The following is a 530238-nucleotide window of genomic DNA, read 5'->3' as shown; positions in this document are numbered from 1 at the left end:
AAGATGCCATTTTCCCCAGCTGTTTCCATCACTGCAGTTCATTAACCAAGTGCTTCTTTGTGGTTTGAAGGAACTTCAGCTTTCCGAGACCATCAACAAAGCAAGTGAAATTGTCAGATGCTGGGCTTTTAGGAGAATCAGATTGAAAAGCAGCTGTCTAGGAAGTTATAGTCTCCACCCTTGGTGACCCGTCTTTACGTTCTTCTGATTAGAGAAGCCTCATTAAAATCTTTCTGCATCTAGAGTAGAATGCCCCCATGGAGCAAAACCCTGTCCACTTAGGCTAATTGGAGGAAAGGCCAGTGGGATTAGTGAAAAGTCAAATACATTTAGTCACCAAAAATATGTGATCAAGGGTTGCTAAGTAGGAAGAAATTTCTTTGGAAACTGTCTCCAAGAACCCCTTTAATTATTACACAAATTGTCTGAATGCTACGTCTGTGACCTCCATTTGTTCTCAAGTAGCCTTACTTGGTTTAAAGAGCCTTTTATGAGCTCAGGGGATAAATACTACAGCTTGAGCCCAGAGTGATTTTTACAAATTACCAGGCTCCAACTTAATGAGGTTTTTATGCCAAAGGATGATAGGGTCTTGGAAACAGAGAATCTCAGTGATTTCTATCCATTGCTAAAAGTCCCTGATTAAATATTTCTCCTGAGCAAGGGCTATGCAGTAGAATACAGGACAAGGTTGTCTGCCGGGGGTGAGGGTGGGGGAAAGCTCCGTGGTTAGGGGAAGACACAGAAGGCTGAACAGGCGTCATGGAGCATGGGGAGAGCACGGGCAGTAGGGTGGGGCCGAGTGGACCCTCGGCTCTGGGCTTCTGGTCTCCAAGGCCACCAGCCCCCAAAAGCACACGTGCAGCAGCCCTGGAGGAGGACAGGGAGGGCAGGGTGGGGTTGGGCCTGGGCTGAGACCTTTCCGACAGTGGAGATACGGCAATGAGGCCAGGGGAGCAGCGGCCCCGTGAGAAGAGCTGAGACGGTGTGGCTTCCTGACGGCTTCAGGAGAGGGGGAGTATGTTCACTTCCCATTGCTGCACAGCAGTTCACTACAAACTTGGTGTGAGAGCAAAACCCATTCACCACCTCGGCTCTGAGCATAGCTTAGCTGGGTCCTCTTTCAGGGTTCCACAAGGCTGCAGTCAAGTTGTCAGCAAAGCTGGCCGCCTCCTTTGGGGCTGGGGCCTTCTTTTGAGTTCATTCTGGTTGCTGGTGGAATTCAGTTCCTTGCAGTTGTATGACTGACGTCGCTGGGTTTGCTGGCTATTGATTGGTGGAACAGTCTCGGCTCCTTGAAGCCACCTCTGTCCACAGGCAGGCACCCCTCAACACAGGTGCTTGCTGTCTTCCTCTGAGGCCAGCCAAAACAAACAAACAAACAAACAAACAAACAAACAAAAACCTTTGCTTTCAAAGAGCTTGCCTGATTAGGTCAGGCCCACCCAAGATAATCTTTCTTTGGAGTAACTCAAAGTCAGCTTACTTGGAACATTGATCATACCTATAAAATCCCTCTTACCATATGATGTGGCGTATGTATAAGAGTGACAGCACATCATCTGCACAGATTCCACCCACGTTCAGGGGGAAGGGGTTATACAGGAGGGGGGTCATTGGGTAAAGTCAGCTGTGTCCAGAAGAAGCCCAGATTTGCATCGCAGGCCCTGACCTCTCCACTGGGCTCCTTCATGGGCTGAACTGTGTCTCCCCAAATTTGTAGGTTGACGCCCAAACCTCCAACATGACTGTATTTGGAAATGTGGCTTCTAAGGAGGTAATTAAGTTTAAACGAGGTCATAAGAGTGGGGCCACAATCTGATAGTGCTGGTGTCCGTATAACAAGAGGAAGGGCCAGTGGAGACTTCCCTCTGTCTCCACACGCACAAAGGAAGCACCATGTGAAGACCAGAAAGAAGGTCCCGTCTATGAGCCAGGAAGGGAGGCTCTCCCGCACCCAGCCTCCAGAACTGGGAGAGAGTAAATGCTGCTGTTTAAGGCCCCAGCCAAGGTGGCCCGTCACGGCAGCCTGAGCAGACCTGCGCAAACTCCAGCCTCGAAAAACTTATAGCCTCACTCAGAGCTCTACAGACACCTCACTCCTGACGTAACCAAAGCAGAACTCTTCATTCCTACTTCAAATCCATATCTCACCCACTTTCCTGCTTTTCAGTAAATACTATCAGCCAACGAGTTTCTTAAGCTAAAATTCCAGACTCATCTTTGATTCTTCTTCCCTCATGCCCCACAGCTAATCCATTAGCAAATTCGGTGGTCTGTATCTTCAACATAAACCCTGAATCCATTCTCACTTTGCAAAACCCGATGGTATTATCACCTTAAAGCACTGTCTTTAACCTCTATTACTGCAGTCTCCCCTGAATGGTTCTCCCTCCTTCCTCTGGAGCCACAGACAAGCCGTTCTCTACACAGCAAGAAGGTGATCTTTAAACCATGTGCTAAGTGACATCACTGTGCTACTCAAAATCTCTAGTAGGTTCCAGTTCCACAGAGAATAAATTCAAGGCCTCTCAGCCCCCTGCTCACCTCTCACTTTGTCTCGGACTCTGTTCACCTCCCACTGACCCTGGACTGCTCCCCGGACCTGTCCCTCACTATGGCAGGCTCTGTCCTCAGGGCCTCTGCGCCTTCTGCTCCCCACACCTAGAATGTTCCTCCTCCAGACACCTGCAGGCCTGCTCATGCTTCTCAGCCAGACACAGCTCCTCCGGGAGGTCTCCCTCCACCATCCTACCAAGGACACGCTGCGTCTCCGGGTTTCTGCTTCTCACCTCTCATGGCAGGCAGGGTACCTGCCCCCAAAGATGGCCACCTCCTAATTCCTGGAACCCCAAATATGTTACCGCATAGTGTAAGGGGTAATTTAGTAGCTGATGGATTAAGGGTGCTAATCAGCTGACCTTAAAATAGAAAGATTATTCTGGATTACCTGGGTGCCCAGGGTAATCCCAAGGGTCCGTAAGAGGAAAAGAGAGAGGAGAGTGAGTGTCGTTGGGCTTGGGTGCGAGGAAGACCCAGTACAATCACTGCTGGCTTTGGAGATGGGACAGAGGTGGGAGCCAGGACCGTGGGTGGCACCGACTGGCCAGAAAATCGGGAACGAGTTCTCCCCTGGAGCCTCCAGAAAGGAGCGCAGCCCTGCAGACAGCTTGATTTTAGCCCAGTGAGACCACTGCAGACTTCTGACCTCCAGATCTGTAAAACGGTAAACCACTAAGTCTGTGATGATTCGTTTCAGCAGTAATAGGACAGCAACACACACCCCACTGTGGCCACTTCACTGCCCTCCTCAGTATCCAAGACAACCTTACTCCTTGCGTATGCAGTGCCTGCTGCTCTGGCATGCGAACCCAGGAGGATGAGGTCCTGCTGAGCTTGCTCCCAGCGTGTCCACAGGGCCTGAGCAGCCGCAAACAAAAGCGGGTGCAAGTGAAAGCCTGGATCAGTAAAGAGAAGAGGCAGACATACCTTTGAGGGGTCAGGGACTGGGGTTCCTGTGTGTGTGACAGGCAAGTACAGCAGAGTAACAGCATGAGGCTTGAGGTGAATAAGGAAATGCGGAATGAGAGGGGTCTGGACCACACAGTCTCTCTCCTGGAGAAGCAGGGAGGTGGGCGTCCAGAGCTGCTGGCGTCGCTGCCCCGGGAAATCGCCGGGACCCAGGTTCCCTCGATGTCCGTCTACATTTCTGATGTGGCCTCGCCCTCCTGGTCCAAGGAACCTCTAAGGAAAGCTTCCAGAAACAACCACACAACTTGCCCCACTTACATTCTGTTGGTTATCACAGATTGGAAAAGCCACAAGCTTCATACAAAACTTTTATAAACACACATGCACGTCACTGGAAGGGCGTATAGCAACAACTAAAGAGTGTTTCTTTCTTGATGGTGGGATTTAGGAAGTTATTACTTTCTGCTTTGGGATTTTCTGTATTTTCCATATGAATGGCAATAGATACGTACTGCTTTTCTAATCAGAAAAATCCAATAAAAGGCATTCCAAAGAAAGGGAGGAAACGCCAAGGTCAAGGGGCTAATGCAGTGATTTATGCAGGAAACCAAGAGGGCTGATTTGTGGCTGAGAGAGGAGAGGGGACATTTCCAGATCCGCCAAAAGGACCAGTGGTACTCTCCCACTGTAAAAAATGTTTACCGATAGTCTGAGGGGCTGTTAGGCTTGGGATTTTAGGCTTAGCTGTATTTTGATTTGGAGTTTATTCCCTTCACAGACTCACAGACTCTAAAGGAACAAAACATGGACTATAATACATATAGCTCAAGCTACAGAAATGTAAACACCAGATCTTTAACAGGGTAAGTCCTTCCTTCCGCATTTGTTTACACAACAGTTTCATTCCATCACCTTCCTTGATTCCCATCCTAAATAACAGAGCATCGTAGTGCTTTTTATTCACCCATGGTGCCTGGCTCCAAGCCACACTCCCCAGCCTGCGAGCCACCTTCAAGGGGCCAGGTTCCACCAGCAGTTTGGCAGGGCTGCCTGCAATGCACCGCCCACCATCGACAGGGAAGCAGTCCAGTTGGAAACTGCTTAGTTCCTATCATTTTAGGCGGAACAAAATTATAGTTAATGATTCTCTGCATTAGACTGTGCTCCCTGGTGCCTCTTAGATGTAGCTGTAGCCTTGGGCATGTAGATAGGAGCCCTATAAGTACTCTGGCAGCATAACTACATAGTTGTGGTGCAAATCAAGCTCAGAGCTGCTATTATGTTTAGCTGTAGGGCTGCTGCATGTATAATTTGACTCAATCTGTCAGGGTTCACGGGGTCAGCAGTTTGAGAGCAGAAAGTTGGTCTGAGTCAGCTCCCGGGGCAGCTGTACAAAGAGGCCTCCGGTTTAGTGGGTAGACCAGAGACCTGGCCTGGAGCCTCCTCTCCTGAAAAGTGGCATATGTCTCCCAGCATCTCTGCAGGGCTGCTGGGCAGCACAGTGTGTACACGAGGTGGGAGAGGCGCGCTGTGGGGCACACAGTCGGGAGGGAGAGATCTCTCAGCCAGCCAGGAACAGCTGCATCAGGCAGCATTACGACGGAGAAATTAAGACCCAAGGTTCCACACCCTCACACATTTTCCTTCTTGTCAGGGCTTACAGAGGATTATATATCTATAAAAAAATTAGTGCAGCTTCAAGTTATTCCAGCTAAGAGAACAGTGTTTACTTTGCTTATTTGCCGCTACAACTTACAGCAGATAGAGTATTAAGCTTTTCAGATTTTGCAATATGCCTTATAGGCTGGAAAAGCTCTTTTAAACCCATGGAGTAAGAAAACCATAAGGTACACATCCCAGGCAATGGGTAAAGATACATGTTGCCTAGGCAGTAAAGTATTTTATGGAAAATACAATGACCTGAGTCGTACATAACCGTAAGAGTGGTAAAATTATGAGATAAGTAAACTGAGGTTTCTCAGATACTCGGATTATCTGGTCACCATCAAAACCACAGAAAGGGGAGTCATCTCAGGAAACACAGACATGCCAGAAACACACTTCTAATCTCAGGAGGGATTGGGGGCCAGGGAAGAAAAATCTGGCAGCGTGTTTAGATACCTGCCTAAGCTTCCATCAAACAGCACACCTAACACCTGTGTATGGGACACCCCACTAGCTACAGTACCAGTAGGTGGATGTAAGAGCAGGGGTGCATCTGGAATCAGCAAGATGGCGAACAGGAAGGCTCAGCCCTTGTCTCTCCACAGAAACAACAATTTAACAACTATCCACAGATGATAATAGCCCTGGGAGGGCTCTGGTGTATAATTAAGAAACTGCAGCAACCCAGGGGAGCACAGAACCTGAGGACGGTCACATAGAAAAGGCACGGAGATCATTTACTTTTGTCACTTCATCTCCCAGATTGGCCCATCTCAGTGCTAAAAGGAATCACCTCCACTGTGAGTTCCTTCACAGGGAGCAAAAGAGCAGAAGGACCCCAGCAGCCTTCATCACTGAGGATCCTGCAGCCCTCGCCAGAGACAACCAGAGCCCACACCACTGTGCCCCTTCAGAGCTGGACCACTGCTCACCATCCCCTAGAGATGGCCGTGTATCACACCAAGCTCCAGAGCACAGGAAAAAGGCTACACACAATGACCAAGTGGGATTTATCCCTGGCATGCAAGGATGGTTTAATATACACAAATTAATCATGTGATAAACTACATTAACAGAATGTATGATCATCTCAATAGATGCAGAAAAGGCATTTGACAAAATTCAACTTCTATTCATGATAAAACATCTCAAAACAGGTATTGAGGGACTCACCTAACATACTGAAAGTCCTATATGCAGAGTCCACAGTTAACCTCATAATCAATGGGGAAAAACCGAAAGCTTCTCCTCTCAGATCTGGTACAAGGCAAGGTTGCCCACTCTTGCTACTTCTGTTCAACATAGTACTGAAAGTTTGGGCCAGAGCAATTAGACAAAAAAAAAAAAAAAAAAAAAAAAAAAAAGGAAAGAAGAAAGGAAGGAAGAAAAGGCATCCAAATTGGAAAGGAAGAAACAAAAATTTCTTTGTTTGTAAATGTCATGTTCATATAAGTAGAAAACTCTAAATCTCCACAAAAAAAAAAATTGTTAGAACTGATAAATTTAGTAAAGTTGCAGGATGCAAAACATACAACAATTAGTGATGTTTCTATATACAAAGAACCATCTGAAAAGGAAATTAAGAAAACAGTATCATTTGCAATGGCATCAGAAACAATAAAACACTTAGGGATAAACTTAACCAGAGACTGGTACACTGAAAATTACAAAACATTGATGAAGGAAATTTAAGATGACACAGATAAATGGAAATACATTCATGTTTATGGATTGGAAGAATTAATATTGTTAAAATACCCATACTACCCAAAATGATCTATAGATTCAATGCAATCTCTATCAAAATCTAAATTTTATTCTTCACAGAAATAGAAAAAAAAATCCTAAAATTTAAATGAAACTGCAGAAGATCTTAAATAGCCACAGCAATCTTGAGCAAGAAGAATAAAACTGGAGGCATCACACTTCTTGATGTCAAAATATGTTACAGAGCTATAGTCATCAAAATGGTATGGTACCGGCATTAAAAAGATATATAGGCCAATGGAACTGAATAGAGCGCTCAGAAATAAATCTGTACATTATGGTCAACTGATCTTCAACAAGGGTGGTAAGAAAAAGGAAATGAAACAGGATAATCCCATTTAAATGGTGTTTGGAAAACTGAATACCCATTTGAAGAATGAGATTGGAAACTTATCTCACAGCATGTGTAAAAAATCAACTCAGAATGGGTTAAAGATTTAAACATAAGACCTGAAGTCATATAAATATTAAAACAAAACATCTCCTGGTAAGTTTCTTGACATTGGTCTAAGCAGTAATTTTTTAGATATGACACCAAAAGCACAAGCCACAAAAGAAAAAATAGACAAATGGGATTTTACTAAACAAAAAGTCTTCTGCAAATAAATGAAAATAATCAAATTCTGCCATCAGGAAGTGTGTCAGGGTTCATTTAATCCAGAATGGCAAAAAAATCACAGCCTCTGTAGCCAATGATGGTTGATTCAATTTTATTGAGGAAAATGATAAAGTCCTGGTTGCTGGATTTGGTTGCAATGGCCATGCTGTTGGTGGCACTCTTGGAGTCAGCTTTAAGGTTACCAAAGTGGCCACCACCACTCTTTTGCCCTTACAAAGGCAAGAAGGAAAGACCAAGGCCAAGACCCTAAGTTTTGATGATGAAAGCACAGCAGTAATCAATTCTCATATGCCAGCATGATTAGACACAGAACTACCGTACGATCCAGCAATCGGATGTCTGGGTGTATGTCAAATGGAAATGAAGTCAGCATCACAAAGAAATATTTGCACTCCCATGTTCATTGCAGTGTTATTCACAAATAGCCAGGACATGGAAATAACCTAAATGTTCACTGCCAGATGAATGGATAAAGAAAATGTAGTATGCACATACAATGGACTATTATTCAGCCTTCAAAAAGAAGGAATTCCTGCCGTTTGCAACAATATGGACGAACCTGGAGGGCTTATGCTAAGTGAACTAAGCCAGACAGAAGGACAAACATGAAATGATCCCACTCACGTATAGGGTCTAAAGAAGTCGAACTTAAGATATCAGAGGGTAGACTGGCGGTGTTCAGGGGCCAGGAGTTGGGGGAAACAGGGAGACCTGGTCAAAGGGCACAGAGTTGTAGTTTTAAGATGAGTAAGTCCTGGTGATCTGAAGTACTGCGGTGTGACTCTGGGTAATGAGACTGTCTTGTACACCTGAAATCCGCTAAGAGTGTAGATGCGGTGTCCTCACTACGATAAGGAGAGAAGGTGGTCCTGTGAGTGATGGTGCGGCTCTTCAGCATGACTGCAGTGTCCATTTCACAACGTGTACACGTATCAATCTATGACATAGCACACCTTAAATGTATGTAATTTTTATTTGAAAAAAAGGTGGAGGAACCAGGACGGGGCAGGGTGAGCTCAGCAGTCGTTGCTGGACCCGAGTGGAACATTCTTCTTCAGATTCTGACGCGCAGATGAGAGCTGGGCTTCTGGATTAGCGGTTGTCTGCCAGCCTCTAAATTTCTGGCACGTGGTAAATACTCCATTTACTGTGACAGAACTACGACAGCCATGACCATCATTAATGGGCCTGCTTATGTCCCCAACACAAGACTCTGGGAGCAGTTTCTTTAACAGGCTGAATTACTCTTTGCGCTTCACTCCCATTTTGAACTGGGCAGTTAGTCCTTTGTGGAGAGCTGCCAAATGCAGCAAAAACCAGAGGTGAAAAATATTGCAGTGGACATGCAATATTCATACTAAAGGGCACCTGAAATTCAAATTTACCGACACCCTAAACTCTGCAGCCCTCCTGCACTCACCTGCCTGGCTGCCCACCCATATCTCCTCGTGACCCCGCCCCAATTCCTTCTTGTTACAGTAAGTAAAACGGTTAATTTAAAATACGAGCATCTCGATTATCCTGCCACCATCACAAATCTGACACCGCTTCTGTAGCAGGTGTGAAACTGTCCCTTCTGCCTCGGTCTGCACAGTGAGAAGCAAGCCCCGGTGTTTGTTTCTGATCTATGAAATGTGGAATCAAACAACACTGCCCAGCCTTTCAGAGCTACCAGAGCTGTGGCATCATGAGTCACAAGGACAGAGGCTCATGGCTGCTTTCACCAGGGAGAGGAAGAGGCCATTTCAGGGACCAGCCGTCCCACCAGCTCGGTCATAACGCACAAGCAGACTGGGTCCGGCTACCGATGAGTCGGGGCCTCCCACGTCTCCTGGCACCTCTGGGAATCATTTGCTTCCCGTTGTGTTATTTGACGGCATCCTTGCAGGCGGCAGGGAGGAGGTGCTGCGGTTACTGGTACTAACAACCCACTGCAAGGCCCAGTGGCCTAAAACAAAACAGCCGGGTGTTCAGCTCAGGAATCTGCAGTCTGGGCGGGCCCTCCTCCGTGCAGGTGTGCGCTGCTAGAGTCCCACTCCCCGGGGCGTGCACACACGAGAGGCTGGCTGTTGGCTGGGAGCTCAGCCTGGCTGTCTGTCAGGCCTTGACGCCCGTCCTGGGGCCTGTGCAGGAATGTAGGGGTTCCCAGAGCCAGAGCCCCGGAGAATCCACTTCACCTTCTAGCAGTGAACTGCAGAGCAAAGGGGCAGCGTGATCTCCCCATCGTCGGGACCCGCCTGGGCCGAGAGGGAGAGAATGCAGACCACATGTTGTGTCGCTGTGTCTTCGTGTCGTGAGGTCGGCACGGCACCTGGGATGGGAGATACTGTTCACAACTTCCTGGAAGGAAACCTGCCCCAGGAAGTGTGTCTGACCGACATTTGATGGACGCCGTGTCCTGTCTTCTTGCGGCTGGAAAAGCTGAGCTTCTGGCCCAGTCAGCAGCCTCCCTCTCGGCCTCTCGGCCTCTTGGCCTCTCGGGTCCTTTGTCGGCACCTGAACCCCCACCGTGGGCCAACCCCGCTTCTCACTCTCCAGGCTGTCTGGACCCCACCCCCATGTGGGCCCTGATCTCCCCTGCACAGCCTCGTTCCCCACACTCCTGCTCAGAGAGCCCCTCTGCCCACGAGTCCAGACGAGTCCCTGCTCCCCTCAATCACAGCCTCTCAACCACATTTTGCTTTTCCACAGCACTTGTCACCACCTGAAGTTATCATCTCGCTGTACTTCTTTGCTAGTCGGTGTACAAAGCCCTCTCTTCCCCGTCCCCACGTGAGCTGCATGAAGCCGGACCTCCTGCCGGGTGAACTAGGATTTAAAGGGCCACCTCTCAATCCTCCTGTGCTCACAAAGCAAAGGAGCTGAGGTCCCGGAGACCACAGTGATCCAGCGCCACCCAAGGCCGCGCAGCTGGGATGTAGCCTCTGCCAGGCTGAGCTGCCCCTGGCTACCGCGGCCTCGAGATTCAGCCCTGAGATAAGTCTGCAAAGGGCTCCACCTTTGCGGTCCTGGGCCCCTCGTTTGTGGGTCAAGGTCAGCTCTGCCTTCTCAGCCCCTCCTCCAGATGGGTCAGCAAACACCAGAGAGCTGAAGCAGATCCCCACCTTGTCTGGTTCCTGTATGTTTTCCAGAAGAGCCTGAAGATGCCGCCTCTTCAGGTGTTCTCGGGGGACCAGCCATGGGTACCAGGCACACCATCAGTGCGGGCAGACACCCTCTCCCCGTCTGAGATTCTTCGCTGTACGCTCTTGATTTCCACAAACACACTGTCCCTGCAGGTTATGCACTCGAGTCCGTTCTGTTACTCAGTTGTTCCTTTAAATTTTGTAACTTATTTCTTTAAAAACTGTATATTATTCCCACTCCTCATGTTTAATATAAAGTCTACAACAGAAGGTTTTTTGTTGTTTTCCAAACCAAGAGTTGACTAATTTTGAAGGTTGCAAAAATAACCTATAAAACCTTTGTTTCAAAAATAAACAAAATTTTATAATAAAAAGTTTTAAAAATAAACACACAATACAAATTATATTTAAAAATCCCCTGCATCTCCTTCTTGTACTGGTGTTCCTCCTGGCAGTCTCCTCTTGTTTTACATAGACAATACTGTCCTGGATGTCCCTGAACGCTCTGTTAGTTTAACATTTTTAATGTTCTTCCCTATTTCTGACTTTGGCACCATTATATCCGGGGCTGATTATTCCAGCTCTGTCCTTACATGTCTGAGCAGCCTCGGAGGCCCCGGAGGTCTGTCCAAGTTTACACAGGAAGAGCAAGGGTCACCAGTATTTGTGGCGGCCTCTGCAGTCATGTGGCTCCGTCGCATCTGCAATCTGCATTCCTGCTCACTCCAGTCTAAAGGGTAGTCTTACCTTCGTTCTGAGGGTCACTCTCCATTGGTCCTGCAAGTCAACTACAGGCAAAGGTGAAACTATAAATAGATGAAAAGACCCAAAGACAAAACTAGAGTTCGGTGTATTTCTGAGGTAAGCGTTTCTGGCTCATGAAAGGGTCAGCATTTATGTTTCAATTCTGTACTCTTTCTCTCTTTAGGTGGGATTCTAGAAAAAACAGTCACAGCTGGCAGGTGTGAACACAAAGAAAGAAGAGGCTCTTCCTGTACCTCACCATCCACACAGCCTGCTGCAGCACACAGTTCTCTCCGGACACGTTCGTTTCCTGGGGAGGGGGCGGTACCGGCTGGAGAGCTGGGCGGAGGGAAGGCAGGTGATCCCGGGGAGCTCACTTCAGGGCCTTTACAGAGCAGCGCTATTTGTCTGTAGCTGCAAGAACTCTACCACGTTTTCTTCAAGCAGCCCCAAGAACAAAAATACAAATGCGTCTGCTCAGCGCGAATGGACTGGAATGCTGCAGTTCACTATTATTCTATAATTAAATGAAATGGCACTGCAGGAAGGGAAATGTAGAGTACTGTCACAAAACTCCAAAGTAGCAATATTTTCAGCAGCGGGTAAGTCACTATTCTCCGGGAATAAACACGGCCCAAGGCAGAAGATTGTGTGTGGTCACTTCACATGGAATTGCTTTCAGTGGGGCTGAACGCATCCTCTCACTGAGTTTCTTTCTAACTCTGAAGGTGGTGTTTCCTGACACGCTGTTCCCGGAGTCATCAAGTTATCCATGTATGATATTCAGAATAAAGTCACCAATGGTATTTCAATTCCCAGCTGACCCACCAAGCACAACTGAGGGCAAATCCTGTATCTTCTCAAATATCTTTGTGTGCGTAAGTCACACCAAGTATCTAACGTATGGTGATACTGAATTATGACTGCTGAATTAGATAATTATAATGTCGCCTTGGGGTGAATAAATGAGTTACTATTTACTGAGTGACTGCGTAACCCTGAGCAGCCCCGTGATGCAGATGTCATGATCCCCACTTCACAGATGAGTCAACTGAGGTTTGCAAAGCACAAGCAACTTGGTGAGTTCTCCGTCAAGGTCAGCAGCCACAGCAGGCCTCCCCAGTAAGGCCCTGCTGCTCACTGCATGGAGCCTTCAGCGATGCCCCAGCCCTATCTCAGGGTCCCATGGCTGGGGCCCTGCAGCTCAGAGACATGGGGACCAGGGGAGGGAGTTCCTCAGTCCCCTTTATGCAGAGCTGGGCTCAGGCTCAGTGTTTTGCCCCAACTCTTCCGGCAGGTATGTCTCCATGTGGTGCATCAGGGCTGCTGGGCCAAGTCCCCCTCCCACACTGGCCACACTGTCCCCACCACGAAGTGCTCCTTTCCCTGCAGCTACCCTCTGAACAGGTCCCACTTCGACAGTGTGGCCAAGAGCACCTGAACCTCTACAATTGCTGGCTGCGCACCAGGGGAGGCAGCGCGGTGCTGGGCTAGGGGTGGAGGTGTCACTGGGAGGGGTTCTGTGTGGTTTTATCTGAAACTACAGTCTCTTGTAACATTCCACATCTGTTCACGACAGTGGCAGCTCTGCGGCAACCCGGCAACGCCCACTAGGCCGGCTCCCGAGCCAGGGGCTCACAGTCGATCAGCACAGAGGAGCCTGGAGTCCTGGCTGTCCCCGAGCCGGACCAGCTGGACCACCCCGGAGGAGACGCTGACTTCTCATAAGGTCTGTCCAGTGAGACGTTCTGTAGCAGAGGCCCTGGCGTCTCCAAGGCAGGTGTGGTGTGTGTCCCTGGAGGAACTCTAAGCCAAGATGCTTCCACTTCCCACACAGGGCCTCCCCGCCCTTCTCCAGAGCATGGCAGAGTCCCTGGCTCCATCTGGTGCTTCTTTATGATCAAGTTTGTCTTTCAGTGGGTACATCACGCTGCAACGGAACTGCTTGCTCTTACTACTTTGAAAGCCTGTACTTTTTAGGCATAACGTAAGAGTCTGAAGTAATCAGAGCTTGAATTTTCAGATGAACAAATAAAACTACGTGTTCACACAGAATGTTTACCTATATGACTATTCAGAATTAATATTAAGCCCACCACGCACCACTCTTCCGCTGACAGCGATATGCATACCTTATGGGGACCCGTGGCAGCAGCTGAAGCCCTTTGTGACTGTGGAGGCCAGGGCACTGACTGCACTGACTCAGGAACTTTCCGTCAGTCTGCCAGCTCCCCTCAGCCTTGTCCACAGTCCACCAGGGCCACGTGTCCTACAGGTGACTGGAGTGGATGTCTTCTGATTATTCTAACAAACGTCAGTATTTCCAATATTAGAAATTGGGTGAAGGGGATCACAATGCAGCTTTAAAAAATAAAGAATGGTTTTTAAAATCAAAGATTATATTGTAATGTAGCAATATTAATTTTTGTGAACTTTGAGGATTTCAGAGTTCGAAGAGTTTTTCTGGTTATTATGATCTCAAAAAGGAACATCTAGTGAATGTATTAATGAACTTACAGCAGGAGTCCAGGGCTTCACCCTGCATGATTTTTGGTTTTCTCCTTCTCATCTCCTTAAGCAATCTCATCAGTTTTGAAGGCTCCAAAGCCCTTCACGTGTTGAAGATTCCAGCACTTTTACACTCAGTCCTGCCATTCCCTTTGAGCTGCAGACAGCTGACCTGACCTCCACACTCAGGCGTCTCAAGCTTGTCTCGAACCAAACATGTCCAGACAGAGATCCCAACTCCCCCACCACTCAGCTTCCTGGTTTTTCTCCAACTGAGTAGGCGATGCCACTGTGCACATGGCTGTCTGGAAACCTGGGGCTCCTGATTTACTTCTGCCTCCTTTCCCCACCCTTGCAACGCGTAAGTCCTGCTCCCCACCTTCAGGATGTACTCTCAAGCCGTCCGTCCGCGGGCTCAGGGGCTGCCGGCTGGCCAAGTCCACCGGACAACTGCCTCCTGCAGCAGCACTGCTGACCTTTGGGCTGGGGCATGGCATGGGGAGGGCCACCCTGGGCCCTGGAGGGTGTTGAGCAGCATTCCTGGACTCCACCTCCTTACTGCATGCCTGCAGCGCCCTCTCACCCACCCTCTACCAGCTGCGATAACCAAAAACATCTCTGACAGGGCTAAATATCCTCCGGGGTTGTGGATGGAGAACCTCTGCTCTATTCCAACCCATTTTCTGCACGGAAGAAACATGAAGTAATGATGTTTTATATCCTACACAGATAATTTTACTCTCTTGATTTAAAACACTCAATGATTCCCTACTGGATGCAGAATACACTTCAAACACTTCACCATGAGATGCTTAAGACCGTGAGTGACCAGAGACCGGCTCACAGCCCCAGCCTCTTGCCTCACACCTTCAGCTAGTGCTATGGGCCAAATGTCTGTGTCCCCCCCAGATTTATATGTTGACTCCTAATCCCCCAGATGATGGTATTAGGTACCGTACCTAATTAGGCATCAGGGGCTTTGGGAGGTGACTGGGTTACGAGGGTGGATCCCCCATGAATGGGATCAGTGTCCTTATGAAAGAGACCCTACAGAGCCCCCTCCCCCCATCCTCCAGACGAGGACACAGAAGACACTGTCTCTGAAACAGGAAGCGGGTTCTCACCAGACACGACACCTGCCAGCATGTAAAATCCCTGTCAAAGTCAAAATATGACAGATAAACGGGAAGAAAAGGAAAATATTCCTGGGTTAATATGCCACTTGCACAAGGACAGTGAACAAAGCTCTGCCGCTGCTGAGTGGGCGACGTGTGTCCAGTCGGCCGCAGGCCCTCCCGGGGTGTGGGTTCGGAGAGGCCTTAGGTCTGTGTGTGCCATGCTAGATGACAAAAAGATCACGGGGAAGGGTCCATTACTTCCTTCAGATTGTGAAAGTAGTCTGAGACCCCATCCACATGTGGGACCACTGCAGTGGGCATGATGCTCACGTGACCTCACCAGAGTGTCACTCACAGAGTTGGGAGCATGTGGTTCTCAGATGCACACTCATTAGAGCCGCAGGCGGAGCCCAAGTGCCTCCTGAAGTGGCAGACCCGGCCGTGGGGCTGAGACCAGGCTTCCAGCGTTGGCAGTGCTCTGGAAGAGTCACTCAGCCCAAACCCTGCAGTTCCTGATGTTCTGCGAGCTGACCTGCCAGAAGCACCGAATCCGAGTACTTTACGTGAAGGTTAGAAAAGAAATAGGAGAACGTGTAACTGAAGACTATTCCAGACATTGGGCAATAGTAGAGGAAGAGGGGTGTTTTCAAGTCAAGAAATATAAAGGGTTTTATTTATTTATTTATTTATTTATTTATTTATTTATTTATTTATTTATTTATTTATTTTTAAATTTTTATTGAAGTATAGTTGATTTACAATGCCAGTTTCAGGTGTACAGCAAAGTGACTCAGTTATATACATACATACATATATATTTTCTTTTCAGATTCTTTTCCATTATATGTTATTATAAGAAACTGACCATAGTTCCCTGTGCATACAATAGGCCTTTGTTGTTTATCTATTTTACATACAGTAATGTGTGTCTGTTAATCCCCACCTACGGTTACCAAAGGGGAAAGGGTGGGGAGGGATAAATTAGGGGTTGGGGATTAACAGACACACATTAGGGTTTCATTGTTTTTTAAGGAAGGAGTGATAGGAAGTAAGAATGTTTATCACCCTCAGTATTCAGAAGAGCAAGAACTCGTGACAGCAATCTCATGGCAAAGAGGGCACAGGAGGCTTCACTCTGGACTTCTGGAAAGAGTATGCAACTATAAAAACCCTGCAAATTGTGCAGGCTGTGTACTTGTCAGATTTCCCAGTGATTTTCCAAGTGAAAGCATTCTTGAGCTTTTCCAAATGTGGAAACAATGGTGGCAGCAGCCAATCAACGTATCTTGCTGGAACTATTTGGCTTCCAGGAAGGAATCTCATAATAAGCAACGGTCTTACTTTAAGAGCTTTCTCAGTGAATGTTCCATTTGTATTTACATTTGCTGTATACCACGAATAATAGGTTAAAGAAGTCACATGATCATATCAATTGATGTGCAGAAAAGGCAGTTGACACAATTAACACCCATTTATGATAAAAACAGACTCTCAGAAAAAGAGGAATAAAGGGGATCTTCCTCAAAGCAATAAAACAAATCTACAAAAAACCTACAGCTAACAATATATTTACTGGTAAAAGATCATGTTTTTCCCTAAGATCAGGCACAAGGCAAAGGCGTATGCTCTCACCATTCTTATTCAACATGGTGCTGGAAGTCCCAGTCATTGCAATAAGGAAAGAAAAGATAATAAAAGGCATACCTATAAGAAAGAAAGAAAACTGTCCCTATTTACAGCTGACATGATTATCTACAAAGAAAATCCCAAGGAATCTACCAAAAACTCCTGGACTTAATAAAGTTGATTCAGCAGGCTCACAGGATACACAGTAAATATGCGAAAGTTAACAGTACGTACGTGTGTATGTATGTATGTATGTATATAATGTATACATATACTAGCAATGAACAGACTTCAAATTTAAAATGCAATGTAATTTATAGCCACTCAAGAAAATAAAATACATATATGTAAATCTAACAAAACAAGAACAGGATTCATAAGCTGAAAACGACAAAATGTCAATGGAAGAAATCAAAGAGGACCTAAATAAATGGAGAAATACAGAGTGTTCATGGATTCTAAGGCTTAATATAGTAAAAATAGCAAGTTTCCTCACATTGATATAATACAACTATACAAATTTAATGCAATTCTTGTCAACATGCCAGCAAGATATTTAGTAGATACAGCGAATTATATGGAAAGACAAAGCAACTGAAAGAGCTAAGCCACTCTGAAAAAGAGTTAAGTGATCAAATCAGTCTATTCTATGTCAGGATGGATCACAGACTTAAATGTAAAACTCAAAACTATACAACTTTCAGGAAAAAAAAGAAAATCGTTGGGATCTAGGGCTAAGCAAAGATTTCTTAGACTTCAGACCATCAACATGATACATGAAAGGAAAAAAATGATAAATTGGATTTCATCAAAAATGATAAATATTTGGGGGGGGAAGGTACAGCTCAGTGGTAGAGTATGTTCCTGGGTTCAATCCCCGGTATCTCCATTAAAATAAATAAATAAATAAACAAAAAAACCTAATTAATACCCCCTCCCAAATTTTTTAAATTAAAAAATAAATCTTTTGCATGGTTTTGCAAAGGACCATGTTAAGAAGATGAAAAGACAAACTACAGTCTGGGAGAAAATGTTCACAAACTACATATCCAACAAAGGACTAGTATCTCAACTATATAAAGAACATTCAAAACTCAATAGTAAAAAACAAACAATCCAATTAGAAAATGGGCAAAGATATAAAAAGATATTTTACCAAAAAGAATATACAGATAACAAAAAAGCACATGAAAAGATGTTCAATGTAATGATATTCAATATAATGAATCATTAAGGAAATAAGTTTAACCATTAAGCTAAAACCACAATGAGTTATCACTGTTTACCTACCAGAATGGGTAAGATAAAAACACTGGCAACACCCAGAGCTGGTAAGGATGGGGAGAAACCTGATCACTCATATCCTGCGGGTGGTAATGAAAAGTGGTGCAAACACTCTGGAAAACAGTTCGTCAGTTTCTTAGCAAACTAAACATGCAACTAACCATACAACTCAGTAATTGTACTCCTGGGCATTTACCCAACAGAAATGAAGATTTATGTTCACACAAAAACCTGTACACAAACGTTCATAGCAGCTTTACCTGTAATAGCCCAAACTGGAAACAACCCAGATGTCTTCCATGAGTGAATGGTTAAACTGTGATCCATCCATATCATGGAATAGTGCTCCATGATAAAAAAGGAATGAACCACTGATACATACATACATACAACAATCTGAATGACTCTCCAGAGAATTACACTGAATGAAAGAAGCCAATGCGAGAGGGTTATATACTGTATAATTCCATTTATAGGACATTCTTGAAGTGAAAAATTATAGAAATGGAGGACAGATCAGTGGCTGCCAGGATTAAGAGAAGGTGGGTGTGTCTCTAAAAGGTGAGCCGGAGGGACCCTGGTGGGTGTGTAGTGCTCTGTATCTTGACAGCATCAACACCAGGATCTGGCTGGGACGCTGCACTCCACTGGTGTATGACGCCACCAGTACCACTAACATGCCTCTCCGTACTCCTTCTCACAAGCACACGGGAAGCTGTAGTTACCTCAAAATTAAAAGTTTAATTTAGAAACAGTAAGGCAGTGTGTCTTCCGTATTTGGAGGGGTTTTTCTCACCGTATTGCTGCACACAGTATGGCCAGAGTGGAGAACTGCCTGTGAAACAGGAAATGTAGTGTTATAGACCCTGCCCTCCAGACGTCTTCCTGACCTTCTTCCATCCACTGTCACGCTGCCAGCCATTCCGCCATGTCAAGTTTTAAGCCGCTTTTGTTTGATTTGTTAATTTTTAAAAACTGTATAATTAACTTCATGATTTGGGAGCTTTTAACATTTAAAGAAGAAACCACGATTCATCAGTCAGTCAAGAAAATCTAAGACTTCTCAGCCTCCCCTTCCAGGGCCACAGACTATTTCCTCCTGGGTTCTAACAGATTACGGACTTCCTTCCCTTGGTCCTCGTAAGACAGGGTGCACCACCACTAACTACGGCGGTGGGCTGACAGCCTCTGAGTTGGTGTGTGTGGGTCTCTCACTGGCCATCTGCTGCCCAGAGGACCACAGCACCTCTGCCACTTGTACTGCCAGAGAGAACTGAGTCATATTTTTTCCATGGCTGAAAGAAGCAGCACAAAACGGGTTTTTGTTTGCTTGTTGGCAAATTGGCAAGATATACTGGTTTTGATGATGAAATGTTGGCTTCTACTTCCTTTTCACCCTGAAGCAGGTTTATTTCTGGAGCTCAGCAGATAAAAGTATTTCAGAGTCAAAATAATACCAGTTTTAATTTCCAGTTAGCTTTGACTGAAGTCCTTACCCCTAGTTTTTTTTTAAGAAGAATATTTTTTGAGTTTTTTCTAATGTAGCTGCTCTGTTTAGTCATAGTATAGTTTCTAGTTCAATCCTTTGCTTCAACAAATAGAGGAAATGAGGACCAAAGAGCTAAAGTAACTTGTCAGATGTTATTTAGAAATGAGGTCCACAGTCTGGACTCCCTGCACTCACACCACCTTCCATCATGCTAACACGCTGAATTAGAGGACAGACCTTAAAGGAAATGTTTATTTCCTTAACCTTCTAAGATTCTTTCAGTAACTGGTGGAACTACCATGGTAACTGCCCTAAAAGTTATCAGAAAAGTAATCTGCTCACCTTCTTATACCCTTTTGGACAAATGTGTATTTATTTATAAAAAATAACAATTATTCCCTCATTTGACAACTTAAAAATCATTATAAATATTTATATTTTCATCTAAAAACCAGCTATGTAATCTAAGAGCTGATATAAAACACACAATCCATGAAGAGGGTAAGGGATGTAAATATCTTTTCAGAAATTTTCATATATAATGTGGAAATTAGAAGTTTATTTTTAGTAGTTGATTTTCAGTATTCTATATGTGGTGTTAACTGAGACAGATACATCTGGAAGAGTCCCAGGAAGCAAGTAATATTTAGAGAGACTTTTCCCCAGGGATCAATTCTTTCATAATTGAGTTTTTCCTGTCCATAAATACCATGGTCTGAGTGGCCTCAACAGTAGAAATTTATTTTCTCACAGTTCTGGAGGCCAGAAGTCCAAGACTAAGGTTCTAGCCAATTCTGTTTCTGGTGAGGGCCACTTCCTGGCCGCCATGTCCTCATATGGCCTTTCCTCAGTCATACCTAGGAAAGAGGCTACCCCAGAGCTCCCTGGTGTCCCTCTTCACAAGGACACCAATCCTACTGGATCAGGGCCTCACCTTCATGGCCACTTTGAACCTTAATCATTTCCTTAAACATCTCACCTCCAAATACAGCCACACTGGGGGTTAGGGCTTCAACACATGAATTTTGGGTGAACATACTCAATCCATAACAGATAGTAATGCCAAAATGTTTTCACATTCAAGAATATAAACATATAAATTGTGGCTTATAACCATAGTTAATATATACTTACTTTTATTTTTATAATACATGAAAAACTAGAAACATTTAATAATGCATAAACATAAGAATCAACAGTATTTACTGAATTTCAAGTTTTGTCACATTTAATCAACAATTACTACCCACTGATTATGCATACAACTTGAACTATTATATACCCACTGAAGCTTAAAGCATCAGAAAATCAACCTTCAGATACTAACTTTTATCAATTGTTTATGGGCTAATTGTAGTTAGAAATCAAAGAAGAGCACCAGAAACAGAATCTGGAACAGAACAAAGCACTTCAAGATCAGACACAGGGACTTAAAGTCAGAACATGTGCAGCTGTGGCCAGCAGGGCAAACTGAGTGGCAGGCAGCCCAAGGGCAGGGCAGGGTCAACATCACACAGGAGGGGCCAAGAATCAAAGGAAAAGCACCAGTGTTGGCAGGAAGGGAAGTTCATTTTTTCCCCCGAACCGATTGAATGACAGGCACCTTTCCATTGAACTGTTACAGAATCAGGGGTTATGGGGCAGAGGCCAGCATGGAAGCTGAGATGCAAATCCAAACCCATTCATTCCAAGACCCATGCTTTGCAGAGTCTGTTCCATCTGGAAGAGAACTAACTTCCAGGACAAAGGCTCTTTCCATCTTCTGGCTTAAGTGTGTACAAACAGGATGTCCTGTTAAAATAAATTATTTGGAAGGAATGGGGTGAGGGGGAAATGGATCTGGCCCAGAAAGAAGAAGAGGGAGTAGGGAGAGCATAGAATCTGGTCCTGGAGGAAATGAGGGGGTTTGGCTTCCAGGAGGTCTAGGAGTTTGATCTGGGAAGCTTCCTCCCCATCTCTACCTTTACCTCCCTATTTCTCCAACCATACCCTCCTGTGTTCCTTAACATAATTATTTTATCCCTCCTCCTCCATTTCTAAGCTGTTTCCATCAGAGACTTCTCATAATAAATCTGAGTCTAAACTGACCAAGGGAAAATTAGAAATGACTAACAAATATACAACAATGTGCTCAAATACACTAGTTAACGTAAGAACTCTAAGTTAAAGCAAAAGTAGATACCTTGGAGAACGTCAAACAGTGGAGGGATAGGGTCAGAATGTCTTCTAAACATCAGCATGATTTTTACATCAAGATTTTAATCTGTGTATAAACTCCCTAGGTATAGTTCAAGACATACATTCAAGATTTCAAAAAAAAATACACTATGAAATGATATAACACACAAAGGCACTGCTGTTTTGGTCTTTGAGCATACCACGGACTACTGGATTACCACAACACCAACCGGAACTGTAGATGCTTGAAAGGACTAGCACGGTTACAGGGAACTGGGAATCTCCCTGCTCATCGATTCTCAGACAGGGGAGGAGAAGGACCTCCACAAAGAGGAATGTGACAACCTGAGCCAGGAGAGAAGAGCAGGCCACGTCCCCATAATCCGTACAACTGACTTAGCAACAAAGGGGGCATCTCTGACACTCAACTTCCTCCAAGCACATTCCTCACAACCACTCTTACAGGCCTCACTTCTCCAGCTTGCTGGCAACCTCATTTTTCAGCAAACAACCTGACCTGAAGTTCAGGTCTGAGCTCCCTCAGCCTCAGAGGGACAGCTTCCACTTCTCTGCCAACACGAGCCTCTCCACCTATTAATTAGGCCAATTATTTTGTCAGGATCTTAAGGCCCAATTTTCCACCAAACATTTAATACTTTCTCTGCAGTATTTAGATGGACTTTTAATTATCACCTAAACTCAGCAATTTCTAAGTGAAACTCTGAAACTTAGTTTTTCCAAAGACTTCCAACTGCCTTTAGGATCCAGTCAGAACTCCTCAGTCTGGTGCTGAGTCACAGCCTGGGACCAGCTGACCTGCCTGTCTCGTGTTGCTGCTCACTCCTCCCCGCCGTGCACTCCCTGACCCATCCAGTCTGCTTTTCTCACTTCCTGTTTCAGATACTTTCCTCCTTGCTTTTGGCTGAGGGAACTCTTGTCAATCCTTTTAGTCCCCAAACTACTAGCTAAGTTCTTTTCCCTACCCTGGTACTCACAGCACCTAGTTTCAGCACAACACATTTTGCCTTCTGATTATCTAGAATTTTGTTATATATTGTCTTGTTCATAAATGTCTCATCTCTCCCCAAACACTGTAATACCTTTGATAATGCAGCCCTATCATATGTAGTATTTCCTTTGTATATTTATAAAAACTAAGCATTTTGTTGTATACCCCTCAACAAATAACATCAGGCTTAAGATCAAAATAGGAACTTCATAGGTGTTCACTGAAGAGTTCTGCTTTTGGGGGGGTCAGGGAAGCATACCAAGAAGAGCCATGTTCACCTGCAAACACACCAGGATATGGCGATAGGATCAAGATCTCAAGACTGAAAGAATTCTAATCTCAAATAGATCTAAAATAACTCATATCTTCATTCAGCAAAGGTTACATAACCGGAACTGGGCCTGCAGACACGTTAATGTCTTCCAGGAGAAACGAAGCTATTCTTCTTTGAGCAAAGATGTCACAGTCCGACTGAATTTCATCAGAGAGCAATATATTAAGTCTGGTTAGTTCTTTATATAGAAAGTTATCTGTCTTCCACTTTGCCATGTTAAGCAAGGTATAGCAAAAAAATTTCCACTGAGTGAAATGCAGTATTTCCACAATGGGACTTCCATTCTGCTGACAGAGAACACGGAACACATTATGGGAGGATGGAAAATGCACAGAATCTGGAGTTCTAGTCTGGCTTTCCACACTAGCAAGGGAATCTTGAGCAGATTGTTTCATATCTCAGAGTTCACTGTCTTTATCTATAAAATGGAAATGGTGATTATTCACATTCAGGGGTCATTTTAGGGATATGAGATTCTGTATATGCAAAACATCTTACAAATTCAAAGTGGTAAAGAAGCGGTAGTCACAATTACTAATATCGTAATAGAAAAGCACTTTGGGTTGCTGGATAAAATCCTATCATATTGATAGAAACTACAAATAAAGTCTTCGTCAATACTCGTATTACAGATTCAAAAGCAGGATCGCAGCATTTTCACCCACTGCTGTCACGTTCTCCATGCTTCCATTCCGTACATTCAGGTCCTTCCCATCTTAAAAATCTCTCCTGTCACTCCTTGATCCTACTACTTCTCTTCCCTTTGTGGCCTTCATGGTCACACCTCTTAAACAACTGTCTGTAACTGGGTTCTCAAACTCAGCCAGTGGGTCACATAAACTCTCTGTGGATACAACACTTTGAGTGTTTGTTTTTAGCAGAAAGTGGGTGCCTCCAGGCTGGGCAAGTTCCCCCTTATCATTCCAGGCAGTTCACACATTTCTGCTAATGGTCTGGTCCCTAAAGGCATTTGCATTTGTAACCTCTAGCACTAAAGACAAAAATAGTAGTTGACAGAATCACATACTCCCAAATTAAGGAAGGAAAGATTTGCAAATTTAGATACAATTTACAGTTACACAATTAAGTCAGATTTTCTAAATATGGTTCCAAACTTGGCCTTCAAAAATAGTGAATTATATACACATATATGGGGAATGATTAGCTTCCTTTTACTCATTCTTTTTAATTATACTGTTTCAAACGCTTTGGAAAACCAAAGAGCCCAGTGAGCTGTGTGAAAATCTAGTGAATAAATTCAGCTTCCTCACCCTCAGGTCAGCGTTTCACCGGGGGCAGGTTGTGACCATGGTGAGTCATAAATCAATTCAAAGGGTTGCAACTAGAATTAACAAAAACAAAACAGACGGGACCAGAGAAAATTGCACAAAGTAAAGGTAAATTTTACTTCATGAAACTTTTAAAAACTGTAGTAAAATATACACAAAATTCACCATTTTAACTACTTTTAAGCATACAATCTAGCATTGAGAACATTCACAAAGTTGTGCCACCATCAACAATATTTCATGAAACTTGTGCTTCGTGTGTGTGTGTGTGTGTGTGTGTAGTGGGCTGTAACAAAATGTACTTCTTACTATACATCTCAGTTTTTTAAAAAAGCATGAAAACCACACATTAGCTCACTTTTCCCACTCATAAGATGATAGATATTTCACTAACTCTGGGACTTTGATGGAGCTTGAGCATCAGAGAAATACTCTAAACCTAAATGTGAGGAGATATGACCAAAGAAAAAGATAAATTCAAGTATCTGACCTAATGAAAAATTTGAAATGCATATTTGTCTCCATGTGCCTGTGTTATGTATTTGTTCACAAAACAAATTGTGAAGATTGTACATTCAAACAGGGTAACACCCCTAGAGTTGGGGGATAAGGTCAGAAAATGTTATCCTTTGAAACTGAAGGTAAAAAGTATGGACATAAACTGCTTTAGATTCACTTTCTACAGTGGTAACTACAAATGTGGTGATGGATGTGTTTCTGATGAGACTTAAGTGTTTCATTAACTAGATCAAGGAAGCAGTATTTCCTATGTCTAATCAAAGTGACTAAAATATACCCAGACAAAAGTATGATTGTAAAAATGCTGACATATGGAAAATTATCATTCACTCAACTTTAGTATATAGTATCTAACATTATAATGTCAAAACAAAGAAACAAGGAAATAAAAATAGCTATCACTGGAATCTAGGGAAAAAAGCTACAAATGATAAGAATTCCAAGTCTATTGGATTCACTATAGTGAACGGTATTGAAAATAAAAGCAGCTCACTAAGAATTGATAGAAACCTATCAAAGGTTGGCGGGCGAGCTAGCGAAGTTGGGATGCTTTCAGTTCAGCAGACGTCTACTACTGACCAGCCATTGTGGAAAATGATGAGGATAACTGAGTCCTGGACTGTGAAGTTCATAACGAGCAGCAGATAAACGACACATAAACTGGCGCTCCTGCACAACAGAGTAAGAGCCAGGTGCACCCCGGATGGGCCGTGATCCAGCCAGGGACGGGATGTGGGAAGGTAGTCACAGAAGGCTTCCTGAAGGAGGTCAAAGTGTCTGAGTTGAGTTATGCAAACCCTGGAAGACAGCTGGCCAGAAGAAAGTGGGGAGAGACAGGGGGGAAAAACACAGAGGTGGAGAGGCTCTGCAAGCCTAGGGAAACTCCAGTCAGTTTTCCGGGATCAGGGAGGGAAACTTTAAGCCCCTTCTGCTGGTTGTGGTTCATGTTCAAAATGGAGTCCATTGTTGCTCCAGGGCTCCTTTCCCCGACCTGACAGACCTCCACCACCACGGAGCAGCGGGAGCTGCCCATCTTGGATTACTGAGTGCATGTGTCCACTTCTTAAGGCAATGAGGTGGAGTGTCCTTGGGAGAGGGGGCCCGGGGAGAGAAGCACATTCTCAGGAGACGTCTGTGAGCCCACCACAGGGCACTCGGCCCTGGTGCCCCCACTCTAGAGTCCCTGGGGCCAAGCTCCAGCCCAGGGAAGAGGGGCTGGGAAAGCAGGAGTGACTGTGTGGAAGAACACAGGAGCGTATTTGGTGGTTGCCATGCACAGTCTAGAACTCTGGAGAAAGGCAAGGATGTCTAGACATCGACCTTCCCTCCTGTTAGAGGAATGACTCTGAGTGTGCATGGACGTTGGACTAAAAAGAATGTCCATTTTGCCAGGTCTCCAGGAAGTTAAAACTTTCTCAATCTAATAAAAACAACATGCTTATTAAATCTGGTTCTCTGCCTGAAACATCCAAATTGGGAAGTCTCTCCAAAATGTCTCATGACTCATCAACTCCTTTCTTTGAGAGCTACAAGCAGGCAATCATGGTGAAAACACAATCTTTTCTCAGGCCTTGTGGGATACAGTTGCCTCGATGCAGACAGGCACTATATAGGTCAATGATCCCAGAGGACAGCTCCCAGAAACAGTATGAATTTAAGCTGCTGTCCCAGGCAGCACCCGGGGCTGTGAGTGGAGTGACTTTCAAAGCAAACACAGTCCAACTACAGAAGCCCTGAAGGACTGACCTATGTCTTCACTGTGGGTTTTCATAAAGGAGCTGGCCTCGACGTATTACACAGCACACTACACAAAAAACTTTCTCAGAAACTGTCTCTCGATATGTTTCCTCTTTCCAAAATTCCGTATCCATGCAAACCCTGCATCTCCCCTGCAGGTCCTCGGCCTCCTTCCCTGGGCTGGCACTGCCAACACAACTTTGTCCCACCCTCCTGGCCACGCAGCTTTGAGACCCAGAGGTTTCCCCAGGTCCCTTTGTTCCTCTAGTGGGAAGGCTGTGGAGTACCCTGAAAACGTAGTCTTTCTCTGTGACTACTTTTTGAGCAATACATGTTCATGGAATATTTGTGATGAATTAAAACCCTCCTTTTCACCACTATGTTTTTATTATCATGAGGAATTTAAAATATATACAAAAGCAGGGAGAAGAGTTTCACGAAGCACCACTTACCCATCACCCAGCTTCAACAATTTTCAACACACCAGCTTGCCCCATACTTCTTACGTATTCCTACCGACCACCTCCCTTCAAGTGGTTTTGGATTAAATCCTACACATAATATCATGTCACTCATAAATACTTCAGTATGTATCTCCAAAAATCTGAAAGCTTCGTATTTAAAGGCAAGCTACAAACACTTACATAGCCCACGAGACTCATCAATCAAGGTTCTGTTATATTCTCTTTCTGTGCAAGTATGTGTGTATATATTTCAGTAATTTGAGAGAAACTTGAAGATATCTTGACCCCCCCACCTCTAAATACTTCAGTTTTTAGCTTCTAAGATCAGACATTCTCTTACAGAGCCATACAACCATTGATAAAATAAATCCAATTCGAGAAATTTAACCTTCATTAGAAGACTGGAATATCGAAATTCTCACCATGTCCCCTGCAGCAACTTTTACTCTGGGATCAAGGACCTAACCCAGGACTACACACTGCATTTAGTTATCATGTACCTTAGTCTCCCTAAATTTAGAAAGGTTCCTCAGTCTCTCACTGTCTTTTATGGCCTTGGTATTTTTGAAGCATATGGGCCCACTGTTTCATAGAAAGTCCTTGGTCTGAGTTTGTGATTATTCCCCATAGGTAGTTTGTGGACACCACATGACTGACATCCTGTGAGGCTGGCAGGCCACCATTACTGGGGATACAAACTTTCATCCCTCAGTTAGGATGGGGTCCACCACATTTATCTGCTGTAAAAATACCTTCTCCCCCTTTGAAATTAATAGGCAATAAGCAACTAATAAGCTGGGAAGTGGGAAACACAGCCTGCTATTTAACAACTTTTACCCACTGATTTTTAGTGTTCATTGATGACACCCTTCAGTATCAATACTATGACAGTTGCAACATGGTAATTTTAAAAGTAATTTCTTCTCCGTGTATTTGTCAGCGTTCTGCTGTAAACCACAGCCTTCGTTTTTCCTTCCTCACCTCACTTATTTACTTATAATGCTTAGTAAGAACCCATGTGTTCCTTTTCAAAGTATTCTCATGTATTACTGCCATTTTTATTTTCGTACTTCCACCTAATCTGCCTAAGTTACTTCCTTATTGCATTTCTACTTGGATGGCTTTTTGAGGCCAGAGATAATAGTGCTTAAAACCTAGTGAGCCCCCTCGTCCCTCCTAATAAAGTCTCGACTCACTATCACATTCAAACATCTTAAGCGCTTACAAGACCCTTGGGTCCCTGCCTCGCTTACCCCTCCAGGCTCTTGTGCCCTCCACTCTCCTCACCAACTTGGTTTTCTGCTCTGTCAGGTTCAAATACTTCTGTTCTCTGACCAGGACTGGCCTCTCCCTCCCTGCTGAAAGCTTTGTTGGCAGCCCCTCCACTATTGCCTCTTTAGTCTTGGCTTAGTCACCACTTTCTTTGCTTCCTTTTCAGGCTGGCACACCCCACAGGAGTCCTTGTTCCTCAATATCCCTCATTAGTGCCCACCTGTCTCACGTCTGTGCTGCTGTGTGCCATCGCCCCAGCACTCAGTACCACCCCTGAGGGGGAGGTGGACTTCGTGACAGTTTAGTTATAGTTCTAAATCATTAGGAATAAAGTTTGAGCAGTGTGGTTAAGCTACAAATGAGTTTGCTAACATCCAGATAAGGTAATTTTGAATGATGATACACACAATGGAGAAAAAGTATTTACTTCTCACAGAAAATGGCAGGAGAATAAAAGAAAACAATGTCCTCAGATATTAGCTGAAATTCAGGCCTTTCAGAGAAAAATGTCTTGCTATTTCACTGTTCAACAGAAATCTTCAAGGAGGTACTATGCATGCCTACTCACGCACGTGTGTGCTTGTGCACGCATGTGTGCACGCGCACACCAGTGCTAGATGTCACCCTGGTGGTCTCTGCCCCTGTGGAATCACCACTGGTCAGGCTGACAGTCTTCAATGGAGCATCATAACAGCTTTAACAGAGCTGTGAACACAGTGCTATGATGACAGGAAAAGGAAACCAACTCTCTGAAAGGAAAAGATTTAAATGGTTGACACCGAGCTGTAACAAGAAAAATAAGTCAGATTTTACCAGAAGTGGAAGCAGAGGCAGGACACTTCCGGCAGAGGGAAGAGCACAGATGAAGGACAGGAAAGGCTGAAGTGCGCAGGGACCAGGCACGGGGAGACCTCCACACAGGACCCCACGCACAGCCGACATCTGGGGGCCAGTGCTCCCCATCCTGTTCTCTCTTCTCTAACAGGACTTGTCATGCACTGCAGCAACTGCCAGTTTCCTGGCCTTGCAGTGCACAGCTCTGTCCTAGAGTGCCAAACCCACGTGTTACTCACTGCCACACACAGCGACCACCCCAAGGTCTGCAGAAAAGCTTGTTAGGAGACTGTGATTGGAAGATTTGGGTGTCTAACCCCACCGCAGAAAAGGAGATGTGGGGGGCTGGCCAGCCAGTTTGTGAAGGGCCTTTCAGTCCACAAAACACTTGAACTCCTCCTTCTGGGGCAACCAACAATTTCTGACTCAGAGGGAATGGTAAAGAGGTTTTAAAGGAAATGTGTGCTGGCGTTGGTGTGGTGAGGCCGGGGAAGCAGAGATCAGCTGGGATGCCATGAAAGTGAATTGGGAGAGAAGTAACAGCAGGCAAAACCATCGTGCGTGGGAAAAAGAAATCGTTTTCAGATAGGAGGGGCAGAACTTGGAACTGCTTGACGTGGGAAGTGGTTTTCAAAACCTGCTCTTATCTTTCTAAGTAGAAATGCCATAAAAATTTGATTTATTATAACTTTGCATCCCAAGGTGAAAATGGATGTTTCTTTAAAAAAAAACAAACAAAAAATCACAGGTAACAAAAAACCAGTTTTGATTGTTCAGGAAGGATCCCACAGTCTAAACAAAAAGAGACGTCGTTTCAATATAAAGTATTCTGATATCATTCAGTCTCTTTTGTGACTTAGGAACTTATCTGTGTATCGAAATGTCTGCCAGAATGTGGACAGAAGCAAAAAAAGATGGAAGTCTAACTTACCAACTTCGGAGAATTCCTGATCTTTCAAAGGTGGACCACATCCCTGGGCCTCTGGCCAACTTCCTGACCCAAGAGCAGGCCGCTCAGTCTGAACAGTTACAAGTGGAGGTACCGCAGAGGGGCTCTGCAACACATCCAACGGTTTCTCTTGGAGAATGAATCCTAACGTGATTTTTTTTTTTTCCTGAAACACGTACGTGGTTTTGATATTAGAGGAAATCTCAGTCTCACGTGATTGTCTTTAAAGACATTGCTATGAATCTCACTATTGAACTTGCAAGTTTCTCAGAGCCAGGATGTGAAAACGTATCCCAGAGCAGCAGGCACCCAACACTGATGGCAATCTGTGATCCTCCCAGGCAATCACACACGGAAGTCCAAAGCACAGTCTTGCCGGCATCTGGATACTCAGGAGGAACAGGTAAGACGCACAGGTGCACGGATGATGCTGGAATGAAGTGACGGGAGAAGCCTTTCTAGTTCATCCGTATGTCTATACAAGCAATAACCAGCAGGAGCAGGTACACAGGGAACCAGGCAGCAACTCAAAAGGAGGTGAACATACTTCAAGTTTTTTCTCCCCACATATACTGGGCCGGGGAGGGTAGCCCATGCCCGTCTTTGGGAAGACGCCCGGAGTCTTCAGCATTTCCCCTGAAGTCGCGGACAATGTAGGGCACCTGCTCCACTGACAGGCGACACCGCCTTCTCCCTTCTTCTCCCAAGCGCGCTCAGGGGGCTCTTCTGACCCCGACCACCCGGGACAGCAAGATAGCACTGGGGCGGGGGTTCGGGTCCAGGAGTGAGGGGCGCGGAGGGTCGGGGTCCAGGGGTGAGGGGGGCGGGGGTCGGGGTCCTGAGGTGAACAGCAGCGGGAGTCACGGTCCCGGAGTGAGGGGGGCGGGGGTCGGTGTCCAGGTGTGAGGGGGTAGGGGTCGGGGTCCTGAGGTGAAGCGGAAGCGGGAGTCGCGGCCTCGGAGAGAGGGGGCGGGGGTCGGGGTCCTGAGGTGAAGGGGAAGCGGGAGCCGCGGTTCCGCGGTGAGCAGGGAGGGGATCGTGGTCCCGGATTAAAGGGGGCGGGGTCGCGGTCCCCGGCGGCTGCGCCGCAGCCTCAGGTCCCGGCGTGGGCGGAGCAGACAGCGTGCGCGGGATGGCGCGGGGGCTGCGTGCGTGGGGCGTGGCGTGGCTGCGTGCGCGCCCGCGCCAATCACAGGCCCTGCCGGGAGGGGCACGCGCTCCGTGTCGCCAGAAGGAGGGGCGGGCCGGGAGCCGCAAGCGGCCAATCGGAACGCGGTGCCGCCATGACGTAAGGCTCTCCCGGGCTCTGAGCGCCAGTCGGCGGGCCAGACGGTAAGTGTGTGGGTGCGCGGGCGCGCGAGCGCGCGGGGCGGGACTTCCGCCGGGTCCCGGAAGCGGGAGCTGTGTGTTCTCATGCGAACGGGAAGGAGCGTTGGGGTGCTAGAGTCGCGAGGTTGAGACATTTTCGGCCCGAAACGGGAAGGAGCCGCCGCCGCCTCGCCGCCAGCCCGCGCCGCGCCGCCCCCCGCCGCTCGTCCGGGCCGGCCGCGCCCCTGCTCCCGCCCCTCCCTCACGGCCCGTCCGCGTGTGGCGCGGTAGCCGGGCACCGGGGCTGCGGCGGTCGGCGGCCGGGCGGCGGCGGCGCTGACAGGTGAGCGCGGCGGCGGGCGGGCCGCTCGGTTCTGCTTCACTCTCCTCCGGCCCCCGCCGTGCCGCGCCCGACCGCCGCCTCGGACCCGCGCCGCGCCCGCCTGTCACGGGCCGCCATCTTCCCGGAGGACGCGGCCGAGCTGGGGCGGGCGGACACAGCCGGGCCGGGGCGCGGGCAGAGGGGCCGGGGTGTGGGTCGGGGCCGGGCGGGGCAGGGCTGGGGCCGGGTCGGGCCGAGGTTTGCGGGGCAGAGGCCGGGCCGGGGCAGGGGCCGGGCAGCGCCGCCGTCCGGCCCGCACTGCGGCGACCTCGCCCTGCTCTCCGCCGGGGCCCGGGACCGCGGCTGGCCGGTCGGGGAGGGCCCAGGTCACTTGGACCAGGAAGTGGGTCCTGTTGGGTCCGGGTGCTCTTGAGCTCCTGCTCTCCTCCGAGAGGCTAGAGCAGAGGCACATTCTGGAGCAATTAGGAAAAAATTCTAAAGATGCCTTGTGTTGGAGAAAGAGGCCAGTCAGGAATCTGTTACCACCTGCTTCTCAGTCGTGTCCAAACAGAACGTAAAAACTTAAGACTTGTTCAGACTTTAGTGTAATTTTGTGCCCCCTCCCCAGCCATTTCTACGTAAAACGGTCTTTAGTTTTGCCTGAGATGAAACTTAAGATTACCTGTGGGGTAGCTGTCCCACACGTTCAAGACCCTTTCCTTGGCTGCACTGTAACTTGTCCTAAATGTTGTGGAAGTTTGAAGTTTTGGATAGCTGAAGGAACGGGAAAATTTCTTTGGACTGTGCAGGAAAATTAGTTTGAGGGTTTTTTTTAAAAAGATAGTATCAATTTGAAGGCGAATGTTGTAAGCATCCAAGATATTTTTTCCTTTTGAATGTTTTTTTCTCTTACGATATTTAGTTGGTCTCTTATTTTGTGTTAAATATTTAAAATACTCTTGAAATAGGTGCTAAGTTGTAGTTTGCAAAGACCTCAGGGGGAAAGAGTGATGTTCACTTCTGTGGTGGTCAGATAGTATGCGCAGTGGGCAATTTCTGTACTTCCCCACCTGCCTGGATCCCTCTAATTTACAGTCTTGGTAGTTTACAGAAGTTGGAATGGTTGTGGTTTTTCAACTCTTCCCTGTATTTAATATTCTGAAAGGCAGTTTTATAACCAAGCTGTAAGAAATAGCTTGAAAAAATTTTGCATGAGTTGCTAAAGTGGAATACTTTTGAGAGGCATCAGGTTAGCAAGTTTATTATTCAACCATAAATTTGATTTGTGTTCTTGCCTTTGAAACCTGCATTTAGTTAGAAATAAATTTCATCCTGTATTTTGAAAAGTTAATGTGCGTTGACTTTTTGAGGTGAAAGCATGGCATGACTTCTTACTGATTAGAAGTTCCCCTCTTGGTGCTTCACTTTCTTTGTCTCTAAGGGGGGATAGGAATGACATCGGCCTGGCAGGACTGTTGGAACATGTTGGTGTTGGCTGTTTTTAGTCTTTTTTTTTTTAATTACTGAGTTTTTTAATTAAAAATTTGAAAATAGTTTGCATTATTACTATTTTCAATATTCTGTGACTGTCAATTTTAATTTATTAACAGAACTTTTTTTTTTTTTTTTTTTTTTGCTTTTTCACATGTATCTGGGCAGAGAAAGCAGGTTCAGAAGACAGAAATTTGGAGAGAGGAATTTCTGTGGGAACCAGAGAGAAAATAGATGATAACATAAGTACGGAAGTTTCCTGGTGCTCATTTTTACACGTTTTGTTGAAGAGTAGCTGAAATTAAGTGGCAGCATATTCATGGGAAATTTTGATTTTATTTGATGTTCCTAAGGATTGTGCTTTAAAAAAAATTGAGATTTGGAGACTTTATTGAAATTAATATGGTTCTCCACAGATAAACACAAATTCTGACAAAGCTCTGTGGAAACAAATATTTTGCTTAGTCACTTGTTTTTATGAAACAGTCTTCATATATCATAAAACAGTTCTAAAATACTTAAGTGCAAAATGGGAACATCAGGTTGTTAATAGAAATAACAGCAAACAATGCCTTCAGGGAGCCCTGCTACTCTGCATAGATTTGCAATAACGTTACCAGTTTTTTCAGTGACAGAGCTCTGATAGATGGTACCAACCAAGAAGTGGTTGACAGACTCCTCTCCCTGTTATTTAGGAGTGCCTTGCTGGAGTTCATACTTTCCACAGTGATAACAGGATTATAATCTGGGTCTTGTAATTTTAGTAACTTGTGTCATCTTTATGATGGTCCCTTGAGATTGTAGAAAGCTTTATAGATATGTTACTTTAAATTACATTTGTTATTGTCTTAATGTGGAAGGCATACTTTTCAAATATGCTTTCATAACACATTCTTACTGTACTCTTGCAGAGTTCCTTTGTACTTAAGAATTTTTTTTTTCAGATTGGTAAATGCAAGAAAATCGCATATATTCTTGTATTTCCTCCTGTAAGACCAGTGGCTCAACTTTTTTCTAATGGAGAGAAGAAAATAAGCACTGAAGTTGTGTTGATGGAAAATACGATGTTGAAAAAAACAGGCACTGGTCCTTATGCTCTTCTGTAAAACTTTATTCCTATAAAGAGTTATCCTTTTTCTGTAAGAGCTACTTTTAGAGTACACAGTGAGGCACTGCTTTCTGAGAGGGTTAAACTCACTAGACCTGGTTTTCACTGAGTTTAGTTCAGTTTGAACTTTTTGCTCCTAATTGTTGCACTTGTTGATATCCTTGGAACTATTCCTCCTAGTGTTATCTGCATTAGAAAATGAATTTCTTTTTTAGAATATGGAATTGTAAAATAGGTAACTACTAGGTTCTCTTACTAAAAGGAAAAGGATGATTCCAACATGGAAATTTTTTTTCCTTAATGTTTGAACACTTTATTTTTCCATATATAAATGTCTTCCTTATAAACGGGCAAAATTATTAACTCAGCTTATGTTTCCTTCCTGTCTCACCCTCGACTCCCCAACCCCCATACCTTTTGTCCCTTCAGTACCTTTATAAACTGTCTTTTCCCCATGTTTCTGGTGAGGTGGTCATGGTTCCTGTGTAGTCATGAAGGGTTGCAGGTGAGTGATGCCACCCTTTTTCTGCTTCTGTCATGGTCTGGTTCCCTTTTAGTGTCAGCCCACTTCCCCACTCGTGAGACCTGGGCCACGGAGTGCATTATGTAATATGGAGGACATTTCATGCTTAGATTTGATAGTCATTGAGGCGAGACTTAGTCTCCACTGAAAATGTTCTTTTTGGAATCTGATATGCAAAAATTTTGGCTTAAAAAAATCGATAAATTAGGGTGGTATATTTATTTGTGTGATAAGAAGAGAATGTTCTCTTTTATTTACGCACACCTTTTTGGTCACATTACAGCCAAAAGTTGCTTTGAAGGCTCATCCTGATTGTTAGGTCTTCCTCTGCCTAAATAAGAACTGTCCAGGGGCCTTGCCACCTCTGCCTCCTCCTGCCCTGCTGGGCCACCACCGCCCTCCTCCCAAAGCCGCGGTGGTGCCTTTGGTCTCATAATTTCTTTGCCTGAAATTGAATGTCCTCCCTCTCTCTCTTTCCTTTCCTTTTTTTTGACTTAGCTTCTTAACCCATCCTTATAAAAGTATTTCAGGAATCCTTGCCTTAGTTTTTAAGGTCATGCTGAGTGCTCCTCTGTTTCTATCACACCCCTAGGCATTGCACCTAATTAATTAATGTAAGCTCCTTGTGGGCAAGATCCTTTTGTGTCCTCTGTGTCTGTAACCTCTTTGCCCAGCCCAGGGCAAGGTGAACTATAGATGTTCAGTCAGCTTTGTTCCACTGGAGGAGTAAGGCACCTCCCACCTCAGCTTTAGAGGAATTATGTACATACTTTCCTAAACAAATATGAAAATGTTTACTTGAAAAGGATGCAGTGTGCTGCACACCAAAGACTGACACATTGTAATTGACTGTACTTAAATTTTAATAAATAAATAAACTTACTGAGAGCAGGGGGAAAAAAGAAAAGGATGCAATAGAAAGTGCACAAAAATTACATTTTCAAAGTGCTCACTGACTTGATAGCTACATCTGGTGCCTACAGTATTTTAGATGGAGTGACTTAACTACATGACCTTTATATTCTTTCTCAGTCTTTAAAATGTGGTAACAGTAAATATTTCTTACCTTCTTTAAACAAATTGGCCAAAACCAAAGCAATTACAGTAGTGAAAATGTATTTCTAAATTGCAGTGGATTTTTCAGTGTTTTATTCGCTGTTGAGAATTGTTGCTCCAGGGCCTGGTGTGGAGCTGGGCCACTGAGAGGAGGGTCCTGCACTCCTTGAGCAGGTGTTTTCGATCAGTCAGATACTAGCAATGCAAAAATGAACGATAGCAGAGCTTTTCTCTAAGGCTTGTGATCTAGAAGGAACTAAGAAAGTGAACGGTTTTATTTAAAGTAAAGTAGACTGGCATCTGTACTCTGGACACTTCTGTACGTGGGTTTCACACTCCTCAGGCAGGCCTGTTAGGAGATCCCCTTTACTGTGGTGCTCCCTGGCAGACACCCGTCACCTTCCTTCCCTGCCTTATTTTTGTGCGTAGCACTCATTGCTACACTAGAACGTGCACAGAATTTCCTGCCTTATGTGGCTTCTGTCTTCTTGTACTTGAATGTCAACTGCAGAGTGGAGGGTTTCTGTCTCTTCGTACATTGATATGAGCCCAGACTTTAGAACACAGTAGGCACTAAATATTTGATGAGTAATCCCCAGGGTTATGATGGTGAACAGAAGGGATCAGTTGCCCTCCTCTTTGGAGCTTTCTGTCCACTGAGGCTGGGAGACTATCTTGTAGGCCTTCAGGGATCTGGAGGCTTCCTTACGGAAGGGAAGGGTAGGGTCGGGGAGAGCCTGGTAGGCAGAGGGTAAGCATGCAAACCTGGAGCTAGGAACTGGTTTGGAGAGGTTTGGGGCGGGGCGGGGGTTGGTCAGGCACCAGCTGGGTCCCAGAGTCTGGAGCTCCTGGCAGGGGTGAAGAGTTGTGCTCTCTGTCCTAAGGACAGTGGGACACAGTCAGAGGATTTTAAATTCATGACCAGGATTGCCTTTTCAAGCGATCGTTCTGCTTTCTGGAGAATTGCGTGCAGGGGAGGACGGACGCCCACAGACTGGTATTACTGGGCCCCAGGGTGGCCAGCCCTCTTGCTTACTTGTCTGTTTATCGCAGTGGACCAGTCCAAGCCCTGGTCTAAGGAAGACAGCTTGCTTAGAACCCCTTTCACTTGTTTTGCACATAATCATGTGTGTTTAAAAGATACTTTTAAAATATGCTTTAAATCTGCTAGCATTTGTCACTTGTTTAAAGTATATTTGTTATTTCAGCTTTTATTAAGGCAGACTAATTAACAGATTCCTTTTTTAGAAACATTTCTGAAAAATGAGAACATTTTGTTTGCGGATTTCACAAAGCTTTGTTTTATTGTCAAAGCTCAAAAATATAGGGATTAAAAACATAGTGAACGATTGGATATAGATTTACAAGTCACCTCAGTGATTATTACCTCTTTCTGAATATGTTAAACATTCTCTTTTCATGTATTTTTTTCTGGAAATAATCCTAACCTTTAAGCCTGTTCTTTAAAGACTTCGTGCTTTCTGAATGTTATTTTTATTTCTCTTTGTTGGTTACTTACACTTCTGTATTTCATTGTTGAGATTTTACTTGCCATATCCAATTGACCCTTGAATAGTGCCAGGGTAGGGGCGCCAACCCCTGTGTGCAGTTGATAATTGAACTGTCTCTGCAGTTCTATAGCTGTGGATTCTGCCAGCCTCGTACTGTGTAGTACTTTATAGTGCATAATATACTGAAAAAAATCTGTGTACAAGTGGACCTGTGCAGTTCCAGCCTATATTGTTCGGGGGTCAACTGTGTGTGTGTGTATGTACACACACAGACACACTGCATATAGGATGTGCTGTGATCCATTGCTGCCTGGCTTCTCACAACTCCTGTGGCCAGGGGTACCAGGAACCTTTAAAAGCAGACTTGAAGTCCCTGGAGAGAGTTGCCTTTTAAAAATCTGGACATTGAGAAGGCAAAAGCATTTTCTCTTGACTTGTATTTTTAGGAGGTAAAAACATTCAAACAATTGATGGTATGCTGGTTGTCCTTTAGTGCAGAAACTCAGTGTGAAAACCCTTTTGGATAAAACTTTTCTGGCATTAATGTAAGGTCTCTGTTCCTTTTTGATTAATAATCTGTATCTCCAGTGATACTTACATCACATTAAGCTGGCTCCGAGTCACTTGTAGTCCAGACCATTGCTCAGATGAGTAGCTAGGAGTCAGCAGTACTTCTCTTCACACCTTGCGCGTCTCAGGAGGGGAAGGGCAGGCAGTGCAGGCCAAGGGACGTGGTGAATAACGCAGGTCACAGTAGTTGCTGTCTGTGTGAGTGTCCCTTAGTTTTTCACAGCACTTCCCATTGCTTTGTGTATGTTGAGGAGTTTGCCTTTATTCTGAAATCGTTGTCTTTCAGGACTCAGTGCAGGAGAGGTAACCCTAATCCTGAAAGGACCGGAAGTAGAACATGGAATCAGCAAACACAAGTGCAGGAGGATTTGAAAGTCTCTGCGACCTGGCGAAGCTCCCGTCGCCAGTGAAATGTTTTCCTGCAAAAGAGGGCGTGGAGATCCTAAATGACCCTGCTTCAGTGCTTTCAGTCGTGGACATTCTTGGCATACTGTTTTTCAAGCTTAGAATGATGAGAGTGTGTTTGATTGTCATTGTGCTGGTTTTATTTTTTATTTTATTTCACTTTTTAATTTTTCCCCCTTGCCCAAGACGCTGGGGATTGAACCCAGGACCTCATGTAGGCCAAGCGTGCGCCCTACCTCTGTGGTTGTTTTTAATCTGTTAACTCGGTTACAGTTTTTCATGAAATCAGAAGATGATGGCTCAAGGTAAAAAGCCACAGAGCAGATGTCTTCCCGAAGTCATAGTGCTGTAAGTTGTACTACAGTGGTCCCCTCTTATCTGTGGGGGACACATTCCAAGACCCCCAGAGGTGACCTGAAACTGTGGATAATACCAAACCCCTGTATATACTGTTTTTTTTTCTATACATACACACCTAGGGTGAAGTGTAATTTATAAATTAGACAATGAAAGATGAACAATAACTGATGATAAAATACAACAATATCTTGTAATGAAAGTTATGTGAATGTAGTCTCTCAGAATATCTTACTGTATAAATTTAATGCCTTTTCCTTCTTAACTAATCACTTATCAAGCACTGTGGCTGTGACTTTTGCAGTTTGAGATGTGATAGAAAACTAGCACGGATTTCTTTTTCCTTTTTCACAATTTCGCAGACAGAAGATTCATTTTACCATAGATCTTAACAACCTTAGCATGTGATTTCTTTTCTTTCACTTATTAAGTCGAGAACATTTGCCCTTCACTTAAAGGAAGCACTTTATGGCCTCTCTGTGGTGGTCTGAATTGCCAGCATCGCTGTTCTTGTGCTTGGATGCAGTTATTAAGCAAGTCATAGTGACTTGAGCTCTAGCACTGTGGGCTGTGATAGTTGATCTGACGGCCGGCCAGCCACCTAGTGAGGAGTGGACGGGATATGCCGACCCGGTGATGCACATCCTGGGTGGGACAGTGCGAGGTTGAGTCATGCTCCCCAGAAGGGCGCGCGATTTAAAACTTACAAATTGTTCTATTTCTGGGATTTTCCGTTTGATGTTTTGAGACCATGGTTGACCACAGGTAACCAAAAGTGTGGAGAGCAAAGCGCGGATCAGGAGGGACTCCTGTGCTGGGTGATCCTGTGAGTGGGCACTGGGCTGTTAATTTCGCTTTACAGTTTGGTCTGTGGAGTGTGGTTAGGTAGGTTTACTGATGATCTGCAGAGAATAAGTGTGCCAACTATTTAATAACAATCAGCAGTGCACGTAATCAGCCTTAATCCAGTTGCATGGAGTATTTTGTTGTATTAGTGCCATTGCTACCTGTCAGGAATTGCAAGACTGGGAGGGGAACCTTTGATCCTTTTTGACTATCATAATGTTTGGTGTGAATGAAGGAACACTTTGAACTGAGATTTTGAGTTTTGGCCTACATCATTTAACTGAGATTTGATAACTAGTTTCTGAAAATAACTGCTAGGAAAAGTGTAGTGTTGCTGTTGTAGTCTGAGGATTTTAGAGCCCTGAAGACTCAGAAGCTGAAACCCACAGGGGTGTCAATAATGTTAAGTACAGCTAGTTGGTTGTTGGCAGAGTGAGGACTCTACCTTTGGTCTCCTCTCTAAGCTAAGTGTTCCACAGCCCTGTTCATAGAACTCAGTGGGGTACTTTTCGAGTTACACCCTTACCAATGGAATTTCAAAAGAAAAATTGAAGTTGGTGAAAGTGTTAACTTTATGTATGCTATTGAATTTTAAGTCAGCATTTTATTGTTTTTTAAAGCAGATTCTTAAAATAACCATTAAAGTAAACTGTACTTTTTAAAACATTGAATTAACATCTATTCCAGGAAAATTAAGTTTTGTTGTCTCTTCAGATAGTTTACCCTGTTAGCTTTAATCCATTTAGGAAAGCACTAACAGGTCTTCCAGTTTGTATCATGTATTTAGACTCGTCTTTGAGAGATAGTCTACGTGAAGTTCATTTAAATTCAGTGGTTTCCTTCCTAAAGCACTCAGAGCTCCTTAAACCTGTGCTGGTATGGGGCTCTGCCTCCAGGCTGTGGAAGCTCTGGGACCTCCGTTCATGGCCACCACCTTTGTGTGAAGAGGAGCTCAGACTCCAGAGAAGGTGACTTGCCCTGAGCACTGACCTGCCTCTCTCGGCCTTCCAGCGACCATTCTTTCTTGTCTGTGCTGTGCTTGCGATGATGTCAGACTTTTAACAGCCTGCAGCTTTCCTACAGAACGTGAGGAAGGGGTGCAGGTTGTAACAGTTTCTATCCTCAATGGTGTATCTGGCTTATAATTCAGATGACCCAGAACCCTTGCTCCCCCCACCCCTTTTACTTGCTCCTTGGAACACCTGTTTTACTGTTTGGGAAACTGCACCCTGGAGACAGTTGCCATACGTCACACAATGACAGAGGAGCAGAAAATGAGATCTAACTTCCTGCTTCCAAGTCCATTGCAAATGGTGCCCGATTCCTGGAAAGCGTAGGTGTCTTAGGTCTAGTAGCCTGATAGATTTGGGGACCACACACACAGCATAGGTAAGCATCAGAAGTGCTGGCTTTAACTAGAAAGCTTTAAAAGCAGTTCTGTAGTGATGATTCCTGAGGTCACGGGTAGCCCCCAGCACAAGACTGAGAGAAGTTCGTTTGCTTTGCTGAGCTGTGATTCGGAATTGTTGGTGCTGATTCAGAGTCCGAGCGTTTGCTTGGAACTTTGATGGTGCTGTTGCTAGTTGCATCATCTGTTGAACTATAATCCCAATGGCCTAGGAGTTGTGATCCAGTTACTTGTCAAATGGAGATGGGGTTATGCCTAGGATACACACCCTTTGGAATATCACACTGAAAGATTATCCAAAGTAGTATACATTTTTGAGTTCATAACTGTGGAACAAATTCTTTTTTCAAATGTATCGCTTTTGCAAGGAACACTTCATATTAGCAGGTACCCAGTGTATTTTAGTATTGACTGATTTGCAGTCATTTTGGAGAACATGGAAGCGTGTTCAGTTGGCACACCTAGCATTTGAGGATTATGGTTAGAGTGTGCTTGTCGGTGAGTACAGTGTGGTGTAGACTCCCCTCCTGAGCAACCTTCCGGAAGCCAACATGGTGTAAAGCGAAAAGAAATTACCTTCGGACACATCTTGGTAAGGGAGGCACAGAACACATGGAGCTAAAGCACAGGTGCTCATGGACATGTTCAGGGCCTCCGGCAGCTGGATGCTGAGATCTGAGTGTGTTTCTGGGGAGGAAGCTGGGCGGGCGCTCGCACTGCTCAGGTGAGTACTGTCTCTGGAACTTCACGGCAAAACAAAGGCTGAAAGCCGTTTTGATTTTCACAGAAGCATAAATCCCCTTCAGATCTCTTGGTTAGCGACAACAGGTACTAACGTAGGCCTAAAGTGAGTCGGTGTAACACGAACTTTGGAAAACAGAGATCTCTGTATTTCATAGCTCCCTGAGGCTGGGGTCATGCCTGCACTTGTTGGAGCATGTGCTCTGTGCTGACACGCCCTAAAAGTGCTCGGTGGAGCCAGTAAAATGGGAGTAGCCAGCATCACCCCCTCGGAGTGGGGCACTGGGGTTCCTGCAGCGCTGCCTCAAGCCCGGCCCTAACTTCTTCCTCAGACTCCCAGCCTGACGATCTGATCATAGGCAGACCTGGGGGTCCTTGAACTCCTGAGTCAATGTTGAATGCTTCTAGTGTATGCTCATCTTTCCCATGAAAGGACTCAAAACTTTAAACATGTTTTTAAAAGGATCTTTGTCCTCCACTTTCAGTACAAATCGTTTTCCTTGTTTGTCACTTTGGCACTTCTTCTGTGAGTTGTTCTTTTGATAGTTAAATGTTATTTTTTTTACTGTCAGCGTCAGTTTGTATTTGACTGTTCTGTATGTTCAGACCGCAGGTGCACACATACACGTACACACACACACATGCATATACAAAATCTAGAGACTATCGAAAATAAAATGAAAGTGAACTCAAAGTAGTTTTACCCTAACCTAAAAATACTGCGTTTCCACATTAGCACATTATTTGGAACAGCAGCAGCTTTCACTGGGAGTCATCTCACTTCCTGAGCTTTGTGTTTTAAACACTAGGAATTTCTTCCCCCGTGCTTACTGCATGAGAGAGAAAATGACTGAACACAGATTCCTCTCTGTGGGGCTGGGTGCTGTATCAGGAGTACGGCATTCGAGCAGGTGGACTTTTTCCTGCCCTCCCTGTGTTGGAGAGACGGGACTCATTCGACATGGTTGTGTCGCTGTGTGTTTGCGACCCATATTTTGGTGAGAGGATGGGGTGTGACATTTCAGCTGGCCTTGCTTGTCAGTGTCCCGGGTGTCCTGAGTGCTTGGCGTCAGAGGTATGAGCCGAGAGGGGTGGGAGACAAGGTCATTCTGCGGAAGGGGTGGTGGGGTTGGGGTGGTAATTCAGTTCAGAGATGATGGTTATTGAAACAGTTTAGTGACAGTAGACATGATGAGGTCCAAGCTTATTTGAGAGGAAGGGGTTAAAAATGTGTTTGCAGGTTTCTGGTTTGGGCAGCTGGGTAGATGATACACTACTGTCTTTCCTGGAGGTCAAAGGATTGTCAGTTTTTGTTTATTTTTTTTTGTGTGTGTGGGGGATCTTTAAACAGTTGATTTTGAGGAGTTTGTAGGTCAGAAAACATTCACCAGATATTTGCTTAGATGCACTGAGAGTTAGCATTGCTGTTGACTGAAGCCGTGAAAAGCTGAGCCCCTGACAGCAGGGGTGACGCACCTGGTGAAACCAGCTACCTGTGGGCAGCAGAGTGCTGGGCCGGGCTCTCTTTGCTCTTTCTCTGTCTTCCTTCCAGTTGACTTGTTTACTTACAGAAGCCAGTTCAGTTTTCCCCCCAGCTTGTTCAGGGCAGTTGTACTTACTAGTGCAGTTACATGATTTAACTAATGCAAACTGATAAAAATAGTGCAAAAACAGTTACTCATAGGAAAACTAACCTGAAAACTTTGGAGTGTCTCAATAAAAACAAATCGCCAAGGAAACTGCTATTGAATTAGGTAGATGGATAGGACAACTGTTAAAGATTGGGGAATAATCATTCTAGAAGCATTGTGCTGTTCAGATTTTTTTTCCAGATTATTTTTTAAGTATCTAAGTTGCACTTTAAAGAAAGAAAGTGAAAGTCTTAGGTGATTCATTAGGATTTGGTTTAGGTGAGAAGGAAAGAAAAGAACGTCTAATAGATTGACTCAGTCTGAGAAAAAGGCCCAGGTGATGAATATATACAAGTTAAAATGGTTCAGGATTCAGGGATCTGGTGTTAGAATTGTCTCTCATACTTTTGCAGTTAGTTACAGTCATGTGGAAGGAGAGGGCTTTTACTGTGCTTAGTGGGGAGGAAGCGCATCCAGGGAAGGTAAGAGGAGCAGTGGAAAAGCAAGGAGGCGAGGAAGGGAGCACCTGGTGCATCTAGCATCAGTGGGCGTGGGCAACAGCCGTCCTGGGAGAAGCAGTGACCTTGGAGAGGCAGCACCCTGCCCAGAAGCCCCCAGCCCGTGGTTTTGTGCTTCTCTGTCCTTTTCTCTCCTCCAGACTCCCTCCCTTGCAGTGTCTTTGGAGACAGCAACAGTGATGGGGGAAGAGGTTGGAGAAAAGGAAAAGAGGAGGGAATGGGACCCAGACCATAAGGTAAAGACCCATGCTCCTCCAATGATTAGGTGGTTTTTCCCTCCAGACCTCCTTTGTTGTAGAAACTGCTGAGAAAAATTCATTCACTTTCTTATTTTAAATACAATTTTTAAAAGCTACTTTCCATTTACAGTTATTACAAAATACTGACTGTATTCCCTGTGTAGGACAGTCCATCCTTGGGCCCGTCTTACACCCGGTAGTTCGTGCCTCTCCCCACTGGTAACCACTAGTTTGTTCCCTGCATCTGTGAGTCCGCTTCTTTATTACTGTATTCATTAGTTGGATCGGCCTATATTATCATTTGCAAATATTTTTCCCACTTAATAGGTTGTCTTTTAATTTTGTTGCTGGTTTCCTTTGCTGTGCAGACGTGTTTAGGTTTAATTAGGCCCCATTTGTTAGTTTTTGCTTTTGCTGTGATTTATACTGGCGCATGTTCTGCCTATGTTTTCCTCTAGTTTTATAGTATTCAGTCTTATACTTAGGTCTTGAATCCACTTTGAATTTTTTTTTGTATGGGTTGTTAGAGAATGTTCTAATTTCATTCTTTGGCAGGTGGCTGTCCTGTTTTCCCAGCACCACTTATTGAAGAGACTGTCTTTTCTCCATTGTGTGTTCTTCCCTGCTTTGTTGTAGATGAGTTGACATAGTGCTTGGGTTTGTTTCTGGTCTCTGTTCTGTTCCATTGATCTGTGTCTGTTTTTGTGCCAGTACCATGCTGTTCTGATTACTGTAGATTTGTAGTGTAGTCTGAAGTTGGGGAGCATGATTCCTCCACCTCTGTTCTTCTTTCTCAGGATTGAAAAACACTCATTTTCATGAAGCTTTAAAAAATTGTCTTAGGTTCAGGCTGTATTTGTGTTCCTTGCCTTGACTTACGAAGTCTGGTTTTCAAGAGCTGTGTAAGATTATAACTGTTATGGAAAATTATCCTTTTACCACAGTGCTAAGAAATACATGTATCTGTTAGGAATACTAAATTCAAGACGGGAAAGATGCACATTAACGTAGATCTTGAGATGAGGCATGTGTTACCACCATTTATAAAGGTGTTAAATGGCTTGTAATTTTTCAGGAAGCTGAATTGCATGTTCAGATAACAAGACTTCAGGGGTGAACTGTAGGACTGTCGTAAGGGCTTGAGGAAGACAAGTTGCCCTGTATGTCCCAACCGTCGGTTGTATCAGGCAGCTGTTTACCACTTCACAGCTCTGCAGACCCTGTGGAATTTCTCCACGACTCGCTGAACTTTACTGTCCTCCCTTTGGAGAAACATGACACGTTTAAAATGTTCTTGCTTTGTTTTGATTTATTGGTTAGTTGATTAATGCAGATCAGAAGTGCCTTTCCCCACAGCAAAGCTTTTCTTTTAATTTAACATACTTGAGAACTACATGTTGGTAGTGCTTTAAGAAATTGGTCTGGGGGAGGGTACAGCTCAGTGGTAGAGAGCATGCTATGCATGTGCTAAGCATGAGGTCCTGGGTTCAATCCCCAGTACCTCCATTAAAAATAAATTAATAAATAAATAAACATAATTACCTCCCCCTCAAAAAAAATTAAAAGAAATTGATCTGTTACAGGGTGAAGAAGTGAAAATAGTCTATCAGTATCAGGTGTAGTTTTTCCCCCTGATTTGTACATTTATGTCTAGTTCCAGGACTTAGCAATTTTACCACCTCTTGCTCTGGTTCTTTGGGGTCTTCCTGGGAATAAGCAAGTCTCAGTTTGAGCAGCACAGGGTTGAAGCAGCTCCAAAATGCTCTCCAGCTCTGACATTCTGTCTTTTAAAATGTCGAGTTCTAAGTTTGCTCACCACCATTCCATCTTACTCTTTAAGTATTACACTCTTTTCAGCTGAGAAACTGTCATCATGTGATCATAAATTGGAAAGCACAATAGAACATGGTGACAGTCCTTGAAGAAATGCAAGATTCATGAGAAGGATGAGATGAAGAGAGACTTTCTTAAAAAGAGTTGAAGAAACGTGCTGTCTAGAGTTCAGTTTTGAAAAGGACTTCCGGGTCTCTTGAAAGACACCTTTGTGGTCTGGACTCTGACTGTTGGTGGTGTGGTGTATACCAGTGGCCATCAGTGGCCAACGGCATTCTTTGTTTTCACATGTAAATGTGGGAAAGTGAAGATTTGTATGGAGAGTAACAGTGATTTCAAGATAGTGATCACGTGTTCAAAATGAAATTAACAAAGCTGTGTAGTTTTTTAAAAAACTACATGCATGCAGTTCCCCAAAGTAAAAGTAATTTATGAAAGATACTGAATGAGGCAGTTCTGCTCTGTCCAGAAGGTGATATGACTCCTGAAAAGCCAGCAGTGAGGTGTTTTTCTCCTGCTTTGGGCTGTAGATACATTGTGCTTTCCATCAGCAAGGTGGGTGTGTGGCTGAGGAGAGAGGGGCTCAGACAGAGTGCCTTGCAGCAGGCTCACAGAGCGGTCGGGAAGACTTGGGGGTGGAAGTGAGAGACCTGCGGGGGCAAGGAGGGCCTGGGCAGGCTTCCAGCACGGCAGACTGCTCGCTGGGCCAGGCACTGTGGGCTGGCATTTCCACCTGGGGAGCCTTTCTCACAGGAAAAGATGGAGACAGACAAATGAAGGTCAGAATACATTCAAAACAGGCTGGACTCAGGATCATTGGCTTTTCAACTATGAAACTGAACCTCTTTGTTAAAACAAAAATATCTCTTGATCTGTTTTACTCCTTCCATAGTAGGTTGAGCGGTGTAGATGTGCTGTGTCGTGTCCTGCGCGGGCTGCAGGGGGGGCCGCGGCCCTTGCCCCCGCTTCAGAAAGACGCGCGGATTCCAGAGCTTGCACTTTCCATCTGCTTCTCCCTCGGGTGGAAAAGTGTGTGGCTGTTTCAGGAGAAGACCTTCTGTTGGAGAAGGAATGGCTCGTGATAGGAGCAAGAAATCATGCTTTGAGGGCAGAGAGGCTGTATCTCTAAGGATGCGGTTCCCTACCTCTACTTGGCACTTACTTTACAGGCATGTTTACAGGATAACCAACCATTATCACATGCAGAGCAAGAGATGGGGTTTTTTGATCTTCTTCACGTTGCTTTACTTGTTTCAAATATTTTATTTAGGATTCTTTATAACCAAGTCTTGGAGTTGGTTGTTTGGAGTTTGTCAGAGATTTGGATTAAACACTTTTCTCCTAGCCAGAGGGTTAATGAGATGATCTTAAATTCTCTCTTTGTTTTGTTTTGTATTGTATTTTAATAAGAATCCTAGCAAAATAATCTTTTCAAATAATTGTCTGCTCCAGGGCAAGATAATATATCATAAACCAATTATAAGTTTTAAAGCTGGAAGGGACCTTTTTGATTTTTTGTGTGGAATCAAAGTTCTAAATTGAAAGCAAATAGTGGGAAAATTGTAAATATAACTTTTGGGGTATACTCCTCATGTAGATACTTCTCCACTCCTGTTTGGCTAAGAAATAAGTTTTTGCATGTTGTGTCTGATTTTACACCCTCCCTACGAGCCAAACCAGATCAAACTATGAAAAAGAGTTACCTTTTCCTACTGTTGTCTTTTTCAGTAGAACCACAGGTATACATATATAAAAGGAAATTTTAAATATTAATCTCCGTTAATTGACAGCATCTGCTTAAGAATCTGTGTTTCCATACTGGATGCCAGTTTAAATGTGTAATTAAACAACACTTGGCGAGACTGGGTTGCTTTCTGTCGCTCATCAGTGTCTTTGGGTGACATTACTGTGAGAAGACTCCTTGGGAAGAATGAACTGTCGTAGAGATACTGACTCTTAAACCAGTGCGCTGCAGACACTCCTGCCATTCAGGCCTCTCAATTTAGCTGTATGTATCATCTGTGCAAGGTGCTGTGTAGGTATGTAACTGATCTGCCCTGAAATACTCGCAAAGTATTCTGCCACGAGACTGCATTTTAGATACTGCAGAGTGATGCCGACAGCTGCGAGATGAACAGTACAACCCAGCCAGCAGCGCGGGGCAGATAAGTGAGGAGCTGTGATCCCATTGCGGTGTTTTATTTTCCCACACCTCTCTGTTAGAGTTGGGCATATTGAGTTCATAAAACAAAGTTACTGTCATTTACATATGTCCTTCCAGTCCCAAGTGCTGTGATTGTGCTTTAATGATTAGATTTGACTATTTTTGTCTTTTCTAATGAGTTTATTTAGTTTCAAAATCTGGTGGTAAAATCTCTTTCTACAAAGTATGTTTAGACATTGAAAGTAACAAAATTTGACTTTTCTAATTGATTTTCAGAGGCGATCATATACTACTTAAGACAATCTCTGGAGTTATTAATAGCCCAGTTCCCATGTTTAGGTAAAACTGTTTACTTTTCTAGTTGGATATTTACTGGTTTTTTTGTGGGGGGGCAGGGGCATAAAATGATCCCAGTGGTTATGCTGGAGTTCTTAGAACACACGTCTGTCTGATAGCATCTTACACTGTCCATCTCCTTTGCTCATGCGCTGTTCCTTAACCCATCATTCCTAATCACAGGCAGTGTTCGAAGAGAACTTAGCATATATGGATGCAAATGCAGAAAGAATACGTAGACAGGAGGGTGATGAAACCACATGGATTTGAGTGTTACTGACAAAGGGAGCCCTGGGGTAGTTGTAACATACCATTTCTGGAATATGTATTTCTGTTGTGTCTGATACATGAGAAGAAACACGTGGATACTTGGGATAGTAGAGAAACTCAGGACAGTAGGGGAGAGGCTCACATGGTCATTGCTGTAAAGAGCAGTGATGCTGTGGAGCATGAAGGAAGGAGAAGAGTGAAGGGCCGTTGGAAGGCTGTCTTCAAGAGGGAGGGGCATCGCAGTCCCCAAGAATAGGATGCAAAGAAAGGCCCAGAAGTATTGAAGGGTTTGAGTACAGAGCAAGGGGGAGGGGAGCACTTTGTCCAGAGTTCCTTACTTCAGGATAGTGCTTTTAGATTCAGAAAAGAGGCTTTGTGTTTGGTAATCATACAGTGGAATCTCACCTTATGTGAAATGTATATGTTTTAAGGGTAAACTCATAAGGCAGAAATTATCTGTACAGTTGAAAATTCCCCAGCAAAATGCAGTGTATCATCTCTACACACCACAAGTGTTTATTCTGACACTGAGTCAGATCACTGTTTCTGTTGTGAAGAAAGATGAAATATTTGGCTTATATTTAAGCACTTTGATTTTTTTTTAATGCCCAAATCATAATCTGCACATTGGTGCAAAATAAATATTATCAAAGGGGAGAGGAACAAAGACCAAGGAAGGAAACAAAGGTAGGTACTTCTTGGGTTGTGTCCCAGGGGGCGTCTGCCAGCTGGCGTGACTAATAGGGTGAGTTGCCTGTACCGCTGAAGCTCCCTTCAAGCACGTGGCGTTGAATAGCAGAATTTGCATGTGCATGTGGTCCAGCTCACTGGGCTTACTGTGGCCTTGACTCAGTGTCCTCTGAACTCGGTTTCCCAGCCTGCTGGGTGGGCAGGAGACCTAACTAACAGAACTGAGGTTGACTTAGTACCACGTAAAGCACGTAGACTACTTGCACAGCAGAGACCTGAGTGCTGACTCTTTCCCTCTCTAGATTTCTGATCCATAGACAAACCATCCATGTTTCCACATCACCTCTTTATACCAAGAGAAATAATTTCATGCTGTTTGGGAGAATGTCTTTCTTTTGACTATTTTAGAAATTATCAAATTCTCAAACTGTGATTTTGTCACTGCGATTTGAAAATCCGCTGAGGTGTGTCAGGCACGAGTATGAAAATGAGGCTCTTGACCTCTAACAGCTTACTGTTTGGGCTGTTTCCACTTAGGGGCTGTTATAAATATCGTCTGCTATGAATACTTATGTCTAAGCTTTGGTGGGGATGTGTGTGTGCAGTTCTCTGGGGCGTGACCTGGGACTGGAGTTGCTGAGTCATACGGTAACGCATCCTGAGGCTGTTTACCGCGTGGCTGTGCCATGCTACATCTGCACCAGCAGTGCAGGGAGAGTCCCATTTATGTTTTCCCGCCAGCACTTGTTACTGTCCGCAGCAGCAATGTGGCCATCCTGCTGAGCGTGAAGTGGTGGCTCATGCCTTGATTGGCGTTTCCCTGATGAGTGAGTGTTGATGCTGAGCGTCTTTCCCCTGCCTGCTGGCTGTTTGTATGTCTTTGGGGAAATGCCAGTTCAATCTCTTTGTGCCCCCCGTTGTTTTTTTGTTGTTGTTCCACTGTGTTTTAGGAATTCTTTATTCTAGATGTATGTCCCTTATCAGGTAATTTGCAAATATTTTCTCCCATTCCGCATATTAATCTTTTCACTTTCTTGATGGTGTGCTTTGAGCCACAAAAGTTTTAAATTTTGATGAACACCAATTTATTTTTTGTTTTTGCTTGTGCTTTTGGTGTCCTAAGATACCATTGCCTCGTCAAAGCTCACGAGGAGTTACTCCTGTGTTTTCGTCTGAGTTTTACAGTTTTAGCCCTTCCATTGAGGTGTGTGACCCATTTGGAGTTAATTTTTACATGTGGAGCGAGTTTTGCATGTGGCTGTTCAGCACCATTTGCTGAAAGGAGTTTTTTTGCCCCATTGGATGCTCTCGACACCCTTCGAGAACCAGCTGACCGTGGATTCCCATTTCTGTTCCGTCGGTCTGTGTGTCTGTCTGTTGGTCAGCACCGCACTGTCTTGATTGCTGTAGCTTTGTGGTAAGCTCTGAAATCTGAAGTTCTGAAGTGTCCATCCTTCAACTTTGTTCTTTCCAGGAGTGTTTTGGCTACTGTGGATCTCTTACATTTCCATAGGAATTTTAGGATCAGTTCATCCATTTTTGCAAAAAAAGGCAGATGAGATTTTTGATAGGGAGTGCATTGCTGCTTCTGTCGATCAACTTGGGGAGAGTGTTGGCCATCAACATTGCAGATTCCTAAGAACTTTTGTTCATATGGCTTATTTCTATCTATATTTGTATTAAAAGTTAAGACTTAAAAATTAAAAATACTTTTCTTTAATAATAACAGCAAACCCATTACATGTAATATAAATAACATCTTCTGTGAAAAAATAGCAGTCTTTTCCAAAAACAAAAAGTAATTTAATGAGGAAAGTGGCATTGTTTTATATTTTTGTAAATCTCCTTAGCGTCTGATTTAATAGAATCTCAGCTGGCATCTCATCTGCTTCTGCACTTGCTCTGTTAGTGATGTATTACTGTGGTTGAAGTGCAAGAGGGAAACTTGGCCTCGCACATATGTGTGGTCAGAAGAGTGAGGAAGTTTTGATAGTCTTTTCCTGTAACCTTGAACTTTGATCATGCACCAGCACTCCATTGCACATCTGTGAGGAGAGAGTAAGGGTCAGCATTCATTGTGTCCACCTCGTGGCCCCAGGTAGGGCCTCTGGGACGCCTGATGGAGCCCAGACCACACTTTGAGACCGTCTCAAAGGACAAGCCTGACCATGCGGTTTCTTGAGATGACATGGTGACTGAATGGCAGTTTCATTAGCTGTGTGGACAGATTGCTGGGTCAGTACCTGCTCTCCCTGCTGGAGAGACTCCTCTCCGCCCTGAAGGATTCGGTGGCGGTTTGGTGAATGTGGAGTCAGCAGGCTGATGAGGCCTGTGGAGTACGTGTGATTATACAAATGAGTTATTCCAAAAATTGTGAAACAAAGTAGAACACTATCCCCAAGTTGCAGTGCTCGGTCACACACTGTTCAGTCATCTGAATACTTCCTCTTGTTTTGTTTTTAAATATTCACAGAGTTATGTGTATTTTAAGAGTGTAGTTGTAACTAGTACATGTAGCAGCCTGTAGTTCTGTAGCCTGCTCCTCTTCAGTCCATGTTGCCTTTGTGAGTGTTATGAACAGTTGTGATGTATTGCGTTGTTTTTGCTTTCCTGTAGTTAATTGTTTCTGTTTCCCCTTTTGGGGGCTGCAGCTGACACTGTTCACAAATGGTTTACACACTGCTGTGTTGCTTCATTAGCACAGATTTTAAATAGAAGTAAGTGTGTGGCAACTTTCAGGTGCGTACGGAGACTATCCCAGTTGAAGTTTTCTTTTTAACTTTTATTCTGGACGTTGTAACCACAGAGCAGAAAGGGCAGTGCGGCGGCCCTCAGTGCACGGCGCCTGTCCGCCTGCCGCACTCTTGTATTGCTGCTTCTCTTCCCTTAAACTTACCCAAAAAAGCTATTGGCATATTTTAAAGCAAATTCCAGATGTACAATTTCACCTGTAGTCTTTTAGTTTGTATCTTTTACAAATAAGACATTTAAAAATAAACAGGCACAGCACCTTGACTGCACTCAACCGAGTTAAGCATCGTCCTGTAATACCTCTTATCACCTAGGCAACATTCAAGTTTTCCTGTCAGAAATGTCATTTTAGACTTAATTTATTTGAATCGAGATCCAGATACAGTTCTCAAATTACATAAGGTTATTTTGGTTAAAGCTTTTGCATTGTGTAGCAATAAAAATCTCCATATTTTTCATGTCTTAGGTTTGCTGTAGAAATGAGGGTCTGTGTGTAGAATGCCCCACAAATCGAGTTTAGCTGCTGGCTTTTTGTTGGCATTATTTGACACATTTTTTTGTCCCTGAGTTTTCTTTAAATTGGAAATTGAATCTAGAGGTTTGATTAAATGCAGGTTTGTTGGGGTTTTTAGACAAAAATATTTCATAGATGATGCTCTTGGTCTCATTAAGAAGCGTGATACTTACTGAGTAGTTGCAGATAAGATTGAAAAGTAGCCGCCGTCTGTCCGATCCAGGCATTATAAAGCTCCCTGTCAGCTCTTCCTCTATTTTCAGCAACATCAGTTATCATTACCTTTGTCATTTCATTAGATGTTGCAACACCTTGATTTTCTAATTCTGTCGTTGACTCAGCTTTTAATTGTGGTTCCTGTATAGTGAACAATGTGTCCTGATGGTTATGCCAGAATAGTCGAGGGAAGGCAGGCTGAGGCTTGTTTCCCTGTGCAAATCTTCAGGAAAAGAGTGGATATCATACCTGCCTCTGGGGTGCCCGGTGTGGCAGTGGTGCTTGGACCGTCATGGATTTCTGTGTGTTTGTATCCATTCATTCTTTGTGCCCCTCATGTTGTTGACTTTGGCCGTCAGGACCCCGTCCCTTCCTTCCTTGTTGCTCCTGTCACGTGCTGACAGGCGTCTTCGATAGCTTCCTCGTTTTCATGAAAATGTGTTCCAGGTCTATCTCAAATGAGCAGCACTCTGCAACATAACTAACCGGCAGTCTCGGAAAGTAAATGAAAGATGAGCAAGGATGAGGAGCTGTCGCAGTTGGAGGAGGCTAGAGAGAAGTGACCGCGAGATTGGGTCCTGGAGTAGAAAGGGGACAGAAGTGGAGAAACTAGTAAAAGCCAGAGAGAATGTACACAGTTGACTCTTGAACAGCGCAGTGGTCAGGGGCACCGACACCCACGCAGTCAAAAATCCACATATAACTTCACATTCAGCCCCCCATCTCCCCAGTTCCACGTCTGTGGATTAGCCAGCTGCGGGTCCTGTAGTTCAGTAGAAGGTTTTTATTGAAAATATCTGCGTATAAGTGGACCCACGCAGTTTAAACCCATGTTGTTCGAGGGTCAACTGTAGTTTAAAAAGTTAACATTTTCAGTTTTTGAAAAAGATCATATAGATCTTACTCAGCTTATTTGATTTTATGTTTGTATCTCCTTTTATGCTGCAAATCTGAGTAAGTAATGTAATTCTTACTCTGTCCTATTATAGTGTGTGTATGTGTGTGTATAATATGTAAAGTAGTTTCAAAATAATACCAACACTTACCCCAAGAGCATGTCTACTGAGTGCATTTCAAGATTTCTTGGTGAATTTTTAGGATTTCTGTATGCAAATACTGTTTTAAAATCACTTAGACTAACTCTCTGGATATGTATGCCACCAACTTGGTGAACAGTTAAGTTTATTTGAGGTTGATTTATTATTTTAAGGGTTTCCTTGAGTGTCCAAAAAGACCTGAATGTTTAATTATGAAACAAACATTTCTGGTATGTGTGATAATTGTTTACGAACAGAACTAGGAGAACTACACTCTCCCAGATATTTAATAAGATTAATAGAACTTCTAGGCATAGTTTTGACAGATGAGATTAATGGTGTACTGCCGGCAGAGAGACCACTAGGTAGGAGGGAGTGCTCTCTGATTTCGTTTCTCTGCTTTTTCACATGGAGAGAGATGAAATCAGGTCGGGAAGACGACTGCTTTTGCCCAGTTCATGACGGCTTTGTGAAGCCTGCCTCTGAACACTGTTAGGTTGTCAGTTACCAGGCCTTAAGCCACTAAGGACTCTGCTTTGATGGTAGGTCTGTCCTCTGTGTGTTTCTCTTCACACCCTAGGGACCTACTTTTTGGCCATGCAATAGTTTGTTCAGTTTTAAGTCTTAAAGTAGTTTTGGTTTCTTTAACAATAATGAAAAAGTTATTTTGTTATTTGTTGAAACTGTTTTCGGTACTTGTGTCATCATGCTCTCAGTCTCATTTTAGATTCAGACATTCAGATAAAGTCTAATTGTGATACTTTGTGTCTTTGTACTGCTTGCTTAATGAGGTGAGTATCTCCTCATCCTCCACAACAGAAAGCAACCCCTTGTGTTGGCAACCTTTCCGGCTGTAGGACTTTTAAAGTGTGTGTGTGTGTGTGAGTGTGTGTGTGTGAGTGTGTGTGTGTGTGTGTGTGTGTGTGTGGTCAGTAATTAAGAGATGTGGTGTGGTGTGATGTAAAGGTTACTTTTTTAGGGGTAGGATGCATGGGTCAGATCAGGACACAGTTCCATTGTGCTGAGAGACAGCCGTGCTGCCTTTTTAACCTTTTATTATGGGACATTTCACACATACACAAGGTGGCAGGATCGTCTTGGGAACCTCCGGACCCTCTCCCAGGAGGAACAGTTGTGAGCCCCCATGTCTCTGCCCCACGTAGTCGGGGGAAATCCCAGACATAGTGTTGTTGCCCCTGTAGATGTTTCAGTGTGCATCTCTAAAAGGTAGATAGTCTCTTTTTTTTATTGAACGTAACCACATCATTTTCATACCTAAGAAAATACAGGTGTTGTTTAATACCACCAAATACCCTGTTGCTATTACTTCGCTGATTGTCTTGTTTCCGTGTATTGGAGTCAGATAAAGCCGTATGAACAGAACAGAGCCAGAATTTGGCCATGTGTGTGTCTTGCATCCTTTTGTGTTGAAGAAGCCAGGCTTCTTGTCCGTGAGGTGCTGACATCACAGAGCCGGGTGGCATTGCTCTGTGCTCACGTTTGCTGCCGTCTGTCCTGAGATCACATCCTGGGTTTGTCGTTTGTGCTGCGAGGCTGCTTCCTGTCTGGTGGTGGTGCTCTTCCCATGACGAGGTGCGTGATTTCTCACTGTCTGGGAAATGAGTAGTGTGTGTAAGTGAAGGACTCTTGTGGCTGATTTTTCTCCCTTTTGGCTATCATATCTGGTTTTCAACCAAACTTTTTTTTTTTTTTTTGATAATCTTAAAAATCAGAAGTTAATAGTGGTAAAAGCATCTACACTGCCTTCTGTGACTCGTCAGTCTGGGTGCCAGTTTACATCTTTGTTTTCTGGATTTGATGGTTTTGTAAGAATTGATAATCAGTTTTTACAGTTTAGCCCATTACAGATTATTACAGTTGAATGTATTTGCCATTCATTCTACACTGTGGAAAACATTGATCTCTGTGAAACTGATTTTATTTGTTTCAGGCATTTTTTTCTCCATTGTTGTTTACAGTTCTATACTTGTCTTACAGCATTTAAGTGACTTTGTGCTTTGATTGATGATACATTTGGCAACAGAATGAGATCACCTTTGATCATATTACTCCATTATAAATGGTTTTAAGAATTTATCATAAGCAGATTATTGAGAATAGGGAGTTTTTAAAAACTAAAAACCCACATGATTACCAAGTGGGACCAAAACCGTTAGCTTTCAGGTTTCCTTATTTGGCACTTGGATACTATGTGTTTTCAGAAGAGCCTGGAAAGATACCTGGGCTAAATCTACTTCTTTGTCTTGTGAAGCAGTGTAGCTTTCAGTGAAAGGAGGGAAGCCCTGAAGCCAGACCTAGACAGACGTCTGAGAATCCTGCTCCTAATACCAAATCGCGAAAACCGTGACCCTCTGAGCCCAAGTCGCTTCATAGGCACTTGGGGTAATGAGATGAGCACCGTGTGTGAAGTTCAGTGTCTGCCCTTGAGTCAGCGTGTGTACAGGCTGCTTGCCATACTTGTGCCCTGTATCAAGGTGGCTTTTGCTTTCTTTGGTTCAGGATTGTGAAGGGATTCCTTTTAAACTATTACTATTTCTTCTAACAACCGTTTCCTGGAACAAAATAAAATTAATGGAGTCAGTCAGAAATGATATATATATAAATTTGGGACTCATCAATCCCCAGTTGGAGTTCTATTAATTTCATAACTTCGTATTTTTAAAAAATGAGTTTCTGGATGTGAGTGGGTTTGTACGTGTTAACGTTTGGCTTCTAAGTCTTAGGATATTATTGTGGTTACCAAATTAGTGTGAAGAAGAAGCTTATTAAAAAATAAATATTTCTTGGGTGAGTAAGGTGGAAGTTATGGGGAGATGTCTTTAAACTGTGTGGACTCCAGAGGGGTTAAACCCTTGTCCTGGAAACTTGAGGATTTTAAGACTGATTAGTAATTTTGTATTAGGATCAGTTACACTCTGCACTTCCAGTTACTGATTTTACTATTTTTGTTGTTTTACAGCTTCCTACGGTTAACATTCTCCCAGTGGGGCCACAAAGCAAACAGCCCATGACTTCTGATCAGGACGCTAAGGTCGTGGCTGAACCGCAGGGCCAGCGAGTCCAGGAAGGGAAGGACAGTGCTCATCTGGTGAGTGTGTCTCCGAGGCCAGGGTTGGCCTGGCGCGCTTTCTCCCCTTCCATGCGGGTTCTGCGTCGGGTTTAGTAAGGAAGTCAGAACAGGAGCGCTGGCGTGTCTCATGACTTAAACAGAGGTGTGATATTCTCAGCACACTTAGGAGTTGCTTCATAGAGGAAATGATAAGTTTCTAGGTGAGAGAGAAAACAAATGGCATTTTCAGCTTTGAATACATAAAGGTCTAGATTTAAAAATCACCAAGAAAAATGTAGTGATTTATAAATACTTTAATAACATAGCCACTGTAGTGATATTTGTTTGAAGGATTAATTAGAATTATAATATAGATTTTTAATTTTGACTGCCTTTGTTTATTGTAAGATTTTATCATGTCAAGCATTAATATTTAAAGTTTCTAAATGGCATTGGGAAATATAGGTTTTCTTAATTTTTCAAGGAATTTTGCTTACGATGGTCAGTCAGAATTTCAAAATGTTTCAATTTTAAGGCTCCTGCATCATTCTGAATATCTCACTGAATTTGTCATGTAACAATGTGCTTTTCTTGGTTTTGTTTTGCTAAATTGTTGTGGTTTGAAAATGTTTTTCTTTACATTGTATTGATGTGTTTGGTGTTTTCAATTTTACAGATGAATGGTCCCATACCTCAAACCACTTCTCAGACAAGTTCCATCCCAACTTTGAGTCAGGTAATTCATTTCCGAGATTAATCTCAGCTGAGGCTCATAGATACTGCCTTACAACAAACGTTTATTGTAAAAAAAAATTAGAAAATGCCAGTGTTCCCCAAAAGGGAGTGGGGGCAGCCCCTGGGCACAGGCACTGCCAGTGCGTGCAGTCTCCTCTGGCTCCTGTGCTCGCGTGTGCAGCTGTTCAGATGACAGTGTACGTGGGCACTGGTTTAATCCCCATGTTCATTGCAGTATTGTTAACGGGTCACTGAGTGTCTGTTTTATGTATATGATTAACTTTATATTGTGATAGCTTTTGTTCCGTAAAGCACAGAAGTTATAGTAATCTTTTACTAAGAAAATCGGTTCACATCTTAGCTGTGACTAATGAAAGAATAAGGAAATGGAGACCTGCTGGTTTTTAAATCCTGCCTTACACCATTTGCGTTTGCCTGTGTCAGGTGCATTTGGAGTCAGGAGCACTTAGCTTGGCAGTCTTCTTAAGTGATCTCATAAACCCTACAGAATTTTAAAAGTAAGTCTTCTTAAAAGTAATCTTACAAAATTTATAGTCAACTTTATCCATTCCCCCCAATTATAAGAGTTCATGTAGAAATTTAAGGTGGGGATTGGATTGTTGATCTGTTCATGATAAAGAAGAATTTTAAATAATGAAAGACCTTCCCTGTTATTCTATAATGTATGTAGAATTTTTTGCATACTGTATTTTACATTGGTTTTTTAAATGAGTTATATTTTAAGCAATTTAAAATCCAAATATAAGACTTCTAGTAGACTAAGAGGCAAATTATATAGAAATCATTGAAGGATTTTAAAAGATTCTTTTTTAGACCAAATCTCCCTCCTCTCTTGATTAATTTGCAGTCCAATATAATATTCAGATGTCTTTAAAACCTATTGTAGAGCATAAAACCAGATTCTTGGATTCGATGGATGGGTTTTTTTCTGTTATTTTGTTTTTGCTTGTTTTTTAAAATTACTTTGTAGGTGAGAATTGAGATACGGCCGATGTAGAGAAGAAGTGTAACACTAGAGCCAGAATTCAGTATTTCATTTCTGTGGAGAAATAATGTGCAGCTAATGCTGCCTACACATGCTTTCTTTGTCTTCGTCATTTTAAGAATTAATGTCCTACGATAGAATATCACGTGGCTCGTTCTTGGTCCAGCCCTGCTGCTCGGTACCCTCGATGTCCCTTGGGCCGATCTCATCTCTGACAGTGGGTTTTGTAAAGCGTGGACACGCTGCTTACCAGGTTTTCAGGGTGTTGCACACTTTAGGTTTTCATAGGATCATTGAAAACTAGAGCTGGAAGTTACCTTAAGAGACCATCTGGGCTCACAACATGTGTGTTCTTTGAAAGTTTATAACAGACTCGAGCATCTTGATAGAAAAGAAAGAGTACACACATTTTTATATAGTTGTAACCATACAAACATATACATATTCCACCTCGTGTTTTCCCGCATAGCAGATTTCATCGATATAGCTGCTTGTTCTTGCCCTGTAGTATTTTCTTTGTTGAGATGCTGTCATTTCCTTAGCCGTTTGGCTTTGAGGTACATTTAACTTGTTCCTTTTTTTTCCCTGTGATTATAAATGGCATTGCTTTGAGTGTTTTCTAACTGGCATGGTGCATGGTGCATGGTGCAACTAAGTGTGTGGACGTTTTAATTGGTGTTGTGGCTTGGTAGTCTGCAGTTGCTACAGTCGGTTAGTGAGTCTGATTTAGGAACTGTTCTCTGTAAGATGCAGCCTTTCCCCGGAGTTAGGTGCACTGTAGGTAGCAGGAGCATCTTTGAAGTGATGTCTGAATAGTTCAGGAGCAGGTTTGCATGTACCAGTGGTACTATCAGGTGTTTATTCTGTAGTCCACCGCCCCCAAAAAAAATCCATGTCAAGTAGTAACTATTTACAAATCTAGCCAATCAGTGAGCTCCGAAAAGTGATTTTTAACTGGAGGAAACTGAGACCTAGAGAGGCTTAAGTCATTTTCCCAAGATTGCTCGACTAGAAAGTGGCAGGACTAGGATTTGAACCAAGGCAGCCTGGCTTCAGAGCCAGCTCAAGATGAAGTACTTCCTCTTGGCATCTGTCACTTCCTTTAGAAAGAGAAACAACAAGGAGAAAGCAGTACCAGACACAAAACCTAGCTCCTGCAGGCGTTCGGGGGCTGTGCATTGTCTCTGAGCGGCTGATACTAGTTTGGGGTAAAGCTGTAGGATTTTAGGTGGGGGTAGCATGACTTACATATTTTAGGAAGATTATTTTGACCTCATTATCTTGACGGAATGTGTTGTGGTGAGCCGAGAATGGAAGCAGAGAAACCAGATAAAAAAACTGCTAAGTAACGAAAGAGAAATGATGGTAGTTTAGACTGAAGGGATTTCAGGTTCACTCTGGAGGTGGATCCAACTGCACCAGGTCAAGATTGGGTGTAGCGGTTGGGGTGAGGAGAAGGTAGATCAAGGACAGTTGAACAACTTGACGGATGGCGGTTTCATTTACTTTGAGGTGGAAAAAACTGAAGAAGTAAAGGTTTGTAGAGGGAAAATCCACTAATTGGTAGAAATTCAGGTGAGCAGTGAAGTGGGTCACTTGTACCAGTTGGATCTCACTGGAGAGGTTAGGGCCTGAGAAGTAAATTTGGAATAAACAAGTAGCTGTTTTACTATATTTATTGTATAGAAGAGACCATTAAAGCTACTATTGTGTATGTTCATCAGGTAACTGAGTTACCTAAAATTAAAAATTACAATTAAGAAGTAACTGAGTTGCCATTTAGAACAAAATCAACTGTAATACTTTTTTTCCTTTCTATAATTTTCTGTCCATCTTGAAAGTTTTTACATCCTTCAAGGGCATTCTCAGCTATAACTGTTAAAATTTCATTGATTCATCTTTTTCACAGTCACCTATATTACTTCCTTATTTGATTAAAATTTCTATAAGAAATTATGTATTACATTATTTTTCTAAAGATTTCAAATGTGTGTGTTTTATCTTGGGAGTTTTAAGACCCATTTGGGCAGGAGCTATGTAATGTAGCTCATGGATACGTCTCTGCAAGACATACTTTAAATTGAAAAGAAATTTCTTTAACACCAACATGGCATAATTGGTAGTGTAGTCATTTATCCTAAAAACTTTTCTTTATGTGTATTGTGTGTGTGTGTGTGTGTATTTGTGGTTACCATGGGGACTGCAAAAAACATCGAAAAGATATAACTATCTAATTTGATGCCTGTTTAACCTCAATAGCACACAAAAACTTTTATAAAATTTTCTTCCCTCTGTTATTGGTGTCACAGATTACATCTTTATTAAGTGTGCCCAATACCGTAGATTTATACTTATTTTTACACATTTCCCTTTTAAATCCTTCAACTTTTGTTTATCGGGGAATGTCTTTTCCCAGGGAATGTCACAAATGAAGTGAATGTCCTTCATTTTTGAAGAATAGTTTTGCTGGATAAAGAATTCTCAACTGAGTTTTTCTTTCAGCACTTTAAGTATGTCATGTCACTGACTTCTGCCCTGCAAGTTGTCTCATGATTAACTGGAGATTATCTTATTGAGCATCTCTTGTACTTGATGAGTCCTTTTTTGTCTCTTGCTGCTTTTGACAGTCTGACTATAATGTGTCTTGGTGTAGGTCTCCTTGGGTTTATCCTACTTGAAGTCTGTTGATATTTGTAAATTCGTGGATTTCATCAAACTTGGGGCATCTTTGGCGCTTATTTCTTCACATACTCTTTCTTCCCTGTCCTCTCTTCTTGCTCTGGGACTCCCACAGTGTGTGTGTTGGTCCCTTTAATGACGCCCCATTGAGTCTTTTAGGCCCCATGTACTTTTCTTCATTCTTTTTCCTTCTGCTCCTCAGACTCAGTAATTTTAATTGTCTTGCCTTCACATTTGCTGGTTCTCCCTTCTGCCTGTCCAGTTCTTCAGCTGAACCCTTCTAGTGAATTTTTCAATTCAGTTATTGTACTTTTCAGCTCCAGAGTATTTGGTTCTTTTTTATAATTCCTACCTCTTTGTTGATATTCTCATCTTGTTCATTTATTATTTTCCTGATTAACTTCAGTTCCTTGTTTATGATTTGCCTTAGCTCTTTGAGCATATTTAAGATGATTGTTTTAAAGTCTTCATCTAGTAAGTCCCATGTCTTCACTTTCTCAGGGCCAATTGCTTGTGTTCCTTTGAATGAGTCATGTTTTCTTGTTTCTTTGTATGCCTTATGATTTTGTTGTTTTCGAAAACTGGGCATTCGATGGTAACATAGTAACTATGGACATCGGATTCTCTCCTTATCCCAGGTTTCCTGTTTGTTGTTGTTGTTTAAGACTACAGTAGTCTTCATGGTTTTAAGACTTTTCCAGACCATTTTTATGAAGACTGTTCCTTGTCATGTGTATTGAGTGAAGTCGCTGTTCCTTTTTGCTTGTGTTCACCTAATATTTTTACAAAGATTTTCTTGAACGTCTTGAGCTGAAGCTGACAGTCAGACCGGCGCCTGGTCAGAGAGGGAGTACCTTGCCTCTCCCGGTCTTTGCAGGCGGGCTTTGTGTTCACGCAGCTTGCTTGGAGACCAGGGATCAGCCCGAGGTGAAACACCTCGGTGAGCACATGTCTTGCCTAGATGTGGCCTCCTGGATCCCCATGTGTGTGGCTGCTTTTGAATGTCCTTGTTTCCAGGAGTTACACCCTAGCCTCTTCTCCAGGCTTTGGATGGTTCTTGCATGTCTCCACTTGTCACCTTGTGCCCTGGCATATGTGGGTCTCTGGTCCCTCTGTAGCTTTCATGAGCGGTGCCTGCCACTTTACCCGCTTGTGTTCAGCGTTATGTGAGACAGGACAGGCAAGTCAGTCCTCTTGGTAGCCTCCAGCTAGAACAGAACAGATGGGGACACTGATTGGCAAGGACAGTTTGCCCTGCTCCCTCTGGCTCCAGGGAGGGATCTGGGACCCAGGCTGCTGCCCACCCCAGACCAAGGCCCCACAACACCCCAAAACGTTCCTGCCGGGTTGAGCGCAGCTTTTTCCTGATTGTGTGTTTGCTTAGTAGCTGTAACCTGTAATTGGTTTTCAGAGCTCCTGTAAAGTTGGTTCAGAAGCTTCTGGGTGTTTCCACATTTCTGTGGAGGAATGAGAGTGACTGAGAGCTTGGAGCTCCCTAGTTCACCACTTTGCCTGACCTCTCAAAACTGCTGCAGTGAGAGCTCTCTCCAGGTTGCTGTTGATTTAAATTGTTTTTCTAATACTATAGAACTACTGATAATCTCTTATGGTATGTAATTCTTAATACAAATATAAAACTTGATTGCCCAAACCTATAAAGTGCAAATTAATGGTATTTGTTTAGTCTGGCAGGTGATGATTTGCTGAAACTAAAGCTGCTTCACCGAGTACTTCTCATACTGGTTACCGAGAATTTCTTTGAGTTCACCACAACCTAAACTGCTGAATGCCGAGTGAACAGTTTCCCACTTCTTTTGCCGGTTTGTGTCTGTGGCCTACCTTGTTGTCACCTGGCCTTCAATGGGCATGAGTGAATTTATGACGTCTTAGATCTAACTCTTTTCCCAGTAGCTTAGGTCAGTTTAAGTGTTGTCACATGCCACCACTGCACTCTTAAACCTGTATGCAAACATGGCCAATCTTTAAAATTCTGTGTTTGCGTCTTTTAATTCTCTGGAGAGCCTGCAGATCCCCAGGGCACCACAGCCCACACTTTGAGAGAGTCAGGGGTACAGATGCTGACCCACGGGGGGCGAGCAGGCGGCATGTGGGGACGGGAGAGGGCCTTCTCTCAGAGCTGAGAGGCACAGCCTCAGGAAGGGTTATGAGGCTTGGGAACTGGGGGAGTGAGACCAGATAAAGGGTTCTGAGCAAAGACAGGGTGTGCCAGGGTTGGTCACTGGGGGTTTTTTAGGATGAGGCAGAGAAGGTGAGGAGGGTGGCATCTTAGAAAGAGAGGCTGTTAGAGAGGTGGGCTTGGGTCGGATTATGAGGACTTTGAAGTGATCTGGGTGTTTTATTTTAAATATTTTACTTAGTAACCTCACCACAGCTCTTTAAGTAAATTGGACAAATGAGAAAACTGAGACAAAGAGGTTAAGTAATTTGCCGAAGCTCACACATGTGGTCAGAACTGAGAATCAGACCTGGCAGAAAAGCTCATGGGTTTGCCCCGTAACTGCTGCTCCATTTAACCCTGCACTTAACTCTGTGGAACAGAGGTTAAGGGCTTGTGTCACGTGGGCTGAAGGATCCTTTTTCCTGTGGATATTGAATTTTCTAGTGAGAGAGAGAGCAGGTCACCTTATGTGGAGTGGAGCCCTTGGCCTCCCGTGCCTTATCTACAGGATGGGTCCATATATCTGCCCAGGGGGTCTGGTGTCCTTCAAGTCTTATGCACGTGGCGCCGGAGAAAGAAAGAGTTTGCCGCCATTGTCATCAGCATCATCATCATTATCCACTGTCATTTCAGTGCTCGAGCTGAGGTACATTCACAGGGCTTCCTATCATCTTCATGTTTAATTAAATAGAATTCTAAACTTGTCCTCAGAAACCCTCAGTGTTTTATAAAATGTTAGGAGTACACCAGCCATAACTATAGACTAAAGTAGACAGAAAAATCTCTCGCAGAGGAGTTAACAGAATTAATTTAATTTTAAAATGTATCAAAATCGTAAGAAGGAGCGCTTTACTGCGAACAAAGCTTGCAGATGTTGGCGTGAGCTCGGGCCCGTCCTAGGTGTGGCGGTCCTGGACGTGGGGTCAGGTGACTGCACAGATGCTGCACAGAGGAGGCTTCACGCGCGAGCTTTTGAGGGGCTTCCTGTACTGGACTCACAGGCGTAGGTTTTCCTTCTTTCTCTTTTTCTCTTGCTCTTTTTTTTCTCTTAACTAGAATTTTCAGGCATCTGCAGAAGTGGAGAGTGAAGTGAACCCCAGCTCACCCATTCTGAACTTGAGCAGTTGCCACCTCACATTCTGCTGCTTGTTTTGTCTTTTCCTCCCTTCTGCACACACAGTTTAAAGAGTGTCATGTCTGTATGTATTTACCTCTTTATTCGCAGGCCAGGGCTGTTTTAAAGCACATCCCCGATGGCGTGCCAGCCACTGTACTCGTTCCCACGTGCACCCCCAGTGGACACCAGCACGTTGTCCCTGAATAGCCACAGCCATTAATTCTCAAACAGAAAGCTGGGTATAGCTAGAAGCACCCGTGAATTTCACAGAACACCTTTACTTTTGTTTCCCTTCCGGGAGCACGCATGCGGGCTCCTTTAGTTGCCGCTGTGCCGTGATGTACAGTTCTGGGAATGCTGATGTCTGAAACCCCCTCTTCTGGCTGGGACAGTCATTTTAGTTATTTTTTACTGAGTTTATGAGAATAAGAAAAGTAATATGAAAACGGTTGTGTTCTGAGTCTGAACTCCGTGTGCTGTTTGGGTTTCAACGTGAGGAGGACTGGGGTGTCTCGTAGGCAGGTCTGTTGTGATTAGGAGTTTGGACTTGAGTGGCAGGGACATGTGACTGCTGTGCAAGGGTTATTTTTGGTGTCTGGGCGTTGGCTTCTCATCAGAAACCATAGAAAGTGAGTGTGAGATGGGCTTGTGGAGGCTCGGAAAGTGACAAGCGTTGTTACGTGAGTTTTTGGACTTTCAGACATGGGTTGTTGCTTCAGCAAAGAATTAAGTAGCGACCCTGACAGTGAAAAAACTGGCCTTTTACAGAAATCTTTGGAGGAGCAGGCAGCGGAGAACAAGATAAGTAGAACTTTATCTTCATTATTTGGTAGCTTTGGAGGCGAGGAGCGTGACACTGTTGGCCATGGAGCGACCGTGTGGGCCTGGCTTGTTGCAAGGCCCGCGCACAGTCAGGGTCAGACACCGGGGCCCTCACTGCCCTCGCTTTCCTCTCCCAGCTGCGGGCTCTCAAGCAGGCGCAACACTGCCGGGGAGGCTGCTGTTGCTGCTGGGCTGGGCTGCGAAAATGCAGGCACTGGCAGGAAATGGGGTGCCCTAGAAGGTGCGGGGCGTCTGTCAGATGGGCAAGGGAGAGCCCTGGTAGCTGACCCCCAAGGCCGCGGCTCAGCCACTGGGAAAAGCTCCATAATAGAGAACGAAAGGGTGGGGAAGGTTCAGGAGGGCAGTGACGGTGACTCCTCAGGTGTGTCCGGTGTGGAGGGGAACAGTGATGTTCCTCTGTGTGTTGACCATGGACGATGCAGGAGTTGGCAAGAGAGCGGGTTTTACTGGGTCTGTGCTCTGGACCCTGCTGGCCCTGACGCTGGAGGCGAGCTGTGTGCTCGTGTGTGCGGAGCAGCTGCAGCTCCCAAGAGCCATCCAGCTGTCACCTTCGAGGGGATCTGTGGAGGGGCCCAGCGGCCAGGGGAGTTCAGGGCACTGCAGGCCGAGCTGTCCCTGAAGGCCATGCCACTGCCAAGTGAGGTGGCTGGGAAAATCAAACCTAGTTCTGGACTGTTGACCAGTGGTGACCCACCCTGTAAAGTAAACACTGGTGACCTGCAGGCTGAGCCCTTCAGGGCAGACACTTACACCAGGGTCCCTAAAGATTGCACGGATGGTAGTGCCTTACATAATGTTGGCATTCTCCCCACTTTAAATATTAGCACAGACACCAGAGGGGGAGAGAGCTGCGGTGCAGGACTGGGAGGGCCGGTGGGGGATTTGCATGTGAATTTACTTACTGACACGTCACATGCTGAAGGAAATGGTGAATCTGGAGCTGTAACAGCTAGTGTAGATCAGAGTTTCATCTCTGAAAGGGAAGGAGAAGATGACTCTATAGAACCACTAAAAGTCAGTGATTGTTTGAACTTAGATATTCGTGGCTCTCACAGTAGTAGTCTCCTTTCCATAGGTCTAGATAGAATTAACTTAACTTCAAAAAGATGTATCACTTCATTGAGCTTTGGAAGTGAGTGTCTTCCCGTTCGTGCGAATTTCCGAGACTCAGCCTCTAACAGAAGTGTTGGTCTAGGGCTGGCAGTGATTGAGGAACAGCACCTGGGGGACTGCAGCGTGGGAAGTGGGAGCAGCCAGCCTGCAAACAAAGCAGAACTGTCTTTGCAGTCTCAGAATAGTTCATCTTATCAAGGTGAGGATGAGATGAGCATTTTTGGAGATGAAGGTTGTGGTAAGAGGGCATTTGAATGGGGATCTCCGTGTCAGGTAGATCTGGGTGCAGACACTAGGGCCCGCAAGCCCCAGGCCCACAGCTGTGATTTCTCATGCGTAATGCGGGGAACTGCTGTCGGGGGGGCGCTCTGCAACTCGGAGCATGTGCCCCTAGACGACTTGGTTTCCACCTGCACTGAAGAGGAGGGTGAGCCGGAGGCCGGAGCATGTGTGAAGAACCCAGGGAGGGGCCCTCACAGACTGAGAGCCAGTCCCAGGGAGACCAGTGCAGATGGCCTAGGAAGTGTCAGGTCAGACCCGCAGACCAGTGTGCGACAATGCATGGCAGTGCCTGGTCAGGGTGTACTGGCTTGTGTCAGTTCTCGCGTAACGGGAAACCCTGCTCTTGAAATAAATCAAATAGAGGAGAATGATGAGACCCTTAGAGGGAGCGAGCGCAGGTATGGAGAGCTCAACCTTGCACCACCTTTAAACCGGAGTCGGAGTCCAGGTACACAGAAGTCAGCAGTAGACGTGAGCTCTGCGGATGGGGCTGGGAGTCCGGGACTGGAGCGCGTTTTCTCCGAATCAGCTGAGGAAGTTTCCGTTGTGTCTGGAGGAGGTGCGTGGTGGGTGAGTGAACCAGATCGAGCCTGTGGAGGAGGGGAGGAGACGCTGCGTCCAGAGGGAGGCAGCAGTGATCCCAGCCCTGGCCCTCTTGAGGGCCTGCGCGGGGCAGATGGGCGTGCACACCACTCCTCGCGGGGAGGCCCTGGGCCCGCCGTGCAGGGCACTGTGTTCAGCAGGGAAGTGAACTTTGTGGGAAGCTCGGGGGTGACCTCTGAAAGAATGGAGTTCAGCGACGCTTGTGCAGGCTATGCCTGCTTGGCTGGTGCTGCCCTTGCCCCAACAGACGGACGCTTGGCTGCTCCCCACAGTGCCCTGCAGGTGGTTCCTGTCACCCCAGGTGACAGCAAGGATGTCGTTGCACCAGGTGGGGAGGACCCTGTCCTGTCACTCACATCTGAAAACCCTTCAGAGGGGGATTTGCAGAGCTTCCCAGAGGAACTGTACTTCCAGTTTTTGAATGAGCTTTCCTGTTACCCGATGGGAGGGTTGGCAAGTCACAGTTTTTGTGAGGGACTGGCAGACGGCTGTGGATACCAGGTGGGCTGTCCATGGACTAAGACAATCACAAGAGACGTGTTGGAAGGTGAAGTGTTTAGTGAGCACCTGCACAGCAAGCCACAGGACCTAGAGAGCGCTTGGTTTTGGATGGAACAGCCCCCTTGTCAGCCCGCAGCGGCAGAAGACGGTGTCATGCGGGGACGGCAGGAGAGAGGTGGGCAGTCCGTAAGTACGCTCATCAGTTTTCACTACTGTGCCGAGTATGCTGCACCTTGATTTGCCTGCACTTGACTCAGAATTAACAACAATCTATTCTAAACAACTGGCAGTCCTCTGAATGTTGTTGTAAAGGTGTAAGTACAGCCTCAGTTTAACCATTTCCGAGCTGGGGAGTGTGACTTCAGTTCCCTGTTCAGTTGATTTAAGCCAGAGTCTGTGTGTCAGCTCTTGTTGGCACTAAACCTTGTGTGCTGGTCACAGGTGGGCTGTTGGCAGAGGCTGCCTGTGTGTGCCCAGTGCCCATCCATCCGTGCCCCCAGCCCCTTGTTGGGGCAAAACAAGCATTTGACCCCCTGGGTGTTTAAAGTCATTTCTGAGCGGTTACACTTGCAGAATGCAGAGGAATTCAGATCTGTGCTTTCCACTGCTTTTGTATGGTAAATGGTTGTCTAAGGGAGGTAAAACTTGCGTTAACTGGCTCCAAAAATCTTGGTTCTGGTTCTTTCAGTCAGAAGCACCTGCAGGGCTTTTCTGACCACGACGTTCGGTCCCTGCTGGTTTGGAAGGACCTTTGCAGATGGCCTGCGATGTGCAGCTAGTTTGAGCATCTTTCTAGAAATTCTGTAATAATAGACAGGAATATTCAGCAAGAGGAAAATTCATCTTATTCTTATAGCAGCCCTTTTGGACATGTGTACTTGTAATAGCAAAATCTCTATCCAATCAGTAGTTTATTTCTAGTGATTTTTGTTGCACTAGACAAGAAAAATGGTAATAGTGAGGAGATAGATATGGCTCAAATGTTACGCCTATTATATGGAAATGAACGGGTAGAAATTAAATCCTATGATTTAGGGAATTACCTGTTAACTTCTTTTCTTTCCTTTCCATGCCCACATTTGGGAGTTTTACCAGAAAAAGTTAAATTCAAGTGGATCAGTTTTGTTCCTTGAGTAGTTGTGGAGGCCCAACAGTACATAATCAATTCTGTGAGCAGGCGTGCTGAGCAGCTGGCCTCTGGTGCACACGGCCACCTCTCTGGAGGTGAGGTGCGTGTGCGCTGTTCCGAGCCAGCTTCTCAGCTGTGAGACGCGCCCAGCAGGGTTCTGATCTGACAGACTACATTTAGTGTCAGTACTTTCTGTTCAGAACTCCACTTCTCAAAGTGCCTGGACGGACTTTGCTTTAACATTAATTTTCTGTAGCAGCTGTTACTCCATTTTACAAATAAAAAGCCAGAGTTGTGTCTCAAAAGCGAACGAATTACTCTGAATTACTGAACTTACTAGCAAATCCAGAAAGAGGCCATGATAACTTAAAATTTGAAAAGCGAGATTTCTTTCCTCCAGCATCTCACCTGTTCTGTGTGCTCCATCTGCGTTTTCTCTTCCTCGGTTACTAGTTACTCTAGTTCCTACCCAGGAACGTGTCAGTGGGACCCTTCTGTCTTGTGTCCAGAGAACGCAAGTGTACATTGGTAGGTTACTTGTTTCTTTGATGGAGCATAGCGTTTGGGGGAGGGCGGCTGGAGGAGTTTCTTGAGAGTGTCAGAGTTTGGGGATACTACATTCTTCAGGGAGTCGCAGTGGTCATTTATGTAGAATTGCTTCAGAACATGGCCATTTAACAGCCAGCTCAATTCTGGTTCTAATAACCATTGCTTAGCCATGATTTTTCAATGGAAAAATAAGACCTAAGTAGGCACACAGATGAACCTGAGTTGTTGATAATCGGTTGGAGGTCCCTACGACTGCAAGAGAGTAACTGCATGTTAACGAAATATGTTTAGTACAAGTTATTTCTTGTGCAGATTACAAGGAGTTAATGAACTCTTGATAAATGTTTTGTTTTCCCTGATACTGGAACTCAGTTTTCTAATTACCATCTTCGGGGGCAAGTTGCTTCACCTTTCTCTGCCTCAGGTTTCTTACTTGTGAAATGGGGGAGTGACAGCCACTACCTCCCAGGGTGTCCTGACCAAACGGGGTTCCAGTGTGAGTTGTCCAGTTGTCGCTCTAAGTCATACATCTCACCTCAGAGTACGTCTTGAATAATGGTTAACTGCTTAAAATTGTGTTCAGTCCCTAATGCTCGATTGGGATTTGAAGGTTTACTACTTAAGGGGTGGTCAGTTATGTCAGGAGCAGGCTCTGTTCAGTGGTGTCATGAAACCTGGCACAGTTGTCAAATTGTGGAGTGGAAAATAGAATTTTTGGTCATGACGTTATTAAACATTCATTTCTTCGGCACATTTCTCAGGCAGCTCTGTACTGAGTTGAGGATGCTGGGTGTTTGCTGGCCACAGAGTGGTGAACACGAGGGCCAGCCCAGAGTCTGGGCCCATGGGAGGGGCCGGATGCCGTGGAGGCTCTCGGGGCGCTGCTGGGACGAGGTGTGTCTGTGTTCGGGAACTACGGAGTGTGTGTCGTGATGCGATGTGTCGTCAGCTGCAGAGGTGCACAGGTGGAAAAGACCGGTGTTAGTTGGGTTGGGAATTGAGAGCGCATAGCACATGGACGAGTCGGGAGAGTCTTCATGGCTTGGAAAGCTGACGTGTTACCTGGTGGAGAGACCAGGTCTGAGCAGAGGAGGTGGTTGACACAGGTATTAGAATATGAAAGAGGAGAGAGAGTTTAAGGAGGACAAGATTGGAGGGTGGAGATGCTGAGGAAGGCGGAGACGCTCGTGAGACTCAGAGCATCTGCTGCGTCGCTTCGCTCGTCCGCCTTGTCCACCCTCGTGTCCGCGCAGTGCCCAGGGAGGGCATCACGGGTGTGCTGGGGAGGTCGGTGCGTGCGTGTGCAGAGGCAGAGGCCAGAAATGAGCTGGAAGTTTAGATGTCAGGTGAGGGGGAGCTTGAAGAGTTGTGCTTCTTGAGGCCAGTGTTCTCAGAGGAGAGGGGGAGCTGCCCTCTGCACCGCCCAGTACTTAAGGAACGATGGGGACTCCAAACAGGCCCTCACTTAGGCACCTGGGGTTGTGTTCATGGTCCTCCTGCCCAGGCCTCCTAGGTGTGAGCAAAGCATATTCTGTAGTTTTATCCTCACCTGCCTCTTCTCTCAGTTTCACAGACGGTTTTCTTTTTCACTACAAGCTTAGCCACTCCAGCTAGAGTGAGTTTACTCTGTCTCTTTAAGCTTGTTCATCCACACGGCGTTTCCTTGCTGCTTCACAATGGACATCCTGACCGTCTCACTGAGGAGACGCGTTGAGTAACACCTGCTCCTCTCTGGGGCTGTGCAGGGAGGCTGCTCCCCCTTCAGCGTTCCTGCCCGGCTGTGCCTGGGGCTCCTGGGACCTGGACTCTTGTCCCTCTCTGTGGAAGCTCAGGCCCTGCACAATGGCTCAAGGCTTGTGGTACCTGGGAAAAGGCCTGTCGTTTGACTAGGTTTGCTCAAGAATTATGGCAGCAGAACCAGAGTTAGTTTGGGGTGCAAGTGCCCCTAGACTTCAGCTTTTCTTTAGGTCCGGGGAGCCACTCAGGGTTTGTAAGCAGGAGAAGAGAAATCCGGGGGTGGTTGTAGGCTCAGCAGAAAAGACCTCAGCAATCCTCAGAGGATGTGAAGGCACAGGCCAGCCGTGTGGGCATCTGGGAGAGTGTTCTGGACAAAAATCAGAGCAGAAGTGCCTGGTGTGTCTGGAACGGCGAGGAGTCCCCGCAACCAGGAGCGGGTGCAGTCAGAGTGCGGCCCCAGGCACCTCCCTGACGGATTTAGCAGACCTCCACTCTTGTGAGGACTTTGATTTTTCTACAGCCTTTGCTTCTATGAGTGTTTGAGCTTTGTTTTTAAAGTTTTATCCATCTCTGTTCAGAGCTGTCAATCTGCAAATTGCAGAGGGTAGTCTGGAACAGAGATGATCATTGGATCACTAGTTATTTAGCAGTTACACTGCTGGTAATTTACTGAAATCTCCAGGAGGGCGGAGACGCTTTCATTCCTGTTTCTAGTAAGAACTTAAAATCTAATGGCAACGTAGATGTGTTTTAACTCTGAATTAATAAGTAAAATTGCATTTCACTGGACTTTGGATACAAATGTATATATCACACTTTTTCTTAGGTGCCAGCAGCCAAGGTTTCAGAGCTAAACCCTAATGCAAAAGTATGGGGCACTCACATGTTACACCTGGAAGCAAGCAGCGCAGCGGATGGCGGTGTGCGCGCAGCCTGGCAGGAGGCGCCCGGCCGCGGCCGGGAGGGTGAGTGGGACGGGGGCGGGGGGCCTTGCCCTCGGCTTTGCCTCTGTTTCCTTCCAGTTCCTCTTTGGGAAAGTGTTGATTGACTAAGATCTGTGTCATGGTTTGTGACAGTATTTAAGAGCCAAGAGGTCTCTTATAGTCAAGTTAAAAATGTGAAATAACTATAGGTGTAAGCTTTTGTTTTAAGAGAAAATTATTCTTATAACCCTGACTTTTGGATGAAATTCACAATTACAGGTTCGGACACCAATGGTGATGGTGACAAAAGTCATGAGAATGCAGCACTATCAGATTTGCAGGAGTCAGACCAGACAGCCATGAGCACTTTGGGTCTGGACCACTCGGAGTACGAGTCGCCGCCTGAAAACAGTGAGACGGGTAAAGCTCTCCTGTAAACTCACTTCCGTAGAGAGGATGGGCTTTCATGCTGCGTTTCCAGTCCCTCGTTCATTTCTTCCCCTGTGGTTTGCTGGTTTCCTAGGGGCGTGCTTGTGTTCCTCTCTGGCGGGTGTGCGTCTGCTGTGGGTGTGAGGTGTGGTCACCGTGGGGTTTGTGTACGTTGACCTTAGCTAGAGCTGCTTGCTTTAAACTGGTCGTCACTCAGCTTCAGACACTCCCAGAGGCCTGTATCTTTTACTCCCCTTCCCTGCGTTTTTGTTTTTGATGTCATTTTACACCTTTGTGTTAATCCCTTTACTGTTTGTACAGTTACGGTTGCTTTTACAGTTTTTTGCATTTCGATCCACATACTGGCGTAAGTAATCTTTAGTCCGTGCTTAGTCCTCTGCCTCCCTTAGTGGGATTTTCCCCTTTCCTGTAAATTCTTCTTCTTTTCCGCTTAGAGGAAACCCTTCAACGTTTCTTCTAGGTCGGTTTAGTACTGATGAAGCCTTTAGTTTCTGCTTGTCTGCGAACTTCCTTCTCTCACCTTCAGTTCTGAGTGATGCCTTGGCTGGGTGGCGTATCTTAGGCCGCAGGTTTTTCCCTCTCAGCACTTTGAATATATCGAGCCACTTCCTTCTGGCTGCAGAGTTTGTGCAGGAGAACCAGCTGATGGCCTTGTGGGGGTTCAGCCTTGAGACTGACTTTTTTCGCTCTTCCCCTCTTTAGAATCCTCTCTTTATCTTAACTTTTACCCTTTTACTTGTGACGAGTCTTGGGGTGAACCTCTTTGGATTCATCTTGCTTGGGACCCTCTATGCTTCCTCTGCTTGGACGTTTGTTTCTTTCTTCAGCTTTGGGAAGTTTCCAGCCATAATTCCATCAAATACACTTCCAGCCCCCTCCTTTCTCTTCTCTTTCTGGAACCCCTGTAATGTGAATGCTAGTGTACTGCGATGTGTCTGTACGTTTTTAAAAATCTCTTTCTCTTTGCTCTTCTTACTGGTGACTCCCATTACTCTGCCTCCCAGCGCGCTGCTGTGTTCTTCTCTGTCACCTGGTCTGCTTTTCGTTCCTTCTAGTGCATTCTTCAGTTCACTTACTCTCTTCAGTTCTGAGTGGTTCTTTTTTAGATTTTCTGATTTCCTGTTAAAATTCTCACTGTGTTCATCAGTTCTTTTCCCAAGTTCAGTTAGCATTCTCATTATTAATGCTTTGAATTCTTCATCTGGTGAATTATTTATCTCTGTTTCATTAGGGTTTTTTTCAGGGTTTTTTCTTCTCCTTTCATTTGAAACATATTCCTCTTCTTCTCATTTTGTTTGATTTTCTATGTCTCTATAAAATTAGGGGAAACAGGTAACTGTGGGGCAGGGCCCAAGGTACTGGAGTAGAAGCTCTCAGGGTTGAGTGTGAGCTGGTTTCGTTCCCTCTAAATGTGTGTACTCCCGCCTCCCGCCTCCCGCCTGGCAGTGGTGCCTCTGCCCGAGCGGAGCAGAGGGGCTGGGGCCGGGGGCAGCAGGTGGAAGCACGAGCCAGTCAGCCCCAGGCCCTTCCCATCCTCTTCATGGCCACCAGCGGTGGCCGACTGCAGCCTGTTCAGAGGTTTACGTGCTTTTTTGAATTCAGTTTGTTAAATCTTTCCCAAAGCAATGTGCCTTTCACTGTTTCCTTTGATTCTTCTTTCAGCTGACCCTTACGTTGATGCAGCGGTGAGGGGTTCTGATCCAGAGGCCTCAGGGACCGTCAGACCTGAGCAGATTCAAGTAGGAGAAGCAGAAGCCTGAGTGTCGGGCGAAGCGTGGGCGAAAGTACAGAGAGGGCGCAGTGATGTTGAGACTGAGAGTCATACCCAAATGGAGCCGGTTCTTTGTAGAAGGAAAAGAGCAAGAAGAGAGCAGTTGTCTTTTGGGGGCCAGGCTGTGAGCTGACGTAGAAATGCCTGTAGGTAGTGGGACCCTGATTGCTCGTCTCTGGTTTTGTTTCTGCCTTCATCTAAAGACAAGACACTTTGTAAAACCCAGGCAGACCTGAGGGGTAGGCTACACTGTCACCATTAACAGTTGGACAGGCAGCCCCCCCGAGCTGGCTGCTGGGGATGAGCAGAGCACGTGGAGCGTGTTCGGCCTCCCATGACTGTGCGTGACACTCTCGGGTTAGTGAAGGTGACACAACTGAGAAGGCTGGCCTCCCTTCTCGCCACCCGGTGTCGGGTTACCTGTAGAGGTGTGCAGTCAGCGCTGTGTAAGTGTTTGGCCTCCAGTGTCTGGAGATCTTCCACTAAAAGAGGCCCATGCAGGCCTCGTCTGACCAGCACTGGCCTCTTGACCGCTCACCTGGCCCTGCCTGGCCCTCACATCTCTCCGACTCTGCCAGGATGATGTGGACCATCATTTTAGCTCCTTCCTCACATCCGATGCCCATCATAGTTGCTCACTAGCAGATAGCTCGAACCTGTTTAGATATCATTCTCCACCTGCTGTTTGCCTGTCCCTGAGCTGGTAGGCGATGTGTGGCTGGACAGACAGAGGGGTGCTGTGGCCTGGGCACAGTCCTTGGGGCCTCCGCATGGCCCCACCATGCCTCTGGACGGCCGTCTCACTCTCCCGTCTCCTCTGATTCTGGCTCTGTTCTTTTATGTATTTTGAACACAGAGCATGAACGAAGCACAGTTGATACACAGTGAACACCATGTGTTTGGTATACCCTAGTGTGTATGTGAGTTCTGTTTTCCTCAGCTCAGAGCACAGTGTTCAGTGCCTTACAGAATTGATTTGCTGACTCTTGCATTCCTCATTGTGTTCTCTGCCAAATTTGGTAAGATGTGCGTACACCTGAGAAACTAGCACCCAGTCAGGATAGCGAACGTATCCCTCGCCACGAAAAGCTTCCTGCGCCTCACCCCTGCCCTCCCTCTGCCCCGGGAAACCACTGATGTGCTTTCTGTTGCTGTAGATCCATTTGGGTTTTCTAGAGTTTTTATGTAAATGGACTTTTACAGAGGGTGCTCTTTCTTTCAGGCCTTTTGAACGTGGGTTAGTGATTTTGAGATGCGTACATGTCACACACTTTTAAGACCTTTCCTTTTTGGTGCTGAGCAGTGTCCTGTTCCACTAGGTACCACTGTGCGTTTTCCACTCCCCTGTTGAATACCTGGATTGTTTCTAGCTCTGGCTGCTACAAATAAAGCTTCCATGAACGTTTGTAAGCAGTGCTTCGCACATAAGATGTTTTCCTGTCTCCTGAGTAAATACGTAGGAATGAGATGGACGGATCATCTGCTAGGTGCAGGTTCCTCCTCTCCAGAGCGAGTGGAGCTGTGTTCTGTAGCCGTTCCCTCTGGATCCCACCAGCAGTGGATCCAACTCCAGCTGCTCTGCGTCCTCACCAGCCCTGGATGTAGGCAGCCTTTCTTGCCATTCTCAAGGCTGGGTAGTGGGATCTTGCTGTGGTTTTTCATTTGTATTTCCCTAATGACTGATGGTGTCAAACGTCTTTGCATGTGCCCACGTCTTTGGTGACGGATCTGTTCAAGTCTTTTGTCCATTTTCTTGTTGGGTTTTATTATTGAGTGGAGAGTTCTTTGTGTGTTTTGATAACAAGTCTTTATCAGATATGTAATTTGCAAATACATCCCTCCAGTCTGACTTGTCTTTTATTCTCCTCTAACGGTATCTTATGTAAAGCAAAAGTTCAAAATTGTGTCCAGTTTATCAGGTTTTTTTGTTTTGTTTTGTGTCTTGTGGATCTTGCTTTTTGTGTTGTACCTAAGAAATCTTTGTTTAATCTCAGGTCTCTAAGGTTTTCTCCAGTGAGTTGTATGGTTTTAAATTTTACGTTTTTTAGGTCTGTGGTCCATTTTAAGCTAATTTTTGTAGTGTGTGAGGTACAAAGCAAAATTCTTTTTTTTCCCCTACGTGGGCATGCCACTCTTCCAGCCCCACATGTCAGAAAGACTCTTTTTTCTCCATTGCACTGCCTCTGTGCCTTTGTCAGAATCCTTTGAAGCATGTAGGTTTATCTCCAAGCTGTCTCTTCTCCATAGGTTAGTTTGTTTTGATGACTGTAAGTAACTCTTGGAAACAGGTGTGTGTGGTTTTGCTGGTGGTTCTGTGAGGGGAGGTAACTCCAGGCCCTGCTCCCCATCTTGCCTGGAAACAGATGACCTTCTGTCTTACTGTGGAGACGAGCTGTGGGAAGAGCAGTTCACACCCTGACACCTCGAATCTCCCAGTTCTCCGTCCCCAAACCCTTCACCTGCCGTGTCAGGAACCTTCCACGTTGCTGTATCCTCTCTCATGTTCAGTGAAACCGCCCTCCACACCCGGTCTCCCCCATCAGAACTCTCCGGAATCATCTGGACCAGCTGTCTCTGTCTGTGCATCTCCAGCCCTCTCTCCAGCCCTGTGTGGAGTGGCTGGGTGGCACGACGGCCCCGTGCCCTGTGGTTTCCTCCACTGTGTCACAGTCTGCCTGACACTGTTTGTTTACTGTTTCCTTGTTTAACTGTTGATTACCTCCCTCTGAGAGCAGAGGCTTTGCCTCACTGAGGCTGAACAAACAGCTTTGACAGTGCCTGGCACCCAGGAGACATGTATGAATATCTGAAACGTGGGGTGTGGAATGTGAATTCACATGGGTACTTAGGACAGGCCTTTCTGGATGAAGGAGTGAAATGAGATTGTGGCTTCAAGAGCCATTTCTAGTTTTCAGTCTCATCAGGTCCACTGGTTTGTTTTTGTCTTGTTTTTTTTTTTGCTGGTGAGGGGTGGTTTTTGTTAAAGCTCTTTATATAAAACAAACTCTCTGTCTTTATTTGTTGTGAATGCCCGTGCTTGGTCTTTGACTGTTAAAATACCAGTGTCTCTTGTTAGAAAGTTCCACATGTATTATTGTGCCGTGAAACTTACGTAGAAGTGCGCAGCCGGAAACTAACACGTCATAAATCAACTGCTCTTCAGTTTTTAAAGATTTTTTTTTTTTAAGTGTGCAAAAAACTCTTAGTCCTTAGAATTTCAGTGCTTTTCCTCTCCTAGTGCCACCTTAAAATGGGATCCTGACCTGGTGAGCAGAGTGCTGGGGAGGGCCCGGGGCCTGGCCCTGAGCTCAGCGCACCGTCCTGGAGGCCCCGGTCCACGGCAGGTGCTCCGTGTGACCCCCACATGGAAGTTACGCACATGCCATCTGACATCTTAGGAGGGCGCTCCAGAATCTAGTACCAGGTTCTGTTTCCGCTGGAGGATCTGTTCACTTAGTGTTCTCTGGTGGGGTCGCTGTACCCCAGCAGTGTCTGCCTTGTCCCTTTGCCTGCCCAGCAGTGTAAGGGCCAGTGTGTCAGGCTGTGGTGCAGACACAGCATAGCCTCACCACCGCGTGTGTTCAGGATCCCCAGCCTTGATTTTTGGGGGGCCTGTATTTATCTTTTCCCTATTTTGATTCTTTCCTTTATTGTCATTTTAGTATCTTGTGTTTTTCTAGGCTACCCGAAAATCTCTTGAGAATTGAGACAAAACGTTAAATAAGCTTATACTTATTTTGTGATAAAAAGCACCTCCTAAACTTCGCTAATAAACACCACTTCTCAGGCTGTTTTTTTGGAAACTGTGTTTTTGTGTGGGGGAGAAGGGGTTTTTTGTTTTGTTTTTGCTTGTGATTTCCTTGTAAAATAGCATTTTTTTTATTTCTCTATCTTAATTGTGCAGATGAATTAATATGTATATTGAAAACATGAGCATTGTTGTACAGAATTATCTGCTTGGTACATTTTAAGCATTTTCCCTGAGCTAATCATTGCTTCTGTGTAGGAGGAGATGAATCTCAACCAGAAAGCCAGGAAGACCCCCGGGAAGTACTTAAGAAAACATTGGAATTCTGCTTGTCCAGGTAAGGGTGGTCGTGTTTGTTCTGGTACCTTGTTGTGCACTGGAACCATACACACAGACAGGGTGCTTTCCACGGGAGGAGAGGCTGTCTGTCAGCCTCTGTGTCTTACATCTGTTGATAGGGAATGGAGACTGTTGACCTGCTGCCCACTGTCCACAGGTGCGTCGTGATCGTTACCTGGGTTGCTTTTGAACTTTGGGTTCCTCCCACCGCCATCCACCCTCAGGTTGTGAGCGAGGAGCCTTGGGCAGGGTCAGTCTCACAGAGACATTTTCTAGCACGCCGAAGTTCGAGGACACGTTTCCTGTATTAGTTCTCAAAGTGTGCCAGGCGCTGCACTGTGAAGCTGTTTTCTTTGTGTAGCAGTCGTATTTTTGGTTTTTCTGTTAAATAGAGCAGAATGTCTAGGGTCGCGATGCGGACCCGGGTGTGTGGGGAGGTGGGGCTGAGTGTGAGGAGACAAGCCAGGTGAGACACTCCCTGTCAGTCAGGGCGGTTCTCCGGGTGTTCCTCTGGGCCGCCTCTGCCCTCAGACTTGGCACAGGTGTCCGGTGCGTCTGCGTGAGGGCGCGGGGAGGGGCGCTGTGCTGGGCGCCTTCCACCGCTGTGCAGCCCAGACTGGGACACCGCCTCGATGGCTTGCTGATCAACTTCTGGGAGGAGGTGCTCCCGCAGGCCTGCCTGGGCTCCTGTGGTAGAGCCCACCCCTGCGAGGCTGCTGGGGCCTTCTTTTGGGGACCAGAGTTCAGCTGTGTGTGGTGCTGAGGGGTTTCTGAGCACGTGGTCCTCTTTGTGGAAACTCCCCAGGACACCTGCCCTCCTCCCTCCAGGGCTGCCAGTGGTTTAACTGGCCCCGTGGCATACGTGGTTGGCCACATGCACGGCTTTGTCACCCTGGCCGCTCCAGGGGGCTGAGAGGCCAGAGCCAGAGTCCTGGCCTCTGCAGGTGTCCAGCCTGAGCCACAGGCACTCTGGGCACCAGCCTTCCCTGGTGTTTCCGCATTATTCTTTCTTTTGTTCTCTCACTGGATTTCCTTACTTTAAAAGATTGGGTTTCTATTTTTAATAAGCTTGGGACAGAGATAAGCTATAAGCACATTTGTGAAAGATTTACCTGCTTGCTGATTGTGATTGTACAAAGTGCAGCATACTTTTACTTTTGCTCTCTCTGCCTCCCCAGATGTCTTTGAAAAAAATTGTCCCAAGGTAAGAGAGGTGGCAAATGGTAGGTGGGGTTGGAATTTAGAGAAAACTTCAAAGCAACACTGTACCACGCTCTTACCTCTTGCGAGGCTTCCTTTTAAAGAAGTTATCAATTGAGAGAGATTGTCTTCTTTCTGCAGGGAGAACCTTGCTAGTGACATGTACCTTATATCGCAGATGGACAGTGATCAGTACGTGCCAATCACCACGGTCGCTAATCTGGACCACATCAAGAAGCTTAGCACCGACATGGACTTGATTGTCGAAGTGCTGAGGTGTAAGTAGGCCGCAGCCGGCGAGGCACACGTGGCCCAGGCGGCATCTTTCTTGCTGACGTGACCATCAGGTGCTCAGCCATTCGTGAGGAGATACTCGGTGGCAAGTGGAGTCTCCCCTCGCCTCCCAGGCCTTTCTGACAGTCCTGGTATCTGGTGAGGCGCATGGCGCTGGGGCACTGATGGGGCTCCATGACAGCCCTCAGGCGCATCTTAGATTGCGGCCTGTGGGGTAGAAAAGGCTAATGGAGAGGTTAGCCGCCGTGCCACTCATGAAAAATGAACAGCGGTATTCAGAGTAGAGCCGCGTGCGCTTTGATGAGCATGCCAGCTGCTGAAAGAGTTTTTCAGACTTCAGCTTCCTGCCGAAGTTGTGTTCGGGTTTGTTGCACTCTTCCTTAAAAACATCGTGTGAATTAGCTCGTTCCTTGGACGTTTGGCAACATCAAAGGAAGATTTAAACATTATATCGAGACCCACAGGGATTCAGGGAGGGTGGGTATTTAAAGTGTGACCTGCCCTGGTTTGCTTTGCAGACAGGCTTCTCGCAACCTAACCATTTTGTTATTTGTAAAAACCATTTTACTGAGGTATAGTCAGCACGTCGTGAACTGTGTGTGTTTAAAGTATACAGTTGGCTCAGTTTGGACCCACATGTATGTTGGTGAAACCCAGTTTCCTCGTGCCCCGTAACGCTGCGCCTCTCCCCTCCCACCCGGGATGGCTTCTACAGGTGTTAGTTTCATAGTAAATGTGCGCTGTGTGGGATTTTTTAAAAAATGGGATGATGTTTAATTCTTTATAAAGATGCACTTTTTATGATGGGGCCACAAGTACCAGCTGGTGGCTTCTGCCCCCGCAATTCTGAGCATCTCTGAGGGGCACCCTTCGTGAGGCACGCAGTGGTGGGTGCCTGAGTTAAAGCTACCTTTCTGTGTCTCCGCCATGACTTTCCATCACTCTTACGCAGGGTGTTCATGTTCTCCCAGCTTAGCTGTGCTGCTGACAGTGAAGATTTTTTCTCACGTGCATTTGACTTAACAGCAGTAGAAAAAGATGAACGTCCTATTTTAGAACTTAGTTGGATTTTCTGTTCACATAAAAAAGTTCTCTATTTCTGTTCCTCTGTAAATGTCATAAGGCCATTAAATTAATTAAAAACACTGGCAAACATAGAAATCCATGACGTTTGAGTTCTGAAAATTGTACCCCCGTTTCTTTCCCAAGGCAGTGTTGTGCCTCCAGTGGTGCTCTGTCTCTTGGGCCCGTTGAGAGCAGGCCCTGTTGTGTGTCAGCTGAGTTTGGTTCCCATCTGACCAGCAGCTTTCTTTACTCTGTTAACAGTCTTTGGTTATTGTTAAGAATCCCAGATTTACGTATTCCTTTCAGGCCGTCCTTGTAAACTTGGCTGCCCTGCTGAGGATAATTTCTCCATTGACACTTGGTGGCTAGGAGCATGTTTGGTAACCCTGTGTAGTTGCTTAAAGGAGCCATTTCTGCCCCGGGCAGCCCTGCTCTCCCCTACTGTTTCCCACTTCCTCCTCCAGTACTGTTTTTGTGCGGGTCCTTGGTTTGGAATGTTGTTGTCTGTCCATTAATATTCAGCTGGTATTGTCTGATCGTCTGTTTTCACTTAACTTTTGGACAGAAATATATGTACGATGTAATAACCTACATGATCAGAGCAGAGTCAGCATATTACTGTATTAGTTGTAGTTCTGGAGAGGGTGAGCAGAGAGGCTTCTTAAGTTTGAATCCTATCCCCATCCCCAAAATACCTAACATAGAATCAGATGCACCACAGACAGTTGGTAATACCTTATTTTAATTTGAATATTCTCATGTCGACTGAGTTGCATAAATTACATTTTTAGACTTTTTATAATGAATACGTATATAGTGCATGTCACACTGTATCTAATTCAAGTGCTCTGTATTTATAGTTAATTTAATTGAAATTGTTAATTTAAAAGAACTCAAAAACATTTGTCATCAGGGTGTGAATGAATACACTGTGAGCTGCCACACAGTGAATGCTAGAGCGGATAAAATGAACTCGGCGTGTATTTTTCAACAGGAATAAAATTTAAGGTCATCATGTTGATTAAAAGCGTGTTTCAAATTATGTACGAGGTAATACCATTTGTATAAAGTTTCAGCATGTGTAAACAGAACTGTGTTTTTGTGGATTCAGAGATAAGGGGTAGGAGCATAAACACGTGAATAGTACTGAAGCTGCTGACTCAGCGTGCATGTTCGGGGCAGCTGAGCAGGGAGAGAGACTGGCGGAGGCACGGAGCGCTTTGCCACCGCCTGGTTTTTGTATGGGTTTACAGGTTTCCTTGTTGGTGAGGTGGAGTTTACACACTTCAGATTCACATGGTGTAAGTGTACATCTGGTACATTTTGACGTGTTTGTACACTTGAGGATCTGCCACCATCAACATGATGCACATGTCCACCAACGCCCCCCAACCCACCAGTTTCCTCCTGCCCCAGGCAACTACCCTGCTTGTTCGTTTTTTGTCACTGTAGATTAGCTTGAATTTTCAGGAAAGTGTATATAAATGGAATCAGTCATGAACTGTCTGTTTTTGGGGAGTGTCTACATTCTTTCACTCGCGTGATTATTTTGTTTAGTGTCAGTAGATTGTGGCTTTTTATTGCCGAGTCATGCTCCATCGAGTAGATACAGCACAGTTGGTTTGTCCCCTGAATCGGAAGACGCTTAGGTCATGGCAGGTTTTGGCCATTACAGATGAGGTTGCCAGGAACGTCTCTTGGGTAGGTTGCTGCGAGTGGGAGGTCGAGCAGGTGGCAGGTGTGTGCGCTTGGGAAGCTGCTGCCTGTTTCTGGAGTGCTGAGCCGTGGCCAGGGCAAGCACTCCCAGTGATTCCGCGTCAGGTTTCCCAGCGGGTGTGGGTGTGTCCGTGTGGCTTCATTTTCTCTCTCCCGGGCGCCCCCACCTTGTCCCCTCCTGTCTTTGCAGATGCCCCGTGGCAGCCCAGCTGACTACCTTGTTTCTTTCACGGAGCTTGCTTTGGGTATTGTTCCTAAGAAATCTTTGCTTAATCCCAGGCCACAAGTGATTTCTCCTAGATGTCTCTGGGTTTAGCTTTACATCTTCAGGTCTGTGATCCCCGTAAGCTCATTGTTGTGTGTGGCGGGAGGTGGGTCTGAGTCCCGACCCCTGGGGTGTGGGTGTGCGGCTGCTCCCGCCCCTTGTCGGAAAGGCTGGGCCTTCCCCACTGTGCTGCCTGCGCCGCTCTCAGTCATTTACTCCGCAGGTGGGGGCTCCTCTCCGGCTGGGGGTCGGCCTGAGTCTGCCGGGCTGTCTGACACCTGTCCTGCAGTGTCCGGGCGGCGCTGGCTTGACAGTAGGTCTTAGAGGAGGTGCAGAGTCTTCCACTTGCTTTGGCTCTCTGCATTTTGCATAAATGCTTGCATTTCCATGTGAACTTTAGAATTAACATTTCGGTTTTTCAAAAGGGCCTGTTGGTATTTCTATTGGGATTACATTGAATTAATAAATCAATTTGGAGAGAATTGACACTGTAACAATATTGAGTTTTCAATCCACTGACAGAATATATTTCCATTTACTAAGGAAAGTCTTAAAATTTTTTCCTTTGGCAATGTTTTGCAGTTTCCAATGTGCAGGTCTTTCATATCTTTCCAGATTTATAACTAAGTATTTCATATTTTGGACACAATTTTAAATATTTTTATTTCAATTTCTGATAGTTTGGTGCCAGTATGTAGCCATACAGCTTATTTTTGTGTGTTGATCTTATACGTAACCCTTTTCCAGACTCACAATTGTAGTGTTTTATGGACATTGTATCAGGCTTTCTGTATAGAGCTCAGCCTATCTGCAAATGAAAAGGTTTACCTTCCTGCACCCAGTCTGTGCACCCAATCTCTATTTCTTGCATTACTACCCTGGCTGAGGCCTCCAGGTTTGTGCAGAATAGAGTGGGGGTCAGCATGCTTGCCTAACCCATCTGCTGGCATGAGTAGTGCCGGACGTTGGCATTTGGTCAGTGAGGAGGTTTGCCTTCCACTTCTTTGTTTGCTGAGTTTTTTTTATAAGGAATACAAGTTGGATTTTGTCGGATGCTTCTGTGTCTATGTGGTAATTGTGTTTTTGTTTGTTTTCTAAGTCCATTAATATGGTGAATTACGTTGTTTAATTTTCCTTGGAAACCAGCCTTATTTACTGAGAAAAATCCACTTGTCATTATATAGTCCCATTTTTATGCTTTGTTGGATTCAGTTTGGCAAAATTTGATAAGAATTTTTTATTAATCTTCCTGAGGGATATTGGTCTGTAGTTTTCTTGTTTTGTGATGTCTTTGCTTAGTCTGGGTGTAGAAATGCTGGCTTTGTAGGTTGAGTTGGAAAGTACTCTAAAGTGTTTTGGAAGAGTTTGTAGAATTGGTGTTTTTTTGGTTTTGTTTGTTTTCTTGAATGTTTGATAGGATTGTGTAGAAAATGTTCTTTTTTTCTAAAGTACACTTTGGTACGCTCTGTGTGCTTTAAGGACTGTTTCTGTTTCATGCAAGTTGTCTGATTTACTAGCAGGAGCTTTTCCATAATGTTCCCTCGTTACCCCCTTGATAGCAGTAGAACCAGAGTGAAGTTATGTCTTCCTTTCTGGAGCTGGTAACGCATGTCGTCGTGGTGGTGAATGGCCCTGAGCTCTGATAGTGACCTTGATGTGCTGTGACCTGACTCTGCATGGGATACAAGTTTATAGAGTGACACCAAAAGGCAAAACCTGACCGAAAGGAGATCAGTAAAAGCTGGTGAGGCCTGAGTTAGGCCTGACTGGTGCTGGCGGTGTTGACCCGTTTCAAAGGTGCAAAACCTTTTGATAGTTTGTGTTGAACTGTCAGGACTTCTCGTGTTTACCTGTCGCACAGCTTTCTTCAGCGCAGTTAGTAATACAGTCTAGCACGTCCCCCCGGGGTATCTGTGTGGTCGTAATGAAATACAGATGGTTGATTTGTTTTAATTTTGTGCACCATCCTTTTCCCTTCTCTGCACAGCTTTACCTTTAGTCCAAGTGGACGAGAAGGGAGAAAAAGTGAGGCCAAACCAGAACCGCTGCATAGTCATCCTGCGCGAGGTCTCTGAGTCCACCCCCGTAGAGGTAAGTCGTTTCTGCTCCGAAGGGTACTTGCACTTCTCTGTGTGGCTTTTCTGCTTGCTTCTGTGGGTTTTGGAGGGCGTATTTTAAAGAATAAATAGGTACAGTAACACTTTTCCCCAGGATTTACACACTCAGAGTGAGAGTGGTTCTCAAACTTTCTGGTCTTGGGACTTCCAGTACACACTTGACATTAAAAAAAACAGTTTATGGTAACTTCCATTTTTAGAAATTAAAAGGAGAAAGGCTTAAATATTTATTCATTTTAAAATAAGAATAATAAACCCACAAGTTGAGACAAAACATATTTTTACGCTAAATAATTTTTTGGAACAAACGCTTTTTTGAGGAGAGGGCCGCCACGGGCGCCAGTGTGCATGTGCTGGTTCGAGCCAATGTGCGGCCTCAGCGCCTTTCTGGGGCCAATTTGAACAATGATTTTTTCTCATTATGCATCATATCTTTGTTTCTTTGTGTGCCTGGTAAATTTTGAATGCATGCTGGGCACTTTGGAGTTCACTTTATACTGAGTGGTAGTGTTTTCCTGGGCTCTGTGTTGAGGTTCAGTCAGTGGCGGGGGAGCAGAGCAGAGCAGATGCACCGGACACTTCCCGGCGGAGGCTGGTGGGAGGGACAGTCATGCATCCCAGAGAGCTCAGGGGTCCCTCTCGTCGGGTGGCTATTTCCTGCACGCTGGGTCCTGGGGTGCCCCTGAGCTTGTAGCTTTGGGCTGGCCTGCGTTCACTCTCCTGGCATCATGGCCTGGGAACCCCAGGCCCTCACTGGGCACTCGGGCTCACTTACACCTGTCCCCCAGGGATTGTGCTCCTGTGTGGCCTCAGAAACCATTCTCTCTTATATTGTGTCTTTGTTTCCTGTGGGAGGGTAAGTTTGGTCCATCTTAGCTGGAACCGAAAACCCAGCCAATTTTTGAGTTTCTTGAATTACCTTCCTCCCCTCCTCTCCCAGTTGTGTGGTTATAGGCCTACTGGTAATATAAAATGGTATTTTCACGGTAATTGAGTCTGTGGCACATTGGAGGTCGGTAGGTTGTGAGCTTGTTTCCTGTGGCAGTGGGATCCTCACTCTGGAAGCCACACTGAACGCCTAGCCACTTTGGGAGGGTTCTACACATCGGTGTGTTTGGCTTGTCTTCTAAGTATCTGTCATTCAGGGTGTGTCATTTCTGTTTGGGGAGGACAAATGGTGGCACAGCTGGGAATTTAATTAACTTCTGACCTCTTTCCTGTAGGAAGTAGAAGCACTATTTAAAGGAGACAACTTACCGAAGTTCATAAACTGTGAATTCGCCTATAACGATAATTGGTTTATTACATTTGAGACAGAGGCAGACGCACAACAGGTGAGCTCGCTGCCCCTCCCCCCACCCCACCCCACCCCACCCCACCCCATGGAGCACACTAGCCGCTGGTACACAGTGGGCCTCTGCGCCTGCGGGCCACTCTCGTGCCACGGTGCTGGGTTTGAACCTAAGTGCAGAGCAAGCCAGAGCAGGTGTGTGTGCAGACAGTTCTGTAGCAACGTGAAGAGTGCAGGCATGACTTCCTAAGGACGGGGGAGGCTGACAGCGCAGGGAAACTGGTTCTGCCCTTTCACCTGTGCAGGAAAGTGTTGGGGCTTTGAACCTAACCCTGACGCTGCAGGGCAGTGTCGCACTGCAACGTCCTTGAAAAAGCGTCGAGAGGCTCTCTGTGGGAGACAAGGAGTTCAGGGGGTTCCCTTCCCGTAAAGGAAGACTCTTCCTTAGGGAGACATGCGCCCATGTAGGGAGTGCCCTGTATGTGGTACCAGGTGTTGTCAGCGAGACTGCTGGGGCTCGGGCAGAGAAGCCAGGGTCTGAAGGCTGGGTTTTAACTGGGTGAAGGGAAGAGGGCCTCACAGGAACAGAGAGGTGGGAGGGGGGAGAGCCTGTCTGGAGCAGCACGAGCCCTCCTTCCCACGTGGGGCGGCTCAGAGCCCTCGGGGTCGTGGGGGACATGTGGAGAAGGAGGAGGTTCGTAAATAATGACTTGAACACTGTGATCTTCACCCTTTCTTTCCCAGCCTGTGTAATTCCAGGTGCACGTTGGGGTCATTGTTTCCCTGGGTGAGGATTCTTAGCCTGTGATCTGTGGGATGCTGTTGTGGTTTCTGTTAATGCTTAGAAAGTTATGTACAGATATTGTTCATGAGAATTTTTGACAGTTCCGTAGCCTCTATCAGGTTCTTTTAAGGAGTGTGACCCAAAAAGGTCAAGGGACACTGTTCTTGGTCGCGTCCACCATGTGTTAAGTACACAGCTCCTTACTCGAGGCACTGAGTTGTCAGTTCGTCTTATTTGTAAGATTAACACGTTGGTATCACGGATGATTCTTGCCCTCAGGCGTACAAATATCTGCGAGAAGAAGTCAAAACTTTTCAAGGAAAACCAATTAAGGTAAGCAGGACCTTTGGTTATACTTTGTTTGCAAATTAGTGTTCTTTAGTATTCTCACAGAAGCTTACTGTTTTCACACAGGCACGGATAAAAGCAAAGGCAATAGCTATAAACACGTTTTTGCCAAAGAACGGCTTCCGGCCCCTGGACGTGAGCCTCTACACGCAGCAGCGCTACGCGGCCTCGTTCTACTTGCCTCCGGTCTACAGCGCCCAGCAGCACTTCCCTCTCTACAGCCTGGTCGCCCCCCAGGCCTGGTCAGCCACACACAGCTATCTCGACCCGCCCCTGGTGAGTCCGGCTTCACGTGGGGCTCAGGCAGGGACACCTGCCCCAGCGCAGCAGCCCTCATGGTCGGTTTATTGGGAGGCACGGGGGCTGGCTGCACACACTGAATGCATTTTGTGTGATGTGGTCCAGCCCTTTGCCCAGGTTGCCTCCCTCCTGTCTGGCGTTCCCTAAGCTGCGTAGTCCCTCGTACAACGCAGAATGTGACTCCACGTTCCAGGAGAGCTGGGGCACTTCCGAGCATGAGGAGTGCAAGGGGATGCATCTGAGAAGGGTTTTGCAATGGGCTCCTAGCAGTGCAGCCGAGGAGAAGACACTCCAGCGGGCCTCACCCTGCTGCGCCTTTCTCGGCGTGGATGTTCCTTGCAGAACGTGGAACAGAAGTGACCCAGGTTGCCACAAGGTGCAGCACTAACCAACTGAAATCTCTTTGTTCTTAATGAACCTAGGTAACTCCATTTCCAAATGCTGGATTTATAAATGGGTTCACATCTCCCACCTTCAAACCTGCAGCGTCTCCTCTGGCCTCCCTCAGACAGTACCCTCCAAGAAGCAGGCAAGTAATACGAGGTCACTGCCATATTGTGTACTTTCAGAGCAGAGCAGAAACACGACACGTGGAAAACCTTGGCAGTCCTCACCACGTGCTCGAGTCCCCCTGACACTCGCTGATGATAGATTTGACTAGCGTTAATGTCCGTCAGACATGAAACACCCAGAAGTGTGGGATCACGCTGTCTGAGGATTAGACCCTCAAATGTGTGCTGTGGTGCCTGCGGGAAGGACAGGCTCACTGGAGACAAAGGCTTCTGGGGACCTGGACCACAGCCAAGCAGAGCATTGATGTTGTGTTCAGATTGGCATTATCAGACATACTACGAGTTAACAATGCTAAATAACGCTTCCTGTGTTTTTTTCTAAATAGAAAGAACACTTTTGCCTAGGCGTTTGCGTATTAGCATGCTCATTTTGTGACGCTGTGACCGTTCTAGAGCTGTGCTGCATAAACGCTTTATTTATAGGAACCCCAGTAAGTCTCATCCGCGCCATGCCATCCCCAGTGCAGAGAGGGGGCCTGGGCTTCTGGAAAGTCCTTCCATGTTTACCTTTACTGCGGATCAGCTGATTAATGGTGTCCGGAGCCCGCAGACGAGGCCGGCAGGTCAGCCTCGAGCACGGGCACAGAACCCTCCAACCTTCGCCAAGAGAGACGCAGGGCCGGGGCGCGTGGAGCCGAGCAGTCTGGAGCCCTCCCCTGGCTTAGGTAGAGGAAGGTGAGTGCTTAGTCTTTGCTGGGCAGGCACCTGGTGTTTTATAAACTGTTTGTAGTTTCAGGTTCCATTCATTTAGGTGTGTTCTGCAATCGTTATTTTCAAATCCATCACAGAAAATCACATTGAAGGCTGTAGCCACCAGAGGTTTTGTGTGATTACTCAGAGGGTAACTTTCAGAGCAGGGACTTGCTGGTTCCCTCTTTTTGGTGATAGGACAGCGTCCTGTGAGGACTGGGGGTGGGCTGAACCGTGTTAGTTCCCAGTCGTCCTTTGTGGAGAATTGATCAGACTCTGTGTTCTGTGAGCCTGTGGTTGCCCCGCCTCACTCCTCCTCCCACTGCAGAGTCATACGGCAGTCAGGCAGTGAGTTGTGTGGGCGGGCAGACCAGCGTTTAAATTCATATTGAGCTTACTTATAAACAAGAGCTGTTCCAGTTACGTGGTGCCGCTGGCCACATTTAGGGGAGGTCTCGCCTGCCCCTCCACGGTTCTGGCAGGTCCTGCACAGCCTGCCCCTTGTGCCCTCTCCCCGCTCACTTCCATGGGTGCCACTCCCTGTCTCGCCCTCTGCCACTCACCCTTCATCGGGGGACAAGATGGGAACGGGGAGGGGTGCAAGGGTTCATCCGTGATGTCCGGCACGGTCTTGACAGGTGGAGGCTGGCTTTATGCATTTCCTTCCCTCAGTGGTTAATTCCAAACGGGCTGCCAGGAAGGACTTGCCCTCTGACCCAGAGCCACAACCAGCACGTGTTCAACCTGCCTAAGGTTTTTTACCCACTTGGAAAACTTTAGGGACAATTTCTTCACATGTTCTGTACAGAGCAGACGGGACCATGTCTGACACGCAGGAGCCCCTCCGTCAGGCACCGACTGGTGTGTGCCCAGGGCAGTGTGGACGTCCCATTCGCCATGGCCGGGTGGAGTTGGCGTGGCTGGGGCTGCGTAGCATCAGGAAGTTGGACATGAAGTTGGCTGGACAGGCATTGGAGGGCTGAGGGGCAGAGGGGACACCGAGGAAGTGCAGACGCAGCGACCTCAGGAAGCAGCTGCTGCCGGGGAAACGGTGTGGGTTGTTAGACTGAGGGGCCTGGAGCAGGGCCTGCGGAGCTGAGGCTAGGCCCTCAGAAAGGTGGTTCCCTGGGCGCAGTCAGGGCTGGTTGGAGATGGTGCGGGAAAAGTGCCACCAGGAAGACCCATTCCCGGGCCTCGCCGTCTTCCTCGGCGTGGAGCAGGGCCCTCAGGTGCAGAGCCTCTGCCCAGCATCTCCACAGTGGGAGCAGGCCTGCTCTGTCCACGCATCTCAGGCGGTCCTGCCACCAATTCCGGCTTCAGACCACAGCAAGATGCATGCGACCCCCCTCCAGTGGGGGGTCGAGCTCCCCCCAAAGAGTCTACCCCAGGACTTCATCCACCACCAGCCAGACATCAGGAAGGGGGAATGGTCAGCTGAGGTGCCCTGGGACATGAAGCCGGCGGGGAGGGGCTGGTCAGGACGCCCTCATGGTCCTTGTTTCCAGACCAGGCCTCGGGCTCTTCAGGGCTTTTCCGGTGGAGTGTCGTTCAGACGCAGAGGGACTACCCCAAGGCCACAGATGTGGACGAGGGCAGGGGGGCAGCCCAGGCCGAGACATGCTGCTTCTGTCATGGTCGGGGTGGGGGTCTCACAGTCACGCCCGTCTTTGTGACTTTGTGCCCGGGCACCACGGGCAGAATGTTCCTCAGTCCTGCGGTGTCTTGTGGGCAGGCATGTAGTCTCTGTCTGCTGGGAGCCCCTTGAAAGCCGGGGGCTATTTCTGGACTAGTTTCTACAGGATGGCGTGGCTTTGGGCCAGAGTCCTGGAGGCCTGCACTGTGCTTCCCCTAGCGGGGCGGCCAGGCTGTCCCTGCTCAGCACAGGGGTCACCCTCTGACACCTTAGGCTGTCTTGGGCAAGGCTGCTGGGAGGTTCTCTGAGAAACAAAGGAGTTAGTCGAGATTATTTCTAAATTTCTTTTTAGTTTATGTAATACGGCCCTTAGGGAGCCTTTGCTTTCAGTGAAATGACAATGGATAAGGAAGTAAAAGTAAAATTATGAACTGGAATTAGTATGTGGCTTGTCAGGCCGTGGAAGCCCGGGCACCACCCACTAGGTGTTCGTTGCTGTGGTTTTGGCTGTGGCGTGTGGAACGGTTCTGCTGCCTGCTGGTGTGACTCTGCAACCTGGGAGCCCAGAACGGGGTGTAAGGATGGCAGACAGGTGTAGAAAGCACAGGGGCTCCGCGACCTGCGTGGTTGGTTCAGCCAGTGAAGGCTGTTGGCCCAGAGCATGAAGGCCGCGGCAGTGAGCGCCCGCGGCTGCTTGGGGTCTTGGTGATGATCACGCAGATGGGCGTTCATCACTGCTCTTTAATGGTTCATCTTTGTAGCTCAGGATCAGATCTTACACGTCTTCTACAACTGAACAGATACTCAAGTATTTACACGCTAACAGGTGTTCCGAATAGGAAAATCCTTTCAGTGTGTGTTTTATTTACCTTGCTAGACCTCAGGTTTAGTCCGTTACTGTAAGATGTCTGTTTTGCTTACACTCGTTAGGGTTGGGAATTTAGAATCAGAAGTCATCTGTGTAAAGACTGAATATACGTGCACTACCTATGTGCTCAGTGAAATATGTTTCAAGGGGAAAAATCTTAACAGTCCTGTGCTTTTCTCTTCCCTAGGAAAAACTCCTTTGGCTTCCGGAAGAAGAGAGAGGAGAAGTTCACAGTGAGTACATCGTGCTGTGCTCGGGACACTGAGCCTGGTTTACACTGAACAGACTTGAAGTGCAATTCAGTCAATTAAGGCACGAGAAGGAGCTTTTCAAAAGTGGTTTCCTCGTAATACGATGTCTGCCAGATGATAATGGACGGTTTTGATGCTCTGAAGAGAAGGCAGTGGTGGCTGGTTTCCTGGGGAGCCCCCGGTGCCCGCGTGTCCTGTGCAGGTCACAGGCGCAGCCAGGGCACGGTGTGCGCACAGTGGGGTCCGTCCGCAGGTGTCTAGCTGGGTTCTTTCTGTGTGGCAACCAGGTTGCCTACTTTGAAATCCCTGGAGTTACGAGTTTGGACACGCAGAACAGACTTCCCCCCCGTAGGAATTAGCTCATCAGTATTTTTGATTCACAGTAGCTTACTCTGTCCCCACCATGTAGGGAGCATAGTTGCCTCCTGCCATAACTCACGGTCGTGACAGACCCGAAATGAGTGATGATTTATGCAGGTGGTGGGTACCTGAGGCGTGGGCGTGTCTGCTGGGGGTAGTTGAACGGCCCCTTCCTTGGGGGACACTCTGCAGGGTTCTGTGGGGCAGGTGCATGTGTCCCCACATGGCCAGGCGGGGTGCATGAATTTGGACGCTGGGTGTAGAGGGCAGGGAAGGACCTTGGGGAGATTCTTGGTCTCACCCCGAGCCACTGAGCATGTGCCTTCTCCTCACAGAAGGTACCAGGTATTTGCCTGGAGCTTGGAAAGGGCAAACTGGTAGAAAATGAACACCCCTAATTCTATCACATTGGTCAGTTCAGGCCAGTTTTCGGTGAACCCTTTGGTAAGGCGGTTCATGTCTTGGTTCTCGTTGGGCCCAGTGAATTCCTGTAACATTTGGATGAACAAGTCTGTCTGATGTCTCCTCAGACACTCGTTACCTTTTAGTCACTACATCTCCTTCACAGGTGACACATTTTTCCATTGCCATTTCCATTTCATTCTGTTTTGCATCCCATTCCCATGTTTGGACCTGGAGCCACTTAGAAGCCCAGCACGTGGCGCGGGTGTGTGTGTTCAAGAGCGGGCCTCTCGTTGTGCTGGGTGGTCTGAGGGCCTGAGAAACCAGCGGTGGTCCCAGACGCGAGAGCGGGAGGCCTTGCCCCGCCCGCGGCGCCAGGGGCAGCGCTGTGTCTCTCCTAACGCTGTTGAGGCCCTGAAGGTGCCGCACACACCTCCTTCGTTCCTGGAAGTTGAGGCTTAGTGAATGTTTTCCAAGTCTTTTTTCCTAAAAATGTGTATTTTCTAAAAAGCTGAGTTCACCTCAGAAACATGCAGATGTTTAAAATAAAGCCTCTAAAAATTGCTCTGAGCCGGTGGGGTCTGAGCACAAGCTTGCCGAACCTCAGAGGGTGCAGCGGCCTCGTTCCGAGGGCTCGTGCCTGCCTGAGTCGGGCTGCCGCGGGCCCCAGGGGCACTGAGGAGATGCAGGCAGGGGGCCCAGAAGGCAGGGCTTCGTCAGCTTGGGTCCGCTTTCACCCTCACCTGCTCTCCCCTGAGTGCGAACAGATTCTTCTCCAGATTCTCCTTCTGCGGGGATGGTCTTCCTGTTGGTGTAAGTTTCTGGGACAGGTTGGCCCTTTCAGGCTCCGTGGGCCCGTGAGAGCCCAAGGGGCCCACGGCCCACCACTCACCGCGAACTCCCCTGCTCTACTGAATACAGACGCGGTTCCCTGTCTGCTCCTTGTCCCTTTCAGCCAAGGAGCGGGGTGCTTACAGAACAGCATCCAGCAGGATGACTAACAGTGTTTCAGTAAAAATACGTCACTGCCTTTCTCCTGAGATCTTGGGCTTATAAATCATGCTCAGATATCACTGTGCTGAGTCACTGTCTTGCAGTCAGGGGACGTGATGAGACTCTTGGCAAATACCATGCTTTTACTTACTGATTAAAATACAGGGCATTTCAGTAAGTTAGTTTTCAGATAACTGAAGCCCCCTCCCTTTTTCTGTTAAACTGTTTCTTTTAAAGGAAATCTCTCTCTAACATTTCTTACATAAGTTGCAGGGAGCTGAGAGAGTGGCCTCTGTTTTTCTTTTACTGTTTCCTTTGTGACTTAGATTCCAGACTCCGCTGTAATAACACGGAACTTGTCAGGAGTGAGGAAGGTGAAGGCTGCACTCGGGCTCTTCTGCATCTGGCACTTTGCTGTGTCCTGCTGGTCTGTCGGCTGCCAGAGGGTCTTGGTGGCCGTACAGATGCGGCTCTTAACCCCCATCTCTGACCGTGGCTGCAGCAGCCCTGAGGTTTCATCTTCTCAGCTCTGCCCTTGAAGAGCTCTTGCCTAACAGACGAGCTCTGGTCAGGTGACCAGGGCTTGGCATGGTTGGACTAGCTGTCCATTTGGCAGGCAGGTGTGGACTCCAGGAGACTGGGGACCAAGCGTGGGCCTCTCACCTGCTGTGTTTCTCAGCACCTTCCTGCCCGTCCACCCCAGGCAACTTCACGGTGTTCTTCTCTTTCAGAGGAGTCAGACTCAGTCTCCAACACCACCCAGGCCTCCGTCCCCTAGCTTTGAATTAGGGCTGTCCAGCTTCCCCCCGCTGCCCGGGGCAGCAGGGCATCTGAAGACAGAGGATTTGTTTGAGAACAGGCTGTCTGGATTGCTCACGGGATCGTCCAAAGAAAGGGTAAGACCCAGCTCCCACCCTCCGCTTGCTGACACCTGCCCAGCACCTGTGTGGGCTCTCTGCTCACCTGCTCGCTTCCACATGCACAGGAAGCTCGTTATATGCCGGGCTGTGCTGGGCACTTTGCTGTCAGGGTGAGCTGAGGATTTCTGATGCCTGGTCAGTGGGGAGGAGGGCTGCAGCTGGTGGTGCTGGACCACAGAAGAGGGCCTGGGACGAGATGCGTCAATGGCTGCAAGAGGACGGAGGCGGCTGTGGCCTGGCTGTGTTTCCAGCTCTGGTCTGGGCCAAGCCCACCTGTCCTCAGGGCAGGACGACACCTGGGCTCCCAGCACCGACAGCCACCTATTTATCATTACGACTGAGATCTCACAGACGCTTGTCTACTGGTTGTAAGCTGTTTTTCCGATGGTTTTCAGAGCCTAAACGCAGATGCCAGCACGAACACTCCTCCCGCGGTGGTCCCCCGAGAGCCCTCGTTGCCGACCCCCTGCGCCACCCCTGCCACCTTCGAGCGCGCCCCCTCCCCCACCCGCCCGCCTGAGTAAGTGCCACCCTGTCCCCATCCCCATGGTCCCCACTGGGCTGCCTGTGGGTGGGGCACTCATGGGCCTGTGGGGTGGCACTTTTGCAGGGATCCCAAAGTGGCGGAGAAGCAGAGGGACACCCCGAATGTGGACAGACTTCCTCCTGCCCTGAGTACAACCTCCAGCAAATCGGTGCAGGTGAACGGCGCTGCCACGGTAGGTGCCCCGCTGGGTGCTGTGCTCTGTCCAGGGCGCCCTGTGGGGTGCTGGCACTCATGACTGCCCGCTCTGCTCATTTCTCCTCCCACGGCCAAGGGTCTCCCAGCCTCGGGCTCCGGAGCGGGGCTGCCTTCCTGAGTGGCCCGGGGCTTGCAGCTCCGGGCTGCGTAGGGCTTCCGGCCACCTCAGCGCAGCGGGACCAGGGCCGCTGGCCCAGCCCAGCCACAGGCCCCTCCTCTTGTCTCCTCCCCTGGGTGCCGGTCCCGACTCTTTTCTGTCTGATCTTTGTTGTCCTCAGCTTGATGTTGGGTGGGCTTTAATCATCTGGATTTGGAAGTTAAGCACTTCTTGTCCACTAGGTTTTCTCATAAGTTAAAGTTCTTTCTAAGTTAATAAGCAGTTGGTGGAGGTTACGTAGCTTTAAATGTTCTCTTCTGTCTTAGCCTTCATCCTCCACTTACCTGCAAGCCCCACTCACTTTTTAAACCTTTTTAACTCTTGCCCGAGCCACAGCCCACGGTCGTTGCCAGATGCCCTGGAGCCGTGTTGCAGTTCACCCGCCTCGCATCCCCGAGGCATGCGCTGGGCTGCACAGGGTGTCTGGCGCGGAAGCATGTACGGCCTCTGTGTTTCTCTGGGCGTCTGGTGTCTTCGCCTCCTTTCGGGCTGGAATGTGGCTCAGAAACACTAGAAGGCCAGAGGCTGGAAGGAGTTGAGTCGGCACTTTGCATCCCCACATCTTTTCCAGTTCTACCTGTTTTTACCAGATGTTTCTAGACTATCTTGGAGGGAAAGATGGGCCGCAGCGGAAACTCATTGTTGAAATGTGGGAACCTTTTATTTAAAAGTAACAGTACTTTTGAGTGTGGAGATTTAGTTACAGTTGAACCTCTTTGACCTTTACCTCAAGTGACCTTGACCTTCGAGTGCTGTCCTGTAACCCCAGAGCTGTGTCTGCTTCCCAGGAACTGCGGAAACCCAGCTACGCAGAGATCTGTCAGAGGACGAGTAGGGAGCCGCCGCCGTCCCCACTGCAGCCCCCAAAAGAGCAGAAGCCAAACACTGTCGGCTGTGGGAAGGAGGAGAGGAAGCTCGCCGAGAGGGAGCCCCCCGCCCCCAAGTCCAGCCCGGGACCACCCAGAGACCAGAGGAGGCCGCCGGGGCGCCGGCCCTCGCCCCCAGCCGCGGGGCGGCGTCCGCACAGAGAACAGAGCACCCCCCCCAGGTCCCCTCAGTGAGCACCAAGGTCTGGCGGGCTGCGAGGAGCTGGGGTCGCCACAACGAAGCACTGTCCCTCTCGGGACGGGAGTGAGCCGCTGGTTAGGAGCTTGCAGTGTAGACAAGGCCCCCGAGGTGCCTGCAAGTTATTTTTCTTCTGAGTCGGATTCCCCTCTCTTGAAAAAAATCTATTTTTCAGGATTTAATTAATATAAACCTTATTTTAGGTTGGTGCTTAACTGGAGGTGATGCATAAGTCTGATTTTTTTCAGGATAGAAAATGCATTTATCCTAACAAATTGATATTTTTTATTAAGCCTCCATGTGGCTATGAATGCAAGCTATATATATAGTGAGTTTTTCTAAATTAAGCAGAACTATGCTACTTCATTTTTTAAAATAACTGGTTAGCAAGTGCGTATCTCTAAGATGTCCAGACCGACGGATGAGGCTGAGGACAGTGGGACTGAGGCGTGGGGCAATGCTGAGTGTAGCCCGGAGGTGGGATGGGTCAGAAGGCGCCGCACGCTGGCCTGGAGTTGTCCTTCCATTCAGAATCTTGACAGGGGTTCTAGCATTTTCTCAAGTCTAGCCCGTTTTGACCTCCTGGGCAGAGTGGCCCTGCAGAGCGCCCCGAGAGCCCTCCTGTCCTGCCAGCAAGTAACCAGCTTCTCACTCCAGTCTCAAGTGGCTGTTATGTAAGATAAACCCAAAGCACATTGTGAATGGAACCTACATGAGAACATAAACTTTGTTGCCCACTGACACGTTATCGCGAAATTGTACCCTGATGTTGTCTTGCTCCCGCGAGCTGGCGGGGAGGGTGTGGCGCCCGCTCCCGCATCGGCCCGTTGCCGGGGCGCCTCCCCGTCCCTCCGCACCGGCGCGCGGCTCGGAACGTTCCTGAATCGTGAGAGAAGGTGTTTGTGGTGCCCGTCTGGTGGTGGAGGACCAGGTTCCTGCTCTCTTCCCAAGACGAGGGTCTCGTGGACCCTTCTGGAAGTGCTGCTCTAAGAAGAACACGCATGCACTAAAGCTAGCAGTTGATAATAAACATAAGTTATTTTGTTTTAAAATACCTAAATTTTTCCTTTAAGTGTTCTAAGCAGCAGACGTTAAAATAAGATTATTTCCTGCTAAATGTAACCATACAGTTTATTCCACAAAATGTTATTTAACAAGCCTGAGGTTTTTTTTTTAAAGATGATTTCCATCCAATATTTAAAGACTTGAATTTTATTTAAACTTGAAAATGACTTTGCCTTAACTTTTGTATAGGACAGCTTAGAGTCCATGAGACCGGCCCCTGGGTTGGCGCGAGTGGTTGCCGCTGCTCAGCCGCGTGGGCTCTGTGTCGCTCTGGCTGCTGAGTGAGCGTGCTGCAGGACAGGACCTGGCGGCAGTGCTGTGACACCTGGAGGTCCTAAGCAGTTGGTCTTCAGATTGTTGAGAAATCCTGTAAATGCAAATAGTTGATACTGTATTAAATATGTGCACTTGGGAGTGTGTGGTTTGCTTGTACAGTTGTAAATAATCAGAACATATTAAAAAGGTACCCTACAGAGAAAAATCTGATAAAAACTGATATATTATAAATGTTGCTATTGAGCTGGATGTAGATAAACTCAGTGTTGTGGTTTGAACATTATTTTAATTCGTTGAGGTTTTTTCTTTTTCTCTTGTACTGGTGTGTTGGGCTGACTCTGCCTCTTTGCTGCTGCGAAAGGGAGATGAAAAGTCTTATTAAAACCTTCGAATGTCTTTATGCTCTTCTTAAAAGTATGTAAATATGTACTAATCACAGCCAGTGTGAAAGGGTTTCGAGGTATAATCCAGAAAGGAGAAACTGGCAGGATCTCAAGTGAAAGTAAGAAATGAGTCTACCTAGAATCACAGGCGGCTCGCGCGACCCGCCCGCCGGAGGAAACGGCGTCTCCCTCGAGCAGCGCCTCTGTCCTAGCGCGAGGCCCGCCCGGCGCCATGCTGCCGGTGCCCCAGGAAGGAACGGGGGACCTTGCTTCTTTGTGGTTGTGAGACTGCTGGCTGAAAGATCAGAAGTAACTGACCTCCTGCACCCAAACTGGTGAGTGCTGTAGAAGGAGTCGGAAAGGCCAGCTCCCAGTGCTGGGATCCCCTGACGCCGCAGTCTGTGCTGGAGGAGGGGGTGGATGTCGCCAGCCACCGTCACCCCCGAATGTCACCGCCTGGATCCGCACCCTCTTGGAGCCCGAGGCCCTGGAGGCGTGTGCTTGGCCCCGTGCTGCTGCCGTTGGAGGATGGGCGGAGGTGGCCTGTGGCGGCCGTGGCCTTCACTGCCCCCTCTGCAGTCCTGGCTTCTAGAGTAGACCCCACTCGGGGGTGATTTTTGCAGCATCCTTTCTAATTAAGCCAGGGCGCGTGCCCGATGGCCCCCACTTTTCTGATCCTCCTCAGAAAAGAACGGAAGGTGCAGGGCAGGAAGCTGGGAGGGCGGCTCCGCCCTGCGCAGCTGCCCCGCCCTGCGCAGCTGCCCGTGTGGCTCTTCCTCCCCCCGCAGTGCCTCGAGGTGCAGAGTCAGAGGTACCGCAGTCACAACGGCGCTCTCGCCTGTTCAGCTGTGTGACGACGCGCACCACCTGGAAGTGTAAGGGTGAGAACCTGGCGCCTCACCAGACATGAATTTCAATCAAGCAGCGTAGTTGCTTTTTAGGAGTCAGTGCCATGCTTTTCTGACCAGGCCTCCTGTGATGGCATCACTGCTGGTCACTCCAGCGGCAGGAGCGCCTTCTGTGGCCGTGCCGGGGTGGCTGCCGTGGCCGTGGGGAGGCCGCAGCGGGGCGGGCGAGTGTCCGCGGGGAGCAGTGACAATCGCAGCTGGAGGAGGGGCCGGAGCCCAGCTCCCGGGGGGCTGGATGCTTGGCCGAGAGCTTTTGTTTTTGTTCTGCTTCTTTTCATTGAGACTGGAATCAAGCTTACGTGTAAACTATTGGTAATTTAAGTTTCCTTTTGTGTCAATTCAGTGTAAAACTGTCTAATTTGAAAAAATGTAGGTTATGAAAAATAAAGATTTAGGCACTGTTTCGTTTTTCTTTTGATTTTTTTTAAATTAAAATTTTCTCCAAGAATGCGTCTTTTTAAAAGATACTTTATTCCCATCTGTGTCATGAGAGGGGGGTGGGGGTGGTGGGCGCGGTGTCCGACCCTGGGTGAGCCTCCAGAGCAGGGTGGCTGACTCAGCCCTGAGCGCAGGTGACGCGGGGCCGGGCGGGCGGGAGGTGGGGGCCAGGCACGCTGGGGCAGCTGGTCTGCGAGCCTCCCCCGCTTTTCCGCTCCATGTTCTTTGTCTCCAGCTGTTCATCCTTTGTTACGTATCCTCTCGGTCTCTACCAGTTGTCTTAACCTTATTTAGCGAATTTTATCTTACAGTTTTTAATTATGTAGTAAAACATGGATCTCTTTTGTGGTTCGAGTGTCTTGATCTTGTTTATGAAGCCTCCCTCCTCCAGGGTCACAAAGACAGTCTTCTTCTGTGTGGTCCCCTGGGGTTGGCTGATGTGTGTGTGCCTGTGTGTGGTCAGAGGTGAGGGCGCAGGTGTCCTCTTCACCACGTAGGAAGTTTCGTATCACACGGTCGCGAGCCCCACCCTCATTACTTCCGGACTTCTCCCCTTTGCAGATCAGCCTTTTCTGGGCACTCTGTTCCATTCTGCGTGTTGGTCAATCTCTGCTGACAACAAGGACTCGCATTCACCCATCAGTCTAAACTCCTACGAGTTTCCTTCCTAGGACTCCCCACGAAGATGGGGGAACGTGCTCCCTGAAAGTGGGGATCAGCCCGGCTCAGTCCCGGCACTCTGCCTGCAGCACAGTCGATGCTCAGTGAATCCCTGTTGACTTGGCGAGGTATCTGTCGACTGTTCTGCATGCATGGCATGGGCCTTGGAAATTTAGGGCGAAACAGGTGAAGCGTTGATTTGCACTTTCCATGTGGCCAGCCCCAAACTCTAGCTTCAAATGACATACGTCAGGGTCGGCTAAGGCTTACGCTCAGCTTGGAGGCTGGCTGCACCTGCGGGCGGCTGTGTGCGTCTGCTGGTGGGCGGGCACTGGGTTCTGGGACACACCGCTCACTGCCAGCTCGTCTCGTCAGTGGGCCAGCCAGGGCGTGCTCTTCCACACCATGGGTGTTGCACAGGAGCTGAACCCGAGAACCCCGAGTGTCCCCCCACCCCAGGAACTGAAGGGTCTGCACTGCATCCCGTGGCATGTGCACATCGGCTCACGTTAAATTGCTGCGTTTGTCTACATCCCTGGATGAAATCCCCGGCTTTCTCTCTGATTGGGACCAGTGATGCATGTGTGGAGAAGGCTGGCAGGATGGGGTGAGGTGTGCCCTTCTCAGTATGAAATGCTGCCTGGGTGAGAGGCTGGGCTCTGAGCTGCGGGTGAACTTGGGAATGCTGCCCCGACTAAACCCGGGCCTCTGACAGCAGAAATGACAGCCTGGAGCAGGTGCCCCATGGCCGGCACCACCTGCCTCCTCTGCAGCAGGTCCTCACGGAGCTGTGAGGGGCTCCGGTTTCCATAATGGGAAACGCTCGGCTGTTAGGGTGAGGAGCCTGCACATTCCATCCGGTTCCATCCGGGCTCTGTGCTCAGAAGCATCAGGTGTGTTTCCTGGACGCGCGCCACCTGAGTGCAGCCGCTTCCAAGCACAGACAGCATCTCCCCCCCCCCCCATTTATGGGCGATGAATTCCTCTAATGTTTTGCCAGTTACTCTCTGGAGCTCATTAGAGCTAATCAGCTGAGTATACAATACAGAATGAGGAGAAAAGAGATCGGCCTCGAAACACTAAAAAATAACTGCTTCAGTGCACGGTTATAATTGCGTTGTTCTCTGCTCTTTGAACACACGCATTAGCTCTGGGGGAAGAAAACAGCCTCGTTCCATAAGTTGCACAATTTATTGCAAACCTGAAATGATTGAGGATTGGTTTCCAAGAGAGGAAGGGAGTGCAGCTGCGTACACAGCGCTGCAAGGTGAGTGGAGCCGGGAGAGCAGTGAGGACACAAGTGCGGAGATTCCAGCCCCGGTCCTGCAGCAGAAGCTGACAAATGAAGACGCAGGAGCAGTGATTCCGGAAGCTCAGAACACAGCGCGGGCGCAGCAGCAGGAGGGGATGGGAGGGGAGCGGGGCGTGGAGGTCACGTGCGGCCGGCTGGACCCGCGCGCGTTGCAGGAGGCTCGGCCGCGCCTCTGACCCTGAGGGCTGCAGCCCTTCTCTCGGCAACGTGGGCGGGGGGTGGGGGGTGTTAAGGGGGGTGTAATGACTCAGTCCCTTCCCTGTGCCTCTGGCCCAGGGCAGGTTCCTGGCGATGTACCTGTGCCCTCAGGGCTCTGCTCGGTGCCCACACCGGGTGAGGGAGGAGGGTTCCTGGGCTGGCTTTTGGGGGCAGTGAGTGGGCAGTGGCTGCCTCCCCTTTCCAGGCTGCTGGGCCTCTGTGTAAAGGAGGGGGACCCACGGCCTGGCTCCAGCATCTCAGAGCCTCTAAGGTTCCTTTCAGCGACAAAGATGGATTCCATTCCAGTCTGAGAACCAGGGACAGGCTGAACGGGCTGTGACCAGAGCCCACTTTGGGCCTGTGCAGGGTCGGTGGGGAGGGCCATGAGTGTCACTACCCTATCCCGGAGCCCCGCTTCCTGCACAAATGCACCCCAGGCGGCTGGGCCAGGTCCTCCCGCCAACACAGAGAGAAGCAGGTCAGCTTCTCATAGCTGGGCCCGCCGTCAGCAGAAGTGTAACGTGAGAAACTGATGTGGCTTTAAGTTGCCTAGTGGCCAGGCTACCTCGATTTTCATGTATTTTATTCACTGACTACGTGCAAAGCACTGCCACTTCGACAGGCAACAAGAATCAACAATTACCCACGCAAGCTCACGCTCACCTTGGAGGGTGGATGTGCTTCACACCCGCACCAGCAGCCCAGGGCCAGTGGCCACCCTTGAACAACACAGGTCTCGTCGGCCTGGGATGGTCTAAAACCACAGGTCCTGCAGCTCACGGACCTGCCCCCTCCTGAGGCCAGGAGTGGCTCCACTGAGAGCAGGGCCGAGGCAGTGGGGGCTGCTGAGGGCCCCGCAGGTCAGCAGAGCCACCTCGGCTTTCAGCGGCTGGAGCAGGGCCAGCCTGTGAAGAAATGCCTGAGGGGGACATAAAAAGCAAGTGTGTGCAGGCAACGGGTGGGTGGTGGGCGGAAGCGGTTTCTTTGTAGGTAAAGCTGTGCATGTGCATGTATGCGTGTGCACGCATGTGATCTGCATGTGCATGCATGTGTGTGTGGATGCGTGAGGGAGATGAAGTGTGAGGGGACCGGTGTTCAGAGCACTGCCCATTTTCCAGTGAGCTACTTCGGGTAAGGCGTTGAACTGAGTGAAGCCGCTTTGGGCCTGTCCCCCTCCCTGGAGGGTCTCTGGGGCTCATCTGGGAAGCGAGACCCCTTTGTCTCTGCGGTTTCAGGCCAGATGCCCCTTGGAGCTGAGGACCCACCGCAAGGCACTGGCCTGGGCTCTCCCATCCAGAACGCTCGAGGCGTGGAGCGCATGGAGTCGGGCCCTGGAGCCACCTTCCTTGGCTGAGGCAGGGACAGCGAAGCTGCAGATGCCCCAGCCCCTCTTACAAGGGACAAGCCCTGGACTGTGCCCAGCTCTGGGGGCTCTGGTGTCCACCAGCTCCCAAGTGGCCCAAGGAAGTCCGAGTTCTGCTCCATTGTTTAATAGCTGTGTGACCTTGGGCATGTCACCTACCCTCTCTGAGCCCCCTTTTACTCACCTCACAAATGAGGGAACTAGAACCAACCTGTGGGGTCATCTGAGAGCATTGACGGAGATGGCATGAAAATGCTGAGATCAGGAGCAAGGGGAACCCCAGCAGTTCACCTCCCCTCCCCTCCCCTCTCCACCCCACAAGGAGTACCTGTTCCCCCAGGACCACCTAGTCCCAGGCCTGGCCACTCCTCCTGCCCTGTGCCCCATAGCTTCAACCCACCTCCTACACAGACTAATTCTCTGAGAGAGACAGAGACAGAGAGAGACAGAGACAGAGTCAGGAGCGTGCTGGGCGGGGAGTCTGGCCTGTGTCCCTAATGGTCTGTCCTGGGTCGTGCCCCATCGTGAGGCCTGGCGGTACCCCTACCCTTCCTGCCTCAGCGGGAATGGTCCCTGGTCCTCAGTGAAGTGAGGCTGGACGAGCAGGGGTGGGACAGGGCTGCAGCCCAACGTGCTGTCCCGTCATGGAAGGGCTGAGCTCTCCCTGAGGCCCCAGCCCAGCGGGGCCCCCATGCTGTGCTGGCCACAGTGCCTGGGGCTGGCCCAGGGACCCTCGGCTGTCCCTGCAGCCTGGGGGTGTGGGGCCCACTGTCGAGTTCTAGTACGGTGGGGAGCCCAGCCCCCACCTCTGCCCAGCACTCTGGGACCCTGCCTGCCCCACGGGGACCCCAGCAGGCACCGCCCCCCATGCCCCGCTCCACCCGACTCTGGTTGGCCTGTCCTCCCATCCAGGCTCAGCACATCCGTCTGGCTGAAACAGGAAGGCTGCTGCCAGCCCCCCTGGTCTGAGTGCTTCCCTATGGGCAAGCCGCTAGCCGAGCATCTGCTTGGGGAAGTCAGCCCCTCAGTGTGGTGAAGAGCCTGTGCTGGTGCCGGGGAACAGGGTTCGGCTGCTGCATATCGTGCTGCAGCCCCGCTCCCCGCACAGGCTGGATCAGTGACTCTTCCGAGTCCTGAGTAGAAAGTAAACATGGGAAATATTTATGCAGGACGGTCACTTCCAAGATCAGGTCACAGAGAGATGGTGTCCCTGGCTAAGCCACGCCGGGACTCCTAAGTGTAGGTAATAATTGGCTGGGTTTCTGATCTGCTAAGCAAGGCCCATTTGTTACACGGCTGTGGATTGCCGCTACAACCCTCACTGTGTGTGCTCCTCAGCTGAGTGTGACTTCTGAGGGCAGCCCGTTCAACTGGACTCAGACCCTGGGTTTGACCCTTGGCTTTCCTCCCAGGACAGCAGTACTTTCCCTGCCCAGCTGCAGCCACAGCCCCGTGAAGCAGCAGTCAGAGAAGAGAGACGGCGGTGCACCTGCCCCAGCAGGAGGGAGTCAGGGCAGGTGGGTGCTGGCGTCACCTGGGGTGTTGAGCTGGTGCCCAGGACAGTGGCTGACCATGGCCACCTACTCTGCCCACCACGGCTTCCTTCAGATGCTCACGAAAGGCCCAGCCCATTATTTGTGCAGACCTGGGCCCCCTCCCCATGTGGACTCCCCTTCGTATACTGACCCCTGGGAGAGGCTGGGTCACAGGTCCTGTGTGGGAGGCCTCATCCCACGGCGTGGGCTCCTTCGCTTCCTGCCCTGCCTGCTGGGAAATAGCTTTTCTGCAAATTATATTTCAATAGTGGAAGTTCTGATTCACTGGCACCGAGCCCTCGGTGAGGCTCTAAAAACGGCATTTCCGAGCACTGAGCCGGTGGTTAGGAGGCATCTGGAAGGTTCATCCCTGCCATGGAAGAGGGATGACTCATCCTCCCTACACGGGGGACTAGGAAGCGCCTTTGACCCAGCTCAGGAGTCCAATGCCAAGTCTGGGCTGGTCCCGACCCAGGCAAGGGCAGGGAAGCCCCCGCAGGTCCGAGTGTAGGAGGGAGCCCTGTCCGGGAGGGGGGAGAGCTCTTCACTTCTCCCAGCTAGGAGGGGCTTCCCAGTGGGTGTGGCAGCTGGCCGGTCTGCAGGAGGCCCTCCGGCCGCCAGGGGCTATGATACCTCTGGACTGATGCGGAGAGAGGGTGCCGCCTGGGCCCGGCAGTCAGGGCAAATCCCAGGCCCAGAACAAATATGCTTACGTTTCTGGGGTTCCGGCCCCACTCATTCCTCTCTGTCTTCTCTCCCCTCGGTGTCCACACAGGAGTCCGCGTGCGCGTGACTCGGGCTGCGGCCTCCCCGCAGGCATGTGTCCATTTGCGAGGTGGTCACAGAAGAGCCCGCCGGGGAGACGGGCAGGGGGCCGGCAGACCCGGGAACCTCATCCCGCCGTTGGACTGGCGTGGGCAGGTCTGGGGTCCCCGGAGGTGCAATCTGGGGTGTCACCCACAACTCCGCCTGGGGGCCCCTCCTGCAGCGCAGGGAGACGCCGGCCAGCCGCAGGGCCCCCTCCTGTGCCTCATCCGTCCCCCAGCCTCAGTCAGACCATCCTCCTCTTCCCGTCAAGGCAACAGCTGGGCGCACTGACCGCGTCCTCACAGGACGCGCGGGAAATGCCACGGGCCTATGCTGGAAGATGGATACAGGAACAGACGTCGGGGCGGGGGCAGGGAGGGGAGAAACCGGCCCTGAGACGCCCAGCCGCAGGTCCGCCGCGGTGCCGGGAGGCCGGCTCCACGGGCGCCCCTCCCTAGGGGGGAGCGCGCCCGGCCTCCAGCCCCCGGAGGTGGCCGGCGGGCCGAGTGCTCCGCTGGCCGCCTGCCCGGCCTGGAGGGAGCTGCTGGAGGCTCAGCACCTGCCTCGTAAGTCCCCCAGGGGCGCGCTCCCCCGGGCGGGCCCCGAGAGCAGGGCCGAGCTCCCCGGCTTCGGGGACACCGGCAAGGGGCTTGCCGCCGGGGCTGCACTGACCGCGGCTGCCTGGGACCAGGCTGGAGGCCGAGCGCTGCTGCCGGGCCGGGCCGGGCCGGGCTGGGCCGGGGCTCCTCGCCGACGGCGCGGCGGAATCCGCCGGAAGCTCTCTGGGCGCGTGTCCGGGGCGCAGCTCTGCGGGCCTGACGGGCCCGGCGCCCGGGGCCGCGGCCGCGGACCCTCCTCTGAGGAGCCGAGCCCCGGCCGGCTCGCGGTCGGAAAGTAGGGCTCCCGGTCGGCGCCCGGGCCCTGCTCCAGGGGGCCTCCCGCCGAAGCCCCAGGCCGCGGGCGGGGCGCCGATCCGTCGGGACCCTGAGAGGGGCAGGCTAGCTGCCCGGGCCGCCCCCTGCGCCGCAGGAGCGCCCCGGGCCGCGCGGACACCCTCGGGCCCCGCGACGCCTCTCCTGGCGCCCTCGCCTGGGGTTCCGGGGGACAGGCCCAGTTACAGGTGGGCGGCAAACTGAGGCCCCGCCAGCGGCCTGCGCAACCGCCAGGCTTCACGCCCCCGGGCGAGGCGCCACCGAGCTGCTGGGCGGAGGGTCGCCCCGAGTCCCGGCTCCCCCACCACACCGGATGCTCCCGCGCTCTCCGAGGGCGCCGAGCGGGCGCTGGCGGACACGGACCTGAGCAAGAGGCCACCACTGCTCCGGAGACGTCCCATGGCCGCCGTGCAGGTAGGGGTGACAGGTGGGCTATCCAAAGCCGTCGCAGCACTCGGGGGAGGGGGGGTCGACTGACACAGCAGCCTCTGGGGCGTGGGGTCCAGATGTGTCAGGGCAGCAGCCGGAAGGGCGACGGGGCGGGGAGTGTCTGCTGCCCTCCTTTACAGCGCTACCCCTAACCCCAACCCTAACTGACCTCGGGCCCGCCCAGGGGATACTCTCTGCCCCGTGGTGGGGGCCTTGCAGGCTCAGGAGTTGCTGTGACTGGGTTTCATTTCAGCAGCTCTTGTCCCAAGAGGCACCACCAGCTGCTAAGCCTTGAGCCCCCCTCCCCCTGCACTAAACATGATGCTGTCACCACCTTGTTTAGTGCCCTGAGGGCCTCCCTGTGTTCTCCATGCCCCACCCCCAACCTCAGACCACTGCCTTCCTGCCTCCTGCTCCCTCGGCTCACTGAGCTCCCTGACCTCAGGGCCTTTGCACTGCTGTTTCCTCTGCTTGCAACCCTCTTTGCTGTTTTTGGATTTCATCGCAAATGTTGCTTCTTACAGGAAGCCTTCCCTGACTTCTCTGACTAGGGAAATCTCTACTTTCTGTGCTGCTCTTTTCATGTGATTAATGCAATCACCTTTTACATTTGTTTGTGTGACTAGTTAATTTTTATTCCTCTCCACCATCAGACTTGCTTCTGTGGGAGCCCCACGTGGATAAGAAACATACCCGTTGTTGGGCCACCCCCGCCATCTGCCCAGGCAGGAGCATCCTTTTGATTCGGGTCCCCAGCAAACGTCTAGAGATGGTTTGTCAGAAGTGCAGACTCTCAGGCCCCACCCCAGCTGCCAGGTAAGAATCTGCAGTTTAGCCAGGTCTCCAGGTGATAGGCCAGCCCAGTGAAGTTTGAGGTGGGCTGGCTGGAGGCAGGGGCTGGTTCCCCTTCTGTCCCCTCCCTCTCTTCCTCCCCCTCCCTCCCTTCCTGCCTGACTGGGGCACCCGGGGCTCTGCCTTCTGCTTTAGGTCAAAGAACCCACCTCCCTCCTCCTCACTGGCCTCGCCACCTGCGCAGCAGTAACTCCTCCACTCAGCGACAGCTCCATTCATCTTTCCCCTCCACCCTCCGTACTTCAGCATCCCAAACCCTCATGATGTCAGGCAGTCCCTGTTCTACTTCCAAAACAATGAATAATCAGGTCCCAGAGGAAAAAGCAACCTTCTGAAATTAAGGGGTGGCAGATGGGCTGTTGTCCACTGAGGAAACCACCCAAATCACACACACATGCCTCCAGCCACATTGATGCCCTAGTCCTTGGCCTCCTCAGCCACAGGTGCAGGGCGTGAAGGTCGTGCACTTCCCGTTGCTTCGCCTGCAGCTGCCCTCCCCCATCAAAGCAGCCTAACGCTTCCAGCTGGGCGCAGCCAGCACGAGAGGCCAGCCTCTGACCGCAGACGCACCGCTGGCCTGGCTGGGCCCGCCTCGGTCTCAGCCTCCTCTGCTGTAAGTCCCTCCTCTGGTCCCTTCCTAGGGGCTGGGGCAGGATCCAGGGCCCTAGGTCCCCAGGGTCCCCAGGCCGCCGCCACCTGGAGAAGGCCCCCCAGCCCCACTGTGGTCACCTCTGACCCGCAGGGACGCCCAGCCTGACTGCTGGGCCTGAGCGTGGGTTGAGCTGTGGTAGGGTGGACTCTCAGGCCAGCGCCCTGAGTTCACAGAGACCGAGTGTGAGGGGCCTCGAGGGGCCGCCTGCCCCTTGGGGACGCAGGCCCCTTGGGTGCCACCCGGGAGAGCTCACACAGCCCCTGCCCTCGGCCTCCGTCCGCCTCCCCCTTCACAGAAACACAGACGACTCTTTGTTGTTGTTGTTAAAGTCTTAGTGAATTAGCTTTATTTTATGAGGCATGATAGAAAAGAGGTTTCTTTTCTTTTAGAAGCATTTGGAAATGATCTGAATTTTGAAAATAGAGCATTACAAGTTCTTGACTTCTTTTTGGAGAAAATTCACATCTGAGTCTCTAAGAGGATGGCTCTTATTTAAGAGTAATTCTTTTTTATTATTATTTTATTTATTTTTAATTGAAGTACAGTCAGGTACAATGTGTCAGTTTCTGATGTGCAGCACAATGTCCCAGTCATGCATATACGTACATATATTCGTTATCATATTCTTTTTCATTAAAGGTTATTAAAAGATATTGGATATAGTTCCCTGTGCTCTACAGAAGAAATTTGTTTTTTTAAATCTATTTTTATATATAGTGGCTAATATTAGCAAATCTCAAACTTCCAAATTTATCCCTTCCCATACCCCCTTTCCCAGGTAACCATAAGATTGTTTACTATGCCTGCAAGTCTGTTTCTATTTTGTAGATGAGTTCATTAGTGTCCTCTTTTTTTTCTTTTTTTAGATTCCATATATGAGTAGTATCATATGGTATTTTTCTTTCTCTTTTTGGCATATTTCACTTAGAATGATGATTTCTAGGTCCATCCATGTTGCTGCAAATGGCATTATTCTATTCTTTTTTATGGCTGAGTAGTATTCCACTGTATAAATATACCACAACTTCTTTAATCAGTCATCTGTCGATGGACATTTAGGTTGTTTCCATGTCTTAGCTATTGTAAATGTTGCTGCTGTGAAAATTTGGGTACATGTATTTTTTCTAATTAGAGTTCCCTCCAGATATATGCCCCAGAGTGGGGTTGCTGGATCATAAAGTAAGTCTATTTTTAGTTTGTTGAGGAATCTCCATACTGTTTTCCACAATGTCTGCACCAAACTGCTTTCCCACCAGCAGTGTAGGAGGGTCCCTTTTCTCCACAGCCTCTCCAGCATGTATCATTCATGGACTTTTCAATGATGGCCATTCTGTCTGATGTGGGATGATACCTCACTGTAATTTTGATTTGAATTTCTCTGATAATTAGTGATACTGAGCATTTTTTCATGTGTCTATTGGCCATTTGTATGTCTTCACTGGAGAATGGCTTGTTTAGGTCTTTTGCTGCTTTTGGATTGGGTTTTTGGAGAAACACCAATTCCTGAGGGTTGCTCTGGGCCAGCCTGACCTCCACCTACATAGCTCACCACCCAACAGAACAGAGGGCGTCCCCTAGTCCTGCGTGCTCCCTTCCCAGCCTCTCCCCCTCCCTCAGCCCCAGCTGGTGCCACAGCTTCCCCCCCACTCAGAGCCACCCCGACCCCTCCTCCCTCTCTGTCCCCTCCTGCACCACTTTCCTTACCCACCTCCATGTGCCGTCTTTGCTGAGAGCCAGGCCCAGGCCCGTCACCCCTGACCCCCAGGCACAGGCAGGCGCCCAGCAACTGGTGGTCGAAGGAGGGAAAGAGCCGCAAATATGATACGTCGGCTGCTGCACCTCGAGCCCCAGGTTCTTACCTGTCGCAGGAGCTGCGCCGTCCTCCCCACGTCTGTGCCGTCTGGGCCAGCTCTGTGTGGAAACTGGCCTGTGTCCCTTTATTAAATCTCTCCAGGCTCAGGATCTTCTCAGAGATTGTGTCACCTGAGCAGGCTGATCCACCTCAGTTTCCGCCTGACAGGCCCTGGGGGATGTTCTCGGGTCACCTGGCTCAGACACAGTCACCTGAGCGCACCTGGCGCAGGGCCCAGGGCTGCCCAGGCTGCTGCAGCCTTTAATCACCAGTCAGCCTGCGTCCTCTGTGCAGCCTGGCACGTGGACGCAGACGGGCGTTCAAAATTTCCGCGTGTCCAATTTAGGAAGTCAAAAGAAGCAGGTAAAATTCACTCTGATAATATTTAAATACCATATCCACGATATCGTTTCAACATGAAATCAGTATAAAACTATTATTTTTTTAATGGAAGTATGTTCAGTTACAATGTGTCAATTTCTGGTGATATAAAAATTATTATTGAGACAGATCACAGTGCCCCTCTCTTCGTACCACCTCGTGTTTTACGTGGACAGCCCGTCCCACCTCGTCTTGGCTGTATCCCCTGCGGTCCCTGCGTCCTGGCCCCAGAGTCTGTCACCCCGCCCCTCCTCTCCCGTAACAGGGCCAGGGCCAGAGCACCGTCCCTGCCACCTCTCCAGTGCAGTCTCCCAGCGTCTTCCTCCCCTGCCCACGTATGTGAGGACAGTTGCCAGGTGAGGTTGGCCAGAGCCCCAGGCAGGTGCCTCACGTGGCCACGCCTGCCCCAAGAGGTGGGGTCTGTGGGGCCCGGCCCTGCGGGCAGCAGGTGCCTGAGTGATGGTGGGCTTTGTTGGTCCTCCCGTCTGCAGCAGAGCCCAGGGCTGCTGGTCACCTGACACCTGGGCAGAGCATGTCTGGTGTGGATCAGGGCCTGTGGAGCTGCCAGGAGACTTGCGTCTCAGGTGCCTGTAACCCACGGGGGTGGGCAGCCAGTCAGGGTCCTGGGGCAGCCCCCCATTTCTCTGCCTCTCTCCTTCCACAGCAACCCCCCAGCCAGCCACCAGGAGGACTGTTCAGAATGCACACGCACGTGTCAGAGGATGCCTTCCACAGTGAGAGAGGGTTTGATCGGTTCCCAGTCCTAATCCATAAGAAACGCTGGTAACAGCACGGGGTTGAACACTTGAGGCCTAAGAGGGTAGGTCCAGTGTTAAATGCTCCCACTACGATGGCATCTTTAAGAAATTTAAAAAAGAAACGTCCGCGTTACAGGGAAAGGAAGGGAGGTACAAAAATCTCAGATGAAATCCCGACTTTTGACTTTGACATGGTTGTGAAAGAGGCTCTAAATTCTCCATGTCCCTCTCTGTGCCGCTCTCACTGCGCGCGCGTCTCAGGACTTGGAAAAGTGCACCATTAGAAAGTCTCGGTGAGGACTTATGTGTGGCCCTCTCGAGGATAAATCCGGACCTCTTTCACTCTGAAGAATCTCCATTATTTCTAGGTCTGTTACTATTGACTGATTTTTCGTCTGCTCATATTTCACACTTTCTTGCATTAGTGATGCCAGTCATTGTGAATTTTAGACTGTAAATACTGCATTTTGTTGTATGCTTTTAAAGAGTATGGAAGCTATTGCCAGTTCTGCTTTGTTCTTTTAAGGTTTGTTTCAAAGCTCTTTTAAGACAGGTTAGGCTTTCCTACAGAGTTGCTTTAGCCTCACTACTGAGGAGTTTCTGATTGCCCCTGTATTCCTCCAGGTCTGGGTGTAGGGAGTATGAACACTTCCTAGCCCTGTGTGAGCTCTGGAGATTGCTCTGCTTGTAGCTCCCGGCTCCTCTCCTTTCCCTGGGACTTGCTCTTGCAAACCAAGGAGATTTTCCTTGATCATGAGCAAATGGTTTCCAACTGAAGACTCAAGAGAACCCCTATGCAGATTTCTGAGCTCTTTGCCTGTGAGACTTCCTTCCCCCTCTCCAGTGCTCTGCCCCACAGATTTTAGCTGCCGCAGCCTCCCCAGGCTCCAGCCTCGGCCTCCTCAGCTCAGTGAGCCACCTGTCCCTGTTTCCCTACCTGTGCCAAGATCGCGAGGTGCCTCCAGGCCGAGATCGAGGCTGCTCGAAGGGCCCATGCCTGCTGGTCCCCTCTCTTAGGGATCACAGTCCTTCACTGCCTGTTGTTTAACATCTGAAGACAACTTTGTGTCCCGTGGCTATTTTGCAGATGGTTTGTTTAACATATTATGTCCAATATTCAGTGGAAAGATAAGACTGACACTGTTACTCCCTTACAGCCAGAAGTGGAAAATTTGGTTTTATATTAAAAAATAATTTTTTCTTAATTATAAAAATGACACATGTTCATTTTAGAAAATTTGAAATTACAAGTAGACACAAAAATGAAAATAGAAATCACCACAAAAAATAACCATCGTTGTGGTGTGTGACCTTCTGTAGAGTCCTGAGTGTGTGTGTGTGTGAGTGTGAGTGCACCTGCATGCACACTGTTTGTTTCTTACAAAAATAGAATGATGGTGCATGTACTGTTTTATAATCTGATTTTTTCATTTAATATTATATCACAAGTCTTCTCCCATTTCCCTGCAGCCTTGAGACTGTCACTCATACACACACCCCTCTGCACCTGCCTTCCTTCCCTACTTCTGTCCTTTCCTCCAACTCTTCCTCAAAACTCTGTCAAGCCTATTGCACTGCTAACACCACCCTAGACATTGCAATGTGTGCAAAAGAAACAGAGGTGCTTGAGGGAGGAGAGAGAAGTGCTGTGCCTGTCAGGAGGGCGGTGGCGAAGCCATGTGCAGACAAGCAGTCTACCGAGTGGGGTGAGCCGTGTGCACGCGGAACACGTACAGAAGAGGAAAGGATGGTTTTTTTAAAAAGTAGAATCACAGACCAAGAAGAAGTTAACTCTGTGCCCTCTCGAGATTTGCCTCCCAGAGATCTCACGGGGCTGGAGTGATGTGATGAGTCGCCAGACTTCTGGGGTTTTTAAAGCTTCGACTCTCTTTGTTGAAAAGGTTGCTTTGCCTAACTTGAGCATCAAACTCTGCCCTGGTCCTGCTGCTAAGGTGAGCCCGAAAAAACTCATAATCCCTACCGGTAGCTCATTCACTTAAGACCCCTGGCAGAAGACAGTCGATCCTGTTTACTGTAGTATTTTGGTAACATGGCTATTAGGACTCCTGAAAGAGTGAACGTGAGACTTGCTTCTGGTCTGGTAATCATGGGGGGTAAATTCATTATAACAGAAATCAGCCTCACAATTATGTGGGGGGTAAGGTAAAGTGAGGGCTAATATTTAGACATCTTCTTTCCTTGAGGCATATTTTTTAATGTGCCTATTAAATTTCCATTTTTTTTTATGACTCAGGTAATTTCATATCTTTATCCTAGTCATCAATATGTATTCATATTCACAAGCTATAAACACTGAAAATTGCAGATATGTGCAGGTCTGTTTCTGAGCTCTCTTTCTATTCCGTTGGTCCATCCATGAACCAGAACCACCACACTGGATTGATCCCTGTAACTTCGTAAGTCTTGATATTTGGCAAGTCCCCCACTGTGTTCTCTTCAGGAATGTCTTGGCTGTTCATGGTTCTTTCCCTTTCCATAGAAATTTTATAATTAACTCATCAAGTTCCACAAAAACACCTCTAGGGATTCTTATCAAAAATTGCATTGAATCTATATAGCAATAGGGGAAAATAAAATCTGTATGACCTTAGGTTTTTCTATTCATAAATATATTTCTTTAAGGTATTCTTGAATGGTCTTCAAAGAAGTGTCAACATTTTCTCCATAATGTCTTACAAATAATTTTTTCATTATATTTAGAGTTACTAGAAGTGTATCAAATACATTTTTTGCCAAATACTGAATAACCAAATGCCAAAACAGATATTTAGCCAAAGCCATGGAAAAAATCTGATTTCAGAAAACTAAATAAAGTAAACTAAATCTAAATCTCTGAAACACATGCATAAATATAAAATTTTATCAGGAAATTCATGTTATGAAAAAATATTTCAATTTTATAATAAAATTTTAGTACAGAAAGTTTAAGTTTGATACTGTAATGCAGGAGCAGTCAGTTCTCAGAGCCAACAACTGTTAGACTGCTCCCACAGCTCGCAAATGGCCCACTGGCAGTGCCCTCACTTCCAAGTGAGATGCAGGGAAAAGCAAGACGTTTTTGAGGAATATCAGTTTTTTCTCTAAGACTTTTATCTTCATGTTTTTTATGCTTTATTGGCTAGATCTTTTTTTCCTAGAGAAAACTTGAAGTGGCAAACATAACAATGTATTTTAAATTTATCTTCATGAGGTGTGAAGGATTACCAAACAATAATTTTTCTCAAAGATCTCGTGTTTTAAGTGAAATTAAGTAACTGAAAATTAAATGCAGGTTAAAGATTATTTTGTTTAGTGTAATGAGTGCTGGTATGCCAAACACTTCTATGATAACTAGAATAATTACACGATCTAATCCTTAGCTCTGTGCTTGTATAATTGCAAAAGTTTTAGGAACATTTCCTAGTTCAAAAATGTTGTAATTCATCCTAAGTCAATCTCACTAATGCATTCTGTTAATATTCTTATTAACCTGCAGTCTTTCCCTTATTTATGTAGCTATTTGGAAGCTCTGTATCATTGTTTTTCTGCGTAAAATTAACTTTCACAACCATCATTAATGATTGTGGAATTTTACTCCTGTGATAATAAATACACAGTTACATTACAACCAACATTTCAACATGGGAAGAACCTAAGATTTTCCCCTCCAAGTCATATGCAGAATGCTTGCCTATATTCGTAAATTAAAGACAGATACTAACAATAAAATCTAATAGCATGTTTTGTTTGTATTACTAATGGTAACCTGCACTGTCTTGTGGTCACACACAGGTTCAGGTATCCAAGAAACGACATGGAAGTAGGCGTCTGACCTTCTCACATCCAAAGCCAACACCAAGTAGCATATTTGGGCCAAAAACAGAGGGTGAAGATCAACTTCAGTGACAACAGTTACTAGATAACTTTTTCTTAATTGCTATTATAAGTGTTTTTTAACAAGTTGTATTTTCTGTATATTATTATTATATATGTAGATTTAACTATTGAGTTTTGCATGTTGATCTTAAATCTAGCAACTCTGACAAGTTTTCACCTTAATTTCAACACTTCATCTGTGTGTTTTGGGGGTCATCTTGAAGTGCGCCATCCCAGCTGTGCGTAGGGGTCATTCATCTTTTCTTTTACAGCAGTACTCCTTGTATTGCTTTTTCTTTAGTGCAAGGGCCTCAAAAGCGCTGAATAAAAGCAGAGCGAGCAGGGATCTGTCTTGTTTCTGATTCTTAAAGAGAATGCTTTTCAACACTACTTCATTCATTATGACGTTTGCTGAGTTTATCCAGAAATACTATGGAAACAAAACTGTAAACCATACATTCTTTGATTCAACAAGTCACATATTCAGTAAGTTCCATAAACTTACATTTAGCCTGGCTCAAAAAAAAAAAAAAATCAAGCATATACCAGAGATTGAGAACCTTTTATTAGCACTTATTAGCAAGAAACTTGGGAAGATAAGGATTGTTGACTCAGGTAGGAAAAGAAATCAAGGATAAAGTTTGCAAACACTTGTAGAGCATGTAAAGATCCCAAGAATGTACATCTTTGTTTTTTTTTAAATTGTGGTGAAATATACATACCATGAAATTTATTTATTTATGAGGGGAAGGTAATTAGGTTTATTTATTTATTTTTAATGGAGGTACTGGGGATTGAAGCCAGAACCTCATGCTTGCTAAGCATGCGCTCTGCCACTGAGCTATATATACCCTCCTGCCTAAAATGTATCATCTTAACTACTTTTAACTATACAGTTCGCTCACATTAGATACATTCACGTAGTTGTGCATCATCACCACCATCCACATCTGCAACTTTTCATCTTGCAAAACTGAAACTGTGTCCCCGTTAAACAATAATTCTCCATTCTCCCCTGCCCGCAGGCTCTGGCGATCACCATTCCACTGTCTCCATGAATCTGACTACATCAGCTACCTCATATAACTGGAATCATATAACATCGGTCCTTTCGGGGCTGACTTATTTTACTTACCATAATGTCATCAAAGTTTATCTATGTTGTAGCCTGTGTCAGAGTTTTGCTCCTTTTTAAGGCTGAATGATGTTCCGTTATACATATAATATCACGTTTTGTTTATCCATTCATCCACTGATGGACACTTGGGTTGCTTTCAACTTCTGACTGTTGTGGATAATGTTATAAACACGAATGCACAGACATCTGTTTGAATCTCTGCTTTCAATTGTTTTAGGTACGTACACAAAAATGGTATTGCTGGATCATATGCTGATTCTAAAATTTTTTTTTTTTTGAGAAACCACCATAATGTTTTCCACAGCAGCTGTATCATTTTATGTTCCCATCAATGGTGCACAAGGATTCCAATTTCTCTGCATCCTCGCCAACATGACTTATTTTCTGTTTTTGTGATGGTAGCCATCCTAATGGGTATGAGGTAGTATCTCATTGTGGTTCTGATTTGCATTCACCTAATAACCAGTAACACGGAACACCTTTTCATGTGCTTTTTGGCCATTTATATATCTTCTTTGGGGAAACGTCTATTCAAGTCTTTGTCCATTTTTAAATTGGGTTGTTTTTTGTCGTTGTTACTGGGTTGTAGGAGTTCTTTATACATTCTGGGTATTAACTCCTTATCAGATATATAATTTCCAAATACTTTCTTCCAATCCAGGGGTTGCCTTTTCGCTCTGTTGATTGTGTCTCTCGATGCACAGAAGTTTTAAATTGTGATGTAGTCTAGTTTACTTTTTTTTCCCATTTGTTGCCTGTGCTTTTGGTGTCATATACAGAAATCATTTCCAAGTTAAAAATCATGAGAATTTCCCTTGTGCTTTCTTCTAAGAGTTTTTATAGTTTTAACTCTTTCAGTTAGGTCTTTGATCCATTTGGAATTAATTTTTGTGTGTAATATATTTTAGGGTCCAGTGTCATTCTTTCATTTGTGGATATCCAGTTTTCTCAACACCATTTGTTGAAAAGACTGTTCTTGCACCTGCTTAGTGGTCTTGGCACCCTTGTTGAAACTCATTTGGCTCCACATGTGAGGGTTTATTTCTGGGCTGTCCGTTGTCTTCCACTGTTTTACTGGTCTTTTTGCCAGTACTGCACTGTTTCAATTACTGTAGCTTTGCAGTAATTTCTGAAATGAGGAAGTTTGAGACTTTCAGCTTTGTTCTTTTTTGAGATTGTTTTGGGTCTCCTGCGTCCCTTGACATTCCATATAAATTTTAGGGTAGACTTCTCTACTTCTGCAAAAAATGTCATTGGAATTTTGGCAGCAATTACATTGAATCTGTAAGAGAGTAACTCTTAACCCAAGTTGGGTCAAGGTCCTTTTGTGTCGACATTAATACCCATTCTAGATCTTATCCTCATGACTTGGAGAATTTATTCCCTAAAAATTCCATTTTGTGCCGTTTTGTGTCATCTGGATTGTAAATATTTAATTTCAAATACTTAATCTCCTGCGGAATGTAACGGTTTTGGGGCTATACAAACTAATAACTTGTCTAGGGACACTGCATTTTCTGTAACTCACTTGTCTACAAGAATATTTGGAGTCTTTTGGTAATGAGAAAGCTTCAAGATCTTTGCTGGTTTCCTCACGTCAAGCTTGATTGCAATAAATTGATAATTCTTACAGGCTCAGTGTATAAAAACACAGGAAGGATGAGCCATCCAGCTTTGTTCTTTTTCAAGGTTGTTTTGGCCTTTCAGGGCCCGTTGCAATGCCACATGAATTTGAGGATCATCTTTCTCATTTCTGCAAAAAAGGCTGTTGGAATTTTACAGGGATTGCATTGACTCTGCAGACCACTTCAAGTACTATTGAAATCTTAACAATATTGTCTGTCCATGAACAAGGGATGTCTTTCCATTTATGGAGGTTTTCTTTAATTTATTTCAGCAATACTCTGTAGTTTTCAGTGTACAGGCCTTTCCCCACCTTGGTTAAGTTTATTGTTGTGTATTTTATTCTTTTAAATGCTATTACATATTGAATTGCTTTCTTAATTTCCTTTGCAGACTGTTCATTGCATGCATACAGAAATACAACTGGCTCTTGTGTATTGATCTTATACCCTGCAACTTTGCTGAGTTCCCTTGTGAGGTTTAGTAACTGTATTGTGGTTTTGGGGGGATTTTCTGTATATAGGACTATGTTATCTGCAAATGGAGGTAATTTAACTTCTTCCTTTCCATTTGAGATGCCTTTTGTTTCTTACCCTTTTCTTATTGCTCTGGCTAGGATTACCAGTATAATACTGAGCTGAAAAATTAAAAGTGATCATCTTTGTCTTGTTTTTAGTCTTGGGGGAAATAGTTTGATTTTTCACTATTGAGTATAATATTAGCTTGGGTTTTTAGTAAACATCCTTTATCATGTTGAGGAAGTTCTCTTATGTTCCTAGTTTTATGAATGTTTTTATCATGATAGTGTGTTAAATTTTTTGAAATGCATTTTTATATCAATTTAGATGATCCTTTGGCTTATTTCCTTTGTTCTGTTGATGAGATGTACTATACTGATTGATTTTCTTATGTTGAACCACTGTTGCTTTTCTGGTATAAATCCCACTTGGTTATGTGGTGTATAATCCTTTTAATATGCTCTTGGATTTATTTTGTTAATATTTTTTTGAGTTTTTAAAAATCAATATTCATAAGGGATATTGGTCTGTAGTTGTTTATTTTCTCTTGTGATGTCCTTGTATGGTTTTGGTATCAGGGTAATTCGAGGTTCATTGAATGAGTTAGGAAGTATTCTCTCCTTTTTTATTATCTGGAAGAGTTCGAGAAAGATTGATGAGTTTTTCTTTAAATGTTTGGTAGAATTTACAGTGGAGCCATCTGGTCCTGGACTTTCTTTGTTAGCAGATATTTGATTACTGATTCAATCTCTACTTGTTATAGGTCTGTTGAGATTTTCATGAACATTTCATAATGAGTCTGGTTAGGTAATTTGTGTGTTTATAGGAGTTTGTCCATTTCATTTAGGCAATTCCATTTGTTGGCATACAAGTGCTTACAGTGTTCTTTTATTACAGTTTATTACAGTCCTTTCTATTTCTGTAAGATCAACAGTGATGTCCCACTCTCATGTCTGATTTTGGTTGATTTGCATTTTCTCTTTCTTTTTCCTTTGTCAATCCAGATTTGTCAACTTTGTCGATCTTTTCAAAGAACCGTCTTTTGGTTTTATTGATTTTATGGTTTTGCTGTCTATCTGTATTCTCTCTGATCTTTATTATCTCCTTTCTTCTGCTAGCTTTCAGTTTGGCTTCCTCTTCTTTTACTAGTTCCTCAAAAGTAAACTTAGACTATTGATCTGAGATATTCCTTTTAATTTTAGACATTTACAACTATAAATTTTGCTCTGAGCACTGGCTTTGCTGCAGCCCGTAAGTTCTGGTGTGTTGTATTATTTTTCATTCATCCCTGAGTATTTTGTCATTTCCCTCGTGACTTCTCTTTTGATGCACTGGTTGTGAGACTATGTTGTTTAATTGCCACGTATTTATGAACTTTCCAGTTTCCCTTTGTTATTGTTTCTAGCTTCATTTCAGAAAAGATACTTTGATTTCAGTTGTTCTAAATTTATTGAGACTTGTTTTGTGGCCTAACATATGCTCTATCCTGGAGCATGTTCCAGTGCACTTGAGAGAAATGTGTATTCTGTTGTTCGGTAGACTGTTCCATATTGTCTGTTCCACATAGTTGGTTTAGAGTGTCGTTCAAGTTCTCTGTCTCATTGTTAACTTCTGTATACGTATCTATCCATTATTGCACTTGTGTATTTAAGTCTCCAGCTCTTATTTGTAACTGTTCATCTCTCCCTTCAGTTGTATCAATTGTTTACTTCATATACTGGGGGCTCTTTTGTTCGATGCATTTATTAGTATGTAATGTATTTTTTGTCTCTCAACAGTTTTTTATTTCAAGGTTATTTTGTCTGATATAACCACCCTAGTTCCCTTTTGCTTACTATTTGTATGAAATGTCTTTTCAATCTTTCTACTTTCCATCTGTTTGTGTTTTTGAATTTCAAGTGAGTCTCTTGTAGGCAGCATATAGTTGAATCATGAGGGTTTTCATCCATTCTACGTCTGCCTTTTGATTGAAGAGTTAAAGCAATTACTGATAAGAAATAATTTACTTCTGCCATCTTGCTCTTTGTTTTCTGTATGTCTTACATCTTTTTTGGCCCTCATTTCCTCCACTACTGTCTTCTTTTGTGTTTAGTTGATTTTTTTCTTAAATAGTAAACCATTTGATCCTCTTTTCATTGCCTTTTGTGTGTATATTTTTAAAGAGGTTTTCTTTGTGGTTACCATGGAGATTATGTTTAACATCCTAAATTTAAAGTAATCTATTTTGAGTTCTCACCAATTTATATTTAAAAGCATACAAAACTACTCCTATACAATTCTGTTCTCCCCAGTTTATATTATTGTTGTCACAAAATTACATCTTTATACATTTATGCCCAATAATATAGATTCACAAATATGTATTTTAATTTAAAGGAAAAAAAGTAGAAATACAAACCAAAATACAGTAATACTTGTTTTTATGTTTGTACATGTATTTACATTCACTGGAAGTCTTCATTTCTTTATACAGCTTTGAGTTGCTACCTAGTGTCCTTTCATTTCTATCTGAAGGACTACCTTTAACATTTCTCATAGGGCATGTCTAGTGGTAATGAGCCCCCTCAGATTTTGTTTTTCAGGGAATGTCTTATATATACTTCATTTTTAATGGCCAGCTCTGCCAAATATAACATTTTCTGTTGACAGTTTGGTTTTTTCCAACACTTTAAAAATGTTAACCCTCTCTCTTTTGGCTCCTGAGGTTTCTGATGATAAATTGGCTGTTAATCTTATTGAAGATTCCACATACTTGATGAGCCACTCTTCCTTTGCTACTTTCAGCATTTTCTCTTTGTCTTTTGACAGTTTGATTGTAATGTGTCTCACATAGGTCTCTGAGTTCAACCTAGTTGGAGTTCATTGAACATTCTGGATTTGTAGCTTCATGTCTTTCATCAAATTTGAGACTTTTTTTTTTTTTTTTTTTTTTTACTGTTATTTCTTCAAATATTCTTTCCTCACTTTCTCTCTCCTTCTGGGACTTCCATAAGTGTATGCCAGTTCACTTGACAGTGTTGCCCCAAGTCCCCTGGGCTATGTTCACTTTTCTTTATTCTTTTTTCTTTCTACTTTTTTATGCTGAATAATTTTCTTTGTTCTGTCTTGAGTTTGCTGATTCTTCTGTCTGCTCAAACCTGCTGTTGAACCTCCCTAGTAAATTTTCATTTTTATTATTGTATACTGCTCCAGAATTTTTTTTTTGTTTCCTTTTTATGTTTCTTCAATCTTTTTATTGATATTCTCATTTTGTTTACACATCACTTTCCTAGTTTGCTTTAGTTATTTGTCTATGTTTTCCTTTAGGTCATTGAAAATATTTAAAACAGTTATTTAAAAATATTTATCAGATAAATCTGATTTCTGGGCTTCCATAGATTATTTCTGTCGATTATTTTGTTCATTTGAATGGGCCATGCTCTCCTGTGTCTTTGTATGCCTTTTGTTTTTGCTGGTGCTACTAAAAATGACATTTGAGTATTATAAAGTGATTACCCTGGAAGTCAGACTCCCTGATTTTCCTAGGGCTTGCTAGGTTTTTGGTTGTTAGACATTGTCTATTTGTTTTAAGACTTTCCCAAACTGCTAATGTGTATGCTGAAGTCTTTGATCCTCAGCTGTGTTCAGCTAGTGTTTTGACAGAGATTTCCTGGAATTCCAGGAAGTAAGAACATGAACAAAAACATAGGTGGAGGACGGAGATACAGAAAGAGTGACAGAGACAGAGACAGAGAGATAGAGAGTCAAAGAGATGCAGAGACAGACAGACAGACCTCTAACAATCTTTGAAAATTGGTTCTGTGCCAGGACTCTTGTTCAACTATTAGCCGTGCTTGTAAAGAACAAGCCCAAGGTGAACATTTAGGGTCTCCTCAGGTCTTTTCTGAGCATGCATCTTGCCTGGGCATTTGCACTGTGTTCTAAATTCCTCCATATGCACAGCTGCACTTAAATGAGGACATTGAATGAGGAATTGCCCCAAATGTCTGTGTGTTGATAGTCCGACTTGTAGTGTTTTCAAGCAGTATCTGCTGGTTTTTCAGTGTTTCTTCGGGAGGATGCAAACTTGGTTCTGCCTACTCCACCATTTTACTGATGTCACTTTCCAGCTTTATTTTGATTGGCATTTTCATACCATATGATTTCCATTCTTCTACCCTTAAACTTACTATATCAATATATTGGAAGTTAATTTCTTGTAGGCAGCATATGGTTAGGTCATTTTTTCCTATATTCTAAAAATTTCTGTCTTTTAATTGGTGTACTTAGGTGATTTATGTTTAATGTCATTATTGATATGCTTGGATTTAGGTCAAGATTTTATTAGTTGTTTTCTGCTTGTTCCTTCTGGTTTCTGTTCCTGTTTTCCCCTTCCCTGCTTTCTTGTTTCTTATTTGAACATTTTAATATTTATTTTATCCAGTGTGGTTTTATCTCTTTGTATAGTTTCCTCTCCTTAAGGAATGCTCTAGGGACTAGAATACACATATTTAACTTTCACAGTCAAGCTGTAACAACCATTTTACCACTTCAAATGGAATGTGGAACCCTCATCACCATGTAGGTTTCTTTACCCCTTCCACCCTTTATGCTGCAGTTGTTTTATATATTACATCTATACACTGAGAAACCAATCAGACAATGTTTTAATTTTTGCTTTCAACTGCCAAACATACTGCCAAGGACTCAAGAGGAGAACAGTCTGTAATATTTGCCCAGATGTTCCAAGGTTCTTTATAGTTTCATTTTCCTTCTGTCTAAAGAAACTCCCTTTAAAATTTATTTTGTAACAGACCTATTGGCAATGAATTCTCTTAATTTTGCTTCCTCTGGGAATATGGTTATTTCATCTTGGTTCTTGAAGGATATTTTTCACTGGATATAGAATTCTGAGTTGACTGTTCTTTTCTTCCAGGATTTAAAAAAAAAAATGCTTCACTTTCTTCTGGCCTCCATGGTTTCTGATGAGAAATCTGCACTCATTTGAATCTGCGTTCCCCTGTGAGTAATGTGTCATTTTACTTTGGTTGCTTTCAAAGTTTTTTTGTCTTTAGTTTTCAGCTGTGTAATTATGCTGTGGTTGAGCGTGTGTTTCTTTAGACTTCTCTTATTTGGTGTTCACTGAGTCTCTTAAAACTCAAAAGACATGGAAGTTTTTGTCTTTTGTCAAATGTCAGAATTTTCCAGCCACTGTTCTTCAAATGCCTTTTCTGCACCACACTCTTTCATCTCTCCTGGGACTCTGGTGGCATAAATGTTAGACATTTTGATGTTGCCACGTAAGTCCCTGAAAATGTCATTTTCTTTTCAATCTCTTCACTCCACTGTTCAGATTGAATAGTTTCTATTGATCCTTCTTCAGCTGCACTGTCTTCTTCCTCCCATCATTTCCACTCTGCTATTGAGACTGTCTTAAATTTTCCATGACTGTACTTTTCAGTTATAAATTTTCCATTTAGTTTTTAACTATGTCTTCTACTTCTTTTCTCTCACTTTCTGTGTTTTCTTTCAAGAGCATTGACTCTTATTTCCTGGAGTATTTTTATTGCTTTAAAGTCTTGTCAAGTAATACCAACACCTGTGTCATCTCAGCATCATTGTCTGTTGATTGTCACCCCCCCATCCAACTTGAGATTTTACTGGTTCTTATGTCCAGTAATTTTGGATTGTATCATGGATAATTTGAATATCATGTTATGGGACTCTAGGTCCTCTTTAAATCCTATGGAAGTTGTATATATGTTTAAGGTCGGATCTATGCACGCACACTTCAAGGGTGATCCCAGATGCTCATAAACAACTTTATGGATTCACTTTCCTGAGATCCTACTTCTCCACAAGTTCCCTGGTACTTTTCAAGCTCCCTGAAGCTCCCTACTTCAATTCCTCAGCCAGAAACTGGGGCTTCACCTACCTTCCTCTGCTTATGCTTCATGCAGCTGATCATGTGTCCAGGCCCAACCGACCAGAGGAGAGAGAAAGCAAGCAGTGATACATGCTTCCCTCTTTCCACCACAGCTCCTCCAAGTGGAGAGGGTGGTTCTGCTCCCTCCAGTTTCTAGCTCCTGTGGGCAGACCTTGATCATTGTTGTTGCACATGCTGCTACTACAATGTAGCTTAGAGACTGGGATGGGCATGAATGGATGGAAGGAAAAATGGGAGATTTCTGAGTGTTAGGAGATCCTTTCCCATTACTCAGCCCAGAACTGGGCAGCCTCTTCTGGAGCCTCTGTCCCGTACTCTGTGCTCAGGATTTTACACTACACTGAGTCTAGGCTAGATCACACTGAAGGAAAAATACGGTAAACTCACTGCTAGTTTGGTGATATTTCAAACTCTGCTCTTCTCCAGTCTGCCTGCTACTGTTTATCTTCAGGGACCTCAATTATTTGCTCCACGCATTGTATTCAGGTTTTGTTTTTTATACGTAAGGCTGCATGTAGTGGAGAGACAAGGAGCAATGTGCTTACTCCGTTAAAAGAGAAACCTGTATTTTACACTTGTAACTTTTCACATTCTAATTACAGTTGCTATTTTAATAAATCACATAAAATGTAGAAATCTTGCAATTATAGGTCCATACTTCTCCCACCCCACATTCTTTATGCTATAGATGTAAAATATATTTTATCTATACACATTATGAACTCCACAAAGTATGTTATAGTGTTTGCTTTAAATAGTCATATGTAGTATAAATAAATTAAAGGCAAATAAAACATATTTGTATTTGGCCAGATAAGTACCATTTCTTATGCTCTTCGTTCACTTCTGACAGTCCAAGTTTCCATCTGACATCAACTCCTTTCATTCTGAAGCACTTACTTTCACATTGCTTGTGGTATTAGTTTGCTGGTAACAAAGTATTTTCTGTTATATGAGAAGGTATTTTGTTTTGATTCTTTTTTAACACTTTATATTTTGGAGTAGTTTAAGGTTTACATTAATATTGAGAGGAAGGTACAGAAATTTCCACAAACCCCCTGACGCCACACCTACATGGTCCCTCCCATTACAAACACCACTCACCAGAGTGGGACTTTTAATGCAGGTGTGTGTTTACCAAGGATGCACCTCCACAGACACGTCACAATCACCCAGAGGTCAAAGTTTACCTTGGGGTTCACTCTGGTGTCATATGTTCTATGTGTTTGGACAGATGTATTGTGACGTGTGTCCACAATTATAGTATCTTACAGAGTAGTGTCACTGCCCTAAAAGTCCCTTGTGTTCCACCTACTCACCCCTGTCCATGCCCAGTCCTTGGAAACCACTGATATTTTTACTTTCTCCATAGTTATACCTTTTCCAGAATGTCATAAATTTGAAACCATACAGTCCGTAATTTTCCAGATTGGCTTCTTTCACTTAGTAATATACACTTACAGTGTCCTGAGGTCTTTTCATGGCTGGATAGCACATTTGTTTTTAGCACTCAATAGTATTCAACGTCTGTATGTGCCATGGTTTATTTATCCACTCACCTACTATAGGACATCTTGGTGGCTTCCAAGTTTGGGCTGTTATAAACAAAGCTGCTACAAATCCATGTGCAGGTTTTTGTGTGGACATATATTTTCAACTCCTTTGGGTAAATACCATGGGGTATAATTGCTGGATCACATGGCAAGAGTGTGTTCAGTTTTGTAAGAAACCGCCAAATTGTCTTCCAAAGTGGCTGTACGAGTTTTGGCAATTATGAATAAAGCTGCTATAGATCCATGTGCAGGTTTTTGTGAGGACGTAAGTTTTCAACTGATCTGGGTAAATACCAGGGAGCACAATTGCTGGATCGTATGGTAAGAAAGAGTATGTTTAGTTTTGTAGTAAACTGCCAAATTGTCTTCCAAAGTGGCTGCACCATTTTGCATTCCCACCAGCAACGAGTGAGGGTTGTGTTGCTCCCCATACTTGTCAGCATTTGGTGTTGTCAGTGTTCTGGATTTTGGGACGTTCTAAAAGGTACATAGTGTTATGTCATTTTAATTTGCATTTCTCTGATGACGTATGATGTGGAGCATGTTTTCATATGCTTATTTGCTGTTTGAGTATCTTCTTTGATGAGATGTCTCCTCAGGTCTTTGACCCACTTCTGTTTGTTTTCTTATTGTTGAGTTTTAAGGGTTCTTGTATATTTTGAACAAGAGTCCTTTATTAGATACGTCTTTCACAAATATTTTCTCCCAGTCTGTGGCTTGTCTTCTAATTCTCTTGTTATTGTCTTTCACAAAGCAGTTTTAAATTTCAATGAAGTCCAGCTTATCAATTATTGCTTTGATATATCGTGTCGTTGGTGTTGTATCAAAAAAGGCATCACCTTCAAAAAAGGCATCACCATCCCCAGGGTCACCTAGGTTCTCTCCCTTGTTACCTTCTGGGAATTTTATAGTTTTGCCTTTTACATGGAGGTCTATGATCCCTTTGAGTTACTTTTTAATGAAAGGTGTAAGACTGGTGTCTAGATTAAAATTTTTGAGTGTGTACGTCCACAGTATTTCAGCACCACTTGTTGAAGACACTGTCTTCACTGCTTGTGTCGCCTTGCTCCTTCATCAAAGGTGGGCTGACTGTATTCATGTGGGTCTACTCCTGGCTCTCCATTCTGCTCCGTCGACCTATCTGTCTACTCTTTCACCAACATTACACTGTTTTGATTATTGTAGCTTTATAATAAATCTTGAAGTCTGGTGACGTCAGTCCTACAACTTTGTTCTTCTCCTTCAGCAATGTGCTGTCCTTTCTGGGTCTCTATAAAATTTAGAATTAGTTTGTTGATATTCACAAAATAACCTGCTGGTATTTTGATTGGGATTGATTGAATCTGTAGATCAAGCTGGGGAAAACTGACATCCTGACAATATTGCATCTTCCTATCCATGAACATGGAATATTTTCTGCTTAGTTCTTTGATTTATTCATCAGAGTGTTATGGTTATAAATTTCATTGTATTTGTACCTAAGTATTTCAGTTTGGGTGTTTCTAATGTAAATTTTTTTTTTTTTAATTTCAGGTTTCACTTGTTCATTGTTGACATACAGGAAAACAATTGACTTTTTAAAAAAATATTTATTTATCATTTAATTATTTTATTTTGGTAGGGGGAGGTAATTAGGTTTGTTTACTTTTAGTGGAGGTTCTGGGGATTGAACCCAGGACCTCGTGCATGCTAAGCATGTGCTCTACCACTTGAGCCACACCCTTCCCCCTACAACTGACTTTTGCATATTAGCCTTGTATCTTACAGTGTTGCTACAATCACTTATTACTTCCAGGAGATTCTTCATTGTTGTTGATCCTTTTGGACTGTCTTTCTATGTAGACAGTCATGCCATCTGCAAACAAAGACAGTTTTATTTTTTCCTTCCCAAACTGTGTATCTTTCCTTTCCTTTCCTTTTCTCGACTTGCTACATTTGCAAGGATTTTCAGTATGATGTAGAAGAGTAGTGGAAGGGGACATCCTTGCCTTGTACCTGAGCTTAGTGGGAAAGCTTCAAGTTTCTCACCATTAAGTATGACATTAGCCATAGGTTTTTTTTATAGAGAGCCTTTATCAAGTCAAGAAAGTTTCCCTCTATTCTTAGTTTACTGAGAGTTTTTATCATGAATGGGTGTTGGATTTTGTCAAATTCTTTTCCTGTATCCATTGATCTGACCAATGATTTTTCTTTTTAAGACTATTCATGTGCTAGATTACATTAATTGATTTGTGAGTAGTGGACCAGTCTTGCATACCTGAGATAAATCCCACTGGGTTGTGGTATATAATCTTTTAAATCATGTTTTTATTCAATTTGCTAACATTTTGTTGAGGATTTTGCATTTATCTCTCTCTCTCTCTCTCTCTCTCTCACACACACACACACACACACACACACACACACACACACACTAATGAGAACATCAAAGGCATTCTTCATTCCAGTGTTTCTGATCTCTAGTGTTTCTTTTTGGCTTTTTCTTAGGATTTCCATCTCTCTGCTTACATCGCCCATCTGTTCTTGCATGCTGTCTACTTTATCCAATTTGAACCCCATGGCATGTTAATCATAGTTATTTTAAATTCCCAGTCTGATAATTCTAACATCCTGCCATGTCTGGTTCTGATGTTTGCTCTGTTTCTTCCAATTGTGTGTTTTTGCCTTTGTCTCATAGTTTTTTCTTGGTGTCTGAACAAATTGTACTGATTAACAGGAACTGCTGCAGATAGGCTGCTGGTGATGTGGTGGTGAGGCGTGGGGGGAGAGGAAGCGTTCTGTAGTCCTATGCTTGGGTCTAGATCCTTTAGTGAAGCCTGTGCCTCTGGGCTGTGAACTTCACAAGTGTTTCTCCCTCTTTGTCCTCCTGTAGGTGGGACAGGATGGGTAGAGTAGACTGGAGTGCGTTTCCCCTTCCCTAGGTCAGTTAGGCTCTGATGATACTCCAGCAGGTTAGTCTCAGATTAACTAGTTTTCCCTGAGGGCGGGCCTTGTTAAGGGAACATGGTGCTCTTGAGTATTTTAAAGTGGTTCTTTCCCCCTTTCTCTGCTGGAGACCTGAGGGGAGCTCCCTCAGATACTCACCAGGGGAGCCTGGTAGAGATCCTGGGGATAAAGCTCACAAAGTGTGGAGTCCCTATGGTTGGGTCCCCACAGAGCCTCCAGGAATTCATCAATTACATTCAGGTTTTCCTACCCTCATTGTTCCCCATGGTGTTGTCTGCCCTGGGTTCCTGCTCAGTAACTGTGATTCTCTGTGCTGGTACGTCTCTCCAGTCTTGGGGGCAGCGGTTTGCCCAGTGTTATTTCCTCTCTTTCAGATTCAAGAACAGTTGCTGATTTTTCATTCTGTTCGGTTTTTTACTTTTCGTTAAGACAGAGTGGCGAATTTGAAGAGGAGCTTGAAATCGGAAGTTCCCAGCTGCCTATTTGCAAAAATAAACTTAACTTTGCCTTGATTCTTGAAGGATATTTTCACTAGAGAATTCTGGGTCAACAGCTTCCTTTTTCCTGGCCTCATTCACATTTGAGGAAACATCAGCCAATAACTGAATTATCATCCCCGTATTTAATGTGTTATGTTTTTCCGTCCTTTCACAAGTTAGTCTCCAGTTCAGCTTCAGTAGTTTGACTGTGAAGAGCCTCAGGATGACCTTCTTATATTTGTCCAGCTTGGCTGTACTGAACATCTTAAATCTGTAAAGTTATGTCTTTTATAAGATGAAAAAATTCAGCCATTGTTTCCTCAAATACTTTCCCCGTCCCATTCTTTCTCTTCTCCTTCTTGGTCTTCAGTTGTACACGTGCGAGACTGTTTGATCTCACCTAATAGGTCCCTCAGGATTCCATCTTTTTTAAATCAATCCTTATGCTCTTGGTTCTTGTCACTGTGTCATTTCTGTTTATTGATCGAGTTTTGCTTATTCTTTCTCCTGTCAACTCCATTTGGCTGTTAAGTCCGTCCAGTAAATTTTTTATTTAAGTTTTTTCAGTTCTAGAAATTTTCTTTTGGTTCCTTTTTTGTCATTTCCGTTTCTCAGTGAACATGTTTTATTTCACTGATGATAGTTATAATATCTACTTTAAAATCTTTGCCTGTTAGTTACAAATCTGAGTCATCTCAGGCTTGATATCAATTTATTTTCTGTTCTCTGGAGGATGAGTTCCACTTCCCTGAGTTTTCTGTTTGTTTGTAAGATAATTTTGGAAATTGTGGACATTCAAAACATTAAGCTGTGAAGACTCAGGCTTCTGCTCCTTTCCTCTGTTGGTTCTCAGGTTTAGAAGACAGCTGTCCTGTGGGGCTGCAGAACCTGCCTTGCTCAGATCTTTGCTCCTGAGTGGTTGTTCTCAGAGTCTGCCCCACATGTGTGTAGCTCAGAGACAGACAGGACTTGGGGATCCCCTCTCTGGATTTCCCTTATAGGAGTCTCTCCCTCGCTCCCTCTGGAGGTCATGGTCTCTGGATTCTGCTGTCTGATTATCCATGCCTTCACCACCAGCCCCTGTGGGGCCCTGTGCACGAGGCCTATCGTGTCTGGTCCTGTCTAAGAGCTACAGAGATAGGCACTGACCTATACAAGTGCTCTTCTCTGGGGTGGACACCCCTGAATCCATGGGCTTCTCTGGACCTGCAGGCAGCTGCCTTTGTGTGATGTCTGGATGTTGTAGTTGTTCCCTGCAAGTGTGTGGTCCAGCAGTCATGAATATTAGTATTTTTAGTCATTATTAGAAATGGAGGGCCTTCCTTATCTCATAAAAATACTGTGTAGTTGTCACATATGCCATTCACCCTTTTCTTTAAACTTTTCAAAGACTTTCATTTTTTTAGATCCTGTCAAAAATGGTAGCACACACATCTCTCTCTTTCCACGTTTTCTAATTTATCATTGTTGCTAGTGTATATAGGCCTGTTACTGAAATCTAAAACTTGAATTTATGTGCAGCCACTTTTCCAAGAATTTAACTTTAATTTTATTTCTTTTTAATTTCCAGAGGGGTAATTGTAGCTTCTGTAAATAATGACTGTACCTTTATCATTTTTATTTCTCTTACTGGAATAGCCTGTCTTCTTGGTTGAACCCTTGGCTGGCATCCCACTGCCCGTCCCGGGGTCCTGCCGACCTTCCTGAGGATGGGGCAATGTTTTCAGGAGGCTGAACAGAGCTGACCTGAGAGCCCTCTTTTCTTCCACAACTGGACTCATCAGTTCAACCAAAATAACCAAGAAGAGTGTCTGCCCAATAGAAAGCTTTGGAAGATTTTAGGCAAAAAACAGTAAGAAAGGCTTTGTTAAAAACACCTGCTGAGTCTAGAAAGGTGGGGTTGATTTCTAGTATTAGATTTTTTTGTTTTGTTAAGGACAAAGTGGAACCGTGTTTCATTTTTTAATTCTCCAAAGTACAATGGAAATAATCTAATTTTTTCTTGGCTGAAACTGGAAAGTAAAGCAGAGAATTAAAGAAATTATGAAGATTATTCATATCAAAATTTGCCCTGGGAATATCCAGATAATTGAGTGCAAAGTAAAGATTTTATTTGCTTGAATTACCTGTTTTATCCTCCATTTCAACTTTATGAATAAAATAGTGGTCTAGGAAAGGAAAATTGAGACCTTGCTTTTTTGAAGAAAATATTAAAATATTTTCTTAAAATGAGACCAATGGAGAAATGGAAAAAGCATATGCAGAGGCGATTCACAGAAGAAATGCAAATAGCCAGTGTACGTATGGAAATGGACACGCCCCACTGCTGGCGCAGGAAGTAAAATGAAAGCCATGATTAATGTAGTATTTTGCCTCCCAGGTTAGCATAGAGTTTTAAAATTGATAACATCCAATGTTAGTAAGCCTGTGGTGAAATAAAGGTTCTCATCTGATGTTGGAAGGACGGTCAGTGAGCTCCCACTCTTTGGAGGGTGTGGCTGGTGGGTAGCTCAGACGTCCTCAGTTCTGCACCCCTCCCTAAATCAGCCCCTTGCCTCACGACCTGGTGGTTCCCTCCCATCCTGAGTCCAGGCTCAGCCCTGTGACTTGCAGCAGCCCCTGGGGTGTTCGCAGAGTGCAAGCAGGGACATGAAAGGCATGTGCCTCTCTCTCTGCCCCCTCCCCGTACTGGGGGAATGTACCAGGAGAACGTGCCGGGCTGCTCTGCTGGAGGACAGGACATGTCTGAGCAGAGCAGAGGACCCTACCTCCCAGCCAGGGCCGCCCCGCATCCCCTACTCAGCCTGAATGCAGACACACAGGTGGGCCAGCCAAGACCAGCAGCGCAAGGAGGGGTCACAGGATCAAGAGGCAGTCGTTATTAGATTATTAAATGTAAGGCTTGTGAGGTTTGGTTATGCAGCATTGCTGGAGAAGGAGATAACTGAATCAGAAGGCAATAGGCCTAACACATCAAGATTTTTAAAATGCATAACCCTCAACCCAGCAATTATATTTCTGGGAAAAAAACAGAAGAACTGATGGCTTTGCAAGACATCCATGAAGGCATTATTTGTTACAGGAAAATTGTTTAGCTATTCTAAATTTTTATCAGTAGGAAATGATTAAATAAATTATGTCTTACTAAGAGAACATCATGTAGCTATTCAAAAGAATAAAGTGGATTTATATAAGTTGGTATGGAAAAATGTTTAATATCTTAAGTAAAAAAATGTTGCCAAGAAGTAAGCATAATATAATAACATATAAAAAATACAATTGTAAAATTATAGAGAAATGGAAAGAAAAAAACATCTGTAAATTCTGAGAAGCTGTATTTAGGGGAGTGACTTTTAATAATGACCATGAGTTACTATTACACTTAAAAGCAAATAAGACAAATAACTATTTTTTTCCCAGTTGATTTGTAAGTTTATTTCCAATCTTACTGAATATAGTTGACCTCCAGCACTGTGTAAGTTTACGATGTACAGCACAATGACTTAACACAAATATGTTACGAAATGGTTATCACAGTTAATTTATTCAACATCCATTTCCTCGTATAGTTACAAACACCCTTGTGATGAGAACGTTTAGGATCTTCTCTTTTAACATCTTTCATATATAACACACCACACTGTGCACTACACTCCTCGTATTTAATTCACCTTATTACTGGATATTTGTACATTTTGACCAACTTCCTCCAAACTCCCCTCGCCCCCAGCCTCCACCTCTGATAACCACAAATCCGATTTCTGCTTCCATAAGCTTTTTTACTTCCACATAGAAGTGAGATCATGCAGTATTTGCCATTCTCTGTCTGACTTACTTCACTGAGCATAATACCCTCAAGGTCCATCTGTGTTGTCACAAATGGCAAGATTTGGCTCCTTTCATGACCAAATAATATTCCATTGCATGTATCTACCACATCTCTGTCCAGTCATCTGTCCGTTCCACTCCCCGTGGACGTCGCAGTTTGTGACAATGTCCCAGAAAATTACAGAGGGTCCTGGTCTAGTCAAAGCAGCACACTGAGCCCTTCTCTGCACTGCAGGGATGGGATCTTCAGGAAAAGGCCCATCTCAGTGAGCCACTCCCACCTGCACCCCTGTCCTGTGGGACCCCTCCTGCCCACATCGGGACAAGCCAGTGGGACCCCTGACCTGGGGCAGGGCTCATGCTCCATCTTGGACTTCTGGTGTCCAGACACGTGGGGAGAAGCCCAGGCTGGTCTTCCAGAGACATGTGGGCCCACGACAGCCAGAGCCAACCTCAGGCCAGGAACAAACCGAAGCTCAGATTACCCGTCATGGAGTCAGGGCCAGTGAGGAGGTGGCCCTGCCCAGTGGCAGACGGGGCTCAGTCCTTCCGTGATCTGCACACGGTGCCCACTGGGCTACGCTTGAGGACTCTGTATTTCCATCTCTTTATTTGTTTCCACAAAATGCCACTCTTACTTCTGTGGTACTGAGGGTGAAACACTTAAAAGAAGTTTATTTCTGATCACAATAGAAAAGCTTCCCCTGCTTTTTAACATAAAAATGATTGTGACATTTGAGTGGAAGTTCAGAGAATGAATTCAAGCCTCTGTAAACTTATGGGTGAAGATAATCTCTTTCAGCGACTGCTGATGCTGGTGCCGTGGACGGACAGGGTCCAGCCCACATCTTCTCGAACCACCAGCAAGCGTCCTCCATCTGCGCTGTCTGATAATTTCTCCACTCAGACCTGCACGTCTGTGAGCCAGTGACAAAAAGGCAGTCCTGAATTTCACTCCTACACCCTGGTCCTTTTGCTCTCTGCTTCCCAGGTACCTAAGGGGAGCACCACCGAGACAGGATGTAGGCCAGATCTCTGCAGCCGCTTCCAGACGTGTAATTACCGGTGACGGTGATGGTCAAAGCTGCCAAGACGTTCTGGAGTCTCGCCTGTCCACTTCCTGGGAAGTTTGGATACTGGAATGAGTCGTTCTGGCATCCCTGCTGGCTAACACCTAGGTATTGGTGCAGTCGGTGGACAGTGTGCTGTCTGGGGTGTAAACTGCTCACACAGAGGTTCTCCGCAGATGGGGTTTTGAGTGATACAATCCACTGCATGTACTTCAGAGAGTCTCCTTCCTGTCTCTCTCTTTGTTAAAGTAACAATGACTTTGGGCCCAGACTGAAGGTCTGTCTTCCCCTGTAGTGGAAAGAGTGGTGCTTTACCGCAGCTGATACGTACAGCGTGCCCTCCACAAAATGCAACAGAGGTTCAGATCATCTTGTCTTTCTTTATTCAAAGAACATTGAAAATTGCAAATGTTATAAACACTAAACCCTGAAATTGAAAAGAGCTAAAATTTAGCGGCTTGTTGACGAAAAGCAGGCTCAGCCGGAAGTTCTCTCTCCCCTTGCAGCACGTGAGCTTGTGTGCGGTCACAGGCTTTGCTGGTGCTTCTGATTTGTTCAGCAGGGCTCCTGATTCTTGTTCTGTTCCTCTTAGATGTGCATCTTGAAGACATTTGTTGTAAGACTTTCCTCGGGTCAGACAGATGGAAAACTAAGTTTCTATTTCACTCATTTAAAAAGGACACTGAGTCTTGTGCTCACTCAAGAAGTGTTTAAATGTGAGCTTGAGTTTGTTTCGTGGCTGGGGCCCACCTGGGTGGAATGTGCGACCGACTGTGAAGCCGCCCCTTCCTCTAGGGTACAGCTGATTTGTTTGGTAGAGAAGGAAGAAAGTCCCCCCCCCCGCCACCCCGCGAGGATTATCCGACGTGACGGACAAGGGTAGCTGAGGTTCTGCTGTCTGACGATGTCCTTGGGCTGAATGTTCCTGCTGAATGGAAATGGAATGAAAAGACTGCATTTGGGGGAAGAGTGTGCCACAAAAGCACCAAGAATCTGTGGCAGCAGGACCTCTGGGGTCAGTTACTGGCGGAAAACGAGAAGGTTCGGGGGAGGCAGGGCAACACAGCCGACCGTCCCGGAGCGGTGAGGTCAGCCTTGTGGGGGACATGCCCACGTCAAGATGAGCCCCTTGCCTGCTGAACCCCTGCGGGCTCCCAGGAGAGCACCATGGCTGCGCACCAAGCAGAGGAGGCAGGGAGACAGGCTGTCCCCCGGAGTCGGCTGACGACTTGCTCTGAGGGGCACTGGGCCTGCTGAGGTCTCGGAAGCCTTTCAGGATTAACGCTGGTCTCACACAAATGATCTCAGAAAACAGGAAAGGAAGAAACACGCCCTGGCTGGTTGTATGAGACTGGCACAAACTTGATACGGAAACCAGACAAGGATGTAACCAGAAAGGAAGATTCCATGATGACCGTGGATACAGAACTCCTACCCCAAAATGTTAGCAAACTGGACTCAGTGAATGAAGAGAAAACGCCTCATCATCAAGATGGGCGTGTTTTAGAAGTAGATTATCAGCAGAAAATCAGTCAATAAATTTACTGTGTTGACAATTCAATGAGGAAAACAGTACAACCACCTCCGGAGGCTCACGAAAAGCGTTTGGTGGAGTTCACCCTGCATTTGTAATTTTTAAGAACGCACACTTATTAGCAAACTAAGAACAGACAGGGACTCCCTTATCTGATAAAGGAGCCCTGGAAGGCTTGCGGCGAGCACCGTACTCCGTGGTGAGATGCAGAGAGTTTGCCGGACAGTGAACAGAGGACGGGCAACACCCCCTCCACCCACTGCCTCTGCTGGGAGTCTCAGCCAGGGCAGTAAGTACTGGAAGAAACAAACATCATGAAGAATGTGAAATTAAGTTATGGTTATTCACAGGTGACTGTGCACGTAGAAAAGCCAGAGCAACCTGTGGACAAGTCACTAGAACTAATGAGTGCGCTTTGCCTTGTTGAATATACTACACGTTGCATATTGTGTTGCATTGTATTTCTATAGTCAAGAAAGAAACAAAAAATGAACACTTGTAAAATATACCATTAGAGTAGCACCAGACACGTCACTCAGAAGTCTAACAGTAGAACTTTACAGGGAGAACGACTAAACTTTACCGTGAGACGTTATAAGAGTCAAAAGAAATGGCGAAGTAAGAATGCCCGTGAGCTGGTGGACACAACACCATAGTCCAGAGTCTCCCTCTTTGATGCGTGTTTCCAAGTAGCCTCAGTCACTCTTCCATCAGGTTTCTGTTCACTTTATTCTTTAGTGTAGCTTGATAAGCTTCCTCTAGGATATGGGTGGGACTGCGAAGCACCCAAGAGGCTGGGACCCCCTTGAATGAGGCAGGAAGATTGCTGTGTCAACATCACCCCTGCCGCTGAGTCACCACAGTGTGTCAGGACAGAAAACCTGGAAATGGATTCCTGTGTCCCGGACGCATGGCGGGTAAAGCTTGGGAGAGGCTGTGCCCAGCTCGGTGGGCAGGGACAGGATTTCTCCATAAATGGGATTGGGACAGTTGAGTAACCAAACAGTGGAGGAGGAGGAGAAAGGAAGTGGAGGAGGAAGGAAGGGAGGAAAGAAATCAGACCCCTTACGAACAACATACACAAAAATTAATAGAGAAGCAGAAGACTGAAATGTAAATTTCAACATCTGGAATGGAACTTGGAGTCAGACAATGGATTTCTTTCCCCTTAAGAATGTGCCCTATTTCCCTGGCTCTTCACGTGCTGAGTGGTTTGGGATTGTATCCTGGTCGGGTGGAAGGTAGCCTCTCCCAGTCAGAGTTCTCTGTTTCTCTCCTTGGTGGTGTTTCCTTTGAGTGGTAAATGTTTTCTTGGCTGGGACGGAGCGCAGACAGTCTCAGTCCATTCAGATCTCTTGTCTTCAGGGGACTTCAGCTGTTGCGCGTGTGGTCGGTGGGCAGTCCGTCACGAGGGGGGCAGCATGTGGGACCCGTGGTCTGTCTCTCTCTCACGTGGGGTTTCACCACTCTCTTCAGCATCCAGACCGCATCTCAGCTTCATGTCTCTGGTCCTCATGCCAAAAAGACTCCAAGTTATTCCCTGGGGATGCTCTCCACACGTTTCACTGCACTTGCTGTGCAGAGCACACCGTGTCCCAGGCTGAAAGCGCTGGGAAGAGGCGCTGATCACGTAGCTCCCCATCCCCTCCTCCCTCTGGCCTCCCTCTGGTCCCTTCAGGTAGCTGCTTCTTGCTCTTGTGGTGCATCAGGTTGTAGCTGTCCTCTCCGGGGGAAGGGAGCTCACCCCGCAGGGTCCCACCCTAGCAGGATGGAAAAATGAACTGAAGATTATCTACTCGGTGTGATTCTATTCTGCCATGAAAATAAATGAATGCTAGATACAGATAACAACACGGGTGAATCATACAAACACCATATCGAGGAGAGAAACCAAGTCCCAAAAACATACATACAGTGTGATTCAATTTACATAAAATTCAAAGGCAGACAACACTAAACTGCATGTGATCTGGGAGGCACACACGTGTCGTAAAACTCTAAGGAAAAGCAAGACGCGATCACTGAAGCGAGTCAGATACACCAGGGTGGGGGGTGCGGGAAGGGGGCAGGTGGGAACCTTCTCCCTCCTGCTCCAGTGGCGGTCACAGGGGCCGGATTCACCATGACAGGTTGCACTGCACACACAGTCGTCAGTATACCCTTGCGAACGTCACCGTGATAACACTGAAAGAGAGCAAGGACGTTATGTTCCAGTGTTAAAGTCGGGGGCCGAATTATCGAGCGTTTAGTTCAGAGGTGGTAAGGAGAGCACCTGTGGACTGTCTCCCCTGCTCTGCTCCCCTGGGGGCCTCAGCAAGCAGGGAGGCGGCGGTTGGTCCCTGAGGGTTGCTAAGCCGCCGCTGGGCCACATGTGCCTCCTCTGGGCTCCGGGGGTGGGCATGGGGATCGGACAGAGAAACGGAGTGGCCTGAGTTTTCTCAACAAACCTGATGAGCTTCCCAGCTGCTCCGAGACAGCGGCCTGGGTGGAGGGGCCGAGCTGCATGGGATGCTCTGCCGTTTCGCTGCAGACTGCCTGAGAGGCGTGTCACCTGACCTGACGTTCTTCCGTTTCTTTAAAATGTCATTGGTTTGTTGGTTTAGAAAGACTCTAGGGTCCTTCCAGCTGGAATCTCTGCCCGTATGGTGTTCCCGCTTCCACGTTCGGCATGAAGATGCTCCACAGCTTCAGAAATTTGGCAAAATGCAATTCAGTGGCTGTGCATCTAAACTGCTATATCCTAATTCCACCAACTATTTAAAAATAGAGCAATAAGAAAAAGCCAGCTAGGATCTGGAGACCTATGAAACAATCCTTTTCACTTTTCTAATGGTGTTTATTCAAAGAGAAGAATGTATTTTAATAGCTGTTGAACTGGATTCTTGCAGAGCCCAAGATATCATCCTGGTAATAAGTTAGGCATGTAAGAAACTGTATTAACCCCCACAGTCCGTAATCCAGAGCAAACTGAAGTGACAACTTGACGCTCCGTGCTGTTGGCCGTGTGATCTTCATTCCCCCTCTGCTCACCAGCTGTTAAGTGTTCCCTCCAGATTCACTCCTGGATCACTGGTCTGCTGTCTCTGCAGGAACCAGCAGAGTAACCCATCCTTCCCCGAGGCTTCAGTTACCACTTAGATGCTAATTACTCTTTAGCTTTTATCTCTACTTCTAAGGGCCAGCATCTAATGCTGGATTTGTATCTCCACAACCTGCTGAAATGTTTGGTTTCTCAAACTCTTCATGCTTCAGATTTAAAGTATCATGTCTCAGAAACCCACTTCTCCTAGTTTCTTCTGGATCTTGGTGGTTAGCACCATCGGTAGTCACAGGAGGGGTCACAGTGATGCAGACTGGTTGGAACCAGGGCTTTAAATTTAGTTTGGAAACCAACTAAGGACTCAGGACCAGAAAGAGCCAGGGAGTGAGTGAAAATCATGGAGGTTCAGGACTGCTGTGGAAGCCGGGTCCTCCATCAGTGGTGGGCAGGGCAGAGGTGGGGAGGAGTGACCTCAGGAGGACAGAGCGGGAGTGAAGCTGGACAGGCACCAGGGCTGCAGCGCTGGCACCTCGCCCTCGGCTGGTGGCTGCGTGGTGACAGCCACCATGACACCTCCCTGAACAGAGTGCAGAGCCCTGTCATCCTCTGGCTTCTTCACTTGCCACTTCCATGTCCTGCTGTGCCCACATCTTTTGTCTTTGTCTGGACTTTTCTTCTAACTGTTCAAGATTCAGCTGGAATATCTTCTTTGTGACACCTCACTTCACACTCTCGATAGAGTCATTCTCTGCTCCATGTCCACCTCGTACAGGATTTTTCTGCAGTCCCCATGTTTTTGACATCTGTTCATGTCTTTCTTTCACTTTAGTTTTATCTAATAAAGGTAATGAATAAAAATACTTTGAAGTTAAATGGTGGTTTCTGGTTTCCAGAAACAGCAAACTAAAGTAGTTAGGTTAGGTCTCCAGCTATGACAAAGGAGACAAGTATGTACGATGGAGAAAAGACAGTGTCTTCAATAAGTGGTTCTGGGAAACTGGACAGCTACATGTCACAGACAAAGTTAGAACATTCTCTGACACCATGTATGAAAATAAACTAAAAATATATTAAAGACCCAAATGCAAGATCAGATAGTCTAAAACTGCTAGAAGAAAACGTAGCCAGACACTCTTTGACTTAAATCACAGCAACACTTTTTTGGATCTGTCTAGAGTAATGGAAACAAAAGCAAAAATAAACAAATGCAACCTGATTAAACGTAAAAGCTTTTGTGCAGCAAAAGAAACTATAAACGAAATGAGAAGACAACCTATGAAATGGGAGAAAACATTTGCAAATGATGTGACTGACAAAGGATTAATTTCCAAAAATACAAACAGCTCATACAGCTCAATATAAAAAAACAAACAACCCAATCAAAAAATGGGCAGAAGACCTAAAAAGACATTTCTCCAAAGAAGACAGGCAGATGGCCAACAAGCACATGAAAAGATGCTCAACATTGCTAATTATTAGAGAAATGCAAATCAAAACTACCATGAGGTATCACCTCACACCAGTAAGAATGGCCATCATCAAGAAGTCTGCAAGTAACGAATGCTGGAGAGAATGTGGAGAGAAGGGAGCCCTCCTACACTGCCGGTGGGAGTGTAAACTGGTGCCGTCACTATGGACTCTGACTGGCTGTCAAAGACACTGACTTAGATGTTAGAAACCCACTGACCAGGCTGGGAGAACACGGGGGTGCAGGGGCCTGCCCTCCACTGCTCCAGCTCCCAAGAAGTAGCTGGTTACCTGCAGCTGCCCTGGGTCCCCCACCAGCCCTGGAGAGGTTAAGAACTTTCATCAGCCTCTGTCTGAGAAAAGACGGGAAATTGTCACTCAACTTCAGGTTATTTGGGGGGAAAAATTGATGAGTTTTAATGACATAGTAAAACTAATTCAGCAATACAGTTAAAGCATAACACGTTTTTGGCTAAGTCAGATTTGTGCAAGGAAAGCAAGGTTGATTTAGCATTTAACAAATCAGTTAATTATTTTCCATATTAGCAGGTTAATACAGGAAAAATTACATAACCATCCCAGTAGACGCAAGATAAAATTCAGCATTAGCTTAAAAACTGAGTAAACTAGGGCTTTCTTAATCAGATAAAGAGAGAGTACAAGAATTTACAGTAAACACCATATTTAACAAATATGTTTTAAAAGGTTTGAAAAATATCCCTTTGAGATGATGAACAAGAAAAGACACCTCATACACCACTACCAGCACTGTGGCTCAGTACTGAATAGGAGGTCCTGGCTGTTAAAATAAGATAAAAAAAAAATCAACACTATTAATTTTGGAAAAGAAGAAACCAAACTATTATTGTTTTCAAATAAAATGATTGTATAAATATTAAATAAAACATTTTTATAGGTAAAATACTAGAACTAATAAGAAAGTTTATAAAAGGTTAACAAAGATGAAATCAGTATAAAAACTCAGTTGTAATTCTATATAAGGGCAACAGGTAGAAAATATAATTTTAAGATATACCACTTGCAAAGCATCCAAAAATAGTAATGAGGATAAATATAAAAGAATGACATGAAAGACTTTTAGGAGGAAAATTATACAACTTTACTGAAAGACATTATCAAAAACCTGCACAAATGTAGAAACAGGCCATGTTTCTGGAATTGAAGATTCAAAATACAGTGTAATATATGAAATGAGAAATTAATAGGATAATCTTAAGAACAGATTGCAGGTGTTAGAAAGAAGTATCAATGAGCCATTCAATCTGAAAAACAGAAAGAAGAAATATTGAAAAAAAAAAAAAACACATGGGCAGAGTCACATTGACCTGTAGGACAATATCGATCAGTGTAACGTACGTGTAGAGGAGTCCAAAACAGAACAGCAAGGATGAGCAGGAAAGATATGTGGGAAGAACAGACAAAAATTACCCAAATTTTGTAGAAAGTACAAAAACTTACAGATCAAAAAAGCTCAGTAAACTCCCAGGCAGGATAAATATAAGAGAACAACACCAGGCACGTCACGGTCACAGTGTTGGAACCAAAGATAAAGAGAAGATCTTGAAGGCAGCCAGAGGAGAAAGACAATTCTGTATGAGTGAGTGACAGTATGAATTACAGTTGATTTCTTATCAGAAACAATGGAGGCCAGAAGACAATGGAACAAGACTGCAAAATGACAAAAGAAAAAAAAAAAAACCTATCAACCCAAGATTCTAACTCCAGCGAATTCTCAAACACCATTCAAAATTGAAAACGCAGTGAAGAGATTTCATTGCCAGCACAATTGCACTACAGGATTTCCAAAGGAAGTTCTTCATGACTCTAGATAGAAATTCCGATCTGCAAGAATAAACAAATTGCATCAAAACTGATAAACACAAAAGACTACACATCTTTTTATTTTCTTCTCCTAATTTTTAAGAAGACACATGACTGGCAAAGAAAATATTATCCCATTGCTTTACGGCATTTGTAGTATATGTATTTGTAATATACATGTATGACAATAATACCAGAACAATGCAAAGATGCAAAGATGCACAGAGAAATGTCTGTGAAGGAGTTAACATGGATACTAAGGAAACATTTGATTCATCCAAAAGAAGTCAGGAAAGGAGGAACAGAGAAACAAAAGACAGAAAACAAACTGCAGAACGGCAGACTGAAATCCAGCTGCACTAACGCTCCATCACCAGCAAGTACTGTTCACAGTTGAGCATTATGGTGTGCTCCGAACCCAGAGCCTTTCTTTTTGTTTTTCCTAAAATTAACTGCCTAATGTTTTTCTATTAGATTAGCTTTCTGGGGAACCATTGGTAATTTTTCCCATTTTTTACAACAGTCTCTCATAAAATTTTATGCAATATCAATCACATCAATTAATCTGTCAACTCCATTATTAACTTTTTGTTAATAAATTCCATTATTAACTTTTTGCAGGAAGACTTCTCCCCACACCTCATGTTTCCTCCATGTGGTGGGGACTCTGTTAGTGGGACATTCCTAGGCTTTCTGTGTTGATAAACTCAGACGCACGCAGGCACACATGCCTGTGCACATGTTCTGCCCTAGAGATAGTGAAGTGTCCTGTCTGACTAGTGAGAATGAAGACACAGCAGGGCCCAGACGCTGCTTCTGTTCCTCTTGGGGTCAGGTGGGTGCTGTGTGGAGAGAACACACATCTCACGCTGCTCACCAGGGGGCACTCTGCCTCCCCAGCCCCACGCTGCCTGCACTAGGGCACTTGTATGGCCCAGTTCTGGGATGCCCAAGGTCTGCAGATGTAAGTGAGACACATTCACCAGTAACAGTGTTGTTATAATAAAAGCGAATGTCTGGTCCCCTAAAATATTGTAGAATCAGAGGCTGTATCAGAGCAGGTGGTTTAAAATATGCTGATATAAAATGGAACACTTAGATGACAAAGAAGTTTACCAGTCATCTGACGACAGTTGTTGAGTGCTGTCCATTTCTCATGTGCTAGAAATAAAACTAATCTCTTCACAATCATCTTTCGTTGCTCTTGTTTTAGTTTAGTATTTTTTGTTATTCAAAATATTTTTAAGTTGTATATATATATATATATACCTGTTCCTAATGATTTCTTTCACTGCTTCAATTTCACTTCATGATTCTGGTTTGTTTATTTCATAATTTTCCCTTAGCTTAGCTCTTTGTAGTTCTCTGGAGTTCGAGAGGTAAAGTTTTTATCTAGACCTGTTCTCTCCCATGACAACAGCTGTCATGTTCAGTTGAACTGTGGCCCCCAAAAGAACGTACGTTGACGTCCCAGCCCCATACCTCAGAAAGAGGAAGTTCCTATGGAAATGGGGTCTTTGCAGAGTCACCCAAGTGGCCCTGGTCCAATGGCTGGTGTCCTAAAGCACGGAGGTTGGAGGCAGACAGGAGATGATGTAGAGATGACCACAGAGTCAGAGACCGCAGGACAGGCTGAGAGCCGCCAGGTGCCAGGAAGAGGCCGTGGTGGGGGCTTCTTCCCCAGCACACACCCTGGGCTCAGACTTCAGCCTCCAGATGGCGAGACAGCACCTTCTCCCACCCAAGCCCGTGAGTTTGTGCCACGTCGTGGCAGCAGCCCTGAGGGTCTGACATGCATCCGCCTTCCAAGGCAGCAGCTCAGCGTAGCATTTTGCTTCCCTGTTTTAAAAACTTTTATCTGGTTTATCATATCTGGAAAATCATGAGTTTTTTGTCTGCCTCTGTTTGTGTTTTGTTCCATGAAACCTCTTTTCTGTTTTAACACTTCTTTTTCCTCGGATGCATTTTCCTTGAAAAATTAACTGGTCTGTATGTTCACCTCCGTCCCTTGCTGGCCATATCCTCCACCCCTTTGTATCCTCCGTCTTTCATTATCTTCCTTTTCTGGCTCACTTGGTTTTGTGGGTATCGGGGTCAGAGAGGAAGGATGGCAGTACATCTGAGGGAGGGAGCAGGGTCCCCGGGGCACACAGCTTCCATGAGGTAGGGATCAAAGCCACACTCGAAGATTTAGTGAAACTTCCCAAATTATCTTCTTCAGAAACCCATTGCCCACGTGGCACTTACTAAATTCTTCTTTGTTCTGCAGTGATTTGCATGTGTATCTTCTTCTTCCTGAGGTCTGAAACCGCTGAGGGACTTTGTGAAGCCTTCGGTGGGGATGCCTGCTTGGGATGGAGAGGGTGCTGGGAGGAACCAGAGGTCTGGGGCAGTCAGGTGGGGACAGAGCCCCCCGGTTCTGCCCAGGAAGCATGGGTGTTTGGAGGTGACCGCTGCCGATGGTGAGTCTAGAACTTTGTGAACTGTGTGCACGGTCATGGTTTTCCCACCTCAGGCCAGACCCTCAGGAGGCCCTGGCCTGGACGGGGCTGCTACATGAGGGGGTAGTGGTGAGGTTTTCCTATTCTTGCATCTAGAACTGGGGGCTCTGGGCCAGGGTGGGGGCTGAGAGCACAGGAGCAGATCCATCTCCTGGGAGCCTGCGGAGAGAGCAGGATGCTCCAGTCCCGCCCTGGCCCGGGGTCTCCCCACGCCAACACCTGAGGTCTAACGAGGAGGGAAATGCCAGCTGCACAGCCTCTGGGAAGGGAAGACAGGGCACCAGGTCTGCAGCTGCCCCAGAGGGCCAGAGAGAGGCCAGAGAAGGGCCGGAGAGGGGCCTGCTTTGTGCTCTGGAGGCCAAGGCACTCGCGGTACAGACGGGCAAGTCTCCCATGAGTCTGTCTTTGGACAACATGGGATACCTTCTAGGCTTCGCAGAGACGGTCTCCATCGGTGCCTCTGACTTGGGCCGCGTGCCACAGGACTTGCCCCTGGAAGGATGAGTCAAATCTACGTGGCCCAGCACCGAGCTTCACACCAACCACATTGTAAAGCTTTACGTGAATCACTGGCATCATCTGAAACTCTGAGCCCGTGCGAAATCAACGAAGTCATTTTGAATAATTCTTCGGCTTATTAGAAATAAAAATAGAAAACCCCAGGGAATATTAACATACAAAATAATCCAAATATTAACACAAAATAAATCCAAAACCCTCAATCGCCTAAGCCCAATTTTCCCACCTGAGACTTTGCAGGTTCCTGACTTTACATGACCTGTCTGCACAGACCAGCTTCATGGTGGGTGACCCAAGTGTCTGCCCCATGGACATGCAGGCAGGGACATGGTGCCGCCCGAGCCCTGTACAGGCTGGGTGTGCCATCCCTTGGCTGCTGGGAGTATTGGTGCTAATGGATCACTGCCTCTCACTTCCCTGGAGGGACAAACTGATGGTGGAGGCGCAGTGGTACCAAGGCGGCCATCGGTTCTGTGCGCTCCTGCCGGAGAGCCAAGCACCCACCGACTTATGGACCAGGCTGCTGAGGCCCGCCCTTTCCCTCCTGCCCCGATGTGCTCACCCCTGACAGGTTCTACCTTTTAAGAGCACATCCTCAGTAAAGCACATGCCACTGGACCCTCGTCTCAGCTCTGCTCCCTGGGAACCCGCCTGATCACGTCGTCCGTTTACAAGCCTGGGATCACGGTCAGGACCTGAAGCACCAGCCCCGACCGAGTCAGCCCGGCTCTGGCTGCTCTGTGGTCGCCCAGGCTCTCCTGGCCCGCCCAGTCTCACCCTCAAAGCAGCGAGCTTCTCCTCTGATTTGGGGAAGGGTGCTGGCTGGGAATCCAAGGCCTGGGGTCGTTGGGATGCTCAGACCAGCATGTGGTCCATGGGGGACAGCGTCAGCCTCTCCATCTTTATTTTTATGTACATACACTCAGTGTCTGTAAGCTCGCGTGGACTGACAGCACTGCTTCTAATTACCTTCCCAGGAATAAGGTTCTGCATTTCACACAAATGAATTTTATGGACTTCGCGGTGGGGCGCCTCCTGGCTGCAGAGGCACCTTAGGAATGTGCCTGACTCTCTCTCTCTCTCTGTGTTTCCATTTTGAAGGCATGAGGTCAGTTTTATGACTTTCTTTCTTGATGCTGTTCCACAGTGTGGATTTGTGATGGCAAAACTTCAGTCCTCAACCACTCACTCCCTTTTCTTCTACTTCAAATGCTTATGCTTTAAACATCCATTAAAGTCTTATATCTTAGAACACTTTGAACAATCTTTGGGAAAAGAAGTCTATGTGTCATTTCTCTCAGCCATTAATTGATACATGTTCTGGGAGTGACAATTAATTTTAACATTAGCTTCATTAAGCTAGTCAGTAGTCAGTCATAATTGCAAAGGAAATGTGCTATAAAAATATGATGCAATTTAAGACGAAACAGTATTAATTTTTGGATAGTGTGTTTTGTGCTATCCATATCACTGTTAGCACGCATGATTAAAAATTTGCTAGAATGATCAAAAGTAATTACATTATTGGTAATTGCAAATTGATCTGTAATAATACGGACAAAGAGACACTCAGGCTATTGTTTGTCCAGGATAAATTTCATACACTTACTTTTCCATCAAGATGTCTCTGACTCACTGTTAAGTTCTCAGCACTTCTGTAGGGTTGCTTCCTGCTTCTTCTGTTTTGTGGGTACACTTGCTCTTGGGTGAATAGGTTGGACAGCTCTTATTTCCAGAGGAAGGTAATGACCATGCACATGAATGCGAATGTACATGTGTGGTTCACCAAATTCAGCCACATTTGCAATATTTAATTAACTCTATAATGATGTGGGGAAAAGTCACGAAAGTGTTAATGACCTCTTGCATGCATAGGCTGGCTTCATTCAAGGGTTTAAGCTGCTTTCTTAATACTAATTAATTAAACCCAAACTTCTCATGTCGGATTGTTCACGTCTGTTGTTTCTCTATTGCTCTGCCCAAGCTGGATTTCCAGTAATGTAGTAAGACCAACATGCAGCATAACCAAAAACATAAGTTGTCAGCCATGGTGCTGCAGGGAAGTGTCAGCTTACAAAGGTCCTGTCATAGCACGGCCGTGGGGTCACGATGTCAGCATGCGGAGGACCCGACAGCTGTATTTTGCAACCAGCTCTTCCTAGCCACTTTGGAAAAGGTAGGAATCTCACAGAGTCGGGGTTCATTGGAGAGAGTACAGCATGAACAAATTCTACAGAATCTGGTAAGGAGGGAGATGATCAACTCGTATCAGCAAGGAGACTCGGGGCGTGCAGGTGCGACCTGAGAGGGCTTCTGCAGGGCGCGGTCCCCCCCCCCCGCGGCCCCTGCTTCCTTCCCGGGAGCTTCCTCATTAATGAGCCAGCCCGCCCACTGCGCCGACACCATCAGCACACCTGATTTAGAACCTTTCTTTACCGCTTTCTTCTACCCCAACCAGATTTTCTGATGTCTGGAGCCCAGTCACATGTGTGTCATCAGGTTTTCGTTCAGAATTGACTTGGGATTTGGTGAAACAGAAAAAAAATAGAGGTGCGGTGCTGTAGGTAGGCAAATAGTGGTGACAAATTACCCACACCAGACGGTCAAGCACGAGAGTGCAGAGGCGCTCAGGTGCTGGCCGGCGCAGTGATTAATTAATTCATTATCGTCAGGCAGCTGCCCCTCCATGGAACTCAAGACACTGTCCTCAGGACTCATCTGGGTGAAACTGTGGAGGAGCAGAGCCAGCTCTGTGTCCTGTGTGGGCGTCCCTCCAGGCCACCGGCCTCTGGCTGGCCACCTCCGCGCAGGCCAGGGGGCTGGCTGGGAGCCTTTCTCTCTGGGAGCCAGGATGGGAGCTGGGCTACACTTTGAGAGACAAAACGCTGTTTCTGTGTCAGTCAGCACAGCGGGAGAGCCACAGGTAAAGGAGCTGCCCAGTGAGAGGCACATGTGAACTACGGCCCCAGGAAGAACAGGCGGGAAAAGAAGGGTGTCATTCCAGAGGTCGGGGCGGGGGGGGGGGTCTGTCTAACCAGCAGATTAAGAAGGAAGGCTTCATGGAAGAAGGAGCATTTGAACCCGGACTTGAACGGTTGATCCCACATGTGACCACGAGTCGGGAGGGGTACATGTCAGCAAAGAGACATAGGAAGGGGGAGGCTCCCCACAGACAAGTGAACATTCCCCACCTTATGACCCGGAGCTGTGGGATAGCAAGTAGGGAAGGAAGCTTTGTGCCTGTGAAGCCTTTGATGTCAAGTCAAGGAGCTCATTGGTTTGTAGGCAGAGAATCACTGCAGGTTGCAGAGCAAGGGGGCTGTAACCCAGCCTGAGTGGCTGGCGGCCACGGTGGGAAAGACTAGAAGGAAAGGAACAGGGTGGGGGGCTCAGAGGCCTGAGTCAGTGGGACTGCAGGGAAGGAGGGAGGTGTGAGGGAAATGCTGGAGGTGGATGTTGCTGAAGCTGGACCACAGGCATGACTCAAAGTAGGGAAACCAGGAGAAAGGGTGTCTACTCCAGAGCAATGACCACAGTGGGGACCGGCAGGCAAGCGGAGTTTGATTTTGGACATGATGTGTTTCAAGGACTTGGCAGGATTTTCAGATAAAGCTGTCTCTCAGGCCACTGGTGATGCCAGGAGCCCTCTCCCTGTGTGCTTAGTCCTTATACAGGACTGAAATGAATTCACCCCAGCTCAAAATGTGAGTAACTATCGAGGTATCTAATGCAAAATGGTGGTCTTCTTTGGAACCAGCCTCAGTTACAGCGTCAGACACAGTGGTCAAGTCCCGCCTACGAGTTAAAAGGGAATTTGTGCTTTTACTCTTACACTGTCTGGCCCTAGGCTGACTTGATACACTTGTTGTGTGGGAAAGGCAGTAATAAAGTGAGCCTGGAGCTTTGCTCTGGGGACTGGAATGTGAACCCTGGTTATGTGGCATTTTATTTCTCCAAGGCCTTCACCTGTAGCATGAAGGGGCTGGACCAGCTGCCCTCAAGGGCTCTCTACCTCAGTGGTCTGTGTATGGTGGGAAGGGGGTCCATGGTGGGGCCACATAGGTGTGACCCCGGAGTCTAAGAGATTTACACCTGAGAACACAAAGCACAGGAGTTTGGGGTTCGCCATTTCAGGTTCGTCATTGATCCACATGAGATCACGAGGTCTGTATGAGAAATGCCTACAGCTCTGGGGTTGCCCGGAAGTACAAAGAAAAAGACGACGTGGTCTTTGACCCCATGCTAATGAGAAAGATAGACAGCAGCCAAGTAGGTTAGTGCAGCCAGTAGTGCGAGCACAGACAGGGAGGAGGAGCGGTTTTTCTGGAGTTGATATTAGGGATGATTGTCGGCAGAGAAGCGGGGTGGGCACTGTGGGATGAAGGCACATCAGGTCTTCAGGAACAGGAGCCTGTGGGGCACGGGGTGGGACTGTGGGTTACAGCCAGGTGGTGGAGGGTCTGGAGTACCTGGCTAAGAAGCTGGACTTGTATTCAGTGGACCATGCAGTAAGTATTATATTGCCTATTTTTGAAAAGGGAGTAAGTGCCACTGTGTTCTGGGGAGCCAACCTGGGCCACTCCCGCCACAGGGTCGAGTAGATGGTGGCAGGGAAGCAACCAGGAGGTCATCAGAATGCCCCAGGTCTGCAGCAGTCGCTGAACTGGGAAGAGTGGTTCCTGAATGAAAGTAAGTGAGATGACCAAGACTGTGCAGGGCCTTGAGGAGTTAGGGAAGCAGAGGGTGTGTGAGACCCAGGGAGACAGAGAAGTCGCCCAGGGCTCTTTCCAGCCTGGACTATTAAGAAAATGGTGCAAGTCGTTGGAAGCCAGGAGAAGGAGCTGACTTAATTCGGGGTTTGTGGAATTCAGGGCATGGGGTGGGGGCATCTGGGTGAGGTTATTCAGTTGGACAGTTGCAGGTGTGAGATAGCCCCCTCCAAACTGTCAGGACTAGAGGCCCAGGTTTGGCGACCCCCGCAGAGGTGACACTGTTGCAGAAGAGAAGAGGGCGCAGGCGGAGCCACAGGGCCATGTCCGCGAGGGCGAAGGAAGACCTGCAGAGCACACAGGGCCTGGGGCTGGGTGATTGCGCGTGGGCGCTTGGGCTGACTGGGAATGTGCAGATAGGTGACCCGTGTCTCCTCTCTCCTTCAAGGGTGGGAAAGTGAGCCGAGGCAGAGGCACTGATTACAGCCTCAGGGCACCGACTAGCAGGCTGCAGATTCAGAATTTGGAACTTCCAAACCTAGTCCTCTTCCCATGGCCCACGCTGTCTTTTACACTCCCCACCCCCACGCGTATTTATTCAAAAAGGACAAAAATCAGCCCTCGAAGACCCAGAACACTTAGACCCGGGCTCCAGCAGGTATTTTTCTGCCTTAGGCCCCGGGAAGCCGAGGGCTGGGCTGGGCGGGGAGGCCCCGCGGGGCCGGTGCGCGCCCCCCGTGCCCCGGGAGCGCGCGCTGCGCCGGCCCGCCCTCCGTGGCTGCTGCGCGCCCAGGTTCCCGGTGCGCGTCCCCATCGCGCCCCCGCCCCCACCCCGTGCGCGCCCCTCGCCGTCACGCGCGCTCGGCGGAGCTGCCCGGTGGAGCGGCGGCGGGCGCGCTCCGGGGGGACGGGGGCGCGGGCGCGAGGCCGCGGTGCCGGGGTCGCGCGGAGGAGGCGCCGGGGAGGAGCGCGCTGCGCCGCCGCCCGGCCTGCCGCCGCTCGGTGCGGGTCCGCGGGGCGCGAGGAGCGGCGAGACCGCGGCCTGGAACAAAGGGAGGCCGGCTGGGGCGGGGGCGTCGCGAGCATGGCGGACCGCAGCCTGGAAGGCATGGCGCTGCCCCTGGAGGTGCGGGCCCGGCTGGCCGAGCTGGAGCTGGAGCTGTCGGAAGGTAACAGGCCCCGAGCTCGGCCGGCCTAGCTGTCACGGGGGCCGGGGCGCGGGCGGGCGGGCGGGTGGGGGTCCCGGCGCCGGTGCGAGCGCGGCCCCCGCCCTGCGGCTCTGCGTGGTCGGCCGTGGGCCCCGCGCCGGGGACCTGGGGAGCCGGACGCGGCCGCGGGGCCGGGCGCGCAGGACGGGGCCGCCGGGCCTGGGGCGCAGCCGGGGCGCAGGACGGGGCGGCCGGGCCGGGGCGGCCTTGCGCGCGGCCTGGCGGACGGGGCCGTGTCCTTGGTGCGCGTCCGAGCGCTGCCCACCGCGGCCGGGCCGGGGGCGGTTCCGCGTTGCGCGGCCTGACGCGCCGCGGGCCTCGTTCTAATGCGAAACTTGTCGTTGGACTTGAGGGCTTGATCGCCGGGGTCCGAGGCCCGTCCTGGCTGGACGGGGATAGAGCTACCTTTGTTCCTGTGGGCTGGGACGTGAAGGCTGCTAAAACGGAGAGCCTCCTCCCTCAGGCCGGGCTTGTGCTGGTTCCCATCGGCTCGTACTTAGATTTGTGACAGATTTGCTACAGGGATTTCATGGGGTGTTATCTACGGTTTCCTATTTGCTCTTAATGGTGGAATCATGTGCTCGACTGTCATAAGTTTTAGATCGGGTTTTGCTACGTCCTAAAAAAAATAGCCACTAAAGTTCCGAAATGTTGAATGTTTAATATGGATTGAGAATTCCCCTGGCTCACCCTGGGAAGGCCACGCTTACGCTGTGGGGGTGGGGATGGGCCGGCGCTCTCGGATTTCTATTTGGAGCAGTTTAGTGGTGACTTGTGTGTGTGTGTGTGTGTGTGTGTGTGTAACGGTTTGCGGGGCTGGCAGCCAGAAAGTGGATTCGCTCGTGCTAGTTTTCATCAGCAGGGAGGAGCTGCTGCTGACCGTAAGTTTGTTTTCCTTAACACTTTCAGGGTGAAGAGGGGATGCAGGTGGGAGCCTGGCCTGGGGTGCCTTTTCAGACGTCCAGAGACGGGAGAGATGCTTCTGTCTCACATGTGGTCTCCACAGCGTTCTGTAATGTCCAGCAGTCCCCCAGGAGGGGACTGTTTGTTGGGCTCTGTGCTCAGCAGACACTGTTCTGCAGGCTTGAGAACGAGAGGGCGTTGCTAGTACCTCAGTGCTGTGCTCGACTGGGGACAGTACTTAGGTCTACACCTGTGCGTGAGTGTGCCGCATGGACAGGTTGCTTGGAAGGATGAAGTCTCCATTAGAACACGTTTGCCCAAGTTCTCTGATTTTGTCGATGTTCAGATGGTTTCCCCTTCACCTTCCAGCTCCTTGTAGCTCTGCACCACTGTTGTATTATTTACAGCACCTCATCATTCACGCATCATCTCCAAACAAGCACTCTGCTACGTCTTTGTTACTCTAATGTTGAGTGTCAGCGCCCGTCTGTGTAGCAAAGTGAGGGGCCCTCTGAGCCCACTTCCCCCTCAGCCTGGGATGGGCTCACCGTCGCTTCTGTGCATCTGGGCAGTTCCTGGCCCCTGGTGGGAGTGGCCACTCGTGAACATGGACTTAGGCACGCTCACCTGCTAGGTGGCACTCACCTGTCACCATCAGTCACTCCTGGAATGTGTGCCTGTTGCTTAGAGGATGGCAAACTGCTTTAGACCACGATGTGCTCCACCCAGATCTCTGCAAACACCTTTGTCCCTATAGGTTTTTAAAAAGGGCTTAATGCCTTTCTTGTTGAGTGTCTGGGCAGGGAAAGAGATATGTGTTTGCATGCGGGAAGCGCATTCTTGTTTTTCTCTCTCTCTCTCAACCTTGCCAGGCCTGGCAGAACGCCGCAGAGTAATAGTCAGAGGGCTCGCCCATTAGCTGTGTCTTCTTTGACTTGCTTTGTCCGTGCTGAGTCGATTGGCTTTCTCTTTAAGGTCATTTGGAATTTTGTGTCTTGTGACCACATAAAGTAGTTTTACTGGCTTAAGTTAGGTGAATCAACTTGTTTTCCAGTATTGCTTAATAGAAACCAAAGAATGGATGGATCAGAAATCTTGTCTCTTTACATTTTGGGACTTAAAAAAATCCCCCAACATATCAACTTTCAAACCGAAAAGTTCAAACAACTTTTAATTCCAAGTTATTTAAGTGTGTTGCTTTCATATTTTCCCTTCAGTCAACGTTCAGGTGGAGATAATTCTTTACATTAGTCCTCATCATTTTATTAAAATGTCAGAAAGTATTGTGGAAACATGGGTGGACTTGCCAGTGCTCAGTTCCTACAGAGGAGGATGGAAAAACAATTCCATTTTAAGCACATAAGGTAGGTTGAAAAAACAGAGTAGTCTTTTCTCTCCACGTTCCTCTGTGGTCTGCCAGCACTTAACGGTGGTGTATTATCTAGATTTGCAGGCGCTGGAGCAGTTTCGGTTGCACTGTCTGCCGGGGCTGTTGCAGACACTAGCATTGCTCCATTTCATGGGTCTCTGGTCAGGGTTGCAGATTGACTTCTTGGCTGCAGAACTCAGGTTTCCACTGTGTTGCCTGGCTGGTGGCTGCCTCTTCTTTCCACTGTCTGTTTATAACCAGTAATTCCCTGTCCCTGCAGAACCATGATGCCAGCAAAGAGTGGGAGGTGGGGCACTGACAGCCTCCAGGCCACGTGTCTGGGTGACGCCGTTGGTGTGGGGCCAGGGGTTGTCGCTCTGGTGACTCCTTGGGATGGAACGTGAGACGGAGGGGCCTCCACACCAGGGAGCGGGGCTGCTATGTGCCGGGGGGAGCGGTTTCTCCACACACTTTCCCCTGAATCAGTTTCTTCTTCCTTTCCCTACATTCTTGCCTTTTGGAATCCTGCAGTTTTCTATTTGACTTTAGGAGGGCCCCAAAGTAGTTTCATGAATACGTGAATAAACATTACTTGGCTGGAGGAAAAACTTTAAATGGAAACGCCAGCAAAGCAATGAGGAAACAGAAAAGTTCTCAATAGAGACAGACTCATGTCTTACTAAAAAAAAATCTTACTAAAAAAAATCAGTTGTTAAAAAAAAGAAAAGAAAAAAATGAGTTGATTGAAATTCAGCAATAATTTCTCTGTTAACCAATGCCTTGCATCCCAGGCAGTGCACACACTGGACTTGCACTCCAGAAGCTCGCACCCTGCTCTCTCGGGAGTGGTTACGTTCCTATTTTGGTAGAACATAGAGAAATCGCCTTGTGATCTGGCCTGGGAAAGCTGTTTGGTGTTTGCAGAAGTCCGTTAGCTTTACACTTTGCGGCTTTTTAGTTGTCCGCGTGACTACTGAGTACCGGCCTTTTGCTCACGGGAGTTAGCCTGCAACGTACCGAATGACTGCAGGTATTAGCTATGTTCCGTAATTGCGTCCAGATTAACATTTTCTAGTGAGTGTGAAGCTGCCCAAGGAAGGAGGTAGATGCTAACTTAAATATCAGTTCTTAGTGCTGCTCAAGGAACCGATAATTTCTTAAATTGCGGCTGAGCAGTTCACACGCAGCTGGCATAACCGTCACCAGAGTAAAACCTGAGAGATGGCCAGTTGGAAGGTGTGTAGATTTGGGAGGGGTGGAATTTTCAGGTAGCAGGTGCACATAGCTCCAGAACTTGTGTTCTGTCCCCGCAGCCCCTGTGCTTTTCTTGGAGGTCCCTGCGGCCGCAGAGCCCGGGACCACCTTCCAGGGTTGGCAAGAGGAGACCCGCCATCTCTAACACAACCCACACGCTCTCCTCACTGCAGGGAGGTAGTGGACTCTGGAAAACAAATATGTGAAAAAGCGTTTTCTTCCAGAGTCGCACTGATAATTTGTTGGGAGGGGAAGCTGAAGGGGTCAGCAGATTCAGGGAATAATATCTGAGCCTCTCCACCTGGAATCGGACCTCACTGTTGTCAGCAAACCCTCTTTACCCTGTGGCGTCCGCCCCAGCGCTGTCTCACGTCGCTGTAGGCATTGTGGTGAGTGGAGTGGAGTTCTTGGCTTGATAGACCTGGACGATTGTTACCTGTATTAAAAAATCTGCAAAATGGCAGCATGGATGTGTGTGGGATTTGGATGTGTGGACTTGAATTTTAAGAGTTTTTCAGTTATGAAAATAGTAAGACTTGAATGATCTTTTCTCGATGAATAAATATAGATGTCAAATTGAGTCAGGAAACTACGGAGGGAAACACACACATTAAAGGCTCTGACATGTAAGATTGTTCCCGGTGCACACGAGGCATGTGTGGTGCTGAAGTCTCGCTCGGCTCCAGTGTTGTGAGGTCACAGCTGTAACGGTGACTGTTTGGCTTCATGCTGGGCCCACGGGCTTTATACTCTTGTGCTGTTGGATGTTATGAGTCACGTCTTGCCTTCCTCCTCCCAGCCTTTTTCAGATGGGTTGTCTCTTTTTTTAGAACTGATTTTTTTTAAAGCAGTGATTTATGGGATGAGCTGTACCATTCTTCTGAATTGCAAAGAGAATGTATTGGATAATCTTAGTTTTGATGTCGTGTATATGGGCTGACTCACCAGTTCAAAGCCTGGTCATATTAAGATCATTTCCAGTTCTCGTCGTTACTCAAGCACCTTCACAGATGTGGATGCTTGGTTGCAGTTATTGGCTTCATTTCGCGCTTTGGTGTTTGTCCTGGGAGCAGGGGACCCTGTGTCACCTTGGGTTTCACCATTGTTGTCCTCCAGTCTCTCCTCCTGTACGCAGCCACTTTCAAGGTTGCCAGCATTGGTTTTCCTTCTTTCATGACCTTTCTGTGTGCGCTGCAGAGGTCACCTGCTGTTGTTGCCAGTGCTCTGCTCTTTCTGCTGAGAGGGTCGAAAACTTGTCACTCTCGGAAGAAGCAGTTGCATCCATTTGTTTGTGATGATAACAACCAGTGCTCTCAAAGGGGCGGCTCTAACCGGGAATCCCAGCTGGCGTGGGGTGAGAACGCAGGAGTCGGCTTGCCAGAGGAGCGAGTGCTCTGCGTCTCGGCACTTCCCTCAGGAACCAACGGGATGTTAATGCTAGTAAGCCCTTGAGGCAGTAAAGTGGGAAAATGCTGAAATACTGAGCTGCAAACGTCAGCAGCACCACGAGCAGCCTGTTTGGTGGGGGTGGGAGGGGTTGCTGTTTGGTTTAGCTGCTGCTGAGTATCTTGGAGAGTAAAACGTGCTCTCTGCGCTGTGACAACTGCACACTGAGGTACTTCTTTACTAAAGTGCTTTGGACAATAGGTATGAAAAATCAGGAAAAAAAGCTGTCCAAGATAGGGAGGGACGGAGGGGTTCTGTGATTGCTGGTGGGTTAAATAGACTTCTCCTTCTGGGCTGCTGGTTTTAAATAATTTTTTTTGCTTATTAGGTTGGAAACTCTGTGTCATAATGAAAAGATTGAAGGCTGTGGGCCGGATGCAGACTAATTCAGTCGGCCCCGGAGAGTGATTCCTTGCACGCCTCTCCACAGTTATGCATAATCTATTTATTTATTTTATTGAGTTATCTGGTTAGTCAAGTCACATTTTTCTATTTTATTTCCTAGAGAAACTATAACATTTTAAAATTATGAAAAAAAAATAAACAAACAACGTGTAAATACGTCCCCTCTTCAACACGGGCTGTTTCACACCCACCAGCCTCAGGTCTGAGCCCTGTTCACTCAGTCCTGGGCAGAGAGGAGCTGTCTTCCGGAGCTGCAGGTGTGAGGCTACTCCTTGTGTCAGGAGTTTACAGAACATGTAAGGTCTTGGCCGGGAGAGGCCCTCGCAGCCTAGTTTCCTTGGTCAGATGCCAGATCCCCCGCACTTGTGGCCTTGTTCTGGCTGTGCCCCCGCGGGGACGGAGCACGTGTCTGGACCTCTTCGCTCCCAGAAAAACACGCACATGCACGTGGGGTCCCGGTCTTACCTCCTCGCCTTTCTCTCCAAGCTGAAGACGGAGGTGGCGTGGATCTGTGTGACCACCTTGCCGAGGAAGTGCTTCCTGAGCACAGTGGAGTTTGTTGGCCAGTTTACCTGGGATGGAAATGGAAATGTAGACGGTGTTACTAGCTAACCGTATCAGCAGATTCTGGGTCTTTGTGAGTGAAGTAATGCGGGTGGAGAGTGTGTAGACACCACAGGCCCAGGATGTCATGTTACAGCTCCTTGTGTCTGATGACATGAGCTTATAAACCCTCGGGGGAGAAGAGTGGCCGCTGGGCTGGGTGTCATCGGAGGACAGGAGCAGGTGACATCTGGAGTCAGCCCAGCGCCTTAGGAAGGGCAGGCTCACTTAGGAGCCGTCAGTCTGAGGGCTGAATTTTGGTGCTGCGAGAACGTAAAGCTCAAGAATCCATTTGTAACTTATGGGTGACCTTCTTCTGTGCTTCCTGAATCTCCTTGGGTCTTTCTCTAAATCCTGTTTGCAGAGATTTGTGTGAGGATCTTGAGATTTCTCATGAATGTCCACTGAGACACCTTCCTCCAGGCTGATTTTCGTCCACTGCCATCCTGGCATCACCCCGGCTGAGCTGGCTGGTCCCTCCCAGCCTCAGCTTCCTCGGCTGTCGGAGGGTTAATAACCGACCTCAGGGTTGTGGCAGGGATCAAGGTGGCGGTGTCACAGTGTCTGCTTGGTCAGCATCCAGCTCCACTGGGACAAGGCTCCTGTCCTCCCTGTCCCTCCCCTTCCCCCCCAGTTCATCTGGGTGATTTGAGGTCACAGTGGTCCTGGGAGTGGCCTTGGAAGAAGAGCAGTGGAGGGGAGGGGTTTCACTTCTGCTTGGAGGGCACACTTCTCAGCAGATGCCATCCAGGCACGGGGTTAGCTTCAGCATTGCGATGTCTTTTTTTTTTTTTAAAGACAAAACATCCTTTCTGGCAGCGTCTGTATTCTTGGAAGTCTATATTCTTGGAAGCCCCATTTTCAGCCCCTTTAATTTTTAATAGGAAAGTGGGGGAAGGATTTCCTAGCTCAAATTCAAGTCCAGATGTAGCTGGGGAGGCCATCCTGTTAGGTTCTGATCCAGGTGTAGCTGGGAAGTCCATCCTATTAGGTTCTGAATGTCGAATCTTGTGATCATGTTTCTCGGGACCACTTGGGCCTTCCTGGCAGCGTCAGTCCTGAAGCTTCCCGGGAGAGCTGCCTGGATGTCTCCAGCCTTACCCTCCGCTCTCTGCTGGAGATGGAGCCCAGGATCCACCAGCTGTGACTCCGGGAATCTTCCTCCTGGAAGCTGGCACCCCTCTTGTGCCCCTGTGTCTGGTGATGTGCATGTGGATGCCGCTGGACCGGCCGCATGGGTGGGGTGGCTCTGCAAGGCCAGGTCAGAGCCAGGCTCGCTGTGGCAGTGGACCTGAGGCTCCATGCCCACCTGCCTGGCACTTGTGAAAGATCCTGGAATTTCGTCCTCTCTGATCACCCTGGCAGTTACATGGGCTGAGTTCTGTCTGGATTTTGTGAGTGTGAGTGGGATCTTTTTCTTATCGACTTTCATAAGCTGCTTCTTTTAAAATGAAAACCAGAGGCAGTTTGACCTCCCCTCCTCACCATGAAGTTAATAGTATCAAAAGTTATGGCTTAAATTATGTATAATAACTGTGTGACATGAATAAGGTGAAGCTGTGTTTCATGCTAGATTCTTTTTTTAATTTTATTTTTTATGGAAGCGTATGTGATTTACAATATTAGTTTCAGGTGCACAGCAAAGCAGTTCCGTTCATGCTAGATTCTCAAGTGAACGTCATCAGGCTTCAAAACATCTTTTGTTTTTACTTACTTTGATGAATGTATTGGGGGCTTGAAGGCTGTTGAGATTTGCTAATATAATCTTCAAGGAGCTATTTAAACAAGGGTGAACTTTGGCTAAACTTATGTCATTAAGATACACCTATTTAAAACCAGGGGAAAAGTGTGTCGACTTGCCAGGTGGAACTTTGTTGCTAATATACCTTGCGATGTACCTCCTGCCCACAAGTTACAGTTGCAGCGCTGTGTCCTGGAGGGAAGGTCTGTAAAGGTGAGGCTTGGTGTGTGGGTGGGTTTTGTTGTTTCATTTGCTTTTAGCTCAGATGAATGTAGTCTTACTGCATGCTGCCGGGAAGGTAGGCTTCCGCCACCAGCACAACACTGATGAGGGCCAAAGGAGAAGTAGCACTTGGGGTTATTTTGTTACTGATCTTAGAGTCTGGACTTGGAGAATATCTCAGGTACTGGTGCACAAGTCAAGGAAAAGGAAGTGGAATTCTCCCCGCACCTGCAATGGTGCTGAATTATCACTCAGCTGTCATACAGTAAGGGATTTTATAATGCCTCCTGGCATTCTAGAATTGCTTCTCTGTTTTCAGGGAGAGCTGGTCCTGTACACAGGGCAGGAAGTAGCCTTGACTTTGTTTCCTTCATGACTTGTTGAGGTTGACATGACTAGGATTCTGGATGAAATCTGCCCTTTATGGAAAGCGTTGTACTCCACTTCCCCCAGATACAGAGCAGCAAGGGCTTGGGGAAGGAACGTGGGCACAAGCTCCTGGGACGGGCTGCTGTTCCGCAGGAGACGGAGGTCTGCTGTTGGGGTTCTCACCGCGATGGGAAGCTCACTGGCAATTGCCTCAGTGGGATCCTGGGGCAGGTTTGATAACTATCACTTATTTGTTATTCTTGGAAGAGTGATGGGAGCAATATTTAAACACCAGCATTCCTTGAAACAAAAAGGTATGAAATAAACCTTATAAATCACAGGATGCCTTAGAGCTTTCAGCGGCATTCGTATTGATCTCTTAGTTCTTTAAAAATATTTTCTGGGGAAATTTCTTTGTACAGATGAGGATACTAGATTGCAAATAATTGGAAACCCATCAAGCACTGGAATCTTGGGTTCCTGACACATTAGCGGTATCACGAGTGAACTGATAGGCTGGGCGGCTTTCGAGAGCCTGCCTTCCTTTTCAACCACACTTGGGGATCCTGGCTTTTCCCCTTGAGACCGGCATGAGGGAGCTCATGGAGTCCTGGGTGCCCTTGATGGGGAAGCAGTAGGCACCCCTCCCCGCAGTCTCTCCCAGCAGTCACACTGCCCTTGCACTTGGCTGTGGTGGGTGGAGGCATGTGCTGCACACTTTCTTAGCCGGCTGCCTCTAAACTTTATGTTTAAGACCCAGTCTGTCATTGTGGGGACGGATGTGTGGGTTTTCACTGTACAGCTGTGTATTTTCTGTGTGTTTGAAATTTCCCTGTTTCTCATGGAAGATAAACAGCATCCTTTAGAATCAGGAGGCTGGGTATGGTTTGATTTATCAGCGATCTTAATCATTTCAGTCAAAGAATGATGCTGTTAATTCCTGTGTCATTTCCGGGAAAAATATTCTAAACGAGGTTCCAGAAATAACCTCTTCAGTGCCTCTACAAGAGTGGCCTCTCTCAAAGCTTGCTATTACTAACCAGGATGATGGTGATCATGTTTAAGCTGCCACCAGTCACTGACGCGGCAATCAGTCTTAGGTCTCTTATGCAGAGTGCTTTTATTCCAAATGGAGAGCCTGACTGATCTCCAGGCCTTGCAGGGGTGGGGGCCACGTCTAATGGACGTGAATCACGCTCATCCCTGGTCCCCAGAGAACCACAGTCTTGTCAGTAGGAGTGGACAGTGCGTAACTCGGACTTTAAAATCAGATGTTGCAAATTGATGTCTTTTTTTGGTGGGAACAAAATCTGTTGTCTGTTACGGGGAGGACGCTTTCACATCGCAGGCCAGCATTCCGTGGCTGTGCCCACGTGCCGAGCACTGTGTTAGGTCTTACACAGACTACCCTTCGTAAAGGGCATTTATCTCACAAAAAGGGGAGCATGTTAGAGAGCTTGCCGAGTCCACGTGGCTGAGCAGGAGGTGCAAGTCTGCCTGGTTTGCACCTGGCACCAGCTCTCCTCACTCGCTGGAGGCCACCCTCGTGCGGTGAGTTGGGAATCCCAAGTAGGAAATAGGGTGTTTAAAGAGATACCAAGTTTCATGGCAGGTGTGGTGAGCTTTCCTTTTTACATACTATCTTCACAAACCCTAAATGATATGTTTTTTTCCACCTAATATAACAATCAACTTAGTCACCAGCCCTTACCACGAAGGAGCTTGCAGTCTCAAAAAAAGATCCTTTATTTTCATAACTGTAATATGCCTGATAAAGTTGTCGAGATTGGGGCTTCCTTTTGTTTCCTTTAAATCCTTGAGTGGAAGCTATTTAGTGATTACTCATAATTGTGAGAATAATCTAGTGATCAGAGAAATCTTGCTGGAACAAATCTGTGTCTTCCTTCCTTTTATGTAAAACAAACAAACAAACAAAAAACAACCAAAAAACTTAATCCAAGTGGATGCTGGCAGGAATGACCGTGTTTGAAGCAGATGAGGTTTGTGTGGCGTGGCGTCCCCGGCGACCATCTCAGGGAATACCCTAGAACAGCCATCTTTGCTCTCACTTGGTTACACCCTCCCCACCCCCCCGATTATTCCCATTTGCACCAGAATTTTGAGTCCGTGTGTCCAAGACGGTAATTACACGTGTGTGCATGTATCATGCCTTTCTGCTGTGATATGGGCCATTTGAATAGTGCTTTTGGACAGTGACAACTTCCATTCTCGAAACTCCTAACAAATGTAAATATATCAGGAAGCCCTGAACTTTTCGTGTTACAGTAAACAAATCCCAGAACAAAGATGGTTTTGTGTACTGTGTATTCACTGTGATTTTCCTGTAAAAATTGTGAATCTTCACCCACTTATTAAAAATTGCTTGATTAGTTGGAACAGAGAACGTGGAGTAGTCTATCTTCAGGTTGTTTCTGTGTGTTTATGGTTGTGCCTCTTCTATTAGCTGAGAAAGCCCCTTAGCCTCTGCTGAGCTGGGGCCATGCTCGTAGAACTAAGGGAAACAAGATAGTTTCCAGTTTGTTTTAAATCCTGAGCCACTCCTTTTCTGCATAATAACCCAATCTCAGAGCATGATACAGTTTTATTTTTGGTGGATTGTATTAATTTGGTTGTCTAAGGCTGAATCCTTCCACTGTGTTGTGAATTAACTGTTCTTAGTTTCTTTGTAACGTGGAGTCGATCCAGAAGATGGACCTGCAGGCAGGACCTGTTGGCAAAAGTGTCAACATCGTTGCTTGTGACTTAGACTAACTTCCGTTTCTCTGAGAGAACCACACAGCTGGACATTTAGTCCTCGTTTCCCACTTTGTTCCCAGTTCAAGGCCCTCCTGGTCACCCTTCCAGTGGGGTTCTCACCTCGCCCTCCACCCTTTCCTCTGTTTTATGGTCTTTCTGACCCACAGACCCTCACTTTCTGGTGTGTGTGTAGGGGTCCTGACTGCTCTGAATCTTTGGTCATTACCTGTGGAAAGGATTTTTTTTTGAGCCAGACACCTCTACGTCTCTGAATGAACCTTTACTTGCTTAAATATCACCCATTCTGTGGATTGTCTGTGGAAACTTTTTATTGTTTTCTTATGGGGTTTGGCTGGCCTTCCTCTGCCCCACCAGTTACCCCGCCTCGGTCACGTGCGCTCAAGCTCTGCACGCCTGTTTCAACACTGGTTATGTGCAAACTAACAGAGCTCTAGAAATGAGCAGTCACATGTTGCCATGTAAGAATGTTTCCTGGAATTTGAGCGTGGATTGTTTTCGCTCCTGTGAGTGACCCTAGGATCCTGGCCTTTGTTCCGAAGCACCTCACGTTGGAGTGGATGTGAGCAGTGAAGCTGACACAGTATTCCCGTCACTCAGAGTGGATGACAAAGGCGCTTTCATCTGAACGGCAGCTGAAAGTTGGACGCGTTCGGTTTGGATGTTGGGTGACCTTTTTGAAAAAGGCGTCTGGCTTTCGTCATCCCTTGAAAGCTGTGCTTAACGCTGTTTTCTGTTTTGTGCTTAGAGTTTCTGCAGTTCCTGAAGGAGAGACTTGCTTGTTTAAGGGGGTAAATCACTTTACAGTAATAACGCTCTCTGGGGATTTAGATGGACTAGGTTTGCCGTTTTTCTTGTTTACTACTTAGTACCAAGTAGAGTGGAGTTTTAAATGGCTGAACGTGCCCCACCCCTTGCTGGTGTGTGTTTAGGGGGAAGAGTGTGTGTGTAGATGGGAACATTCGCACATACATGTAGCTCGCACAGTCACGTGCACCCGGGGACTCGGGAGGTTGCTGGCCTGCAGTCTCCTCTCCACAGGGGTTCTCACGCCCCAGTGACTGGGCTTCCACAGGAGCCAGAGGTGTGGGGTGGGTGGGCATCACCCACCACAGGGCCGTCGCCCGCATCTCAGGTTCAGTGCATGTGGTGTGTCGTGTGCCGTGTGTGTGCGGAGGTCCCCGCAGGGGTGCTGAGCTCGCGGGCATCAGGCAGCGGCCGCGTTGGGTGTTGCCTTCCAGCCCCCGCTCCTGTTCTGGGGACCCTCCTGCCCCTCTGCCCAGGTGCCAGGCCACACTTCAGGTGGAGAGGGCTGTGTAAACGTCCTCCCCAGCCGCATGCTTGCTCGTTGCTCTGATGCAGGTCTCTCGATGGGGAGCTGCAGATGGATTTTGGTGCCTGAGGTGGCCTGGCCCCGCCCCCCATCCTGGACCACCTGGGTGGCAGGGGTTCCTGCGACCATGAGAGGGTGTAAACTTTCCATGATCTAGGCTGTGACAGAAAGACTTTCTATTTTTTAAGATCAGAGACAATCTCTTCTGTTTCCTTTTAGGAATATCCATGCTTTACGTCTTAGGTTTCACTTTTTCTGGGTCAGAGCGAAAAGTGTTGTCTTGAGGTGTTGCTGCCCATGTGCTGTGTCATCTGTGGGAGGGGGTCTGTGGGTGGCCTCCTTGCGGCCGCCGGCTCTACGGTCCAGGCTGCAGGGTTCAGATGAGCAGCACTGACTTGTAGGGATGAACGTTGGCCCCGACAGGTGGGGCTTCAGCTTAGAAATAGTTGATGTGTGAACACTGAAGTCTCTAAAATGAAAAGGGCGGTCAGTGGTGTGGCCTCTGTCTTGGTCCCGAGTCTCGGAGGACGATGGAGCAGCTGTGGCCAAACCTCCAGGCGTCGCCGCCCTCTGGGCCAGACCCCCGCCGCATGCCGTCCCCCACTCCTCTCAGCCTCCCCTTCCTGAGGACACCTTGCTGGGGCCTCTCTCTAAATGCCTGTGTGCTTCTCACTGGGATCAACACAAAGTAAAAGTGGATCCCAGTGCAGGTGTCAGCTACCTGCCTCACACCACAAAAGACCTCATTTTGTCGAATGTAATAACCAGACAGTGTCTTTCGTGAGAAACCTGCTTCCTGCAGAACCCCGTGTGCATCACAACCCCACCCCTGTCAGCAGGAAGTTTGACTTTGCCTGGGAGGAGTCTGGAAGCTGCTCCTGGGGCCTGTGTGGGGGGTGCTGGGGAGCATTTCCCCCTTGACACATTTCCATATGTGTTTTTAAGTGAAGAACCTCTGTATTTCAGGAGAATGAAAATTGTGATTTATGGTATAACATCTGCTGAAATAATAATGGAATTGTTGGCAGTATAAACCAAAACAATAGTTGATCACTACAAACAAAGTGCAACTTTTATTCAAACAAATTTCCTTCTTCCCGCGAGGAAGGTGACTGAGGCAGCCCCTGTTCCTTCCCACCTGTTTCCACTTGGTGTCCTTTCCTGCAGTCCCGGGGCCGAGCCCCCAGCTGCCTGCAGCACGGGAGCGCAGTGCTTCCTGGGCGGACGCGCCTGGGGTGCAGTTCCTGGGGGGGCTCCCCTTGTCCGGTGGGCCTGGGGAGCGCGATAGCTCTGACATGTCCTCAGTCCCAGCGCCTTTTCCCAGCCCCCAACACCAGTTGGCTGGTGTCCTGGCACCTGAGGCTGGCGACTGCCTGCAGGAGGCCAGTTCGGCCAGTGACTGTCACTACCTTTCAGACTTGCACAGGTGTGGCAAGCAGTCAGCCACCATGCTGACGTCCAGGCCTTGTTTTACCACCTGTTTGTTCCATCCTGCGGGAAGCTGGCATTTATTGTGGTCACTGGGGAGCCTGAGTCTGGCCCCAGCTCCTACATCGGATGGTGGTCAGGGTTGGGGGCAGGGGTGTGGGTCCCCAGGCAAGTGCAGTGCCAGCTGGTGGGGCCTCTCCCACCCACTTGAAGCTAGTCATACTTTTCTTGGTACAAGATTGTCAGAGTGGAAGGAAAAGAAGTAGGTGGCAGGCAATTCTAGTTGAGTCTTGACTCTGCAAGCATTTGGGGGCAGGAAATGGTGTCCTGGCTTTATTTTCAACTTTCCTGGTAGGTACGGTGGGATTCAGTGTTTGTAGATGGCTGATTTGCAGGACACTGAAATCTGGAATTGCGTTATGTGAACTTTTATCTCAAATGTGTATCACCCCCAAACCCCGTTAGTGCGGAGGGGGAGGCGCTGAGAGCTGGGCGGCCCTCCTCCGTCACAGGTGCACGACCGTGGCAGGGCTGGGAAAGCGGAGGTGGAGCCCGAGCCTCCGCATGGGGAGGAAGGGGCTTCCGTGTGGGACCCCCGACTGCTGACCTGTCCCAGCAGGTTGTTCAGGGCACCGAGTCCAGGGTGAGGGCCGTGGCCTGTCCCGGCGTCACATCCTGGAGGGGAGAAGCTCACTCTTGCTTAACTTTGCTCTCCCCTGGTGCCACCTGGCTCCCGTGGTGAGGGGTTTCCAGGGAAGCAGTGTGAGGACCTTGCTCAGGGCTGTTTCCCAGGGGGGTGGGCAGGGGCGACGCCCATCTTCCCAGACCTTGTCACAGGTGGTCAGAACGGTCAAAACATAGATCTCATGGACTTTTCAGAGAAAACCCAGAATCTTCTGAATGACTATGTATGTCTTTCTTCTGAAAAGCTTACTCGGTTCCTCTCATGTGAAGTTTTCTGAAACTGTTAAAAGTGACCATTTTCCCTTCTAGGTGATACCACTAGTGGACTTGTGCAACTAAAAATACTGTTCTAGGTTGTGTAGTTACTATCTACCCCCTTCCCTTTTTTCTTCCTGGAAAAAGTACCATTTAGTTACAGAATGAAGTTTGTAACGAAATAAAGAGCACAGATAAGCAACATTAAAAAACACAGTTAAAATATATACACATACTTTATATGTCTTCAAAAGAAAAAAAAGAAAAAGAAAAAGATTGAGGGGACCCACTGGTCCAGAAATGTAACGATGATTTTCTTTTGTATCCAGGAAACCTAAGTCTTCAAAGCTCTGTGTTTACTTTTTCCAGGTCAACTTCCAGCCACGTCTGTCTTCACCAGCCCCAGGGTAAAACGCGTATGTGCTGGAAAGATGGTTTTGGCATTTGCCAGTCATAATTCAACAGATATTTTCTCATTAATTGATAACTTAAAGTATTTCACAGTTATAAAAACTTGCTAACATACTTCTCTGAGTTTTATTACTGTGTGTTTCTCTGTGAGAACTGACTTTTCTGCTACCCTGAGCTATAATGTGTTGAATTAGGAGTTGTAATTCTTTCTGCCTTTACTTTTATGAAAATGTGCCCTATGTATTTTCAGATATATGTTTGGTACAGTTTAAAATGCTTGATACATTATGACTTTAAAACATCACAAATATTATTTTAGAATATAAATTAACATTTTAAAGTTATAAGTAGCACTATAAAATTGGGACAAAGATTTGAAAAAAAATCTGTGAACTTACAGTTCAACGTAGTATGGATACATTTTATTTCCCCATACCACTTTAAAGTTAATTAGGCCAGAAGTGTAACAATGATGAAATAGTGTTGATGCCCTTGGTTTATAACAAGGTTTCACATGTATCATATTGTTTTATTGCAGGGCTCGTTAACCACATGAAGCAGGTTTTTGTTTTTTTCTAAACAAAAGCAGGGCTCGAGGTTAAACATCTGGTCCAGGTCTGGTGGTGACAGTGGGTAGGGACCCACACCCAGGACTGCCAGCTCGGTTATTTCTAGTCAAAAACTCACGAAAGTTCAGTGGACCTCCCCAGACCAGTCCTTTTCTCCCTCCTGGAGCAAAATAAAATTGCTAGAGTCTTATATTGTGCTTTATAAAAGTTTGTCTCTTGCAAGTACCATACTTTGTTTTTTAAAAAAAAGTTGGTGAGGGGGGGCAGAAGAAAGCTTGTATGGTAAGATGCCTCTGAATTGAACGATGTTGAAAACATAGAAACTTAATTCTTTCTACTTTGGGTGTTAACCCCTTGTCAGGCAAGAGGGTTGCAGGTGCGTGCCCCTGCTCTGCACGCGTGCGTTGCACGTTTCCAGTGCGTTGACGGTTTTCCTTTGCTGCGCAGGGGCTCTTCGGTCGCCGTATTCCCGCTGGAGTTTGGCTTATTGCCTGTGCCTTTGGTGTCTTATCCAAGAAACCACTGCCAAGACCTAGGCCAGGGATCTTTTTTTTCTACGTTTCTTTTAGTTGATTTATACTTTGGGCCTCACATTTAGATCAGTAATCCATTTCAAGGTAGTTTTCGTGGGTGCTGCAAGGTGGGGTCCAGTTCCATTCTTCTGCTTGTGGTTTCCCAGTTTTCCAAATACTGCTTATAGAAGAAGCCATTCTTTCCCCATTGTATTCATAGAACTCAACAGCAAAAAAGCAAATAAGCTGATTGAAAAATGGGCAAGAGACCTGAACAGACATTTTTCCTCCCAAAGAAAACTTACAAATGGCCAACAGGTACACGAAGAGGTGCTCAGCATCACTAATCATCAGGGAGATGCGGGTCAAAACCACAGTGAGACACCACTGCACACCTGCCAGAATGGCTGTTTTCAAAAAGACAAGTGATAACATGTTGGTCAGCATGCGGAGAGAAGAGAGCCCTTGTGTGAACTGTTGGTGGGAATGTAAATTGGTGCAGCCGCTGTGGAAAACAGTATGGAGGCTCCTTAAAAATTAAAACTAGAACCACCCTGTGACCCCACAATCCCACTCCTGGGTATTTAGCTGAAGAAAGTGAAAACATGAACTTGAAAAATAAAATCCCCAAAACACTAACTTGAAAAGATACCTTCACCCCCGTGCTCACAGCAGCATTATCTGTAACAGCCAAGATGTGGACGCAACCTAAGTGTCCTTCAGCAGACGACTGGGCAGAGAAGCTGCAGTGTGTGTGCGATGGAGTACGGCCCCTGCCACTTGCGACGACGTGGGTGGACCTTGAGGGCATTATGCTAAGCGAAATTAGCCAAAGATAAATACTGTATGGTATCTTTTATATGTGAAAACTTAAAAAAAAAAAAGAGCTGATTTCATAAAAACAAAGTGGAATGGTGGTTGCTGAGGGAGATGGGGAGGTGCTGGTCAGAGACAGCGGCCTTCCGGGGTGAGATGAACAGGGACCTGGCACGCAGCGTGGCAGCGGTACCTGAAAGTTTCTGAGAGTGGGTCTTCGGCGTTCTCGGCACCAAGCCCAGAGTTAACAGTGTGAGATGCTGGGTGTGTTAACTATCTTGATCTTGGTAGTCATTCCACAGCGTATGTGTATGACAAGTCATCACGTTGTGCAGATTAAATATATGCAATTATATTTGTCAATTATGCCTCAATAAAGTTGGGGAACGTGACCTTTTAGATCAGGTTTCTCAGCCTTGGCACGGCTGACGTCTTGGGCCTGAAGTTCCTTGTGTGGGGCCGTCCTGTGTGTCGTGAGATGTTTGGTGTCGTCTCCGCCTCTGCCCAGTGGCTCATCAGCAACCTACCCAGCACATCGCCCCGGTTGAGGGTCCCCGCTCCCCGCGGCCTGCTTAGATATGCAGGTGTGCGTTAGTTGTTTAATAACGGTTTCTGGTTTTTGAAAATCTAATTTCATTTTTCTAGAATTACAGCAAAAACTAAGCCCATGCAGGGCAGTGGGGGGCTCACCCCAAAGTTCCCATCAGACCACGCTTGTCCCTTGGAGAGCATGCCGCCTAGTGGTGATCACCGTCCTGCCCCCAGTAGGGCTCAGGGTGTTTAAAATCTGCCCTAGACGGTAGAAGCCCACTTGTCTGATGTGAGCAGAGTCCCTTTGCTGAGGTAACCCAAGAGGCCTTAACTCAGACTCCAGGGCGGTACGTGGACGCCTCCGCTCAGAGCAGAGACGTGGGGTCCCGTCCCTGGACGTCGGGCAGGCGCCTCTGAGCAGCTGCCCAGGTTTGGGTGACTTTCCTGCGTGACCGTGGCTGTGACAGTGACTCCTGCTGCCGGTGTGACTCCTCTGAAAGGACAAGCAAATGTGTGAGACACAACCTCACTTTAGAGTCTCAGCTTTCAAGCATTTGTTAGCCCCATAGTATTTTTATCGTTGTTTTGCCCACACCTAACTTGAAGGCAACTTTTTGTTTGTTTGTTTTCTGTATCGTCTTCGCAAGTCGCCCCGCTTCGATTTCATGGAATCAGCCACTCTCTTCTCGGGGCCCTATTTTACTGGGTGGCGTGACCTGTAGTTACGGATTGGGAGCAGATGCACCTGTTCCAGGGTCTGCGGCCACTCAGCTACTGCGATGTGAGTGGGAGGCCCTGGGGCTGTGGCCTGGGGGAGCCTGAGGCCGGGACGGGGGGCTGCAGCTCGTGGCGGTGGCTGAGCTGGTCACGCCAGGCTCTTTGCACTCGTGGTCCTGAGCTCTTGCTTCGTGGCTGTTCACTGTTTCTCGCAATGTCACAAAATTATCAGAAGAGGTATTTTAAAGAGCAATGTTCACCTAAAATGCAAGAGTTTTAGGTGTTCCATGCAGCGCTTGTAGGGAGACCTGAGGGCCTAGGAATGAACGCAGGTGTGGTGCGTACAGTCTGGCAGGGGGGCAGGTTACTGAGACCAGAATGTGAAGTCCTCAGCTGTCGGGTTCCTGGGAGCCAGGAAGGGTCCTGGGGAGTCCCACCTGATCCAGCTGCACGTGTGACGGGTGAGCACACGGGGCTGGGAGAGGGGGCGTGGGAACACGTGAGCTGAAGAGGAGGGAGCAGAGGGAGGCAGGAAGAGACTGGAGTTTAGGAGCAGAGGTCGGTGGTCTTGTGGGAAACGGTGTGGGAGGCGGCGACGAGTTCAGCTCAGACATGACTTTGAGACTCTGACACCACATGAGCAGAGAGGCTGGGAACTTTGAGAGACGTCTGCCTGGGGTGGTCCGGGTGACGCTGACACAGGACTGCAGGCAGGTGGCTGGAGTGGGAGAGTGGCTGTGGAAGGCGAGGGGCCAAGGAGGTGCCTGTCTGGACATTTAGAAGGGGAGTCGGGCGCGGGGAGGTGCCGGGTGGGGCAGCGGATTCATGAGAATAGCAATCAGGTTGGAGGGGGAGGTCTGAAGGTGACGGCACCTCCGGGGGGAAGAGGCTGGTGGGGGCCGAGGTGCCTGCGGACAGACGCGGTCTCCCCAGCTGTGGATGGTTGTCTGTGTCCAGGGTCGCAGTGACCGCGTCACACGGAACTGAGGACTGGCTGGGCTTCTCAGGACCGTGCTGTTGGCTGGGTTTGCGCTCGGTGGCCGAGTCTTCTGTTGGTGTCTCCGGAGCAGCCCAGTGCCCTCGCGATGCCTGCTCTTGGCGGTCCTGCCGGCTCTGCCTTGGGAAGGAGGCAGCGGAGATCCGCAGTTCCCTTAGGATGTGATCCCAAGTCGTCGGTTTCCATTTCTGGGGCAGCAGCGTCACAGGGAGGGTGCACCTCGTGCCCCGTCCTGCTCGTCTCCTCCTCTCTGCTAATGGGACACATGGGAGTTAGCAGGCGAAGCCCCGGACGAGAAGTGGAGGACGAGGTGTAGGGAGGGTGGGAGCTGACCCCTCGGGGACGAGGGGGCCGTGACCCCTGGCCCAGGGGGAGAAATGTGCAGTTTTCACAGTGGGGACAGTAGGTCCTCACGGAAGGGCGAGTCATGGACTCCTTGCCAAGTTATTTAAATACCGTGACTGTGGCCGTGATTGTCATTACTGTATGGGAACTGGGGGTGAATGTGGCTGAAGAAAGGAAAAAGGCTTGGGATAAATTCAGGATATAGCTTCTCTTCTTCTGGTTCTGGGGTTTTGCCTGAAATGCCACTTTTATTTTTGGTTGGGTGCTTTTTAGCACTTGTGTTACAGCATTTGGAACACTATTTTTGCGACATGTTAGATGTGAGGTGTGTAAAATTAGATTCCTAGAAATCGGGCTGTGGCGCCCCTTCCACACTGCGTGGGTGGTGTCTGCGCACCCGGAAGTGACCCTGGCCACGCTCATGTCTGCAGGACGCCTGACCCTTGCCGTGTCCTCCAGGTGTGGGCTCGCCAGCTCTTTGCAGCCTGTGTCCTGCCCCAGCTCTCCGGCTCTCGTGTCCCGTCTGTGGAGCAGACACGCATTTACGAGTTACCTGCTTCCTCTTCCTCTGCCTGTGATTCTTCCATGTCCCTTGGCCACAGCTGCATGAGACAGAACATGGGGACCCAGGAACATGGAGTCTTCATTCAGACACCGAGGTCCAAGCCGAGTGACGTTCCGGCCGCATCTGTACTTTCTGGCTCGCGGGACCAGGCCTTGCTCTCTGGCTCACGCTGCTGTGGTTTTATTTCTCAAGGCTCGCTCTTTGCCTTCAGTTTTGACAACTGTGATTTCGTTTCCCCGATGATGAAACGGTGGTGAGAAGGGTGTGGAGAGGAGGGGCAGGAAGGCAGGGCAGCTTGTGGTCTAGGGAGGAGGCGCTCTCTCAAGCAGAGGACCCCTGAGTGGATCAGACCTGGGCATCCTGCGAACAGGTGGCCCTGTGCTCCCCACGTGGCTGGTTGCCCGGGGACGGGACAGCGAGCATGTTCGGCCTGAGGCCGGAATCTCCCCTCTGGGAGTCTGAGCGTGATCAGCAGAATTATCTCAATTAGAGTTTCAGAACACGGAGGGGGCGGCTCGGGGAGGCCTCGTCAATCCAGAGGGGAAACTGCAGCCAGGCAGGCTTGTTAAGTCTCAAGAAGGTGCGTCTGGGAGAGTGGGCCAGTGCTTATGGGAGTGAAGGGCTAAGTGTGTGAGTGTGTGTGTGTGGGGTGTAGTGTGTACACACACATGTGGGCAGGCATGTGTGGATCTGTCGGTGAGGCCCTCTCTGGGGCACATCGCTGGGCAGCCTCTCCCCGGCCCTGCAGCCCCCTCTTGGGGAGGGAGAGAAGCTGTAACTGCCGGCATGAAGGTGTGTGAACTTCGTCTGTGTCCATCGTGGGAGTAAGTGTGTTAAGTGGGGGCAGCAGTCAAAATGAAAGTACCACCGGCGTCTGCTTGTTGTGACTTTTGTGGACGATTTCCTGGCACGGTAGGAGATGCGACTCAAAACGTGTTAGTGGGGTGTTTGTTTCACCAGGGGCTGGATGAGCATGTGTGGCCGACTCTGTGTGCACTTCACAGGACGTGGGGTGTCGCCGACCCTGGCTGCTCAGTGACCCCAGGGCCTCGGTCTCTCCTGGGGACTTTGGGTGGAGCTCAGGCAGCTGCTCTCGGACCTGGTTTACTTTCTCCAGGAACTGGAAGTGTTTGTGTCACCTAAAGGCCGGTGGTTTCATTTTAACAAAAGCAGAACTACATTGGGAACCCCCACACCAGCCCCGACTCGGGGCACAGGGCCCTCTGGACATTCCCCCCTGAGTGGTTGTGCCTGCCCAGCTGCCTGGAAGGGGTTTCCGATTGTCCGGTCCTTCCTCCCCTCTCGCCTCTGGTTGTCCTTTCAGGGAAGCCCTTTGCTGTTGAAGATGCACCAGTTAGCACGTTATCAGCGGTGACGTCGGGGGCGCTCGGCTCCTCTGGCCGTCGGGCTGCAGGATATGTTCTCTGGCTGCCACACGGGGACTGCCGTTGTCCCTGGCTGGTTCCTTCGCTGCGGCTCCTTCACTGGACGCTGGCCGGAGCCCTCCTTGGACAGAGCAAGTGGGACGGCCCGTGAGGACTGTGAGACGTGCGGCTGGCAGCCATGACCCTGTCTGAAGAGACCCGCCTGCTGGTGTCCGCGGGCCCAGATACACTGGCTGGGCCCTTCCGGGGGCAGCCAGGACCCTCTCCTCTGAGCCATTTCTGGTGTTGCCCTCTCTTAAGTCCTTCACGAAGAGAACTTTGATTTCTCAGGCTTAAGAATTAATCAGAAAACAGTTTAATGTCCTTCTTGAGTTACTGGCCTTGCTGGGAACACTGTCCAGGTAGACTGTTACACCTGTGTCCCCATCCTGGTGGAAGACTCTCATCCAAAGAAATAATCCCTTGGCACTTCTGAGCTAGGGAGTTCAGTGATGGGGAGAATTGTGACTCACGACGACTCTAGCAAACTCGGGCGTTGGCTGTGACACGACTGATGTGCAAGGCGCATTGTGACTGGGGGGCGGGGAGTGGATGTGCTTTACCTTAAATCCCATGTGTCCCCCAGAGGCCCCCCTCCCCAAGTCCTCTCAGGTCACAGAATGGACTCGAGTTTTCCGTGACTTTTGTCCTCATGTGGCAGGAGCCAGGACCCTGGGGTGGGACTCCCGTTGCTGTCTGGCATCCAGGGCGGCTCTCGGCACCCCAGTCTTGCTTGCTCATGTTGGGGTTTCTTTGGGGTTCTGTGCAGCTCTCTTTGTAGGAAGTCCTGTTGCTTCTGCAGGGCCTGGAAGGAAGCTGGATCAGGAGAGGAAGTGGCTGGGACCCTGTGGAATTCCTGGGGCCTTTGGCTTAAGGGATGTACTTCAGTCCAGAGCTCGACCTGACACCCCATCTTGGTGCACCCCCAATAAAAACGTTGAGTGTGGCTTCTTCCCTCTTTCCTCAGGTGTCTCTCGCAGGTTTTGCACATTACCTTGCTTGTCTGTTAACTAGTCAGTAAGGAGGCTCCTGCCACGGTGGTTGGCTGACAGGTCTCAAAGCACCATCCTTGAAACACCGTGGATGTGACCAGGGCACCTCTCAGGCTGTGGCACTGGGGGTGTGTGTGCAGGGAGGCGGGCCGAGGAGGACGGGAGGCCCAGATGTAGGGAAATGTGCCCCTTTCTGGTGGCCCCCGGGGAGAGTGGGCTGCCCGGTGAGGCTGGAGGGAGCTCAGGGATGGGTCTCCTGAGCTCCAGGCACCGAGAGCTCGCCAGAAGGGGAAGAACCATGGGGTCATGGAGGGAGGGCCTCTGCCCCTTCTTCTCTGCGTGGTCGAGGCCCAGGGAGATGGTGTCGCACCTGCTGGGGTTAGAGGGGACCTGGGACCTCCGATGTGCATCAGCGAAGGACCCTCCATCAGTAACCAGATGTGACTTGTGGCCAGCGCAGTCCCGGCCGAGCTGGCTGGGGTAAGCCTGTGGGACGGCAGGAGCGTCTTGGCTGTGCTCTCTCTGGGCCCGAGGCACAAAACCACGGGTCCGCACATTCCTCAGATCCCAGCCTGGTCTTGGCATTTCAAGTCTAAGCAACATTTTTCCTGGAAAATTTCAGCCTCTAGAATCCAGACGTGGCTTTCTAAGCAGAATGAGTGGTTCCCGACATGAGGAAACATGAACGATGGTTGTCAGCGACGTGCTTACAGCCCGAAGCTGGAAGTCTTCCGTGTTGAACGGCAGTGCCGGGCCACATCCCCACCTGTTGCTGTGAGACGCCGTCAGAGGGAGCCGAGTCTGGCGGCAGCGCGTGGGGGTTCAGCTCATACCCTGTGTGGGAGGGCAGGATTAAACCACTTGTGTTAGAAGAAGAGGATGAGTGGCCCCAGCATGTGAATGATGGACTGTGAGTCCCGCAGGGGAGCCCATGGGGTGGACGGGCCACGTTACCACCTGGGGTTGTGGCAGGGCTGGCCGTGGGTCTCCTCCTCATGCCACATGCAGCCTGCTGCCCATGGATGCAACGTGACAGATGAAGGCCCTCCAGCATGCGGAGACATTGTGGACATGACCTCACACCTGTACCCTCTTGTTCCCTCCTAAGGAATGTCAGCACTATGCCCCTCAGCGCTGCGACTCGCTGTCTGGGCCTAGCAGGGCTCTGGGGGCCTTGGGGCTTCCCCCTGTGGCCGAGAGAGGTCTGGATGCCACAGCTGGCAGCAGGGGGCTGCCAGGGCCATGACCTGCTACGGAGCAAGGGTCGGAGGCACTGAGGGCATCCTCGGAGTTTAGCAGCACAGAAATTGCAGTGCAGCCTGGTCCCACCTGGAGCTGTTGAGGAAGAAGGAGCAGGGTGTGTATTTGCTGGCATGGAAAAGTGCCCAAGAATGTGAAGAAACAGAGCAAAAGGATCATCTCTCATGATCCCATTTTGGTTGTTTTTTTTTTTTTTTTTAAAAAGGCACATCCTCCTGCCATGGGTTCTGTGCTCTTGTAAACGTGGAAAATGTGCAGAAAGATGCTGGGAAGGGAAGGGGGTTCAGGAGTGCGTGGAGGGGCACTTGTGTGTTACTTTTATGCAACTTTATTTTTCAAAGCGAATGGTAGAGTTAGATTTGAGGGGTGGGCCGGCCTGGCTGTGGGACGAGCAGTTGTGCGTATGGAGCAGCCTTGAGGAAGTCGGGTCCTCGGTCGTGGGCGGGGGTGGCTGTGGCTCCTGGTGTGTGTCCTGCACGGCTAAACTTCTCCATTTTGACATGTTAGTGGTGTGTTAACACAGCAGAGCCGCACTTGAGTATTGGGCAGGTGGTCACCTACAAGGGCCGTGAGCGCGTTTGACGTAAGAAGGGTTTCTCTTACCTCAGGTAAAGTGCAGTGATTTTCTGCCAGGAAGAACCTGTCCTTCATTTAGAATAGACGGTCGTTTGGCGAGTGAGCTGGGACTTTGGTTTAAGCTGAAAGTGAAGTGATTTCATCCCACAGCACTCTGAGCGCCATCTTTGACTTCATTACTCGCTGCGAATTCGAGTGGCACTTACACATGGGGTTCTCTGATGCCTCACTTCCTGCTGATTCGTGGCCTTTGCTGCAACATGACAAGACTCTAAATCTGAGAGTTACTGGGTAACATGAGAAAAGGAAAAGTTGGTTCTGTGGTGTTTTGCTTTAAGGGAGTTACATTATTTTATGTTCATTTAATTTTCTCCTTTTCCAATAAGAATTATTTCCTTATCAGATGTAAACTTACCTGAAAATTAATAAAAACATAGCTAACACACTTGGAAGTGCATATATTTTAATTAAAAAGCATTTTTGCTCTCCCTTTCCCTGTCCTTCCCCACCTCTGACACCATTGCTTGTGTTCAAGTTTGCTTATGAAAAACAGAAACTTCGTAAGTGTTAACAAAGTGGTTTTCAACCCAAGGAGTAGGACGTAATTCCAGCCACGGAAATTCTCAACTGAGAGTCTGTGTGAAGTTCGGAAGTAAAACAGAGATTTTAAACTTCTTCCCTAGTGTGTGCCCCCACCTTGAGAATTAGATTTAATTAGCTTAATTTCTGGCTTAAAATAATTTGACAGCCTAATATACAGTGTTACAACCCTATAAAATTCCACTTGTGCATTTTGTTTTTTCAGTTGCTAGGCTTAATGTGGAGAATGCATCGTGAATTATTTTAGTTATTGCTATAAAAATTGTGTGTTATAACCAAGTATTATAAAATTACCAGCAGAGATAAAATTGCACACATTTTTGTAATGAGGTTCCTTTTCTTAGCACACCTCTGAGTGCTCGCAGGGTGGGCACCCACCACCCTCAGTTGGGCCTCTGGGGAGAGTCTTGGGGTCCTTGCTCTCCTGGGCGAGGAGGTGGGTGTGGGTGGAGAGTCGCTCCCTCGTGATTATTGGGGGGCGGGTCAGCGCGGGGCAGGGGTGGCGGGTTGTGTGTCCCCCAGGTGCTCGTGGGACGGTGGCCTCAGTGCTGTTGGGGTGTCCATCAGAGCTGGGAGGGTGGGGTGGGGTGGGCTCCTCTCCCTGGACTTGCGTTCAGCCCACGTGGGGCCAGTGTTTCCTGGAGAACAAAACGGGTGTCACTCCAGCTTTTACGTATCCCCTTTCTAGGATGTATTCAAGTCAGCACGAATGTTAATTCACTTTAATTAAAGAAATTATTATGCTCTGTGCTACTTTCTAGGAGAAAAGCCCAGTTGATTTAAAAAATAAAATCAGAGTGACGGGTGGGGTAGCGTTTTGAAGGAGGGGGGCTCAAGTGTGGGTGATTGACAGTGTTTCCTAAACGGTGAGTTTGTTGCACTTCTGCGTTTCAAAAGCAGCGGACTTGTCACCACAGGAAAGCTGGGGAAGACGTCCTCCACCGAGAGGAGCGTCGTCAGGGTGGTGGTGTGTTTCTAGCGTTTGCTGCTCCATTTTTATTGTATGGTGGTCGTTTGGCAGGTGTGTACTTGCTTATGGTGACTCAAAAAGCTCTTCTGCTGTTAAGAGTAGTGTTCATTGTGGAAGCTTGAGATCTTTTTGTTTAAGAATTACCTGTAACTCTGACACATTAATGTTTTGTAACATGTAATTGATCTTCATGTATCCCTAAAGTGTAAATAACTTCCTAAACACTTGGATTTGGGGGTGGGGCAGACCGCAGGCCCGCAGGGAAAAGACCCTGGATCAGTCTGTGTGAGCTAATTCCTGAGTCTGGGGTCCCTGGGGAGTGGAGACCTTACGCCCCCTTTGCACCGCACCCCTGCCAGCCCTGGGCTCTGATTTCCATGTCAATCACAGTTTTTCAGGAAGGAGCCCGCTGACCACTCCCCCAGGCCGTGCTTCAAACACTGACCTGTTGCTTCCCTGGGAACTCGGTGTCCTGGAGAAGTCTGTCTGGGGCAGCTTGCTCTTGTTCCGCGGTAGGAGATGCCTGTTTTCCTCCTGAGAGTTCTGGGCTTTTCTCTTGGTGGTAAGAGTGACTTGGGCTTGGCCTTTCTTGTTCACAGGCTCCCTCAGGCTTCAGCCCCACGTTGTGTCCGTGAAGCCCTTCCTTATCTGTCCCCGTTGTCACCTCACTGTCATTCATATTTGGTGCCCCCTTTCCAGGTGCACTGGATTCTGTTTCTCGGCTGCCAGGCTTCTGTGGCGTGGGCTCTGGCAGCCTGACTCTCCACAGCAGCACCTCACTTACCGGCTTCCAGCTGAGGGTTTGAGACGTGGGGAGCTTTACCGGGGGTGCTAGCTGGACGCTGTTCTGGCTGAGCCCTGCGCAGGCTCACCGGCATGAGGGGTGCTGGGGGCCCTGCGCCCCCGGGTGGGGATGCTGCTGCTGGGAGCAGGAGCCAGCTCCCAGTTGGCCCCTCCCCACATGGAGCATTCTACTTCTTATGTCCCCTCAACTTAAAAGCATGCAGGAGGCTTAATAAAGCAAAGGAATCAAATGAGATTTTTTTAAAAACTGGAGGATAAACAGTAAGAAGTATTGATACGTGTAACATTACAAAACAGCCAAAATTCAATACAATTTCTGATGTACCGAGTGGACAGCATTGGGGTGTGGAAGGGATTCGTTTTGCACCTTGGGGGCCCAATGCATATTCATTGACCAAAGTGGACCTGACTGAAGGGTCACGATGAATCGGTCTCCCCAGTTCGAATATTCTGTGGTCAGAACGGTAAGAGTCTGGTGAGCTCGGCCTGAGGCCCTTCCGTGGCACGGACGTGTCGCGTAACCAACCGGGACGGCTGGGCGGTTTATTCCGTGGCTCCCCTGTTGGGTTGTTAAATCCTTTTTACTTTCCTCCCCTGGAAACCATGCTGAGTGTGGAGACAGTGGATTCACATGTGTCTGTATTACATTCTTTTCCTAAATTAGCCCCGGTGAACACCAGCTGCAGCCCCGAGAGCAGAGGCGGAGTGACTGTCCTATCTTGCAGGAACTCAGGGGGCCCTCTGGGATCCCTACGTAGTGTGCCCGCCCCGCCCAGGGACCGGACGGTCAGTGCTGGGCCTGGGGCCTTTGTTCTGGACAGAGGAGGAACAGAGGTCCAAAGTGAGAAGACGTTAAAGGTGGAGGGAGGCATACAGATCACAAGGGACTTGAGCCCCATCAGGGAAACCTGCTTGTTGCTTTTGTATTTAAGTTGGCATCTGGGGCAGGTGTTTGGAGTTTGCCCTGTAGGTGTGCTGCCTCCTTTACTACGTGGTTCCTGGGATCTTGTTAGAAATGCAAACTCTGGCCCCAGCCAGACCTTCAGAATCAGAAATTCTGGGGAGGGAGCCCCTCGCCAGCCTTTAACACACCCTCCGGGTGCTTCTGGTGAAGCTCACGTTTCAGAAACCGTGGTTCACTGGCTGCCAGGGATCCCGGCGTGCTGAATTTCCAACACAGAGAGGCAGTTTTGAAATAGCTAGTTACAGTTTTGTGCAGCAGAAAACTAGAGATGTTTTCTTAAAACAGGCACGGTAGGAAAAATGATTTCCTTTCTCACTTTTAGGGAAGATTTCAAATTGGTGGGCACCGTGTGGAACTAGTGAACTCTGTACCTCCTGTCTCTGCTCGTTGGAGCTAGCCGTGGAGCCGCTCACCCTGGGCAGTTCAAGTGCACGCTGCCTTCCCCACGAGTAGTCCAGCGGGACTCCACACCAGTGAGGCCGCTACCGCGGCTGAGCTCCGCCAGCAGGACGTCAGGTCAGAACGTGGGTCTGTCGTTCAGAGTGTCTACCACTGACAGTCTCCTGGGAGCCCAGCAGGAGAGGAGGCACTGAGAGCTGGTAGGAGGGTGCCGTCTGCAGGGTGCCTGGGATCCGACTGCAGACAGAGGCTGGAAGTGCATGGACCCCGGTGAGCAGGACAGACAACTGCTGCGTGGCCGCCCTGCCCCAGCCCAGGTGCCCCCAGAGCACAGACAAGCCTCAGGTGCTCCTGCAAACCGTCCTTCCAAGTGAGTCCTCCGCAATCACACAGGGCCGGAGGCGTGGGGTAGGTGAGGGCTTGTCTTGGGCCTGACCTAGAGGGGTGAGATGTGACCCTGAGATCCTTCCAGGTTAGAACAGAGTTTTCAAGTACAACTAACAGTGATTTGTCAGGAATGGTCTTGGGCCTGTTAACCTCCTTTTTTGTAGGAAGGGAGGAAGGATGTCTTATCTTTAGAAAGTCTCAATGTGCCAGTTGGGACGTAGTAAATGGAGTCACGCGATTATGTGACGCTACCTGTTGGCTGGAACTTACATAGTCTCACACACGTGCCACGGCCCTGCTGGCAGGTAAGGCAGGGCACCTGGTGGCCCCGTGCTCTCTGTGCGCTGACGCCGGCACTTCAGGGTCTGTGGTCTGTGACCTGTGGCCGGCGGGGCCGCTGCCCGAGTCAGGCCTTGTCGGTTCTGTCTTCCTGCCACCGCCCCCTCTTGGGTCAGCGGGTCAAGGTCGTCACTCACTCCCACCAGCTGACTTTCTGAGGTGAGGCAGGCGGGTTGAGGGGTGTTCCTTTGCCAGGGCTTCCAGAGATGGCTTTGTGCGCCCGTGTGGAGGCCTGTCTCCCTCTGTGGAGATGCAGGATCGAGGCGAAGACCGTGGGGCTCCAAAGGCCGGGTGCCCCAGCTGGGCAGGCCAGGCCTCTGCTGCAAGGTCCCCAGGCCGTGGGGGAGGGACGCTCTGCGGCTGAGGGTGGCCATGTGCCGAGCAGGCAGCGGGGCCAACACCGTTATCGCTTCTTTAAAACCTACCTTAGAAACAGTAATGAGACTAAGCTAGCTTCTCTGTGTTTTGTTGTGACCAACAGCAGTGGCCACATCACGGCCCGGTCACCCTTCCAGCCAAGCTTCCTGCAGCAGGTGATGCCTGAGGAGACAAGCATTTCTGAAGCAGGAAGCAAAACAACATTGGAGCCCTTGGTCTGTAACAAGGACATTTTGGAAAATAACCCAGAGCCTGAGTCAGAATCTGCTTGGTAGCCCGGGTGGCACTTCCCGCGGGCGAGCGTGGGAGGCTCGTGATTTTTTGCTTGCACACCCTGCCGGCCTCCGACTCCCAGTTTCCTGGGAGGCTAAGTGCTAGAAACACCCAGTGCCCGTGCGCCTGGACCGGCGCCCTTGCTGCGGACATTGTTCCCCAGGTGGCCTCTGCCTGGAAGGGCCCTGTCTTGTGGCTCACAGTCCAGCTCTGGCCCTTCCAGAGCTGTATTTTCTTGTGTTGCTAAAGGTGATACGTTTATACCTGTTAATGTCTTGTTTTGCAAGAGCTGTGCTTTGAGAATCTAAATATTTAGGCTAAATTGTCGTGCGTAATTGAGTTGCACTGAGATTTTGCTCTTTGTGAAGAGTTTTGGTTTCTCATTAGAAGTTTTTACCTTTTCTTAACTGAAGCAAAATCTGTTGTCAGCGTGAAGCAGCAGCTGTATATTTAGGATGTCAGATTGCATAGAATTTTCCTAAACAGCACATGCTCTTCTCGTAAATTTTGAAGTTCATTTATCCATCAATCATGGGTTGAATGTTTTGGTCCTGGTTCCCCAGCCCCTGTTCGTATATATTTTTGAAGAGTTACTTGCCTCTGGCTCTGAAGTAAGAATGCACTTGGATGTGGCTTAGAGACAATTGAGCAAGGTGCTTTGGCACAGCAGTTCTGTTTTATTTTTACTAGAAAACGTTCTTCAGACTTGGCACACAGGTGGGGGCAGGCCCTTCCTGCCCGACACACACCCCTGTCCTCCTGCCCGAGCCTGGGCTGTGTGCCCGCGGCTTCTCAGAATGCAGGGGGGGTGGTCCTTGGGCGAGAGTTTTGGTTATTTCCTGCTAGTTTGGTTACTACCTCTGCTAGTGAATCTCCCTAGTTAAGTTTTGGAAAAGGGAGAAAATGAACTGAACAGTGGTTTTTGGCCTTCTGAGCAGTGAAACAGGAACCCAGGAATTTATGATTAGCTAACAAGGCGCCCTGGGCAGTCTTGGATGGGAGTGGTGGGTGCCCTCCGGGAATCCTCTTTCCTTCCCTGTCATCCTGAGACGTCTCAGAAGCACAGGCCTCATCCTTGGTGAACTGAGGGCCTTTCTCTTTGGGTGATGACCTCTGCTGCCTCGTGTTGTTGCCTCGGACGTCCAGGAGGAATCTGCCCCTTCCTTCCCTGGATGGGAATCGGTCTGGAGTCTGTGAACCAGTGGGACCTGATGTGGTTCTTGCCCCGTGTTTTAAACGACACTTATTCCGATGAGCATCATGTAATGTGTCACGGAGCAAAGGTAATACGGGAGTAGGAATATGGAAGTGTTTTGAGACACAACGTGGATGAAATCTGACCGTAGCCACACACTGAGACCCTTTTGTTGAAGGCTGGAAGGAGATCTCGCAAATCCCTGGGGAGGAAGACCTTGTGGAGAACGAAGACCCGAAGACCTGCTGTTTGCGGCTTGCCCAACCTTTGTGGTTTGGTTGTGTGTCCCATGAATGGGGGAGGGGGCCCCGCAGCCTTGGCTCTGCTCTCTCTCCAGGCAAGTTTTGTAGCGAGAGGGGAACGTTTACCAATCAGGTGATTGCCTTCTGCAGGAAGCTCAGCATGTTAGTGATGTAGGAAATAGGTCCGGAAAAACGGCCCTAAGTCCTGGAGAAACGCAGATTAGGGTCATGACAGGCCTCACCTGGCATCCCTGGAGGAAGGGGAGGGGGAACACCTCCGACTGCCACCTTCCCCTCTCTGTGCCACCGTGGGCTTTCATGAGCTGATTCCACTGTGAGCAGAGGCAGTTTAGTGCTGCTGCTCCTGTGGGCAGGTGGAACGGGGCGAACCGTGATGCTCAGAGCCGCACGACGTTGGGAGAGGCAGGAGAAATAAGGGGACGAGGCAGCTCCCTGTACCTGCTGTCAGTGTGAAGTCTGAGTGTCTGAAAGGCAGCAGCGTGGACATGCTGGTAGCTGTCAGTGTTTCCTCTGATAAATGGTTGTGAACTTGGCTACTGAGATAAGACTGCCCAGATTGGAAGGCTGCATGTTCTTTGATTCCCAGAGTTTATAAGTATAAGTCTGGTCACCAGTGAACTCAGGCCAGGCAAACCCTAGGGAGTCTGAGGTAGTGAAGACGGGGGAGGCTTTCTGGAAGGAGGTCGATCTGCCAGGACCATGGGGATGTCCTTCCAAAAGGCAAAGCCAGGAGTGAGTCTTTAAAAATAGAAGGAGAAAGAAAGCTTTAAGGAAAGGAGCTGATTCACAGGCCTCTGTTTTGGGAGTTGACTGTTGTCAGAATGTCCCCTCCTTTCTTTTCACCAAACGTTGTGGGAGATGCTGTCATCCGTGTTCCCTCCTCCTGCCTGGTGTCTGCGTCCCAGAGCCCACGTGGACCCAGGTCTTGAACACGGGCACCCAGAGCAGGACGGGGTGTGTACCAGACTCTGAGGGAACGCGAAGCAGGGTAGGGGCATCTCAGGATGAAGCATTTTATTAAAAGTGTCCCGATAACGAGACCATCACGAGCTAGCTCTCCTCGGAAGAGGGCGGGCTGTGGGCTTGGCCCTGCGGAGGTGCTTCTCCAGGACTGTTTCTGCAGTGTTTGGGGTTCTCAGTGTTTGGGGTTCTCGTTGGAGCAGCTCACAGACAGAAGCCGCCCAGAACTGCGTTCCTCCCTGCCCTTCATGGTGCCCAAGTTAAAGGGCTGGCCATTACTACCTTTCTGAGATTAGAGTCATAACTCAACCTGCCCTCTGCGTTCTTCTTTGTAATAGTTTATCTTGTATCAGGCCTGGATAGAGAAGGGACCCTCCGTGTTTTTACGACCGCCCTCTGCCTTTTCTGAAGCCGGCTTCCGTGTTGCTTTCTAGAATTATGCGATCTCTCTGATTAATCCCATTATTCTTTTAATTGAAAGCTGTGCTTTCATGCTTCGCTCTCCGTTCTGCTCCCCGATGCAGGTTCTTCCCCTCAAGAACTAGAAATGACCTTTGATGATACGTACTAATTTCCAAAGTTCTCAGAAGTCCACGGAATACTGGCGGTTTACTCCTTGGAAAATGACGCCTTCAGTGGGGTGTTAGAGTGGAAGTGACGCCTTGGTGTCTAGTGTGGACCTGGATGAAAGTAGTAAAACGCCTTCAGGAACTTCATACTTAGCAACGTGGAGGTGTAGAGGCCCCGACCTGGGAGTGCGTCACTGAGGGATGCACTGGAAGCGGGTGCTCCTCTCCTGAATTTTGGGTTTCTCTTAGAGGGCGGCTGGGGAGGGGTGTTTAGCACTGAGTGACTGATGAAGGTTTGTCCTAGCGTGAAACTAGTTCTAAAAATCCCTCAGCCCTCCCGCTAGAGGCCCACTTGTTGAGGCAGGCTCTTGTGGCAGTGTTTCGGGACCTTCCCGGGGCTGCCCTGCTGTGGGTATAGTTGCTGGGTGTCACAGGGTGACACACCCAAGCAGTGCTGGTGCAGGTAGCTAACTGCGTATCCAATGATCCCAGGCGCCACTCCTCCTGAGGCAAATCTGAGTCCCTGCTGCTGATGCATTCTTGTGCAGGTTAAAGCAAAATGGACGTTGTGCCAAAACTCTGAATGTCCCGAGGGACAGATGAAAATCCTGGGCGAACAGGATTCTGGAACACTCACTATGGCTTCCCCTAGAAACTGGAAAATACGGTAAATAGAAAGTGCCAAACCTGACGGTACTTAAAACACTGAGGTATTTTACTATATGAATTAAGTTAATAACTTAAACAACTTATTTGCATTAATTTTGATTATTTTAAGTAGACTCATCATTGAAATAATTTTAACTATATGAATTGTTTGAATTAATTTTAGTTATTTTATTTAAATTAATAACATAGAAAATAACTTTAAGGATCAGTTTGAGTTACATGAATTAATTATTTTACCCTCTAAGAAGACTTAGTGGTCTTTGAGGGAGGGTCCCTCCCTGCTTTGGTGTTCACCTGTGCCTGTTTGATGTGATGTGACCACCCTGAACAGCCTCACAGGGTGTAGGCGAGAACTCCAGAGCGTTTGCCACAAGTATGTCGTCCGTGTTCTGTAGCTCAGGTGTGTCAGCACCATGCCGCCCTGTTGGGGTGTCTGTTCCAGTATGAAACTGATCAGAGATTTTCACCTTTTTTGGATACTTTATTTTTTTACTGAAGTATAGTCAGTTATAATGTGTCAGTTTCTGGTGCACAGCATAAAGTTTCAGTCATAATATATATATATATGTATATTCATTTTCATATGCTTTTTCATCAGACGTTACTACAAGATAGTGAATATAGTTTCCTGTGCTATCGAGCAGAAATTTGCTTTTTAAATCTATTTTATGTATAGTAGTTAATACTAGCAAATCTTGAACTCTCAGTTTATCCCTTCCCACCCCCTCCCCCCATAACCGTAAGATTGATTACTATGCCTGTGTCACCTTAGTTTTTAAGACAAGGTTAAATGCTTGTTATGAACTCCTGCTTTTGGAACCAGGTATTTGACTTATTCAGACAGTCCCCATAGCAAGGAGACTCAGCGAGCCTGTTAGCACTGCACCCTTGGTCTGAACCAGATCAGAGGTCTCATTAATTATTCATTATGACATTTCATATGTTATTTTACTTTTCATAATTACCTGAGTCTGTATAATTAGCCTCTCATTTGGATGACTTGCTTAACATTAAATAGGGCTGTAATTACAACTATTAAAAAAAGTATATGGAAGAATTTTAAAGTCTTTAATTAGAAAGAAAATCGTTGTCTTTTTTTTTTTGGTTCGGTTCCATAGTGTGGTTTTTCGAGGTGTACAAGTGTCTGATTGTTTAAACAAAGAGAGAAACTAGAAAAGCGAAGCGGTCGGTGATGTTCTGACAGGTGGTCCTTGTGAAGTCCTGGTAACCTTGTGTTGTTTCTTGGATTAGAGATGTGGTCTCAGTCTCTGAGCACCTCTGATTTTACAGCAGAGTCTTGGAGCCCAGGGATGGTTGAGCCCAGCTGTGCTGCTTTGTGGACGAGAAGGCAAACACTCAGCTGCCCTAGGGGAGCGGGGGCCATCCTGGGGGTGCACGGGCCCTGGGTCAGGTCAGCTCCCGTTGGCAGCTCTGCTGGCCCGAGACCAGCTCCTCCTCTCTGCTCAGGGCTCTCCCCAGCAGACTATAAATAGGGGAGGATTTATCCAGATCTGGCAAGAATGGACAACGCAGAACTGCTTTGTTTTCCATAAAGTGCTGTGTCTCAGCCCCTCCTTGAGGATACCCCCAGGACCTCCAGGCTGTAGCCCAGCACAAGACCGAGGCTGAAGGGCAGCGTGGTGGCTGGCCTCACCGCACGGGGGCCCCTTTCCCGCATCGTCATCCTTTGAGCACAGAGTCCGTCTACAAGTTGTCCGTGTGTCCAGCAGCCATCCTCACCCCAACATTTGATCCTCTGGAGGACCCAGACTTGGGGATTAATGATCCTGTGGATCTTGGACCAGTTTCTTGCTTGGGAGGAAGGGACAGTCACAACCACCTCTCAGCTTGTGGAGAAATCCCTGCGCCAGGTAACTGAGAGCACCCAGTGTGCGACCCATTTCTTCCCCACGTCCCCGCTGCCTCACACGTCAAGCCTCCATCTCCTTTTCTGCGGGCTCCAGCTGGTCACCCTCTTCTGTCGTCGTTCCACCCTCTGCCTCAGATCAGTTCTTCCAAGGAGAGCCCTCATCAAGCCATTCCTGGGGTCAAAACGCACAGAGACAGGAAAGAAATTTCTTGTTTATCTGATCAGAGCCCTCCAAGCCCACACCCCACACATCCGCCTCGTCCACCTTCTTGGCTCCGTGGTTCCCAGCCTCGGCGATCCTGAGCCCCAGGACAGGGGACGCATGGCATTTCTGGAGGTACTTTTGATGATCAGAACTGTGGTTGGGTGATGCTGGCATCTGTAGGGGAGAGAGAGATGCTGCCACACACCCTGGAGTGCAGAGGACGCCCCCACGGCAGCGACCGAGGCGGCAGCTGGACTGAAGAGCACCAGCGACGGCTCCCGGACGCTTGCAGGGCTTCCTGCCCCACCCCCAGTCACACTGACCTTTTCTCTGACAGGCTCCCTTCTCCTCCTGTTTTCGCTGGTTAGTGTTCTCCATCCTTTGGGGCTCCTGCAGGCTGGCTGTGCGCAGGACAGAGGTCTGATTGTTGCCAAAGCGGCAGGCTCTCTGTGGCTAGAATGTGCTTGTTTGGCTGTTTAAAAGTTACCGGATGTGGGAAAGTTTGAGCTTGGAGCTAGCAGGCTTTTGAGCTGACGGGTCTCAGCCTGTGGTGACGTAAACCTCCCAGGGCCATACTCTGTGGAGGCCAACATTGGCTGGTTTCCGTGGTGATGCTCTATCTCGTTAATTTTGGGTGTTGTTTCAGCTTAGGGGGGTAGGTCAGCACGTGGTTAACGTTGTCCTGAGCCCCAGGTCTTCTGCTTCGCAGTTGTACAGTTTCTGCAGTTACTGAAACCTTTCTGTGCCTTGGTTTCCTCGTCGATCATGTGGGAACAAGTTGTTACCTGTGAGGTGCTCAGCACAGTACCTGGAAGGTGGTTGGTGGTGATCAGGTTTCCGACTGCGCATTAGTGTCTGGTACAGCCCGAAACATGAAAAAGGAAGAGCTGTGCACACAGCACACATTGAGATGAGAATGACGGCTGAGATGAGGGGAGCCTGGCGCCCGGCCGTGTCAGGGTGGGACTGCGGTCACCCGTGTGCATGGTGAGCCCAGGAGACATTCCTGCGAAGGTTAGTAACTGGTGGTTGAGAGATGTCATGGTGTCTGTGCCGGGCGGTAGCCGCGCTGAGGCTGGGCCAGGCCAGCTGGCAGGTGGGTGACCTCACTCCTGGCTCACCTGGCCTTCGAGTAAGCTAAGGACTTCCCTCAACACAGATCACGTCTAATTCCTGAGGAAAGCCCACTCTTCTTGGGTGCTGTCGGGAGGTGGCAGCCAGTGCCCCCTGGGACCGTTGGGTGGAGGGTGCGACTTCGCGCTGTGATGAGCCAGGAAGATAACCTGTTTTCCCTTGTTCTTCACTAAGGAATCCCCAGTTTTGCTCCAGGAAGCAGTGGGCCCAGCTTAAAACTCACTTCTGCAGCGAGCAGCGGCAGGGAGACAGGCTCTGGAGAATGAGATGGTGAGGATTCCTGGGGAGGGGGTCCCTTTTTGGGTCCCTTTTTGGATAAAACCCAAACAGCTCTGGGCCCTCTTATTCTGTCTTCTTGCCCGGGACACGGCTGTGATGTCTGGTGGCAGAGCAGCTTCTTGTGTGAGGAGGAAGGCCACAGGAGGACCGGGGCAGGGTACTGTGTGGGCCCCTGAGGGATGCTACCCACAGGGCGGGGCTGGAGTTCCTGGTTCAGCACAGAGATCCAGCGCAGTGAACGATGTGACTAGAGCTGCATTCAGTGACAGGAGGACAGAGGTGCGTTTCCTACATGGTATAAGGCTATGATCGCATTTCTTGTGGGTTGTTCACAGGAGGAGGATGGTGTCTGTGACCCGAGGAGTGGGGGAATGGTCATCAAACTGGCTCTCGAATGGCCCCGGATGGGGGTTGCCGTGAAGGGACGCGAACGGGTTCAGCCGGACTCAGGGCTGTGGAGGCCCAGTAGGTGGTCTTCAGGCTCCTGCCCTGCTCGGGCCCTTCCCCGCATGTGCCCGGTCCTGACTGGCCAGGGGGCATTGCTGGACCACTCGAGGGGCCTATGTACGAAGGGAAGGAGAATGAAGTGTGTGGAGTGGAGATGGGGGAGGGCACACGGGGACCCAGGTGCTGCTGATGGGGGCCTCCACCCTGGCCCCTCTGTAGAGTGCCTGGCGCTGGGGGCTGAACCAGAGCTGTTGGGGGCAGCGCTTGGGTTCAGGGTGACGCATGGGCCCAGGTTGTGGTGCTGTGACCCGCTGTCCTTCACCAGCTGTGTGGCCTCGGGCGGATTGCGTGACCGCTCCCTGCCTCCCTCATTTTCTCGTCTGTAAAGGAGGGGGATCATGGCTCCGCCTCAGTCACAAGGGACACTTGCATGCTTAAAACAGAGCCTCGTGTGTCCTGGGAAGTCAGTGAATGGTGGCGCCCATGAGTCACTGTCCACGCTGGCGGCGTGAGGGTCACATGCTGGAGTCTGGGAACAGCGTCCCAGCGAGACCCTGGCTCCTCGTTTGCTCAGTTGATCAGCTTGATCTACCTTGGGGGGAGGAGGTGACTAGGTTGACGTATTTAGTGCTGTTTGCCGTTTGTGTAACAGAGGTGCTGGGCTCAAACCCACGGCCTCAAGCATGCTAAGCACGCACTCGACCACTGAGCTACACCCCCCACCAGCTTGCTTCACTTTTGAGTATAATTTAAATTGTTTGCTACTTTAGACTGAATCTAGCAGCTTACTGCGTGTGTCATTACACGTGGTTTTCCTCGTTTCCAGTTTATGGAAATCTCGACGCTCAGTGGCCCTTTTCAAGGGGCTTTTGTGAGAATCCTCACTGTTTTATTCTATTCCCATCTGATGAAATATCCTTCAGCATTTAATTCTTTTGAACTGAAGCATTGTCATCTTAAAATAAACTTTACTACACACAATTTCAGGTTAACTTCCTTTCTTTTGTGGGGAGGACTTCAGGCAACTGTTCTCCTCTTGTAAGTAATGAAAAAGATTCAATATACCTTGAAAAGGAGGCCTTTATTCATTTGGACACATTCAGAACTACTGGCGGCCCTCACCGATGGCTGTGGCAGGCGTGCGTGAGGCCTTGCCTGGCTTCACGTCGTCTGTGAATTTGGGAGTCTTCCCCCCTTTCCCCCCAGACCTTCCCATGCTGTTCATAACTCCTCTGGCCTCCCCAGCTCCGGAAGCCAGGGAAAGTGCTGGGCTGTCTGACCTGCTGGCAGCTCAGCCCTCAGGCCCGGCAGAGCCCAGCTGCACGGTCTCCTTCCCGCAGAGCCACGCTGGCCCAGGACGCCCTCTGCTCTGAGCAGTGCTGAATCTGGGAGCCGGCCCTGCCAGCTGCCCGCTGTTGCGACGAGTTTTTTTCCATGGCTTCTCCTCTGGGCCGAAGCTGACGTGCGACTGCCTCTTAGTCATCGTCATGGGACTCGTGTCAGTTTGAGCGGAGCTGGCAGAGGCAGGGGTGCCGCCCGGAGCCTCCCATGGCAGTCGGCCCGGGTAACAGAGGGTTTGTTGTCTGCCGTCGCAGTGGAGCTCAAGCGGTTTTGTAATCGTCAGTGTGAACAGTGACCTGCTGAAGACGCGCCTGGAGTGCGGGTTGACGTGTTTTCATTTTCAGAGTCGATGTCGGGCCCCTGGATCTAAAATACAGGAGGTTACCGAGCACAGGCACAGCCCAAGGTGACCCTGCCTGGGTGTCTGCTGTCAGACAGGCAGTAGGCCTTGCTGGGGCTGGCTGTGCTCTTGGAAACCTCAGAGGGTGAAGTGGGTGCAGCCTGTGCACCCAGAGAATACGCGGGGGCTGGAGGGTCTCCAGGCCTCATGGGCTCCCCGGGCCAACCTCCCACCCTCCTGTCTCCAGGTTGTCATGGTGATGTGCCCGTGGCTCCGTCTCAGCACCGGTGAGGCTGTGTTGTCGTTTTCTCACATGCCCACTAGAGCGACACCTGCTTGGGGTCTGCTCTGTGAGTCCTTCCTGAATGAGTGTGTTCCTTAGTTATGTGTCTTGGATGTGTAAAGTCCTTGTGGACGGGCTGGTCAAGGCTTCCAGCCGAGCCTGGAAGGCGGCCTTGCAGAGCTGTGCGTGCGGGGCTTTGATCTTCGCTGGCTGGCAGGAGCCATGCACCCACCTGCTGTTGGTTGGAGTGGATTCCAGACCCTCAGGGTCTCACTCCTCTTGCGTTCGTGCTCTATAAAAATGCAACTATTTTAAAATTTAACACAGCATTTCTTGTGCGTTTTGAAGGAGGTGCACGCTAAGTGGGGAGCCGCCGAGTCTCCAACGGGAGCCAAATTGACGCCTGTCCTCACCTTGTGTTAGTGCTCAAGGCTCCGGGAACTCCTCGGCTGTATGATGCATGTGCTGTTTATGGCCTGTGGGAGTAGGAAGGGGGCGCGGCCTCCACTTTACAGACGTGAAGGTGCGACTAGGGCTGTGGACTCGGAGGACACACCTTCCTTCTGTCTCACCCTGACTCTGGGATAGAGGAGAATGAACATAACCAGTAAAAGCAATCCAAGCAGAAGCATTAAGAAAGCATACTTTTCCTAAAACGTTTTCAAACAGACTAAAAGCAGCTAGTTTTTTTCACTGTTGTTAAGTAGTGTTGGTTGAAAATTATTTGGCAAAAAACACAAGTAATCTCACTACAAGAAATAACCTCTTTTAATATTATAGCATACATCCTTCCAGGGATTTCTCAGTACCTGTTCACCACCCAGCTAAGCATCCACCCACCCATCCAACTGCCCGTCCAGCTACCCATTCGTGCATCCAGCCATCTACCCCCTCACCCATCCATCTAACTACCCATTCGTGCATCCAACCATCTACCCCCCACCCATCCACCACCCATGCATCTAACTACCTGTTCGTGCATCCAACCATCCACTCCACCCACCCATCCAACTGCCCATCCAGATACCCATTTGTGCATCCAGCCGTCTACCCCCCACCCATCTACCACCCACCCAACTACCCGTTCGTGCATCCAACCATCCACTCCACCCACCCATCCAACTGCCCGTCCAGCTACCCATTCGTGCATCCAGCCATCTACCCCCCACCCATCCATCTAACTACCCATTCGTGCATCCAGCCGTCTACCCCCCCACCCATCCATCTAACTACCCATTCGTGCATCCAGCCGTCTACCCCCCACCCATCCACCACCCATCCAACTACCCATTCGTGCATCCAACCATCTACCCCCCACCCATCCACCACCCATGCATTTAACTACCCGTTCGTGCATCCAACCATCCACTCCACCCACCCATCCAACTGCCCATCCAGATACCCATTTGTGCATCCAGCCGTCTACCCCCCACCCATCCACCACCCATCCAACTACCCGTTCGTGCATCCAACCATCCACTCCACCCACCCATCCAATTGCCCATCCAACTACCCATTCGTGCATCCAACCATCCACCCATGTGTACTTTAATCTGTACCATATTTTGAAATACAGCTCTATTACTGTTTTTTCTGGTAGTAATATATCATGCAAAATCCCTGTGTTAACAGGTATTCTTACCAAATGTCGTTTTTAACGGCTGTGTGCTGTGCAGCACATATGAGTCATGAGCGCATCTGTTTTAGTTGGGCAGGTGGGGCCACGCTGTTGGAAGGAGTGAGGGAGCCTTGTCACACAGTTGGTGCTCCCTGTGCAGACCCAGGAGGGCACAAGGAGGAGCAGGAAGTGGCTGAATTAAAGCCCTAGTTTCGTCCCTGACACGGTGCCAAGGGAGGGGTGCTCTAGGGAGTGGGTCGGGGGTCAGCAGTGTCATTGTCGAGGGGGAAATGGTCACAAATGCAGATGTGGGGTCCCATCCCAGCTCTGCTGAATCAGAAACTGTTGGTGGTGGGATCCTCACACCTGTGTTTCCTCAAGGCTCCTCAGGGTCCTGATGCAGGATGAGGTTTGAGAACCCCTGCCGTAGAGTTAGGCTGATCAGGTCCAGCCTCCCTGAGGATACAGTCTTGGGTAGAAGGGCCGTGTCACAGAGCCTGGTATCAGGAGCTCGGCACGCACAGAGGCCCCGACCCTTTCAGAGAGCTTGCCATGTGGTCAGGAGAGTGGGTAACAGTACTTGGTAACCCCACATGAGCCTGAGCCGGGCCAGATGTCCAGTGAGAGGGCTTCTGGGCTTTGGGTCTAGATCTGTCCAGCCAAACGAACCAAGACTTAATTACTACCTGCTATGTAGAAGGTGCTGTGCTGGAGATTTAGACTAAAATGATACAGCCTTAAAATTAGGCTTTAATAATTAAAGAAGAATGTGTCGGCTTTGAGCCATTTCCTTATCAGGAGGTGTTTCATCCCAAAACAGTTGGGATGTGGCGTCAACCAGGAACACGAGAGAGCGGCCCTTTTGTGTCTCCTTTCACTCACTCAACACAGGCAGCCAAGTGCAAGCTGTGGGATTTTAGACCTGGAGTCGGTCCTGGGTTTTGTTTGGTCAACATGGGATTTTAAAACTTTTGAATAAATAAGGAACTCATACAACAGCAAAAACACAAAACCAAACCCGCACACAGTCTATTTAAAACATGGACAGAGGATCCAAATAGACATCTTTCTAAAGAAAACATACGGATGGCTGATAGGCACACGAAGAGGTGCTCAGCGTCACTGATCGTCAGGGAAACGCAGGTCGTAACCACAGTGAGACACCGGTGCACACCTGTTGGAATGGCCATCGTCAAGAGGACAAGCAGTAGCAAGTGCCAGTGCGGACACGGAGAAAGGGGAACCTCATGCACTGCTGGTGGGAATGTAGATTGATGCAGCCACTGGAAAACAGTATGGAGGTTCCTCAAAACGTGTAAAGTCAAACTACCATGTGATCCAGCAGTTTCACTTCGGGGTATTTATTCAGAGGAAATGAAATCAAGATCTTGAAGAGATATCCATGTTCATTGTTGCATTATTTACAAGAGCCAAGACATGGAAGCGACCTAGGTGTGAAATCGGGGGGTTAGTGGATAAAGACAATACAGTGTGTGTGTGCGTGTATAATGGAACATCGTGTGGCCGTAAAAGGAAGAAAACCCTGCCATTTGCAACAACATGGAGGAGCCTGAAGGATGTTATGCTAAGTGAAGTAGGTGAGAGAAAGGCAGCTACAGCATAATTCCACTTACATGTGGAACCTAAAGATGCCAAACTCACAGAACTAAGAGTGGCGTGGTGGCTGTCCGGGGCTGCAGGAGGGAAATGGGCAGATGCTGATCAGAGGGCGCAGACTTCCCACTGTCTGGTGAGTAAGCTCTGGGGACGGAGTGCAGGGGCTGTAGTTGACAGGGCTGTGTCATATGCCTGGAAGTTGCTAGGAGAATAGATGTTAAATGACCTTGTGGCCAAAAAAAAGAAAAAATAGAAAGAGTGTGAGGTGGTGGCAGTGTTGTGACCTTGCGGTGGTAATCGTGTGATCGTATGACGGTATGTAAATGTATCAGGTCTCAGATTGTGAACCTTAAACCCACACAACATCTGTCATGTCTCCAGGACATCTCAGTAAAGGTGAAAAGAAACTTCTGAATTTGTGTCGTAAGGAGTTTATCCACGGCAGACCCCCGCATTTGCCCACCTGCTGCTCCTGAAGGCATTTGAGTTTGGCATCCCGTTCAGACCCCTGGGCGCCTGTTCCTGAGACTGGGCCCCCTGCAGCAACCAGGCAGTGCCCGGTGAGTGAAGCAGATAAGGCTCCCACCTTTGGCCTGATCTTCTGACTCAGTTTAGAGCCTCTCCTTTGCGGTCTGGTGACAGGGAGGGGACAGAGCTTCAGAGTGAGTCTCGGAGGCCTCTTCAGTCCTAGGTGCCAGGATCTGTGACACCACAGCCACGTCAGTTTGTCATGTGGTGACTCGCTGAGGACCAGGTCCTCCAGGCCCTCGACCCTCCTGCCCGGCCACAGGGAGCTGCGAGGGGCCCCTGGTATGGGGGCCGGGGTCTGGGCGCTTTCAGGCTCCATTTCTGGGATCTGCCCCCTGAAGGTTGAGTCGGAAACCAGAGGAACTCAGAAGTGCTCTTCCTGGTTCTGTGATGCATCCATGTAAAGTCCCTTTGCCCTGTGCGCTGCTTTTATCCACTGGAACTCTCTCTGGGCGAGAGGAGGCGGCCGGATGGCTTGTCCTCTCTGGTCTGTGCGGCTGTGAGTCCCCCCACCCCCCCGCCGGCCTAAGGGACCCCAGCACGTCTGCCCTGCCCCTGCCCCTCCCAGGCAGCCCCCACGACAGCCCTGCTCCACTGTAGTCGCACGTGTCTGGGTGATGCCCTGACTCCGCGTCATCACCGCTCCATCTGTTCCCAGGCTTTGCTGGCCCCATGGGGTGGCCGGGCCCCATGTCCCGTTCTCACTGGAGCCTTTCCTCTTGGCTGCTCAGTATTCCAAATGGAATAATTACTCAAGGAATGTTGGTGCTTTGAAATTGGAATTGGAGCAGAGGAAAAATGAATTTGAGAACCGTAATTGTTGGGCAGAAGTCGGGTGATCATCTTCAGGACTGTAGAAACCTGTCCTGGAGTTTAAGGTGAGGACATTTACGCTTCCTGGTGCCCAGCGGTGCGCTCCTGGCCCCACGGTTTCTTGTTGACATTGTGTTGTTGAACTTAACCCAACGCAGTGTCCCCGCGTGGAACCAGAAGGCCAGTCACCGAGCAACGCTGAGCGGTCAGAACATGACCGCTTGTCTGAACGTGGTGAGAGGTTTCTGAACGTTGTAATTCCAGTCAGCGCTGAGTGTTTAATCGAACGGACCTCAAGCTTAGAGCCGTTGTGGACCAGTGGTTGCAGCATTACTGCTTTTGGCTGGAGAGTATTATTTTTGTTTTCTTTTCTTGAGCGGAAGGAAGTGGGGAGGAGGTGACCCTCCAGGAATCCACACACTCGATCCCTGAGCCGGAATCGGCAGCTGCTTTTCCAGCCCCAGCAGGTGTCTCAGGAAGGGAGACCCTAAAATAGTGTCTTAGAGAATGCCGGAGGCCTGGAGGACACGCAGAGCTGAAATAGGTACCTGTGCGTGTAGTTCTTTGATTTTGTCTGTTTATTGGGCTTTTTCTGATCAAAGGAAAATATATTTTCTGAATTATGCTGAAGAAGATAAATCATTTTTAAAAACAACCAGAATATGGCATTTAAAGAAAGAAACCATACTCTCTGCTTGTTCTTAGGCTTAGAAGTTCCTGGTTTTCGGGTATGGACGAGGGACGTCCTCTTGGCTGCACCAGCCTGGTCACAGTCTGGATGTGCCCCCACCCCGGCTCTGGGCTTCACTTGTGTGGCCTCCCTGCAACGCTGGGGCAGCTTCATCATTATCCACATTTCTACAGACAGAAAGTTGAGGCCCAGGAAGGGCAGGTAACGTGCCAAGTGGGTCTCGTTACCGGTGGCGAGGGTGGGGCGGGGACTCGACAGGGTCTCTCTCACTCACCCTGTGCCCCCGGCTGTGGTGGTGCGCGAGCATCTGTGCTTAGTGTGTGCACAAGGGCGTGTCTGCGCTGTTCATAGCAGCTAATACTCAGGTTGGTCCTGCTCTGGTTTTGGGCCGTTGGTGGCCCACTGGCCCCTGTGTCTCTCTCTCTTTCCCCAAAGCTGAATTTTGAATTTGATTCTTCATCTCCAAGGACCTGGGCCTCCTCAGAACCAAACGTCAGAACCAGTTAACTGCAAACTACAATGACGGTCACATACGTATTCAATGGGAAAAACAAAACAAAAACTGAAACAGTTTGCCAGCATGACTGAATAATTAAACTGTGAGATAAACCAGTCAATTAATTATTGGATAAGCCAGTGAATAAACTGAGTCAGTGTAAGACATATTTATTTTAAATTCAAACCGAGCAGAGTGGTTTTGAGAGTTGGAGGATTCAGTTGTTAAACTTTGACACGATTGAGCCTTTCTACTCTGCTTAAAGGCCAGGGTTTGAGAATCACTACCCGTCAAAAGCAGTAAAACTTCTAAATTCACTTTTATGATAGGAGACTTGTAAAAAGCAGAGGAAAACATAAAAGGCCATTTTTTCTCTCCACACGTGTAGATTACTTTTTATTCTTTTCATATCTGCTCATCGCCCCCAGTTACCCATTCAGTCGGGAGAGGTTCCAGGCTTGTGTTGGAGAAACGGAAGTTAGTGGTTTCCTTCGTGGTCAGTTAGTCTCTCAGTCTGCTGCACAGACGTAAAGCGTAAAGGCGCTGCAGCCGAGCGCCCCCTCCCCGCAGGCTGCGGCCCACCCAGGAGGGCCCCTGGAAGTCGGGCCTCTGTGTGCTGTTTTCAAGTTCAGCCTGGTTCAGTGTGCCTTTGCCCTGCTCGTGTGCGAGTGCGTGGCCACGAAGCACACATGCACACGGACGTCAGCAGCCTGTGGCTGCCGCACCACTACAGTCGGAAGAGCAGGAAACGCTCCCACGGCGCAGACAGGAGGGAAACGCCGTAAACGGCTTAGTAACACTCAGGTAAATGGTGTATAAAACAGACAGCAGAAAACACGTCCAGTCTGACCAGGTCGACTTTCGAACCCTCACGCAAGTAGGTTTTGGCCAGGCGTGACCCTGAGAATAAGGGACGCTGATTTACATTTTGATTGGAAGTACTTGTCGTGGAGCTGTGCTGAGCTTGGACAAGCAGACACTTCAGTTGTGCATGGCTGAGGTGACTTACTTAAAGCAGTGCCACCTAAGCTGAACGATGGAGGTGTCCACGTCACGAACATGAGGGCAGAGGGTTACTTTTAGTGTGTTGCCCCTTGGTGCTGCCCCTCCGCCCAGTCGGTGTTGAGCGCAGCCACGCCCTCAGTGAGTGGATGCTCAGCTGACACTGAAGTTGCCTCTTTGTCCAGGGCCGTCTGCTGCAGGGACAGGGCCGGCCCGGGGGGCCCACCCGCCAGCACTGTGGCTCAGGCTCCACTCCGGGGCGGGAGTGGGTGGTGGGTGGCTGTGCTGGGCTTGCTGTTTGGCGCACGGCCTGCTCTTCTGTCCCTGCATGCCACGGAGGAGCTCCGGCCTTGTCTGCTGGGTCGGGAATGTCATAGGTTTTCTCAGGAATGCCGCTTAGCTCCAGATCCTGGGACTAGGGGTGGGACTGCTGGCGACCTCGGGCTGCCCCGGTTGCTGTGGCACACGTGCAGAGTCTCCCGTGGCTGGTCAATTTCCAGAGTCCTCAGGTGGTCTCTTCTGTCACTTTGGGGTTTTGCCAGTAGAGACTGAAGCCATCTTGGGTGCAGCCGTCAGACAGAGATGTGTCCACCGTGAGTGCCCTTGGATGTGGTTTGGGTAGATGTCTCACACACACGCACACAGCGTCCTGCTCTGACCCCTCGGGAGGTGCCTGGGGTCACCCAGCTGTCCTCCCGGTCCCACCCCTTTGGCGGCCAGAACCCTGTGGGAGAGCCCTCCATCTGGAGAGCGCCAGGACGTGTCTGCTCAGCACACAGCAGTCCTTGAAGGGCAGCCCCTGCTGGAAGTCTGTCACGGCAGGATGGTGGCCCCCAAATGTCGACGTCCAACGCCAGGGCCCTGCCGGTGTGCCGGGGTCCTGGTGGGGGTAATCAGTTAACGAAAGCAGGCTGGCCCTGCTGGCCTGGGACAAGCGCCCTTGAAGGTGAGAGAGGGAGGCGTCAGACGGAGGAGATGTGACCCGGGTGGGGCCAGGACTCCGGCCGTCACTGGCTCTGCAGATTGGGGAGCGGGCGTCCCCAGGACGGAAGAGGCCTGGAGCCGCAGGGGAAGCAGCCCCGCAGCACCTGACTTTCACCTGTTGATCCCCTCCGGGCTTCTGACTCCCAGAATTGTAGGTAAGTCTGTGTGGTCTAAGCTGCTAGGTTTGCGGGGATCTCTTACAGCCACTAGGAAACGAGTACACTGAGCCACACGTGCTGAAATAAATTTGCCTAATGGCGCAGAGTACAGATGGGTAAACAGCGTAATCAGACCGTGTGATAACTCTGGAGTTGTCTTATTTAGTGAAGAGTCACTATGTTGTCTTTCTTACTAACTGAAGTGTAGCTGTTAGAGAGGGCGCGTCTCCACGTAGCCCGGGAGGCACCCACTAGAGTTCTGATTTTGCTCCATTTCGTGGAAAAGGGGCCACCATGAGAACACGGTTAAGGTTGTGCCCTTGTTGGATTCTGAATTGAGGAAAATACTGGACGTCCTTGTGATATTCGTGATTTTTACATACGCCCCTCCTTTTAGACTTCAAGTTCTGGAAAAAGTGAAAAGCTGGCCCAAACTTCCACGAAGGACAGTGCTCAGTGGGTATGCAGCCGTGTGCACGTCCACAGGCTCTGAGCTGTTCCTCCTGACGGACGTGGACGTGGCTGTTTGTCCCCAGGCAGCCACTGGGATAATTATCCAAAGAGGCTTTGTTCCCAAATCACGTGTTATTCTGTGGTTTCAAAGTCTGTAACTGAGTGATAGTCTTCTAGCTTAGCTGCAAAGAAGCAAACAGACTGTAATGATTTAAAAATGTTTATTCAGTAGCCATGGCTGTAAGTACATGTAATTTATGGTATTAGAATCAGCTGCACCGTAGCGTGAGCCATGTGACCTGTGACAGACCGTGGCTGGCGATGTTTCAGTGTGGGCAGGAGCCTGCACACCCCAGTGCCCTGTGTTACAAGTGACCAGCAGCTGCCTGTGACCTCATTTAATCGTCACAAAACCCCCTGAGGTGGGCTTGATTCTTGTTCCCATTTTACATTTGAGAAACTGAGGTGAGTTAGAGCAGATCTTTAAGGTCCCCCTGCTGGTTAGTGGTAGCTAGGACTTGTATCTCGGAGCAGGGTGACCCCAGAGCTGAGGCGGGAGGTGCCAGGCTGGGGCTCCTCATGACTGCAGGTTGGGGAAGTAACTAAAGTAGTTGGAAGTTGTGGGGATGGATGGAAGAGATGTCTGTGAGCATGAGGAAGGCAAGCAGACCATACTCGGCGGCTGCCTCGAGCGAGGGTGAGGAGCACCAGAGTCTAGGGTGAGACATGGATTTTTGGTTTGGATGAGAGGGAAGACAGGAGGCAGGAAGGACTGAGGTCTGTGGGTGCTTCTGGACAGGAGCGTCTCCCAGGAGAGACATGCAGCTGGCGTCTACTTGTTTCTCAGGGCACTCATGTGCACGGGACAGCTGACACCTGGAGGAAGTGTCTGCACGGGGCAGGAGAGTCCAGGAGGGAACCATGGAAATGCACACTTAGGGTGGGCCAGGCAACCACCGAGGAGATGGAGAAGTGGGGGAGGAGGCAAAGGTTGAAAACGTCGTTTCCTCAGCCATCGAGGTGCCACGGGCGGCCCTGCTGAGGCTGTGTCAGCGTTCACTCGGGAGTGAATGTCTCTGGTCATCAGCAGTCAGTCAGGTTTGCCAAAATCTAGAAAGTTATTCAGCTGTCATTCAAAATGATCAGAATGACTGCTTATCAGTCAAGATGAACAAACCACACACCAGGTGTGTGAGCCTGGTGTCACACCTTTCTGTGAAGTGAGGTCCTTAAAACCTGCTCTCACACAGGTAGCTAATGGCTCTTAAAAATAATTTACTGGGGGAAGTGACTGCCATCTTAGATTTAAAAAAAGTGTCCATCACAGAGTCCTCTGTGGATAGAGGCATGGAACACATGTGTGTGTCCAGGTGCCTCCGCCTGTGATGGGTCACAGCTGTGTGTCCTTCTGCAACTCCTGCTTCAAAATGCTTGGATTTGAATGGATCAAAATAAATGATTTTTACCCATTTTCCCCTCCTCCAACATATTTGAAGGACATTGATGTTGCTTTTAGTTAGTTAGTTAGTTAGTTTGCAAAGGGAATCTAGGGTGCGTATAGTTTTAAAAAGCTCTCTGGATAATCCCGATGTGTTTTCCTGGAGGGAGAGTCTTGCTGTTGAGAATCTGCACAGTAAGGGTCAGCTTATCTTGATCAGGATTCTCTGAGCTTCTGGACTCTGTGGTTTTATGTCTTTCGTTAATTTTGGAAATTCTTGGTCATCTTCTCTTCAGAGTTTCCTGTCCCCTTCCCTCTCTTTTCCTTCTTTTAGACTGACAGCTCCTGGACGCTGTGCTCTGATCCCCCCCTCCCCCCTTTTGTCCTCTGTATGTTTCAGTTTGGGTAATTGTTGATTTATCTTCAAGTTCATTGATTTTTTTTTCTCCTTCACTTGGGTTGAGTTTGCTGATGAGCCCGTTGAAGGCATTCTTCATCTGTTGCCGTGTTTTTTTTTTTTTGAATTTACCCTTGATGACGTTTTCTCATAGATTCCTTCTCTTTGCTGAAGTTCCTCATAGTTTCTACATTTTCTGTTACAGCCTGTAACATGTTAGTCATTGTTTTGAAAATTTTGCAGCCTGATAGTTCTTACATCTGAGTCATCTCTGAGTCTGGTTCTGTGGTTTGCTTTGTCTGTTGACAGTGGATTTTTTTATTTCTTTCTTTGTGTGTGGTATGTTTTGCTTGGACACCTGACCCCAGTGTAGGAGAGCGGAGATTGAGGTAAAGGGTATCTGTGCCAGAAATGGCCCTGCTCCTCTGCTGGCCCCCGGTGTGGGAGGCTGAGTCCCTGTGGTCAGGCTGTGAGTGGGACTGGGTTTGTGGTCACATTGCCCTCAGACCCCAGCCCCACCTCGTGCCTGGGCTGGGGTTGCCAGTCTTTCTCAGCATTCCTGACCCCGCCTCAGGTCAGAGCTGGGGTGTCTCTCCATGCCCGGTGCTGACCCTGGGAGACCCAGTGGTCATGGAGGGGGCCATTCCCGGCCTGACCCGCCCTCAGCCCCCAGTCCAGGGCTTGTGGGGCTGTGGGGTGGCATCAGCCCTCTCTGTCATGCTGTCCGGGCTCCGCCTGGTTCTGTTGGCAGGAGACGTTTCCTGCCTCTCCCACGGGAATGGAGGTGCTTTTCTTCCCCTTCCTCCAGGGGTGGTGGGCTTCCCCTGTGCTCTGGGGACCCATGGGGGGCAGCTGTCCCCCCGCCAGTGGCTGAAGGTGCCGTTCTGCTGGGGCGAGGGTCCTGCCTCTCCTCATCACACTGTCCTGTGGGAGTGGCCGCCCCTCCCCAGGCCCATGTCTCCCAGCGCCCCATCCCGAGCGTGCAGGATGGACTGTGAAGGGTCTGTGCTCAGGCTGCCCACCCTTGGCCTTCAGCAGTTACTCAGTTTCGGGGGACCTTCTGACTCCCCGCCGGGCAGGTGCATTTTTCCCCGCAGGCTCTGCCTCTCTTTGGAGCCTCAGCGTGCGGGGACTTTGGTGCACACCTTGTCTCCCCTCACCTTTGCCTCCCGGCCCTGCCCACCTGGTCTATATGAGAATCAGTGTCCTTCCAGCCTGTGAAGATGAGTGAAGCCAGTCGGAGGCCGTGGCACCTTTTATCAATGGCTCCAAATTTCGTGTCCATAGAATCACAGTAAAATGCAAATTCCAGGCAACCCTGCAGCATCCCTGGGCCTCAATACTTTGGAGAAGCCAGGGAAGTGGTTCTGACCTGTCCCCGTGGTGGTAAGCTGCTCTGTCACAGGAGGAGCCCTGTTGGCCACGTGTCCACTCTGGTGGGCCTTTCACGTGCGCAGTCACATCAATCTCACCTCCACCCTGAGGGGTGCTTGCGTCGGTGGGACCCTCGGGCCAGACTGTGTCTGTGCCTCAGGCTTGATTCCAGGCCTGTCCCCTGGTCTGGTGTGTGGTTTCCATGCCACTTTGCTGTGATCAGTGGGCTCACTGTTGGGAGGCTTAGCGGGGTCTCACTGTGGCCTACCTGAGGGGCAAGGACACAGACCTGCTCAGGGGCAGCGCAGACTTAGGACATTTCCCCTGCGACCATAGGTTTCAAAGTTCGTACTGGAAAAGAAAAATCTTTTATGAGGGAAGCAAATTAATTTGGATTTGACTGAAGACACTCTCATTGCTTGAATAGCTGGTTTGTTTACGAGACTGGCCCCACAAACAGTAGATACAGATTAGTTGACGTTGTCATCTGTGTTCGTCTGTAACATAATAGGAGCTATTTTTGCAGCCCAAATTACTTGTGAATTTTGCATCACATTGTGGTCCAGATTACAAGCTGCTGCTTGTTAATTTAATTGATAAAATTGTTAGAAATTTTGTACTTGTTTTGGAGCCCAAAGTTAAAAGAACAGTTTTTCCCGCAATAGCCTATCATCGAGGGGTGGACAGAGTAGTGGGGACTCAAGCTTGAGTTGTTAACTGGAGGAGGAGGGGCCCTGCACCAGTGCTCAGTGGCCCCCACGATGATGCAGGGAGGAAAGACCGCTGGGTGTGCACAGACTCCACCGCCATTTCCTCCCCTCAGGCCCCAAACCTCTCCGGCGGTCGTGGAACATGACTCAGTGAGCAGCACAGCCCACCTGCACGCGAGACGTCGTCAGCTGGGAGACAGAACGAGCGGTGGTGCTTGGGGGGCTCCTGCCCAAGAGCGCTTTTGGACGGTATGATGTGAATCACAGCTCCTGTTGCTTGGAGGGTCCTGTGACCCAGAGCATGATGAGTTTTCAGCACTAAAGCCCAGAACTCTTCCAAGTGGATGTTTCCGTCTGTGATAACACCTGTCGATGACATTGTTCCAGATGAGTCAAAAGTTCCAGTGAAGGAAATGCCAAGGACAGGTGCTGTGAGCGGTGTCTCTCCCAGGATCCCAAGTAAAGGGACCTTTTATGAACATTTATACGTTTGATGGGGGGGCGTGTCTTAGGGAGATGACATTTGGTGACACTGTCTTCCTGTTTCCCACCTGCAGTTGTAGGTTATTGACTATAAGTGACCTCAATGTCTCAGGGGTGAAAGTTGGGTGAGCTCAATGTATCCGAGGAGACACAGCCCTCAGCACAGAGACCTGTTCTCCATTGTACACAAGCCGCCCCCGTGAGAACACCTGCACGTGTCCAGGTCCTGCAGAGGTAGCCATGGTGGCCCTGGGGTCAGATTAAAGACAGACACCATCCGATATCTTCTTTTTAACAGCTGTGCAGTGATTTCTCCTGAAAGAAAATGCAAATAATGCTCACACGACTTGTGTTTTTGTCCCTGGACTGTTGGCAGAAGCAGTGTGTGAAGGGCCCCCAGCAGCTGCTCCAGCCCCATGCGCTCCCGCCATTGGGTTTCTATTCACCTCCCCTCATCACCCCTATTTCCTGAGGGTGACGCCTGGCTGGCTGGGCCAGTCCATCACCCCATCCTGCTGCCTGTCCGGGGGGGCTGTCACCACTTCCAGTGGAGGGAACAGACGCCGGAAGTCACGCACGTCAGGGCTGGGGTCAAAGCCAGGTCTGTCCGGCCCTGGAGACCAAGTGCATCTCGTGCACCTGCTGTCCAGGTTCCCCCAGTGATTTTCTGCACAACGATGTGTCCAGTGCCTTTAAGAGCCCGGAGAAGCTTCTGGGCGCACGTTCTCCCTCAACCTACGGTGTGCACTCTGGTAGCCAGTAGTCATGGCTGTTTCAAATGTAAATTTAATTAAAGTTGAGTTACATGAATTAAATACATCTGCAGAATGAGTTTATTAACAGGAACTTCTGTCCCCAGGTCACACCTGCCCCTTTCAGGTGCTCAGCAGCCTCGGGTGACCATTGGCTTCTGTTGGGACCGAGCAGATTGGGGACATTTCTGTCATCGTGGAAGTGCTCCTGGTGGGCTGTCCCAGGGGAAGGGCTGGCGCAGAAGGCCACGTTGGGGCCCTCACAGGGGCTGGGGGCGCCAGTGGGTGTGGCCCTGTGCCAGCACCTCACAGCTGGTGCATGTGGCCTCAGGGCGATGGGCGCCCCTGTGGGTCCCTGGCCAGGCCCCGTCTCGGCGAGTCTCCAGGATACTTTGTGTCCCACCATCCACACTGCACACTGAGGGAAAATGGCAGAATTCCCTGTCGAATTGATCTTGAATTGTGGGCACAGGTGGGACTCAGCTTTGATTCCCGGCCAGATGTGGAAGCTGAATAGTTGTTTGTGCTATTTGTGTGGAAAAAGATGTGTGGTTTCTAATCTGAATTCAGACCTGCGTGCATTTTGAAATGAGATCTCCTGGGAACGGCTGCTGAGTTAGCTTTCCTGGTCCCCGGTGACCGTCGGGGTGCCGTGGGCTGGACAGCTCAGAATGCAGTCGTTGGTTTGGGATGACCCAGGCTTCCTGGCTGTCAATGCAGGAAAAAAAAGCCCTGAGTATCTTAGGCTGGAGTTAGCCAGGGACAGGGGGCTGGTTTGGGTGGGTGAAGGGCAGACGTGGAGGCATCACCGAGCCAGGGTCCAGGCCTCTCCCCTCCAGGGGCTGTGACCTGAGGCAGACACGGGAAGGGGTCTGGTGGGCCCCGTTTCCAGGCCACAGCTCTTGCTGTAAAGTCCACTTTCGTTAGGAGTGTGTGGCATTGTAATTCAGTAGCCGATGCTGTGGTTGCTCTGAGTACCTGCTGTTACGTTCCTCTTCGAATGATCCTGAGTTGGAAACAGTGGCATTTATTAAAAGAAGCAGAAATCAAAGCTGTCGAGGTGGATGCTGACGCAGCTGTTTGCTGATCTGGCTCTGCCAAGAACATAGCCCCATGGGACCATTCGGTGCCTTGATTTCCTCCAAGTCGGTTCCCGGGCCAGACGGTGCCGGCCTCTCCTGGTCTGGTGGGCATGTGACTCCAATGCCAGGATGAGAGACTGCTCACACAGGTTACACCACAGTGTTGTGTCTGTCGAGCTGGTGCTATGTGGGTGTGGAAGCTGAGGTTGAGCGTTGTTTTTAATCTTCTCCGTGAGGGAGAGGTGTGCACCTTCTGCAGGAGTGGCGTGCGCAGACCTCACGCAAGTCACAGGACAAGCAGGCGGTCCCTAGCTGGCTGGTCTGGGGGCCTTGCCCGGAGAGTTTAGTAAGGAGGCCATGGGCCTCCCTACTGATGCATTTTCCCTTCGTGGCCTCTTTCACTTGAGGCAAAATGTGCAGACGTGGGCTATCTGGGGGGTGGATGGCATCCTTTACAGGAGTCATTTCATAACTTTACTTGGTGGGAAAGCTAAGGTTTCTTTCTGGCTGTTCAGCCGGCCCCATGCTGGGATGTGTCCTGTCTGGGGACAGTTTTCAGGAACTGAGTGCCCATTCCTGGTGCAGCTTGAGCAGAACCATGGAGGGAGATGTTGAATGGGGTGTTTTCTTGTAATTAGCTCCTGGGAATCCCTAGGCCCTGATGCCGGTCAGTTGGAACCCTGAATGTTTGAGACTTGCCCGTGGGCCCAGTTCTGAGTCCCTGGGTTTGGGTGGGCCCTGAGGTGCCAGTTTCCAGCTCAGAGACGCTGGTGCCTGCCCAGCTGTCCTGGCTCGGCCCACCCCCCCATCCCCCTGGGGACTGGCAGGGAGCAGGTGCACTTCTCCCCACGCACCTGCTCTTTCAAGTTCTCGCAGAACAGAATTAGAAATCTCTTGTGAGCTCTTCACTCATTTGTTGGAAATTTTGCATCCATTTCCTGTAGAAAGTGGGAGCAGTGTTCTTGCCCAGATGAGAGAGCCACCACTATGCTGTTGACCCTCCAGAGCCCCGTCCTTTGACCCCAATGCACAGGTGTGGTGTGTTGCATTTTAGGCAAGACTAGGGAAAGCATGTGGCTAAACCCCGTCCCTCCGGCCACCAACTCCAAGTGCACACCTGCTGAGAGCACAGTCCTTTAAAATTCCAAATTTAAGTTTGAAACCAGCATGGAAGCATTTCCTTCAGTAACTAAACCATGTACCTCGTGAAAGCGGCCCTTTTTGACTTTGCAGAGCAGATACCTGGCTCCCTGGAGCACTAGCATCTCTTCTGTTTCTGGAAGTTCCTGGAAGTTGCCCCTGTGTTCCAAGCAGTGAGCAGGCATGTGAGTCATAATCCTTTGTGCTGAGGATGGGCGGGGGTCTCTCGGTGGGGCCACTGGTGTGGGTGAGGAGGAGTGAGGCTGGTCGTGTGGGCGGATCCGGGCTGTTTGAAGTCACTTTAGCCTCTGGACGTAATATCAGAAACAGTAAACCGACCTGATGGGCGTTTGCTGAGAATGGAGGGGCTGGAGGGGCCGGGCCCTACAGTAGGAGGCGGGGTTCGTCCCTGCCCTCAGGCACCTTGCTTGTGTTCCTTTTACTGAATAGAAAGCATAGAATGTATTCTTGTCGAGAATAAGTGACATTAAAGGAAGTGCTCAGCTCTTCTGCTGCTGAATCCGAAGAGGCTCTGTGGAGGGGACGTGTTAGGGACTGTGGTGGGGGGGCTCTGGGGCCCCTTTGGGAAAGGCTGTGCTGGGCCAGTGAGGGGACAGACCGTTCTGCCTGACACGTGGCAGGCAGAAAGCCGGGGATTCTGGCCAAGGGCTTAGAAAGCAGGCGGAACCGACTGAGCTGACGTCTGTCGGTCCGGGGCCCAGTGCCCCTCCCCCTGCATGCCCCCCCGCCCCGTTTGCTGTTTGTGTTCTGTTTGGGGAGTGTGAGTGGGAACTTGTGGGCCCTGGTCCCCTCTGGGAGTGCCCGGGCAGCTGTAGGGACAAGCCTGTGGGCTTCTGTCTTTCCCTCGGGCACTGGCTGCAGCTGAGCCAGCAGCAGCCCAGGTGGAAACAGCACAGGGCTTTGTGTCACACCCAAACCTGCAGCTGGATTTTTACTCCCTTTTAAATGCTTTCGAGCCCGGCTAAACTGTGGGATTATCAGGTAAGGTTTTGGTAGTGGAGAGGTGGTGGATGTCATCTTCTGATGAGTCAAGGGACGGAGGGTATCGTGTTCAATACGCTCACTCTTAGACGACACCAAGTCATCTCAGAGAAAGGGAAACTGTTTTGGGGGGAAAAACGATCCTCCTATTTCAAAGATGAAAGTACAACTTACGCTGTTTCTGAATTCAGCATCAGGTGGTATGAAGCAATTCTGAAAAGCTGCTGTGGGGTGCTTAGTTCCCTGGGGTAACGGCTTTGGTGCAGTGTACCTCGGGCCTCGGGACTGCTGGCCAGACTGGAAGTGACCTTAAAGAGCCTGGGCCCCTTCTCCCTCTGGGCATTTTGCAGAAGAAGAGCTCCTGACGGCTGAGGGAGCAGCCTTCCACCCATTTCTTCCTGATTCCACCACCAGAAGAGGTTACCATCTTGTGAATTCTGGAGTTTGCTTTTGAAAAGTTCGTATAATGAGACAAAAGCTCAAGTGCTTGAATAGAAACCTGAAGTTGGGGGAGGCTGTTAAATTTGTTCTAATCATTATTTGTCTTTTGATATTTTTAGCTGCTCTATGTTCAATTTAGAGCAGTGAGTCAGAACAGCTGGACGTGTCCTTACCGTTTCCTCTTGTGACGCAACATCGCTTTGTTGATGTGACTCTGAGAGCAAAGCCCGGTGATAGGGGAGTTAGGCCCGTGACACAAGCGTTGGTCTTCTGTCGTGAATGTGCTGGGGTTGTTAGGGGAATGCGACTGTGTGTGTGTCTGGGTCTGCGTGCATGCCTGTGGGTGTGGGTGTGTGTGTGTGCGTGTGCCCCCACATTTTCTCTGTTACACCACGTAGCTCTGGAGATACACTGGGCCCTCAGTACTTAAAGGTTGGCTGATTTTTTTTAAGTCATGTTGGTTGACATCCTGTGACTGGTTAATGATTAATGTGGTTGTCATGTGATGTAATATTTGGGTCTTAAATTTGAAAGTTAAGTAGAAAATTAATCACAGACATTCTATAAGTAATTTTTACTTGTCAGCATTTGTGATTGGCAGGATAATGCCCCCCCCCCAGATGTCCACGTCCTGATTCCCAGAACTGGTGAGAATATATCACCTTCCGTGGCAGAGGGGACCTTGCAGATGTGACTGAATTAAGGATCTCAACATGGGGAGGTGATCTGGGTCATGTGGGTGGAGCTGAGTCATCACAAGGGTTCTTACTGGAGGGAGGAGGAGGGTCCACGTCAAAGAAGGGAATGTGCTGGGGGCAGGGGCCGGGTGGTGCTGGGGGCAGGGGTCGGGGTGGTGTGATACCTCCAGGAGCTGGGAAAGAATGAGGGACAGACTCTCCCTGGAGCCTCAGTAGGCAGCCCTGCCTCACCTTCACCCAGGGAGACTTCTAACCTCCAGAACTGCAGGAGGTGAATCTGTGGTGTCAGAAGCCACTAAATTTGTAAACTTGTTACAGCAGCAGGAATAGGAAATTAATATAGCGTTTCTGTTCATTGTCTCTGAGCTTTTAGAAACGACCATGTTGTATCAGCCTTTCAAATGCCTTAAATTATAGTGAGAAGTGGTTTCTAGGAGATGATAGGTATTTATAAACTGTGGTGGAAGAGAAAATTGGACAGAAGTAGTGTGTCTTCTTTGGATCTGTTATTTGGGCCTTTAAGAAAATGACATTACAGTCACATAGTCTGGTCTTGGTAATAATGTATATTGTGTTGGAAACACTCGCTCACATCTGTCTGGGGGATTATTGTGCATTGCTTGTGAGGATGAGGAATTAAGTAACCTCAGAGCCAGAAGAGGCCCCAGATGAGCGCTGATCCGTGTTTGAGGTTTGAGACGCAGAATCCCCCACTTCACTGTTTGGAGCAGTAACACTGCATCCTCTGCTGCATGTTCTTCTTTTGTGATTTATGTGCTTTGTAACAAATAACGTTTGCGTAGATTTCGTACGTTAATTGACATGGCGGAGCTTAGACTGTGAACGTGAAGCATTTCCCAAGCAGACGGGTGTGTAGGGCACCCTGGGGCAGGGTTTTGCTTGCTGTTGCTTCGTTATGTAGGGGGCAGGGCGAGCCCCGGCTGGTTGCTCCTGAGTAAACCGCCCTCACGTCAGCACTGTGAACGCCCGTAGCCTGCCTGGTGGGTTTCGCCACCACCGCTGTCACCGTGGGGTGGGAAGTGGGCTGAGGAAGGCTCCAGAGCACCATCCACACTCCTCCGCCTTCCAGGGAATTCTGCGAGCACCCCGTGGGGAGTCCGGGAAGCCCTGTGGCCCGTTGAGGGGCCGCGACCAGTGGGGTGATGTTTCTGTGGCAGCGTCGGGGCTGTCGTGTGTGTGTGTGTGTGTGTGTGTGTGTGTGTGTGTGTGTGTGTATGTTGCAGAACTGTGGCCGCCTCTGTGTGCTGTGAGGGCAGGTGTGAGGACTCATGGGCGAGGCTCACTCAGAACCCTCCGGGAACTTCAGCAGGAGGCCCGGGACCCAGGGCTGTCGGGATGTGTGCCGCTCCTGCACCCCGAGTCCGCAAGGCAGGATGGCTGAGGGTCCCCCTGCCCCCTTCACTCACCACAGGGGACCCCCTTTCCATGAGAGCTGGATGAGGCCCTGCTGCCCCGGGAACCCAGCACAAGCCCGTCAGGCCCTCCCAGTCCCGTCTGTGCCTCAGGGGAAGTCGTGATGCTCTGCACTGACTGGTGGGAGCAGGTTGTTGGCTCCTCTCCTTCTCCAGGTCCCTGCCCCGGCCGTGCGGCCCCTCCTCAGGGTCCCCCTGGAGCAGGCTGGCCTCGGTGACACCCCTGACCCGTGTCTGACCCACCTCCTTCTGTCCCACCCCCACATGCATCCTTCCCGGCCCTGCTGACTCCTCCCCTCCTCCCCAGAAGCCGACAGGCCTTGGGGTCACAGTGTTCTGTCCCCCGGTGCCAGGAGTGTCCTCTCCCCGCTGCAGTAAGGCTTCCAAATAAAGTCTCTCCTTTCCAAGCTCACATTTGTTTTCCACGTGACATGTGGCTTCAGCAGAGACCAGCCAGAGTGGGCAGGAGGGACTCCTCTGCCCGCTGCGTTCGGACGTGTTTGAGCCCATGGGGAACCCTTGGGTCTGGAAAGCGTATTTCTAGTTTTCCAGCTTCACATGGAAGAGACACGGAGTGGGCCAATCCTCAGCGTTGGTCTGGAACCATAAGCTGTTGTAGTTCTAAAAGCAGTCAGTTCTTAAAATTTAAAAAAAAAGTGGTCATCTCCATGTAAGATTTTTTAAAAATCAAGAGTGTTTCTACTTCTCTCATATGCGTTTTGGCATCTAAAATAGGAATAGTGATTTTTGAAGCATGAGTGTATTTTTAAATTATTATTCTTGAGTGTTGTAAACCTTAATATAGCTTTATTTTTTATTGTTGCCTGATTATCTGGAAATGGACTGAATATTTGGAGTAGTAATAATGATATTAGTTATATTTGTATAGCGTTTGTCTGAGAAACAATCAACTGTTATAATTTAAAATATGTAAGCATAAAGTAGGTGATTGGCTGAAAAAAGCCAGCCTTTTTGTTTTCTTTTCTTTTCAGGCACATGAAGTAAAGCAGACAAAGTGGTAACTTCATTTGGGGCCACATGAGAGGTTGCAGATGCTTCCCACAGAGCCCAGCCTCACATGTTAATCTGAAACGTGCCTGTGTTTTGGTAAAGCTGCTGCCTGAGATGCTGTTTGTCATACAGGAAGGTCACACCTGGGAGACCTTTTAATGAGCCTTGGAGAACCGAAGTTCACAGTCGTTACCCACCTTTGCTGTAGGGAGGGATCCCATCCAGACTCAGTCTGGGGAATCGCTTTCCTGTGTGCCGGTTGGCGTCTGCCCGTCTGCACTGGTTTTTATCCTCCAGGCTTTGCTGAGTAGTCACAAGACCAGGCTGTGTAGCTCAGCCCTTGCAGGTGTGAGTGGCCCCAGGTGCAGAGTGTCTCGGCCCTGAGCCATTGCCGGGCCTCCAGCTGTTTATCTTGTTAGCAGCACTTCTCTGGGGGTGGAAAGAATGGAAGAAGGGAGATTATGACAGAACCTGCCTAAGAAGTAACCTCCCTGCTCCCAGGAGAGTGTCGTCGGAGAAGGAGGAAGAGGATCCAGGAGGAGTCTGTGGTCAGCTGGGGCTCCTGGTGTGGCGGTGCCGTGGCCAGCCGGGGAGGAGGCGTCGCTGGGGTCAGGGGCCTCCCCACTCACAGGGCCCTCCAGGCGTCACAGTCAGCTCAGCTGCTGTAACAAAGCGCCCCACACAGCAGGCGTTCCTCATCGTTCTGGAGGTCAGGGCCCTGGCGTGGCCAGTTCTGGTGAGGGCTCTCCTGGCCCGTGGGTAGCCGCCTGCGTGTGGTGTCCTCACGTGGTGAGGAGGGAGGGACAGACAGACCAAGACAGACAGACTGAAGTCGGCTCTCTGGCATCCTCTTACAACGGCGCTGATCTGATCGTGGGGCTCCACCCTCACGACCTCATTGCTTCCCAGAGGCCCCATCACATGGGTCCGGGGCTTCCACATGTGGTTTTTAGGGGACACAGCATTCAGTCCGCAGCACAGGCACCTCCTCCGGGTGGCTGAGAAGGAAGCCTGGCCTGTGGTCTGCTCCACCTGCCTCAGGTGACCTAGTGTCACGTCAGCTGCTCCTCAGGGTGCAGCACTTCAGGGACAGCAGTTTGGGAACTTTCCCTGTTTTCATGGATGTTGTCCTGTGAGCATTACTCTCTTCCATCATGGCAGGTCTTGGGTAAAGGGGACAGATCTCCTGAGTCCTGGAGAGGAGTGTGTGCTTGGCCATATGAGAGAGGGGAGGGAGAGGAGGCACTGAGAGCCGTGGAGGGGGGCAGTGCCCGACCCCCAGCCCGGCCCATGGAAACACAGCCATGTGGGGCCCAGAGCAGCACAGGCGCATGCTTGTCTCCAACCACTAGCCCACTGTACCTTCTTGATCCTCTGGACACGGGGGCTGGTGCCCTTCACCCGTTGATAGGAGAGAAACCGGCCTCGGGAGGGTAGGCCAAGTGGGACCGGCAGTCCACCAGCCAGCATGGCCATTCAAATGCAAGTTAATGAAAGTTAAATAAAGAGCAAAACTCTGCTTGGGAGCAGCGGCCGTGTGGCCCCGGGGACTGTGCAAGTCTGGGGTGGGGGTGGGGTCACTCGGCACAGTGAGGCTGGAACCCAGGGTCTCAGCTCACATCTGAGCCGGGACACGAGGTGCTCCCGCCTGCTCCTAGCGCCTCTCCACCTCTTGGAACAGCAGTGGCGTCCACCCGGTACTTCCCAGAAGCCCCGTCAGTCTCAGCTGCTGCCTGGCCATCACACATGTCCTGGGAGGTGGACCAGATCCTGCCCACTGTCCCTGTGTAGGACTGTTGTGACAGTGTCTTGGCACCTCCACGTGCTGGGCAGAAGCAAGGTCCCTGAAGACTCCTGACCCTGACTCCTGCCTAAAACCCTTCAGTGTTGAATATTCCTGCCATGCCATCAAATTGTGACAGTCTGCTCATTATTCAGATACTCGAAGTGCAGCTACCTGGAGTGTTGGCTGTGAACCCAACACCCTGGGTCCTCTGAGCTGCATTTACCAAGGACCAAAAGCACTAGGTAGAAGTGACAAGACCAAGCCCTGGGTTTACCAAGACCTTCAGTTCCCAAGTGATGCTGACTGTGGTGATGCCAGAGGGGTGGGTTTCAGGGATTTCTGGCCGCCTGCCCCCACGAGCGCGTTCTCCTCCCTCGGTCAGCCTCAGGCTCCCCACCAGGCACTTGGCTCTGGTCCGTCTCCCCTAGGACTGCCTGCTCTGTGCTGAAACTGCTCCCTCCACCTCTGCCCTCGGAGAATGTTGTTTTCCTAGTCCAGCCCTTCCTCCTGGATGTTGGGGTCAGTGGGGTCTGAGACCAGCAGGTGTAGGTGTTGTGGACACTCGGGTTTGGAAATGGTCTTCAGAGCTGCCAGCCCTGCTCACACACAGAAGGTCTCCAGATTGGCCGCCAGCTTGCTGCTCCTCTTGCCCTCAGGTCACTGCATGTGATGAAATGGCCCCCTCTCAGTTCCGCCTCCCTCCTCTGGTCCTATGTCACCACGGCGGGCTGTGTCTCAAAACACTCCTCTGAGAGCAGGGGTCCGCACCCCTTTGCCTGGGAGTGGGTCACAGGCTGGATCTGCCCGTCCACCGGAGCCCGGGGAGTGCAGGCACACGCGGACCCTCGCAGCGCCCTGAGCGGGGCTTGTACCGCTGCCTCTGCAGTGTTTGGCTTTGGGGCTGACCTGTGTGAGGCAAGTTGGTAGCACTGTCTGTTTACGAGTGTTGTTTTTGCATGAAAAAGATGTTTGATTATGCTTTGAAAATGCCCCTTCTTCTCGTCTTAAAAACCAGACAACCACCATACTCACATCTGAGCCCTAAGAAGAGGCTGGTCTCTGAGAGGAGAACTTGGGCGTGCGTCTCTGCCCAGTTTCTGCAGTGACAGTGAAGTTTTAAGGGTGTGATTAACTGCCACAAACTATGGTTTTACCCCCTAAAGAAAATTCTGGAAGGGGTTAGCGTCCTCATTCACAGTAATGAAAGGTGTTTTCTTCTATCAGAGCCCACGCCTGGATTGTAGAAACAACATCTCCAAGTTGGTAGACTCTTCAGCCTAATTTCTGGGGCGTTACAGGCTGGACGTGTTGGGATTACCGTGCAGACTTTTGTTGGTCAGTGGTGATGAGAAAGAAGCAGAAACCACGGCTCTTCTGAGGGATGTGTTCCCTTGTTTTCTGGTGAACGCGGGGCATTTACTTGGCTTTTTCGCAATGAGGACAAGGAATCTCCAGGTGACCTGCACTGTAGAGCCTTTTCCTCTTGCTGCTGAAACGTGTTCTGCGGGTTCTGAGAGCTCCGGCCAAGGGTCTCTTCATGTTCTCGTGTCTGTTCACACAAACGCTGTTTTACAAAACCCGTGTTGTAGACGCTTGAAGCTGAATACCCCTTTTATTATAAAGCAGATGAACAGTAAGTGTTTTGTGGTAGGGCCTTTAAAAATGATTTTAGCCTTTTCCCTGAAATGAAATAACTAGTTGTTGGGTTAATCGTGTTAAAAGAGAAGAAGGAAGTAGATCCCACCAGATACTCAGTGAAATTTCAGAAATAGTTGAGGCTGAATTCATCTGATCTCCTTTTAGAAGATTACGTTTGCCTTTGGGTATTCAGTGAACAGTCTTTAGGTTAATTTCCAAAGTTTCTTACCATTTATCTTTACGTTTTTAGCTTGCATCTTATGCTTGGAATCTAAATGTGTTGTTTGGAAGTTCATGGCGTTCGTATTTCTTCACTGTTCATGCACACTATGGGAGGTGGGTAGGGAGGAGGTAGGGCATGTAGGTTAGAAGTCTTCATGCTGGACTTTGTGTTTCACGGGCCCGCGGTTGTCAAATGAGGCAGCTGGATCACATGACCTGGAGGTCCCTTCAGCCCTTTCAGGATGGCACTTCTGTGTGGCCCTGGGTGACCTGTTGGTGAGCAGCCATTGGCGGTCAGCTGGTGTGCGGTCCTCCCTCCAGCTCTGAAGAGGGTGATGAGACTGCCTTGACATGGCTTTGTCCCTCTTCTGCCATCCTGGTCTTGCTGTCCTATGGTGTGGGATGTGCCTCTTGAGTCCAGGAGCTGGCCGAGAGACTGGTTTCGAGGATCTCATAGATACTGAGGGGACTCCCTCTCGAATAAGCTGATCCTTCCATGAAGTGCTTTACCTTTTGTTTTTGCCAGGTGTTACGTTCAGACAGGGCGTCTTGGTAAGTCCTTGCCTGTTCTGTGTGCGTGGCTGCTAATTCTAACCGTTTCAGTGAAGCGTCACTTCTGCTGGAATCCCAGAGTCAGGGGAGGTGGCCTTTGTCTGTCCTGCCACAGGGAGAAGTCAGCTTCTGCTCTCTGAACCCAATTCATGACCAGGAGAGGCAGTGGTCTGTGGAGCCTGATTTGGGCTGGCTTGTCCTTCCTTCACGTACTTCATTTCTGGGGTCCTGGTTTCACAAGGCCATGTCACTTTGCTTTATGAAGCAGGGACATGGGATCACGCTTGCCTCTGATGCAGAAACTTTGAAGGCGTTGCAGAGTGCCCATGGGGGAGCCTGCTCTGAGAGAAAGGCAGACATCCCTGGGCTGGTGTTTTGCCAGTGACAGTTTGAGATAAACTGCAAACCCACTAGCCATGCCAAGGATGCCTGCAGCCACTCTCCGCCTGACTGCAGGCACGTTGCTCGGTTTACGTGCTGTCACATTTGGATAGCAGTGAAGATTCTCCCCTGGGTATTCTCACACTTAAGAAAGTGAAACACAAGCCCGTTTGAGTTTGAGGAAGGAGCCTCTGAGACCAGAGCAGGGGGGTCAGGATGTGGGGGTGGGGGCGGTTCCAGGCACAGCAGGGGCTGGGGGCAGGAGGGGACGAGGAACCCAGGTTCCGCTGTGTCCCCATGGTGCCTTGATGGGGTTTGATCGTCATCCAGGGGAAGTGTGTGTCATAATTGTGTGTGTGCTTTGCGGGGTGGCGCTTTGGATCAAGGAAGAGAAAGTCCATATTGTGATGCTCGTTGATTTAAGGCCTGAACCAAAGGCTTTTGCTCAATTTAGGGTCTCTTGGCATCTTGGGAGGCAGGGACCCTGCTCCAGCTGCCCTTGTCGGGGTGAGATGGGAGGCCGCCTGTGGCATCCCTGAGTCAGTGCTGCTCAAACACCACTGTCTTTTTTTCACGTAAGAACAAAACCCTACCCCTGAGCTGATTCACCTGGCAGCCTTGGCCCCTTGTCTGGAAGGACACATGGAGTTTTCCTTGGGGATGACTGGTTGTTAGGTCAGCTTCTTCCAGCCTTGCCATGACTGCGGGTGCAGGGGGGTCCGGGGAGGAGGCCTGCTGTGGCCCGTGGGGTGACGTCAGCTCTCCGGAGCTGCAGGGCGAGGCTGAAGGAGGGGCATCCTTGCCCTGCAGGGCGTGTGTAGGGAAGCAGCAGGGACCCTCAGGGACACTGGGCAGGTGCACACTCAGGCCTCGCTTACAGTTCCTTCCGTGTCTTCATACAGAGAAAGGAGGGAAACGGGTCAGTCAGTCCCTATGGGTGTAAGTTCTGTCCTTGCGACATCCCAGCTGTTGTCAGGGATATTATTTATACTTCTCTAACCTTAGGCTTATTTGGTATAAAAATATGAAGGGACAGAAATAGTTCAAGGGCATTTAAAGACTTACATAATCATCAGTAGGCCTAGTTTTATGATGTCTCCTGTGTCATTTGCAAATCATGGAACAAATTCAATTAAATTTAAAGAATATATTTACTATTATCAGTTTTTGTGGCAAACATTGTTTATTGGTTGATACTTTGTAAGATGGTTCCCATTCCTGTAACTGGTGCCATTTTGTCTCTGTGCGTCCTGGTCATTCGGTGTCTCCTGCTGCAATTCTGCATGTGGCCCAGGAGGGTGTGTCTCAGGGCCCGGGGGAAGCCTTTACCAACTGCTAGTAACGATCGATCGCTCTTGAAGTTTGGATTCTGAGCAAGGGCTGGATGGTTGCAGGTGGTGGCTGTCGGCTTACAAATTATACCAAGAATGGAAAAGCAAAACCAAAAGGCCCTACTGTAGAGCTCAGGGAATTATATTCAATAGCTTGTAATAACCTATAATGAAAGAGAATACATATGTATGTGTTTGTGTATGTATATATATATGTGTGTGTATATATATATATATATACACACAAAAACATATAAATTGAATCACTATGATGTACACTGGAAACTAGCACTGCACTGTAAATCAACTATACTTCAATTTAAAAAAAATGGAAAGGCTCCCGCATCATCGGTGGTAAACTAATTATTTCATTTTTCATGGTGATGTGCATGGAGTCCCTGTTGCAGTGTTGATCTTTACCAGTGAAAGATTCAAATGGACACTTTTTTCAGCTTGAATCATACCATTTGTAGATGGTTTTTGTGGGTCCCTTTGAGGACAGAGCAGGAATTCTGTGACTGAGGCGTAGTTAGCGGGTAATGAAGCAGGGAGAATGGCTGCAGGTCCAGGTGGACCCAGCTTGAGGAGAGGACATTTTCTTCTGGCTGCCCAGGTTCTGCGTGTAAGCTGACCCTCGTCAGATGCCTGCAGATGACCTTGGAAGTGGGCGTGGCCTGAGGGGCAGAGAGCAGGGAGCTCTTGCTGTTTACTGAGCCCCCAGAATAGGACCTGCAAGGGCTGGGGCAACGAAGGCAGCTGCCTTTGCTTCTGGGAACCATGGAGTTTTGGGAGGGGCTGCCGTACAGATGAGGATGAGCAGAAGGAACAGGAAGGCACTGGTTTTACACCACCTCCCCTCCCCTAGGGTCCAGGGGGTGACGAGGAACTCACCCCTGCAGCTGGTCCCTCGGGCACCAGGTTTGCGCTTCCAGCCCTGGGGAGGACGAGCAGTGCTGGCTGAGCTCCGGCCCCTCCTATGACACCCAAAGTTTGCTCCCTTTTTAAGTCCAGTTTCCCAGAGGAGTCAGATTCTTGAGTCACAGGAGTCAGTTTCCTCCCATCTGTCATTCCTTTTGCCTAGTTTATCCACCATATATGGAAAGCCAGGGACATTAATTTGTATTCATACCTGGTGTTTAATTCCAGAAAGAGTTCTCTCTCACCCTGGACTATTTACAAAATTTAACCCTTCATAGATGAGGATGTACCATTATTAGACACAAGGTACAACACATCAAAAAACCATTGGTTTGGGAATCATTTATTTTACCTCCTACGTGAGCAGAGAGGATTTATGGTTAAATAAGGAGATCTCTGAAGTCTTTCCCAGCTCAAAGAATTTTGTGAATTTTGTTAGGCCACTTTAGATGGAAGGAAAAGTTGCATAAAGAACATTCCAGAAATGTTTGGTGCCATGCCATTAATTCATTGGAATGAAAGGAGAATTTTCTGTGGGTCCCTTTTGAAAGGGACAGCACTTTGAATATATACCTTCTGTGTGTGTGTTACCAAACGTGGCTGTCCTGTGGGGTTTTGCACTGTATGGTCAGCATTTCGTTCTGTGCTAGTTTGTGGTGGTGCAGTGAAGAGGATTCAGCAAACTAACATTTTCATCATGTTAGCTGGTGTGTGCTGATGTGTGTATATTTCTGCCTTAAGGTAGGAATGTTCCCCCTCTAATAAACACTTCATCAAGATGACTGCTGCCAGATATTTGATTCTCATTTGTTTTGTTGAGTTTCTAGGTTCCTTCTCCTTCTATTTTTAATTTGATTTCTAGTACTCTGAAGGCAAAGAAATGGAATATAAAACCCATCTAACTCGCAGGGACTGTGTGCCTCATAGACTAGACAGTAGCGTCTTTCTTCTCTGTTTGTTTACAGACTGCAGTGGACCCTTCTCTTCGCTGGTCAGAGTGTGTGTTGTCTTGTTTAACCTAGATCTGAATGAATCAAAGCTGGAACATGTGTTGTTTATGGTGTACCGGATTGAAGGGGGCATATGCCACAAGAGGGAGTTGGCATCCAAGTTCTTCACTGCACCTCTTGGGGGAAAGGAGCTGTGGGGCCTTGAGTCCCCCGAGGGTTGTCCCCAGGAGAGGCTGATCAGTGTGAGAGTTAGTAATTCCAGCCTTTCCAGGGCTGCATAACTGAGCCTGGGTGTCTGCAGGAACCTGTCTGTTGGGTCAGTGTGGCCCACGAGGCACTGTGATATTTAGATGCTTGCTTTGCACCGTGCACTAATGTTATGCTTCCCCCCAACAATTATGTACCCTTTTGCTCTGGCCCCAACATGGGGCCCCCTCGTTAATGGATGCCAGAGCCATCTGGTATGAAGCCTCCATGTGCAGGCCCTGGGCCACCAGTCTCGTCCTAAGCTTAGCCCATCTCACTGTGGTCATAGCATCATTCTCATGATCTGCCACTTAGAGTGTCTGCTTTTCCAGCAGATTAGATCCTTGTGTGGGGTCTCCCTGCTGGAAACTAGCCCTAGTTTTTCACCTGTTTGTGCTGCACCTTGAAGGCACTTACTATCTAGTCAGTGTTGATCCAACCATCTTAACCTGAGGATGCATTTGTGTTATAAGTTTAATTAAAGTATATTCAGTAGTTCTTTATGAATGTCGTTCTGTTGTTAAATTGTTGGAGTTTTTATGGAGAAATTGTGTCACACTGATAGCCTTTGGAAGCTATTTTGAAAAGAATTGCTTTCCCCTTAGACGTGTTCAAGTTTTATATGTTTACTTGCCTGGGAGCCGTTAAAGCATTGATCTGTCTTGGGGCTGCGCTGCCTCATACCTTCCTTACAAGAAGAATAACATCATACAGAGTATCACTGGCTTGTTCTTGCTTCCAGACAGATTTTTTTCCACAAAGAAACATTTACTAAAGTAAGTAGTAAGTTATAATTTGCTCAGGATCAACATAGGTCAATAGACAGAAGAGTCCATAAATAGAAGCACATAAAGATGGCCGTTGACTTTTGACAAGGCACAAAAGTGGTTCAGTGAAAAACGGACAGTCTTTTCAACAGATGGTGATGGAAGCATCGAGCATCCAGATGAGTAAAACAGAAACACACCTTATACAAAAGTTAACTCAATGGATCATAGCTCTAAATGTAAAACTCTGAAACTTTCAGAAACTCTTGACCTGAGGTTAGACAAAGAGTTCTTAGACATGATATTATGATTCATAAAAAAAAAAAAATAAGTGGAGTTCATCAAAATGAAAAAACTGCTCTGCAAAAGATACTGTTAAGGAAAATGCAGACACAAACTACACATGGGGAGAAAATATTTACAAATCACATATTCTACAAAGGACTTATATCCAGAATATATAAAGGACTCCCCAAATTCAATACTAAGAAAACAAACAATTTAAGTGGAGGAAGACCTGAACAGATGCTTCATTGCAAAGGATATAAGGTTGGCAAATAAGTATGACACGATATATCAGTGTGACTAGTCCTACTGAGATGCAGATTACAACCATGATGAGATGCCCTACTCAAGTGGTGTAAGGTAACAGTGACAACGCCAAGTGCTGGGGAGGGTGGGGGCCACCGGAACACTTGTGCATTGCTGGCGGGTGTGGAATGGTGCAGCCACTCTGGAAATCAGCTTGGCAGTTTCTTAGAAAAGAAGACATGCCCTTAACACTTGACCCAGAAGTCCCCAGTCCTGGATACTTACCCTAGAAAAGTGAAAACTGATGACCAACAAAAACCTGTACTTGAATGTTTATAGCAGCTCTATTTACTTTCCCCTAAAAGATGACTAGATAAACCGTGGTACATCGATACCACGGAATACTGCTCAGCAGTAAAAACAAGCAAGTTATTGATGCACATGGCAGCCTGGATGACCCCCCATGGCACCAGGTGAGTAAATGTAGCCAGTCTCAAAACAATGCTTTCTGTATAGTGCCACCACGTGATGCTCTGGGGAAAGACAAAACCATAGGAATGGAGAACAGATCAGTGGCTGCCTCTGGCAGTCATCGTTCTACTCTCTATTTCTATGAGGTTTGCCTTTTTAAACTCCACATCTAAGTGAGACTATCCAGTATTTGTCTTTCTCTGTTGGCTTATTTCACTTAGCATAAGTGAAAGTTCCATCTATGTTGTTGCAAAAGACAGGATATCCTTCTTTGCTATGACTAAGTAACATTTCATTGTGTATATACACCACATCTTCTGTATCTGTTCAGCTGTCAGTGAACATTTAGGTTGTTTCCATGTCTCACTGATTGTAAATAATGCAGTAATGAACATGGGGGTACAGATACCTCTTTGAGAAAGTGATTTCATTTTTTTCAGTTAAATACCTAGAAGTGGAATTTCTGGATCATATGGTAGTTGTATTTTTAGCTTTTTCAAGGAATCTTCATAGTGGCTCCACCAATTTACATTCCCACCAACAGTGCATAAGGGTTCTCTTTTCTCCACATCCTTGTCAACACTTTTTTTTTTTTTTTTTTTTTTACTGATAGGCATCTAACAAGTGTGAGGTGATGTCTCATTGTGGGTTTAATTTGCATTTCCCTGATGATTAGTGATGTTGAGCAACTTTTCATGTATTTGTTGGCCATCTGTATGTCTTTTTAGGAAAATGTCTGTTCAAGTCCTTTGCCCAACTTTTAGTTGGATTATTTATTTATTTTTGCTATTGAGTTGTATGAGTTCCTTACATATTTTGGATGTTAGCCCCTTACCAGATAGATGGTTTGCAAATGTCTTCTCCCATTCCATAGGTTACCTTTTCATTTTGCTGACTGCTCCCTTTGCTGTGCAGAAGCTTTTTATTTGATACAGTCCTGTTTGTTTGTTTTTGCTTTTGTTGCTTGTGCTTTCGGTGTCTTATCCAAAAATTTGTTGCCAAGACCAACATCAAGGAACTTTTCCCCTGTGTTTTCTTCTAAGCATTTTATAGTTGCAGGTCTTACATTTAAGTCTTTTATCTGAGTTCATTTTTGTGAGTGGGGCAAGATGGGGTCTAGTTTCATTTTTATGTGTGTAGATTTCCAGCTTTCACAGCACCATTTGTTGAAGAGACTATCTTTTCCCCATTGAGTGTTCTTGGCTGCTTTGTCAAATATTAGTTGATGCCTTGGTATATTTCTGGGCTCTCAGTTCTGTTCCATTTGTCAATCGTCTGACTTTATGCCAAAAAACATACTGTTTTGATTACTAGAAGTTTGTAATATAGCTTCAAATTAGGAAGCAGGATGCTTCCAGCTTTGTTCTTCCTTCTCAGGATTACTTTGGCTATTTGGGGTCTTCTGTGGTTTTGTGAGATTATTTTTTCAACATCTATGGAAAGTGCATTAGAATTTTGATAGTAATTGCATTAAATAGACGACTTTGGGTAGTATGAACATTTTACCAATATTACTTCTGATCCATTAACATGAAATATCTGTCCATTTATTTGTCTTCAGTTTAATCAGGGTTCTATAATGTTCACAAAACATATTTCTGACTTGACATAAAATGGAATTGGATTTCATAATGATTTTATTTTATTTTTTTTTCTGGAGTCTTAGTAGATTGGGAAGACAGCATAATAAAAGCTAATTTTAAAACACAAACTAAAAAAAATCATTCTAAACAGGAACAGCAGAATTCCAGGAAAATTTACCCTAAATTACTTTCTGAAAAAATTGATTTCCTTAGTATAACTTTGTGTTGAATTTTATTCTTATGTTTTGATGTGTTGAATTGAAAGAAAAGCCAAAAACAAATAGTGGGACTGTGAACTGGGCAGTCTAGGGGCATGCAGCTGGCCTGATGCTCTGGAGTGTGATGCAAACACAGCTTTGTAGCTGGGAGGGGCTCTTGTCAGTGATGTGGGTGGGGGCCTCAGCCTTGGGCTGCGTGTGAGCCTGTGGCTTTGGAGGGACTGGTAGGCACTGGTCTTTTTTTTTTATGAGAAGGCTTCTGACCAGCAGCTTGAGGGTATTAACGACAGACACACCTGTCTGCTCAAGATTGTCAGTGCCTTGGCCTCCTCCTTTGCAGTGGCCAGGACTTGGGGTCATGAAACCTGTGTGTCTGGATCTGCCTCCTGGGGGACCTTACCTGTAGGGCAGTTTCTGTATGTAGGATCTTTCCTGAGGGGGTCTAGGCATAGATTTCTCTGAGAAGAGGGTCTAGGAGCCTGAGCTCAGGCAACCCATTCCCCCAACCCTGAATTTAGTTCTAGTTCCTGTGATGTTTTCACTCAAGCCCCCATCCTCACCCCAAAGCAGCATTAGGCAAGCTTGTTGGAAATGCAGTTCCTCAGGTCTTGCTCTTGACCCATGAAGACAGAATCTTCATTTGACAAGATCATTGGTGAGTCACCTGCACGGTGAGGTTTGAGCAGCACTAATTTCCCTGACTTAATGTGTGTAATTTAAATCCTGGACATGCAGCCCTAGCCCTTAGTCCGTCATCATCTTGCATGGCTAGGGTTGGAGACTGGAGGGGTCACGTGGAGAAGGCTTGATGACAGGGGTTCTCCTGAGAAGTTGGAGAGTCACAGACCAAGTCCTTTGCACATGACTACTCAACAGTGTTTGTTGTTTAAATACCTCAAAGGTGGGTAAGAGCAGTGATCTTTATAGAAGGGTAAGTCTTTTGTTTGTTTTTTGGTAAATCCTTGATGTGGATTTTGTGTACTTAATCACATGGCTGGCACCCTTACTGTGCATTCCCTGGTGAGTTCCACGCTGACAGCATTTTATCCCCCGTTACTCCAGGAGGGAGGTACTGTCATCATCCACATTGTACTAGTGAGGAAATTAGAGTTGAGAGAGTTTAAGGTCACTTGTCTCAAGTTAGCAGGGAGGCAGATCTGGGCAGTCTGGCTTTAGAATTCATGATCTTAACGATCCTCCAGCCCCCGGGGGTGTGGATTTTTTCTGCTTCAAGGCAGTGTTTTATGGTTTGTGAAACGGGACCAAAGGCTTACTTTTAGTGTATGGGACCTTATTATTATTTTGAGACCTACACGTTCCTGGGAACTGGAGTGGCTGGAATGTGGAACCAAGCTAAATACAAGTTTTCTGTGGATTTGTGTGCATTTTGTATTTCGTCAGGGCTCCTGAAAATTCATGTTTCACAGCAGAAATTTTACTTGTGAAAATTTGTTTACTAAATATTATGTAAACAGAAACTGATCTTGGGGGTTCTTGTTCCAAATTTTTTTTAGAACCACACAAGTATATGAGTTGCAAACATTAACCCATAGCCTGGCCAGTTCAGCACAAGTGGATGAGTTTGTGATGAGCAGTTGAGATCATGTAGGTGTTGGAAGTTTGCCTGGATACAGATGACCACAGAACATACTTCACTAGAGAGCTAGTCTGTCCTGAGCCTCTCTCATGTGGTTGGGTTCTTCAAGTGGCTGGGGCATGACCCTGAGCAGATCACTGTAGTGCTGGTCACACTGGCAGCTTCCAGTACAGGCTTTCAGAGCTCTGGCTGTGCAGGTTCTGGGTAAAGAGTTCGCCATTTTGGACATGACTTACTTTCATAGGTGTAATACATTCTTGCACTCTACTCTCATGCCAGTTTAGATGAATTTGGAAGAAAGTTCACAGTTGTAACAATACAGTACTGTACTTGACCCCTATCTTTAACCTTTGTGGAAATTTACCTCTGTGCATTCGTTTTCTTTACTTGTTAAAAGAAGTGCAATACAATTGAATTCTTTTCTCTCCTAGAGACATTTTGAGAATTAATTAGGTAGAAACTTAGAAAAAAATTGAAGAAAGACCCCACATAGGTTTGGGGTGCTGTGCTGGACCTTGGGCCTATTTTACTCTTGTAGCTGTAGTAGAAACACTAGCCTTTCTCAAGTGGTAGGGCCATTTCTATCGTGGTATCAATGTTTTGTTTTGTTTTGCTTCTTATTTCATAACCCTTCTTTGAGGGTATTGTCTCCCTGGGGCTTTCTGGGTCTCTTAAAGAGCTTTGTTTCCTGGTTGAGCAAGTTGTTTTCCCCTTCATGTGGCAGTTAGGAATGTTTAATGCAAAGCCAAGAAACAAGAGCCCTTCTCCCCTACATTTTTGTATGGCGATTAGTGTACTTAGGTGTAGATCAAGTGCTCTCTAAGGGCCACAGGTGTTATCACTGGCCTTGCATTTACTATTTGTAATTACCCCTCAGGTTTGAATGGCATTCTTCTAGTTGTGCCTTGGAGAGTCATTGTGTAAGCCCAGAGGAAGTTAGGGTGTTGCTGGTTTAGAAGTATCTAGTTTACTCAGTCTTCGTGCATCCCTGTGGACTGCACCTGATGTTCACTGCCTCTGCTTTAACCTATGATCAGAATTTTAGGGTGTGCATCACCTTATGCTGAATCTCTGGTCTGTGGAGCTAGTAAGGCTGTGATTCTTGGTTTTATAGAATTATGCACTCAAGGATTATTGAAAATAAAAGTGCCTGAAAGACTTTGGGATGCTGAACCTGATCTATGTTTGGTTCTTCAGGATCATTTCTAAGGTGACAGGTTACCTGTCATTTTCTGCATATGTGCTATATTTAGTTCTGTCTACATGTAGATTGGCAATTTCTAGGTTGGTCTTGTCAGTCTTTGCCCAAATTCTGTTTTTGTCTGAAGCCATAAGAATTTTTATTCTCATCCTTTCCCTTTCAGGCTATTTTCTCAGTCTATTTGGGCTGCTATTACACCACCACAAACGGGGGGTGTAACAGGTTGGTTTCTCAGGGTTCTGGAGGCTGGAAGTCCAGGTTCAAGGCACCAGCAAATTCTCTGTTTGAGCAGGACCCACTTCCTGGTTCACAGATGGCATTTCTGCGTCTTGATACATGGAGGGAGCTCTGTGGGGGTCTCTTTTTATCAGGGCACTAATCCCTCAGGGGGCTCCACCCACATAACTGCATCATCTCCCAAGGCCCTACCATCTAATACCTAGTACCTTAGAAGTTAGGATTCAACATCTGAATCTGGGGGACACAGACATTCAGTCCTCAACATCCATACTGCCTGAGGCCTTTCCTCATGTGAGCTGGACTCCACAGGCCTGATTGCCTGCAGCTGACCACCCACCTCGCACGTGTTCCCAATACCCTCCCCGCCTACGCCTCCCTCACACGTTCCCACTATTCCCAGCAAGCCCCTGCCTCGCAGGTGCATTTGTCTGGAGCATGCCCTCTGGGCCCCATGTGCACCGCCCCTCCCCCCGCCCCGCTGAGCATGCGCCCTGGGCCTCACGTGCACCGCCCCTCCCCCCGCCCCGCTGAGCATGCGCCCTGGGCCTCACGTGCACCGCCCCGCCCCGCCCCCCGCCCCGCTGAGCATGCGCTCTAGGACTCACGTGCACTGCCCTACCCCCTACCCCCGCCCCACGGAGCGTGCGCTCTGGCCGCTGCCGGATGAACTGGCGGGATTGCTTCCTCCGGGTTTGCAGCCCCGCGGGGTTACTGTGAGAGAAAGTAGGGTCTTAACCACCGTGAGAGGACGTGTGACGAGCCTTCCGGTCTCTCCGGAGGTGAAAGAACAAGGCCCGCGCACTAGAGCCCCGCGTGGGGAGGCCCGCCGCTTTGCTCAGGGCGGTGGGCGTTTGCGGGACCACGTCCGTCAGCTGGGGTTCGCGCGCCCAGCCTCTGGCCCGGGAGGGACGAGGCGGGCTGAGGGCTGCAGACCCAGTGGCCCCTGAGGAGATCCATCGGCAGTTCCCTCACCAGGGCTGCTTCGGCGCGCGTGGGCCGGCATCTGCCCTCCGGCATGAGGGTGCCTGAGAGTCGGCGTCGTCTGGGCCTTCGTCCCGGTGAGCACGCACGCGGCTTCCCGCCTGCCGCCTCTGCCTCCGCCGTGTGTGGGGCTCGGGGGTGGAGAGTGTGGGGTGTGAGGGGGAGCAGGTGTGGGGGGCTCAGAGTGTGGGGTAGCGGGGCTCTGGGGCTCCGGGTGTGTGTGTGTGGGGGGAGGGCCATGTGGGGGGTGTGGGATGTGAGGGGGAGCAGGTGTGTGTGGGGGCTCGGAGTGCGAGGGGCACAGGGCTCTGGGGCTCAGGGTGTGTGGGGGCACGCGGTGTAGGGGAGTGCAAGTGTGCGGGGTTCTCGGGGTGCTCTGGTACGTCGTGGGGTGTGCGGGGCATGGGGCTGCTGGCCGCAGGCCACAGGCCACACAAGGGCCCCTGCTCCGTCCCTTGCGGAAATGAGCCGGCAGCTTCTGGGCAAGGAAGCACTGAGTTTGGACCTGCCCTTCCCCTTGAACTTGAAGCCATTATTTGAGCTGGGTAATCACAGAACTAGCCTTTTGTGCTGCACACTCCTCTCCCACCAGAGGCTGCATGGCTTTTAAATGTTTAGGATGTAACTATTCGTCTTCAACTTAAAGTGTATTAATTAAATTTTAATGTTTAAGTTGTGGGCTGTGTGTTACGGCCTTTGTTTGATACCTCTTTCTCAATTGATTTTTCTTGTCCCCACAAGAGAGGGGGCTCTTTAAGGGAGACAGCTAGATGTAGTCCCCATTCTGAGAATTTAAAGTGAAATTCGGAAAGTACTTTGTGCACGTAGTGAAGTAGTCTTGCCTGTGAGCATAAGGGCTGTGTGACTCCTGAGCAGAAAAGGAGCCCAGCTCTTGGAGGGATAGATGATCAATGCCGTTTCTGCTTCCCTTTTGCCAAGAAGCTGGATCGGGTTTCAGGGGATTACAGATGGGTTAGCCTTTGGTTCCTCTGTTTGCCTCTTGCCCTGTGTTTAGTGCCGTGTGTTCCTGTCTCTGATTCTAGGGTGGCCAGGATGGTTGTCACTGGCCTTGTGTTCCCAGACTTGCAGACTCATGTGGTGTGGGCGGAAAGTGTCTAGCAGGCCCTCTGACCTGGTCTGTCATGAACTGATTCAGCGGAAGTAAGCCCGGGACCCTTTCTTGTCATGGCTCTGAAGCTCATGGAGCTTGGAGACTGGATCCTGATACCTTCATGCAAGTACACACGTACACCTACTGCTTTTAAATGGAAGGTAAACAGAATTAACGAATTAAGAATAGAAAACATTAAGTGGATGAAACTTTTTCTCACTTTGTTGGTGTTTTGCTTTCTCCTCAGTAAATCGTCATCAGGGGCATCAGGTCTCCCTGCTCTGTTAGGTGGGGATGGTCTTGGTGGAGAGTGAAAGGTTTGCACAGAGCTGAGAACTGCAGACAAGTCTCCTTCTCAGGAGTCCTTGAAGTGTGCCCCTGCCTTCAGCACTGTGTTAACACCATACAGGTGTAAAGTAGGAATTGTCGCCACTGTTGGCTGTTGGAGGGCTCACCCCTAAGTTGAAGGGATGCGGGATAGTTTCCAGGTCTTGTTGGGGATGGCGTCACCAGGCCACATTCAGAATTGTTGATTTCTTAGATTTGTGCGACTCAGGTTTTGGTTTAGATGACAGTGTCTCTGACACATGTTAAGGTGCTCAAAGCATTGCAGCACATAATTGTTTGCCTTTGGAGACACGGGTTTACATGCCAGACAGGAAGTAAAGAACATTGTTCTGTATAGCTTTACTACTTCCAGAGGATGGTAATCCTCTCCTTCGTTTTTGTGCTTTTTAAATAGGCTGGAGTAGAGCAAGACACTAGCAGAAAGAGTTCGTGTTTAAAAAAGTATCCCTTTATAACGGTTTAAAAAAGTTAGGGCAAAGTAAATCCTTGTTCATGCTGTGTTCTATTTGGAATTGTTTAGGGTCTCTTAGTGAAGGAAAGTACTGTCATATACCCCTTCCTGATTTGGGCTGGTATTAGAATCAATTAATAAGTAATAACAGTAAGACTTAACTATTTTTTTTCACCCCATAATAAGACATAATGAAAAAGCAGCATAGAGCATCCTTTAAGATCTAATTTATTGCTCAGACTTGGAAAGATGAAATAGGAGCATAGGGTCCAGAGACCTATTCTGCCCATAATACGGACGGAACTCAGGCAAGGAAGTTTCTCTTCTGAGCCTCAGTTTACCCATATGTAAATGGGGATGATGACAATCATGTACTGTTGTGAGGATTAAATGAGATACTGTAGGTAAAGTTCTTGGCCCAGTTTATTTTTTATTTTTTTAAAATCAGTTTTAATTTAGTCACAACTGTGCTTTCACATATCTGTCAAGTTTACCACATATAATGCAGTGAGATGAACATGTTAATGAAATCAGGCTGGCAGCACTTTCTGTAACCCTTCACTCTAGTAAAGAGCTTTGGAATAAATGGGAAAAATTTTATTATTACAATTTAATTATAAATTATATATTTATTCATTTTATTTTCTTGTTTAGACAGTAAACAATCCTTTAGTTGCCACCACAGCTGCCCTTCTGTTACCATCCTAGTAGATGCAGCGTTTTATGATTTAGGAACAGAAAAATCACATTTCACAACTGAAAAATATTTGTTTTAAGGGCTCTGGTGTCTACCTGTATGGAAACAAAAAATAGAGGTGCAAAGAAATAACATATTTCTAAATTCTTATACATTGATTTGAAAAAGCCATCATGGGTATCAAGTTCCAGGAAGACTAGGGGAAAACCTCTCGTTGTCTTAAAATGAGTGTTTGGGGTGTTTCAACAGAAAATATTTCTCTTTGTTTTCTCCCTTATCAGAAGAAGGAGATGGATGACGAATCCAGCAAGCTGTTTTTATTCACAGGGAAAAAGAAATAAAGCACAGAGTTTTCCTTAGATGGTTTGTGTGTGTATGCTTTCAGCCTATAATGTAGCTCATTAAAACAGGCATGTTTTGAGAAATGACTTTATGTTCAAATTACTAGGTAAGAACTTGCAGTTAAATTTTGTCCAGTCTGTAGGGGTACCAGAACTCCCTTCTTTGGTTGTGTTGGAGCCTGCATGACTTGTGGTTATTCCTGAATTAAGGAAATGAGAGGTTCCCAGAGAGTGGGTTTTTGGGTTATGAAGCAGAGCTTAGTTTAGGGCAGTGACTTTCTCAGAAGTGCGTGTGTCATTGTGTTTGTCACTGGTGCACGCGGCAGCCTGTGTTGCTTGTGGATGTGTAGAGACCAGAGAGAAGAAGAAAGGGAAGCTGACCAACGCTTGTCCTGCAGCAGTGGCTGGGGAGCTGGGCAGGAGCCTGCCCCCAACCCCCATCTCCTGGGACTGCTAACTCTGCTGGCAGCTGCTGAGGACAGCAGGCCTCGGGAATGGGTCAGTTAAGGGTTAAGGAGGGGGAGGAGGTGGCACTTTTCTGTTCTGGAGAGGCAGGCTCCTTAATTCATGAGGGTCAGTCCAGGGAGCCCCAACTATGGGAGTGGTGAGACAACAGCCACGACGAGGGACCTCGTACGCTGGTCTGACCTGTTCTGAACTGACCCCAGTCCTTGAGGCAGGCCCCATTGTTCTCCACTGGAAAATAGGTGGAAATAGTTTCATTGAAACCCATTTACCACCCTCTGGCTGCAGCCTCTCTTTCCCGACAAAGCCTGGTGTGTTTACACTGACCACCAACAGGAGGGACTGGGACTGTGGCTCTTCCTTACGGAATGGACTCAGGTTGTGTAGGTTTCAAAGCAGGTGGGTTTGTGAATGTGAAGTGTGCTGGTGCTTAGTACGCTTCCTCCTGAATCACGGCCAGCGTCATTATAGTGATGGGTGCCCTCACCACACGGACAGCTCAGTTTGTGGAAAGCCATGCTCTCCTGGCTCTCCGGGTCCCCTGGGCTAAATGTGTCTGTTAGCGTCTGGTCTGGCTGACTTTGTACTTTGCCATTTCTCTGCTTCCATTCGTTCTTGTGGCTTTTCATAGAATACTAGGATGAAGTCCACTTTACATTCTTCATGGAGATAGAACAGTCTGTCTGAAAGTTCTTTATTACATAATGAAAAATAAACTTAGGTGAAATACTTATTTTAAAACCCTCTGTGTGTACAGGGTTTCCCACCCTCACCCCAGGCTTACTTCCACAGTGATAGTTCTCATTCATGTTGGGTCTCTACCAGCAAAACTGCAAAAGAGCAGTTGGTATAACTTTTTTTTTTTTTTTTAAACTAGAGTAAACAAAATGAAGGAACCTGTTGGACTCTTTCGTGAAATCTGATTTGAGCTATATCAGCTTGCTTTCTATGCTATGGTAATAACCTTTTTTTAACTTAAAGTGGTACAAAGCCAGTGGGACAAAATTTTTTTATTTGAACTCCTAGGAAGTGTTTAAAGTAGTTAACCTAATTGTTACTGTTTTGTTTTCACATCAACATACTGCCTCATCAAGTTTATTCTACTAAATTGTTCCTTCTCCTTTTCTGAGTACTGACATAATTGTGAGAAAATTAAGAAGAAGAATCTCCAGAAATATGTATGCAGTTATTTTATCTTTATTTTTTAATAGTTTAAATAAACTGGCTGATAACAGAAGATTCTTCTGTTCCATTGTATCCTTCCTTTTGAACATTTGCAGTGTTCTACCTGTGGTCTTCTCCTGCTGTTGTCTCCTTGTTGCAAAGAAGCAGTCACTTGTACTCAGGTTGGTAGTGTTTTTCTATTCATTGCATCTTGCAGAATACCTCCCAGTAAACTTCCGGCTGAGATCTGCAGTGTTGCAAGTCCCAGTTAAAACTGTCTCCAGGGATGCCTTTGTTTCTTCCTACTGTAGCAGGAGAGCTCTCAGGTGATGAAGATGAACGTTCAGCTCATGGTCATATCTCAGATTATTCCGTACAATTCATTGTTAAGCATATGGAGTCAGTTGTAGTTTAAGGTGATGGCTCTTCTGGCTGGTGCGATTTAGAGAATACTATTTTTTCACTTCTGTTCTTCAAATTAAGAATTCCTTTGTGATTCATTTCAGTATGAATTTAGCTTTATCTCGTAGCTCAGTTTTTCATTAATTTCATAACAATTATATCTGAAAGCAGATTTGGCAAAATATTTTTGAAAGATTGTTTGATTATTCACATTACCTGCTACAAAGTCCAAAGGAACAGTATTCAAGAAGATTGCTGATAATTGCAATATGCTTTTTTTAAAAACTTTTTTTATTGAGTAATAGTCATTTTACAATGTTGTGTCAAATTCCAATGTAGAGCACAATTTTTCAGTTATACATGAACATACATATATTCATTGTAATTTTTTTTTTTGCATGTGAGCTACCACAAGATCTTGTATATATTTCCCTGTGATATACAGTATAATCTTGTTTATCTATTCTACATTTTAAAATCCCAGTCTGTCCCTTCCCACCCCCAGCCCCCTTGGCAGCCACAAGTTTGTATTCTGTGTCTATGAGTCTGTTTTGTATTTATGTTTTTTTTTTCAGATTCCACATATGAGTGATCTCATATGGTATTTTTCTTTCTCTTTCTGGCTCACTTCACTTAGAATGACAATCTCCAGGAACATCCATGTTGCTGCAAATGGCTTTATGTTGTTGGTTTTTGTGGCTGAATAGTATTCCATTGTATAAATATACCACTTCTTCTTTATCCAGTCATCTGTTAATGGACATTTAGGCTGTTTCCATGTCTTGGCTATTGTAAATAGTGCTGCTATGAACATTGGGGTGCAGGTGTCATTTTGAAGTAGGGTTCCTTCTGGATATATGCCCAGGAGTGGGATTCCTGGGTTGTATGGTAACTCTATTCCTAGTCTTTTGTGGAATCTCCATACTGCTTTCCACAGTGGCTTTCCTTGCTTCCCTCTCCCACTCTTAATGATTTAGACACCTTTTTTTTTTTTTTTTTTTTTTTTTTTTACAATTTTGTGTTTATTCTATTTTTAATTCATGGTAGTTATCACCTTTCCAGTTATGAGTTTCTCATTTTTGTAGCATCTTGCTTCTTTTCTATTTAGAGTAGACCTGTGAATATTTCTTTTAGCATGGGTTTAGTGTTGCTAAACTCTTTTAGTTTTTGCTTGTCTGTGAAGTTCTTTATCTCTCCTTATATTCTAAAGGGTAGCCTTGCTGGATAGAGTATCCTAGGATGCATCTGTTTTTCATTCAGGACTTTGAATATATCTTGCCACTCCCTTCTGGCCTATAGTGTTTGTGTAGAGAAATCAGCTGAGAGCCTTATGGGGGTTCCCTTGTAACTCACTGTTTTTCTCTTGCTGCCTTTATATCATTTCTTTATCCTTTACTCTGGCCATCTTGATTATGATATGTCTTAGTGTGGGTCTGTTTGGGACCCTCTGAGCCTCCTATACTTGGATATCTGATTCCTTCTTTAGGTTTGGGAAGTTTTCAGTCATGATTTCCTCAAATACCTTTTCAATCCCTTTTGTTCTTTCTTCCCCTTCTGGAACCCCTATTATGCATAGATTGTCATGCTTTATATTATCCCATAGATCCCTTATATTGTTTTCATTGGTTTTTATTTGTTTTTCTCTCAGCTGTTCTGATTGGGTGCTTTCTGTTCCTCTGCATTATCTAGCCTGCTTTGTACAGCCTTTAGATCGGCTCTTATCTCAGCCAGTGAGTTTACCAGTTCTACTTGGTTCTTCATTATAGCTTCTATTTCATTTTTGACATATTTGACATCTCCAAACACAATTTCTTTTAGTTCCTTCAGTACTTTGATCACTCCTTTTTTGAAACCTTGATCTAGTAGGCCATCAATGTCTATTTCCTTGATTGTGCTTTCAGGGGATTTTTCTTGATCTTTTAATTGGGAGTGGTCCCTCTGCTTCTTCATATTGCTCATATCTCTCTGGCACCGGTGGGCGGGTGGGTCACTCCCCCTCCCAATGTCACAGTCAGATGCTGCGCTCGGACAAGACAGGTGGGCAGATTATGCCCACTCCCAGCACCGAGGTCAGGTGCTGCGTTCCTGTCAGGAAGGCAGGTGGCCGCCCGCCCTCTCCCGGCGTGGGTTGCTCTGCTGCTCTGTGCAGCTGCCCACTCTGCCTCTGGTCGGTGCTCTGTAGGCAGAGTCAGGGAAGACCACAGAACAGCCCCTGCCCCTGCTTCATGCCAAATCTCAGCTCCTTGTTTGTCTTGGTGGTGTGAGTTCTCTGAGGTGCCAGGGCAGAAGGATCCTATCTGCCTTGGGCTGTAAACAAATCTCAGTCCTGCCTAGGAGGTTGTGGAGCCCCCTGGGGATGCGGATTCAGGTCTTGGCCCCACGCCTGCCTGGGTGCTGCCCACAGGAGGATATGGCAACAGCCTCTCTTCTCACGAGAAGCTCCAGTAATGGCGCTGCGGGTCTGAGGAGAGAAAGGCTACGGTGCCCCTTCCCTCAGGGCACACCAGCTGTGTTGCTTTGCCTTTTTTGCAATTTTTGGGGGACCGAGGTGGTTCTGTTCCGTATCCCCTCCCGGCCACGGCTCGTAGCACTCTGCACTTCCCCCGGGGCTGCATCAGTGCCACTGCCCCAGTCCTCTGCCTGGCTCTGGCAGCCTGTCCCGGCCCCCAGCTGCTGGCTAGCATCTTGGGCTGGGTGTTGCGGGGACTCTTTGTGCCTGTTTAACTTAGTTCTGTCTGTCAAGAGGTGCTTGGGGCAGATCTGAGCCTTGGAGTCTTCCCCTTGGTCCCTCTGGCCTCTCCGTTGGAGAGGGGGAGGTTCAGAGAACAAGTGCTATTCCTCCTTTGCTGCTCCCTCCCCGTGGGACCAATCCCACACTGTTTTGCCTTTTCTTCCTTTTCTCATACCAGATTTTTGGCGTCTTTGCCTTTTGAAGAGAGCGATGTTCTGTCGGAGTTCCGCAGGTGCTCTGATTGGCTGAGTGGGTCCGTAGATGTGAGTTTTGGTGTATTTGTGGGAAAGGGTGAGCTACAAGCATCCTTCTACTCCACCATCTTGCTTCTCTCTCTGCAATATGGTTTAAAGCTAAGGACAGAGCAGCAGTAAGTTGCCTGTTTAATGTCAGGACTCCATTGGAGGTGGGTGGGGTTCAGTACCAACTCCTCACTTACTCCTCCCTGGAACCGCTGTGGTCTCAGGTGTTTCAGCTATAGGATGTAGCTACTAGCACCCCCCTCATTGGGCTGTCATGGGAATTGGGCAGCTGAGTGTCCTAGCTGTCCCTCGTGCAGAAGTGACACAGGCCACCATTGTTAGGTTTGTTTCATTCGAAAGGTAAGATTTCAAGTAATTTTCCCTTTGATTGCAAGACATTTTTCCTCCCAGAAACATCCAACCTCTGCCTTCTTCCTCACGATAGGCAGGACCATGGGTGTAAGAGAAACACATGTTCCACATGTCCTGAGAATTCTTCCTGTTTTCTTCTCCAGCTTTGAGACCTGGTAGTTGTGTTGGATTGCAGACCTTTGTCAGTGTAGACTGATGGACCATGAGGTGGAGACTAAAAAACACCTAAATGAAACTGACTTGGGACCGCAGTTCTGCTTAAGAGAAGGAGGCTTCCTGGTGTCAGACGTTACCAAGTTGGGAATCTCTATGTTGGTGTAACACAGCAAGGGAAATGACATGAGAAAAATGTGATGCTTGTTGAGGAGTGACAGTTTCTAGGCTGGCATGTGTCAGATACGTGTGCACGTGTGCGGTTGTGCTTTGGATGTGTGGTTGTGTGTGCAAGTATTTGAGGGTATGTGTGTGGTGTGTGAGGGCATGTGCACACATGTGGGGTGCACAAACATGCACACAGGAGCCCCTCTGATGGCTTTCTGAGACAGGCACCTGGCTACCCCTGGTGGCTGTCTGACTGCCACCCTGGCATCTGGGTGTCTGGCCAGTTGCCAGCTTTCTTAGCTCAGCATCTACCTTATACTCACATCATTTCTTCAGTCTTGGCTTCTTGACAGTTTGGTGTATTCTTGATTCTGAAAAAATCCTGAATCAGGGCCCCAAAGCAGTTACCATGGACCTGAAGGCCTAGAACAAGAGTTGTTTGTGTCCTTTGGAGAAGTGGGCTCTGGGGAGGTGGCAGGTGTTGGGGAGAGCAGTCGATGGTGCCCAGCCATCCCCTGGGGTGGTCACTTGGATGAGTTTTCTCGAGGCGGCTCCTCAGTGCCTACAGCAGTGCACATCCAGTGGCCTGGTCAGTGCTGAGCTCCAGGTGGGTTATCTCAACTACCCAGGTCCTTTCTTGCCCTCCTCCTATTTTCTGAGTTTTGGACACCTCCAGGAAGCAGAACACAGAACAAGACCTTCCCTACAAGAGCAGTGGATGGCCTGGCCAAGTCCAGCTCTTGTCATTGGCTCATGAAGGGTAGCCACCTCTGGCAGAAGTTCCTTCATTCCTCCTAAGTTAAAAAAAAAAAAAAAAAAAGATGACCTAGTTTGTCCTGGAGTGGATGCTGCAGTGAGTGTTTTACTTATATTAACGGCATGTAATCAAAATTGCTTTTTTCCTATACTGTATACGATTGTAGATGTATTTGATAAAAATGAGAGTAATTACTGGCCTGGAAAGTACGCAGATTTTCAGTGCTTTTGGTACAAACACTGAATTCCTCCCCAGAGGATATGGTGCGCAGGTTTTTCCTCCCTGCCTCATGTTTCATGGGTTCCTAATGAATCCCCGAATCCTGTGTTGCTCCTTGTGTCATGAGCAAAACTGGATGTGTAAAATAGCCTCTGGAAAATTCTGAAAGGGTCTGGAGGAAGTGTATGTTTTGGCTTTTCAGAAGCAAATAAATACTGTGTTTGTGGTACACTTTTAATACAGTTGTACTCTTATTAATGCACTTAAATGGCCGAGCATTCCTTTGGAGGCAGTATGATTGTGCATTTCTGTGTGGTGTATGTTACTTTTGTGGGGGATGAAAATGGTCCCTCACACAGTTTTGTAAGTCTACAAGACTTTGCAAATCTGTAAGACATCCAGATGATAATGTCTGTGAAGATAGGGTGACTGATAAAATGTCATACATGCCTTTAATTATATGTGGCAAAATGGTCTTATGTACATATTATTTTGTTTACAAAGAAAAGTCGTACTTTTCCTAAAAGCTGAGAGTTGCGATACACATCAGAAGTTTTCTTCTGCAAAGTAGAACCTTCTTTCATTGCTTTACAAATAAATCACAAGCACTTACATATACAATAATTGCTTTTTGGTAATTAGAAAGTCTTTTTTTGTAGCTCTTTTTTGTCATTACAGTGTTGGGCTCTATTGTATAAAAGACAAGAACAGGTGTAAAACATGTGGTCTAGTTAGTGGTTTGCAAGGACAGGGCAGCATTCTGTAGCCAGATGGTTACAGACTTGATTTGGAAGCACATTCTTCCAGATAGAAGTCATCTAACATCGGTATTTTCCTTTGCCCAAATGTCACCAGGTTTCATTATCTTTTTGTAGTGAATGTACTGTGGGTTTTTTTCAAAGGGAATTTTATGTATTATTTTGAATTGGATCAGGTCCAAAGAGAATTAGCAAGACAGGGAGCTCTGCCTCAGATTGCTTCCGACCACGTGGGTAATAGCATCCTTTGGGGTATGGTGTGCTGGGGTTTGTTGGGCTTGTGTGCATCTTGGTAGAGCATGAAGTCTGGACCTCTTCCCTTGAGGTTCTTGTTTAACTATGGACACTTTAATAACCGTAAGATGTCAGTAGACTTTTGGGCTCAGGCTCACATGGAACAGCTAAGTTGGAAAGGATTAAGTAAGGCAGGTGGGAAATTGAGGGCTTCTAAAGACAGGTCCTCATTTCTTCTGCAGCATGGTGGGGACTGGGGATAGAATTGACCCTGAACTTAGTTCTACTTAGATTCAGCCACTGGCTTACTCTTCTTATCCTTTAACATGACCCTACTATTTATTCACTTACTGCCTCTTGGTTATTAATTCTACCCACAGCTTCAGATAAAGAATAACGGAGTACATTACTTAAAGAATACAGTTTTATTTAACCTTATTGAAGAGACGTTAAGATCATTTTGTATAAATCTTCCAGGTACTGGTATTTGCATTCCTAATTTTTTTCCCCATAGGATATCTTACAATTAAAAAATCTTTTAAAATAATCTGTAAGTATCTGTTTGAGTAGCTTTAGCAGTTTGATTATATTTTCCTTAGGTAGTTGTCCTTGATTTTGTATCACAGAGTCTTGTGCCTTTATGTATTCCCCAGGGGCCACATCTTCACTGAATGTTGCATTTTCGGTGTGCTGTTGACAAATAGCAGTCTTTCATTTAGAAAGTCGTTTTAATTAAACAAACACATGGGCTATTTCTTTTTTCAGCTTACCTTTAAAAAAAAAGAAAAATGTAAATAGAATAGCACAACTATTACACTGGAAAGGTTCTGTTGGCTGGGTGGTAGATACGTTTTGCAGCAGAGAACCTACTGGCATTGGGCTGCACTGTGCGACATGGTGGCTGGAGAAGGTCCACTCTTTTCTAGTTTTTTAAAGGATAACTTTGTTGCTAATCGGCCTGTTATATGCACCTCACTAGGAGATGGCTGATCTCTGTCATCAAGTCATATTTCTAAGGGAAAGTGGCTTTACGTTTTTTACTGTCTTTTTGTCACTAGCTGTATTCATTAAAATTATTTTTTAAATGCTGAATTGTAGTTTGAAAAAAAATCAGTCATGTGGAACTGGCAGCACTCCTGGAGCATTAAAGGACGAGGTTCTACAAGGCCCTGCTAGGGTTTTAGTGTTTGTACACTTTGTGTGCGGGCATTGTATGTATGCATGTGTACCACATGTATATTGTGCATATGGGCGTATTGTGTGTTCACCTGCACATACATACATTGTATACATGATCATGTATACGATGTGTGTTGTACATACATGTGCATTTAACCAAGGAAGGAAAATAACTGACAATGGAAAGTGTAAGACTTTGAAGAAGAAAATTTTAGGAAGATGAAATAAATGGAAGATATCCTGAGTTCATGGATCAGAAGAATTAATATGGTACATATGTGTGAACATTGTATGCATGCATGTATACCAGAAGTAGACTGTATAGTGTGGTCTGTACATTATATATGTGTTTATACATGTGTGTTGTATGTATGCACATATACTACATGCATATTGTACACTTGTTTGTGCACATTGTGTGCATGTATACTGTATATATCCTATATAAATACACTGTATATGTACCATATGGCTATGTATTACATACATTTTATGTGTATATATATGTACACCATGTACGTTGTATGCATATACACTATGTACGTGTATGCTGTGCGTATACTATGTGTACATTGAACATTATATGTACGTTATATGGTACCTGTGTACACATGCACTGTGCATGGATGTATATACACTATGCTGTATGTATGCACACTGCATGAATATATGTATGCTGTATGTACACATGCTATATATATGCATCACATGGATCACATATGTTCTTTTGTATATATGTACACATAAGCCCATACGCTGTACTATATGTGTATATGTGTGTGGACATTGTATATGTATATACTATAAATGTGTATACACTACATGTGTATATGTATGGACAATGTATGTATGTAAACAGTGCACTGTATGGAGATATATAGGTATACTTTGTATAAACCATATGTGTATGTATGGACACTATATGCATACACTGTATATGTGTGTCTGTATGTGGAAATATATCTGTACAGTGTGTAGTATCAAGAATCCAGCTCCAACAGGCTTCCAGTGAAGGACCATTTGGCTAACATGGAGAGAGTATAGGGTGAAAACATTTGTTCGTGGTTGCATAGTATGTGAAATTTGGCAAGTTATTGGACCTTTGCAGTAAATTAGGAACCAAACATTTCATTGACATGCATGTGCACTTAATCATCACAACAGCTCTGTAAAGTAGGTTTTATCCCCAGATGAGAACACAGATTTACTGGTGACTTGTGTAAGGAAAGGAAATTTCAAAATAACATTACCGTCATATTAACTGTCTTTCTTTCATTTACTTCCTTTTCACAGCCTTTGTTACCACTTAGTTCATAAATTGGACGTTGCCATCGATCAGGAAATATGTGTTCATCTTCCAGCTGTTTATCTTTATTCATAGAGTAGTGACTGCAGGGTGGTCTTGTCACTACAGAGCAGAATCCTTTTACTGTTGCCAATATATACAGTTCAAAATAAACACAGTATCATAGTGTTTCACAGTGATATCACAGCATAAAATTGAAAGTGATGCTTGAGTTCATTTTTAGGTATTGTTTGGAAGGATAAAAAAGAAGACATTTAAGATGGAAAATGGATAAAGAGTGTTTAAGGAAACAATGAAAATAAGAACTTTGTGCAAAGCATGTCCAGATGTGGGGTTTGAGAGTCTGGGATGACAAAGTGTGAAAAACAGGTGTGCACACTGTTATGGGCACGTAGAAAATGGAGTTGACTTGATGCGATAAACTTTTCATATTTACTTTTGCCTTTATTAATTTTTACTTATAATCCTGATGATTTTTTTAACTTAGAAAAATCGTTGCTATTCACTGATGAATTGGTGAGAAACTCAGTCTAGTGATGTTTTCATTTAACTAGAGGCCATTCTCCTTGATAGGTGCCAGTGGTTTGTCAAAAGATGGTTCAATTTCACATTGTCAAAGGGTTATGAAGTACTACTTGGTGCATCCTTACTGGAATTTGCTCCTCTATGAAATGGAAGCATTTCATCTTTTGCTGCTGGTGCACTTGAGGTGCAAGAGTGATTAGTTTCAACTTAAACATTTTGAGCAATGTCAGAAGTATATACAAGATCACAATCAGTGAAAATATATATAGATTATATATAGATCATGTGCCAGTTAACACTTTTTTTACTCTTACACAAATGGAACATGGACATGAACTGAAGGTGGATCTCTGTGACATTTTGTTCTAACATATTTGTTGTTTTTTGGTCTCAATAATAGCATCTGGCTTTATTAAACTGGAAAGAAAGTAAACTGAAGTAAACATTTATCTGGAACATTATCGGTGTTGGCTAATTTACATGCTAGCTCATTTAATTCTCAGAGCAGCCTTATGAGGTAGAAGCATTATTACTATTTTTCGAACTCCATTTTATTTTATTTTATTTTTTATTGAGTTAAAGTCAGTGTACAATGTGTCAATTTCTGGTGTACAGCACAATTTTTCAGTCAAACATGAAGATACATATATTCATTTTCATATTCTTTTCCACTGTGAGCTACTACAAGATCTTGAATATATTTCCCGGAGCTATACGATATAAACTTTTTTTTTTTTCTAAGAAGCATTATTATTGAAGAAACTATAGATGAAAAAACAGGTTAGAGAGAGTAGGAATTTGTGGACTGTCCCAGCCACTTCTTAACATTACCTTTCAAAACAGGAGCAAACAATTGTGAAAGTCTTTTATGATTAAATACAGTTAATACTAAAATGTGATTTAATCTGTGGTAAGTCTGCATTTGCTTTACACCATTGTCATGGCTAATGATTGTAATTATGAATTAAAACCTTCATTGTGTAGTATACTGAGTCCATTTCACAGACATTTATTGGATATTTCAAGTGTTGAACAATGTTGAACACTGCTAGGTCTTAGCGTATTTACAATAGAGTAGTGTAGTTAGAATATGGGCCAGCAAATGTATATAGCAGTTTAATTTTTAAAAATCTCCATTACTTTTGTGTTAGACAAATGTGCATTCTGAAGTCGTCACAGCCGATGGCAGCTGGGCACGTGGCTCGTGAGCCCTGTAGGAATGAACACATCTGGTTCCAGAACTAGCATCTGTGTTAGGAGAGGGGAATGCTTGACATGATGAAAATGCAAGATTCAAAATTCAAAGTCTGAGGTGCGCCTGATAAAAATGCTAACTCCGCTCTTAACTGTGGTAGGGAGGAAGAATGGATAGGAGAAGACTGTGTCTCACTGTTGTGTGTTTCTGAAAATGGCGTTGGCATTCAGTGCGTTTGTTCCCCCAGCCTGAGTTCTCCCAGCACGGAGAAACTGCTGGGTGCACATTCTCATTCTGTTATCAGGCTGAAGGGAAATGTGCCCTGTGGTGCCTCCACCCATGAGCCTCCCCTCAGCCTGGAGACGGCATGGTCTCTGTGTGGCAGTGCTTACTGGTAGGAACGGATAAGTGTGCCCTTCACTCCGTGTTCTGACAGCTGCTCTTTCTTGCCCCAATGGATTGTCCTTCATACATCATTCCTCTGGGACCCTCCTCCTGCTCTCAGATTTCAGGGCACTGAGGCCTGTGCTCTCTTTCTGAGAGAACTGTGTCATTGCAAGGATCACACATGCTCCTGGGAAAGAGCATTGACCTGCTGAGATCCTCGCTGCTGTAAAATCTGAATGTCTCTTAAGGAGACTTTAAATTGCTGTAGTCTTCTGTTTTGCAAAGAGAGGGACCTGGAACCCTAGAAGAGTCTTGAGCACAGGTAGTCACCAGTCCTAGTTCCCTCCCTCATGGTCTCCTTCTTTTTTTTACGGTAAAGAGCACATATAAAATTTACCATTCCTTTCCTTTTTTAAAACAAGTCTGTCTTGATCAGCCCAAGAAGTTTGTGCAGTTTGAATTAGTGCTAATTATTGCTGCTACTTGAAAACATCGATTAATATCTGTGACCCTTAAATGAGAATTTTATTATATTTCCAGTAAGCCAGGCTGGAAAATGTTGTTTTCTATCTGTGTGCTTGTGAAATACCAAAGCAGACAGTGGAATCCACCAGTGTTTGGTCCAAATAGCATGTGTCAGGCACTCTTCTAAGCACTTAGATGTAGTGACTCACAGAATCCTCACAAAAATCCCAGGAAGCAAATACTATTATTGCCCTTATTTTACAGAGGCAGAAACTGAGGCTGATACTGAATATGGTTCCCTGTGCTGTGCAGTATAAACTTGTTGTTTATTTTATATGTATTAGTATCTGCAAATCTCAAACTCCCAGTTTATCCCTTCCCACTCCCTTCCTCCCCTGGTAACCATAAGTTTGTTTTCTATGTCTGTGAGTCTATTTTTGTTTTGTAAATAAGTGTGTCTTTTTTTCTTTAGATTCCACATATAAGTGATATCATATGGTATTTTTCTTTTTGGCTTACTTAGAATGACATTCTCCGTGTTCATCCACGTTGCTGAAAATGGCATTATTTTGTTATTTTTTATGGCTGAGTGACTGGATAAAAGAAGCTGTGGTATGTTTATACAGTGGAATCGTACTCAGTCCTTGTTGTGTAATTGGCTGTTGATGTTGTCCTGTGTTCTCAGCTTTTCTAGTACCTGTTCTGGCCGAAAGGCTGCTTACTCTTTGAAATGTTTCTTTTCCTCTGGATACACGTCTTCAGCTGGTGTGATCAGATAAAGCTGAATTATCTCAACATCAGTAAACAGCTGTCTCTGGCTAATGAACCTCAGAAACTTGGGGTGCATTCTCTTCATTTTTACTTTTCTGAAATTCCACTGTGATGGAATGTTAAATTTTAAATTTTCTGGTTTTTTAACTTGCTGTCCTGTGAGTTGGAAATACTGTGGTGAGTGTTTGCTTGGGTGATGTTTACGTATCTTGGGTTCTTTCCGCAGAGCTACCAAGCTCACTGCCTAATGAGCACACTGCTTTGCCCTTGGTTCAATAACTAAACTGCATGCTACTGTGCTTGAAAGTGGGCTCTCAGAGTCTACCTTTCTCTTGTTTAATTTGACATGATAGAATAAGATATTCACTGCAGGGGATTCACCTGTCACTCAAAGCGCTGTCCAGTATGGCTGCATCACCATGGTTGATGGTTTGCCAGGTGCCCTGTGACATAACGAGGCACATCCGGTGTTGGTCATGACTGTTCAGCTCTGCCACCCTGGAGTAAGGGTGGTCACATGAGACACAGTGAAGGCACCTGGCTGTGTTCCAATAGAAGGTTCTTTATGGACAATTAAGTTTGAGTTTCTTCCCACCATTTAAAAGTGTACAGTGTTCTCAGCTCATGGTCTGTACAAGAAGAACGAGAGGTAGACTGGGTTCTCTGGCCACAGGCTGTGGTTTGCTAACCCTACACTTAGACTGACTTTTGAGAAAGTGAGTTTTAATCTACTTGTATGATCATTTTCTCTTGGGGATTGATTTAACCCAGTTTGGTAAATTCTATTATTAATCATTTTTTGGTGGGTGCTGAGGGTTAGAAATACAGCTGCTATTGGCAAGAGGTTTTTTTTTAGGATTCAGGAAATTTGAAAAGTGCTCCTCTTATTCCCATTAAGGAACAAATATAGAAGTAGGCACTGCTTTCAATCTTAATGCTTGTGTTCATCTTTGTTGGGGAAGAAGAAAGCGTAACAGCCCCACAGCACACCTAAAGAGAGCTGGCCTCAAGGATGCTCTGGAAGAGCAGTCTGGACACTGTCATTGGCCTGTGAGCCCTGAGTGATGTGTGTGCTGAATTATAATAAGGGGTTTGACTTAGAATTTGGGGTGGTGCAAGGACATTTAAATTACTAAATGACTTCTCCTTTCTTCACTGCTGATTCTGCCCTGTTGTTAGAATGCTTCTGGTCTGTCATGAGTATATTTACTTTCCAAACTTATTTTTCAGTTTTTAGAATATTCTAGAGTGGACTGTTTATTGATGAAAATATGAAAAGCTGGTTGAAGCAGAGAAAATGGTTTGGAATACATTTATTTTCAGTGAGGAAAAATATCTGCAAAACTGTTCATACAAATCCTGTTATAAATGTTTAAAATGGAACATGTAACAGTTAAATGATGTTTAAAATGGAAAGCATTTTAATGTAGAAACCCTCTGGGATGTCAGTTTTAAATTATGGCCATAGTATACATATATGGAGTGAAAGAATGAGTCTGACTGTCGGTTAAAAAGGGAATTTTGTCTATTTGGTAGAGATTTTATATCAAGTAGAAGTCCCCGGCTTCGTGTTTTCCATAGAAGAAGCAAATTTTAAAAAATGGTAAATCACATTTCTTTACAAAAAAGTGACTTGTTTTCTTTAAATTGTGAGCTCTTGTTCTTCTTAGAATAACTCATTTACAAAAATATTCATATGGAACTTTGTCAAGAGCACGCGTTGTGTTACCAACTGAGCCCAATTTTCTGTATGGGGAATTATCACTCTTAAAAATTTATCTTGGTGATGCTGGTGACCAGGGGCAGATTCTCTAATACAGATGCCTCCATACAGTTCTTTAAACATTAGAAAGTAGCCTGCTGACCCTTCTTTTGTACCTGGGGCTTAACTGTTAGGATTGTTGTTGACAACCTTGGGAAAGCACAAGAAGGCTTTTGAGTTCAAAAGATGAGGCAGATTTCATGCAGTAAAACTTACCCATTTTTGTTAAAGAAATGTTCTTGTGAACCAAACTTTCAGCTTAGTTTTGAATTGTAGTAACCTTGGTTACTGGTTTCTCTGCCTGCAGTCCATTGAAAGCGGCAATTGGAGCACAAGACCTAGCAAGTGGGCAGGCACACAGGCAGCAGGAAGAGTATCCGTGGTACCTAAGGAGGTGTGGGAGACCATGAGGAGGCAGTTCCACAGATGAGGAAGGTCATGGTGGCTACAGAGCCTGGGGACATGGCTTCCATGTCCGTGGTGATATGTGGGTGGATGGCTGTGTTAATCTCTAGAAGAGAATAAACTAGAGAGTCTCTAAGGAAGGAAGAGTGTTCATCAATTTCACAGTGGTTACAACCCTGTTTCTGTCCTCTTCTTATCTCTGGAATGAGGAGTCCTCTCTTCGCAGCAGAAAGCTCTAGAAGGGACCAAAAGTAGGTATTGTGGTCACTCGATTGAAGAGATGCCCTTCTCAGGGAGATGGCCTTCAAGTCCAGTGAGACTCCAAGAACACTGTCAGGAACTGAGCCAACGCTCTGGGTACAAGACCTGGGGAGATTTAAAGGAAATGCTGGGCCACCAACTCGTCCTCCCAGTGTCAGAGTGCTCCCATTGCAACTGTTAGAGGAATAAACTCCAGCAGAAGCTAAAAAAAAAAAAAAAAAAGAATACAGAATAAGCCTTGACAGATATTTTGTGATGTTGATCAAGTTTAAGAGTTTTATTATTGAGATTTGGAAGTAAGAAGCCCTACCAGGTGCAGATCTACCAGTAGACAAGAGAGCGTGTGCGCACACTCAGGTGAAAGGACGTCTCTTTCAGGGGGTTGGAATCCCCCGGCCAGAGGCTGACCGTCAGTCCTGCTTTGGGAGGCGTTTGTCCAGCAGGACGGTTACCTCCTTCTGTCAATTGTGAGCCTTCCCTACCTCCAAAAAAGTGGACACACACTTATGAAAAGACACCAGAAGGTGATGGTTATTGATGTTGACAGTAACCACTGTGATAGTTAATTACTGTATTCTTAAATCAGCTCATCTTTTTGGAAGTCATTGGGTGTTTAAGAATGTCGGTTATTGAGTTTATTAGCAAAAGGGAAGTTTACTTTGAAACCAGCCTGAGAACCAGTGGTGTTTCAAGGAAACAGTGGCCCTTCTTCAGTAAGACCGATTCAAGGGCTTATTGCCAGGGAGTGAGACATTGGAGAAGCCTGCATGCTGATACGTCCAGTGGTGTGAGAACTTAAATCTTGATTGACTCTTAATTAACGGTGAGGTAGGTATCTCCTTGCAAATATCAGTATTTATAGGGCTCACATGTCACTGTGGGTTTTTGTTTCTATTTGTATCCAGTTCCAGCCACTGAACCCTTGTTAACTTTGTCCTCAGTCACCTCTGCCTTTCCTGAATCCCTGCTCTGTCTCCTGGCATTCCCTCCAAGGGAGTAGCCTTCCTTTGTGCACGTGTGTCTTTTCCCCACAGATTTCAGGGTCTCAAGGAAGCCCATACCTGTGTCATGTACACAGTAGGTGCTCAGTAACCACTTGCTTGGTATGACTCTTTTTGTTTTAATGCCCTGCTTCTAAAATCATAATCGTCTGATTCTAAAAGCCGTGGGCACAGCAGAGGTGGGGTGCTGGGTGGACTGAGACTGAGACAGAGAGGAGAATTTAGTTAAGGGCAGAAGTAAGAACCTCAGGTTTTGTCTCCACTTAACAGACTAATTGGTCAGATGAGTAGATGTTTCCTCTGGTGTGGCCAGACTGCCACGTGGCACACCCGGGTCCTAACTCCTATAGGGGTTTGTAGCCACACCTGCTCCTCTGCTGCCTCCCTTCTGCAGGTTGTGGGGGAATCTCATAAGGTTGGGTGAACAGGTAGGAGGGCCTGGGTACAGGAGGGCACAGGGACCAGAGGGTGCCAGGAGCCTCTTCTTGGGCAGAGTTGTAAGCTCATCTTAGTTGGAGACTTTCCCCTGCTGGAACTTCCCCCAAAGGGCAAAGAGGAATCTTGGTTTTCACCTGCATCTACAAGTGTGTGTAGGCTTTGCTGCTGCTTGTATGAAGGGTACCAGCTAACCTGGCCATGTCGTGGAGGCTCTGGGGATTAAGGGCTCTGGGGTAGTAGCACTTGTTTGAGGCTAACGTGTTCCTTCCTGAGTTAAAAAAATTCTGTGGCTGATGCTATATGGGAGAGGAAAAGTAATTTTCCCTCTACCCTTCTGAGTTCTTAGCTGAGACTCCTATAATAAAAGCCAGATTAACAGGAGAAAAACAGAAGTTTATTAACATGTGTATCTCATGTACACATGGGAGACGCCCAGGAAAATGAGTAACTCTCAGAGTGGTTTAGAGTTCAGGCTAACAGGTGAAGGGGAGGTGGAAGGTAGCTCCTAGGGGAGAGGAAGGATTCTTAGGGAAGATGAGTGGGCCCTTAGAGGACGGATGGGAGGATGGCAGTTTGTGACAGTCTGGGTGTGGGGTCCACTTCTAGGCTCCTCTCCTGTGACAAGAGTCAGTCTTTCTGGTGGTGAAGCACCCGGGGAGGGGACCTGTGACACCTGAGTTCCTGTGGAGGCTCTGTGTTCAGGCAGGTGAGGTGATTTCAAAGGATGTGCTCTCTGGATCTGCTGCCCTGCCAGTGCCTTCAGCTCAAGATAATCCAGCATAGTGGCTCATTTCAGGGTGGTGTGTCCTGAACTCCTGCAGTTGTGTTTCGGGGTGGCATGTTCTGCTGCCCTTCAGTGCTGATCACCTTTATATGGGAGAGCAGTACTTGCTCTAGGTTTACTGCAGCCCTTTTCTGGCTCTTTCTTCTGAAGTTCCTCAGTGAAGACCAGACATTCTAGGCCAGGCTGTTTTCCCAGCTACGTATCGTCTTCAGTGTCTGGCAGTCTGGGACCAAGTGCCCAGGCACTTCCTTCATTGTTAAAAGTATTCATCTGAAACACAGAACTGCCTCAGAACTTATGATCAGCATAAAATACGGCCAGTGCTATCACACTCAGTTGAGCATTATTCTTGGGAAAAGGAGAAATTACACTCTTACTTAGCTTGTGTGATATCATAGAAGCAAACATGTAATTCCTACTAAACTTTCAAAATCTTGGAAGTCTCTGTCAGGCTCTTTGTTGGAATCTCAGATCTGATCCCTCTACTTTACTCTCCTTCCCAGGAGGAAGTTGAAGAAAGAGATAAGTGACTTCTTTAGGGTCACAGTGAAGGCTCCTGGCAGGGCTGGGGTTCTGCTCCTTCCCCCAGATTCTTCCCTTTACATCATTAATGACACAATCTTGGGGGGAGCATTGTTACACATACTGAACTGTTAAACTGGCCAAGTGGATTGACTGACATTTCTCATTATTTTGTTCCAGTGTTGCCTCAATTAACTTAGAAAAATAATATCTATCAGAAACACAAATTTAGGGCCCCACCTTTGTATTCCAGTGGAATTCTTTGTGCCTAAAATGCTTTCTAAAGAGTGACTGTTGCTGGCAGAGGAAGATCACAGGGTTTCAGAGCTGGGAAAGACTTAACAGCCTTCATGCTGTACAGATAACTGTCCGACAAATGATCAACTTCTGAAATGTTAACTTGTGCTTACCTGTATCGGGGACACACGTTAAGCTTTCAGATTCACGTTGAGGAAAGAGCGACTCTTCCTTGACCATGGCGGTCTGGCAGAAGATGGCCTTGGTCCAGCCAGGCTTGTTCCTGCCTCTGCCCTCCATCTGAATCTCTGGGTGGTGATCTTTAAATTTTGCCGACTCAAGACTTCTCTTGAGGACTTGATCTAAAGTAGCAATTCCAGGGCCTCACCACCTCAACCCTAGCAGTTACCAGTGTTGATCTTGTATTGTTTCCTGCCTTTTCCTCCCTCTTCCTGGCTCCTTCCTTCCACCAGAATAGTGGCTTCCTGAGAGCTGGCCACTAGCCTATAAACAGCAACTGATTTGTTGGGGCATCGATAAATATTTACTAGCGACTGAATGATGTTGGTCATTTTTAAGTCAGGAAGAAAACTTGTTTTCTAGAATTCCGTGTGTGAGCACGGGCTTTATTTGCCCTGTTTTCTGCTGGCTTGTAAGTAACTAAGTTATGAATTGATGACTTTTAAATGCATGTGTGTTATGTACATGAGTGTATCTAAAAGAAACACTTGTGGAATAATGTAATTGATAGAAGACGGAAAAAAACTGTTTCATAGAAAAAATTGCCATATTGACCCCCTGCAGAGGATATTTAGAGTAAACAAATGTTACTCAAAACGAATGTTTTCATAAAAAGCCAAACCAAACATTGAGAACTTGATGGAATTAAGTGTAAATGAAAAACAGTACCGAGGATCTTTGCATAAAGGCTCATTTCACAAAGCACTAATAGTTTACCCCAATTTTATAAATAGCTGGAGAATAAGATTCCCTTGAAAAGCCACATTGAAGAACTAATTTATTTCATGAAATCAGCATCTGTCACTTCCCATTATCGTTCATCCAGCAGTGACAAACGGCATAATTTACATGCAGACGTTTATTACCATTTCTGATCTTAACTTTGGATAGAATTTGCGATTAGTCCCCAACTTTGAGGCGTGTCCAGGTGAATGTTGTATACCTGCCTGAGCCTCTTTATGGGTGGGGTGGGAAAGGCCTTGCCCCTGGTCAGGCCCCGTGAGTGGGTGCAGACCGAGGTGCTCTTTGACTCAGAATGGACGAGGTTCTGGTGGAGTGGCGCTCAGTAGTGAAGGCGTGCAGCTTCAAGAGACGACAAAGACTCTTTTTTCTGTTTTGTAGCTCCCCTCTGCTACCACCTGATGCAAGTCTTCCACCCAAAGGTTGACAGATTTTAGTGCTGGCAGATACCCATCTTGTGGTCACCCATGTCCTACTGACACGTTTATCCCTGGGGGCCAAATCTAGATTCCAGTCGACCTAGCAAGCCACGCCTCCACAGTCTGCCCATGGCAGTGTGGTCCTGAGTAGAGGGGCCTGAAGCCACCTTGGATTTCTACAGCTGGGAGGGCTGTGGAGGGTCAGCTCTTTGAAATTAAATTAAATATAGGCCAAGAGTAATATGGTAGTTTATGAACACATAATTGTATCTTCCCTTATGTATTTCTGAACAATAGAGATTTTTAGGTTTGGGGGTGAATTTCTGGAATTCTGCAAAGCAAAACTGTTCAAATTACTTACACAGATGGCTCAGGTCTTGTTTCAGGTAAGAATGGGGAAGGTGCAGGGTTTTGTGTTGGCTCTGTACCCTGGGAACTTACTCTGTCTGAACCCGTCTCTCGATGGAGAAAACGAGGGGAAGTTTTCCCAGCTGGAAGGGCTGTTGTCAGGGACACAGCAGCCGACACCAATTCCTCAAGTGCAGTCTAGCTTGTGTTACATTTAGTATTTTGGTAACTGTCTGTCTCACAACAACATGCATTATCTTTACAATTTATAGGAAATTGTATGAGGAAAAGAGTAAATCAGGAAGAACCTTAACCTAAAAAAAAGCCCCCAAAACAAAAACTAGGCTAAAGTGCTTCTCTCTTTAAGCACCTTCGTTACTTTGGTCCTGGCGCGTAGCAACGTAGTGCAGCTGTGGTGGCCGTGATGCTGGTCTGCGCTACCCGGCCGAGTGGAGACGTCGTCGTGTCCCTCGGGAGCACTTCACTGCCCTCCTTGGGCTGCTCCTATCTCTCCCTCTCTGTCTGTCCACCTTCCTCTCCATCTCTCTCTCTGTCTCTCCCACTCTTCATGACTCTCTCCACTCTCTCCCCCTCCATCTGTCTGTCTCTCCCCACTCCCTCTCCCCATGTCTCCCTCTCTCCATCTGTCTCCCTCTCTCCCTCTTCAGCTCTCTCTCAGTCTCTGTCTCTCTCTCCCTCTGTGTCTCTATCTCTTTCTCTCCCTCTCCCTCTTTGTCTCTTCTCTCTCTGTCTCTTCCCCCTCTCCATCACAGTCTCTCTCTGTCCCCCTCCCGCTACAACACAGGCCCAGACTCTAACACTTCCCAGCTGGCCCTTCTTAACACTTGGCTGAGAAACCAGAGGGAAAGGGTCCAGTTACTACAGAAATACAGGGAGTTGAAATACAATGTGGGCTACTTTTGCATCTTGTTTCTCCTTTTAATCTAAGTATAAAAAGCAAGTGTCAAAACAGAATCAATGTTAATTACTCTCTCTGCCTGATCTGAGTCTGGAGCCTCTGTCAGAGCTCTGTAGTTGCAAGGGTCTTGGCCTGAGCACATCGATATTCTTGGCAGCTCTCCCACCAAGCATTTAGAAGTCCCACAGGATGATTACAGGAAACAATAACATGGTCTCTGATAAAAATTCCAGAATCCTGTTTAATAACAATTCTTGGTTAATGAGTATTTATTGCCAGCCTCTATTGGTTGCTAGAAGCATGATGGAGAGAAGGCACAGCCTGTGCACTGGGAGCAGCCCCTGTCCAGAGAGGCAGGTGGAGAAGGGCTGGTGCATGGGATGGTGCTGGGGGACCAGCCCAGTCTTGGTAGGCTGGGCACCCAGGTAAAGGGTCAGCATTTGGAGAATTCACCTACACGTGTGTGCACACCAGTGCCTTCCTACCTACATTGGGTCATATGATATACTTTGCATACTGTTTTTTTTTCACTTAGTATTATATTTTGAATATTTTCTCATGTCTTTAAGTATTCTGTGAAAAAAAGAATCTGACAGCCTTTGTGGTACTAAGAGGAGTTCAGTGCTGGTGGGTAGGGAGCCTGAAGGGTGATTCTAGATGAGACCAGGATGGGCAGGCAGAAGCTAGTCACACAGGGGCTGGTGCCCATGTACAGTTATGCGACAAAATACCTCCAAACAACCAATACTTATTATCATCTAGTTTCTGTGGGTCACGGGCTCAGGGCAGCTTTGCTGGGCAGTCTGCCTCTGCTTGTCTCACTGTGGTCGAGATACTGGCCATGCGGCACTCATCTAAAGGCTCGACTAGGGCTGGAGATTCTGCTTCCAGGATGGCGCCCTCACAGGGCTGTTGGCAGGAGGCCTCAGGGCCTCACAGCTGACCGTTCCCCAGCCACATGGCAGCGGGCTCCCCAGAGCTGAGATGTGAGATAGAGCTAGTCTTTATATCAAGTCTTGGAGGTCACAGTGTGGGAGGGAGTATGCAAGAGTGTGAGCACCGAGGGGTGGCGGGGGGTGGTCACTGGGGCCTTCTTCGTGCTGGCTCCCAGGCCATGTAGGACTCTGGACATTATCTTAAAGGATTTTAAAGAGGAAATTGATATAATCTGGCTGCAGTATGGAGAACGGAAGAGGGAAAGTGGGCGGGCGTTTGGGTGCTTTCTCGGGGAGGGAAGGTGCTGTGACTGGGGCAGGCTGTGGACTGGTTTCTGGGGTGGGTCACAGTTCTGTTGGTGATGGTTAAAAGATTCACCTTAAAGTAGTTCATTAAGGCGTGCATTTGTTTTGCGTAGTCTTCTTTATTTTGTTTGATGTTACAGTAAAAAGATGATTTTTAATAAAGTGGGAGTAGAGGATTGGTTAGGGGATGTCCCAGTGACCCTAAGAGAAGTGGGTGTCCTGAAGGGGAGTCGCCACCATGTGACTGCAGTGGAGGGGCAGGACTCAGAGAGGAGGGCTGTGGGGTGGGCAGATTTGTCTACTTGCCTGATAGAGGGACAGCAGGGAGTCGCCAGGTGGATGGTGGTGTCATTTCTGAGCTGGTTTTGGGGGCACAAGGTTGAGGTCAGCCTGGGCAGACTGAGGGCTTTCAAGTTCCTGAAGGTTTCCCTGCAGAGATGTGCAGTGGCTGGTTGATAATAGGGATCTTTTTCTCAGGGAAGAACTGGGCTGGGGTGAGGACATGGACAGGGCTGGAGATGGGGAAGAGGGAAGCAGAAGGGGCAGGGACAGAGAAGCAGCCACACAGAGGGGGTGGGGGGAAGCTGTCTGGAAAAAATAACGAGAATGTTGAATTTGAGGAAAACTGTTCCCAGGTCAGACCTATGAGAGTCCCCTGAGGAGGATTTGGGAGATGAAGGGATGGAAGATGGAGGTAAAGGGAGGGGAGAGCAGTGTGCCCACTGTCCTGTTTCCTGGCCGCCTGTGTGTGGACTTGCCTGGTTTTATCCTGAGCGGGAAGCTGGGGCTCTCAACTCGCCCACCTTGGGTGGCAGCTGACCCTCTGCACTCGGCAGCTGGAGTCTGGAGTCGGGCAAGTGTTTTCTGCTCTTGACTGGGTTTCTGAGGAAGCTCCCCAAGGGCAGCCACCCTCCCAGGCTGATGGCTTCACAGTGTGAGGACCCTGGGCTGGCGGGTGCAGTGACGGTGGCCAGGGCCCGTGGAGCAGGAGGACACTGGGATGTGGGAAGGAGGGCTGCCTGGTGTCCTCAGTCACATTGTCGCAGTTCTGGAGCGCATCGTCCATATGGCCCTGTGGTGTCCTCGGCTTGTGGTGGGGAGGCCAGGCTGCCCCCTACCCCCCATCCTGACTAGGACTAGTCCCAGGGGAGTAGCCTCTGCTCCAAGTCATTCTACTCAGCTGGACAGTGGAATCGCATGAATGTGGCCAAGTGGTAGGAAATGCCAGCCGTTCAGTCATTGTTTGCCTGAGAAGTGGTTCTCGGCCAGGCACGGGCACGAGGCGGGAACCGGTACCAGTTCCTCTCACTGGGCTGCAACCTGGGCAGACAGCCTCACCTCCCTGGGTCTGGGACTCCTTGTGTGTGAAAGTGAGGGTTTTGACCTCAGCAGTGATTCACAGAGGTCCAGAGCACGGCCTGTTACGGAGCCTCTGTCAGCAGTTGTAACAACAGTGTGCTTTTTCTCTTTCTGAGACATTTTTACTAGGGACCTAATTTTGTGTCAGGTACTCTGCTGGATCCTGGGCTGCAGAGATGGAGAAGGTGAAGTTCCACTTTCAGGGGCTCCTGTCTGGTCGTTGCTGAGAAGCTGGCTGAGTGCGGGGGTGCGTGTGGGAGCCTCTCTGTGTCTGGTGTGCTGGGGTGTGAGTGCATCGTCTCCGCAAGCAGATAGGCTGGGGGAGCCAGCGGGGGAAGATGGACGTGCTGAGAGTGGGAGCATCCCGGCTTCACGCGACACACTCGGAAAGGCTCCCTGACAGTGGCTGAGCGCAGAGCTGACGGAAGCCTGGGAGCAAGTTATGTGGGGAGACATGCAGAGACCTTGGGGCCTGTCGGGTGTTCAGGGAAGACGGAGTGGCCCAGTGAGGTTTTCGGGAGAAAGCATACCCTGCGATACCTGAGCTCCAGTACACCGAGACAGATGCATTTAAAGGTGACTTCTCTCCCTGGGCTGATCCCCGTGTACTCTCTACGGAGGTCCAAGGGCTAGGGTGAAGAAGGGCTCCCTCTGACCTGTACGGAGCAAGGCGGGAAGGGTAGGGCCTGCCTCTTTGGTTTGTGGGTTAGTTGATTAACAAAAGGAAAATCAGTACTTCTGTTCCAACTGAATGAGAGAAATGGGTAAGTAAGATAATATTTGGTAAAAGGAAGTTCTGTGCAAGTCAACTGTCTGTGTCATGGGCTAGTTTAACAAGGCAGGGTGTAAATGTGTCTTCTTGAGTGTCCCTCCCGAGTGGAGAGAGCCAAGTGGCCAGTCGGTTGCGGTGTCCACCGATACGGGACCTGCCCCTCCGGCTCGACTGCTGCTGTCAGTCCCTCCTCTGGCCTGTGGACACTTGCACAGTTTCTTGGTCATGTAAAGTACATGAAGGGCCACCACTTTAAGACAGTGATTGAGCCGACTTCTGTGCCCATGGCCAGAGATCTAGTGGCTGAGAATCTCTCTGCCCAGCATTCCCTCCTCCTCACTTTTCATAATGTTCAGTTATTTGATTTTTTGATGCACAGCGATACCCATCCCCAGGGAAACGTAAACATAACTGGGGAATAGTGGTGCTATTAGGATGTGAGAGACCACAGGAAAGCAAGGACCTTCAAGGAGTAGCTGGGTCATCGCAGGGGAGGGAAGAGAGAGCAGCCTGGGACATAGCAAATGAGAGGGTGTGAGCAGCAATGAATTAGTAATGAAATGTAAGCTGAAGTTCGGGTATCCTGTGGGTAAAGAGGTCATAGTTTACGTTTTGTAGGCACCCATTTTCACATTTATCTTTTCTTTGTTGAATTTGCATTAGTTGATTGAAGTCACATCATTTTTGAGAAACATGCAGAAAAATCACCCAGGCTGAACATACTATGTATGATCCTGGAGGTATTTACATGTAGTCTCTTTGTGACATTTCTGCACCTTGAAGCTGCATATTTTAAGTGGGAAGCCCAGAACACAAGTCTTTAACACGTAAGAACCGCCTTCCTGTGTGGTAACAAGAGAACATCTGTGTGGACGTCATTCCCAGTCGCTGTCAGGGGTGTGGTATCCAGGTGCGATGTCAGCTTCCTCACCACAACCCTGCCGGGGTGGTGTGTTCCAGCTTTAAGGCCTGAAGTAGTTGTCCAGGTTGTCCGGTTAGGAAGAGCTGCAGCTGGTGCTCCAGCCCTGCTTGCCCTTTGTCCTGGACTCTCATGTTGTCTGTGCTTCCCTCCACTGCCACCCCTCTGTGCCCAGTTTTCAGGAATCACCCAGATGATTTCCTAGTGGTTCCTCCTTTGTCCTGCTTCTGGAGGCACAGTCTCTTCAGGGAAGAAACTCTCTACCCACTGCAGTCCATGGTGGGCTTTCCACAAACCTTTCTTCCCTTCATGGGGTGGAAAGAATCTGGCCTGGGCACCGGGAACCCTGCTACTGGCACTATTTCCAGCGACACTGCCTCTGTTGCCTTGCCTGGCAGGGTGAGAGCAGGAAGGGAAGGATGCCTGGGGGCTTATGCCCTCCTGTTTCCAGGACAACAGCAGTGGACATGCCCATCCCTGCCCTCCTCACCCCTTGCGTGTCACTTGAGGTGGCAAGAAGTATGTACATTATTTAATGGTAACTTACAGTCTCCTGACAATGGTGCATTTTATGTAGATGATATTGGAACACAGTTATTCAGTGTCTGATAAGGCCAAAATTTAAACAGCAAAAAGCAAGCATCGTTGTAGAAACAGGGTTCATCTGCCACGGACGGAAATGACCACTTCCCCTTCATCCTGGCGCTCTTTATCTGTGACCCTTTTGAGGTTCTCTTTGGTTCTGCATAATATTGTCGTTACAAGTGTGTGTATATGTAGTGTTGTGTGTGTGCTGTGTATTTCTTGAAGGTAGGAGCTAAATCTTACTCTTCAGTTCCACAGCATTCATTGCACATGCTCGAGACACTGGTTCAGTGAATGAACAGACAAATGAGAAATTCAAGTGGTAACTGGATATTTTATGTGAATTCTGAATGCATCATGCTAAACTTAAAATTTTGAACTGAAACTTTTGCAGTCCTCTGGGTAAACTGGGCTTTCGCACAGGGTGGGTGAAGAATTGAACAACTAAAGTGAGTGGTTTGTAGTTTGGGGTCACTAAATAAACAGAGCACCTACATTGTTAAGTGTCTCCAAGTCCATGCACATTAGGCCCCTGTCATGAACACACAGTGCATTGCTTTGTGGACCGTTCCTGCATGGGGGAGGCTTCACGTGAACTGACCGTGTATCTAGCTGGCACCGCTTGGCTCCCACAAGGATCCAGGAGCAGAATGGAAGGGAGAAGAAAGGCAGGGGCTCCTGGTGCCCCTCAGAGGGGCTTTGATAGCCTGGGCATCCTGTGGAGGGAGACCCCTGGCCAGGCCTGTCATGTGCCCCTGGATCAAAGGGTTGGGAGCGAGGAACTTGGTGGAAAGGGCTTTCAGTAGCACTGAGCCCTCTGCTGGAAGATGGTTCCTGGCTCTGAGTTGGAGGCAAAACGTAATGTCCTCTGAGCATCACCCATGAAGTAGCCAACGTGGGCTTCCCCCCCTCAGTGATGGCAGTGTGTGTGGCCGCTGTGAAACAAAGGCTGGACCCTGTGACCTTTGTCAGCTCACAGAGCAGCAGGAGCCAAGCCGGTTCAGGATGCTGGGTCCTCTGTCTTGAAGTTGCATTTCAAGAATGAAGTAAACCAAATGTAATTGTTTATTTTTGAATAATTAATATATTTAGTATACCAGAATACATAAGTACTTAATATATCACAATAATAAGGAAGGACTTTTCCAAACTCTTTGTTTCCAAAGCAGAATCATAAACCATCCTTTTACTTGGCAGAGACTTTACTATGTTTCCAAAAAGCCAGCAAGCACTGCTCCTAAAATACTCCCATCTGTTCCTCGGAATAGACCCTGTTAAAATCCAGCTAAATGTCTACTGTCTCAGTGTGACAGATTGCAGAGGGTTTTTTTTTTTTTACTAGAACTTCATGGTAGTTTCTTTCTGAAAACTGAATAGAAGGTCTGGAGAATAAATCTCAAATTATCTCTATAGAACTACCATTGACAGCCTCCATCCGTCACAAAACAACATGTCACCATTGCAGCTGTCACTAGATTGCACACCTGAATCTGGGTCACAAAGACTCAGGGCATCTTCCCAAAGTTGTAGAAGCAGCAGCTGTTTGTTCTCTGTAGAGAGAGGTTCCCTCATTCCCAGATGTGGCTGTCCTGGACTAGCCACAGAAGCAGCTGCGCACACCTTGGAGGGGTCAGGAGGGCCCACCCTTCCTGGAGGCGTGTGGAGGGCGGGTGTTCCTGGGTGGTGTCATCATGTCTGGGTGAAGGGGCACTTCAGGTGAACCCAAAACCTGGGACCGAAGAAAACTGCTCCTTGAGAGAACTTTGGGGTTAATTCTGCCTCTGATAGTTGAGCGGTGGTTATACATCTATACTTGGCCATTTCGTTGGGGGGACAATGAGTGTATGTCCGGACAGCCGTCGGGATCTCGAATCTGTTCACATTTTTTGCTGAGTGTCGTACTAGGTGGTGAACACACAGGAACTTCTCCCTGCAGCCCACATGCATGCATTTTCCCAGAAGATGCTCCTGATAAGTTGAGATTGAACTTTAGCACTTGGAATGTTCTAGAAATGTTTGATAGTTGTGCAGCAGATGCTCGGTAGGGCATGATATGCAACATGATTCAACACGATCTGGGCTCAGCAGCTGCTGCTGGGTGGATGTCGAGCTCATCACTCTGTGGGTCTGCGTTGTCCCTGGGAGGCTGGAGGGCTTCCTCGAAGTAAACGTCCATCAGAGCTTGACCTGATTCAGTCCAACAGGAGGCAGGAGCTCCGGGTGTAGGGTCGTGAACTAAGGCTGCCTTCCCTTAAAGAGAGAAGTTCACAGGGAACTCAGGATCTGCTCATGCTTACTCGAGATGGGAGGCCAGACCCCTGGCTGCAGAATGTTGTGGTGTTGCAGCTGGAGGCATCAACCAGCCCTTGTGAACAGCATTCCGGGCAGTGTTTGGGAACCATGGGTCTGGGGCACTGCTGAGCACTGGGCTGTGGGCAGGGAAGGGCAGTGAGCCCTGCAGTGGTGCTGATCGATGTCGAGAAGAGACAGGGAAGCTCTTCCCGGAGGTAAAGGAAGGGAGGGCAGAGGAAGAAGCAGCATCTGAGCCGTGACTGTTGCTGAGGAGGGTGGAAGCCACGGTGGGTTAGAGTCAGGGAGCCCGGTTGTCTTCCTTCCCTGGCGCCAGGTGTCCTGTGGAAGTTTGTTTACTGCTACTGTGGTGACTATCCTGAATGTTAACGGGATTTTTAGCAAATTACAGGTGGAGGGGCCTAGGGATTTGATTTGCTCTGATTTTCTAGAACCCCAGGTTCCTGCTGTCCGTAAGTGTGGGGTGGAGTGGGGATGCTCTGCAGATGCTTGTCTTACAGAAAGAAGAAAGACTTCAAGGGACAGAGTCAGTACGGAGGCGATGCTGTCATAGCCCTGATTATTTCGTGTGGGAAGAAGGCTAAGATCTACAGTACACAAATATCATCAGCTTCGATACATTGGTACTGAGAGGGTCCAGAACAGCGCTGTCCAGTAGGACTTTCTGTAAGATGGAAAACTGTCTCTGAGCTGGCCTGACGTGGTACGTAGCATCTGAAATGGGATTAGTGCAGAGGAGAAACCGAACTTATGCTCTTGTTTAATTGTAATGAACTTCATCTAGCCGTGTGTTGCCAGTGGCTTCTGTGTGGGACAGCACGGTTCTGGAGGACAGACCTGTGTGTGGATGATGTTGTGGTGTTAAGTTTGGTAATGGGCTCCTTTCTTAACGGCATGTACTTCTGTGTGTCTGTCCGTCTGTGGCTTGTGTTAGTGATCTAGTTTACTCACAGATGCTGAGTTTGATGGTGAAGACCTGCACGTGCGGGGAGCCACGGGACAGGATGGGAGAGCAGTGCAGGTGACGCACCCAGCACTGGGCCAGGCCCCTCCACTAGGTCAGCCAGACCTAGATCTGAGAGCGCAGGCTGCCCGTCCTGATCATTTCCACCTGGAGATTTCTTAGCTTCGATGCTCCTCAGTAATCATCCCCCTTCACTTTCTGGAAGGGACCCTGTGATTGTGGCTGCATCTAAACCCCAGAGGACCCTCAGACAGGGGACGGAGAGAGCTTAGAATTTGGAACTACTTCACGGTTGGGAGGCTTGCTCGCTCCTTAAGGGAGACTGAGGGGTACGGCTCTGCTGGGCCCGTCTGTGTCTTGGGGAGTCATATTTGAGGGCAAAACAGGGAACCTGGTTGGATGGGGATGATGCCCAGGCCAGTGGGCCACGCAGGCACTGTGTGAGCCGAGTGCTTAGAACAGGCTACCTGCCGCCCCAAGCCAGGCAGGCTGCTTCCCTGGCCATTAGCAGAGAAAATGCTGGCCCAGAAGGGACCAGAAGTCTGTGCCAGGGCGATAGTTCCTGCTCGTTAATGATGGGGGCTTTTAGAGAGGTTTTGCGGGGTCCTATCAGTGGAGAGAGTGTACCTGCGAGATTCTGATGTAAATTTTCTAGACCTCTCAAAGTCGGCTCCGAAGTGGGCCCAAGGGCAGCCATGGGAGCCTGACTCCCTTTTACATCCTGTGTGTGGCCTTATGTTCAGTGTGATCTGGGTCATCAGCTCACTCGTAGGCCTGCCCCACCCCACTGGGTAAATCACACGCAGCAAGGGAAGCCCCTCAGCAGGGTGAGTTCCTAAGGCCAGGCGGTGGCTTTCAGTGCCAGTACCTGGGTCCTGAACGTTGTCGGTTTATCTCCGTTAGTACAGAAGGAGTGGTGTTATAATGGCACGGTAATACATTCTTGGGGGGAAGGGTGACAGATTGATGTGTTATCTGATGATTTCTAAATGAGGCCTTTGGAATACTTCAAAATGGAAAATGGTTACTAAAGAAAAAGAAAGTGGGTTCAGATCTTTGCCTTCCCGCTTTGAATTTCACTCTTTCTCTTTTCTGTCCACATAGAAACGACGTGCTGGGAGGAGGGATTAATCAGTGAAAACTGGTTAGACTTCCAAAAATAACTCACGGCTGCCTCTGCCTTAGCACCCTCTCCCAGTGGCTTCCCCTCCACAGCTCCCTGGGAATAGAATGAAAGAGTTTGCGATCCCTTTGGCTGTTTCAGCATCTGTAGTAGGTTAAACTGTGTCTTCCCAAAAGATAGGCTTGAATCCTGGTACCTGTGCATGTAACTTACTGGGAAACATGGTCTTCATAGGTGGAAGTATCCCAATGCGAGTATCCTGAGAAGGGGCCCTCCGCTCGATGACTGGTGTCTTTGTAAGAGGAAGAAGGGGGAGGTTTGAGACAGAAACACAGAGAAAAAGGCCACATGAAGACAAGGCAGGGACGGGAAGGATGTGGCTACAAGCCCAGGGGAAGCCAGAAACTGGGAGAGTCAGGGAGGCTCCTCCGACAGGGCATCTGGAGGGAGCCCGGCCCTGCCTGCACCTTCATTTTGGACTGCTGGCCTCTAGAACTGGGAAGATACGCTTTAATCGTTTAAGCCACAGTTTGTGGTAATTGTCATGGCGCCCTAGGAAACTAGTGCAGTGTCTATCTGAGAATGCTGTTTGCATACCATCAGTGCTCAGGACGGAAGTTCACGAGGCACAGAACGTACACGTGTGCTTGTGCACATGCATGGACATACACGCTGTCATACCTCCTGAGTTAGTGCAGGAAACGCCTGCGTGAGGCCACATGCTTTCCTCAGCCATGGAGGCAGAAGGTTTGGGTGGGAGTTTGTGACTCGGACCATAGCCCCTGTAGGCACCAATATTTGTGTTGTCAGACTAAATCGTTTTATGTTGAGCATTAAGATCAGCAATTAAGATTGTGGTCAGGTCACACTGACTCTCAGCACGTCAGCGGCAGAGCATTAGCACAGTGACCACTTGTAGTTCAGGGTGAAATATGTAAGAGAAGGCCCAGGGAACGCAGAGGACGCTACCACCAAGTGCTGGCCTCCTCGGGAAGTGTGCGTGCTGCGAGGAATTCTGGATGATGCTGGTTTAGTGCTGAGCTTAAATGCCCGTTAGGAATTCGGGTCAGGTGACCAGTGAGAAGTTTGGGTTTGGCAGGCACGTTGGCGTAACTGATGGTTCACGTCAGCGTCAGTGACTTTCTCAGCTCCTTTCTCATACCAGCATTTGTTTCCCTTCTCTCTAGGCCTGCCTCTGATCGGGGGTAGGGGGGAGGGGGACGGCTCTTGGGGCAGAACGCTTTACTGGGGGGCCAGGAGGCTCGTGAGAAGCACTCCCTCAGGCACAAGGTCTCTTTTGAGCTGCGCTGCCATTTTCCCTGAACCCGTGCAGTTCGCTGCCTATACTGCAGGCTTGAAAGATGCTCTGATTCTGTGGCCTGCTCTGTGGACCCCAGGATTCTGAGGCAGCTTCGCATTGTCCTGGAAGTGGGTGTGGAACAGAATAGTGGGCAAGGTTCCCTCCTCCCCTCGACCCGAAACTAGCTGCTTACTGTTCTTACAGATTTGGCTTTTGAGGATGATTGTAATTTAAAATCGCAGATCACCCAGCAGATGAGAAATACTGAGAGATGAAATAACTGTCTGAGGTCAAGTGGCCGAGTAGTGGTAGACTGGGCTGGAATTTGAAGTGTGCGATTTCTGTTTCTCCACAGAGAAGAGAATGGACACGGGGTGGGAGCAGCCAGAAGTGCTTGAGGTCTGCTCCTCCCTGCTTCAGCTCCCCTGGGTGTACACCCCCACGTGGGATTGCTGGGTCATGTACAGTGGGTTTTTGCAAGGATGCATTCATAGTACACGGGCATGTTTTAGTAGTTTGTTCTAACTTAATAATGGCGTTGTTAAACAAGGGCACAAACAGTGGGTGCACTAGGGTGAAGTGGGGCTGCTGGGACAGAGAGGCTCCATAATACAGCAGCTTAAAGGACCAAGAAGTGCTCCTCTCTCACACAAGGCTGCTGTCGGCTCCACCAGTTTGTGCAGGGACCCAGATTTCTTCCAGATCACTGCTCTGCTAGTGATACCAGTTTGCTTTTTGAGTGTAGATTTTTGAGGGCAGATTTTATGTGGTTCTTCCAAATTTTATTGTAGCTACGGATCAAGATTAAAATTTGTGCAGGTTTGTCTTCTGCATTTGCTCCATAACATTTTCACATTCTGTGCCTTGACCAGTAAATAAGAGTAGCCGAGTTTATCAGGCATATGGTTGATGTCTGGTATGTGGTGACATGAAAGTTACTGCTGTGTGGGAATTTGAACTTAAGTGCCAAGTACTGGGAACAGTTCTGGACACGCAGTAGGTGTTGAAGAGATACTGTGGACTCAGTGGGCGAATCCTGTTGTCCGTCCTGAGGCGGTGTTCTTTTCCACCTCATCCTTGGCTTGTCTGAACTGCTTTGCTGTCCAGGCTAGTTTGCAACGCCACGTTTTCAGGCTGTCTTTGTACGTTGGTTTAGGCTTTGATTACTCATGGTTTTTCCTTATTTTAAATGAAAAGTTTTCCCCTGTCCTCCTTATTCTCTGGTTGTGCGGTGCATATATTGTGATACACATGTTACTTTGTAAAGATTTCCTCTAAACACACAGGTACTTGAATATCCAGCAGAGATTGTTGGTTCCAACAGTAAAGGAGAGATCTTTGTTTACAGTGCCTTCCACCTCTAATAAAGCATCAGTGGTTAGAGGATTGTATACATTACGCTTTATTGTTTACCTTTTGAATAAAAGGTATTATTAATAATTGCCACTTGATCAATGTTGGGCAAGATATTTAGAAAGCACAGTGTTTCCATAAGATAGAGATTTGTGCTATCATGGTTGTTATTATTCAATTAGGTAGCAGATTCATCAAAATTTTATCACATGTTATGTGCCAGGATTGTCCAGGTATTCTATTCCCAATAGCTCAGGGTAATTTTGACCTTGAAAGTGGTTTTTGCACAGGAGGCCTCAGGGTGTGTGCTGGAAGAATTCCTGCAGCTCATTGGTCTCACAGGGAAATAACCTTTGTACAGACTCATTCAAAATAACTAGTCTGCTGCACGTGAATTCTAGTGTATTATTTGCCCTCCCACCCTCTCCCCTCCGAAAAAAAAAACCACAAAAAAACAAAACCCTCTTTGACTGCAAGCCTTTTTAGGACAGAACCATTATTTTAGAAAGCAAGCAAGATTTTTAAGTGTATGTGTACGTAAGTATTTAAATACATATATAACTTGAAGATAAAATGATATAAAAATCCTAGTATATTCTGCATCTTGAAAGCTACAAGATGGAGATAATGTTCAGTCATTATTACCTTTCTGATGAAGTCTTTATCTCCATTTTATTCGCATTACTTGCCTGGATGGAGCAATTTGTTTAAGAAGCTCACTGCAGTCATTCATGTAGGCGCCGACTTGTGTCAACCTTTAAAAATGTTTTAAAAGTAAGAATACAACTTATTCAATCTTTCATTCAGCAAATGTTCAGTGATAGGGTCTGTGTCTGTTTCTGGCACATAGTAGGTATTCATAAGTATCTGCTGGATGAGAGAATGAATGAATGTGAAAGTAAAAGTCAGGATCCCTTCCATGGTGTTCAGGAATTTTGAGATAAAGCTTAGGAATCAGTGAAGCTTTTTCAGCAAGGCTGAGTGAAAGCGTGTTTGTAGCCGCTTCATATGTGATTCATTGTTGGGCAGCAGCAGTGTGCTCCTCCGATCCTGGATTCCCAGGTCACAGTGCCCCCTCTGATGCAGTGTTCTGTCCCCTCTGTTAGAAGAAGCCTCATTTCAAGGAGGAAAGCCAGGCTTCCTGTGCCTGGGACAGGCTGGATGCTGACCAGTGTCTCAGGCTCACTGAAAGGAGGAAATTGTTTACATTGACTTTTCCAGAATTAATGCCTTCCATGAAAGTAGGAAGTCATTCTCCATGTGTCCACAGTTCTTTGTGAGCTTGGGTAACCTTCATGAGAAGTAATCAGTTTGCAAGTAAATCATACAGTACAGAGAAACTTAATAATCGTTCATGGAGTTTCAAAAATTTTTGTCAATTATTAGCCAGTAGATTTCAACAAATTCTCATAGGCTCCTTAACTCAGTGGCACAGTGATAGTTTTTTTTGGCTTCACCTGTCCCTGGGGTAAAGTGTGAGTTGGCACTAAGCTGCTGATGGAAGATTAAACACTAGGGAAGATACGGCGGAAGGTGAACTGACTTCCTACTTGAAGAGTTTTATTGAGCTGAGAAGAAATGGGCAGAAATTGAATTTCAGGTAAATAAAATGTAAGTCAAACAGTTATTGATGGACAGAAAGTGCCCTTCTGGCTGGTTACCACATCCTGCAGGAGTAGGAGGTGGCTGGGAATGGGGACCGGAGGGCTGTCAGAGAGAGTGAGTTACCCAGCCGGCAACAGAAGTCCCCTGCCTACAACAGCAGGGTTCAGAGGAAATGCTGCAGAGACTGTCCTTCAGTTGATTATCTCGTGTTCAGACCAAGAATCCTTTCTTGGACACAACGTTTTGTAGATGTCTTGTTCCTTTCCCTGCCTTCAGTGAAGCAAGAAGGGATATTGGCCTGAAGGGTACAGAAAAGATTGCTGGGAAGTCAGTCACCCGGACAGTGGGACGTCAGAAAACCTAAGGGTATGTAAAAGTCTTCACAGTTATCTTCCCTCTCCTAGCCTGTTCCAAAATAACTAATTTTGTGGCACTTCTGAGATTCCACTTCCCAATATACGATAGTTGCCTCAAGATATACCACCTCTGCCTCCTTCCATGTTCCCTGGATGGTGTAAACCCCTCCCTGAGGACTGTCATAGCGAAGCTCGTCTTACCACTGTGACCGCTAGAGGGGTGTTGGGCATCTGGCTTCCACAAACCAGGTTTATCGAGACCCGCGTAGTCGATGTGCATTACTGGGTTGATCACGTGTAAGTCTGTAGCGTGTAAGCACTGGGGAGAAGACAGAGTAGTCAGCTGACCGCAGCACCTGACCGCAGCACCAAACAGGGTTTACAAGCTGAGATGGCTGTTGGTGAGGACTTGCACTGAAGTCTGTAAAAAGAAAAGTAGCTGCCAGAGAGGAACGACCGGAAAGGACTGGAAGAGACAAAATGTGTGTTGTCTCCTTGCCTGCGAAGCTTTAAAAGAAATCTGCAAGATACACTTGAGTATCTTTTGTTTTTTTTCTTCAGTGAAAGATTCATTTACTTGAAAAAGTACAGAATTGTTTCCACTGGACAGATATTCAAAATTTATGAACAGTTTCTAGGGGTGGGGAGGGAAGGATTCTCACGGTGGATTGTTGTTTGGGGGCTTTTTTCTCCCCCATTTACTTCCGCTTAAACACTTAAGCTCATTGTGCCATAAATGAGAAAGTAAGTGTGTGTGAGTGTGCATTTAAGTACTTACAAAGGAAGGGGGTCTTCGGGGTTTACCCAGTGGTGCAGTGGCTCGATGTCCAGCTGGTGCAGTGGTCTGATGTCCAGCTAGTGCAGTGGCTCGATGTCCTCCTGCATGAGTCCATGTGAGTTCTGGCGACACAATTTATGCAGCTGCTCTTTAAATCTTGTGGTAACAGTGCCTTGTTGCTGCTCAAAAGAAGCACAGTTTTCGCCCTTGTTCTGCCTCTAAATAAAAGGGTTGTCTGATTTTTGAGGGGGCGCCCTTCGTCTACCACCCACAAGGGGCAGGCCAGGGGTGGTCCCCACTGTCGAGGCTCTGTGTGGTGGGTGTGTTCACTCTGTGATGTCTGCTGGTTATGGGGGGACAAGAAAGTAGAAGTGTAAAAGGGCAGTGTGATTGCCTCGGGCCAGGAAGCTGGTGCACAGAACCTGGGCCTGGGCTCACCTGGCGTGCCGTGGCCTTGCGGGACTGCGGGCTCCTGGTGGGGGCAGTGAGACCACCTCCCGGTGGGCACAGGGAGGAGACTGGGCTTCTGATTAAGAAGAGGATTTGGTGGCCTGAGGTGGGGTGGGGGAATCTGCCTGGACGCCGGGCAGGGATGGCAGCCCCTCCCGGACGTCAGGAAAGCACCCCTCACTGTGGGCTGGACACCCTAGTCACCAACCTACTGCCACACACTCAAAGGGGAGTCTTAAACCATGCTTTGCTCCTATATATATTTTTTTGTTTCCTATTTTTATTTATTTATTTTTTTATTGAGTTGTAGTCAGTTTGCAATGTTGTGTTAATTTCTGGTGTACAGCACAATTTTTCAATCATACATGAATATACTTTATTCATTTTTACATTCTTTCTCACTGTGCTTGCTCCTATAATTTTAGGGTTAATTAAAATGATCTGATTTCCATAAGCTGCGTTTTCTTGTCTTTCTCCCTCCCATTCTCTCATGATCTGGTGGTGAACCCCCTGTCGTCCTCATGTTGAACCCCTGGTCCTCTCAGCATTCTCTGTCTCCCCTCCTCACCCCAGCCTTGCCAGTCTCAGCAGGACTGGACCCCACCTGCTCCTGGGCCATCTTGCTGGCGCTTCTTCTGTCCCTTCACGTGTGTGCTTTCCTCTCCTTCATGTCGTCTCTCTGTAGTCTCACCTCTCAGTGGGGAGCCCTCGTGGTCAGCCCCTCCCATCTGGGTCTGCTTTGCACCCCTGCTCTCACTGCCGAGCATGTTGAGACGTTGCAGATCCGAGTCGGGATCCTCACTGCACAAGTGGGAAAACTGAGGGCTGGGGAGGTTGTGATCCAGGCAGGCTCACCAACAGGGAAGTGACCTCTGGAACCAAGCTCCCACCTCCCAAACCCACCCCTGGTGTCTTCTCCACGACACAGGGTTGTGCTGCTTGTGCCATGGTGGCCCTTCCTGTAGGATTACCTGGGGTCAGGGGCGGGCCCTCCCTTCTCCATCCCAGCTGGTGGCTCAGAGGGTGTCATCTGAAATGGCCAAAAGGGGATGAACCAGGCACGCTTTCTGGAGCTGACCTGGAGTTAGACTGTTTTCTTTGGGAACCTAAGAATCGAGGTTCCACGTGGACATGTGCTTTATCTGCGGGTCAGGATGACAAAAATCACGAAGTGCTGGTGAAAGAGATCAGAGTTAAATACCATGTTCATAGATCAGGAGACCCAATGTGTATCGATGTCAATTCTCCCTAAACTGACCTACAGAATTAAGGCAACTCCTGTCAAGTGCTCAGCAAAGTCTTCGGTAGAAATAGCTTTTCCTAAAATTTATGTGGAAAGGGAAGAGCCGTGGAATAGCTAAAGCAACTTTGACAAAGATTAAAGTGGGAGAAGACTCTCCCCCAGGGCTGAGGCTTACTGTGTAGCCACAGTCGTCCAGAGTGTGGGAGGGACAGACCCACAGCTGAGTGAATGGGGTGGGGAACTCAGATCTACACAAAATGCCCAGTTAATTTTTGACCAAGAAACAAAAGCAATTCAATGAAGGAGGGATGACCTTTTCCATAAATCATGTTGGAGCAATTGGATATCCATAGACCAAAAAAGAAGAAGAAGAAGAAGAATTTAGACCTGGATCCCACACCTTATACACAAAATTAACTTAAGGATCAGAGATCTCAGTGTAAAATGTAAAACTACAACACATCTAACAAGAAACAAATCTTTAAGTCTGAGGACCAGGCAAAGAGTTCTTAAATCGGAACTAAAAGCACGATCCCTCAAAGGGAAAATCGAATTGGACTTTATCAAGATGAAAGGTTTTGCTCTGGGAAAGCCCCTGGAAGAGGATGAAAAGACGCAGCAGCTGGAAGCCCACATACCCAGCAGAGGACTTGTATCCACAGTGTGCAAAGAGCTCCCAGAACTCAACAGTGTTGCCAAAAATCCAGTCAGAAAACAGGCCACAGTCACGTGCAGACATTTCACCAAAGAGGACGTGCAGGTGGAGACAACGTGAGGACGAGCTCCACGTGGTTAGGGAGGGTTTAGGGAAAAGCAGATTAAAACCGCTGAGAGTCCCCGTGCACCTGTCAGATTGGCAGAAGTGAGAATTGCAGTGACACCAGACCCTGGCGAAGATGCAGACGCACTGTCTGCAGGGACTGCTGGGCTCTGTGCTTCCTCATTGCCTGGGACCCTGGCTCCTGCCTGTCTCCCCCTGAGCACCGCGCTCTGAGGCTGCTTCCTGGGACTCTGACTCCCTGGTGCTGGAATAAAAGCAGGGGAGCAAAGGCCAGAGCTGCTGCAGGCCCTCAGGGCACCATCTCAAATGGGTCTGAAAAAGCGAACTGCAGGTGAGAGAGGCAGGAGGCATGGCCCTGCACTCGCTCTTCCTGACTCTCACAGGGGTCAGAGTGAAGTGACAGTACCCGGACCTTAGTGGCTGCAGTCAAGATTTCAACACAGGGCATGTTTAAAATATATGTATTTCTCTTTCTAATCATGCCATTAACTAAATATTTTAAGGAACTATATGGTCATTCACGTAAACATAAAAATCCCACTCATGTTAACTTGTAGTTCTTTGGAATTTTTTCCCATCATACTGAGTAGTTGAGTAAATGTTGGTGATTTTATAATCCTAGAGAAAGGTCTGTATTTATCCTGATTCCCTTATTTAAAACATCCTTATGAAATTCAGATGTCTAAATTTTTACATTGGAAATGCAGCATAAACCCAAGAAAAATGAGAGCACCATAAATACGGCAGTACAGACAGTGACGAAGGAAAACACAGTAATTGTGAAGTGGGGTGATGCCGGTGAGATGTGGGCCCAGGCTCTGGAAAGACTCTAGGCCCTGCTGCTGGCTTTGTGCCCCACCTTGAAAGCAGTGAGCCGCCCTGGACAGGCTCTGGGGAGTGAGTCACTCGGCCTGGTTGCCCTCTTAGCGAGAGTTCAGCCTGGCTGCACGGAGGGTGGCAGATGGAGGGGTCGGAGATCCAGAGCTGATGGCGCCTGGGGTCGGGGGCCCTGAGGATAAGAGACTCAGGTGGACACCTGAGAGGTGGGTGTTCGGCGTTTCCTCCTCTCTCCTGTTTGCTGGCCCAGCCAGGAGGCACTCTGGAGCTGGAGCCATGCACAGATTTAAACGTGTAATGGATGCCACATGAGTACTGGGTTTTTAAACTGCATTTCCTTACCTGCTTCGTGCTTTCTGAGACATTTCACCCTCCATGTGTTTGATCTTTTCAACTACGGCAGAAGGTAGCAGGTGTTACTATCTATTTTATCTCTGAGAAAGATGAAACCCAAGAAGTTAGCTGACATGTGGGCTCCCACCCAGTGTTCAGGCAGGGAGAGATCCCTGGTCTGCCTGCTTCTTCTCCCCTGGACAGGTGGGTTCTTGCCAGGACAGCAAGTTTCTTTCTGCAGAAAAGAAAACTTGTCCCAGAGCTGACTAACGCACCTCCAGCAGCTGAGAGGGCTGTCAGGGGTGCTCCCTGAGCCTTATAAAGCCATTGGCATAGAGAGAAGTGTTCCGAAGGTTCCTGACAGCCATGAAACTCCAAACATGGAAATGATTGCTTTGTTATGTAAAGCATTCATTCCAGCATTGAATAATAAAATAAACTCCTGACACCAAGAATGGAAACCGTCCCCGCTAGGCTGTCTGTTCACTCTGTGTTGAGCCAGCTGTGGAGGTGGCTCTGGGGCACATACCCCACTCCTGGGCACTCCAACTCTGTGGATTTCCCATTCTGACCAGACACCCACAGGGCTCTGTGCAGTTTCCCGTGGGGTCTGAGTTTGCCAGAATGAGACCAGGAAGGAAAAACAGGAGCTGCAGTGTCACCTCCCCTTTTGCATTTCCTGGGCCTGTTTTTCCTTCACTTTTCTAAGACTCGGGGTTTGCCCGGAAGCTCTGGACTACAATATAAGTAAGAGAAGAATTCTTCCTTGGAGGAGGGGTGGAGGTCTCCATCTCAGTGAGATTCATCGGTGTCTGGGGGTTTCACTTGACTTGCGTTTTCAGCCTAAATTTATGACTTGTCTGTAAATTTCTTTGTTACAGAACACATGAGAACTTTAATTTCTACTGTTGAAATTCTAAGTCTTAAGGAACTTCTTTGTCCGAGGATAATGATATGAATAACATCTTGATAAAGGAGAAAATGTTTCAAAAGACCACTTACATTTTCCCCTCACTGAGGTTACAAACCATCTTGCGTTTTACTTTTCTGTCATACATTCTTATTCCTAAAATTAAGAGAGCTAAGTGAGTATCTTGAGCATTGAAGCATGGAAGGTATGCTCTTCGGACTTTTGTGTGGGGAATTCCTGAACAGGGGGTCCTCTGGTCCTTGTCCTTCAACATCAGCAACATCTGCTGCTTTTCAAGGAGCGGAATCGTGTGGATGCAGTGTGGGGGAAGCGATCCGCATGTCTCCTTGACATGTTCTTCTGGCTTCCAGGTTGAAAGAATACTGATTAACCTGCTGTAAACCATGGAGCAGCCTTTGCAGATGGATGGGTTTTGGTAAAACCTTTCTTAGAGATGTGAGATGTGGAGGAGGGTTCCTCTCCTTGAGTTTACAGCATTTCACCCTGAAGACTGCTCTTTCCAGACCCAGAGTGAGGAGCAGGGGGAGGCGCAGCTGGCCGATCCTTTAGCCTGAACGGACATGAAGCAAAGGAGAAACACTGTGTTTCCATGGCGATAGCATGGCATTGATGCCTGCCAGCCTCAGACAGAAACCAAGGAGGCGCCCTGGGTGGATAGAGTTGTGTCTGAAGCCAGCCAGGTAGCTTCCGTCTCCCATCCCTCTTCCTTCCGTCCATCAGTCATTGTCCTTTCAGTTTACGTCGTCTTTCTACACGTGTCTCATCTGTCTGTCTTCACTGCTGTGCTTTCCCCAAGTCCTCGCTGGTTGCTTCAGAACATAAGACCCCTACTTGTACCACTTCATAATGAGTTGGCTGTGATCTGCTGGGCCTCTGTCGACAAGACGCTAAGGTAGCCCCGGTGTTGGAGTGACCGGAGAAGGAGACGCAGCAAGGGCACCACGGTAGCCCTGATGCTCCGGCCCCTAAGGAACTGGGATGCTCTGGGTAACACACAAGCACTTTAGTGATCAACCGACGTTGGCCTCCCCTCTGTCCTTTCCCCACGTGGCCCCTGAACAGTTAAATGACCACCAGGTGGGGACCCTGGTGAGGGAAGCAGCTCCTGCCCAGTGACTTCCTTGAAGTCCCTCCGTATGGTTGTGTCCTTTACTCCTTTGTGACTAACTCCCTCAGCACACAGTCCTGGTCTGTAAAACAGAGGGGTCACTTGGTTCTGTAGTGCACTGACTCATGAAGGTGTCACACCTGTCTTTGAAGATAAGCCACTCATACATGTTGCAGAAGTAAACTGGAAGCAGTTGTCTGAGGCCTCACGAGGAAACCACCACAGAGACTCCATGTGGCCTAAGCTCAAGGCAGGGATGGTAGTAAGATAGGACAGGGTCTTGGGGGGCTGAAAGCAGGCAGTGGGCTGCGAGGGTGTCCCTGGGGAGTGTGTGCTGAGCAGGACACCCAGGTGGCGAGAAGCTGACTGTGTGGTGGAGGCTGGAGTGGAGACTCCAGGTGTGGCTTCCATGGTAACAGACTGGGACTTGGACAGAAAGTGTTTTCTTCTCAGACTCGGGGCCCTGGGTGAGAAGCGTAATTACTGTCTGTGCCTCAGTTTCCTACCAAAGTAGCAGTTTTTATAAGAATGAAAAGAGATGACTTAGGACACGTAGGATGGGGCCTGGGAGTAAATGCGTCTGGCTTTGCAGGCTGTACAGTGTGTGTGGTGCTTACGAGGTACACGGCTGTGTGTCTGCTGGTAAAACTGTATTTGCAGGAATAGCCCACAGGCTGGGTGTGCAGCCCCCGATTCAGATGGAGTTTGGGAGGCACAGAAGTTACTCAGTAGCATATCCCCTCTTCTGGGTTTCGAGAGAGGATGCAAGCCTGGATTTCCGAGTGGCATCCGGAGGTTCTCCGGGCTGACTGCTCAGTGGCAGAGCTGGCAGTGGAACTGCACTGAGCACCTGTGTCGCCCGTGTGGGGTGCTGGCTCCGCCCCCACCAGCCCCTCCTGAGTCCCGGCGTCAGGAACTGGAGTGGACACCCCACGTGGCTCACGGTGACACCACCCCTCTAAGAGGAGCCATGGTTTCAGGGGGAAGTGCCTGTTTCCCTTTAGTCCAGGTCTTAACTGGAGCATTCCAAAGTAAGACCAGATTCTAAGTGAGAGGGAGGAGTGGGTATCCTTTGAGAGTGGCTTCAAGGGAACTGTCCCCCCCACCCCCAACCTTAGTTTAATGCATCTGAGGAATTTTTAAAACTTGACTGAACTTTAGTCTTTTAATTTTAGTACCAGCTTATTTAAGCAGGTGATTCTCAGCCTTTACTCTGTGTTTCCTATAGATTCTTCCTTCTTGTTGTAGGCATTTCTTTTCCACTCGGAGAAGACCCTTCAACATTTCTTCTAGGGTAGGCTGGGTACCAATGAAGTCTTTTAGTTTCTGCTTGTCTGCGAAGTTCTTTGTCCTTCAGTTCTGGGTGATGACTTGGCTGGGCAGCATATCCTAGGTTGCAGGTTTTTCCCTCTCAGCACTTTGAATATATCGAGACGCTTGCTTCTGGCCTCAAAGTTCCTGCAGGAAAACCAGCTGACGGCCTTGGGAGGGTTCCCTGGAACTGACTGTTTTTCTCTTGCTGCCTCTACGGTTCTCTGTCTGTAACTTTTGCCATTTTAATTATGATGTGTCTTGGGGTGGGTGTCTTGGGGTTCATCCTGTTTAGGACCCTCTGTGCTTCCTGTACCTGGATATCTTTCTTTCTTGATAGTGGCAAGTTTTCAGCCATAATTTCATTAAATGCATATTTGACCCCTTCTCTCTTCTTCTGGGGCACCTGGAGTGTGAGTGTTGGTACAGCTGATGTTGTCCAGGAATCTCCTACACTGTTCTCATTTAAAATTTTTTTCTTTTTACTCTTCTTACTGCATGATTTCCATTGTTCTGTCTTGCAGATTGCTGATGCGTTCTTCTGTATCATCTGGTCTGCTTTGCATTCCTTCTAGTGTGTTTTTCATTTCAGTTATATTCTTCAGTTCTGAGTGGTTTTTGTTTCATTTTTTTCCTTTAATTTTCTACTTCCTTGTTAAAATTCTCACTGTGTTCATCTATTTTCCCAAGTTCAGTTAGTATTCTTACTATTAATGCTTTGAATTCTTTATCTGGTAAGTTGTTAATTTTTGTTTTATTATTTATTGTGAGCACAGGTCATGTCTTCCCCCGGGGTGTGCTGGCAGTGGTCATCTTGGTAGAAGGAGGGGCTGAGCCAGGTGGGAGCTGGGCCCCCTGCTGCCCAGTGGCCATCACAGGGTCGGGTCCCAAGTTGCAGGACCAGAAGCCCTGAGGGTCAGGTCAAGCCTGCCCCTTTAAGTGTATGTTCTTCCCCCTCCTGACACGAGGATCCCCTCCCAGAGTTGTCTGTGCAGGGCCACTGATCCACGGGCCCTCCCACTGTGAAGCCGATGGGCTGAAGTGGCTGGGCTTTGGCTGGGTGTGAGCCAGGGTAGCTGGGAGCAGGCGCACCACTCAGGAGGGTTCGTCCCTTCACTGTGTCTGACCCCAGGACCAGGGTGCCCAGGCTGTGGCTCGATTCACTCACTCCCCAGGGAGGAGCTCCACCCAGGCTCTCCCTTTTTTTCTGAGTCTCCTCCCAGGGGTACAGGCTCCGACCTCCCCACTTCTCTTCCTTTCCTGCCCGATTCTCTGTGGGTCTTCCCCCCAACCTGGTCAGGCAGGACTCTTTCTGCCAGTTTCCAGTCATTTTTCAGTGAGAATTGTTCCACGTGCAGAGGTATTTTTGATTTGCTCATGGGATGCAGTGCCATCGTGGTCTCCTTAGAAGCTGAGCTGAGCTTCCGGTGAAGCACAGCTGGAAGGGCTGGTTCACCAGGGCTGGGACTCGGTGCAGGGTTGTGCAGAGCAGCCATGGGGCCGGCGGGGAAGGGGCGGGCACCGGAGGGAAATACCCAGTAAACAGTGGGTGCCTACCCTGTGCTTATGGATCACGTTCCCACCAGCACACCCTCACGCATGCGCTCCTTTCCCTGTTGCTTGCTTTCATTTTGGTCTGGGCGTCCTCAGCTGCAGGAAGCAAACTGGTTTTGAATTTCTAAATTGCTGAGCAGCAAAACAATTAACACAAAAACTAGTTTTCTCCATGGTTCGTTATCTTCAAAGAGCGGTCAGCCTGTTTAGCGCCCCGAACGTTCAACAGTGGCAGAGGCGTTTTCATGTGTCCGTGTTGTCTACAGCTGCAGGGGCACACACTCGTCATGCCTTTCAAGACTGTTGAGACTGTGCAGTGAGCCGTGAGCTGGTCGGGTCAGGTGCCCTGTGGTTTGATCAGACATAGTGAGCATCGTCACTAGGGAAAGATTTACCAACTTGTGTAAGACCCATAAAACTTTCCACTTGTTTGCTATGTTTTTATTAAAGCTTGAGTTTAGTACTTTGATGATTTGATCAGTATATTAGGGGGAAAATGAACAGACTACGAAAAATTCAAGGATGCAAATCAGCATTTGGGGTGTGTTCGAGTTTGTAATTGGGAAAGGCTGTTGCACATTATAGAGATGGTTTGTCCCGGGAACTTGGCATTCAGGAAAAAATGTCAGCCTAGCTGTGGCCCTCGAATCTCTGGCTTTAGCAATTTAATTCCTGTTTTAATGATAAATACCTTTCTCATGTTTGGATCCCATAGGTCCTATGTTCTCTTGCTTTTGTTTTATCTATTGTTTCACTCAGTGTTAGTCATTTACTTTCAGAAATACCATAGCAGTGTATAGTCCGTGGGACTGACACACCTGATAGGGAACATGCTAACCAGTGGCGGTTTGGGCCCGCTCTTACTGGGGTAGATGCCTACAAAAATCTGTTGTTGGTTAAGTTAATGAGAGCTGTGTGGATCGGGGAGGTTTCCTGCCCTGCAGATGCGAGTGAGATTGCAAGAATCTAATTTTGGACCCCATGAGAGCTGAAACCCTGAGAGGAAGGGCTGGGACGAGTGTGTGCCTAGCAGAGGATTTTATGAGTGTGTGTTTGTGGGTAGAGGAAAAGTCAAGGTGAAGTCTTCTTAAATTACAGTCATAAGGAGACAGAAGACACATAGATGTGACTGTTTCTTCTTAGTTGAGTGATCAGCTCTACCCTTGGAACCATCCTGAACTTTCCTTTCCTTCTCTTACAGGTGACATCACACAAAAAGGATATGAAAAGAAGAGATCGAAATTGATTGGCGCCTATCTGCCCCAGCCTCCGAGTACGTAAACCTTGATGAATAGCATGAAACGTCACCTTTGAAAGTTAACTGCCACATGCAGGAGAACAGCTGAGCACAGGTCCTTCCGCGGTCCCTGGTCTGCATGTAGATCACGATGTTGAGGTGGCGGGAGCCACATCCAGCTCCCTCCTGTGATTGCAGGGTGTTCAGTGAATGGAGAAGAAACATAGAGGCTTTCTATAAATGTGCCTAATAAATTTAATAGATGTTCCATCTGTAGGGGGCAGTAGTATGTTTGATTACTTTGAAATGCTATAATCATAAAAAATATGAGCATTTGTGATTTAAACATGACTTTTGGCTTTGTGAGCTAAAATGATTGATAATGGCTTAATCAGTCCAAGGTTTTTGTTGACATCATTGGTGGGGGCAGTTCTAGAAAACAGTGTAACATCCTGCCTGGGATTATGAAATCGTAAAGGTTGGTTGTGTTTTGAAATGTGATTGTCCACGTTATGATTTCTTCCCAAGTACACATTCTGTTAAATTCCAGTGTTTTCACATGTGCAGGTTTGTAGACTCTCTGCACTCAGCTGGGTTCTGTACATTTTAGGGGAAGGAAGAGGATACGGGCTGCAGCTGTCACACCTCTGTTCTGGGGGAAGCTTAGTGCAGTCTGAGGGCGATCTTGAGAATTTTCTGGGTTAAGAAAGGCTCAGAGCTAACACAGGCCCTCCAGGAGGAGGGAGGACAGCGGCAGAAAGGGGCTCTGCAGTGATCACTTTGGGACACAGTTAAAGCCCCACTGCGAGGCTCTGCTGGGTGAGGTTTAGGTCTGCACACGCCTGCACAGTGCAGGCCGTGCCCTCCGGGCTGCGCCCCTCCAGTGCTGTGCCGGCACAGAAGGTGCGTCCTTGCCGGTGCTCACGTTCCAGGGCACTGAACTTGGGTGTTGAGTTTCTGCTGTTGTGTAGCTTTGTTTGACTTCATGTGATTTCTTTCTCTCCTCGGTACTTGAGAAAGTTAACATGGAGATGGGCCCGCTGTGCGGGCTGCCTGCTGACGGCCTGAGTTTCCTGCTGTCTGGTTTATAAAAGGAAGAAGCCGCGCTGTCTGAGTGAACGAAAAGTCAGTGTGTTGGCCAGCTGACCCTGTGTGGGAGGCTTCAGAGCACACGTGGGCGGACGTTTGGAGGTGGTGTCCCGCCTCCCTTCTCGACCTCGAGCAGGACTGCTGTGGGGACGGCCGTCCGCACGGCCCATTGTCGTGCATTCCCGTCTGCAGGTGGCCCCCCCGGTCTCAGAGGAAGGCTGGCAGGGAGACAGCAGGCAGGCGCTCATGTTGTTGGATTTTAATTTCTGGGCCTTAGCAAACAAAGGTGAAACAGAAGCAGCTCTGTGCGTTTCCGGAAGATGGGCCTGGAGCCACTGCAGGGCTGAGGACGCAGTTGATCCGCATCAGCTGGGCGCTGAGGGTGGCCCTGTGTGGCATGGTCCCTTTGGTGTTCTGTGTGCTGTTCTGCATGGGGTCGGCAGCTCTGCTCGGCGCTGTAACAAATTTAAAAAAAACTAAAGTTTGAATTAATTAGTTTTTTTTCAACTTGTTACAGCAGCGAATGGAGCTGCCGTGGTCCGGTGTAGACGGCAGCACAGTGAAGGAGCCCCGAGAAGAATGCTGCAGGCGGGCAACATCGGGGTGTGTGACATCCGGGACGCCGCGGTCAGAGAGCGGGTGGCCAGCACCGCAGGAAACCGGCCGCTGTTTTACTTTCGCTTCGGTGAGCGCACTTAACTGAGATGAGAGAGAGACCCCAAGACAGGCACGCGTTTGAAATGGACTGTCCAGCTAAAGCCATTCTAAGCAGCGTTGTAGGGCTTAGCCTTGGTGGCACCCAGAAGGTCCTGTTTCTGAGCCCCTGTTCTCCATTCAAGCTCATGTGACTTACTGAGGCCACAGTGCTCCTCAGTCACAGAGCTTGTCACAGACCCTGGATCATGATTGTCTCACTGACTCAGGGCCCATTTCTGAGTCTTTTCTATTTAAAATATAATATTCTGTTTTTACTACCCTCTTTTCACTGTTGGAGCACCACTTACAAAACACTTAAGAAAAAGGAATACATAACAAATTATACAGTTTTTCTTAAAAACTGCTGGTCTTCCACTAACCTTTGTCTCATAGCCAGAGACCTAGGTGAAGGATGAACTCTAATGAATCCTGGCCTCTGTGATATGCTTCAGAGAGAAGGGTCTGCACCTTCGTCATGTTCCTAGGGGCATTCTCCAAAGGGCAGTTGTGGCGTTTTGAAATACGAACTTTGAACCAGTTAATCAGAGAGTGCATTCTTTGAGGTCGTGATCCTATTAAGAGGTCAGAATTATTTGGGAGCAGATTTTGAATGTAAGATGCCCAAAAAGATGTGTTCAGTGCAACTTGTAGTACAGGAAGGAAATAAGCATGTAGAAGCTTCAGGGTTTTACCTCACATAAAAGACACTGCTTGAGAATCATGCACAGGTGGTGGGTAAGCTCTGGTGTTACTGTCAGCCCCCAGGATCTCAGAACAGGGCCCTCGGCCTGGTCTCTCAGCCATGGCTCTGTTCCCCTCCCCGGGACAGCTTGCTGACGGAGGTGATGCGTGTCCTTGTGGGTAGGACGGAGGGCTGACGGGTGGGCAGTGGAGTTGAGCCTTAGCTCTGGGTCCCCGTCACCATTCTGTGAGCCTCACGCACCTGTTGAAGTGTGAGGCCAAGAGGACTGCTGCGCTCTGTGGGCCTCGTGGGCTGCGCCATCCCCATGGGAAGGAGAAGGCGGGTTCACCCGTGGTTTGGGGATGGGGAGACCACATGCCCATGCGGTTCCGCAGTTCTTATTACTGATCTTTATTTCTGAGGAGTTGCCTGGGTGAACAGTCACTCGTTACGTAAAACTGCCCCTGGGAAGCAGTAAGGAGGGCCCACGGCTATGAATCAGAGAGAGATCTTTCTGGACTAGCTCGGTCTTAGAAATGATTCTTTTGGTGTAGGATCTTCCTGAGAAGCTTCTTGTTTCCTTTTCAGTCACCTTATTCTGCCATAAATTTGTCTAAAAGGGGTTTGTGTTTTGATGAACTTCTTTTTTCATATTATTTTTATTTAGAGGAAATACTATGATTTCTCTAAAAAGTATTTTTAAAATATTTCAAAGGAACTTTTGGGATTTCTTTGGGACACACGATTATGAATTAGGACGCCCTGTACAGCCTTCGGCAACAGCTCAGCCCCGAGTTGGAGATGCCAAGCATTACCCATCCTCGGGAAGGCCCTGGGGAAGCCGGCTGTTTCCTGGCCTTCCTCTCTGTGCAGGGGTGGGTGGCTGGGGAACCCAGTCAAAGATACGCTGTTTTAGGGAGCGCAGCGTCGAGTGCTCACCTAAATCTGGATGAGGAACAGAGTGCCGAGCTGGACAGAACAATGAAGGTGATGTATTCAGTGAAGGAGGGGGTCAGAAAGAATACACTGAAAGTCCTTTGCAAAGAGAAAATACTCTTTGGGAGACTGCATTCTTTGGTGCTGGTTCTCCTGCAGTGTTTTGGCTGTAAATTCTTGCACTGATCTCTTAACCTGACAACACTTGTAAAAGTAGAAGATAAAACCCACTCAGTAGCAGTGTCTTGAGGGTCATCTTAATGAACGATGTTAGCCTCTGTAACTGAGTCTTCAGTGCTTTCATCACAAGGCCGTGCTGAGGTGAGGTGGTAAAATTTCAGCCTCGCCATAAACAGCAAAGCTTTCCTTGACCAAATATAGTCCCTCCCTCTCATGTGGTGTGTGTTGGCCAGGCCTTGCTTTCCACATGGCTGGCATCAGACGCTGCTGAATGTGGGGAGTTATGTAGACCCAGTCTTCTCCAAGTCCAGCTCGGCTCTCCCCCAGCAGCAGGCGGCTTGTGCTCAGTTAAAGGGATTTACAGGGATGGAGTCATTGTGAAAATCTTGGTGAATTTGGCTATGGTGACCAGAGGGCAGTCTCTGTTTCCTTCCTACTCTCTGGGAATCGGCTGTGGGATCCAGGAGAACAGCCTCCCCAGAGAAGGAGCCTCTCCGGGTTAGGGCGAGTCTGTTGTCCCCATTTGCTCTGGCTGGAGATGGCAGGTGGCCTCGCCGGGAGCGTAGACCCGTCTGCATCAGAAGGGCCGCACACGCAGCAGCCTGGCCTCTCTTCGGCTGCTCTAGCCTTTATCTGATGTTCACGCTGTTTGCACACAAGGCGTTCTGCATGTGCTTGCCCCTCTGCCTGTACCTGTGGATTGGCTAAAGCTCACTGCAACTGTCACTTCCCCAGGGATTCCTTCCCTGATCCCTGGGGTTAGGACGGGCCCTCCTGTCCTGGTCTTATGGCATCCTACTTCTGAAATGCACAGTTATAGGTGTATGGAGCTGTGGAATATTTGATATCTCTGCCCTACCCTTACCCGCAGTCGGAGCCCCAGTGTCCTTTCCACAGCAAGTGACAACTCCCAGACATTAACTGAGGGATGAACTGGGAATGGTCTGCATGTACAGACCAGTGGCTGGAGTGTAGGCCACCTACGCCAGTGCCTGTGGTGGTGGGGGGGCAATCTGGCAGCTCTCCCGAATTACCTGCCCACTCACATCCTCCCACAGGCCCCATGTGTGCAGAGGCCAGTGTGTCCATCCAGGTGCCATGTTCACTCTGAGAGAATGGGGGATCTTTCCTAGAGCCAGTCCAGCAGAGGGCAGATGCAGAGGGGCTGCATGGTGCTCAGGTCTGCCTTGAGCATTCAGGCAAACAGACCTTTTACTGCCTCGGGCATCTTCTGTCTGTGATCACAACTTTTTTTTTTAATTTAAAAACATTTTTATACAATTTTTGAAGATTACTTTCCATTTACAGTTATTACAAAATATTGGCTGTATATTCCCTGCGTTGTACAATGTGTTGAACAATGTGATCAGTTTTATTTTGATTTCTGATTTTGATAAAATGCAGTGGTAACATGTAAGTGCTGATCATTTTTCCATATCTGAAAAGTCAAAGGATAATGTGATTTTGGACCTCAGCATATTCCAGTCAGTTGAGTTTTATTTTATTACTAATTTGGCAGTTCAGCTTGAAAACCCTGGTATTTATTGCTGTAAATGAGGAAACACTGTCCTGATGTAGTTCTGTTCCTGGGAATGGCCTGCATGGAGAGAGCTGTATCTGCAACCCAGGTGCAGACTCTCCTGTTTGAGGGTTATGGGGGAGTTGGCAGAGTATAGCTTGTGAATTTTGCACTTTTGGTCTCATGCAAGATGAACTGTTTTATATTTAAGGACATAAACCTGAGTCCAAGGCCATTGTGTTCTATATTCCTCAGAAAATGAAGCTTGCCGGCACTGCTGTGGTTTGTTGCCTCTGGTTCTGCATATTAAACACTGCTTCTCTGGTGCCAGGGGCACAGTTTGGTTCGTGTTTGTATCCTGCCCCAGAGTTCCGATCTCCCAGAGTGCAGCCTCCCTTCCCTGGGCACAAAAGTGTGATGCCCACCCTGACTGGGGTGGTAGGGACACAGAGCTGGTCCCAGGGGACTTCCTCAGGTCAGGAGTCATGCCGTGCCATCTGTTCATGATGGGTGGGCTGTGAGGCGCAGGGTTAAATGCCAGAAGGAGAGAAGTACGAGTACTTAAATCAGGGTGCCCTGTGTCTGCATGAACCCTTTCCAGACTGAGTTGCTATGGGAAATGCACTTTCATCAGCCGTGGTCACGATCCTGGTACACAGCTTGCTGCTCTCAGGTGTCTAAGAAGTCTTTTATTTCGTCAGTCACAGCTCCTGGTTTGATGCATGAGTTTCTTGTTCCTTTCAGTGTCCTTGAACCAATCAGGTGTCCCTCCCCAGGCAGCAGTAGTTAACTGGGAACAGCTGAGCCGCTCCTGCAGCTGGCAGAGTTGGGCGTGGGATCGCTGAGCGTCCACCTGGACAGTGGGAGTGGTGTCTGCTTGGGACCGGCTCATACAGGTTTTTGTGGGAAGTGTGAGAAAGATGCAGACATTTGAAGCCTCAGTCCTGCATGTACTCCCATTGCCTGCAAACTTACGTTACCTGATGAACGAAGCCTGGTGGCTGGGATGCAGGAATCAGACACAAAAGCAGCGGCATGTGGGGCTCCCATGAAACCCTGAAGCTCCAGCTCATCAACACTTTTCCAGGCATGAGTACCTGAAAAAATTCAGACATGAAGAGGAAAACGGCTAGCAGATTTATACTGATTTATGGCAAGGCTTTATGCTAGCGGAGGCTGAGGCAGGCTAGCATGGGCCTAGGTAGATGGTACCGTGCTGCTGGTGGAATGCCTGTCGGTTTTGTGCTGTTCTCATCTGCGTCAGTGCAAAACGAATGTAGCAAGTTTCTTATCCAGACACAGTGGTACTGTTTATTTTCTGGCAAAATCCTTGATTGCACTTACTTTAGAAGTAAGAGCTGCTGTGTGAGAGAGTGTAATCAGGTACTAGAAGAGAAGGGGACGATTCAGAAATTGTTTTTGTACAAACTTGAAATATGGAAGCAGCCTCGACAGGTTCCCGAACTACCCGATGCTTGATCTCACTGACGTGAGATCCACAGACTGCTGTGCGCAGGGACAGACAGACAGACTTGACCTAGGAGCAGAGCCCCTCGTGCGTTACTGTGTCCACACCCACACCCCAGAGATGTGGGAGCGAGGTTCAGAGGCTGAGTGATTTGTCCAGCTCCACAATTACCGAGAATAATACCAGAATTTGGACCAAGATCTTTTGGTTTTAATTGTTACATACATTTTTATTCAAGGTATCTTTTACATATCCTTTATGATTTCTTTTAAAAATATGTTGAAAGCCAGGGTTTTTCAGTGTATTTCTCTTACTGTCTGAATTGAGATATTCTTACTTTTTCTAGAATATGTAACGTTCTGAGTAAACCATGTTTTCTGCACTGTAGGTCTCCTGGCTTGTAGCACACTACTGTGTCAGAGTGGTAGACTGGCACCTGTGGACCTTATTCTTAGATTAACGTAGGAGGATTATTGTGATTTCTAGCGTCTGGTTTACCATAGCATTAATGAAATGACTGCGTTTACTTCATAATCTGAAACTGATGGATTGTGTAGGTGCCAGAAACATCTTGTTAGGAATTCTCTTTGGGGAACCTTTCTTTTCTTATTGAAGTATAGTTGATTTACAAGTATTATGTTAGTTTGGGGGACCCTTTCTGAAACGTGTTGGAAGTAATTATTTGAAGTTCTAATAAAAATGGCTTATTTCTCTGCTTTCTCCCCCTTGAGCTTAAAGGAAGTTTTCACATCTGGAGGGGAAAAGGCATTTGGAGGAGTGAGTAGTGATGGGATAGGGCCAAGGCCTGGGAATAGTGACTGTGTCTGCCTGAAACCTGGAGGCATGAGTGGAAGGGGGCTGGAGGAGAAGGTGGGTGTGACGGAGGGAGGCTGAGGATCGGGTGAAGGAGCCAGGGCTTTGTTCTGTGGTCCACAGGATGCAGACGTGAGTCAGTCAGAGCCCTGCTCAGCCTGAAGAGAGCCTGAACTTCGGGAGATGTGATGGCCCTGGTGGCAGGGAGGGGCCTGGGCAGGCTGAGCGCGAAGCCTGGTGGCTCCTCTAACCTTGAGGACAAAGTGTCGGGTGGGGAAGAGAGGAGTCACGGGAATGAAGGTGTCCGGGGACGTGGAGTGTGGGTGCCCCTTGCAGAAGTGTGGAGTCCCTGGAGGGTGCGCCCGGCGGCGGACGAGGTATTTCACTCTCTGCTATAGTCCCCTTTTATTTCCTCTTTTCCTCGTACACGTCTCCAGTCTCCTTCCTCTGGTGAAGAGTTCTATTTACAGTCCTGTTGCAGTTCTAGCAGAAACAGAAAGTCACCAAGAGTGTCGTGTATAAATGTACGTGTTACAGCCCTCTGCACGAGCCTTGAAGTTTTCACTTACTGTCTCAGCAGTACCTCCTGAACCCCTCCTAGGAGCCTGTTGGCCCAGGGGAGACAACCAGTCTTTGCCTGATCTGGGCGTTTCACGTGCTGTATCCTAAGCAGGGATTGACGCACACACCTTCCTGTTAAAGACCTCAGCAGCTTGCAGCTGATCTGAGTTTGTTCCCAGGCAGCAGCCTGAAATTGTCCCAGTTTCCATCTCTGCTTATAAGATTGCTGTTGAAGAGCAGCTTCGTGATGAGGTCACAGAAAGACCTCCTCATGGATTCGGAGTACCAGCTGGATTTTGTCCGTGTGACAGGTGATCGCTGTACCCAGAGTGCAGCAGTAATCCGCACAGAGCCTTTGCCTGAAGGGCTGGCCTCTGTTTGGGCTCCGAGTGACAGCAGGGTGCCTGGGGGCACCAGGAGAGGTCGCCCATCACAGGTGGAAGGGCACTGCCGAGAGCGACTCGGACAGCTTGAGTGCAAGCCCCAGTCCTGGGCCTGTGTTTTCTCTCAGTGGGACAGCAGAACTCTGTCTCATATGGTTATGCTAATTAATGGGAATAAAGTGCTTATACCAGTGCTCTGAAGCGTTGGCTGATCTTACCAGTCCTGCCCGAAGATGGGAAGCTGAGGCCCAGGGTCTCAGATGGTGATGGCTCCATCTCCAGCTCCAGAGGGTGGTAGTGTCCCCAGTGCATTTCCCCTCAGTTCACGTGGGTCTGAAGCTAGTGGTGCTTAATAAATGTTGGGGAAGAGATCCAGTCTTGATCTCTGTCCTGTTCTTGCCTAAGGAGAGTTCATCTTTGTCTCCTGCTTTGAATGTCACTGGACCTTTACCCACCTTCCTGCTGACTGCTGTGAACCCGCCCACATGCTCCGCCTGGACACTGGCTGTCTTCTGGCTTTTGTGAGAGCTGGTTTTTGGTCCTGCAGACGTGGTACCTCAGCAGTGCCAGCACTGAGTGTCGCTGTGTGTTTCTCTAACTGCCTGTGATTATCCGCACCAAGAAGGAGCCTGTTCCAGCAGCCTGTTCCAGCAGCTGTGAGCTCCTCTTCCAGGGGGTCACGAGCAGGACGCCTTGGCCACTACCCTGGCTTCTCCTGTGGTACCAGGTCATGCTAACTTGCAGTTGCATATTTTATTGATGGCTTTTTCTTACCGGAACATACCTTTAAGCTACCTCAAATTTCATTCACAGTGACGTTAGATAGAAACTAATGATTGAAATATGCACACTTGTATTTTAGTCTCTTGTAATGTTCTGTTGTTTGAAGCTATTCTCCTTTTATTGAATTGATTCATTCCTTGTAAAACTATTGAAAACTTGGGTTGTAAACTCTGTCTTTCAGCCTATGAGAGTAAATGTGCACAATGTTTGTGTGTAAACAGTTTTCTGGGGAAAGGAGTGAGGGGTCTGTAACAGGTGGGCACTGCCTGCAGCTCCGTGTCGCTGGGCCGTATGTGAGTGCTGTGACTACGCTTCCCAGAGGAAGTACGCGGCCACCCAGGGAACTGGAAGGGGTTAAGGCTGAGATTAATTCCAGGAAGCATATTTGAAAAAAAGGGATGGGTAACAGGATTGAGATTGAAAGATAAACGCGAGTGTCTGTATGTACAGGCACTGTTTACCCACGGCAGCTTGAAGGTGTGTGCTTAGTTTAGCTCTGCTTCTTCCCAGAGCTGCACTGCGATGTCAGCAGATGGAGGAGGTATGAATCCCCAGGACAGGAGAACGGGAGAAACAGTGAAGCATAGCTATGTTGTGAGGTGGATGATTAGAGGCACCTCATTGAGCCAAGGAGAAAAAGATGACAGAAGACAGTGCTGACGAAACCACAGGGGTGGGTGTGGCCTCTAGGAAGTGGTGATGCACATCGTCCCCTTGACCCGTGTTTGCTCTCTGTAGAAATGGAATGAAGAGCTTCCGGGGCCAGGACAGTGGGCAGTGCTGTGCCCCAGGGCAGTAAATCAGAGCACACACGCTGGAGGCTGAGAACAGCTCCAGCCCCAGCGATGACCCTGTGTTTAGTCATAAGACAGAGGACTGGAGGGCCCTTCTTTGGGCAAATGGAATAGCCCAGGTGAAAAAGGGCCTATTGGAACATAGAGCTAGTGATGCCTCTGCCGTAGGAAGAGATACTTGCAGCTCCTTCAGTGGGAACAAAGAAAAAGTTGTAAAAGTTGACAGAGGAGAAAAGAAAAAAAACAGATTTTATATAAAGATTATAGCATCAGAATGACATTTAATAATTTAACTTCTCAACAATAATAACTGACATGAAAGGCAACAAACACAAATTTCAAATAAATATATTTATACAAGTTGAAAAATTTTTAAGTTTACAAGTAATTTTTCTTAGAATTCTAAGGTCCAGTTTATAAATATAGATGCAAATACCACGTAACTAGTATTTTCATTGTAAGACTTGCCAGTACTCAAATCTCATAAACTTTGTGCATCTATTTGATAACAATACAAAGTAATTTTTTAAAAGATCATTTGTAGACATAACGAGGAGGCTTGGAGCTGTAAACAGTTCAGTGACAAAAACCATGAACAATGTTAACATGCTTGCTAGATGAAGAACTCATGGAACCCAACATAAGGCTGCAGGGTGGGTGTCTTTGGTGCAGTTCTAACATAGCTAACCTGCTAGGTGGGGCCCACAGACATTCCATCAATAAGTGAGGTGCAGAAGCCACCAGCATAGGAGGAGGAGCACGTCTCAGGGGTGAGCGGCCGACTCCCGCAGAGCATCCTGGAAAACCAGGGACTGGACGGTTTTCTGTTTAAACTGCTATCTCTGGTTTACTTTCTATCCAGCATCACCGGCCCTTTTCGGATAAAGCAACCACAGTTAATGTTTTCATGCTCATTGCTCAGAATTACTTGATTTCTGCACTGTAGTGATGAAATCTTTCCCATAGTCCCCGGTTGGGTCTACAAGTGCTCTTGGCTGCCCTGGTTCTGCGTTAGTATCACGCTCGCTGGCGTTCTGTCAGCTTTTGACCAACACCACTGAATCATTTTTATCTGACCGTGTTAACAGTTTTGGTAATTCTTCAAAACCATATCGAAATATAATTTGTTTGATAACTTAGCATCAAATGGAGTAAGAGTCCAGAGTTTGACATTTTGAATGAACAAAGATGGAAGTTCATGCTCAATCCTGGTTGCCTGAGTTATATCGTCAAAGTATCCTATACGACGTATTTCACAGTACCTTTAATGATAAATGTAATTTTAAAAACTTGTTGCTTGTGGCTGACTCTGCATGTCCTCACATGACGTAACAGACATTTGGGGCATGAAGGAGCCCGCACTGGGTCTCTAAAGGCTGTGGCGTCTGGGCGTGAGCCACGCCCTGCCCTGCACGCTTCTTCCTTCCTGCCCGGCATCCCTTTTGTCCGGCCTCCATGCCCACTCCCAGGCGGGCTCCAGCTTGGCTGTGGGAAAGCAGCGGGTCAGGCCTTTCTTCTGCCAAGTGATTTGCTTCGCGAAGTGAATTAACTCCTGCTGCCAGTGAACCTCACCTGACTTTGCTGTTTCCCTTCACCCAGGGGTGGATCAGGCTTTGCCTCCAGAGCGCCGGGCTCCTGTCACTCCTGCCTCTTCCTCTCGCTATCACCGCCGACGGTCCTCAGGGTCACGAGATGAGCGCTACCGGTCGGGTAAGGCGCCAGATGTGGGTGGGAAGCCACTGACACTGGTCTGTAACGTGGTGCTGGTGGAGTGGATGAGTGGGCGCACGTCTGCGGAAGCTGTGTGATCACAGTGCAGTGAATTTGGATGTCTGTTGGTGGTGGTGTGATTGACAGATGACACCTTACTTCAGACAGAAATACACCCTCTAGAGTACAGGAAAATTCAGTAAATCGTAACTTTTTAAAATATTTTTAAAGATAGTGATGTCCATTATTTAGAATTTCACAGTAATTTAAACAGTACAAGTCTCTTATAAGCAAAATTTTGCTCATTTTTTAGGTGTCACTTGAAAAGTTTGGTTTTACTTTGTATAAACTTGGTTGCTAGTACTTTTTCCCTCTCTTTTAATCTCAGTGATTTCTGGTTTTAAAGTGCAATTTTCAAAAAAGAAATAAAATCCTTAATATTTTGTACGTTCTCTATTTCCTTTGCGTTTTATGATGTGAGTAAGAACGCTGTCTTGCTGTTCCGCTTTATTGCAGTCATCACCTGGGCTTGGCTGGCTTAAATTTCTTTCACTAATTTGGCATCAGAAAACTTGTATTGTGTTACTGCTGTCTGACGTATTTTTTTTCCCAGCATCTAGATTAAAGTTGCTTTTTTCTGCCCCCCTACTACAATCTTTAAGAGAAGATTGCGGTAAATGTTGCTGGCACGCAGCAGTTCAGGGCATGTGCGGATTGCGGACGATGACAATCCAAAGCATAGCATTTCTGTGTCACTTCACATTTTGCAAAGCACTTGCAAGGACCTTATCTTACGTAGTTTTTATAACAGAAAGGTGAGGTGCTTCTGACAGTTTCATGTTGCAGAAGAGGAAGCTGAGGCTACAGGAGGTGAAATGGCTCAGTCAGCTCTCACCGGGGCTGGGTGGGTCAACCCTTTAAACCTCTCAGTACCGTGTTTCGTGGATCTTTCCATTAATGGATGCTTCCAAGATACACCACCACGGTCTCCACCAAGGCGGTGTGTGCCTGACTTCCTGGCCCTGCTCTCCTTCCTGGGAGGGAAGAAGGGGCAAGACAGACGTCCATGGCATTGGGAATCTTTATCGGCTGAAGCAAGAGAATGGACTCGAGACGCTAGGAAGAGGCCCAGAGCAGCCTTGCTGCTGCTCCATCTACCTTCTTGGCCCTCCCAGGAGGCCTGGTGCCTGGGACAGCACGTGAGGGTGGAATGAAGGCAGGAGTTGGTTCCCAAATCCACCTTCCATTTTCTTCAGAGGTGTTTTAACACCTAGCACATTACAAGACCCCATCTTATTCAAATGTCTTGCAGGCCCCTTTCAAATCATTAGGAGAGTAGAGGCACACACACATGCTGTAAACGTGCTGGGGAATGCTTCCATATCACACACACGTGCACACACTGGGACACACACAGGCAGATGCACGCACGTAGGCACAGTAGACACACACAGACATGTATGTAGACATGCATGTAGACACACAGGTAGATGCATGTTTACTGTCATCCGTATATTCAGTTCTCACAGAAACTAGTCAACTGTTTTTATTTCCATGTTGTAAATGAAAAAATTGAAGTTCAGCGAAGTATGTGATTGTTAATGATAATTAACTCATCAAACAGGATGCAAATCTAGCTTTGTCTAGCTCTGTAATCTGACTTCTTACTGCATAGAAGATTATGTCTTGTATTCATTTCTAACTTCTAACTTTCTGTGTTAATTTTTAATTAGATGTAAATTAAATCATGGTACCATCTGTTTTCTACGTTACATGTCTTTCCTGACAATGAGGGTGGGGGATGATAGGCCCTTCTATTCTGTGTGATCTTTGGTAAGGTGTGCTGTCTTCTCCAAATCCTTCTCGTCCTTTTAAGAAATAGGTCAGGCAGGTGTTTTTCTTTCCGAGTACAAACCTGAGAGAGGCCTGAGAGAGGCCGCCAGCGTGCAGGTGGAGGTGGAGCTCTCTGTGCCCAGGCACGGATCCCCTTGCCTGTGCCGCCCCTTCGTGGGCGGAGGAGACATGCGCAGAGGCACTGAGTAGGGTGGCTGTGGAGCAGAGTGGAGGGTGACTTCAGGGGACTGACTGTCACCGGTCAGCAGAGACACGGCCAGCACAGCCCTCTGAGCAGGGGACTGGACCTGTCGTGTCTGGCCCACCTCAGGCCCTACGTTGGAGTCACTTAGCTTCTCATGAGCGTCATTATCCACCGATTTGTCTGTCAGTCACCTGTTATCTGTCTGTCATCGACCAGTCGTCTGTCTCTCTCCACTCTGTCTGTCTGTCCATCCACCTCCCGTCATTTGTCTGCCTTCATGTGTACTACCTACCAGAAGAATGTCAGGCCCACAGAGACAAGGATCTTTGTTTTGTTCATTTGTGTATGCCAGGCATCTAAAATACTGCCTCGTTAATGGCTTTTGAAGGAAAGGAGGCTGATGAGGGAGGAGGGCACATCTGGGGAAAAGCAAGAAATTAGGTAGGAGGGGCCAGATTTTAAGGTCTTTTATAAGCTGTGCTTGGCATTTGGGCTTTATCCTGAAGATGATAGGGCACCACGTGAAGATTACTTTGGTAGCATTGAGGAGAATGGAGTAGAAATGGAGGAGTTGGAAGGACCTGAGATTGATACATGTTTAGGAGCTGAGTCAGTGCCAGTGACACTTGCGATGGTACAGAATAGCTCTAGGACGTGAGGGCAGGGGTGTGGGAGAGGGGATTGGGGTGACTCCTGATGTCTAGCTTGAATCGCTCTGCAGACGACGGTCTCTGGGTCTGCCTCTATTTAGAGAATTAAGGTTTCCGCCTGTAGGTTAAAGATGGTGAAACTGGCCTCAGCTGTTCACTTACCATACAGAGAATACTCTGAGAAATTGTGTAGACGTTCCTTGAAGTGTCATGTAAGATGTGAAAAATATTATTCTGTATATACTGTGGTAATTTTTTAAAATTTATGCTTCTCAATTTTGAATAAATGATGCTGGGTTAATTTATGTAAGGAGCAAGCATATTCAGAAGATCCTTCATATGCTTGTGAAAGCTCGGCTGGCCTCTCATTTTCTGAGCCGAATCAGAACACCGCCCCTCATGTAGCCCGGCGGCCTCCCAGACGAGGGGTCTGTGGGACGTTGCGGGGGCTCATTCGGTACCTCGCTCACTGTGTTTACCTGCTGTTTCCTGTGTTTAAGATATTCTAGTCAGTTTTCTTCTTTTAGACACTTCACTGATACACTGTTAAGTTACTTTCTCTTAGTGTTTATGCTCGTGTGTCATTTTTTAAAATGTATTAAATCTTAAAAGCTTGTTTTGGTCTGTTGCTGGTGTACATGTTTCAGGATTTTCTGGGGTTTTTTTCTCCCAAGCCACCATGGAAGATTTAAGACATTCAAGAGAAAAACTTTTGTGGCCCTTGGGAGATTTGCTTTCTAAGATTCTTTGACCAGTGGAATTACTTTAGTTGCTTCAGTGACCAAATTATATCAGCCAAGAAGTAATTCTATTATCTTTTAGATAATTGACCTAATTAATAGTCTTGTCAATGATACAGCCTCAAATTTAATATCTCCTGGCTATATGTTTTCATTTCATTTCTAAAACCCTGGCTTTGCATTGTAATGACCTTGCATGAGAATTCTTCAGAGTAGTGTGCACCTCTCTTCCTTTTAAATAACTTAATTTGGAAACTTAAATTTGATTTGGAACGTGAATGAATAAATGAACAGGCATTTACTGAGTACCTCGAAAATGTCAAACTCTGTATTAGGCACTTTATTACTTTTACTTGATAAAGTCTAGTTTGAGCTTTAAAAAATTCTAACTATTTTTAACACCTTCTCCTCTCGAGCAAAAACCCTAGAAAAGAAAACGTTGAGACTTGTGTTGTTTCTATTCCAGCTAAGACTGACTATGACAAGAAAGAATATTAAAACTAAAATGCAACATATGATTTCCTGTGTTTTAAGTGATTGCTTTGTTTGGTTATGAGGTTGGGAACAGTTTGAAAACCCACATCTCGTACTTTGTGTCGTGCCTGGACAGGAGCACCTGCCTCTCAGCTCAGGCATCCTGGTCTCACCTGTGCTCATCTCAGGGAGGCTGTCTTCCCTGGGACAGTGAGCTCAAGAGAGTTGAGGGGCCTGTTGGGGATTCAGGACCCTTTCTGGTATGTCTATGAGGTCAAACCATTTTCAGAGTAACTCACACGTTACTTGCCTTTTTCATTCTCATTCTTTTGTGAATGAACAGTGGGTTCTTCCAGAGGCTGCCTGACACGTGATGATGTTATCATTCTGACAGCCAGTGGAATCTGTGATTGTGAAGTCTTGTGTTTAAAAAAGTTTTACAGTTTCCTTTCTAGTGCAGTAAATATCAGAGTATTAATCCCATAAGTGAAACTTGTGAAGGTTTTCAGCAGTTTTTGAGTTTAAGGTGTTCTTTGGGTCGAAGAGTTTGAGAACCATTCCTATGAGAATTGAAAAATGTAATTTTTTAAATAAAAAATTGAGAGAAAGTATGAACTAGAAACTTCACCTTCTGAACCCATCCCTGAAGCTGACTTTATGCTGGTGACAGTTTAAAGTCTGATTCATAGCAGTGATCAGTGTCTGAGAATAGGGCCTTGTATCCTAGTATTCATTCATTCAGCAAATGTGTGAATAGTTTTGTATACTGAGCACTCTGCTACGCGCAACAGGTGAGGCATAAGTACAGCAATCGCGTTTGCTTCCAGAGTTAGTTTACCCTGTGGAGCTCTTCCCTAGCTTCACGGTCAAGGAGCCACTCAGTCTTTTTGTCCTATTGTCATTCCTGCCCCATTTGGTTGTCTGTTGTCTGTCTTCAACCAGTTAGAGAGGAAGCTGTGAGAGACACAGTACCTTGTCTACCTGAGTCTGCAGCCTGAGGGCTCTGCCTCACAGAGTGGGTATTAAACATTAGTGGAGTTAGTGTAACAGGTTTATGTGTACAGAGTGCTTAAAACGGCGACTACCCCATAACTGATGCTTGGAAAGTGTTAGCTTAAATCATGACTTAACAACCAGTAGGGTATATGTAACTTCCCTTGATAGAACTTTGAAATGAATTATGAAGCTTAAACATGTGACCTGTGAAGAAATATTTGAAGATCGAGGTCCATTCACTCTAAGAAACGAAAAATTCACAGCAATTTGCATCCAGTATTTGATTATTTATACAGATTCTAGGGTAATAAATGAATAGTTATAGTCTGCAAATGAATTCAAATGCCTTTTTCCTGAAGCTTACAAACTAGCAGATTTACACTTATTTTCCTTCCTTCTCTACCCATCCCTTGGTGACAGTTCCTGTTGGGAGGTAAACTATTTCACAGGACAAGAAAGAAAGCAGAAAAGCATGGGGCCTTCAGGGTGTCCCTGAACAATGGAGTGACTGAGCTCTCTCTTTGTTTCAGATGTCCACACAGAAGCTGTTCAGGCTGCGCTTGCTAAACACAAAGAGAGGAAGATGGCAGTGCCTATGCCTTCCAAACGCAGGTCCTTGGTGGTGCAGACCTCGATGGATGCCTACACACCCCCAGGTGAGCAGCAGGCCTGTCTGCTTCATGAAGTGACGTGACCAGCCTGCCTTAGAATTAAGCCACTGCCAGCAACAGCAGTCTTTTTAGCTTTCAAAATCATGGTGCTGTAATACAGATTTTGAGAACCAGAAGTCCAGAAACATAAATGCTCTGAATTAAATTTGGATGGAAAATTTACATCATTATGTATATGTCTATATAAATGTGTTTTATACTTTTCTTTAGACTCAGAAATACGATACAGACTTTTAAAATCCTATAAAATTTTATCTTATTTTTCACATAGCAAGAGAAGAGTTTGTACATCCGTTGTACTAACTGAAGCTGGACTTCTCTTCTGCTTAGACTGACTGATACATTCATATTCTCAAGTCTTAAAAATGTCAGTAAGTTGTAATGTTGTATTAATAAGCTGAATGAATTGGAAAATGTAGACAGTTAACCCAAATCTGGGGTAACCAATTTTCCCTGTAAAGTGCAGGTGGTTTTTTGAGGCGTCACAGCTGCTGGCTCTGCCACTGTGGTATAAGAGTGGCCGTGGTAGCACGTCAGTTAAAGGCGTGGCAGTGTGCCAGTAAAACTTAATTCACAACAGGCAGAGGGTTTGGACCACAGACCTGCCAAACTCTGATCTGAATGATTGAAGGTAATATCTCATTTAGATTTCTGCTTTTTGTTTAATTTTGAATTTCATACAGCTACCTAAGATCTCTGCTTAACTCTGCCCAAACAATTATAACCTATATGATCTTCAAAACTGAAGTGAAGCACACAGTTAAATTGTCCAGGTATTAGAAACATGAAGGACTGAGCCTAATTAACTTGATGGTTTTTGTGTGTTATTCTGGTTCCAACATTGTTCATGTTGTTGTTGCCACTCTGTCTTTTCTGCAGACCTAAGTTACCTGGCACACCACTTTTGTTCACAAGAGAAACCTAAGGTGCAGTAAGAATAGTTGAATATATAACACTTCTTGGAGTCTTTTGAAGTTTAGCCCTGAGTATTTGCGAGCCAGTGAGAGCAATAGAAGCACACACTTCACCTCGGAATGTGGTCGAGTATACCCAGCACTGCTTCAGACAACCCCTAAGTCTTCAACCTTACAAGCATTAAAAGCGAAAGGCCTGAGCTTTGTAAGACAGAACTTAAATAGTACAAAGCTTAGTTGTTTTGTTTTTTATTAGTAGGTAATACAACAAATGTTCTTTATCTCAAGAACATAATATTCTAATAAGAAAGAGAGTCCTTTTGCCAATTTCCTTACTCTCTTTCCTTTCTTTATACTGAGCCACAAAATGTAATTTGGACTGTTTTAAAATCAGCATAATTAATATGCTTAATCCTATTTGTTTAGTTTATGGTTATAATTTGCCAAAATTTATAATGTGAAAATTTTTATTTTGTATGTATTTTGTATAACAAGTAGAATGGACTTAACAAGGAAAACAAAGCCACTTAAAATATTCTAACCAAATCTTTGGAACTAAACAGTATTCAGGGAGGTGGACATTCTTCTGAGCCACTTTCTGTAGGAAGTGTTGAATCTAAAGTACAAGGTGCAATGTGTTTTTTCCACATGTGTCCATCCTCAGCGATGTGACTGTGTCATGCATGATGAAAGACAAAACATTCAGGAGAACAAACTTTGTACAAATGTCTTTGCAAAATACAGAAGAACATTATTGGAAATGTTGTTTTCAGTGAAACATCTGCGTTTGATTGACTATTTTCATGCACACCGTATAATACATTTTGTAAGCTGTCATTCGGGAGTCCTAGTGACAGTACCACACGGGGTAGGTTTGTACAGTCATAAATGCCAACACCATCATAAACACTTTTATTCACAGCCCATTTTGTGCTTAGCAGTGGTCTACATACTTGTAACTGTGCTTGCATGAACAAAATCTTGGCTTAGCTTCATTTTCTCTCATTCTGTTTTCCTTGGTTGCTGATAACATTTGTTAGAACTCATCTCGTGTCCAGTTCTCTTCAGAGAATATTCCTGAAGTCTGTATTCTCTTTATGAAGTGACTGGTTGCTGATTAGCATCATGGTTTCTGGGAAAGACACAATTAGGGTTATTGCAGTGCTATTCTTTTATAGGGGAAACTCTGCTGTAGTTTTTCACATATAAAAATAGAAGAGTATGTCAGCACTTTTGCTTCCAGCCATAAAGAAATAACTGGTAACCAGACTAACCCGTACACCATAAACAACTATAAAACTGCACAAATCAGACGACTGTTTGTAGACTGTGGACCTCATTCATGGAATCAAATGAAAATACATCAAAGAACTAAATAAAAATATAGTCTTAATACTTGAACTGAGCAGAGAAAGGAAAAAAAAATTTTTAACAATAGAAACTACAGAAATGAAAAAATTTAATAAAAAATGAAATTCTCTGGATTGATTCACTGGATCAGTTTAAAATCAAATTGGAGAAGTGGAATAAAAGAGTCTGTGAACTTGAAGAGTGATCAGAAGAAATTAATTAAACTGAAGAACAGGGAGACCAAAGATTAAAGAAAACTTAACAGAACCTCCAGCATCTGTGATATGTCAACATACTTGTAATTGAAATCCAAGAAGGAAAAGAGAGTGAGAAAAGGGAAGAAAAACTATTTACAGAAATAAGGGTCAAAAACTTCTCAGATTGATGTAAGACTCCACCTCACAAATACCAGTTCGGTGAATCCCATACAAGTGAAGTACAGAAAGAACCATCCCTAAGTTCATAACAGGCCAAGTGCTGAAATCCAAAGATTAAGAGGAAACCTTGAAAGTAATCAAAGGAAAACAGACACGTTGCATACAGGAGAACAATCATATGAAGTATACATACTTATGTGAAGATACAGTAAAGGCTGGAAGATGATGGAAAGACATTTTAAAGGTGCTAAAAGGAAAAAACCAAAACTGTCCACTCATATTCAGTGAAGGTATCCTTCATGAAGGTGAAACAGAGGCACAATGAGACGCCTGAGAGCTGGGAGGATGTGCTGCCCCCAGAACTGCAACCCAGATGCCATTCAGGCAGTGGGAGGTCATGGCAGGTAAAAGCTGCATCTGTGGAAAGGAAAGAACGCTGGAAGCAGTAAATAGCTGGGGAAACATAAAATACTCTGTTTTTCCCTTGTAATTTTCTTTATAACAACAACTGCACAAAAGACAAGGCCAGGCAAATGGAATTATACTGTTGTATAGTTACTATGTTTTTGAAGTAGGAAGCAGAGTGCGGAAAGAAGGAAATGTATAGTGTTAGGTGTGATGTGAGTACAAGTGGGGAAAAAGTTTGTAATGTCAGATTTGAAGAGCAGTTACATTATTGACCCCGTGTAGACTCATCAGAGATTCATATTCTTAGCCCTAGAACAACCATTACAAAAATGAAAAGCGGTAGAGATAAGACTTTAATAGAGGACATAAAATGAAATTCGTTAAAAAATGTTAAAAAAAAAAAAGGAAGGAAAAATCAACAGAAAAAGAGATAAAAATCAGAGGAATGAATAGATAACGAATAGCAAAATGTTAGGTTTAAAGCCACTCATCAGTGATTACAATAAATGTAAATGGACCAAAGGCCCACATTAAAAGAGTTTGTCAGACTGGATGAAAAAAACAGGAAGCTACAGCTATATGTTGTCTGCAAGAGACACATTTAGGTATAAAAACAAGGATAGTTTTAAAAATTATGAAAAAATACACACTGGAAACATCAAGCATAAGAAAGTGAACAAAGCTGTATTGGCATCAGACAAGGTAGACGACAAGACGCAGTACAAGATACAAAGAGGACTGTTGCACAGTGGAAAGCAAGCAGTTCACCAGGAAGACGTGACAATAAATACTCATATACCTAAAAATAGAGCGTTACAGTTTACAAAGCAGCAACTGGCACAATGAAGGGAAAATAGAAGAATCAGAGCTAATAGTTGGAGATTTAAAAATAGCCTTTTTTGTGTGTTTCTTTTTCCAACTTTTTTTTTTTTAAATTTTAAGCCTTCAGAAAACTTGAAAGTAAAATTGACACAGGTATACTTTTCACCTAAATTAAGCAACTATAACAATTGGGTCATATCTGTGCTCTTTTACACACACACACACGCACACGCACGCACGCTGTTGCAATCATCCTGACACTTCACACCTAAATACTTTGTCATCTGTCTCCTTAAAATGGACACGCTTATGTAATAACAGTACATCATACATAAAATTTTAAGCACAAAATACCCTTCTTAAATAATCGTAAATTTACCAAAACAGCACTATCAACCAACTTGATGCAGTTGATGCTCACAGAGTGTTACACCCAAGTATTGCAACAGTACAGTCCTTTTGAATACCTTTCTTGGGTTATAATTTACATCTCATAAAACTTAGCACCTTGTAAGTGTGTAATTTAATGATTTTTAGTAAATAAATAGATTGTGCAGTCATTCCTGCAATGCAGTTTTAAAGCATTTCCACACCCCCCAAAAGTTTCCTTGCGCCCATTTGCAGTTAATTCTCATCCTCTCACCAGCACTAGGGAGCATTTGATCTGATTTACACGCCTCTGTGAATATTCTAGACATTTTGTAAATGAATTCATAAAATAGGTCCTTCTGTATCTTCTTTAGCATGTTTTTGAGCATCCATTCTGTAGCATTGGTAGCTCCTTCCTTCTTCTTGTTGAATTCTAACAGATACACCACGTTTTGTTTATCCGTTCACTAGTTGGTGGATATTTAGCTTGTTTCCAGTTTTTGGCTATTATGAATAATGCTGCTGTTAACATTTATGTGCATATATTTGTGTATACATGTAATTTTATTTATCTTGGGCAGATTCCTAGGAGTGGAATTAATGAGTCTTATGGTAAGTTTATGTTTAACCTTTAAGAAACTGCCCAGTTGTTTCCATAATGACTGCACCATTTTATATTCCCACCAGCAACGCGTGAAGATTCCAGTGTGTCAGCGTCCTTGCCGATACCTGGTGTTGTCCTTACTTTTTTTAATAGCCATTCTAATGGATATGAAGTAGTATTTCATGCGGTTTTTATTTCCCTAATGACTTATGATAATTAGCATCTTTTCATCTGCTTATTAGCCATTTGCATATATTCATTGGTGAAGTGTCTGTTCAAATTTTTGACCCATTTTTAAAACAAGTTGTCTGTTCTCTCACTGGTTAAGATTCTTTATGTAATCTGAATACAAGTGCTTTATCAGATACACAGATTGCAAACTGTGGTTTGTCTTTTCTTAATGTTGTCTGTGATAGACAAAATTAAGGCCCCCTCCAAAGATGTCCATGTCCTAATTCCTAGAACTTGTGAACATATCACCCTACATTGTAAAAAGGATTTTGCAGATAAGATTAAGTGAAGGATCTTGAAATAGGGTGGTAATCCTGGATTAACCAGGTGGGCCCACTACAGTCAAAGAGGTCCTTATTCATACAGAGAAAGACAAGTACTATATGATTTTGCCTAATATGAAGAATCTTAAAAAAAAAACAACTCATGGGAAAAGGGATCAGATTTGTGGTTACCAGAGGCAGGAGGTGGTGGGAGGGGGAATTGGAGGAAGGTAGGCAGAAGGTAAAGACTTCCAGGTGTAAGTACTAGGGGTGTGATGTGCAGTGTGGCACCTGTAGCTACTGGTGCTGTCTGGTGCATATGAAAGCTGTTAATAAAATCCAAGAGTTCTCACCATTTTATATGAGATGAGGGGTGCTAACTAAACTTACTGTGGTAATTATTTCATAATATACGTAAGTCAAGCTATTATGCTGTACACCTTAAACTCACAGTGGTGTAGGCCAAGTATATTTCAATAAAACTAGAGGGGAAAAAGGTCCTTAGAGAGGGAAGAATGTCAAAGTCCAAAAAAAAAAAGAAAAAGACAGTGAACCCATGGTTGGAGCGATACACTAAGAACAGATGAAGGGCTGTGGGCCAGGGATGCAGGTGACGCAGGCAGCCTCGAGAAGGCAGTTCTCCGTAAAGCCTCCGGGAAGAATGTGTCCCTGCCGACACTTTGATCTTAGACTTCTGGCTTCTGGAACTGTGAGGTAATAAATACATGTGCTGTTGTAAGCCACCGAGTTTGTGCTGACTTGTTCTGTTACCCATAGGAAAATAATCGCATCTTTTGAAGCTTAAGGGTCTTTTATTTTGATGAAGTTCAGTTCATCAGTTATTTTACGGATTGTGCTAGGGGAAGTTTTAGACGTTTCATAGTTCTTTCAGTTAGGTCTCTCTGATCCATTTTGAGTTAATTTTTGTTTATGAGGGGAGGTAAGGGTCTGTGTTTTTTGTTTGCTTGGTTTGGTTTTCGGTACATGAACAGCCAGTTGCCCAGCAACGTTTGTTGAAAAGATAATCTTTTTCTCACTGAATTATCTTGGGACCTTGGTCAAAAATAAACTGACCACGACTGCAAATGTAGAACGTTATTTCTGGGTTCAGTTCTGTCCCATTGATACACATGCCTGTTTATGTCCTGGTATCACTATCTTGAGTACTGTAACTTTATGGTAAGTTTTAATTTCAGGTAGTGAAGTTCTCCGTCTTTCTCAAAATTATGTTGGCTCTTGTCGGTCCTTTGCATTTCCAAATAAATTTTAGAATAAGCTTCCAATTTCCTAAAACACAAAGTCTCCCGGGATTTCACCAGCTACTGTCTTTATATTTTTGCTTAGATACGTTGCTAAGTGTTTCATTCTTTCAGATACTGTTGGGGCTGGAATTGTTTTCTTATTTTTATTCCCTTATTGTTCAGTGCTGGTATCTGTACAGAGATATTCTGTTTCTTTGTTTGGTGGTCCTGTGAATTTAAGAAGTCGGATATATAACCATGCAGCTCTTTTCACCTGACGTAGTGACAGCTCATGCTAACTGGTTGGATGGCTGGGTTTTGACTTCTGGCCACTAGATCAAAATGTGCTTTTTCTCTGGGAGATGGGAATAATTTGCAATCTGTCCAGCCAGAAAAGGGGGTGTGTGTTTGAGGGTGCTGGCGTGTATCTGCTTTGATAAGTGACGCCCTGGTGTTCTCACTGTGTGTGCTTGTCCCACTGCAGAGGTTCATCTTGTCTCACCGTCCTTAAGTCTTCTCAGTGGAGGCAGCCCCCATTAAGGAACTTTCTTGGGAGCTCCACAGAACTTTTCATTACAGCCCACCTCTGTCTTCAAAGGTGACTGGAAAATTCGCTGGGCATGTTGATGACTCTGGCAATGTAAAGGTAGTTCTGGAGACTGAGGAGTCCAAGATCAAGGTGTTGGCATTCGGTGTCTGGTGAGAGCTCTCTTCCTCATGGTTGGCCATATTCTCGCTGAGTCTTTACATGGCAGAAGGGCTAGCTCATCTAGTAATTCAGTAATTTTTCAGTGTGTTCCATCTGTGAATAAAGATGGTTTTACCGCTTCCTTTCCAATCCGGATGCTTTTAATTTTTTCTTTCCTCTGTATTTTTCTGGCCAGAACCTGCTGGATAACGTTGAACAGAAGTAGCAAGAGGGGGCTTCTTGCCTTGTTCTTATCTGAGGGGAAACGTGTATAGTCATTTACCTTTATGTGCAGTGTCAGCTGCGGGTCCTCACGACGCCCTTCACGGGGCTGACGACGTTCCCTCCTGTTCCTGCCTTGTTAAGAGGCTTTATCACGAGTGGGTGTTAGGTTTTAGGAAATACTCTTTCTGTGACTTAAGCGTAACTTACCGTTTTCCTCTCTTTATTCTACTAACATGGTATATGGCATTAATTCACTTTTGAATGTCAAATCAATGTTAATTCACGCTCATATGTATAATCCTGGTCACCACTTGGTCACGGTGTCCTGTACATTTTATATGTTGCTCAGTTCTGTTTGGTAGTATTTTTGAGAATTTTTGTGTCTGTATCATGAGTGATACTGTTCCGTAGTTTTCTTATGAAAAGAAGGGGTGATGAATGAAAGACTGATTTGTAAGGGAGTGTGAGGAAACTTTGGGGGGGTGGTGATGTGAAGTGTGGATACGTGGTTATGTACATTTCTCAAGAGTCTTAAATCTGAGGAGTTGAATAGATATTTTTCGAAAGAAGATTCACAAGTGACCAGTGATCACATGAAGAAATACATAAGATCACTGATCACTAGGGAAATGCAGATCAGCACTGCAGTGAGATACAGCTGCACACCCACGAGGACGGTGATGATCAAAACACCAGAAAATTACAAGCGTTGGTAAGTACGTAAAGCAACTGGAACCCTTGTGCACTGTTGGCAGAAATGAGAGATGGTGCAGCCTCTGTGGAAACAATATGTCAGTTCTTCAAAAAATTAAAAATAAATTTACCATATGATCCAGTAATTCCACTTCTGAGTACATACTCAAAAGAATTTGAAGGAGGATCTTGAAGAGATATTTATATACCTATGTTCACAGCAGCATTATTCACAACAGCTAAAACATGGAAACAACCCAAGTGTCCACGGCAGATGAATGAATGTCAGAACGTGGTCTGTACACACCGTGGAATATTATTCAGCCTTAAGGAGGAAGGAAGTTCTGACACATGCTACCAATGGATGAACCTGAGAACCTTATGCCAAGTGAAATAAGCCAGTCACAGAAAGACAAATAGTGTGGGATTCCACTTGCATGAGGTGCTTAGAGTCGTCAACGTTGCATAGTAAGTAGAAGGTTGCTTGTCATGGGCGGGGGAGGAGGCACTGGAAAGTCACTGTTTAATTGTTAAATGTTTCAGTTTTGCAAGATGAAATGAGTTAACATGGATGGATGGTGGTGAAATGAGTTATGGGGAGGTTGTACAGCAGTGTGAATGTATTTAATACCGATGAACTGTATACTTAAAAATGGTAAAAATTTATGTTATATGTATTTTACCACTATTGTTTAAAAAATTGAAAAAAGTCTTAGGTTGAATACAAAAAGTATACATTTTCTTCTTATGTAAAATATAATTCTAAGTTATTGTAAAAGGCAGGGCAAGGGGAGAGAATTGGTTACTCTCCTAATATTGTTGTTGCCCCTCTAACAGATTTCTCACAAATAAACTTTAAAAAGTTCTGGGCGGCATAGGCCACATCACTGTGATAACAAAATACTGGTTTAAGTATCCTTTACAAACATTGTTGTGTTAAAGAAAAAGTTGTGTGTCTTGATTTAAGACAAATTACCATTTCTCTTATTCTCATTAAGTGTTCTAGACCGACTCCCATTGGTTCTTCCTCCTGGCATCTCACTTAACTCACCTATATGTAGGGTCCTGAGTGTTATTCTTACACTGAAGTTTAAAAAACAAGTACACCAGTAATTTAGTCTCCAAAACCTTCTAGGTGAAAAGTTATCAAATGAATACTACTTCCATTAATTTTAATGAAAAAAGTGACATATTTTTCTCAATCCAAAATAAACAGTTTTCATAGATAGCAAAATCAAATAAATAATGAAAAATTTGTGTAAGAAATGAAAGTAAAAATGAATGCATTGAGTTTGATCACAGAGTGTAATCTGTGTAATGGAATGAGTTACTGTCCTTCCCAAAGGACGAGGCAAAGACTTTAAGGTGCACAGAAAACATTTGGTTTCTCCCCAAACTCTTGAGTGGAGAAAATTGGTGAGTATGTCTTTGTCCAAGAATGTAAAAACTTTTTATAGAATATTTAAGACGTTTTGGATGAAGACTTGAGTATACTAAAAAAATTTTTTGTCGTCTGAAAAGCAGTGTAAGTTTTCAGGTGTGTTCGGAGCAGAAGCTGTTGACCAGTTGGAGTGTGAGGTGGGCCTGCGTTTGGGCGTTTGGAGAGGGCCCGGCCCGGGCATGCTTCTCTCCGCGACGCACAGCAGATCACTTCTCCTTCGACAGACACCTCCTCCGGCTCGGAAGACGAAGGCTCGGTGCAGGGTGACTCCCAGGGCACCCCCACCTCCAGCCAGGGCAGCATCAACATGGAGCACTGGATCAGCCAGGCCATCCACGGCTCCACCACCTCCACCACCTCGTCGTCCTCCACCCAGAGCGGGGGCAGCGGCGCCGCCCACAGGCTGGCTGACGTCATGGCCCAGACGCACATAGGTGAGTGCCCTGTGGGGCTCCTGTCCGCAGTCTTCTCATCCTTTTAGGTCTGGGCGCTACAGGGCAGCTGGGCCCTTTCTCTGGGATTTCCCTGTCTGTGCATCATGGCCGTGGAATCGCCCAAAGGCAGCTCAGCCCCGCTCACTCTCCTGGGCTGCTTTGCTGCGCTGGGTTTTCTGTTGTGTGAAACCCTTGGTTTCACCACTTTTTGGGCCCAGACGTCTGCTACCGCTGTAATTTCAGGAGTTTTCTGCTAGTAGAAGAATGCATTCTTGTTCACTAGGGAAGCTTGCAGCCGTATCTGGTTGCATGTTTTCTTTGACTCACCTATGCTAAAATACGCTCTTAAATGAAAATTTAATTGTGCTGGTAAACAAGGCGGGGGGCTTCAGAGTGAGTCTGCCCTCACTGAGGAGGTCACTGAGGAAGGGGAAGCTTTCATTGCTGCTGCTTATGCGGTCTTCTGCTGTGGGTGTGGGGATTTCTGGGGCTGTTCTTGTTACTTTGTGTGTGATTTCCCTGATGAGCGAGATCCTCTGTATTGAAAAAGCAGCGTTGGGAAGTGTTGGCACCACGTTTGGAAATAGTGTGAAAGTGAGACTCAGTAAGAGTCGTTGGAGGACAGGCCTGTTGGATGGCAGTGGGCCTGCGAGACGGGGTGAGCACAGCCCAGGGTTCTCTGCCTCTGCCTGAGGCCTGCACCTCAGTGTGCCACGCCCATCAGGTATGCAGTCCACATCTGTTCTGACCCATTTCCTGCTGTGGATTAAGATTTTAAAATATTTCAATATTAAAAATAGCCATAAATTACTTGCTTTGAATGTGGTGCCAAGATGGTTCAGTATGTTCTCTATTCAAACGGCGTGGACTAGGGTCAGTGGTTGATAACTGAGTACAGGACAGGGGCACACTGTCCTCTCACATCTGAATTCATATCCGAAAAATCCACTGTAGAAAACGGGTAAGTGACATGAATGTGTTAAATACTTCGTGAACGTCTCAGACTCACAGAGTACTTGCTTCTAGATTATTGGCTACTTGACAGTCAGGAATTCCAGACTGACTTCTTAGGACTTGGCCTCAACAGCACTCGCTCAGAATGAAGTTGAGGTTTTTCAGAATCATCAATGAGACCGGTTGTCCACCTGCAGGACACAGGCAGCCGGTCAGGAGAGCTGGGTCTGGTCCCTGCTCGCACGTTAACGGCTGTTGGCTTCTTCGGAAGTCACTTCTTTCTGCCTTAGTTTTCTGGTGGAAAGAGAAGGTGATTTTTTCCTTTGTACCTCTCCATTATGAGTAAAAAGAAGAAGATTCTTCACAATTTTTAAAGTACCACTCACATGCAAAGTGGTACTGTTAAATTTCAACTTAAAATGCTTTCGGTACCAGACACTGGTTAATGTGCACTGAGAACTTCTGCTTGAAATCACAGTAAGAATCTTGCTATGTACATAGTAAGAAAAACAGAAATGTGTGACCATTAAATGTTTTTAGGTACTAAAATTTCTTCCTGTGTGTGTTTTGGAGACTGAGTCAGTTAACTTTTAAGGAAATATGAGAATCTTACCAAGAGAAACACATAATTTTAAGCAAATTACTCTCTGCCTTTGGATCTCCTTTTGTGAATTTACACGTGGAATACTGGAGGAAATTATAGCACAGAGAATTAAATTTATCCAGACCAAAAGGCTGCCTTGCTCGTGTGCGTTAAGTCTCAGAGTAACCTCAACATAGCTTCTGAGTGTGTGACAGTTCAGTAATTTCTAATCTGGCACTAAGATAAGTTCCTAGAATATCTGGAAATTTTCTGTAAATGTGAAAGAGAAATTTTGAAAGAAAGCAGTGGCAAAATAATAAAGGAAGAAAAGGAGAATTAAAATACTTTATTCCTGTGGCAAAGCAGAAGAAGTACAAAGTCAGAACTGGCGATAATGCAACCTTTGGTCGAGGTCATCGAGAGCGTTCACGTGAGGAACTCTGTGTCTGTGTGTGTGTTAAGGGGTTCAGGGCCAGTAAACCACCGCCTGTGGGTCTGGTCCCTCGAGGCGAGGTACTTGGGAAGAGTCTGTAGACACCTCTTCCCAGTGAGGAAGGAAGACGAGCGGGTAAAGACCACGAAGCGTCTGCCACCCGGGGCTGTTCTCTGCCGTTGCTGTGGGGTCTTCGTGACGACACGGCGGGGCATCTCCGCGCGTGACTCCAGCCAGGCTGGTTGCCGGACCACGCGGCCCCTGCCGGGTGGTCTTTCTGTCTCTGGCTCTGCGTGATGTTTTTCACACCGAAGACGTTGACGACGATGGCTCAAGATGCTCCACCCTGAGATGCCGAGGCCTGAAACCGCGGATTTGTCTGCAAGACGGCGGCTCCCTGCAGCTCAGACAGGACTGCCCTCGCTCATCCAAGGCCCTTGCCCCACAGCGAGAACCAGAAAGTGTTCACTCAGAACCTCTGTGCATGGCACGTTCTTCAGACAATTTGAAAAGAAAGGATTAATACCTCTAAAATATTTTATCATTATCAAAAGTTGAGGAGCACAATTGAGAATAACCAGGAGAATTACAGCAATACTTTGAAACTTCAGGAGGCATATTTGTAGGAGGCACGAGAGTAAAATATTATAGGAATTAGTTAGCTACATAAAAGTGGAGAAGTTGAAGCAAAACTATTAATACATTTCAAGATTAAGAAAGAAGAACAAATCAGAATGGATAACCTACATTGAGGATCAAAGTGTGTATATTCAGAAAATTAAAGAGACTTCTGTGTGAGCTGTTCTTATTTTGTGGTTACAGATGTGTTGGTAAGGTCTCTGTCACCCTTTGTCACTGACACATCTGAGACATCATAGGGTTTCATCTGCATGTGTTGGGGGTTTATTGTCATTAACCAGATATTCGTAGAAGTAACTGCCGTTCCCAGAATATTACAGAACTTATTGGCTTGAATGCTGCTTTTGGTGTGTGCTGTTTGCACAGCAGGGACATTCTCCTCAGGTCTTTTGCATCCGATCCTGCTGGGCTGGTGGATGTGCGCCCGTGCCTGACGCGTGATCGTCATGGAGCCTGGCAGTTGTGCCTGAGTCTGGAGTCCAGTTTTCTAGGGAATTTGTTCAGAGGACTTGAATAGCCACCACTGTGATAGATTACCCTAACTTATTTATGTGTAATCATCCAGAGTACCAGAGAATTCTTTTATAAACTCTCTTCCAGTACTTTTCACACATTTACAGTCTTAAAGGATTAAATACACATCAAGGATGGTGATATTATATCAGCAAGGCCTGCACACTTGGGGCTGGGGTCTCCATGCCACACCCTCTCCCCTCCCCTCCCAGCCGGGCATCCCTGCAGCTAGAGCTTCATAATTCTTAAGGCAGGGTGGGTCAATTTCTTCAGTGAAGGCCAGAGAATATTTTAGGCTTTGTAGCTCTGCTTTCTAGCCAAGAGCAGCTGTAGACAGTGAGCAGGGGGCTTGGCTGTGCACCGGCAGAACTGTATCAAAGCAGGTAGCAGGCCACCCCATGATCCACAGTTTGCCGTCTCATTTTCTAGAGAGTGTGAAGCCACACTACTGAGAAAGTAAGTGGGAAAAAGTGTATTTGACAACACGAGGTCGACTGGAGACTCGTCCATGAATTCCTGCGCGTTTCTTCGGGCTCCTTGGGTGATTTCAGTACTCGGAGGAGCCTGGCTTTCTCATCGGCCGGCGTGACTGGGAATGTCTGGTTAGGTCTCCGTCTGGCTTGGAACCCTGCCTCGTCTTGGTTGGTTGGTAGGACAGCCGAGGGCTGCACGGGTGCACTCAGCTGAAGCTGGATGAGCACCCGTGGGTCTTTCCCGTCCGCTCGTCAGATGTCTCTGACCACCGATCCTTGTCTGACTCAGATGTTTCCGCGTCTCTCTCCATTCATGTTGTGCTGCTTTCTTCTCCAGAGAAGAAAGCTCCTTTTCCAGGGTTCATCTCTTCATCCTCATCCTGGGTCCCAGCTCCTCCTGCATCTGCTAGCTCACCTCTTTTCTCTTTTGTGTCTTCATTCCCCCATTGGTGAACCGGAGCTTTGGACCCCCTGCCTGCCCCACAGCCTGATCCCCCTGCCCCCGGGTCCTGCCCTCTCCTTCTGGTGGCTCCTGCCCCCACCGTCTCTGCTTGCTGGTCTCATCCACGCCCCCAGGTTTCAGGGCTGCCTGCTCTTTCATGGCTTCCAGGTCTGCCCTGTTTTCACCAGTCCACGCTTCAGACTGCTTCCTGCTCCCGCACATCAGCCCCCCATACCCTGAGGTCAGCTCATCTGATGAGGAGCCCTCAGCCATCCTTGGCTTTTGCTCCCACCTACCAGCCACGTCCCTGTTCTGGGCTTGTGGCTGCCATGTGTCTTGCAAGCCTTCTTCCCCTCCATCACTGCTCCTGGGTCCAGGCACGTCACCTCCCACTGGGACTGCTGCAGCCCCTTCCAGCCTCGTATCTGTCCGTTTCACGATGTCCTGTACCTTCTTGCTATTAGAGGACAGATCTGCTCCTCTTTTCCCAAAAACTGCTTCGGAATTTTTGCTGCTCAAAACTGATTTTCCTAATTGGGATTTCATACTTAGAATCAAAGTAATGATTTCTGCGCCCTCAAGTACCTTGACATCGGGCATGGTGTTTGTCCCGTGCTGCAGGAGACTTCGTTGGGCTGCAGCACCTTGGTGCACACAACAGAGAGACGCCTGTTCAGTCCTCCTCTTTCCCAGTGTTCAAGCGCACTTGACTCAGAAAGTAGCGACACAGTCCTTCACGCTTTATGCTGTGAGTTTCACAGATTCTTTCCTGGAACTCGGGAGAGGAAGGGGTCCCCACGCTGCAGGGTGTCAGGGTGCGGTGTCACTTGTGCCCTCGGCCATGGTGAGAAGTTCGTGGCATTCTTGTGCCTTCAGAAGGTGGAGGTGATGCCCAGGGCACCTGGCCAGTGAGCGGTCAGCAGGAAGCACACACAGACCTGCCCGATGGAGGACTCCTTCCTGCTTGAGACACTCCAGTTTCACTCCCTCCTTGGCGCCTTTGGTCCACCTTGGCCCTGCTTGTTAAAAACAGAGATCTTTTCAGACCAAAGGGCAGTTAGACTTTGCATAAGCAATAAAAACTTCAGCGTCCCTGTCACAGTCCGCTGAGTCTGGTCTGTGCAGGCCTGTGAAGATTAAAGCCCTTCGTCATGAACTGGAGTTTGTGGACATGAAAACCAGGATGCTGTTGTCTGCAGCTGGAGGTTCCTATTCTGATACTGGAACGTCCGGAGATCGTCTGATGGTCACCATCCACCTTTATGGGATTTTTGTGGCATAAATGTGGGAGGGAGGCAGTTCCAGGTCTGAGACCCGTGTAATCCTGCTCAAGTCAACCTCTCAGAGCTTCGGCTGGAGAGATGTTTGAACGTAGAGCCAGCCGGCCCGCGCAACCATCTCCAGGTTTGGTCTGCACACGGTTGCCGGCAAACCTGAAGAGCAGCTGTGCGTCGCCATTAGCAGCGCTGCGCACTCCCACTCCCACTTTCACAGGTGACGGGCTGTGCGACTGTCTCCCTGAGTGATTACAAACACTTACAAGATAGACCCTCACTCCAGCATCGTCGCACGTCACTTCTGGGGGAGACTCCAGCAGCGCTTCCCTCTTGGAGCCATGAGGGGAGACGGTCCTGGTGACGCCGAGGCGGGAGGCCTGCTCGTCTGGCGAGCCGCGCGTGGGAGGTGGGCTGGGCGGACCTGAGCGGTCTTGCTTTGTGAGGCTCCTCCCTCCCTCAGCGTTGTGTCACCTCCCCGTTTTCATTGAGGAGCCCAGTTTGTCGCTGCTGCGTGGAGGGCGCAGCCCCATCGTCGAGGAAGCTCGGCGGGCGGGTGGTCTGAGGGCCTGTGTCAGTTTCTGCTCCGACAGTGGAGGTCGGGTTGACTGGGAGCCTTGGGTGGGCCCTTGCTGGCGTGTGGAAGGCTGGGTTCCTGTGAGCACGTCCCTCCTCAGCCACCATCAGCCCACCATGAGCACATTGCTTTCTTCACGTGAAAACCAGATTTCCTGTTTGCCTTCTCTCCATTTAAGTCATTTGGGGACTAATAATAACAGGCTGTGAAAAGTAGGGTCTCTGTGATCACTGACCCCGAGATTCCCCGTTGTACAGCTGGAATTAAAGAAAGCTGGAACAGCGCTGGAACAGAAGCATGTTACCTGTAGTCGTCAGGTGCTCTCTAACGTGTTCATTCTTTGAATTGCTCCTCCAGCGCTTGCTGTGTGTTGTGCACCGCCAGCGTCTGCGTGAGACACAGCAGGCCGGACTGAGCGGACGCCCCCAAGAGCAGGGGTCTAGGAAGGGTTAGTTCAGGGAAGCAGAGAATTTCCAAGGCAGAGTTGAGCAGGGAGACCAGCCAGTGTCCTGAAACGCTCATGGCCGGAAACAGCTGTCAGCAAGGGGCAGATCGAAGATAAGAGTAACAGACCAAAACGCAGAGTGGGCGGGGTGCGGTGCATGAGTGGGACCCCTGGTACTGATGGCGCCAAGACCCTGTGCCTTTATTCCCGATTCTTAAGGATCCCATGTCAGCTGCTGGGAGCAAAAGCCATGCAGGGGTGGATGAGATGGGACCCACCCACGTGGGAGCAGATGCAGAGGTGTCACCAGTAGCTCAGGGGCGGTCACAGTGGAGGTGACACTTGACAGGTGGCCGGAAGGATGCTGCCCTTCTTTTGTTGATTTTAAAAGCACTGGGAAATTGATCTAAGGGACAGTGGGTCCCCTGGCTCAGAAGGTATCTTCAGAATGTTCCTGGTGCGCGTGGGCCTGGCTGGCCTCGGCCCTGGGACTGGTGAGCACTTAGACCTTGAACCTGCACCGCCAGCCCCACCCCACTTTTTCCTTACCCATCAACAGGTGTTTCTTGAACATCTGCTACATGCAGATGTCCTTTAAATACTCCCACAGACAGGTAACTGAGTTAAATGCTTGGAGTGAGACGGGGCACCGTGTACCGGTGCCGTGGGACTTCCGACAGAGGCCAGCTAGCTGCTGGGTTTGTAGTCCTGTAGTGACAACATACACGGGGAGTCTGAGGGGCGGGCTGGCATATAAATAAGCTGGGAGAGCACTTTGAAGTCACCCAGCCGTCACTGTTCCTATTTGTTAATTACCAGATATGTTGGAATTACTATTCTTCCCAACTTCAGAGTAGAAACACCGCAGTACTTCTGCCACCCAACACAGACTCGCCGTCGACGTGGCTCCAGCGCAGCACAAATACAAGTAAATCTGAGTGGAACAGAAGAGACGCTGCGAGCGGGTGTGTTAGCTGCCCTGGTTTTGTGTGACTGATCTGACGTTTTGCTTGTCATGCGTTGGCGTTATTATGTTTTCATTTGAAATATGAGCCCCCAGTGAGTTGCTGCTCAGCCCTGGAGACTTAGATTATTTTGAAACACGCAGCAAAATGTTAGGTGAAAGCACTGGTAGGGTGATGAAGTGGATGGATTCAGCGCCTGAAACTGGATTAGAGAGGTGATTTGCGAGGTCCTCTTCTCTCCCTCTTGCTCTCCCCTCAGTGGTCTGATAGAGTCCCAGCCTCGCCCTCCTCCCTCCGACAGGTGCTCTTTTTCTGGGTTAAGAGCTAAGAAATTGCCCCTAAGGGTATGTGTCAGTTCGCCCAGGCTGCCTTAACAAAGCACCTTAAACACAGCTTACACAACACACGTTCGTTGGCTCACAGTTCTGGAGGCCGGAAGTCTGAGAGCACGGTGTCGGCCATTTCTTCTGTGGCCTCTCTCCTGGGCGTGTAGATGGCCGTCTCCTCTGTGCGTGTCTGTGTCCTCATTTCTTCTAAGGACACCAGCAGGTAGAAGTAGGGCCCGTCCTAATGACCTCGCTTTACCTTAATTGCCTCTTTAAAGACCCCATCTCCAAACACAGTCACCTTCTGAGAGCCTGGGGCTAGGACTGCAACATGTGAATTGTGAGGGGACACAGTTCTCTCCATAGCAGGCTGGACACTGTTGGAAAAGGAGATGTGAGGTGGGGACCTTGACTCCCCACTGATGGGCCGTGTTTGGGTTGTTATCTTTACAGAGATCTGCAGTTCAGACCTGGAAAGATAGCTTCTCTTGTGGAGAGCGGCCCAGGCCTGTATTCTCTCCTCGCACATCTTTGTGCCTAGTGTCAGCAATGCCAGTGTCTGTTTATCTGCGTAATTGCCACTTTCCCATCATCACCTCCTTTCACAGGACAGGGAACTGCCCCCGGTGATGAGCTCTGAGCGTTGGGTCTGAGGACCAACTGGGCAACCCCTGACGGCCGCAGCCTGTGCACATTTTCACACACCTGCTGATCAGGGTGCCTGGCGTCAGGGGACTCCCGAGTCCAAGCACCCGGGATGCGCTGGTCACGCTGGGTTGCTGTGTTTGAAACTTGCCTGGGATCACCGACTGCTCTTCTGCGGCCTCACGTCTCCTTTGTGTGGGCCCCTCAGCACACGCGGGCTCACTGCCACGGAAGGCAGTCTTGTCTCCTGGCAGATTCCGTACTTGCCAGCCCGCCTACTTGTTAAAATTATTTTCAGCCTAAACTTAGTACCCATGGGCCTTCTCCAGGTCGTTTCCAGACATTTGCACAATGACTAAAATTTGAGTCCCTGACGTGCGGGTTCCCAGCAGAGTCAGCAGGGCGACCCTCTGGCTTCTTGTTCAGCACAGCCCATAAACGTGTCCTTTACACGAGGTCCCTGTGTTCCCTCCTCTTGTCCTTTTCCTTGATGACAGCTTAGAACAGCCATCGTGTGGAGTGCTGAGGGGGCCAGCGTTCAGAGGAAAAAGGCCTCCAGTGCCTGCTCCCCTTTCAGCACAAGGTAATGTGCTTCTGTCGCGTGGAACTGTGGGATCTCGACAGCTTGCTGTCTAGCAAGGATTAACAAGCCAAAACTAGCTGTGTACTACCCGTTATTAGAGCTTAGTACATAGAAAGTGCCATCGGTAGTCTCACTTGACATACTTTCCTTAGTGCCTTATTTAATACACACAGAAGCGTGCTCTTCCTGTTTAACCGTTTAAGTGCTTAACTTTATCGTCAAGGAGTGTTGTGGGGAAGGACTGCTGCGCGTCTCATTGTGCAGAGCACGGCACCCACACCCACTGGGTGTAAGCAGGTGTTTTGGGGACGACTGGACAGTTAAGTGTTATTCGTGCTGAAACAGGTGATAGACTAGTTCTATTCCTGCGTGTTCAGCTTCCATTAAGAAATGCTCCAACTTTACATATGTTAACTCATTTTATCTACCTTACAAGAAAGTAGTCACTATTGTTCCCATTTGATGGATGAAGAGATTGAGGCAGAGAGAGGTCAAGACACTTCCCAAGATCTTAACAATTTTGCAGAACTGGGATTCAAACCCCAGGCTCTCTGCCTCTAAAGCTTGAGCTCCTGACTGCCTCTGTGACAGACAAGGTTACTCTTTGGTGAACAAACACGTAACTTGCAATATCTCTTTTTCCACTGGCCGCTTGAAGACATTGTTTTAATTATGCTGCAGTGATTCATTGTTACGACTTCTGTTACGATACTATGTCTGAAGCTTTACTTAACTTTGTTCCGTGTTGAGTAGTAGAAGTTATTATAAAGACCCTCTTTTTGAATTTACTTTGTACTTTACTAAAGTGCAGTCAGTTTACAGCGTTGTGTCAGTCTCTGGCGTGCAGCGCCTTGGTGCCATGCTGAGACTTCTGTGGTCGTCTGTGATTCACAATCTTGGCTTCTTAGGATGTGGCAGTTTTGAAACCCTGTTGCTTGCTTAGCCTTCAGAGTAACTCTGTCATGATAATCAGAAAACGGACTGTTTGCTTTTTCACAGAAAATCACTCTGCGCCCCCTGACGTAACCACTTACACCTCAGAACACGCGGTACCGGTAGAAAGGCCGCAGGGCTCCACGACATCCAGGACAGCCCCGAAGTATGGCAACGCTGAGCTCATGGAGACCGGCGACGGTATGTCTTCCTGCGAGTGCTCCCTCCACCATCGTGAGCACCGCCACAGTGCCTCTGGGGCACCGTTGGCTCATTAGCTCCTCAGGGTCCTTAGGAGCCTCCCTAGAAGGGGACACAGTCACAGGAAGTGCGGACTGTCTCCACATGGGCCAAGAGTTACTCCTTGTAGGAAAAGTGTCCACGTCATAGGACGTTAGTCATGAGAAGAAAAAGATTTTACAGGATTCTGCTGGGTTTTTTCCCTAATGAATGACTCATGTTGGTTCCACAGTTACGAAATTTGTGCAAATGTTAAGACTGTGAACAGTTACTTGGAAGGTCAAGATAGAGCTTAAATGCAACCGAAATAATCGACAGAGACAGGCAGTGATGCTTCAAACTTGGAAAGAAAGAGGGTCAAAGTCTCAGTGGTTTGATAAATACACCCATTAGGGTTCTCTGTTATTCCTCAAAACTTTGCTCTTAATATGTCTGCTGTGACTACAGTGGCTGTTTCTATTACCCAACCTAAAGTAACGGACTTGAACTTGAACCTCATGCTTTATTATGCTTTCCTTAATCTCCCAGGGTCATGAAGCTTAGACTAGAACCCGATGACATAAAATGTTGTTTTCTTGGAAGACGACCGAAATAGCCTAGTGTGCCATCCATGCCACTGTGATGCAGAGGTGATGAGGCCTGGACCAGCCTCTCAGGCAGACGCCGCTGCATGTGGGCAGAGCGCAGAGGTGCCTGTCCTGGGTTCTCCATCAGTACATTTGAAGTCCCTCCAGTTTCCATATGATTGGTTTCCCTGAAATGCTCTCAGTTTCAGCGTTTGATTTAGTTCTGTATTAAATTCATTGTTTGCTGAGCTGGTCATTACTGTTGTCATCACCGTTTAGTAACTTTGTTATCTTTGAAGTTCATCATCTTCACCTGCTCGCCCAGGTAAATTCGCATGTTGTCCAGTCCAGTGGTGCGATGGCCTCGTATCGGAACCACGTGGGGAACTTGTTAGATTCTGGGCCACACCTCAGACCTAACATGTCAGAAACCCTGGGCTGGGTCCTGCGATGATTCATTTCTGTCTAAACTGAGCTGGAGGACCGGTGGCCCTGTGAAATGATCTCTGAGTCATCTGAACCAAATTGAGTGAGACTGTTTAATGGGGAAATAATGTGTTCAGATATTAAGAATTCTGGGTTGTCTATTTTTATATATTTTTAAGACTAAAATATTTAATGTCTCAATTCTGAAAGTGCCCATAGGGTATTTTGAGACTACCCAATAAAATGGTTTTTATTTGATAGAAAAATTTCCTTGAATCCTGTTGCATTCATTCCAAAAGCTGAGTCCTGCTTCTGTGACACTGTGCCTTGCAGAAAAGGGCTCCACCTGGGTCACTGCAGAAAAGACCCTGTGGGTCGTGGCTCTGCAGGCTGTGAGCTGCAAGGTTTCCAAACCCAAAGTCACCAGGTGTAGGGTACCTAGCGCCTTTCAGCAGGAGTGAGATTTGCCCACGTAGGGTGCATTTGATCCAGTGAGGGATTCAGCATCTTGATGCTCCTTTTGTTCACTCATTTGAGATACTCATTTGAAAATTTTAAACTTCATGCCTTTCTCAGTGATCATTTCACTTATTCATTTTTCTAAACAATGTCACATTTATTGTTGTAAGAAGTGTATTGTTATAAAATGGGGTTTATTTTTCTTAGAACACGTGGATAAATATGTGTTAGTTCTGTGTTACTACAGATATTATACTTAGGGACTTTTAACTGCTGTGCTTCTAGAATGCATTGCCTAAATGTTCACTGTGAAGAATGTGGCTGAGAGACACATGGGGGATCTGACCCGGCCATCACCTGCAGGAGGACAGGGCCTCCTGGTGGCACTTGGGGACCCCAGTCCCCTTGCTTTCATCAGGAAGTGCGGGGGCGGCAGCTAGGGGCTGAGCACAGGTGGTCTCAGGAGAGACTGGGATTTGGGGAGGGTCTTGCTGCTCTATCAGCTCTCTGATCCCTGTAGACAGAGGGAAACCCAAGACACTATGAATGCAGAGATGTAAGATCCTGTTTTAGAACAGAGGTAACCCGGAGCCCAGTCTGCGATCTGGGGCTCTTCCCAGTGTCACCAGAGGAGGACAACTGACAGGGTGTGAAAGAGAATCATTTCTGCTACTCTTCTGCCCTCTCTCGAGGCTTCCCAGCAAGGTCACGCACTGGGCCTGCCCGCCTGCGGGATGCTCGGAGTGCTCTCTCAGAGCAGCCGTCGTCTTAGGTGACGCTGAGATGGGGCGAGCGTGCAGGTGTGACGGCCGGTACTACTGTGACTGTTCATTCACGCTGGGATGTGCTGGCAGTCAGACCATCTGCCCCATGGTTCTGTTTTTCAGGAGTGCCAGTAAGTAGCCGGGTATCAGCAAAAATCCAACAGCTTGTCAATACCCTCAAAAGACCCAAACGACCACCATTACGGGAATTCTTCGTTGATGACTTTGAAGAACTGCTCGAAGGTGAGAGAGCTCGGTCCTACCCTCTTTGCCCAGCGTTTCTGTGACCCCGTTTTTACTTCTTAAGAACAATAATCATGGTGTTCGCTAGAAGAAGAAATACTATCTAGAGATTGTAGGTACTGTTCCCCAAGGCCCTTTGTCCCCCCTTGTCCTGTGCTCAGTCCCCGCACAGTTGGGTATTTTCCCAAATGGACCATTGGTGTGTCACCCTCAGCAGAATGTGATTTTGTCCCATGAGCCAGGCCTCTTTGTAAGGATGCCACGATGTTATAGGAACGCAAGTAAATCATGAAACCTTAGCTCACAGCGGCACCTTCTCTCTGACAAGCTTAAGAGGGATGTGAGGTGAGCTGGCAGCCTTTCTGACTCTCTTTACAGATTCAGAAACTAGTGTCTCAACCCCTGAACACTCATGAGCCTTTTAACACAAACAACTTAAAGTTGAATCAAAGTACTGCTTATCGTGTCAAACCCAAAGTCTTTACTTTCTTGTTCTTTATACCACAAGTAAGTAAGACATAGTTGATTTTCTAGCCAGCCAGGAAAACTTTCAGTCATGAATCATGAGAGAAACCTTCCCCAGAAGTCAGAAGAGTAATCTCAGATTCTCACCTATCTAAAGAGTGGGACAAATTGTTTTTTATTGAAGGCATTTATTTTCATTTTATTGAAGAAAATATGCACTGTGCCAGTTATTCATAGTAGTTACAGCAAATTTATTTATATCTCAGTATTTAAGGGCAAAATAAAATTCAGTGAGTTTTGAGCCTTTTGGAATCTAAAATTACTATGTTGATAATTGATGTATTAAATGTGGCTATTGCAGTCCTAGACTCCAGGCATGTTAAAATGCATAGCTTTACTTGTCAATTTATAAGTGCACTCGGGTCTCCCTAAGTTCCCCATCCAGACATTGCCTTGGAAATTATAAGAACTAATTGCTTTTGTTACATCCATGAGGCTTGTATGTAGGTCATAGCTGTAATCCAGGAAAGCACATGTGCATGTTTTCTGCCCACTAATAAATTTTTTATACCTTAAGTATAAGTCTCCTAGCTTCTTTAAAAAGGATAAAAAAGTGATTGTGCTAATACGGATGTATTTTTCTTGAAAAACTTTTGTGTTCAAATGTATTTAGTTCAACAGCCAGATCCAAACCAGCCAAAGCCGGAGGGAGCCCAGATGTTGGCGATGCGTGGGGAGCAGCTGGGTGTGGTTACAAACTGGCCCCCATCCTTAGAAGCTGCGTTACAGCGGTGGGGGACCATCTCTCCGAAGGCCCCATGCTTGACCACAATGGACACGAACGGGAAGCCCCTGTACATCCTCACTTACGGTAATCCTGGGGGTCCTCCGCCTCGTATCTCCTTCCTGTGGGGTCAACCACCTCCTGTCTCCTTCCTGTGCGTCACCTGCCTCACGTCTCCTTCCTGTGGGGTCACCCGCCTCAGGTCTCCTTCCTGTGGGGTCGCCCGCCTCACGTCTCCTTCCTGTGGGGTCGCCCGCCTCACGTCTCCTTCCTGTGGGGTCGCCCGCCTCCTGTCTCCTTCCTGTGGGGTCACCTGCCTCAGGTCTCTTTCCTGTGGGGTCACCCGCCTCACGTCTCCTTCCTGTGGGGTCGCCCGCCTCACGTCTCTTTCCTGTGGGGTCACCCGCCTCCTGTCTCCTTCCTGTGGGGTCACCCGCCTCAGGTCTCTTTCCTGTGGGGTCACCCGCCTCACGTCTCCTTCCTGTGGGGTCGCCCGCCTCACGTCTCCTTCCTGTGGGGTCGCCCGCCTCCTGTCTCCTTCCTGTGGGGTCACCCGTCTCAGGTCTCCTTCCTGGGGAGTCATCCGCCTTGTGTCTCCTTGGGCCTGCACACAACTGCCACTTTCATATTTGCTCTGCCCTGTGTTTCCAGGAAGGAAATAAATGGAATCTGAAAGGAAATATTTTTGGGAAATTGTTCGGTTTGCATGAAAAGCTATTTATTAAATGTTTTTGAATAAAATCCAGAGAGTGATACAAAAAATTAGATTGTAACTCTGGTAAGATGTTGGATTTTACCTCTTGGACGGTATTGTGATAGTCTTAACATTAAATGCTTTCAAGAAAGGTCGGTAGTTAAAATATATCAGAACTCATTGACCTACATCACTCAGAAAAAAATCTGTTCCAAAGTGCTTTTTCAGAAAGCAAGAGAAACAAGCTTTCCTTTAATTCTTTATTCAGTACTATTAATGTAGTCTGTAAACTTTTGGAAATAGTTAACTGTACCAAGAGAGATTCCTTATTCTTTGCTCTGTGGATAAGGGGCCATCGAAAAAGCAGATTGGCAGGTCATTTTCACACTCCCTGCTGCAGTTTTGCAAGGAAACCAGCTTCATAACTAAAAGACCAAAATGGCCCCAATTGTATCTGCATGTATGAGGTGAGATTACCGATTTCTAACTTTCAGTTTTGTTTTTTTTGACAATAATACTCTTCTAACTGCAGATAGGAAAGAATTCGATTTCTCCATTATCAGTGGAAGTCAAGAGCCCGGCGTTACGTTAAAATATGTAGTCCTGCCTTTTGGTGGGTGTGGGTCCAGGAGGCACGTGGACAGAAATGGGACCCTAAGCATCTCATGGACAGAAATGGGAAACTCAAAATTTTTACCATAATCTTTATCTAAATTTAAGGATTCCACTAAAAAAAATCCTAGAACTCTGAAGTTAGGAAAAGTTGAAGTTGAGAAAGTCAGGGCTTGGGGAGCACAAGGGACCGAGCCTGTCCTAAGTGCCCTTCGCGTTCACTGCAGTCATGCAGGGCAGGACCCGTCAGCAGAGGAGTACGTGTTGTTGTGCACAACGTGCAGTGGTAGTGACTCACTGTTGCCGTGGTCCCTGCCCGACTGAACTCCCGAGAAACCCCCCACCGCGTCTGTGATGGCAGCGAATGTTTCTGTGGTTTGCTGTACCTTCTTAGCCCCCTAGGAGTCTCTGTGTTTAGGACCTTATTCCAGTGTTCAGGCTTCTCAGATTTTATGAGTCAAAATTTCTGGCTTTGCTTCCCATCTTGATTCCAGGGACTCAGAATAACTTGAAGACTTAAAATGAAAAAATATAATACTCTCTAATAGGCTAATGTGTACACAGGTACATAACAGAGAGTGCATATGTCCAATTAGTCGTGTCTTTATCATTTGTATTGACAGGCAAACTGTGGACAAGAAGCATGAAGGTTGCTTACAACATTCTGCACAAATTAGGTACAAAACAAGAACCTATGGTGCGACCTGGAGATAGGGTAAGTGCAGTTTAAATTATCGTGTCTACAAGATACACGGCCTTATGTGGAGAAGACACCTACTGTTTTAAAGTTGCAGAGTTCAGTGTCTTCTAATACTCACACTACTAAATCAGGCTTTCTTGACATTTACTATGAACCAGGAGCAGTTATGCAGTGTGACATTTAATCTTCACAGTGACTCAGTGAGCTTAACTGTAGTATTTCTCACATTTTATCCATGAGGACCCTAGAACTAGAGAGTTTAGGAATCGTATCAGATAGAGGTACATACCTAGTAAGTGGTGTGGCCAGCGCTCGCAGCCATTTCTGTATGAACCCAAAGCCTGTGTTCCTAACCCCAGAGGTACATGGTCTCCTAGTTGGAAATGTGCTGCGCTGTCTCGCTGAACAGGCAGGGCAATGCGTTTAGAACTTCTTAGTGTTAGTGAAACTGATAGCTCGGGTAGCTCTGCTGATACTTCCCTTTCCCATTTGGCTAAATTTCTTGATACAGGCCACTGTCTTTCACTGAAAAGCAGAATTTTTTTCTCATTGTAATCTGCTAAGTTACTGAGAACAGATACTAGTATTTCTTTTTTAATGTTACACCCCAGAGCAATTAATAATCTTGCAAGCTTTATACCTGATTTAGATGTGATCTGGGTGTAGGACCCAGTTTTATTGCCTTAATTGTAGTGATTTTTTTCCCCCATATGTTGCTGTGTACCTTAGATTCCCCAAGACTGGGTTATCCTGCCTGCCCCCGAAGGACTCCAAATGAATTTCATAAAAATGTCTTTGTAGTGCACCATAAACCAACAAGAGCACAAGCTGCGATTTACTTAAGAAATGTTGTAAAGACATGGGCCCATTATGGGGAATTTTTAATAAGATAACTGCAGCCCCAGGGTTCTGTGGTGGGCTATAGTTCTTTCTGATTTTTTCATGAACAAGTTTGACCTCTGGCTTTTAAGTCAATTGTCGGTCTCACACTTCCTCATTATGCAACTTACTATAAAGTCACAGTAATCATAACAGTGTGGTATTTATACAAAGACAGACCTAGACCAAAGGAGTAGAGAGCCCAGAAATAAATCTACACGTGGCTTTCAGGAAGGATGCTAAGACATTAAATGGGAGAAAAGGATAGTCTGCTCAACAGATGGTGCTGGGAAAATTGGATTTCCACAAGCAGAAGAACAAAATTGAATCTTTATACCATATATAAAAAAATTAACTCAAAATGGATCAAAGACCTAAACTCCTAGAATAAAATATAGGGGAAAAGTTTCTTAACATTGGATTTGGCATTGATTTCTTGGATATGACTACCAAAAGGACAGGGAACAAACAAAATTGATAAATTGGACTTAAATCAAAATTAAAACCTTTTTTTGCACCAAAGACCACTGTTGAGAATGAAAAGGCAACATACAGAATGGGAGAAAATGTTTGCAAATTATATATGTAATAAAGGATTAGTATCCAGAATATATGAAGAACTTCCACAACTCAACAAGAACCAAAAAGAAAAAAAACATTTAAAAAATGGGCAAAGGACTTGAATAGATCTTTTCACAGGGAAGATTGACAAATAGCTAAATAAGCCCATGAAAAGGTGCTCAACATCACTAATCATTAGGGAAATGTGTATCAAAACCACAGTGAGATAACACGTCATACCCACTAGGATGGCTACTATCAAAAAACAAACTAAGAAGTATTGGCAAGAATGTGAAGACATTGGAACCCTTGTGCATTGCTGGTAGGAATTACAGGTGTAGCCACAGTGGAAAACAGTGTGATGGTGTCTTAAAAAAGTAAACATTTGATCAAACAATTCTACTTCAATATCAGAAGAATTGAAAGCAGGGACTTGAACAGGTATGTCTGCAACAATGGCCATGCAGCACTGTTCACAAAAACCAAAATGTGGAAGCAACCAGCCCTCCATGGACAGATGAATGGACAAACAGAACATGGTGTGTGGTGTATTCATGTGGTGTGGCATTACTCAGCTTTAAAAAGAAAGGAGACTCTGACACTGGCTATAACGTGGGTGGACCCTGGGGACATGCTCAGTGAGATAAGCCAGTTACGAATAGGATGAATAGTAGGACTTTCAAGGAAGAATGAAAAGATGTATTTGTCTGTCTATGCATATGAACCACAACCAGTTATTTAAAAGATGATCTGAGTTTGCACTGGCCTCAGGTGCTCTCCCTTCAACTGGTGGCTGGAGACCTGACAGCTTTGCTTTTAAATCTGGATCTGATGAAGCCACAATATGCAATCAAATGTCTGTGAGGGGCCAGGGCACCACTGCTGCAGATCTTCCTTCCCTGAAGCAGACCAAAACAGAAGGCACTGAGAAAATGCAGAAGATGTTGCAGTTCCATCCAAAACTGATGGCCAACAGAGGACTAGTTAACTACTGACTTGTTAGCCCTCCCAGAACATCCATCCTGCAGGCAGGCGTCTTCATCAAGAGCCAGACAGTGCACGGGTCAATCTGTTTCCAAGAGGAGATTCCACTTGGGCTCCTAGCCCAGTTCTGCTCAAAGGAAGGGCAACTTGAGGCAGGATTTAAAATTCCCACTGCTTGATCACTCAGGTTCATGCTAATAAAGCCACATCACTGAGCCTTGCAGAGTTGGGTTAAAACACAATGAAGTGTTATATTTAAGTGAATAAAAGCAGAGTATAAAATTGTACATTACATGCTGTCAAGAATATGAAAGTAATGAATAGGGTCAAATACCTAAAGGCTTTTTCAGAATCAACACAGGGTTTCTCAAAATTCTGCAGTAGTGCTGAACGGCTTCTTGTTGGCCTCCCAGTTTCATTTCTCTCTCCTTTAGCTGATTTGAGTAAACGGGAGTGCCACGTTAAAAGACAATCTTCACGTGATCCCAGACTTAATTTTGTTTCCACCAACTATCTTGTTTTGGTAAGGCACCAACAGGGCCCAGTTTGAGACACAGTCACTCTGTCCTCAGCTGCCATCTGAGTCCTTTATGCAACCTGCATATTTAGATGTTGAGGTGATGAGGATGTCTTACCCAACTGTTCGTGACAAGGTTAATAACGTCTAGTTAGGGCATATTTAAAGAAAAAAATGGAGTAAATTCCTGAATAAAGTAATGTAAAAATGTTATGCATATGCTAAATCATGGGATTTATGTACTTAACGATCAACACGGAAGAGGAACGCTGATCCACAGCGGCACGTGGGAGGAGCCCGTGTGAGAGGAGCAGCAGGCCTGCAGAGCTTCGGGGGGAATCTGGAAGCAGGGCTGCTCTTACTTCCCGGAGGGTGCTTCTAAAGCTGGAGAGCTGGAGGGACTGCTCCGGCAGGAGCGTGGGGTGGCAGGATAGCAAGTGGACCTGAGTTACGGTAGCTCCGCTGCGGACACCAGTGTGAGTGCCATGTGACTTAAATTGGATAAAGTATTCGTCAAACAGTAGGTGACAACATAAAGGAAAAGCTTGACAAATTTACATATGACACTGGATGCACAAGGTGAAACAGAAAACATATCAAGAAGTCTTTGCATCAAATGTAAGATGTAATACTATGAAATATATTTAAAATTCACCCAGATTTTAGGGGAAATGTCAAAGCACGAGCAAATACATAGGCCAAGGAAATGAGAAACAGTTCATACAAGGAAGAAGGAATATAAACCATCTGATGGAAAATTGTTATTGTTCTTCATTAAGATATTCTTAAGGACTTACAGACAACATTTAAAAAATCATACTATCCATTACTTGGTTATTTGGATGGTAATTTAAATGAACCTTTTAGAACTCCATGAGTACTCATTCTTCAGAGCTGAGCTGGAGAGGTGATGCCCGGCTGGAAGATGCAAGGGCAGGTGTTGACTGAAGCCTCCGCTGGTAGGGCAGGAAGCCAGGGTGCTGCGGACGCAGGCTGACAAGCCCCACCTGTCAGCGCCAAGAGGCTGAGCCGTGCCGGCGGTGGGGTTCACGGCTGCGTGCTGTATGCCAGGCGTGGCATGAGCTCTTACACACATTTTCTCGTTGGACCTTTACTGCAACACTAGGATGTAGGTTCTACCAGTATTCTCGCTTTTCAGGTAAGAAAACCAAGGCTTGGGGATCAGAGTAGAGTCAGCTACCAGCCCCCACATCAATAAGAAAGTGTGCGGCATTCTGTCATGATTGCCAAGGCTCTGTGGAAGTGCAAGGACACACACAGCGCCCGGTGGGAACAGCGAAAAACCAAGTGTGTGCAGCAGGGTAGTTTTATCTGTGAAAATATGTGTCATTCTGGAGGATCACCTGCAAACAGCAAGGGCGGTCGCGGCCTGATGTGTGTCAGAGATGACCCTGGGTGAGGTGTGTGCCTCCCACATAAGTCAGAGGAGGAGCATCTGCTACTTACTAAAACATGTATTTTATCAATGACCCTAATTTTTGTTCCAGTGGCACCGTGTCCGTGGTTAATCCCTCTTGCTTTGTCGCTCCAGGTGGCGCTGGTATTCCCCAACAACGACCCCGCAGCCTCCATGGTGGCTTTCTATGGCTGCCTGCTGGCCGAAGTTGTTCCCGTGCCCATCGAAGTGCCCCTCACGCGAAAGGTAAAGAACTGGATGTCCGCTCGGCTGTGCCGGAACATTCTGTCGTGGGGTCAGACACCTAGGGTGTCTCACTGGTTCTCAGCAGAGGGGCAGCACTGACACCATGGCGTAGCTCAGCTGCCAGGTGAGCAGAGGTGGGCCTGCCTTGCTGAGCTAAGTGATCCGCCAGTGAGCACGGGTTCCAGGATCTCGTTCCTCCATGTCACGCCACTGAAACCTGGGTAAACGAGGGATTTTTCACTTACTTTTATTTCAGGGGTGACGGTTGTTGCATTTGTTCAGGTGTTCAGACATCGTCAAGTCCCAGGCTCACCTGTGATTTGTCAGATCTTATTCTGTAACTAGAATAAATCACTAATCTTGCTGTTACAGTATAGGCAGTGTCAGGAACGAACTTTGTGCACATCCTGCACAACAGTGCGTGTGTCTTTGTCCTTGTGAATGGCACGCCTCCCACTGCCACTTTCCTGTAGAAAGTGGTTGGGGAACGGTTGCTGTATCAGTTTCCTGGGTACGAAATCTGCACATACCCTGCTTGGCCTCCTGGGCGTATGCAAGTATCAGGCGGGGCTGTGGGTGGCCCCCGAAGCAGGGAGAGTGAGCCCTGCAGCCCTGGACCCCAGAGCCCCTCCAGTGCCCTGAGGGGTAAGCGCTGGTATCTGCGAGCTTTGCCTCCAGCACCTCACCTGCCTGGCGTCCTGGGGGCAGGCCCGGTGTGTCTCACCGGCGCTTCCTAGGCTTCTGAGACTTGCCTGCCAGCCGTCTCTGGCATCCCAGGCTGTGCCCTGCCAGCTGGCTCTGTCTCATTCTCCTCCCAGGTCCGCTCACACCTTCACTGTGTCACTCTGGACCTCAGGACCAAAAAACCCCTCTTGGAAGAAACGGCAGTTCCCCCCGGCCCCCTCTCCCTGACGTTGTGCTGGGACACAGCAAGAGGCGCCAGGTTCTCAGGCCTCGGTCTGTGGCGTCAGAGACGACGTCCGTCCTTAGGAGTGGCGTCAGAGACGACGTCCGTCCTTAGGAGTGGCGTCAGAGACGACGTCCGTCCTTAGAAAACTTTTCATATTTTTAAATACAAGAATCCGTGGGGGTGAGTGCCGTTCAGCATGGGCTAAGGTGTGCACGTGAGCACAGGTGAAGTTTATGGCTCCTCTGTCCGCCTGTCCTGTGCCCAACAGGCCTGTCTCAAAATAAAGGGCCTAAAATTAACCAAATTTTCCAAGTCCTAACTGTCGCTTAATGACCCTCACCGAAGTCTCCAGCCCCACGTACATGTATTTCTTCCCTGTTCTGATTCTTGGGGTGAGAGGAGAGGAGTTCACAGCAGGAGAAGTCAGGGTTCCTCCAACAGTTGAGCCGTGTAGTGGACAGGGCCGAGAGGTGCCTGCAGACGTCAGTGCCGTGATGGGCAGATCTGGACAGGGCCGGCCAGTCCTCTTGAGCTGGCCAAGCAGATTTCCCTCTGCCCCCACCCCCCGGGGAGGAGCAAGGCCGTCAGGGGCTGCGGTTGTGCGTATTCTGAGTGCAGTAGGACTGGAGACACAGGGGCCCTGAGGCCACAGTCGTCCAGCTGGGCAGGGCCTGGCCCATCAGCGCTGGCCTCTGTGTAGCTGGAGCCGCAGGACGCCTCTGCTCGGGGGAGTCTCCTGCGAGAGGCACCGCCTCCGGGAGGCTTACCGTCCTGCACCGATGGAGACCGTCTTCCCTAGATTCTAGCACACGGCCCACTTGTTTGCTTTAATAAGGGTTTCACATACCCTGTTGGAGTGGAACATCTCTGGAGGGAGGAACAGTGACGTCTTGTCCCATACTTACAACCTCACGAGAAGCAGCCCATGAGCCCTCCCTGAGGAGCGCGTTTTCCTGCAGGAAATCAGAGGGAGTCGGTGGGGAGGGAAGGGAACGGGGCAGCCGGAGGGGAAGGTCCGCCCAGCTGATGCGCTTGTGGGATTCATCTTAGAAGTCTCTGGTCTGCATGTGTGCCAGTGTTTGGGGTAAGAGAGGAGACCAGGTGTGCCAGACGTTGATCACTGTTGAAGCCAATGATGGGTATATAGGATTCTTTCTCCTTTTCTCTACCTTTGTGTGTGCTTGGAAATTTCCATTATAAATAAAAAGTTTAAAGTTAGTTGGCAAAAAATACATTAATGGCATGCTTGTGTTGGTATTGATAAAGAAAATTCCTGGTGTCAGATTTCTTTGATCCACTTGGCTATGTGACCATAGTGATCTTCAGACTGACTGGTCTCCAGCCTGCCTGTGCGGACCCTGCAGGGCAGTGCGTCTGGAGTTCAGCTCTCCGTTTCGTCTCTGTGTTTCTGTCTTCCCCCACCCCCTGAGGATGCCAGCTGATAGGTCGGGGATCTGGGCGGACAGGGGTCAAAACTGAGCGAGCACCAGTTGGTAGTTGTGGGGCCACAAGTTCTTGACCGAGACTGTCCATGAACTCACCTCACGTTTATTAGGGAGAGAATCCTTTTCACAGTAGGATTGATGCTTTCTGTCTGGGAGACTGAGATGGAGCCGGGGGCAGGGGTGACAGTGGAGTGCCCCAGAAGTTACCTGCAGAGCCTGCAGGTGCAGAGAGACTGCCTGGCAAGGGACCTACTGACGCAGCTCCTGTACTGGAGAACGACTGGAAGAGAAAGAAGGCTTTGAACTCAGGTGTGGTCCAGCTCTTTGTGAACAACAAAAGAGTCCTTCGTGAGAACTTGTGGTCCTTGACGGCTCAGCTCTTCAGAGGAAGGGCCAGCCCCCAGCCCGGGCCAGCCCCCAGCCCAGGCCAGAAACAAGCCATTCCTGGGAAAGGCGCCCAGGAAACGCAGGGGGAAGTGTCAGGGCCCGAGAGCTCCAGCCGGGAGGGGCTGCTCCTGTTCTTCCCAGGAGGGAGTCTTTCTGACGGTGGCATGGGCCCTCGCGTATCGTGGCTCAGGGCCCTGTCCCCAGGTCCCTTTTGGGACAGGGGGCTCTGCTGCAGGCTCTGGGGTCAAGCTGGGTTTAATTTCAGGGACCCCAGCACAGGCAGGAGACACTCTGGCCACTCTGAGAGCCGGTGCGGGGTCTCATCTTAGCCCGACGGGGTGGGTGGGTGGGGCTGTTTCTGCAAAGCTGGTGACTGACTGGGGCTCCAACTGGGAGTTTCCAGACCAAGAGGACGGGGAGGAGCAGGCGTGGAAGATGAGGTTCCCAGAACCTCCGGGTCTGGGTGCCACCGCTCTCGTCCCTTCCTCTGTAACTGAGAGTCTTTAGGGCAGACATTAGGAAGACAGGCCCAGGGGACAGCAGGCCTCCATGTGAGCCCTGGCATTCGCCCCTGTGCTCCCTCTCCTGAGCCACTCCGAGAGGTCTTTCCTTGACTGTCTCGGAAATTCACACTCACGGAGGAATGCCCTCCTGCCGCTGACCCTGGCTTCAGAACTTGTCTCCCTGCCCCTTTTCGAGGTCATGGCTTTTGGCGATGTGATTTCCAAATTCACGCTGGAGTGACTGAAAAAGCACTGCTTGAAGGAAAAGTCCTCCAGGGGCCCTGGAAGTGGAACAGTCCCCGCCCACCGAGTGCCAGGGCTGCAAGGGCGTGGGAGGCTGGCTGTGATAATTCCACGTGGAGAGACGTAGCTTTTAAATGTTCGGTGAGACTGGTGTGAAGCAGCCCCTTGGACGAGCAGTTGATGCTGAGGCTGCCGGTTTTACGCAGGTGAGAACCGCCTTCTCACGTGAGAGGGAAGACGGTGTCAGCTCAGAGTCCTGACGTCTCTGTTCTAGGAGTGCTGGCTGCTTCCTGCTTCATCTTATTCTCTGACTCCTAGCCGCTGGGAGTGCTGGGAGCGAGGAGAGTGTGTTGAGCTGGCTTGTGGGCAGCTGGGCTCCATCAGCCCCAGCACACTCGGTTCCCACAGCACCCGCCCCGAGCCATGCTGGTCGGGCAGAGACCCCAAGGCTCGTGCCCCAGAGCCCTCACTCCACAGGATGGGCATGCTCTTCATGTCTGTGGTCCACGTGGGTGTCCAGCCCACCAGGCCAGATGGGGTCAAAGACTTTCTGGGGTGCAGAGGTGTGTTCTTGGACCCTCTCTGTCCCGCAGTCATAGTCTCGCACAGCTGGAGGGAGCACCAGCCCGTACCGCGCACCTTGTGGGCTCTCCTGGCGTGTCCCTCCCAGCAGGCTCAGGAGATGGCTGTGCTTCACCCTCGTGGCACAGATGAGGAGCCAGGGCCAAGCTAGTGCCCTGTTCATGCAGGTCACGCGGCTTGCAGGTGCATCCCTGTCGTCAGGGAGGTTTGTGCCATCCCAGGGCCCAAGAGCAAGCCGGGTTTGCTGGGAGAGCAGCACCACTGCTGCTTGTTACCCTTCCCCCCTTGCTGCCCTCCCAGGACGCAGGCAGCCAGCAGATCGGGTTCTTGCTGGGAAGCTGTGGGGTGACGGTAGCCTTGACGAGCGATGCCTGCCACAAAGGGCTGCCAAAAAGCCCGACCGGGGAGATCCCACAGTTCAAAGGTGAGCCTCGGCCCCGCGCCCCCCCGCCCCCCGCCCCCGCACGAGTTCTCTGCCAGCATCCTGCATGCGTTCAACCCGAGCCCTGAGATCCCGCTGCCGGGGCTGCGTCCCTTGGGCATGGTCTTTAGGCTCAGTGGAAACCCCGGGGGTCAGCCTGGCTATGCATTGTAAAGCAGGCAGCCAGCAGGAAGGTGGTGGTCACACCTGTCTTCTGGAGATGCTCGTCTAACAGGAGTTTGTCCTTTATTCCCAAGGTTGGCCAAAGCTCTTATGGTTTGTCACAGAGTCAAAACATCTCTCTAAACCTCCTCGAGATTGGTTCCCGCACATTAAGGATGCAAATAATGACACTGCGTATATAGAGGTGAGTTGCTGGGTCTGGATGAGGTTGAGGAACTGAGCAACAAGTACTCTTACAGGTCAGGGCCCGGGGTCACCGGTGGTGTGAGCCCTTGCTTCACCCCTGGACACCACTGCCACCATCTTCTCGTTGCAGTACAAGACGTGCAAGGACGGAAGCGTGCTTGGGGTGACTGTGACCAGGATCGCGCTTCTCACCCACTGCCAGGCCCTCACCCAGGCCTGTGGCTACACGGAAGGTACGGGCGGACCCTTCCTGTGGGACCCTGACCCCAGCCCCGTGAGATGTGCATTGTTCCCACTGGTTACAAATGGGGAGTTGAGATGAGTTTGCACCCGGCTGCGTGGAAAGTCAGTTTGTCGGATTATTCAGCTAGCATCTTTGCTCTGGTGGGTAACGGACACTGCAGACCAGGGCTTAAACAACCGACACGGCTGTTTCACAGTCTGGAGGCCGAAGTCCGAGATCCAGTGCTGGAGGGTTGGTTCCTGGTCTGCAGACAGTGCCTCCTCGCTGTGTCCTCACACGGCCTCTGCTGTGTGTGTGCGCAGAGAGCTCTGATGTCTGCGCCTCTTCTTGGAAGGACCCTGGTCCTCTTGGATCAGCCCCCACCCTGTGACTTTAATTCTTTCCTTAGAGCCCCATCTCCAGACACAGTCATACTTGGGGTTGGGGCTTCAGTGTGGGGATTTGGGAGAAAACAGCTGAGGTTCTAACAGATAGTTGACACCATTGGTATGTGTTAATGCCTGGGTGCAGGTCAGAATGTCTTCGGGAGTTTTAAAAAAAGTGCCCACGCTTCAGCCACCGCCCTCTACCAGCTGACTCGGGGATTCTGGGGCTGGGTTCCACGGTCAGAGAACTGGTTTCTTGATGTGCTTTTTTTGCCCTGTTTGGGATGGTCCTGCGGGCCCAGAGCTAGGGTGACCAGAGGTAACCAGGTTGACAACGCTGACGGGCTCATGGAAGGAAGGGTCAGGCCATGTGCCCTCCGCTCCTTCTGCTGGAGCGTCTGGGATCAGGGTGCCGCCTGAGCCACGTCGCAGGCGCCCACCGTGCTGGAAGCTTTGCGGTGCAGAGGAAGCTGGTGTGGCATCTGTCACACGCTGTGGAAGGAGAGGCTTCCCCTTTTTGCTGTTCTCGTTCTCTCGCTCCCTCCATCCCTCTGTCGTCTCCCCTTTTAGGGACAGTTCACTTGTCTCGCAGAAATGTTCTCCTGATGTTTTTCTCTGGACTAGTTTCCCAGATGCTTTCAACACGTCGAGACACGTCTCCTCTAATCATCACACCCTTGTGTCAGTGTATTCAGTTTTAGCCCCAGCTTTTCTTGTAAGCTCACGACCTGTATTCCTTGCCCTAATTTCTTGAAGATCCAGGGCTGTTGCTCTTGAAGGGCGGGGGGAGGAAAGATACATGTATTTACTCCGTTTCTCCACTTTAAAAAACCTCACATAAAATAGGACACAGGCTGTGTGTTCTGAACATCTCTCTTCGAGGGGTGTGAGGCACTCGGGACTGAAGCTTTGGTGAGCGTTCTGGTGAGTGTTTGCTGGAAATCACCAGTTCCTGCAAGTACTCAGCGTTTCCTTCTCCTTCCTGCACGTGTGATGGAAATGAAAAGAATCTTTTAAAAAAGAACGGGCAGGGAGGAGGAAAGCAAATATACAAAAAGAGAAGGAGCAAGGTGTTTAAGTGATGGTGTGACGAGCCGTTGCTGTTAGGTTACGTGTCAGAATTTCACCTGGAAGCACTTTCCAGCCAGGCCAGCGTTTTTAAACGGCTCTGACGGGAGGCTGTGGCATTTATGCAAAGACAGGGTGAAATGGTATTTTCCCAAGACCCATTATTTCCCGCTGATGTGGTGCTGGGTTTTCTTTGTCCTTTGGTCTGCGCTCATCTTTTGTAAGTAAAAATCTTTGACTCTTTTTATTTGTATAGCTGAAACGATTGTGAATGTGTTGGATTTCAAGAAAGACGTTGGGCTCTGGCATGGAATCCTAACAGTAAGTGTGGTGCCTGCCCCGCTGTGTCTTGTTTACCTTTGAATGTGCTCAGTGTTGGGGTTAGAGTTCTGACCTGTGTGCGCTGCGTCCTGAGGAAGCCCCTTCCTCCCCCGTTATAAAGAAAAGCCGCCATTGTTAGAAGTGTTAAGTTGTCAGCTGACACAACTCCCAGAAGCACAGCAAACCGGTGAGTCAGTAGCTCCTCGCCTGAGTCTTGGGCACGCACTCTGAGGTTGTGGCTGCAAGGGCCTTTCTCCCCAAGTTGCACTGAAGATGCACAGCAGTGCTGCTGACGTCTTGCACGTGGGTCACTCTCCCGTACATCTGGTTTGACTGCCACGTTCTTGTTTTTATTGCCTGTGAGTCATCGGTAAATGAACATGTCAGTAATCTGCTGTTCCTTACGCTGCAGGGGAGAAGTACCTCACACGGTTTCCCCTTGGCCGACACTTCAGCACGAGCTGTGGGGAATGTGTCTCGCTGTCGCCAGTGTCACTTGGGCAGTGATGACCATTCAGAGCTGTAGGCACCTTTGATGGAGGGGTGACCTTATTACTTACGACATGCTCAGAGCTCAGGAAATGTGTGGTGTAGCTGCCGAGACACTCGCTGTGTCTGATTTATACATGATAATGTCCACTCACCCACTTTTCTTTTTGAGTTTCTTATGCTGAAAGTATCTCTTCTGAAGGAAAAAATTCTAGTAGTTTTATGTGAGTGATAGGAACATAAATATGGAAAGTGGGATTTGTTATTTCCTGAAAAGCCAGAATTTATTAGAATAAGAGCATGCAGGCATCGCACAGGCAGAAGCTGGGGCTCCAGCCCAGCCTGCTTCTTTTCCTGTGACCATCTGGACGCTGGTCAGTGAGACACAAGCACAGCCCGCACGCGTACTCCGGAGCCGGCTGGCGTCGGAGAGAGAGCGTGGCACGCGCACCCTGGCTGGAACTCGGTCCCTCCTTCTGTAGCTTGTAGCTCTAGGCAGGTCACCTGTGCCCAAGAATCGTCTGCTGCCCAAGTTGCTCTGCACCTCAGTTTCCCTATCTGTCCAGGGGAAAGGATGACCCAGTGTGAGAACTATGTGACCTGATGTTTAATAAGCAGGTAGCCCGTCCACCTGCTCCGTAACTGACAGAGCTGGTGTCACCACTGCCATCAGAGTTACCCTGTGACCGTCTTGGTTTTGAGGGCTCTGGGGTAGACGGATCACCGCCGGATCACCGTTGCCCTGGATTCTGCCCCAAAACTGGCAGTTTCTGAGTCTCTCTTGCTGCACCTTCTAGAGCAAGGCAGGTCTCTGGCTAGACAGCGCCCACCCTTCCAGGGTGTCTTCTTTACGGTGAAAGATGCTCCCACCCCCAGCCTGAATGGGGAGCAAGCCTGAGCTGAGGGCACAGGCTGGCGGTTGGCAGGCTCACGCCGGGGGGTCGGGTGCCCGTGGTCGTCTCCTGTGGAGCTTCTGAGCTGGATGGGCGCCCCCCAGCGCATCTGTGCCCTCTCACTCCCCCTCCACCCACAGCAGGGGCAGGACCGACAGGGGAACTTTGTCCGCAGCTTCCCCAGTTGTGGCCCCTCACCTGCCAGCTCTGTGAGTGCAGCCAAGCAGGTGTATGAGTCCCAGCTGCAGCGTGCGAGGATGACCATTACGTAAACAGCTTTGATCCTCCATTTTAAAGAAATAAACCCTTGAAGGGTACTGGTCTACATTCGCAAGACAACTTTCCACTGCTCCTGGCGTCTCAGTGTAACATTTAATGAAGGAAATTAATTTTGTGACATAAAAATGAGTAGAATACACAAGGGAGAATTAAGCCTCAAGACTATGAAAGGCCATTAAAAAATGATCATTCAACTAAAGTTTTTATAAGAAAAGGATTTAGGCTTGGATTCTTTAGTTGTTTCAGCAGAGGCAGGAGTCGGGAGGACTAGACATCCTTTGAGAAGTCACCTCCACTCCCACAGCCTCTAAAAGGGCAGTTCTGAGTGAGAGGCCTGCTTGGGCCCCCCCACCCGCACGCCCGGGCGGAGCCCCTCCCCACTCACCTCTGCCTGTCGTGCTTGCAGAGCGTCATGAACATGATGCACGTGATCAGCATCCCCTACTCGCTGATGAAGGTGAACCCGCTGTCCTGGATTCAGAAGGTCTGCCAGTACAAAGGTGTGTTGCAGGGGTGCCCCTTTACCTCGCGCCGCCTGCCAGGGCACCTGGCAACTCACTTCCGCCTACTTCTCCTTCAGCAAAAGTGGCCTGTGTCAAATCCAGGGACATGCACTGGGCATTGGTGGCGCACAGAGACCAGCGAGACATCAACCTCTCCTCTCTCCGGATGCTGATCGTGGCCGATGGCGCAAACCCCTGTAAGTGACGGTGCCAGCAGGCAGGAGAGGGCCTCACTCTCCAGGTTTCATTCTCTGTGCTTTGATTTCCCCTTTTCTAGTCTTTACCTTAGTTAGGAAGTTGTCGTGAGATATTAACCAAGTAGTATCACTCACCGTAGCCCCTCGGCACCGGGGCCTGAAGGTGCAGACAGCCCTGGGGTTGAGTCCTGCCTCTTGCACCTCCTGATTCTGAAGAGAACATAACTCGCTTGTCACAGCTCTTCTCTGTCAGCTGCAAGGTGGTACTCAGATCTTCACATTCTGTGAGGTTTAAGGAAGCAGTCCCTGTGTACAGCCCCTTGGGGTATAATAGGTGCTCAAGAAATACTATTATTATTTTATGGTCTATAGCAGTGTTGACCAGGAAATTAATTTGTCCTTTTTAATGGAATTTCATTATCAAATCTTGTAGCAGAAATTACGTAGGTAAAATAAATTAGCAGTTCCACAGAAAGCTATTAATATACCTTGAGAACTGTTTCACTCAGTCGAAACAAAAACGCAGCTAGCTTATTAATGAGAAGAACACATAAGCCACACGCAGCGTGAATGAGGACGGTGAACTGAGTGAGAAATTGTTTGGTTTTGACCACACGTGTAAACCCTGCAGCGTGTGTATTTGCAAGTGAAAGCAGCATCCGCTTCACACCTCACAGGGAGAAGCTGACTTACAAACAGGTAATTACGTGTTAGTTTTATACGTGATTCTCCTATTTACAGAGTAAGTCCATAAATTGTGAGCTATTTATTGCACAATTGGTTTTACCTGTAATTCTGCAGAGTAGTGTGTCTTGCAGGAATCACGAAGACAGTATCAGGAAGTAGTCCAGCTGATCGGTTCCTAGTAACCACACCTTCATCTCATCACTGACGTTAACGTGGAAGAATATGTTTTCATTTAGTTGAGTGTAGACTTACCCTTCTCTTGGAACAAACATGCATATTGAAAGTGGTAGAGTGAGTCTCAGGAAAGTTACTGAAGTCCATCCGTCAGCAAAACGGTTTTGATTAAGTGTAGAATTTTGCGTTTTTTAAATTCTTGAGCTCTGTGTTTGAGAGTGCTATGTTTCATTGTAACATAAATGATAGATTATGTTAAATGATGTATTTTCCATGCTGCCTAACTCCTCATGTGCCTAAACCCTAACTTTAAAAGCACTTTGTATTACAGGATATTTTTAACCAGTCACACACTTCCACTGTCTGATGACCGTCCCCTCTTTCACTCTAGGGTCTATCTCATCCTGCGACGCATTTCTCAATGTCTTCCAGAGTAAAGGCCTACGCCAGGAAGTCATCTGTCCCTGCGCCAGCTCACCAGAGGCTCTCACTGTGGCCATCCGGAGGTACTGGCTACCTTGCTCCAAGGGGGCGGCCTGGGGGCGGTGTCTTTTAGCAGCTGGCAGAGGCCCGGCAGTCATCACAGCTGTCTCAGCGTGAGTGCGAGCAGGGCCCAGCTTTTCGAGATGAGGCTTCTCTTGTATGTGCTAGAGTGGGCTCTCTGAAGTAGTCGAGACATGTTAGTTACAAGGACACGTCTCGCTCTCAAGATTCGCAGTAATTCCCGAGTGCGTGGGAGTCTGTCCGAGGTCCAAGGAGCAGTACATCTGTCCTGGCAGGTCACCTGCGTCTTCATTTGCTTGTATCAGGCCCAGGTTTCACTCAAGGGTGGAACAGAGTAAATGTTGGATGAAGCAAAATTTCTGTGGACACCCCATGCCCTTTGCCACATGGTTTTCATGTTGTCTTCTTCTACAGTACTGCACATGTTGCACTTCTAAAACACTGGTTTTCTGAGCTTTTGAGCCGCTTGGCGGCACCTCAGGGCTCTCGGGCCTGGGATCTCCGGCCCCGTGGGGTTGGGCTTTGGTGGGGTGCTCTTGCCAAGACCAGCAAGCTCAGTGCCCTAGGCGCCTAGGTTGCTGTGGTATCACCACCTGCTTCAGAGCCGTCGGGGACAGTCAGGGCCGATCCGTGGTTATGACCTGTGGGAGCGCACCTCGCCTGGGGCGAGAGGGCCGGACAGGCGCTTTGACTGTCAGCAGCTCCCAGGTACCCACACTAACGTGGGAAGGGACGCCTGCAGCCTGTGCACGACTTACTCTTCAGCACCTTGGGTTCTGTCTCTCAGTAGGGTTTGGTTCATGTCACACCAGGGTGCTCCGTTGTAAGAACGAACAACAGACCTTTCTGTGCACAAAGTCCATGAGTTCTGCTCTCTTTACTAAAAGATTTGGCTTCCCAAAAATTCACTGGAAAATTGTCCTTAAAAAAGACACCTTCTGATGCTTTCAGATGTTTGTTGATGTGACATTAACCAGACCTCCTGACTAACAGACTGAGAAATTGAAAATCTTTAAAGTATCAGAAGCAACTTTTTATTTTGATTGAATAAGAAATGTAAAGTCTATAACAATTTAAATTGATGAGGAAATACGGCACCAGGAACCAGAATCTACTACTTGGACTTTTTATTTCCTAGGAAGTTGTTAACAGAGATAGAGATCATCTGACTTGGTTAATATGACGGAAGGACAGATTAAATGTGTCTTACTCATCACACTAGGAGCAGTTGTAAGGCTGGTGGTCAGCGTCAGCATGCATGTGCAGAAGCGGGTACTGCTGCGGGGCAGCCTAGCCCTGAGGTGGGGGCGTGGGGTCTGAAGGCATGCCAGCCGCACTTGGAGCCTGGGCGGGGCACTTCCTGCCTGCAGGGGAAAGTGTGGTGCCTGTCCCCGGGGGTCCCCGTGAGCAGTGGGTTAGTTAACACACAAAATGCTGGAGCAGCATTCTGAGTACATGGTGCGGTACGTGCGTCTAGTGAGTGAAAAAGTAATACTATGCATCCACTCGCGGCAGTGGGACTGCAACGTGACAGTCTTTTGGGAAGGTGCTTGGGTTTTATTAAAATTTTAAATGCATGTGCTTCCTGAGTCTTCCGTTCGCTTTCTAGATATGTATCTTAACCGAAATGTTTCCAAATGCTTAGAAACTAAATGAAATAAAATAAACATTCATATCGCTGAATACCATGTAACAATTAAAATGGGTCAATTCACAGGTGTGTCCAGAACACACGCCTTATATGCTCACATGCACACACTTACGTGGGAGGGTCTGCAAGCTGTTTGGTGAAAAAAGCAAGTTGCAGAAGCATGTGTATGTGATTCTGCTTTTCTTGGGATGTAAATACGTGTGTATGCACATTTTTTATAGGAAATGCATATTAAAGAGACTGGAGCTTTAGGTTTAACATGTGGGTCGGGCTGCCTAGGGGAGGAAGGAGGGCGGGAGGGTGAGCAGAGGCTTTGGCCTTTGCTGTGTCCTCCTGCAGCGTGTGGCTTGTCCATAGCTTTGCTGTGCTCACGTGTTACTCATGTCACTTACTTTAAAATATCTTGAAAAGAAAACTCCCAGGAAACTGAGAAGTGCTTGATCGTCTAGGCCAGAGGCAGGGGCAGTGCTGAGAAAGGGGGCGGATGGCTGGGCAGAGGCTCTGCTGTGGGTTAAACATTGCTTCTTACTATCACTGACGCAGGAAAGTGGACCTCGTGACTAAGCCAGCAGACTGTGCGGTGTTGGGTCATAAAAAAAACTTCCCCTCCTGGCGTCTCAGGTGCAACCTAAGTTCTTAAATCTTCCCATACCTGGTGTGTGTCATGGCTAGTCCAGCATTTTGCTTTCATGTGGCTTTTTACAAATAAAAACAGGTGTACTTTTAAATTATTACTCGGAGTATTCGTTTGCTAGGTGCCTTTAAACAGTAGAAATTTACTGCCCTGGTTCTGGAGTCTGGAAGTCTGAGGTGAAGGTGTCGCAGAGTGGCTCCCTCCGGGGCTCAGAGAGAGACCCTGTTCCAGGCGCCTCTCCCACTGCCGCTGGTGCAGCAGCCTGGGCTCCGCCTCCACCAGCCTGCCTTCTCCCTGAGTCTGTCTCTCTTGTCTCTTCTTAGAGGGACGCCGCCAGTCATTGGATTTAGGGCCCCTCATCTTAACTCATCGCACCTGCAAGGGCCCCATTTCCCAGGAAGGTCACCCTTAAGGTTCGCAAGGTCAGGACTGGGACACACCTTTGCGAGGGACACAAGCCAACCCACAGCAGACACTGAGGGTTAAGGTTTCTGACCCTCACGTGGAGTCCTGACTGAGAACGGGGGTGAGGGAGTCCTGGCAACAGAGGGTTCCTGCCTGGCTCCTCTGTCTTCCATCTCAAAGTGTCGATTTGTTGGGGTCTTTAGAAAAGAAAAAGCCAAAGAGGGGATCAGTATCGATTCCAGTGTTTGGGGCACATTTCCAGGTATTTTCACGTGGGTCTTACTATTTCAGAAGACTTCTTTTACATCCCGTCAGCGCTGTTCTTTTTGATTGTGACAGACAGAAAAGCTCTATTTTCAGACTTTCTTACGCTTCTTTGCTTTTTAATTGAGGTGTAATTGACATTGGACACACACTTCTTTCTAAAATGCACCAGTTACTTGATTCACATGAGATCTTTTTGCAAATTTTAACTTTTATGTTTTTCCCATTTATGTTTTTAGTTTCCTTATAAACCTTGTTGATATTTTAAGGCCAAACAGGAAACTTTTATTTTAAGTCCATATTTTACATCCTAAAACTACATTACGCACTTGTATGTGGAAAGTTACAGAAAGAAATGTGATGTTTACCTGAATTGCACTCTAACCTTGCTCACATTGAAGAAACCTTAGTTTGCAGGGATAAAGTCCATGCTCTTGGAAATGTGCTATTTATTCACTGACTGTCAGCAGACGTTTATTGCAATATACTATGCCAGGGGTGGGGTCCAGCAATGACCAAAAGGAAACCCTGCTGCCCGCAGGGAGTTCAGACCCTGATGGAGGCAGCCTGCACGGATGGTTAGATGATGCTTGCTGTGGAGACAGCAGTGGGCAGAGCTATTTTTGTGGGGTGATGAGCAGTGAAATATTGGGGCCACCTTGGAGGACAGTGAGGGAGAAAGCCACGTGGCCACCTGCCAGAGGCAAGAGCAAGGGGCTTGAAGGGAGAGCAAGGCCGGATGCCACGCGGCCATGGGAAGAACAGGGTGGAGGCGAGGCCGGGACAGCAGAGAAGGCAGAGCCTGGGAGTGGCGGGACTGTGCTTTCCCCAACACTCACAGCTCGTCTCATCAGACAATTCCCAATTCTCACAGGTACAACAGAGCAGGTGACTACACAGTGCGCATCGGGCCTGGAGGCTGGATGCACTGAGCCGCCATTTCTCCTCACTGCTGCCCTCTTTCTTGGGGATGGGATTCCCCTTCTTAGCACTTCTCAAACTTGGAAAATCCGACCTTGCAGAGAGAGGGAGTGGGGAACGGAGAATGGGCCGTCTGCAGTGGAGGCAGGGTGGTGAGGGAGCACTGCAGGGTCTTCATGCTTGAGGCACTTGGAGGTAGATGAGTCGACGTTAGTGTCCCCTAAACAGAGAGTGGGTGCTAAGAACGGTACGGGGACATGTGGCAGCCATGCTGGCTTTCAGAGGCCTTCAGGACCAAGGGTGCAGCCCCGGTCTGCGTGAAGCATGTTTACACATGTGCCTGTGCTCTGACAGCTGGCGCGCTTCTAATCAGATGCAAACTGCTGTTACAGGCCCACAGACGACAGCAACCAGCCCCCGGGCCGAGGCGTTCTCTCCATGCATGGCCTGACCTACGGGGTCATCCGAGTGGACTCAGAAGAGAAGCTGTCTGTACTCACTGTGCAGGACGTCGGCCTCGTGATGCCTGGAGGTGAGTGTGGCCCCAGGCGCAGGCAGTGTGTGCATGCAGGTCAGCCCCCAGCCTGACCTGTAGTCTTCTCAAGTGTTTGCTAAGCTGCTCCATAACACCACCTCACCTGACAGAAGAAAACCCAGAATGTTCGTGAAGCTGAGGAAGGGCCTCTATGCCGCGTGCGCCCTGGGACCCCTGGGGGCACTGGTGCTGCCCTGCACTCCCAGTAGCACCTGGGCGGCTGGCCCCCTGAGCGAAGGTCCGGCTCCCACCGGTCATCCTGGCACATTGGGCATCTGGATCCTTCGCCGGGTTTGCCTTCGGAACGAGAGCCCTTTTTAAAAAGTCACAGACCGTTTGCATGTTGAGCAGAGGTGAGACCCTGGGAGAAGGGCCTTCCTTGCTGAACCCCTTCTGCCTCTCTCCCCTACCCTGTGCTGGGGCACCTCCTGCAACTTGCTGGCGGGAGACAGAGCCCGGTTTGGTTTGGAGGGTCCCTGACGTGTCCCATACTCCCCACGTGGTGTTCCTGGGGAGAGGACGCCCTTTCCTGGGGCAGTTCCTCCAGGATCTGGGCCTTCCCCTCCTGAGGGTCCTCGTGCTCTCAGGTGTGGTCTCACCTTTGGGGGGAAGGGGGGGCTTGCATTCACATGCAACCCCCTGCAGCCGGCCACGTGCCCGCACTGCTGCTGCCTTGGCCAGGCCTCCGGCCTCCATTCCTTTCTTGCTTTAAAAAATACTTGTTTTTCAAATAAATAATAGTTCCCCAGGTTTCCAGCCTCAAAAGATGAGATGATTATAAAATATAAAAAGCCTCCTTTCCGACGGGAGGCAACCGCAGTGGAGACTCGTGTGGACGTGTACAGACTTACGGATACGCACACACTGTAGACGTGTACATGCACATACAGGCATGCACATACACGTACAGACATGCACACACGTGCGGGTGTGCACACACAGATGTGCACATACATGTGCAGACATGCACACACTCGCATATTCTTTTTCCTGTTTCTTTTTTTAATTTCATGTGATGATCGAGCCCTGTGTGTCCTTAGGTCCTGCATCTTAAAGCTCATTTGTCAGCAGCATGTGAAGAGCTCGCAGGTTCCTTTCCAGGCCGAGTAGTGTTACAGTGTCTGAACACGTGATAGTTTATCCAAACCCTCCCTGTTGGGCAGTTTCCCACTTTTTGCAGCTGCAGGGTGTTTGACGCAGGGTATAGCTCGCCTGTGCTCCCGTCTCTAGATGGGTGAGCAAGAGTGGATGGGCACACGCCCACGGAGCTGTCCACCCCCGGTGTCCCCAGGCCGGCTGCGGGATTCACATTCCTGCCACTGGTAGGGGTACCCTCCTTCTGCATCCGCTCCCTCGTCCCTGGCACACTTTCAGACTTTCTGACTTTCACCAACCTGAGGGGTGAAGAATATTTCAGTGTCTTGTTTCCTTGAACTTCTCTTAGCAGGAGTGAGCTGAGCATCTGTCTCTGTGTGTTTCAGCTGGCTGGTTTTGACGCAGCACGTCCTGTCCCCTCGGTGCCAACCACGGGGTCACAGGAAGCCTTGTTAGCTCTTCCTGAAGCTCAGCCTTCGCAGCATTCATGCCGCCTCCCTGAGCTGTATCCCAAAGCGCCCGTGCTCTGCGGGTCGCCATGGGCGCGGTGTGTGCTGCGGGAATTTGAGAGAAGACTAGGCTGCCCGTGGCCATTGGGAGGTGGTCCGTTTAGAAGAGCTGGAGAGGTGCTCTGTGCTCTCCAGTCTCAGAGTTCAGGCTGCGTCCCGGGGGCTGTGTGCACTTGATAATGACATGCAGTGTGTGGCAGTGACCCTCAGGCTTATTCTAAGTGTCACCCTCGTATCTGGATGGCAGAAAGGGTTACTCCCTTAAATACGATTTACACACTAAAATTAAAGTGGTTGGAATTATTTCCTGATGTTACAACTGTGAGATCTGATGTTTTGCTGTAGATGCTGCTCTGTGCACTTGCATTCTCTTTTGAATCCATTTGTTTCTTCTCTCCGCCTCCCTTCCTCCCCACTGCCTCTCTGACATTCACTGTACTGCCTGTCTGTGCTCAGCCATCATGTGTTCGGTGAAGCCGGATGGGATTCCTCAGCTGTGCCGGACGGACGAGGTTGGGGAGCTCTGCGTGTGTGCAGTTGCTACGGGCACATCCTATTACGGCCTTTCGGGGATGACCAAGAACACCTTCGAGGTAGGTGGGAGGTGACAAATGGCCACTACCAGGTGCATGAAACATGTGAGAGAGAAACATAAAACACATTCACAGTCGTTTAAATAGCTGCCCTTTCTCCTGCCATTTTTTATGGTTTTCAGTAAATGTGGCTGAGTAGCGTTGTTCCCACCTCATAACCGGAGCTGGGAAAGAGCAAGTACAGTTTCTTTGAAAGGCGCCTTTTTAAAACTGCTCTCCTCGCCCGTTTAGTATGAGCACCGCTGACAGACAGGTGGGCGGCTGGGCGCCTGCAGCGCAGGCTCCGTCTTGCAGGGCCGGGAGCAGCGGCCCCTCAGGGCCTGTCATCCGGAGCCAGACTTGGCCGGGTGTGAACAGACACACACGCTGCACAGGTGACTGCCTGCACCACCCGAGCGTGCGCGCATGTGTGCTCACGGGTGTCGCGCACGGTTAGCGTGGTGGTGGGAGGCTAGGGCGTAAGGCCAGTGGGCTCAGCCTCAGCGCTGCACCCAGTTTCCTCAGAAGGTATGTCCTTTGACCACGTGATTCGCGACCCTGGGAGGAGTGCATTCTGACTAAGTCGTGTGTGAGAAAATGAGAATTGTTTGGGGATAAATTTCTAAACATGTAGATTTTGGACGTGAACACGTGCAATGTGGTGTCTGGTCCAGGCAGCGTTGCTGAACGTGGATTCAAGTTTCTAAAACGCCCCTGAAACTGAGCGAGACACGGTCTAAACAAAACCGGTCTTTTCTGTGTGACTTACTTGTCGGGTTGGAGGAAACTGGGGTCGAGTCTGAACTTGTGGTGGGGCTTGCTTCCTCTGTGTGTTTCTTTCCAGTGCATTTTCAATAAGGAAAAATAGGATTGTAATGAATAGGGAGCATTTCACAACTGACAGATGTTGTTTAAAAGGCACTTTTCTTCTCCACTCACTACTTTTATGCTGTGGTTTTATTAGCAAAAGATTTAGTTGGTTTTAGACCACCACAGTCCTCTTAAGAGGGGCTGGGGCTCCTCCTTGGGTCCAGGTGAGGAGCCCCCCTGGAGGAGGGTGGAGGGTGGAGGGCAGGGTGGGCCCCCCCCCCGGCACTCAGCCACCTGTCCCCAGGTGTTCCCGGTGACGAGCTCGGGGGCCCCGGTCAGCGAGTACCCCTTCGTGAGGACAGGCCTGCTGGGCTTCGTTGGCCCCGGGGGGCTCGTCTTCGCGGTGGGCAAGATGGACGGGCTGATGGTGGTCAGCGGGCGCAGACACAACGCCGACGACATCGTGGCCACCGCGCTGGCCGTGGAGCCCATGAAGTTCGTCTACCGAGGAAGGTGAGCGCACTTCTCCGCAGACCACACTTTCTAGATAAAGCTCATAAATTGCTCTAATGCGACAACCTGTCCTCTTCTGTGAAGTGAAGCCACTGGAGTCCATGACTTCCACGAGGTTCTGAATGTCCAGTTTTACGGAAATTTCCTGAGCCCATAAATATATTTTCAGCAACTTCCCTTCCGAGTTAAGTAAGAATAGCCGTTTGAGAAACGTACTTTTCGTAAGTAGCTACACAGGAAGGAGCCCAGCGTTTCTTGCTGCAGCTCATTTCAAATGACCCAGAGGTGATGGTTGAGCCCCAGCTGCCTGGAAAGTGGCTCTTGGGCTTCCCCCCGCCCACCTTGGCACATGGTCAGCGCTGAGCCACTGTCCACGGCTCCTGAGGGGTTGCTCACTTGGAGGGCGTGATCGCTGCTGTGGATCTTCCTCAGGTTGCCAAGCAAGTGGGTGTGGGAGGAGGTGAAGCTGCGTGTTGCACGTGCAGAGGGCACCCCAGAGGTCCAGTTGCCACGGCCCACGCTTCCTCTGAGAGGCAGACACGTCTAGTGGAAAACTGGCACATTAGCTCCCGGACGACAGCTTCCTGCTGATGGGAGAGAGTTGCTTCACAGGTGCAAACTCAAGACGTGACTTGCACGGCTCGCCAAGTTTCAGCCATTCTGACAACGGCTCCTTCTGTCTATACTGAGAGGCAGAGGCCGGCGCCCAGAGCCACAGGCGGGCTCCACGGGAAATGTGAGCGGTTCTGCCCCTTGGCGCCCCCAGGCTTCCCCCAGAGCTGTGCTTACCTTGCTGAGCGCATGGGAGTTGAAGCTGCAGTTTCCTTCCAGAGGCCGCTGTCGCCCAGGGAGCCAGCTGCGAAGCTCCTTCCAGCAGGGCTGGTGCTTCCGTGAGCATCTGCAGCACGTGCTCACTGCGCTATCCTGTCTGTCCCCACAGGATCGCCGTGTTTTCGGTGACCGTCCTACATGACGAGAGGATAGTGATTGTGGCCGAGCAGAGGCCGGACTCCACGGAGGAGGACAGCTTCCAGTGGATGAGCAGGGTGCTGCAGGTAGTCCTCCTGGCACCCCCCCGCGCCCCTCACCTCTGGGGGTGTGGCTGCTGTGCTCTCTGGTCATCCCTGTGCTCACCCAGCAGCTGTGTCGACCGTGAACTCACAGTTGTGTCCTAGGGAGGTGGCTGTACAGACTGAGATTCGGGTCGGGGTTCGGGGATTTGCAGAACTGGCTCCCACTTGCTTGCGGAGTCTCAAGGGGACGTTTCTGTTATGACCTGGAGCACGTGCATGCTGTTCCACATGTCCCGCGGTGCATTCTGCTCAGTGAGGTGTGGTGAGCCAGGGGCCCCGCTTGTGCCATGTCGGCTTCTGTGTGCTGGGTTTGCACATCTGAGGATCTGCTACAGGGCTGTCCGTCACACCTGGTTTCACACAGTTTCCTCTCCGTGACTTTGCAGGCGATCGACAGCATACATCAAGTTGGGGTTTACTGTCTGGCCTTGGTTCCGGCCAACACCCTCCCCAAAACCCCGCTCGGGGGGATCCATTTGTCTGAAACGAAGCAGCTTTTCCTGGAGGGCTCGCTTCACCCCTGCAATGTCCTGATGTGCCCCCACACGTGCGTCACCAACCTGCCTAAGCCTCGGCAGAAGCAGCCAGGTATGTCCAGAGGTCGTGCAGGCCTGGGTCCCCACCAGCAAGGCCTCAGCCTCCCCCTCCGGCCGCCCATCACATGCTCCCGGGGAACTCAGCTCCCTCCCACGCAGCCCCTTTCTCCCCAGGGTGTGGTGGGATGTGGCATCTCTTCTGGGTGCAGCTGGGGCTCAGACCTCGATCTCCTGGGTGGCCCTTGGCACAGACCCTGTCAGGGTCACAGCTCCCTTGTGCCCAGATGAGCATGAGGCTTCCTTTCATGTTTTGTGAGTCGACACGCGGGAAGCATGTGGAAGCCTGTGAGGAGTTGCGCTGCTCTGCCACTTGGGGAGCGTGGGCACCACCTCCAAGTCATCCTCCACACAGCTCATCCTGCGCTTCGGGCTGCACGCGGCTGTCAGTGGAGAGGAATTTATTGCAAGAACACGGGTGGTGGGGGAGCAGCCCCTCTGCCAGTGCAGTAACGGGGTCCTGGCCTCCAGCTTGACGTGCCAACCTCAGGCAGGCCGGGCGCCCTCAGGCCAGGGTGCTAGGACGACAGACAATGCGTACATGGCACAGATTTTACAAGGAAACGAGGAAGCTATGCCACAGGGAGGTCAGGAGCTGACCCAAGGCTGTGGGGCCAGAGTGCAGGAGAGACAGAGCCAGACCTGACGGCTCTCTGCTCCCCCGATAGGGTGGCAGTGGGGCCAGGTATAGGGGCAAGTCAGCTAGAGGTGGTCAGGGGGCACGGGGCCCAGCACAGTTGGTGGTGGCTGTAGGAACCAGCCCACCCCCGGGAAGGGAGCTTGGCTGAGATGGGGTGGGCGGCCTCTCCAGGTTCGGGTGAGGAGGAGCGTGGGCACCGGGGCTCTGACTCCGGGCCGCTCGCTGCTGTGCCCTCTGAGCACAGCGTCCGTGGGGAGGTTGTGATCCTCTCCTGGCGCAAGACCTAGAAAGTCACAGCATGCCTGCTTTCCTGGCACCTTGGGTTTGTGTTTACAGTGATAAGCACTGTTCTTCCTCTTAAATTATTCTCTTGTATTCTGACTCCTTAACTAATGTTCCTTCTCCACTTCTTTCCTCTCACCTCTGTTGAACCCTCTCAGTCCCTGGCTTGTGTGAGTGTCGTGTAGGACAGAGTCACATTTGACCGAACCGTCCATTTCTTTATTCTGCGGGCAATTGCTTCAAGTGGCAAAGCCACTGAAAGACACAGCTTGCCCTTCGTGAGCCTAGGAAGTGGATGAAAAATAGTCTCTGTTGTCTCCTCTGGCCTCTGGGTGTGAACAGCACTGGGACTGACACAGGGGGGCTCTCGGCATGGATTTGATCAAGCCAGGGATGAAACACAAGTTGGCCGCGTGATCTTTGTGATCTTATACTGCGGCTCTTTCGGTGAAGCTCTCCCAGCCTCCTCTCCTGCTCCCCCCCCACCCCCACTGACCCACACTCACACACCGGCCCTGTACTCTGCAGCGTCTGACCTCCTCCTGAGGTCTTGGTTTCTATGCATGTGTGTAATGAAAATGTGTGAATGGTAATATGAGAAAGGTATCTATGGTTTCTTGCAATCAGAAATCTTGAAAGAGTTTCTATAGTTCTTTAAGAAACTTCTTTCATTAAAAAAGAAAAGCTGTCAGGATGGATTGTATCTGCTTTTCCCTCTTGAAATGCTTCTTAGACTCTGGAGTGAGCGTTGGTGATCAAGTCAGTAACAGCGACTAGGAGGGGTGTGGGCCATGTGGGTGTGGGTCAGTTTGCTATTGCCCGGAGACCCCGAAGCCTTCACAGTGATGAGTGAGTGACTGTGTCCTCCCCCTTCTGCCGTGTTACTCCTTGAATTCATCCAAAGAGGCCCTTACCAAACACATACGGTATTCTGTTGCTGTTGATGGTCAGCTCTCACTGACGTGATAACAACAGGAGCGAGACGCACGTCTTTACCTACTTTGAGACGTGTCACGTGCTAAGTTCTGGACTTGTCTTCTGCGGTATTTTCATCGTCACTGGAGTGAGTAGGTCTTAGCAGCCCCCCAGCTGGAAACCAAAGGCAGCGACTCTGTAGAGCCCGGGAAGTTTGGCAGGAGTGTGGCTCTGTGGACCCTTGTCAGGGCTGGTTCACGTTTGCTGTCATTGTCGTCGCAGTGGCTGACTTGAAGCCCTGTTCTCGTGAGACTTTTCAAAGCTGGGGCTTCGGGAGGGTTCTCCAGAGTGAGCTCTGTACCGAAGCGGGAGGTCGTGTTTTCAGGAACTTCATCACATTTTCCTCACGTGTGTGCCGCTGCTTCTTTCCAGAAATCGGCCCTGCCTCCGTGATGGTGGGGAACCTGGTGTCTGGGAAGCGGATTGCACAGGCCAGCGGCAGAGACCTGGGCCAGATAGAAGACAATGACCAGGCCCGGAAGGTGAGCACAGAGAGCCAGACCTCGCCAGTTCCTCTCCACCTGGCGCCCAAGGGCCGGACCACAGACGTCATCGACTCCCACTCCCTCTCTGCCAGCCCAGTCAGTGTCCCTGTCTTCCACCTGCCCGCCTGGTCCCGCAAGCGACACCATGTGGCTTTATAAGGAAAGCGTGTTTGTTGGGAGATGCAGTGTTGGGGGACACCTGACAGTAGCACAGTCCCAGGACTGGCAGGCTTGCGGCCAGTGTGGGTCCCTTCCTGTCCTTGTATCCCCTGAGCACTTGTTCCTGGTTCTCCCACAGCCCTGGTGTGACACGCAGGCGGCCTCACAGCCACATTATTGCGAAGCTACAGTCCTTTGATTGTTGGAATTCAAGAAGACATCAGTTCAGAACCCAGGTTTGGGAGGCAGACATTCTTAAAGCAGCCTTGGGATCTGTGGGAGAAACTCCACGTAAACATGAAAACTGGTCCCATGTGGCTGCAAGTCCCCATGATGACCATTCAGCCCCAGAACTCCTCCCGCTCTCCCAAAGGTAGTCCTGCTGTGGAGGGGCTCCCAGGAAATGTGACAAAGCAGTCACTTAAGATACTGCCAGTGGGGTAACACATGATAACGTGTTCAGTGAAAGCAGTGGATCACCACGTTCCCCAGCTCGTGGTGCATTTCTCTCAGTCGTGGATTAAGGTGAATATGTGGTATTTGCTATATCCTGACCCTAGTGCTGTGTCCTGGCGTGAAATAGGGCCATCCTTGTCACCAGACTGTCAGCCTGTTGCCTACAGGCTGTGTGCTTTGCAGTGCTGTTGAACGACTTCAGGGATGACCATTGAAAAACAAACTTAAGAGATTCCATTCTTGAAACAGGGTAGATCTGATTCTGTCACTGCAGCCCCCAGACATCACTGTTGCATCTTCTGGAAGCCCAGGGGAAGGGGTTTTCTGTGTCAGCTAATCTGTCTGTGAGGGGAGTGAACGGAGTCTTCCCGTCCATGGGGAGATTTCAGAACTCTTCCCTAATGGAGGCAGGGCACCAGCCCTCTGGTCTGTGAGTCTGAATCAGGCACGGTGAATTCAGGTCGCTGCCAGGAAAGCATTGTAAGCACCTGCTGGTTCTGTCGATTATATTCGTCAGGGATGATCCCCTCGCTGTGTGCAGGCACCCTGAAAGCACTCAGGCAGACCACGCCAGTTTAAATGTTGCGGTCAGCCCGGCCCTCGGGACAGTCTGGACCTAACGGCTGTGCTCTGTTCCAGTTCCTGTTCCTCTCGGAGGTCCTGCAGTGGAGGGCGCAGACCACCCCCGACCACGTGCTGTACACGCTGCTCAACTGCAGGGTGAGGCCCTGGGCGTCCCCGTGGGAGCACGTGCCTGAGCTTGTGTGTCCCTCTCTCGGGCCACACCTTCCACCGCAGCCTTCCCTGACTCCCGTTATTTACGTGTTTGTTTGTTGCTGTTTTGACTGAGACCTCTTCACCTAGGAAGGGTTGCTTCTAAATATAAGGGCTTGAGTATCTGGACGTATGTGTGTAGTGTATTTTAGCAATTTTTTTGCAGTGTCTTCCCCCCAAAGTGAGTTGCTGAATGCCTACAACAGAGAATAGTTGCAGACTTACGAGATATTAATGTCTTTATTTTTTATTTATTTATTTTTTTACTAAACTACATTTTTATAAGTAAGATGTCATGTTTTAGTTACAGGCTTTCATTCTTAGGAATGAAAATCATTTCTATTTTATCCTTGAGGTTTATGTGTTCACGTTTCAGATTAGAGAAGCAAACTCAGCAGGTGTTTGTTGCATAATAGTGTTCAAGAAGGAGGCCTTAAACATACAAGCAGATAGTATCAGCAAGAAATTTAAATGCAAAAATCTTAATATGCTTGTTAACTTTTCATTTACTTTGGAAATAAAGCCTGGAAAATGGGTTTAAAATGTAGGTCTTCTTGACCAGTAAGGGTACTTGCAACTTTAAGAAGTGATGGCTGATCAGTCTCTTAATATCAAAGTCTTACTGCACCAAGGCACCTCTTGCCTTTTAAAGCAATAGATTAAAGTCAAGTAAAAAGAAATGCTAATAATATAAGTTACTCCCCAAATCTCTAGTTCGGATATCCAGCTTTCTGACCAGTTTGTGTGATTTAGTTCACAGAAGTTACCCCATCCTCCCCTGTCACAGCTTGTCTTGAGTTGCCCTGCGAGCTGAGTTGATCCCAGCAGGTCCTTGTTCGCTGTGTCTGTTCAAGGCGACCCCCCTGGAGGGTCTTAGAAAGCACTCCTGCACCCTGGCCCCCGTGAGGAGAATTTGGTACCCCACCTTTTGGTGCCTACCCTGGGGCCTCCTGGACCCTCTTCCCAGGATTAAGGCTTCCGCTGTCCCTCGGGCTCGCAGGTGCACGGCAGGAACCCTGAGGACCACGTGGTTGCTAGGAGCCCTGCATCTGAAACACGCCCGCTTTCCTTGTCTTTCCTCCGCTCCTTCCTCAGCCTGTGAACATGGACAAGACCACTTCCCTGGCTCTGCTGCCCAGCTGGCCCTCGGCTCTGACACTTCCTGTGTTTCTCTCACGTCGCCCTTTCTGACTCCTCCGTCCTCTGCACAAAGCACTTCCCCTGGAGGCTGCTCGTGGCTTTGCCTTCTTTCTCCAGAGCCTCTCGTGGCCTCGGGAGGTTTCCAGCAGCACCTGCAGGGTGGCAGCTGGAGCCGCACTCCAGCCTGTCCCCCAGCCCCTGGGAAGGACGCCTGCTCAGATGGCCTCCACTCGGCTCCCTGAGTGGTGCAGTGGTGCTGCCTGGCGACGTGGGCCCGGACACACGGCATGCCGCCTCTGGAACCTGCAAGCAGCGAGAGCCAGGCTGGGGTCGCTGTCATATTTCAGGCTGGGCGAGGCGAAGGCCGCCGTGCCTGCCCCAGATACTCTGTGGAGTGTAAGCGGTCGCCTAGGAAATAGTAGCCCCCCCCCCCCCACTCCAGACACAGAGACCCGAAAGTTACTCAGGCAGGTTCACACACTACATCCCGTCAGTGGGAGGGAACGAGGGGACAGCGCTACTCTGACTGCGTCTCTCCTGGGGGTCTGCCGTCAGCGGGGCAGACCTCAGATTGCCGGTAGGGTGATGTGGGCACACCCGGCTTGTTGTCAGCAGGTGTGACCTGTGGGTCCTGCGTCCCCATTCCCAGACTCTGTGTTCATGGTCCTTTGCTCCAGCTGGGCACTGCTCGTTAGGAGAAACGTGGTCACTGGGAACGACTCGTACTCTGAAAAGCGCTTCATCCGTGGATCAGCGGGGTGAACTGTGGAGCTCAAGGCTGTGAGAACATCTGCTTCAGGTCAGCACCGAGATCGTGTGGCCCACAGTGGCCTCTATCTCCGGAGGCTTTCCTGACGTGGAGGCAGCCACAGCTTGACCACCTGGAAGGGTCAGATCAGAGCCAGACATCTGTGTTCACTCCCACCCTCTCTGACCCGCTATGTGCGCTTACAACAAATGTCCAACCGGAACCGAAGTTCAGGAGCATCATGTCCATGGTCGTTACAATGTGGTTTCCACTTAACCTTCTAGTTCAGGACTGTCCAACAGAAATAAAACACAAGCCACACCCCAGTGTAATGTTTTCTAAAAGCAATATTTTAAAAAGGTGAAAAGAAATAAGTGATATTCATTCTGAAATGTTACACTTCAGTCAGTAAACTCAGACACTGTTCCCCCAGCATGTGGCCCCAGAGCTCTTCCAGGCTTCCGCCACCCCGGACAGCTCCTTCCATCGATTGTGAATTCCCCAGCTTGGTCATGGCTCACCTAAAACGGGGACCCATTTGGTTCTTGCCTGTTGCAAACGGTACCACTCATTGGTCTCCTCCCTGGCAGTGCAGTCGGTGGGGTAAGAGCTGTGTGAGATTTGCAGTAGGGGTGGGGACGTGAGTCATGGCAAATCGTGGAAGACTTGCATCCTGGGAACTTAGTTCATACAAAAGAGCATGTGTTATTTTTTTAAAGAGAAACACCAGCCAACTCTAAACCTTTTTTTCTTCTTTGGAATTTTAAAATGTAAATCTTACTTGGCTTTTTCTTCATTCTTCGTTAAATTTTCAGTTGTCATTATTTAATTTAATGTGAAACTTGTAAATGGTGCTAAATTGGCAGTCGTTGACACTGAAAGCTGTTGTCTTCAGAACAGGGGTCGCGTGGTAGATGACCCTGCACTGCCATCCTGTCATGGCACCAACCAGGACCTCTTTTGGGAAGACGCAGCCCTAATTTCCTGTGAGGTACTTTTCCGTAGAGCCTCCTCCTTAGGCAGTGGGCTTCCCCATGGAACATCCAGCTTCTCCCAGGAATGTTGAGGATGCCAGGCAACCAGTGACCTAAGGATAAATCCCACTTCTTCATGGACCCGTGACATTCATGTTTGTCATGACAGCGAGTGGAAAATACAAAATGTGTAGCTGAAAAGCAGCGGCATTTCTCCTGAGGTGAAAGGTTCCAGCGTTTGGGCTAGATTTCTAGACACCGGTCTTGGAGGTCTCTCTGTATTGACCCAGCTTTGCCGCATTCTCCTCTCTGGCTCTTCCACTTCATGCATCTCTTGCTATTATTTTTAGACCTTCCTCAGAAGGAACACAGTTAAGGGATGAGAAGGTTCAGTTCAGAGACATGTAAGCTCAGCCTGTCCACCACATGAGGGCCTGGTCCTGGCACAGCAGGACGGGGCTGGAGCCAGACAGGCAGCCGCCTGGCAGCCTCCCTCAGCGAGGCCCCCGCGTGTTGATTCCCAGGGTGGGTGCGGCCACCCGGGACCCTGAGAGTAACACCAGGCACTGGCAGTTCTGTCCTGATGCCTTGTAACCGGTTCTCCCTTCCTCTGGGCCCCTCCCGCCGGGCATGTGTTCCATTTGGGTGGGAGTTCTGTACCTTCCCACACGTCGCCACCGGGCCCCCAGTGTTCCTTAATGGCCCTGAAGATTCTGGTCTCTTCTGTCCCCACGTTCTCCTCCCGCATGACCAGCTGCTCCTCTGGACTCCTTTCTGCACATGTGACTGTTTTCCACGGCTCCCCACTGGCTCACTCACGCTCCTTGGAAGCTCCCCCCCTCCCCCAATAAAAGTGTCTGGCCTGGGCTTCCATGGTCACTGTTCACCTGTGGGGCTTGCTGACCTGACGCTCCTGGCCAGTTCGCCTGCTGCTTAAGGAAAGGTCGTTCACCCTGTCCATCCCTGTGAAGTAGGATGTGATTATAAAGAGCAGTTTTTAAATAGCTTGGACAGTGCTCTCTTCTTCCCGGGAATGTGTGCAGACGAAAGCCTCGCCCTTAGGAGGAACTTTCTTTGGCTACTTCGTGTTTGTAACTTGCAGCTTATTCATGCTTTTCTTTTTGGCATAAAGTAAGTGTGTGTACTTTGGTATCTCTTAGTACCTATTTTGCTACTGATTTTCCCTATTAGTGCTTTTCAAAGGTGCTTTTCAATCTAAGTGTGCTTTACAATTGCTTCTGCATGTTTGAAAAGTCTACATTAGATGAACTTGACTATTCATTTTTTTCTTTCATAGTTTTTTTTCGTTTCGTTTTGTTTTGCCTGTTACTTGTTTGGAGGTTTGTCTGTTTTCTGCCCTCCCTGACTTTTGATGTGGTCCTTCTTAAAAATATTTTTAATGAGTTATTTTTCATAGTATGAGTCCTACAGATTTACTACTCATTTGTATTGCCCATGACAGGTACACTTAAGTCCCAGAATTACTAGGTTGATTTTTTTTTTTGTGGAAATTTTAGCTATTTTTGAGGTCAAATAATTATTTCTTTAAATGCCCTGTTAATACAAGTATTTCTAGATGCCTCTTCAGTGTTGTGCTTCTTAGCTGGTGGGAGGGAAAGGAGAGTGAATGCTAATGGGATGGGGTCTCTTGAGGGGGTGACAAAAAACCTTCTAAAGCTGACTGTGGCGGTGGTCACAACTCGGTACAGACACTAGCACCCATTTAACTGTACATTTTAAACAAGCGGGTTGTATGGTATATGAACTATATCTTAACAAAGCTGGTCTGTTTCTAAAGTCCTCCCTACTTGCTCTTGTGCTACTCAGGGAACGATAGCAAACTCGCTGACTTGTGTCCAGCTGCATAAACGGGCTGAGAAGATAGCCGTGATGCTGATGGAGAGGGGACACCTGCAGGACGGGGACCACGTTGCTCTGGTCTACCCGCCCGGTAAGAAGCAGGCGCCTGCTGGTGCTGGGTGCTGCTTCTGTGTTAGCACCAGAAGTGGGCGCCGGCTCCTGCCTGGCTCCCTGTGTCTGCTCACTGTCAGTTGGGACTGTGCTGCGCGCTGTACGACTGGTAACGGGGGCACAAGCAAAGCAGTAATTTTACACAGATTTTTCTATCTAAATTTGTTTTATTAGATATTTGAGGGAGTTCGTTTAATCCGTAGTTCAGAGTTGAGTAATCCTTAGAGAAACAACAGCAAGTAGCTTCTTGGCTGCTTTGACATCTTGTGCCTAAAAAGAAAGGGCCGAGTGGAAGTCGTCCCCGCAGTTTAACAAACCCACGAGGGTGAGGAAAGAGTCTGTTAAAGGTCTCCGTTACCCATGAGCCGTCTGGCTTTTTCCAGGATGGTAGTTCTGCTGACGGGCATGACAGCCATTAAACAGCTCAATTTGTTTCAAGTAAGAACTTTTGCTTTTCCCCCCGTGTAGGAGTAGACCTCATCGCAGCGTTTTATGGCTGCCTGTACGCGGGGTGTGTGCCGATAACCGTCCGTCCTCCACACCCGCAGAACATCGCAACCACGCTGCCTACGGTGAAGATGATTGTGGAGGTAACGTGGCCTGCATGTGGGCCTGCAGATCACAGCTTGGGCTCTCACGGCAGGGCCAGGTGCGGGTGTGGGGTCGCATGAGAGCCTGCAGTCACAGCTCCTTCCCTCAAGGGGCTCACCATCTAGTTCTGTGAGCAAGGCTGAGACTTGTGCCTGGAAGTGAGGACTAGCGGGCAGCTTTGCCACGATGCTGCCGAATCGAGGCAGCTCCCCAGACAGGGCATCCCTGTGGGTGCTGGGAGCTTCCCCACCAGACCCAAGGACCAAACCAAACCAAACCAGGTGGAGAAGTCATACGTTTTTGAAAGTTCTTTGCTCAAGATTTAGAAGTGTCCTGTGCCTTTTTGAAAGTACAGGTTTGTTTTAATGTTTTTGGCCTGAGGAAGCTTAAGAGGATTAGATGTTTTTCCCCTTGAAAGAGGAACCATGAGGGACATCAGAAGCGGATTCTTCTTTGTAGTTGTGTGGGAGGAACTTCGTGGCCATTACCCCCCATAGAAAGTGTTGAGGGTGTACGTGGAAATGTGTCATTTCTGGTGGGACAGAGCTGGCGGTGAGAGCAGTGAGTGTGGGTGCTGCTTTCTGAGTGTGGACACTGCTCAGGTCTGGGAACCGCAGGGGCTCGGCCCTCACCAGCCCTGCTCGTGTGCTTGGTGGTCCAGCTCCTGGCCACGTGCACCTCTGGTGGCCGACACCAGCCCTTGTGCGGCAGCTGTGTGCCGGGCCGAGCCCCTTCCAAGCTGCTCGGCCTCCGTCTGGAGCTTGCACCCACCCCACCCTTTACCCCTACCTCTCCGCTCTTTGCTCTCTGACCCTCAGGTGAGCCGCTCTGCCTGTTTGATGACAACACAACTGATCTGTAAATTGTTGCGGTCCAGGGAGGCAGCTGCAGCCGTAGATGTCAGGGCGTGGCCCCCCATACTGGACACAGGTTGGTCCTCGAACTAGCCCAGTTGTTTGTTTGCTTAAATGCTTTTCTGTTAAGTCAGAGATGCTAACAGCTTTGTTTTGCTCTCCAGATGATTTGCCAAAGAAGCGGCCTGCCCAGATCTACAAACCTTCCAACCCAGACATGCTAGCCTATCTTGATTTTAGTGTGTCCACAACTGGGATGCTAGCTGGAGTGAAGGTGAGAAATGCAGTCTGCATCACGTGTAGTTAGCAGACCACACGGTGATGGTCAGTTTTCATTCTTTCTCACACGGGGCTCTGGTGGGGCCTGGCAGCAAAATACGGAGAGAGGCACACTTGTGCGTTTTGTTCGAGCCGTAAAATGCATGACTGTTTCAGTAGTTAGCGAGGCTGACTGGTTCCTTCTAAATGCTCCGACTGCTTTGTATGTGAACACAGCCTCACTAGTCCCTGATTAAAAAAAAACTGCTTATGTTTTTCTTTCTTGCTAGTTCTCAAATCCCGCTATCTTGTCTATTACAAAACTCTGTACGCTTGGAGTCCTTGCCTTTTTAACGTGGATCTCATGGTAACTCGCCAGGATGCTGCTCGTTGCGGCCGCAGTGATCCTTCTTCCTGCTGAAGCTGGAACCCGCTGCACGTGCCACCAGAACTAGGGCCCTGACAGCTCAGGCGATGTCCTTGTCAAGGGACCGTTAACAAGTTCTCTGCCCTCAGGAAGCCCTTCCCTATTACCCGCCTCCGAGTTCTGACTGCTGAGTTCGCATAGTTTTCCTCATTTAGTTCTCCTACTTCATTGGCATTTCCCCAATTTTTAAATTGCAGCAGAATACGCGTAATATAAATTTACCACTTAACCCACTTAAGCGAACTGTGCAGTGGTACTAAATACGTTCAGACTTCTGTGCTGCTGTCACCACCACTCATTCCCACAAGCCATTCCATCTTATGGAGCTGGATCTCTTTCCCGCTAAACACTGACTCTCCCTCAGCGACAGCCGCTCTGTTTTTTGTCTCTGTTTTTGATTGTTCTGGGCACCATACGTATGTGGACTCGTACATGTCTTCTCACATCTGCTTATTTCACTGAGTGTGGTATCTTCAAGGTTCATCCACATTGAAGTATATATCAGAATTCCTTTTTAAAGCTGTGTTCCTATTTCACGGTACAGACCACATTTTGCTTATCCGTTCACCCGTCAACAGACGCTTGAGTTGCCCCCACATTTTAGCTGTTGTGAGTGATGCTGCTGTGAACGTGGGTGCACAGACGTCTCTTCGAGACCTTGCAGCAGTTCGTTTACATGCATTCCCAGAAGTGGAGTTGCTGGGTCATATGGTAATTATGTTTTTAATTTGGGGGGGGATTGCCATACTGTTTCTCACTGTAGCTGTCCCATTTTACTGCCTCACCAGCAGTGCACAGTTGCAATTTCTCCACATCCTTGTCAACACTTAACTTATTTTCTATTGGTTTTTTCAGTAGTGGTCATCCTAATGGATGTGAAATAGCATCACATTGTGATTTTGATTTGCATTTCACTGAAGATTGGTGATGCTGAGCATCCTTTCATGTGATTATTTGTATCTTTTCTTTGAGAAATTTCTGTTCAAGTCCTTTGCCATTTTGAATGCATTGTTTTCTTGTTGAGTTTTATAAATTCCCCATGTATTATGGGCTTCACTCCCTTGTCAGATAAGTGATTTACAAGTATCCCTGCAGGATGTCCTAGTGCTTCCCCAGGTCTGCTTCTGGAGCACACTCCTGCTCACGGCAGCTAGTGTGAGCCGATGTGTGCCCCAGGCGTGGGCACTCCACGCCAGCCAAAGCCGGACCGTGGTGGCAGGGAAACCTGCTAAAAGCGTCACAGACACATCCTTAAAATAAATATCCTGGCCTCAGCCCTGACTCCTCCACCTGCTCTCACGGATGTATCTGCTCTCAGTGTCTCCTTCAGAGCAGTGTTAGAGTTTGTTGTTTTGGGCTTTTGGAAAACTAATTCTTTATCCAAGTACAAGGTTGCAGGAGTCTCTCTTACTAAAAGGTTCTGGAAAGGCATTCCAGCTTGGGCTCTGAGTTTGTGACTTTGGCAGGTCCAAGATTGGAATGAGCTCAGGGATCAACATTCACCTTTCCTAGTTGCTTTTTTCTTAACCTGTTCACTTTCTGGTCACTACACTGAAATCCTTGCCCCTGAGAGCCCAGACACCTCTGAGCCCCACCCACAGGGGGGTGAGGATGGCCCTCTGTTGTCTCTGCCCTGGTGCTCGCCAGCCCTGCCGTTGTCAGGTCTCCCAACTTCCCAGTAGGTGGCAAGCTCCTGAGGGCAGAGGCCACGTCCTCCTTTCCACATCCCAGTCGCTGACCCGGTGCCTGATGCACACAAGTGCTCTGGCAGCATGTTAGTGCCTGCTGAGCTGAGCTGGAGCTCATTTCTCAAGCTGTGAGGGGCACCTGCACCGAGCAGGGTTCACTGAAGGTCTGTTTCAGATGCTGATCTGAGAATGTGGGTCGTTCTGGCAGTTGGGATCTTACTGACCCCTCCTGATGCCGCAGGCAGGAGGTTGGAGGAATGTTTGATAAACCTAGCCTCATTTCTTCTTTAAACAAGTGTTGTGGCTTTGAAAACAAACTAAAAAGAATTGCTCATGTGTTAGATTGTAGAGTAATCTTACATTGCCTTGTATGAACTCAGTAAAATATCCACGACGAAGCCGTCGTCTGGGCAGGGCTTCAGGAGGATGCATGTCTCCCCGCAGCTCTGGGTCTCTCTTCTCTTTCCCTGAAGTGGCTGGCGAGCGCTCTCCCACGCCTGTGGCTGGGTTCCCGGGACTCTATGCTGCCCCACCCTGGTCCCTTCCGCAGCCCAGCCCTGCGGGGCGCGCACGCCGCACTGGCGGGAGCTAGTTCAGGACTGTGAACTTGCGCTAACTTGACGCTCCCCCACTCCCCGGATCCTACTGACTAGAAAGCCTCTGTGAGAAAGCTGGTTTCATTGGCTCCATTTTGCAGTGCTTTAACAGAATTCCCATCACATACTGACTGTAGTGGGACTGGTTCTTGGGATTGGAGAGGCTCTTTCCTGTGGCCTTGCGGAGAGGGAATGAGGGTGGGTCTTGCTGCCGTCAGGTGGCCGACACGTCTCAGTGCACAGGCGTGTGTGGTCTGCAGCAGACCTTTACCTTCGGAGCCTCGTTTCCTGACCCTTGAGATGGGAGTCGGACGTGCAGTGCGCTCTGCTGGCGCCCCTGTGGCACAGCGGGTGCGGTGCTGGTGGGCCGCGGAGAGAGATGCAAACGCTCATGCACCCCCGACTTCGTGGGGTGCAGGGGGCGTTGCAGCAGGACCACTACTCAAGCGCAAGACGTCCTCGCTTCGCTTCCTAGGGTTTCTAGGTGCCGGGGGACCCGGAAGGCTTGCTTGTGGTTTGCTGGTTGAACGTGAGAAGACTAATGAGAATGCCAGCAGCCCGCGCTCTGCTAACAGAGCCAAAGCTTGGCCACAGTGGCCCTCTGTTCTGGAGTCACCTGTGGGCATCAGACGCCAGGTCCTGGGCACCTAGTGTGGCCCGTTCTGTTCCAGGTGTCCCTGGGTGGGTGTCTGTGCACTGATGCGGCCTTGCTGTCTTGCAGATGTCGCACGCAGCCACCAGTGCCTTCTGCCGTTCCATTAAGCTGCAGTGTGAGCTCTACCCCTCTAGGGAAGTGGCCATCTGCTTGGACCCTTACTGTGGACTCGGGTTTGTGCTCTGGTGCCTCTGCAGGTGAGTTTCCTCTTGCGGGTCTTTACAGTGATAAACACACCACACACCCTTTTCCACACCACTTGTGGAGGAATGCTAGTGTCTGGGGAGGGCCACCGCCTGCAGGAGGGGCTGCTTGCAGCGGGGCCTCCCCTCAGCCCTGCTCCCGGGGTGCCGGGGAGTGCCGGCTGTGGTCTCCACATTCTCCGTGGAGCTGCTGAAGCCAGCAGAGATGCAGTCTGCACCCATTCCCAGAAGCTGTCTGTAGGGAATCTGTCAGGAGATACTTCATCAAAAATACAAATAACCAATAATTACTTGAAAAGATGCTTGACGCTTACTAGGAAAGGCAGATTAAAGCCAGCGAGATACCACTTCATGCCCACTGAAGGCTGTAACCAGAAAGACAAAAAGTAATGAAGTTAGAAGACTCGGATTCCGCGCTTTCAAAACTGCGCTGTAAAGCATGGTAACCAGGGGTGTGCAGAAACTGCAATTCTCACACATTGTCATGGGATTATAAAGTAGTGAAACCACAGTTTAGCATGTCCTTACAAAGTAAACAAATCTACCACATGACCAAAAAGTTCCTCTCCTGGGTATCTACCAAAGAGAAGGGAAAACGTTATGTCCATACAGGCTAGAGGCTTGAAATGTTAATAACAGCCTTCATTAAAAAAAAAAACAACAAAAGGAAACAATCCAAATATCCACCAGCTGGTGAATGGGTTTGTCTTACCCACACAGTGGGATTCGGCTACAGCATGGATGGACTTCAGAAGCATTATGCCACGTGAAGTGCGTATGATGTGATTGGATCACATGGTGCCGTTGTTGGAAATGTTCAGAAAAGGCAGATCCGTAGAGATGGAGAGCAGGCCGGCTCGCTGGCCAGAGCTGAACGCGGGGCTGACTGCAGGGAATCGAGGCGCACCTTAGGGGGATGGAGTGTTTCACAGCTGCGTTGCGGTGGCTGTGGGGACCACGTTCTTTCAGTTCTCTGCTGAAAATGGGCGGGTTTATGTTATGCAGATTATATCTAAGTAAAAGAATTTTTAAAAAGAAAACACCTTTCCTTGGGGTAGCTGGAGTGCATGGTACCCACACGAGCCTGCCAGTTCAAGAGGCCGACCCACGTGACCCCCCAGGGTGACGTGCCATCGTGAGTCGTACGACTGCCTTGCTCAGGGTGCCCAAGCTGCAGTAGTACCTGTTTTTGTATGTTTTATCAGGCTAACACTCTGAAATCATTGAATCGTTACAAATGTGCAAATTTATGTTAGTTACCAAAATGTCTTTTTTCCTCTCTCTCCTGGTCAACCGTGTTTTATTTTTCTTTTTTCATCTAGACTGTATTCTTCAGACCAGTATTAGGTTCACAACAAAACTAAGTGGAAGGTACAGAGATTTCCCATACACGCCCTGCCCCCAACAGCTTTCCCCATTTTCGACATCTCCCGCCAGAGCGGTACGTTTTCTACAATCTAGGAACCTACATTGACGCATTACCATCCCAGAGTCCATAATTTACATCGGGGTTCACGCTTGGGGTTGCGCAGAGCCCAGAAATAGACCCACGTGTGAACAGTCAACTGGCCTTCACAGAAGCTCAAAGGCAGTACGGTGGAACAAGGACGATCTTGTCAACATCCACATGGAAAAAAAATGAATCTAGACGCAGATGTTACAGCCTTCACAAAAGTCAGCTCAGAATGGACCATAGTCCTGAATGTGAAGCATGAAGCTATGCAGCTCCTGGAAGGTCACCTAGGAGAGGTCTCGGCAAGCTTGGGCTTAGCAGTGCCCTTTTAGACACGACACCAAAGGTGTGGCCCACGAAAGAAGGAGCTGACAGGCAGGACGTCGTCAAAATGACACGTTTCTGCTCAAGACCCTGTTGAGAGAACGGAAAGGCAGGCCACAGCCTGGAGAAAGCATTTCCAAAGAGCTCTTTAAATTATTTTACTGCTTTTGAAGTTAAGAGCTAAACTAGGATAGCTCAGGTTCCAGAAAGTCACAGGAGATAACTCTTCACTGTGCGCAGCCTGCGGTTAAGTTGGGGGGTGTCTGTTGCCAAGAGATCAATGTTGGTTAATAAAGGAAACAACTAGTCAACTTCTGTTGGATTAAGCCAAAAACAGGCAAGTAGAAAACTGATGAGTCAGATTTTCTGTTTGTCCTCAATTATCAGGATTTAATGATTTTTTTTTTTTTTTAACGTTGACTTCCGTCCTCCTTAGGAGTGTGAGGAAGGAGAAGCTGTGTCTGATTTTCACAGGTGTGCTTCTGTTCTCCAGCCGTGAGCTCCAGCCCTCTCATGTGCTGACGGTCTGATCAAGGACGTCACTTATCCTGATGTATGTTCTTGAGAAAGCTGGCAGTAGGTGATCTGTATTTCACTTTCTTCATCTTGGACCTCCTCATGATGGTATTTACAAAGTAAAACGCTGGGAATCATAAGGAAGTGATAGGCAGTCATAATGAAGAAGACTCTTAGCACTGTTGATTCCTTGAGATGCGGGGCTCCAATGTCATTAACTGGATTTGGTCCCAGCCTGAAACTGTAAAAGTCCTGGATGACAGAGTAGCTATGTAAATTGGCACTGCAATTAAAGTCATGCAGGGAAATGCAATTCAGGTGTTATTGTTAACCCTGATTCATGAACGGGTTGAGTAACACTTGGTGCTGACAGAAAACCGCGCCCCAACACTTCCCAGCGGTAAAAGGCATGTTTCCCGGTGGATAATTACGATTTATATGTCGTGTGATGCTCACATTTGTTACATTTTGGGCTGTTAACCTGGTGTTACGATCCCATTTTTGACTCAGTGTTCTTTTAATAACCATTCCGCAGAGGTAAATTTTCCATTATTTTTATTTCTTCCTGCTTAATGCTGGCTTGAGGCTTCCGATTGCAGTTTGCTCTAACTCGGGGTCATGCAGATGTGGTGTGCAGACTGATTCCTGAGGACCGTGCTGCCAAGGGCAGAGGGTCAGACTGCCCCTATGGAGCAGAGCAGAGCACAGCCTCCGGGGAGCCGTCCTCACGGGGACACCGGAGCTTGCACCAGTGTCCTCGAGGCAGGGGTCTTAGCGACCGAAGGGAGAGTGCTGGGTCCCTCTTAGCTCTCACGGCCCCTGGAAAAAGACGACGTGTCCAGACATGGCCCACAGGACGTCTACATGAGGGGCAGCCCCGGATGCACTGTCGGGGCTGAAGGGTGTCGGTTTGTCTTCAGGGCCCGAAGTGTGTTCTTGGAAGGTTGAGAGCGGTGTGCTGGTGTTCAGCTGGCTTTCTCAATTAGATGGCAACTCTGATTTTAAAGCCCCTCGGTGTGGAACACAAGGACTTGCGGATGAAAGTTTGTTTTCACAAGCTGCGAGGGCTAGGCTGAACGTGTATGCAAGTGTGTTTGATAGCGTGTTACTTGCAGTAAGCAGTTGTTTGACCAGAGTGTCAGTATTTTGAAACATAGATGTATTTGTTTTAATATTATTTGCTCTCTTGAATAAGTGATCTTTAAAGGCCTAAATTAATTTCCCAAGGACGAATCTTAGAGAAAAGTTGACAGAATTTTGAGTTACAGTTATTGGAGTAGGATCTTACTGACTTTTGTATATTGACTGTACAAATAATTTTTATGCCTTTCTATGGGGCTCCATTGGAGTGTGCAGTTTTGTATATTATGTGTCTAACCAGACTTTCACATGAGCAGGATTTCTCGGGAAATGTGGAAGTCTGGGGCGTGATAGTCCCTTCTCCTGCTTACTGAGCAGTCAGTCGTCCTCAGAGCTCTTTGAAGTGCATCCGCACTCCATTTAGACCCAGTTCTTACTCTCTTCTAGAGTTTCACTTAGTTCTTTAAATACAGGCGTCCCTGTTTTCAGATTATCAAATTTTATTACTCAGAAGGATTAAGTAGAACCCAAAAAAATCCCCACATCCCCACTGACAGAGTTTCCACCTGATTGTCCAGCATGCTTCCTAGAATAACACTTACGTTTTATCCCCACACATTGGTGGTTGGTCGTCTGATGTTTTGATATATTAAACTCCAGAAGGAGAATCTAAAGCAAATGTATGACTGAGGTTTTCCAGGACAGAAGTGTGTGTGACATTCTGTGGAAGCAAGTGTCGTGAGAACTGGCAGGCGAGGGGAGGGATGCCTGTGTCCTGTGCCTGCCCCGTCCTGTTAGCCTCCTGGTGTGTTTGCTCCTGTGCACTCCCTGCTTCACAGCTGTGGTCGTAGTTTGTGTGTGGTTCCACATCCTGCCTTCTCCTTTTAATATGAGGAATGGGAAGCTTTTAGACATGCTTCTTGGATTTAAGTTTTGTGGAACCCGTCTTTAGAACCCAAGTTAGAACACGTCTGCCAGTAAATCCCTTTCATTCCCTGAAAGGACTGCACTGTTCATGGTGCTCCAGACGGGGAGTGTAGCACCCCTGGGAAGCCAGTGTTTCCATTTGCGAACCAGAAAGGTCCTTGTGAGGTGGGGTTGGTGGGAGAGGTTTGTCGGGGTCACACCTGTGGAGGTGAAAAGGGGCAGTGGATTGGACAGCGTGCGCCCGGGAGCCAGCCCCATGCAGAGCTTCTGAGCGAGGGAGTGAGGGCCACGGGTTGGGTAGGGGGTCTGCCGGCCAGGCCTCAAGCCCCCACCTCGCATCACAGGCTGTTCCTTCCTGAAGGGACACCTGAGGAGCTCTCCCGCCCCTCCTCAGCTAAGGCGTTTGTATGAAGGGAAAACATGGTACTTATTCTGATGTATCCAAAGAGCATGTCAGTTACTTGTACGTACAGACATAGTCTGAGAACCTGCTTTTTGCAGTTCCTGCTTGTGATCTTCACTTGCTCGGCTGGGATCCCCAGGGTGGTGGCGGGAAGGTGGGCAGAACCTCAGAAAGCCTTCAGCTCCAGACGTGTGTTTGCTCTGAGCCCGTTACTCGCCCCTCCCTTGAAGAAGCACTCTCCTTTAAGAGGAGACAGCAGTGTAAATGGGCTTCTGTTAGCTCTGCCGTACCCGTGGCATGTGAGTGTGCTGAGATGCCTGAACAGACTTGGTGAGCCCGTGCAGTGGGTGCTTGCCAGCACAGAGTTGTTGAAGTGACGTGGCAATGTCTTCTTTGACTTACTCTGACGTCCCTTCAGAAGAGAGCAGAATAATGAGCATTCCCGGCGTGTGCAGCCTACACAACTTCAAGTAATGACTCAAGGGAGGACCAGAGCAGCACGAAAGCACCAGCTCTCAGGGCCGACTGCCCGCTGCGGGTGGCTTTTACACTTCTGAATCTTCGTTTTCAACAGATACCTTAAGATTCCTCAGTGATACAATGAAAGCCAGTTGTATTTTTAAATGGGCGAAGGACTTGACTAGAGATCCCTCCGGAGAAAACGTACAGGTGGTCAATAAGCACAGGACAGGGTGCTCAGCATCACGGGTCATTCAGGGGAGTGCAAGTCAGACCCACAGTGAGGAGCCACGTCACCCCAGCTGGGACGGCGAAACTCAGGAGACGGAAACTGGCAGGTCGGGGAGGATGTGGAGAGACTGGGATCTTTGTAATTGCTGGCAGGAATGTAAAATGGTGCAGTTCCTCAAAAACTTAAATGTGGAATTACCGGATGATCTTTTGGGCATATACCCCGAAGAATTAAAAACAGGGACTTAAACAGATACTTGTGCACTCATGTTCACGGCATTATTCACAACGGCCAAAAGGTGGAAGCCACCCAGGTGTCCACTGAGGAATGAACGGATAAACAAAACGTGGCGTCTGCACTCCGTAGGGCGTCACTCAGCCTTGGAGAGGACGGACACTGACGCAGGCTGCAACGTGGAAGAACCTTGAAGGCCACGCTGAGTGAAACGGTCCAGTCAGAAGAGGACAGAGATTGTGCTTCCCCTAAATATCCGGAATAGGCAAATTCGGAAACAGAGTAGATGGGAGGTCTCCAGAGATGGGTGTGGTGATGGGAGTTAGTTTTAATGGGCACAGCACTTCTGCTTGTGATGATGCAAAGTTCTGGACGTAAATACTGTGGTGGTTGCACAACATTGTGAATATAATTAATGCCACTGAAGCACATGTTTAAGATGGTCAAATGGTAAATCTTGTGTGTATTTTACCACAATAGGATTTTTTAAATCTTTTTTTTTATTGAAGTAGAGTCAGTTTACAATGTTGTGTCAGTTTCTGGTGTACAGCACAGTGCTTCAATCATACATGAATATACATATATTTTTTCATATTCTTTTTCACTGTGAGCTACTACAAGATACTGAGTATAGTTCCCTGTCACAGTAGGATTTTTAAAGCGAAGACCAAAAACGAGCTGCTCGTGCAGTAGAGTAATACTTGAGGATGGACGCCTCCCTTACTGACTCATCTCCTGGTTTTCAAATAATGTTGCTCTATGAGAAGATCACCGAAAAAGCCAACATTTGCTGTCTTTCTTCCTGACAAAAATAAACAGAACTTTGGAACAGAGGAATAAAGAAAGAAATGGAAATTTGCCCCAAAATGCTTTTTGTCACATTCCCTGAAGAATAGTTTTCCTTCTAAGGGCTCTGTTTAAAGTAGATTTTGTAAGCCAACTTAATTTCATTCCTTTTTTTAACCAGTTGGATTCACTTGTTAATAAACAATTTTGAAATTTAAAAAATGAGATTGGCCTTATGAGAGAAGAACTGGCTTTAGGATGAGAGCATAGCAGTCAAGAGGATTAATGTGCTGTTTCATCCATGAGATTTTTTACGGCTAGAAAGTTCCTTTTACTTAAATCGTAGAAGGTGGCTTATCTAGGATATTCTGTTATTAGCACATGACCTTTATTCACATCAATTTGTAGTCGTAAACCATACAAAATTAAAACCACTAAGAATATAGTTTGGCAAATACTTCATTATTTTAGAACCACACTTGCCTCATCAATTAGTGGTGAATCACAATATATAGCCGCTGGATTCTCTCAGTGTGCTCTCTAAAGGCAAGATTAAAGAATGATTTTGTTTTCCTTAGCTCCATTTGGTGATCTGTTTGAATCATTCTGAAGTAAAATTACAAACCTAATTCTTCTGATCGTTTTAGTTTCCTTTTATTTACTCTGGAAGTCAGGTTTCTGAACCGGGGCTGGGCACGCTTTCCCTCACATGGCGGTTTGATAAATACTCAGGCTCGTGCTCTCTGTTGGGACCAGTCAGCTCTGTCCATTGGTCGGGAAGCCGCCGCAGGTGGTGTTTTAAGGACTAGAGGGCCGCGTCCCAGTAAAACGTTATTTACAAAACCAGGCAGCGCCTAGTGTGACTCCTGTTCTGAACTTCCAGACCTTTTTGTCAAGAGCCAGTCCTGGCTCCCACTGGGAGAGAGCCCAGTCTGTAAACGCAGCAGCTCTGAGAGACGCCTCACAGCGTCGCAGCTCCGGCGTGTTTCAGTGAGTGCTCGGAGTGGCGGCGGCTGTGGGTCATAGCCCCATAGTCTTTTGAGCTTTTCAGAATGTTTTTGTAAAGACACTGTTTGTATTTACAAATACCTGAGAGTAGAGTTGGCGTGACTATCCCCCTCCTGCAGATGGACAGCGCAGGCTGGTCCCGTCTCCATCCTCACTAGCCCTCCCATCTCTCTCTGCAGCGTGTACTCTGGGCACCAGTCCATCCTCATCCCGCCTGCAGAGCTGGAGACCAACCCTGCCTTGTGGCTTCTTGCCGTGAGTCAGTACAAGGTCCGGGATACGTTTTGCTCCTATTCAGTGATGGAACTTTGTACCAAGGGGCTGGGCTCGCAGACAGAATCCCTCAAGGTAAGCAGCCCTCAGAGTGCCCAGGGCACTTGCCAGCATCCTGGGAAAGTGCAGTGTCGGGGGGTCAGCGGGGTGTTGAGGTTACTTGGTCCTTCAGGGAAGCAGACTGGGATCCTCTGTCACCTGAACTTTACAACATTGTTTTCACGTGAAAACCTCATTCTGTAACATGAATACTTTCTCGCTGCCACAGAGTTACAGGTCTGAGTGTCTGGTTTTGGTATGTTCAGTTCTGCTGGAGCCCCTCAGAGGGCCCTGATTGCTTTTTCGTTTGTTGGTGGAGCCAGTTCCTGAGCGCTGTTGGTCCTGTTCCAAGGCTGGGCTCGAGCCGTAGGTCTGCATTCACCGCTGATTGCATCCTCCTTGGAGACCCCGACTGGGAGGCCGGGCTCAGCGAGCAGCGCCCACTTTGTTTCTTAGTCTGCAGTCCCTGTGTGCGACAGCGATCTCACTTCCCTCGTTTAAACCAAACACACTTCGATAGACTTATTATCATGGTAAATTAGGGGGTTCTTGTCCAAGCAACCAGGAGAAAGTAACCATACAGCCGACTCTGGTTGGCATTCCAACTGTTCACTGTTCATGTGATTAGGTACGTGCGCCTGTGTGTGTACAGACAGGTGACACACACGCACACATTATGTGTGAACATGCCGTCAGCAAAGCAGTGTATTTATCTCTTCTGAGGTTTGTTCTCCTATCCACACCTAATGCACTGAGCTTGAACAAGAAAGCAAAATGCAAGATAACTTTGATATTAAGCTACATGAATAATTGTATAATTAGTTGAAGTTACATACTTACACAGGGAAAGGAATACATAAAACATCATTATTACTCATGTCCACCTGCATTATGTTATAAAACGGTTGAGTACGTTTCATGAACTTTCCCTGTCTGTGCATATGTAAGTAACCAAGTGAACTAAGATGTCTAAGCACTTCACATATTGATTAATTTAAACTTTACAACAGCTCTCTGAAACAGAAACCACTGTTGTATGCACTTTAGAGATGAGGAAACTTGAGTTACAGAGAAATTAAGCACCCTTTCCGGGTCCTTACATTTGCTAAACTTTGGATCCAAATTTTGATCTCTGGCTCCGTGTCCACCATCTCGGAGCCCAGGCTCTTTGGGCCCCAAGATGCTCTCGTGTGTAAGGGACCGTTTGTACTCTGGGACTTTAATTTTCCCATGTAGCTGTGCATGTAGGAGCTCATACCTGTTTCAAGTTTCAGTGTCATCGTTACCTCAGCTTGTGTCCTTGCTCAGCCCACGAGCCCTCGTCCGCTCCGGGCTGCTTGATGCCCCGCTGGGCGACGGTCCTGCGTGAAGCTGGAGGCCGCGGCCTCTTCACTCTCCCTCGGCGCCGCCCAGGCGGTGCTGTGCTTCACGCACTCAGTTCCCCTTCTCTGAGTCTGGCCATTTTGCTCACTTTATGGAATTTGGTGCAGAACTGAGGTGTCCTTCATCTCAGGAGATGAAAAGAGAGCTGTCTTTAAGAGCTTCCCAAACATTTTAGTTTCTCGTTCCTGTGTTAAAAATAGGTTTCTCATTCCCCTCCGGCGTGTGTTCCTGTTCATCCGTGTTCATAGGGGTGTCTACAGCTGCTTCCGTTCTTCCCCAAACCCTGTCCTTGAATTACTTTATCCAGGACCTTGCCTTTCTGCATCCTTCTCCTCCTCATGCTCTTGTATTATTTAAAACATGTTTGTAATGGCATCCCTAACAATCCAGTGTGGGTGGATTTGTTTACACAGATGTCCTAGAGCCTTCAGCTGATGGCGTGGACACGAGAGCCCTGGGAGTGAATATCTGTGTGGCATTTCTGTTGCTGTGTGGGTCTGCTGGTCACACCCAGCGCTGGCAAGGCTGACCTGCTGTCACTGTTCCTAGGCCCGAGGACTGGACTTGTCCCGCGTGCGGACCTGCGTGGTGGTGGCGGAAGAGCGGCCCCGGATAGCACTCACCCAGTCCTTCTCAAAGCTGTTCAAGGACCTGGGCCTCCACCCACGGGCCGTTAGCACCTCGTTTGGCTGTCGGGTGAACCTGGCCATTTGCTTGCAGGTGAGTCTCCTTGGTGCCAGGAGTGCTCGAGTCAGAGTGGCCTTTGCAGACGGGCCCATGGCTCCGAACGGCTCCTCCGCTGGTGCTCACCTCATTTAGAGGATAGCTTTCAATCAAATGCAGGTGATTGGTGCACACTTTCTTTTATTTTTTATTTTTTAATTATAGCCTGTATTTTTGTCAATAACCATTATTCATAATTAGCAGTCACGGGCTTATTCTGTCCTGGGACACTCTAAATTTTAGAACACAAGTAGCAGTTTGTCCAGACCTCTGAAGTCAGGCCCTTTAAAGACTAGACACTAGACAAATTTTTCATTGTGGCGAGAAACCTGTGGTCTTTTGTGTACAGACAGTAGTCTCTGCAGGAAGAATCCAGGACGTTAAGCAGGTTCAGGAGTCTGCTGCTGTGGCTGCAGTGTAGACGTAACACTTACTGCTGCGTTTCCAGGGTGTGAGTGTGAGCGAGGCTGCCCTTGCGAGAGAGCTTGTGTTATACGCGCTTCCTTTCTGCTCTTCATTAGCCCCCTTCTGACCATCTTCCCTGTTTCTTTCCTGCTCTGAGCTCCTGACATGGGACCCAGGCCATGCGGAAGGGAAAGCCCTGTAGGAGTCTCTCCTCGGTGCCCTTTGCGCAGCTTCACCCAGAACAGCCTGCTCAGGGCTCAGCTGCAGGCTTTGTCTTCACGCACGTTCAGAGGACAAAACCTTGACTCACAGCAGGTGCTGGAGGAGGGTGATCGACATGAGCCAGAGCCCAGCTCCCAGCACCCATCTCTGCGCGCCCTCTGTCTCCCGTTTAGGGCCCAAGGATGCTGCTTGCAGGTCTCCTCGGGGGACCTCGGGAGTGCCCCAGGCTCGTGGACTTGGTGGCCTTGGCAGAGGGAGGGCCTCCATGGGACCAGTCTGACGAGATCCTTTCAGAAATATTAGCTACAGGAAGCGTTTTCATGATTTTCTTTGGCTGTTCCTTGCTGCTATCTTCCTTTTCTTTGAATTGGCTCCATTTTTAAAAATTTGTGTACTGTCAGAGTCCTCTCAAGAGTCAGTTGAACCTTGTTCTCTGGTTGAAGTGAATTCCTTTTTCCGAGAGGTAATCTGAAGGATTGGATTTACCATGCCAAACTAGTTCTTTAAATACTGACTTTTCCCCCCATTCATCTTTATCTGTTCTGCCTAAACGTTTCTAGCTGTCTGTTCCATGGGGAAAAATGGAAATGCAGAAATCCACTTGAGAAGCGAATTCAGCCTTGGGCGATGCAGCACTCGCTTCTCCTCCCAGCAGTGGGGAAACCCTGGTCCGTTAGAGACTGGCTCTTGGCCACAGTGGTGCTGCTGCTTTTTCTCTCTCTTTCAGAAGGTTGACAGGTGAAGGGAGAGGGCATGGAGCAGACCCCACGTTAACGCAACAGTCGGCGCTTGGCCACTGGTACAGGCAGCAGGACAGGTTCTACAACACTGTTGCACAAAGCGGAGAATCTGTAGGTACTAGAGTGGGGCACCTGTGGTTATTTACCTCTTTATTTACTTTTTTCATTTATTTCCATCGACCTGGTCCATAATGTTTTCAGGTTTATAAAGAGGGAGTAGATTAAGAAGGCAAAGTAAAATACACTAAAATAATTGAAAAGATAGAAGTGACACAAAAAGAAGGCCTAAGAAGCCAAGAATGAACTCAGCACATGGTGGTTTGCCACGTGTGTGGCCTCAAATACCAACTCCATCGTTACTGCGTCCTTAACACCTGCAGCAGTGCCCGTCTTTGGAAGTACTTCATAAATGTGTGTTGTAAGAATGTTGAATAAATGAAGTTCTGTATTCTGAACGAGAAATAATACATTTTTTTATAGAAAACGGTTCTATCATATGAGGCCCAGACCGAAGCTGACATTGCAGTCACGGGTCATGCTGCTATTTTGGGATCTTGGCAGTACGTTTAAGTATGTTTGTATATTTCAAGTTTTTCTACTTGTGTGCTTTATTCTCAACTGATTTTCAGCCAGTTTCTCTTTTTCCAAATGGTCAATATAAGAAAACAGCTGTAACTATCAATGTGTCTGATAGTAGAGACAAATCAAGTAAGTTAAAGTGCGTCGTCCAGAGGAGTGCAGGCTCACGTCCTCCCACGCAGGGCCGGACAGCGCGCGCCATGGATGCAGCGTCCCGGCAGCTGTGGGGGCGCCCCGCAGTCCCACATGTCGCGTCTCGGGGGACGTTCAGTCCCTTGAGTGGCCTCATGTCAGCCTAAGTCAGATTTTACTCAAAATAAATTCAAGACACGGTTCCGGCCCTTGTAAATCAACAAGATGGACAGTAAACATGTAGGTGGCTTTTTCAGTGAGCAAATGAATATTCTTAGTAACAAGAAGTAGAGGGTAAAGAGTGAGTTGGACACGCAGGAGGCGGTACTAGGTAGGGCGTCCAAGAAAGGCCTCTCTGAGGTGGCATTTCAGCACGGTGCCCTGTGAAGTGAAAGAATTACAAAACTATTAATTCTGCCAAAATTTAAAAATTTGTGATTATGGTCCCAAACAAATAGCAGGCACAGCTTGAGGTCTGAGGGCAGAAATCCACGTCTCATATTCCCGCTGTATTTCTGCAGGGCCTGACGCATATTTGTTAAATGTACTAAAACTGAATTTTTAAGTATGTTTAGACAAAGAAGTAAGATAACCTGAAAAGTTACGAATTTTTTGTAGATTGAATTTTTCACACAGGGAAGTTTAGGGTACAAAATCAGAAAATACAGACTAGCCAGTAAGTAAGTAGTACCCATAATTCCATCTGTCCAGGGATCATCACCATTAATCCCTTGATGTAAAAAAAAAAATCAAAAATAAAAATGCTGAAATATTCCCTAAATTCCAAACCCTGTACCTAAGTGTTTAAAGGCACTGAGAAGTTGACACCGTGTCCTCGTGGAACGCCGGAACTACCAGTGTGTGTGGAGTCAGTGAGCGGCCTGTTTGCTTTAGCTGATTTGCTGTTGCCTGAGGATGCTTTCCCAGCAGGGCTGTCTGACATCCTCACTCGGGGCCCTTGACTGGACTCTGAGCCCCCTGCTCAGAGAAGGCAGGCAGGTGCTCAAGGGATGACGCTGTCCAACGAGGAGCGGACTTTGGCCCAGCGGTGTGCAGCTTCCAGGCTGCACACTCAGGGCCACGTTTCGTGGTGTCCGTGGGTATTGCTTCTGGGAGTGGTCCCTGGTCTTTGGGGAAGCGCAAGTCACACAGGCGGCAGGTTGTTGTGACTGGACTGAAACGTGTCCGACGCATGAGGTTGTGCAGTTACACGGAGATAAATTAAGGGTTTGTTTTCACTTCCCAAGAATACTCTTCATCGATGGGTCTTCTCCCTGAAGGATCCAGCCTGGAGCATCTCTCACTCCCCTCTGGGCAGTTTCACACTGAAGGACATTCTCTACCTTAGACTGCTTCCTGCTGCGGCTTCCATAGCATGGGGCCTGTCTTCTTAGTGACCCACATGTCAGTCAGAGTCCTAATGTGCAGGCAGCAGAAGCCTTCCTTGGCGTTTATGGAAATGCATTCATTAAGACGTCATCGGTTTGTTCCCCAGAAGCACGGAGGGGCTTGGGGACCAAGTGGAGGAGACCGCAGCAGGGAGCAGCCTGGGCCCAGCCTGCCCTCCCGAGGACAGACGCCAGCGCGTGGGAGTCTGCACCACTGTGCCGACCCAGCTGGCCCCGGGCCCCTCCACTGACTCCACGTCCCAGCCTAGACTCTGCTGCAGATACGTCCACTGCCAAGGGCGAGAGCACTTTGCTTCCTTGTGCCACGAATGGACACAGGTCCCTGGCAGGCTGGTAACCCACACACTGGCCTCCAGGAAAGCTGGACAGGAGAGAGGCAGGTGTTGTCAGTTACTCCAGGGCACAGGGATTTTGTATCTAACCCGGCCCCAGAAGTGGAGGACTTCCCCAAATACAGGAAAAGGGTTCTGACGCCTGGTGGCCAAAAAGGAGTGGCCAGTGGCCACTTCAGCCCATCCGTTTGGCTGCTGACACCAGCACATGCTCCTCACCCAATTCTCACACGCTGCCCTGCCTCCCCCACGGGGACCCCACCACAGTGCCACTTTCAGACTCTTACTACCAACACTGTGCCCTCCCTGTGTCCAGAAGAGGCTAGCTGAGGCTTCTGCAGCCACCATGACCAGAGCCAGGCTCAGGGTTTCCATCACTGACATGTCAGCCGGAGACCAGGCGTGTGTCGCGTGCCAGGCCTGCCCGCGGTGACGCACATCTCTGCATCTGAATAGTCAGGAACTTCAGAAACAACCACAGAGAGTTTGGGGCGCTAGTGGACTGTGATGCTGAACTCACAAGTCTCTTAGTCAGACGTTCCTTTGGTTTGGGTTGTGCCACTCTTCAGGCTTTCATGTTGTCCTGCGGGTCAGTGGACCCGGAAACAAGCCTTCGGGGCCTTTTTCTTGATGGGTCAGAGAGTGAAGAGCTGGGCCTGCAGTGAATGGTCTCTTCACAGGGACTCGGCTCTGTTGAAGCAGAAACAGACAGCGTGTAAATGAACGTGCGAGGTTGTGTTCCCGGAAGACTTTACAGAAACCTCTGTGAACGTGATTGATTAACCGTTTTGCTAGGGTATGGCCTGGACCTCTGCAGAGTCTAGTTCAGAGAACAGGCTGGGTTTCCTCTGCCTGTGGCTCCAAGCAAACCGACTCATCAGTTTCAGAGCCCTGTTTCCCCGACAACATGTGCTGCAGCCACTCCTGCTACCAATTTCTAAATCAGTCGAGGTGCCAGCCACAGAAACCAGCTCAGTTTGATTTTAGCAAGGAATGCTTTTATTAAAAAAGATTCTGGACTTCTAGTTTTGATTAGGGTGTATAAATCATAAGAGACTATTTTTCCAGTCCAAACTATTGAAGCAATCTGGTTAATACACAAAATCATAGTTTTTAAAATCCATCAGAAAGCTAAGATTCAAAGAAATCTCAGAGAACTAAATTCTCCTTCAGGGAAAAGCAATTGTTTTCACTCTCCAGGGGTGCAGGAACCAACCACACTTCCTGGAGAACCTTAACGGTGGTGCCAAGCTTGGCGGGGAGGGTGAGGACCCCAGCGGTCCCCAGCGCAGCTGTTCTGCGACCCACCCCTGACTCTCCACGGGCCTCCCCTGCTCTGGAGGGCAGCACCGGGAGCCAGAACTAGGCCAGGGGAGCTGAGGGATTCTGTCTGCAGGCTGAGGAGTGGCAGCACTTCCTCAGTGACTGGAAGGAAGCTGAGAACCCTCTCCAGGCAGCCCCAGATCGCTGGGCGCACCGTCCTTGCACTCCAGAGATGGAGGGGGACAGGAAGGCTGAGCACACCTCTCTGAGGCCCCAGGCCCTTCACCAAGGGCAGTGTCTGCCTCCCAAAGGCCGGAGGTCAGGCAGCAGAACGGAGAGAAGGAGAAGCAGCCAGCCATGCAGAGAGCTGGTGGCCAGTCTGACGAGCAGAGAGGGGCTTCTCACGGTTTGGAAAGCAGGTCTCCAGGCTGTGAAGCACAGAGAGGGATCCAGAGTCTCAGAAGTGCTCAGACCCAGAGTCCTGACCGCGCCCGCAGGCACGGGAGGCCCGCGTGAGTGAAGTCCAAGTAATGTCGCCACCAAGCCCAGACCAAGCTCGCTCAGAGCACAGATTCCCTCAGACCCAAACAGGGGCCTGACAGAAGGAAGAGTGCCCTTTTCCAGACAACTCTGAAGTTGTCTTTACTTCCGTCTCTACTGTGCTTTAAATCAAACCCTTAAAGACATGCAAAGAAGAAAGAAAGGATAATCCATGGCCATGAGAGGAGGGGTCAACAGAGTTGGTAGAAGAGACATGGGAATTGTCGGGGGCTTTAAAGTAGCAGGATAAACATGTTAAGTGCTCTAGTTGGACAGGTGTACACTTCGCGTAGAGAGATGAGGAATACCCCAGAAAGACAGAAACTGTAAAAAGAACCAAGTGGATAGGCTAGAAATGAAAACCACGGTGTTAGGGATAAAAATTCTTCATGGTTTAATAGCAGATTGAATGCAAAAAGAAAAAAGATCAGTGAGTGAACTTGAAGTCCAATCAACAGAAATTACCTAAACCGAAGCACAAGAGCAAGAATGAAAATAAAATAGGCTGTCTCTGGGATCTGTGAGACAGCATCAGTTTGCTCACGTGCATGAATAGGAGTCCCAGAAGGAGGGTGAGAGAAGATGGGGCGGAAGAGCAGTTTGAAGACACAGCAGCCAAGACTGATGAGAGAGACCAACCCACGGATTCAAGAATCTCAGTGAACTCCAGGCAGAGGAGCTAAAAACACATCAATACACATGTCACCAAAGGCTGAGAGCCACCAAGAGGCAGTCTTAAAGCAGCTACAGATAAAGATGCATTACATAAGGGGGGCAGTAATAAAAATGATGCTGAGCTGACAGCAGATGTCGTGGGAGCTGGAACACGGTGGGATGGTGTGTTCAGGACACTGAAAGAACTGCTTGTCAAGCAGAAATATCTTCAAAAAGGAAGACAAAACCAGGTATTTGTAGACAGAGCGAAGCTGAGAGAATTCACTGTCAGCAGACATGCCCCATGAGGAATGATGGTGGGATGGAGCTACAGTTCGTAGGAAGAGATGAGGAATATAGATACGTAAATATTTTAAAGTTTCTTTAAAGACTGTTACCTACTAAGAGCAAAAATAGTAACAGTTGAGGCATTTATAGCATATATAGAAGTAACATGAACTGACAACTTTAAAGAGCAGGAGGGGGAAGCAAAATGGAAATACTCTGCTGTAAGATTTTCCCATTGTTCATTAAAGTATAATGTTACATAAAGGTGGAATATGTTAAATGATGCAAATTCTATGTCAGCCACTAAAAAATGCACGCAAAGAAGGTTAATAGAGGAGATAAATGGTTATACTGAAAATATTCTGTTCCTGAAAAAAAAAATGCAGAAGTGAAGAACAAAAACAAAAGGGATAAATAAAAAACAGTCAAGCATATCATTAATTACATTAAAAGTAAATGTGCCTAAGCACACCAGTTAAAAGGCATCGGTTGTCAGCCTGACTACGGATCAGTAGTTACCATGCAGTCCCAGTCAGAATTACAGCAGGTTCTCCTGTAAAAATGGGTGAGAGAATTCTGAAGTTCTTAATGGAATTTCAAAGGAAATAGAATAACCAATCTTGAGAAAGAACGTTGAAGAACTTAAGACACCTGATTTCAACACTCAATATAAGCTCTGGTCATCGAGACAGTATGAAGAGAGACCAATACAGAGAAACAAAACAGCAAAACCCAAGCAAAACTGAAGAAAAAAAAGAATCCAGAAATAGACACATCATGACACCAAGTTCATTCAGTAGCTGAAGAAAAGGTTTTTTGACAAATAGTTTTGGAACAACTGAAGATTAAAGGAAAAATAAGTAACCTCAATCCCTTCCTCATTCAGTACACAAAAATTAATTCTAGGTGGACTGTAGACCTAAGTGTCTACGACAAAAATTCCAGAATAAAGCTCGTAGAAAAAACTATAAGAGGAATATATATGACTTTGGTTAGGCAAAAATCTCTTAAGATACAGAAAAGCACCAAAGAAGAAAAACATAAGTTAGACTTTGTCAAAGTTAAAATTAATTTTAATGTACCTAAGATTAATAGGAAAATTACAGACTGGGAAAATATATTTGTCATACTATATCTGACAGAGGACTTCTATCTGGAATATATAAAGAACTACAATAGAAGGAAAACCTAATGAAAAAATACGGACGAAAGACTTGGATGGACGTTGCACAGAAGAGACACAGACGACCAGTAAGTGCGTGAAGTGCTGCCCGGCATTGTGACTCATCAGGAAAATGGTAAGCACAGCCACATGGGGTGCTCGCTTCAGCAGCACGCACACCCACACTGAGCGAGGCAGGGGGCGCACGTGGCCCCAGAGCAAGGTTGCACGCAGGTTCCTGAGGGTTCACAATCTGAGCTGTTCCCTAAGGTCCTTCCACTCTGCCGGTTAGTTACCCGGGAATGACGTGCGTCAGAGCACAGTGTGTGGTACCCAGTGTTGAGACAGTGATCTTCACTCCAAAAAATACATGGTGATCCCGTTTCTCACTTTCTAGAGCAACTAAAATCAAAAAGGCTGACAAAACTAAATACAAATGAGGGTATGAGCAGCGTGAACCCTTACGCGTTGTGATGGGAGAGCAGTTCAGTTTCTCATAGTTCAGTGCGCTGTGACCCAGCCCTATGAACCTACATGTCTAGGCATGTACTCAAATTAAAACATGTCTATAGGCATATTTGTTGCGGTTACAAAAGAAGAAGCTGTTTATAGAAGCTTTTTCACAATGGCCCCAACCTGGAAATAACGCAAATGTCCAACACCAGCAGTAGGCATGAACAGACTGTGATGTGTAAGTGTAACAGAATACTTGTCAGAACCTAAAGGGACATGCTGCTGCTGCAAACAAGAACACGGATGAATAGTGAAAGCGTTGCGTTCGGTGAGTGAAGACAGACACGCCCTGTACTACTGCGTCTACGTGAAGCCTGAGAGGAGGTTGAACTCTTGTGCTAGAAGTCAGGGGATGTGGGGATGGACTGGCCCACTCACTACTAGGGTGAAGGAATTTTTATATGCTGTTTGGGGTGGTAGTTACACGTAAGTGTACAGGTGTCAAAATGCATCTAACTGAACACTTAAAGCCTATGTATTTTATTGTGCGTAAGTTAAGCCTCAGTTAAAATATTGAAAAGAGTATTATTAACACACACATCTGCTAGGAAGACTGACGGATGTGGCTTGGGGCCCTGCAGGCAGAAACACTGCTTGAAGTTCAGCTGCCGAAGAGGCCCAGCGCTGATCCCCGTTGCCGTGCCCGCTGTGAGCGTAGCTCCCCGGAGTCCCGTGCTGCAGAGCAGCGTCCTGTGGCCCCAGTTGCGGGCAACCACCTCGACTCCTCAGACACCCAGCACGACATCAGTGCTTCGGACTTGTCTCGACATCGCACGTTTCCACTTGGAACGTGCTGCTTAGGCTCAGAGAGTCAGGTGCTGACGCCCGACTGTGCTAATGCTGTGGTGGGCGAACTGCTGGGTAGAAGAGCACCGCTCAGCTGAAGGGTTCAAGCAAGCACTGCGCTGGGTTGTCCATGCTGTGTTTGGGACGTGAGTCCATGTATCTACAGCTGGAAGTTAAACATTACTCATTTGTTCACTAAGTCCTCGGTACCTAACTCTTTTATAACAGTAAGAAAAAAATGACTTTTACTGTGTGTCCATGTGCAACATTTTTATTACACAGTTGAACTTCAAAAGTTAATCCTCTTTTCTAGTTAATATGACTTGCAGTATCAAACATGTTTGTCTTCATTTCTGATAAGCTTTGGTTGAAACAGGTGTCTTTGCTTTCCTGCTCATCGTTTCTGCAAGTACCCCGTTATCTTTAAGTTCTGGGGAGCATTATGGATCTCCTTATTTAAAGAAATTCCAGCTTCCATTCTTTGGCAAAGTGAAGATTTTATTAAATGTGTGCTCCCTGCTATGTGCCTTGAAATCTCAGATTTTTGTACCTTGGATTTTTGAAACCTGGAAACACCCGTGCGTTAGCTGTTCTCATGCCCTTACAGGTGCAGCTCCTCCGTGCATCTGCAAGATGGGAGATGCGTTCCCAATCACGTGTATTTTTTCTTGATACTGCCTTGAGTCATTATAGTAAATTTGTGAATTAAGATCATTTAGAGAGAACATGGATTAATTTTGCTCCAATTAATATTTGGGATTCAAGGACTCGTGAGGGAAATTATTTCAATCACTGCATTCAGCTTGAAGAGTCCCATTGAAAGTCCTGTGTGCCTCCGAGGTGCACACACCTTTCCTGGCCCCGTTCTTCTCTTTCCTGGAGACCTGCCTCAGTTTCCCAAACCCACAGATGCTGAGAGCAGTGGCCGTGGTTAACCACAGGGAGGGGGCGTCACAGAGAGGGGGGCGAGTCGTAGCTTTCATAGGGCCTCCACATTGAGTGATGATAGTTTTTCAGTCTGGCCGTGTTTATTCCCAAACTGCAGCCTTGGGAAACCAAGTTAAGACTCCTTTTTTGTTGCTGCCACTGTCACCTCTGGAGTCCACCTGGTGACTGTGATTGCAGGGTGGGGCAGCACAAGGCTGTACTCACAGGACTGTGCCCGTGCAGTGCCTCCAGCTGGTCCTAGGTTCCTAGGAGCACCTGGGAAAGATACGTAGTCACCTGGGGACAGCACACAGCATCAGAGGAGCTCACCCAGGTTGCTTTCTGGAGTCTTCCCACTGTGCCACTGTAGACGGTTCAGCAGGGTAGAGGTGGGCACCAGAACTGTGGGAGAGGAGAGGAGAGGGTCTTGGGGACAGAGCGGTGGGGTGACACTCCCTCTGCACACTGCTGAGCTGGGCCGTCTCTGAGCGGGGTTTGGGTCGTGCTTCACACGGCCTTTGGCCTCTTTTCTTGTCCTAGTCTTGTGGACGAGTAGGGCTAGACACCCCAATTTCAGGTCCACAAGTTTCCAGGCTCCCCTTCGTTACTGTGCTGAGAAACTTGAAACCTTCTCAATGAGGACCACTTAGCAGATTTAGCCAATGAAAGTCATGCTCACCACTTTCTCAGAAAAGAAACTAAAGAAAAGTGCCACAGGAACAGCCCCACTGACCGTGTGTGTCAGACAGTCACTCAGGTCCACGTGTCCCTGCCTGGCCATCTGTTTCTCTCTCCTGTTGCTTTGTGGACATGTGGACATCTTTTCAGATTTTTTTTTAGCCTTTAGTGGTACAGTGATTGATTTTAACAATTCCCGTATTTGACATCGTTTTTGATCTTCTTTTTACTTTGTTCCCTGCTTTTTGCATTCTCCCCCCACCCCCCTCCTTCATCCCGCTTTGATCGTCGGGTGTTTGTTCGTGTGTCTGTGTGTCCTTGATTTTCCGTGTCCGTCGGTCTGGTGTCCTCTCCCTTCCCGGCTCCCTCCTCCTGCCGCTGTAGCCCCACCGGCTGTGGACGCTGGCTGAGCAGGTAGGGATTTCCGCTCACCCACACTGGTGCCTGCCCACCACCGGCTCTGACCCCGGCCCCGGGAGTGAGTGCAGAGATGGGCTGGGCTTCCCCACCCGCGGCCAGGAGGGCTGATGGCCAGCGTGATGTCCACTCTCAGACTTCGTCTGACGCCTCGCATCTGTGACAAACGCTGTGCTTCTGTTGTACACGATCAGTGGTGTCTTAGCCAGTTTGCAGTCATCTCTGTTTCACTCCATTTTCCACTTCTAGTGACCTGCTTCCTGGTTTGTGTTTTTGATTGGCCTCTTTGATTATGCACTTTGCATCACTCCGCACTCAGAGCTGGTCTGCAGCACAGCTCCACTGACGGGCACAGGTCAGCGAGGACGCCGTGGCCTCACTGCAGGGCAGCCCCGTCCTCCAGGCTGACTGCATGTGCTTTCTCGGGGGGGGGGGGGGGGGACTCCTGGGTGGCCTAGTATGTTGTGATGAAGGTGTCTTTATTTTTATTTTCTTCTTATATTTAAACATGCCTTTGGTACAAGATTAAGATTCTCTCCTGAGGAACTTTAGTGTAGTCCTTCAAATAAACTCTCAGTCTCCCTTATTTTTTGGCACAGTTTTGTTAGCTTCCATCTTTTTCTACCCGAGGTTTGGCGTTACCTTCCCAAGAAATTCACATAGAATTTTGGTTGGTAATGTAGCTTTAAAGCCATTGTTCTTCACGAATAGAGATCACTGTTCAGAAGTCAGCTTGTCATATGTTTTGAAGGGGTTTGCGGCGCCAAGGTAAGGTTCTGGACCCTGTGTTAAATAAGCAGGGGATCGGACCACAGGGCGCGGCCGAGACAGCCAGTGGTGAACACAGTCTCCCTGACCTGCCTCCTCGCTGGAGGCAAGCTGAGGCACACGGAGAACCAGAAGGAACGGCAGTCCTTTCTCTCTCCCTCCTTACCCTGTCAGCTCACGTCACGCGTTCTGCTGTAACATCTCGAAGTCTAAGCGTACACCTTTAAGGATGCGTGTGGTGAAGCACCTCTCAGCAGTGATGCTTCGTGTCCTCGGCAGCCTGCTTTTGCCAGACGCTGCCTCAGTAGTGCCAGCCTTTTATTAGGCAAGATGCCCCTTTCTGATCTTCGTAGACGTGACTGAGAGGCAAGCTGTGGGAAAGGCCAGCATTAATAACACGCTCCTGTCAGAGTTAGGTTATCCGCTGAGAGGTGTGGTTTTAGTGCTTTGGGTTTGGTTCAGTTTCAGACGTGACCAGAGAAATGCTCCCCAGCCCGGGGAACGTGCAGACACAGTTCTCTGGGCATACGTGACTTAACCGCACTGTGTCCTTGCTTGCAGGGGACCTCGGGGCCCGACCCGACCACCGTCTACGTGGACATGCGTGCTCTGAGACACGACAGGTATTGTGGTTTTGTCTTCGTGGCCCCCAGCGTCAGAGAGGAGTGCGGGACAGTCTGCTCCAGGCTTGGTGGTCCAGGGAGTGGGCTTCCCCGGCGCTCGCGCCCCGGGGGGGCACCTGCTCTGCTCTGAGGGTGGATGGAAGGGTCGGCCCAGAGCCGCCACACCCAGGCCGCGCGTCCTCACGGTCTGCCCGGGAGACTGTCCTTCTCTTTAGCATTTCAGTCAGGCATCGCTTTGCACCTCATGAAATACCAACACTCAGCCCACATTTCTTTGTGTGAATTGAAGTGTTCTGTCAAGGTATTTCCACGAAAAGCTACAATACAAGTCAGGGTGCCTTTCTGTGCAGCTTCCTCAGCAGCCTGAGGGGATGTTGCTGGTGGGTGGGTGTCAGTTTCACCTCAAGGAAGGGAAGTTGGGAGGGTGAGGGCTCTTCCGAGGAGCTTCTGCCCCAGCAAGGGGCTCCCCCTGGTTCCTGAAGGGCAGAGAAAATCCTGCATTTTCCTATAGACGCCCCACTGATGAGGCCACTTCTCTGGCGTGGATGTGGAGATGTCCCTCCACTGACGTTTCTGTGGCACGACTGGCGAGGGTGGAGGTGCTGGTGGACATTTGGACGGCCAGACTCCGTGCTTCCGTCCACACTTCCTCACGTGGTGCCTCCCAGCACAAGAGGGTGGGGGAGAGTGGTCGTGAGCTGCGGTGGGGAAACCGGGAGACCCCGGCCAGCCCAGCTGGCGTGCTCTGCGACGGGCCTGAGTCCCCCGTGATGACCACGTCCTGGGACGTGATCTGGGCCTCCCAGAACCCCACGAGGCCCGTGTGGGCGTGCAAAGCAGCCTCCTTCCCGAGAGGACAGTGTGGGAGGGACATCGGGGCACACGGACCTAGGAGGAGCATCACGTGATCTGACCTAGGGCACCTACAGGACATGTCGCTACGTTGCCTCAAAACCGTCAAGGTTGTCAAAAAGGGGCGTCAACTGAGGAGGTCTCTGGGGGGAGAGGAGGACACATGGTCCTGAGGCAAAAGCTGAGAAGCAGGACTGACCCTGACCCATGGGCAGTGAGGACCGCCCCACATTGACCCTGTGGGGTAGTGCTGTGAGATGCAGTTAACGCCACACGCAGGGAGTCCGCACTGTCTGAACAGGTCTTCTGTGAGCCTCACACGCTTCCAAATATGGTCTGTTGATGGAAAGAAAAAGCCAAGGAGGTCTGAAAACGGAAGCTTTTTCTGAGTTACTGTGAGTGAATTTCCCATCACAAGCTTACAAATGGATGGGAAGCATGCAGAGTTGACCCCACTGTTGCTGCGGGAGTAGAACCTCGGGTCACGTCTTTGTCGGGACTCGCGCTCAGGGACTCGAGTCCTGCCGGGCTGTGTGGTCCTGGCTGGGAGCCTGTGGGCGCGTCCAGAAGAGGTGTGAGGAGAGGGCAGCCTGGGCAGTCCTGGACGTGGCTGCGCCCCAGGGCATCCACCGACAGGGTCCCCTTCAGCTGAAGGAAGGAAAGGAGAAAAGGCTGACAGAGTCTGGACTCGAGGGGGTGGTGGGGAAGAAGCTGCTGTTTTGTGGTTCGGGAGGAGAAGGCCACGTGAGCGCGCGGGCGTCCGGCCGGCCAGTGCCCCTGCGGGCTCTCCTCGCTGCTTTGGGCGGCACGTGACGGCAGCTTTTGCTCAGCGCCTCCCTTGGAAACTGCAGTGCCCTGCGGAGTGTTTTGTCGTCTTGCTCCAGTTTGGGGTGGTATTTAAGTAGGATTTTTTTCCTTGTGTTTCTAACGATTTTTTCTTTTACATGTTTGACTAGCAGCAGAGGAAATAGCCAGATGTTAAAGTCCAGACTTTGGCAGTAAAATGTGTCTCATTCCTCTTCTCTCTTTGCCTTAGCTGTCATGAAGCTGAGAATTAAATTCAGTCTCAGCAGCTGGATTAACTGACCTCAGTCTTTGAAATACTCCAGTACATCCCATCTCTTGGGATTTTTTAAACGTGTTCAGATGTACTTGTTATGGTATGCTGGACCTCTTGAATGCTTCAGGTTATTTTGGGAAGAAGATGTAGTTTAAATGTGTAATTGAAACTCTCGGTGGGGGATGTGGATGAAGTGGGTGACAGGGTCGAAAGGAGGAAGCCCCTGGTTATGAGATAACCAAGCCTTAACAGCACCGTGCGGCATGTCTGCCGGCTGCTAAGAAGAGGGCAGCGTCCTCATCGCAGGAGGAAAAGAAGAACGTTTACAAATGTGTGATGGCAGGAGGTGACCAGGCTCACGTGGGGACCACCCTGTAGGGCTGCACACACCGGGTCCTTGTCACGTGCACCTGACACTGCTGTTACACCTCAGTTCTTAAAAATGGAAGAGAAAGAAGACAAAAGATAGAAGCGCTGGGAGCAAAACCCCGGGTGGGTGGAGGGCAGCGTGGGCTCGGGGAGGCCGTGTGGCGGGGACGGAGCACTGGCCCCAGCCCGGAGCCACAGCACTGCAGCCTGTCCCGCTGTGAGCGCGTGTGCAGGAAGATCCTTCGGGCAGTGGCTGGCTCAGAGTTAGCCCTGAATACATGTTTGCTGTTTGAGGAAAAAGGAAAATAACGTGTTGAGAAGAAGCAGAAATCAAATGCTGTAAACAGCGTCCCTGTTTAGCTCTAGAATTACTGAATAATAAGCTGTTCCTCAGAATTTCTGTGGACGTTCTTTGTAGTCACTGAGCTGGTGTCATCTACGCCTGGGAACTGAGAGAGAAAAACCCAAAGTCAGTGTCATACTTGAAGGAATAACTGCCCCCTCCCCGCCCCGGGACATGCTGTGTTCCTGCCGCTGCACAGGCCATGTCCCTGCTGGGCCATGCCGCATCAGACCCGTCTCCCCGCCACCCGGCGGCGAACGCTCGTCCTGAGCAGAAGAAGCGAAGCCCGCTGGTCCCTCAGCAGCGCGTCTGGGCTGCCTGGGCCCCTCTGTGACGGTGGATGGCCCCCCGCCTGTGCCGTGCAGCTGGGGCTCATCCCCCAGGTTTTACTGACCCCCAGAGGTGTCACTGCCAGGACATGCCCGCACTGGGTTTGTCCATGATTCTGAAGCCACTGTGGCGAGGGCTGGCACTGCTGCGGGGCAGGTGATGTGCCCTCAATGGTGACAATCCGCTGAGGGGCAGGCAGCCCCGGGAGGCGGGAGCGCTCACCCCCTTTGCCAAGAACCAGCTGCCAGAGGGGCGAGCTGCGCTCCTAGCCCAGAGGCCCCGGCCACCCTGTCTCTCTCAGCGCAGCCCGTGCTTCTGAGCGCCCCGCCTGCCTGCTGCTCGTGCGCGTCTCTGCCTCTTTCTGTTGGAGTGGTTTTCTCGCCGTGGACTTCTGTCTTCTCGAGTGGATGCAGGGCCGCCTCTGAGTGAGTCCAGCACCCCTCCCTGCTCTCCCGGGACTGCTGACGCACTGCACCTTCTGCGTACTGACCAGAGAAGAAATTTCTTTTTCTTTTTTCACATCTGCCCTCCACCCTTGCCCCGGCCCCTCAGCAGCCCAGCCGGGAGATTCCTGCCGTAGATGCTCCTGGTTTCCCACACTTCAGATGAGCTCTGCAGCTGAGACTCCGTGCGCCTGCCTGCGTCGGAGGCCAGGGTCAGCAGGGAAGGGCAGGAAGAGGGCAGGGAGGCCTGCTGGTCAGAGCAGCAGAAGCTGGCCAGCACACAGGGCCAGCAGCTCCCCTGCTGAAGGAGCCCGGGCCGTGGGCTCACCCCAGTGCTGGCAAGAACCTTGAAGGGAGAGGCGTGGGTGTGGATGCGAGTCGCAGCCCTGGGGGTTTGCTCCCCCCGTTGTGGCCTGAGTGGTCTGGTTCCATTCTTGACACCAGGTGCCCACTCAGAAGCTGTCCCCATCATAACGCGGCCACCAGAGCTACCTGGCAGGGGTTTGGAACGTCCTCAGGGAGTGGTGGCCGTGAGTGGACAGCCAGCAGAGTGGAGCTTGTCCAGAATGGCCCTCATTTTTGACAGTTTTTGCTCCCTGGCCTGACCGCCTGGCCTCTGCAGGACGCCTGGCCCACACGCTGGCTGACTGCCCACCCCCCAGAGGACAGCAGCCCTGCTTGGGGGCCTAGCCAGCCGTTACTGCCCCTTCCTCTTTCCTTCTCCCCTCTTCCCTCGCTCCTGCCCCTGCCTGCCCACCACCTGTCCGGCCAGCTTGGCCTTGTTTCTCTGTTGCTTCTCCGACTGCAGCCAATTGCCAATGTCCAGAATCCCCAGTTGGCCAGCCAGCCCTTGGACACAGGCTTCTTCACTTAATCTGACTGCTCAGATCAGCCTAGGTTTATTTCAGTGTGACAGGTGGGGCCTCCTGACCCCACAGGCTATGGAAGTCATCGTTCCCAGCATTGCCTTTTCCTGCAAGCATCACGTCTGTCTGAAAGCCGCTACGGGTGAAGCTCTGTAGATCCTAAGTACTGTTCAGGTGGTCATTGTCAGTGGTAACCTGCCCTAAACTGCATTACGCTACCTGGGGCATAGAGGAGTTTAAGTCCCTTTTAATTCTGTCTTGCTGTAGCCAGTGATCTACTTTTGCAGGTAACACCTTTAAGCCTATCAGCACACAGGCAGACCTCAGAGATACTGTGGGTTTGGTTCCAGACTGCCACAGTAAAGCAAACGCCACAGTAAAGTGCGTCACGTGGTGGGGAGGGTAGAGCGCATGGTTAGTAGGCACGAGGCCCTGGGTTCAGTCCTTGGTGCCTCCATTAAATAAGCAAATAAACCTAGTTACCTCCCCCAAAAAACACACAGAAGTGAGTCACTCGAATGTTTTGATTCCTCGGTGCATATAAGTTATGTTTACACTATATGATAGTCTGTTAAGCATGCGATAGCATTATGTCTTTAAAAAAAAAAGGCACACCCCTTAATTTTAAAATATTTTACTGCTAAAAGATGCTAACCATCATCTGAGCCTTCAGGGAGGAGGAATCTTTTTGCTAGTGGAGGGTCTTGCCTCAGTGCTGGTGTTCGCCTGACGGAGCAGGATGGCGGTAGCTGAAGGCTGCGGTGGCTGTTTGCCACCGTAAGGGACCCCCTTTCACGAACAGTCTCTCTGTAGTGTGCAGCATGTCTGATAGCGTTTCCCCCACAGAGTTTCCTCCAAATTTGCGTCCATTCTCTCAACCTTTGTCGCTGTTTCATCGACTTAGTTTTTGTAATATTCTAAATCTTTTGTTGTCATTCCAACAATCTTCACAAGGAGTAGCTTTCCTCTCAAGAAAACACTTTCTTTGCTCATCCGTAAGAAGCAGCTCCTCGCCCACTCAAGCTGTGTCCTGAGATCGGAGCAGTTCGGTCACATCCTCAGGGCTCTGCGCCCGGTTCTCATGCTGCTTCCACCACATCTGCAGAGACTTTCTCCGCTGAAGTCCTCAGCCCCTGCAGGTCGTCCACAGCGGCTCCGATGAACTTCTTGCAAACCCCTGTGAATGCTGATGCTGCGACCTCTTCCCAGGAATCACGAATGTCCCTAGTGGCACCTAGGATTGTAAGCTCTCCCCAGAAGGTCCTCCACTGACTTTGCCCGGATCCATCAGCGGAATCGCTGTCTGTGGCAGCTGGAGCCTCACAAAATGTATTTTGTGAATAATGAGACTTGAAATGACTGCTTGCTCGTGGACTACAGAATGAATGTTGTGTTACAGGCATGAAAACAACATTTATGTCACTGTTCCTCTGCATCAGAGCTCTTGGGTGACCCGGCGTGTTGTCGGTGAACAGTAATATTTTGAAAGGATTTTTTTTCTGTGAGCAGTAGGTCTCAACAGTTGGCTTAAAACATTCTGTAAACCATGTTGTAAACAAATGTGCTGTCTTTCAGGCTTTGTGGTTCATTTGGAGGGCACAGGCAGAGCAGACGTAGCTTCATTCTCAAGGGCCCTAGGGCTTTTGGAATGGCCAGGAGCATTGGCTCCTAGCAGGAGGGTCAGTCTGACCTGTGAAGCTTCGAGGCCAGACACAGACTTCTCTGCAGCTGTGAAAGTCCTAGATGGCATCTCCTTCCCACATAAGGCTGTTTCATCTGCCTTGAAAATGTGTGGTTTAGTGCAGCACCATCGTGAGACCTGGGCGGGACCTAGGGCACCGCTGCGGTGTCTGCCTCGGCTCTGGCTGCCTCACCTGCGCTCGTGTGTTGTGGAGACGGCCTCTCTCCTTGACCTCAGGGACAGCCTCTGCTGGCTTCAGTCTCCTTCCGCAGCGCCCTCCCCTCCCTCGGCCTCCATGGAGTTGGAGAGCTGGGGCCTGGCTCTGGGCGAGGCTTTGGCTGAGGGGCTCTGGAGGCTGGTTTGGTCTTCTGCCCATACCCCTCAGACGTTCTCCATCTCAGCAGTAAGCGTGCTTGGCTTTGTTACCATTCGTGTGTTCGCTTTTAATTTACTTTTCCTTTGCATTCACAACTAGGCTAACCGGTGCAAGAGACCGAGCTTTCAGCTCATCTCAGCTTTCAGCGTGCCTTCCTCACTGAGCTTAATCATTTCTGGCTTTTCATTTAAAATGAGGAAGCATGTGGCTTTTCCTTGAGAAGAGTGTCACTTGAACACTCAGAGGACATTACGGGTTATTAAGCGGCCTGATTTCGAGATCATCGCGTTTCAGGGAATAGGGAGGCCGTGGAGGGAGAGACAGCGGAACAGCCGACCAGTGGAACAGTCAGAGCAGATGACTTTTATTAAGTTCGCCATCTTATGTGGGCAAGTTCGTGGCGCCCCAATTACAGTAGTGACATCAAAGATCACTGATTGCAGATCCCCATAACAAATACATATGATAATGAAAAGTTTGAAATATTGCCAAGAATTGCTACCAAAATGCTACAGAGAAAAGAAGTGAGCAAATGCTTTTGGAAAAATGGTGCCTATAGACTTGCTCAGCGTGGGGTTGCCGCAAACCTGCAATTCGTGAAAGAACGGTACCTGCAAAGCACGCTGACCCAAACGTGGGAGACGAGGCGCGCCTGTGTCTGGGCTTAAGTGGAGCAGACGCAGGTCGTTTTCCCTCGAGAGCCCTCCCCTCCCGCTGTCTGCAGCAGAGTCTTCCTTGGGACAAACACCGGGGGCTCAGTGGTTATCAGACCGCCAGATTTGCTGCAGGAAGCTCTTCCGCCCCGTCGCATCACTGCTGCAGCCACCTGCCGGGTTTCCTCCGCTGCTCTTGTCTCAGCAACACGAGGCACCGCACCAAAGCCTAGGTGGGAGGCAGGGCGTCCTCTGCCTGAAAGTAAGACCCTTCTAGCTGCTGAGAGCTGGGAGCCCCACAGCGCCCCTCTGTCAGCACCTTGTCTGCCTGCCTGCCTCATGCTGACGTGGTCACCCACACCCTGGGGCCTCGTGCTGCATGGCCACCAAGCCCTGACTCTCGGGGGCCCCCCTTCAGCAGCACTTGTCAGTTACGGGGGCAGATCTGCGCTGATACGAAGACCAGGTCACGGTGGTGCATTGACAGCCCTGCCCTCCGCCCTCTGCAGCCGGACGTTGCGGCCTGTCGGTGAAGGATCACATCACAGTCTCAACACAGCGTGGCAGAGATGTAAAACCAGCCCTGGAGGCCACAGAACACCTGGCATAATGCAGCTGGGAAGGACTTGGCCACCTCAGGTTGTGACTGGCACCAGCGTCCTCTAGAGTTCTTAAAATTAACATTGAGTAGTTTTTTAATTGAGAAGAGCTTCTTTTTTGAAGTTAGATTTTGCTGTCTGAATTGGCCTGTCCTCTCCCCGCTGGGCCCCACTGAGCCCGGTTTAGGAGGTGGATTCTGTGCTGCTGCCTCTGAGGCCCCTCCTGTGGCTTGTGGTGGCAGGGCTATGACGTGTGGCCCCCTCCCGTGGCCTGCAGAGGCAGGGCTGTGGCCTGGGGCCCCTCCCGTGGCCTGTGGTGGCAGGGCTGTAGGCTGTGAGCGCTTCAGGACCAGGAGTCACTATCACCAGGGGTGGCGGCTCTTTCAGGACCACAGTTCGTTCTGTGTCCTTGTTTTTTCTCCCGCAGATACAGCCATTCTGAGGGTTGGTGAATGAGGCTCTGTTCTCCGTGGCCTGTACAGTGGCTGTTTCCTGCCAGAGCACAGTTGCTCTCTGCTGTCCCTGCTTGTTCTCTGACTTCTGGCCTGTCTTTGGGTTGAGTTGTGCTCGCCCACAGACTTACGTTCCCCGTGCAGCTGCCAGGCTTCGGCCTGGAGCTGAGCGTGGAGGACGGGGCTGCACCGGCGCAGAGACACACTCAGTGACGCCCTCTGTTTCCCTTTGTAGAGTCCGCTTAGTAGAAAGAGGATCCCCTCACAGTTTGCCGCTAATGGAATCGGGAAAAGTAAGTATTGAAGGAAGCATATGCATTTTCACAGAAACATGAGTCTTAATTTCTGAGCTTTAAAAATTTAAGAAAAATATTACGGAATTTTTTTCCCAAAAAGTTTTCTTTAATGTAATATCTCAGGACTGATTTTGGCCATGAGCGCAGAAATTCAGAATTACAGTGTTTTAAATGAGTCAGTTTTCCTTCATGTGGAGGACATCACCGGGCTGGCACCTCTGTCTTGTTCTGCTCCACATGGCCACTCCACCCAAGGGAGCCTCGGGGTCTGAAGTGGCCTGGCTTCCTTCCCACAGTCCTGCAGCAAGAGGGGCAGGAAAAGGAGGAGCGGGAGGCGCAGGCTGTCAGGAAGTTCCCTCACACTTAAGTACCACTGGGCATGGTCACGCCCAGCTGGCAGGAAGGGTGGGGGTCCTGTGCCGTTTCTGAACACCTGTGGGCCTGGCTGAAACTCAGGGTGTGGCTCCCTGTGGAAGCACAGTGAAGACTGTGGGGGTGGGGGTTACCAGGGACAGCCAGTAGTCCTGCCACAGTGGTGGCATCGTGTGCAGAACTAAAGGGCAAGGAGCAGACCTAAACCTCAGTGAAGACTCTTTTGGAGCCAGTTGTCCGACTTCTTCACTTGACATGGTTCTGAAAGCATCTTCTGCTGTTTTGGACCTTTTATAGTCTGTCTGCCTGACCACCCATCAGAATTCTTGGTTCTGAGTTGGCTCTAGGGTAGAGCTCAGCCTGGTGGGCTGGTAGTCAGACAGGTTCCCAGGGCTTTCTCCGCAGATGTCTCCGTGGACCTCGACCACGCGGCGTTACTTTGCCGAACCGAGACGGCTTGTGTTCTGAATTTCCAGAAGAAGCTTTCACTTCCTGTGAAATGTGGTTTCGGTAGAATTCAGAACACTTCCAAGCTAACCTTCCTTTAAGAAGGCGGTGCTTAATGTCAACATTATGCCGGAAGACATTCCCGGCGGGAGAAGTGGGTGGTGTGGTGAAGAGACGGAGCTGGACATGGTGCCCCAGGCCACGTGGCAGTGACGCCTCTGAGTCCTGGTCTGCAAGCATCGAGCTGTGTTAAATTATATCATTTGTCATGTTTTTGTTCAAATTCTTAATTTTAGGATCACTTTAACACAGGCTCTCTCATTGTAAGTGTTTTGTGTGATTCCGTCATGCTGTGTATGTGATTTAGAGCCATCTACCTTCCAAACCGTTTTAGAAAGGCAAACAGGCACGTGGCATGAAGACATCCCCATCTGTCCTTCCACTGACGAGAACGTTCTCCCACGCAGATCCTGCCAGGTGTTCGGATCATAATTGCCAACCCGGAAACGAAAGGGCCGTTGGGAGACTCGCACCTGGGTGAGGTGAGTGAGGGGCCCATGAGCTTTCCGGGTTATGGGGCGGAAGCTCCTTGAGGGGTATAATTCCCTTCAAAGACTTGAGAGAAGAGAAGACAGCGTGTGGACTGAGGTTTGCCTCCTCTGCTGTGAGAGCCTCCTCGGGAACTCGGCGGAGTAGTGTGTGGAGGGAGTCAGGCCACCACCTGGGGTCACAGCCGTGTCCACAGCAGTGGCAGGCGGGCGACAGCAGGGGTTTATTTGGGTCAGAAGGTCACTTCTGCTCTCCTTCCCGTCTCCAGCCAGCCATGTCATGCTTCTGCCTTCTCCAAGGTTCTCCGTTCGCCCTGGTTAACTTGCTTCTTCCAACACATCTGCCTTCTCGCCCGTTTTCCCCTCCAAGGCCAAGCACACAGCGACCTTCCTGCCAGACCTCCTCACCAGGGCCGCCCGCTGTGTGGTCAGCTTCCCCTTCCTTGACCCCTTGCCACCACACACAAAATGCAGCCGCAGCTGGCATCCCACTGTCTTCCCAAACAGCAGCCCCGCCGCCGTGGGTGCCGGGCGCAGTGGGTGAAGGAGTGAGGACGCGACGGGGCCGGGTTCTGCCCGCCGCACCCTCTCCACACCCTGTCTTCCTGGGCTGATTCTGGCCTCTCACTCGACTCGACTCTGCCCATATGACAAGCAGAACTGAGATGATAATTCCTAAATGAGGTCTGTACAGAGTTTTTCCTCTAAACCCCTTCCTAAGAGTGAAAGTGGGCTGTAGCCCCTGCTGTCCTCACTGTGGGCGGCCTTGCCGGGGCCTGAGAGCCATGTGCTGGGGAATCCCCTTCACTCAATGGGAGACCTTGTGTCTGAGAGCAGAGACAGTGTTCACCCTCCTTGTTGGACGCAGGGCTTCCTTCCTGTTGACTCCCTGCTCTGCGGGGCGTGGGGTGCACAGTCCAGACCGGCCCCTCTGACCACACTGCACACACGGCGGCTGTAGGGCGTTTCAGGGGCGAGTCGGCGTAGCTGGTGCCTCGGTCGGCACTCAGTGTCAGCATGTTTCCTTCTTGTTTCCTCAAATACCACACTTGGGCATTGTGGTTCCCTGTTTGGTTTTTTTTTTTTAATGTTTTTTTTGTTTTGTTTCATTTTTGCTTGTTTTTTAGTTTTGTTTTTTTTTAATTGAGGTGTAGTCAGTTTATAATGTTGTGTAAATTCTTGGTGTACAACACAGTATCATACATGGGTATACATATATTCATTTTCATATTCTTTTTCACTGTAAGCGGTTACAAGATATTGAATATATTTGCCTGTGCTCTGCAGTATAAACTTGTTTATCTATTTTATATACCAGTCAGTATCTGCAAATCTCGAACTCCCAGTTTATCCCTTTCCAACCCCCTCCCCTCTGGCAACCATAAGTCTGTATTCTATGTCTGTGAGTCTGTTTCTGTTTTATATATAAGTTCATTTGTCTTTTTTTTTTTTAGACTCCACATATGAGTGAGATGGTATTTTTCTTTCTCTTTCTGGCTTACTTCATTTAGAATGACATTCTCCAGGGCCATCCATGTTGCTGCAAATAGCGTTGTTTTATCATTTTTTATGGCTGAGTAGTATTCCATTGTATAAATATACCACAAGTTCTTTATCCAGTCATCTGTTGATGAACATTTAGGCTGTTTCCATGTCTTGGCTACTGTAAGTAGTGCTGCTGTGAACATTGGGGTGCAGGTGTCTTTTTGAATTAGGAGTTCCTCTCCCAGGAGTGGGATTGCTGGGTCATATGGTAAGTCCAATTTAGTCTTTTGAGGAATCTCCGTACTGTTTTCCATAATGGCTGCAGCAAACTGCATTCCTACCAGCAGTGTAGGCGGGTTCCCTGTTTTTTGATGTTACATGCTATCCCTCCTGGTTTGTTTGTGTCGTGTTGTTTTATTACAATGTGTTTACAAAAGTATGCAGACCAGGTGAAAGGGAAAAATAAATCATAAAACTCTTCAACATTTTTCGAGGCTGCTTTTTAGAAACAGTCACTTCATTTGAATAAATACAAGGAAGCTCACACAGCTCTGTCCGTTGGCTGTGTTCGGTTTGAAAGCCCCCAGGCAGTCTGCTCTAATGGAGCTCTCCATAGGCCGTGCTTAGTCGTTTGCTCAGCCGTGAGCTTGCTCTCCCGCCTTCTTTTCAGTAAACTGTGGCTCCAGTGTCCCCTAGAAACCCGAATGCCTCGTTATCGCAGGCCAGGGCACTTTCAGTAGCTCGGGACGTGGTCTGCTGAGCTATACTAGTTGTTTCTGCCCTGGCCACCACCTTATCCAGTTGTGTTTTGCTTCCTCAACAGATCTGGGTTCACAGTGCCCACAACGCCAGTGGTTATTTCACTATTTATGGAGATGAATCCCTCCAGTCAGATCACTTCAACTCAAGATTAAGTTTTGGAGACACACAGACAGTCTGGGCACGAACAGGCTATTTGGGGTTCCTGCGGAGAACTGAACTCACTGATGCAAATGGAGGTGAGAGTCCAGACAGGCTGCGGAAAGGTCCCCAGACCCTGGAAATCCATTTGGGGTTTGGGGTCCCCTTCCCAAGCTCTGGGCCCAGCCCGTGTCCACAGAGGAGCAGCAGCTCGGAGGAGCTGGCACCAGGCACAGGTGGTACTTGGAGCAGAAAGTCTTTGCTGATTCTGGAATCCCTTCTCCACTCCTTATTCTACCAAAAGCAGAGGCAAGACTTGGGTATTTGACAGGAATGGGGGCTGAGGTTTCTTGGTGAGACCCGCCATACCCGAACCCCAGGAGATGAGCTTCTAGACGTCAGAGAGGCCCCCTGACCCACCTGCGAGGGGGCGGCTGCACTAACCTGGCTGAACTGGCATGAATTTAGGGGAAAGGTACAGAAACATTCAGGCATTTCCAATCTGGGAAAGTCGTGGACTGTTTTATTTGAGGTTGCTGTCATGGCTCCTTGAAGAACCAAGCTTGGAGACACCCAGACCCCCCAGGAGGCAGGGCAGGTCTCGTCCTGCAGAGCCCAGTGGCTGGACCGGTGGGCTCCCCGGCTCCACCCTGGTCAGAAGCCAGCAAGTAAACGCCTCCATCTCATCTGGCTTCAACTGGAAAATACTTATTTTCTGGTATTTTCTATGCCGGTCACTTCTCCCAGCCCCACCCTGGCACACTCACCACCGTGAAGAGTAAGGAAAGACGTTCAGACTGCATGTTGTCATTACCCCAAGTTTGCACGACTGATGAGAATCAGCGTGACAGCCGCACGAGCTCAGGGAAGCTTTGTGGTCTCACATTCTCAGGGACTGCGCGCTGTTTTCCCGCTCAGACTTAAGACCTCACATGATGGAAGCAGAGGGGTGGGCGGAGTCTTGGCTGTACCGTGTCTTCAGCCTGTGACCCTGGGGTGCGGGGCCGCTGAGGGGTGGACGGTGGCAGCCGACAGCAGCACAGGGGACGGGGACGTGCAGGTGGAGCCAGGGCCCAGGGCCTGCTCCTGGGAGCCTCAGGCTGTAGGGGCCCTGGTGGGGGGATGCCGTGTCCGAGCTCAGCCGTCTTCTCTTTGCGTCTCTTTTGCGTTCGGGGCAAGTGTTCATCTTTTTCTTTCTAAGTGGCTTGAGCGGTACTGTGGTGATGCTCAAGTGGTTTCTGTCCCCTGAGCAGAGCGCCATGACGCCCTCTACGTGGTGGGGGCCCTGGATGAGGCCATGGAGCTGCGCGGCATGAGGTACCACCCGATAGACATCGAGACCTCGGTCATCAGAGCACACAAGAGCGTCACAGAATGGTGAGGCGTGGCAGCCGGCCCAAGGCATGGGGTCCTGGGGGGCAGGCTTCCCAGGGGGAGCCGCACCTCGAGGGGTCAGGAGCAGCTGGAAGGAGCCCTCCTGGTCAGTCGGTGCTTTTCCGGCTGGGCAGCATTTCCAGGAAGCCATGTTGGCGTTTACTTGGTTTTTTGTTAAGGAAAGCATTCTGTAGGGGAAAACAGACTGTACTCATACATGACAGGCACGGGAAATGCCACGTGGGACTGTCCACGTGGGAGGCATAGCCCCAGCGAGCCTGAGGCCCCAGGAGAGGCCGTGTTCCCTGGCGTCACGGGCTGTGGGTGACAAGTTGCCCATCTCAGCCTCCCCTGGGGGCAAGAGGTCTGGGGGGCCTGGTTCACCCCAGGGCTGGGCTCTGTTCCTCCCCTTCCCTGGCCATTTGGCTGGCTGTGATGTGCACGTGGGCCCAGATTGTGGGCCGGCCTGAAGGCTACAGCGCGACCACCTTCTCAGGTCCCTCTTATGCAACTTTTGAGGATGAAAGGTGGCTGCAGGGTTGTTGGGTACAGGCCTGTTTGCTCCCGTGGTCCCTGAGCTGGCAGAGGCCTGGTGGAGATGGTCTGCACACCAGGGCAGGATCCCGGCAGGGTGCCATCTGAATCTCGGAAGCAGTCTTCCTAGTGGGTGGGCTGGTCCGGGAGCGGTGGCAGCATCTTGTCACTGAATGCAGGCGGGTGTTTGTGGCCACACTGAGCTACGCAGAGGCCTTGTTGGACAGAGGTCCGAGGGGAATGGGCAAGCTTCAGAGCTGGCGGCGACCTGTTTTTCAGAACAGGCAGGCCGGGGCTGGTTTGAAACATGAGCTCCCAGTTGCCAAAGCAGCCTCTCCACCTGAGTGAACACGGAGACGATGGGAGCCCAGCCCAGAAACAGGCAAGGCGAGGGCCCGCCTCAGTGCCTGTCCCAGTAGCTGTAAATACCAGTCACAGCCTCGTGTGTTGTATTTTTAGGAAAGTAAGCCTGACTGGCTTGCGTTCCTCCCTCAGGTACTTTCTGTCTGGTTGTAAAAGTGCCATTTCCAATTTAAAAGTGTGCGGCACAGGCACCCCTCGTGGGTTCCTTGTGTCTGTTCTGAGTGTCACTGCTGTCCCTGCCATGAGGCCACCGCCTCGTCTGCTCCCCTGTGGCCCCAGGAGGAACGGACAGCCATGCTTTTGTTGCGACAGGCTTCAATCCGTCGGTTTCTGTGCAGCAGAGCTGCTCTGTTGACATTTCCCTCCCACCCTGCCAGTGATGTCTGCGTCAGCTTGTCAGCTCACGTGGAAAGAAAGTGGCAGTGATAGCCTGTGGCTTCCTGGCAGACCTCCTCCTCTGCACCACGGAATCCGAGCCCATCCAGATGTGGTGCGACGGATTCACGTGCCAGGATAAGGCTGCCCGAGGGGCTGAGAGTGTGACACGTGTGGGCGCTCGAGGGCATCCCCATGCCCAGGGCTCGTGTCCTGGGACGGTGCTGGAGCAGCTCTCAGCAGGTCCTTCCCTCGGGTGTACACGCACGTCCCAAAGCAAAGCCCAGAGGGAGGGATCTGTTGGACACGTTCTGCAGCGTTTACCTGTCATTTTAGTGTGTGTGGGGGCCAAGCTGAACAAAATACATGTCTTCTCCTAGTAGACGTTCTCGCACACTTCAGAAGTGCTTTCCCAAGTGCTTCCTGCCCGTGAGGAGGAACCTCCTATGTGTCTGGCGAGTGAAAGCAGGTCCCAGCGCCCCTGTGGGGTCCGGAGCCAGGGCCATGCGGGGCAGGGCCTCCGTGAGGTTCTGCGACTTTGCAATGTGAAGCGTGGGTCCAGGCTTCTACAAACGGCAGACACGATACTGCTGTGGCCCTCCCACTGAAAGACCCAGAGAGGACACTTCCGGGTGCGTCTCTGACGTCTTCTAGGAGCTATCCCCCACGTGCAGCTTGCCTCGTCCTAAATTCAGTGCTTCAAGCAGTGATCGGTTCCGTGCCCCATGCTTGTGGTGACGGCTGAGCGGTCTGAGCTGGCGCGGCCGGCCCAAGGGCCAGCGTTCACCTCCTGCTGTCTTCTCTTGTGGCACAGGCGAGTCAGGACCAGCCCCAGCCCCAGCCGTCCCCCCATCCTCCCAACCAGGGCGCAGGACAGACTACTTGCGTGCGGACCCGGGAGGGCGGGGCGGGGCTGTGCCAGGGTGATGCCCGAGCCGGCTGGTAGGGGGTGCGGAGACGGTCGGGGACCAGCAGGCCTGAGGAGGCCCAGTGCTCAGGCAGGTCCGCAAAGAGCTAGGTGGTTGCGAGCCCCCCTGCACAGTGATGGCTTCTTTCTCTCTTCCAGTGCTGTGTTCACCTGGACGAACCTGCTGGTGGTGGTGGTGGAGCTGGACGGGTCCGAGCAGGAAGCCCTGGACCTGGTGCCCCTGGTGACCAACGTGGTGCTGGAGGAGCACTACCTGGTGGTGGGGGTGGTGGTGGTGGTGGACATCGGCGTCATCCCCATCAACTCCCGGGGCGAGAAGCAGCGCATGCACCTGCGGGACGGCTTCCTGGCCGACCAGCTGGACCCCATCTACGTGGCCTACAACATGTAGACTCTCCCGAGACGCACGCAGGCTCCTGGAGCGGAGCCTCGGCCTTGCGCCGGGAGCTCCCAGCGCCCTGGTGGGCACCGGGATGAGACGTGGGACGTGAAGCTGGTGCAGAAGGACTTTGCGTTGCTGCCTTCAGTTTGTTAGAAAAGCCCATTTCAAAACTTTTTTTTTTTTTTAATTATTGGATAATAAGTGCTTTCTTCGTAAACGTGGTATTTTGTTAAGCCAAAATAGCAATTAAAACATTCTGCCCTCCCGATGGGTTCTTTTAAGCAGTTTATGTAGTGTGACAAAGAATTGTTTTCTCTGTTTTAATGGTCATGATATCTTAATGACATGGACCTGCTACTATTTAAGCCATTGCTAGAGCTCATCCTTCTAGGAAAGTCTGTTGAGGTACGAGTACACCTTCCAGTTAGCTTTTAGCAGCTTCCTGTCAGAAACATGCTGAGGAAGCAGGCTGATACGCGGCCTGTGAAGTTAGCATAGAGTGAGACGTTATAAATACGGTGAATTTTGGCAGTTACCTTGCAGATATCTTTGTACTAAACTAAAAAGATAAAATAAGTTAACTTCATATGTAATTATGTACAAAACGTTTAATTTATTTTGATCTCTTTAGAAGTATAACAGAGAAAACATTCAAGAATATTAAAGTCTTGTAATGTTTGCTAATATAAAAAGTGTTGTATTATCTTGCGTGGATAGCATCCCAGCAGATATATATGAAATATAAATTCACTAAGAACTAAGGAGATTTTAAAGTTTAAAACGCAGAGCCTGTCACTTGCATGGTGTCCCTCACTGCACTGTAGATCCAGAGACTCGCCCACCTGGCTGATGGGAGCGCGAGAGCGGTCCTGCGGCCAGGGCCCAGCCTGTGCGCTCCTCGCAGAGCCAGAGCCCCGCCGGTGAAGGGGCCGCCTCTCCCGGTGGGGACTGGCGCTGACTGTGCACCTTCCCTCCGCGCTGGCCTGGGAGGCGGGTGGCGAACAGCACATTCTCGGCTGCAAGACTCCGTTGTACGATGTTTCCGTCACTCCTGTTACTGTCACCCTTCTGGTCCTCGGTATGGAAAGGAATGTCACCCTGCGCTGGTGTGTGTTGATTCCCTCAGATGGCCTCTATGTGTAGTGGACAGTGTCCACACGGCCAGCTCTCCGCAGCTCCCGAGCCAGTGTGACTGCCGGGGAGCCACCGGCAGGAGCCGGAGGGCCCCGCCGCCCCCTCACCTCCACCGAGACGCGCTCCTCTTGCTGCTGCTGCTGCCGCCGCCGCCTCACACAGCCCCTCGCTCTGGATGCAACTGGCATCTGTGTCCCGCCGAGGAGGGGGATCTGCAGTCCAAGCAAGCCCGACCCTCCGGCTGTCCCGGCGTGACGGCGGGCCGCATGGTGGCAGTGGGCTGTGCGGTGGTCTCTGTCGGCCTTTGCTCTGTGTGCTGGCAGCGAGCGCTTTGTTGCGAGGAGTTTTGTTTGACTTCTGAGACCCAAGGCTAGTTGTTGTTGGAAGTTTAAGTGACATTTTTTTTTAATTTGTCTGCATGTGGGGTGCACCCCTCCATCTCCACAAAGCATTTGAGTTTTAAGACATTGTTGGACTTCATTGCTGTGTGTGAATATTTCTCCACATGCTTCAGATACACATTCCTACAGGCTCTGCTTCCCAAGGGGGAGCCCCGCCACACACAGACGAGACACGTTCACACGCCCACTGAGCGAGAGGGGAGGGTCGAGGTTTCGGATCAGACACCGATGAGGAAACACAGCCGCGGGGGACCCCGCGGTCCAGCGAGGTGGTGTGAGGGCCGTTGGTGACGTCCTGTCATCCTGTCAGCGCTGAGGTCCAGAGGGCCTCGAGTTCTGGGATTACTGGGATTCGAGTTCTGTTGTGCGAGAAAAGGGGAAGGAGATGCTGAGTACCGCCCGCTTCAGCAATAAAGGAGGACCGTCTGTGTGGCAGTTGTGCCGTGGACCAGCTACTCGTGGGAGCGTCGCCAGTGTTTGTCTTGTGACCTTGTGCTTCTGGTGTCAGACGGAGCCGTGCCGTCGGCCTGCACAGAAGAGGGTGGACAGTGATCTTGGAAGCTCCGACCAGCCCGACGGGCGGTTTCCTCATGGTGCTTGTTTACTGTATCTAATCCTGCTCGACACTTTACCGGAGGGGAACCCCCTTTACCAGGGGCAGGCTGGCAGCGTTGCTGCATAGAGCGTGGTGCCTGGTCAGAGGTTCATGCACTCGGCCAGTCGCAGTCTCAGACAGAATCCCCGTGTGCGACGGACAGCAGCCTTCCCGTGTGTTAAACGCCAGTGAGCTTTGTGCATCTGTGATGACGCCTGTTTTATATTCAGATGAACAAATAAAAGCTTTTATTTTTGTTGCTCTGAAAATAGCGGTTTCTTAATTGGTCCCCTGGAAAACTGGGCAGCTTCCATCCCAGGAAGGAGGCGACTCCTCCCGGGAAATGTACCTGACTCTGTTTACATAATCTGTTGCGTTACTTATCAGTACAGATGATCACACTTTGAACAATGTTTAAATTTTGATGTGGGCATTTATTGCTAAAAAAATTCCTATGGCAACAAATGTTTTGTGAAATGTTTTTTTTTTAATTCTTTTAAATATATCTAAATATATTTGTTCACATTTGCTGCAAGTGTACAGCTTATTGGTGACTTGTAGGGACAAAGAGTAAGTGTGAGTCTGGTGTGCAAATCCTTTCTGTCAGCTCTTGGCAAGAAGCTCCCGTGTCGGGACGTAGGTCTCGCTGACTGTTCCCACCCAGATTGTCTTTGGTTTTGTCTTGGCTTCGTCTTTTGGAAAGCATTTAACGGGGTTAACGGACTTCCAGCCTAATGGTTAGGAAAGGACGTTTTGTACACATGAAAATTGGTAGAACTGAAGTTCTGTGCACAGATCACCAGGCCTAACCTAAGTGCTTGTATTCAAACTCCTCTTGTCCCCTGCCCCCCACTTGTGTCCCGGCCTGTCCCACACCAATTGGGGATGTGAAAGGGGGGGGGGGTCACTGAGTGACTCAGAACACTGCGGACATAGAACTGCCCCACGTGGCGTGCTTTGGGCAGCGTGCGTGTGTGGTTTCTTCCCTGGCGCTGAGGTCTTGGGGCACAGTCAGGAGTTGGTGGGCTGGTCGATTGTCATTCTGGGTCTTACTGTCCTCGCTGACGTCTTGGTGCCCTGAGCCGGGTGGTCTGCCCACCGCGAGGGACCTGGTGACTCTGCTCCTGAGGAGAGAAGTCCTGCTCCCTTAACACCCACGTCTTCTGTGACTTGTGGCCTCTACTTAACATCTTCTCGGCAGAACCCACACCCCTGGCCCCCACGGATGGATTTACCCCGTGCTTTCTCCCTCCCTCAGGCGGGCACACTGGGTCCCGTCCAGCAGTCTACCTCTTACTGTCTTTCAGTTTTTAAGGTTAATCTGTAAACGAAGAAACTGGGAGAGACGGAGAGACCTGGGCGGCTGTGCCACTCTGGGCAGTGCTCACCCCAGTTGGCTCCCCCGGCTGCTGTGGTCTCAGTGACCCCTTGGTTCATCCCCACCAGGCTGGGACCCTCGAGGGTGCAGGGGTGTGGCCTGCACCTGGGCTGGCACACAGCTGGCCCCCTCTGCAGCTGGGCCAGTGGCCTCCCCAGTGGCCATCAAGCTGGAAGGCAGGCCTGGAGAAGCCGGAGGCCCAGGAGGGGCTGGCAGGGCTCAGGAGGAGAAGAGTAGAAAGTGAAGCGAGAAGGAAGGCAGTGCTGGCGGCCTACGCACAGGGAGGGAGGCCTGGCCTCAGCCCTGCTGCTGGGTTGCTCTGTTCTCTGATGTCATGCTGACGTGTGGTGACCGTCCCTGCACCGTCTGGCCTCTGGCCGGGGGCTGGGGGACCGGTGGGGAACAGGGTGTGTGTTACCTGCCTGCCTCACACGGTGCCTGGCCCAGGGCGGGCGTTCAGGAGATGCAGGTAAGGGAGCTGGGGCGCTGGGACTGGGGGGCAGGTGTCCCCCGAGCACCGTGGTCCCCACAGCTCTTCCCAGGCCGAGCCCCGGGAGGATGTGGTCAGAGCCTGCACCCCAGCTGGTGCCCAAGGAAGGACGAATGGACCCAGAGCTGGCCTGACCCTGCCTGACGGAGGAACGTTGTCCAGTGGCGAGACGCACCTGCGCCTTGTCAGGTCACCCTCAGGAGACTGACATAGACTCACAGGGAGGGGACAGGGTCCCTGCCCTGCCCACCGTCAGACAGGCCTCCCGCGGGGCCGGCGGCATCAAGGGTGTCGGAGCTGGAGAGCGTGCGCCAGCTGTGCACCTCCGGCTGGTGCAAGCCAGCAGCAGCTTCTCCGAGACGAGGGCTCTCCCCGCCTGTCAGACCCGTGCGACCTTGTGTGATCACTGCGGGGTGTCCTGGATGGAAACCGGGGCCATGCGCCACCAGCCCACCGTTCCTGGAGGTGGGACAGGGGCTGGGCGATGGGCTTTGGGGTTCGTTCGGTTAAGAGCGCACGAGGGCAGGTAACAGGGCGTGTGAGGGCTCAACCAGATCATGACCAGCCTGCTGAGGCCAGGGTGGCAGATGTGTCTGAAGGGCCAGGTGGCTTCTGTCTGAATCACTCAGTTCTGTTGCTGTGACGCAGGCGCAGCCCTCAGATAAGGTGAGCAAGGATCTGGTCCTATAGAACCTTGCTTGTGGGCACAGAAGTGGGAGCTTCGTGTAATTTTCCCCTCGTGAAATGTCATTCTATGGATTTCTCCAACAGTTCGGAAGTGTAAATGCTATTTTTAGCTTGCGGGCTCTATAAAAATAGATAGTAGCTGGATTTGTCCAGGTCTGGGCTTGTAGTTTGCTGGCTCCTGTTCTGAGACACACAAGGAGAAAGGCAAACTTTGGAGAATTAACTTCTGATGCTGACTTTTTTTTCAAAAAGAATTTGGTTTGAGTCTGATAGTTTGAGCTTTAAATTTTTAAATTTTTCAACTTCTGTCTCGTCCATTTATTCAGTCAACAAGTATTTGAGCACCAGCCTAGGTAGTTGCTGGGATGAACTGGGCGAGGAGCCCACCCCTCATCTGGGTTCGTGTCCAGCAAGGGCAGTGAGGCCTGAGCAGGCCTCCGGCTCCGAGCCAGAGGCTGGGGCTCAGTCCTGGTCTCACATCAGCTTTCCTGTCCCCGTGAAGAGGGGTTGAGACAAGGCGACCTCAAAGGCCTCACTTCCCTGCGCACACTGTTCTCCAGACTAATCTTCCAGCAGAATGTGACTGTGAGGCCAGCGACTCGTTTACCCGCCATGACCAGCCTGCCTCCAGGCGCAACAGCGGGCTGTGCGGGTAGGACCAGCTTGTGTACCCCTCACGGGGTGGGGGCGGGGGCGGGGGTGCCTCGGGGGTCAGGGCGTCGCTCTGCCATCTACCCTGTCAGGCTGCTAGGGTCTCAAAAAGTCAAGGCGACAGGCCCAGCCCCCCCCTCCTCCCCGTGTGACGTCAGAGGAGGGGTTTCTGGCGTCCTGGCCCAAGCAGGATAACCCGGTGCTCCAATTTCCTGAAGTCGACACCAAAGTCCCCAGATTGCCCGGATTCTTTTTAAACAGAATCGTCCTTAGTGCCTGACTGATCGTCCGTCAGGAGAGGCCAGCATGTTTGCTCTTAGTTTCTAACTACCAAAAGCTGCGGGATGTGAGGAGAAACACTGCAGCAGCTATTTAGAGAACCCCTAGTTCTCTGTAATGTGAGTGATTAAACCCTCCATTTGGTCTGTTTAGAGTCCAAGTCAGATATTCAGCTGTTAACATGTTAATAGATGTTTTGTTCATCATGTGACAGGACGGCCTGCGGAGGACGGTTTACTGCAGGGAGGGCCTTCTCCCCGTGGCCACCTCTGTTTTCCAGACGTCTCTGTTCCAGGAAACATCCCAGCACCTGTTTGTCCGCGGAACAAGGATGACAAGTCCATTTGGTGACCTTTAAGGAGCACCTGCTGTGTTGGCAGCACGTGACTAGGGAGGGGCGGGGGTCCAGGAGGCATGGGGCCTGATGGAGCTGGTGGTAGAAAGCGGGGGGTCTGGTGCCATCAGGAGCGTCACGCCTGGAGGAGGGAGGAAGCATCCCAGCCACTTGTGCACGCCCCCCACCGCTGACGGTCTGGGCTGCTGGGAAAACCCAAATCAGCATTTTGAAGACGATGTCACGTTTGGAACAGGTGATCCAGTCACGTGGTCCCAGCACGGACGTCACGCTTCCAGTCTTGTCCCTGCCCCCACCCCCGTCCGTGCCAGGCCACCACTTCTGCCAGTTGCTGCTGTGTTTCTGTGTGAACACAAGCCAGTTCGGACCTTCCCCTCCTTCTAACCCAAAGGAAGCCTGCCGTGTGCTCGGTTCTTCAACGGTTACCACAGAGAGTGGCTGTTTTCAAAAAGGCAGCGCAGTCTTCCCTCTGCCCTGACTCCATTCCTGTCAGTGGAACTTGGCCTTTTTCCATTCGCGTTTTGTTACAGCCAAGGCAGTGCATTCCCTGTGTGGGCAGGCGTGTCTGATGCACAGCCTTCCGGACGGGGTCTGGTGAGTCGGGAGCCGTGTCTGTCATTCGCGGGTGTGGCCAGGGCGTCCACGTCCATCTTTCACCTGCCCCAGCAGCTCTGCACCAATGGGAGTGTTGTTTTAATTTGTATTTATCTCCTTATACATAAGGTTGAGTATTCTTTTTAATATTTTGAAAGCTGTTTGTATTTCTTTTCCTGTGAACTATTTTTATTCATGTCCCTTAAACTACGAACTTGTCAGGAAATACTGTGAATGATTTTTAAGAGACCAAAAAAAAAAAAAAAGATTATCGGATGTCCTGTCCAGCTCACCTGTCCAGGTTCTCTGCCTTTTACTGGCTTCGAGCTACTTTGCAATCTGTCAGCTGCAGAAAGCTGACAGTAATACGAGTTGTTCTTGCCCGCAGGAGTGCGGGTTGTCCCCCTGTGGGCAGACCTCTTTCCCTCCGCTGGTAACTTCGCCTCAGAGTTCCTTGTTCTCTGTGTCTGGGGTGTTCTTAGAACCCTCCTCTGCACCAGCCGTGACGCCCCGTCTCCTCCCTGGGGGCGGAGTGTGGGCTTCGGCGCGTGTCTGCGGTGTGTCTGTCTGGGAGTCGTGCTGGCTGTGCCTCTGGCTTTGTCCGCTCCCTCTTGACGGCTGTGACTTCTGGTGAGGGAGATCGGCCCTTTGCGACGCTCTGAGGTGTGTCTTCCCATCCTGCCCCTCTTCCTCACGCTTGCTTGTTTGCCGTGCTGAGCTCTTGCGAGCATTTTCATTTTCACGTGGCTGAATTTATCCCCCTTGTGTGGCTCTCGAGACTGCCTGGTTTGGGCACACGTGGCTTTTCTTGCTTAGCCGAGCTTTCCGTCTCTCAGCAGATTTCCGGGGCCTGAGACGAGTGAGGGCCTGAGAGCGTCATTCTGGTGTGTGTGTCGCACCGGGTTCTGGCACTTTCCTTGTCCTACTTAATAGTGCCAGCCCAGAGAAGATTCTGCTTTGACCTCTGATTGTGCATAAAACTATTTGTTTTAAAAAACTCTCATGGGACCATCTCAAGCAGAATTCTTTGGGGAGAAAGGATGTGGGAAGAGAAGTATCGCCAAGTGCAGACGTGTCAGAGCCGAGTCTGAAGGTCACTCCTGGCTTCACTACAGCGTGTCCCACATTCCGAGGCCTGTGGACGTGGTTCCTGGTGAACGGACTGAGCAGAAATCACAAGATTTAGTCTGGAAGCAAACAAACGGAGAAGGTATGTGTTGTCTTCCTAGTCCAACAGCAGATACGTGGTTGCTGGAATTACTAAGAAATTGTAAGAATTATAGCTTAATCTTAATCTTTATGATCTTTTTAAAAATGAGCTAGAACAGGGTGGGTTGTCTTTCTGTTGTTGTTGTTAAGCAGAGAATGTACAACTGTTTTGTCTAAACCTCATCTGACCCACTTCTGAGACCTCACTCACTGAAAAGACTTGGTTCGAAGGAGAGCTTGGTCCAAACCAGTTACAGAATCAGTCCGTCCAGGTCACGTGCAGTCTCTCCTGGACAAGAATACTGCGTCTTTGATCTAACCCCTGCCCCTCCTGCTCGTCCTCTGCAGAGTTTCTAGAGCATGGGGAGCATGTCTTCTGCAGGTGGATAAAGGTGAGGGGGTCCTGGGATCCACGCAGTGACCTTTGTCTTCAGGCCTCTCGGCGGGGTTCCTTGTTGCCTGGTCTCTGGATGTCCCCCGGGACTTCCAGCTCAGAGTTTTGAGCAACAGGAACTCAGGGTCTGTTCTCGTGGCGTTTCTCTCTCGTGACTGGTGCCACGTCGGATGTCTCTGGCGTCTGACCACATTTTTTTATTTATTCAATTGCCGATGGGCATTTGGGTTGCTTACATGTTTGGTGACCATGGGTATACAAATACCTCTTCAAGACTCTGCTTTCAATTCTTTTGGGTATATGCCCCAAAGGGGAATTTCTGGGTCATTTGAAAATTCTGTTTTTCACTTTTTTGGGGAACCGCCCTACTGTTTTGCACAGCAGCTGCACCATTTTACGTTCCTACAAACAGTGCACAAGGGTTCCAGTTTTCCCATGTCCTCACCAACATGTTTTCTGTTGTGATGGTAGCCGTTCTGTTGGGTGAAAGGTTGTATCTCAGTTTTGAGATGCATTTCCCCAGCAATTAATGACGTTGAGCATCTTTTCATGTGATTTGGATAGTTGTGCGTCTTCACTGGAGAAGGGCCTGTTCAAGGACTTTGCCCAGTTTTGAATTGGGCTGTCTGGTTTTTTTACCGTCGGGCTTTAGGAGCTCTCTGTGTGTTCTGAATATTAACCCTTTACCAGATACCCGGTTTACAAACATGTTCCCCCTCCTGTGGGTTCTGCTGCCTTTTTACTCTGTAGGTAGTATCTCTCAATGCACAAAATTTAATAATTTTCATGGAGCGAAGTTTTTCTATTTTTTCTTTTGTTGCCTGTGCCTTTGGTGTCATATCCAAGAAATCACTTCCAAATCCAATGTCATGAAGCTTTTTGCCCTGTGTTTTCTTCTAAGGCTTACATTGAGGATCTGATCCATTTTAAGTTAATTTTTGTATATGATTTTGATAACGCTCCAGCTTCATTCTTTGGCAGTGTGGATATCGTTTTCTAGCACCATTTGTTAAAAAAAAAAAAAAGCTATCCTTTCTGCCTTCAGTGGTCTTGGAACCCTTTTCAAAAATCATTTGAAAGTATATGCTGGAGAATGTTTCTGGGCCCTCTATTCTATTCCTATGCCAGTACCATGTTGTTTTGATTATTGTAACTTTGTAGTAAGTTTTAAAATCAGGAAGTATTCATCCTTCACCTTTAATCCTCTTTTTCAAGATTGTTTTTGCTATCTGGGGTCCCTTAAGATTTAAAAAATTTTAGGATTCATATCTTTGGAATTTGGATAGGTATCGCGTTGGATCTCTAGCTCACTTTGAGCACAGTGAAAACTATAAAACATTGCTGGAGGAAACTAAACAAAAATGCTTCCTGTGTTCATCGGTCCAAAGGCAGCATTGCTGAGGTGGCGATGCTCTTGTTGCTGGTGGAGTGCTCTGTGTGTGACTGTTAGACCTGGTTGCTTCATTGTGTAGCTCAAGGGTGCCGTTTCCTGACTTAGGTTCCATCTGGTTGCTCTCTCCATGGCTGTGAGTGGGGTGCTGGCATCTCCAGCTGTCACTGCAGAGCTGTCTATTTCTCCTTTCATTTCTGTCAGTGTTTCTTCCTATACTTTTATGGTCTGTAATTGGGTGCATACGTGTTCATAACTGTTGTATATTCCTGCTGTATTGAACCTTTTACTAATATATAGTGTCCTTTTTTGGTCTCTTGTAACCATTTTCGATTTAAAGTTCTAGAACATGTGCGCAGCTGCCTGCCACATGGCTAGAGGAGTAGCTGTTACGTGCTAACAGCAGAGGTGGACTGAGATTACATGCAGTTTACCACTCAGACCTTCCCTTCGAAGCTGCAAGCCTTCAGTAGACTTCAGGGATCACGACAGGTACGTTAGGCGGATCCTGTCAGTGCAGTTGTGGTCTAGGTGGGGAGGCAGTTTTATGATGCTTTCTGTTCTGCCATCTTCCTAGAACTCTTTCTTTTAATTTATTGTGCATTCTGGTTACACTTTATTTTTTTAAAGTTTGAGAGATTGATGTTTGGTATACATGCATGTACATGTGTGCATACATGTATATTACATATATACACACATGTGATTCGCATTAAAACGTATTTAAGATGTGAGCTAGACTTTTCTCAGATGCCAGTGTGGCGGTGAATGCTTATCTGTGCATTTCTGTGGAATGATATCCTAAGGAAACTGGTGGCAGTGGTTGCCTCTGATAATGAGAACTAAATGGCTGGGCTGCTCTCAGTGCGTCACCTTTTTAACTGTTTGACTTCTGTATCAGTTTTAAAACTAAAGAAGAGAAAAACAATGAAACAAAAAGCTGGTTCTTTGAAAATTTGATCAGTCAAATCCTTAAGCCTCTAGCCTTTTCCTCTAATTAAGGAAGAAAGTGAGAAGACATAAATTACCAATATCAGAAATAAAAGAGGACCACAGACCTCATGGATCATAAAAGCATAATAAAGGAATACTGTGAACAACTTTATGCCCACAAATTTGATAACCTAGACAAAATGGACCAGTCCTTTGAAAGATACCATCTGCCAGAAGTCACCCAAGAAGAATCAGATGGTCTGAGTTGACCTGTATCTGTTAAAGAATTTGAATCAATAACTAATATCTTTTCAAAATAGAAAGCACCAGGCTCAGACGAGGTCGCTGTTGGATTCTACCAGGTATGTCCAAGGAAGAAGTTACACACATTCTCTATAATATCTCTCAGAGGACAGAAGTGAAAGGAGTACTTCCTAACTCATTCTTCCCAGTACTGGTACGAAGCCTGTGTTCCCCTCGTGCCAAAATCAGACAAAGACTTTATTGGGAAAGAAAACTACAAACCAGTATCTTTCATGAACATCGATGCAAAAATCCTTAAGAAAACCCTAGCAAGTCAAATCTGAAATAGTACAGAAGAACCCTACACCACGGCCAAGCGAGGGTTATCCCACGTAGGCAAGACTGCCTCAGTGCTTAAAAATCAGTGCAATGCATTCCATCAGCAGAACGAAAAAGAAGAAATCATATCCTGTCGTTAGATGCACAGAAAGCTTACAGCAAAATTCAACATCCATTCATTATAAAAACTCTTAGGAAACTAAGAGCAGAGGATAATTTCTTCAACTTGATAGAGAACACTTAACAAAAACCCTACAGCTAAAATCATGCTTCATGGTGAGAAACTCAAATCTTTGCCACTAAGATTAGGCACATGCAGAGATATCCTCTCTCACCACTCCTTTTCAACACTGTATTGGAAGTCCTTGCTGATGCACTGTGGCAAGAAAAGGAAATAAAAGTATAGATTAGGAAGGAAGACATAAAACTGCTTTGTTCAGAGATGACATAATCATCTATGTAGAAAATCCAAAAGAATCAATGAAACAACTCCTGGATCTAATAAGTGATTATTGCAGGTCTGCAGGATACAAGGTTGACATACAAAAGTCAGTCAGTTTCTTATACACCAGCAATAAACAAGCGGAACTTGAAATTGAAACCACGGTGTCATTTACTGTAGCACACCCCAAACGAAATAGGTTTAGGCCTGAAACACGCAGAAGAGCCATATGAGGGAAACCGCAAAGCGCTGACGGACAAAATCAAAGAAGTGATAAGTGGAAGGACGTTCCATGACACGGGTCGGAAGACAGTGAAGCAGGATGTCAGCTCTTCACACCTCGATCGAAAAAAAGACTCAATCCCAGCAAATGATTTTGTAGATACTGACAAACTGATTCCGAAGTTTCCATGGAGAAGCAAAAGACCCAGAAAAGCCAACACAGCGTTGAAGGAGGAGAGCAAATTTGGAGGACTGATGCACCGTAACTTCGAGATTTACTATAAAGCATGTGGTGTGGTACTGGCGAAAGAACAGACAGTAGGTCAGTGGAGCAGAATAGGTCCTCGTAGATGTAGCCAAGTGACGTTTTACAAAGGAACGAAAGCAACACAGGGGAGCAAAGACATTCTCTGCAGCCGTGATGCGGAAACAACTGGGCACCCACGTGCAAGAAAGGGATCTAGACATGGACTCCACACTCGTCTTTAAAATCAGCTCAAAATGCTCTCACACCAGAGTGTGAAATACAGAACTGTGAGATCCTAAAAGTAACATAGGAGAAGACGTAGACGATACACTTAGGTACAACATTAAAGACATGATCCATGAAAAAAGTAATCAATAAGCTGGACTTCATTAAAACTAAAAGTATCTGCTCCGTGAAAGACTTTGTCAGGAGAATGAGATGACAAGCCACAGACGGGGAGGAAATATTTGCAAAAGACACATCTGGTAAAGGGCTGTTATCCAAAGTATACAAAGATTTTTTAAAAATCAACAATAAGAAAATGAACAATCCAATTAAAAAACAGGCCAGAGAACTGATAAGATGTCCCACCAAAGAAGTCGTACAGATGGCAGTGAAGCACTTAGAAAGGTGCTCCACATCATATGTCATCAGGGAAATGCAAATTAAAACAGCAACGAGGTAACACTACGCACCTTAATGAGAATGGCCAAAATCCAAAGCACTGATAACACGAAATATCAGCGAGAATGCAGGGCAGCAAAACTTCTCATATGTTGCTGGTGGGGATGCAAAATGATGCAGCCACTTTGGAAGACATTTTGGCATTTTCTTACAAAACAAAAAGTACTGTTACCATACAATTCAACAGTCACATTCCTTGGTGTTTATCCAAAGGAAAATTTATGTCCACACAGAAACCTACACACAGATGTTGGTAGCACAGTTGCCGAAACTTTGAATCAACCAAGATGTCCTTCAGTAGGTGAGTGGGTAAATAAACTGAAGTATATCCAGACAATGGACTATTATTCAGGCTAAAGAAATAAGCCATCAAAGCATGAGAATCGTGGAGGAACCTTAAATGCTCCATTGCCAAGTGGAAGAAGCCAGTCAAAAAAAGCTAACTACTGCGTCACTCCACCAATAAGACATTCTGGAAAAGGCAAAACTGTGGAGACAATTAAAAGATTAGTGGCTGCCAGCGGTGGTGGGGAGAGATGCCTGGAAAGAGCACAGAGGACGTTTAGGTTACCCCATCTGTTGGCATACAGTTGTTCACGATAGCTTCATGATCCTTATCAGTTGTAACCTCTCCTCTTTCATTTTTTATTTATTTGAGTATTTTTTTCTTTTTTCTTAATCTCACTGAAGATTTGTAAATTTTATCTTTTCAGAAAACCAGCTCTTGGTTTCATTGATTTTTTTCTATTATTTTTCTTCTTTCTGTTTCATTTATTACTGCTCTGATTTTTGTTATTGCCTTCTTTCTGCTAAATTTGGGCTTTATTATTTTTGTTTTCTAGTTCCTTGAGGTGCAAAGTTAGGTTGTTTATTTGAGATCGTTCTATTTTTTTACTATACACATTTATTGGTATAGAATTTCCTCTCTGAACTGTATTTGCAGCATCCCACAGGTTTTGGTGTTTTGTTTCCATTTTCATTTATTTGGAGATATCTTCTCACTTCTCTTCTGATTTCTTCTTTGACCCACTGGTGATTCTGGAGTGTGTGAATTTCCACATATCTGTAGATATTTCTGCTCTCCTCTGTTGTTGGTGTCTAGTTTCATACTGTTGTGCTTGGAAAAGATAACTTAGCATGATTTCCGTCTTAAATTTGCGAAGACTTGTTTTGGGTCATGTCTTATGATCTGTCCTGGGGAATGCTCTGTGTGCAGTTGAGAAGAATGTGTGTTCTGCTTCTGCTGGACGGAATGTCTATAAATGTCTGTTAGTCCAGTTTGGCCTAATGTATGGTTTAAGCTCGATGTCTTCTGGTTGATTTTCTGTCTGGAGTATCTGTCAATTGCCGACTGTGGGGTATTGGATCCCCCTGCTATTACTGTATTGTTTTCTATCTTTTTCCTGCAGATCTGCTGCTATTTGCTTAATATACGCAGGTGCTCTGATGTTGGGAGCATCTATATTTCATAGCTGTTTTTATCCTCCTGATGACTTGACCCCCTTATCATCAAAGTATGGCTTTCTTTGTTTCCTACTGTTGTTTTGGCCTGAAGTCTGTTGTGTCTGGTAGAAGCACCGCGATCCCTGATCTCTTCTGCTTCCCACTTGTGTGCAGTGTCTTTTCCCACCCTTCACTTTGAGTTTATGTGGCTCTTTTAGTCAGCATATAGTCTGGTCTTTTTTTTTTTTTTTTTCAATCCAGTCAGCCAGTCTGTAACTTTTGATTGGTGAATTCAATCATTTACTTTTAGCATCATTACTGATACTTAATGCCACCTTGTTAGTTTTTTCTGGTTGTTTTGCATTTCTTTATTATTTATTATTATTATTATTCTTTATTATTCCTTTTCCCTCTGTTTCTCCATACAGAGATCTGTAAATCTGTGATTTTTTTGTGGTAGTGCTCTCTGTCTCCCCTCCCTGCTTGTCATGTGCTCTAGGTTTTTGCTTTGCGGTGACCATGAGCTTTACATAAGACTTCTCATAGATGAAACAGTCCTCTTTAAGCTCACAGCAACATAACTTCGATCATCGACAGAATCTGTGCTTGTTGGCCTCCCCCTGTTTGTTCTGTGAGCCGTTACTCACCTCTCTCTATACTGCGCAGGCAGCAGCGAATTGTAGTAGCTGCGGTCGTTCCTAATACCTTCCCTTTGACTCTTACACTGTAGTTAAATGATTAGCATGCCTTCCTATTACAAGTTAGAGTTTTGTGAGTCCGACTATGTGTCTGCCTTACCAAGTGTGTTGTATATTTTCATGTCACAGATTAGTGTCCTTTCATTTCAGCTTGAAGAACTCCTTTCAGCATTTCCTGAAAGGCAGGTCTAGGGTAATGAACTCCCTCTGCCTTTGTTTGTCTAGGAAGATACTTATTTTCCTTCAAATCTGAGGGATAACTTTGCCTGAGCGAGCGTTTTCAGCTGGGGGGCTCCTCCCCCCAGTGCTTTGACTGTGCCATTGCACTCCCTCCTGGCCAGCAGGGTTTCTGCCGAGGAGTTTGCTGATAGACTGATGGGGATCCCTTTGTAGGTTACCATCTTTTTTCCCTTTGGCTTCTCTTGGAAGTATTTCTTCTTTGATTTTTGACAGTTTTTAAATAATGTGTCTTGGAGAGGTCTTTCTACATGGGGATAATAGGGTGATGTACTAGCTTTGTGAATTTGGATATCCAGCACCTGCCCCCCAGGTTTGAGAAATCCTCAACTATTGTTTCTGTAAATAAACTTTCTGCCCCTTCTCTCTCCCCACCTTCTGGAGCCCTAATTATCCTACCTGTCCTTTCGCTGGAACCCTGTGTATCACAGGGGCTTCTTCACTCTTCCTCTTGGTTCTCCCCTAAGCTGGGCTGTCTCAGAGTCTCTGTCCTCTGACGCTCGCGCTCTGTCTCCATGTGCTCTACTCTGCTGTGTTTTTCATTTCATTCATTGAGTTTTTCAGCTCCAGAATTTCTGCTTGGTTCTGTTTTATGATTTCTATTTCTTTGGTAAATGTCTCGGTTTGAACCAGCATTTTTCTTTTCATGATTTCATGGAATTGTCTTTCTGAGTTTCTTGCAGCTTGTTGCGTTTCTTCAAAACAGCTATTTTGAATTCTTTATCAACTAGATCTCAAAATCCATGCCATTACGTTTGGCTACTGGAGAATTATTACCATCTTTGGATGATGACATGGCTCCTTGATTTTTCGCGTTCCTTGTAGTTTTGTGTTCTGCTGTTGCATTTGTCCCTGAATCTTTGCCAGTTGCCTTCAGCTGGGGTCTTCTGTTTGTGGGTATTGTTACTAACTCTGCCTTTGTCTGGGCACACTTGTTCCGCTCTTCTTGTTCCCTCTTGTGGTAGACTTTTAAAGCGTTTCTGTCCTTTCTGGTTCCTACAGGCTCACCAGACGGGCTACTGGAAACCACTTCTGTGTTTTCCAGAAGGGGGTGCTACAGCTCTAGTTCCCCATTTCTCCCTCACTCACACGCCCTGACCTGTTCTCTGATCACACTGTCTGCTGCAGCTTTCTCTTGCTGGGCACTCGGCAGCACGCACAAGATGCGGACTGCAGGGTGGGAGGAGGTGTGAGCTTCGCTCTCAGGGCACTGGGATGCCCGGGGACCTGGTCCCAGGAGTGGCACTCCCGGAGGCTCCTGGGTGGACTTCTTGCTGGGTGCAGTTAGCAGGAACTACATTACCCTGCAATGACCTTCAGTATTTTTATCTGCCTCTTTCTTATCTCTTCCCTCTTGTCAGTCATGGAGGTCCTGCTTCAGTACTTGGTGCTCCTGAAGGGAAACGGGTTCTCCAGCTGCTTCCCACACCACTGTGTGGCTAGGGGCTCATTCACTGTTCTCCTGTCTCCTGTGAAAGAGGTCACCACTGCCAGATAGATCCGCTGTACGCAGTGATTCCTGGCTCAGGGGGTCGGGTGGGGGAGGTGTAGCACTGGGAGTCCTCCTGACCGTCTGCACTGCATGCAAACCTTTTCCCTCTCCAGAAGGTTCACTCTGGAATATCCCCTGGGGGAGGCTGGATTTCTGCCATCTCTCTATCTTCTGTGGGTTTCTGCCCAGGTCAGCACTCTCCAGGTTTTTCCCAACCGCGGCCAGAGGGCTGGGCAAGTTCATTGCCCCCTGGGTTCCACAGCCTGTATCAAGGTCTGCCTGACCATTACCGGACGCAGAAGTGGGCAAGACCCCTCACAGGCTCTGGGCACATGGCAGCAACCCCAGAGGCACTTTTGTTCATGGATGGAAGGCCGATTCCTTGTTGAAAAAGGACAAGAGGGGGAAAACCTCACACCGCCATGATGCTGGTGTGTTCCACCATCACTTGTATGTCCGTCTTGGCCTAAAAGTGATTTCCCTCAGTGTTTCCCTTCTCCCGTTCACTGACACGGCTCTCAAGAGAAGTCTCCTTCAGCCTTCACTTCATCATCATCTGTCGTGTGCACCAAGCCTTGTCCCCTCAGCCCTGGTGCCAGTTACCCTCATGCTCTCCTGGCATCACCCCATTCCTGCTTCCTTAACCATGTCAGATCTCTCTCCGTGCTTGAAAAAAACTACTCTCCTGTAACCCTTAACCCTACAGACCTCTCTAGCCAAGACTTTTTTCTTTTATAACTCCTTTTCCTGGTTTTAAAAGTTATGTTCATAGTAAAAATATAAACGAGAAAAATCAATCATCCCAAATCGACATTGGGTCCACTGGATTGCCCTTCTTCTCTAGCTGACTCCTGCTCACCTTTCAAGGTTCAGCTTCCATACAGGTTTTTAAGCCTTCCCTAATCTTTCCCCTCCTGTGTATGCTTTCTCTGTATCCTATAGTCCTGTATTCTTCCTTCATTGCACCCACCTCTGGGTTATAACTAAAGTTGCACTGATTTGATTGGCGCCCTCACTAGACTGTAAGCTACAGGAAGACACAGGAAATGTGTCTGTTCTCATTTTCATGCACTCAGCACCTAACATGCTGTGGGAGCTCAAGTGTTTGTTAAATGAATGAAGAAGTTAATGCTCACACTGTGCCTTCTAAATTTACTTAGCTGTCGATACGTTCAGTGACACTGTCCTGCCCCTGGAGGGTAGGGATTGTTTCTTATCACTGCAGGACCTCATTAAGCCACTGACGGTCTTCATGGGGCTGCAGAAGAGGACATGTGATGTCAGGGACCTGGCTCTTGACTCTCAGTAGCTCTGGGTCTCAGCTTTCTCCCCGGTGTGAGGTTATGCAGTTGGACTGGGTCAAAGTTTTCAAACTGCCCTGTGGAGCCACAGGGATCCTTAGGGCCCCTTCCCAGGGCTGCACAATTGAAATGTCAGTTTAGAGCTTGTTGACTTGAAGCTCTCAAATCTCAGACTCTGAAACAGACCAAGAGCCTACCCTCAGAGAGGTCAAATTCTGGCAAAAAAAAAAATGATTTTTTTCTTATCAGCTCCTAGGTATCAGCTGGCCCTCTAATACACATGTGATGAATGAGTCCTGACTGCAGGTGGGATGCTGGTGGGGGCAGTTACTTGGACAAAGCTCATCGTCAGGTTGCTCTGTCCAGTGTGGGTGTCATCAGCCACACGTAAGTGAAAAGTCCAAACGGAGATGCGCAGAAAGCAGGAAGCACACACTGGATTTGAAGACTTATTACAAAACAGGAATGTAAAATATCTCTTTAAATATTGAAATAATATTCTCGATATATTAAAGTAGGATATATTATTATAATTAATTTAATTGGTCCCTTTTTAATATGATTTACTACTTACTATGTTTTTATTAGATAGTATTTAATGGTTTTTATTTAATTTTATCTAACTTATTTGATTTTGTTCTGTTTAGCATTAAATGTTTATAGATACTTAGTGGTTTAATATTTAATATGGTGACTAGAAAATCTTACATAATGTATATGCTTCTCATATATAGTCACCCAATAGCACTGTTTTTATAGTTTATAATTTAGCGTGGTAGTAATTATTCTTTTGTGATTAACATATCCTTTAAGACCTTGCCTCAGGTGTAACCCCTGTCCAGCAGGAGTTTATGAGAAACGGCAGAATCACCAGTTCCATCCGGCCCAGACCTTCCAAGTCAGATCATGCATTTTAAGTAGATCTCGGGCGACCTGTGTGCTCGGGCGACATGAACGTTTGAGGCTCTGATCAGATCACAGTGACAGGACTTTCCTTATCTATCTTATTTTTGCTTCTCTAAATCCCGCTGGATCAGGTGGCCTTAACCTGAGGGGCCTGGATCCTTCTGGGGGTGAGAAGTCTACAGGTGGGCCCCAGGAACCTGTCAAACACTTACACTTTATGCGTGTCTATGTGCTTCTCAAGAAAGGGTCTGTTGTTTTTCCTTTGAAAGGATGGCCTCACAGCAACACTTGGGAACTTGTTAGCAATGAAAGTCCTAGGGGTGGGATGCAGCAGGGTCCTAACCAGCTCTCCGGAGGTCCTGACGTCGGACGTGTGCGGGCCACTGGATCAGGGGTGAAGGCAGAGAAGACGTCGCTACTGCGCTGTGGCCTGGTCAGGAGGGCGACACTGGCCTGAGTCGAGGTTGGTTGGCATCACGTGAACTGGTTGGGCAAGTGAGTGACACAGGGTGGGATGATGTACTGAAATTGACAATACTGATGAATTTCAAATGTTTATTGAGTAATTTTGTCTGTATGTTAGCTTAGCATAAGGGTTAAGAAAACAGTCTTTGTAGTTCAAACAAACCTGATTTTTTTGACGACTGGTAAAAGTAAATTCAACTTAAATAACTGTTTAAGTGAACCAGTTATTTTCAGTGAATTATTCAACACACTGGTTTTATATGAACAGTCGCCAGTGGACAGGCCACAGGAAGTGTGCGGTCACTGTGTAAGAGAGTTGTGTTTGGTTTGGTCTAGAGAAATGGACTAAATCAACAGTTTTTTAAAGCCAGTTTTTTTTTTTTAAATACATTTATTAACCAATGTTAACACATTAAATGAATCTATATATTGCTAGTCAGAGCAGCTTACAAAATGCCAGAATGCATCGTAGCACTGGACAGCCACAATGAGTAATTACAATGTGCAGAGTGGCTAAGCTCAACACGTTGGTATCGCTTTATGATTTGCAGAAAATTTATAATAATGATTCCTAAAACAATCAATTGTAATTTTACCTAAAACTTTTACAAAACCAGGCCACAATCTCTTTTTTTAATTTTGTTTTTTTTTTAACACACAGTTTTCACGCTGTAGTAACTTGGAAATGTGCAACCGTGTCAACGGAGACAAAAAAAGCCAAAGTAACACGAATCTTACTTTCATGCAGCTATCGGTAAATAGTACACACTCTGGAATGATTTTACACCAAAAATATTTCCACAATAACTTGCTCTCATAGGGGTGGATCGAAGTTTTAAAACTTGGAAAACAATCAGAGAAGGTAAGCGTTCTTGGTTACGACATCTCAATCAGACCACGGCACCATGGCAACACTGACTAATCACAGGGCGACAAGGCGGGAGCGAGAACGCCAAGTCCCTGTGTGACTCAGGGAGGGTGTGACATGGGGGCTGCCGCGAAGTCCCTGCAGCCACCAGGCGGCAGCTTGTCGATTGACTTGTGTCACCACCATCTTGCAACAGCATCAGAGCTGGGTGGGTGATTATTTCACAGAAGACCTAGTTACATTTTATCTTTAGAGTGACCCTGACAAACCTGGAGAAAACTTTTTAAAAGGTTTTTCTCCTGATTCTTTCACTTCCACTGTGTGTAATTGCTTTAATAAATATCAAAGGTCTAAATAAATATTTACAAATTATTTCTCTAACCTTAAAAAATAACTAAATGATAAATGGGAATTTGACTTGGTCTAAGATCAGTCTTTGAAAAAACATAAATTGTGAGTTTTCTTTTAAAAAAAGTAATTTAAGTTTTCCTGGCTGTATTTTATATATCTATGTATAAAAAAAATCATTATTCAACTATCGATCCATTCCTATTGGTAATGCTTCTTAATCCAGACATTCCGCAAAATACAGACTTTTTACAAATCACGGCATCTTTAATACAAGAAAATTAACATGCATTATTCTTCATTCTGTGTACAGTGATGGAGTCCATTAGTAGGCAATGAGCCATTACTACAAACAACGGCTTCTGTGAAACTTAAGTGCTTTCTTTCCTCTTAGTATTAACTTACAATATGCGAGGTGACACCAGATAACAGGCGATTAGACGACACTCAGGGAGGGAAGGGGAGCACTGAAGAAATTTGTTTGCCTCATCGATAATTTCACGTATTGATAAAGGTGGCTTTTGGCTTTTTTATTTTTGTTGTTTATTCTGTTACAAGCACTCATGTTAGGACAAAGATGAAATGTGCAAACTTTAAAATTTAAATATTTTTTCTCTAAGATCCAGCTCAGTAAAAGATTACCCCAGTTCCCTGCAATTTAAAACTACAAGATCAAAGCTAATAATTTGTTATAAAAGTTATATATTGAAAAGAAATAATGAAAAACACAATTGGGAAATATTTCAGAAAAAATATGCAGGACTAGCACCTGCTGTGTCAACCCTGTTCCCTAAATTCAATCACATACCCACTGGCATAACCAACAGATAATGCCTTTAAACAGTAACGTAAGCTGAACAAAACCAGCTCAACAAGGTTAAGAAATAAATTTCACATCAAGGTAGTATGTTTTACTTCTGAAACAGTTCTGTAGTTCTTACATTCAGATCTATTTTAAATGTTTCTTTGTTAAACTCACTCGTATTCACCTGTTGTTTTTTAAAGATCTGTTGTTTAAAGGTTAAAATCTCTGTAAAACCTAAAAATGTTTTAAAATTTGCTGAAAATGCAACAAACTCTCAATTAAAATTTATTTAAAATAATACCCTCCACTGATGTTACTTTTACCCCCTGAAAAACTCCAGAGGAGCATTAACAAAAGATTTAAACTACTGTGCAAAATTTCTTCACGAAAAGTGTTTAAAGGCTGGTGCAAAATGGGAAGCAAATTCTAAACAATTTTGGCTTCTTGGAAACAAAAACCGCTGTGTCTGAGAAGAATAACCGTCAGTGATTCTCCAGGAAGAACCAGCCTTCATCTTTTCCGGCGACAGGTGCGCTTGTGTTCTGCGTGCCAGTGCTCCTGCTGGCACTTGATGGAGCAGTAGGACGTGTTCCAGCAGCAGTGGTACATGGCCTCCTCCTCACAGTTGTAGCACTGCAGACGAGAAACCGTGACCCGCGTTAGATGGGAGGAAACGCACAGGAAACTGGCTACAATCGTGGACTTTGGATGTTGTGTGTTTACAGATCTTTCTGGCTTAACCTTCAATTCATATCACCAAGACACCAGAGTACGGATGGCAGGAAACAGCACACAGCCATTGGTGAGCAAACGTGGTACCACATCAACTTTTTTCATCTCTACTGGGTCATTCCCATCAGCACACACAAGTAACTTCTATTTTATTAAAATAGAGAAGATGGCAGAGCAGGAAGCACCAGGAATCTGTCTTCCCACCTGGACAACAACTCTATTGTAGAATCTGTCTGAAATAACTATTTTGGAACTCTGAAGTCTATTGAAGGCTTGCAACTTTCAGCAGGAGGCTTGAACAGTAAATTATGGTTAATTTTGGTCAGTTCCAGCTCTGAGGACAGGGACAGCCACCCATCCTCACGCTTAGCCCCAGGCTCCTGCGTGGTGCAACGCGCCCGGTGGGCAGCAAGGATTCTGTCCTGCTGCCGGCTGCTTCTGACCACACGCAGGGGCAGCCACTGCTGTTGCACCTCCCTCACGGCCCGCAAGCCCCTCCTCCTCCAGCCAAAGTTATGTCCAGAAGAGTTAAAGGCCCAGGGCCCTTCTAGGGCCCCTTCTGCAAGCCAGACATTCAAAACCAACTGCATATATGGGGAAAATTAGGAAGTGAAATGTATATGCCCAAGGAAAGACTCAGAGAAGACCTAAGACGGCATTTAATTTACACCGTAAAGAAAAATAAAAGAGCAAACTAGGCAAAGGGGGAGAAAATGAGCTGTAGTAACCCTGTTACTAGAATCAAACATCCAGTGTTCAACATCAAAAACATCACAAGGCACACAGAGGCAGGAAGGCATGACCATTCAAAGGAAAAAAAAATCAGCAGAATCTGTCCATGAAAAAGACATCCTGGCAGATATACTAGATGAAGACTTTTAAACAACTATTGAAGAAGCTCAAAGAAATAAAGGATGATGTGGAGAGAGTCAAGAAAACAATGTTATGAACAAAATGGAAATACCAGTAAGAAGCAGAAACAAAAAGAAAACCTGTTAACTGAGGTGAAAAACTGCAGGGACTCAAAGGCAGGTTTGAGCAGGCACAAGACAGGACAATGAAATTCAACACGTCAGGGAAAAGACTGAAGAAAAGCCAACAGCTAAAGGGACCTGTGCGACACCGTCCCAAGGACCAAGCTGTGCCCCGAGGGAGCCCCAGCAGGAGACGCGAGCAAAGAGTAGCGAGAACACTACGACCATAAACACTCAAGAGGCTCAAAAAACTCCGAGCACGATAAACTCTGAGAGCCCCCCCCACCCCCAGACGTGCTGTCTACAAACCACCGGGACTCATGGGAGCGGCCACGCACACCACGCACACAGGACCGTCAGTAACCATCAGCACGTGTCAGAGACTCTGGGGCAGACGTCAGAGGGCCCATACAGCCGAAGTGCTAAAAGGAAAAGGAAACTCTCGGCCTTGGAGAATCAAAAGTGAGGAAGAAAACTTTAAAATCCCAGATAAACAAAGCTGCGGGACCACTGGACCTGCCACAGAGGAAGTGCTCGAGGCGGTCCTGCAGGGGAGGCGGAGGCGGAGCTGGAAGGAGCTCGGTCAAGGCGCGCACGTGGGCAGTTACAGAGCCGGTGTCAAGCCAACAATGGCTCGTAACTGCACGTTCAGTTTCTTGCATGATTTAAGAAACTAACAGATTTAAAGGAAAAAGTCGTTACTAGCTTTTATACTATTACTGTAAAGTAGCTTGTAACCCCAAATCTTTTTTTCTACACAGAAAGTAATTTTTAATTTATGTTTTTGGGTACACAGTGAATGACGACGTAATTTCACGGCATCACCAGTAAAGGAGCAGAGATTTTATGTGTTGCTGACGTTAAACGGCTATAAATTCAAATTAGTCTCATAAATTTAGGATGTTAAATATAGTCCCCATGGTAACCACAAAGAAAAAAGCAATAGAATATAAACAAAAGGAAAGGAAGTTAAACATTTCACTACCAAAAAGTCAACTAAACACAAAAGAAGACTAGAACGTATGAGATGAGGGACAAAAATGGTGTAGGGCGTGTGGAGAACAAAAACCACAACGACAGCAGTCAGTCCCCTGGCCAGTAACTACTGCGAACTTACAGACTAAACTCTCCAGCCAAAGACACAGACTGACAGACTGGATAAAAATACACACATCGAGGACATGCTGTCTAACAGAGGGGGGACACATGTGAATCTGGACTGTCTGGACACGGGGAGGAAAAGGTAAGAGGGTAAAAGCTGAGGTTTCAAGCTGAGCTGGCACAAGAGTGATGGGATCAAAAAGACACCGCAGCGAGGATGCACAGGCAAGGAGGGTGAGGCCGTGCTGGATGTGAGCCCTCAGAATGGGTCTGTTCAGACAGGTGAGTTCTGCAGACAGTTCTGCAGACAGGCCTACACAGACCTAGACCTGACGGCTGATGGTAAGAGTCCTGGGCGTGGGACCCGGGGAAACAGCCTACGTTTCGTACCTAAAATTCTACCCTCTAAGTGCACGTGCTGTGCTTTCTTATCTACTGAAATTACTTTTATATTTCTTGTGATCCTCTGTCAACAACTGCAGCTTCAGTGAAGTTACTATTTACAAAGTGTGGATGGCATGTTTTAATTCTGGAAATAACTGGAATGAGTCAGATCTGGGTTTGGATCTGGGCTTGCGTTAACTGGTCATGTGAGTTTAGACCAAGCTTATGTAACTTCTTAGTTTCCTTATTTTTCAATAACACTTTGGGCAGCACTATCCTGTTACTTATGCGTTCGCTTTGTATTTCTTCCTTTCTTTCTGGATGTATTTAAAGGGTGTGTCTTTCTTCCTATGTTCCTCTTGGCTGTATGCCATCTTAACATCTATCTTTTTGGCATCTGACATAGCTACACACACTCTGTCCTTCAGTACCGTGCTATTTCTTACAATACTGCAAGGTTTAATTATAATACAAGAATAATTCTAAATCTGTCACTAGTCTACTAGAAATTAGAGCAGAAGTAGCTTAGGAGGGTGAGTCCCAGCTCTGCCAAGTCGGTTTCTAGTCACTCTGTTTAATCTCATTAGCCTCAAATTCCTCATCTAAAAAACCGGGATATAAATCAAGCAGTATAGTTTGGCTTTAAAACAGATACCAAGATCAATGGAACAGAATAGAGAGTCCAGAAATACACCCACACGGATATGGTCAATGACTTCATGACAAAGGAGCCAAGAATATGCAGTGGGGAAAGGGCAGTCTCTCCAGTGACTGACACTGGGAAAACCTGGGCAGTGACATGCAAAGGAGTGAAGCGGGACCACTGTCTTACACCACAGGCAAAATCAACTCAAAGTAGATTACAGACCTGAGACTCTCAAACGCCTAGAAGAAAACAGTAGATGAGCTCCTAGACACTGGTCTTGGCAATGATGTTCTTTCTATTTGACACCAAACGCAAAGGCCACAAAAGTAAAAGTAAACAAGTGGAATTACATCAAACTAAAAAGCTTTTGCACAGCAAAGAAAACCATCAACAAAATAAAAAGACAACCTACGAATGGGAAAAAATATTTGCAAACCACACATCCAGTAAGGAGTTAATACCAAAATACATAACGAACTCACACAACTCGAGAAAAAAACCCAAACAACACAATTAAAAATAAGTAAGTGGGTGGGGGGCAGGATAGATTAGGCGCATAGGGTTAACACGCACACGCTACTGTATCGAAGACAGATAAACAAGAAGGGTTTACTGTAGAGCACAGGGAACTATACTCAGTATCTTGTAATAACCTATAATGAAGAATACACACACACACACACACACATAACCGAATCACTTTTTTGTGCAACTGAAACTAACACAGTATTGTAAATCAACTATACTTCAACAAAATTTTTTAAAAACAGGCAAAGGACCTAAATATTTTTCCAAAGAATGTCAACAGACACACATGAATGGCTCAACACCACTAACAATCAGGGAAACGCACACCAAAATCCCAACGAGACACCTCACACCTGTCAGAATGAACATCATCAAAGACAAGTGTCGGCGAGGATGTGAAGGGAACGAAGCCTCCTACACTGTTGATGGGAATGTAAATTTGTGCAGCCACTATGGAAACCAGTGTGGAGATTCCTCAAAAAATTAAAATTACAACACCCATGTACGATCCAGCAATTCCACTTCTGGGTATTTTCCCAAAGGAAATGGGAACAGGGACCCTCCTGTTCACTGCAGCATATTTACAACAGTCAAGACAAGCAAACACAACCTGAGTGTCCATCAGTGGATGAATGGATTAAGATGTGGCGTGTCTGTGTGTGTACGTGTATTCATTACTACACACACACACACACACACACGATGGACGGTTATTCAGTCACGCGGTGGAAGGAAATCCTGCCGTGTGTGACACCATGGATGGACCCTGAGGAATCATGCTGGGTGAGGCAGGTCAGAGAAAGACCAAAACCACATGGTATCATTTATGTGTGGAATCAAACAGACACGTATAATAATACCAACTTCAGCTATTTCACAAATGGAAAGACGTTACAAAAAGCAGTGTAATTATCACAGCCCCCTCTTCCCATTTCCTTGATTCGTTGGTAAATTTACGGCCACTTCTTAAGTCCAGCTGTTACGATTCCTCTTACCTTTGCGGGACGCAGAATTACAGACTTGGTGTCAGGGCGCTGCTGGTTACCACCTCGAGAACACATTAATTCCCATCCAGCGATATTTATATTTCATTACTCATCTGTTTCTCCTTCTAAGTTTTCTTCTTCTAAATTATATCTAAGTTTCTCTTTCCTCCTTGTCAAATCTTTATCACAATCTTTATGTTTACTTCCCTCACAAAACATTTACTTCACATGTATTTAAAGACATTTCAGAATGTAGTCTGGATCAAATGAAGACTCACAAAAGTTCACACAGTAATTCATTAAAATTAAAACCAAGTTAAGAGCTTTGGGGAAGAAAACTTTTTTCCCCGCCAATTAACTGAGATGTGTGGAGAATGTCTGCTCAGAAGCTGCTAAAACAGGTAGGAGACAAGAGTCACAAACAGAATGTAATAAAAAATGAACTATTTGTCAGTGTTTAAGTGAAGTTAAAGACCAGTAAGATGTTACTGCTATGAAGTAAAAGTAATTGATTTCTTTAATAGAATCTAATGCATAAATGTTAAACGCAGTAAAATCTAAAAAACGCTTAATTTGCTATTACGATACTTAACGTTTACGATTTTACAAGTTAGATATCACCACCAGGAGTTACTAGCAGAAGTCAGGGCCAAACCAGCTTTTCCAAATAAAACACTTGCGTAGAAGGGAAGACACGAATCAGTGGTACTAAGTGTGTTCTGTCCTGAAGTATCAGCACCTTAATTTAACAAAATAATCCCGAGCGATACTTGTCATGTGGGACCTGGAGATGAGAGATTACAGGCCTTCGATAAAATTTTTAAAAGTTAGTGACAGTTGACAATTTCACATTAGATCTTATTTCAGGAATAATTTCTGCACATGCCATATATATCTTTCTGAATTAATTTTCATCATACCCATGTTATTGTTTCAGAAATCAGATTCTAAGAAAACAGTGTTACTTACCCACTGCTTCTTCTTGGTCTGAGAAATCAGCTGTTTGTGCTGTGTTGCCAGCTTCTTGATTTCTTCCACAAATTCTTCTTTACACTTTTCCTTTACTTGCTTACATTTTCTGTCCATCTCACCCTGCATATTGGCTACAGCTTTATTTACAGCTTGTCTTTTTTCTTCTTCCATTTCGGAACGCAGCTGAAATGAAAAAAAAAAACAACCCACAATGTCAGCTCATAATTTACACAGAACACCAAGCAAAAGCCTTCATACACAGTTTCTACCTGAACGGTAGAAACCTCTTCCCTCCATTTCATTAAGGGCTATAAAAATAGGTGAGCAAAGTACGGCTACTGATGAAAACAGAGACACTTTATTGCCTGTCTGGTTTTAGAGAGCTGGAGGCCCTCCCACTCATCGGGCCGGCACACGCGGCGGCGCTGGCCGCGGGGCTGCATTACCTTCTCCAGGGCCTCTCGTACAACTCGTTCCGTTTCCCGCTTGTGATCAGACTTCATTCGGTCTTTAAAGTCATTGAAAATTTTGGTGTATTTGTCGTGGCACGTGCTCTGACACACTCCGTCACTGGTGGTCTGCGTGCTTCGATGCAGCATTCTTGGTGAAGAGGCACTTAACTTCTTGGTCTGGGTTGACACGGAAACTTTTTCGATGGGCTGAGGCATCGTGGGGATTTCCTGGCTGGAACTTACTGCTTCCGTTTCAGGCTCTGGTTCCTGAAGGGTAAAGAAAGTGCCACAGAATTTCCTAGTTCAAGAACAAGCTCTGCGAGGAGAAGGATGGACTGATACACGTAGACAGCCACGCAGCAAACTGCTGTTCACAAACCATGTTAGAGAATGGAAAATTGTTCTGTGTGTTTTACAATTAAAAATAAATTAAAAAAACTTTTAAACATGCAGCTATTAGGTATAATAATTCTAAACAGGAACTTCATTTACAATTTCATTACATACTAATACTGTGGTTTTTTCTTTTAATATAGACCAGAGGAGAAAACTTATCATATGAAATCACCATCAACTTACCGTCACTTCTTTGGAGGAGAGTCATTAACAAACGCCCTAAACCCCTTCTCGCCGAGTGTGTGTCTGGACCACAAATTCACACCTGCTTTAAAATATGCAGGGACTACACAGTTTTAAAAGGCTGAGCTTAGCCATAGTTTCTTTCAGTTTTTAAATGCTGGCCTCATTGGTTTATTGGATAAAGACTTTATTTTTTAATAATGCTATGAGAAAATATCAAGAGTTGGAGGAAACGCGGCCAAGCGTCCTCCCCTTTAGCCAGACGAGGTCCGTGCTGCTTCGCGGATAAGGAGACCCCTCCCCCCACGCGTGTTACTCTGGTGATGTGACAGTGGGGGCGCTGCGCCCAGCTTGGTTGCTATTGTTCGACCAATGGCAACGCGCTTCGAAAGCACCTGTCAGGAGCACTGCCTTGACCACAGCTGTGAAAACACTTCCTGGTCAACTGCCACCTGGACGCGTCAAGGCGGCCGACTCACTTCTTTTTTGGGCTCCACACTCTGATTACGCCGTCCTTTCTTTGCTCTCGGTTCTTGAGTGACCTTCAGCTGTGGGCATGACAAAGGTGACAGCACGTTACTCCAGACCCTATGAAACACTGCTTCGCCCCCGCGTGAGGAGCGAACACTGTGCCCTCTGCATTAGCTCCTTCAAGACCGCGTGCTTGGCCTTCACGGGATGAGTCCTCAGGCCGAGGGCTAGAGAGAGCGAACGAGCCGGCAGGGTCGGGGTCAGGGTCGGGGGAGGCTCGTCTGTTTACTGGAGCTGGTTTGGTCTCTTTCGCAGAGCACTTCACAAATGTTACGTGAAAGGAAGAATAAAGCAAGGCGCGTGTGCTGACGCGGGCTCCTGCAGGACAGCGCCTGACAGGTGGTTTGCAGGGCACCACTCACCTGCTCGTTACTGGTGGAGGAGATACTGGACTCCGCCTCCTCCTCCCCTCGGTCCTCGTTCTTGGACTTCCAGAACCTCCCTTCACGGAGGAAACGCTGGTGCAGCTCCAGCTCGTCACAAGCCTTCTTCCAGCCCATGCTGCGCTTCACATGCAGCCGGTGAACGTTGACCGTGATGTCCTGTATGTTTTCAGAAGGAATCCAGGCCCTGTGAGCAGCGTTGAAAGGGGTAGTTAGAAACTTCCAAAATGGTAGAAACCCTACCTATTGTAAAGTACAACTTGTGGTCTGAATAAAAACTTACCAAGTAGAAAAGAGGTGAGGTGACTTTTGTTTTTCACGCATCAAAGCAAAGTTCTCAGAATTGGAGTAATTCACAAGTCCTTTAAAAAGTGTTTAATCTCTCTTATTGTTTTGAACAGTCAGCTATTCAAAATCTAGCTATTTGCATGTTAGAACCACAGAATCATTAGAAAATGCCCAGAAATTTTCATGAGACCCTTATATGTAAAACAAGGGCCCCTGACCACCACGCAGTGAGTGTGTTTACATTACAGCCCTGTTCATCTGACGAGCCGCGGTTAATGAATGGAAACGTGTTTGTTCCATTCAGTGATCAAGCAGGAGCACACGGTTGATCTAAAACCGTATTTGGTTCTACAGGGGAGAAGCCAGAATTTCAAGAGAATTCTCCTGGGTGCTAATCACCTGACTGCCTTAGGTTAGCATCCAGCTGGAAGGCTGCACCAACCAGACTGAGGCTGACCGTGTGCCTGTTGTTCGACCAATGGCAATGCAAAGCACAACAGTGCAGGGGACCTATGACTTTTCCTGCCTCACGTGATAGCTGGAGGAGATGTTGCCGTGTCCAGGTGGCAGCCGATGGGATTACATAAGCTATGAATTAGTAGCTGGAACCTAGTGATGGCACTCGCTGTGCCTAATTATTAGGCTGGCATTTCCACGAATACGGCCACTGCCCAACCAAGACCCAGTGATAAGACAGTGCAGCGTACAGTCGGTGAATCCGGAGAGGAAGCAGGTTTCATTTGGTTGTGAGTGGTCACAAGGTTTCATTCGGGCTTGGTTTTGATGGGACCTTATGAGGGGAGGACTTCCAACAGAAGGAAAGTCACAGGTGAGACAGGAGCTGTGAGGATGCATGAGCCACAGTGAGTGAGACATTTCCTGGAGCAGAGGATACAAGCTGGGGTGCAGCTCTAAGAATGCACAGATTTACGTCTCAGTCTTCTGCTTAGATGTACACGATATCCGAGTCCTCACTCTTGGCCTGTAACTACGGGGTTTCAGAAGTACTAGGTCTATGACTGTTCTGAAGGAATCTCAGAGACCCTGGCACGTAAGCCTAAGCCATAATGTCGACTTCTAACTTGCTTGTACAAACTAAGCCGTCTGCTCCAGAATTTAAAAGCACAAGTTAAATATATAATAACCTAGTTGTATGTAATGATAGATGAAATGTTAAGTTTTAACTGCCATGTGAATATTTATAAATATTACATCAACGTGTCTCACCTGACAGTGCTTTACTAGAGACCAAAGTAAACGCACTTGGAAAGAGTGCAGATGAAATTCTGCCTGTGGAAGAGTTCCTTGCCATTAAACCTTGTATTTATATTTACTCTTCCAGTCAACAAACATTTACTGAGCGCTATTAGGTATCAGTCAATCAATAAAAGTATTAAAGCACTTTTTAAATGCAGTGTGTTTTGAGAGAGATTTCAGTTATAAACACTGCTGACTATGTGGAACAAACTTGTGACTCAGGAGAATATTTTTTCCTCATCTATTTACCACTTGGATATGGTAAAAATTGATTCACATCTGTTCTCAGCATGAGACTTAATTAAGTCTCAGGCAATTCATAAATACATTCCTGTTCTCTTTTAATCATTTCTGTTACCATAGATAATCAGATTTCAGTTTGAAGGAGTAACACTGGGTATGAAATCTGAGATCCACACACAAAAAACAAAAAGCACCTGACAGTCTGGAGTAACCCTAACAAACAGAGGCAGAATCGAATCTGGCCGCCCACCCACCCGTCAGCCCAGAGCGCTCTGCAACATGCAGGACAGAAGCGGCTCAGCGAGCTGGAGGCCAAGGAGCCCACAGTGCGCCCCTGCTCTCCTGCCTGTGCAGTGCGCTGGGCGGTGTGAAGCAAACCCACTCATACTGCTAATCAGAGACCACTCATGGCTGAAGATACCATCACGTTGTTTTAAAATTACTGACAAAGAAGACAATACAGGTAAAAAATTCTATCAGACTGTTCTCACCTAGTAGTGTAGTTTTAAAAATAATTGAATTCTTCATTTTTCTAAATTAACTTTTATTTAATGAAATTCAAAAAACTGAATCAAACTTTCCCCTCATACACATTCTTAGATCACAAGATCTCCTGTACTCCTGAGTTGATTATTTTTGTCTGCGGCTTTGACAGAGCCTTGAAAAGATGGTTAAAACGACTGCACTGACATCACAGTGCTACAAAAGGGACACACACCCTAAGACGCCTTCCGCTCCACCGCCACCATGCACTCAACACCAGCATTAACATGCGTCTGAGTTCAGCAGTGCCAACGACTGACCTCGTCCTGCTGAGTAACTGACACACACCCAGAAACACCACGTACAGGAAGCACTGTCAGGTGCCCCGTCAAGTCACATGCTGATTTGTTTCCTCAATTTAAAGTACACTTCACGCTGTTTCTGATGGCGACGCCCCCAGAGCACTGGGAACAGCAGGCCTGCGCCGGCCCCGGGACCCTCAGAGGCCCAGGTGACGGCTGCACACAGGCCGTGATTACCTTTGGTGGTGGTGACCGAAAAAGCGGACGTCAACCTGATTGTCCTCTTTCTGCATGACTTTGGCTGGCCAGAATCCAAAACCTTTCATTTTAGCCCAAACCAGTTCATGATTAGGAATCTGGAAATAAAACGTTTCACCTTGTCATATTACTTTTAAAGTATGAAATACAAGTATAATACATTATCTCGAAAATATTTCTTTTCTAACTCCTAAACACACAGATCTACCCCACCTCCACCCCAGGACTGAATGATTTTTGCCTCCAAGAAAAACACCGAAAAGATTAAAATTTGCATAAGCAATATGGACCTCCACTTCTCAGGAGAGACAGTGAAAATAATCTTTTGTCAGCCGGTGGCCTCTGAATGAAGTCAAGGGCCACGTGAGTTGGAGTGGCAGACAGAACGCCCTGACTTGGCTTCACGAGTACAGTCTGACCCTGGAAGCCTGCAGGAAACGGGAGAAGTTCAGGACATTCTCCAGACCCACCACGTCAGAGATCCTGGAGTGACTGAGAAGCACCGTAACGTCTCAGGGACTAGGGGCCTCCCAGGTGGGCTCTTAGCCTGTGTTGGGGGGGCTACCCCTGGGAGGCTCACAGGCTTCTGGTCAGCACCCTCCCTAAACCAGGCCATCCCAGGGGAAGTCACACAGCTATAAATATGTATAAAGACTCAGATTTCTTATGCAAGAGGGAGAGGAAAAGCAAGTCGTCATTTGTATAGAGGGACTCAGGGTTTATTCCCATTCTTAAGGACCTCATGTTAAAAAGCCGGAAATGGGTAATGTTCCCAAGATGTTTTTCCTGTGTTTCAGGTTTACACTCATTAAAACCCTACATACTACGATACAAAGAAAAATACTTAGAAGGAGTATGCTCTTCAAAGCAAACTGGAAATACAATTTCATAGAGCAGTACATCAGACACCGAAGAGGTAAAAAACCAGAAATCTCGAAATGTCACATACACAGGGATAGCAGAACCAGTTGTCAGGACGGGCGTTTGACAAATAGAAGCAGTTCTTGCAAAGCTGTAGCTCATCCAGCTGGAAAAGAAAAGCGGCTGTTTCAGCCTACACAGAACACACACGTGCCTCAGCCTACCCAAAACAAGTCCACGCAAAGTGACGTCCTGTCACGTATACAGTCTTGGGCTTAAAACTGTAAGTTTCCAGTGAGTAGCACCGGGAGGGCCTGCCGCGCTCCTGCTGGAGCCTCCCTGAGGTCCCAGACGGCACGTGGCGCCCAGTGCACCCGACCGCCACCTTCCCGCCTCCCTGGCGCCGCTCCAGTCCGCACTCAGGTTAAAGGCATTTCCTAAAACAAGTCTTCCTGATCGGCCCGTGCACAACCCCCACTGCCAGGGAAAGCAGCCCTGACTTTGCCTCAGTCTCCGTTTCAGCCCTGCTTCCTTTCACAACGCTCTGTCACAGCTTCTAAGGAAACCTATTCTGCCTCATCCTTTTGTGGGTCTCCCTCTTCAGAACACAGACCCCCACAAGGAAGCCGCTGTATTCCCCCTAACACAGCAGACACTCAATGAGTGTACGTTTGATGGATTTCTTTTTAAAGTTAAATTAGAAATAGAATCAAGAAACAGAACTTTTTCCTATACGTTGAGACACTTCTGCAAACACAGTATGGTTACAGGTGAGTGTTTCAAATAAGCCCAACAGAAACCCTTCCTAAACACGTATCTCATTTATTGTACAAATACGAATGCGTTATTTGGCTGCTTTTTTGTCTGCGTCGTCTCCTAAGAACTCGAATTCGAGTCTTTCACTCAAAAAGAACAGTCGTTGAGAGCCTGCCCAGTGCAACACAGTCACGTGCTCTTACATAACTAATACTTGAAAGGGTGGTTACAGAAGAGTCCCCTTGCAGAAGTTAGTGAGTGACTAAGTCTAGCTCCCAGGACCTCCCTGAGAACAGTTCTGCTAGAATATTCCCGCCTATTTGCATTAATTCCATGGGAAATTAAAATTATATTTAAAGGAAATGTCAAAATTAAAATGTACATAAGAAGAGTGGAATTCTGAAGTGCATCAACTTGGAAATCAGCAAGAGCTGAGTTTCCAGGCAGGACAGTACCTCGTGACACGTGTCTTTGTAGAGCATCCTCGCGATGTCGGCCTGCTCGCTGTCTGCTGCAATGAAAGACAAGCCACCTGTCGCGGCAGCCCAGAATCGCATGCTGCCGTTTCAGTTTCCTTCAGGTTAACACGAGTGGACATACACCACTTAACAAAAACGCGCACTTTAAATACAATCCAAGAAGTAAAACGAAATTCTACAGGCAGCTGAATTTTACATTCAACATAACATAGTACTTCAGGTATAGGTTGGCCTCTCTCAGTAACTCTGAATGATGGGAAAAATCAGAATTAATCAAAGTGTTCATAAAAAGCCTTTCAACTAAGTATATAAGTTTATACATAAAATTATGAGTAATAATAGTATCTTTATCATTTAGTGTACGAGTTTTGCTTTTGGCCAGTCAATTCTATAAGCTGTGACTACATTACCAAATATTTTTAAGTTTAAACCCTAACTATTTACTTACAAATCATTAAGGTATTAATTATTTCAAAAAAAATTTATTTTTGGGGGGTGGGTAATTAGGTTTATTTATTTATTTATGTTTAGGGGAGGTACTGGGAATTGAACCGAGGACCTTGTGCATCTAAGCATGTGCTCTTCCACTTAAGCTATACCCTCCCCCCATCACTGGTATTATTTTAATGTAATGTTTTAAAAAAGATATTTCTTGACAAGGAATGAAACCGGTATTTTAAAAAAGTACACAAGAGAAAACAAAAAATATTCAACCTCCATAGAAGATCACGGTGTTGTGGAGAAGCAGCTGAGCATCAGCTTTGAACTCTTCGTAACTTCGGTATTTCCCTTCATTCACCTTCTGCCAAGAGCAAAACACAAAATGGCAAAGGGTTAACAGTGAAAACGCTTGTCTGCATTATGTTCACAACGGCGGAGTGTGGAAGCAGCAGAGCTTTCCAGAATGACACCACCACCTCGCCCGTGTCCCAAGGAGCTGACAGAACGCGGGTTAAAGCAGCCCACAGCCGCCTCTGCAGCTGGACCGTTCCCGGGCTGAGGCGGACCCCAGTCCTGCCTGCGACCACTGCTGTACTCGTCCATTCACTAGCGTGAACTCCGCAGCCTCCATCTCATTCTGTAACAACAATGAAAGCGGCTGCTAAGCGCTGTAAGTAATTAAGGCTTTGGTCGGTGGGGCTGGTGAGACCCTACCTACAACACCTACCATTTTTGTAACTCAGAAGAATAAAGGTTGAAAAAAGAAAGAGCTGTTAGCCTTGGTGACAATTTACCATCACCACAGAGAAGATACGGTTTTAATTCTCAGCTGGGACTAAGTGTTGACTTATGAATCATTTAAAATCAGGTCCCAGGTGCTCTACGCACGAGGCAACAGCTGCCTCCTGCCCAGCACCGAGGGTCGCAGGCTCTTCTATGAATACGAGTATTCACTCTGCCCTGGACATGTCGTCCTGGGCTCGGGGCACTCCGGGCCACCTGGCCACACCCAGGTGGGGACAACCGCGCCCGCACCCCCCCCCCCACCAGGCACCTCTGCGGTTTGCGGATGCACCGTCACAGCTTGTGTTTTGGTCTGGACTGCAACCTCCCGAAAGCATAAAAATCGTGCCTTCCTCTATTTTCTTTACAAGCTTTTGCTCATGGTCAGCACTTGCTAACAAGGCACCATCAACCCAGCTAGTGTGCTCCATGGACCCAAAGGGACCCACCGGGGGATGTGGGGAGGGCCATGCGGGGAGAGGGCAAGAGGGGCGCTGGGCCGGGCCTCGTCCTCAGAGGCCCAGAGTCAGGAGAAGAGGCCACGCCTGAAGCTGTGCAGTCTAGGGGTAGGAGGCAGAATTAAAATTGCTTGTGTTTATGAACAAGCTTCATTTATCCCTCTCTTCACACTTTCGGTCTTTCTCAGCAGATTAAGAAATGGGTAAGATGATTTTAAACTATTGTTACGGTCTCCCTGTTACAGCCACAACTGTAAGGTTTTAAAGCCTCAGAAGGACACGTGGGTACAGAGCTGGTGAAGCTGCAGCCCTGACTAGAGACAGGTCAACATGTTCGCTGGGTTTTACTGTAATCCACAGTTAAATATTAACAAGCCCATTAACAATCCTCGGCTAAACAGGTAAAACTAAAAACTTAAGCTTTCTAGTTAAAAATCTGTTTCCTAGAGCTTGTGTCATTGTTTCCCAAGATTCAGATCAGGTCTAGGCTCTCATCCTCCCTTGAAAGGAACCCCTCAGCGCTGCTGCTAAAACTAGGAAACCAAGACCAGGTGTTAACTGCCTCCACCCCAAACATCACTCTAACCAGGCGGCCGTACTTTTTCTTTAATCAACTAGATGACCCCTGATGGGGTGAGGGTGAGCTCGGTGGTAAAGTGCGTGCCTAGCATGCACAATCCTCCGTACTGCCATTAAATAAACCAACCAACCAACCAACCAACCTAATTACCTCCCCCACCCCCCAAAAAACACAAACAAAACAAAAGACGATCCCTGGTGAACACTAGAGGGAGCACGTGACATTCACAAGGGCAGTGGGTGCACAACCAGGGCTGTGTGGCTGGGGTTACCTCCTGTATGGCGGGGACGTCCACCGCCGAGTGCACCAACCGCCGGTACATGGGGTGTTTGCTGTCCTTCCCCTTTTTATTCAGGTCGATAGCCTGAAAGGTCATGAAACAGCCGTTTAAATGTTGCTAGAGACAGGGACGAAGCATCAATTTCTAAACAAGTACTTAGAACTTAATGAAAAAATGCACATGCACTACACTAGTTTAACGTGGCATTGCGGTTTTGATAGAACAGTTATTTTGTTAAATTCAATTTCACTTTAAACACATTATCAATGACAATGTTCATTCTGATGACTGGAACTTAAAAAAATGTAAACGCTGCTTATCTCATGCAGCTTAAGAAATGCCTGTGTCAAAAACAAAGACAAAAAAATCTCGAAGTGTTTTACGGAAGTATTTACTGCACAAAAGAAGTGTGACAGCAGTGGCCTCCACCCTTCATGCTGCACAACACATGCCTGTCCCCTGTCAGTCATTAACTCTGAAAGAATAAACCGAGTGAAATCCACTTGGTGAGACTCTGGCAGCCGCCCCCAGGACTCACCCTCTCCTTCATGCGGGAGACGATGAACCGCAGGTATGTGCTCATCTCCTGCTTGTTTGTGTGTTTCTTCTTGATGCTCTGTTAGAAACAGAGAAGGCCGATTTAAAATCTGGTCATGTATAAGTCTATTGCCACATAAAAGACTTATATATAAAACAGATCATAGTATGCAAAGATTTTTTTAAAGGATGCACTATTTCTAACATATTTGATACAGAGAAATCTCTGAAATTTACATCGCAAAAATAGCACTGAATGCAACAAGGTAGGAACTGGAAAATATTACGTTGTGCCTAATACCTTAGAGAAGTACACATTTTTTCTTTTATTGGTGTTTGAAACTTCAACCAATTTTCACATGAAAATAATGACAATAACAAAATAATGATGGTACAGTAACACTATAAAGTAGAATCACTTATTTTATAAAAATAATCAATGGCTGAAATCCCATAGGGAGCATTCACTATTGAGTGGGAACGTCAACATAACTTTATTCTTTGTTAAAAAGGTTATTAAAAGTCTGTGTCACTTAAGGAGTGATGTTCTCTCAGCTGCACACACCTACGTATCTGTTTTAAAGTGTTACAGATCTGTTCAGTGACAATTTCAATTTCCATTGGTCTGGCCTAAAAGCTAATTGGAGGCTCATCAATTTACCTCTCAGAAAATTTAACTTCGCATGAAGAAAAAGGGACAGGATTCTTCCTTCTGTGTCATTTCTAGACAGCTAGGTGACAAGGACCAGTGCTCCAGAGCAGAGCCTGGACCCGAGCAGACACTGGACCCTGCAGCCGAGTGGGGACGTTTGGGCCACTATTTAGTGGGTGCTTTAACTTTCTTAGGCCACTAGATTATGATTCTCTACCCCGTGGTATTACTTCTTACTCCCAAAAGAACTGTATACACAGGAAGTCAACTCAGTATGCTAAGTACAGCTGGAGGGAGGAGCAAACATTTCTTACATAACTGAGAAATCCTAGCGATGGCTTAAGCAAACTAATTATACATACACAACAGTAAAATACCTGAGCTGAGGACTCAGTCTCGCCCTAGCCCTCGCCCTCCCTCCACACCTGGACTCTGCTGGCAGGGCACGGTCTGTGCTCTTCTCACCCAGCTGGATCCCAGGACCTGTGCACACTTACAACAGAAGCAGCCTTTCTCAACCCTGGCCGTACCCCAGGACACTGGCTGACCCTTGTAAAATGCAGGGGTGGGGGGCGTTTGGAATTTCTAAGGGAAGGTCGTCCTGTGTTCTGCATCTGTCTGTTCATTCATTTATCTGTTAATTCCTCAGGTGGTTGTGACACACGGCAAGACGAAGTACTGATGGTGCAGACGTGGAGTTTAAAATGCAATCATATTTCCTGGACCCCAGGTTTCTAATCTTTGGGGAAAGGGAATTTGATGTAGCTGTAAATTCTCATTTTTAACAAAATCCCCAGTGAGTCCCAGGCACACAGACTTGTGAGAACTGTTAGCTGCCTGCTCCCCGTATGTCAGAGTAAAACAGAGGACAACACTCTCAGTGGCTCTGAAGCACAATCAACTGCTAACGCTTTCGTGCAAATGCTCCCGCATGGACGTTCTAGTGAGGGCATCGTTCCGTGCACCGCTTCCTGTGCTAAATGAAGAGCCTGGTGATCTGTTGAGTACATGGAAAAGAAAGGGTAGGAGGACCAAGAAGGCTGCTTTCTTCTCAGCTCTTGGGAAACCTACGTTCCCTTAAAAAAAAGAGAATGAAAACAAATGCTTCCAGCTACGTGCTCTGTCGTGCCAACTTTGAAGTATTTCGGGTGTGCCATTAAGACTGATATCCCACGTATCGATCTGATCATTAAATCGTACATGCATGCAAATTCAGGCATGACAGCAACCCACATCGGGCCAGCAGCCTTGCAGCACTACCTGTGGGGCGACGCACTGTTCAGGGGAACCACCAGCAGCAGCAGCAGGGCTGACGCGTCACTGCCGCGCTCACTCCACGTCCGGCCAGCTACACGGGGGGGGGGGGGGGGGGGGGGGCGGCGGCGGCAGTTTCCTCTCTGGGCCTCCCACTGAATAAGGACCTCAAGCTCGACGGGGGCAGTGAGACACTCCGCTAGTGCTGAGAGGCAACAGTGGAGACAGGGGCTCTGCTGCGCGCTGCTCTGCCTCCACACACGCACAGGAGCATGTTTCTCTCCCTTCTGTGCTCTCAACACCAACCTATGAAGCACTTCACGGTTACTGGAATTCCAACCCCGTTTGGATTTAGAGCCGTAGAAAATAAAGCAATCCAGTGTTTCTATCTGGTTGAAATTCATGCAGTGCTAGAATCAGAGTATCTGTACAGGCATACCTGGTTTTATTGCATTTTGCAGACACTGTGTTTCTGTTTTGTTTTGTTTTTACAAATTAAAGGTTTGTGGCAACCCTGCGTCGAGCAAGTCTGTCGGTGCCCTTTTTCCAACAGCATCTGCTCACTTTTGTGTCTAAACGTCACATCTGGTTAACTCTCACACTGTTTTTGACTTTTTCATTATTATTGTATTTGTTAGGGAGATCTGTCATCAGCAATCTTTGATGTTACTACTTGGAAAGGACTATGCCTCGTTGAAGGCTCAGGTGATGGTTAATTAGCATTTTTTAGTGATAAAATATTTTTTAATTAAGGTATATACATTTTTTAGACATAATGCTACTGCACACTTAATAGACCACAGTACACTGTAAATACAACTTTTATATGCACTGGGAAACCAACACACTTCTGTGACTTGTTTGATTGTGATACTTGCTTTGTCACGGTCTAGAACCAAACCTGCAACATCTCCGAGGTATGCCTGTAGAGCTAACACACCCTAACTAGATCATGCTTTCTTCGAAACAGTAGGGAAAACCCTATGTTACTTGGCTTAAATTTAGGCACCTCTGTATTACATTGTTCACACAATTCCCCAGTTTAAATAAAGAAGGTCTATTTTCAGTTCCCACTTCCTTTCCACAGAAAATCCCCGAAATGCGTGGTTACTGCAGGCTCTCACAACACTCTGACTTTGGTTTCATCTGTTTAAACATTTTTAGGTGAATTGCTAACTAAGCATAACCATGTGCAACAACATTTCTTTCTTTTTGGGAAAACTCTAAATGCACAGAGGTCAGGCCCAGGGCCTTAATTTTACACTAAATGATAAAAAAAAAAGAGGATGAAAATTAGATTTTGTATCATGCTTAAATTTGCTTAGAGTAAGGTGCTAGAGTGTTCCCCCTCTTCAATGTGCAATCGGAAGTGGTGATACGAGCTTGGGAAAAAATGACTATTTCAGCAAAAGGAAAAGGAAACAAAGCGGATGGATGACTTCTGGGGCCAAACGGATGTGACCCACCCTCCACCCTTCACAGCTCCAACTCCGGCAAAATGTTACTACCCCAGAAAGTCTTCTACCCGCTTAATAAAGTGCCACTCAGGTTTAGACATCCTACTCCAGGGCTGACCCACTCTGGGTGTGCACCAGAACCACCGAGGAAAGCCTTTAAAAAGCACCCGTGTCCATTTACATGAAGTTCCCAGACAGGTGCACCGTATCTGATGGGAACAGATGAGAGCGATGCCCAGCTGGGGGAGGCGTCGGGGGGCCTGGGTGCACAGCTGTGTGCGTCCGTCCCTCCCTCACGTGGCACACGCAAAGCCCTGTGCAAATCGCTGCAATGCAGACTCTCCCTCAGAGGAGAGCCAGCACAGTCCAGTGCTGCGGAGAGATGGCGCCGACACTGGTTCACGGAGGGGGCTGGGCCCTGGCAGTCCAAGCACCCCAGGCGTTCCTCGCGGGCGGTCCTGATGAGAACCACCGCGGGCTGTTCCCTTACACAAGCCCATGCCGTGGCCCAGCTAACCTCCGCCGGGCGAGCAGAGTCCAGAGGCACAGCTGCAGAACTCCCCTGCAGCGACACGGGCTCTGTCAGTCCCTCCCTCCACAGCTCAAACAGAAAGGCGCCTATCCTAAGTCGTGACTATTTGTTGGTTCTTCTCAGCTAATACACTGAAAACCTCAATGATGTTGGTGCTACAGGAGTCACCAAAAGAAGTCTCACGGCCAAGGAGGATTATTTTGTTGAAAGCCTTTATGTTAGTTTTTTTTTAAACTTGTTTCCCAATACATCTTTTCTGGTGACAAATCTGGGATCGACTGGAAATGCCCAACAAGAGCTGCACAGGGACACGCGGGCTGGTAGGACAGCGGCTGCCTGGACCCCCCGGTGTGTGCTGGCGGCTGGGGAGCCCGCCCGCCACGTGCAGGCTGAGGTGCCTGCTCACGGAAGGGGAGCAAACAAAGGAGAAAACCCTGAGCAGATGCACCATCTCCTCCAACGATCTGCAGGGACAGAGCATCTGCTGTAAGACACTTTCACGTCTGCCACACCTGTGGGCTTGCCTTCTGACACTTCCCAGTTATAATTTAGAGATCTGGTATTTCACAAAAGAGCACACAGCTCTGTCCAGGGCTGCACCCTGACTTCTGGGGACTTCTCAGGCGACGTGTTGTGTGACCTGCCCTACCTGACGTTCACAGCGGAGTTCGTGTCTGCTAGGTAAACCAGGACATTTAGACGGCTTGAGAAAAAGCCACTATAATGATTAGAAATTAGGGTGGCTTCTAAGGTAAACCATGTTGTCTGTAACGTAACTAAGCAGACAGCTCTTGCAAACAAGGTCAGAAAAACCGAAGATAATGCTGTATAAAATCTGTGGATTATTTCAGATCAATTCTCTCTCAGGCTTTGAAGAGCTGTACCTGGCCTCCACCTGCACTCAGGACTCCGCAGTGAAGGCCCTTCTGTAACAGTGCACACATAGCTCAGGGTCCAGAGTCAGTTCTGGTCACTGCTCATGTCGTCTGGCAGCACACAGCAGTGAATCTGGTCAGTATCTACAAAGAATAAAGAGAGACACTCCCTAGGACACGCCTACGCCACAAAGTTGTTGCGGCCATTTTTAGACAACAACAATCACACGGCTGAAGCCTTGTTGCGAGGGTGGGCAAGACGTCCGCTGACATGAGATGCTCTTAGGGACACTGCAGAGAACTGAGAGGCTGCTTCCCTTCAAGAGAAAAACAACAGAAAGTCTCGAATATCTTCTTGAGTAAGGGATTCTGAAGCCAGTAACAACAGCTGCTGGATTACAGCAAATCAGACGGGTCTAGGTGGACACCACAGACAAAACGTGGCTGAACAAACTCGGCCGCACGCAGGGCCTCGCAGTGGCTTTGGCGAAAGAAGGCAGGAGCAAGCCCGGGGCGCGAGGAGGCTTCTCCACAGCTGAGCACTGGCGACGACGCTCGAGCACCATCACTCGAAGGGACGTTCAGGGCTGAACAGCCTGGAGCTCTCAGTGTGCCCAGCGGCCTTGCTCTTCCGTTGTAGAAACCTATTTTAGCGAAGAATTTACTTGTGGAAGTACTACTTCAGTACAGCGAGTACTCAAAAGAAAGAAAGACACATGAAATCAGAAATCCAGGTGTCTTCTCCTCAGATGAAGGAAACCCATGCTGCTCACCTCACCAGAGCCGAGCCTCCAAGTCTGTTATGAACAAGGGCCTCGTCCTGTCTTGGGACTCCCAGTACCCAGAATGTTCTTCCCACAGCGGGCCTGACCAGAGGTGGGCAAACTTCTGTGAAAGCTGGATGGTGATTACCTTAGGCTCTGAGGACAACTGGTCAGTGACTGTCTCAACTACTCAGCTCTGCTACTGTGGCGCGAGCGCACTGTGAGTGACGTAACTCTTCCCTGAGCAGCTGTGCTCCAGTAAAACTGGCGGATACTGACACTGTAAATTTCTTGCAATTTTTACACCACAAAAATACTCTTCCTCTTTTGATTTTTCTTCAACCACTTAAAGAGTATAAAACCAAGTCTCAGCTCCTGAGCAGTACAAAAATACATGGTGGGCTTGACTCGGTCTGTGGGTCACAGTTTGCCAACCCCTGGACTGTACGCTCTGAGAGCAGGGCCCACGATGGCGAGTCCTGTGTCCTTCTGGGGCCCGTACGGCATCTACCACACAGCAAATGCTTAGTAAATACTGTCGGAACTGAACTGATGGCAGTCATCACTAACCAACTTAACTGCCTGTTAGAAAACACATTCCACCAATACGAGACCCTTCTGAAACGCGAAACATTTATTCACATCTAAGCCACGTTAGCACGTCCAGGCCACCATAAACCATTCTGTTTACTTCTGGTGTGTGCCCCACTTCAAGCCAGATGACGCAGAAGCATGGCTGCTGGCCTCTCACAGCCAGAGGCTCACCGGAGCACCACTGGGCTCACAGTGCTCTGGGGCACTTGCGGGAAAGCAGACTCCTGAGCCTCAGCCCCAGGATGTGCTTGGGTGCCTCTGGTACTGATGGCATCAGGTGCTCACTGCAGAAACACAAATCTCCATGTAAGCTACCTACACTGTCTGGGGAATCAGGAAGCTCCAAGCCCTCCTCCATGTCTGTCTGTAACCACAGAAAAGAATCACAATCAATTTTAGCTGCACATAAACTGCCTGTGTTGTCACGGAAGTCAGGGGCTCTACAGAGTTCTCTACGACTTGTAACGATGACATACAAAGGAATCAAAGAAATTTTTATAAGAAACCCAACATCCGAGGCTTTAGCAGCAGAGCTGGTTGGCTGGGCGTGGCTGCAAGCCCTGCCATTTCTCCTCTGCACCACAGGGACCCCAGCAGCCCAGTAGTGACAATTTCTTCTTAGGCAGTTTTCTAAAAATATACCTAAGTTCAGGCCTGTCCACCACCAGTACCAACACACTGAAGTTAACTCTTCTCCACCAGGGAAGAGCAGAGTGGCACACGGGTGGTCAGCGCTGAGGGTGGACAACTCGCTCTGCGTTGGGGGCGCGTCACACTGGAGCACACGACACCTCCAGCTCCAGCCTGAATGTCCCACGGCCAGCCCAGCAACAGCCATTCACACTGTGGTTTCTGGCAATGTTTTTTTTTTTTTTTTTAACTTAGAGCAACTTTTAAAACCTCCCTTAAACTGTCATGAACATGCCTTCTTACTCACGGGTAAAAGCTGAACTTGGAGGATAATTTAAATCACAAAGAATGTCTCGAGGCAGGTTTCTGGAGTGTGCTGCAAACATGACTCCACCCTCGTGCACTCCCTACCTGAGACGCTGGTCCTGCGTTGTCACTAACGTACAGGTTTCCAGACTCGTTCACAATTTTACAAAACAGCGCTGAATAGCCACTTCAGCTGTGTCTGTATTTACTAATCTTTACAAGGTCAACTCTTTGCTCTCCGAGGTCGGGAGGCTCTGATGACATAATCAGCTTTCTATCAGCCAGTCTACGGTGATTTATAAAGTATTAAAGTATAGTCTCAGATTAATTCTACAGGCCACACAACTGACTGGTAACGTGAAAACACGTAGCGTTTCTTTATCTACTCCTGTAAGCACTACATCGACACAGTCACAAAGAAACTGCTAAAATGCAGCTACAGGAAGAGGGTGTTACGTTCGCCCTGATGCGTCAGGACGTCTATCATCAAGATTCATTGTAGTTTTGGGGGTGACCTGAAGCTCTTTTGCGGCCTGTTACAGGGACCCAAGAATATGAAAGGGGCACTCAGAAAAAGTCCGTGTGACACAGGTTGTATGGACTTGCTCCTTCCCTCTTCTGCCAACACTAGTCTTTAAAGAAAAACAAGATTCTACAGGCAGAGCAGGGATGGATTCTTCAATGGAGTAAGACTTTCCATTCTTTTCTGAAAATAACGTAGGTGTGTTGGGTCATGGAACGAGCATCACATGTTCTCTGCCTAACGAAGCCGACAACCGCCGATGAGAACACCATCTGCCCACCCGCCCCAGTCTCTCCCCTCCCACCCTGTGCATCTGTGGAGGCAAAAGGAAACCGTGTGCACTCTGTACGGATTTTCAGTTCATCAATATTGGAAATACCAGTAAGATTTCTGTATGTTTATATTAAGGTGTAACCATCTTGATATAGGAACCAGCCCAACTATTACCTCTTTAACCTCTTAGAGTTGAAAATAAAAGATAGAGTTCAATTAAGATTCTAAATAAGCCATAAAAAGATGCATCGTGAGGACAAAATACACCCAAAACATGTCATACTCATGTATAAGCCTTTCTGACCATAACTTGTTAAACTCATCATGGAAAGGCAATGTGGAAAGTACATGGATTTTTGTCTTGCTTGCTTGGATTGAGGCAGTTTTATGAAGAGATGAGATAATAATATATGAGATTTTACAGTTTTATAGCTTAGATCCAATTTAAACAATTCTTTATCGATCTTCCCATTACTTTTCCTCTAGTAAAGCCTGAAATGAATAGCAAATCTGCTTTATGAAGTACTTGGTTCAGACAAAGATATTTTTAAAAAATTAACTTTCTACTTTTGTGAGTATAAAAACGATATGATCCAGTTGTCTTTAAAAACTGTAAAAAAACATTTCATGAATGTTCATTTGAAGTTTTCAATACTATGATTGTCTACATTAAAAAAAAAAATGCTTCTCCTTCTAGCTTATTTAAAAATCAAATCTTCACTCCCGATTTGTTAATGTGAATCTTGAAGGTAAATGTACTTAACTTTCAGAATGAAAATATTACTAAATTTACCACACCAAAAAAGGAAGACTAATCAGAAAGCAATAGTTTCACAGTAGACCTGTAACACAGAATACATGTTAAAAATATTTTCATTTAGCATTTTGTCCCATTTCATTCTGAACAGTAAATGAGACTTCTCCCTAATTTTGAAATTTAAAAATGTACTGCCTACATACTTAAGGAAAGAAAAATGGATTTAGAAGTAAATTTTCACCTCCAGTTTCAAAACACACCTTTCATCATGTAACAATGCAAATGACTCAATTCTAACTTACCCAGAACTAGGTTAACGTTGACAAGTCAGTATGTACCCATGGTGACCTCCTAAAAGCAACTTAGTCTTGGTTTAGTTTAGTTAACCAGTTAAATTCCTTCGTTTTCAGAGCTGCCTAATGAGTATACTGTACCCCACGTGAAAAAAAACATAGTACCTGGGGCTCGACATCCAATGCAGTTAACTTTTAATGCTTTCTATAGACTTCTTTCTGTGTATCTATTAAATTTCCTGTAAAATAGATAACATCATTCTAAACATTATAAAGAGAACTTTCAACAGAAGGGAGACTTTAGGAGTAATTCCTATGAGTGCGGCTCTCTTCCCCCGTTCTCCTTAGATGCCTAATAATCAGGGATCAGAGAATCAGGAGCTTCAAACTTGGGAGAGCTTTTCAGATTAGACGTAGAACCAGTGTTCTTAAATACATAAAATTCTCCCATATAAACTCTTCTTCATTTTCGTATCTTCATTTTCTTGTGTTTCTGTATTTTATTAGTGGGTCAAGTTGATTTACCATATAATTTATATAACATAAAATTTTAAATTTGGGATCCTTAAACAGAAAAATGCCATCTGAAACATCTGTGGGCAGATGAATATTTTATAGCTTTTAAAGACATACTGGAATAATATATCCCCTGTCCAATACCTAGAATGGTACTTTCTCTTTTATGACTTAAAGAATATGAATAGTAATATAACATTTCCATATTATTACAAGACAACCATAAAAAGCTAAGACAGGGGCAGGGAAGTAAGAGGTGCAAACTACAATGTATAATAAATAAGCTACAGGATACACAGTACAACACAGGGAAGAAAGCCAATATTTTATAGTGACTAAATGGAACATAATCTTTAAAAACTGTGAATCACTATGTTTTACACCTGAAACTTACATAATACTGTATATCAACTATACCTCAGTAATTTAAAAAAAAGACACCCCAACTTAAAAAAAAAATCTTTGAGTGGATTTCACTGGAACCCACGTCCGGCAACGGAGGCAAGGAGGTCAGTGCATCTTCCCATCCTAGTACTTTCTATGTGTGCACAGTTCAGAGCCCAGCTTCTGCTCCCTAATGACACACAGGAGTCCAAATATAAAATTTCCATTTATCTGAATTTAAAAGGAGCAATAACATGAGTCTAAAATTCCTCAAAGTTATGAAAACGAAATTCACTTATGTAAGGAGCACGAACATACTAAAAGAGTGGAGGAAATAGGGGCCCACTTTCAAAATACTGTTGTCTCAGAATTGTTAAGCTGGAAAGTGCCCACTATTTTGCTTTCCTGTACAGTTTCTTCTCCCTGCATTTAATCTTTTGATTTTCAGGAGCAAACACAGCACTGCTGGATACTAAAGCCAGTAACCTGCGGTCTGCACATCGCACCGCATCTCACTGGGGCTCACACAGCTGCGGTGTAGCGCGTGCTATACAATCAGCCGTGCACACGAGGAACAGGAAGGCAGCAGCGGCGACCTGATTTACACCCTGCCTTTAGAATTCTTCCAAGTCATAGCTGTGGCTTGAGGGGGAGAACAAATGCCAGGCCACCTATGAGGTTGACATCTGATACCAAACGTGCTTCTCTTGGAGTAGTACAGGCATTTAGATGTGCAGTTATAACACTGCACTGTCTTATACACAGTAAGTAGCCATAAGCCACATGTGCCAGGCTGAAACCCAGCTCCTGGATTGCCAAGCCAGATGCCCAGTGGCCCCTGGCTGGCCTACTGGACAGCACAGAGAGAACACTCCCATCTCCACAGAAAGACCTATCAGACAGCATGATCTAAAAGGCAACATGGTGCCAGCCTCGGGATGATCCTGGGGGTTTTTGTAACAGATCACCTTGCCCATGTATTAAAAACCCAAGTACGTATCATTTAAATAGTACCATGATGCTCACCAGCAAGGGTGGAGGCCAGCAAGTGTGCAGTGCATGCACACACACACATGCGTGCACACGCACACATGCGCACAGTGCAGACACGCATGCACACGTGCAGTTCTCACACAGACATGCACGCACACTCGCGTGCTCACAGGCACACACACTCGCATATGCTCTTGTGCACACACACAGGCCTGCCTTCTGTAACCACAGCATCAAAGGATAAAATGACTGTGTAACCCGTCAACTATATAAATGAAAATGAAGGAACATCAGGAAGAGACATCCATTTGTAGCCTATCATACTGGTAACAAAAAAATTGGAAAATACTTTCAATGTTGGTATAAATCAGTATAATCTTCTGAAGGACAACTCGGTAACTTTTATCACAAGTTGAAATGTGCTTATTATTTAAATTTAAGAATTCCACTTCAATGAATTTATCCTATGAAGGTGATCAGAATTATGTAGATGTGTGAAAATTAATTTTCTTTCTTTTTAAAAAATATAATTGACTACATTTTATTTTAAAGGTAGATCCTTTTAGCAAATAAAATCCTTGAAGCAGTCATCACTTAAAAGTTATGGTTTTCTTTTTTTTCCCTGGAAAATTCATGGCTATTTCAGGAATATAAAATTCAAATATATATAAATACAACAAAATATAAGCTTCAGTTTCATACAGAAGTTAATTATAATGAGAAGACTGCTCTTCCAGGTGGAAAGTGCGGCACCGCTCTGGACATGGCTACGTGAGTGTCCCATCCAGCAGGTGAGTTTCAGTGCAATGTTGTTGGTCAGACGGAACAGGGAAACAACGTAAATGTACATCAGGGGAGCCCTTTCACAGTGTGACATGTAGAAAAGAGATGTCTGGGACGCTGCTGAGTGGAAGCAAACTGGCTGCAACCAGTCATTTACGTAGCCATTGCTCCATCGAGTTACACAGATGGATACAAATGAACTGGCGAGTGTGTGCACATAGGAGAGGTCTGTGAAAACATTCACCTGCCATGTGACAGAATTTCTGGGATTTTTTTCTCTCTCTCTCTTTTTTGTTTTTTTTGGTTTGTTTGTTTGTTTTTTTTGCTTTATCTTCCTCTAAATTATTTGAAGTTTTTACTTTAAGAAGTAATTTAAAATTCCCTTTTTTTAAAAAAATTAATAAGAGATCTCAGTAACAAGAGTGGGAAACAGGATATTACTTGAACATTTTTTTCGAAGCAAAATACTAACCTGATATTCAAAGGCTACTTTTCATTAACAATCTATTGTATCTGTAAAGTAATAGTTTAATTATTGTTTGGAAAGGCAGACATTCCAAAGAAATGTCCTCAGGGTTCTGAGATTCTTGAGACTTACTATGAAAGTTGATTGCATTATTTTAAATTGGGGAAAATTCCCATCACTGCCCTCTTAAAATATTTTGGAATTAGTCAGATACATGAGATAAAGTTGCTTGAGTTGAAGTAAATTTAGTAACAGGGCTGACAGCTGGGTGAGAGACACCGCCTCAGTGCTGTAAGCGACAGAGGTCATGTAAAATCAAAATAGTCTTCTTATCACTATAAAACATTAGAAATGTTTTAATCTTCAATTTTAGATAGTAGTGACTGACTTCCATCCACTATTTTTACCTGTATTAAAATGTGGCTCTGGCATCTTATCTTTAAAATTCCTCATTAGCATATCTAATTAATACATATACATACATCTTTCCAAACACTAGTTAAAGAGAAAACTAGAGATCATTATGCTGATTTGGAACCATAATTCTTAAGTTTCAGTGTATAAACTCAGTCTTCTTAGTACAAGAATATTTAAATCTAGTTCGTCACTCATAATAAAAAAGCTTTACTTGAAGTTTTGACACATTGTTTAAAAAAAAAATCAACCAAAAACCAACCAAAAAAGATACATAAAATTCTGTTAGAATTCAAGGTTATCATTGCCCGTTCTCACAGGAAAGAAATTGTTAGTACTTATCTTTTTCTTGAATGTAACAATTTAAAAAATGGGACAGATCTAACACAGAAATAACTATTTCTTTGGGAAGTTTTAAAGCTCAAGGCAAAACTCACCATCCCCAACCCAGACAGACAGAGGCTCTTTGACTCTGACGAGAGAGAAGCTCACAGGCTAGGACACGAATGTGTGGGTCACAGCACCCTTTCAGAAGCACAATCACACCACAGTGTGAGAGCATGTAGGCTGACAGAGACAAAACCAAAACCAAAGGGGAGAAAAGAAAGGCAGGGTGGAATCAGCTACACTCTGCTTTGGCCACCACGTTTCTGCGTGAGCTAGCAACCCACCAAAATTTTTAAAATTTCATCCTATCAGTAAAGAGTAAACATGTCTAGAAAATGGACACTGACAACTTGATAGTGAATACTGATGGAGAAAGTATTCACATTTTCTTCAAAGATATAATCATTCAATTTCCATACTTAATAAAAGGAATATAAAACAGCTGCCATAAAGTCTAATCCATCCTCAAAAATCCCATGTTTTTGTTTAAATGTTTTACTATGAAAATATGAACTAAATATTAGATATTAAAAAGCTATGGCTGTAAAGACACAAGTGGGTGTGCTGAGAATTTTATTTCCTAAGTCCCTGAGTCCCTATTATTTGATCAGTGACCACACCTCTTTCATATTTTCACTACCTTAATGTTTTAGTTCTTTAGATCTCATTAATTCTGCACTTCCTCTAGTATAAATTGTTACCGAAAACAACAGGAGATAAATATTGAATTTTAAAACCCAAATCCATGAGAGTAAAATATGAGTATTAACGCAGTTCCCACACAACCAATTACACAGATTTCTTGTAGCCATCATAAATTCTGGCAGATCTCAAAGAGCGGGTCTATACCTTAAGGCTTGATAAGGATCTATGCAGATGTAAGGATTTATTACTACTTATGTAGCATGTAATTTTAAGTCATCACCACACATTCCTCCCATGCTATCCCACTGTCTTCTTTGTGTGTACAGGAGATGGACAGTAGTGTCCTCAGGTAACACAAAGCCACAGTCCCCAAGGGGAGACTAGAATGGACCCTGTATTTTGCTCATCATATTGGCAAAGGAGCCTGGAAATTTTTGGCTGATATCAAAGAGGGGATAATCATGAAGACAAAAAATTTCTTGGAAGACTAAATGAATATTTAAGTTATTCAAGTATTACGAAACATATTCACAAACAGGACACATGAGTAATCTAGGCAAACTGCATGCTTCCAAGTAAGTATCTTAACAATTTTAAGTACAGAACAACAGTTGCAATCAAATAATTGCTTACCAATAATCACCATCAATGCCATATGTAATGTAGAATTTAGGCAACACACATCACTCACACACACATACAAACCCCGCATCTGCAACCAACAACCACAGCCAGGTAAACTTTTCAGAGGGGAAATACACAAATGACAACCCCTGTGGGAAGTACCTATTTTACCCACCAGACTATTTCACTTCACTTTAAATAATTTGAAGTCTTCATACGCCACTGTTCCATCCCTCCACCCTCCAAATAAAAGAAAGAAACTAAACCCATCATAAGACAAAAAATAGGGGAACATTACATGGATATAAAATGGGAAGTAAATACACAATGTCTCCAACAAGGCGCCTTCTGCTACCTGTGTTTTCTGAGCAGGAGAGAGACTGACTGAACAGACCTTGGTACGGGAGAGTGGTTCTTGATTCCCAAAGGCTATCCATTCAAGAAGTCACACAATCCAGAGGGAATTGTAAAGTAAGAGAAGAGAATATATTTTCACATGATTAAAACTTTCTAAAATCCATACCTGAACATGATATGGGTTCTGTGACATCCGTTTATGAGTGTTCTATGTCCATTTACCACCATTTCAGTAGATAACCCCCACCCTCCAGGGCTTCATCCATTAACCTGGCAAGACCACCTGGGATATCTGTGCGCAGCTATTAGAAACGAATTCCAACCCTCTGACCAGCACGTTAAAGCTCGTAGGTACTCACCCTGCAAACTGGGCACTGCCAGTGACTACTGCTGTCTCTAAGCCTGTACTCATCAGACAAACACTTGGAATGATACACACGAAAACACAGGTCACATATCAACACCTCTCCAGGCAAATGGCATTCAAAACAATACCAGTCATGATTTTCTGTTTCCCAGTCCTACAAAAAATACAAAATAATTTCGTATGACAGTTTGTCAATATCTGCAATGACTAAGAACAAAATTGAAACTAAAGTCCATCAGAGGTTAGGCATTATAAACAATTTTAGACATTTACTGTATTAAAATAAGAGGGAAAAATACCTAGAAATTTGCTTCTTTAAATTTTTAATTCTCTCCTAAACATATTAATATTCAGAAATATCTTGAGATGATCTGATAACAAAACCAGTCCAAAATGAAGTAAGTCCAAAGCCACTCCCAGTTCTGACATTATCTTTCAGTGTTTACACAATCTATGGAATAATGTCTTCAGTAAATGGAACACCCCAAAGCAACATCTATAACTTAGTATTTCAAATAAACAAACCTCTGTTTTGTTCTGATTTTTAAAAGGTATCATTAGGTACTTAGCACACTTTGGGAGCAGAGAGGAGCGATAAGTGGTGATGCTCACTATTCTTATCTTCTCATCCATGGTTTGGATGCCTTATTGAAAATAACCATTAATCAGAATGTCCATGTTCTGATAGGCTGTCAAATTTTCAGGGTCTGTTGAATTTGGAAAAATAAATTGAAAATGTGAAACTAAAGCTTTAATCACATTCTCCAAAGGACATCACCATAGAGAAACAAAAAAGGAAGCAGGCTTATTTTCTTATTGGAACTATTCCTGGAAATAAAAGAACATAACTGCAGGTATACAGGTGTTCCTCAACATTTTCTTTTTTGTTCATTCTTTTTTGTACAGCCGTTTAAACATAATCAGGAAGACAGTGAAAGTTCTCTTAATTTAAAATTCATTCTTCTAAATATCACTCTTAGCTTTTATCAAAAAATACCTATGTTAAGAGTGACGGATAATTCTCAGTCTTCTTCTGTTGATGTGGTAGCTATGTGAACAAGGGTTAAACCCAGATTTAGTGTAACCAAGGCCACTTCCAATGGGATCCTGAAATTCCAAATGTGGGCTCTGCCATCATTTTTCTTTTTACAAACCACTGTCTACACTCTGCTTCCGAGGGCAAGCAGCTTTTTCATTCCTTCTTACGTCAGTGACGCCCCCAGTAAACGGGTTTTAACACAGCACTTGTCTAAGAAGCACTGACTCCGTGGCACCTACAGTTAAAATGTGTTACTGCTAGACCACATGAGAGGGTACTATCCTCTCCTTCAAAAGGGAAGACAGTTACTAATGTTCTGAAATTCACATCTTCCAATCCATATTCAGAGTCATGGCTAGAGTACATTAGTAAGTTCTGCAAAACTGTAAACTTATTGGTTTGCTTTTTAGTAAGAAACTGCTGGTCTTTACCAACCAAATAATAAAAAAGCACAACCATTTTTCATTGTCTGCTGCACATGTACAAACTCTCTAACTTACTGTGGAGAAGTAATTTCAGTCAGACTGCTTAAACATTCATTAAGATACTGATTTGGCATACAACCCTCTCTGCACATGGTAGAAAAAAACCTACCCCCAAGTGTGACATGGCAGTGCCACAGGGACACAGTGAGCGTGTGGTGCCTGGCTGTGCTGAAATGATAATGACTGATGCACCACTGCGCACAGCTCAGAAGTAAACTGTATTTTAGCTATTTCAATGTTTCTATCAAAAATCATTGATAAATTAGCTTTCAGAAGAGACATTTTGTTATATTTTTAATTAACAGAGCTCTTTCCAAGTTTAAAACAAAATATTTTTGAATATTTTCCTCACAGCTGTTCAGAAACATCTTTAAGGCTTTTGGTGGCTTATATGTTACTCATTATTAACAAAAGAAACTGCCATTCTGCATCATTTGATTTTTTTTTTACATTAATTCATCTTCCTGTGATTCTCAAAATGGTAATTATTAGGTTAACTAAGAAAAGGAAGCAAGAGAGGGCAACTGTGGTGCACAGCTCCAGCCTCCCCATACCATCTTCTCCCATCCACCTATGAAAGGAGGATGGAAACGGATCTTTCTTCAATGGGTGTTTAATGCTAGACCTAGGTTTTCATGAAACTTATAGAAATGAAAGTGTCATTCAAATGAAGTAAAAGTAGAGAAGTATTTGACTGTATGTTTATATAATGGCATACAACTAACGGTCATCTGATATAAAAGAAAGTACTGGCTGGGAGCATATGTGCTGTTCATTCTTTCAATCTTTGCAAAAGCTGTTTAGAATACACAAAACACACAGAAGTCAAGTTCAAAAGTTACTACATTCTGAATCCAGGAAACATTTTTCTGAGGTATAAATGATACAAACATGTTTATTATAGGCAGAGTTGCCTACAGACTGTCTTTTAGTAAACAGAATTCACTATTCATATAGTGCTTTTGACTAATGTGCACCAAAAAGCTACACTTGTATTTTCACTGGATTTCACCAGAGGTCAGCAACTACTCTACCTGCAGCCTGAACAACATCATGATATGTGAAATGCCACTTCAATAGGAGAAAAGTTTTTAAAAAGCAAACCTACTAGCACAAAATCCCAAACTAGAAGCAATGTAAAGATAGTATGGTTTTAATGAACAATTCTAGCAAGAGTTAACTAAGCTAGCCTAAAGAAAGATAGAAATGTAGTACAAAAAAAAAAAAAAAAAAAGCAGAATTAAAGTAAAAATGACATAGTGCAAAATTAGTTCACCTTGTTTAGGGTTGCTGTCCTGGAGAAAGGCTGCATACTGTAGGCCTTTCAAAATAAAAACAAAATAATCTTGATCTCTCTACTGTAACTTTTCTCAGTATCAGGCAATACACAGAGCTAAAGGGATTTTGTACATGGCCAAACTGTTTATTACTTGCTATACGACACGTTATTTAGCAGGTGATATCAACTGATAATCTATGAATGTTCTAATCATTAATGAAAAGACAGTAGCATGCAAACTCAAGAGTCATCACTGGTTTAACAGGAAACTTCAGAAACTAACACGAAAGCTACAAATGGACACAGAGAAAATCTCTCTCTAGGAATTCATGTGCCATGAAACCTACAAAGATGTTAGAAAAACATGTTACTAACAAATTCAATGTCATTATAAATTTGCACAAGACCATGAATGTGCGTCTCACTGATCTGAAACTGGTTCAAGCTGGATTTTTCTTATAAACTGGGAGTGATGAATGTGACTATGGTGTGAAGGTTATGCAGGCTTCCTCAGAACCTATTAGAAAACATTCTACCATCAAGAAGCAGCCTGCATATTCACGTCTCTGTCACTATTTATAGCATTTTGTTAAGATTCTGGAGCCAGACTGGCTCAAACCTGAGCTCCTGCGCTCACGGGCTATGTGATCTGGGGCAGAACACTTAGTTTCTCTGTGTATCATTTTCTATCTGTAAAGTGAACAAAATAACAGTGCCTGGTTCACAGGGTTTTTGTTAAGGACCAAACGAGTTTCTACGCTTGGTACCTGGTAGCTGGTGCCATTTAGATGGTCTGTTTGCTACAGTGCACAATCAGGAACTGACATGTCACAAAATGATGTGATCCTTGTGATTGTGCACGTGCAGATGTCTTCAGGACTTTAAGTTCGTTATGACATCTGCTCTCCCAACATTTCTGTAAGCCAGATGGAGCAAGAAAAGCTGTTAACTTGGTTTAGAGATAACACTGAAGCAAGAGGGCTCAGTGGAAAAACTGTGCCTGAATAGGGCCTCCAAAACTATCCACCCTCATCAGTCAAAAGACTCCAACTTTTAAGTTAATTCCCTATTTCTACATGGTGTGCAGATAAAGCTTACATTATCAAATATGTGTTTGATGTGGTCTTTTAACATAGACACAATGTAAAATTAATTCTCTACAACTCTAGGTTTAGTCTAATTCTGTTAATAAATTCAGTTAATCATTGAGGTAAGAATTTGATGATTAAATATTTTCAGTAATTTTAAATATTATTTTAAAATTAAAATACTAAAACACTGCTTAGTGAAATAAGATTTGGAAGGGGGCGAAAAATGAAAAGAACTCTCACATACACAAACACACACACACAAGCTGTTAAGAATATAACAGGATAGCATTACCCAAAATACTGTATTAAATAAAATGGAAAATCTTCACCAAAGCGAGAATAACTTCTAAGTTTAACTACATTACAGTCTGTTTTGCACATAGAACCATAGTATAATTGGTTCCTAATTAACAGTCACCAATAATTTAGGTACTACTGAATACTGTACTTAGTAAAGAAAAGAACTGTTTTGTATTTTTGTATCTGAGACAGGTAATGGACTTTTGGAAGAAATGTGTAGTTCTGCACATAATTAACATAAATATAGTAAAATGTATTACACATTTTTTAAAAAAATCAGTGGAATTCAAGGGGCATAAAGGTTTGCATTTAGGGTATTTAAAACATATAACTGATGAATTTGACAACTGTAACAAGAAAAATGAAAAGAGTCAAACTTAAAAAATATTCTTCCTTCACTAAGCTACATACATGAAGTGGGCTAGGAGAGCCAAGGGATTTGAATTCAGCAGGCCTCTCAATACTTTTTCAAGAACAAAGCAAGGGAGCACCACTTGCCATGACTGTTTAAAGGTGTGATTTCTGAAGATAAGACATAAATCCCGTACCACCTCTTACACAAAAGATGTGAGCTTAGCTAAGTTTCAAGAGGTATATTAACCATAGTTTCTTTTAGACTGGTCCTTCTGAATCGGGAGAGGGGGAAAATTGCCTATCTTTGCCCCTCTGTAGATTAAGGCTAAATCCATTCATCCCCAAAACATGTAAATATCTTTAAGAAACCACAAAATTTGTACTTTCATTAATTAATGCTTCTTAAAAGGTATCAACCTTGAATAAGTGAGAAAAAGTAAAAAAAAAAAAAAGAAAAAAAGAATTTGACCTTTTCACTTAGGTCTCCTTAAAAACTAGTATGAGGTCCTTCTTATCAGCAGGACAAACTGGATTATGTAAAAGGTACTGAAATTGAAGCCAGATCTCCCAGCCAAGACCTGAGGTCACGTTTGCAGCTGCTCTGGAACCATAAGCGGCAAGACTGGTAGCATGATGCTAACTGGAATGTTTCCTAAGCTGGTACTTAATTTCTGAGCTGTCAAGAACTGTGCAAGAAGAAATAAGACCCTGAGTCCAGCTCTGGTAGGTCAAAAAAGAGAGATGTAATTTCATATCAAACATCACTTTTTTACACTTTTAAGTCATCCTCTACACTAGTGACCAAATTATTTATTTAATGTCAGATAAAAAGTATCTGTCAAACAATAGGGAAGTTGTAGCTTTCTGTCAGGGACTGTGAATCAAGTTGAAAGTCACCAAACAAACAGTATCAACTGCCTCAGTATCAAAACACATATTTGATAAGTTTTATCTGCATGATCCACAACTCAGGGTTCCCCGCCCTACTGCACAGGCACACCTCAGAAACACTGCAGGTGCAGTTCCAGACCACCACAGTAAAGCAGTTAGTGCAATAAAGGGAGTCACAGGGATTTTTTTGGTTTCTTAGTGCCTATAAAAGTTGTGTAAACTACACTGTCATCTATTAAGTGTGCAATAGCATTGTCTAAAAAAAGGTACAGACCTTAATTTATTGCAAAAAGAAAATGCTAACCATCATCTGACAACACAGGGTTGCCATAAAACTTCGATTTGTAAAAACGCTCAATAAATCACAGTAAAATGAGGTGTGCCTGTATTACATTAAATACCTTTTTAAGACCTTCCTATCTTTAATGAGTTAAAAGTTTAACTCTTAAGAAATTAACTGGTATTTATTGCAAAGGGAGCTACTAAATACCAAACTTAACTCAGCTGAGCAATTGTAAAATTCTGCCCAAGAAATATATTGCTCAAGTTGTTAGAATAGAGGACATGAAATTCTGTGATCAAATATGGATTGAATGTATCCATGCACATGAGTTTTGAGCAAGCAGATGAAGCAATCTATGCAAACGTGTAGTCTTTCTCTATAAAATCAAAAGAAACAGTCCTTGATATAACACAAAAGGTTCACTCTGTGCCTTTTGCCAATATAATTTCAAAAGCTTTAAAAGTGATCTGTAAAAGATTTATTTGGATCATATGAGTGAGTATCAATGACACAAATCTTAAAGTGTAAGATTACCACGGAAACTTACAGAAATGGTGCCCAGGTTCAGCAAGCCTGTCATGTTAAAAAGTTTTTGTACATGTACTTTCACTTGTTTACTAATATTTAAGCTAGCCACTTAAAATTGAGAGATGCTTTATTTTTAATAGTTATATTTTTCATGCTACTATCTTAAAGGGACATATTTAAAATGTCACCATGAAGATTCTCATCTACTGCCGAACTGTTATCATACTTTCTCCAAATGAGCTATCACTTCACTGGAGCTACAAAAGGTAGCTGAGATCAGCATCTCAAAACATCTAAAAATCATTCCAGTCCTAGTAGAAAGTAAAGCCTAGTAGTCTCTGACTCACACAGGCTTCCTCATAGACAGAGCATGTATACTCAGATCCTGAAATAGTGTCAGAGTTAGGCTTTTATTACATGATTGCTGGATTTAATAAAAATAATATTGGTGAAGATATGCATGTTTTTCAATTGTATCAATTTTTAAAAATAAGCATTGGAAAAAAAGGTAGTGAGGTGGAATAAAAACATGACACAACAGACTTTGCTCAATGATGGTTGAGTGGCCTAAAGAAACGACACACTTGCCTGCTCCCTCTTCCTCCTCATCACAATCGTGGAAGTGAACATAAGGAGAGTCCAGCCTCTCTGCTAATACAAGGTATCTCAGGGGACCTAACTTGCGGGACTCACCAAGAGAAATCAACTACTATAGAGGCTATAGAAGGAAAAGAAGACCCATTTTTAAAATGACAGAACTTTCTGAGTAAAGAATGTTTGTAATTTTGAACAAAGGTTAAAAAATTAATGACCAAAAACAATCCTATCCCTTTCCTTCCCAAGGTCATATACACCTACTTCACTTTTTCTTCTCTTGATACTGAGTAGAAAGTCAACAAGATGAATAATGTATACCTTTCAATCTAAAAACTCAAGCTTTTAGAGGCACCATATCATACACAAGGTGGAGAAACTATAAAGGAGCGTCCCAGACTCAAATGCCAGCATGCAGGGCTGGCACCAGCCCACAGAGTACCTTTGTGCCCATCAGAAAGTCCTTTTTCCTAAGACTGATCTTGTTAGAACAAGACACTTTTCTGCCATGTGCTAGAGAACTGCTGAATGAACACTTGAGTACCTGATGTCTGGGGAGTAGATGGTACTTCCTAAGCTGGGCAGTTCACAGCTGGCCCCCACACACAGCAGCCCGCGTGCACAGGCCACACGGTCCCTGCAAACACACAGAGCTGGCCACTGGGAGAAGCCTGCGCTGTGCCAAGTGCGACACGTGGCAGTTACGTGTCCTTCTACAGTGTTCTTAGGGCATGAAAATCATAGCACACAGACAGCCCCTGGGTAGCCAGGTGGTCCACCAGCCACAGCCATAAGATACACATCTAATCAGTCTCATCATTTATACCTACACCTTATATACAGATCCAGCGTCTTAAAGGAAAAACCTCTTTACAAATCTTATGTTTGAGGTTATAGGTTAAAAGTAAAAAGACCATGATGAGAATTTTTGCTTGCTGTTTAGTAAGAAATCTGCATGCTTTTGCTACACTATATAGAGACATTTCTTGTCTTAAGCATATTTATTCACTGGTCAAAAAATTGCTTTGGTACATAGTCTTATGCTTTATATAGATAATCTCATTTAGTCCTCAAAACAATCAAATGAAAGCGATACTAGCATGCCCATATTACAGCTGAGGAATGAGGGTCAAGATGAAGAAATTTCCTTTAGGTCACACAACTAAGTAAGTATCTGAGATGGGCTTGAAAGCCCCATCAACTATAACATGTATGACCTTACCTCTTCCTACTACATTACAATGCCTATGCATTTTTAACATTTGCATACTTCATAAGTTAGGCACAATTTTTATATACTCAGTTATCATACATGCATACTTGGTATAAAATGTTTGTGAAGAAGAACAAACCAGAATTAATAAAATCTGTATACTGGTTGTTAGATTTACATATAAGGATTCATCTAGAAAAAAAGAAAAAAGAAAAAGAAAGGATGATGCTATAAAAATACATGCAGTAAGAACGTGTAAAAATAAAAAATAGAATATAGAACCTAATGTAGTGGTGAACACATAATAAAACTCATTAACTGCTTCCTGAATTAAACTGAACAAAGAAACTTCAACTTGAAGAGGAAAGAAAGCATACGGAAAAGCACAAATCTAAAAATCAAAAAAGGAGAAATAAAATCACTTTTATGAAAAAATGTACACATGATCCGCAAACCAAAGTCCTATGGATTAAATTGCATTTACTATTGGTTAATTACTATATAAATTTCAGAAATGATCAGTAGAGCCTTCCATACCAAATCTGTGAGTCTCTAAATGCCTGGGGATTAGAACTTTTATATTATCTGGATTATTTCAGACGTATAATAAGCTATCAATGATCAGTGGTCTGTTGTAGACAGATTTATGTCACTTGACATTATTATTATGGCTTGGCAACCCAAAGGTTTTTTTTTAATCATCAAAAAGCTTTACTTTTCTTTTTTATTTTTCTTTGGGGGGGTAATTAGTTGTACGTATGTATGTATTTTAATGGAGGTAATGGGGATTGAAGCCAGGACTTCGTGTGTGTTAAGCACGCACTCTATCACTGAGCTATACATCCACCCCCAAGCTTTACTTTTCTGTAAGGACGTCCATAAAAAAGTATGCTGATATAAACATTTTCACTGAAGTTTTCAAGAATACTTCTAGTGTACAAATCAAATGATACCAATGAAAGTTAACATTTTTTCTTCCATGTTTTCTGTTTGTAGAAAACGTGCATTTTCTTTCCTGAAACTTTGAAGGCACAGATTAAACTGACAAGGAGTGTTAAAACTGAATAGCTTCTCTAATCACAGAACTTACAGCTGCCTCTGTGGACCAGCTCCCCACAGAAAACATGTTGTTAGCTCACTACTACTCTCAGAACTGGCAGGGGAGTGCGTGTGTGCACTGGCTCAATTGCTACAGAGCCAGAAAGGGAACGACAGTGCAAAGTTTTGGGGAAATGTTCCCACAAATAACCAATTTTAAGATTATGTGTCATATTTATAATTTTAGATTTTAGAGAATTCATGACAAAACATTCTCAACACACCTAATTACTAAATCTATTCCTTTCAGAACTAAAAAAAAATTAATGCTTATTATATTGGAAGCCTTCCCTTTCCAAAAAGTAAGACTTCTGATGAAGGTATCAGAAAAATCAAAAGCAAAAAAGGTAGGAAGACAGAAATATTACACACTAAACCCATCTTTACATTAAGAAAATGTACTTCTACTATTCGTGCCCTTGAGTATAACAGCATACATCCTTTTCAATCTGCCTGGACAGCATTAACGTTATCCTGAATTGAAACTTTTTTTACTACTATTTACTGAAGAAAACACTTAGGAATACCATCGTGTGAACATGCAAAGAGCTTTTCTTTGTTTTATTTTTCAGACTCAAGGTAACGTAGACAGAAAAAGCAGTAAAAACAGTAAAAGTGAGTTTTCTCTTAAAGAATCAAGAAGGAAAGTATCCATCCTACCAACGTAGGTCCTTAATGTGAATAAAACTGTCAAAGTAAAATATTACTCAGCTTCTCAAAATGACTTTCTATAGGTTGTATTTAAATAGTGTTAAAAAACTTAGAGTCAGCATCTCCAAATTTATAAAATAAAATAAACTTACAATCTCATCTCCTGGCAACCAATATCCTTCCTGTTCGATACCAGCTTTTGAACCTTTGCAGCCCACTGTTAGCGTTTCCACAATGAGACCATCTTTCACAGCTAAGCTCAGCTGACGGGTGGTCTCTTTTGGATGCATACCGTGGACTCGAGACATATACCTGAATACAAAGGAAAAACAAATTTAAAATCCCTCAGTACTGAAAAATAAAAGTAAGAAAACAGAGGTGATTTACTTCTCTTTTTATTGTGACTTGTACTTATGAGAGCCCTGCTGGAAAAAAAGAACCCTAAATACTTAACTCTTTCAATATCATGATATTTTAAACCTCAAGTCTATTTTGTATATTTAGGGGAATATTTGTTCAAAATAGTCCCAAACCAGCAAATATAAATCACTTAACAGATTTTAGTCAAACTTCTCGTCTAGTTCTAGCCTCTGCAGCAAGTACCATTAATGTCCACTCTGCAGATTCTATATCTAGAATTTTGTAATCTCCAGCCATAGGACATTAGACTATAAAAAACTTCTACTCAAAACTTCAGAAATGACACCAAATATAGGAATTACATGAGTGGTTATCAAAATAAAAAGAAAACAAGAAAGCATGCTGTGATCAATAAGGCAAAAATGTGATTTTCAGTAAAATATATTTTGAATTGGATCACTAAAGCATGTAAGCGTACTCCTTGATTTACAGTTATACGGCATATTTCTTAATTTAAAAAAATGTATTTCAACCACAGAGAATAATACTGCAGATTCTCTTGTATTCACCAGTTGTACTGAACTCATGTTAACATCCTGGCACAGTAGCTTCATATCTTTTTTCGGTTTTTAAGGAAATAAAATGTTATGGATACAGCTGAATTTGTGCCATTTTCCATTCCCCTCCAATCAAACCCCAACACCCTCCACCAGTAGGTACTGGTACCAGTACTAGGATATCCGGACACAAAAACATATTACGGGACAAATTAGGCTGGCCTCAGTCTCTCCCGGGAAACATTCTGCACTAGCAGACAGGGCAGCAGTACCCGACGATTAGCACGGAAATTAAGTGCAAGGCAAGAATTCTGCATCCAACTAATCTTTCATTTAAGTATCAAAGCATTCAAAACAAATCACTTTGAAAATGCAAGAACTCATCACAGAAAAATCTTCTAAATTTATGGGATGAATTTCAACCAAGATAAGGAGTAAACTCTGGCAGGAGACTGCAGACCTTCCCTTCTTCTGTATCTACGTTTGTGGAAGAGAACTGCTTCTGTTTAGGAGATACGGAACTTTAAAAAGTTTCTATTTTCTCTGCCAATGCAGTAACTGAAGGGCTAAGAAGGAAGTGATGGAGACTGACAGATGTGAGCGAGGACAAGGGAGTTAGTCCACAGACTGACAGTGAAGGCCGCCAAACCATGTAGCAGAGGTACAGATATATTTTCACATGTAAAAGTCAATACCAACAAAAATAATCAACTGAAGTTTGGAATGTGGGGAAGGAAAACTGGCAAAAGTGACAATGTACTAATTTGGTCTGGCCACAATAGGGAGCCAATAGAAATTTTCTTAGGAATTAAGCACATCACTGCATTTACGTTTATAAAGGTACCCTTAGAAGAAAAATACAAAACTTCTAAGTTATCTGAAGAAACTCATAAAAAAAACACATTATGTACTAAGACAAAAAGAACAAAAGTGAAATATAAGAAGAACAAAAGAAAGCATATTGAATTTAGTAAGACCAAAAAGAAACAAATTCGTCCTTCTGATACATATAGATTGGCTGAACTCGACAATTAAAAGAAAAGATAGACTCACAAAACCAAAAATATGCTGTCTACAGGAGACACACTTAAAGTGGACTCAGACTGAAAACAAAATGGGCAAAGACATATAACAACGCAGTCCAAATGAAGCAGGGATCGACACTGCAATGGCTAGAATTTGGAATCCAGGGCAAAAATCATTTTTAAAAAAGACAAATGTGGCACAGGTAGTTATAAAGCAGAAACTGTAAGAAATAAAGGAAATACTGACAGGAATACAGAATCGTGAGACTTTAATTCACTTTTCTCAGTCCATAAAAATGTCTAGTGAACAAAATTAAGTACGGATACAGAAGACCTAATTTATAAGACAGATTCAGTTGATTTTATTCTGAAAACCCCCAAAGCCCATCAACAGGTTCAAGAAACATTCATTAAAACTGAGCATGAAGTCGGTCACCAAAATGACAATAAAGTCCAAAAGTTAAACAGACATTTGCTGGTTGCAGTGAAATTAAACCAGATTATTAGTAACAAAACTAAAATACTCATAAACCACTGAATCAAAAAGGTTAACCTGAAAACTGCAAAAAATCTAAAAATAATAATTAAAATGCTAAAACAGTGCCAGTTAAAAAAAAATTATAGAACAATATTAATCCAAGGCTCCTTATCAGGAAACATAAAATGAAGGCAGCATTAATGTAACGAACAATGAAGACGCAGAGTGCGGAAAACACAGACTAAGAAACGTCTACAGGGACACAGCCACATGTGAAAGGGAAACTAAAACAGTTGTAAGCAACTGCTTTGTTCATTTCTGTGCAAAAATATAACATAAACACTATGATATTCTAGGAAAATATAAATGATCAAAAGTTGACCACAGCAAAAAGAGAATACTTTAAAAAGGACAATTTCCAAAGAAATAAAACAAGTTGGCAAAGAGCTTGCCCAGAAAAACACCAGATAGGGACATATTCACAAGGTAATTCTATCAAACTTTTAATGACCACATAACTCCAATGCGATTTAGACTCTCCCACTACGTAATAGAGTAAAGCAAGGAATCCAGCAAAATAACGGCAAGAAGACCTCATAAAAATAGCACAGAAGAAGAAAACTACGCTCCCAAAAGAACACTGGTGTAAACTCCTAAATAAAATATTTGAATATGCAGCATAATCTTAAATATTAACATAAATTCATGTTGATATAGTAATATATTCAAATATAAAAAGAATAATATACCATAAGTAGGTATTTAATTTCAGGACTTCCAGGAAGATTTATCATTAAGAAATCTAGAAATATAATTCACCCAATTAATAGATCGAAAGTGAGAAATAATAAAGCTTTCCAAACATTTTTTAGTAAAATTTACTAAAATTTAACATCCAGCCCCCTAACAAAATAGGAATGAGCAAACACTTCCTCAACTTGATTGGGAATATTCAAAGATGTCTCTGACACTCTGCCGAAGGTAATAACCAGCGCAGCTGAAACAGAGAAAGAAATAAAGTATAAAAGTTGATAAGGAGTTAAAATGACCATTATTGCAGATCATATACCTAGAAGACCCAGAAAATCAGCTGATGTGCTATTTTTAATCAAAATAATTTAATCAATTATTTGTTTGGATATAAACTAATACACAAATTAATAGCATTCATACATAAATACCAAAAAACCCCAGCAGATTTAAAAGACCCCAATTATTTATAACAACAATAAGAAAAATGCCTCATAATAAATAGAAGAAATGACAAGATCTGTATGAAGAAAATTTTGAAAAGTTTCTAATGTAAAAAAAAAAAAAAAAGAGCTAATGGAAAGACATGCCAATTATTTAGATGAAAGACGACAAAATCCAAATTGCCTCTAAGATCATTTAACTAACCACCACCACAATGTAGGCAAGTTGATTCTGAAGTTCCATGGAGAATTAAACGAACTTCCCAGTGACTCCACATCTAGCTATTCATCCTATGGACATAATTAGACACATGTGACATAATACACACACAAGGAAGGAAATTCATTTTAGCACTGTTGACAACAAGAAGAGATCAGAAACACCTAAACATACATCCAAGGAATACTGGCTAATGTATAATACATAACCATGCCAAGGATTATTATATAATCATTAAAATACATGAAGTAGTGTCATAGACATAAGATGACGTAAGTTCTAAAATATATTATGTTTTAAAATCATGGTATAGAGGATAATATCCAAAATATATAAAGACTCATTCAATTCAATAGCAAAAAAACCCCAAACAACTATAAACACCCCCAAAAACCAGGCACAGGAATCTGAACAGACACTCTCCAAAGAAGACACACAAGTGGCCAACAGGTACATGAAAAGATGCTCAACATCAGTAATCATCAGGGAAACGCGGATCAAAATCACAGTGAGTTATCACCTCACACCCATCAGAATGGCCATCAAAAAGGTAAGAGATAACAAGTGTTGGCAAGATATGGAGAAAACGGAATCTTTGTACAGTGTTAGTGGGACTGTAAACTGGTTTAGCCACTATGGAAAACAATATGAAGGTTCCACCAAAAATTGAAAATACAACTACCACATGATCCAGAAATTCCACTTCTGAGTATTTAGCTGAAGAAAATGAAAACATTAATTTGAAAAGATGTCTGCACCATGTTTCCTGAAGCATTATTTACAATAGCCAAGATATGGAAGCAACCTAAGTATCCGTGGAAAGATGAATGGATAAAGAAAACGTGATTTTATATATATATATATATATATATATATATATATATATATATATATATATATGAAAAATAAACAATGTATGATTTCACTTGTATGTGAAGTTAAAAAAAAATGTGAAGAACAGACTGGTGGTTGCCAGAGGTGGGGGGTGGGGAGGGCAGTAGGCAAAAGGGGTGATAGTAGTTAAAAGGTACAAACTTCCAGCTATTAGATCAATAACTTGTGGAGATACAATGTACCACATGGTGATTAATTACACTGTACTGCACATTTGAAAGTTGCTTAGAGCAGATCTTAAAACTCCTCATCCCAAGAAAAAAACTGTTCTGTAACTATACACGGCTATGGATGCTGACTAGACTTGTCATGGTGCTCAGTCTGCAGTGCGTACAGATACCGAATCATGCCGTACACCTGGAACTAGTACAATCTTATTTTTCCACTTAGACCTCAATTAAAAAAAGAGAATCAGAGAAAAAATCATGGTATAAAATGGTACAATTTCTCAAAGACCTTATATAATTATTTCTGTATATGTACAAGAGTTCTAGAGGTATGTTCCAGGAACTGTCAAAAGAGGTTACTTCCAAAAACAGTGGTCAGCAGGCAGGAACAGGAAGAAGGCGTTTTTTCACGGTACTCCCTTTTGAATTTTGTTCACATATCTATCAGCCAAAAACTAATTTTACAAAAAAAAAAGTAGGTACCATTTACCATCCCTCCAAATGTACAAAAGCTCCTTTCTGCCACACAAACTCACCAATCCTGGGCAGGTCCCCTCCTTCCTTTTCAAACTCATCTTAGCTATTCTTAGCTCTACCTGGTCCTTAACACCCACAATAATTTTACAATCAGTTGGCCAAGATCAATGAAAAACATTGCTGAGATTCAGATTAATTAGAGGAGAATAAATACCATTATATATTAACTATTTTCACTGATGAAATTTGTACATCTATATTTATTTATAACTTTTTCTATGTCCTAAATAAGGTTTTATAATTTTTCTCCATAAATTTCTTGAGTACCTTTTGGGTTTTTCCTAGATATTGCATACTTTTGGTTTCTTCTGAAAAGAGAACTTTATATAATATAATATTTCCTGGTCGGAGGCTGCTGGTAGAGCAAGGTTGAGGAACCTTGCTTAAACCCTTATTAGTTTTAGATCTGTCTGTTTAAGTAACCCCATTGAACTTGTCTTTTCTTATTGCTCTAATTAGGACTTCCAGTACAGTGTACACCTTAGGTAGTAGTAATATGTGTATCCTTGTTTGAGATCTTGCAAGGGATTCTTATAATAGCTCACCATTACAGTAGATAAACTTTATCAATTTAAGTGATAAATGTAAATATAAATATGACGCTTGCTGAAGGATACTGGTAGCTTTTATAAACAAAAGACCTTTCCAGTCCCAGTCTGCCGTTTTGTTTTCTTAACAAGAAAGGCATTACTGTTATTACTCCTTGATATATCTTAATCCCCTGAACTTCACCACACAAATAGGTCTTCCTGGCCACCGTGCACTCCAGCAGCAGTGGGGCATGGACGAAGGCACAGTAGAGAGAAGTTGGCCTTTCTCTGTAGTGACTGCATGGTGGGCGCATCCTCCTTAGTTCAAAGAGAAAAAAAGTCAGCTAAAGCCATTTATCCAGTCCTGAGGGACCACAGATGTGCACAGGAGGAAGGACTCAGGGAGCCCTTTTCACAGGGCAGGAGGATCACAAAAGGGAATGGATGAAGGATTATTTCTAACTAGAACATAGGAACTGCAGCGTTACAAAGAAACATCTCCTCCTCACACTGTCACAGCCTGGGAGCAGAACAGCACTGAGGGAGGGCTCTGCTTCCTGAAAGAAAAGGGGGTTTAGGCTTATTGGGACGAAGAGCAAGTGATCTAGGACGCATTAACACGCTGGTCGCCACATCACTCAAATCTGGGTGACAGCTGTGTTTCCCCAGGGGCCCCCGATCCACAGTGGGTGATCGATGTGGGTTTAAAAAGTACGGTCTAAAGGCTAAGAACATGTGTTCACTATTTAAAACAGCTGTTATATTTGTATCTGAATTTGTTCCCTTCAGGGCCCTAGAATCACAGGACCCATGTGCTGACCTACCTGCAGCTGCAGCGAGAAGAGCTGAGGGGGCAGACAAGTCGTTTCAGACAGTGCCTCTTATAAACTGGCACTCAGAAAATGCTTGTTGAATATATAAATGAGTATGAAATAATTTCAATGTGATCTTTTAAAATCTTTTAATTCCAGACTTGCAGAAGAGTTGCAAAAATAGTAGAGTTCCCACATACCCTTTATCCAGCTTCTCCTAATGTTAACATCTTACATAAAACAATACAATTATCAAAGATTCTTAATTTCTTTTTTAAGTTTATGAATTTATTTGGTATAATTGACATATTATATTAGAGTAGGTGTACAGTATAATGATTCAGTATTTGTATACACTGCAAAATGATCACCACAGTAAGTCTAGGTAACATCCGAACATTTCTCAGTTTTTTAATCGATGATAGTAAAGATAGTACATGGTACTTTAAACTATTGACTTTATTCAGGCTTCACCACTTTTCAACTGTTCTTTTCCTGTCCCAGGGATCAATTCAGGATCTCTTAACATGTGATTTTATGAGCTTAAGAAACATCCAAAAATTAAAGAAATAATTATCATTAAAAAATGTTTTTACAATGAAGAAAAGTGAGTGATGACTAACCCTGCCCAAAAGAAATTACTATGAAGTACTCTATCGTGGCAGTGGCAGTAACAAGGCTGGCATGAAGTCTGCCATAGTGCCGACAATTTAGAACAATGTAGTAGAAACAAAGACTCAAAAAAAAGAACAACATAGAAGATCAGAATACACAGAAGCAGGTCCAAATACACAAAAATCTATGGTAAACATTACAAAAGAAGGGAAAACATAACAATTTTTAGCAAGTGATAGTGGAATAATTAAATGCAATCTGGATAAAGTAATTTAGATCCACATTATATTTACAGTTGGATGACATAAATAGTTAACTATAACAGAAAAATAAGAATAAATTAGAACAAAGTATTCCTCATCTATTTGGGGAACCAATTATGTATTAGAACAATGGAAGAAATACAGGAAAAGACAGATATGAACCCATAAAATTAAGACTGCAAAATATAAGACTAAAAAAACTAAAACAGGAAACAAATAGCTAACAAAAAGACATCAAGTATGACAAAAGGTTAAATATGTACCTATCAGCACATTTAATGTTCTAGAGGTTTCTTTTTGTGTATGTGGCCTATGCAATAAACCCAAAACTTACTTGAGCAATGTAAGACATTTGGTTTAACAGTTATTGTGATAGAAATCACCAATGAAAAGGCAACAAGCACAAACTCACAAAGCAAAACTTGAGCAACACCTTACTTTTCCCCTATTTTTCCTTAAATAAAAATACTCATTCTCTCCCATTTTTCTTAAAAGGCAGAACTGAACCAGAGTGCTGTAGACGTTAAACAAATGAGGAGTTAATATCACCTCACTGAGCATTACAAGTATGTCTGATAAGCCTCAAGACCATCCCGAGTTACCTACAAATATATCCTGAAGGACTGAGTGACGTACAAAATACCTTAAATATAATGAGGGCTCTCAACACATTTTCCTTCTCTTAGATCGTCAAGTACTCAGCGAGGTTTAGTTCATGTGAAAATACTTCCGCTAACAATTCAGGTTAGGGGCACGCCAGCTCTTGTTTTCTCACATGCTGCGTATCCATTCCAGGGGCTGATCTTCCTCAAATGAAGAGGTAAAAACAGTTTGGCTTTGAGATGCATTTACAGTGGCCATCTAGTCTCCTACTTTAATTTCACATAGTACAAACCATGAAATAGTATGTAAATGTCACTACTTAAAAGTTACATTCAATTTCTCTGAACTTTACCAACAGCTTTTAAAATTCTTCCCGTCCCATCCATTTCCTTTCCTGTGATTTTCCTCCCAGTGTCTCTCCTAGGATGCTACTTTCCAATGGCTGCTGAGCACTGACATGTGCCCCAGCAACAGGCTGCAGAACCTAGGATGTGCCACCTCCCCTGAGATAATTCTGCACGGTCCAAGACAAAAAAAAAAAATAGTTAATGGAAGCAGCCACCGCTAATTTAACATTTTTACATACGTAAGAAATCTTGTGTCATAATTCCTGAAATTAATTATCTTTAACCCTTCTAAAAATGACTCAATCTCAGAAACTGGTGTCATGCAGTTTGAAATGAGCACACCAAAGAAAACAGGGTAAGTGTGACCACAGCAGGGTACGAAGGACCACCACAAAGTGCACCGCCATGTTGTCTGTGCAGGGGAAGCATCACGACACCTCAAGCCGTCCTCCCGTCCCCTACCAGCAGCTTCGCACCGTCATCGAGGCTAGAGGCCTCCACTCTAATGGAAACATAACAAACGTATTTTAAGTGTATTCTGGATGATCTGGATAAAGTTCGTACTGCTCCATAATTTCAGTACCTAATGGCTACCAACTGGCCTCTGGGAACTGGCTCAGAGGCTTAAAAAAGACACAGCCAAAAATATTAGAATCATAAAATCTGAGATAAAAATTTAAGTGAATAACTGCACTAATCTCTTGATGTTAAAGGACATTCTGAGTATAAAAGCTATGGAAAAACACAAAAGATCCAAAATATCTGACTAGCTAAGAAATGTGGAATTTCTCCATGACATGAAACATCACAAACTCGGTTTTTTTCTAGCCTATGGAGCAATTACCGCTAACTTCCATTCTGCAAATGAAAAGCAGACAGTAAAATGGAATATATTTAGCACAAATATGACAAAGACTACAACAATACAAAACCGCAACAATAAGAAAACTATTTCACTGTCAAGTGAGCAAGGTACTCAGAATTATTCTCAGTGCTGGTAAAGATGCATTAAGACAGCCACTTTCAACACAGAGCTGCTGAAAATACCTTCTGGAAAGCATTTTCGCATCATGTATTAACACTTTGTAAGTGACCCTTATTCACTGATTCAGTAATTCCACTTCTACAGAAACAACCTGAATAGGACACAGGATTTATGTAAAAAAATGTTCCTCACAGCATGAATTTTTATAGGAAAAAAAAAGGATTTGAATGTCCATAATAGTAAAATAAATTATGGATATAAAATGTTGTATATCCAACCAATAGAACACAATGCACTTAATAAAATTAATGCTTTAAAAAACAAAAGTGTGAGAAAATGCTCACAATATTAAAGATAAAAAGGACAAGATTTTAAAATATATACATGTATATACACACAGGAGAGAGAGTTCTGCTACCAACAATGGCTGACTAGGTTATTCAGATCAATTCTTCCACTGAAAACTAGAAAAAACAAATCAAACGCTAAAAAACAATTCATTTAACTTAGGAGGGTCTGCCAGTTCTGAAGAAGCCACCGAGAACCTCAGAAGCTAAGCAGATAACATCGCAGGGCCAGGGAGACAAGAACTCCAGTTCAGACTCCCTGGGAAGAGGGAGCCCTGGTGAAAACCCAGACTCAGCTGTGCCCGAGCGTCGATGCTCAGCACCAGGCGCTAGCTCACGGCCATTCCCAGTCAGGCCGAGGCGATCTGAACTCATGGCTGCACCTATCGGAAGCTAGCACGAGTGTCTCAAGGAAGACAGAATCACCCGAGAACCTGGGTGTCTGCCTCCTCCTCTCTCCCCTCCGCGACACGCCACCGCAACACCCGGCACACAGCAAAACCAGGCACATAGGAGTAGCAAGAACACGCAACAGGCAAGTACCTACTTGTTTTGCAGGTCGTAGGCCAGAATGTAATAATCCTTCTTACATAGTTCTGCCCTCTTACTAAATACTAGGCACAGAGCTATTTATTCATCACAGACCTCCATGGTGACTAACTAGGGAAAAAGCCATCAAAGAGAGGTGAAGTGTGCTAGTAGTTCTCAACACCATTTTCATAATTCCTGTTTAATCCTAACTGCCAAGTCTTAATTTCCCTCATTTCTGAGCTAGTTAAAAACCATTCACAGTGGCCTGAATACAGACACACCCTGAAGATGTTCAGGGATTAATTACCAACAACCAAAAGCAGCAGCAACAGCAGCAAGAATCTTTCTGTTGTTTTTTCACTAACAGTAAAGACATTAAAAATACTTTTTCTTTGAAAAGCTGCTCTGTCCTGACTGCCCCAAACGGCACACTGTGAACTGTCACCTCAGACCTAGGGCTCTGCTACTGGGGCAGTGACTCTAATTAAAATCACTGAAGCAGAACCTTCAGTTATTTCAAAGTTTGGTAGAAACTAAGACATCACTTCCATAGTAGGCAAAATTTTCACTTTGGGGAAAAATAATTTATCCTGTGACACATATACTACTTATTTCATTGTTAAATTGGTTCCATTTTACAAAAAGAGAGTAATTTTTAATTCAGTAAGTCCCCATTTCAGTAATGATAAATAATACATTTAACAGCTTGCTCCTTCTTTTTACATTATTAAATCAGACCTAATTCACAATTTTACCAACTTTTAAAAACGTTGCTGATCAGTTTATACCCATGACACAACTAATGAAAATACATTATCTGTGTAATGATGCAAAAACCACCACAGGTTTAAGACTGCTGTTATTTCATATCTGAAATTAAAGTATATTCCAAGTTTTATGTTTTAATTTCCTTGGTAGCTGGAAGAAAGAGCACAGGCAACAGCAGAGTACCATTTTGGCAAAGTCTTACATAACAACAACTTTTTAATTAAAACTGCCTCTGAGACCTCAGCCTAACTACTCAGACCCAGGACTAGACTCTGCCATCTGACATGAGCTTTGCAAAAAATATAAAATGGTTACCTCGATGAAAACCCTAGGAATAAATGTCTTTCTGCTTTTAGTATTACTGGAAGTAGCTATGGTTCACCTCAGCACACAGTTTCCTAGTGGACGTGATTAAAATGCTGCACCTTAGGAGAAGCTACCAGAAAACTGCAAGCCAAGATTTGTAATCCACCCTTAACAAGTTGTGGGGTTTCACGGAAAACAGCTTTATTCCTAGCTCTATTTTGTGTCCTAAATTTCATTCTCTTTTCCTCATCCTTCTCATCTCCTTTGGATATATACTACCTTATTCTACCTACTCTACTTAACTCTTTCTCTAATCGTCTCCAAAATATTTTTGGAACAAAATGAAGTTTTATAAAATGCACTGTATACATTTATTTGATACACAAATGAATACAATATACACACACAAATTAAAAACCATCCACCTAAAGATAAATGCTGGAGAGAGTGTGGAGAAAAGGGAACCCTCCCACACTGTTGGTGGGAAGGCAGTTTGGTGCAGTTATTATGGAAAACAGTATGGAGATTCCTCATAAACTAAAATCAGACTTACAATATGATCCAGCAATCCTAATCCTAGGGGAACCTTAATTCAAAAAGATAACATGCATCTCAATGTTCACAGCAGCACCATATACAATAGCCAAGACATAGAAGCACCCTAAATGCCCACTGACAGATGCCTGGATAAAGAAGTGAGAGAGATAGATAGATAGACAGATAGACAGTTCGATATTGGAATACTACTAAGCCATAAAAAAGAATAAAATAATGCCATTTGCAGCAACATGGATGGACCTGGAGGTTGTCATTCTAAGCAAGTTAAGCCAGAAAGAGAAAGAAAAATACCACATGATATCATTTACATGTGGAATCTAAAAAAAAAAAAAAGACAAACTTATTTACAAAGCAGAATCAGACTCACAGACATAGAAAACAAACTATGGTTACCAGTGGGGGAGAGGGGGGTGGGAAGGGATAAATTGAGAGTTTGAGATTTGTAGATACTAACTACTATATATAAAATAGATAAACAACAAGTTTATACTGTATAGCACAAGGAACTACATTCAATATCTTGTAGTAACCTATAATGAAAAAGTATGAAAGTGAATATATGTATGTAAATGTATGGCTGAACTATTATGCTGTACACCAGAAATTGACACAACATTGTAAACTGACTATACTTCAATTAAAAAAAAACTCAACTGCAAAAACACAAACAAACAAAATAAATCCATCTACCTTCCATCCTTTTTTATTGCCCCAGTTACAGGTATCCTACTCTTAGGGATGGACCCGAACACACATCATCTACACCAGTGCCCAAAGCACACCAGAGCTCTGTCATCATCCCAAATGCCCGCAGCAAGTGAATGCTTCTAAACACTGCCATATATCCATATAATGGACGATGACTTAGCAACCAAAAATGAATAAACTACCAATATATGTAGCAAATGCATCTCAAAACATGCTGATCAAGAAAAGGTGATCATGAAAAAGAATATACTGTATGATTCTATTTACGTAGAATTCTGGAACAAGCATAGATCAACCAATCACTGCGACAGAAAGTCAGTCAGGGACTGCCTGGGGCTGGGAAGCAAGAGTACTAACAATAAAGAAGCACAAGGGAACTTCTGGGGGTGACGACAACCTTCTGTGTCTTGACTGAGATGGTGGTTGGTTACACAGAGGCATTAATTTGCAGATGAGGAAAGGAAAGTGACTTCCTCAAGAAAACATGCCTACTTAATAGGACATCTTCTGTACCATAGAAACAGCCTGGTTCTAGTAGAGATTTCAAGCTTTCTGCGGCACGGACAGCTGGCCGCACGGAAGAGTGACGTACACTCACACTCACAAGTGCAGCTGAGACGGCTGAGTGCCTGTTATGCACGAGTCAATTTTTGGGGGCTTGGCACATTCCAATACACGAAGCAGAAAAAGATCCCTACCTCTGAAGCTTACATATTGGTGGGAAGAGGCTGCAGGGGCCGAGGGCAAACAAAAATGGTACTGCTAAGTATGTAAAAGTAAGCTACATGGGGTGCTGTAAGGGCCCCTAAAACCGCTCCCACAAGAGCATAAATTCTAAAGAATGAAGACTCACTCACTATAGAGGGGAAAGTTTTTTTAAATGGATCCTTTTCTACCACCACATAAAGAGAGAACTACAGATAAAGACCTAACTGTGAAAGGTAGAACTATAAAGTTAATAAAAGAAAATGTAGGAGAATATTATTGTGGGTTAATAAAGAAGAAGGAATCCTTAAATAAGATTTCAAAAGCACACAACATTAAGCAAAAAATACTGAATTTGAGCACATCAAAATTTAAAGTTTCTGGGGGAGGGTATAGCTCAAGTGGTAGAGCACATGCTTAGCATGCATAAGGTCCTGGGTTCAATCCCTGGTACCTCCTCTAAAAATACATAAATAAATAGACCTAATTACCTCCCCCTACAAAAGATAAACAAAAATTAGAAAAAAAATTTAAAGTTTCTGTTCAACAAAGAACACTACGGGAAAATTTAATAAACAGATGAGAGAATTAGAAACGATGTTTACAAAGCAGGAAGTGTACCCGAGAATTAACAACAAGAGCTTCTGCAAATCAACAGGAAAAGACAACCCCAACCGGAAAGCGAGCAGAGGATAAGCAGATCTTGGTCAAGTTAAGTAGATGTATATCCTACAGTCAAGGAGGAATTCTGTTCCTAGATACACACACCAACAAGTTCCTCGTATAGGTCAAAAAGCAAACTGGTATCTGCTTTTCATAGTGGAGAGCTGGAGCAATGCATGGTTATTTGTAATGTGGAGGGAAAGTGGAGACAATCTGAGCATCCATCGTAAGGAAATACTTCAAAGCACAAGGAGAGGATATAACGCCTGGAGACTGGTGAAAAAAAAACTGAAAACACCCAAGTTACCTAAGCAAGGGCAGCATGATGATAATATGTAATCACAGGGTTGTAATAAAAGCTGAATGAGGTAATGAATGTAAAGCTATTAGCCCAGTGCCCAGAACTTATTAGCCCAATCTACACAAATGGTTCCTCTACCAGCCACTGTTTATCCTCTAAGCTTCCACCTTCGTTACTTACATTACTGACTATCTGTATAATTAAAACACTTAAGAGTTGTCATAAGAATTAAATAAATGGCATATGGAGGCAACACAAAAGTAAAGAGGAAAAAGCATGGTCTCTTAAGTCACCAGATCTCAGTTCAAATGCCAGCTCTACAACTTATTAGCTGCCCAACCCTGCACAAGGGACTTAACTTCTCTGCATCCCAGTCTATGTATCTATAGTAAAATTAACAGCGTCCACCCATGTGGTTGTTTTGAAGGTGAGTACGGTAACATGATGTAACCTTACAGTAAATGTTTATGTTACTACTCATCCCTCCTCCCTACAGAACAGGCTCCCCAGATGGAATACTACACAACTATTACCAATGATAACTTATGATGACCTGATAACAACATGGAAAAAGGCTAAATAATGTTGAGAAGATAACAAGCATATGAAAAATGACCGGAAAGAAATCAATCAAAATGGGTCCCTTGCTGGAATTTAGGTAAAGAAACGACTGGTGATTATCTTTCTGTCTTTTATTTTGCAAGTATCCTACAATATGGTCATGGTACTTGTAGAAATTTTTTTAAAAATGGTTAACAATAATGCTCCACTAGCAGGTGCTTTATTGACACAAGAATGCTTCAAACTATGTAAATCAATAAACATGATACACATTAACAGAATGAAAGATTAAAAATCCTATGATTACCTCAGTAGATGCAGATAAAGCATTTGACAACATACAACATCCTTTCATGATAAAAAAAAAAAAAAACTCAACAAATGGGGAATAGAAGGAAACTACCTCACCATAACAAAAGCCATATATGAGAAACCCCCAGAAATCATCATTTAATGGTGAAAGGGAGAAATACTGAAAGCTTTTCCTCTAAGATCAGGAATAAGGCAAGGATGTCTGCTTTCACCACTGCAACACAGTACTGGGAGTTCTAGCGAGATCAACTGGACAAGAAAAGATACAAAAGGCATTTAAGTTGGAAAGGAAAAAGCAGAAAGATCACTGCAGATATTATCTGAAAAGGAAATCATGACAATAACTCCATTTACAACAGCATTCCTGCAACTTAGGAATTAAATTAACCAATGAGGTGAAAGACTCATACAATGAAAACTACAAAACACTGCTTAAGTTAAAGACACAAATACAGCTGACCCTTGAACATGGTGGGGGTTAGGGGCGCCTACTCCCATACAGTTGAAAATCCACATGTAACCTTACAGTCAGCCCTCCATATCTGAGGTTCCAAATCCATGGATTCAAACAACTGCAGACCATGTAGTACTGTAGTACATATTTGTTGAAAAAAATTTGCATGTAAGTGGATCTGCACAGCTCAAACCTGTGTTGTTCAAGGGTCAACTGTGAATGGAAACACCTCCCATGTTCATGGATTAGAAGTACTAATATTACTAAAATGTCAGTATTACCCAAATAGTCTTATTAACCATAGAGAATCATAAAAGTATTAACCAAAGAGAGTCACCATAAAGTTCATATGGAATTTCAACAGACCCCAAACAGCCAAAACAATCTTGAAAGAACAAGAAAAAACTAGAGGACTCATGCTTCCTGATTTCAGAACCTACTACAAAGCTGCCATAATCAAAACAGTATGGTACTGGCATAAAGACAGACATACAGACCAATGGAATAACAGACAGCCCAGAAATAAACCCTTGCATATACCACCAAATGATTTTTGATAAGAGTACCAAGACTACTCAGTGGGGAATAGTCTTTTCAAAATGGTGCCATAAAAACTGGGTACCCATATGCAAAAGAATAAAGGAGGACTTTCGCCTAACAACATACACAAAAATTAACTCAAAACGGATCAAAGACCTAAATGTAAAACCAAAACCAATAAAACTCTCTGAAGAAAATACAGCCCAAAAAGCTTTACGACACTGGTTTTGGCAATGATTTCTTAGATATGGCATCAAAGGCACAGAAAACAAAATAGAGTCAAATTGGACTCATGAAAATTTAAAAATTTTTTACATCAAGAAACACTATCCAGAGTACAAAGGCAACCCACAAATGGGAGAAAATGTTCAAAAAGCATACATCTAGTAAGGGATAAGTGTCCAAAATACACAGACAACTCCTAAAACTCAACAGCAACCAACCAAATTCAAAAATGAGCTGAGGACTTGAACAGACATTTCTCCAAAGAAGATATTTAAATGGTCAATAAACACATGAAAAAATGCTCAACATCACTAATCATTAGAGAAACGTTAAATCAAAACACAATGAGATACAATTCACACCCACCAGGATGGCTACTATCAAGATAACAGAAAATTACAAGTGTTGATGAGGATGCATAAAATTTGGAACTCTTGTGCACTATGGAAAGTAAAACGGTACAACTGCTGTGGAAAACATTATGGATTTCCAAAAATAAAAATAGAATTATCATATGATCCAGCAATCCCACTTCTGTGTATATACCCAAAAGAACTGAAAGCAGAGTCTCAAAGAGATATTCATAGCCCAAGTTTATAGCAGCATTGATCACAATAGCTAAAATGTGGAAACAACCCAAGTGTCCATCGATGGGTGAATGGTTAAGCAAAATGTGGCCTATACACACAATGGAATATTACTCATTCTTAAAAAGGAAGAAAATTCTGCAATATGCTACAACATGGATGACCCTTGAGGCCATTACGCTAAGTGAAATAAGCCACTCACAAGAAGACTAATACTGTGTGATCCCACTTACGTGAGGTACTTAGAGTAGTCACAGTCATAGGGACAGAAAGTAGAATAGTGGTTTCCTGGGTCTAGGGGGAAGGAGGAGTTACTACTTAATAAGTGATGAGTTTCAGTTCACAGCATGAGAAGAGCTGGCAAGATGGATGGTGGTGACAGTACCACAGCACCATCAGTGTATCCCAAACCACTGAACCGTATGTACACTTAAAAACGGCTAAGATGGTAAATTTTGTATTATGTGTTTTACCACAATAAAAAATAAAGGTAATAATGATCTGCCACGAGGTGCTTTATAGATGGACAGGTATACAACAAGTATTTTATTTTAAAACTGCACTGAACAAAAAGGTAATAAACTTCAAAACCTAAACAGCATCATCAATAATTCATTTTAAAACGCAGATTATATTCTGAAGAACTCAGTTCTCCCTAATTCTAACACCTAACCTGTGACAAACAATTTACTCAGATGCCCTTCACCCATCAAGTGGGCTAATCTGAACGTCTGAGTAGCTGTCAGGGTGAAATGAGATAATGAGGAAGCACCAAGTAGATGACAGAGGCTTAAAAACTTCAGAGTTTGCAAGGATACAAATATACATTTGTTAAATATCAAAAGAAAACATTTAATGGCTAACAGTTTGGACTATGATACCAGATGGATCTACATTCAAATCTCACTTCTGCCACCAATAACCTGTGTGGCTTTGTGTACTTCATGTCACCTGCCTAGGCTTCCTCATCCTCGTCACTGAGATAAGAATCATGACAACAGACTCATGGAGCTCCAGCGTGAAAACTACATGAGAAATCATATGAAGTATTGTGCTTGTCACAAAATAATGGCTCAATGTTCTCAATTATTATAATCCTCCTTGAAACTACTTCTTCAGTTAATGCAACTGAATATTACAATTACGAAGCCTTTTCTCAGTGCCCTGTCCCAGCTACTACACTTCACACTAAGATCCAAAGATAGGAAAGATGTATGCCCTACCCTCAAGACGTCACAATCAGCAAAGGAAGCAGAAATACTGATAAAGATCGTAAGAGGCTGTAACAAATAATAAAATTCAATGTTATACATATTACTATGTGAGCCAACTGACCTCTCCCAGTGACACCAATAATGCTAGCCAACAATGCTGGCAGAGACTAATATAAAGTTCATAATTATTTCAAAAACATGTCTTTAAATTATCTTAGAACTATTACCTAGAATACTGAAACTCTAATGCTATAATTATCCAAACAAGGTGTTTGGAATAATTTGTTTGGATTAAAGTGGAAAAAAATGACATATGCAATTTATTTTTACTGGATATTAAAATATAGGTGACATTTAGAAAAACAACACGAGTTATGAATCATAATGGGAATCGTAGAGGTTTAAAGTTTAAATTGCATTTCTGTTATTCATTCTGTTGTCATATGACTCCATCTCTGCTCCTTCATTTAAAAACTAAACAAGGGCTAATGTCATGACTTTAAGCATAAAAATACGTTACAAATATTTGTTTTATATAAATGCTAAGTAATGAAATATTTCAAAGCTTTAATTTCATGACATCTATCCAAATTCCATAAAATTAATGAATTCGCATGCTACTTATAATGTAGCATTTACAGACCTTTAGACTAAGAGAGAAGCTACTCTTGCCTATGCATATCTTCATTTATACTGACTAATGCATTTTATTTTTATGATAAAATGACTCATTTGTTCCAATTTTATGATTAAACATCAGAAAACAACATTCAGTTTCTAAAAATGAAGTGCCAAAATTTCTTTGTGCTTATATAGCTTCCAAGGGAGGACATGTATGGGATTTTATGTTATCATTAAATCAAACCGATAAACACGAGCTTCTCAATCAGAGGCACAGGTTAACCATTAATTTATGTTTGTTTTTTTTTTAATTTTCTTTTTTCCTTTAACAGAGGTACTGGGGATTGAACCCAGGACCATGTGAAGGCCAAGCAGTTGCTCTACCACTGAGCTATAACTCCCATGCCACTAACCATTAATTAAAAAAATAAAATAAAATTTCAACCCAATATATATATATATATATATATATATATATTTTGATTTCAAATGGACTCTTTCTTGTAAAAATACTTTCCATCCCCATATAATAGAATTTGTAAAGAAGTTTCCCTGAATTATATTTTTTAAATACTTGAAATATTCCGTAAATCTCAACAATGATTCTCTAACTTATAGTACCTTTCTACTCCTTTTTGAACAGAACACTAACAGTTAAAAAAAAAAAAAAGTAAAATGAAAAGAAATTAAAATAAAGGCTGAGGACTCTCTCCAAGAGAGGTGAAGAGACAACTACTAGGAGGAAACTGCCATGAGCCCTGAAGGTTACGTAGCATCAGGTCACATGGAAGAAACATCTCCAACACAGAAAAGTTTTCTGATTTTGTTCCAGAAATTGTTACTAATCCCTAACCGTTCAGTTAACTTTGAGGTTCTAAGGCTTCTACTCAGGAAATTTCCTTTTAAATTTCAATACAAGTCTTAACATTTTAATGATCCACTGAAGAGGATACAGCTGCAGATTTTGATGTCTCTAATGTTATATACAAACATGAAGAATGTTCTTTGGATTTGCCTCTGCTAGATGGAATTTTTATTGCTTTTAGCTCTGCTTTAGGACTTTAGAAAACATACAGTGCCTTTAGCATTTTTCTTTTTAAGAAAAGTGACAAGACTGCTGTGAGCTGAAAGATGGTAACAGTAACATGATTTTTAATGTCTCCCAAACCTCCTAGACAAAGTTACTGGAAGAGGTAGAAAAAGACAAAGAGACAGTCCCACCTCTGGACAACATAAAACAAAAAAAAATTACATGATGAGAATCTCCATGAATCCCAAAGTCTGAGCAGGGCAGGACAAATCTCCAAAAGCTACAATCCCAACCGATACTGACACCTGTGAGGGAGAAAGCAGCGGGACATAACAGATTCCCTGATGGAACTGAGTACAGGAGGCTAAAATAACCAACAGGTAGTCACTGGAAAGAAAGTGGGTCAATTTGAGAGCAGCAGTTAAAACCAGACAGTTTACACACTCCCATCTGCATGTAAGGGATGGTAATTCATAAATTCATGTTAAAGTTTTAAGGGGCTGGAGCATAACGAGCCCTATAAACACTCAAAATTAATCAGCCAAAGCTTTCTTTTGATACAGAGCCCCACAGTGTAGAGAAACTGTTGTAATAAAAGTATCAAACATTACTAAGTCAGATCAGAAAGATCTCCAGTGTAAGGACAATAGGTACAGAAGAAATTGTGGTTCTGGAAAAAGCAATAGAAAAAGCAGGAAATCACGGAAAATACGAGGCCATATTTTCAGCACTTCATAAAAATGACTTAAGGTGCTTTAAAGCCGTATGTAGAAAAACTGTTCTCAACCACCTTTCCTTGATGTAAGTTCAGAAAAATTGATTTCACGTGAGAATGACCAACACGAAAGGGCTGTGGCTGAAGGAGCAGAATTTCCTTAGGAACGAAAGCATGCCTGAGAGATGTGCCCACAAGAGATGAAACCTGGAACTACTGTGTCAAACACATGAAAAGACATTAAGACAGTGAAATAAGATACAGGAAAGTACAAGTCAGAATTAGATAAGCTCAGAAATGACCTAAACATGAGAAATAAATGGACAAAAACCACTTCAGAAGTGAAGTCTAAACTCGAAGGCACACATAAGTGAGTACCTGGCAGAAAATGTCATAAACAGTAGTTGTAAAGAAAGAAAACATTAAAAACTAAAAATATACAGCAGCTTTATTCCTAACTGCTAAAACTGGAAATTACAAATATAGAAGACAGGAAAAGAAACCAACAGAGCATAAAAGAAGGCCCCAATAAATAACTAAACAAGATGATAATAATTTATAAATGATACATATACAACTGACCTTTGAAAAACACGGGTCAAAAAACAGAGACCGACCTGGTGGCACTGAGCACACTGAGGGCCAGAAAGTGCTAATGGAACACAATTTCTAACTGAGAGAAACCAGAGTCCCTTAGAGAAATCAATGGTGCCAGGACTGGGGCACAGTGTATCCTAGATGAGCCTGCAAAAATTCTGTTGTATCAGAAAGCAGAGAGGAACTTTAGAACCCAATGTGAAGAAGCTCCAATTAGTCGAAGAAAGGAAAACTTGAGCACCAGAAGGGATTACGTTAGAAATGGACTGAAATATACCAAATGTATTTAAATGCATGAATTCCAAATAACAACAACAACAAAACTAATTGCTTACCATTAGAGGTTGCTATTTTGAAAGCTTAAGTAAAAAAAATCAGTTAATTCCACTTTTCTGATACGAACCATACCACGTGGTAACCAAACAGTATATGATGGGAAGTTTATGTCCTTACAGAAGTATTCCAGTTAAAAAAGAAAAGATAAAATTACATTATCACTATTCCGCAGTTTTTAATGAATTATTGGATTGAGCCACTGTGCACCAGCCTTAGTACCAACTTCACTGGATAAGAAGAGGCAGAACACCCATGAAGAAGTCTCACCCTTCCCCCCAAGACTCTAGGATAAACTATCAGTTTCCAGGAGATGCAGAGGAATGAGCAGCAGTTTAAAGTACATCACAAGGATACAATCAGCAAAGGCAGACTATGAGAAACTGGAGTAAACGAACCAGTTCCTTAAATAAACAAATTGCAAAGGAAAACAACAACAACAAAAAGATGAATGAGAAACCTATGGACTAAAAGTGACTTCAAAGACATTTCAAACAAAAACAAGCAGAATTAAAACATCATACAGAAGTAAATTATAGTGTTTAGGGTATACCAGGCTTTTAAATATAAACAGACATGACCCCAAAGCCCAAAACTTTTACTAAGTGACTGAAGCTGTACAGCTTTTAATTTTATAATGGAGTCACTCATCAGTCAAATATAGAATGAAACTTAACGACTGTATATACATTCTTTACAATAACTCTACTAAAGCCTTCAGTAACTTAAGATATTCAGAAAGATTAAAAGATACTTCTATGTTCAGACTTGGCTGTAATTTAGCAGAACAACTTTATTTAAAATTAATGTAAGGCTTGAAAAGTATTTACCTACTTAGAATACAGAATAAGATTATTAGGTTTTACAGCGAAAGATCTCACTTCCTGTCATGGTCCAATGCTTCTTCCTAACTTACCTTGGCAAGGGTTACGAGCAAGGAAATTAACACTGCTGAGAACCCAAGGCACTGGACTAGGCAATTATCTAGACAGCTCCTTCCTGGGGCTGATGGTCTGGCAGGGAAATAATCACACATGTGAGTAATGTTATGAAAGAAGCACAAGATGCTATGAATACACCCCAGTGATAAAGAGGAATATGGCATATTCTCAGATGAGATGAGGCAGAAGAAAACACTGGGAAACACTCAAACTCTCACCCTCTGATTTTCTTAGTATTTTTTTAATCTTTAGATAAGACTGACAAAACGATGACTATTTGGCAGGTGAATGAATTTATTCATATCTATCTTAAGATATATGGATGGACCTTAGGACATGAAGGAAAATAAGCCTCGGCACCCTTAAGGCTGCACTGATGAGGAAAGAAGAGAGCATGCTTATGGACAATTCATCGTGTACACCAAGAAGAGGTGTGCAATTCTGTCAACAGCCTCTGCGTCTCTCACAATCCAACGTGTTACACATGTACAAACACCCGTCATCATCATCCAAAGACCACTGACACCCACGTCGACAACTCTGTTGGCCACACCATGTACATCTCACCTGGGAGATTCCCATAGCTTCCCAGAGAATGTCCCTAGAGCTTTTAGAGAAAGATGTCACAGATTAAAAAAGAAGTAATAGCCTGAAAAGTTGAAATAGTTCAGCCAAGCTTAAATGACTTAAATTTTAAAAAATTAAGTACAAAGAGTGTCTTATTTCCACATTCTTCTGTAAGTAATTTGTGATACACATAAACTATGTTTGTTTGTTTGTTTGTTTGTTTTTAAATCCCAACCATAGGAAAATACTTAAGGCTTTTTATTCTTTGAGGTTTTAAAAAAATGTTTTCATACCAATTATCACCAATATTAAAAGTCATTTAATTATTATGTACTGTTTATTTCATTCTTATTTTCCACATAGCTGTTACCTATTTTTTCCCCCTTCTGTTCACCTGTAGGAGCTAGGAGTTGTACACAGGCAATTTTGAAATTTTCCAAGGGGAAACACGGAGCTAGAGCAACATATAGCAACAACTCTCCTCTTTCTCCTGTCCCTTCCCTCTTAAGTGACCTTTATAATCTTCTTCACCACAATATGGCTAAGGGACAAAAAATATATGGTACTTAACTTTGTTACTTATTAATAAGGACAAAAATAAGCCCTTAATTAAATGAGCTCTGGTAAGTCATTTGTTTTCCATTTTTACAGGTTAGCATCTAAAGAATGCATAGAATAAGTATGAAGAAATTTGATCTAAATTACCAAAAACTATCATTCATACGTTTTTAAAAGATGAATTTAGCTTCATTCCTTTAGAAATACCAGAGAAACAAAACAAAATCAAGGGTTATCTGAAGACTCCCTTATAATTAGCATATGACACTAAAAAAGTATTCATAAAGTAATCTGCTATTTTTTTCCTCTGCATCTTGGGCTACCAAGCTAAGTAGCATTGGAAACTAGAAAACAAAACTTTCTTCTTTTAAATGAAGATTTATTTAATATAACTAATAACATATAGGATTAAATTGTTAAAAATTCTTGGTTAGTGTGTTACAAACCACTTAGATGTCATTCACTAGACCTACCATGCTACATGGTAGGTACCTACCATATATTTAAGTGAATAATGAACAGGAGACTTTTAGATCGTTTCCATAAAAGCAAGTGATTAATTAAAAGCCTTTTTAATAAAAGACAGAGACTTGTTTGCAAGAGTTGAAAAAATTCTGATAACAAAAATCCATTAGTGTACTACTAGAAACAGCACACACTGATATTTACTTATCTGATATTCATTTATACACTTCTAAACCAGAGTAGCTTGTGTTTCGATATTTGTTCCCCTAAAAACATACTCCTGCAAGGCCAAAAAGTGACTGTAGTATATGTTGGTTATTATAATAAATTATCTTTGGAACTTTTCTCCCCAAAGACTTATTATAAAGTTTTACAGGTTTTTTTTGTATAAATTACTTACTTTGTAATACGGTCAATGTTGGCAATCTGCTTCTGATTCCGTATAATCTCAATGGCTGCCCAAAGGTGCTGGATAGCTTTTGTATCCGCCTGCCGTCTCTTTGTTAAGCGTGCCATGACCTGTGTGCTCCTTTAGCTGCAGCAATACACAAATGTAAGGGAAAGCACAGATTACAAAAGGAACCGTCATCAGCATAAGCGAGTAACGCTACCCAGCACCTCTGTATGGAGTACAGCCAACTCTCAATTGTGCCTTCTACCATCCGTCTCACCAATTACTCCATAAAAATTTTCACTTCACGAGAATGACACTGTAAGACCAGTTAAAAATGTCTTCCCAAGAAAGTGGCCACCTTATACCAATATGCCAAAGAATACACTTTTACAATGTATTCTAAATCAAAAATGTTAAAACATAAAATTTCATTTTTTTGATATTACATTATGTGTAATTTGACAGATCAGTGCAAAATGCAATTTTAAATGTCCCAATTATTAGGTACTTTATTACATTCATAATTTAAACATCTCAATGTAATACAACCATACTGATAAATGAAAACATTCCTTAAAAAAATAAATCATAAACAGAAAACACAGACTAGTCATTTCTGGCTGAGGTGTGAAAGGCTGGGGGTCAGTATACCAGAAGACGGCATGGGTGGACCACATTATTAGAAACGTTCACATGCTTGGAGTAAGCGTTGGTTGTTCATTATGTTATTAGGAAACAATACTGCTAATTTATTCGAATTTCAATATTCTGAATAAACTGAGGAAAACGGCCACCAGCTGTGTCCTGGCAAGACTGAGGAAAAAACGGGGCCGCAGCCTGGATGTCTGATGAGCAGTGGTACTGCAGAAAGAGGCCACACACCTGGACCCCCCTGCGATGGGCACAGGGGGCCCTGTCAGGCCACTGAGGCACCTGACCCCTGAATCACACAGGTTATGATGCTGATGCTCTCGGGCATGAGGTAAACATCAGAGCTTTGGGGATGGCTGCAATCTCCTTGACCTGACATCTCCTACCTTCTAAGGGAAGAGATACATGGGGAAAACTCATTCTTAGCACTCTAGTGTGTTCCACGACTGGCCAGCAGTGCCTTATGAATCTCTTTTTCTTCACCTCTGTTTCTTCTCATAGCTAAATCGGTTCTCCTTCCTCCAACAAACCCAAATAAAACCAGCAGCTGCTATCAAAGGTTAACTGGAGACTCACTTTTGGTGAGTCTATGATCAGTTAGGCTCCTGGAATTAAGAAGGTGTTTTTCAGAATTACAAAATCAATTCAGGATCAAAATACAATGCCAGCATTCAAGTTTTAAAGAAAACTTAAGGAAAATTAGTTGGTCCAGGATAGACTCAGCTATAAAATTAAAAGACTTTAAAATTGTAATTTATGAATGTACCTCTTCTAGAAAGCAACCACTTCAAAATGTACAGAAACTTCTCAGTTTAAGTGCACTTGTGTAGGAGTGTCTACTTTCCAAACCTGATAAGCACTATAGTAAGGAACTTATTGGTAGGAAAATAAAATGTTAGCAAGTGTCATCTAATGGTGAACTGTAATAATGCAACTTGTCAAATTATGCAAATACTCAGATAAAAGAACAAAACTTCAGGCATTCTTTAAAAAAAATAATTTAAAAAAAACTTAAAAAAAAAACCCAAATAGTTGCCTATTTTGTGTAAGGCAATGTGGTAATAAACATAACGAAGAATTTTAAAATGTACAAATTCTAATCCTTGACAGAAAATAACATAAAACTGGCGGAGGAAATTTGACATATACATGGAACTACTAATTGTAATGTCATATATGACATGAATGGTCCAAAATATATGCTGTGAGAATTCAGACAAGAGAGACACTACTTCTAGCTTAGGTAACACCGCAAAATGGTTAATATATAGGAAAATATAAAATAAAATTTAACTTCTTGGAAAAGATAATTGTTTACAGCTACAATGAAAACAGTATCAGTAAGGTATCATTAGACTCACAATGTGTAGCAATAAAATACAGGTGACAACAATAGTACAAAGGAGGGAAGGGGTAGAAGGTAATTCTAACATTATAAATTCTTACATTTTATGTGAAGTGTTATTTATCATATTGATTCAAGGTGAAGTATAGTAAATTGAGGATGCAGATTATAATCCCTGGAATAAACACTAAAGAATACAAACAGGTACAGCTGACATACAATCAACTTAAAGATGCTTTTCAAAATACGTATAGGTAAAATCAAGAATAATTTATTCAGAACCACAGAAAATATAGAACAAAGCTAACATTTAAAAATAAAACTAAAATATACAGTAAATGTAACTATTTACACAACAACCAGGAGAACATAGTACAGACTAGTAGCAGAAACTCTGAAAATGATGTCACTTGATTCCTAGAAATGGTTAAAATCAAGATTAAAGAATTAAGCAATGCTACACTTCAGGAAAACATATGTAAAGTTAAACCCAAAGGTTTTTGAGATCTACCTACACCAAGTCACACAGGTAGACATGCCCTGTAATGAAGGTACAGCATAAGGAAGATGCATATAGTTATAGGAACGCAGGAACACCGCAAAGATGCAAACCCAAATCAGCTGAATACAGTGAAGCTTGAGGCAGGTCATAAAAGTACCAAAACAACCTGACCTATTAGGACAAGATCTCTTTAAAGTACAACCATTGAAATTCTCCGTTCTTATGAAATCTAACATCATTCATTGCAGGCATGCCTGTTGTGTGTCTGGCATTATTCTATGCTCTGGGAATACAGCAATAAGGTAAACAGACAAAACCCTTACATTATCTAGTAAATTTGATGAATAACATGGCCAGATAGAAGACTAGAATAGCAATTTAGGTGTTTATCAATAAGAAGAAAATCTTAGAAAACAAATTTCCTAGATTCTACGCAGACAGCTTACCATTTAAGGTCTTCATTGATTAGGCCAAACCAAACTTGTCTATTTTCTCCTAAATGTATATTATACGCTACCACCTAACGAAACTACTCAAAATTCCTAAATATGTCCTAAAACTCTGTAACTCTAACTTTGCTTCAGTAGTTCTCAGTAGTTCTCTCTGCCTCTGTACTAACTACTAAAACTCCCTTTGTTCCGTGGAGGGCTTTCCACGATGCAAATGCTCCCGCTCAACCCTTTCCCCCAGAATCAAACTCAATTCTCATGTGTGTTCTAACTGTAATTTCCTTATACATCTCTTACAAATTTTTTGCCTTGTAAAATTAATTTAAAATTCCAAAAAAAAATTACAAGTAAGTAAGAAAGGACATGTTTATTTTCCACCTGTCTTCCAAGGTGCCCAGCATACTTATGAACATGATAAATTTTTGATATGGAATTATAAAATTCAACTTTCCCAGTTATGTTATACAAACAAGTTCCAGAGAAAGCCTTCATTTAGGTTTTATCAAAGATTAAGATACTAAAAAGAAAGATCAGAAAACTTGTACAGGTATTTAATATAGTCCTCAATCTTTTTTTTTTGCTCCATCTGAGGAATATGACAGACTCCCTTCAGGAAGAATAGCGCCTTAGGGTGGTGATTCTCAATAGTCCTATAGTTTACAAAACAAATACACAAAACCAAAAATTTCTGAAGAATTTTCCTAATTTCTTTTCTTGCGGTAAAATACACATAACATAAAATTTACATCATAACCATTTTTAAGTGTACAATTCAGTGGCAGATTGTACAAAAATATAGTCACACTGCTGTGCAACCGTCACCACCATCCATCCCCATAACTCATTTCATCTTGCAAAACTGAAATTCTACACCCACTAAACGCTAACACTCTACTACCTACCACCAGCCCCTGGCACTATTTTCTGTCTTTACCACTGTAACGACTCTAAATACCTCAAGGAAGTGGAATCACACAGTATGTGTCCATCTGTGACTGGCTTATTTCACTGAGACCCACCCATGTCGTAGTGTACTACAGCATTTTCTCCCTTTTAGGGCTGAATAATATTGCCTGCATGTGTACATCACATTTTGCTAATCCATTCATCTCTGGATGGACAGGTTGTGTGAATAATGCTGCCATGAACATGTGTATACAAACATTTTGAGATCTTGCTTTCAACTATTTTCGGCATAGACTCAGAAGTAGAATTGCTGCATCATGTGGTAATTCTATTTCTAATTTTTTAAGGAGCCACCATACTGTCTTCTACAGCAGCTGCGTCATTTTATACTCCCACCAATAGGGCACAAAGGTTCCAGTGTCTCCACATTCTCAACACTTAAAATTTTGTTTTTTTGACTCTAGCTGCCCTGATGGGAGTGAGTTGGTCCAAGCAACCTTGGCAAAAGCCCTCACATGGTGCTGACACTCCCTACCCCTACAAGCCCAAATTAACACAGTCTTTACACCCACGTGAGCACCTGTTACTCCTCTCACACCAGCGCTACGGAGGGGAGAGAATAAAAGAGAAAACAAGTCAGGGAGACTTAAAAACATGCAAAAGTAAACGATGCGTTACTTGGTGACACATACATACGTGGGAAAACTTTCTACTGCAAGGGAATGACAAGTGTGCCAGGAGGGTGAGCACGGCTGAGGGCACAGCAGAGACTGCATCGAGGAAAAGCCACCGCGAGAGTCAAGGATGTGCTGATTTTTACTTCTGGTGGAGGGGTTCCAGTTCTTGTTTTATTATTACGTTACCTAACATAAATATATAGATATTTTGAAGTATTTAAATAAAATACTGCATAAAATTTAAAAATTAATCTCATTGTATAACGTGCATTTCTTTGTGACTTAGGTTAACATTTCCCTAAAGTCTATTAGCAATTTGAAATTACTTTTTATTGATAGTCTATTCATACTATTTTCCTATTTACATATTACCTTCTTTATATGTTAAAGTTATTCATAAAAGCTTCTGTCGGTCTTTTAATGAACATTAAATGAAAATTATACTGAAATCTAGCTATGTACTCCCTCATGATCGCCTTTGTGATTAGATGTCCTTCCACACTTGGGTCAGAAAAACAGTCAATAGTATTTTCCTGCAGGATTTTTGAAAATAATTTTAAAAAATACTGACTTCTTAATACATCTGGGAATAACTTTTATTAAAGTATTGATATTAATAAGCTTTATTTTTTAGAGCAGTGTTAGGTTCACAGCAAAAGTCAGCCGAAAACAGAAAGAATCCCATTTTTCCACACATCCACAACCTCCTCAATTATCAACATCCCAAACCAGAGGGCACACTTCTTACAATCAACGAACATATACTGACACACCATTATCACCCAAAGTCCACAGCTGACTGCTGGTGATGTACATACTATGGGTGTTCACATATGCATAAAGACAAGTATCCACCACTGAAGTAAGATGCAGAACAGTTTCACTATCCTAAAACTCCTCTATGCTCCCTCTATTCATCCTTCCCTGTGCACCCCCCAATTTTCTAGCAACCATTAATCTTACCTCTCCACTGTTTAATGTTTTCCAGAATGTCGTATAGTTGGCATCATATAGGATGTAACCTTTTCAAATTGGCTTCTTTCACTTAGTAATGTGTTTAACATTTCTCCATGCCTTTTCAGGGCTTGACAACTTTTCTTTTTAGTGCTGAATAATGTTCCACTGTCTAGACACCCCTCAGTTTATCTACCCACTCACCTTGAAGGACACCTTGGTTACTTCCATGTTTTGACAATTATGAATAAAGCTGCCATAAACATCCCTTGTGCAGGTTTCTGTGTGCAAGTTTTCCAGCTCTTTTGGGTAAATACCACTAAGTGGGACTGCTGAAGTACAGTAAGAGTATATTTAGTTTTGTAAGAAAGTGCTAAATTGTCTTTCAAAGTGGCTGTACCATTTTGCATTCTCACCAGAAATAAATGTGTATCCCTACGGCTCCACATCCTCGTCAGCAATCAGTGCTGCAGTGTTTTGGATTTTAGCCATTGTAATAGATTTGTAGTGGTAAATCAACGTTGTTTTAATTTCCAATTCTCTGATGACATATGATGTTGAACATCTTTTGATATGCTTATTTTCCATCTGTATATCATCTCTGGTGAGGTGTCAGTTCAAGTCTTTTGCTCATTTTTAATCAGCTTGTTGATTTTCTTAATGTTGAGTTTGAAGAGTTCTTTATTTCTACTAGTCTATGGGTTCTCTTCTCATTCTCTTGACACTGTCTTTCACAGAGAAGTTTTTTTTAATTTTAATGAAGTCCAGCTTATCAATTATGTCTTTCATTGGTGTTGTCTTGGTACTGCATCTAGAGTCATTGCCATACCCAAGGCCATCTAGGTTTTCTCCTGTTTTCTTCTAGTTTTACAGTTTGCATTTTTCATTTAGGTCTATGACCCATTTTGAGTTAATGCTGCTGAGGGCTTAAGGTCTGTATTTAGATTCATTCGCGCATGTGTGTGCGTGTCCAGTTGTTCCAGCAGCATTTGATGAAAAGACTATCCCTGCTTAATTGCATTGCCTGTCAAAAGTCAGCTGACCTATATTAATATATATTGCTAATATATATGTCTATTTCTGGGCTCTCTATTCTGTTCCATTGACCTGCTTGTACTTCACCAACATCACACTGCCGTAATCACTGTAGCTCTATAGTAAGTCTTGAAGTTGGGCAGTATCACTCCCCTGGCTTTGTTCTTCCGCTTCTATACCGAGCAGGATGTTCTGGGCCTTCTGCCTCTCCATACAAACTTCAGAACCCACAAATATCCATCAAAATTCAAAAAATGACTTCCTGGGATTCTGATGGGATAATACTGAATATACAGATCAAGTTGGGAAGAACTGACAACTTGATATTAGTCTTCCTTCCCATGAACAAGAGTTGTCTCTCCCCTTATTTAGTTCTTTGATATTGTTCATCAAATCTTGTAGTTTTCCTCATATAAACCTTGTAAAATTTTTGTTAGATTTATACCTAAGTATTTCATTTGGGGGTTCTAATGTAAATGGCAATGTGTTTTTAATTTCTAATTCAACTTGTTCACTGCTGGTACATAGGAAAGTGATAGATAGACTTCTATTTTATTAACTTTGTTCCCACAACTTTGCTTTAATTGCTTATTATTTCCAAGAGATTTGTCAATTCTTTCACATTTTCTTCATAAACAATCATGTCATCTGCAAACAGAGACAGCTTTATTTCTTCCCTCCAAATCTGTATACTTTTATTTCCTTTTCTCATCTAAGCTAGGAATTCCAGTGCAAAGCTGAAAAAGAATGGTGAGGGGATACCCTGCCTTGTTCTTGACCTTAGTGGGAAACCTGAGTTTCTCACCATTAAGTGTAATGTTAATGCACAGTTTTTTGCAGATGATCAAGTTGAGGGAATTCCCCTCTATTCCGAGTGTTCTGTAAGTTTTTATTACAAATGGGTGTTGAATTTTGTCAAATGCTTTTTCTGCATCTATTGAAATAATCATGTGATTTTTCTTCTTTAGCCTACTGATGTGATAGATTACACTGGTTTTCAGATGCTGAAGCAGGCTTGTGCACCTGGATAAATCCCACTTAGTCACGGCGTATATTGCTTTTTATACGATACTAGATTCAATTTGCTAACACTTTGCTGAAGATCTTCACATTTGCACTCACGAGAGATATTGGTCTGTTTTGGAGGTGTTGTTTTCTTCTTGTGGTGTCTTTGTCTGGTCTGGGTATTAGGGCAGTGCTGTCCTCAAAGAATCAGTTAGGAAGCATTCCCTCTGCTTCTACTTCCCAGAAGAGACTGCAGAGAACAGGCATAATTTCTTCCATAAATGTTTGGCAGAATTTGCAGTGAACATGTCTAGGCATGGTTCTTTCTGTTATTGAAGGTTATTAATTACTGATTCAACTTCTTTAAAAAATATATGCCTCATCAAATTGTCTGCTTCTTGCATGAGTTTTGGCAGATTCTGCCTTTCAAGGAATTGGTCCATTCATCTCAGTTATCAAATTTGTGGCCATAGAATTGTTCCTAGTATTTCTTTATTATCCTTTTATTGTCCAGAAGATCAGTAGTGACTGCCCCTCTTCTATTTCTAGAGACTTATGATTTTTACTGATCTTTTCAAAGAAGTAGCTTTTGGTCTTACTATTTTTTCTGTTGAGTTCCTGTCTACAATTTCACCGCCTTCTGCTCTAATTCTTATTTCTTTTCTTTTGCTTACTATGAGTTTAATGTCCTCTTCTTTTTCTTGCATTCTAAAGGTGGAAGCTTAGATTACTGATTTTAGATCTTTCTTATTTTCTGTAATATTCAATGCTATACATTTCTCACAAAGCACTACTTTCACTGCATCCCACAAACTGTGATAAGATGTATTTTCATTATCACTTAGTAGAAAAGTTTAAAAAAACTTCTCTTGAGATGTCTTCTCTGACCTGTGTGTTAACTTTCAAGTATTTCAGGGTTTTGAGCTCTTTCTGTTACGATTTCTGGTTTAATTCCACTGTGGTTTAACAACAGACATTACGTGATTTTTTTTTTTTTTAACAGAGGTACTGGGGTTGAACCCAGGACCTTGTGCATGCTAAGCATGCGCTCTACCACTGGGCTGTACCCACTCCCCTGATTTCTATTCTTTTAAATTTATTAAGTTGTGTTTTATGACCCAGAATGTGACCATTCCATGTGAGCTTGCGAAGAATGTGTACTCTGCTGTCACAGAATGAAGCAGTCTACAGATATCAACTATATCCAGTTCACTGATATTACTGTTAGAATTCAACTATGTCCTTACTCATCTTCTGCCTGCTGGATCTGTCCCCTTCTGATAGGAGGTGAAAAATCTCCAATTATAACAGTATATTCATCTATTTCTCCATGCAGTTCTATCAGTTTTTCCTCACATATTTTGATGCTCTGTTGTCAGGCACGTACACATTAAGGACTGTTGTATCTTTAGAGTACTGAGCCTCTCTTTATCCCTGATAACATCCCTTGCGTTGAAGTCTGATTTGTCTAAAATGAGTAGAGCTGCTCCTACTTTCTTTGGATTAGTGTTAGTATGCAGGCTAGTATACCTATGTGATCAGGCATATCTTTCTGTATCCCATTTCTTATCATCTATGTGTGTTTTCATATTTAAAAGGGGTTTCCTATAGACAGCACATAGCTGGGTCTTGTTCTTTGATCCACTCTGAATCTCATCTTTTAATTGGTGTTTCACACCACTAATCTTTAAGGTAACTGATACAGATGGATTAATATCTCTCTGTTTGTTACTGTTTTGTACTGTTACTTTTGTTCTTAGTGCCTGTCTTCCACACAATCTGTCTCGTATCATTTTTATATGTCCATTTTTTCTTTCTCAGCATATATATATTTTGTAGTGTTTGCCCTAGAGATTGCAATATACATTTACAACTAACTCATGTTTATTTTTCTGACTCACAGGTAGTGCAAGCTATGTCATAATACAAAATATTCCTAACTCCTCTCTTCCAATCTTTATATCATTGTTGTCATTCCTTTCACTTATGCATAAGCACACATAAGGGTATACAGCTGACCCCTGAACATCATGGGTTTGAACTGTGCAGGTCCACTTATACATGGATTTTTTCCAGTAAATACAGTACCACATGACAAACAAATGGTTGAATCCACAGATATGGAAACACAGATACAGAGGACCAATTGTAAAGTTACATGCAGATTTTCCACTGTGTGGGGCCTGGTGCCCCTAACCCTCACATTGTTCAAGAATCAACTGTACTTGCATATAAACACACATAATTAAAAATATTTGTTGCTATTATTTTGAACTATTATCTTTTAGATCAATTAAGAATAAGAAAAATAAGTTTACTTATCTTCACTTATTCATTCTTCATCACTTCTTTTTTCTTTATATAGACCTGAGTATCTGATGTATCATTTTCCTTCTAAAAAACTAACATCTGCTGCAAGGCAGTTGCAAAACTTGAACATTTCTTCTAGCAACAAATTCCATCAATGTTTGTCTGAGAAAGTACTTCCCCTCCACTTTTGAAGGACAATTTCACAGGGTACACAATTCTAGGTTGGTGAGTTTTTTTCCCTTCAATACTAAATATCTCATGCTTGCATGGTTTCTCGGAAGTCAGATGTAATTCTTATCTTTGCTTCTCCATAGGTAAGGTGTTCTTTTCTACTGGCTTCTTCAGGATTGTTTCTTTAAACGTCAGTTTTAGAGGTTTCTGCTGTCATCCCCTCAAGCTCAGACGTTCTTTCCTTAGCTGTCTCCAGCCTGTCAACGATCCCACCAAAAGCACTCTCCATTTCCATGACAGTAAGTTTGCTCTGTAGCATTTCTTTTTGATCTTTCTTGGAGTTTCCATTTGTTTCATTATTACATTACTTTATTACATGTCGTCTACTTTTTCCATTAAAACTCCTAGCATATGAATCAACTGCTAAAAAAATTTCCGTTCCTATCATTCCATTCCAACATCCCTGCCGCATGGACCCAGGTTTGGATGCTTATTCAGTCTCTTCCACCTGTTTCTGCCTTTGAGTATGGCTAGTATTTTTCTCTGGAAAGCAAGACATGATGCACTGGGTAGAAAGAACTGCAGCAAGGAGGCCTTTAGTACTGGGCTGGAGTTTAGTATTTGCCTTCGCCAGACAGTTAGGCTCCTGTAAAATAGTTTCTCAAGGGAGCAGGCCTTGTGAAGAACAGAATGCTCTGGCACATTTTAAACTGGTTCCTTTTCGTGAGGTGATTTTTCTCCGATACTCCCCTGAGAACCTGGTGGAGCTCCAGGAGGAAACTCTCACAAAAGTGGGAGGGGGCCCCAATGACTGGGTCCCCCCAGATTTTTAACTCAGTCTTGTCTACCCTGAGGCTCTGGCAATTTGCCTGTTGTATCCAGGGTTTCTTATCCCAGCACTGGTTCCTGTGGAGGTTTCCGCTGGTGCGTTTTGTTCAAGTAAGCTGTCATTATATCTGCCTTTTCTGTCGCTCCAGCTTTTGTGGCAGTCGTTTGTCCTGTGGCCTCACTTCTCTCCTGGATGCCAGTAGGTCTGTTGATCTTACAGCTGTTTGGTTCCTTACTTGTCATTAGGATAGAGTGGCGGCTTCTAAGCATCTTATATGCCCAATCAGGAACTGTGGAATTACTTTTAGAATATGAAATTAGAAGAAAATACAGGTTTTTTCCAAAGAGGCAATCAATTTTACTAGCACAATTTCCTGAAAGATTCCTTTCTTCTCTAATGAAATGTGACATATTCCTAAATCATATATTAAATTCTTATCTACACTATCATTAGTGTCTCTGATGAGTTTGGTCTTCTATTAGTATCCCACAATTTGATTATCACTTGTCTTCTTATTAGTTATTCTTAAGTTAGTTATAATTACCAAGTTGTATTGATTTATTACTCATTGTAGCTTATTTATTACAACAAATCACATATATAAAACCTGTAATTTTAATCAATTCCATGTTGTCACTGATTGCTATATAATTATCTCATATGTATTACCTGCCCAACATTTAATCCTTCCTTATGTCCTCAACAAATTCTACAATAAACTATACACTAAACAAACATTTATTGATCGAATCCACTCCCCAATAAATCTCGAGGGAAAACAAAAATAATAATAGTAGGGGGAAAAGGAATAAAGCTAGTCTATAATAATGGTATATGGTTGACTACTAGGTCTTAAGACAACTTACACTCCCTCAAGAACCTCCAAAACCATCTGTGCTGCCCACTTTCCGTATGTGACAGAGAAACAAACTTACAGAAGGAGTTCTAGATGATGCAATTATTAGACACAGACTTTAAAATAATTATGCTTGATATGTTCAAGAAATTAAAAGTTAATTCCAGGAGAGAACAAACAATAAAAAGAAGCTAAATGGGAAGTACAGAACCAAAAAACTACAGTAACTAAAGCATTCAGTGGATGAAGTTGACATCAGATTAGATGCAGATGGAAAGAGAATGAGTGACCCTAAGGATTCTTTTCATAAGAAAGTATCCAGAAGAAAGCATGGAGAAAAGAAGAGCGTAAGAGATATACGGATATGGATATGATAATAAGGCGTAACTTACATTTCACTACAACCCCAAGAAGAGAGTAAAGAAAAAACAGAGCAGAATTAACTCTCAAAGAGACAGTGGCTGATAATTTTCCATTACTGACAAAAGACATCAAGCCACAGATTCAAGAATCATTACCAGAAAGCAACACTAGGTTAATAAAAGAAAACCACACCTCAGCACATCACAGTAAAACTACTGATAAACAAAGACAAAACGGAAAAATATTTTAAGTAACCAGAGGATAAGTCATAATGTCTTCATGGGAACAATATAATACAAACTGCAAGTTGACTTCTCAACAAAACAGAAGCCAAAAGATAACAAAATAATATCTTCAAAGTACTCAAAGACTACAACTTCCAATCAAAAACTCTGCCTACAAAAAAGTAAAATGAGTAAGATACAGTTTATATAAACCAATACTTTATCACCAGTAGTTCCACAATATAAAAACTAAAGATATTCCTCAGGCAACAGTAAAAGAATTCCCTATTAAAAGTCAAACAGCGAAAAGGAACTGAAGAGCAATGAAAAGGGTAGATATACCGGTCAATCTATTCCCAATTTATGGGTAAATATTCCTCTTGTAAGACAGTAACAATGACGTCTTCTAGGTTTAAAGTAACATACAGAATTTAAGTATGTGACCACAATAGCCTAACAGCATACCCATAATCGCCACTTCTATTCAACATTGTACAAGAGGACCTAGTCAGTACAATAAAGCAAGAAAAATAAGACACATACAAACTGGAAAAGAAAAATTAAAACTATCTATATTCAGAGATGATATGCTTCTATCTATAGGAAATCTCCCCAAATCTACAGATCAATTATTAAAATTAATAAGTGACTTCAATAATATTAGAGGATACAAGGTCTATATAGAATACTTGTTTCTGTACAGTAGTGACAATGAGCAAATTTAAAATTTGTTTAAGGTATTATTTACAATGTCACAGAAAGAAGTCAGATCTAGTAATAAATCTTACAAAAGATATGCAAGATCTCTATCCAGAAAGCCTTAAAACAGGCCTTAAAACATTGAGAAAAAATTTTAAAAACTCATTAATAGAAGAATATATCATATTCATAGACTAGAAGGTTAATATTGTAAAAGTGTCAATTATCACCCAAACTGATTTATAAATTCAGATCAATTCTAATCAATATTTTAGTGGATTTTTTGGGGGTATAAATTAACAAACTGATTCTGAAGTTGATATGGAAATGTAAACAGCCAGGAACAAATAAAATATGAATAATAAGTAACAAATAAGATATAATTGGAAGATCTGATGCAAGATTTCAAGACTTATTGTAAAGCTACAGTAATTAGTAAGACAGCGTCCAATAGGGACAAGAACAGTCATAAATTCATGGCAAGGAACAGAGAATTTAGACTCATGCATATATGGACACCTGATCTACGTGACAAAGATGGCATTGCAGAGAAATGGATTTAAGGTAACTCCATAAACAATGCTTGGAAATTAGATATCCCTAAGGGGGGGAGGGGTCAGTCAACCCTTACTACACACAACGAAATGAATTCTCCATAGGTTACAGATACAAACATAAGCTTCTAGAAGAGAATATAGTGGACCATTTTCCTGACCTCAAAATAGAAAAAGATTTCTTACACAGCATACATACAAATACTAAATTGCTAAATAGAACTATATTAAAATTAATTGTTCACAAATAGAGATCATTAGGACAGTGAAAATTAAAACATAATTTATACAATGGGGAAAGCACAGTCTCAGAAACTGGACAGCCACATGCAAAAGAATGAAACTGGACCACTATCTTATACTATACACAAAAATTAACTCAAAATGGATAAAGACTTGAACATAAGACCTGAAACCATAAAACCTGAAGAAAATATAGGAAGTAAGCTCAACAGACATCTGTCTCGGCAAGGATTTTTTTCTGACACCAAAAACAAAGGCAACAAAGGAAAATTGAGACTACATCAAACTAAAAAGTTTCTGCACAGGAAGCAAAACCATCAACAAAACAGAAAGGCAGCCTACAGAATGAGAGAAAATATCTGCAAATGATTTTTCTAATAGGGGTTTAATATCAAAAATACACAAAAACTCATACAACCCAACAGTATGTATCTAATTTAAAAATGGGCAGATGATCTCAACAGGCATTTTTCCAAAGATGACATACAGATAGACAGCAAGTACATGAAAAGGTACTCCATACACATATTAAAACAATGTTGTTTTCAAAAATCCTCAAGTAGTTAATATAGTAAAATCATAAAGTCCCAAAATAGAATGAATTTTAAATCATCAGTGTTAAGACTTCTAAAGCTATCTCAGCTCAAATAGATCAACTCACATATATTGTTCCATAGCACATGTACTTAATTTCTTATGTTACACTTTATTGCACTTGCTTCAGTAATCATTACCTAGCAAGTGTCCATTACATAGCAGTTTCAATAAATAACAATGTTAATTAATGAACTCAATATTTAAAATCTATTTACTATAAGAAAATATATTTTAACATGATCTTATGAAATAATTATGAACTAACTTGAACTATAAAAAGCATTTATTTAAAACAAGTTTACTATATTTAAATATTACTGAGTTTACAAAAAAATTAAAAACTGTGTATAAGTCTGCAGCAACACACATTTATTCCAACTACTATATAAGAGGCTAAAAATATTCTTCTCATCTCTGAAGAATAGATGAGTCAATAAGATCCTTTAAAAGTGCTGGCATGAAACAGTATTCAATTACCTTTGACATTTCTATTAATCTTTGTCTATTTCTTAAATTTCACATAAAGTTAGGCAAACAATTAGCCATTTATTTATTGATTGAATAGAAAACATAGCCAACAATTACAATGAAAGATTAGCTAAATGTCTAAATATTTACTAGTTCCACATAAATTAGATTCTTCGTAAAACTGAGTTAAATACTTTAGCCTAACAATTTGCTAAATTTCCCTACTAAATACATAATGGACTATACAAATATTTTCTTATTTTCCAAGTAATTTTTTTTTGGTTTTACATGTTATTTATTTGAATTTGTAAGTATTTTGATATTAAATATTGTACAGCATTTTCACAATACAAGCTACATGCACACCTAGTTTTATTGTTCTTCATGTTATAACCCTTCACAAATACTTTTTACAAATCGAAGGTTTGTGGCAACCCTGAATCAAGCAAGTCCATTGGTGCCATTTTTCCAACAGCATCTGCTCACTTTGTGTTTCTGTGTCACATCTTGGTAATTCTTGCAATTTCATTATTACTATGTTTGTTATGGTGATCTGTCATCAGTGATCTTTGATGTTACTATTACAACTCCCTGAAGCTCAGATGGTTAGCATTTTCCTAGCAATAAAGTATTTTTTAATTAAGGTATGTACTTTGTTTTTTTTAGACATAATGCTATTGTACAGTTAACAGACTACATACAGTGTAGTGTAAACATAACTTTTATATGCACTGAGAAATCAAAAACCTCACATGACTTGCTTAATGTGACATCTGCTTTACCTGTGGTGGTCTGGAACAGAACCTGTAGTGTCTCTGAGGTATGCCTGAAAATAGCTTTCTACAAATTTTCTAAGTGGAGAATCAGTAACAGCAGGTTCACACATGAACAGAAAGATCTTTCCTTAAGGCAATACATATGTTCAAGATATTACATGATACTGCTGGCTATTTAGATTTGAATTTTTATTTCCCTACCATTATGTTCACTTCTGTCACTTTACCCTTTATCACAGGGCTTCTTAAACTTTTATGTTATGTAGATCACAGCCTCTCAAAAAATTCCTAGTTCATCTACTTCTCGTTAGAGAATGCTGGGGGACTGGGGTGTGCTACCAGGAGGTGGAAACTTCCATAATTAAAAGGAAAAAAGGAGGGCAATTGTGCTTTTAAGATGATCATGTGTAGGATTTTTTTTTTTTTTTTACAGTGGAACAGCACATACAAAGAACTCTGCACAATGGCTGAGACTTGGTAAACATACGTAAATTTTATCTTTCTTTTTTATCATGGTACTCATTTATGTTATAAACTTGTAAAAACCAAAACATTTAAAAAATCAAGACCAAAGGACAGACCACTGATGATAAGGAGCACCTTCACCACTACTGACCTTCACAGAATCACTATACCAAAGCAGATTTAAATTGCTTTGGAATTTTGACAATGCCACTCAAAGTAACTGAAAGTTATCACATGAGAGATACAGGTAGAAATTAAACTCCCATCAGTTATTTTGTACTTCTTGTCAAAATTCCTAGTAAGAATGTTGGTTAGGGATTAGTTCCACAATGATCAAATGAAGAGGTGACAAGCGGTGTTTCTTCATTCAGAAAGTCTATCTGCTTCAAGCAAATATAAAACATATGTTTCAGGGTTACAGACAGGGTGACAGATGTGGGAAAAGAGAGAAATAATTAACTTAAAACCAATGGTTAAAACAAGACCTCTTACACTGCGTACTTCAGTTACCTATATTCTTCATCAAAGATAAATAACAGCAAGCAGTTGCCAGGGCTGGGGGAGGGGGAGGGGGAGGTAGAGAGTTCAGTGTTTAATAGGCATGAAGTTTCAGGTTTACAAGAAAAGAGCTATGGAGGTGGGTGGTTGTATTAACAGTGTAGATGTATTTAATACCACTGAACCATACCCTTAAGATCGGTGTATTTTATGCTATGTATATTCAACCACAATTTTTAAAAAGTAATGATAAAAAGATCCTTAATATTGCATCAAGTAATACTGAGAAATATAACAAATACTTATTTCCCAAACTTCTGAGTTAACTAAAGTGGAAAAAGAGATTCAGAGGTATGTTACAACAGGTAAACAGCAACTAGTGAGACACGGCACGCTGCAATTTCAGAGCTTCATCTCTTTCCACGCTCGTTTAACCCAAACTGAATTTGACTCAACTGAACTGAAGTAGTCTAATGGTTTATGAGTCAAAAACCTTATGAGATAGGCACAAGTACTATCACCTCCTTTTTCAGATGGGGACACTGAGACCAAGGATGAGAAGTTTAAACAATTTGCCCCAAGTCACTTTGCTAGTAAAAGACAGAGGCAAGAGTCAGACCCAAAGCACCTGGCCTTAAACTCAGGTTGCTATGCTATCCCTCTAAGAGAATTACAAAATCTAATCATCCTGTAAAAAAAACTCAATGTTAAATCCAAGTTAAGGTTTCAAACAGTGAAAAGTTTACGTCTGAGTTTTCTCCTTAACTTTTTTCCAGATACATCTTCTTTGCTTTAAGTGTTGTTCTCTACTAGAATTTGACTGAAGAATGGTAAAGGTAGGTAAACAAAAGCTGACAGCAGGGGTTTCGGGCTTTAACCAGTAGTAGGTCAGCATTTGATACTTTATTACAAATGTTAAAATCCTTAATCAGCTTCAATTAGTGTCTTCATTTAGGTATGCTAAAAGGGTACACATGTTTTTATTGTACACTACCTAAATAGCACTCAAAGGAAAAAGGAGGTACTGTTACAAAATGAGAGTTGAAATAAACACGTCAATTCATGGAAACACGCAAGATGACATCGACTCAAAGTACCAACATAAAGATATCCTAGGAATACTTCCTATGAACTAAGGAGATAATTTCAACATTTTAATTGATTTTTCTTTGTAAAGGTGGGAGCAGTTACATGTATGTTTATTGAAACAATTTGCAGCAGGTAACTGCAAAAAATAAACTGCTCTATTCACATAATGTAAAAGAGATTCGGTTTTCATATGAACATCTCTGGGGAGAATGTACCACATAAACGATAGAAATCCTTTGTGAACCATATATGGAATTAAGCAAGAAAAATATTTTATTGATTCTGTCATTATTGCATCCCACGTTTTCTGATTCTCTAACCTGGTCATCTTATACAGAAGAGTCCATCAAAATAAAAACCAAAACCAAAGACAAGGAAAATAACATGCATGTACAAAATTAGTATTTTATTTCCTGCTGGTACAAGTTAGAATTCAGAAAAGTCACAAAGGTGACCTAGCTTACCAGAAAGCACTCAAACTTTTAAAGTACAACCAAGACTCTCTCCCTGATAACTTCAAACCATTAATTAGAGTCAATGACCCCAAAATCTGAGGTTATGCATCCCATAATTACAAAGCTACAACTACTACATTTCTTGTTTAAAAGAAAATAAGTAAACATTTTACTTTCTGCCTTTAAACAAAGAGACTAAATCATTTTTAAGCAGCCTCTTGCCTCCACAGGACACCGCTTACTGTAGGGTGCAGAACACCGGGGTGAGGCAGACCAGAGGCCCCAGAACCTAACCCTCAGGGAGTCCAGTGGGCCTCTAAAAATCTGACCCAAGCAGGCACCTCCAACCTTCAGGCACCCATTCCTTAACAACGTACCTGCTTGAGCTCACAGACACATGGGACCCAGGGTACTATGTACACACCCCATAGGCACACACGGGGCACCATGGACACGCAGTATGGAATACCGCATCACGTGCCCACACCAGGCACTATAGACAACCAGGTACCACGCGCACATCAAGCATCATACCACTACCATATACAGCTCCAAGCACCAAAAACACACCAGGTATCATGCATGCTCCCACGGTAGCTAACACGAGGAACTATGGTCACACCAGGCGCACACTGGGCACCACGGACACACAGCATCGAACATCATCCACACACCGGGCACCATGCCCACACGGTATATAACCCTGAGCACCAGGGACACACGGGCTATCACGCCCCCATCGTTCATAACATGGGGCACCACCGACACACCATGAGCGCCTCCACAGCTGGGCCAGAAAGGCGTAAGGGGGCAGTCCACGCGGAAGTTGGGGTCCCTGGCCGGCCTACTGGGCCCCAACTTAACAGCTCCGACGAGACCGGTGGCTGACACGCAGGCGGTCCTGGGGGTCTGGGAGGACCCGCCAAGGAGGCAAAGGCCTCGCTGCCGCCCGGCCCCGGGGACCGAGCCTCGCCTGGGCTCTTGGGGACCGCCCTGCCCGGCCGCGGTCATCGCCCCCAACAACGAGATGCCACTGCAGACGCCCCCACAACCCGGACACTCACACGGCCGCGCTCCGGCGGACCCCGACCCCGACCGCGGGCCCCGAGGCCTGGCCGCGCGTGGAGGGCCGGCCCGGCGGGCGGCGCTCACGCGACTCCGCGGCTTCACAGCCCGAGCAGGCCCCGCGCGGTCCTCCCCCTGCGAGGCCTCCTCCGCCTGCGGGGCCTCCCTTCACGGGCCGGCCAAAGGCGGGGGGCGCAGCGGGACCCCCGAGCCCCGCAGGCCCCGGCCCGCCGCAAACAAAGCTCCGCCGGCCACTGGGCGCCGTTCGCAGGAAAGCGAGCCGCGGTCACGCCCGCGGCCCGAGAGGCTGCAGCCGGGCCCGGGCGCCACAAAGCGGCGGCGCCCACGCCTCGGACGCCCGCGCCCGCGCCCCCGCCCCCGCCCCGCCACCGCGGCCGAGCTTCTCCCACCATTATGCTCCGGTCTTCTTCGCCGTCGCCGCCGCCGCGCCCGGCCCTCCCCCTCCGCGCCCGGCCCGCCGCCCGCGCCGCCTCCTTCCCGCCGCCGCCGCCGCCGCCTCCTCCGGACCTGGGCCGGCGGGGCGCGGGGGGGGCTGCCGTCTCCCGGCCTCCCCGCCGCCCGCCCCGGCTGCCCGGCCTCCCCGCCTCCGGTTACGCGGGCCGGGCCTCCTCCCCGCCGCCCGCCCCGGCACCCCGGCCTCCCCGCCTCCGGCTCCGCGGGCCTGGCCTCCTCCCTGCCACCCGCCCCGGCTCGGCGCCTCAGGGGCGCCATGTTTACAAGCCTCCACCACAGAAACTCGCGAGCGCCGGCCGAGAGAAGCGCGGTAGCCCCGCCGCCGCACTTACGGGGTCTCCTCGCCGAGCGGCGGGCCGGGGCCGGGGCCAGGGGCGGAGTTGGGGCGCCGCCACCGGGAAAGTTTGCGTCCTGCGAGGCCGCGGCGCCGCTCACATGCCGGGCTGCGCGGGGCGGCCGCTCGCCGGCCCGGCCTCCTCGCCGCCCGCCGCCCCCGGGCTTTATTGTGTGGCCCTCCGGGCCCGCCGCGCTGCGGGCTCGGGCCCGGGCTTGGCGCGGGCTCCCTCCCGGCCCGGCCCGCCGTGCACGCCCACACCCACCTTCCCTCCGTTCTGGGCTCCGCGCCTCTCCCCAAATTTGAGCATATTCTCACATATCCACACATGCACTTCATATCAACACACACGTGAAGGCTACGTACGTGCGGGCACGCGGGAGCCGGGAGCCGAGCGCACAAAGATCCGGCGCCCGCAGCATCGTCCGCTCGGACCCGCGGCTGCGGGCGCTGCCCGGCCGACGCCTGCCGCCGCGCGCGGTGCGCCTGCCGAGAGTCACCGCCGGATGGCCAAGTCTTGGACAGGCGTTAGGTTGTAAATAAGCAAAATCGGGGAAATGGTGTTAGTACCTTATTAATTCTGTCTTCAGAAAGCATTGAGGGAACATGAATTCCTCAGTCCATACACAACAAATAGGACTTCAGAAAGAACGGACCACCCACTATCGTTTTGGCAAAAACGCTACCAATTTGTGTAAGGCGAAGGGAGTTATCTTTTTTAGTTTATAATTCGAAATCTAACCAGAGAAGATCTCAATATGTGGTTTAGGAACGTCTCAGAGATGAACATACTTCTCTATACATTTCACGTGTATTCCCTAATGACCTTTCTCCACTGAGAGTTTGGAAGGAAGACCCATCAGCCAAAATTTGTTACCCTAATTTTCATTGGACACGTATACCTGAAAATCAGTGCGAAGACACTTGTCCAAGAAATTTTGGGATTCTAATTCAATTCATCAATCTTTCATAACTATTCTCTAAGACTAAGTTAGAATTTAGGAATGGGTGGTACTTGAGTTGGAGTCTACGATTTACACCGGTCAAAGAAAGTCTTTCACGGCCCTGGTTCAGATACATCCTAGAGAGGTTTTGGTTATCTCAAGAGACATCACAAAATAATTTTAACTCATGTTAATTCTGTGGTTAAATATATGCCATTGAAATCCAGCAAAGGGGTTAAAGGGTGTCAGAAAAAATCCAGCCATGCCTGGTTTAAATGCTGAACCAGGAATTCTAATAATGAATCATCTTTTTTAAAGTCATCTATAAAAAAGAAGATTGCATGATTGTATATATTTCACGGAGACCACTCAAGCAAAACATCATATAGGTATAAAAAGAAACATCTTAGGAAAGAAGTGACTGCATAACTACACTTTTCTCCAATTAAATGTTTTAGGCATCGCTTTAATTTTTGTACCCAGAAACCCTCTCTCATTCTACCTGGGATTTGCCTGGAATTTAACCTTTGGCTCTATTTTCCCTTCAGAACAGTTTTATTTACCTCGTTTTCCCCTCAGCAGAGTGAATATGGGGCAGGGAAGGTATGGTCTGGTGCCCAGTAATTTGGGATTGGGAGCTGAGGGGAGATTCAGAAGACCCAGAAGTTTATTTCCATACAACTTAGATTATACCATGAATTATTCTGCCAAACTGTAGAGAGAGGGCAAGGAACTGAGGTGCCAAGGAAAGAGGGAGAAGGAAGAGCAGTGGGCAGTGAGGATTGGTTTGCACCCACTTGGCCATGTTTCAGAGGTTTAGCACCACCCAAAGAAGAACCCACACAGCATCCCTAATTCTTCCCTAACCCCAGCCAACACTGGACACTTAATTCCTGATTGGATCAGCATATTACATATTCCAGATCCTGCTTTAAAAATACTATGTAAATAGAGAAGGCATGGATTATTCAACAAATCAGGGTCAAATTTTTGTCTCTCAAAAAAAAAAAAATCATATTCTTACCTTACACTCCACACTTTAAAATAATCCAAATGACTTAAATAATGCAATTTTAGAAACTGAAAATCATTTGTCTAAAGGTTGAAGAAAATATAGGTGAATATTTGTTAAGATTAGGATAGGGGAAGATATCCTAAGCTCTAAAGCAATAATTTGTATCAGAAAATAAAAAAGTGATAAATTCAACTGTATAAAAACTCATAAATCCTATATGTCAAAAACAAATATAGACCTATTTCAAAATATGCCCATTGGGGTTATAACTTTTACACTTTATTGCACAGTTTCTTCAAATCCGCCTTTTCCCACTTCTTACATAATGAGGACCAATTCAGACTGTTTTAGGACTGGCTTAGAGAGGGCCACTTCACAGATGCATACAGTTTAGGGTCTCCTGCTAAATTCCCATCTCAGAGTGTTCCTGGTTCACTAGTATGTAGCAATAATAAGCTCATGGGTGTGCTCCTGAAAGGCTTTGCTTTTATTTGTTGCATTTGCTGTTAGTTAGGTTTTATCTTTCTGTTTTGCATTAAGGGTTGAATTACACAAACATTGAGTACTGTTTGTATGCTCTGTTTGAAAACCTACAGAATACCTATGAAAAACCTTCAGGGATGCAGATGAACAGTGCATTATACAGACATCAGTGAATAGAAATTGTTATGTTGTGTTATCATAACTAATGTGAACTAGTGAAGTAAAATAGGTCCATTTCAATGACATTTGGTGTTTTTCATTTACGGGGACTCAGGAATATACATCACTTTTCTAATTTAAAGTGATAGTGACTGCATTTTCAACTTACAAGAATGGTTTTTCAATAACAAATTACCCTTATAAGGTGATGAAGACTGTACAAGTGAAATTAAAAGGCAAACAAGCTGGGGGAACTTATATTATATTTGTATAATATATATACATGACATAAGAACTAGGGTAACAGTCTTCAAATATAAAAGGCTACATCACATCAGTAACATAAATACTACAGACACCACCAAAAAAGGGAACAAACCATGGATAATTTACAAAGGAAGAGATTAAATTACTCATGAATATTGACAAATGTTCAAATTCCCTAGTAATAAAATGACAAAATAACACAACACTGCTTTTTTTGGAGGGCAGAATTCTTCTTCAGTGACACTGCTATTGAGGGTCAGCGAGATGGTCACTTTCATACACTACTGATAGGAAATTGAACTGGTACGAATGCTCTTGAAACTTCAGAGTCTTAAAACCATTTGTATCTTGCAGCCCAGACATCCACATTGCAAAACCTCTCCTAAGGATATCATCTGAAAGACGGGCAAAAATGTATGCACAGACTGTTCCTCCCAGCTTAGAAACCTTCAGTGGTTTTCTCCTGCATCTTGTATCATATCAAACCCTGATCTTTGGTTTACAAGGCCCCTGCCTACCTTCTAACTCTAACTTCATCACACATCTCGCTCCTGCCTCACTGGCCTTTGTCCATCTCAGGATGGCGCAAGTTCTGTTGCCTCCTGGAACGTTCTCCCCCACTGCCCTGGGGGTAATCCTGCTCACTCTTCAGGTGTCTGTTCAGTTGTCACTTCTTCCAAAAGGACCGTCCTGAGCCCTAATCTAAATTGTCCCTCGCTATTTTCCTCCATAAAACAAGGTTATTTGTAATGATGTATTTACCTTAGTGTTTATAGACTAACAAGAGGATTTGTTCTCCATAGCACACCCAGACACCCGATAAATATGGTTAAATGGGAAAATGCCACAAACAAATTGGTAGTGTCATAGCACTTGTGAGGATCTATCAAGATATATGTACTTTGCTTTTAAGTAGCATAATACCAGTGTCTCTCTCACTCAAGTATTGTAGTCCTTCTCAATGCATACTAATCAAAATTACATGTCATTTAGATCATGTTATACTTAGGTTAATAACTCAAGGCTTTGGGGTAAAGGATCTTGTAAATGCAGGTCTCTCGAGCCCCAGGGAGAGCCGAGTGACGTCCTCTCTGGCCATGTATGCCCGAGTGCGTGTGAGTGTTTGTGTGAAACAGAAGATGTATACATACCTGAGGTGATGTTTCTGAAGCAGATTAATACGCTTTTCTCTTTGCATTTCCACGCACAAGATCCCTACTTAGCCCAAAGCATCCACGTACCATGGAGGGCATTAGGATTGGCGCAGCAAGAATTTATATGGAAAATTGATGTCAAGTGGCTGACACCCCAAACAAGACGTGCGAATCTGCAGCAGGACGAAGGGCTGCAAGCAAGGCTTTGTTAAGGGATAGCACAACTCTCTAAATCACTTTTTCTCCTTCTTTAACATTTTTAGAAACAAGTCTCATAGCAGACCTGAACTCCACCATCCAGGGTCAGGGCCGGGATGAAACTGGGGGAGGGAGGAGGCAGGAAGTTGGTAGTGAGGTGTATAACTGTTCAGGATTAGGCATTTTTTTCCCAAGTATTCTGAAGTCAAAAATATTTGTCACTCAGAATTATTTGATGAATTAATGAATGAAATATATCACATTGTTTTTGTAATATCAATAAAATTAAGTGAAAATAAGATAAAAATCCAGCATTAGAAACTGTTAATTGGAAAGGAATATAAAAACATGTATGCTAATGAGTTCCATTTTCTTAAATGACGGAAATACTGTGGAAGAAAATGTTAACAATGTATATTTCGTTGGGTTACAAATATCTTCTTTTTTAAAAAATTTTTTTTTCATAATTAGGAAAAACCTTACTAATAATAGTAACCTAAATAGTAACCTAAAAGAGTGCTTGTTCTGCGTGTATTGAACAACACTGTGTCTTCCTTACTTGAAATAATATATATTTTTCAGAAGTCTAACTGTAAAATTAAGTTGCATAAAATCTTGTTTTGCATTGATTTCTTTAGTTAGCGTATAGAGAGATTTTTGTGGCTACAATCTAGCCATAGCTCACATCCCAAAATTTATATAAAAACCCCCAAAATATAACTATCAGACAATTGAAGCTAATAAAAACGAATGTTAAAATGTATAGGTAGTTATCACAGAAGCAGATCACCTTAAGAAAATGTGTTATCAATGAGACTAAATCCTAACTTATATAAAATGAGTATAAGTAATTATTACTGCACACTCTTTATATTGTCACAATCACAAGGCATGGAAGCCTACCTGGATACTCACTGTAGAAAGCAGACAAAGAGCAGTGGAGAGGTGTCCTCAGAGACAGCACCTCTGAGATCTCTGAGAAACCCCAGGGCCCAGTAGCACCCATTTTGAAAAACACCAATCCAAAAAAGGAGAGTCAAGGAGTGAAGATTAGTCTGTGTTCAATAGTATAAAACATAGGTTTGCAGTGTGAGATATTACCACAAGCAATCAGTTGCTAGTAGTGAAGTGTGAACTGTTGCAAATGACTATATATGAGTGTAAACTGAAGGTTATTCCTGGTTAATCCATTTGCCTTTAGAGATGCTTCCTGATGGGAGAGAAAGGTATGGAATGAGAACTCGCATCCATGGGAATGTGTGGCCTAGGTGAGTGTCATCTCTTGCATGTGCTACAGCACACCCCCCCCCCCGGCACCCCCTAAGCACACACAAAAAGAGGGTAAGAACCATTAATGAATAAAAGAAGAAAAGTGAGGCTGGTGGCCTTGGAGCTGAGTGGCAGTATCTCAGGGGTCAATAAAGTGTTTCCTAAGACTGAACTTTGCTTTTACAGACTTCCTTTGATTTCATTCCATACCTTTCTGACTTCTGATTGGATTTTTCCATAGTCTTTTGTATTACATATTGATATTTTGGATATGAATATAGTTTCTACCTTCTCTAAAGGTAAATTAGCATTCTGGTATAAAGTACTATAAAATGAGTTTAGTTAGTGTTGCCTAATTGCTTGAATTCTGGATGAATAAAAATCACATTTTTGAAACTAGAAAGTTGTGGCCCAAACCTTGGAATGGCAACTGCCACCCCCTGAAGTCACCATCCTCTGGGCTCGGCCTGAAGCAGGCACTGTGCGTATTTTAACTTGAGAAGCTTCCAGTATAAAATAAGAGCTCCGTTTCTATGGAAAGCACAGTTCCCCACCAAATGAGTGGCTGCTTGGGACAGCGCAGGTCGCGCCTTCCACTCCCAGCCCTGGGTCTGAGCGCCAGGCTCAGGCATTCCGTCAGGGGTCCCTGCATGTGGCTCCTGAAACTCCTCTCCTGTCCGTGAAGGTGGAGCACCTGCTCACAGTGGGTCCTTCCACAAGCTGGCTAACACGCTTCAGGACATTCAAAGGAAAGCAAGGTCCTGTCTTTCTCCGGCAGCTCATCACACAAGATGAAAGAGTGTTTGTCTATGTGTGTTTCCTTTTTCTCTCCAAAGCTGGAATCCTAGACCTTTGTCTCTCTTCTCTAGCATGACATAACAGGAAGAGCATGGGCCCTGTTATCTCAGCACCTGAGTTCAAATTCCAACTCATCGTGAAAGTCTGAGGAAGGGGTTTCACCCTCTGAGGCTCAATTTCCCTGTCTGTCAGAAGCATGGGTTTTTGACCTCAGATTGCTTGGATTGGAATCCTGGCTCTAGCGTTTTCTAGCTGTTGGCCTTGGGCACGTTATTTACCAATTTATGTCTCATTTTCTTCATGTGTAAAATAGGGATGATACTATTATCCTATTTCTTAGAGTCATTGTGAGGACTGAATGAGAAAACGCATGTATAGTTCTCCTAATAGTGCCTGAGTGGAATAACTGCTTCATAATTTATAGACACTGTTGTTATTGTCGTCCATAAAGTGGGGAAAATTATACCCACTTCACAGGGTGAAGACAGATATTAAGTGAGCTGAAAAATGTAAAACGTGCTCCCTTTCGCCATGACCCCAGGGCTGGGCACAGAGGACAATAAAAGCGAGGAAACCCGAGTACCAAAGGGCGTCAGCAGGGTAAATGACAGATGCCGCCCCACTTCCACCCTCGGCCTCACCGGCCCTGCAGGTCTACCGACCAAGCCCCAGAAGGGGTCCTGTGTTTCTGATCTCCCAAGTCCACCCTAACAGCCATACAGAAGCAGAAGGTTAAATCCGGCCTGCATAGACCCCAGCAGCCACTTTCCTTAGCGTTTCCTCCATCTAGTTACAGAGGGCCGGCTGCAACTTCTCCAGGCCTCAGTTTTCTCCTTTGTACATGAAGGTGGTTTACTCGCTGCCTTTTCGGGTTTTCATTGGCAAGAAGGTTCTGGCTCTGGGATCTCCAGTGCCACCCTCGCGTCTGTTCCTGGAAGTCCTGCTGTCTCTGCTGTTCTGAGGACCCCCAGGAAACCTTGTTTATCAGACACTCTTTCTGTTCGTGCACCCTTATTCTCGTCACCCCTGGTTTTCCTTGTTTTTTCCTCCATTCTGGTTGGTTTATTTTGGGGGGGGGTGTAAAATGATGCTTGGCCTCTGCACAGACACCATTAGATCTGTGGGCTCTGGGTGGAAGCCTCTCTCCTCCTTCTTCATCTACACACAGAAAACACCCAAAACACACACCTACACCCTTAAGTACCTCCTCCAGTCTCTCTTCAGGGATTCCTTCCCAATATCATCTCACTTTTTAGGGAGGACAGAATTTAGTCCCATTCTATACCATCATCTTATGAAGAATTGTGTAGTGAGTTTATGCTAAAATAGGATCGCCTGCACGTACCTGTTATCACTGAGGGTTATACACTCGGTAATAGCAGATGAACACATTTGATCACATGGAACTATGAACAGAAGGTCCTTTCAGTGCATTTTACAGAAATTCCTTTTGCTCATTGCTGCCTGACAAGGGAGAACCTGTGGGAAATATTCATTTTCTTTAAAATCCAGTAATGTGAGGTATATAGTATTTAAGATTTTCTTAATTTTTTTTTCACTCTATCACTTCAGCTTCATGATAGTTGTGATTGGATAGTTCCATTGCTTCCCACACAAACTCATATTTAAGAAAATGTCAGAGTATTTTCTATTGGTGACCTTAGAATTATATCTTGTTCTGAAGACTCCTCCTTTTTTTTTAAATTTAGAGAAACTTTCTTTCAGATTTGGATAACTGACACAATATTAAAAGTGATGTTATCTTTATGCATGTTTCAGGTTGACAACAGAGTTGAGAGAAATTTTTTTTAACTTTTTTTATTGAGTTATAGTCATTTTACAATGTTGTGTCAAAAGAGAGAAAATTTTAAAAGCCTTAGGGGACAGGAACACTAGAGACAACAATTCTAAAGAAATAGTTCACGAGAAAATTGTTTTCTAGGAGTAGTGAAATATAAAATGTTCTTCTGTGTTCTTCTCTCTAGTATTTGAAGGAAAATATCTCCCTGAATTGCCCAGTGATGAATCCTGTAAAGAACTGAAGAAAATGTCTATTTTCAGTCTCGCATGGGGAATGTGTAGGAAGTAAAAATCTAGGGGAATAGTAACACGAAAAGTAAATAATTGTAGTGCTAAATTAAACTTTCTTAAAAATTATTACAGTCCAAAAATATTTCCTGAATCAGTTGGCCATTGCCTCTACACCTGCAGTTTGATGGTCTCTTTTGCGCGTATGTAGTATTTAGATACATTTGGAGAAAAGCTTCAGAGAGCACTATGTACTTCCTTTTTCTCTTTTTATTTAACTGCAGACACAGAATTTCAAGCACAGGAAGTTCTGCTTCCTCGACAGCATCGTGCAGAAACTAACATGTCTCCTTCTGTTTCTGCTCAGAGTCAGTCCAACAGGCCCCTCTCGCAGCTGAAACTTTTTCTGCCTCCCTCTTCACTGGGGAAGCGCTGTGTTAACTTTCACACACGTCACTTGAGTTGAAGTGTCCTTTCTTCGTACTGGTTTCTCTTTTTCTTATTGCTATTTCAAAAACTCCTCCAGAATATGAGGAAAGAAAGTGAAACTCAGCACAGTTTTGGTTTTTTATTAGTAATTAGCTTGTAAAGGATAGTTGCTGAAAGAGAAGCTGATTGAATGTACAGATAAGAACAAGATTTAGGGATAACTATAGAGTTTCTTATATAGTTGCTAATGTACTGAATGCTAATTATAATACTCTTTTGTGTATGCCTCCAATCTAGATAAGTCTATCACTGAAATAAAAAGTTGCTGTCTGTTTTACATGCATACATATGTATTTCTAGTTGATATTTAACCAAGAGTTTCTATTAGAGGTGCTTAGTTGTTACGTGTTAAACACATTTTGGAATCCTTTATGTAAATGGCATATTATGTCAGCAAGTTCTCACCCACACACAGACATACATACACACAATAGCAGCATGTCTAAATAAATTGTGATTTATTCATAGATACGATTTATGTAACCATTAAAGAAGCTCTTGATAAAGATTATTTTTCTAAGTTATGTGAAAAGGTATGATATTTATTAGAGAAAATGATCACAACCATATAAAATACATATTAATAGAAAAAAGACAAGGAAATATGATAAAATACTAAATATATTGATCTCTGCAAGTAAAATTATGTGTAGTTTACTTTTTATTTTTTATATTTTTATTTTCTTGATCCTGTTTTCATTTCACAATTATAAAAAATTTATTTTAAAAGTTGCTCTGAAAATAAAATATTTTTCTAAGTGAAAGGAATTGAATACTGACACTTTTATATTGTTCAACCTAATAGTATTGGTTTTCAGATTCCCTGAGTGGGATATTTTAACAAAGTTTCAAAATTAAGGTACCAAACAAAGCAACGCATCATACTTAAACATTAATATACCAGACACAGTGAAATGCAATTTTTGGCCTTGCTTAAATTAATTAAAAACACAACATAAGTGACTTTTTTTTTTTTTTTTTTTTGCATCCTTCTTTTTCTCCTGTGCAAAACAAGCACTCAGCAGGGATTTCTAGTTTTTTGGCTTGTTGTAAATGAGAGCATGAGGAAGGGGGTCGTCAGTGTTTAATCTCTCTTACTTTGAGAAGCATCATTCCCAAGGTGCTTTGGCACTCATGTAAAAAGGCACACAAGTGCCTCATATGACACAGGAGCCACGTTTCCACTAAATTAAACAAAATGGCAGAGGCGTGGGGCAGGTTCCAGCTGCCCTAACCATGGCATTTTCCTTTCTGGATTTCTGATTTAAGTTCTTAATATATCTGGTAGCTTCCTCCTACATCTCAGTAAAACCAAAAAATATATAAAATGTATGTGCCTCATAACAGAAGTGCAGAGAAATACCCATCTTACACTTAAGGACTCTAACCTGACAGACAGTGACTATGGTAGAAGGACCTCATAAACCTTAGAGGTTCATTTCAGTGTTAAGTTGACCTAAAAATGGTAACAGTGGTGTTGAAGAAATTAATCAGTGTTGAGGGTAGAATGCTGACTATTTATTCTATGTTTATGCAAGCATCACAGAGAGATGCCAGAAATGTGCTCACACATGCTTTCCTGGGTTTCCACCACAGGTAGTGGCAGTGGACTAGGAGAAACATGTGATGAAGGACTTTTTCTAGTGTCCTATTACTTCTGATATCCTGCCTTAGAGACTGTATTCTGAACCCAACATTACATTTAAGTATTGTTAAATAAAACAAAAAATGTAAGTTTCAGTTTATTATTGGAATCAGTTAAGTTAATAAGGGAATTCCTGTCCAGTTTTTAGGTTTTACTTTCATACTGACTTACTTGTTCACTTCTTTGCAGGGACATTCCAAATCAGCAATGCGTCGTCTTTCAACAAGTGACATAGTGGAATTTCCTTGCCTCCAGATACTGTTGCAGATAGGGGAAAAAACGTGTTTTCAATTTATTCATTTTAATTTATTCTTCTACCAGTGGTTGAAGTAGAGTCTTAAATCAGCAAACTTGCTTGTATTTCTATTTTTTCTGTTTGCTGGTTTTTTTTAAATTTTTTTTTTTTTTTGAGTAGTGTCTGTCATGGTCTTTGGGACAGCGATGGCCACAATTCAGCACAGCTCAGTTATAGAACATCCAGGGGAACAACTTGAAACCATTGTCTTTTTGTTAATGGAGGGAACTGGAAAAGTGATTTTGGGTAGAAACTAAATAGGACTTTAGTTAATACAAATTTATGTTAAGCAGATGCAGTTCATGAATAAAACTGCTTTATGCAATGAATACATGGGAAAGAGATTCTGTACAATATTGTGCCTTTTAAATTCTTAACTACCTATATTTATCAGTTCAGCAATTTCTACCACGTCACATGTCAGCCTACAAAGTATGCTATGGTTTGGTGAGAGACTAATGAGAAAGCAGAAAGGTGTTCTAGAATTTAGTTAGATTTTGGAAGTTTACAAAAGATATTGAAATTTCTAAAAGTTAAATTGTTTAGAATGTGTGTTTTTAATGTATAATTTCATAAAAACAGCTTGAAATTTAATAGACAAGTTACTTTTTTGATCTCATTCCCTTTGTTGGCAGTTTTCATTTAGAACAAGATCCTGTATGGGGGGGGCATGGTTTGTGAAGGGCTTGTCTAAGTGGGGGTGGGCAGAGACGGTGTGTGCATGTCCAAGGTGGTTTACTGGGTCAGAGGAGACGTGCACATGAGTCCATGCTGTGCCCGGTGCCCAGCGATGACCAGTGTCTATCTGGACCCCACTTCTCGGGAGGCTTGCTCAGAGTGCCCTTGGCATCAGGTTTCCTTCACCTCGATCTGAGGAAGTACACAAAGTGCTATTAAAACCTAAGCAACAAAATTATATAGAATTCTATGCGGCTTCCTTTGTGTAAAATGAGAGGAGAGAAATATTTTTTCTTTAAACTATCTTCCTGTTCATCTTTTCTTTAATGTAACTAAGACAGCTGACACACATAATCCCAGTTTTATAGAACATCACACCTAACAGAAGTCCTCATAATTATGCTATTGATGTGAAAACTACAGAATATGACCAGGAGTGAGACGGATATCTGGTTCCACACTCACTACTGTTCCCTCTGCATTTGGCCACTGAAGGTCTGGGTTCTATGGAACAACCACCCTGCTCTCAACCCTTCCTTCAGACCCCACTTCCCAGGTGAGAAAGACTGAGCAGCACATTCCTATGGCCAAAAGGAGAGCCCCCTGACAAGAGAGATGTGACCCCAGCTCACAGCAGGGAGGGCCTTCGCCCTCGTGTCAGCAGTCTTGTCCTCACCTAGTTCTGAAGAGACCTCACAACATGAAACCCGTGTTCAGGTATGAGATGCATGTCTCTTAATTTTCACCAAGGCAATTTATTGGTAATTTAAAAACTAAGTATCAAAGTTTCACATCTATATAACACTTTCAGAGGAAGTATTTTAAAAAGTACTTTAGAAATAGTACAATCCCTATTTTACATGATCACTAAAGTCAGTGAAATATTTTAGTGCTCGTTTCCTTCCCTGGGGAATGCAGAATTTCATTTTCCACAGAAAAAGAATAGTATTTGGTCCTAGGACTTCTAAAAAATGGTGTTAGCGGACATCAGTACAAAATATTTAAATCCAATGTGTGCAAATACATAGTTCTACAAGTTTAAAAATAAAACAAGCTTTTTCTATAACATAATAATTCTAATCACTGAACTTAGATTACTGAGAAACAAGTTAGAATAGTGTGTCTGATGAAGCATCAAAGCTAATATAAGGCTTATGCAGTATTTTTTTTTTACTAATTTCAGAAAGGTGAACACTTTTCCCATCCAGCACACAAAACCCTGTTTCAATTGAGGAACATTTCACGTATGTCATTTTCACAGAGTAAAAGTGCTGGTGCCAAAAACCCCACTCGTTATGAAATAAACATTTTTGTTTTATTCCAGGGAATATTTTCCAACATTCAGACAATGTAATAACATGAAGTAGAAATAAATTCCCACATTTGAACTGCTTCTATTCTGATGAAGAGGTTTCTCTCACTCCTCGGTCATTAGAGACCGAGTAAGTAGCTGCCTTTAGAGCTGACTCATGAGTGTCAGTCACCTACTCACTCCATCACCCTAATCAGAAGTTTCCCTTCACTCATTTTGTATGACTGTGATACGTTACAATCCTTTTACCCGAGTATGTGGCTTAGATCCTTGTAGGGCCAGTGAGCCCGTCCTCCCAGACCCTGCGCAGGGAGGCGAAGATTACCTCGGGCTCTTGAATCTTGTGGTCATGTCACACAAGGTGCAATGTTTACCAAGGAGAATTGGAAAGCTTTTCTCTACTAAGATATATTCCTGTTAAACAACGTGTTTTAGAAGGAAATAAATGTATTTATCTTGTATATTGACAAAATTAGTGTAAAGTTAAATTTCAAGTTCTTCATTTGAAAGCAATCACTGTTAAAGCAGTGTGTAACAGATCTGCTTAACCCTGAACATGAACTCGATGGATTCACCAAAAACTGAAGAAACGAAATTCTTCAACTACTGATAGTGCGTTAAGAGCTTCATCTCTCAGAAGGCCCTCTCTCCACATAGTGTAAAGAATTCCCTCTTTTGGGTCCCTGTGGGCCTTGGTCACACGTTAAACAAACCTCCTTGTATACTCAGCCTGCATTTTTGTGCCTGGCTGGAGGGAATAATGGCCCTGCGGTCCCTGCAGCCTGCTGTGTGGTTGCTGGGAGAGTGGATTAACTATGCCTGCTTTGGTTTTGAGTGAATATACCCCCTGGCAAGCCATGCAGCGAAAATAGTTTCTTAGGTGGCGCATTTATGGAACTGGTGGCTCACCCTTACAAACACCCTATATTCCTATGGAGTTAAGTTCCTTTATCAAAAATGAACAGATCTGGGAGCAGCACTCATAGAATAAGCCTGTCTTTCTTGCTTCATTTCCTCCTTCTATCTTTTGAAAGAAGAGAAGCACGTCCACAAGCCTTCATGCTGTTCCATTCCTGTCACATCTCCAGGAAAATCAGACCAACTAGTGTACGTGAGCAGTCTCCATCAGGTGGTTAAGGATCACTGAGACCAGCTGACTCTGAATTTTGTGCTCAGTGTCTTACTCACAGAAAGTATTTGCCTGAAGCCTCTTCACCCAGCTGGTTGCCTTTAGTAGAAATGAGTATATTCTGTGAACAATCTGGGGCCAGTCAGGGAAATGGGCAGGGAAGGGTGTGTGGCTATGCCAGGACCCTGGAGTGGGAGATTTCAGTGTCAGAGGTCCTGAGAACCTGGTGCAGGAATCAGCCCCACTCAGGCCAGGGTGTAAGAACCCAGGAAGTGGGGAATGAATTTCTAGCTGGGTCTGTAATACTTACAGCAGTTATGAGGGTGGCCTTTTCAGACTGAGATTTGTGTAAAGGTCTGTAACCACGTCATGGAAGAAGAAACCAATTTTGAATTAAATCTCAAGACAATACACTTCTGCCAGATTAGATAGAGGGAGGAGTCAGAAATCACCGAGGGAAAAAAAAAAAAAAAAAAAGAAATCACCGAGGAAAATTAGTAGCTGGCGTAGTTAAAATGCCCATACTACCAATTCTAGTAAAGAATTACCTTAATCATCTTCCCCTGCTTCCATATGCGGATTTTCACAGAGATATTGGGGGTGGAGTGAATTTCTTTTTTAAGCTAAAGGGAGTGTATGTTCAATTCAATACGCACCACACTGATTATATCAATATAAAGTAGAAAGTTAATTCTATATTTATGTATAAGGAACTATGCCAATTTCCAGAGGGAATTAAAAGGATTACATCTTCTTTTTTTATTATTATTTTTTGGTTAAGGTAGAAGGGATTAGAAATGTGATTTCATATTTATTTCTGTTTTTGTTTTTCATCCAGAAATTTTTTTTTAAAATTTCATTCTTGCTGTATGGGCCTGGTTATTCTCAACTTCCCTCCAGGTTCACATAGTTGATTTCTGTTTTTTTCACTTTGTTACTTTGTTCTCACTTCTTCTTAAAGCCAGTCAGCAACTGTGACTCTGCAATTTTCACCTGGCTGTTGAATCTTTCTAGAGGTGAAGTGATGTAGGCTAGAGCATTTATCAATAACTCTGTAGATTTTCACTTAAGTTTGCCTTCTCTGAACAGTTTCATTCACATTTAAACACATACACAAACACAAGCACTTTATGGGTATTTTCCATTTAGGTACACTGACTTGAGTACTTTTTTAATTGAAGGAGTACTTTTGTAATGAAAACACACACCCCTAGTTTATCTAGCAGCGGCAGGAAAAGAAACGTAATCTTCTGGCCCAGGTACAAATTCTTCTTCATAAAATCATTAAAGATTCAATATCAATTCCTCTGAAGTAGGTGGGGTTTTTTCTCTGTGTTCTGGCTATGTTTTAGTGTAAATACATTTGTCTCCTTTAGGTCCTAAAGTTTCAGCTGAAACTTGTTTTTCTTTTTTTAAGCTGTCGTGCCTATGTGAACCTGCACAGCAGCAGTTAAAAATGGCCTGCGCTTGTCACAGAGAGACCTTTGAAGGCTCATGAATCTTACTGATGCTTTTTGTTGGAAGAGATCGTAGATGTTAGTAGATCACTAAAATGCTGAAGAAAACTTCTCCTTCTCCCGGTTTGTCAAGGGCATATTTTTCTCTGATAATCTAGATTCCTCATGTCCTCATTAGCTGTTAGTTTTAAACTGGTTGTTTAGAATACCTAAAAACTGCATTTGTTTGAGTCTTGTATGACCACACCTTGTTCATGAATCGTCATGATTCAGGTTTTCTGATAGCGCTCAGTACAGGGCAAGCAACACTTTTTCCAAACACTGAAAGAGAGAGAAACATTTCATCGATCTCTTCCTAAACAATGAGGTGAAACTGATGTTAAAAAGGCATAGCTGCACATCTAGGAGACATAGTCACTGAACTCTTTTCCCTCCCCACTAATCTACTGTATCCTCCTTTTCAGAGGCTGCTCCTTAGAGTAGCGAGGGCCAGGAGAACTGTCTGTGATGTTGGAAATGTTCTGTATCCACGCTGTCCTATATGGTAGCCAGATGCATGTGGCTTTTGAGCACTTGATATAAGGCCGGTGCATGCGATGGACTGAAGGTCAGATTTCACTTATTTTAATTTTTTAATCTTATTTTAGTGGCTAGTGACTGCCATTTGGATAATATAGCCTTACAATTGTTTGCCTCTGGCTAGTTAAGGAAATATTTGTTCTCCTCAGACACTGTTTGGAAGATTGTAATTCTTGTCCCCCAACTAAGAAAAATAACCTGGGCAGTAATTACAATGTAATAATTTTTACACTTAATCTTTCTATAGTTTAATATCTTGATGTAGACTTAAGAACTTTAAGTGATTCTTAAGCCTAAGTATGATCATGAGAAACAGAAAATTTTCAAGGGAATATGTATTCCATAAAATATACCTTGAGGTAAAAGAGATTTAATCACCATTATTAGGCTACCATAATAGAACTGTTGTATCTTGACATTACTGATATTTATTATAAGTAAAAAGTAATCTGCCTAGTTAATCCATTATCTATTTTGTGTGTGACTTTTAGAACTTGCTAGCTCAGTAGTTTGGTGAGATAATGCACATATTTCATACTCCCTCAATTCTTGATGAGTTAACAGACTTTCCCTACTGTTTCTCTTCTCTCTTGCATGTCCTCCTATCAGACCTGCTGGGCATTGTTGCTCTGATCAATTATAATCAGCCTTTGTCTTATAAAGAGTTCATTTGTTAGAATTCAAAGAGACATAGAATCATTACAATTTGGCATTTCAGTATTTTAAAGACTGTGATGATGGAACAACACTACAGAAACTCCAATAATGCAATGTTTCTGTGCTTGAAAGAAGCCCCACAATGACAAAACAAACGTCATTGTTCCCGTCCCCTGAAATGATGTGTGGCTCAAACAGTGTCACCAAGTTGACCAAGTTAACTGTTCTCCCTCACAGCATCCATTCAACCACCAAATCTGTATGTAGGCCTGGGGAAGGGAAGCTGCAGAGGAACACCTTGGGGAGATGAGAGTTCTGAAGGGAGAAACTATTTGTTCTGACCATTCCTCCCAGGAGGAAACTCTGACCCTCCAAGGAGTTTCCCAGGAACTTTGCCATGAGACCCATCAACAAAGTAGCACAGATTGGGGGGGAGGGTTGTTGAGCTCGCAGAGGAACTAGACTGTAAGCTGTCTGGCCACTTAGATCATAATCCCAGTTGTGCCCCACGATTTCTAGAGGTCTTTCTGGGTCCAGAATGACTACTCTCTGCCTGGTGTATAAATCTCTGTGTGCTCTCTTCCTTCTGGGTTGTTATTTTGGAGGGGATGTGGGTGGTTTCTTTTGTCCATTTCTTTGCTTTTTTATTTTTTAATTGAGAGAAGCCTGATTAAAGAACTGATAATTTCACCTTCAGAGCTCCGGTGTCGTTATGTTAAGTGACACAGTATTCTTTATTTCCTCATTAAGTACATTAATAGATAACTTTGGAGAGTTCTTAGAATTATGTTTTGTGTACATAATACTCATAGATGTAAGTTTCTTGTACATGAAATTAAGAAAATAAGAAGTCACATGAAAGGCTTAATATGGGAAGTGAAATCAACTAATTTACTTCATATTATATGAATTTACTTACATAGTATTATATATAATTATTTTAGAAATTCAAGTAATACTAAAGGAGAAATGAGACAAGAAGGGGGCAAGGCACAGCCGTTCAAGGAATGCTACAGAATTAACATCAAAATGGTGAAAGGTTCCACCCCCAGTAGGCCTTGAGGCTCAGGATGATGGGAGATTTAACTTCTAGCAGAGCTTGAGCTTCATTATACGCTCACTGTAATATATTAACGTGGTGAATAACAGACTCACAGGCGCCATGGCAGTCCCGAGGCTGGCCACAAAAGGTCAAAGAGTGGGAAATGGCCAACTTCCTGGGAATCCCAGCCCCTTCCCCAGGCTGCTTAGACCAGTCCTTCCACTTATTAGCATGTGAAGCCACCAAGCCCTAAAAATCAGCAACACAGCACCGCGGCCGCCCCTCTCTCTCCCTCTTTGGAGACTGCTGGCATGCTGTCTGTGGAGTGTGTACCTACTTTTCATCTAGCACCCAACCCCTACACCTGATGGCCTTTCTCTTGCCTTTCAATGTATCTCTCTGAATAAATCTACCTTCACTCAACTGATTGACTCTTGGTCTCTCTCCTGGGAATTGAAGCCACTCTAAGTAATTGGTAACTATAGTCATTCTTCAGAATTTTCTGCTTTTATTCAGATAAGGGGAGCTCCAAGGAGGCTTTTTTTCTGCATCTATTAAATCTCAGGTATCTTCAGCTTAAAGTGTCTTTATGCCAACTATAGGGTTCTACCTGGATTTCCATACCTCCAAATTTGTTCCTCTTTTTCAGGATTCCTTGATCTATTTTGAGCCCCTTGCCTTTTCCACATGAATTTTAGATTGGTTGTCAATTTCTGCAAAACACCACCTGGGGTTTTGGGAGGAAGAGCTGACAGTCACTAGGGCACAAGGAAAGTGGGGGACTCAGCAACCAGGGAAGGTGGGGCTGCCTCCTGGGATGTGGGGAGTGGCAGGATCACAGCCTTGTGAGGGGCCTGTCAGCCTCAAGGTGAGAGGGGGATAAAGTGGTTAGACAGATGCATCTGGCTTGGGAGTGGGGTCCAGGGAGGAAGAGGAGAGGCTGAGTGGGGGCTGGTGGGTTACAGCAGACATGTTATCCCCAAAGTGAGAGGGGGACACAGTGTTTGGATAGATGTTTCTGGCCTCAGAGTGGAGTCCATGGAGGAAGGGGAGAGCCCAGTTGGGGTCAGGTGGGTTACAAGAGACTCCATGCTGTGGTCCTGATGGAAGCAGCTCAGAGCCAGAGAGAATTGGCTGTCAGGTGCTCAGCATCACTCTCCTGTTCCTTTATAAAGCCACTGTGTCAGAGTTTAAGACACTGCCAGGGGATCCCTGAGTCCAGTTCTGCCCTGGCTTCATCCAAGGGGCTTAGGTGGGAAACAGAATCATTGCAGGCCCCGCCCACATCCCCATAGGGAATGAACCCCATCAAAGTACCAGGCTCAGAGACTTCAGGAGGCCCCTGCCCTCAGGACTGGTCTTCTTCCTTGCTCTGACTTGCCGGTCAGAGATCCAGGTATGGATTGTTTCCAGCAGGAATGGGGGGAAGAAAGGGGTGTGAGGTTCCTACATCTGCAGGACCTTCCCAGGGTAAAGAGCTGTGCCTTCCCCCTCCCAGTCCACTCCCCACACCATCCACCAAGGAAACTCAGATCCAGGAGTATGAGGGCCAAGGCTCTCCCCTTGCTCATCTGTGACTTCCCATTCCCACAGCAAGGGGCCTGGCTCCCACCACCTGCCCTTTATCAACTCATTTCTTTTTTCCAGGTTACATTCACAGTGGTTTCAGAATTGTTAGCCACTACACCCTGGAAAGAACTTTATAATACAAAGCCCACAGGTTAACAGTGGTCCATTCTGCCTTTGCAGAACGATTCTGTGCATTTCCAAAGTTAACTTAGGTCAGCACCTTTTGCCCCACCACAGACTGAATTTTTACACCCATTTCTAATACAGTTAGATTCTGTCACATTGTGTGTTCCATCCTGTGATGCTGCTACACCCTAAATAACTAAACCTGAATAGATTATGATTGACCTTTGGGCTGTGCAAAGGTATGGGGTTAGACACAATCATAGTGACACCAACCTAAAGTTTCACATGGAATACTTCAACCCCCCACCCACACCCCACGGTCTGCTTATGCATGTAGTTTTGCCTTTTCCATAATTGTCATAAATAAGGTCATACTGTGTGCAGCCTCCTCAGACTGGATTCTTTCACTAAGTAATATACAAGTAAGATTTACCTGTGTCTTTCTGCGGGTTGATGGTTTAATTTCTATTGCTGAGTAGTATTCCACTGCGTGTGTGTGGGAGGAAAACCAGCTCTCCCTCTCCCCTTCTAGGTTCTTTGTTAACACCCCCCACATAAGACAGATTACAGGGAGAAAAAGAAGCAAGTTTAATAACACGCATACATCCTGTATACAGGGGAGACACCCAGGACAACTGAGTCCCTCCCTGAAATGGCCAGAGGCATCACCTTAAGTATCACCTTCAGCTAAAAACAAAAGCGAGGCTGCAGGGAGGGAGGAAGTCATTTATGGCAGATTATCATGAAAGCTCAGCAAACAAGGGTGTAAGGTTTAAAGTCTGTGTCTCCATTCACTTCTTTCCGTAGGGCTTCCAGTTGATTGTTTCATAAGTATTTGGAGAAGTTACAGATATTGGGCTCTATTTCAGTTTGAATTTCCAGTTTAAAGAACTGAGCAGAGCCGCTGTCAGGGCGGGGCCTCCGCTGGCTGTGAGGGCGGCTGGGTCCTCGCTTTCCCATTGGCTGGCCAGGCCCGGAGCCCGCCTCCCCCAGCTGTGGCGGGAACTCACCTGCATTCGGCCTGAGGATTTGGCTTCCTGCGCAGCTGCCTGGAGCAGCAACTCCTGTGGACCTGCCGGGGCTTTGGGACAACAGGGGGTTATGTCCACGCTGACAGGAGCCGCGTCTCCTCTGGACCCAACAGGAGGTGCTGCACTGAGGGAAGGTGAGGAGGAAGGAAAGTGAGGAGAAGCTTCCCATGAGGGGCTGACTGCTGAGGGGAGGCCCTCCTCAGAGGCCCTGGGAGAGGAAGGGCTGGATGTGGGAAGCTGTGGGTTTTTAGTCAGGTTTTGTTTGTGGGCAGAGAGTGTGCCGTGTCCTTCTTTGGCGTGTGGTATCCAGTTTTCCCAGCACCATTCATCAAGGGGACTGTCCTTCCCCCACTGCCAGTTCCTGGCTCCTTTCTTGTGAGTTAACTGACCACATCCCCGTAAGTTTGTTTGCAGACTCTCTCTGGTCCTTGTCCCTGTCGTTGTGCCAATTCCACACCTTTTTGGTCACTGTGCTTTTGTAATGCCGTGTGAAGTCAGTTAAGGAGATGCCTCCAGTCTGTTTCCCTTTTGTAGAATCTCTTTGGCTGTTCAGGGTCCTTTGTGTTTCCACGTGAATGTGAGGAATGTTTGTTCTGTTTCTGTGAAAAATACCACTGAAGTTTATTTTATTTTATTGACGTGCAGTCACTTCACGATGTTCTGTTATTTTCTGGTGTGGGGCACAGTGATTTGACGAGGCTTGCTTTAATTTGAACATTACTTTGGGTAGAATGGACATTTTAACAACATTAATTCTTTCTGTCCACGAGCACAGGATATCCTTCCATTTATTTGCGTCTGTTCAGTTTCTTTCCTCAGTGTCTTAGAATTTTCAGTGGGAAGGTCTTTCACAGCCTTGATTCAGTTTATTGCTAGGTATTTTTTTGGATGCAATTGTAAATGGGATTTTAAAAAATATCTCTTTCTGATGTTTCACTATTAATGTATAGAAAGACAACTGATTTTTGTGTATTGATTTTGTACCTTGTGGCTTTACTGAAATGATTTATTAGTTCGAATAGTTTTTTGATGGTTTCATGTGGAAAACTAGAAATCAGAAACTGCCCTGTTTGTACTCCATCCAGGTCATCTGCAGCACCTAAGACACAGCATCTCCTAATCTTCCCACAGTGCCTCTAAGTTACACATGGACTCCTACAAGGGCGATTAACATCAGCACTTTGGGTGAACTGAGTCGCGTTAAGAGTGAGCCTCTATAAGGAAATCTGATGTCTTCTCTGCTTTTTGTTTGCTGTGGTATTGACATGGTTGTTTTCAAAAGTAATATAGTTCCTAATAAAGTTTCTTATAAACTTTTCTTATAAAGTTCCATATAAAATACTTTAAATAGCATTATGCAGCACTCACATTTGCCACCTCACGTAAAATACTCCAGTGGGTCTTACCTAACACTGGGATACTCCCCCAGGGAACCAGCACATAAACCCCAAATGAAGAAATTGTATGGTTCCACCTTGTAATCCCATCCACAGGCCCCCTTCAGCCTTCCCCTTTGCCCCAACTTACGGAAATCCCTTTTTCCATTCTGTGCCAGTTTTCTTTTTCTGAAACTATTACTGAGAGTTTCCCTCTTTTTCGAAATCTTAATGGATTTAAGGCACACAAGATGAGTACGATCTGGGTGGCCTCTTCTGTGTGTCTCCTTTCACTTAGAATGTTTTCAATCTTCATCCAGTTTGAATCATTAGTGATTCATTCACATTTCTCATTGTCATTAAAAATACAGAACATAACATTTACCGTTTAAACCATTTAACTATGCAGTTCTATGGTATTAACTAGATTCACATTGTTGTACAGATGCCTCACCATCCATCTCGAGAACTTACTCATTTTCCCCAAGTGAAGCCCTGTGTCCAGTGAACACTGACTCCCCTCAGCCCCTGGCAGTGACACCGTTTCTATTTCTGCATCTGACTTCTCTGGATGCCTTGTATAAGGGGAATCCTGTAATATTTGTCCTTCTGTGTCTGGCTTATTTTACTTAGCATAGTGACATCAAGATTTATCCACGTTGCAGCATGTGTCATAATTTCCTTACTTTTAAAGGCTGTGTGGTATCCCATTGTGTATACACCACATTTAGTTTATCCATTCATCCACTGATGGACAGGTGAGTTATTTCCACCTTTTGCTGTTGTGATTAGTGCTGCCATGGGTATGGGTGTACCCATTTCTACTCCAGTTCCTGCTTTCAAATATTTTGAACATATAGCCTGAAGTGGCACTGATGGATCACATGTCAACCCCATGTGTAAGTTTTTGAGAAACTCCTATATGGTTCTCCACCATGGCTGCACCATTTTAGTCCTTTATATGGCAGAGTAAGGTGACAGTTTATGGACGTATCCTCTGTTTATCTGTTTAGCCTTTGCTGGACATTTCAGTTGTCTACCTTTGGGGCCATTGTGAATAGTGCTGCTATGAATATTTGTGTACCTTTTTTGCTTGAACACCTATTTTTAATGTTTTGGGGTCTATATCTAGGAGTGAAGTTGTTGAACCATAAGGTAACTGTGTTTTTATCTTTTTGAGGAAATGACAAACTGGACACATGGGCTGTACCATTTTCCAATTTTTCAAGTAATGTTTAAAAGTTTCAATTTCTCTACATTTTTGCCTTTTTTTTTTTCAGTTTTCTGGATTGTAGGGCTTCTAGTGCACTTGAAAGGGTACAGCATTATGGTATTAATTTACATTTCTGTCATGACTGATTTTAAACATTTTTTCATGTGCTTGTTGAGTATTTGTCTTGTCTGGAGAAGGGTCTACTTAAAAAAATATTTAATTTTATTTACTTATTGGTTTTTCTTTTTCACTTTTATTAGGTAGATTATTAGTGTTTGACTCCATATATACATTATATTGCATGTAAATACATATATACAATATACTGTATATATATATTTTTTAGTTTACATATACAGAAGGGTATATTTAAGTCCTTTTACCATGTTAAAAATTGGGTTTGTTTTGTCTTTTTATGAGTTGTAAAAGTTCTTGATATGTTCTTGATAAAATTTTTTTCAAGTATATCATGTGCAAATATTTTCTTTGATTTCGTGTGCTGTCTTTTCAGTTTCTGGATAGCATCTTTGATGTATAAATGTCTTTAATTTTGAGGAAAAGCAATTAATTATTTTCTTTCCTTGCTTATGTTTGCTATCAGATCTAAAAAAATTGCTAAGTCCGAGGTCATGATGACTCATCCCCGTTGTTTCTTTGAGAGTTTATACAGCTTCCCTCCCTCTCTGTGAGGTATTGGTTCCAGGATACCCTGTGGATACTAAATATCTGTTGGTGCTCAAATCCACTATATAAAGTGGTGTAGTATTGGCAAATAATCTAAGCACAGCTTCCTGTATACTTAAAATTATCTCTAGATCACTTATAATAAATAATACAATGTAAATGGTATGTAAATAATTGTGAAGAAAATAGAATGTTATTTAAATCGTTTCTGGCATGCCACAAATTTGATTTTTCTTTATGGAACTTTCTCAAAGTATTATTAGCTTTTTATCTGGAGGTGACTGATTCTGCAAATGTGGAATCAGCAGATGAGGGCTGATTGTCACTTTACCACTCTTTAAATTTAAGCTTTTTATGTATTTTGAGTTAATTTTGCATGTGGTATGAAGCAAGGACCCATTTTCATTTCTCTTGGAAATGAAAAAAATTTCACCGGATAGACAATTGCCTGGCGCCATTTGTTGAAAACACAATTTTCCCCACTATTTAATGTTGCCCACTGTGGTAAAAAATCAGTCAGTGCATGTGTCTTTTCACATTAGAGCGTTGCTCTGGATACATGCGCAGCAGTGGGATCTGAGACTTTTCTTGCTTCTGACCTAACCAGGAGGAGGTCACTATGTGGAACCTACACTTCAAGATAGGGGGCTTTAGCTCCACCTCCTTAATGGATGTCATGGATTATTAGGAATTCTTCTGCATAGGAGTTTTCTATTCAATCCCATTTATTAAAAACAAAACAAAACCATGTCATCATTTAACTTCACCATTGTGGACACCTGGAAATTTATTTTAATCCTTTGGTTATAATCCAGCACTACAGATTTGGTTGCTCAGTTTATTCCTGCTTTGGCTATTGAGAACTCTTTCATTGGCTCCTGTGTCCTTTGAGATCATTCCATATTTTAGGGTTTTTTTTCCCCCCTGGTACTTCCTTACTTTCTGATACAAGATTCAAGGTTATCCTGGCTCATATATTGACTGTCTCAGTCCTGGTATAAGCCATTTCTTCAAAGAGTCCTGATTCCTTTCATTAGAGAATGGTATTAAGAACTTACACATGGAAGGAAAATGTTCTCAGCTGACAATGCAAGGAAATGTGTGCATATGTTCCCACCTCAGTGTATTGTTGTTGCTCAGGGACCACCATCCCCTACCCATCTGCCACATCCACATAGTGTTTTAAATTTAAGTTACTTAGAAATGGCCAAAACAAGAGGGACACTCTGACCCCCACTCTATCTCCCTAAAAGCAGGAAATAAGTCTGTCACATGAAAGGTTCAGAGGCACATATAAACATAACTTGTAGCTTCCTTAATTTACCGCCCCTAGCCCAAGCTCTGTTCAGATTCTTTATTGAATTCCCAAAAGCTACATTTCTTTATGCTGTCAGTTCCTAACAAATTTATAGTTTTCTAGATGTATAAGATCTCCCTGTTTTCACTACTTCTTACTTCTCAATTCTATGAGGCTTTTGTGTGTAGGAATTAAAATTTCTTTTTCTCCTGTGGCTCTGCCTTGTGTTAGGTTTATTATTAGTCCAGCCACAAGAATTCAAGAGGGAGAGAGAGTGAAATTTTCTCCTCCCCAAAAGTATACACTCCTAATTATAAAGATTTCTATGTGGAAATGTCTGTATTTATATTAAGCAGAAGATGGGTTTATACTTATGCCTCCAACTTGGTCCATTATCATATGGACAGTGTACATCTCACCCCCTGCTTATCTGTAACTCCCAGTTAGACAATAGAATCCTGGTTCCCACCATCTTCCACCCATTCAATTCATTTCTCATTCTACTCCAGATGAGTGGTTTCAGCATTCTTAGCTCCTGCCCCTGTGGGATGGATCTTATAGATCCCACTGTTTACGTGCAGTATGCTTTCCCTGTAGTCTACACGTTCCATTCATTCCTGCAGTTACTGAGGCTGGCACCTTTTGCTCCACCAGCATCAGTGAGTGTTTTCATACATTTTTAATACACAGCCTTTGTTACATCCTGTATTCCTTCGTGTGACACTACCACTTAATTGATCACATAATTGACTTTTTTCTGTAAGATTTCTGTAAGAAATGGAAATGTCCCTCAAAAAAGGGCAACCTCTACTCAGTTTTCTGAGAGTCTTTTTTTTTTTTTTTTTAATTACTCAGATTGTAGTAGTCACTAGGCTACAGACCTATTTTGGGGGGGTGGTGGCACATTCTGCTCCCCGTGACATGAATGTGCACTACTTTGCTTATGAGTTCACCTGCAGACGGGCATACTGACCACTTGAGTTTCTAAGCCATTATGAATAGACCTCCTGTGCATTACTTGATGTTAGTTTTTATTGGAACAGTTTTTCTAAGCAGTTGACTAAATTCAAGAGACGATTTTTTTAGATTCTAAGCTGAGAATGTTTAGCTTTGGAAGAAACTGCCAAACTGTCTTCCAAAGTTGGCTGCACCTGTCTTCCACTAGGATCTTGAATGTATTTTTGTATGATTATTTTCTGTCTGTGTACCTTCTTTAGCCAGATGTTTGTATCTATCTTTACCCATTTTTAATGGGGTTGTTTGTTCTAGATCTTATTGGCATAATTAGAGTACAAATCCTTTATCAGATGCACATTTTGCAAATACTTTCTCCTAGTGTGTGGTTTCTCTTTTGCCTTTACGAATAAGACCTTTCACAGAGTAGAAGTTTATAGTTCTATAAAGTCCACGTTATTAATTTTGTGTTGATTTGTAGATAGGCATTTGTTGTTGCGATTTAAAACTCATCACCAGACCCAAGGTCTTACAGATCTTCTTCCTTTTCCTTTTAAGATTTGTATAGTTTTGTCATTTAAGTTTGTCTATGGGCAATCTTGAGTGAATTTTGCTATCAGTTGTAAAGTTTGTGTCTATGTTCTCTTCATTCTATGTGTTTTTTAATTAATTGCTCCTTAACCAGTTTTTGAGACAATATAGTGAGCTACTTGGCTGTGTTTCAGTTTGGATTTCCAAAGGCACTACGTACAGCAGAACTGCATTCAGGATGAGGACTCTGGGCTTTGTGAGCCCAGCATTCCCTGAACTTTTCTGATGGTCCACATCGGGGCGCCAGATCCACCTCTGACCCACAGGGCACAGGTGCATTCTGCCCATGGACTTGGCCCCTTGCACAGCTGGCAGAGGCTTGATCTCTTCAGGACTGTCATGCTTCATCTTCTAGACAGTGGGGCTGTGTCCATGCTGTCATGGGCTGAGTTTTCTTGGGCATCACCGTGAAAAGGCACCATACGAGTAAAAAAAAAAAAAAAGTGGGGAGAAGCTTCCTGTGTGCAACTGACTGGGGGAATTCTGTCTTCAGAGGAAACTCAGAAAGAGGTTGATGTGGAAAACTGTGGGGTTTTAGTTAGTTTTGTGTGCAGTGGAGATGCTGACCAGTGATGTTCTTTGGTGCTTGGTGTCCCATTTTCCTGGCAATGTTTATTGAGGGCAGTGTCCCTCCCTCTTTGTATGTCCTTGGCCCCATTGTCATGAATTAGCTGACCACAGCCATGCGGGCTTATTTCTGGTCTCTTTATGCTGTTACTCTTGTCCACGTGTCTGTGTGTGTGCCAGTTCCTCACTGTTGTGGTTACTACAGCTCTGTGATACAGTTTGATGCTAGGGAGGGTGACACCTCCAGCTGTGTCCTTCTTTCTCTGAACTTCTTTGGCTGTTCAGGGTCCTTAGTTGTTCTATATTAATAATAGGATTATTATTTCTATTTCAATGAAACATATCATTGACTATTATATTGATGTTTCAGTGAATTTGTTGATAGCTTTGGGTAGAATCAATAATTTAATAATAGTAATTCTTCCAATCCATGAGTTTAGAATATTTTTCTGTTTATTTGTGTCTTCTTTAACTTCTTTTTCAATGGTTTATAGTTTTTTGAGTACAAGTCTTTCACATCCTTGGTTAAATTTGTTCCTGGATATTTTGTTCTTTTTGATGCAATTATAAATGTGATTGTTTCCTTGAATTTTCCTTCTGATGGGTTATTATTAGTGTATAGAAATGCAACTGATTTTTGTACATTGATTTCTTATTGAACTTTACTGAATTTATTTATTTTAACAACTGTTTGTTAAGTGTTGTGGAAAATTGTAATGTTAAAATCTCACTGTTTCTCCTGCATCCCAGGTCGTGCACAGGATCCAAGACTCAGTGGCTACTGGTACACTCATCCCACAGTGCCTCTTAATAACAAGTTGATTCCTACAAGGGCGATGAGCAGCACAACTCTGGCTGACCTTGGTCTGCGTAAGTCCTGGCTTCTATAGCAAGGTTTGATGTCTGTCTTATCAACTTCTCTGCCGTGGTATTGATATGGTTGTTTTGAAAAGTGATGGACTTTCCAGTAATTTCTTTGATGGTAAAAACTACTCATAGCGGGCACTTTATACAAAATACTGTGGGGTGTTTTACCCCAAACAGGGGTAGTCTCCTGAGGAGCCATCATATAACCCACCAGTGAAGAAGCCGTGTGGCGTCCGCATCACTGTGTGACCCGCCGGCCCCTTCAGCTGCCACCACTTGGTGCAGCTGCTGGTTCTCTGTTTCTGGGTTTGTTACTGAGACTCTCACTTTGACAGCCTTGATGGATGTGAAGCACACACGGTGACCATGTGATCTGGGAGAACTTTTCTTTATGGCCC

General features: G+C 46.2%; 3 protein-coding genes and 3 long non-coding RNA genes across 32 annotated transcripts; 5 read left to right on the top strand and 1 right to left on the bottom strand.

Annotated features, from left to right (window-relative positions):
• Positions 1-11321: 11321 nt before the first annotated feature.
• Positions 11322-13893, top strand: LOC116150566 (uncharacterized). Of its 3 annotated transcripts, none has more exons than XR_010377896.1 (4): positions 11322-11447; positions 11576-11993; positions 12120-13120; positions 13229-13893. It is a non-coding gene; the product is annotated as an uncharacterized LOC116150566 (long non-coding RNA). The 3 variants fall into 3 exon arrangements; XR_010377895.1 differs by having other exon boundaries at positions 11576-12470; positions 12971-13120; XR_010377894.1 differs by having other exon boundaries at positions 11576-13120; positions 13229-13892.
• A 17505-nt stretch (positions 13894-31398) lies between these two features.
• On the top strand, positions 31399-99686 carry LARP4B (La ribonucleoprotein 4B). Of its 3 annotated transcripts, none has more exons than XM_064479276.1 (18): positions 31399-31652; positions 56827-56955; positions 57593-57652; positions 72216-72354; positions 72592-72732; positions 78540-78618; positions 79962-80098; positions 85148-85251; positions 86501-86611; positions 87632-87685; positions 87767-87976; positions 88423-88529; positions 88996-89247; positions 91951-91996; positions 94501-94665; positions 95085-95209; positions 95300-95408; positions 96377-99686. In XM_064479276.1, exons 2-18 carry the CDS (start codon positions 56875-56877, stop codon positions 96647-96649), a joined length of 2193 nt encoding a protein of 730 aa, XP_064335346.1. In that variant the 5' UTR covers positions 31399-31652; positions 56827-56874; the 3' UTR covers positions 96650-99686. The 3 variants fall into 3 exon arrangements, with proteins under 3 accessions (XP_064335346.1, XP_064335345.1, XP_064335344.1); XM_064479275.1 differs by lacking the exon at positions 31399-31652 and adding an exon at positions 37354-38643; XM_064479274.1 differs by lacking the exons at positions 31399-31652; positions 56827-56955; positions 57593-57652 and adding an exon at positions 64598-68160.
• Positions 99687-123546: 23860 nt separating this feature from the next.
• Positions 123547-397895, top strand: DIP2C (disco interacting protein 2 homolog C). Of its 9 annotated transcripts, none has more exons than XM_064479267.1 (38): positions 123547-123610; positions 275269-275340; positions 276911-277078; positions 286808-286918; positions 292347-292472; positions 302338-302547; positions 312399-312533; positions 314911-315030; positions 316169-316366; positions 318209-318300; positions 322779-322889; positions 327260-327383; positions 327638-327747; positions 327880-327982; positions 329683-329747; positions 331815-331908; positions 331989-332108; positions 333361-333475; positions 337741-337880; positions 339944-340080; positions 341174-341382; positions 342323-342437; positions 342842-343043; positions 345318-345427; positions 346685-346765; positions 351509-351632; positions 352121-352242; positions 353062-353173; positions 353262-353371; positions 356788-356918; positions 364526-364694; positions 366591-366761; positions 379141-379202; positions 387462-387519; positions 388809-388883; positions 391198-391372; positions 392528-392651; positions 394987-397895. In XM_064479267.1, the coding sequence occupies exons 1-38, from the start codon at positions 123574-123576 to the stop codon at positions 395237-395239; spliced, it is 4791 nt and encodes a 1596-aa protein (XP_064335337.1). In that variant the 5' UTR covers positions 123547-123573; the 3' UTR covers positions 395240-397895. The 9 variants fall into 9 exon arrangements, with proteins under 9 accessions (XP_064335337.1, XP_064335343.1, XP_064335336.1 ...); XM_064479266.1 differs by lacking the exon at positions 123547-123610 and adding an exon at positions 150971-151192 and having other exon boundaries at positions 276914-277078; XM_064479265.1 differs by lacking the exon at positions 123547-123610 and adding an exon at positions 150972-151192.
• Positions 170436-174193, top strand: LOC135319373 (uncharacterized). Its single transcript, XR_010377893.1, has 2 exons — positions 170436-172061; positions 172806-174193. It is a non-coding gene; the product is annotated as an uncharacterized LOC135319373 (long non-coding RNA).
• Positions 397896-402294: 4399 nt separating the features above from the next.
• On the top strand, positions 402295-414551 carry LOC116150577 (uncharacterized). Its single transcript, XR_010377892.1, has 3 exons — positions 402295-403004; positions 413318-413455; positions 414244-414551. It is a non-coding gene; the product is annotated as an uncharacterized LOC116150577 (long non-coding RNA).
• A 1637-nt stretch (positions 414552-416188) lies between these two features.
• Positions 416189-502480, bottom strand: ZMYND11 (zinc finger MYND-type containing 11). Of its 15 annotated transcripts, none has more exons than XM_064479258.1 (15): positions 502334-502480; positions 481980-482114; positions 457539-457698; positions 447573-447734; positions 432736-432813; positions 432189-432281; positions 430370-430457; positions 429632-429708; positions 428509-428586; positions 427539-427657; positions 424708-424915; positions 424294-424362; positions 423230-423502; positions 422781-422966; positions 416189-417093 (listed from the first exon to the last, which is right to left on the bottom strand). In XM_064479258.1, exons 2-15 carry the CDS (start codon positions 482093-482095, stop codon positions 416971-416973), a joined length of 1830 nt encoding a protein of 609 aa, XP_064335328.1. In that variant the 5' UTR covers positions 482096-482114; positions 502334-502480; the 3' UTR covers positions 416189-416970. The 15 variants fall into 15 exon arrangements, with proteins under 15 accessions (XP_064335328.1, XP_031300721.1, XP_064335329.1 ...); XM_031444861.2 differs by having other exon boundaries at positions 429632-429687; positions 502334-502479; XM_064479259.1 differs by having other exon boundaries at positions 502233-502363.
• Positions 502481-530238: the final 27758 nt, after the last annotated feature.

Source organism: Camelus dromedarius, chromosome 26, assembly GCF_036321535.1.
Source record: "Camelus dromedarius isolate mCamDro1 chromosome 26, mCamDro1.pat, whole genome shotgun sequence".
Taxonomy (NCBI): Eukaryota; Metazoa; Chordata; class Mammalia; order Artiodactyla; family Camelidae; genus Camelus; species Camelus dromedarius.
The sequence above is the reverse complement of the archived record's forward strand: the minus strand, read 5'-3'. Positions and strand labels throughout refer to the sequence as shown.

Coding starts and splice junctions, on each gene's coding strand:
- LARP4B (XM_064479274.1), top strand. CDS start 65,335: ATGGGTTGTTGCTTCAGCAAAGAATTAAGTAGCGACCCTGACAGTGAA. Junction 89,248..91,950: donor CCTGGCTTAGGTAGAGGAAG/GTGAGTGCTTAG, acceptor TCTCTTCCCTAG/GAAAAACTCCTTTGGCTTCC. Junction 94,666..95,084: donor CGGGATCGTCCAAAGAAAGG/GTAAGACCCAGC, acceptor GATGGTTTTCAG/AGCCTAAACGCAGATGCCAG.
- ZMYND11 (XM_064479258.1), bottom strand. CDS start 482,095: ATGGCACGCTTAACAAAGAGACGGCAGGCGGATACAAAAGCTATCCAG. Junction 432,814..447,572: donor GGCAGTGCCCAGTTTGCAGG/GTGAGTACCTAC, acceptor TGTTTCTAACAG/AGCATCAAGAAGAAACACAC. Junction 432,282..432,735: donor TCTCCCGCATGAAGGAGAGG/GTGAGTCCTGGG, acceptor ATGACCTTTCAG/GCTATCGACCTGAATAAAAA.
- DIP2C (XM_064479265.1), top strand. CDS start 151,108: ATGGCGGACCGCAGCCTGGAAGGCATGGCGCTGCCCCTGGAGGTGCGG. Junction 322,890..327,259: donor AAGTGCCCCTCACGCGAAAG/GTAAAGAACTGG, acceptor CTGCCCTCCCAG/GACGCAGGCAGCCAGCAGAT. Junction 356,919..364,525: donor GTGCTCTGGTGCCTCTGCAG/GTGAGTTTCCTC, acceptor CTCTCTCTGCAG/CGTGTACTCTGGGCACCAGT.